We start from the raw sequence: 576,716 nt of genomic DNA, 5'->3' as shown, positions 1-576,716 counted from the left end.
AGCTGCTTCATTAGTGGTAAATAAACATTTCTTCATGCATCAGTCATAGTTTCTGGTTGCCAGGTTCTGAAAAACCTCTCTGGCTGGTGAGTCATTAGTAGTCAAGTGATTAATAACGTCACCAATAATGGGCTGATGAGCGTCAGCATAATGAACCAGTGATTCCCAAACCAGCAGGTGCACAGGTCCGGTGGGGGAGGAGGAGGAGGAGGGCAAAAAAAAAAAGAAAAGAAAGAAAGAAAAAAAGCTGAGTGGACGTTTTCTCCTGTCAAATACAGGTGTAACTAATAACAGTATTAACTGCTGCTCCGGCTGCACTGAAACAGTTGCAGGGGCTGGATGATTTCTCCTTGGTGCTGTTTGTTCCACTTTTGCTCCTGGCTGTTTGAGCAGTTGTAGTTCTTTAAAGCAGAAGTAAGCGGAATGTTTGTGTTAATATAAGTCTTAAATAGTTCTATCTTCCGACAACAATCACTTATATAGAGTGTTTGGTCCGAAACACGGGTCTGTCAGTCACTCTGCTCTGCTGTAAGCCGAGGAGAAAATGTCTTGTATACTTCCTTGTATCCTACAAGCTTTATCCAATGAGGAGAGACAACGGCATGAAGGGCTGTGTGTGCAGCCAAGGGATGCACGTGAATGTGGTGACGTAGGGACGAGGACCAAAAGATCCATGACGAGGGCGGGGGCTGCTAACTCCATCAGCTGACAAAAAGTTAGCCAAAACCACCGGATCGCTTACTTCTGCTTTAATTTCATATCAGGACTTCCCTCTTGGTTTTTGTCACTGCTTCTCCACTGTTGTTGCCACTGGATGGATATTGAATTGTGCTGTGGCTGTTGCCTACACCAACAGAGAAAGTTTGTGAACCATTGCAAAGCAGTTCAGATGTCAATAAAATCTTTTTCAGGGTTCATAGGTTTCTCCAGCAGCCAATTTTCCAATTTACAATTGTAAGTTCTAAAGTTAATAATAGTTAGTAATTAATTAAACGTTTTTTGTCCAGGTGCTCTCACATATTTACTGTTTTTCTTCAGTAAAAGAAAATCAGAATAGCTTTAAGGTTTGGACACTGCCTGCCTCCAGTGGTCTGCATTTTTGCTGACAATATAAGGAAGCGTGACCCTTCCTATTGACTCTATTGACTGAAACAATGCAGCGATTAATGAAAACGATGACTGGCTGATCAACTGAGGCTGAAAGAGAAAACACAGTCATTGAGTCTATAACATTTTCAGCCCCACTCTGCTACAGTATCCAGATGGCCAGTGCTCAGTCGGCCCATTTGACTGATCCTCATGATGAACAGAACAACCAGTGCCAAGGCAAGCGTCCTGGTGGAGGAGGGTAAACACCAGCCGAGGGGATTTTTCACAACCTGGCAACCCAAAAGTTGGTCTAATTAATGGCTTATGACTGATATATGAAGCACGAGTGAGTGAATTATTTATTAAGCATTAATATGACTGTTTCCCAGTGGACAATGACACAGTCTGATTCCTCACCAAGAGTCGAACTGAGGTGAAATCATTATATGTGCACAGGCTACTCAGGCCACGCCCCCTTAATTGTTGGACAGAAACACACTGGGCCACACTTGCGTAGTGTGTAGCCGGCTGTCATGAGAGGAAGTTGTACATGTAGTTGTTTTTTTTGTGTGTGTTTATTTTAAGTCATTGTCGCTGTTTACAATGAAAGGTAGACTAAGAGACCAACAATGAAGTTATTGGAGTGTTTGACCCCCCACACACACACACACACACACACACATACACACACACACACGCACACACACACACTCAGGCCTCTATATTTCCTCACTCCATGACTTCATCCCCCTTTCATCCCTTTTTTGCACTTCTAGGTGAGGCTTCCTCTCATGTTTCCACTCAGTCATAAACGATATGTGTGCCTGATGTCGTCTTTAGTTGTGATATTATCATGTGTTGTGTTGGGTCCCAAAATAAGACTCTGTCTGGTTTTTTCTATTTACCCTTTTTCAAGTGCCCGTGTGTGTATGTGTGTGTGTTTGCACAACAAAAAGTCCAAGCTCACCGTCTGCTCCATCAGAGGTCTTGAGTTGTTGCTTCATGTCACTGCATGAACATATTTTGTGTGTTGTAGTCAAACTGTATTTACAGTGGTGTATAGAGATGTGGATTTGTTCATATTATGACACATGGTATTGGACCAAGTGAACAAACTGAGACAGAGACTATAGTAGCCTTTGGTATGAAGAACAACAGTAGAGGGTCTTGTTTTGTTCTTTAAGCAACATGAAAACAATAGAAAAGGAATACAAATGCAAACTGTTTTCCATTTACACAGCAAAGACATGAACAAATGCGTAATTATACAGCATTATATGTGCACATAAAATTCACTCACTTATCAAGTTCAAGGTCCGCAGTAGAGCTGTCCCGATTACCATATGATAATCGATTATTGGGGGGGGGGGGTGGGTGCGATCGTAATGTCTGACGGGGGGGGGGGGGGATACTATGACTATCACTGACTACTGGTATACAGATGTGTTCGGGGGTTTGGCCCTGTTTGGACTGTGCCAGAGCTGGAGTAAATTAATTTTTCATGGGGAATCATTAAAATTTTTCACACCACCCAGAGTGGGGCCTCAAACAATCATATTTTTAAGGTCTCCATCTCCAAATCTTATGAGATTCAGCAAACATGATGTCAATCTTATCAATGAGGAATTTGTTATATTCCAATGCATTTAATGTACAAACGCAGACAGGAAATAAAACTTCCTTCGTTGGGTCTAAACCCTGAGCTCGGCCTGAGTGGAAGTCAATATTTTCATGTCAAACTTGTGAGGTAGGAAGGGCCTTCTGAAGCTTTCTAGGTGGCGGTGTAGGGCCATGTTGCCAAGCCCGTATGTGAGGTTAGAGTTCTCCACTGTTCGATATTTCCGACGTAACAAAAAGCAGTAAATCACCACATTTTAGTGTCTGGATTCAGCAACAGTTTCTGCTCTACATGTGACTTAAATTGTAGATTAATCATCAAATTGATTTTGCCTCATCATTTCAACACTAACACGGGGTCAGTTCAGAATTTCTCTGAGCCTCAGATGGTGCTTTTTCTGAAATGGGTACTGGGAGGAAATTGTTCTGATTATTTCTTTTTTAGAGGAAATAGAAAGACAGAATTGGTTGGTGTGTGTCTCTGTGGGCTGCTGCCCAGCATTTCACAACTCTTATTTAACAATTTCACACGTTTAGAACTTGAATGAAGGCACATATACAATACAATTTACCATTGAAAATTGGGACTATGCGATGCTGAGGAATGGCTGAGAGAGCCACAGGCCTCTTTTCAGAAATAGCTGCTGAGTTGGGATGAGACCTGGTGACTGATGCAGAGCCAGGATTTCACCAAACCTTATCATTTCAGCTGCAGCTTCTCTCATCTGTGACATCCAATCTGAGCAGTGGCATTTACTGTTGGCTAATTTACCTAAATGTCAGGTGTGAGCATATAGGTGGGTGGACCGTCTCATTTACCTCGAGATGTTTAATTAATGCTTAACGGTTTTGCAGCCTGCACCTGCCTCCTCCCAGTGTTACAGTGAGTCCACCAGTAATATTAAAAAGGATTTCCAGGAATATTAATTCAGATCGCCGCCCGTTTCCTCCCCCAGCATCCACTTGTTTCCTGGACACTGCAGAAGCTGATTCATGCTCAGTTGCACTGCACTGTTCACTGATGTGGAAATGCTCCTGTGCTGAGGGTAATGTGAACGAGGTCAGGGGTCAGGGGAGTAATTCCTCAGCTGTTTTCTCTTCTTCACTTCCAATTTGTTACACATCTGAACCAGGGTGGGCTTCAGGGAGGCAGTGACCCAACACTGATCCTGTATCAGTGATCTGCAAAATGTTAAACCTGAGGAAATACTCTTTTTACAGGCAAAGTTTGCTATCATCGCATGGTGTACAGGTTGCACTGCCTGATGACGTAGGCTAACCCATGGTTCATTCGTTCTGGATCAGTCAGATCATTTAATCAAAAAACTGTCATCTTCAATTTGGAGCAGGTTGTACAGTTGTACATACAACTTTACTTGTAGTATTTCTTTTGACTAGGCTTTTTCTACACTTCTGAACAGTTTCACTGCTAAGATCATTTATTTGCAGTAGATTGCAGTGTTGTTGAGTCACTCCTGGAAGTGTAGGAAGTCCAGGTCTGACTGAGTGAAAAACTCTGATAACTGATCAATCAGCCGATATTACTCACGTTTCCATAAATACACATTATTGTGAAAATATTTTTGGGCTTTTTGCGCCTTTATTAAGATAGGAGAGACAGAAAATCAGACGGGAAAGCAATGGGGATGACATGCAGCAAAGGGCCACAATCGGATTTGATTTCTAAGAATAGCTCACACTGACAAATGAAGGTAACGGACCTATTGCTATGATTATAGGGATTATGGCAATGGGCCAATTTGCCAAAATATTGAACTATCCCTTTAACTGTTTAACAATAAATAACATTTATCATTTAAAACTGCCTCAATGCGGCACTTAACTCTTAGAAAATTTAAATAAAATGAATAAAAGTAACCAGTAAAGGACAAAAGCATCTAATGAATCGTGGCACACTTTGTTTTCACAATGTCAGTGTTGTGTGGATTAAACCTATAGAAATGAGAGGGGAACAAAAAAAGTCCTTCACATTGGTTCTTGTTGACCAATGCATACACTGGTGATATGACTGAGAGAGACTCAGATCAGACAATTAAATAGGTTGAGCCTGACTAGGAGCAGCTTCAGACCGATCCACCTGCACTGTCATAATAAAGATAAATGTAAGAATATAAGACACAAAATAAAATAGACAACTTGAGTTTTGTAGACGCCTCTACACTACAAACTCACTGTCAAACCTCCGGAGAGCACAGCCCTTTTCCTGCCCCACATTTATCTATGGGAGGGAGAAACAGGAAGTGTGTGTGTGAATGTGTGTGAGACACATAGAGTGGCAGCTTTGGAGTTTGTCATCAGTAATTATCAAAGTCAAACTAGGGGACATCTGAGTCCAATCACTCTATCAGCCCTGAAGGGCTTATACAGTGGGCGAAACAGAGAGAGAGAAAGGAAGAGGGAGAGCAAATGAGAGAGGGATGGTGGCAAGCAATGAAAGAGAGAGTAGATAAACAAACAGAGGATGGCGAGGGAGGGAGGGAAGGAGGGAGGGGTGGATGGTAATCTGCCGTGCTCCCAAACTCTCCGTCCTCTCCCTGCTGCTCGGTGACCTTATCCAGCTGTGACTCACATCTGCTGGGAAATGGAGCTGCTCTTTAGTCTAGTCAGGCGCCCTCCCAGTGCGCCCGCTGCCCTCTCAGACGGGGACCTGTGCCGTAGTGGGTTCGATACCGGCTTTCAGCTCTGAGCTTCTTACCTGTATCTTTCCTCCTAAAAGCAGATGGCGTCCACCCGCTGTGACAGACAGGAATGACTGGAGGCAGGTCCCCGTGGAGGGATGATTTTTTGAGTTTGTTCTTTTAAAGGAAAACATTTGACTGCTGGACCATCATGAACCTCCATGACTGAGTGAGTGAGTGAGGTTACACCATTGGTCAGCTCAGCTGAGTGTTGAATTATTCTGGTTGGCCGTTGCTCTTTCAAAACAATTTTGCACAGTCTTCAGTATGTCATCACGGCTAATAACTACACACTGTTAAAGGACAATTCCGGGCAAATTCAACTCAGGGCTGTATTTTCCTAACATTTTAGGTCTAAAAGAAGGAATCTGAAGATTTTCAGTTTAATGTCTCCTGTTTTGCACTAATTGTGTCTGTCCCCGCATCGCCACGGCAGAAATGAATGGGAGTGGATGCAAGTTCCACTGCATAGGCTGTTTACATCCCTCAAAGCCGCAGTGTTTTTCCACAGACAGCGTCAGATGGCGACTCAAACATGCACCGAGAAGTTTATTTACTTCAAGCAAGCCGACATGTTTGTAAAACTAGATCTAATTCAAAGTCTCCCGGAGTCTCGCGCGAGACCCAGTTGCCGTGCGCGGTGTGTTGAGGTGCAGTGGGAAAGCTACCGTTTGTGTCATAAACACTGGAATATCAACTCTTGACTTGCTTCAAGTAATAAAATCGTCTCGGCGCATGTTTGAGTGTCTGTGGGAAAAAATGTACACTTGAAGCAAGTCAAGAGTTGATATTCCTGTGTTTATGACACAAACAGTAGCTCCCACTGCACCTGAACACATCGTGCACGGCAACTTGGGTCTCGCGCAAGACTCTGGGAGACTTTGAATTAGATCTAGTTTTACAAACATGTCGGCTTGCTTGAAGTAAATAAACTTCTCGGTGCATGTTTGAGTCGCCATCTGACGCTGTCTGTGGAAAAAAAATTGCGGCTTTGAGGGATGTAAACAGCCTAAGCAGCGGAACTTGCATCCGCTTCCATTCATTTCTGCCGTGGCGATGCGGGGACAGACACAACTACCGCAAAACAGGAGCAATTAAACTGAAAATCTTCAGATTCCTTCTTTTAGACCTGAAATGATAGGAACATACACCCCCGACTCCCCGAGTTGAATTCATCTGGAATTGTCCTTTAAGTATTGTTTGGTGATCTACCATGAAAATAATGAATGAATAAAAGTTTTCCCTAATTGTCCGCCGCTGATTCAAACCTCCGGGGCTGGAGGTGTGACATCCAATGGCATCCCCCCAATAATACACCTGTTTTTAAAACTGGTGCGGCAAGAGGCAAGATGGCGGCTCACCATACTGGAGCAGTAGCGTCACATGCCTGCCTTGCCCTACATCTATCTCCTCAGTGATGAGCATCTCTGGCTTTTACACAAAGTCCTGTGGATTGTAAACCTGGACCCAAACCGGATTATTGGAGCCTAGACAGGATTGAAATGCACCTGAGCAGCTTGCCAGTTTTGCCGGCTACAAGGTATTTAGGCAACTGTTGGAGAGTGTTGCTACCACAGAGATCTTCTATGCCAAGAGGAGTTACTATGGTGGAAAAAAAGGGGGAACCTGAAGACTTCTTGTTGAGGGAGAGGAGTCACTTGGAGGCTTTTTTTATGGGCAAAGTTGAACTGAACTTTCTGTTGACTGAATTGAACTGCTTTTCTTATTATTGATGTGAGACGTTTTGTTTGAGATTTGTGCTTGGACTTTAATATACATGGGAGTAACTGCGTCACATTGTCAGCTGTGTCTTGCTTGTTGTCTCTCATGCGCGGCTATGGTGGTTTAATTGAAAGGTCACAAGTTGCCGAGTTGTGTATCCTTGTGTGGTATAAAGACCGGGTAAACCAAGAATAAATGTGTTTTATGTGTATAGTACCACAGAAAAACATATTATTAACCACTCTGTCAAATTTGAAGGACTAAAAAAGTTGTTAAATATATAAAACTCTGCATCAAAGTTGTCAATAAATGAGCAGCATTCTCAGGATGGTGGGGGTGTGTCGGCTGCCAGAGATGATTCACTGTCTCCTCGTGTCGACCTCTCCTGTCAGGACACTTGAAGCTAAAGCTAGCAAAAAACTTAAAGCAGAAGTAAGTGATCCGGTGGTTTTGGCTAACTTCCTGTCAGCCGATGGAGTTAGCAGTCCCCGCCCTCGTCCCTACGTCACCACATTCACGCGCATCCCTTGGCTGCACACACAGAGAGGACCGCCCCTTTATGCTGTTCTCTCTCCTCATTGGATAAAGGTTGTAGGATACAAGGAAAGTTTTCTCCTCGGCTTACAGCAGAGCAGAGTGACTGACAGACCCGTGTTTCAGACCAAACACTCTATAGAGCTCCGGACCCCACGTGACCTCCAGCGTTCGAGCGGCCATTTTGGCAGGAAACTGGCCAGCTCCGAAGCATTGACTGTAAGCGCCGAAGCCGTCTGAGTTCACATGATCTCACTTTAATTCCAACACATTGGACTTAGTATAAAAAAAACTAAATGGATTAAATATTACCGACCCTTATAATGCCCCCGGGGTGCTTTTCAAAAATATTTTCGCAGAACAGGACGTCCTAGACCTGCAGTATCTGGACACAGCTACCTGATCAACTACTCTACAAGCATACAAAAGCCGGCTTTATGCTCTTTGTGCTCCACAAAATGACACAAGCAGGAAAGACGGTGACAAAAAGAAAAGAAAGAGGCAAACACATATAAGATGTGAGTCTCCTTCGCCTCCAGCCTTTCCAAGCTGACCCAGAGCCGGTCGCAGCGCACCGCCGCATCCGCCGCACCCGCCGCGGGCTGATCAGCACCGGGGAGAGCTCCCGGTCGGCACCCCGACAGCACCCCGGACAGCTACGAGCTAACGTTAGCCATGCTACACTGCTTTAACTGGGATGATACGACACTTACCCTTCTAGTGAGGATACAGCAGGTTATGCTGGTAGATTCCACAGCTGGACGTTCATCACAAAGCCAGACTGCGTCCATGTGTAACCCTCCAGGCTTTTGTATGCTTTTAGAGCAGCGCGATGCAAAGTTGATCAGGTAGCCTAACTTAGCTGTGTCCGCATACTGCAGGTCTGGGACGTCCGCCGGCGGCCGGAGATACTTTTGAAAAGCACCCCAGGGGCATTATAAGGGTCGGTAATATTTAATCTATTTAGTTTTTATATATATTAAGTCCAATGTGTTGGAATTAAAGTGAGATCATGTGAACAGACGGCTTAAAATCTTCCATTTTACTGCCAAAATGTTGTGCAGCTGTTCTCCTGGTCCACCGATCCACGTCTGCCCTCCTCCCGCACTATCTACATATACAGTCACATTGTTTACGTTGTGTGTTTTAATTAATCCTGTTTAACACACACAGTGTGACCGCGGTACCGACAGAGTGACAGGCAGGCTCATTGTCAATGTGCAGAGGGATGGTTACTCCCCACAGTGACTCCCGACACTTAAACCTAGTTGCTTCTATACTGAAAAACCCTGACATGTCAAGCTTTAGGGTGTGTTAGAGGACTAATTTATCCGTCTAACCCACAGTCTATGGTCTAACCATCATAACTATGACACCTGAGACGGTAAACACAGCTGATCGATCGAAAAAAAATTAAGGTGGAGTGAATTTTTTCTGTCACTGAAAACGGCTGGTTCTTGAACGTAACTCGGTCAAAGTGAGACGTATCCTCAATATGTTTTGCAGTTCTGTTAGGTCATACTACATGCTGACAAAGTTATACATGTAAGACTTGTATGGGCTCGGAGAAAATCGCTTTGTTACTCTCGTTCCGCACCTGGCTCTCCCCTGTATCTACTCTACGAAAATCTTCAGATTCCTGCCAAAATGGCGTCGCTGTCAGTTTCGGGGCTGCGTGACGTCAGCTCCCGGAGCTCTATAGAAGTAATTGCTGTCGGAATATAGAACTATTTAAGATTTATATTAACACTAACATTCCGCTTACTTCTGCTTTAATTTTTTTCACACAATGTAAATGGACAAAACACGCTGACCAGGAACGAGATGTAAACAGGAGCAGCATGGTGGATTATAACCTGTTGCAGCTGCATGGCTGCTGCTGCTGCTGACTGTTTTAGACACCAAGAGTGAAGGTAAGAAATATTTCCTGAAGGTTTGATCAGCTGTGTCAGTGCTGAGGACTCGGATGTGTGGGGGTATGTTGGTCACTTTCCCTTCTTTATGTTATGACGACGCGTATCAGAGACGTTCTTGTAGGCTACAGTAGGTTTATATACAGTCTATGATTAAGCCTAGCTCTCTTGCGATGGGGCGTGTTTCTTTGCCTGCAGCGGACACACCCACATCGTCCTGAGGCACAGATTGCTGCTCATTTATTGTCAACTTTGATGCATAATGACTTTTTTAGTCCTTCAAATTTGACAGAGTGGTTAATAATATGTTTTCCTGTGGTATTATCAACCTAAAACACATATTTATTTTTGGTTTCCCCAGTCTTTAAAATCTTGCAGTTTTTCTCTGAAATATTGACGCTTCTTGAAAAAGTCTTTGGGCATGCCCGGTTGAGCGGTGCTGTCCGTGGTACTGGAAGGGGAGTTTAGATCTAACATGTTTAATTGGCATTTAACCTGTTTGTCTGCATGATGGAAGCATCAGGAGAAAAGTGGACTGGTGATACGCAGCGCTACTCACAGGCCTTTATTAGTGGTTCAATTTAGTTTCCTCACAAATGAGTGACTGCTGCAGGACAAGAGACATGTCAGATGTCCACCTCCAACTTCCTCTGCTGCAGTCAGGAAGCAGAGCGAGGAAGAGGAAGCTTTCTGCCTCAAGATTACACACCGTGCTCTCCCTCACACATCGGCTTCATCTCTGCTGGTGGCGTTTTGTTAGTGGTAATGGAGAGATGGTGTTCAGGGGTGTGTGTGTGGTGCTAATGGCTTGTAAGAGCCCAATATAAAACTGTGTTGCGCTCCATTGCTGCCATGTCCTTTGCACATGAACTCGTGTTCTGACGTTTTAGAGATGATTTTATGTGTTAACTGCCAGCAGGTGACAAAGTCCTGACATGCACAAACGTCTCATTCAGGTGTATTGGCTCATAAACTGAACTTCATTAGGGAAATTAATGAATTTGAATGTTAATGGTCCAATAATATATGCTGCATTGATGATGCCTCAAACCTTCAACAACTACCTTCCCTCTGTTGATGGTGTTTTTACCATCTTTAATCCTAGATCAGAGCTACAACATACAGTAGCTGAGGAGCAGTTTAACAAATGACTGTTGGCTGGGTGTGGTATTTGTGTGACCCAAAAACAAAGTTGTTTCTTTTTTTTCTTATGAGAGGAGGAGGGTCTTGAAGTTCTGTTGACTTGTTGTGATGCTGTCATGACAGTAAAGTTGCTGACCAATCCCCACAGACCTCATGTGTACATGAATTTATTTGTTTAGTTCTGGTTCTTGCTCCTTCGCTGACACTGGGACTCTGAAACAACTTGTAATTTCTTTAAGTTGTCTATTCATTACCAAATAATTTATCAGTAATATAGAATATCTTTTGGGAAGGAATAGTTTTGCCTTTATAGGAGAGTGTAGATTTAGGAAAGCAGGGAAAGAGACTGGGGGAATGAAATGTGTTAAAGATTGTCTCAGTCAGGAGTCAAACTGGTGATCAGCACTTCAGGCATGCCAACATGGGATGTGCTCCCTAACCACTGGACCACTGAGCATCACTTATCAGTAATAGGCCTACATTTAAAATGGGAAAATGTCAGTAACTGCAAATCGATTTGTAAACCTTCTTTCTCTTCCAGCTTTTCAATGCTCTGAGTAATTAAAGCCCCTGTACAGAGCTTTTAACTGGATACGCAAAAGTCTCTGGTTTCTGCTGATGTGTCTCTGTTACTTACAACAGCAAATGAGCCAATCAGTGTGAAGATACGCTATTTCTAAGTAGTCTAATTCTACACCTCTGGAAGGCATGGTCGGGTCGGACCACTGACCAAACCATACCAATAGATACATTACTACGCACGCTGCAGATAGCTGCTAAAAAAATAACGTTTCCAAAACAAGTCTACACGCGCCGGCCAGACAAACGTCTTCATGACAGTAGGAAATGCAGTCTTCATTCCGGCAAAACACCACCGCTTTCGTCCACTGGGGCTGCCAAAATCAACACTAAATGAAAAGTCTGTACAGGGGCTTTAAAGTTAGACTGGAGCCTTGCTTTTTGTAAATTGTCTATTCATTATTTCAGTATATCAGTAATACAGTTAAAATAGAAAAACACATGAATGTGTTGCGTTGAATGTCGCTCCTAAAAGTTTCAGCAAGGAGCAGCAGTGCTATAGTGGAAAAAGTGAGATTGCCCATGGACTCATTTTTACCTCAACTACACATTTGTAAATTTTCAGGAGCTTGCGTGTAGTAAAGTTGTCATGGTGACAAACGGACAACTGGCTGAGAATTAAGGTGCTACAGGTGATTATGGTTATATTTTTAATGTCTTGTAGCTTACAGCTGTTGGTTCTACATTAAGGTTAAAACCAGTGCTGTGCTCGAGAATTCATCCCGTCATGTTCTTTCTATATAGCATAATGTTTCTGCTGTGTGTGTGTGTGTACACCACCTTCTATCTACCGTAGTTTCCTGTGCCTTGGCATTTCCTTCACATTTCACTGTGAGGCAATTATGGGATGCAAATACGCTGAATGGCCATAATTTGTATTAAAATGGAGTATGCTATTTGCACAGTGAGGGATGTAGAATGATTTTAAATGGGTTGTTCAGGTTACTCATTGTCCTGCTGTCACTAACTGAAAAAAACAACAGTGACAGAAGAACTGCGTTGTGTTCATTTTTCAGGTTCCCCCCAGAGAAACGTGTGACAGGCTGATTAGATTTCTACAGATTTGCCATCAATATTAATACACTTGCTTTCTCTTTTGACTGGAGTTCTGCAGGGGGCGAGATGTGCAGAGCTGTTGTTGTGTGGTGTGTTTGTCCAGCAGTGCTTTTTAACCTTTTTGTTTCTGCTACATGTGCAACTGTTAACCATCATTTATTGATGCAAAGCAGCACATTTGTGCGTTTGTGTGTCTAGATGCATTCCTCCGTGTGCTCTATTTCCTCCTCCAGATTCTCCAATCATGAAGCTTGAGGCTTCCACTCAGGACACCGAGGTCACAAAAGCATGAAATCCTAGTTTGATTATAAATACGTCTCCACGCTCAGAACCAGTGAAATGGGTATGCAGTCGCCATGGATACCTACTATATCATGGGCTCCATTACGGGGAAGCCCATTTGGTGCCTCCTGAGGAGCTGGTGAATCAGAGGCTTCGGCACAGTGCTTCAGTCCGTCATCTGCATTTCTCACATGTATCGTGTGTGATTTGGGTAAACGCTCGTCTTTGTGTTTGTGGAGGTTTGAGAAACAAAGGAGAGATTTGCAAGTAGGTGGAGTACTTTTCATTGTTCAGACGCTGTGGGTGTCAGCGCTGCTTAAAGGGCTTCTCCACCCAGCTTTACATCTGTCTGCTTGTCACTGCTCAGCTGTACAAGTCGTCTGTCGTCTTCAGTGGGGGCTGCTTTCACAAAGATTTTGACTGTGACTTAAATACAACAACTAATCAAACTCCTGATGGAGTTTAAATTCATCTGTTGCTCAAGTCTGTTTGTAGCACAATGAATTCTGGGTAAATTTTGATTATTTTCATTATAAAAACTAGGGGTGGTGGAAGAGAACAATACTGCATGATATTGTAATATTTCGTGTGTCAATAATGATGACATTGATACCGTGACCTTTTATTATGTAAATGTGACTAATACAACAATTACATATAATTAAGTCAGTCATAACCAGTCAACCAGTATTTATTTTTATATAAGAGAGGGAGGAGTCTCACATCCTCTAAGTTCAATACACTTGGTTGACACAGTAACAAGCCAAAATGTTGTAACTTCAGTAACATGTTAGCCTCTCTCATGGCCCTAATGCACTGCAGTACAGTGGATATTTGTGAGTGTGAAGGGATATTCCCCTGAAAAGTTCTCAGTATCATGTTGTGTGTGTGTGTGTGTGTGTTTTTTGTGGTCACTGTGACCTTAAACTTTGACCCTATAGCCCCTTAAGATCTAATCCCATTTCACTGAAGAGTTGTAACAAAGGAAGCTACAGACAGACAGACAGACAGACAGACAGACAGACAGACAGACAGACAGACAGACAGACAGACAGACAGACAGACAGACAGACAGACAGACAGACAGAAAACAACATGTCTGTGCTGACTTTTGCCGGTGCAGAAATATAAACCTGTCCTGGGGAACTGGAGCCAGTTTTGCAGATGCGGATGCTTCTTATTGTCAGAGCATCTTGTGTTGGCGCCTGCATCGATGGGCTGGACCAATTAAAATGAGCGGGAGGGCTGCAGCTGTGAGTCACGGGGGTTTGTGTCTCTGTTGCTTTGATTCTCATGTTTCTGGTTTTAATCCCTCTCTCAAAGCAGAAACTGAAACGTTTCCTCCACTGGTGGCTACACAGAAAAAAAAAAGAATCACACATGAAAAAGGAAGCAAAGTATTTATCTGTGATTTTTGCCGATAGTAATTTGAAATGTGCTGCTGTGCCTGCACTTGATGAAACTCTTTGATTAAGCTCACACTGGCAATCTTAGATCCAGTCTGTCAGAGTGTACGTGTCAAAGTCAGAGGTTTTCTCTGCTCATTTTTACAGTATGTTTCATCTCATAAAGAGAAAGGTGCTCAAGGCCACTTCAGATCCGCTCAGTTTTCTGTTCAGTTGGTGAGGTTACTACACGTCTTTTAGCAGCATCATGAGAGCGTCACTCGCTGTGAAACCGACAGTGAGTAAATTGAAGACATGGCACAGATTTGGAGGAGCATGGACAGTCAGCAGTCCATCATGTCACATCTGCATCATCTAAACACCTACAACAGATGTTACCTGAATGAGAGAAGAAGCATTAAGATGTGAGGGCGTGACTGCTTATGTGGTAACAATATGTTTAGATTAGGATTTAGTACAAACCTTCCTTGGGAAGTCACGGAAATAATGAGACGTTATCACGGCCTAAATGTGACCCAGGAGTGTTTGACAGGTGAAGTGTAAGACACAGCACAGAGATGCTCACAGAGTGTCAGATAATATTATAGTACAGTGTAGAAATATTGAACATAATGAGTGAATTTACAGAACCGGTTGACACAGATAACTGCAGCTCCCTTCACCGACGTAGTTTTATTTCTGAGATGATTTCTCTCTGAGGTCTGTTTATACTGTAGTACCTCACAGGTGAAATAAACACTCTCTGATCATCCACACAGCTCAGTGAGCAGCTGTTGCTGTGATCTCTCTTGTGATTTCATTTGTATGTATGTATCTAATACAGGAATTTGTTTTCACTATCACCTGTCTACTACACTCCACATCAACTCCGAAGTGCAGCATCTACAGTACAGGGCCGAGAGGCAAAGAGCAGTTTGTTTATGAGCCCGAATGAAAGAAAACAGAGTTTTTCAGTCAAATGGTCTGATAACGATTTGTAATCACAACCTAAACAAACAGGTTTGATAAGAGACTCTAAACTTTTTTCTTTTTCTTTTTGAGTATATTTTTGGGGACTTTTAATGCCTTTGAATTGATAGCACAGTTGAGAGAGAGAGAGAGAGAGAGAGAGACAGGCAGCAGAGAGGGGGAATGACATGCAGGAAAGGGCGGCCCGATGCAGGATTCGAACCGGGGCCGCCTGCAGTGAGGACTGTAGCCTCTACGTGGGGCGGCAGCTCTACCAAGTGAGCTAAACACCACAAACACCAAGAACATTTTACAGTAGCAGAAATATCTGAACATGACCACACATAACTTATTATCAGGTGAGAGATAACACAGTTAACCTGCATTTATCACTGCTGCATGAATGCCCCCCCCCCCCCAAAAAAAAAAAAATAGTCTGTTTAAAAAGGACTGTGTGTTTATGTAATCGTCACAACTTTAATGTTCACTCATTGATTTTCCAACCTGTGTCTCACTCACTGTGCTGCTGAAATGTCCTAAATGTTTAGTGTTCATCCATGTGTACACATCAGGAATGCTGTGTGTGTGTGTGTGTGTGTGTGCTGTATCGTTCATGATGCTCCTCAGCCTATGGCCCAGTCCAGGTTCTACACCTCGGCTCCACCCCTCAATTTTCAGAACAACACTATATATACTGTCACCATTAATAAAGATTTCAAAATCACAACAACCATTTTATGCTACATTCAATCTGGTGTCCATATAACAAAGTTTTATTTTCAGAAACTGCTGTTTGGTACAATCACTGGTTTGGTTTGATGACAGTCCCACATTTTTCACATGAAGGAATGAAGGAGAAACAGTATCGGGTCTTTCAGTTGCCTCTCTGTTTTTTAGCTCACCTTCCAAACCCATTTTCACTCTAACACACACACACACACACACACACACACACACACACACGCACACGCACACTGACAGCTCCGAAGCAGTTGGCCCTGTGTTGTTTAAGTGTTGTGGTGCCTCGAGACAACAAGGAGGACACTCGACTGTGGAAAGAGCAGAATTGCTGATTGTTATTCTATCTTTGATCCTCTGATGTTTACTTGTTTGCTTTACCCCCCCCTCCTCCTCCTCCTCCTCTTCCTCCCATCGCTGCCCGTCCTCAGAGATTCGACGAGTGCACAGGCAGTCGCTTCAACAGCAACATTACTGTGTACTCAGGTTCTGTTGAACATAAATCTTGAATGCAGTTATTGCACAGGAAGCTCATTAATTATGCATCAGCTCTAATTCTAGGTCAAATCCTCTGTGCGTTACTCGACATCGTGTAAATTGTCGTGCCTTAGGTGATCGTGTAATCTTGTTTTGAAAAGTGTAATTTTTACAACTCTGAGACAGAAGCAGAGTCATCCTCATGAACTCTTCCAAAAACATTAAACCTGCCAGATCCAGTATTAACACATCTAGGTCAACAAGAACAAGTCAGATGTATTGATTTATTAATATTTTTATATTTGTGAATCTCCTCACATAGCAGATAAAATAACCGGTGGCAGTCAGAAATCAAAATGTAGACTTCTCCCCACCTCTCTCCCTGCAGAGAAGTGGGGAGGAGAAGTGTTGTAGGTGGATGGGTTGATGTGATTAATGCTGATGCTTTGTGTTTAACATGTTGCATAATCATAAATGGGATTTGCATGTAGCAAACACTCACTCTCAGTTTAGAAGTCTCAGATAAGTCGAACCATATTCCAGTCAACACTCTGCAAGAAATGATGTTTATATACAACTCAACTGCATACATGGTTCGTAGGAAGCATGAGCTGTGGCTGCTTCATGTTCACAGGAAATTAAGTTTTTCAATGGATGAAGCTGCATATTTAATAATGAGCTCAGACTGCAAACTGTCTGGGTTTTATTTAGAAATGATGTCCTTGCATTGGTTGATCCCCTAGAGAAAAATTAATGTTAATGTTGTGTTCATTCAGTTTGTGGTTCTCTCATTTATATAGGTTTGCTTGCCACAACACTTTGGGGGCTTGTGAAAAAGAGTTTATTATCACTGGTGTCTGTTTCTTTTTTCTAGATGCTTTTATTTGCTTTAAAAAATGTTTTTTTTCCAAGAGTTTAAACACTGCTAGACTAAGGCCATTTTGAGTAATCAAAGTTTATCAGAAAATCCTCTGGTGTGTAGCAGCTTCATATCTACCTGGAAAACAAACATGCTGTCTGTGAATATTTTACTGATTCAGTTTAAACGTATTTGTAACTTGCCAGATACATAAATCAAACATTTTCACACACAGACCCTGATCCAGCTGCTGATGCAGTTTAGTTGTATATAAACATAATTTCTCGTGGTTGTGGTGGAGATCTCACTGTAGATATGAAAGATAAAAGCTGATGTGATGTTTTACTGTAGAAATATGCAGAAGATTGAATTTACTGTAGACATCTCTGTTTCCTCCCTCCCTCTTCTCTTCTCTTCTCTTCTCTTCTCTTCTCTTCTCTTCTCTTCTCTTCTCTTCTCTTCTCTTCTCTTCTCTTCTCTTCTCTTCTCTTCTCTTCTCCCCACTCAGGGAGCCTGGGTGCCACTGTGGGACCTCCTCCTGCAGAGAGCTTCTCTCCTCTGGATGTTATGGCTGAAATGGTACGTAGGCTCAGTCAAAGGCTAAAAATACAGTTGAGCGCTGGAAGTTTGAATAAGAGCCGCAAAGAGAGATGCATGCGTGCATGTACCTGTTTGTTATGCATCACCTCAGGCTGGTTTCAGCAGGAAACCGGACACAGAGCTGAGTACGGAGGCAGATGGCTCTCCTGTGGTGGATTCGGTTTGGGTTTGACTGTTTTCCACTTTTTTTTTTTTTTTTGTGGAATATTGATTGTAGTTAAACCTGGTTCAGGCCTTGAGCCCCGCTCACCACCTGCTGACTCCAGGTGAAAGAGCAGAGAGCATCAAGATGGTTAGAGGACTCAGTCAGAACCAGACTCAGAGGAGGAGACTGTCGTGACCAGAACCAGAGACCAGAAGATGGGTCAGAGTGGTTAGCACAATTAGCATCTTTTAGAACGGTTAGTGTGGCAGCATCCTTAATTTGTTTATGTTGTTTGTTAGTTTCTTGGTTGACTCAGTGTTAGTGGTTATGCTAAAATGAACTGTCGATCAGTTCTGATGAGGTTTCAGGTGTATTTAGCCCCGCCTCCTGTTTCCACAAGTTGACAGGATTGGTTTGTGTGGTTTGCTGTCTGCACCTGAGACTGTCATTGGGTAAAGTTGTGTATTTCACTCATCATATAGTTTTCTGGTATAAAAAAACATAATTGATGGTAACAAGGTGAAACACATTTTCAACTCTGGCGTTTGAACAGGTTAGACAGAAGGTGGTTTCCATTAGAGCTGCCTAATTAACAACATGATCAAAATCGCATTACGGCCATGTGCAATAACCAGGTTGCAGGAGTTGCAATTTTCTTTGATTTGAAATGTTGTTGTGCATTATCAGCACCATAAGTGTTGTGATCATCATCACTTACATTGAAATCACATTCACGATAACTGCTCACATAACTGCAGTATGATTTTGCATATTGTGCAGCCCTAGTCTCTATTAACCTGCTTAAAGTGCAACATGAATTTCTGGAATTGTAAACACTCATCTGTAATTCACATTTTTAGTTGAGGCCTCAGGGAGTCTGTTCCAAAAAGGAGGCAATTGTTGACAGCTTTTCTGTAATTTTTTAAAAATCTATTTATTATTTATTTTATGTAGAAGTGCAACAGCCTCTCACATTGAAAACCCTGTTGCCCTGTGGGAGAGAGGTGGATGCAGCTTCTCAGTCTGCAGAGGTAAAGCTGTAAGCACAGGGAGGACGGTGAGACACCAAGGGTCTCTGAACCAGCAGGTAGCAGCGACTCTGAGGTTGAAATGGCAGAAGCATTTAAATCTGTTTGTTTTGTTTATACACTGGTAATAAATGAGAAAGGAGAATTTGATTGAGACTTGTGATTACAGCAGTGGTTATATAATGTGGTTATAGCACAGAAATCAGCTCGCCAGCCTTGTGATTGCCTGTGTGTGTGTGTGTGTGTGTGTGTGTGTGTGTGTGTGTGTGTGTGTGCGCAGTGTTTATTCCCTCTGTTCATCTTGCAGCCTTTAAATCTGTGTCATTCATCTCATGCAGTTTCATTGATTGTCCCCCCGTCGCTCTGCCTGGCAGCGACTGGCCGTTTTCCTCCTCTTGTCTCCTCGCTGTGCGCAGCAGCAGCAGCAGCAGAAAGTCAGAGTTTCAGCACATTTATTTCTCTGAGTTGCTGCCAGTTCCCACCTCATCCTTTCCTCCGCATTCTGTTTTATTGTATGTTTCTTTTTTTTTTTGAGCTGTTATTTCAAAACGCTGCCATGGGATGTGCAATGAGAGAGATTACCTATTGTAGCAGTTTCATTGTGAGTGTGAAGAGTTGTTTTTCTTTTTTAATTGGTCTCATTTAGTCTGGATCCAGATGGCTGCTAATACAAGGGAAACGAGCCTGGAAAGTCTGCGAGGCAGATGACAATATGAGCGCCTGGAGATAAAAAGTGGGACATGGGAAAAACACCAAAGGTCCGAGTGTGTACATGTGTGTGTGTGTGTGTCCAAGTTTTTCACTTAGCCAGTGCGTTTGCAGCCAAGTGAGCAAATTTGGCAAAGAAAACATACGGAGTCAGTGGAGAGTAAATGACAGAGAGCTGCAGAGAGGATGTGAAGGTGCTGGTCCTGAGTCATGGTGGTCTGGGCCTGAGGGACCGCTGCCTTCCAAACTGCAGCTGGTGCAGTTCCTGATTAGGTGGTGAAAATGAAAAGCAGGGCGGCACGAGATAACCTTGAGCAAGGTCGCTAACCTTTTAAAGAAAGTTAATACTCAGCAGAGCTGAAGTACCGTTCACAGCGACTCCATGGAGCCGGAGCTACGGCTGCAGCGACGTTATTGTGAGCCGACAAGAGGGAAAACACTGAGGTCAGCCAACGGCTTGTAGATCTGAGTCACCAGTGTTATCAACAACAGTGTCAACAAACTGTTGGCAGAGTGGCCGCCTTTGTTTTCTTTTCCAAGTATTGTTGACTGACTGCTGGTTTCTTCCTCGTGTTTCTTGTTGCCATGTTTCCTGATCTTTGTAATTACTCTGGAGAGCGCGGTGCTATAATAACAGATAGAACTGACAGTCTGAAGCCTAAGAAAGCCCAGCTGTAATAAACCTTTATGACACAGCTCATCTGAGTCTATTTAGTGGAAGAAAAGGAAAACATTAAGTTTTAACCACGGCTTTGTGAAAGGATTATTACAATGGATGTACTGCAGAAGAGTAAAACTTTGTGTTTAGTTTGCCAACTTGGATGAAACAGTCACTAATGTGGACTGGAGCTGTGTGCTTTGGCCGACCTATACCTGTCAGTCCTTGGTTCTGCTGTGTTATTAGCTGTGCTGGGTGGTGGGAGCTGGCAGTGTCTTCCAGGGAGGGCAGCAGGTTACCAGTGATTTTCTGTGATGTGTGTATTATCCTCTGTAGTGCTGTCCAGTGCACCACGTTTAGATGCAGCACCACAGATGCTCTCCATGGCTACATGGTAAAAGGTTGTTATCCCTGAGACTTTTCCAGGTGTTTAGTTGCTGCTGTGTCTTTGTGTCAAAGCAGGAGAAGTCATCAGAAATCAGGAAGTTTAAAGGGATAGTTCACCCAAAATTCAAATTTCACTCATTATCTACTCACCCTCATGTGGACTAAGGGCTGGGAGAAGTTTCAGAGTCCTCCGTGCCTTCTCTGAGTTATAGCGGGGCTCGGTGCAGCACTGCATGTCCATATGACGGTTGAGAACAGAGCTCACTTTTCTTCATCCAAAAAGACACACCAAAAACCATCCAAATACCTCCATAGTGCTCGTCTGTAATGTCCCTCTTGTATTGAATCCCCAACATGAGAAATTGTTCCTAAAAAATTAAATAATAAGTCTATGTTTTAAGCTTGTTTGTAGCGGAAGCTCCCAGCACTGCTCTTCCTGGTCCGTCCAAATCTCGCACGATTTGCATTGACACCCAGTTCACGGCTCCGCAAATTGCGCAAGGTTCCGTAATAATTGAGGGCGTGGCCTTTTGAGTGACAGGTTGGTGAGCATATGTTTGCCACAAATGTCTCAGAGACTATGAATGTCCTTCACAGTTGGAACTATATTCTCTGTGGAGAGGAGAAGGTCAGATTATGATCTACTTTTTGAGTCTTTGGACAAAACACACTGTAGACCAGGGGTCTCAAACTCCCGGCCCGGGGGCCACATCCGGCCCGCGGCCCCCCTACATCTGGCCCGCGTCTTGACGTGAAAAGTAGGAAAGGCTGTCAAAGTTAATGCCTTAATGCAAAATGCTTTTAACGGCCCTATTTTTTTTAATGCGCAATTAATGCGCTAACCTTGGGCCGCTCGTAGTTGGGGGAAACAGAGAAGCTGCCTTCTCCAGACGTGATCACAGGTACGCTGTGTGTGCATGTCTGTGTGTGTGAGTTACTACGGTTAGCGCGACGCTCCCGTCCCCCGGATATTTCTGCAGCTGGATTCACATGATCCGGCCAGACATGAAACTCATGGACTGAGGAGTCGTCCTGCTGCTCTGCACGTCACACCGACCATCGTGCATTTACTGTGAGGAGTCGCACTGCTCCGTGGTCCCGGTGTCTCATACACAGTGATAATCCACTGCAACATGTTGCTGTTGCTGTTGTTGCCGTTGTTGTGGTTGTGCACGACGTAGAGCTGCCGCTTCGACTAGCGAGTTGTTTTTTTTCCCCCAATCTCCCGTTCATTCAGCCTGGTGAGGGAGGGAGGGAGGGGGGTGGTGTGTGTGTGTGTGTGGGAGGGGGGGGGGTCTTATGATGCAGAAAACCTGCATATGTTTTTTCTCCTCATGTTCCTACACTAGAGAACTTGTTCTTCTCGTCACCAAACGAGGCTGTTCTCTCTCTGACAGCTGATTTTTAAATACCATGAAAATGGTATTTGGAAGCATGGAAAGCATAAGAAACATCCAGATCTGGATGTTTCTTATGCTTTCCATTCATCTTGCTGGTATTTCAAGCAAAAAAGAAAAATACTATGTGATAAACTCAGGAAATTAAAGGATTAAAATTTTAATCGTTTGACAGCCCTAATTATCATACAATATTTGAAAATAGACCCCGTTTTCAGAAATATTTGTGATTTTTTTTTATATTCGTCTTGAAAACTTTAGTGGCCCTCCACTGAGATGACAGTGCCAGCAGTGGCCCCCAGCTCATTTGAGTTTGAGACCCCTGCTGTAGACACTAGCTCCTGACGTCCACAGTGAGCCACAGTGTGATCTTACTGTGAGCACATTTCACCCACTTTTGAGTTTGGGAGTTCAGCCCACACAGTAGTGAACTTGTCAGGCTTCAAGTTATTCAAGCTAATCGATAAATGCCTGAACAAACTGTTTTCTTCATGGTTTACCTGCTGTTTCTCCTCAGCTCACTCTGCTGCCTTTTCACTTCCAGAGGTCACTAATGAGCAGACTTAATCTTAATGAGGTGTTGAAAATTGTACATGGATTCAACTTGTTGTTCATTATCGACATCTTGTAATGTGAACTACCACTGTGTGCTGCTGTTGAAGCAGTGCACAACACATGCATCCACACCGACCCACTTTCCACACATATAGGGCACATTCATAATTCATGCTCTATATGTCGCTGCCTACATGTGTGTATGAGTGTAATGTGTGTGTGGGTGATGGTGCTGTGGGTGTGGTTGCTCTTATTCAGAGGAACGATCAATGTGAAGAAGATTCACGGAGCTGATCGGCTACTGCTCCTGTTGTTTTCTCTTCTTAGTTTAACGCTGTATTTCCTGTTGATCTCATTCTTAGATGTCTCATGGTGTAAATGTTCAGTCATCACTGTGGAAGACTCTCTGGTGTTAATTTAAGCCCTGGTGGATTGGGAGACAGTGGTGGTTCGCTGGTGGCAACAGTAACACTGAGTTGTACCTACAGATGGGTGTAGTGTCTGCGACGTCACTCACATGTTTGTGAAGCTAAGTGAGCTGTCGCCATCCTGGTAGTACCTGACTCTGCCCCCGAACAGGCCACACCCTCATTTCTCCACAGTGGTTCTTGGTTAATAAAGTGTAAAGAGAAGACCTCTATAAACAGTTGTCATGAATCATTTATGATGCATTACTGTAGATATTATTCTATCAGCTGCACCTAACAACTTGATTCCAGTGGCGCAGTATTACTGACCCTATTAATTTATTATTTTAATACTTTTATTTGTTGATTTTAAATAAAAGTAATTAAAGATTCCATCCATCCATCCCTCCATCCCTCCATCCATCCATCCATCCATCTATTCCATGTACCAGGCAGTAAACATGTTTTTAAAGGGATACGCCAACATTTTTTTACGTGTCTTGCCTCACTCCCGAGTCCATGACCAGCAGATAGACACCATCCTTTCAACTGTGGGTGCAGTAACAAGGGAGATAGAGCCGTATCACCTGTAATTAGCTTAGCTCAAACACTGGAAGTGTATAGGTAGTGTGAGCCTGCCTCCTACCCGAGCTGAAATCAGCAGTCAGAAGCTGATTTCATTTTAGCTCTAAACTCTGTAAATATATCACTTTATCGACATTTCAAACATGTTTAGGCGATAAAGTAGCAGTTTAGATCAGCAGTGTGTCGTTAATTTGTCTAAATGTGACCTATGTTGTTTGGTTCGGACTTGCCCTAGGTGAAGATTGAACCCGCAACCCCTCGCACCGGAGGCGACGATGCTAACCGCTTCGCCAAGAGGCTGACAACCACTTGACAAATTGGTTAGCACGTCTTTTATGGGTGAGTGAGTTTACTTCCAGTACCGCTACCGCCACAACCTGTCACTTCTCCTTACTGGTACCTCGTGACTGTGGCACACCTGCGGACCTCCGTTATATAAATACCAGCTGTTTACAATTTTGTTCGGATGAATTTGGCGCTACTCAAGCTAGCCGTTGTGACCAACGCACTTTCGGTTACTTTCACAAAATAAACACCCGTTGCCCTTCACATACAGAAAACCATGACGATAGAATTTGTGCTTTTTCTTTGAAATAGGAAGCTAACCTACCCTCGATGTAGCGGGAGCGTACCTATGTTCCCCGGTAACAGTGGGGAACTTAGGACCTTTTTTCAAAAAAATAGTCCTATGTTCCCCGCTGTTGCCGGTCGATGGACTCTCTCTACATATCCGGACTCTATCTATCTGGCCTGTCTAGCCTCTACCTGGTCTTTTTACTAAACTTAACCAACTCCTTTCTTCATTGCCTAAACCCAACCAATGGGAAAATTCCACTTCTCACTCAAAGTCACAACTCCACTTCCAGGTATTGGGGAAAAGCGGGGAACATAGGACCCTTTTTCTAAAATAAGGTTCTATGTTCCCCGGTCCGGACACAGCGGGGAACATAGGACCCTTTTGGGGAAAAGCGGGGAACATAGGACCCTTTTTTAGAAAAAGGGTTCTTTGTTCCCAGGTCCCATACAAAGTGGGGAACATAGGACCCGGGGAACATAGGACTCGGGAACATAGGGATGACCCCCGATGTAGCTAGCTTGAACCAAAATGAACCGTCTTTGCTTGAACCCTCCGCTTTGACCGATCTGGTCCTGTTACCGGCATTTGACAGCTCAAGATGCCTTACCGGAGAGTTTTGTCAGCTCTGAGACGAAGATCGGTCCGTTTAGAGTTGTTGAAGAGTGTTTCTGATGACTTTAGGTGGAGGCAGGCTAACACTACCTATGCACTTCCAGCGTTTGAGCTAAGCTAATTTCGGGCGATATGGCTCTATCTCCCTTGTTATTGCACACACAGTCGAAAGGATGGTGTCTATCTGCTGGTCATGGACTCGGGAGTGAGGCAAGACACGGAAAAAAAAATGTTGGCGTATCCCAGTCTGTTTGGGCTGACCCACTCTAGTTGTCAGGAGAGTAACTGCAGCTTCTGGTGTTTTACTGTTGATGCATTGTGTTTTTTATCCTCCGAGGTTAATGTTTGATTGTAACGGCACAGACTGTAAGCGCAACAGCATAGATGACGGCCGGACACAAAGAAGAACAGCACAGACTTCTGTATGAAATGACTGAAAGCTGCAATTGCATCATGTTGTTTTTGTGTTTGAAGCTGTGGCGTTGTCCCTCACGTGTGTTACTTTGGATAAAAGCACTTGTCAAATAAGTGAATGTAGATGTTGTTTGATGGTTTTCCACTCAACATCCAGCTACCAGCTACTTTCACACCTTGTTAATATGATGCCTCTCACTAACAGCCTGCAGGTCCCTGTACTGTAGCTGCTGCTTCTTCCATTGCTCCCTTGCAAAGTTATAAATGATCCACTGACAACCTTAATGTGTTCAAATGTTTTTTTTTCTGTTTTGTTTTTTTGACCTCAGTGTTCATTTCCTGTGGCTTCTCAGAGAAACCTCTCCTCAGTGTTTGCTTTTAGCAGCAGCAGGACGATGTTTGGTCTGCATTAGCAGTAACTTAGCACAGCTGTGATCCCACCATCAGAAAGCTCTCAGTCAACAGCGATGCTTCTGTCAGCCAGCGCAATGTACAAACTCTGTTGAGTGTGTGCATGCATCACTTACTAGAAATCCTGTGTGAGTGTGTTTGCAGTAATTTAAATCCCACTCAGGAACAATGAAGTGGAAATCAAACAGACTATGAGGAGGTGATTTCAGGATTGATGCACATTTAATGGATATCATCAAATTATGTCAACCATCAACAATATCAAGAAGTGAGGCTACATTCATATTAAGTTAGGCCTTGTCCACACGAGCCCGGGTATTTTTGAAACTGTGATCATATGTTCCCGGTTGTATGTCCTGTCCACACGCAACCGTGCTTTTGGAACCCTGAAATCGTGGTTTTTTGAAACCGGAGTCCAGGGTGGGGTTTTGCCAGCCGGGGGTTGGTTTCACCGGGTGCGTGTGGACACTGCAACCGCGATTGTTTTTCTCGTTTACGTCATAGCTGCACACGTGCTGATGTAAACACTGCCAGCTCGCAGAGGTTGTTTGCAGCGGTTTGCAGAAGTTGACGTGAGTTCACAAAAATGGAGGTGACAAAGTGGATTTTTATTATTTCACTTTTTTTTTTTTCTTTTTTTTTTTACATCATCTATGTAAATGCTATTTGTATAGTTTTTCGATGAGAAAAATATAACGAAACGGTCGTCAAGGTGATCCTCTTGTCAGCTCCAAACTCACCCTCAATCAGCTGGTTTTCCACACAGCATCATTTACAGTAACAAGTGACACTACAGATCAGCTGGGCCGCTGCCGGTGTGTTTTTAAAATTACAGAACTACTACGCGCCGCAGTTTCTTATTCCCCACCTTGTTTGATTGAGAGTTTTTCGGGATGATTTTCATGAATGAACAGGCAATAGCCTATCACTGTCAGACCGGGTACGATGGGAGGGGGGGTCGCACTGCTGTCATGCAGTGATAAAAAGAGCCTATGCGGAGATGAACGTGTGACAGTGGGTTCCTGTCACTTAAGGATGGGTATCGTTTGCATTTTCATCGATTCCGATTCCTATTTCGATTCCGATTCTTTCCGATTACCGATTCCGATACCAATATTAATTAGAAAGTAAATAAATATATGACTTGTCTGCTTATCTGTTTTTGTATAATGTTACTAGGGCTGCCCCCAAATAGTCGACCAAGCAAAAATCACTGACTGAGCAAAATTTAATTGGTCGATTGGTCGCAGGAAAACAACAACAACATTTGGAGCCGTGTCTTGTCAAAATTAAGTCAAAATCAATATGACTGAACAGTATATGAAAGGCTATAGGGCTTTTAATTTGAAGGGCCAGATACAGGAAGTCGTGACACTCACTTGCTGTCAGTTTTTGTTGTTGTTGTTGTGGGTTACACGGCACGGCAGGTCTCTCTCTTTTTCTTTTTTTTTTCAAAAGTGACTTTTTCCGACGTTGTCACAGACGTTTCTGATTTGGAGACTCCGGCGTGAAAGCATGTGGCACTGCTGTTTTCAGGTTACAGTATTGGCGATTAGCGGGTGCTGTCGTCAGCCCTGGTCCCGTCCCACAGCGCTCACCCGTGGTCAGTCTCACAGTGTCACGGAGCAGATCCATGATAGTCCCCGCTGTAGTCAGAGACCCGCACTGCTGCACGCCGCAGACCCCCCACCACCACCGTCTTCCTTCCGTGATTAGCGGGAGAAATTACGGACTGGGGGATGACCCCCACCCTCCCGTCCTGTGCTCGTGCCCCCGCCCCCCGCCACAGTCACTACCTTCCTCATCTACTGTGTTTATTGGTGATAAACGGGCATACTGCCTGTAATAAGAGTAAAACCAGACCGGCGTGTTGGATCTCGGACCCAACGTGGCCGGACTCACGAGCGTTTCTCAACACGACCGCGGGCAAAAAAAAAGGAAAAAGAAATCCAGCGGCAAGACTGGTTTTGAGACGATAACATTAATCAACGTTCATAAACTGTGTTATATGTGTGTGTGAGTGACTGCCAGGAACCGAAATAAAGAATTGAAATGCGCATTTTTAAACGGTTGTCGAATCTTGGGATTTCGGTTCTCGGTACCCATCCCTATGCCTCCAATTGATCATGTGCCCTGGCTACTTGGCCAAGGGGATGTCCCTTTGGGTGACTGGCAAGCGCGCATGACTCTTACCCGGGAGGTGTGGGTTCAATCCCCGCCCGGGCCCTCTTCACCTTGCCACATTCTGGCGTTGTTGGCAGGATCCATGTAGCACTAGGGGTGGGTCCATGGATTCCTAATGTGCGGAAGCATGAGGACGTGCTTGTGAAAAGAGGGGGAGAGATGTGACAGTTGAGGTTCCTGTCACTATGCCTCCAATTGATCATGTGCCCTGGCTACTTGGCCAAGGGGATGTCCCTTTGGGTGACTGGCAAGCGCGCATGACTCTCTGTGGGTTCAATCCCCGTCCGGGCCCTCTTCACCTTGCCACAAACGGAACGAGCCAAAAGCCGAAAATCTGTTCCTGATGTCCGCGGTCGATATAAAGTGGATATGTTTCATTCATCCATGTTTTGACAGACAACACAACAGCCAGTGATAATGAGTTGCGCCGCACTGACAGTCATGTGGCTCAGCAGCCAGGTGATGCACACAGCACAAGAGTCAAGACACAGTGCAACAGTGCACGTCAAAGGGACACCGCCGAAAATAAAATAAATAGGCTACACGTAGTTTTGAAATTGTTTTTGCGCATGTTTTCATCCATAAAATGACCAAAAATGAACACTATAAGCGGATTTCTTGATAACAAATTATTTAAACAGCATTTGATGATTCCGTCCCAAGCCTTTTGATCCATAAGCGGTTTCCACTGTATTTTGATTGTTTTTTTTATTTTTTATTTTGATTGGTTAAAACAGCCTTCCACACGTGCATTGCGTCACTTGGTAGCGGATTCCACGGTTATGTGTGTACGGAGTGTTTTTATTACACCACTCGTGTGGACGTGGAGCAAAACTCCGGTTTCAAAAATACCCGGGCTCGTGTGGACAAGGCCTAAGTTTTCTAGTCGTATGTTTACTCTGGTGTTTACACAACTATGGAAAATAGAGTTTTGGAAACGCTGCTGACCCTGTTTTAGTTTGAAATGCTGATTGGTTCTGTTGTAGCATGGACAGGTGAAACATAGACATATGGAATCAATGATGTAGACGCACTTCGTTGTCACTGATTGGCTCTGAACAACTGTCTTTGCTGTTTCTCATTCACTGTCTGTTCTGCAGTTTGCACTAAATGCTGCTCAGTGCACATGACTGCTTGAGTATCCTTGGGTGCATTTTCAGGTGTGATGGCATGGATGGAGAGCGCATTCCTCCTAGAAAAAAAAGTTATGGAAATTGTGGAAAATTTAATTTTGGTGTGGAAAATGTGACATGCAACAGGTCAGCAGTCTATCACAGGGCCAGCATACAGACAAATAATACTCACATGGTACTAATAACTAATAATCCTTTATTCAGTGGGATGGGAGATTGGTGTTTTTCACATAGCTGACTGCAGAAAAAAAAGAAATGAAATCATAGATTAAAGAAAAGGCATTAAGTGTGTCTTGAGATAAATTAAGTTAAGTCACATTGTGCTGGGTTATTGGAGCTTAAGTGTAACCCTGAGGCATGGGACATGGATCCCAAATCCACATGACGGTAAATCAGACCCTGCCAGAGCTCAACGAGCTCAAAGTGGTCACATAATGAGCTGGGGGTCCTTAAAGAAGCCAATTAGCCCTAATAAGCTACAGTTTCTGGCACCCCGAGGGACAGGCTGGAGAATGTGTATACAGTATACAGCACATACACACACATGTTCATCCCTCCTCCTCATGCCTTCTCTCCATTCTCACTCCTGGCACCTTCTCATTTGTATAGCACAGTCACATACACAGTAATGCACACACTAGTGCACACTGTTTCTCATTGTCCCCAGATTTCTGCCTTTGGGAGATGGTTATTTGGTCCCTGGAGTCTGTGGTGACAGTTATTGATCAGAGGACGATGTCTGCTCCAGTTTGATCTCTAAATCAGGAGGATTCATTATTGCACTGCTGCTCTTACTCAAGCTAATGTGAGCGGGGGAGGAGAGGGATGAGAGGGAGGAGGAGGAGAAAGGATGAACCTAACTCCCAACCAGATGCTCCACAATCAGAGCTCTTTTTTTAATTTGAGAGGAAACTGTAATTACTACTACTACTACTACTACTACTGTACTACTGCATGGCTCAGATGTACATAACACCCCTCACTGAGGACCTGATGCACATCTACACTTATATTTCACAGTTACACAATGAACCCCTTTCTCTCCACTGTAGTCTTCAGTCTGAAATCAGAAATTTTATTTTCTAAAATGAAAAACAATTACGTTTACCTGCCCAAGTTGGAAATCAGTGAAGAAAACAGCTTCTTTACCGCTGAGAGAAATGTGCAAACATGACTTGAACATTAGTTTCACATTTAATTAGCATTTTCTCATTGAGCTGGTTTAGTGTGTGTCAGGAACACAGAGACTGGTGGACACAAATGCAGGCAGGCAGACAGTGAGCAGTTCTCAAGGTCGTTAATTCGGCCCAGAAAGGCAATCAGACAGGCAGAGGTACAATACCAGAAGACTAAGGCCCCATTTACACGACAACGCTCGCGGATGAAAAGGGCAAAATATTTATTCGGATGTGCCTTTTGTTTAGACGGCGACAGTGTTTTCGGGGCTTGAAAACGCAAAAAAGTGAAACCACCCTCCAGAGTGGAAATCTTAACTCAAAGGGAGGACGCTGGAGCACACGGTCAAATAATAAACATTTATTGAGGTGCTCCGCACCAAAATCCCTGCTTTTTTTCTAGAAAAGGAGATACAGCGTCTTTTCTGAAAGGTGCTCTGTTTGTGCCTGTCGCTCTTCTGACACTTGCATTTCTGGATCAAAGGGCTCGTGTAAGATAAATATATACAACAATTGTTGTTCTATTCACAAATCCACCATTGGGGGGGGGGGGGGGGGGGCACTAAACAACAATAACACAGACGCACCGTGCCGTGTCACAGCCTCTCGCCGCGGAATGTGATGGTCTCTCGGCCACAGCAGGTCGACCGGTGGTCGCGGTCCTTCTGTGGTACGGGTCGGTGATGCCGGTCTGCTTTGACCGAGGGATCATCACATTTTACTGCGGGAGGACCTTGGGGAGGACACGGTGTTGCTCCAGATGAAGACCGGGCGGGACTGTCGGCTGAGAGCTTCCTGTTTCGGCTCCGAGCTGCTGCTGCCTCGCGGGTGAGAGCAGAGCAGCTGCGCTGCATCCACATGCAGAACTCCGTTTGCAAAAGCCGAGTTATGATGAAAACTTGCAGATCATGAGCTGTCATGAGTTTTTGATCGTCATCTATTTCAGTTCTACTCGTCGTAGAGTCCCCAAATTTACACATAAGGTGTGTTAAAGTGTCTAGTTTCATAATTAAAAAAAAAAGCAAAAAACGAGAAATCTCGTTTTTGGCACTCAATGAGTTAAAAACGCTCCGCCGTTGTGTCTCCATGTAAAGGGTGAAAACACAAAACCACTGCTCTGATTGCTATGACCTGTGGAGGACACAGAGGGCAGCGTAACGACGGCCGGCGTACAGCCTGCCGGAAATCAAGAGGAAGAAGAAGAATACATAGGCGTGCGGACTTGGTGGTGTTGTGTGTTGTGCGGCACGCTGCCACCTACTGTAGGCTCCTGGTATGCACACAACATTGTATTGCACAGACTTTTGCTTCACCGTATGCACATGGATTTCCACCCCAAAAATGCTTGTCTAAACGCGGAATAAAAAGTGTAGATGCGATGCCACTTTTGCGTTTTCTGTTCGGATCGTTTCCGTATAAACGTGGCCTAAGACTCAGAAACCAGGAACAAAACAGTAAGACACGGGGATACTCTCTAACATGAAACACTGGAATGCTGCTCTAGGAGACAAGCCAATCTGGCACTGACACCGGGGAGCACTGGTTATATAGACCTTTTCAGAGAGTATAAACAAATACAGGTGTTACCAAGGATACTATTAAGGCTCCATTCCATTTAGTGTACCAGAGCGTTTTCTAATGAGCCACACCTGTCTTTGTTTATACTCTGAAAAGGTCTATAGACAGGAGGGAAGGGATAACAAGACACAGGTGAAACACATCAGGGCGGGGACAGGTAATCACACGGGGAACATGAAGTGATCACAGAGACAAGACTATCAAAAATAAAACAGGAAACTGACACATGACAGACCCTGTCACTGTGGACAGTCTCAGATACATCACATGATTTAACCTAGTTTTCCTCACTTGTCTTTACACTGATGGAAGCATAAACTTATAAACAGGCTTTGAATGATTTAAAAGTTTTGGTCTTTCTTGGCTTTGGGGTACTGTATGGCTGAGTGAGTGTAGTGACAGATTTGTTGTGACATCACAAAGTCACAGGAAGTCCTTATGGCAGGTTTGTGTGCATTTCTCTGTGGACTGATGCTGTGATACTTTCACAGTATTAATATACTAGACCTGATCTATAATTACACCTCACATGGACATCTATCATCCGGTCGTTTTGGCTAACTTCATTAGTTAGCTGCCCCCGCCCTCGTCATGGTCCTTGTCCCTACATCACCACATTAACGCGCATCCCTTGGCTGCACACACAGCCCTTCATGCCTTTCTCTCTCCTCATTGGATAAAGCTTGTAGGATACAAGGAAGTATAAAAGACGTTTTCTCCTCGGCTTACAGCAGAGCAGAGTGACTGACAGACCCGTGTTTCAGACCAAACACTCTATGTAAGTGATTGCTGTCGGAAGATAGAACTATTTAAGACTCATATTAACACAAATATTCAGCTTACTTCTGCTTTAACTATATTGTTCTTAAATATGAAACATGTGTTATAAATTCTTAACCAACAAAAAACATTGATATTGCACTCTCCACTCTCCACTCTGCTAACCCTAACAGAAATGCAGTTTAATTCACTAACTCATTGTTCCTGTTCCTTCTTCTGCTGATGCTTTACCATTAAAGTCAGAGGAGAAAAAAAGGATGTTTCACTTCCACTGAGAGCAGCTTAACACACTGTAAACATAAAAACTCTGATGTAGAACTGAGTGCTGACGATTAGTTAAAATCAAGGTCATGCGCTCTGCAGTTCAGGTAAATAAACGCCACAAAATGTGCTGTATTTATTAATTCTGATTAAATTGCTGCCCCACACATGTTGCAGCTCACACTTGACTCTGACTGCCAGATAAGAGTTTAATTACTGTTTGCTTTTGGCTTTAATCAGATTAATTCCTCGATGGCGTCCCTGTGTCGTGAGCTGAATTTAAATGTGGCCTGCGTCGCGTTAAGTGCTTGATTTCAGGCTTGAAATTGGTGAGATTCAGGTGTTTGTGTTTTGATGTTCAACAATGTGACTGTTGCTGATTGTGGGAGGATTGTGTCGCGTGTGACTCTTTCCCTCCTTGAGTGTTTTAATCAGGATGGCAAAGAAAAGGAATTTGCTGTTGGAGGCAGATAGGGAGTTAGTTAAGTTTGGATCTGATGCAAATATTTAATTGTTTGAGCAATCGTCCAATTTTCTGCGTTTCTAAATGTTATCAGTAATTCATCTCTCGGCATTCGTCAGCAGTACGTTCACGTTTTTCTTCTCCTGCTGTTTTCTGCCTGGATCTAATTGTGGCTACCCGTTAATAGATTTGCGGGTGGCAATTGCACATACAAACCAACCAGATAAGGCCCGATGATTGCTTTCATTTAAGGGGGCTGCCACCCTCTCTGCTGCTTAACTGGAAGAATGGATTGTGCCTCCTTTGCGATCAAGATGTGCACGGAGCTGAGAGCAGAAGAAAAGCAATTTCACACCAAAAGTACACATGAGCAGGAAGAGGGAGCAGGAATTAACAACAGAGTACAAAGAGTGCATTAGGTGATGCTGTTATGCTGCTATTACAACACACACATTTTCCTTCCCTAAATTTCATCCAATCCCTGCTCTGAAATTGACAAGATAAACAGCAGAATGGACCTGGGCTAGGGTTTCCCAGAAACCTTTACGGCTGCGGTTGAGGAATGAGGTGTGACGTTTGTGTAATGGAGAGCGAGTGCGTGGGGTTTTGTGACTGATGCCTTTGTGTGGTGTGATATGAGACACAAATGTCTTATCGGCTCGGAGATGCGGAGGCTCAGAGGAGGTCGCCCACAAAGGGAGAAAAGATTTTATCACCTTGACCATTATTGAAGCCTCTTTTTCATTTGTTTGCCCTGCGGCCTCGGCATCGTTAGTGAAGAGGAGGAGGGGGAGGGGGGGCTATTGTCTGACTCTGGAGCTGCCAATAACAATTACTGTCTGTGTGTTATGACGACAGAGTCTGAGGCTGCAGATGAGTGTCGTGGCTGCAGGGTCAGTGGCTAAAGAATCTCATTAAGTTGCCATCTCCTCAGGCCAAGACACCAGGAAGTAAAGCAGTAAACATCCCACTGAGGCTGTGTCCACACCTAAGACCCCAGACCCCTCTAGGATCTATATATCGATACTGGTAAAGTAGCAAAGCCTCAGCCCACAGAGACATGCAGACAGTCTGTATTCAAAGACTGAGCCTTAAAACCAGCTGTCAAGACTTTGTGACGTCACAACAAAGCCATTCACCAGCCCCGTCCACCTGGACCCACCAACTACCACTTGCAGGATCTTGAGTGTTTTACCTGGAATCTGCTCTGTTTTTATTTTATCACTGAGGAAACAGTCAGAAGAGAGGCTCAGAGCCTCCTCTCTTCTGATTGGCTGACACCAACCTGTTGTTACTAGAGCTCCAGGGAGAAGCCTGAGAGAGGAGATGAAAAATTACATGGAGATGGTTTTTATATCTTCGTATCATCATGACTTTTCAACATTTTATCTACTTATGTCAAGTTTGGTTTTACATGTAGCCTACTTTTTATTTATTCTTTTATATATATTGGGCTTTTTATTGCCTTTAATTAATAGCACAGTTGAGAGAGAGACAGAGGGGGGGAATGACATGCAGGAAAGGGCTGCCCGATGCGGGATTCGAACCGGGGCCGCCTGCAGTGAGGACTGTAGCCTCAACATGGGGCTCTACCAAGTGAGCTAAATGCCACCCCTTTACTTGTACTTTTATAACTTTTTGTTCATAATGTTTGTCTGACTGACCACTGTTTGTGTGGATCAATGTGCCTGTTGTTGACGTTGTGTTGTTGGGTTGTCTGTGTTGTCCAACCAGTTGGAGTCGGCCTGAAGCTTCTTTGTTACATAAAACATATGATTTCTGTCTGTCATTCAGGGACACAGAAACAAGGTCTGTAGGTGGCAGCACTGGTTGGTACAGGGCTGTCTGTAGTGCAACACTTGGTAGATTGTGTCAACACTAACAGGCTCCTGTACAGTATGAGAATCTCCCTCTACTGGAAAACTAACTTACTCTAATAAACCTGTAGTTTCACCTCTGATGTGTGTAACATAAAAACACCTGCTGTAGCTTGCTGTCCTACAGGACTTGGCTGTGGCCTCCATGTCAATCATCTCCTACACTTTTCTTTCTTTCTTTCTTTCTTAAGTTGGTTTATTTGAAGATGTAGCCTACTACTGAAGGGCTGAGTGGTGGCTAATTGTTCACAGCAGATCGTCACTGTGTGTTTTTATAACTGTGGAAGTTGTGTAGTGTAACAGTCTCTAAGGAGTTATAGCATGAGAGCAACAACATACTCCAGGCTATGACTGGTTGTTTATACTGTGAATAGCACTGTATATTGTAGTTGCTATGGCTACAAACGTGTGTGTGTGTCTGTGTGTTATTTGACAGGAGTTGTGTGTTGGTGTTTGCACTGGTCTATCAAAAAGGACAGAGGGACCTTGACATGAGATCAATCACATAAAACCTCTGAATCAGTGAAGTATATGTGACTTTTCACAAGTACGAAAACAATTTGTATCGCATGTCATCCCTCAAGGCATTGTTGAGATATCAATATATACAGTATATATATCTAAAGATCTGAAGCTATAGACACAGCTATACAATGTTTTTTGGGTGTTTATAGATTGGCACCAATTCCAGCAATAGAGAGAGACATGGGTTGGAAATTAGCTTCTATTGAAATTGGAAGAGAAATGGTTTGAAAATGTTCTGTTAAAACCAGAATTAGATGATATTGTCAAATTGTGAAATTGCCTTGGTTGGAATAAATAAAAAGAAAGAAAGAAAGAAAGAAAGAAAGAAAGAAAGAAAGAAAGGACTATGCAGATTAAATCTAATTTTGGCCCTGAATTATCCACCACTTTCCGGAGAACGACGCTGGGTGTCGCCATGACACTCCATTCATTACATTTTAGATTAACGTTAGCTGGGCTAACCGTTAGCCGTTAGCAGTGTCTTAAATAACTCAATAAACAGCCCATGAAAAAAATATTTTTCCAGCAGATATCCTAGTTACAACATGACTGAGCTAACTAACTGGAGTAGTTTCATGTCTTGTCCGACACTGGTCTGACAACGGGAGGGTTTTAACAGCTGACATCCTGATGTTGGTTTGCTGCTGCTGTTAGCTGTCAGCAGCAGCGAAGCTAACGGCTACGATAACCATGACTAGTTGCAGAGGCGTGCACACAGAAGTGGTGGTGTTTGTTCGGTAATTCGTTTTGTAGACTTGACAAACATCAGATTAGTCAGGGTGGTTTTGGCAGCCCGGAGCCCCCACATTTGGTGCCTACACCGGGTTACACCCCGCCTTTCCGAAGCCCCGCCTTTCCGACAATAGACTTCCATTCATCGTAATAGCGGGGTTTTCTATTTTTTCTAAAGACCCCGCTACTCCGAAAAGGCTATTGGGGGAAACCCCCAGTGCGCAGTGATCCTTTTTTCCTTTTTGGGGTCAAACGGATCATGTGCATAATTAACTGCAAAACAAGCAAATACTTCATATTAATGACATATAACGTTCATTATGCTTCTAGCCTGTCAAGCCTCTACCTGGTCTTTTTTACTAAACTTAACCAACTCCTTTCTTCATTGCCTAAGCCCAACCAAAGCACCTCCCTCAGTCAGCTGTCAGTGCGAGCGGCGGCTGCAGCAGCCTCGCGCCCGTGTGAGCTCAAGCCGGCTTCAGCCGTGCTCGAGCGGAGCAGGGGGGGAGAAAAAGATAAAAAGTGTATTTCTATTACTGTGTGGGAGATCTCCAACAACGGAGTCGGGGAGAAAGCAAGTGGGACAGATCTGCCCAGTCCCTGAGCAGCGCACGTTTCACAGACAAGCCACAAAGCAGAATGTAAACAACGTCACGCGGTTCAGCACCTTGGACAGCTGCGGGGGGGAGGAGGGGGTGTCGGAGTAGCGGTGTTTCGAAGTGGGGCTATTTCGGAACAGCGGGGTGTCGAAGTGGAGGGGTGTCGGAATGGAGAGCTGTCCCCCCTACACCGGTGGCTAGCGCTACCAGTTAGCCGCTCGCTAGAATGCTACTACGGGGTTGAAAACCGACTTCCGTTGTGGTGTGACGCAATGGATCATGGGAAAATAAAGTGGTGGATATGTTAGATCACATTTACAGAGAAGTCAAAGATCTTTAGTTACACAGCTGAGATCTGGTATTCTTCCTCTGGCCATTGAGGTTGGTCGTTTTAAAAATATTCCCGAGGAGAATAGAATATGTGAAATGTGTGAGTTAGATGAAGTAGAAAGTGAGTCTCATTTCCTTTTATATTGTACAAAGTATGATGATTTGAGAGAGGTATTATTTCATGGAATCTGTGGACAAAACCCTGAAATATGTTGGTGCTCGATGAGCAGAAGCTGGAGTGGTTGTTTAATTTCATTGTGTTTAAGACTGCTAGTTTTATTTCTAAAGCCTGGAAAAGAAGACAGAAAATGTGTTTAATTAATTTAAATTGATTTCCCTTGAACCCTGGCATTATTTTAATTTCTTTCCCCTTTTTTTTTTGGATAATGGCTTTGAACCCCTGTTTGTTTTCTTATTTCTTTGATGTGTTGAGGATGAGCCCAATGCGGCTGGGCAAACAGAAGTATGCATGACACAATAATAAAAGTAGTTCTTTCTTTCTTTCTTTCTTTCTTTCTTTCTTTCTTTCTTTCTTTCTTTCTTTCTTTCTTTCTTTCTTTCTTTCTTTCTTTCATTCTTTCATTCATTCATTCATTCATTCATTCATTCATTCATTCATATCATGATGTGAACCTGGACATTTGGGCCATATTTGAGGAGATTCCCCGGAGGAGCTCGGACTGTCACCAGAGCTGAGGCATAAAAACTTTGACAGTGTCAAACCCAAACCTGTGTTTATTTATCACATCAGACTGAAAAACTGTAAAAGTTGAATCAGTAGATATTTTTAAAAGAGGCTAGAAATAAAATCAATTATGAACAACTTTTATGTTTGACTGATTTGATGACTCATTGTTTTGGCTTAATGTTGAAGTTATGAATCATTTTAATGAAAGGACGCTTGGATGTGGCATTTCACAGGTTATCACTGGTTGTTGTGTAATAGCAACTGTAATATTCTTTTCTATGTTTGAGTGGTTTTGTTTTTTTGTTTTTTATTTTGCTTACATGCTGGAAACAGTCAAATTTCTGCTTCCATGTTTGTTTGGATGCGGCAGAGTCCGGTGACGACACAAGATGAGGTCAGTTAGAGGTTCTGAATGTCAGTTTTGATTCATTTTCGATTGATTACGCTGTCCAGGTCTCTACTCTGTGTCATGAATCAGTCTGAAAGTTTCCACTAAAATCTAGAGAGAAGAGATGGAGGGGGATCATCTGCCCGTCAGGAGGGAGGAAGAGGAAAGAACAAACATCGACTCTCTCATCACTTCTTAATGGATACACTGGTTTGCTTTAATCAACTTGTCAGTGTCACTGCTGCTTTAACTCTGAGCCGAGTCCTCTCCCTACGTCTCTCTGCGTCGCCATCGTCTACATGTTTTTTATTTCTCTGTCAGTTTCCATCTGTCATTTTCCGTCCGGTGTCTGGTGCGACCGACACACATCTCCACAGACCTCAAAAAACCCTCTGTACGAGGCAGCATCTGTTGTTGTCTTGACCTCGCTCACTGCCACTTGTGAACACACACACAGTCTGGAGGAGTAATCAGAAACTCACCAAGCCTTTAGTTAATTAATTGTCATGCATCTGCTTCTTGGGGAAATAAGTGTTGAGTCGCTCTCGGGGCAGCGGGGGCCTACCGGGGGGGAGCGAGTGGGAAGAGAGGAGTGACGGAGCAGATAAAAAGAGGAGAGGAGAGCAGGAGGATGGCCTATTACGCTCCATTTAGACACTTCTCAATTTGGAGGAACTCCGCTGTGTGTTGGCCTCTTTACTCCAGCTCATCCACAGAGACATGAGCAATGTGTAAAGAAGGGAGGGAGGGGGGGGGGAGGAGAGGGATGACAGCGTTCATCATGATGAGTCAGGGAAGCAAGGAGGGAGAGTCAGCGAGGCGGAGGCCCATTTGGGTGGAGCCATGTCAGCGTGCTTAATAAGAGTAATGTGATTAGAAGCACAATGAAAGCATACAGAAGACGGAGGAGTGCTGCGAAGTTGAGACTTGAAGAAATACGAGTGTGTGCTGCCTCAGGTATAGTGCTGAGTTCACACACAGGGAGTGACTCACGAAGGGTTAACAGGGTTCAGTTCTCACCTGTTGTGTCATCAGGTTCATGGTGTCAGTACACATCATACTGACTGAGTCTCGTCCGCCATGGGATACCATTCTGGCGTCCTGTTTCCAGTTGAAACAGGTCAGCGAGCAAAGTGCTTCAAGTTAAAGCTGCACCGCTCAATATTTCTACATTACTGTAGCAGTCGGACGGAACTGAAAATCAATCCTTATTTGATTATTCGATAATTGATTGATGAAATTCATGAAATCCAAAGATGAGTCTTTTAATGCCATTACAGTTCCCACAGAACAGAAGCTGAGGCTCTAAAACCATGATTACCAATCGTGTTGATACTTTTGTGTGCAGGGAGAGATTTCTGTTAGTTGCAGATTGTTGGGACTAAATAAGTTTGAAAGGCTGATGCACGACCAGAGAGGGTGGATAAAGATCCACATCGCCTCTGTGACACCACCCACGGGATTCTGAAGCTCAGAGTCAGCTGCTCTACCGCCGCCATCTTGGCCGTGTCTGACTTCACCCCTAACTCCTGACTAATCCAGAAATGATATCAGAGGAGGGACGTGGATGGAGCAGAGATTCAGTTTGTTAATCATGTGTTCACCCACCCGTCAGGCCACACACTCTTTTCTCTGTAAAGTCCTTAAAGGAATAGTTTACCAAAAAATGAAATTCAGTCATTGTTGACTCACCCTCATGCTGAGGAGTACTCCGGAGTAGTTTTTCATTCCTCAAAGTGCATCTGGAGACTCGTGAGGGGCGTTCAAAACTGTATATGAGGGTAATAGAACCTGACACAGAAACGTCCATAAAACTACACAAAAACCATGTAATATTCCTCCACACTGCTCATCCGCTGCAATCCAAGTGTCCTGAAGGGATATAGTCCAGAGTTCACTCGAAAGGATGCCATTTAGGACATTTTTACAGCCTAAACAGTCCTGTATGGGGCGCCCTCTCGCATGCCCGACACAAACAGGTCCATAAAACTACAAAAAACCTTGAAATATTCCTCCACACCGCTCGGCCACTGCAATCCAAGTGTCCTGAAGGGATATAGTCCAGAGTTTACCCAAACAACGTCATTTAGGCAAGCCCGGTCACGTCCATGTGCATCCTGTGAACGTGAGAGTGCGCACCAGGCAAATACAATACAGGACTGTTTAATTACGTTGTTTCGTGTAAACTCTGGACTATATCCCTTCAGGATTGCAGGTGGATTGCAGCGGACGAGGAGCATGGATGAATATTACAGGGTTTTTATGTTGTTTTATGGACGTTTTTGTGTCGGGGGCTATTACGCTCATAAAGTTTTCGTTGGGTTATGAACCGGCCTCCCGGGTCTCCAGATGCACTTTGAGGAATAAAAAAACTCAGGAGTATTCATCAGCATGAGGGGGAGCCAACAATGACCCTAACCCTGAATTAAATTTTTTGGTGAACTATTCCTTTAATAGAGAGTAACAGGTTGGTTTTATGAACAGTCTAGCTTTAGAGACCAAAATTGATCTCATACCAGGTTGTGAACTTTTTTTTATTTCTGCTGTTGGAAATGTTAGCATGGCAGTCTATGGGGACTGACTCAATGTTGGAGACACAGTCTGATGGTCATTGGAGGAACTGCAGCTTCTGGTTCTTCACTGTTGATGCTTCATATTATAAGCCCTTTAGGTTGATGCTTGTCGCTACACAGACCTCCACGCTCCGTCTCCACACTGCCACATAAAGAGTTGGTGGAATACGTCGTCATGCACCTAAAATATGGCTGAATATTTGATTCTGTCCATGAAGGAGCGGAGAGGAAATTAAACGGATGTCATCTCGAATGTTCTACGGATGTAAATTTTCTGCTGGACTGCTCTTCAGAATTATTCACTATTTATGAGCCTCAGATGCTTTTCATTCTCTTCCTCCATGGTCCTCTTCATGTATTATAAAGTAGATTTTAAAAGTGAGTAAATGTGGAGCTCCAATTTGAAATATCTGTGGAAGTAAAATGCACCATGAGGCTCAGACCGAGGGACAGATTTTGGGGTTAGGAGGAGGTGGTGGGAGGGTCGAGTGGCAGACGGAGCGCGTTCAGCCCAGAGACCTCCCACCACCCCTTAGCCAAATCCCTCTCTGTGCCTCTGGAGTCGTGCGGCTCATTTGCAGCCAGGTTTGGTCTAATGTTGAAATATTACCAGGCCTTGACATTTGGCAAAAGAGAGAACAAGCTCAACTGGTGCGTTTATTTAAACTGTCAGGACTGTGTTTGAATTTAATCTGATGTGCTCTAAAGGGGTTGGGGGGGTTGTTCGATATGATATGATATGAATATATATTACAGGGAAATAGTCTGGTTCATTTTGAAGATGATATTGCGTCATGATTGTTGGTGACAAATGGAGGCAGCTGGAGCAGCTCCTCATCAGACAGCACTTGACTCTGAGTGGAGCTTGGCCTGCAAGCAGCCGACTCATTAACGTGAGGTGAACCTGTTGAAGAAGCAGAGGCTTCAGGGTTCAGACGTGAGCGGTGAGTGCAGCGGTGACCATCAGAGAGGCTGAAGGGGTAATGAGGCTGATGAGCTGCAGCGGACACCGGCCGGCTCTGCTCGCTGCTCGCCTGACAGCTCACAGATAGGATCCACCGCTTGGGTAGCACGATCCGGCTGTGGTGTCTGTCTGTGTGTGTGTGTGAGAGTGAGTGATACAGTGCCTCACACATAAGGACACAGAAATGGCTGCAGGCCCATTTGTAAACGTGCAGTGGGTCCAAAGGCGCCGTGGCTGCAGCTCCGGTTTGTCACAGCTCATGTGTCACAAAAAGGAGCTGCTCCCATATGCTCCTCATGTCTGTTCAGGCTGAAAACCATCGACCCCCTCCTCAACCTCTACACCCCGTAGGATCTCAGCTTACATGCCAATCTGAGATTCACTAGCAAAGAACTAAAAACATTTATCTTCTAGTTGATTAGGGAAAATATTGAACATAAATTTTGATATATTCTGATCTATCGATTTACTCGCCCAACCATATTGAAAAGTGAATGTTCTTTGGGTTACAGTCACTTTGACCTCTGAGAGTTTGTGGTATGCAATTTTAAGATTTATTGATGTAGACTGAAAAAAAGAGTCTAATTTACAGTGAGGGTAATATGCAGTTACCACCACATCTGTGATTAAAGAAGAAAATGCTGCAGAATCCAGGAGACGTTTACACAAACAAGTCGACTGAGTGGTGTTGATGGTTCAAAGCTATTTGAGTGCAGGATGGTACATACACTGCTGTGTTGTTCTCTCTCATCTGTCTGCACAGCCTCTTTGATCTTGATGTTAAAGTATGAAACTTTAATGGTTTGGTGAAAACGTTCTCCTCCTTCTTCATCAGCAGCAACTGACTAAACTGACCATTTAAAGCGTTGTGTTTCATGCTTTCCTGCTGAGCTTTATTTTGAAGGGTTGACTATGCAGGGTTTCCCCCAGTGTATTATAAGCCTGGCGGCCCGCCAGGCCTTCCTTGCCCCCCCGCCAGGCTAAGCATCGTTTATTAATTTTTTAAATCAGTTTTGATACTCCATAAACACGTGATCAGGTGTCTTTTTCATCACCTGACAACGTCACAACTTCGTCGCGCATAACGGGACACGTCACGGACATCCTGCTCATCAGACCGCTGCTTCACCAGCTGACCGAGAGGAACGCACCGAGTCCAAGCGTTAACGTGAGCGGAGCCGCGGCTCCAGAGGCTCAGTCAGCTGCTGCAGCTGGTAGCTGGTAGCTGTTAGCTGGTAGCTGTTAGCTGTTAGCACGTCGTCCCCTGCCATAGATATCCCCTGCAGCGTCAGAGCTCCGGACTCCTGTGAGCCGCGGGGCTTTGACCTGATGTGAAAATGATCCATTGTTTCATTTTTCAGCTCGTAACGTTTGCGATCACACACGTTGTCTTCTCTGGTTTAAACAGTAGATCCGTGAGTGTCACGTTTCCATGACGACTGACCGGAAAAAGAGCGTGGTAGCCTACAGTCATGGATGTATTATACAGGCTACGTCATGTGTAGCCTCTGTAACGTGACTCCAGATATAAAAAATCTCGGAGAAAAGAAAAAAAAATCTGAGAAATAACGCTACACTTCAACAATGGAGACACCAGGCAGTAGTTTTTTAGTTTTTAATGCAAAGAGTTGATGTTATTTATTTAAATAGTTTTTTAGGCTATAATTTGTGGTTGATTGAACAGTAGGCTATTTCAAGAGTGCCTTTCTGTAAGACTCTGCTATAGGTGTTTAAATATGTTACATAAATGTCTTATAATAACAAATGTTTATGATAAATTATAATATTTTCAAATTTCCAGTCAACTTTTAACATTGATCTTAAGGCCTTATGGAGTCACGCCTTCTAAATGCTAGGGGAGAGCAGGGTCGAAAGTAACATTTTTCAAATAAATGTCATTTAAAAAGATAGTATTACAGAAAGAGACATTTTTTTGTTGTAATCACCATCTCATATGTGTTCTCTATCAATACCAGGTGTTATTTTGTAAAAATGTGAAACGACGTCGGTGTAATTTGACTTTGAAGAGAAGCTGCGCTTTGTTACTTTCGTCCCTCATGGCAGGGACGAAAGTAACAGGGGGGTGGGTCAAAAGTAACACGACAATATAAACTGGACTTGTTCTTATTTTTCTTGTTTTTATTTAAAATGTCTGACAATGCTCTTGTTAATATGTGATTACAAACATATTGTGACCTTTATATTATTTAAAAATATATTAAATTTAATTTTTAGAACGAACGATCAATGACGCTCATTTTGATTTTTTTTTTACGTTTGTAGATCGCTTATTAGCATGCTGATTTTCTCTAAATTCCTGCTATTTTCTCTAAATTACAGTGTGAATTGGTGTTAAATAAAATTTATTAACTTTTTTTTTTACTACACTACACCTTGAGACTTGGTCAGAACAGATCTCTGTTGCCCTCCTGCTGACAGCCTGTTGTCCTGGTCCACTATGACAGGACCACAGTGATCCACTGGTCATGCCCTCCTCCTGCACTTCTCCACTTATATATGGTCAAATTGTTTACGTTGTGTGTTTTAATCCCTCCCGTAGCACGGTGACCGATTTTTTTTTTTTGCACAGAATTGCTCATTGTTAATGTGTAGAGGGACGAAAGTAACAGGCCGTTACTTTCGTCCCTCCAGCGACTCCCGACACTCAAACCTGAGCTGCTTCTATACTGAAAAACTCTGACAAGTCAAACTTTATGTTGTATTAGAGAACTAATTAAAGTGTCTAACCATCATAATTATAACACCTGAAACGGTAAACACAGCTGATTAACCTAAAAAATTACCGCTCAAACGAATTTACTTTTCGTCACTGAAAACAGGTTCTTGAGTGTAACTCGGTCAAAGTCAGACATATTCTTAAGCTTTTTTGCAGTTCTGTTAGGTCCTGCATGATATACATACTGACCAAGTTAGACATGTCAGACTTGTATGGGCTCGGAGAAAATCGCTCTGTTACTTTCGTCCTCCGTTACTTTCGACCCTGCTCTCCCCTACTGCTCCATTAATGAATCTGTTACCTACAGGGCCCTGCCATCAGTCAATGGTCAGGGTCAGGCCCCTGTCACAGAAAAACACGCTTGGGCACTGGTGGCCCGCCGATGGGCCGCCGGTGCCACCCTACCACCGGGCTTAACAAGTTTTCTGGGGGAAACCCTGCTATGTTTGAAGGATTTGTGGTTTTAAGAACCAAAAACCATCTCTGTGTAGTTGTATACATCTTCTCTCTCAGCTTCTCACTGGAGTGCTAGTAACACTAAGTCAGTGTCAGCTAATCAGAAGGGAGGAGGCTGAGGTGTTGAATGGTGGGTGGGACTTGATGACTGCTTTGTTGTGACATCACAAAGTCACAGAAGTCCTGACAGCTGGTTTAAAGGCTCAGTTTCTATGGACTGAGTCTTTGATACTTTCACAGTATAGAAGACCTGTTTTATAATCACACAACACATGGACATCTACCTTTTATACTGTATGGAGCTTTAATATGAACATCCACAGTACCTTTGTAATGTATGGAGCTTTGATATAAGAAGAAAGCAACAGTATTGTGTGGTGCACGAGTCATAGACAGGCCTACATGTAATTAGCAGGATTTATTGAGGCTGAAACTTTTCCACCTTCTACGGGAGTAGGAAAGGTAAATGCTGAGATCAGGTTGTAACTAGATGAGTCCTTTTGATGACTGGGGCATTTAAATACATGACTATTTTTGATATGTACTGTACCTGATCTACCACTTTCTAATTAGGGCTGGGGAGCGTACCTATGTTCCTCTCTTTTTGAAAATGGGTCCTATATGTTCCCCGGTTTTCCCAAAAAGGGTCCTATGTTCCCCGGTTGCAATACATACTGGGGAACATAACTTCATCATGCTGCTGGCACTACATGAAACAAACATGAATAATTTACAGCCATTGGTAAGAGTTTTGGGAAGCACTGACTGAGTGAATCATTTCGGAATCTGAAGACAAAACGGGTCTTTAGAAGATACAGTATTAGTTTTATGAGATTTATTGAGGTCATTGGCCGGAGAACGCTGAGAAAGGTGAAGGCTTGGACTTTGGTGCTGCAGCCTGTTCCTGCAGCCTGAGAACAAACCACTCGAGTGTATCAGAGACCTAAAACTGACTGCAGGTGTGACTGTGAGTGAGTCTGAATTAGCTTTGTGACGGGCCGGCAGCCTCCTGCACGCACTGCCTGATGGGATAAACTCCAGCTCCTGTGCATGCATGGGAATCAGTGGTGTAAAGAAAATGAATTACTGGAGTATTTTTTATTGAACGGTATCAAATGCCCTCCATCTGCAGGGCATAAATAGCCCCTCTTCACATCAGACGTTGTGTAAGAGCTTTTTAATACAAAGAGCATAATTTTGTGCTTTTCCACACTCGTTCTATCACTAAATGACCTTGGGAATTCCTGACATGTTGGTCACAGTCCCAGTGTCTCTGCCTCCTCTTCTGAGCTTCGGTCTAATCTTGTTGGCATTCTGCAGACCCTCTGGATTTTTGAACCTCTCCCAACTTCCAGAAATGTTGACGTGCGAGGAGAAGTCTCGCCCAGAGAAACCAAAAATATCTACAGATCCCTAATCCCATTTCAGATGTGTCTAGGATTAAAGGTTTTGGCAGTTACAATGAAAAAGCAACTAAAACATAAAGAGGGTTATGACATAACTGTGCACGCTAACACATCTAAAGCAAGTTTTTTTACCAGCTAAAAATATTGATTATTATTACTGATAATTTTGTTATAAGTTTCCAATTGTTGTTGCATCTCTATATCACATCTAATTCACTGTCTGAATGAAAGACAAAGTTATAGTTGTATTATTTGTATTTTTTATGCTCCATTTTTTCACTTCTTCTCTGGTTAAATGGCTCAGCAGAGCTTCACACATCAGATCAACACACATCCACCCCGAGGCTTCACCTCACCACACTAATCAGTGTAATTATGTGTCTGAAAACTTGATTAGTGACTCAGGTTAATATTGTGACTGGTTTGACATGCAGAATATTTGGTCTGGACAAAGTATACAGTTTAATTAAAAGAAAAGATTATTCACATATTGTATTTACAATTAAATGAAAATGATAAATGATAGAGATGTCATGGACAAAGTATACAGTTTAATTAAAAGAAAAGATTATTCACATATTGTATTTACAATTAAATGAAAATGATAAATGATAGAGATGTCAAAGCAAATAGAACCAATTAGAAATCTAAAGTGAGAAGAGAATGGGGTTTAAAAATATTACAGTTATCTTGGTAACTCACTGGTTTTACCAAATTTCACTCCAACATGCAGAACTGGTGAAATTGTCTCTTTTCAGTGGTGGATCAGTGGTGTTCTTCTGCAGACCTCAGCTGAAACCAGTGGTTATGTGAGTTACCGTTGACTTTCTATCAGCTTCAACCAGTCTGGACATTTTCCTCTGGCCTCTGACCTTTTGGCATCAACAGGCCATTTCCCCCCTACATCACTGCTGCCAGTCAGACAGTTTTCTGTTCAACTAGAGATGGTTGTGTATCCCAGTAGATCAGCAGTTTGTGAAACACTCACACCAACAACCATGCTGCGTTCAACGTCACTTAAATCACATTTCTTCCCCATTCTGATACTCAGTTTGAACATCAGCAAATCGTCTGCACCATGTTTTTATGACTAAATGCAGTTGCTTGGGCTTTTAAATATTCAGTTTATCCTCTTCTAGATGGCCAGTCTGCAAAAACTGTTTCCAGTCTGAAGGTTTTACACTCAAGCTGACGGCTGCAGGCAGACAACATGAAGTCTGAGCAGCTGACCGATGACACTTTTACTGAATAAAACATGTACAGAGTGGCATTGCCCACAGACACCCAGTAGTTCCTGTGAAGTCCTTGAAGGTTTTGATTGAACTGTCAAATCTGGATTTAAAACAGGATCTGTTAAATAGCTTCAGGCTTTGTTTAGTCTCCCCAGTGTAAATCTACAAGTACAAACACACATGGAAAATCAATGTGTGGACGTCACTGTCCACACTATGGATCAATCATGTTTGTTTTCTTCTCAGTAGCTTTACGTCAGCCTTGTCATAGCAGCTGCGCAGAGTAGAGAGTAGAGAATACTTTATTCATCCCTAGGAGGGAAATTCAAATTAGACCAGTAGCTCACACGACAATGACACAAAAAAGAAAGAAAGATGGAGCAGGGCCGCCGGATGGAGCATGGCCGCCGGATGGAGCAGGACCGCCGGATGGGGCAGGACCGCCGGATGGAGCAGGAACCGCCAGGTGGAGCAGGGCCGCCAGATGGAGCAGGAACCGCCGGGTGGAGCAGGAACTGCCGGGTGGAGCAGGAACCGCCAGGTGGAGCAGGGCTGCCGGATGAAGCAGGACCTCTGGATGGAGCAGGGCCGATGGTGAAGGGGCAGCTGGGTGGATCAGGATCATTGGTGGAGGGGCCAAATCATTTTGCTTATATATTCCTCCATCTTGCAGCAAGGAGAGAGGAGCCGTCCACCACCGCTGCTTTCCTGGTCAGTCAAGGTCAAAGTGTTAGGGTAGACAGTGTAGTATCATGTCAGTACCCGTCAGAACCTGGCACACCTCACTCTGTAACATTAAAACGGCAACACAGAGAAAACCAGACCAGTACAAGATGAATCTGAGCGCCACTGCTGTCGATAAGTGTCAGGCTGAGATGGATGACGTCGTCCACCATCAGTGCCTCTGCTGTGGAGGGAAGCGGAGTAGATGTATGTCAGGGGTTTGTCCGTGTGCCTCCGCAGCTGTTCGCATCTTTAAAAAAAACACATTATTCTTGTCTTTATTAGGGTCCGGGCAGCTAAGCTGCCGGGAACCTATTGTATTCCTAGGAATTCTTTCTTCTTCTTCTTCTTCTTCTTCTTCTTCTTCTTCCAAGGAAGTCATACTTCCCATGGGTGAAAACTCACCAAACTTCACAGAAACATCAAAACCCATGCCAGATTCACTCAACTCCAAGGACATGTGCCCCCCCCTCCTAGGGGGGGCACAATAAGCGTTTAAATTTAAAGCAGATATCATCGGCACGGCCGTTTCGGCTAATGCTGTGTTCAAGGCAGGCTTTTGAAACCGTAAGTTACAGCTTCAAGTCACAACTACGACTTGGTAGCGTTCCAGGTAACCCGTAGCTCGTGTTTTTACCGTCCTGTTGTCTGTGAAAGTTCCCTATAACGGCCACTCGTAACTTCCGACCCGTGAACTCGTACCAGATCGAACTGGTATGACTTCACAGGAAGGAAAAACACAAAGTACGAGTTTCCTTGAACGCACCATGAGTTAGCAGCCCCCGCCCTTGTCAGGCATCAATTGGTCCTCGTGCTACGTCACCAAATTCACGCGCATCCCTTGGCTGCACACACAGCCCTTCATGCCGTTCTCTCCCCTCATTGGATAACACTTGTATCCCACAAGGAAAATGTTCTCCTCGGGTTACAGCAGAGCAGAGTGACGGAGAGACTCGTGTTTAGGCTGAAATACTTCATGTAAGTGATTGCTGACGGAAAATAGGACTATTTAGGACTTATATTAACAAAAACATTCCACTGATATCTGCTTTAAAAACTTAAAAAATTCCTACCAAACCAACGGTAGATGCTAAAGTTTTGAAACTTCACCACAATGTAGCCTCAATACTGCTGAAACTTTTGTCCACTTAAACTTATTACAAATTATGAAGTCCATCACTCTGTTTTTTTCAATAACTGTAAAACTTTTAAAATGTATCTCCTCCCACAATTTTTGCTCAATTGACACCAAACTTGCTACAGAGCATCTCCAGACTGTCCTCCACAAAACTTGTTTCTCGGATTTTTGATTAAGCAAAAATTGAGCCTACAGTGTATGAAAACGTTTGACTGTAAACAGTACTGTAAACATATACCCTCAAATTCTTGCTAAATACATTTTCAATCTTCCTGGAAAAAAAATGAGAATATTCTGGAGTCATGGTTGATGAAGTTTGGCAAATATCAGAATTTTATCTCAAAAACTGAATTTTCGAGAACATTTTGAATTCTGCTCTCATGGGAACAACTGCAGTCAATGTGAGACTGGAATTTTTAAACATCAGATTTTCTCTTATGAAGCAAAACACGTATCATTAAAAACAAATCACCAACATTTCCATGCTGTCAAGATGCAATTTATGTATTATCAGATTTTTGTTTAGATGACTGAATTTCTGACATTTTGACCATTTCATCACAACAGCTGCCCGGGCAGTAGTTGGGTTTCCATCCTAGTCGTATCGAATTTAAAAGCGGATTTTGTGAAAATGCGCAAAAAGCAAATGCAAATTTATGACCGTTTCCATTCACTAGTGTTTTGCGATTATTGGGAGAGGAGGAGTGCACCGTGAGATTACGTCATAAGAGAGCGTGAATATATCCAACAGTTGACACTCAGCTGACACTCATCATGGACAATTTACGTACTTTCCGGACTATAGACGCACCTGTATAAGCCGCACCAGCTACATTTTTAAAAGAAAATACATATATAGGCCGCACTTGAATATAAGCTGCAGGTTTTCATGTTGTAACCTGAGATATTTACACAGAAAGTAGGGAACTGTGACAGTCTGCTCGCTTTTCCGCTGTTTTGGTTATGCTCCTCTCCTCCATGTGCATCTGTTTACATACGAAGCCGGTGAAAAATCAATAAGTTACATAACGATGTTACGGCGTGTGTTTGTGTAGTCTTAACCGTCATAAACAAAAGATTATGGGTTACGGAGCGCGTTTGTGTCGTGGGGTGCAGAGACGAGAGCTGGGAGACCGGGGCGTCGTTCTCCATTTGTTTGAACGTCGCTGGGTGAAGTCCAGCAGCACTTCACCCACAAACTCTGCCTCAATTCGCATAATCTGTTTCCATCACAAAAACTCGCATTTCCTTTAATCGATACGCTGACAAATCCACCCCCTCCAAGCGTATAAACTTTTATGCGCATTTACTGCCTTTATTCGAATTTCTGGCGTTTCCATTCAAGTATTTATTCGCAATTTTTGAAAATGCGAATAAAAAAAGGTGGATGGAAACGCAACTACTGACTCACCTGAGTGGATAAGCTACACAGCAGGTCTCACTACCAGCTAATTAGCTCAGCGAGTTAGGAGCTGGTTCTTGGTGTCAGAGATTGTGAGTTCGAGACCCAGCAAGGCTGATGATGATGATGATGACAGATCAAAATGTCAGATGTCCTCAACATGAAATACAAGACAGTTGTACTGATGGTGGCATCACAGCAAGCCTCTAAATTAAAAAAAAACAAATAGCTTGGACTGGGCCATGTGCGAAGGCTCCTAACATCTTAGACTCATAGTAGATGTTTGACAAATACATATCAGAATTTTACCTCAAAAACAGATTTTTCTTTTTACTGTGGTTTCAAATCTGCCTGCACGACAGTGAATGGTTTACTCAATTTGTGAAGCCACTGTTAAACTGCCACTTGTCAATTAGCTCAGTGCGATAGACAATGGTCTTTGGTTCCATGGGTTGTGGGTTCAATCCTCAACTGGTGCAAATTGAACATTATAAGGTCAACTGTCTTGTCTTCCTATTCTCCTGTTTGTTGCTCAGAATTTGCCTAAATTTGCCAAAATTAGCCCGGACCCGACCCATTGCTGCGCAGCAGCTATAATTGCTTCACTTGTGCTCACAGATGATTTATGTCCCAGTGTTGCTTTGTGCTCCGGGCCATCAGCTGTACCGACCGGCTGCAGAGCGACTTCAAGTCTATTCGTCTTGTCTTCCCTGGGAGGTTTATTGATCCCTCAGTCCCTGCCCCAGCTTATACTAATGTGTTGGACTGGAAGTTGGACGAGTTGCGTGCCTCCTCCAGTGATGCTGCACTTACTGCTCCTCCCAGTGATGACACCAGACTGAAAAATCATGTGGTTTGAGGAAAAGTGTGGAGAGACTTCTTCTGTTCAGTCTTGATGCTGTTCATCAGTTAGAAAACCTCTCTCAGTGCAGACACAGTGTCTGAAGCTGTGTTGTTACTCTGTGTCTCACTGCTTCTTCATCCGCTCAGTTTGGCTGATTTTGGAAACAGAATCTGTAATTTAACCCCACACTCACCTCTCACCACTGCAGGCAAACATTTCAGGGCTGTGTAGTGTCCTATTACCTCTGTAACACTGAGCCAACAGCTCCCCAACCTCACCCACCTAACCACCACACAGGTCCACTCATTCAACCCTCTGAGACAATCCACAGTCAGTATCTCTTGAAAACACCAGCAGGTTTACCTTCCCTTGGTTGTCCTGGTTACAATAATAAACACTTTAATCGCCATGGTTACTGTGATAAAATCCACGCTTGGTTTGGTTTAGGAAAAGATGCTGATTTGAGTAAAGCCTGCATGCTTCTAACTAACGCATAATCACTACAACCACTAGATCGCTGAAACCACAAAACCTAACGACGGGTCAAAATGAGCTGCTGCACTAGCTAAACTAACCAGCTCAAGTAATCCCCAAAAGGGTTCAAGAGTTAGCAGTTAAAGGACAATTCCAGGCGAATTCAACTCGGGGGTGTATTTTCCTATCATTTTAGGTCTAAAAGAAGGAATCTGAAGATTTTCAGTTTAATCGCTCCTGTTTTGCGGTAGTTGCGTCTGTCCCCACATCGCCAAGGCAGCATTGAATGGGAGTGGATGTAAGTTCCGCTGTTTAGGCTGTTTACATCCCTCAAAGCCGCAATTTTTTTCCACAGACAGTGTCAGATGGCTACTCAAACATGCACCGAGAAGTTTATTTACTTCAAGCAAGCCGACATGTTTGTAAAACTAGATCTAATTCAAAGTCTCCCGGAGTCTCGCGCGAGACCCAACTTAAAACCAAACTAACCAGACTGCTACATATCTGTTCAAAGATTGTGGGTCAAACTTTGTAGTTACATTTTCAAGCAGCATACACTAAAAGAATGTTGTCCCTTGCAAGTAATATCTCATTTGACCCCTCTCATGTGTTATTCGAGGAATATCAGCTTCTGCCATCAAACAGAAGGTTTAGAGTTCCACAAGCTCGACTGAACAGGCTGAGGAACTCTTTTGTCCCTCAGTCTGTCAAACTGCTAAATCAAAGTTTGGTCTCTAAATAGACCCTAAGGTTCATGTACAGACTGAGCACTGGGTGTTGCACCAAGACACTTTGTAATGTTGGATTTATGTTGTGAGGAGTTAGGAGGTAGTTTGTGTTTTTCTTTAAATGTGACTTTTGAGGGTAACATTTATGTTTTCTGTAAATGTATGTTTTTTGTATTTTGTTATTATTTATGTGAAACTTTGGACGTCATGGGACGCAAGACAAATTTCAGAGTGATCTGATAATAAAGTATAATCTAATCTAACCCAGTTGCCGTGCTCGGTGTGTTCACATGCAGTGGGAAAAGCTACCGTTTGTGTCATAAACACAGGAATATCAACTCTTTACTTGCTTCAAGTAAAAAAAACTTCTCGGCGCATGTTTGAGTAGCCACCTGATGCTGTCTGTGGAAAAAAATGTCAAAAATGTCACTTCAAGCAAGTAAAGAGTTGATATTCCTGTGTTTATGACACAAACGGTAGCTCCTACTGCGCCTGAATACACCAGCACTGCAACTTCGGGCTCGCGCGAGACTCCGGGAGACTTTGAATTAGATCTAGTTTTCTAAACATGTCGGCTTGCTTGAAGTAAATAAACTTCTCGGTGCATGTTTGAGTAGCCATTTGACGCTGTCTGTGGAAAAAAAATGCGGCTTTGAGGGCTGTAAACAGCCTAAACAGCGGAACTTACATCCACTCCCATTCATTGCTGCCGTGGCGATGCGGGGACAGACGCAACTAGCACAAAACAGGAGCAATTAAACTGAAAATCTTCAGATTCCTTCTTTTAGACTTAAAATGATATGAAAATACACCCCCGAGTTGAATTCGCCTGGAATTGTCCTTTAAGGGTTAAGGGGTTAGGGGTTTGTTAAAATATGCCCTGTTTCCAGTCACTTATAATGCCACTGCCAAAAGATGTCCTTAAAACATTTTCTTGTTTTAATGGCGAGTTACACATGAGCTACTGTAACAGCTCATTGATCTGTGCTAACAGTTTCTCATCTGGATGCTCTTTAATACCATTTTTAATTTTCTTTTTGTTGAAGGCTTGATTAGATAAAACAAATTATTTTATGTTTTGATCTTCGTTATCTTATGTGTTTGTTTTGTCTATATTCTCTCATATTTTCACTCAAACTCGTTCTAACCAAACCTGCTCTAGTTTAAAAATGAATAGTCATGTACAGGCATGATTTCTATAAATGTGTGGTGTGAGTGAAGTACTTGTGCTTTGCCAAATGGTTTCTGTCCTAAAATTGACTGTAGGAGGTCCATTATCAGTCTGTATGACCCTCAGGGTTTAAATGGTAACGTTTAGCCACAGGTTTTTAACCAGCAGTGGTCCCGGTTATATGGCACATTAATGTTTTTGCATGGCTGTGGGAGCTTGAGGGATGTAACCGTTCAAGAGTTAGCAGTTAAAGGACAATTCCAGGCGAATTCAACTCGGGGGTGTATTTTCCTATCATTTTAGGTCTAAAAGAAGGAATCTGAAGATTTTCAGTTTAATCGCTCCTGTTTTGCGGTAGTTGCGTCTGTCCCCACATCGCCACGGCAGCATTGAATGGGAGTGGATGTAAGTTCCGCTGTTTAGGCTGTTTACATCCCTCAAAGCCGCAATTTTTTTCCACAGACAGTGTCAGATGGCTACTCAAACATGCACCGAGAAGTTTATTTACTTCAAGCAAGCCGACATGTTTGTAAAACTAGATCTAATTCAAAGTCTCCCGGAGTCTCGCGCGAGACCCAACTTAAAACCAAACTAACCAGACTGCTACATATCTGTTCAAAGATTGTGGGTCAAACTTTGTAGTTACATTTTCAAGCAGCATACACTAAAAGAATGTTGTCCCTTGCAAGTAATATCTCATTTGACCCCTCTCATGTGTTATTCGAGGAATATCAGCTTCTGCCATCAAACAGAAGGTTTAGAGTTCCACAAGCTCGACTGAACAGGCTGAGGAACTCTTTTGTCCCTCAGTCTGTCAAACTGCTAAATCAAAGTTTGGTCTCTAAATAGACCCTAAGGTTCATGTACAGACTGAGCACTGGGTGTTGCACCAAGACACTTTGTAATGTTGGATTTATGTTGTGAGGAGTTAGGAGGTAGTTTGTGTTTTTCTTTAAATGTGACTTTTGAGGGTAACATTTATGTTTTCTGTAAATGTATGTTTTTTGTATTTTGTTATTATTTATGTGAAACTTTGGACGTCATGGGACGCAAGACAAATTTCAGAGTGATCTGATAATAAAGTATAATCTAATCTAACCCAGTTGCCGTGCTCGGTGTGTTCACATGCAGTGGGAAAAGCTACCGTTTGTGTCATAAACACAGGAATATCAACTCTTTACTTGCTTCAAGTAAAAAAAACTTCTCGGCGCATGTTTGAGTAGCCACCTGATGCTGTCTGTGGAAAAAAATGTCAAAAATGTCACTTCAAGCAAGTAAAGAGTTGATATTCCTGTGTTTATGACACAAACGGTAGCTCCTACTGCGCCTGAATACACCAGCACTGCAACTTCGGGCTCGCGCGAGACTCCGGGAGACTTTGAATTAGATTTTCTAAACATGTCGGCTTGCTTGAAGTAAATAAACTTCTCGGTGCATGTTTGAGTAGCCATCTGACGCTGTCTGTGGAAAAAAATGTCAAAAATGTCACTTCAAGCAAGTAAAGAGTTGATATTCCTGTGTTTATGACACAAACGGTAGCTCCTACTGCGCCTGAATACACCAGCACTGCAACTTCGGGCTCGCGCGAGACTCCGGGAGACTTTGAATTAGATTTTCTAAACATGTCGGCTTGCTTGAAGTAAATAAACTTCTCGGTGCATGTTTGAGTAGCCATCTGACGCTGTCTGTGGAAAAAAATGCGGCTTTGAGGGCTGTAAACAGCCTAAACAGTGGAACTTACATCCACTCCCATTCATTGCTGCCGTGGCGATGCGGGGACAGACGCAACTAGCACAAAACAGGAGCAATTAAACTGAAAATCTTCAGATTCCTTCTTTTAGACTTAAAATGATATGAAAATACACCCCCGAGTTGAATTCGCCTGGAATTGTCCTTTAAGGGTTAAGGGGTTAGGGGTTTGTTAAAATATGTCCTGTTTCCAGTCACTTATAATGCCACTGCCAAAAGATGTCCTTAAAACATTTTCTTGTTTTAATGGCGAGTTACACATGAGCTACTGTAACAGCTCATTGATCTGTGCTAACAGTTTCTCATCTGGATGCTCTTTAATACCATTTTTAATTTTCTTTTTGTTGAAGGCTTGATTAGATAAAACAAATTATTTTATGTTTTGATCTTCGTTATCTTATGTGTTTGTTTTGTCTATATTCTCTCATATTTTCACTCAAACTCGTTCTAACCAAACCTGCTCTAGTTTAAAAATGAATAGTCATGTACAGGCATGATTTCTATAAATGTGTGGTGTGAGTGAAGTACTTGTGCTTTGCCAAATGGTTTCTGTCCTAAAATTGACTGTAGGAGGTCCATTATCAGTCTGTATGACCCTCAGGGTTTAAATGGTAACGTTTAGCCACAGGTTTTTAACCAGCAGTGGTCCCGGTTTTATGGCACATTAATGTTTTTGCATGGCTGTGGGAGCTTGAGGGATGTAACCGTGGAGATCATTTTAATACAGTGCGGTCTGTTAAAGGAGTGGGCAGGTGGTAGAAGCAGTGTGATGGAACAATAACCAAACATGTGAAGAGATGCAGCTCGCTGCTGAACAATGGCCAGGGGATTCTGATGCAGCAAGAACATAACGGAGAGAAAGAGAAAAAAAACAAGCCCTGTTCTGTTGAGAGCTTCGACTCATCTGTTTGTTTGGCCCCGCTCTGGGCATTGCCTGCTGCACAGTTTTTCTATCTTTACCTTCCAGGCATTCAGCTGACGCTCGTATCCAAAGCAAATAATAAGTGAAAGAGCCGGAGCCCTCCTGCCACCACAACATCTCTGTGACCCCTCAGCGATCCTGTGGGAGAGCAGTGAGTTTTTAAGCTTCAGCAGTGAGTAGTGTAGAGCAGGAGCACAATGATAGTTCACAATCAGACCACCCTCATAATGGATTTATAAATGATGTATAATTCAGTTATTAAACCAGTTGGTCAAATTTAAGACGTCATACATGATTATAAGCCGATTGTAACACAGTTTTCATACATTGATACGGACTCACTCTTTGGCAATATCAAATTAATACCTGCAACTCACCAATCACACAAATGATTTGCTACCATTTAAAGACCCCCTCCCATGAAAATTGTGTTTTTCGTGCTTTTCACATGTTGGCATTTTTCTTGTGTTAGAGCACATATCCGCAGAAAAGGAAGTGCAAAATTGCATTTCTGAGTTTTTCTGCCTTCAAATTGCTGTGAACCAATGGCAGACGCAAACTGGCCGTTTCAGGGAGACTGGAGCTGACGTGTCACAGCTCCAGGGGAGGACACTAGTGCTACAAGCTCCCGCCCCGCTCTGCATCTGGCTCAGAGTTGAAAGGCTTGGCAGCTTGGTGTAGCTGTCAAGGTAAAACAGGTATAGCTCACCTGGTAGAGCAGCTTGCACCGCGAGCAAGGACTATGTTCCAGTCTGGGATTGAATCCCAGTGTGGAGTTTTACGCTAAACGCGCTGAATCTGTAATTGTACAATGTCCAGCTGTCAGCAAGCGGGGGGTGGGGTGCGAGGAGGTGGCTGGGCGGGTGCAGAGCATCGCAGTCTCCGCCCACCCTCCAGAGGTGCATTGCTAATGTGCATTGCTAATGAGCTGGTTTTAAAATGACCAAAAAGGGTCGCGGGAGGGGGACTTTAAAGGAGAATTCTGGTCATTTTTGACCCCTAAATCGTTGTCCTGATGGTCATCCAGTGTTAGGGGGAGCAAAAAATGTGACTAAAATTGATGCAGGCGAACCAGAGTTACACCATGGCTAGCCGGCGCTAGCGCTAGCAACAACGCTAACCTACAGTATGGGGGCGGTCGAGCAGTGCAGTGGTAATGTCCAAAATATCTCAGACCGTTTATTTTTGTACAGAAATCATCACAACAAGGAAAAAGTGTTTGTTTCTGTGGCGGGGAGAGCAGGCTCTCTGTGATTGGATAGTAATGTCTTTCCAGGATGCTCCAGAGTTCGGCTGTCTGAGGTGAGTGATTACATTCAAAAACACAAAGTTTATACTGTTTACTATATGAGTTCAGTGGTGTGTCATAAGGATTCCAGTCATGTATCATAGATATTTGATTGTTTTTTGAGTGTTTGTTGTGGCTGAAGAAATTGCCCCCATAGGATAGCGTTGTTGCTATCCCTAGCGCCGTCTAGCCATGGTCTAACTCCGGTTTGCCTGCATCAATTTTAGTTGCGTTTTTTGCTCCCCCCAACACTGGGTGACCACCTGGACAACGATTTAGGGGTCAAAAATGACCGGAATTCTCCTTTAACAGTGGGAGCAGGAGCCTCATTGTAGCTCATTGATATATGATGGTACACACTCACACTTTACAATAAGGCTCATTTTGCCATTTTCAGATGTTAGTAACTCATGGTTTACTGTTCAGAAAAAAATACATGAAGATAAGTGTGGAGAATGAACTCAAAGAGTAAACACATACGCACACACAGTGACATTTCTTCACACTAACAAATAGCATTGAAGCTGTCCTTGTCCTCACGGATCCTCCCTTCAAGGATGGAGGTCTTTTTGATTGGATTGAGGACCAATTGCTCTCACCTGGTGTTATTGATGTGTGGACATCAGCCGAGGCAAATTAAAGATTGAAGACAAAACTGATGGCAGCAGAGAGGACTGATATGAGCTTTCATTCAGCTAGCAGTGCTGAGTAATAACCTGTCTGCACTTCTATCACCACTGATCAATCCAAAAACATTAAGAAAAAACACTAAACGTCCAGCTTCACTTTTATTATTCATTGTTTCTTTGGAAACAAAGTCAAAGGGAATGATAATATCACAACATGTTTATTTTTGCCTTAATCTCAGATGATGCTCTGATTCAGGAACAAAACGATCTGCAGCAGAACCTGCAGCATTCCACTTTCAGACTGTCAGGCCCCATTAGGAAGTTACTGTTACTGTCTACAATCAGTCATTTAACCAGAAACACCTCATGATTTTAAAAACCGGTTCTCATCTGCAATTGTTACATTAAAATGAGTAGGCTCCCTTCCCTACTTGGCATCCTGGAAACCTGCCTGATTTTGTAGCAGTGTTGTTTTTGGCAGGCATTTTAGATTTAGTCTTAGTCTTAGTCTTTTTGACGAAAATACTTATTAGTTTTAGTCAATTTTAGTCATTTCTATATGTGATAGTTTTAGTCTAGTTTTAGTCGACGAAAACTCAACAAGGTTTTCGTCTAGTTTTAGTCAGTTTTAGTAAAAAAAAAAAAAAAAAAAAGTCTTTTAACAAATTAATTCAATAAGGAATGGTTTTACACATAATGTTTCCACCCAATGGCTTATGGTCTAAGGATTATACATTAGCCTACACACAGATAAAGTGGTAACAGTAGCCTGGTGCATTCAGTTTTTTTTCTGCTGGATTATATTTAAAATACGTCCATATCTTCTGGTCGAGTGACGGCAGGTGTGTTGAGCAGAATGTGCGCTGCATGCCAGGTGGTGGTGTGACCACACAATGGGATGCAGCAGCGTTGCAGATACTTGTTGATTTTTAATTGACAGGTTATACGCACAATAAGCAGAAATGTCATGCATTTTGAACGTCTGACCACCCGTCAGCGCCGCGGAGCGGCTGCACCGCGGTCACCGGAGCAGCTGATCACTGCCTGCTGCTCTCTGCCGCTCTGATCACAAGCACCGGGCGGCGGGCGCACCGCGGCTCGTCTCAGCAGCGTTGTTCTACTTTTGACGGAGCCGTTGCTAAATCATGTGAAGCTTAGAGTAATGACAATCCACAACATTTACGTCCGTTCTCGTCTCGTCAACGAAAACTCACACACGTCTCGTCATGTTTTCGTCATCAGAGAGCCGTGTTTATCTCGTCACCGTCTCGTTATCGTCATGAAAAAAAGGGGCGTCAACGAAAATATTTCGTCATCGTTAGGGCTGAACGATTTATCGTTTTCTGATCGAAATCGCGATTTCAAACAGCGCGATCACGTGATCGTCAAAGCTGCGATTTTTTTCATTGCTCCTGACTGACCTAGGATCTGTTTTCGACTATTCACACATGCCGTCTCCGTCCCATGCCATGTTTCTTAATAAATAATTTTCTAATCAATGCTTAACTTTAGTTTTCATTCTTGCATTAGAGTAATGACATTTATTTTGAATGGAATGATGTAATATCTGTTAATGTTACTGTACATTATGTATATTGCACTGAAACATGATTTGAAGAAAATCGTGAAACAAATCGAAATTGAAAAATCTGCCAGAAAAATCGCAATTAGATCTTTTCCTAAAATCGTTCAGCCCTAGTCATCGTCATCGTTAACGAAAACAACACTGTTTTGTAGATATGCAGTGTTTGTTTGCCATTACTTTCATTATTTCCGCTACGATCGCGCACCCCTGCGGCCATCGAAGCTTCGATTTTGATCGATTTTATGTCTGCGAATGTTCAATTATCTAATTATGATAATTGGGACAGCCCTACATCTCACACGGTTCCAGTAAATAATATGTGATGTGAAGCCATAGCTCAGGTTATAGGTATGTCTCACAGTGTGTCAGAGATTCATCTGGAGCAGATGATGGCTTTGTGATTTGAGGTCACACTGACTTCAATTTAGTTAATCTTTGAGTCAACATGCCAATGTGAAGAGGCTCTGTTGAGTGAGATGTCTGCCATGAGATCGAGACAGACAGACGTGCGGACAAACCTTGTCCAAGACCAATTTTCCATTGGGACAATAAAGTCTATCATATCCTATCCAACCTGAAGACAATGGCTGCTCTGACTGTTGCTGCCGCAGAGGAATAAAAGCATGAGATCAACATGTCAGAGTGACAACTTCTCTCTGCCTCAGGCATCGTTATCTAACCACTGACTTACCAGATGTGAGCTCAGGCTCCAGCTCCGGTTCCGGCTCCGGCTCAGGCTCAGGCTCCAGCTCAGGCTCAGGCCTCCCACCTCTGACTCTGTGACTTTAGTTGGTTCCCAGACACTCGTGATTACTCACTCTCTCTCTTTCTCACAAAATAAATAGTAAAGTTGAGGTTTAGGTCTCTCTCTCTCTCTCTCTCTCTCTCTCTCTCTCTGTCTCTCTCTCTCACACACACACACTCACACACACACACACACACACACACACACACACACACACACACACACACACACACACACACACACACACACACACACACACACACACACACACACACACACACCTGATCTTCTCCTGAGACTGGTGAGCCTTCATCTCTATTGGCAGCCTCAATTTCCTGCTGGGATGTTTATTCAATCACTCAAAGTGTGTGTGTGTGTGTGTGTGTGTGTGTGTGTGTGTGTGTGTGTGTGTGAGAGTTGAGTGAGAAAGAGAAAGAGAGATGCTGAGGCTCGTCTCACATAAGTCAGGAGATTACTCCACCTGCCATGTTTCAGTTGGTTCACATGTGGTTGTAGCTGGTAACACTGGGTAACTGGTTTATGATTTCCACCAGAACTGAAATAGTAAAGTTGAGGTTGTTGAGGAAGTAGCTCTGCTGATCAGTCCGTATATTCTTACCTTCACTGTGTCCTCAGATAAATGTGACTGTTTCTTTTTATTTTAACTTCAAACAGTTAGCATCTACTTACATGTTCAGCCTATAAATAATAATGTTAAAATCAAATTAACTTTATTTGTCCAGCATTTTTTGACTAAGTGCTTTCCATGATATCAAACATTGGACAATAACAGTGAGCACACTACTGTAGCTTGGTAGCATGTCACTTTTAGCTTGTAACATGGCACCATGATAACTGAAAGTGGGTTTAATATGTGTTGGCAGGTTATGGTGATTAGGTCTTAAATTATATTTTTATTAAGTCCTATTGTGATTTAGTTATGATTGAGTAATGACTTGAACTTTGATGTTGTTGTAAATGTTTCTATTTTCTGTCTCTGTCACACCACAAAGCTTCATTTATGCTGTGACACATTTTACTTCCATCAAAAACACTAGCGCCTTAAAATCATCTCAGTTGTACACAGTCATACACACTTGTTGTCTACAGTGTACACCATAATGATTTTTATAGTATTTTAAATTCTGAATATTTTTTCAGCTGTGAGCAGATCCATTTGTGTGTTTTGTGGTACAAAATAGGGCTGCCTGGTAAATATGTTTTTTTTTCACAACAAATCCAATTAAAGATTTGAATTGATAGTTCAAATAGTTAAAAACAAGTTTTAACTTTTTTAACGTTTTACCACACAGCAAATTTGCAAACTTTGTAAAAGAGCTGTTCACGTGAAAGACAGTCAGACAACAAACAGACAGACATCTGTGTCTTCTGTGTTTGCATCACGTCACCTGCAGCTCACACAGACAAGCTGTCACAGGAGCGCTCTGCTGTTGGAGGATTAAGGTTACATATACCATATTGTGTATATAAAGAGTTCAAAATTGGAAGATCTAACCACCATGCACACCCTAGGGTGAACCCACTGGCGGAAGAGAAACTTGATTTTCTTTAAAACGAGTCGACATAAACTACAAATTCGGATTGATTGATAAAATTGATTCATCGCCCAGCCATAGAAGGCTACAACAGGTGAATCGGGAGCAAACCTAAAGATCAATTCTAGTGTTTGTGTGTCACATCGTTAGATTTCATCTTGTGTAAACCATGGGTGTGCAGACGTGTTGAGGAAGAAGAAGGAAGAATCACCTTCACTGAAAGTTGATTTTACAGCAACATACATAACACACACGCACACCACAGCTCTGCACCCGCATGTGTCGAGGCCTCGTTTTCAGGACGCGTTGGATTGTTTCCTCCCCCTGTGGCTGCATATAGTGTCTCATGCATATTCATCGTGCTCAGACAGGCCCCAGATGTGAACATCAGGCAGAACTGGGCCACGTGTGTATAATTGAAGAATTCCATTAAACTTGAATGGATCCTTGAATTCAAGGTCTTCTTGGACACATCCACGTGTCCACAATCGTGTGTCCAGGTGTTGAACGGCCTCGGCTAAAATCAGTATTCATTCCACGTTGCCAAACAGTGGACATTATTGGCGCTTCCCTCTGACATGTCTTTTTTAATTCAGATGGCTGCTAATCATTGTGTCTTCCCGTGCTGCCTCTGATCACTGTGAGTAAACAGGATTATTGGATGCAAACTGGTCGCCATCATGACCCAATAATGTGTCTGCAGACCTTTATGCTGTATGATGTGGGCACGCATAAATCACTCTCCCACTTCACGACGTGAGCACTGTGAAATTTACATGATATTTTCTGCCATCCCACACTACTGAGCGATGTCAAGGGGGTGCACACTATTTGCTTTTCACCCAAAATAGTTTGTCTGGTCTTGCTCTCACTGGTCATACTGTAGCCATGCTGGATATCTGGTTGGTGAGCCACAATAGCTGCGTCTTCGAGGAGTTCAGACACAGCGCCTGGTGTTCACTGATTGACCACCGATTTACCTCCGATCTGGGCTTTTTGTCGGTGATTTCCATCCATGTGATGTCAAAATCTGAATTAAGATCATGTCGCCTGACTGTGCATAATGCTATAAAACTGTTTTTTCATTTAATAAAAAATACGAACTGAAATTAAAGCCGCAAGCGGCGATGACGGGCCCTCGCTCACCCATGCCACCGCGGGGCCTGAGGCATGTCGGGGCTGCAATGTTGTGTTCATCCACCAGGTGGCGCTAAGCAGTTGTGGGTGGGTGCGTTCAGAGGCCATCCCTCATCACTCATGTGAAGTTTGGAGTGAATCGGACAAAGTATGACGGAGTTATGAGCAGTTAACCTGTTCACGCAGGCCCCCTAGTGGTTGGGAGGCCGGCGTCCCAAATTAATAACACATGAAGGGCGTCCTTAATACAACGAAAAGTAGGCATGGTGTGATGAAAACTCCACCACAGACCTTATAAGGACACTTTCGGCAACATGTAGGAAAAAAAATGAAGTTTCTAGGCGCTACGGTTTTTTCACAGTCACTGAAAATGTCTCAAACAATATCAGACTACGGCAGCCCACAAGCGACGTCACGTCAACAACGAAGGTGATTTAAACATATATGTACGATCTGTACACCTCTTCTTTCACCACCAAAAAATCGTATACTGTCATATAAACAAAAGCAAAGAACAAAAATGCCGTTTTTATCCCATTAAAGGTTTAAACAAGCCTGCTCACTGAACACAAACAAACCCGGAAGTCATTTTCGAGTGCCGAAAAATACGGACAATCATCAATAAAAGACCCACTAAAACAGTCAGTACGTTTACATGACACTTGAAAAAACCGAATTATTGCCTTAATCCGACTATAACTGGACAACTGAAGTGCATGTAAACACCTTAGTCCGACTGAAATCGGAGTTGAGAACTCCGATTAAGACACCCAGATAATGCGATTGGAATTCGATTTTCTCCGTCATGTATACACCTTAGTCAGAGTATAACTGGACAATGCATGTGCGCATGCTCCACAACCGCAGAGACGGCACCAAGTGGAGCAGAGAAGCCGCCCAAACCCGGCAAAGTAAAGAAAAAAACCCAACATCAGCGCCGATTCAATGCATTTCACACAGCGCGACCAGCAAGAGTGTTTTATTAAAAAAAAAAAAGAGAGAGAGAGAGAGAGAGAGAGAGAAAGGAAGCTCGTATCCTATTCTCAGCGCGCATCCAGCCCAGACTGGCGCGTCTGGTCGGGAACTGCAGTTGAGAATTTATTATTAAGCTTATAAGTTGTTTATATTCAGTTTTTTACGAGGTGACAGAAAAGTCAACAGGACAGGGGGGCGTATTAACCCGCTGAAGCAACGGGTGACGCCGCATGAGGGGGCGGACCCCGTCAGTTATTCGATTTTCTCAGTTGCATGTATATTGAGACAAGGACAGAAGTCCGACTTGACGCCAAAATCAAATTTTGAGCATAGCTCGATTAAGCTCTGCATGTAAACGTACTGACTGAATAAAATTACAAGCTTACCCTGGCTTTAAAACTGAAGATGTGCTCGACAAGGATCCATGGCTTGACTTTATCCATCGTGACCAGATAATCCATCATAGGTTACGTTTACCCGCAGTGCTAATGCTATTGCTCATTCCCCGTCAGACTGCGCACCCGCTTTGCGCATCTCTTGTCTCCTGTCAATCAAAGTCACGGGGGTGAAAAGTCGTTCGTCCAATAGGCGAGACTGTAAGGTGTGACCTGATATATAATGATCCCTGATTGGGCAAATCTTAAGCCTGCACCCAGCTGGTTCCTGTGGTTCCCTCTCCCCCTAGTGTCAACAAGTAAGCAATACTTAGTAAATACTTAATAAAGTCTCCACAAAAAGTGTGTTTTTACTGCCCCAGTTTTAATGTAATAATGTTTTATTCTATTTCTATTCTATTTCAAATGTCCTTGTTAATTTAAGCCATCACTGGTGGTTGTGGGATGTTTACTTCTGGAGTTATAAAGGAAAATAACAATATAATACAGGCGAAAATAGATAAATTCATGTTTGGATGGGTTTTGGACACTAAATATTCATCCCCCTAAATTAAATTTTCAAATGGCATTTGACTTAAGTAACTAGTGTTCCTAAAAGCCATCAAGTTTGTGATTGGCCCCAATAGGTTATCTGTTGGAAAAAAAAAATCTCACTAAGGCCTAGTCCACACGAGCCCGGGTATTTTTGAAACCGGAGTTTTGCTTCGCGTCCAAACCAGTGGTGTAATAAAAACACTCCGTACACACGCAACCGTGAAATCCGCTACCAAGTGACGCAATGCACGTGTGGAAGGCTGTTTTAACCAATCAAAATACAGTGGAAACCGCTTGGATCAAAAGGCTTGGGACGGAATCATTTCTATACAAATGCTGTTTAAATGATTCGTTATCAAGAAATCCTCTTATAGTGTTCATTTTTGGTAATTTTATGGATGTAAACATGCGCAAAAACAATTTCAAAACTACGTGTTATTATAGCTTTATTTCACAGACTCCAAGTCCAACAATTAAATATTAATTAATTTAATAAAAATGTGTAGCCTATTTATTTTATTATCGGCGGTGTCCCTTTGACGTGCACTGCTGCAGCAGCCTGCACATGTTGCTGCGCTGTGTCTTGACTCTTGTGCTGTGTGTTGTTGTGCGCTGTGTTGTTGTGCTGTGTGCGTCACCTGGCTGCTGAGCCACATGACTGTCTGTCGGTGCGGCGCAACTCTGGCTGTTGTGTTGTCTGTCAAAACATGGATGAATGAAACATATCCACTTTATATCGACCGCGGAAGTCACGGATACATTTTCGGCTTTTGGCTCGTTCCTCATCTCCGCATAGGCTCTTTTTATCAGTGCATGACAGCAGTGCGACCCCCCCTCCCGTCGTACCTGGGACATAGGCTATTGCCTGTTCATTCATGAAAATCATCCCGAAAAACTCTCAATCAGACAAGGTGGGGAATAAGAAACTGCGGCGCTACTGTAGTAGTTCTGTCATTTTAAAAACAGCTGATCTGTAGCGTCACTTGTTACTGTAAATGATGCTGTGTGGAAAACCAGCTGTGGTCTGTGATTGAGGGTGAGTTTGGAGCTGACAAGAGGATCGCCCTGACGACCGTTTCGTTATATTTTTCCCATCGAAAAACTATACAAATAGCCTAGCATTTAGATGATGTAAAAAAAAAAAAAAAAAGTGATAAAAATCCACTTTGTCACCTCCATTTTTGCGAGCTCACCTGCAAACCGCTGCAAACAACCTCTGCGGGCTGGCAGTGTTTACATCAGCACGTGTGCAGCTATGACGTAAACGAGTAAAACAATCACGGTTGCAGTGTCCACACGCACCCGGTGAAACCAACCCCGGCCGAAAACCCCACCCTGGACTCCGGTTTCAAAAAACCACGGTTTCAGGGTTCCAAAAGCGCGGTTGCATGTGGACAGGACATACAACCGGGAACATATGTTCACGGTTTCAAAAATACCCGGGCTCGTGTGGACTAGGCATAAAATCTTGCAGTGTGCATTTTAGCCAAATTTGACAATTTTGGACAGGTCTTGCACACTGGACATCGCCAAGGGACACTCTTTGGAAAAACTCTATAGTGCCTCAGTAGTTTTACATATCAACCTAAAATTTGGTACATATGTGGACAGGGAGTGTGTGAACCATATATGTAAAATTCAACCTGTTTCATAATTAGGATTTTGAAATATCACCTTTTAACCAAAGATTTCAAACTCGTTTTTTTTTTTCCAAAAAAAAAATGTATTTTCAGAAGCTCAATTTTTTATGAAACTCAATTAAATATTTTATAGATATAGATGTAAAGGGACAAAGGTCGTCTTTCATTTAAGCCATAAACCATAGTTGTGGGATTAGTACTTCTGTAGTTATAAAGCTTTAATTGCAGTGATACAAAAACAGGCAGAAATTGCCAAAAATGGCCTCTGCATGAAGAGGTTAATGGTTTATCCACCAGGAGGCAGTAATGGCATGCGTGCAGGTGTGTTCAGGGGCAATGTAATTGCAAAAAATGGCACTTCCTGTTTCCACTAGGGGGCGACATGAGCAACACCCCTATCAGATGTAAGAGGTCTCCACCCTGGACCTGTGTATCAATTTTCATGATGATACGAGTTAATTAAAGCCATCAAAAAGCCAAACGTATTTTCTTGGAAAGTCGCCAAAATGTGTGGCATCATAGCAGCCACGCCCTTTGACCTATAGACATGCAGAGCACAAGATAAGATCAGCATGGCGTCTACATGGTCCATAGCCAATTTGAAGTCAATCGGATGAAATCTCTGGGAGGAGTTCGTTCAAATAGGAAAAAACTACAAATCAAAATGGCGGACTTCCGGTTGGGTTTAGGGCGTGGCTCCAAGAGGATTTTTTTTTTCTCCCCATGTTCTATAACCCCACCAAATTTCATGCATGTAGGTGAAACACAGAAGTGGGGCTCGCCGTTTCCAACTTTCTAGGGGGCGCTATTTAGCCATTTTGGCACGTCCATTTTTAACGATTTTATCAGACAAAACTTTTTGCATGTCTGCATGTGCGTGCCAAAAATCGTCCTTTTTTGAGCATGTTCAGGGGTCCGTATTTCTTGTTGATTATTTTGGATCTCGAATTTCAATAGGGTCCTCCCTGTGACGTTGTCACTGGCTCGGGCCCTAATAAACAGCACGATTTCAATAGGGCTTTCGCTGGGCGACTTGCAGTCGCCGCTCGGGCCCTAATTATTATTATTTTGTAGGCTACACATTATAAACTGCAAACTCTCTGTGTAGACAGATGGAGCCATCACTCTTGACTTAGGATTTTTCCCCCTCTTAATAGTAGCCTATAAACATCAACAGTCTATTCAGCTCTTTTCAGCTGTAAATATGGGACTATATCTTTCTACCATATGTGTGACATCTTTCCAACAGGACCCTTCTTCTCATACAAGACATTATGGGAAAATGATTAATGCTATCTGCTAATGTTAGCTTCTTGTTAGCAGTAGCTTGCCTCCAGCTCCTCCCACTCAGCTGCTGCCTCTTGATGCTGAATAAACGGGTTATTCTGCTGCTTTTAGTCTCCACAGACTTATCCATTGATAAATTCAACGTATCTCCCAGCTGTAGCTCTCAGTGTTAAGGGCTTTAGCAGTTAGCCTGTTTTTTTTAACCAAAACAAGCTAGAAACACCCATCGTGTTTACGTGTAACATTTTGTGACAGACACCTGACAGAACCACTCTGTGTGGTCGTTCCCTCCCTCCCACATTTTGCCGTGATGACATACACACAGTCTCAGAGGGGGAAAACAAAACGAGCCGTACGCCATCGCAGTTGGTAACAATGCATCACGCAGAGCAGCATGAATGGCCTGGTGATTACTGTCGTCAGTCTGCCTGTCACTCACACAGCTCTTCAGCCACACGGCCTCAGGAGTTTTATGAAAAAAAAAAACATTACAGAGCAAGAAAAGAAGGTGCTTTGACTGAAAATAATGTTCAGTGTGTGTGGATTCAGATCAGACGTTCATATTTGTAGGTTTATTTAGTAGTGAAGTCACTGTCACTGTGAATGTAATGCATGTTCTGATGTCATACTATAAAATGTAAAGGGACAGGCAGCAGAACATGTCAGTCACTGACTCATCACCTCCTTGACAGCTGCCACAGTCATCAGATGGTTTTGAGTTCCAGGAGAGGCCTGTGATCTTCAGGTGTTCCCCGTCCTGCTGCCTAACAGCTACAGCACCTGTCTAGTGCAGTTCTCTGGTGTAGAGGTGGGCTGGGCCGTATGATGATATTAGATTCTGCCAAAGCAGAGAGATCATAGTATTGTCTGTGGAGCACTTTCTGTCCATTGCTGTTCTATGCTCTTGCACGGACACATCAGTTGTTTTGTAATTTTCCTTCAGCTAAATCAAATGATTTGCTAGTCTGCTTCATGCCCGCCCTAGAGACACGATCAACCAATCATAGCGAACTATAGTGCTGTGCATTTCTCATTCCCCACCTGTTTGATTCAGAGTGTAGCGTGATGATTTCTTATGAATGAACGGGCAATGTCAATGAAAAAAAGATCCTTGAAGCGGCAGCTCTATATCACACTCTGGGCTGATTTTACATGTCTACCTTCGTATCATGATGTGGCATCTTGTCCAGTCAGTCTGAGTATGGAGTCTAGAGAGTGGAGGAGTGAGGTGAGATCAGCTGTTACAGCCTGTGAGCCAGAGGAGCTGTTTATTAACTCGGTAAGATTTTTATTGTCTGTACAATCGTTTGTCGTTTAACAAACATGTCAATTAATTCACAAATTTGCTGGCTCATTAACTCATATCACCATGTTGGTGGTAACGTGTGTAGCTGGCCTCTCGATGAACTCTGAACATTAGCACAGTGTTTTCTGTGGCTGACATTGGCAATGTTATTTTGTATTATTAAATTATTTTTTGCAGATTCATTTTTATTTAATTTTTGAGTTAAGCAAAACAGTCTGACACTGTGTACCTCGAGTCTTAAGCATGCCAATAATCTTACAGTATGTCCATTCTACTAGGCACAGAATTGCACAAATGGATTTAAAACTGTTCAGAAAGGTTCTTTGGCCAAAATGCTCTGTTATATTTTCTCTCGGGGAAATGGTTGGGCTGCACTGTCCAGTAACTTCTAACTGCAAAATAGTCAAAAACCAATAGATAAAATGTAGGCTTTGTAAAAAATAGTGATAAAATTGTGATCGTGACTTTAAAGTTAATGATATGAAAAAATGTCTACTTAACCATTATCTGCAGCTCATCACTCTTGTTGTGCAGAGAGTTGACATTTCCCATGATGACTGACGGCAGAAAGATCTCCACTTCCAAGCCTTCACCTCTGTACCAGCAGCCACAAAAAAAAACCCTTCATCTCAGCTGGAACTGGTCGGCATCCTGCAGACTTGCTCCATTCTCAATGAAAGAAGCTCTTCTCCTGAACAAACTCCTCTCCCCACAGAAGTACTGTATCCATCAGTAGTTGACAAAATATGACAGAAAAGTACACAGACACAACAAAGGTTGTGTAAAAACTCAGAGCTACCAGACTTTGCTGCTACAAGTTGAAGTGCATGTTCCAATCATCAGCAATCTTTGTTCTGTTTGTATATTCAAGGTTATAATACAGTGAGTTTTTGTAGTCAGCATCATCCTCCTGATTGCCTTGGTCCTTCTAGTCTCAGTTTAAGTTGTTGTCTCTTTTGCCTCTGTTACTTGGGTTGTTTACTTGGGCTCTTATGGGGTTTATATTGCTGTTGTCTGATTCTTCACCGATTGTTCTTGTGTTTCTGTTTTCATATCAAACTACTTTGTAAACCCGTTTTAAAGGTGTTTTATATACAGTGTATATATATATGTATAAATACAAAAATCAACATTAACATTCCACGTAAACAGCATCATCATTTATAATTGTTTCTAATTAAGTGGAAAAATCTGCTTCTATTTATACAAATGTGTCAGATGACACCAACTTCAAGATAAATATGTGGGATGAGACGCTTCTAATTTAAAATTGGTTGTGTTGTATTTTCCATGAAGGTTAAATCCTTCAGGAAACATTCAGATCACAAACCTGCTTCCTGAACATTAGGAAAAGCCTCAAATTCATACTCAGCCTCACTGCTTCAATAAAAACCTGAATAAAACGTTCAGAAAAAGCTTGTAGGAAATATACACTTAGAACCTAATCACTATTTATCTGAGGGCTATTTCCAAGCTGCAGCTGCTTCTGTGCAATTTTACAGTTACTCAGGTTTGTTAAAAGCAGAGTCCTGAAAAGGAGTGCGCTTCCATGTCACACTGGGCTCTCGCTCTCAAGTTTGCACTGCAGTTTATTCAGTGTGAAATGAAGAGTTTGCTCATTTCTCTTCTGTTGTGTGTATTCAAAGACGTGCACATTGGCATGCACACTGACAGAGTTTCCTTTTTAAGAGCAGCCGACCATCTGTGTTCTTGTGTGTCCTGTTTTTTTCTTTCTAAAGACAGAATAGAAAGAGAGGCTCACCGGCACAGGAGGTCACAGCCGAGTGTAGGTAGATGAGGAACCATGGTGTCTGATACATCACAGAGGGACAGTTTAAAGTCAGGGACACTTACAGTAATTTAGTTTCAACCACTCATTTCAGAGTTGTACTAACCAGCAGTTATTTTTCCTCACCAGATGCAGTGCTTGTTCTTTTTCATGTTTTTTACATCGTGTCGTATCGCCGTCTCCATCCCTGCCTCTCACACTCACCTCATCCATTGTCTTGTCTACCTGATCTGTTCACATGAAAATGAAAACACTACTTCCTCAGTCATCCCTCCCTGACTGCTCCATGGTCAGATGGAAGGAGCTGGAGGGGGAAATGGTGCTGAAAGACTAAAGCAGCCACTGGTCTTGGAGATGTATTCACACTGTACCTCCACACAGGACAGCATCTGTCTGAAGAGACTGGTCAGAAGACAGCAGCTGGTGAAAAGTGAGCAGCATAATACAGAGTGGGCACAAAGGGAACTGTGGCTCAGGAGGTAGAGCAGTGGGTCATCAACTAATAAGATCAGTTTTTCAAACACCAGCTCCTCCAATTCACATGTTGAAATGTCCGTGGACAAGATGCTGAACCTCAAATTACCCCTGATGTATCAACAGTGTGTGTGTGTGTGTGTGTGTGTGTGTGTGTGTGTGTGTGTGTGTGTGTGTGTGTGTGTGTGTGTGTGTGTGTGTGTGTGTGTGTGTGTGTGTGTGTGTGTGTGTGTGTGTGTGTGTGTGTGTGTGTGTGTCAGGGAAGCGCTGATTGAATGTGACTGGTAAATGGACTGCAATAATATCAATCATTCAAATAATCAGTCAACTTGAGAACTCTTTAAAGCAGAAGTAAGCGGAATGTTTGTGTTAATATAAGTCTTAAATAGTTATATCTTCCGACAGCAATCACTTATATAGAGTGTTTGGTCTGAAACACGGGTCTGTCAAGTCACTCTGCTCTGCTGTAAGCCGAGGAGAAAACTTTCCTTGTATCCTACAACCTTTATCCAATGAGGAGAGAGAACGGCATAAAGGGGCGGTCCTCTCTGTGTGTGCAGCCAAGGGATGCGCGTGAATGTGGTGACGTAGGGACGAGGGCGGGGACTGCTAACTCCATCGGCTGACAGGAAGTTAGCCAAAACCACCAGATCGCTTACTTCTGCTTTAATAAGTCGTAGGATATGAATGTGATGTCATTATTGACTGATAGAACAATACAAACACTTAAACACGCCTAAAGCACATTAGTAGCTGTAAAATCTAACTGACCTCCTTTTTATTTATTCACCTGTAACACTGAAGAGATATAATATAATAATGTAATCTGTCTCATCAACATTATTAGTAATAGAATATATACAGTATATCATCATTCTGTTTTTTATGTATATATATTGATATAGATATTTCTGTAGTGTGTATATATATATTATATTTATATGCATATTATATATTTATATGGATATTTGTGCATATTAGCAAGTGTGTACTTCTTCCTACTCCTTTTTAGAACTTGTGTGTATTCTATGATTTGTTTTTATTTTAGACACGCTTGAAATAAATTCATTCATCCATTAATTCACTCTGGGTTAATCCATTGGGATCAGTAAAACATTGTTGTGAGTGTATTGGTGCTCTGATGAAGTGAGCTGATTTTCTCGGTCAAAGGTCAATGTCACTGTGAGTTTACAAGAAATGGACCTTGTGACAGCAATTTGTCTGGAAATCCTTAAGGAAATATCTTCTGTGTTGGTACAAACGCTCGAGGACGAGCTGATTAGATTTTGGTGGACAGAGGTCAAGGGTGACTTTGACCACACAAAATGTTTTTGGCCATAGCTCTAAGTGGTACAAAGCGGTACAAAGCTCAGAGTTACTGCTTTTGTTGATGAGGCCATCACCAGGGTAATGGGCGGCCTTCTTTTTAGAGTTTCCTGTTAACGGCTTTGACTGTGTGTGTGTGTGTGTGTGTGTGTATGCATGCACATGTGTGTTGCAATGCTCTTTACTACCTCTCGCATAACTCAGTTTGTGAGTCTGTTTAGTACAAAAGAAGACACTTGTCAGTGGAGTTGCCAAGTCTGTGGGATCCGTCAGGAGGAGGATGAAACCACTGCATCTCAGATATAATATGATCTGAATGTCAGTAATACACCATAATCAGTCAGTCTGTATAATTTGCCTCAATTATACGGTTGTTGTTCAGCTCAGCTTTGGCCAGGGACAAATAATGAAGTGGTGCAATGTACTGTACTGTACTTACTGTGGAGATTTTAATAACAGCTGCATTTATTGCTATTGTTCCACCTCCCTGTCTGACACTTGGGGGCCAACGTGCTGCATGACTGCTGATCAATCATCAAGTATCCTGCTAATTAAAAAATCCTTTTTAAAGCGCTTATTAAAAATGGATTAGATTATATTTTTTTCCTCTGTGGTTTTGGAGACACGGTGGTCACATCTCCAGGCAGGAGGAGCTGCAAATGCTCGACAGAACAGGTTTTTATCATGTCTCATGACTCAAAAAGCCAAGTGATCATCACCGTGGATGTTTGAAGGCATTGATGGTACTGTAGCTGTAGCAGATGAAGGCTGATGCTGATGTCACAAACAGCTGCAGAGGACAGTGGCGTCACTCGCTGAATGACAAAAACCCTCCAACTAATGGCTCACAAAAGCTTTGATGATGACTGCTCTGTTGCTGCATCACATCAACACACTGTGAAAGCTAAAACATCACATTAGAAACACAACTGTCATATTACTGACAACCTCCAGTAATATTTCATAACAATCTGAGTTTTGTGTTCCATATCAAACCCATAGATGGTATATTATGACTGAACTTTATGAGCTGCTCCACTGTCACTGTTTGGTAGTGCCTCAATCCGCCCTTAACTGCCAGCGGATCCAAAAATAGGCAAAACTGATTGTGAAAATTGATAGGAGGGGCTTGTGTGGAGCCGGTGAATGTTGGTTGCAAGTACACAGTCCTATTAGCATTGTTAGCAAAGCTGAGTATATCAATGCGTCTTGGCCCAAGGCTAATTTTCTAGCTAATTAGCCACAATTAACAAGCTACAGTATAAGCCAAGTGTGGTAAATGCAGACATACCTGCCCTTAGAATATCCAGATATTTACTCAAGCCTATAACCTTAAAGTGTTTAACTAGTTGAACGAGTGAGTGACAGATAAAATACAATAAACAAGTTCTGAAAGATTAATGATATTCATGCCGGAAAAACAAGTTGGAAAAGTGAATCGCAAGGCAGCAGCTGCAATATTAATTACAACTTACATAATTAAGTGTTGTAACAAGGTACAGCAGCTGAGAAATTTCTCCCGTTATTGTTGATTTCACCTGCTGTAGTGACAAGTGTCACCAGCACATGCACTCATCTGAGGATAACTGAATAAGGTTCCCCCTCCGTGCCGTCAGTGTCTCTGTGCTGTTTACACTCAGAGATGTTGCGTGTGGTTTTGTCAGAGAAGACGCTCCACTTGGTTTCACATTTGATGTTTGTAAAACACAGAGTAATGGATCTTTCTCTACATGAAGACAGGAAGCAGGGAGCTCCTCCGAGGGCTGAAATCATCTCCTGTTAAAGTGATAGTTCACCCAAAATTCAAATTTCACTCATTATCTACTCCCTCATGTCGACTAAGGACTGGGAGAAGTTTCAGAGTTATCTGTGCCTTCTCTAAGTCTTCTCGGCACAGCACTGCATGTCCATATGACGGTTGCGAACGGGGCTCAATTTTCTTCGTCCAAAAAGACACACCAAAAAACATCCAAATACCTCCATAGTGCTCGTCTGTAATGTCCCTCTTGTATTGAAGCCCCAACATGAGAAATGGTTCCTAAAAAAATTAAATGAGTATATGTTTTAAGCTTGTTTGTAGCGGAAGCTCCCAGCACTGCTCTTCCTGGTCCATCCAAATCCAGACAAGCACTATGGAGGTATTTGGATGTTTTTTGGTGTGTTTTTTTGGATGAAGAAAAGTGAGCTCCGTTCTCAACCGTCATATGGACATGCAGTGCTGCACGGAGCCCCGCTGTAACTCAAAGAAGGCACAGAAGTCTTTTTTTTAATAAAAGAGCATTCATACCTGTACCGGTTTTATATGAAGTAATCAATTTAAGTCACAAACCAAACTTGCTGGGAAAAAAAATGCATGAAAACACGTCAGAAACTGTACTGCACTGACCTAAAGCAGGAGTCATACTGTACAAGTGCATACTTTAAACTCATGAATGACTGTCATTCATTATTAGTCATTTTATAAAATGAAATGTTTTCAAATCTGTGCCTTTAAAAACACATGTTTTTTTTATATATAAAAACAACTTTACTTTTTCTCTTCACAGTGTTGTGTAGCCTTTAAGAAAATATAAACATGGTGAATAAACATGAGAAACAACAAAATAATACTGGATACTGGATACTGGAACACAGTAAAGACCATTTACTTAAAGGTTATAGCTATAACTTTTTCATCAAAAGGATACATTTTTCAAAAATAATACATCCACAGAATGTCTAGAGGGGTACAGAATAAAAGTATTAATTTTACTGATTTAAAAAAAAATAGTATATAAATAATTGTTTATTAAATTTTGGCGGGTCCGAAATATATAAATATTTACATCTGGTTACGTTGGCAACGTCGGCATGGGATGATCTCTGTGGCAACAGCATTAGATACAGATGCATTAGATACAGATGCAAATTAGCTTAAAGCTATAATCTGGTATAGTGCATCAAATGGCAACATTTATGTTTTAACTGTACATTGTCCCTTTTAAATAAATTAAAATTGAAATAGAACGTTGATGTCATGTGTAACTGGCAAACAGTAAAACGTAAGGTTGGAGCGAGAGCAGGCAGTGTGAGTTCTACACCTACTGGCCAGGAGGAATTAAACTTGTAGCTATCACCTTTAATATTTTCAACTAAAACACATGTTTGCAATTTTCTATTTATTATGAATTATTGTGAATTAAGTTTTTAAGGTTTTCAAAACATGTTTTGGTAAATGACTTGTATAAATGGCACCTACGGTAGGCTACTTACCTCCTTTTGAATTCCCCTTAAGCAGAACATTTTCTTTTCTGTGCCTTTAAAAGCACCATCAACATTTTTAAAGAGCTCATTAAACTTCTCTTTAACTCGAGCCTTTTTTAGGTTTCATGTCTCCTTAGAAACGGTGAAACAATACTTTGTCTTTGTCCTTGAATGACCTGGGAAGTCTTAGAAACAATCTTTAAAAGCATGCTTCCAGTAGGTTATAATTCAGGTCCTCCTCCTAAACCCTCTGTTGCTAGGCGATAGAACTTTAACCCCTTCCCCCCATTGTGAGGGTTAAAAGGCTGCAGAGCTAACCTTCACATAAAATGACAACGCAACCTTTCAGGGATGAAGCAGCAAGGGGAAATGGAGCATGAACACCAGCACTGTCTTTGTTCTTTTTGGTAATGATCATAATCCACATGACAGAAGCATCAGTCCAGTCCAGAAAGGGGTCAAATTACAGTGGACATAAATATTCACACACTGTGCAGTCATAAAGCTGAAATTTAAAGGAGAACTATGCAAGTGTGGTCGCTTTTCTGCTGTGTTGCTAACCCTTCTTCTGGCCATGTGTCTTTGGTAATAATGATAATAATAGGCTACATTTTATTTGGTGGCGCCTTTCTTAAAGGACCATTCTGGGCAAATTCAACTCAGGGCTGTATTTTCCTAGTATTTTAGGTCTAAAAGAAGGAATCTGAAGATTTTCAGTTTAATTGCTCCTGTTTTGCGCTAGTTGCGTCTGTCCCCGCATCGCCACGGCAGCAATGAATGGGAGCGGATGCAAGTTCCGCTGCTTAGGCTGTTTACATCCCTCAAAGCCGCAATTTTTTTCCACAGACAGCGTCAGATGGCTACTCAAACATGCACCGAGAAGTTTATTTACTTCAAGCAAGCCGACATGTTTGTAAAACTAGATCTAATTCAAAGTTTCCCGGAGTCTTGCGCGAGACCCAAGTTGCCGTGCACGGTGTGTTCGTGCAGTGGGAGCTTCCGTTTGTGTCATAAACACAGGACTTGCATCCGCTCCCATTCATTGCTGCCGTGGCGATGCGGGGACAGACACAACTAGTGCAAAACAGGAGCAATTAAACTGAAAATCTTCAGATTCCTTCTTTTAGACCTAAAATGTTAGGAAAATACAGCCCCTAGTTGAATTTGCCCGGAATTGTCCTTTAACACCCAAGGTTACCTTACATGAGGTTGAAGTAGGGACCAAACAGCCGTCGATGAGAATACTGAGGGGGTGGAATTTGGAGAGAGATGATTTTGATCCAATGAGAATAAATTCACTTTTATTGCCATTGAGTTTGAGCTTGTTGTTTGACATCCAGTTTGTGATGGTTTGCAGGCAGTCCATAAGGGCAGTAGGTGGTGATGTAGTGTCTGGTTTGATGGTGATGTAGATTTGGGTGTCTTTAGCATAACAGTGGAAGTGGATACCAAAATGACAGGAGATATTGCCAAGAGGGAGGATATAGATGATAAAGAGTAGGGGACCGAGGACAGACACCATGAGGGAGATTTGTTTACAATGACGCCGGCGAGAAATCAATAAATAGAGAGGTACATAAAGTTATATATCACATGTGATGTTATGACGTGTATATTTGTGTAGTTTAATCTGTCATAAACAAGAGATTATGGGTTACGGGGCGTGTTTGTGTCACGGTGCGGAGACAAGAGCTGGGACACCAGATCAGTGGTACTGATCTTGCAAAGTTGTTTTTTTAGCCAAGAGACGCTACGTGGAAGCAGAGAGCCTCCATTCTCCCTTGTAACAAGTTACATGTCATTTATTTAACCATCTCAATTACAAAACAAACAACAATAGAAAAATAAACCCAGACAGTTGGCAGTTCACCTGTGTAATTTGAAAGAACAAAAAAAAAAGTCTTCACATCGGTTCTTATCGTGCAACACAGTGATACAGATACTGAGAAAGACTCAATTAAATCAACCGGTTGATTAATTCTTGAGTCCAAATAAACCCCAAAATCATTTTTGGCACAACACCTTCAAAGAAAAGTGCGCTGTCAGATTCTCTAACACTGTTACAGTACACAGTATTGTAAATATTTGATGTAATATCAAGTGGTTATTTGATTGTAAATCAGATTATCTTGTGTCCACTCTCTGACTCCTTAGAATATGAAGTTGTTAAAGCCCCGGCAGCAAATATTGAACCAGTGCTGGAACTAAGTTGTTCTTGCAGTTATTGAATTGAATTAACTTTATTGATCCCCCAAGGAGGGAAATCTGTACAGTAGATGCAGAAATTGCACAGCAGTCCTCTTCCTCTGCAGATTTCCCTCTGAGTGATTGTCAATCGTCAGCTTTTTTGAAGAAATGATTCCTTTTTTGATTTGCAATCATACCGAGTGCTGACGTTTCTGCTCATTCAGAAATCGTCTCGATGTGGCTGATTTGCATATGAACACCTGTTGATCACCAATAATGTTTAAGCAGGTGGACTCTGAAATAAAACTGATTAGTTATTGTACCTGATCAGATGAGATGTTTTTCTTTTCTTTTCTTTTCTAGACACTGACAGATCTGGGTCAGACCATTGTACATTTTACCTCTAGATAGATCAGATATGATTGGCCTGACATGTGTGATTTATCATTTCCATTTCACAAGGTTTTCATCGTTATGAGCCTGTAGAGCAGGAGAAAAGATATGCATCAATCATGTGCCCTGAAGGCTGTTTATCACTTTTGACATCTGTCATTGATCTAACACACACACACACACACACACACACACAGTCAGACACACCGATACACACATGCTCACAACTGGCATCAATCAAACTCAAACTGGCTTCACAAGCTGTCACATCAGTGATAGAAAGAAGTGAGAGGACCACAGAGATTATCTCCACTGAATGAACAAGCTCATCACCGCCTGTCATCTTCGACCTTTCACCTCCTCCACACAGGAAAAAACCCAGTAAACATATTTTCCTCTTCTCACTCGTTTCTTGTTGAGAATATGTTAAAACATTCGCTCATAGTGTAAATGACACCTGTTTTCCTCGGAAGTCTAGGTTCATACTGTATATGTATGATTTATCTGCAGTCTCAATTTATAAATATTATACAGTCATATAGTATATACATAATAGTTATATATTGTACATATGTATAGTTATATTATTTTAAGTTGATATTCCACTTTTTTATTCCACATTGTATACTTTACCTGTTAACCATGTAAAACCTGTTATTCCACGGCTCTATTAATAGTCCAGTCATTTTATGAGAAAAGGTTAAACAAATTGCAACAGAAGCAAACTCAACTGATTTTGTATCCTCAACATGTCCTGAGTGAGGGAAAAAAAGCCCCGAAGAATCCCATCAGGGGAAAGTTTAGAAAAACACCCAAACATATCCCATTTATACGCATATAAAAAAAAATGTTCACGTGTATAGGGTAAAATTTTTAACCTTTAGATATCTCCATGAAAATTACTGAGTTGATTACTTACATTAAGACAAACAAAAAATGTATTACAAGTTTTTTGAAATTCTTTGTTAACATGAGCAAATTTGCATAAATGTGTATAAATTTGCATAAATTCCACCGTTTTGACGGCACATGTATATATAAAGTTGCTGTGGTGGTACCGGCATGAAAATTGGAATGAGTTGACTCCATCGGTCAACCGACAAGTTGACCACTTTAAATTTCAAGATGACTGCAATTTTTCAAGACAGCCACATCCTTAGTAGAGCAGGTATATACATGCTCCGTCTCTATTAATGCTCATGGGTAGCCTTTGGTTCCATTCCTTTTTTAACTGTAATATCATATTACAGTTAAAAAATGTCTTGTTCAATCTTGTAAACATATTATATGTTAATAAGATTGAACAAGACATTTTCACCTGCTCTACTCAATGTTTAGATCAGGTGTTGTATGTATGCAAATTAGCCATACGTAATTGGATTATGCACTGTTGGCTCATGTCATACCTGCTCTACTAAGGATGTGGCTGTCTTGAAAAATTGCATTCATCTTGAAATTTAAAGTGGTCAACTTGTCGGTTGACCGATGGAGTCAACTCATTCCAGTTTTCATGCCGGTACCACCACAGCAACTTCATATATACATGTGCCGTCAAAACGGTGGAATTTATGCAAATTTATACACATTTATGCAAATTTGCTCATGTTAACAAAGAATTTCAAAAAACTTGTAATACATTTTTTGTTTGTCTTAATGTCAGTAATCAACTCAGTAATTTTCATGGAGATATCTAAAGGTTAAAAATTTTACCCTATACACGTGAAAATTTTTTTTTATATGCGTATAAATGGGATATGTTTGGGTGTTTTTCTAAACTTTCCCCTAATGGGATTCTTCGGGGCTTTTTTTCCCTCACTCAGGACATGTTGAGGATACAAAATCAGTTGAGTTTGCTTCTGTTGCAATTTGTTTAACGTTGACCCCTTTTTTGGCCTAAAATTACTGGACTATAAATACTTTGTTCTGATTGGTCAATCACTGAATTCTAAGGTCTGTTATTTCTGTAAAACAAACCATTGCTAGGGATACTACTTTGATCGGCTCTGACAATTGTTACCTGGCTTTTTCATTAGGCTACTGCTTCGGAAAAATGTGTGTACATACAGCGTGTGCGTATGCAGTGTTGGGCAAGCTACTTGGAAAATGTAGTGAGCTAAGCTACAAGTTACTCTACATGAAATGAAGCTTCACTACACTAAAGCTACCCACCAGAGAAATGTAGCAAGCTACGCTACAATAAAATGACAAAAGTAGCTTAGCTACATCAAAGCTATTTTTTTTTTTTTTTTTTTTTTTTTTTTACATCAAACCAACTTAATTCCAAGTAGGGGTGCACCGAATGGCATTTTTTTGGCCGAAGCCGAATACCGAATAAAATCAAAACGCTTGGCCGAATAACCGAATAATACCGAATACCGAAAGTGGTTTTAAAGTTGTTGTTTTTTTATTTTTTTTAATAGGGCCTACTGGATAAATTAAATATTTTTTTAGACTTAATTTTCAAAGAATTATTGACTATTCTGACAGTTTTTGAATATGCCAGTTGCCGTTGCTCATCAAAAAAGCACAAGGCATCATTCATTTAGGCCTATATCGTCCCATTGTGAGTGAAAGATCTATGCAAGTACATTCCAAAAAAACCCAAGTGTCTTTTAAAACAGTGGTTCCTAACCTTTCTTGGTCAGATTTTTTTTTAATTCATCAATTAGGCTACTAGACATTACAGGCGACCTCATTTGAATTTCAAGCGACCCCACGTGGGGTCCCGACCCCAAGGTTGGGAAACACTGTTTTAAAAGCTGTCGGCCGCGGACGGAGTGGGCGACATGCTGGGACGAGGAGCTTTCGTTTTAACTGCTGCAGCCGTCTCTCCCTCTCGTAGCCTACTCAGCATGCTGTTCAGGGTGTTTGGTTTGATTCATTAAAAGGCGCGTTCCTACAGGAACGGTCCCCTCACTCAGCCTCTCAGTGGCCGTGTCTCCGCTGCAGACAGGACGCACTGGGCTCTTGGAGCGACGTGCAACGGTGCGCGCGGTCGCTGTGCAGCGATAAAGTTGTCTAGCTCATAGTCCAGCTACGGCTCTGATTCACGAACTTAACTATCCCTCCTCCTCTGTCACCTGCTGCGTGCCGCGCCGCTGCAGCAGACGGGCATCAACAGATACGTACATGACATCACATGGAAGCGGTGCATTTAAGGTCTAGAAATGCCTGGGGAAATGTAGCTTCTGTGGACGCTACCGCGCTACTGATCAATAAAATAGCTTAACTACTGAAAAGCTATTTGATGTAGAAAACAGCGACGCTACGACCACGCTACTGAGAAATGTAGTTAAGTTACTAATGCCGCTACTTGTAACGACGCTACTGCCCAACACTGTGCGTATGTACTACAGCATGTTGAGGTCGTTCTCAGAAAGACACAGGAACTGTATGGTTACTGTACCTGAATATTTGATTATTTATTGCAAGTCATATCGTCATCACAATGCTGAACAGTGTCATCGCATATCAGACATTTTCCTGATTTCGTGCAGGCCTAATTGTTATACTTTACGCTGTCCCTTGCATATAGTATCTATAGTGTGTGTCTATATGTTCTAATCTATGTGATACTTACAATAACTGAGCAGGAGCAGGGAAAACTGTGATGTTACTGAAAACACTTCCTGTCATCAAGTCAGATCTTGTTGCGAGGTGAAGGTGAAGTGGTCATGACAGGAGCAAAGTGCAAAGCGACTTACTATACTACGTATGAAGAGACAAAGTCAATGTCAGGAGTGAAACTAGCAGTTTGTGTTGCTTCTGTTATTATTTTTTTCTTGTTTGTGTGTAATTTTAACCATGGCAACAAAGATTGTCAGTGTTGAGAAGGTGCTTAGCTCAAAACAAATCATGATATTGGTGATATTGCATGTTATTATAACCATGACACACGTGACGAATGTAAGTGATTGTGGAAAGCTGTGGTTTCAAATGTGTAGGGTGTGTGGTCTCAGTGATCAGTCTGTTCCCAGCTGTAGCTCTTACTGTAAGTTAAGAATCAGTTATTAATAAAGCTACAGTCAGTAGGAAGTGAGACTCTCTGAAAAAACCCTTTCTTATGAGCATTGATGGATCAAGGCAAAAAAATGTGTTTGAGTCTCATTGTCTGTCGTGTGCGACCACCAGCCACCGTGCCGTTCACAGGTCGAGCAAAAAAAAGTGTGTGAAACAGACTGATGAAAGAGCCGAGCAAATCATGAGAGAGAGTTAATGACTTTTCAGCAGCTCCGTTTTCACGACTTCCAGAGACACACTGTCCCCACAGTTCCTGTATCAGTGTCACAGGTAACCTTTACCTGCCGGCTCATTTACCATGTGTAACTCAGGGATCACTGGTTGGATGCTGCCTTCGCTAACACAACAGAGGCTGTTGTTGGTCTTGTTACAGTAATTGAGTGAAGGCTCCTTCATTAGGATAAAGAGCTCTGAGGTGGTTCTGCTGTGATGATGGACAGCTGCCTGACTCAAATTAGTTTGGAGCCAAAAGGTCTTTGAATTTGGAAACATCTCTGAATCGATGACACACACACATACACAGCTCTTTTGTGTTTTTTGTTTTCCTCTCCTCAGAATGGTAATGGCCATCTCCTAAATGTCTGATTTGAATGAATTTTCTTTCTATTCTTCGACTAAAGCAGATCTAATCTTCTACTTCATCCTCATGAAAACCAACAAAACAAGACAGTTTTTCTTTCTTTTCTTTTTTCTTTTTGTTAGTGGTTCACTTTATAGCTAATGAGTCTCCTTTCCTCAGGTTACATACAGTAGATAGAAACCAGACTCTTCTCTAACAGTAACTTTAATTAGCATCTAATGTCAACCTTAGTTTGAAACATAATCAGAAATCATGTCCCTCCTCCACGTTTTCTTGTGTGTTTTTTGAAATAAACAAAGTTTTCTGTCTCTGAGATAAATCAACCAGTAAGAAATAATTAGAGTCCCAGCAAACATGGCGGGCCGTGTATGCAGGAAGCCAGTGGGGGATCATACCCATGTTGCTGCTTTTGACCAGGAAGCCTGAAACTTAAAGGACAATTCCAGGCAGATTCAACTCGGGCCTGTATTTTCCTAACATTTTAGGTCTAAAAGAAGGAATCTGAAGATTTTCAGTTTAATCGCTCCTGTTTTGCGGTAGTTGTGTCTGTCCCTGCATCGCCACGGCAGCAATGAATGGGAGCGGATGCAAGTTCCGCTGCTTAGGCTGTTTACATCCCTCAACGCTGCAATTTTTTTCCACAGACAGCGTCAGATGGCAACTCAAACATGCACCCAGAAGTTTATTTACTTCAAGCAAGTCAAGAGTTGATATTCCTGTGTTTATGACACAAACGGTAGCTCCCACTGCACCTTAACACACCGCGCACAGCAACTTGGGTCTCGCACGAGACTCCGGGAGACTTTGAATTAGATCTAGTTTTACAAACATGGCTTGCTAGAAGTAAATAAACTTCTCGGTGCATGTTTGAGTCACCATCTGACGCTGTCTGTGGAAAAAAAATACGGCTTTGAGGGATGTAAACAGCCTAAGCAGCGGAACTTGTGTCTGCTCCCATTCATTGCTGCCGTGGCGATGCGGGGACAGACACAACTACCGCAAAACAGGAGCGATTAAACTGAAAATCTTCAGATTCCTTCTTTTAGACCTAAAATGTTAGGAAAATACAGCCCCGAGTTGAATCTGCCTGGAATTGTCATTTAAAGCTGCCTGTGTTGTGACCTCACAGGTAAAGCTTCTCCCTGTCATGTGAACCAATGCAACCTCTGACAGCGTGTACTGTGGAGCAGGGGCTTCATGGTGTGGTAATACTCCCTCCGGGTGATAACCTGATGACATGTTATCAATCACCGCAGACATTTTACAGGAAAATACGTGTCAGTTCAATATCTGTAGATTAGAATGTTTTCAGCAGATGCTGCCGCCACCATCAGATCAAAGTTTGCAGATCGTCTCATTCGTCTTATCAGGTTCCCTCCGGCCACCAATTCATCCGCCATTGTCTTTGTTGTGTCACGTGAAAACACTCTCCTACTCTGTGAACTAACTCCGCTCTGCTGCTGCTGCAGGGAACAGACACACTCAGGTTATAAATACATTAATAACTAATATTTTACGAATAAGAGTTTTTATTTGATGGATGTGGTCGTTCCCGCTGACACACTTACACAAACTAAATGGGTTTTATCTGTATGAAAATATTTCAAAATGACAGTGGGGCAGTGGACAGGTTACGCAATAGGTGTGCATGTCCAAATAGTGGTAACCATGGAAACCCTATGGAAATAGCACATTGTCTGTAGCCGTCTACACCTCAACAGTGGAGTTAGCAATGGTAAGGATTTAAGTGTACAGATTTTAGATTTAGTGGAGTTACAAACTCCAGCATTGCCACATTTCAATTGTTTTAAATCTATATTATAAAATGTATGGATTGCCTGACCTAGGTTTAAGTTGATATTCAACTATACTGTAATATTTCTTTCCATCATTCAAAAAAAAAAAAAAAAAAAAATCTGTGTTTTTGCTCAGTCAGGCGCTCGTTACAGTGTATGTGACAAATAAAACTCTAAGCAGCTGTTTATTGGCAATAACCCCAGGCGATGATATTTAGGCTGGAGTTGGCTGGGGATGGATACAGCATTGTATTGCAATATTTTCTGTGGCAATATTATATCATGGCCACCAAGTATTGATCCTTTGTTATAGGCTATAATTTGAGAATATAAATGGAATGTTCTTTGTAACAGGAATAATGGAGCACTTATCGCAATAACACTGCATCTTGGCTTGGGTATCGTTATAATGTGTTACTGTGGGGTTCTGTTGTCTAACGTCACAGCAGTATGTGTTCACTCTGTACTGAACCAGTAACTCTCAGTCAAAAATGTTCATGTCGTAGACATCACCTAAAAGGTTTAGCATCAGAACACATGAAGTGAAGCAGTGACTGCTTTGAATGCAACACATGCAAACCCTCACTTGACTGTTTAAAGAGCCATTAAAAGACTGTACTGACCAAGACTTTAATGCAACTTTATATAAAACACTGAGTGTCTTTATTGTCTTTTAATGGCTCCCAGCACTAATTCACTGTGTCAGTCCTACAGGTGTTCACTGTAGCCTGAACCCACTCCCGTCACAGACGTTTACACTGAATACTTTACCATTTCTCTCTCTCTCTCTCTCTCTCTCTCTCTCTCTCTCTCTCTCTCTCTCTCTCTCTCTTCGTCTTTCTCTCCCTCACTCTCTCCCATACACTGACGCACATGCTCAACTCATGCAAATCAAAGCAAATTGCAGTGTTCATTAATGAACTCTGCATACTCTCTTAGGTACCTCAAGACTCAGAAAGTCTTTTCATCTTTTCAATTACGCACTGAATGAAGTGAAGGACTGGTGTGGAGGGAAAATGAGTCCAGGGATGACTCGAAATGGCCTGAATACAATGGACATACCTTTGTGAGTGTGAGTGTGAGTGTGAGTGTGAGTGTGAGTGTGAGTGTGTGCATTAAAGTAGAGGTGGCAAAAAAAGAAAGAAAAGAAGCAGCCCCTCTCTCTCTCTGTCTGGCACAGAGTGTCAGACCTTCACACATTTACTTTCAGACAGTAGCCTGAGACAGTGAAGGCACCGAGAGCCAGTGAGAGGTTTTCCTGACTCAATGGTGTCACACATTAGAAAAACCGATAGATGTCACCGTGTGCTGCTGCAAAATCAGGTTAATGAGGCTCATCTGGACTGGTGCAATCTCCTGAAAACTGTCAGTTAGTCAGTCAGCAGCTGAACCAAAGTCTGACCGAGCCACGTGGTTGCATCAGATCTTTCACCGCATGGGCAGCTTTTTGCCAGAAATCTTTAATATTTCTAAAACTTGATCACATCTTATAAATAATGATTATATCTCTTTTAATTCCCTCCAATGAAAAACACCTCGCAGCTCACACTGCAAATATCACTACACATAATCCTCTTATTTCAAATTCTTCATTCAAACACAATTAAGCTTTTACTAAGACGTAAATGATCAGTATTTATGGTTTCCCATGCAACAACAAGTCCTCAGGCATGTCTGTTCAGTTATGTTGTTGTTGGGAGTGAATTGGCAATGAATGAATTAGCATGCTAATCAGCTGATAATTATCACTTCATGTGACAAGAGGGGATTATTTGTTTTTGATTGGCTTTTTTGTTAACGGTGAAATGCAGCATTAGGATTCATGATGGAGGCCGGGCAGTGGAAGTTAACCCCCCACCCCCCTCCCCCCTCCCCAGGGTGCGAGCGTGAGAGATGTGTCTCATTAATGTATTTCCTCTGACAATCACACCACAGCTTGTAAGTCAGTATGTGTTTGTGTTGGTGTGTGTGTGATGATCATGTTGACATATGTTATGACGGATGACGGATGTTGGTTCGGACGATGATATGAAGTCAGTGGTTCCTTAGCTAACAAATAATTCAATTTCCTGTCCCACAGCTACAGTATATCTTACTAAGCAGTGTGTTTCAAGCTTGAACACAAACCTCACAAAGTGGCACACGGAACAAATTCACCTTTTTTCCTTCCTTTCTCTTTAAAAGTGAGGGAGACCCGACCTCACTATTCCCAGTGGAAACAACGAGCCTGTTTGCATTATGTAGAAACTGTCAACAGCAAGTGCAGCTATTGGTTGCTACAAGCCATTAGGTCAAATGAATGCCTTCTCAGTTATTGCTATTTGTTTTGTGGTAAATGAGCTAATTAAATGTGTTTATGCTGTAGGTGCATGTATGCACACATACACACACTCCAGACCACAAGTGTGTTTACAGTATAATCGACCACATGATGACTGAAGAAGCATGAAAATGAAAGAAAATGGTTAATTTTACATCATGACTATTGCAGCGGGAAGTCAAATGGAAATGTGCGAAAAGAAGTGGCTTTTCAAAGTGGTGTGAAAACTAGCAATTTTCTGAATTCCTCATTAAAGCAAGTCACATGTTGAGTTTCTATCTATGCTCACTTTTTGTTCACTGCTTCTTTGTTACACTGCGGAGTCGATGTTGTCATCAGGAGAAGCAGCAGAGGAGAAAATCCACCTACTGCACATCTCACTGAACGCTGATGGAAACACACACCTTTATCTGTTGTCATCTGAAAACATTTTCATCAGTGCTGCTGTCCATTTTCTGGACAGTGCCGTGACAAGCGCCTCAGCTAATGGACACACACACAAAACACACAGCTCAGCCTGGATTGTTTCAGCCTTGTCTGGTCTCCATTGGTTTTCTGATTGCAGAGTTTCACCTTTATCAAAACAAGCACTTCAGTGTTCTCCTGCTGGAAAGTGATGGGCAGATCAGCTCCTCTCACTGTTGATGAAAAAGTACGATGGTGTTTGTCCTGTAACTAGACCAAACGTGTCGACAATACTGGTCACATGTCCAGCTGGACTCAGATATTCCGAGGACTGATCAAGGTGGACTTGTGTGGTCTTGCTTCATGCACACTGATTTGTTATGTCACTTGTGATAGCATGGCTGCTCTCAGTTTGTAATGGTGTTTTACGTATTTTAAATTTTATTTTTTTAAAAAAACAGAGATGCTCAACATATGCAGAACTGCAGCTGACAATTATTTCTGTGGTGAAGTCACGCGACTCTGATTCTCTTGAATAACTCAGTCATGGTAAAATAATCCAGGCCCTGGTGACTTTGTGAAGTTTGGCTTTTCTGCTTGGAAGAAAACTTCCAACAGCTCTGTTGATGCTAGTTAGTAACATAAACTGTATAAAAAAGGGTTAGTAAGTAATAATGGTTCTGGGATTAGACCTCTGGTTCTCTGGTTTAGTATGTGTTGATTGGCTCTTAATTTACCTCTGTGTGTTAATTGTTTATGTCTATTTGTTGTCCATGACCTGTCCCGGGTGTGAGCCATCCTCGCCCTATGTTAGCTGGGATTGGCTCCACCTCAGCAGATCAACAGTCCAGCTGATTGATAAACTAATCAATTCATCAGCTTTGATAGTTTGAGCTCTAAACCTGTGTCTCTACATTAATTAGTTTAGCTGTGTTTTGATACACGGTGAGTTGAGAATGTTATGTCTTTTATCGAGTGTTTAAATGTCATTTATTTATTCTGTTCACTTTATATCAAACTTGTGGTTTATAGAGACTAAAGTAGCTCCAGACAATATCAATTCAAACATTGTAATGGATGGAACTTATTGATTCCTCTTCCTCTTCCTGATCCTACAGTGGGCGGTCCTTATCCATCTCTGAATCACTATGGTTCAGTGGGTTCTTGCTTTGCTCTTTTGCTTCAGACCTTAGACAACTTGCTTCTCTGCGTGATTCTGCATTTCACTTCAAAATATGTAAAGTAGTTGAAGCTTTGTATGTCCATTCTTCTATGTCACTGTGTTTAGGTCAAATATCTGCAGGGACACCACCACTGGATATGTAATTAACAGGTTCCTGCATGTCTCTCATGAGGAAACCATTTGAATTTAAAGAAAGAATTAATCAGATTTTCAGGTTTAAAAAAAACCCCAAACATTTTAATTCCATCCAGGTTGAGCCGTGACCAATGAGACGTTGGTGAGGGATGCTTCATTTGCTCATCCATAAATCACACTGACGTCTCACCTGATTGGGAACAGTGGGTCCTGTGGTTGTGCAGCGCAGCTGCCTGCAGGTGCAGTTTCCCTCCTGCAGAAGTTGTTGTGCTCACAGACAGTTTAACTGTAATGAAGCAGAACCTGCTACTCGGTGCCACTCGCTCCTCTGGGAGTTTCCTGAAGCGCACGCTGCAGGGTGGAGGAGGATAAACCAACAAACTAACAAGCAGCATCTTGGGTTGCTCTCTGAAGCGACAAAAGGGTTTCTAATGGGAGCAAAGGGAATTCTTAAATTTGAATGCTTCTTCTCTGTAATGAACTGTTGGAGTTTTGCGAGAGTCTGACCTTTTCTCTCCCTCCTTGTCTGTCCCAGCTGAATCCAGCGGGCCTGCTGACTATGCCCCGGAGCCCCACCTCCAGTGAGGATGAGATGGCCCAGAGCTTTTCAGACTACTCCGACGACTGTGCCTCTGACAGCTCCCGTGAGGAAACCATTTACGAGACCATAAGGGCCACCGCCGAGCCGTCGCAGCACCGCATGGACGACATTCACACCAACTCGATGGTCATCCGCGTTCTCATCCCAGACCTGCAGCAGACGGTGAGGATCTGATGGGGGGGTTTCAGTGTGTCAGCATGTGAGTGTGTGGGAGTGAGTGTGAGATATGAAGTGGATACAGGGCCGTTGTATAGGGGAGAAAGGTGATGATAACTCTAGGGGCCCAGCGCCCAGTGGGGCCCATAAAAAACCCCTGTAGTCTAATCTTTGTATGACTGATTTATTCTGCGTAAGACCCTGACTAATACTCATAGTACACTGTAAAAACTCAACATCTTTCCAAGAATATTCGTCTTATTTCTTGTCCAAATGTCTAATTTCTAGTCAAAACTAATCTCTTTCCACTTAAAATAAGACTTATTACCTAAAAATTAACTTGTTTTTAGATAATTTTCACTTAAATTCACAATAAATAGAAAAATCTGCCAGTGAAAGTAGGTTTTTTGTGCTTGTAATAAGGAAGAAAAACTTGCTCCACTATCAGATTTTTTCTACTTATTCCAAGTGAAAATCTGCTTGAAAGAAGTAAAAAGTGTCTAAAAACAAGCTACTTTTAATATGATGTGTCTTATTTTAAGTATAATGAGATTTGTTTTGACTAGAAATTACATTTTTGACTAGAAATAAGACAAATATTCTTGCTAAGATACTTGAGTTTTTGCAGTGTAATGCTGCATTAGCATCAAAACAAAGAAGACTAAATAAAAAACGATAATACATACGTAGTCTAAGAAAAAAAAAGGAAAAGTTAGGGGGAGGGGCCCACTTTAGTATTCTTTAAGGGGGCCCAGAATTCCTAGCAACAGCCCTGAGTTGATATGATATGAACTGGTTGACTTCTGCCTATTGATTATCCTCTGAGAATTAGTGAAGGTGTATTTGACACTTCTTTGTGTTAACTCAAGCAGAACACTGTGTTGTTCGGTGCCGTGGCCCAGAGAGAGATCAACACTCTGCTTGCTTCAGAAAACACCTGCAAAGATATACACCTTCATCGATCTGACAATACACACTGCAAATTCTCACAACACAACACAACACAACACAACACAACACAACACAACACAACACAACACAACACAACACAACACAACACAACACAACACAACACAACACAACACAACACAACACAACACAACACAACACAGGGACACTACAAAGTGGTGGCGACAGCTGGCACACGCAAAAACATTATTTAATACTTTGAAGCTTTTCAAGTCAAAAACACTGAGCAACAAGTGCACATGGATTAAGAAATATGATTATAAAACATCCATGCAAGTGTGTCCCAGCTTGGTTCTATAGTTTTAAAAACACCTCTGTCGTGATTAGCGATAGGTCATTTCAATATCAAGTACTCCAACAACCAATACTCCATTACTCAATTTCTCCTTTCATGTAAATATATTTTTACCATAAAGACATCAGTGTTCAGCCATCTGTCTTTTCTACCAAGCCTACTGTTTGTCTTTGTATTTCTATGATCCGCCAGTTTAACATCACATATTGTGAACTGCATGTTATCTTTTGTCTTACTGTAATATTCCCAGACATCACTTTTCCTGGTCACAGCTGTTATGTTTCACAGTAACTCTAACTGAGTTGTTCTTTTGTAGCCAAAAACAATACATGCCCTGGTATACATGTCGTGAAATGTAGCCTACCATTCCACAACTAGTATATACGAATAATGACATCAATAACAAACACCCGAGTACTTCAACACTAAAAAAAATTTCCCAGTCCGGGATCAATGAATATTTAATCTTATATCTTTTCCTGTCTCGTTTAGTTGTGTTTTTCTTTATTTATATCATACCTTTAAAAATAAGTGTTTACAAAAGGTTTGACATTAAAGCAGTAGCACACAAGAATGATGGCAAAAGAACCCAAACAACAATGACATAACCTGTAAAGGACCAAGCAACAGGCAGGCTGGCTGGACAGGCCTCACTCCGCTGTCCCCCCTGTGACCTCTCATCCAGATGTATCATGCTCTGCAGTGTGATTGTCAACAAACAGCTGCATCTCTGTAACAGATGTTAAAGGGCCTCGCACTGACCCACATGTGCTGCAACACTCTGCTCACTCAGCCCACGAGTTCACCGTCGCCTCGGAGAAGTGATTATTTTTAACTGCTCTTCCAAAGAAACGTCTTTACCCAGGCTGCAGATAAAAGAAAACACTTGGTGAGATAAACAGCACTGAGGCTTTTTGGATGAGATTTTAAAACTCACAGGAGAAGAGATGTGGGAAAGATGCAAAGAGATTTAACTAATGATGAAGTACAAAGACCCTCGTGCGTAGATTACCATCAATTTCAATCTCATTTTAATTTAAAAGTATTCAGATATCATGGGCAGAACCAAGGTTTTGTTTGAGATTGTGCTGTAACCACTGAGTGAAGGGATGTAAAAATCCATTCATCTATAAATAATGATGCAAGATTTACCTTTTAAGCAAAGCTTTCAGAGGAGGCATGCATATTAATTACCTGCGTGAGGCTAATAGGCTCGTTACAGCAGTGACCTGTCAGTCATCTCCGCTTTGACGGTAAGCCTTTAAAATGAAAAGGAGCTCTGACCAACAGGATCCACGTGGTGTCTTTTCTCCAGTCACGTGGTGGTGTGAGTGATGAGTGGGCGGCTGACAGATATACAGACCTGTGTGTGGGTTATGGTGAGTTTTGAGGGGGTGGGTGGTATTAATGTGACTGCTTTCAGGGAAATGAGTGTAAATAACTGTGAGGTGGACACAGCAGCAGTTTTCACATAACAGCAGGGACAGTCAGTCGTGTGGGCGCACCACGGTTCAATAACACAAGATGGAGCCTCACTATTGATCAGTGAAATGTGTGAGGATCAGCTGTGGCCTTCAGAAAACTGAATCTGACTGTGTGGTGGAATACTTTGGGACAGTTTATAGCAGACGACAAGATAATAAACTGTGGAAGCCCAGAGGGGAAAGTAAATGAATGGAGGAGCTTGTTCTAATTGTCCCCCTGTTTTCCATTAATATGTAAATGAGTGGAAGGTAGGTGAGTAGCAGAAAGTAAATGATGCATAATTAATTTTATTCTTAGTCCCAGAACCCATATCTCCACAAAAAAGGTGCAACTAAAAAAGATTTCTGTTTGGTTTCCTCACAGATTGTAGTATTTAGAGTCTCATGCATGTATAAGTAAAAAAAAGTGGATTTAGCTTTAGAATAAATACTGGAGAAGCTACCAACACATCTACAGCTCATTAAGGTCTTGTTTCGTCTCTTTACAAAGCAAATTTAATTAAGACACAACAGGCAGTAGAGAAACAAGTCTGTTCATTTCTTATTACTTGTGTCACATGGTGTCTCCACCCGTGGGAAGTGTTTGTCCACACCCCACCAATGTGAGAAGTGAAGGGGATCACAGGTTATCACAGATACTTTTGCTCCGTAGACACTGAAATAAGGCAGCCAATTTTCAGGAGGCGACAGATCCTCTAAACAGTTTGAAATCAACATGACATGTTTTTTTAGGAGCCACAGACTTGGAGAAATTGAACTTTTTCGTGACCTTCTACTGACTCAGAAACAAAGTCTTGCAAGATCTCAGAACATTTCTCCTTGGTTTAGGTTTCACCACTGCAGACAACACTTTCCAAACCCAGAAGTTTATATTGGAAACCATGAATTTAAGACCTAAACTGAGATAAAACTAGTTATTGCCTCAGGGTTCAGGGTTCAGTCCTGGGTCCATTGCTGTTTCTTTTATATATTAACGACATATGTTTGGTTTCTAAATCCCTGAAATGTATTTTATTTGCTGATGACACAACTGTGTTCTGTAGTGGGGATCATTTGGGGCAGCTTCTGGATATGGTAGAGAAGGAGCTACAGAAATTCAAAGAATGGTTTGACTTAAATAAATTATCACTCCATCTCGGTAAAACTAAGTGTATCATATTTGGAAAAAAGCCCAGGAATTCAAGCAGAAACTTAACAATAAATGATGCAGAAATTGAATTTGTACCTGAAACCAAATTTCTTGGCGCTATCGTTGATGATAAATTAAATTGGAAATCACTCATACATTATGTCAAATCCAAAATGTCAAAATCCATTGCAATTCTTTATAAAGCCCAAGCTTTCCTCTCTCAACAATCACTAGTCACATTATATTATTCATTAATTGCCCCTTATATGACATATTGCATTGAGGTCTGGGGAAACACATACAGAACAAATACAAATTCTATTTTTTTATTGCAAAAAAAGGCTATAAGAATCATCAGTAATAAACCTTTCCGTGAGCCAACCAACTCACTATTTAGTCGCCTGAACATTTTGAAATTCAGGGACTTAGTTGATTACATTACAATACAAACCATGTACAAAGCAAAAAATAAACTTCTTCCTCAAGATATTCAGAATCTGTTTAAAATGAAGGATTCCAGTTATAACCTGAGAAGACCACTATTATTTGAGAAACCAAAGACTCGAACTACTGTAAAAAATCACTGTCTTTCTGTTAGAGGGGTTAACATCTGGAATAATTGTCCTGAAAATATTAAATTATGCTGTACTCTAGTCAGCTTTAAAAAACTTTATAAGAACAACATAATTTCTCGTTACAGTATGGAAAATTAAGTTCAATGATTTTGTACTATTTTGGGTTATGCGCTGTGTACAATTCTTTATTTTGTTGTGATCAGAAATTTAAGTGTACTGATTAATTTCAAATGTCTGTGATCTGATTCTATTGTATTAATGCGTATATATATATATTTTTTATTTTATTTTAATTTTTTAAGGTAAAAGGGGTAGGGGTATATAAGCTTTGGCTTCATGCTACACACTTTCGGTTACTGTATATATATACCAAAATAAATAAATTCATTCATTCATTATCAAGGAGGGATCCCTCCTCTGTTGCTCACCCTGAGGTTTCTCCGATTTTTCCCTGTTAAAAGGGTTTTCCATGGAGTTTTTCCTCAGTCGATGTGAGGGTCTAAGGACAGAGGATGTTGTTACGATGCCATGTAAAGCCCTTTGAGACAAACTGTTTGTAAAAACGGGCTATACAAATAAAATTGCCTTGCCTTGCCTTGCCTTGCCTGAAGTGTTTTTGGAGGGAAAACAGATTGTTGACTGGTACAGTATGATCTTGCTCTGGGTTGATGACATGTTAAACCAGAGAATAAAAAAATGGAGCTGCTCTGGTTTTGTCTGCCACACATGAATAACTCTCATTAGCTGCTAAATGCTTCACCCTTTCTGCAGTTGAATTTGCTAACTGTTAGCTGTTAGCTGTTAGCTGTTAGCGTAGGAAGTTGGCTGTGAGCTGCTGTTCCTGGACTGATAAGTCTCAACCAAACAGTAAATATTCTTAAAACTAAACTTTGAGCTAAAAGCGAAACGTTTTTTGCAGAGCTGCAAGTTAGAAAATTATTCTCTTTGGTTTGTGCTGCTTTAAGTGAATCCTTTAATGTTACAGCCTTTTGATTAATGTTTATGTGGATAATGAGAAATACTTTAATAAAGAAATATGCTTGTTGGAGATTTCACTGAATATGAAACAGCTGACCTCCACACACTTGTTTCCGTTCTCCCTCCTCATCCATTGTGGTGCAGCCAACTGGAAGCTGCTGCCTGTTTCTCATCAGTTGCTCATGTATATGATGGTGCAACACTGGACACATAAAGTATTTGCATTTTAATGATGCCACACTTGTTTCATACATTTTCATGAGCTGGAGCTTGACGGCCTTGCCGAACTAACAAGGGACCGGAATAAAAATAATCCCTCGGCCAGATTAACGGGAAAACTAAAAACATTTAACATCCATTCTGCCACTTTATTCTATTTGCTATCGACGTGTCAAGCTGGAAGTTTATTTATGGATATGTGAATGTTTTATATGTTTTATTAATCTTAACAGTGGAAATGATTAATGTTTTATTTACATAGCAGTCCCATGCACTCATGAGGTTCACACTGTTGCTCTTAATGAAGCCCCAGGTGTGCTACATTTACAGTAGAAAGCACAGCATGGTGTACAACTGCAGAGAGACAGCCACACTGCATACTGCATCCCCGTTGCCCATATATGCACTGTGGCTGATAATGGATATTGCTTTAGTGTCATTCACACAGACAGTTTGGATATAAAGGTTTATCATCAAAGACCAGCAGTGCGAACTGTAACTCCCCGTGGATGAGCAGCCAGAGGTGCCGCCTATGTCGGTACAGTAGTTTCATCTTTCGCTCATGCAGCTTTGTTCTGTAGTGCTTTGTTTGATGTGTGTGTGTGTGTGTGTGTGTGTGTGTGTCCCTGGGGACTGAGAGCTGCTCCAGATAGCTTTACACTGGATGTCCATGAAGGTATAGTGAGCAAGAGCATTTCCCCATCATGTGCTGGCAGAACAAAATAGAAGGACATAAGAAGAAGGAGGAGGAAGGGAGCGGAGCGGAGCGGAAGCGAAGCAGGAAGTTGGCATTGGCAGTAGCTTGGCAGAGCTGTTCCTGTAGCAGCCACCAAATGCCCCACCCCTCCTCTCTCCTGGGGTTCCCTCCTTCATTCCAACCCTCTATCCCATTTTGTTCATTTCAAATTTCTATTTCTTCACTCAACACATCTTCATTAAACTCCGTCCCGCTGAGGCTTACATGAAGTTAACATGCAGCTATTAGCAGCCGTTTCACAGCACTTTGTAGTCACTTTGCAAAACTGTTTCGTAACGTCCTGAATCTGAGCAGAGTGAAGGGGCAACGTGTGAGTTGAGTGTAATCCAGAGGGTTTAGGTCCACAAGGTACGGTGTCGACCCACGGATGAACTCATGACCCTTTGATGTAATTAGCTCGGTGCTGCTAACTCCAGCGACACAAGGTATGTGTGTGTGTGTGTGTGTGTTCACATGTGCACTAAGCTCTCTCACATGTATGCACTAATGCCTCTGATTTCACATTCATCACTGAGCATTCAGTTGTGCCACTTGATCACATGATTGTGTCACACAGTCCACTTTGAAATCAAACTCAGATGAATAATTCAAGCGCACAAAAATGCACAGCAGCACATGCATTTATGTGCGTGTGCGTGCATGTGCGTGCATGCACCTACGCTGCAGCTCCAGCTCCAGCTCCAGCTCCAGCTCCAGCTCAGCTTCTGCAGTGAGAGCATGTCCTAGAAAGGAAAAATGATTGACTATTTTTGTGTGATGTCAGTCTTTATGACCCTGACCCTGAGTCCTACCCTCTGCTATGCTGACTGTATGGGGCAACTGGCTGGATCGGTGAGACTCCATAGAGGTGGTAGTGAAAGTCAGCATTGCCCACATCCACAGTTGTGAGCATGAGACCTACAGTAGCTTGAAAAATACCAGAATGTCTCTCTAGGGAGGCAGTGAGTGAGGTTTCCAGCTCATGCTGAGGTGACACAGAAATGGAAACAGTCTCGGCTCCATCCTCTGTGGTCCAAGCTTTCGAAGCAACAGCCTGTGGAAAACTAGCTCATCTTGTTTAACCTCAAGTCAGCCATTGTGTGCAACCTCTGAATCATTGGCCAGAAAAGATGGCGTCTCCATCTGGATATAAGAGCCATGCACTGGCATCAACAATCTGAAGATTGCAGAAGAGCCAAAGAACAGAAAAGTATGTGGCGAGAGGAAAGATGGCTGCACTATACTTCCCCAGTCCCCATCGACTGCGCTCAGAAAACAGTCAGAGCCAATCAGTAGAGAGGTTCAGAGCCTCCTCTCTTCTGGTTGGCTGACACCGACCTGTTGTTGCTAGAGCTCCAGAGAGAAGCCTGAGAGAGGAGGTAAAAAATTAAACTGAGATGGTTTTTGACAATTTAGTGTGGAGCTGGAGGCCGGAAGTAATTATCTTAGCTTAGCATGAGGTCTGTGAAGACAGGCAAACAAGTAGCTTGGAACTGTCCAAACACCCCTCAGACAAGTAACAGTGTGTATGTTGATTTTGATTTTTCAGAACCATAAACTAACAAATATGTAAAAAAGTTGTAGTTGTGTTTTTTCCTTTCTTTGTGTGGCAAAGATGAGTGTTCAATTAAATTGCATTTTAAGAGTTTAGCAGGCTTCTACTTCTTGTCCCTTACACAGCATATTTCTAAATCTCAGAGGCTTTGCCTTATGACCTGTTAATCTGCGTAGCCACAGTTTTGAGATTAAAAGTCTCCTTAAAAATGCCACATTTAGAGCTAAAACTACTGCAGTAGAATTGAGGAGCTAAAACCACCAAAGAATCAGTGTAGACGTTTATCCGTAGAAGGATGTATTTTAACTATTTATGCTCTTATTTTGCCGCTGATTGGGTTGTATGCTTGTATGCTTTAATTTAGTCACAGAAACAACCTCTTGTACATGTACTATTATCACTGCTCCAGTACTTTTAAAACTACTGTACCAGGTTCGCTGGAGGCTCCATACACATTATTTAAGTTGAACTTGTGTCGAGGACTCAATCGAGGGCAGCAATAATAGAAGCTGATGGAAATTTGCCACTTTAATAAAGCAGAAGAGGAAAAGAAGGCTGTATCAGTCCAAACAGCCACTGCCAGATGCCAGACATCTGCTTCTGTATACCTTCTACTCTTCATCTCCCCATCCCTTCCTCTCCTCTCCTCTCCTCTGCCCACTCCACGCCAGGCGAGAGGATTACGGTTAGGCTGAGTTCACAGAATGCTCATCCCTTCAGCCTTTATTACAGACGCAGAACTGCTATCGCCGGCTGAGCAGCACATCCAGCTGTAAACACTCACAGACCCTTCCCTGAATGCTGCGGCACACGGCCCATAATCCCCTCTGATTCAGGCGAGGCCATAAATCTTGCATTGTATGTGTTTTTTTTTTCTGCTCCAAGTAAGCTGGAGCTGGCGAAGAGCAGGGGGCAAAGGGGTCGGGTCAATTACCTCCACAGTGAGGGCAGTGGGCCTGTTCAGCATTCAACACTAACAATTAAACAATAAAAATGCTTGGCAGTCTGGCACCACAGCCCTGGTTCAGTTGTAGTAACTGGGACAGGGTTTGTGTTATTAAAGGACCAGTTTGGATGTGTGTGACCGATTTCGATTGGGCACCATTGTTCTCTGCTTCTATTCTAATCCTCTCATCAGTTTGAGGTCCCAACCTATTTGCATCTGTCAATCAAAAGTTTGAAGGCCAGTGTCTGTCACAAATTGATAAGATTACATCCCTCTGTGTATTATTTCAGTGAGGAGTGTTTTCATTTGTGTTGCTGTGATGGCCAGCCAAAACTAGCAGTTTCTAATTATTCTGTCTCTTTGGTGTCTCCAACAGAAATGCATGCGGTTCAACCCGGATGCGACAGTCTGGGTTGCCAAGCAGCGGATCCTGTGCACACTTAATCAGAGCCTGAAAGACGTCCTCAACTATGGGCTTTTCCAGCCGGCCAGCAACGGGAGGGACGGCAAGTTCCTGGACGAGGAACGCATTCTTCGAGAGTACCCCCAGCCAATCAGCAAGGGTGTCCCTTCTTTGGAGGTAAAAGGTTGTTACTCCCTTGAGGAGGGATATACAGTATATAGGCTATTCTATATGTAGGGGGTGGGTATCATTTCATTTTTATCAATCCCAAGTACAACTCTGCTCACTGAATCCAGTTTTTATCTCTCATCAGTTACAATTCCAGTATTTTGTTAAGAGAAACACACAACAAGTGCTGTATTTAAACAACCATTATTAACCTAGTTTTACTTTTGTCATACCATAATCACAAAATATATTGTCATGAGAATTAAAGTATATCAGAAAATGAAATATTCCTCTTTCTTACAAGGGGTGATAAACAAAAACAGTAACAAACCAAAATTATGTGAAAAGATAATGGGAAAAAAATACTACTAATAATATTTTGCCAGTTGCAACAGTCTGCTTCATGGCTAAAGTCAATTGAGTTTTTGAACTAATGATGTCAGGTCCTCCAGGCAGATTAGTAAAACTATTACAATGCTCACTCACTTCACTCAGGAGTACAGCTGATACAGTATATACAGACACTTTTAATTTTTATTTATTTATTTATTTTTTTGGAGGACAGTGTACAGCATTCAGCACTCCCTTCAAAGGGGTACAGCCCAAGATTTAAAAAGATTTAAAAAGCAAAAACTGTGTGCATCTTAATTAATCCACAGGTCTTGGAAATACTCAGCCCTATCTATAATTTGATATGATATGATTTATTATAAATAACTTCTTTTGAGCTTCAGTTGTCCATTAAAATTCTGTGGTGGCCCAGACATATCAACGAAATACAAAAGCCAAAAATGAATGCTGTTTTTACTTGTTTTAAGGCTTTTACTGAACTGATCCTTTCATCGTTTTTTAAATTATTGGTTAGAAATTTGCTTCATTTCTCTGGTCATTGGAAATAATTCTGCTACTATTCAACGCCTGAACCTCCTGTTAAAAAAAGTAAAAACTGATCCACCTGAAAATTAAAAGTATTGACAAAGAAAATGCAATCACTTCTCTTCTTCACTTCTCCTAAAAGGCAGAATCTATTGTCCCAAAGTCAGGGTTACAGTGATGAAATGTGCAGTTAATAAAGACAACACATCTCAGACTTGATCCCCCAGTGATCCCCCTCTACAGGAACAATTGCTTTTAAGGTGTGCACACAGGCACAAAACAAACAGCTTATGAGACTGAGAAAAAGGTGATCGGGTCCCATATGTGCACTTTTATTGGAAAAGGGATTTAACACAAATCTGTCTTCACCCATTTGCTTTTTAAAAAAAAAAAAAAATGTGTCTTTCACTCACCAGTTTCGCTACAAGAGCAGAGTCTACAGGCAGCCCAATGTGGACGAGAAGCAGATCGCCAAACTTCACACAAAGGTATGCACTATCTATCTATCTATCTATCTATCTATCTATCTATCTATCTATCTATCTATCTATCTATCTATCTATCTATCTATCTATCTATCTATCTATCTATCTATCTATCTATCTATCTATCTATCTATCTACAAACAGTTTGTCTCAAAGGGCTTTGTTACGATGCCATGTAAAGCCCTTTGAGACAAACTGTTTGTAAAAACGGGCTATACAAATAAAATTGCCTTGCCTTGCCTTGCCTTGCCTATCTATCTATCTATCTATCTATCTATCTATCTATCTATCTATCTATCTATCTATCTATCTATCTATCTATCTATCTATCTATCTATCTATCTATCTATCTATCTATCTATCTATCTATCTATCTATCTATCTATCTATCTATCTATCTATCTATCTTGGGTTTCGCCATTTGTAGATACAGGCTCACACAGTGGTTGGCTGGAATCCCAAAGCTTTGTAACACTTTCCAGACTGATAGATGTTATAATAAAGTTACATAATAACAGCGCTAGAGTGGGAAATAAAACAGCTTTTCGCCTGTTTTACAGCTACCGCTACCGGTTGCCGCGAAATGCATTCTGGGAAACTCGTATACTGCATACTGCGATGAGAACGGCGTCGGTCTGCTGAATTAGTATACTGAATCCCATATTCAGTATGCAGTATACAGTACATACTAACGCAGTATGTAGTAGTACGGTAGTATGCGGTTTCGAAAACAGCCAGTCTCTTTTCTCTCCCCTTTGATTGGGAATCCCCCACACCTGTCAGCTTCCCTGGGCATTATGGGAAGTTTCCCCCTCTGGAGTCCTTCTGGGCCTGCTTAAGGAAATGTACCTGTCTTCCAGGACATGCCCCCCCACAGGACCTGCAACATATATATATATATATTTATATATATATATATATATAACAAAGTTATAGAGGGTATCACACTGACATCGACAGTGTGTACACATTGTTTGCTGTGCACCAAAGGATCTTCTTCCTGCAGCGACCTGCCTGACAGAGCAGCAAATAGAAAGCTTTCAGAAAGTAGATAAAGGAAGCGGAATCACTCCTTTGTTATGGCTGGGTAACACTGGCAGTAGGAGATGATCTGAGAGGAGAGCTAGCATGAGCAGCTGAACAGCACCAAGCTCAGACTGTGGACCGGCCTTGGGGAGGTGCAGTGTGAAAACACAACAGCGACGACTGTTTCACGCCAAAGGTGCTGCCAGAATAAAATAACTGCAAACAGGACCAGCTCTCGCAGATTGAATAAACTGTTTGTGGATGTTTGTTTTAATACTTGGCAGCCTCCACCATGTGACAAGAAGATGGTGAAAAAAAAAACCCCACAGTCAGTCAATTGCGGAGTTATTTCTCTTTTTCTGTGGTGGTTGATGAAAATCTCAACCTTTGGATGCTGCTCAGAGGAAATCAGGCCCCTCCCTCGCTCTGTTTCTGTCCCTCCCACATGAATTGAAGTCAAATCTCTACAGTGAATTGAAGATTTTCAGCCTCTTGGTGGTTGTGTGTGCGGCTCGCTCTGGGCTACCGTCCCACAGCTACTGTAATCCTGTAGCGCAGCCAAAGTATAAGTGTCTCTGGCAGCACTCTGTTACTGGCACACTGGGAAACTGTCTGACAGCTGCTCTGATTCTACAGGGGAGGACGGGCGACCGGGGAGGAGGGAGAATGAAAAAAAAGAGAAAAGAAAAACATGTTGTGTAAATGTGGAGCAGAGAGATGAATCCACGCGCAAACACTTTTACTCTCAAACCTAATTAGCCAGAAAATATGGCTCCTCTATAACACACATTTATTTTTGATGTGGAGTTGATTCTTGCTCATTTCTTGGCCTGACTCAACTTTTTGGAGCTAATCCTGTTTGTCATGCAGTCTGGAGCTCTGTGGTTGGCTGAGGCTCACACTGTGACAGCCAATCAACCGTCAGCATCCCAACCTGTTTCAGTAGAGGGGGAGGAGGAGAGAGGGAGAGAGAGGTTACCATTCTCCAGAGTCTGATTCACTGGGCTTACACACACACACACACACACACACACACACACAAAGGGGACACATCAGCTATATTAAATAAAACATTGCATGAAAACACGGGGTCATGTGCATGAACCTTTGACATTTCCAGATACTGAACTGGCAGTGACTCATCATGGTTGATATAAACAGCTTCTCTCTGCATCTGTGCTCAGACCCGTGTTTTGGTTTCAACAAACTGTCACCATGACTGTCCTGAAATTATCTCCAGGTAGGCAGAGCATTTAACTTAGAAACCAGTGAGGAGTAAAGTGATAAAGCTTAGCTAATACAATCTATTAATAATGTGGGTGTGAAGTTTGAAAAAAAAAAAAAACATCTCACTGGAGCTGAACAAATACTGTACAGGTGGTTTGGAAGGATCAGTATGAAGAGTCAGATCCATGACATGTTTTTTTTTTTTTTTTGTTCATTAGTCAAAGGAACTGATAACTATAGTGCTCACAAATTCAGAAAACAACTACATCAATTTGACTGCATGCATGCTGCAAAAACTCTTTGAAAGAGAAGTGAATTTGGGAACACTAAAAAGCAACGACCCCAGCTAAAGAGTAATGCTAAGCTAACAGTAGATATTAGCAATAGTATCTGAGTATCTGTGATAATAAAATAAACCAAACAAATGCCTCTAATTTTCAAACACCCCTGCATGTGTTTTTTTAAGCTGCAGTGAGTTGAGCCCTCAGGGCCACCGTAGATAACAGTTTAGAAAAAGCCACCAGCAGGGATGTGGTGAGATGTCATGTTCAAGTGTTGGCCCCTTGAATCAGCGCTGTTTGTGTAAAGTTAGAGAAAACAAAAAATATCATGTGCTTGATGATGATTTCCAAAAATGTAATATTTTGATACAGCCTGGCCCCTGAATCTCAATATACAATATTTGTTAGTAGATAATTATGCATAGTAGATGAGTATGCCATCGGATTTTGTATTTCAGCTAGCAGTGCTGCCATTAACAAAGTAAAGCAGTTCAATGTTTTATTTGTCAAATTTCTGAGAACTAAAACTTTAAGATGTTGTAAGAAAAAAATGCATTTGGTGGAAATATATCATAAGATTGATATAGATATAGATATAGATTAAGATTTCTGGTTCAAGGTTATTGTCCAATGCAAAAAATAGAAAACCTTTTGCATTTTTACATTACCTGAAGGGAAGGGTCATGGGAGGGTGAGTGGAAGGAGGGGTTCAGCCTTCTCTAATTCCTGCTCACTGGTCCTTTAACTTGGTCTTGGAGCTTCAGGATCAGGACGTCCCCAGCTTTAGCCCCCTCCCACCCTGCCTTTGTTCTCCTCCTCATTTATTGTTCCTCCTTTCTTTCCAATCCATTCTTTTTATTGCTGCCCATTGTCTTCTTTTTTCTTCCACTACCTCATTCTTCTCTCCTCATTTCCTCCTCTCCTTCGGGGAGCTGCTCTCTTATCTATTTTTATCATGCGGCCTGGAAAGAAAGCAGACAGGAACAGAGCAGAAAGGAACCATTTCACACTGCACAATCGCCACAGTCTGCATCCCATCATCTCCCCTCCTGCTTCCTGATTTCAGCAGCCTTTTATTCCACCTCATATTCTTCCATCTTTAACAGCTTCAAACCGTTTTCCGAACACTTCCACTTTTCACCCTCGGTTATTTTTGACCCTCTACACCTTTCTGTCTCTACTTCTATTTTCGTCTTTCTCCTCTCTTGTTCTCTCTCACACCTACCACCATTTGTTCTTTCTTCTCACTGTAAAAGCTCTCTCTCTCTCTCTCTCTTCCTCTGTGGTTGTGCAGGCCAATCTGAGGAAGTTTATGGACCTGATCCAGCATAATCAGGTGGACAAAGTGTCTAAGATGTTGGAGAGAGGCTTCGATCCTAACTACCATGACAGCGAGACAGGCGGTAAGGCTGCATCCTGCACACAAGCACCAAACACTGAAACTCTAAAACAGAAATCTGCAGCAGACGTTCATAAACACAAGAGCTCACAAAGAGAAAAATACTAGAAAGAGCCATTCATCTGAACATCAATAACCCTCATTTATATCAAGTGCCTGGCACAGCTCCAAGAAATGTCCTTCATTACTCTGAAGACGACATAGACAGTGTTGCCACCAGCTGCTTGCTCAGCCACTTGGTTGAGTTTCAGGGAGTGTACGTGCCCTTCTTTTCCCTATAAGAGGGGCACAGTTGCTGGTCTCCAGTGTTTGGACGCGTGCTAGTGCAGCTACCAACAAAAGGTGCCCAAGGCGAGGGTTTGTGCTAAAACACACATTTATTTTAACAAAATACACAATACCTCCTTGGCGGATGGGACACGAAAGCACATAAAGACACGGTCAAAACTGTATGCCTTCAACCAGCACACCTGGCACTAATTGTCCTGGCCCTAAATACCCCCGCGACCCGGAAGTGCGTGACGCCACTTCCGTGTCAACGGAGGTTACAACAATAAAACCCGCCAAGTACAAACACCAAAATAAAAGCGCAAATATGGCTCCTACACACCGGGCCCCAAATTGCTTCTGGGAGCAACCAGGGCAATTTATAAACATACATACATAACAGGAGCCATACAACAAGCAAACAGTAATAATCAATATTCAGTCAAAGCTGTGGTGGTGGGATGGCAACCAGCAGCCCCAATGGCTCCGGTGGCAGACCGGCAGCTCCAGCAGCTTCCGCTGACGATGACCCGCAGCCCCTATGGCTACGTGATGAACGGCAGCTTCGGCTGGTGGCCCCAATGGCCACGGTGCAGACCGGCAGCTCCAGCTCCAACTGCTCCGCGGTGACGACCCGCAGCTTCACTGCTCCGCGCCGCAGCCGCTCTGTTGCCGCCGCGCCGCTCCACCGCCCCGCTGCAAGTGCAGATCCGCAGCCCCAATAGCTGCGGTGGCAGCCGGCAGCTCCGGCAGCTCCGTTGACGGTGACCCGCAGCCCCTATGGCTACGGCCACGGCAGGCAGCTCCCGCAGCTCTGCTGACGACCAGCTCTCCACTCGCTCCGCTGGCTCCAACATCCTGCAGCCCCTATGGCTCCGGTGACGGCAGCGACCTGGCTCGGTGGTGTGGCGCGGCTCAGGCCTGATCCCTCGCAACACGAACGGCGTTTGTTCTTCAGTGAAGACAGTTTTGACTTATGTACGTGCCCTTCTTTTCCCTATAAGAGGGGCACGGTTGCTGGTCTCCAGTGTTTGGACGCGTGCTAGTGCAGCTACCAACAAAAGGTGCCCAAGGCGAGGATTTGTGCTAAAACACACATTTATTTTAACAAAATACACAATACCTCCTTGGCGGATGGGACACGAAAGCACATAAAGACACGGTCAAAACTGTATGCCTTCAACCAGCACACCTGGCACTAATTGTCCTGGCCCTAAATACCCCCGCGACCCGGAAGTGCGTGACGCCACTTCCGTGTCAACGGAGGTTACAACAATAAAACCCGCCAAGTACAAACACCAAAATAAAAGCGCAAATATGGCTCCTACAGGGAGATTCAGGTGCTCAAGGTCCAGAGAGGATGGAAGTGAGAGATGGGTGGAGTCACTTCTAGAGCTGAGGCGGCAAGTAGTCCTTTAAATCTCTCACTAAAGGATCTGTTCTTTTTATGGGTTCAGTAATTGGTATGGATACATACAACACATGTGGGAAAACATACTAACTCGATGAGCACAAACACTTTTTTTCTTTTAAAGCTCCCTCTATTTCCATCCTCTTCTTTTCCCTTCTTCCAAAAATCATCTCAGTGTAATTTTATATCTCCTCTCTCAGGCGTACTCTCGAGCTCTAGTAACAACAGGTCAATATCAGCCAATCAGAAGAGGAGAGGCTCTGGACCTGTCTTCTGATTGGCTGACTGTTTTCAGACTGATCCAGCATTAATAGAGCAGATTTCAGGTAAAACACTCAGAGAAACCAAATCTTGTAAGTGTTGGATTGTTGTTGGGTGTCCAGGTGGGCGGGGCTTGGTGACTGTGGACCGAGACCTCAATATAGAACCTAGACCTGTTTTACCTAAAAAACAAAACAAAACAAAACAAGATGTATGTATCCTTTTTTTCTTTTTCTTTTGTAAACTGTAGGTTTTATCTATGTGTACCATAATTTTGACTTCTTCCCAATCTTCCCAATACCCTGAAACAAGAGAGATGACTGGACTTAAGTTTGTTTTTAAAGGTAGGCTATATTGTGTAGGAATTACTCCCATCTAGCGTTGTGGTTGTATATCTCAAGCAACTCAATCGTATTTTTCATGCTGCATTCACCTGAAATTGGGCAGACGGCAGACAAACAACAGCCGCTGCACGTAACGGCATAAACAAGCCTCTATGTAAACAAGTAGTCCGTCAGCACAAGGCAAAACAATACACGTGACAATATGTTGTCATGGCGATGTGGTATTGTTTACCTGACCCACGTTTTACCGGCTTTCTCTCCACTTCTGTGACTAAAATGACATCTGGTTTGTTACTGACGGACGTTTTTCCTCCTCACAGTCCTCACTGCGTTACCGCGGTGACTTTTCACAGACGCCACCTCGACCTGAGCCAATAGCTCCGGTGTCTCCGCTGAGTTTCCGTGGTTTCCTACCGTCACGCTGCCACTGAACATAAAAACATGGCGACACCACATGGCAGCCAGCACCGAGCTTACCTGCTCCATGTAGATATGAATGATATGAACGGGTAATTCAGAGCTGAAAGGAACACTTCAGTTTGTTGATGGGGGGGATTACTGATTAATGAAAAACAGACCTTTGAACCAAATAATAGATTTTCGTGAATAGATAACAGGAGAAGTTACACAATGTACCTTTAAAGCACCAAAATGATGGAAACAGTTTTTACTGGTGGTGAAGGTCGGTGGATTATCTGACTCTGTCTGGAATGACATTATGTTTTTGAGCTAATTTAAGAGAACTGAAAACCTGAGGAGATAAAGTGAGATTGTATTACTGATGCTGGGGATCTCCAGCTGCAGCACAGAGCTCTGGCCTTGGTGCCAAATGTGAAGCCTGTTAAACACCTCTGATGTTCAAAAAGACACCTGAGCCAGCTGCCTCAGTGGAAGTGTTGACCTCTGGCAGCAGTGAAGCATCATGGTTAGGCTGTGAATATGTCGGGTGTGAACCAGGCATTTCTGAGAAGAGATGGTGTGTTCAGAGCATCCAGAGTAAACGTAGATATTGTAGCTTTGGCTGTGTGTTGTCAAACTGACACACAACAGTGAGAGGGCAGCCAGTGTCCGGGGTAATGGGCTGTGTCCTAATGTCAATGTGTTCTCAACATGGCTCACAAATGTCCCACAAAGACAACGTGAGCAGGTTTTTCACGTTCACCAGACTGAGATGATTGTTAAAACTCTCAGTCAGGGGAACAATAAAAGATAATCTCCAAACATGCACATATACTCACACATTGGGCCTCATTCACTGTGGAGCTCATCAGTGTGGTGAACATCAGCTTGTGTTGTCAGTTAACAGGAGAGAAATCCAAACCTGTCTCTCTACGGTGGCCCCAAATGTAAATGCAAATGTTTTCTGGATAATGAACACCCCATGTGTTTTGATGGTGATTTGATAATAAACAGTTACATGATTGTGTTTGTGTTCTTCCTCCATCCAAGCCATCCAGGCTAAATGCATTAATAACATTAAGACAAGAGTATAATCATGTAAGAACAAAAATTGACATTTATATAAATAACAGCATTTAAATAAAGTCATAAAAATCGGGCAAGAAACTTAAAAATTAGCAAATGCACAACACATGTGCATGAAATGTAGAGTTAATTATTGATATTATACTTAATACAATATCAGATATGTATTGATCAGGTGTTCAGGAAGCTGTTCAACATGTGAGGAGCAGAAAAACTAAAAGCTATTTCACCTGCTTGGTTCTGATCCTGTGGACACTGAGTTTACCTTGACCAGGTGAACCTGACTGGTCTGGGTGCTTCATCTGATTGAAGACGCATTTGGGTCAAACAAACAAGTAACACGATTTTGAAATCCTTGGCCCTGTAAATGGTCACTTCCATTTACATTTGGAGCAGTATCCAGCCCAGGGAGAGAGGCAGTCAAAGATCTGTGACACCGGCAGGAAACAGTCAAGGCTTTTAGTTGCGGCGCTGCAGGGGGGTCAGGGCGTCGGGCTAAGAGCTGTGCTTCAGGACTGAAAACCATACGAGGCTCAGCTGCAGCGGGTGCACACACAGGGACACTAATAAGATGGTGAGGATGTGTGGAGAGTGCTCTGTGAGGAGGAAAACCTTGCTGCTTTATCTCTGAAAAGAACAAAAGGAGCCCTCTGCTCTGAAGAGGCTGCTCTGAGTGCAGCGCCGTCTTCCTGGCCCCGGTGAGGAGGGATTACCTCCACAGATTTCAGAGCTGTGGACTTTCACCAGTCACCTGAAGCAGCCGGGTTTAAAAGCTCATGACAGCCATTTAGCTCTTGACTTGACCTAACGGCAACAATTATGTTTATTTACGACCGCTTAATGAATATGTCAGAGGTATCTCCGCGGTGCAGGTGCTTTTAACAAAAGCCGGTGAGTGGATAGAGAACTAAAAGAATTGGTCTATTGAGGGAAATAAAGGGTTATAAGGAGAGAGGGTTATTAAGCAGAGAATTGAGGTTATCTTAATGGTCTCTGAGAGCTATTGGTAAGGGAAGGCCTTATTGCTGAGGGGGAGAGACATTCTGTGGATTTGGACTTGTTGCTCAGGTAAAGCTCTCCACGTGACCATAAAACAGAATGCAATGAAATAAAAACATTAGTCTTCTTCCTGCTGCTTGCACCTGCACAGTTAGAGAAATCCAGACACGTCTCACCTCCTTTAGAAGAGACCATCCACCACCTCTTATTCTCCAACAGTGTGAGGGCAATGAGAAATTATTTTTTCACACACTTGCAAAGTTGCAAAAGAAAACCTATCACAACAATTTGGGAGGATTCATTTCCTCCGCTAAATGTTTTGTCCCTGTTTCACCGCACCGGACTCTGTTTTCCCTTGACCGCCTCACAGGAAGAAGATTATCACAAATGAAAAACAGAAATCACTCAGACCTAGTGGAGGCCTGTAACTCAGGGGAAGCTGTAGCCTGATGATAACAAAATCACAAAATTCACATTACTAATAAGCACACACTAAACACACACATATTGTTCATGTTGATAACATGTAGCCTATATAGGCTATATACATGATATAACATTGTTTAACTGTAACTCTCAGATCTGCTTTTGGAATTATAAACTCAGAAGAAGCTCCCGCACACTGTCTCACTCTCAATTAATTTATTAAAGCAACGTTTCGGTCACAACTGTGACCTTCATCAGGCATATGAAGAACATTTCAAACATGATTCATATATATACAGATATTCCCGGTGGGACTGACCAATCAGGGGACTGGGGGGCTCAACTTGTGATGAGCTTCACCTGTTGGGGGGCGACAACATTCAATTAACACATAGACACATCATAAAGTATAACATGATGAGTGAGAAAATTTAAAAGTATATATATATATATATTGTTTTAAAGACATTCTTAAAGAGAACCATATCAAAACACAAAAATAAGCTGTATATAAATAGGGGCAGCTGTACCAATTGTTAAGAAGTTCTATTTGTTAGTTTCTTATAAAAAACAACAGATATAGGGGCTATAATATCACAATAAATAGCCAACATTCTATATACAAAGAAGAGGGATATCCAGAGCTGAAGCTAAGGAGCGTGTTTTTAAAAAAAAAGTATCTCCAGCGGCGCCTGGATGCACCAACAGGGGCAGGAGGAGAGACTACAAAAAAGACGCTCCCAGGTGCTCTTCCTGCAGACCGTGGATCCTGCAGTAAAGGCAGACCAAAAAACAACATCACATTTACAACATTACATTTAATAATAATTCGTCATTAAGTCCCTTTGGTGACAAAGTCTGTAAGGTGAATATCCAGTACGCTTCCCTTCTTTTTAGGAGTAGATCGTGGTCTCCACTCCTAGGTGGCAACATCACCTGTTCTATACCACAAAAGCGGAGGGAGGCCACGTCGTGTCTCATTTTATTAAAGTGGGCCGCTACTGGATACTCATCATCCCTGCGGCGTATCGCACTCTTGTGCTCACTGATACGCTGTACCACACGGACAGCGAATCATGTAAACAACATGAGTGGATGCACAGGTAATGATTGATTTGATTGGAAACTTTTTTCCAGTGAGGGGGTGACAGAAATGGGTAGATTTTACGGTGTTATTGCATTGTGCGCAATTCCCACATCTGTAATTTCCATTTCCAATTGCGCACATTACAGATGTGGGAATTGCGCACAATGCAATAACACCGTAAAATCTACCCATTTCTGTTACCCCCTCACTGGAAAAAAGTTAAGCTAAACTCACCACACAACAAACGACAAAGCTATGTCAGCACTGTTAGCACAACTTCTCATTCACCAAAGTCCAGAGTGGTAAAATTCATTTGCACATCATCTCTGCACTCTTATTAAAAAACAAACATATAAAAACTAATTTTCAAGTTATGAACTGAGGATGAGCTTTTCACATGTGATAACTTGATTTAAAAAAAGCAGAACATACATTAATGTTATTTATTTATTTGTTTTTTGAGAATGAGACTCACATGTCACAGAATTAAATCATCAGCTGTAAATATGTACTTAATACTTGTAATACTAATAATAGGTGAAACAAAGGAAAAGGGAAAATTACAATAAAAATAAATGTATCAATAAATAACAAGAAAATGTGAGTAATAATCATCATAAGCATAAAGAAATCAACTCAAGATAAATAAAAGGGGGGAAAGGTTTTTATCTAAAATGTAATTACAGTAACATTTTTTTCTCTTGTTTTGATCCAAACTCACACAGGTCACAGAAAACATCTCAATGTGTGCTTCCAGTAATTAGACACCCACCTGTGCAGGTCTTACTGCAGTGTGGTCACATGTAGCCTGACGGATCATTTAACTTCACTTCAGCTTCACTGAACTGAATCTTCCTCTTTCTGCTGCCTCTGGCAAAGATATTCTCTCAGTTAAGATGCTCCACTTTGTGCCGTTTCTCCTGGATAGGCTGATGACACTGGTTCAAAGATGCACTTTACCTGAGACTCTCTCATAAATGAGGGAAATCAGGACACAAGTTGTCTTTTTTTATGACCTCATTCAGACTGAAATATACAGTGACGTCTTAATCACCTCTAATTATTTGTGACAGTTGATTAACTTGCTTCTCTGAGTCTCGTTAACATCTGTGTAGAGTTGATGATAACCTGATCAGTGACGAGAGGAAAAGATCTGAGATAAGTGTTAAGAGTTGATTCTCTATCAGACATCATTCATGCTAACCTCCTCTTCCTCTTTAACCTTTCTCACATTCACACTTTATTTGCAGCTTTTGAGCTCTGAACCACTTCCGACTTCACTTCAGCTGGTTTTGGCAGGTCACTGTAGAATCATTCAATCATTCAAACCTGAAAACCCATCACATCACTATTAAAGTATTTAGACCTCAGTCCACAGAGAAAAGCATACAGCCTGTATTAATGCTGCGTTCATAACAACTCGGAGGTCGGAATTCCCAACTCGGAAATTTTCGACTTCCGACATCATTGCGTTCACGCTGCAGGAACTCGGAAGAAAAAAAACATGGATACCCTTTTTTTCCGACTTCTGAGTTGTCTTGAACGCAGCATAAGAGCATTCAAACAAACTGTCAGAACTTGTGGAAACTTTGTGATGTCACAACTAAGCGGCCACTAAGCCCTGCCCACCTGGACACACCATCCAATACGGATTTGGTTTCTCTGAGTGTTTTACCTGAAACTGATCTATTCAGCCAATCAGAAGAGAGGCTCAGAGCCTTCTCTCTTCTGATTGGCTGACACCAACCTGTTGTTACTAGAGCTCCGAGAGAAGCTGAGAGAGGAGATGTAAAACCAGACTCTGATGGTTTTTATAGCTTCTTAAAGGGATACTTCACTCAAAATCAATAATTCACAAATACTCACCATCATGCCAAGGAAGGGTTCAGAGAACTTTTGGAGTCATCAAAACACTTTAGGAGTTCCAGGGGGGTCCGGCTGGCAACGTGTTTTCATATAAGGGCGGTGGATTGTGCTCGCTATTGATTCGTCCAAAACACACACTATGAAACATCCAAATACCTCCATACTGGTCGTCCGTACTGACCCAAGTGTCCTGAAGCCACGACGTGAAAAAGTTAAGAAAAAATGTATTTGATCTCTGTTTTTAGCTTTGTTGTAGTAGTAGCTCCCAGTGGCTGCACGAGATTTGCTGCGAGATGTCATCATACATCCAATGGTTTACAACGACGAATGAACATCTCGCAGCAAATCTCGCACATGTGCACAAACATCAACAGAGCCACTGGGAGCTACTGCTACAACAAGACTAAAAAGGATGTTTCATAGTGTGTGTTGGACGATTCAATAGTGAGCACTATCTGCTGCCATTATATGAAAACACGCTGCCAGCCGGACCCCCCCTGGAACTCCTAAAGCGTTCTGATGACTCTGAAAGTTCTCCAAATGCTTCGTTGGCATGACAGTGAGTAGAAAATTGGTGAATTATCGATTTTGGGTGAAGTATCCCTTTGAAGATAAGGCCCTGGAGAAGACATGGAGCCCTAAGACCTGCACTTGACTGGCTCTGTCAGGACGGATGCTTGTTGCTTTTCTCTTTCCCTCTGGCTGTTACACAAGACATAGTGCTCATACAGAGCGGTGCCATCGGCTAGGCAGCAGAGGGGAACACGGAAGAGTGGAGTCACATTCATTCAGGTGGAAAAATAACAAGTAAAGGCATAGATCACAATCTCTTTAAACTCCCCTTAAGGTGGACGTGGCAGACTTCCTATAAGTCGATAAATAGAGTTCAAATACAGATGGTTTTAGCTTCAGGGTTTCCCCCAGAAAACTTGTTAAGCCCGGTGGTAGGGTGGCACCGGCGGACCACCGGCGGCCCGTCGCCGAGCCACCGGTGCCCAAGCATGTTTTGTTGTGACAGGGGCCTGACCCTGACCATTGACTGATGGCAGGGCCCTGTAGGTAACGGATTCATTAATGGAGCAGTAGGTGTGATAAGGTGTGATTCCATAAGGCCTTATGATCAATGTTAAAAGTTGACTGGAAATTTGAAAATATTATCATAAACATCTGTTATTATAAGACATTTATGTAACATAATTAAACACCAGCTATAGCAGAGTCTTACAGAAAGGCACTCTTGAAATGCTGTTCAATAACCACAAAAATAAATAAATAATAATAATTATAATTATAAAATAATATTTATATAAATAGCATCAACTGTTTGCATTAAAAACTAAAAAGAACAACTGCCTGGTGTCTCCTTTAGCTTTATTTCTCAGATTTTATTTTTTTTATTCTCCGAGATTTTTTATCTGGAGCATAGGCTACTGTAAAAAGATTTGGAGTCACGTAATGACGTACCACGCTCTTTTTCCAGTCAGTCGTCATGGAAACGTGACACGCGGATTTACTGTTTGGACCGGAGAAAACAAACGTGTGTGATCGCGAACTTTACAAGCTGAAAAATGAAACAATGGATCATTTTCACATCAAGGCAAAGCCCCGCGGCTCACAGGAGTCCGGAGATCTGACCCTGCAGGGGACGACGTGCTAACAGCTAACAGCTAACAGCTGCTACAGCAGCTGATTGAGCCTCTGGAGCTGCGGCTCGGCTCACGTTAACGTGGACTCGGTGCGTTCAGAGCGATAGATATAATCGCTCTGGGTGCGTTCCTCTCGGTCAGCTGGTGAAGCAGCGGTCTGATGAGCAGGATGTCCGTGACGTGTCCCGTTATGCGCGACGAAGTTGTGACGTTGTCAGGTGATGAAAAAGACACCTGATCACGTGTTTATGGAGTATCAAAACTGATTTTAAAAAATTAATAAACGATGCTTAGCCTGGCGGGGGGGCAAGTAGCGTCTTCCTTCACAACAAGCCTCACCTCTCAGCAGGTGGTCGTGATTATGTTCCTCTACAGAGCATGTGGCATCTCCACAGGAGGAACACTGTTGACTATCTTACAATAAAACTAAAGAAGCTGCAAGATAGTCCCCCATCCCCTGACTTCACAACACAAACCAGGAGATCAGTTTATTTAGACTATTTAGACTGAAATCACTGTTTTTAACCCCTGGAGCTGCCAAATCCTTTACAGTACCTGCATGTTTCACAGCTGCAATTACAGTTTGCTCAACAGACTCAGTGTTGTTGTGGGTGCAACAGCAGATGAGTCTTGAGGCTGAGGTGAAACTTAGAGCAGACTCATCTGAGGGACATAATATGATCATTTCACCTGAGATGATAATTATCACATTTATTTTTTCCTGCAAGCTGTGCCGTTGCAGAATCAGCATCAGACACTGGAGTTGTAAGCTCTGCTGCTGAGGTTTTACCTGCAATAATTAATTTATGTTTGTTTATGATCTTGTGAAAACTCATAATACTGTAGTTTGTTAGCACATTTTCTACAATTATAAAATGTAATTGTTTCTGCTTTGTCAGTCATAGAAACATTGTGTCCTTGCTTTGTTTTCCCAGAATGCCCACTGACATTTGCAGCTCACCTGGATGGCATGGTGGAGATGATCAAGGTACTGAGGAACGGAGGAGCTCACCTGGACTTCAGAGCCAAAGATGGCATGACCGCCCTGCACAAAGCCGCAAGGTCCAAGAACCAGGTCACACTCACGGTAAAGGACCAGGAAGACCTGTTCACCTTTTCACCTGTGCACCTGTGATGTCACAATAATAGCCTGGTGTTTTCCAGATCGACATGTGCAGCACTGGTTTTACAGCATCGGGGTTTTGTAATGTCACTGAAAAGTGTGAAGGCTGAACAGAAGGTTAAACATGTTGGTGCAGACCAGCTGAGACAAGAAAAGATTTAGTGCACTTTAATAAACAGGCAATTTACTATCACAGTGTTCTTTCTTGTTTTTTCTCTGCTGTCATTTTAAGCTTCAGCTGTGATATTTTAATTAGTTGCAGTATGTCTTAAAGCTCCATATTTTCAGTTCTCTGTTTTATCTCAAGTGTTGATCCATATATATTAGTGGATTTAAGAACCAAAAAACATCTCACTTTACATGTTGTTCGGATTTTTAAATTCAAATAATGATTAAAGGGACAACGAGGAGTTTTGGAAAAGCGAAGCGTTTTCACACTACATTTATGAGCCTCTGCGCGCACCGTAAAATTCTTTGACCGGCGCAAGACGGACTCATGTTTTCATTCATCAATAATTAAAGTCAGAGGTTCAAAGAGGTTCAGTTACCGTTGAAGTCCTGACCATAAACGGCGATTCAGCTGCGTTACGCCACGAAACCGAAAGTAAGGAAATGCTGGTCGGCTCGACCAGAAACTAATAATAACAAAATAACGATAGAGACAAAACGATATATTTATCGAAAATGGGCCCATTAACAAGTGTGGGTAGCGGAGATTCATCCACATTAACGTGAGACTTTTTTATAACCGAATAGAAACTCCTCATTGTCCCTTTAAATAATGAAAGCCTTGACACATGTAGTTATTGTTACAGTAGCATAATTCATTAAAGCTTCTCTTATCAACATTATATTATATTATATTATATTATATTATCAATATATACATTTTATTTTAAAGGTACCATATCTTCCACTTTGAGATGAGGTGGAGTTTGATTTTTGAAATCAGGACAACTCCTCCTCCTGGTTTTAATGCTCATGCATGGACATTGACCTTCAAGCAGAGCTTTACTGTAGAAATGAGGTTTATTGTGATGATGACAATTGTTATAATATTTCTGATTTGGCTACAGACCTTGATTGCTTCATCATATGTCAGCCCCCTCTCCGATCCAGTCACCAGCTCACACTCACACCTGCCTGTTGTCCTTCCTCAGACGCTGCTGGAGCTGGGGGCTTCTCCAGACTACAAGGACAGCCGTGGTCTGACTCCTCTGTACCACAGCGTGGTGGTGGGGGGGGACCCGGGCTGCTGCGAGCTGCTGCTCAACCACCACGCTGCTGTCTGCTGCCAGGACGAGAACGGCTGGCACGAAGCTCACCAGGTAATCACACACATAGACGGAGAGATACATGCACAGGAACACGGGGAGGGTTTTGGCTGTGTGTTTAGCTGGAGCAGCTTGTGTTGGGAAAGCATTACTAAAGCACACACGGACACACACGCAGCCTGCTGTGGCTGTGGGCGACCGTCTTGGCAGCTGTTCCCTGCTGAAGTAGATAAAGCCATTTAAAGGGAGCCACCCTGCAGCAGTGACAAACTATGAGCGTCTCCACACAAAGCGCCGTGCGTGTGTGTGCACACGTTCAGGCCATCAGCTTTATCAGATCGCTTATATCTCTCTTCCTGTCAAGTTGCAAAATCTCTGCCTTCTCCCATCTGCCCCATTTCAGACAGGATAACAATCAGCTGTCAGACAGGACAGTGAACCCCTAGCTGCACCCAGAATGCCTTGGGGCCATGAAAGGCCACTTCTGAGTATTTACAGTGATCCACGAATCACTAATCCTTCCTCACAGCCTCGGATTCACACATGTAAAAATAAACCTACTGTAACCTTCGTGATGTTTGTTCCAGTATTGTGTGAACAAGTAAAAACGTCAGCATCTTTATCATCATTATCAGTATATGACCACTTAAATGATCTGAAAATCCAGTTAAGGCCCCCACATACTCTGGCGTACATGGGTCCGTGGAGGTCCGCGCGCACTCGAGGCGGACTCAGAGCAGACCCAAAGCGGACGTCCGCCAGACCCGTCCGCGCAAAGCTCAATATTTACAACCACGCGGACTCCGCGTACGCATACTCGGTGTCACACAATAGACTGTAGGGCTGGGACGATATGCTTTTCTCCCGATTCGATTCTTCTACGATTTTTTGGATGGCGATTCGATTTAAACTGGGATTCTACGATATTGCAGATTCTCTCGATTTTTAGTCTGCATTTTTAACATTTATCTGCACACAAAATACTGTAGGAGCCTATAAATCAACATACTCCATTATAAAGTGAACACAATTGCTTACACAACACAATATTTAAAAAAAAATTTAAAAAAAAGTTTAAAAAAAATCGATTTTTGAAAAAAAAAAATCGATTTAAAAATCGTCAAATAAGATATCACGATATTTATGTGAATCGATTTTTTCTCCCACCCCTAATAGACTGCTCAGTGGGAAATCTTCACATCGACCTGTTTTTAATGCGACGCCATATGCCCGACTATGAAAGCTCAAACGTCTGCGGACAGTGTGCACAGAGTCCGCACTGCTCACAGTACGCGCACAGTACGCCTGAGTATGTGGGGGTCTTTATCCTATAATAATCGTTTTATTAGTGTGCATGTAAACACAGTCATCACATTAATCCTGTTACAGCCGTGTGCTCGCCAAATCAACTGTTCTCACATTCTGGGTGATGATCTAAGGTGTGAAAATAAACTTTATTTTATCCAATTCAGCGACTGACTTTAATATGCTGAAGTCCTTTTGTCAAAATATTAAAAAGCAACAGAAACATTAATGCTTCATAGTTCCTCAGCGATAATTTATAGTTGAACAAGCAAGATCTCAATCCAAACATTAACAAACGTTGTCATTGCCACCATCATGTCCTGCTTTGGATTCCCTGGCTCAGAACATCTCTGAGCCAGGTTTTCTCACATGACAACTACAATAGCTCATTTGGTTCAAATATAGAGCTTAAAATCTCTAAAAAGTAGGAGGTGGATCTTAATGTGACTATAAACTGGACACAGTTCTGGAGCTCAAGTCTCATTTTTAGCTTCACACAGGAAACCACAACACTGATACATCATCATAGAGGATATGATGTCATCAACACCAATGAAACATTGCCACAATTAAAGTCACAGATTTCCCTGATTTGAAGAATTGATGGAGACAGTTGGGGTCAGAACACAAGTCAACAACATATGGAACACAAGTCAAGCTGTTTAGACATTTTAATATGGAAAAGGTACAGATCACAGCTGAAATGAGCAACTATAAACCTAAACCTCTTTGAGATGATGGTTTCTTCATCACTAGTTAACAGAGTCTTCACAGTGGAGGTGTGAATGTGAATCTCAGTCTCTGAAGCTGCTCAGACCAGATTCATTTAAAACTAAAAACAAAAACAGACAAATCAAATCAGTCTTACCATTACACCAGCCTTATGTGTCTATGGTTGATAAGCAGCCATTTGTGTTATTGTTCTTTCTTCATAAGCCTCCCAGTCTCTGAAATAAGCCACGGTGCCAAACATCTGACTGTGGCCATGACCCCGAAACATTAAAGACATTCGCTGTGAAAATTGGCTCTTAAGCAGCTTCCTTTGTTTCTAATTGCCTCATAGCCTGATGGACGTTTTGCAGTTGTGCATTGCATTATGTTTGATTCACACATATGTTTATCAGATTATTGTTAAGCCTCATCCTTTCTTCCACCTCTTGATAACAGGGTTCAAACTCAGGCTCCAGCTGCGTCTCCTCCTCATGTGATGATGTTATCTCCTCTGCAGCACACTGACATCTAGTGTTCAAGGCCTCTTACTGCAACTACTCTCATCACTACTGTTATTTGACAGTGCATCTCTTTGTCTGTGTGTGTGTGTGTGTGTGTGTGTGTGTGTGTGTGTGTGTGTGTGTGTGCAGGCTTGTCGTCATGGCCACGTGCAGCACCTGGAGCATCTGCTCTTCTATGGAGCAGACATGAGCGCCCAGAATGCCTCGGGAAACACCGCTCTACACATCTGTGCCCTATACAACCAGGTGAGCAGGGGCTGTGTGTGTGTGTGTGTTTCTGTTTTCGCCACAGATGTGCCTGTGTGTTATGTGACCGCACACACCACTACTGGATGGACCTGCTACTATTTTAAGCAGCTGGGAGCAGATCTATCAGGAGAAATGTGGAGCATCATCTCTACTCTACTGTATGTGTCTCATTAAGGGGAAAGTAATCACTCACACACTCCAGAGTCAAACTAAATTGTCATTTTGAATTATTCACTAATAAAAGTTGTGATGTAACTTGAAATGAAAAAAACAAACCTAGTTGAGGCTGGAATCTAAACTGAAGCATCAATAAAGACGAGAGGAGGAAACACACGACCAACAACTGAGGAGACGTAAATTATTGAACTGTCCATAAACAATTCATGAAACACAGGTTAGAAGCTTTTAATAATTCTTTATGTTGAGCTCAACCTGCACCGATGGAGAGTTTTTAACCACAAACTGGTGATTTAGGCATTTTCTACCAATATTACTATTTAAATTTTACTACAAAATGCTGCCTGTTCCATTTATATACTGTACAATTCCCCGTGTATAGGAATTGCTGCATTGACACAAAACGAACAAGAACAAAAAGAAACTGAAAACAAGACTTCTCCTCCTGTCATAACAAATGATAATATGCAAAATGGACTAAATTAGTTATTGCATTATCTACAATCTGTAATACTGTAAGTCTTTGAAAAAGAAGAAATACGATCATTTTTACAAGCTCAGCAGTGTCCACAGCGATCAGTAAGAGCTGTTCAGTCTTTAATATGTTGCTTACAAGGCATCACAACAGGTTCAGCTCATTTGTTGCTTTTGTAACAGTAGAAAATGACTTTTGGGTTCCTACACATCCTGGAAAATGATTTATCACAGCTACCAGAGCTCTGTTTGACTTTTTCAGACCCATCTAAGGATTTTGTTTCAAAAAAAAAAAATGCTTGTGCTATGTTAAATTTGTCATAATTTCTAAGCATTTAAGAGATTATTTCATAAGTTAGAGCCATAGACTGCACATTTTTAAATCAGATTTATGGGAGAGAGAATGACAGAGAGGAATAAACATAGAAACAAACTGATTAAATTTACAAAATAAGGTACCATTGTCGAAAAGAACACTTCTCCAAAGCATGAATGGGACAGAGGATGAATCAGTGTATGGCGTAAAAACTAATGTCCGTCAGACTGTAGCAGCTGAAAATGTCCTGGAAAACGATTTGAAGAAAGGAGTGGGAACCCTGTTTTGTGATGTGCTGGTTCACTGACAGCCCCTGCTCTGTGACATAAGACACAACCCCCTGTGGTATCAGAGCTGGAAGAAGAAAAAGTTGTAGCACAACTCACACTCAAACAGGTTCAAACCTCAGTCACCTGGCTCTACCAGAAGTGATTCAGCAGATGTAAATACTCACCTTCACTGTGTGTGCAGCTGCTTCTGCTGCAGACTCCACCTCATTCACTTCTGCACACTCTCTTCAGGCTCCTTCTTCCCTTCTCTCCCATGAGGGAATTATATGCAATTCTTCTTGCATGTTTATTTATCATGTTCGTGTCTTTGAGGCCACTGCAGCTTGGAGTTTCCCCAAGAGTGCAACCACACAGTCATAGTCTGCTACTAATTACTTTAAATAGTTAAAGAACGAGACAGAAGGTAACAGCTGCTGTCCCACGCTGATGTGGAAAGTCAACTTTTTAAATTTGGTTCAATCTTATAATATGCAAATTTATATCATATTGTTTTCTGGTTTAGTGACTGTCATTTCTTTGACAGTTAGAACAGAATAGATCAGTTTAACAGAGGTTACAGCCTTCAGGAAGAAGCTGACCTCTAGTCTGTTAGTATTGCATTTGCTTGTCCTGTACCATCCTCCAGAGGGGCTGGAGGGTGAGCAGTGTCCAAGACAGGACGAGAAAAACACAATGACAATGCAACTGCCAAATGCTTGGCCACTGCACCAGACAATGTCGCCATCTTGGATTCGGCCTCTAGAATTAATTCATCATTCAGAATAAATCTGACAATACTGTATTTTCTAGCTAATCCAGTAAAAACACCAGGCCCAGGACTGAAAGTACCTCACTGCTGTGTGTGTGTAATGAAGCCTGATGGACAGTCACTCTCAGGCCCCATTTACACGACAATGCTCACGTGAAAACGACAAAATATTTTATCGGTTGTGCCTTTTGTTTTGACAGTGACAGGGTTTTTGGGGCTTAAAAACACAATAAAGTGAAACCACCCTCCAGAGTGGAAATCTTAAAGGGATAGTTCAACATTGGCCCAGCATTGCCATAATCCCTATAGTCATAGTAGCAGGTTCGTTACTTTTAATTGTCGGTGCAAGCTATTTTTAGAACAACCCAGCCGAGCCGCAAGCTTCTCAGAGCTACGCTACAGAGGCTCATGGCCATGGGATTTCTTGGTTTCCCTCATCAAACTCATCAAATACACAATCCAAAAACTCCAAAGCGCTCTGGTGGACAAGTTGTGACGGAATGTTACTAGAGAGTTGTTTTTGAGGTAAATTCATGCAAAACTGCTGATGTGCATTGCCTTCAGGGACAGTTTTTCGGCAAGCAGTCTCTGCATTTGCCTCGAAAACAAGTCTGTATCGTTCCATTATTATCTCATAGCATGGTGAATGTGCACAACTGTGTCACAGCTTGTCCACCAGAGCGTTTTGGAGTTGTTGGATTGTGTATTTGATGAGTTTGATGAGGGGAACCAAGAAATCCCATTAGCCTCCGTAGCATAGCTCTGAGCAGCTCACGGCTCTGCTCCGCCGTTCTAAAAATAGCTTGCACCGACAAATAAAGGTAACAAACCTACTACTAATACTATAGGGATTATGGCAATGGGCCAATTTGCCAAAATGTTGAACTATCCCTTTAAAAACACTCCACCATCAGGTTCCCATCTAAAGGGTGGTGTACAACATCGAATTCAACAAACTTTTGCATCACTGTATGCACGCAGATTTTCCCCAAAAAGCTCATGAAGGAGATGACTGAAACTTTTCATTATTGAAATAGTCATTCAGGGAAACATGAACTACAGTAACAGTATGTTGGTGTTCATCTTTAATGGGCTTTGCTGATGATAACTTTCTGAGTAAGAGTTGTTTATGTAGTCTTTAATTTGTTGCTTATTTTTTCTAATACAAGGCAGCGTTACAGGTTCGGCTTGAAAATAAATGTGGACCTGACGTTTGTGATGTGCGCATCCAGTACCTGCACAGAATAGCTGAAGCATCTCAAATACCACTCCACTTAAAGCTGTCAGTGTGCCCTATAGTTAAAGTTCAGCAGCAGCCTCTAACACTTGTTTGTTCAGCCACTCATCTGAGACCGTTTTACACGCTGCCCTTGGAGAGCGGCCAGTTCAGCAGAGAACCAGCTGGCTTCCAATCAAAAACAGCCTCAGTGGATCTGAATCAAGTCAAACATTTAGTTCCACTTAAGGGAGATAATTCTGTTTCTGTGGCCGAGGACCCGTTTGCTTTTGACCTTTATCAAATGGTCTCAATCTTCCACCATTCTCCATTTATTAACTTGTGCTATATAGACTACTGAGGAAAAGGTTGAAGGTGTGAAACACTTGGTTGGTGTCAGTGAATAGAGGATGAAAAGGGGTTTAAAGGTTCTCTAAAACAGATTTTAAACAAGAAAACAGAAGCAAACGGCTGTTCTGTGTAAAGATACTGTGGAGTAATGGCATCCTGAGCAGAGAGTGAGGCCACACTCCCTCTGTCTGTTACAGGATGACACACAGGCTCTGCCCACATGGCTCCGTTCAGTGCGTAGCGTTCAGGTGAGAGTGTGCTAACTCCACAGAGGAAGAAACCAAGTCTGGAAAAGACAGGGCTGGGGCCAGGGCTCAGGTGGACTCACAAGTAACATTAGCTTACCGGCTTACAATATTATGAATGTGTGCAGTTTATCCTGTACAACACAGAATCGACTGGTAATTGGAAACCAACAGATGTGTTCTGTATTTAACTGATAGGAGACGGACTGTTCCATATTTTTGAGAATGAGTACAGTACAAATCTATGGGAGAAAAATATAAGACCTGTCACACCACCCAAACAGAGAATGGACTTTTCATTGGTCATGTGCCATCATCAGGGAGAAACAATAAAAACAAACAATAAAATTGATTCTTAAAGATATAGCTATTAGTTAAAGTAAAACAAATAAATTACCAATTAGATAATTCAGGGAACCTGTATGACCATAACATCTGTCTTTAAATAAGACAAATGATAAACAAAAGAAAGAAAAACAATTACTTGTTTTGATATTTTCATGATGTTTTATTTTATCAACAGTAATAGAAGAAATGTCACCAGACTCATCGCGATGGCTAAAACAGCGACAACAGTGGCTGCATTTGTGAAACTGAGGGGGTTGAATTATTCTGCTATTGGACCTTTCTACTGTATGTCATAAATAATCATGAGCTCTCACTTCCTGATAGATTGAATACTCTGAGCAGGACGTTGCATAAAGACATAAAAAGCTAAAAATGTCCTGCTTGCCGTGATTTTCAGCCGCTAACACAACATGAAATGCACAAGAAAAATCCATTTGAAGCTTAAGTTTTCATGGCGTGCAAGCTGCTGCATCCTGCATCACCCAGGAAGACTCCTGCAAGAGGAGCCACAGTTTCAGTACAGTGGTTGATGAGGATGAGGATGAGGATGAGGTTGTAGAAGAGAATAAAGGTAAATCTAAATCTAAATGATCTCCAGTCTCTGACTCTCCTCTTTCTGCGAATCATCTTCTGAAGACAAAATGCCCCCTGCTTCAATACACAGCTCTGTGATGTGTCACACGTTTCAAAGCCTCATTATAAATGTAGCCTGTATACTGTAGAGAGAGAGAGAGAGAGAGAGAGAGAAAACATGTCGTGGGATTGCTCCACTCTGGATAGAAACGTCCATGAGTAAAAATAACACACTGATGCCCGTCTTATAAATAAGATGTTAAATGTCTAATCACAGATGTTTGTAATACTGAGAAGCCTGCACAGATTGTGGTTGTGTATCAGTATCTGTTTGAGACTCACAGCAATGTTTCAACTCTCAATAGCTTATTGTGGATCTAAAAAAAGTATTTATATTCATGTGTGTGTGCACAGTACATGCGTGGTTGAGCACTTTGTGGGCGATTTGTGCAGTAGATTCAAACCCCTCAGCACTCTACATCTCTCTGTTCTCTCTCTCTCTCTCTCTCTCTCTCTCTCTCTTTCTTTCTCTGTCTTTTCTCTCTCTCTCTCTCTCTCTCTCTCTCTCTCTCTCTCTCTCTCTCTCTCTCTTTCTCTCTCTATCTATCTATCTATCTAACTCTCACTCTCATTCCCTCTTTATCTTTGAGTAGAGCAATAGATACACACTCAACAGCGAGTGAAGCTCCATTCCTGTTAAAGGTAATAGATGTTCTGTTGTCTTTCTTTTATATTTCTGTGTCAGTGCTGGGATGTTCAGACATTCACACACACTCACCACCTCCAGCTCCTCTCACTTCTTCTTTTTTTTCTATTGGAGAAATGTGACTAAATGTGACTGGAAGCTAATGATCATCTTCTCTCCTCAGCAAAGTAGGAGAATTGAAGGACCTCAGTGTTGAGTGTTTCAGATGTTTCCTCAGCTTCGTTTGGTTTCTCCAGCTTCTCTCTGTCTCTTCTTCCTCCTCAGGATAACTGTGCCAGAGTGCTGCTTGTTCGTGGAGCTGACAAGGAAGTGAAGAACTACAACAGCCAGAGTCCATTTCAGGTAGAGTCGGATAAAAAAAAAAAGTCTCATCTTCACTACTGTTTGCATGTAAACGATTATAGTAGATTGATTTCAGCTTTCGCTGTAGGAAATAACATTTTTAGTAGCAGCACATTTTCTTCAGCTCATTTGTTACCATGGCAACAGTGTGCAAAATGGTCAAGGTCAACTGCAACCAGGGATTGTTGTAAATGTCTTTGCGGCCAGTATTAGATTTGTTTCAATCAAAGAATGATCAGAGGAGAGGTGTCGTCTGCAAAGCGTCCACTTTGCGTAGTGGTGCAAAACAGCTCCACAGAAGTTTCTTCATTTTTTTCTGAAGGAGAAAATGAGGAAGTTGTGTGTAGAGAAACAGCAAAAATCACCGGGTGTGAGGGTTTTCATGTGACATAACACATAAAAGAGACACTCAATTGCACAGGAAGTGCTAAAGTTTTAGCATGTGTGCATAATTATGTGAGCTGATGCTGCATATCTGTGTGTGCTTGTACAGTATGCCTGTAACAGATGAAGTGTGTGTGCTTCAGCAGGGTAAAAAAACAAATGCTCAGAGCTTCCTATCTGCCATGATTGACTCATAACCTACGCCTGAGTTACAAAAGAGCTGTGTTGTGGCGTTTATGAAAGGCAGTCCCACAGGGTCCTCGGCTGTCCTCCACAGCCACTCCAGTGGAGCGCTTCATTAGCTGCAGCGCTTCATGAGGGGAGTGAGCCCGGTGCCCGAGCAGAGATAACGTCAGAGTTTGAGCGTTGAGGTTTGCATTCATGGCCTAGATTCAGCTTATGACCCCATGTTGACGTGAACCTGCAGCTTACTCCCCCCCCCACCACCATTTCACTTTAAGTGCAGATCCAGGATCAATAATCTGCTCTGTAGTGTTTGGAAGCACCTCACCTAGAGAATAATCCTCTACTCAGATGCTACATTTCTAAAAACGATAGCCAGGTGCTGTACAAATAGTTTATTATTATTGTTATTATTGATGACAGTTGCAGTGAGGGTTTGAAGAGAAGTTTAGACATGCATTTTGTGAGGTGAACTGCTGATGCTCTTGTGTTGTTTGGTGCTGCTGTGAAGATCAATGTGGCAAAGTGATCTGTTATGTAATACGTCATCATCTCTCTTCAGGCCTGTAAAACAACAGGTTTTTATCAGGTGTTTCTGAAGTTATTAAGGTGGAACAACAAATGTTTATTAATCAGATCATATCATGATGATAAGATTGTATGAAAGTCAATAAGTGATCAGAAACTCGCAGCAGAAGATTCTTTATCGCAAAAGATGTAAACATCAGGTTTCATTGTCAGTCCCTCAAAAGTAGCTACATCTTGTAGCAGCCAACATTTGTACCAACTTTCAACACACACACACACACACACACACACACGTACTGTACACACACGTATACAGAAATGTGTTGTACAAACAGCAGCTCCTCTCCAGCAGCAGAACAACAAGCAGCCACTAGACACGCTGTGGACTCTCACTTGTTTTCAAGTGGAAAAACTCGCTCCCTTGCTCTTACTATCTTTATCACCGTTGCACTGTCCACCTACACACGGAGCCAAGAGCTGAATCCAACAAGTTTAGGCCTGTTTTCTGGGCGGTCGGCATTCTGGGAAATGTAGGATATTGCTGAACCAAGGGAAGATGGATTGGTGCACCAAAGGCATTAACACATTACCTGCCTTATAAACTTGACCCGAGTGATGCAAGAATTATCACAAACTTATTAAAAGTGTATAGCAGGATCCTTTTGTTCACAACATGGCAAACGTGTGAACAGAGAGGAGTTGTACAAGATGTTTGAACTTGGCTGCAGATGCTCTGACTGGTGACTTTGTGATGTCACAACTAAGCAGTCACCCAGCCCCGCCCACCTGGACCCTACCATCCAACAGGATTTGGTTTCTCGGAGTGTTTTACCTGAAATCTGCTCTATTGGATCAATCAGAAAACAGTCAGACATTCAGAAGAGGGGCTCAGAGCCCCTTTCCCTTCTGATTGGCTGACACTGACCTGTTGTTACTCCAGAGAGAAGCCCAAGAGAATGTTAAACAACACTGAGGTGTTTTTTAGTTCTCAAAACCGTCACTGAGCCTTCTGACTAAGGAACAACCTACTGTACCCGAGGAGATAAGAATCAGTTACTTCATTTAAATGACCTTTTATGCCTATTTATAGATTTGCTTTTATGTGATGTCGTATTTTTGTTGTTCCTTTATCGTCTTCTATCGCTTTTATGCAACATCTACCCTCTCATTCTAATTGTCCTTATTTATATTGAAGTATTGCATTTGTCTTTCTACTTTAACTTTTTTTTTTGTCCAACTATCCAGCTTTGTGTTTTTGTATTGACTTTTGAGTCTTACAGTATTGCTTTTACTTTCATTGTCAAAACATTTAAAAATAGATCTGTTTTTTAAGGCTGCTATATATATCTTCTTATCTTTCAACACATTAAATACATCAAGGAAAAACTGTAAAATATGGCCATTTAGTATTTTTCCAAACCATGGATAATGAGTTCCACTTCCAAGTTTTTGTGGTGGAAATGTGGCTCCTAAGCAGCGGGGATGATGAATCGTGTCAGTTGTTGTTTACAAGTATGTGGAGCATAATGTAGTACAAGGTGTTTGCAATAGGTCATTGTATTTTCTCATTAAGACACTGCTCATGCTTTTTGTGTCTATATAGTATATGTCCCTCTGTATTTGTGCAGTGTTTTCTGCAGAGTGGTCGCTGTGCTGTCGTCATTTCAGCAGCTGAGAAACACAGTCATTAGGAGCCAAATTAACAACTGCAAAGTGCAAATGTTAATAAACAGCGTTTGCCACCGCTGAATGAGGCACGCTTATGCCATGCTGCTGCATGTGCTCTTAATTAGGACACTGTGTGGGCGTGTGGCCATGCCATTTGATAATATCATATGTCAGTTCAGTGTCTGAGCATTTGTGTGTGTGAAGTGCAGCTCAGCCCAATAATCATTGTTGTGTACGACAAAAGGAAGAGAATTTGACCACAGAAAGCTCCCATCATCCTCTCTTCTCTGGATAGAGGGCTTTCAAAGAGATAAAAATTCATTTTCTTTATTTAACAATCCTCTTTAACAGCTGGTCACATCCTCTCCACTTCCTCCAACTCTTTTTTGCTCTTTTCATCTTCTCGCAGTGTTTGCATCTCTCCAATCTCACCTTTGTGCTCCTCTAAGCCTTTCATCCTCTTCACAGAGCCTGATTTCATTTACCTTTCTTCCCTTCTCTCAATTTTCATCTCCACATTCTGTATGTCTCTCCTGCACTTTCTCCCATGCCACTCCTCTAATCTCATTTCTCTCTCCACTCCTCATTATAGTCATTGTCTATTTTCCACTTCCTTCCTCTCCCTTTATTTCCTGCCCTCTTTCCCCCATACACTGTCTTGTTCTTCCCGTCGCCCTTGGCACATACTGTAAGTCAGACATGATTTCCCCATCTGCTTCTCTCTCTGCCTTATTATTGGGAGCCACGTGTGGCAAGTCACCACCACCACTGCCATGTCATATAGTACAGTATGCCAAAGTGTTGTCAAAGCAATCCAGAGACTTGTGTCACAGTATCAGCAGACATGTCTTGTAATCTTTGTCAGCGTAAAAATAGATCTGTAAATGTTAACAGAGTCAGTTTTGGTCGACTTAAAAACCCCAATGAGCAGCTGAGTTCTGGTGCCATAGCAACAATTACAGTAGTACAGTACAGTAGCCCAGGAGATGCAAGCAGGGAAGCCCACTCTATATCCCCACATTCCCAGTCCCTCTGTGTGAATTATTAGCAGCAACAGCACCTGAAACATAAAATGATTCAGATGTGAAAGAGACAAATTCCAGTCTGAAGCCGATACTTTGTAGAAAATTATTTGTGCAGATTTGTTATTATTAGATTTTGTGCTTACAGCATCCTTTATTACATGTGAATTAAAGTTGCTCTTATGAATGATAAAGAAATAGCAATGTCCCATATTTTCTTGTATTTTTAAACTGATCCAGATCAGTTGTTTGCTTCTTACTGTAGGCGTTTGCTTCTCCCTTGAATCTCTATGCTAGAGTCGACTAAGCTAATCACCTCTAGGCTCCAGTGCCACACTTATAAATTATGATATTTTGGCAAATACACGAATTATTGTTGTGATACCATAAAAACCTTCTCATTTTTCATCTCTTCTCTTTGGTTTCTCTCTGGATCTGGATCTTTAGTAACATCAGGTCAGAAGAGTGGAGGCTCTGAGCCTCTCTTCTGACTGATTGTTTTCTGAGTAGAGCAAATTTCAGGTAAAACACTCAGACAAACCAAACCCTTTAAGTGCTGGATGATGGGTCCAGGTGGGTGGGGCATGGTGACTGCTCTGTTACGACTTCAGAAAGTCACAGAAGTCTTAACATCTGGTTTTATAGCTCAGTTTCTGAATAGAGGCTGTGTGCATTTCTCTGTGGACTGAGGCTTTGATACATTCACAGTATTAATATAGAACCTAGACCTGCTTCATTATCACACTACACAGGAACATCTACCTATTTACTTTATGGAGCTTTAATATAAAGATCTCATCTTTAATCCTACTGTACAGAACAGCATTCATTTAAACACACTGTATTTATAAATCATCTTCAGCCTAATCCAGCACTGTTGGACTGAACAGTGAACCAGTCAGAGTGTCTTTTGACAGGTTCAACCATCTTGTAATTGCTCTCTGGAGGAGGTGTCTTAATTAGACTTTATTGCACCTTTAACAATGCATCAAATAATTTGTCAAATTAAAGGAGTTATTTGATGTTAAGTGTATTTAAGTTTATGTTATAACTCAGTCTCAGTGGCAGGCAGCTGCTTTAAAAAAAAAAAAAGTTATTAAAGACGCAGAGTGCAGCACGTGTCCAGCACCAAACAGGAGACAGACAAAATTAACGCCTAGCTGGTGAACACAGCGGAGCGTTCACAGTCCCCTCTTGGTTTTGATCTGGCAGACTTGTTGCCTCCACTGATGTTCCACTTGGCTGCAAGCCTCTCACAACACAGCTCCACCTCCTTCCCATCCCCCTCGCTTCCTTCTGTGCTATACACAACCATTTGTCTCCATGACAACCAGGGGAGAACAGGAAGGAAAAAAAAATCGATGTGGGGGCGGTGATGGTGGTGATGGCAGTAGTGGTGGTGATGGTGGGCGGCTGAATGATAATGAGGAGAAATTGTGAGTGCGTTTCTCACTGCTTATTGGTTACCTGGTTTCTAATCATACTCCATCAATTAAATTAGATTAAAACTTGAACGTGTCCCACCGGCGCCCTCTTCTGTTCTGTCCTCTCTGTTTTGGACCAACTTTCACAAAAGACTTCTTAGTGTGCAAAAGCAAAAGTAGAACTGGGCCCCAGCATCCGCGCAGGCAGGCGCAGAACGATCTAATGATCTAGTTGGATCTAAACATCCACAGCTGCTTGATTAAACTCCTGCAATCAAAGGTCTGTGTGCTCCAGTGAACTGTGACTCTCGGTGGCTTCGTGTGGAGCTCACTGCTTCCTGTCCACTGTTGTTTAGTTAGAGATGCTCCTCAGCTCCTCCAGAGGCAGAAACCAAGACTTATATGATGCTGTAATGAAGTAACTGTCACCATGTCAACAGGAAGCAGCCGTCAGTCACACAGTGACGGGCATCAGGCTGCTGCTACGTCTTGACTTCTCAGAGGATCGGTGACATTTCACACTGTGACTCAAACTGACGTCCAGGAAGTCTGCTGCATAAATAGTTCATATTGTTGTAAGAAAGCAACACTAACTTTGAAGGTTGTGTGAAGGTCATGTTTCCATGTTTCCACATACAAGTAAACAAATCAGTTCACTTCAGTTCACTTCAGTTTAGACAACAGGAAAGTTCCTGATGTGTTTTCCACAGGTGGACATTTAACTCAATGAGTGCCAGCCCTTTTATAAAATGGTCAGTGGCTTGTGCCAGCGTTTCGGGGCATTTTGAGTAATATTTCAAGACCCAATGAATATTTTGTATGACTCTGAAAACACCAAATAGCTCAAAGGAAAGAGGAGACTCTCTGTGTAATTAAAAAAAAAACATTGTTTGTACCTTGTTCCATTCTTGATATATCTTAAGTTGAATAGAGCCTGGTTGCACCAAAAAAAGCACTTTTTTTCTAGAAAGCTGAGAAAAATGCATTTTTGTGAAAGAGAGTCTCTCAAGAAAAACAGTGATTTATCCGTTTTAATTTTGGCTTCAAAAACATGTAAGACATCTGAAAATTTACTACGTCAATGGCACCCAAGCGTATCTCAATGAGTTAACTGTTGGTGAATGTCTCATGAGAATAAATGTTGAGGTGTAGGATCCTGGGTTTTAGGAGTTTGATTTAAACTAGAGACTAATTCAGGACATCTCTCTACTCTCTAATGAGTAGCCCAACATCATTTAAAACACATTAGACCGGAAACTATAACGCCTATACACATAATTTGTGTCACATATTACATTTCTGTGTGGTGTCCCAGGACAAACTAATCTTTTTTTTCCAATAGTGGACAGTTCACCTGCATCAGGACGAAGCATCTATAACTACAAAATGTGGATTGTAGAACGACCAGCTTTCAACGTCTCATCTACCTTCCACTACCACTACCACTACATGTGACCTTTGAATACTGAAGCACCTAAACTACCCTGCGATGTATAGTTAATGAAATGTTACATCAAACCAACATGTATAAAAGTTTAGTCTGGTTATTATCGAGATGTAGCGACATCTCTTGACCTTCAGATCACCTAATCACAGCAGCAGTGTAAGCAAAGAATACAAGAGAGGAATAACGTTTATCTTTCAGTGCTCATGGTGTTGAAAGAGGCACTGTTGCCACTTCACCAATGATTCCTCCAACACTTTACGATGCCAATTAGTTGTGCATCAATCAGATTTGAGGTCGCAGTGGAAATGACGACTTCATCTGTCACTCTGTCACTTCTCCCTGACAAGTCACTCAATCCCATCCACTATAAGCCTGTTCTGGGATCAGTGTTCCTCCGGGAGAATGGCCTGTCATAGATTTGTCACACATCGCGGCGTGTGCTATCATGGGAGATCCTCGGCATGAGTGGGAGATTTCATCCAGCATTCATCATGAAGGATCCATCCCCCTCCTCCTCCACCGCGGCTCCCGCACAGGAAACGTCACATTTGCCCCACTGAAGCAGCACTAGATTACATTTATTGAGTTCAAAGTAAGCTTTTTTTTTATTTCCATAGAGGAAAAAAAGTATATTGTATATTAAAGCAGATATCAGTGGCACGGCCGTTTCGGCTAATGCTGTGTTCAAGGCAGGCTTTTGAAACCGTAAGTTACAGCTTCAAGTCACAACTACGACTTGGTAGCGTTCCAGGTAACCCGTAGCTCGTGTTTTTACCGTCCTGTTGTCTGTGAAAGTTCCCTATAACGGCCACTCGTAACTTCCGACCCGTGAACTCGTACCAGATCGAACTGGTATGACTTCACAGGAAGGAAAAACACAAAGTACGAGTTTCCTTGAACGCACCATGAGTTAGCAGCCCCCGCCCTCGTCAGGCATCAATTGGTCCTCGTGCTACGTCACCACATTCACGCGCATCCCTTGGCTGCACACACAGCCCTTCATGCCGTTCTCTCCCCTCATTGGATAACACTTGTATCCCACAAGGAAAATTTTCTCCTCGGGAGTGACGGAGAGACTCGTGTTTAGGCTGAAATACTTCATGTAAGTGATTGCTGACGGAAAATAGGACTATTTAGGACTTATATTAACAAAAACATTCCACTGATATCTGCTTTAATGTAGTGCGTTGAAAAATTCAAGAAGAACCGTGTTGGTGGAAAACACGTCCGTTAGACACTCCCAAGTGCTTCTCCTCAGAAATGCTGTGTTTTTATATTTATATGAAGAAAAGGTCAACTGTGGAGGGAGGGTGCACAGTATTACTACTCAAGCCAACTCTACTTTAATAATACACCTGCTCTCCATCACCCTCCTCTCTCTCTCTCTCTCTCTCTCTCTCTCTCTCTCTCTCTTTCTCCTGAATATTTGTTCTCCAGGAATCAGAGCAGGCATGCTTATATAATGCTGCTAGGTTTCCCATGAGGTGTCTGTGTGTGTGCGTGTGTGTGTGTGCAGCACATTAGTGGAAAATGAAACCGACTATTTTTACGCTGGTGATCCTGACCGGAGGCGTTTACTGTAAACTCTGTATCAGCCGTGCAGAGGCGACAACATGACAACATGCAGTGTGATCTGGGTCACTGGCGGTGTGTTAACCTCTGCAGCCAGCTCAGGCTCAAGAAGTCTCTTTACTGCCCCCTGGTGGACACTTAGAGAACACACTGTGGGCAGTAGAAGAAAAAGAGTTCCGAGAATTTTTTACCACTGAAGCTCTATCGGATTTTTGGCTGTTTCTGTTTTTCTTGTGTGTCTCTTTGTGTGTTTTATTGGAATGAAAAGACTGTGTTGTAGTGAAACAGGTTGTCACTGACCCCTGTGGTAAATCCTGCTGCAGTAGTTTCTGACCTTTGACCTTTGGTTTTGGTTTTGGTCTCAGATTTTGTTGTTTTACCTGTCTCTGGATGTACAGATTATGAATTATAATTCAATATTCATTCAGGAATACAGCAGGGAAGGGAGGTCAAAACAGTAAAGAAACAAATGTATTAAGGATAACTCAGCCCAGCCTATGCAAAGTAGAGCACTGGTTGGATACAACTTTCACAACCTGTGACTGCCTGAAAACCTTCCAGCTGTAATAAGCTCCAAACAGGTCGAACCAGTTCTTTAATGAGTCGAAGGGTTGGGGGGGGGGGGGGGGGCAATCAGCAGGGACAGGCTAAAGCAGAGTAGCGTTGCAGCCCCGAGCTGACACAACTGTTGGAGAGGAAAACAAGAAACAAAGGAGAGAAGTTGCAGAAGAATTATGATTTTGTTTATTGAATGACACGTCAATCTCTCTCTCTCTCTTTCTTTCTCTCAATCTGACAACAGCAGATAACTAACACAAAGGCAGATTCAGCTCTGCCCATCATATAAACATGTGACTCATACATGTGCACACACCACTGTGTCATGTGTGAATCTCAGCTTGTACACGTGTGAGTGTGTATGTGTGTGTGCGTGCGTGCGTGTGTGTGTGATAGATTACCAGGCTAAAGATGATTAAAACCCATGAAGATTGGAACTTGAAGGAATCAGTGAATCACTGCAAATTAGAAAAAGACAGATTTTTTTCTTTTTATTTATTTATTTTTTATCAAGTTCAGACTTGGTGAGAATCAGAGAGCAGGATCATCACTGTAATTCACTGTCATTGTCTTTGCACATCATGTAAATGAGCCTGCTTGATGTATTAACAACTAAAATAACACAAGAACAACATAACACACAGAGATTTTCGTGTTTATAGAGGGGAGAGTTCACAAGGGCAACCTTCATGCTCTTTACTACGTTTTTATATATATTTAAATAAAAGTTGTTGTTTTTTCTTCCTTCTCATCCTGTCTCTCACTCCTCTCTGTCTCTGCCTCTGTTTCTCTCCAGGTTGCCATTATCGCTGGAAACTTTGAGCTCGCTGAACTCATCAAGAACCACAAAGAGACAGATATAGGTGAGTAGCAAAGCCGTGGATTGTCTCTTCCTCTTCTCTATACATCTATCCATCCCTCACCTATTCTTTCCTAACCACCCCAGGGGTATTCCTGAATTTCCCTCAGGATACACTTCAAATCCCCCTATGGTTTGATCCTTCCTAAATGACCTCCTGGTATAATCCCCTCTGCGGGATTACGAGCGTGTTGCCCAGAGGATGAAAGTTTATGTTTACACCAGGACGATCCTGGGGGCCGATGAGGCTGGGAGAAATGATCAATGCCTCAGCCGGCTGGAGCTTTCATCCGGTGAAAAGTGATTGGTGGGTTTCCAGAGGTGTCTACTGAGTGGTGAGTAAAGGGATTTGATGAAGTCGGTAGATGGAATTAACGATTCCTCTATTGATTGTGATTGTTTTTGTACAGCACTGTGCTCAGTTTGGTGCGTGTTGTGGAGGCTTTAGTTTAAACAGATGAGGCTTTTCTTCATGGGTGTGTCAGACAAGATCAGGGTTTATAAATTAGACAACTTACTGTACCACCATACTGTTGATCTTATCAGTGGATTAATACAGTGTTGGAATAACTGCTGAAGTCAGATTAGACAGATGTTTAGTTTGGCTCCTTTTTGTGTCCATTCTAAAACACATGTCAAATCAAATGCTCTTGTAGTTTGCAATAAAAGGCTAAAGGCCTCTTTTAAAAAAAAACTCAATCCCACTGGTTGAAAAAGTAGGAAGCATCGTATGTGATATGTAAACAAATTTACAGAAAAAGAAACTTTGTATAAAATATTATTGTTGTGTTTTGAATGTTTCCCTGTAAAGGCTTCACGTTCCTTCTTCTGTGTTTCATCTGGATGTTGATCCATGATAAGATATAACAACCACCTCAGTGTGGTTTTACATCTACTCTCTCAGCTTCTCTAGAATGAACAAGTCAGTGTCAGCCAATCAGAGTACAGGGGACTCTGAGCCTTCATTGTGATTTGCTGATTGTTTCCTAGGTGATCCAATAAAAATAGAGCAGATTTCAAGTAAAACACTCAGAGAAACCAAATCCTGAAAGTGGATGGTGGGTCCATGTGGGCAGGTGGGAAGTCCTGACAGCTTCATTCCTCTGTGCACTGAGGCTTCGATACTTTCACAGTATTAATATACAACCTAGATCTGCTTTATAATCACACAACACATGGGCATCTATCTTTATACTGTATGAACTTTGATATAAATGTAACAGAGGTCCGTGGATATAGCCACAGTCACGAGGTACCAGTGAGGAGAAGTGACAACGCGGTACTGAAGTTAAACTCACTCACCCAAAAAAGACGTGCTAACCCACTTGCCAAGTGGTCATTGACCTCTTGGCAAAACGGTTTGCATCGTCGCCCACGGTGCGGGAGAACAGGGTTTGAAACCCACTCATGGCAGGCCAGACAACACTGGTCACATAAACATCCACCTTTATACTGAACGGAGCTTTAAGATGGTTTACAAAGATTTGCTCATAAACATGGCTCGGGTTAAGTGAGGATTCAAGCAGGTTCAGTGCCTCATATAGTAACAATCCCTGTTTGGCTGTTTGCTGCTGATTAAAGGGTTAAATGTGTTACATTAAGATGCAAAAAGGAGCCTTTAAAGTGCATATTCATCCATGTGTGTGTGAGAGAATGAGAGGGAGGTGAGAAGACGAGATGGATTTCTCACCAATATAAAACTGTTTTGAACAGATTCCATGTTTTTTTTTTTTGTCATCTCACTTTTTGTTGCCTTTGCTGCAGAGTCGTCACTTACTCAGTTATCAAGTTGTGAAGAGGCAGGTTAGTAACAGCGATAGACTCAGCTCTGTTTTAACACCTGATCCAGCAGTGTACAGATTCAGCAGCTGTTGGATGTTGCACAGTCAGGTCAGTATTTTCCACAGGGTGAGAGTAGAAATGTCTTGAGTGTGATGAAATGAACACAGGGCGTCGGTGGGAGTTGGCTGGGCCTGCGGAGCAGTTTATGGAGCGCAGAGATAGCTCAGGGATTATTGGGCTTGAGAGAAAATGTGGAAAGATGAACAAACAAATAAATAAATAAATATATAAAGCAGGACAGAGAAAGATGAGGTTGGCTAAGAGATGAATGAAGAGAGAGAGGGAGAGAAATCTAATCTAATCTAAAGATGTAATCCCGCAATTGTTGCCCTCTCTCATGAACGCCAGCCGCCAGTGGGAGCGGCCTCACATGGCGGCGACCTGGTGAAGGGCTAAATGGGACGCCACGGCGCCGGTGCAGGATTACCCCCCCAAAAGCCGCATGGACATCTGCTACGCCCCCGACACCACCTACTACCTATCTATCTCTAATAACACCGTTTCTACCCCACACCTCCGCAAGCGCTCGCTGTAGTGATGAGTGTCAGCCAGGATTAGCCAAAAGGTGGCGAGGCAGTCGGTCGCTAGTCGTCCCCCTCGTGTTTGGACACTGTTGCTCTGTCTCTGTCCCCGGTGGGATTTTGGGATGGGACATCTCCACGTCTGGATTCTCAGTTGGCCACCATGGGTTCAGGCTGCTGCAAAGGTTGGTGCCTATATCCCTGCCTCCCATCAACCCACACACACACACACACACACTTACACAGTCCTCACAAGAAACAGCTTGTGTCGTGTTGAGCCTCTTGCTGGTTATATGCAGCTTTAAAGCTCTTGAATGCTGATCATAGACTAAACATAGTGTGACTGTGTGTGTGTATCCAGATGATGTAACTACTCAGCTTCACAAATCTGTCATTTTATTACATCATTGTTTTGATACTTCATCACATGGTCGGAGCTTAAGATCCAGCTGGGCAACACGGACATTGACATGTAGGGGCCCCAGGCACACAGGGGCCATGAAATTGGACTCAGCGTGTGTCAGTTGGTTTGTTGTGATACTGTTGTCGAGTATGAAACAGTAAAGAATGATGAGCATCTTTACAGATGCCAAGCTGAGAATACACAGTCTCATAATGACAGATCCACAGAGCCAGGATTTAATACCGTATGTCACAAACCTGAAGAACCTGTCATGACAGGGGGTGGGAGTAACATACATACATACATACATACATACTAGAGTTAGCATTATCAAAACTAAGCTCTTACCTGTCTGCTGGTCTCTGGTTCTGGTCTCAACAGTGAATCTGGGTCTGATTGGCACTCAAGCGATGTGCCTGCAGGGGGTGGGCGGGGCTCAGCTTTCTCAATCAGGAAGTCAGAGGAGATGAGCTCCAGGTTTTTAAGTGTAAAAACCATGTTAACGTATGAAAATCACTGCATAAAGTAGTGTTTATAAAATGCTATAAACTTACTGTCAGACAGGAAATGTGTGTAAATCCTGTGCATCACACTGTGCTAGAATGTATTAAAGCATATACGGTATGTGGGCTTAATATAAATATTAATATTGGAGTATGGCAGAAGGTGTTGGCTCACAGCTGCAGATGCAGATGTTTGCAGTTTACTGCATGTAAACTGCATACTGGTAGATTCTCTGCTTCAGAGCGGCTCGGCCCAAAGGGAAAATTATTCATGTCCAACATTCACATTTTCTTTTCAGTCAACAGCAGGTGCAAGAAATGATCTGTCCATCATGTCTGAGTGGATGGTGTGTAAGCATATTGGTCTGCAGAGATGACTACAGGGCAGGACCAGGGAGGAGCAGCTTGTTTTTATCTAGACCTGGTCGGCCACATCTGCTGTCAGGTGCTTGAATGCAGTTACTGGTCACATCAGTGTTAATGTGCAGCTGGATGTAGAGGCTGAGGTAGTGAAGTAGGACACAGTGTGATGGTGAAGGAGAAAGAAAGGCTGCTCAAAGTCCACTGACAACCATTTGTGTGTAGCCCGACGTCCTTTATATGGTTCATGTGTGTGTGTGTGTGTGTGTGTGTGTGTGTGTGTGTGTGTGTGTGACCTACATAGTGTAGCTAATAGTTGGATGTATAGAGTAAAGGTCTATAGATGGAGATCTGTTAATGTTCAAAAATAGTTTACAATACTGAAGACAAGTGGACTGTTGTACCCCAGGACACCACAACAGAGACAGGTGACCACTCCACACCCAAAAGACTCAAAGTCAAGTTTACGTTTTTGTCACTGGAAAATGATCTGTTCACATATCATCATTATTGTTTATATATTGAATTTACATACCGTATGTTCAAATGACATAAAAACATATAGGTTAAGATTATATTAGAAATAGAAACAATTACATAACATATATGTCTAACCTAAACATCTAGGCATGTTTATGTGTTTGTATTTTAGACATGTAAAATAAATATACATCCTTCCCTAATGTTGATATTACAAACAGTTGGTTCCAAACGGCTGAGACCTCTGGATGCAAAGAGGCATTGTATTTCTAGAAAACATACTGCAGGTATGTAAGCACATCATATTTTTTATTTATATGCTGTTTAAATAAACATATACAAATCAAATAAATATCATTAATATGTGTGGTTTTACCACCTACAACCAAATAAAAATATAAAAATAAAAATACTCTGAATCGACTTCACCTCTGGCCTGAGAAACTCTTAGCTCTTTAGCCCCATGTCTTCTTTAATAGTTGTTAAATGACCTTGGGGGATTCCTGAGTCTAAACCACACACAGTCATAGCCTGAACCAGTAAGTATAAGCAACATACTTGTCTTTTCCAATTATTCATGAAGCAGCCATGGCTCCATTTTTGCATATAATTGATCACCAGCAGCGTGACAACAATGGAAACAAAACAACTAATGCAGCAGTGTGCAAATGTTAAACTATGCTGCTAAACAGAAGTTATTTACTGAGACAAAAACTACATACACACACACACACACACACACACACACACACACACATTCTGTAGGCTGTGAATGTAATGACTGAGTGTATGGTGAGGATGTCTGTGGGAGATACTGCTTCTATTTCTTCTCTCCATACACCAGTAAGCCTGTGTAAGAATGATTGACAGATGGGAGTATTAGGCCACCCGCTGCCTGAGTGTGATAATCCACGTATTGACCAAACACACACTTTCATACTCGCGCACACACACGCACACTCACAAGACACTTTTACACACATACCTCAACCACTTTCACACTCGTCTGTTCCACAGTTTCACTGCAAGATTTTACAGCTCCAGAAAATGTCTGTGTTTTTCTACAAGTTCGAGTTCAAACACAGCTCCTGGAAGAGCAAACACACACACACACACACACACACACACACACACACACACACACACACACACACACACACACATGGGTCCATCAGGATTCAGTTTTACTATGAAGAAGTGATTCCTAAAGAGGAGATCCTATTAAAATCCTATTAACAATAAATACATCAATTGAACACTGGTCTTCTGTATCCTTTGACAATATATCATATGCTGTCATGTAACACCCAAGCAGTTCAGTTTAGTATTCAGTATTAAAATTACTAAATACTTGTGTAAAAAATCATTATACAAATAAAACACAGGCAAAATATAACAGGACTGAAACTGTGAAATAATCAAATACGTCTCCTGAACTCAGCTGTTATTATTCCTCAAAATTAGATTGAAATTTAATCCTGTCTTTGTATTTGAAATTCTTTCAATGATTCAGATTTGATGCTTCAGCTGCTTTCAACATGACCTGAAACTCCCGTACAGTACATGACATTCAAACACTGTGATTTCAAATTGTTCTTTCTCTAAAGTCTGCTTTTACTTCACCGTGCTTTCTTCCCCCAGATGAGCTTTTATTTCAAAAAGCAGCTGCAGCATCAGAGCAAGCAGAGGAATCTCTAAAATGAAGAGATAAGAGGTTGTTGTATGAATATAAGTGTGTATAAGTGTGAACAAAACTATTTTAAAGGGACAATGAGGAGTTTGTATTTCGTTATAAAAAAGTCTCATATTAATGTGGATGAATCTACGTTACCCACACTTGTTAATGGCTCCATTTTCGATAAATATATTGTTTTGTCTCTATCGTTATTTTGTTATTTTAGCCGACCAGTGTTTCCTTACTTTCGGTTTCGCGGCGAGTCATGAGAATAACGCAGCCGAATCACCGTTTATGGTTGGAACTACGACGGTAACTGAACTGTTTTGGCTAACTTCCTGTCAGCCGATGGAGTTAGCAGCCCCTGCCCTCGTCCCTACGTCACCACATTCACACGCATCCCTTGGCTGCACACACAGAGAGGACCGCCCCTTTATGCTGTTCTCTCTCCTCATTGGATAAAGGTTGTAGGATACAAGGAAAGTCGGAAGATATAACTATTTAAGACTTATATTAACACAAACATTCCGCTTACTTCTGCTTTAACAGTGTGGGTAGCGTAGATTCATCCACATTAACGTGAGACTTTTTTTATAACAACTCCTCGTTGTCCCTTTACTGTAAGAAGAAGATAAAATCCAAAGCTGTAAAACATGACTTTTTATATTCTGAAGAAAATAGATCAGATTTCTGAGAAAAGACAGAAGTTTCTACTCGAAGCTGAGAGAGTTAAATAACTGTGATTAGTTTAAAGTGCAGTGGAAAAATTCCTGCAGGCGGAGAAGCTCAAATAGAGACTGGACTTCTTCCTCCTGTTATATACATGTGTCACCGCTGCCTTCAGGAGATGAATGTAAAGACTGTGGTCAGTCAGTCACGTTTGTTCACAGAGCTGCTCCCTTTCCCAGGTCGTTCGTTTGATGAACTGATAAAGTGCAAAACTGCTGCTAAAGTCAACGAACTTGAGATAAACAACAATATATTCTCATTAATAAAATAGTTTTCAGCCGTGTGGGCGTGTGCATGTGCATGAAAGCAATCAAAATGTTTTTATTATTACTGTGTCGTTGGTAACTTATATTTTACAATTCGTTGGTAATTTATATTCTACAATGTGTTTAAATACATAAGTGTTAATATAGAGTGTTTTTATATCAGCTCTGTAGCCCAGAGAAATCTGTGTATTTTTGCAGCAGCACTGAATACATCAATATGTAAAATATTAAACATGGAAAAACATTATTTATCCTGTGATTGTCAACAACTCTTCTTGTGATGTTTCTTAACTTCTCTAGATTAATCTGACAGTTTTAAAATATGAAAACAAGTAAATAAATAGATTTCTAACAAAAAATTCACAAGCAAAGTATTAGGGGTTTTTATTGTTATTTTGTGCTTTAAGGAGAGGAACTAGAGCGCTGGTGGTCCTTGTGTTAAAAATAATGACAATAATCTTGATCTACTGAGGCATTTCAAGCACTCTTGGGGGGCCTTGGGGGCCACAGGGGCTGTAAACAGCAGCTGGGTTTTTTGCTTATGCCTTTGGCCGGCCTGCTCCTCTGAGTGGGGTTTTGGGGTTTGGCTCCTTTTCCAACTCCTCAGCTCTTAATCCTGCTCTGATTGGTTTCTGCTGTTCCCGGTCAGTTTCTCAACCTGACTCTGTAAAGACCGTGTGTTAGAGTTATGTTGATGAAAAAAAAATATCTGAAATTGAAAGAGATGATGGTTTATAAAAGTTATGAAAGTTTAATTCTGAGGTGAGACTTGTCACTCTCCCACTACAACAAAGTGGTTTTATATGTATTTACATATAAATAAGTGAACGCCACATGTTAATTTATTCATCATTGTGAAATGTTCTTTATCCTCAGATGTCAATTGTGCATTATATGCACACACACACACACACACACACACACACACACACACACACACACACACACACAAACCAACGCTATATCTGGCTGTGGCAGCATTGTGTCTGGGAAGGAGCATAAAATTGACACTCACAATATGAACATCCTGTCAGAGAGGAAGGAGAAGTTAATTCACACTGTTTCCTGATTTATATATTCTTTCTCTTTTTGAGAAGACGCCACTGCGATTACATTTCTCACTTCTTGAAGCTGCTGCTTCAACGGTGTGACGTGTTTTGTCCTCATGCAACGTGAACCATTGTTGGAACTTAAGGTGGAAATTAGCATAGAGCACTGAGGGGAGCATCCTTCTCCTTTCAGTGTGTTGGTAATGATTGGTGATATAATTAGATTCAGTGTCTGTGGGGCCCATGTGAGCAGCATTTACTGATAAACATGGTTCAGTAGCTTCAGAAAATTACCTGCTAACTAGTGCATGTGTGTGTGGAGCATTCCTTCACAGTCCGATGCTACATGTAGTAGGTGAAAAGCAACAGAAAATGCATACACATCCCAAAATCTAAAGGCTAGGTCCCAGACGAAATATTAATAATTAATATCACCCAGTAGGTGAATACCATTTTGGGTAAAGACCCTACCTCAGACAGTCCTCAGATAACATGACATATGCATTATACATGTTCTACCCATGTCCTCATAGATTCATGTTGTTTTTCTTCAGACAGTAGTGGAGACGCCTTTGGCCCTTCTCTGTTTGAACCATAAACCAACAAAAAAAACAAAACAATATTCTCTCAGTTTGTTGTGGAAGAGCTTCACTGCTCTGTCAAATGCCAAATGTGAGCCAGACGTTATCAGCCAACATCAGTGCTGGACCTGATCACAGATGCTGTTGTCTCTGAACCAGAACAAATCTCTGCAGCCTGATCCACAGGGCGGTGGGAGCCTCCGGCTGCTGTTTGATCTGATGAGAAGAACTTTATAATAACTACAGTTAAGCATGAAATACTAAATACTCAACTCATCACTTATAATGCATTCTTCCTACAGTAATACTAATAAAAAGTATGTGATTTAAATACACATACACACATTTGTAAATGGTTAACTCTGGAATAATAAGATGATTTCTAATTATTGTTTTTTGATAGTCACTCATTCGTAAGATTATTTTTAAGAGACAGTAAATGATTTCAATGAACATTCATGCTGCACTTTTTGTTATTTATGTTGCACTTTTTTTTTGATGTTATAGAAACACTTATTTAAACTGCAGTCCATGGTTAATTCAGGTAGTTTGTTTGTTAAGTACTTTCTAAAATATTAGGATAATGTAGAAAGAATGAATTTAGTAATTAGCTGATTGACACAGGGTTTGGTGGAATTCAAAATATCTCTGGATTATCAAAGCAATGACGTGGCAGGTCTTTTGGTTTTATTTTTGAAACCACAATAATTGATGTACATTTTTGTCCACATATCGAATATTTGCACTGGTTTGGTTGAAGTGGCAGAGCACAGTGGGATTCTGCCGTCGTTGCTGCATTATTGCATAGTTTATGACAACATATGCTTTGCATGTAGCCATCTGTTTTGCCTCAGTCGGGTCACTTCTCGTTTCAGTGTCTCATCTCACTTCAGAGCTGTAGTGAGGAGATGGAGATGCAGAAGCCTTGGAATCAGACGGTGTGCTATAGTTTCTACAAGACACAGTCATATTTATGTACGTTACGTCATAGGCAGGTGCGAGCTTTAATGATGTATGGAGCCATCCCCCCCTGAGTTGCCTAGCAACACAAAGGATTTGTTTCTTGAAATTCTGCTCTCCAGTCCATCGTTAGCTCAACATCTTTTTTCCCCCTTCATCCCCAGTTGCTCCCGGCAACTAGGTGATATCAGATCCAGGAAGCAGGTTGACTTCCTGGAAGAGAACCACAGAATAAAACCAACATTTTCCCATCATGACCATCATCATCATCATCGTTGTCATGGAGATAAAGTTCCACACTATTATATATATATACATACTGTATAGTACTATATGTGAGCCCGATTGAATTTGGAACGTATATTACCATATACAGTACATAACCCAGGCAAATATATACATTTATTCATGTTCACATTCATAAATGTATATTTATCTCACATCCTGTCAGTACACTCTGCCTTGATATTGTGATATTGTTGAGTCTAAAATCAATGAGAAATTATTAAGAAAAGCATACATGTAGATTAGCAATAATTTAATATAGCCTATCATTTGAGTATATATTATAGTATAACATTTTAACTCATAAATTATACATATTTTTATATGTAAATGTAAATGTTTATGCAATATAGTAAATAATGTGATAGGTGACAAGGCAACATCATTCTTGATATGTGAACATATGTTATATATTAACATGAGCAGAATGTGTTTTACTGACACATACATTGTACAGCAGTCACCATTTACTACTGTTTACCTCATTTGTGAACCTCCTTTGACACCATTCAGTCAGCATTTTAAACACGTGCATGTTTAGACCTTTTACACTGCTGCATGTTTGAATTTAGGCTCAAATATTGGTGCGTTTGTTGTTATTATTAGTAATAATAATATGTTTGGCATCGTTCTTGTTGAGCTCCTCAGGCTCTTGTGCATGATCCTCATCCTCAGTAGATGCATTTGGTTAACATCAGAAGAAAATAGACTAAATCAGAATGATGCTAAATAACTTCAGAGGGTGATATGGAAACTAAAAAGCACCAAATCACCAAGCACCAAGTCTTTCCTTAACTGTTGTTAAGGAAAGACTGACTTCATCCAGGCAACACGTCTCTTCCTATTTCTGCACCACAAGTAATGGAGATTTGCACTTAGTTTGCTTGACATCTTAATTTTCATATGTTTTCTTTGTGTAGAGAGAGAGAGAGAGAGAAAGAGAGAGAGAGAGAGAGAGTGTGTGTGTGTGTGTGTGTGTGTGTCGAGGTTTACAATCTAAGCACAGAGATGTTATTTTCTCTGTTCTCTTTGTGTTTTATGAATTTTGTATGAGGAAACGAGTCGACTGGAAACACCTGAGGCCGAGTGTCTGAACGTTTTGTTCTTCATCACAATGGAGAAGCTGTTACTGTAAATGATAGAGGAAAGAAATGTGACTTTTCTGTCACTAGATAATTGTAAGATTGTTAAATTTCATTTTAAACAGTTTTGTTCCTCAGATCCTGCCGACAGAAAAAAAACCTCAGAGGCTGCTGCCACAACTTCCTTCTTGAAATCTGACAAATCCAAATCTCTCAGTATTTATATAAATACATATAACTGACTGCAGTAGGAACATCCAACATATCGACCAACATCTGATACTAAGTAGCAGCCCAGAAAGAGTTAAAGAGTTTGAACTAAAACCTGAGCCAATCAGAGGCACATTTTATCTTCTAAGTCTTCACCTTGTCATTGTTCACATTCCTTTATTCTACAGATGTTTTAAATCTTTGACCCATATGAAACTGAAACTTGTTTTTGATTGACATGGCCAACCATACTGATCATAAATCACGGCTAAATGAATTAACTGGAGGAATAGATGGTAAAACGCATGTGGATGTGTGAACGTGTTGGACTATTTTAGGTGTTGTATGGGTCCAGACTGTAACTGTGTCACATTTTATCAAGTCATTATCACACTCAAGCATGGAGAGTGAGACGTACTTGTCACCTACAGTTGTATTATTAGACTCTGATGTTTGCAGCCTGATAACACATAAATCATCTGTTTGGAGCGGATGAATGTGTTGGAGGTCGGGTAAAAACAGATCTCCCTGTTTATTCAACTTGTCTATCTGTCACGTCTGAAGACAAGACGCTTCTGCTTTGTTCCTCTCTACCTCTTGGTGTCCTCCACTACCTTTCCACAGCATGCCTCCACCTCTGTGCTGTCCCAGCCTCTGCTCCGCTGTGCAGTTGTGCAGCGCAGTCCGCTCCTCCTGGGAGAACAGGAGGGAGGGGAGGTGTGTGAGGGGCGGAGCCAGGGAATTCGCGCGTGTGTGTGTGTGTGTGCGTGCGGAGGGGGTCGCGCTGTGCAGCAGGAGGCGGTGGTAGTGGAAGGTGTGAGCGGGATCATGTGCGCTGCGCGCGGCAGCTCCTCTCCGCGGAGTCGCTGTCCGTGGTGCTGAAGGGGAAAGTCGGGCTGTGATATGCACGAAGAGAAAGTCGAGCAGGAATAACACAGGAGTGATCATGAAGTCGATAATCAATGCCTTAAAAAAGGAAGGTAAGAAGCCTCATCTCTCTTTTGTCTACTTTTCAAATCCAGCGCTCAGGTTTCGGACCTCTGGAGTTGGCGCTTCCAGCTCCTCCATCAACTTGAGCTGAACGTGGATCATTTCCAGTCGCCTTGTTGAGAAAAGTAAAAAAAGTGTTCAGCATAATTTGAGGATGTTTTTGTAGATCGGTGCGTATTTAGGTTACAAGAATAATCCGGGAGTTGTGTCTCTTTTCTTTCCTTTTTTTTTCTTTGTGCGGACTGAAAAGAGAAGGAGGCAGCGCGGCTCTGGACCCGTTTTTAGGTCACACTAGAGCGGATGGAAAATCAGGTTCCAAGGTTGAGAAAACACCCACAGCCATGACTACATGTCGTTCCCTCAACCCAAACAGATCCTGAACAGCCCGTCCATCTGCCCGCGTGTGAAACCATGTTGGTGCGTTGACGCTTTGATTCATCCGCTGCTATTTTTCTCAATGAAGACTGAGCTGTGTGGAGCCAGTAGGCTGGGGAAGGGCGCCAAAATCTGGATTCTGTAGGATGAACGTACAGCTGAAGGCTTTTTGCGGTCACTTTACACCCGATGCGGTTATTCATACTGTAGCAGCAAACATACTGTATGTGAAATGTCTAATTACAGGTTGCAAGTTGGTCTCAGAGATGAATGATGATGATGATGATGATGATAATGATGCAAGTGACGCTTCAAGTGTAGAATCTATGAAAGTAATAAGATGTTTTATTCTGTTCTTATTCTGTTGGTTTCATGAGGAGAGTCACATCCATACTGTTCAGCTGTCAAATCAATCATTTAGTAAAAATGAAACTTTGATTTAAATGTCTGCTCTCATTGATTTGTCCCTGTGATTTTTGAGCACCTCTTATAAAATCAGACCCATTCAGCTGTGCAGCTCTGAAATCTCTGACAGCTTTTTACTGCTGAGAAAATCAGTGAGTTAAAGGTTTGGCACCAGAAGGCCTGAAGGTGAAATTCATGAAAATGAAAAAAAAAAAAGATAAATTATTAAAGAAAACAAAATAATGGAATTGATCTGAAATCAAAAACTCTTGGAAGACCATCAATTCTCTGAAATTCAGGTTTCGGGAACATATGAATCATCATCATCATTTTGCGTCATTATCACCACTGACAGTGTTGTGTCACATAACAATTATTTACCCGTCTGTCATCTCACATTTTATAAATTCTTTGCCTGCTTTTTGTTCCATTGTAATCAAAAAATTACATGTCCAACTTAGATGCTGGGGGAAAAATGCTGCAGTTACAGGGTAACTGTTGTTCTCACAAAGAAAAAAATAGGCTTCAGGCAGCAAAAATACATAAACACTATAGATTCAGAAGCAAAGAGAGAATTTAAGTCCTGATGTTTCTGAGGAATTTCATTTAGTGCAGCTTTAAGTCTCTTTAATGCCAGTACAAACAAAGTATGAGTGCAGATCGTCTTCACATGAAGACTTGGAACTACACTGTTGAAGTTGTAGTGCTTACGTTACAGTGTACGTAGCAGAACAAGCCTGTACCTGACTGTGTCATCTTGCTGGCCACTTGACCAGAACAGTAGCCATACTATATATTACTCACCCACTGAACAGCTCCATCTGATGGAAGTTTTAAATATTACGTGTCCCACCCTTTAATGATACTATCAGTGATGATGATGATGGATGAATGATGGTTAAAACCAGAGTGTTTCAAGCTGTCATCAGACAGACAGGTTGTACAATCACAGTATTATATGATCTATAGAAAATCATGGTCTTCCAATTTTGAAGTAAAATTAGATTTGGGGGTACTATGACATCATCACGTTGCTTCCCTCTTTGGTTTCCTTCATGGGTTGATTATTAATTACAGTTTGACCGTCATGACTCACTGGTCAGATTATGTTCCAGTCTGGGTGAGTTGTTGGTCCCAGTGAGGAGCTGAAAATCAAACTGATGTGTAATGACTGAAGTGGTTTTATTTTTTGTAGACTTATTTTCCTATTCTCGTGCAAATTTGTGACTTGGTGGCCGAGGGGTTAAAATGCCAAGGAGCTTTGTTGCATTATGCTCCATGTCCGTCCCCTTGTCATCTTTTTGCCAACTCTCTGCTGAATGAATGAAAATTGATTTGTTTTTTTTTGTTTTTTTAAAGACATTTTTATTTCTCTTTTGGTGCAGAACATTACGGGAAGGCCTGTGTTGTTGTTTTTTCCTCAGGTCTGCAGTATGTTCTCCTATCTGGACTAAAATATTACTGGTCCGCTGACTGTCAGAAATCTTACAACTGTTCCCAGTTGAAGGAGAATGTAACTGCCTATTGTTTTAAGTGTTTGGTCAGTCTGGTTGTCTTCCTGATGTGAGCAACGATTGATTGTCATATGATCTATGACAGAGGCAAGCTTCACTGCAGCAGCCACCATCAACTTCAGGTTAGTTGGATATGAAAAATCAGGTTGACTTCAAAATCCAGCCTTGACTCACTGACGTTATGACAATCAGCAGATGTTTGTCAGATGTTGGGTTTTGCTCCTGACGGGAATCTCAGTATTTTTCTATGTCAAGAAGCTGTTAGCATGAGACGTTGGGGGGGAAAAAACACCAATAGAGCCAGTGTCATCTGCTGTTAGAATTGGACATTGAACTTCCCGTTGTAAAAACCTTGATTTCTTCAAATCAACGTGTGATGATGTCAGAGTGGCTTCATGCCTCCATCACAGTCTGTTCAACACTTCCAAAACTCTGTGTTGCATTGTCCGCATTGGTGGCTGCATGCTTTGGTGTCCTGGTTAAAGGGACAACGAGGAGTTTCTCCATCGGCAGAATGAAAAATTCTGCGACAATAAAAAAGTCTCATATTAATGTGGATGAATCTATGTTACCCACACTTGTTAATGGGCCCATTTTCAATAAATATATCGTTTTGTCTCTATCGTTATTTTGTTATTTTAATCAATGGTGGAAATGCTGGTCGAGCCAACCAGTGTTTCCTTACTTTTGGTTGGTCGGCGGGTCATGAGAATAACGCCGCTGAATCGCCGTTTATGGTCGGAACTACGACGGTATCTGATCGTCTTCGAACCTCTGACTTTAATTCTTGATGAATGAAAACATTCTTGGCAAGATGTCCGTCTTGCGCCGGTCCAAGAATTTCACCGTCCGCACGGAGGCTCATGGTAAATGTAGTAGGAAACACTTCGCTTTCCAAAACTCCTCGTTGTCCCTTTAATGGTCATTGAATGCACCACAGTTGGGTGACTGTACATTGAGAGTTCAGATCTGCGGAATGAAGGGAAGAAGGTTCACAAACTGAGGTGAAGATCTTTAGCATGAACAGACTGTAGCTGTCGTTAAGCCTGATGATGGGCAGACGTCACACTGGCACAAACTGGACCAGTGCATCAGCATCATGTCAGCGCTGTCATTTAGCTGAGTACTTCCAGACTCTCTGACCTCTGACACGCATCCTGTGTTTCAAGAGCATTAATTATATAGATGCCACTGATTGCTTTTCTAACTCTTACATAAGATGCTTGGATTGTTTTGACTCCACTTTCCCATTGTACTTGATAATTAATTTGTGTCAGCGATTGTGTGCAGGAGCTTCAGAGAAAGTGAGGGGCCAATCCATGCACTTGAGTGTGTGCGCGAGGCCACACACACACACACACACACACACACACACACACACACACACACACACACTCACACCTCTCAGGGATGCAGATAGCCTGCTAGATCCTAAATGTGTTAGCTCATTAGATGTTAGCACCTATTCTCCTCATCAACATGTCTGCTGTAGACAGAGAGAGAGAGGTCTGAGATATTAGTCTGGGAAAGCGATAATGACTCAGTGAATCCCTCTTCAGATGTTCATGCTGCCAGGAAGTGAAGAGCGGGAAACTGGAGCGCGGCTAACAGGCGACTGGTACCATTGTATTAATCAAGTCATAATCAGGAGATGCTTATTGGGATGGCTGCGGGCCTCTTCTGCTTCTGCTCCGCTCGCACCGGCAATAATTGCGAGGAGAGCTGGAGCTGGCGATGGCAGTTGTAGGCTCGTCGTCTTGCAGTGTAATGGAGGAATGTATCCGTGGGGAAATCAAGGCCAGCCTCCATTACAGGTTCAGTTTGACAGCACAGTGCAGCCAGAGAGGCCAGAGAGGAACTCAGCCCTGCACAAGTAATCCTGATAATCATGCTAATGATGACCAGAGAGGGACAGCAGCGAGGAGCGTGGAGCCATAGCCAATCACCAAACTCGGTTCAATATTTTGTGTGTGTCTGTGTGTGTATGGGGCATTTATATGTGATGTTGGCTGGTATTGGAGAACAGGCCCACAGTGAGACAGAGAGAGAGAGAGAGATCAAGATAGATTAGATTTAGATGGATTGATCAAGAAAAAAATGACAAGACCTGTACGACAGTGGCAGAGAGGGGCCAGGGCCAGTGTGGATGGATGGATGGATGGATGGATAGGTGGATGGACATGCGTGTGCACATAGCAATTCTGAGAGATCACTGAGAGAAAGAATAGCACATCAGAGCAAAAAGGTAAGATTTTCTACATCCCCTCCACCTTATTCTGTGATTTACAAATGTCATTGCTCTTTGGTGCCAGTGCGGCACAGATGGCTTCAGCTCTACGCAAGCAGTCGACTACGTCCTTTAAAAAAACACAGATAACATGCAGTGCAAGATACATATGTATAACTTTGAAATACTAATAGAATTACTAGTTTGATACTTAACCATATCCCCTTAAACAAAGAGGAGAACTTAAATGTATTTTTTATTTTGACAAGGCTGTTGATTGAGTGACTACCACTGTGGTGGTTGTTCAGTTTGAAATTTGAAATTACACTTGTTTTATGTTGTTGGCTCTTTAACTGTGAAAGTATTAGACATTGATATTCTTCCACAGCCAAGCAGGTAGGATGATTAGTAGATAGATAGATGGGTGGGGGGTTGGGTATTAGTGAAAAGCAGAGAATTAAAGACTCTTTCTTCAACTTGCCTCGTGTTTTTTTCACCATCATTAATCCTCCACTCTCCCTGGAAACTGAAAACACGAGCAACCTAAACTGCTCAATCACAGTTCTCAGATCAGCAGTGTATCGAACGGACTCCTTCCACGCAGACAATGCAGAGCAGTTCCCTCCAAGTGGTGGTCAATACACTAATTTAAATTGGACCAAAGTGCCTCTTAGAATAAATTGCAACAACAGTAAGAGGGATAGTTGCAGCCTTTTATTATGCAAACTGTACAGTCTGTGCTTAACTAATGGGAATCAATGAGCAGCTGTATCCATTTATGCAAAGCCCAGAATTATCAACACCAATTGACCTTCACACAGTGATGTCACCTGCATATGCTTCAGGAGATAAAGTTTGTCCATCACAGCTGCACATGAGTGACATTCAGTCAAACAGCTAACTCTGCCAAGGCCGAACAATCCTACACACGTCTGTCAGGTCCAGTTATTATCTGGATCTGCACCAAGTTGTATCAACTGATTTCACGCCATAAATATGTCTTTTAATATCAACATCCAGATATTATCCCTTAAGTCATCAACTAAGATGTTAATAAATGCCTCATCTCGCAATATTAAAGAAAGTGAGGAGAAAAAAAGAGGTTTTTGTGTTTACCACATTCACATTATTGGGTCTGTAGCAAATTCTAATGGGTTCATCACTGAACTATGAGTTTGGTGCAAATGACATAGAGTGACATTGGAGCTTTAGTTGTTGTAACAGTGTAACACAATGACAGAGAACAGAGGCTTAAGAGGATTAAAGAGGAGAGTGATATAGCATATATACAAGAGTAGCAGCTGTACGTATAGAATGGAGGAGCAGACTGCAGCAGGGAAGGAGTTGAAGGATTTTTTATTATTCTTGCTTCCTTCTCGCTACCTTAAAAAAATTAAAAAAAACAACACAAATGTGTGTATCAGTTAAGCAGTTGCAACTTCAGGTACTGTACTGAGTTATGTTTTGACACCCACCCACCCACCCACTTGGACAAATGGTGTAGTTGTTGTTAGAAAACTTAGCACGTCTCGTTGTGACTCTGATCCAAGGTCAGCGTGACATTTACTTTAATAGCGGTTGAGAGTTCAGGGTCACTGGCTGGTTGTCATCACTCAAGAACAACCTTACACATGTGGCGCGGAGCCGCTGTGGGGGTCAATGCAGCGCTGCCTTTAGGAAATGTAATTGTGAATTAATGCATCCATACAGTAGGAGTCCTGTGTTTTAACTTGTCTCATCAGCAAATCTAAATTTTTGATTGTTTAATGCATGTGCATTGTTGGTGTATTTATGATTTTGTAAAATTTCAGGCTTTTCACTTGTTTGTTGGACTGAAATAATTCAGTATTCAGAAAATGCAGCCACATGTGGTCTGTAGGCTCATCTTTAACTTTTCACAGTTCAAATGATATATGGGCTGAGTGTCCCCCTCCCTCTCTTGTTACTTCGACTGAGACTTCAACTTACTTCAGTTCTACAGTCTCAGTTTGATCCCTCTGGATGAAAAGATAAGGGATAGAGACGAATTAACCTTTTAAGATAAAGTCCCTCTCCCTCTCACCCTTGTTCCTCTGCAGTGCCTTTCCGTGAGGCTCCAGCCTACACCAAACGCCGCCGGGGTCCATCTTCTGGCAACAACAGCGGAAACGGCCAGTCCCCCACCTCCTTATCAGCGCCACGGGTCCTCCTGCGCTCCAACAGTGACAACAACCTAACAGTCAGTCAGTACCAGCAGCAGCAGCAGCAGCAGCAGCAGCACAGTTCTCCCAGCAACTGGGCCCCCCACCTGCAGCAGCACCAACACGCCCAGCCCCACCCACACCGGGCCCCCCAGCAGGGTCTCCCACAGCCTGGCTCCTCAGCATTGCACCGCAGCCTGTCACCCCAGCTGCTCCAGCAGATGCCCAGCGGCAGCCCCAATGGCAACGTGGTGGTCCGGACCATGGGGAGGGGGGCCAGGAGCCGCTCGCCCTCCCTCAGCCGGCTGGGGGAGGAGGCTCGGCGTGCTCTGCCTTCACAGCGTCAGCCCAGGTGAGCACACACACACGCTGTTCCTGTCTCCTGCACCATACACACTTACAAACCTGGAGGTCAGAGGTCAACACACGACTAGTACACAAATATTTTATTTTGCTACCAGGTTCACTCTCTTTGGTTTAGGACTTTCAACATCCGCATATCTACTGATTTTAGCTTAGCTAAGCTTAAGCAAAGCATGTCAACAAGTGGCGCTGCACGTTAGCAAGCTGAAATGCGTTCCCATTGGCCTCCATTAAACTGTGATTGGGGCAGAAACCTCAGATTTAAATCACAGTTAAATCTAAACTGTTCGCAGGAGCAGAGTGAAGCAGGAAAAATGTTCGTAATGACCTGGGTACAGTTCTTTGAGCAGGGCATTGTTGTTTTTTGTTTTTTTGGCTTTTTCATGCCTTTATTTGACAGTGCAGTCGAGAGAGACAGGAAATGGGGAGGCAGAAAGAGGGGGAATGACACGCAGGAAAGGGCCGTCTTATGCGGGACTCGAACCGGGGCCCCCTGCACGAGGACTATGGCCTCAACACATGAGGCGCCCCAGGGCGTTGTTGTTTTTGTAGTTGTTTCCTCGCATTTCCACGCTCTACATATATACACTAGACTAGTACATACAGTGAACACGCTGTCCCACCCTCCCCCCATTTGAGTCGATGTTTGACGGGTTTCTTCTTGGAAACATGCCACCAACAGACTGCGTCTTCCTAGGGTCACTATAGCAACCATTTCTATGGTTGCCTACAGACACAGTTTTGATGTGGTGATGTGGTGTTTCATGTGTGTGCTTCAAAAATGCTGATTCCAACTTCACGTGTGTGTGTGTTTCCACATTCGCCAGGCTGAGTTCATTCAGAAATGCCACTACGTGTGTGTGTGTGTGTGTGTGTGTGTGTGTGTGTGTGTCTGCACATCTGCATGTGTGCATGACCATGTGAGCGGTGAAGGATTAAAGTGTGACGGGCGTTTATCTCAGAGCGATGTAACTGTCAATCCCGATTAAGACACATGCTCTCTGGCCTCTTCCTCTACCTCCTCCTCCTCTTCCTCCCCCTCCTCCTCCCCCTCCTCCTCCTCCTCCTACTCCTCTTCCTTGGCAGATGGACACATTTGGAAGCACTCTGCTGCACCAACACTGCCCACACTCCGTAGCTCCATCCAATGCAGATGAGATGAAATGAGAGGAGAGGAGAGTAGAGGGGAGGGTAGGGGAGGGGAGGGGAGGAGAGGAGAGGAGAGGAGAGGAGAGGAGAGGAGAGGAGAGGAGAGGAGAGGAGACAACTAGGCTGTAGGATAAAGAGAGGTTGAAGAGTAGAGGGGGAGGAGGAAGAGGAGGTCACTGAAGAAGAGTGAATAAAGGCAGAATGAGGGGTTTAGAGCGAGGGTGGAGGGGACAGAGTGGAGGGAAGACAAGTGACGGAGGAGATGAAAGAAGGGGCAGAGAGAAGGGGGAGGACAGTTGCCTTTGCTTCAGCAGTTACATGAACATCACTATCTTGTCTTTTGACACACTTCACTATGAAACTGGAGGCTGGTGGAGAGGAGCCGCTGCTCCTGCTGTACAGTCAGGAGATTTTCTCCTAAACTGAAACGTGCTGCATCGTTTTCCCATGTTGCACTTCACCGTCTTCAAGTCTACTTTGCTGCTGTTTTCGCAGATTTGAAATAACGTCGCCTCCGGCTTTGTGTCAGAGGCTTTGATTGGACTTCATCACAGATCCTTGATCACTGGTTCACTGATGATGCTCTGACATAACCCACTGCAGCACTATGATCAAATCTACTATACCAGTTTCTATTGGTTGAATAATTAATGAGCTGATCAACACAATATTCATTTCTAATAAGAGGTTGAAGGAAAATGTTAAACATTTCAGCTTCTACGAGGATTTGTTAGTTTTATTTATATTTATATCTTTGGCTTTGGACAGTTTGACTATAGATTGATGACATCACCCAGTGCTCAGACCCCTCCCCCTCCTCCTCCTCCTCCTCATGAGAAGCAATGTTCTGTTAAACCAAAAAGTAACTGATTGATAGATAATTGAGTTGCAGCTCTAGTGTGACGTGCCAGAGCTGAAACGATGGGTTCATTAATTGTTTAGTCAAACAACTGAAAATCGATCTAAAAACATTTTGGTCATCAGTGATGAAGATGATGTTGTGATACACTTTTTAGTTTTATAAAAGTTGAATTTGCAGAGAACAAGCAAAGAATGTTGGGAAATAGTGCTTTCCACCGTTTTCTGACATTTTGTCCCACATCTTGAGCATTGACAGCGATATTAATAATCAACTACATGTGTCACAGGTTGAGTTTTGTCTGTGGCTGCAGATCCAGTGGGTTCAGTCGTTCCTCATCATAAATCACTGACTGACAGGTTTTATTATGTGTTTATTTAAACTGAAATCACACCTGAACCCTCATTAGATTCCCTCAGTCTTACTGGTGCACGACTGCAGACTGACAGCTTTCCATCAGTCTCAGATTCCCAAAGCAGTTGGGAATACATTTTATCTCTGCGTAAGTCAACAATGTAGTTGTAGTTATTTATTTTTGGATATGAGGTGATGCAGGGGCCCAGTGGGTCACTAGGAAGGGCTAGTGTGTGTGTATAGTGGAGGACATACTGAGCAGTGTCTGAAACTGTTGAGAGGGTTTGGCCTTTTCACTGATTTCTTTTTACAACAGCAGAAAAAACAACCTGTCTCCTGCTGAGGAGAACCTGGACAGTGTTATATTGAGGATATTCAGGTTCAGTGCCATGGATGGATTTTTAAAACCAATACAGTTAAGTATCAAATTCAACTGTTTCAACTGTTATCCCACATCATTTATATTTAATAGATGCAGCTCACAGTGTTTGAGTGGAGGTGACCGGCTCTAACTCGGCCCAGATCGAGTCTTCGATGACCGTGAGCTGTGAACTGTAGCTGTCAGCTGTTCCCACCCCGCTGCCCTTTAAAGCCCCTAATTCCAGCACTTTCGCTCTTTGCTTGTGCTTTGTTCGCTCTTTCTCATTTTGCTCCTACCAATAACCCCCCCCCACATGACACACACACGCGCACGCACACACACACACACACACATCCAGCCTCCACCCACACACATGACAACATTTCTGTGGCATCCCCTTCTTGCTCCCGCTTGACATGTCATTTGTCAAAGTGTAACCCACATGCACATACAAGCCTACGCTCGCTTTTACACACACACATACTCATGGACACAAGGAAGCACACACTGACAGCTGTCAGTCAGCCCTGGGGCGTCATGGCAACAGCTTCCCAACGAGATGTGGTGAGAGATGAGATGCGTCCAGAGTCAGACCAGATCACACAGCTTCAACACACAGAAAATCAAATATTTTATTCTCAAATCGTTGATTGACCGACTGAGGCTCGACAGTAATTTTAATTTTTTATCCATCAGTCAGTTAAATTTTATTTGTGTAGCACTTTTCAGTCACATTAGTGCAGTTCAAAGCTTCACAGACAACTGTGGGGGGAAAAAAGGCAAGGAAAATCAAGTAACTAATCTTTTTTTTTTTATCTATACAAACACCCCCAAGAGGCAATTGATTTATAGATAAATGACCCCCCCCTGCCCCCCCACCACCTCCGGTGGCAAAAATCAGTAGAACAAAAGTAAAACAAAAATGTTCTATTAATTTCTTTTCTTTCTTAAGACTGACAGCAAAACACATGATTGTTGTTTTTGCCAAATACAGGTGACATCAGTGACACCAAATATAGTTCAGGTCATAAATTCTGTTCGTTCTGTATGTCTTTTGTAATTTGGAGAATTTTCCTCCCCAATTTACATCGTGGTTATATCATTCTTTTAATCATTATATGGACAGAGTTAGCCTGCAAAAATAGAGGTCTGGTGGTCAGAGTGAAAACAGGACCAAATTCTGAATTATTGTCTTAGTCCAACACTGTGTCTAAAGTGCTGAGATCAGAGAGGGGTCAGTTACAGAGAAGCAAAAGTACAAATAAAAAAACTATCTGTAGCTTCAATTATTAACTACAAAAAATGAATTAAACCAATCAAATGCACATATGGAAATACCACCAGGTTATGTACTACATGTAGGCCAATCCACTTCTCTCCATCACTTAACACCATAACGTTGTAACTTCAGTTGTAGTTTGGAGTCAGAGTTGATTCTTAAATTAAATGTATGTCTTCTTAAGGCGGCACAGATTGTTGATGATTTATATTGTGGATCAGATGGCAGCGTGTTGCTCATGGTAACAGTATCACCTGACCCATGGCTCCATGCTCATCAGCCTTGCTGAACAAGCTGCAGCACACACACACTGCTCAACCTGTCAATCACCAGACAACACACGTAAAGAGGTCCATTTCACTTTGACCCAGTATCTGTCTGCGTCTATCACTTGGGTCAGATCCAGTATAACCTTAGTCTAGAGTCTAGGCAAGGCAAGGCAAGGCAAAGCAAGGCATCTTTATTTATATAGCACATTTCATACCAAGGCAACTCAATGTGCTTTACATAAAGACAAAACATTAAAAGAGGAAGCATAAAACAGAATAAAAAAAACCAAAACACTAAAAACAGAGTTAAAAGCAAGAGCAAATAAACGTAAAATAAAAAAAATAGATAAAAAATAAATAGATAAAGTCTAGAGTCTAGACCGCCACATTTGATTTGGCCTCTGATTACATGTGCTGTAATATGTTTGTTTTTCCTGATCCAGACCCCAGGCATGTTGATAGCAGGTGTGTGTGAAGCCTTCTGTCTGACTGTGTGTTTGTCATGATCTCAGTTCCCTGCAGTTACAATGCTTAACATGTAAATTGTTCACCGTACTGTATCGGACCATGTGTGTCTTTACTGTAACGTTGCGACCCCCTACCCCCCCATTTCCCTCCCTCCTCTATCCCTCACCCTCCTTGTCTCGGGTGATCATCCAATAATAGCACAAATTATGCACAGCTGGTATTAATCAACACTGTCTAATTAGCACCTCAAAGCCACCTCGGTAATTGCCAAAAAAAAAAGAAAAAAGAAAAAGCATGAGGGAAAACATGGCCGCCCATTTCAGTGGGTACCTGCTGGTGATGTTTGAGGCCGTGTTCAGTTAAAAGTGAATGTGAAGTGGTTTAGAAGGAAACGTTTCTCCCACATCGTTACACCCAAATGATGTGTGATGTTTCCCTGCATGAGAAGAATCTTTCATGAATTTGCAGTATGGTAGTCTTTCAGTTTTCACAATAAAAGCACAGAAAACAGGAAGGGCATCTCAGCATGGCGTTAGAGATGACAGAGTCATACAGAATTTGCATCAGGGACTTTTGAAGCAGGTTTTTCTAATTTAGGACTCAATCCATAGAGATGAAACTGAGGACATCTCTGTTTCTTTTATTTTGACCATTCCTTTGTTATGAGTTATTACATTACTACTGAAGCATTGAACTTCCAACGCTGAGGTTTCTGTAGTGGAGTTCATTGATAGCAAAGGTAGAGGAGGCATGAGACATCAGCACAAATAGATTTCTGTTATTTCTTCTCATTTAATTCACTCCTTGGAAATAGAAAATCATCCTCTGACTTCTGCAGTGTTTGATGCATTTTTATCATCACTGCATCAACGCAGTGTCGATACCAGGAATAAATCAACTGTTAGCTGTTTGATTAACGGAAAGCATTTAATGTAATCTTGGGTGACATTCAAAATTTAATTTCTCACTGCAGTCCAGCCTAAATGTTATCACACAATAATATTATATGTTGTTTCTGTTAACAATACATAATTATTCATAATTTGTATCATTGATTATTATTGAATTATATTCAAATTAGATTTTGATATTTTATGTTTCAGATGTTTTTGTTATTGTCAGATATTATCAGGTGTTAGCCCAAAAACATAATATTTAGACACTGTCATTGGAAGCTCATACTTGTGGTTGATGTGTGGGCTGTTGGAGTCCCCTGCCACCGCCCAGTAAAGACAAGTGCCTTTCATAAAATGTAAATTCAGATAGTTGTATTGTGTCCACAAGTTTCTGTAGGGGAGAGTGGGGTAATGTGAGACACCGGGTAATGTGAGACACCCCCTATATCTAGAAAACGGAACACATTTATGGTCATCTGACCATTATGTTTTCAAGCCCCTTCCATTTCCCCATGGCCATGAAGGAGAGGAACTCATGATGCTGTGGAAAGCATGTTTTTTTCACAAAAATATGATTTTTGCATGTAAAAGTAAATTTTCTTGCGGTCAACCTAATCAACTGTTGTGCCAAAGCAAATTGATTCAGGTAGAAAAACTTATATGATACATGATGATGAACTACCAACACATAAAACCATGTGATGATGCTGGCTGAAAATTAGCCTGAATTTCTAAGAGAGGTCGTTTTTTCTAAAATGGGGGTGTTGGGGTAAAGTGAGACAAATGCTGCGGGGTAAAGTGAGACCATGGATATATTATAATAAATCCAAGAGTGAGACACTGTGAGCACACCATACACAAAGATTTACACTAGAATCTCGTCCCCCAAGCCAGAAATCTTGCATGATCAATGATCTGTAGCCACACTGCTTTGTTATGCTATGTGCTCTGAGTCAGCTCACTTTTTTATTGGTTAATTAACTCAATTTTAGTCACATTCCACTTTGTCGGCTCCCCCCACACACAAGAAGACTTTTGATCAATATGGTCACGATTGTCGGGGCCTACAATCTGACCCCCAGACTATCTAACTGGTTCTATCTGTCATTTGAATGTTAATTAAAACATTTTGTGTTGTATTTGATTTTGGTTTTGAGTCACTTTGTGTTGAGAAAACAAAAGTGCTTAATTGACCAATCCCCGTGATTCTGCTACTAGTCCGACATTAGTTTTGGGGAGTGTGGTTGTCAAGCTAGCTGTCAGGACTCTAGCTGTTACAACATGTGTTGTTATGGTAGTTTCAGAGTGGAAAAAGTAAGTGGATCAGTTTACCCCATTGATTTTTCTAGTTTGTCTCAGTTTACCCCTGAGCTGGGGTAAAGTGAGACACGAGACCACTTTTTTTTAAAACAATCATATTTTCACTGTCCTTCGTCCTAAATACATTCTGATAATTTCCATTGCTAGGCAACATCCTGAATTAATGGGAAATGTGTAAATTTTACTGATAAATCATTTTAGCTCGCTTAGAGGGGAGCAAATGTAAAAAGTGTCTCACTTTACCCCACTCTCCCCTATCATGGTTTTGAGGCTCAGAGTGAGGTGCTGTCTGACTGCTCCCGTCACTCAAAGAGGACACACCCTTAACTCTCCATAACGTACGCCTCAACTCTACTCGCCCTTTTTGGGTTTCCATTAGGTAAAATTACCTGAATCTGGTACCACTTTGGCCGAGGTTCGAAAACGGGTGAAAAAGGACTAAAAGGTGACACTGATGCAGACCACTGATCGAGAATCATCACTGTGTGATTGCGTCATTATCAATTGTTGTTTGTTGTTTTGATGTTTTAATTCCCGCCGTAGAGCTGTTAATATGTCATTAAGTTCTGATATATTTTCAGGTGAGAAAGTAACCCCAATATTTGATCCCCAATTTGCTCCAACATTTTTAGAGATGTGAGGAGCCGCCTATGGCATCAGCCAGCTAGGACCGGTCATCTCAGAGGCTAGCAGCCGGCCTGCTGAGATCAGTCTATATTAAATTTCATTTTATTTTATTAAGTGGCATCGCTATGACGACCAGCTACTCCATAGGCTGCACTATCCTGCAATGGAAACGACCTCCAGAATAGTAGCTACCATAGTCGAGTCTAATCAAGCTGGTACCGCGTAGTGGAAACGCAGCTTTAACCTTAACTAAATGTAAACTTGTGAGAATTTGCAGAAGAGACCAAAACTGTGTGACACTCAAGTGGTCAGGAGAGGAACTGCAGCTTCTGGTTCTTCACTGCTTCATACTGTATTTCAGCTTTGGAGGTTGATGCATCTGTTTTTAGCATCTGGTTGCACATACTGTCACATTAACAGGAGACAGCATGCACAGTCAGTGTCAACCACGTGCTAAAGATTTAAACTGATGAAAACTTAATTAAAAGCTGTAGATGTGACACCAGTGGTAGAAAAATAATCATTATAAGAAAAGTGATCTATAGCAATGCCCTCACAGAGTCAGAGGGAGCAGGATTGTACTCTGGGGTCTTGTTTACCAAAGGACATCAAACACTGGAGCTTGTCAAACTGCTGCGTTGGGACATCACAGGTCCACGTCTCTCTGTGGTGCAGAGCGAAGCTGCAGGTTTGTCCGTGGCTTTCCCTTGGAAAATGTGCGAGCAGTCTCACTAGGTATTGAATGGGGTTAGCTCTCCGAAGGCCCGTGAAGGTTTGAGGAGGAGCGCAGTCTACAGGACAAGGTGACCCACTTACTTGAAAAAACCATTTCCTTCCCCTCTCTCTTTCTTTCTCTCAATCCTTCACTTCTGCAATCCATTCCCTTCTTCCTCTTTAATAATCTCCTATGTTTTCCTGTACTGTGCGGTTTTATCTCTCAAACTTCACACTTTAAGAAGAAGAAAAAAACAAGAATATGATTAAACATTTACCACTAAAAGAATTGATTAGATCCGCTGATTTAAAGCTTCTAATGAACGCTGGCAATTTTTGACCTGAACTCAATCACTGTGTCCTTGCGGCTTCATCTCAGATAAAAGGATGTGAAGAAGTCTGTCAGTATCCATTGTGTGCATTCACCTAGCTTTATTATTAATCAATTGAGACACATTTATTTATATTAAATCAAATTTAGAGCGTTTTTAAATAAGGATTTTGTCAGGCTAGCTCAGCTTCAACCACTCAGTCACTGTGAAAATCTTCAGTAGATTTAGTGTTAATAGTTTTTATTCAGTCAACAAACATTTCAGAATAAACAGAAACAATACAAGCAGACATAAAATGTCAATGCTTCTACACTATTTGCCTGCCTGTACTTTCTTTCTTTTCTAATCAATCTGCCCAGCAAAAAGAAAAGAACCGTGCTCACAACCTCCGAAACAGCTCTGTTGACCAACCAGTTGAAAACCAAAAGGAAATGACACATTTTAAATTTATATTATCATTGTTGCATATTCAAATCTTATCGAAAGAAACACACGTCCTTTTATGTTGCAATCATTTGTCCACTAACTTACACTGATTTAACGGACACCTCTCAGATCACATTTACCCTGTGCTGACTAAAAACCTTTTGTAGCCTACACAACCTGTGACTCACTGTTATTAGGCTCTGAACATTATTTACATTCATTTATTATAATGTCCTAAATTGACTAATTTCATAGCATGCTGATTTTGAAATAGTGGATAAGTGTGATCACAGTCACCAACCTGTTTATTAATATGTATGTAGTAAGTATGTCTCTTGTAGTAAGAGAGTTGGGCCCCTCCCCCCACCCACATTCACCTCCAAACAGTGAGTTGTACAGGCTCTATAAGGGAAAGTAAGCAGTAATTTAAATATACATGTAATCTAATGTATAACGAATTACTATAGACTTGCTGTGATATAATTTATAATTGTTTCAATGTTTAGTTTTTTTCCTTCTCTTCGATGCCATGTTTTATTTCCCTCTCCTTCTATCTGTTGTGTTGTTGTTATGAAGGATGACCACTAAGAGGTGCTACATCATCACATCAGAAGCTGCAACGAGCTCCACTGTTGTCAAAATGAATGAGGGGCCATTTGTTATGATGCTGCTTTTTATATCCATTTTACACACACACACACACACACACATAGACACACACACACACACATGCATACACATACACATATAAAAACAGCATCAGGCTGTTTATGCAGACTCAGACTCAGCTCAGGGTTCATGTACCTCGTCATCCTCTGGTTTTCTGCCGTCATAATTTGGCATTTCAATATTTTCCTCCTTCATTGTCGTTCCTACTCGCGGGTCGCTCCCTGTGTGGTCTATACCGTGTCCTCCCGTCTCCTACCCAGAAGCCTTTGCGCTCTGTGGGTCAGAGCCAGCCCATATTCTGCCCCACTTACTCCTGCAAGACACGTGCCTGCTGGCCTCTGAATATCTGCTCTGCATAATGGGTTTGTGTGTGTGCACACACGCATGTGTGTAAGTATATCCATATGCATGAGTTCAGTGCATGCGTGTGTGTTTGTGCGTGTGTGTGTGTCAGCGGTTGTGGGAATGTGTGCGTGGTTGTGTCAGCCTCTGCTGTTGATGGTAATTTGGGGAAGCTCATGATGTTCTTTTCTTATTGTTTTAAACTGTCAAATGTATTTATTGAAGATGTTGAGCTGGTCATCGTTTGAAATGTTGTTTCACCTTCACTGTTTTACACACTTTTCCCAGGCTGAGTGACAAAGTCATATTATTTATTGCAGGTTTTTTTTTTATTATTAATACAAAATGCTCTACTTGACTCCTGCATGATTTAACTTGCAATTTTAGCTTAAAATACTTTTGTTACCACTTGAAATTATTTTGCAGCAACCAGACTACTGATTTAGTTGTTTTTGTTTGGTTAAAGCTTATGAGCCTACAGTAGTTGCGCTTTAACCTCAGTTCTGACCAGTAGTTTCTGTCTGTCTGTCTCTCTCTCTGTCTCTCAGCCCTAGCAGTCATGGTGAGGCAGTAGGCACTAGGAGGAAGCTGTACAGTGCAGTTCCTGGGAGACATTTTGTAGTGGTTCGTCCATACACCGCTCAGGCCGAGGGAGAGATCAACCTCTACAAGAGCGACAGGGTCAAAGGTGAGTCCAGTCTCTTTGGTCTTCCATCTGCAGCACACACTAAGACTTATACAGCATGTGTGACCCTGCAACACAACACAAACATCTCAACAACACAGTGGAGTACTTGACTGTGTAAGATAAGAAAAGATAAGATAAGATAAGATAAGATAAGATAATATTATCCCTCACTGGGGAAATTTAAAGCAAAAATAAAAGTACAAAAACAAAAGAATAAAACTATAGGAAAACATTTCAGAATTCTTAATAAACACAAAACTAAGGAGAGTGTGACATTAATATGAAAAGTGCAAGATTATTATGGACAATTAATGGGTTAGTTGATGCATTCATGTGGAAGCATCATTTTAATACTGCAGCTGGTAAAGATGAGACCAATTTAATTCTATCCACAGCTGATCATTTATTCGTTAATTAATTAGCAATTTTTATTTTGTATATTTAGCAAAGTAGTAAAATAAAGCACCATTGACCCTGACCTGAGAATGTGAAACAGAAATTCACAAAGGATGAAAAACTCAGAAAAATGAAAACTGAAACAAAAGGCTCTGATGCGTCGTCTGATACATCCCTGATGAAAGTGACTGACTGGGCTCAATGGGAACTGAATACAGATGCTGAGTTGCAGATACTGCATCTGTAATTAACAGTCATGCATGGACACATGTAATGCAAGATATGTGCAGAGACACGTCCTGTTTACTCAGTGACCACGCCTCAGAAGAAAAACATTTACACAATACACTCTTAAAATGACCACAAAAAAACATCAGTTGCCATGGAGAAAAATCTAATTTTACAACCATAAAATCTCTGTCACTGCTGAAAATGCCTCATCTTTCGTCCTTAACTGAGAAAACTGAAGGAGATATTTAACTTAACTGCAGCGGAACACTGTTCAGACCCACAAACCTTATCTTGAACCTCAAAGTTTCCAAAGTTACAAAACACAAATGAATGAATTTTGAGGAAATGCATGTAAAATTAGTTTTTTGAGTTTTTTTTTTCCCATTTCAAGGCTTAAAAACATCTGAATATTTCACTCTGTGAGAAACGTCACAGCTTCAGTGAGCTGGAAGAAGATGACACAGAATTCACAGCATGTGATAGTGACTGTGGGAGAAGATACAGTTTTCCATATTCAAAGCTCCGTGTTTCCTCTTCTCTGGGGTTTTATTTGAAGTGCTGATCCATAAGAAAATATAAAAACCATCTCAGCGTAGTTTTCCATCCCCTCTCTCGGGTTTCTCTCTGGAGCTCTAGTAACAACAGGTCGGTGTCAGCCAATCAGGAGAAGGGAGGCTCCGAGCCTTTCCTTTTATTGGCTGTTTTCTGAGTGATCCAATAAAAATAGAGCATGTTTCAGGTAAAACAAATCCTGCAAGTGTTGGATGGTTAGACCAGTGGGCGGGGCTTAGTGACTGCTTTGTTTTGACATCACAAAGTCACAGCTGGTTTTAAAGCTCAGTTCTGTGGACTGAGGCTTTGATACTTTCACAGTATTAATATAGAACCTACAGTCGACCTGTTTTATAATCACACTAGGAATACACATTTAACTTTACACTGTGTATGAGCTTTAATATAAACATCTACCTTTTATACTGAGTGGAGCTTTGGTAAACACGTCTTTATACTGTATGGGGCTGTTTGTACTATGAACCTTTGAAGCTGCTTAAGGGGAAGAAACCTGTTTGTAGACGAATTCAAATCAGAATGAAACAAACCATGACTGTACAAAATTCCTTCATTTATTCTTTCATCGGCGTAAAATCTGCAGATAATGTGTTGTCAGGTTTCATCATTGTGAAGATGCAAGTAGAATCAGCTAATTAACAAACAGATGTTTATCTACATCACACTGTAAACAAATGTCCAGATGTTGGCAGCAGAGCCTCTTCATTTCCACGCAGGCTGATGTTTGATCTCTTGAGGAAGTTTTTTTTTTTTTTTTTTTTTCTGAGTCTCTGAGCTCCGTCAACATCTCCAGCAGCAGCTGAGGCCTCCTGCAGCTCACACTGTTAAGTGGTGACATTTTATCAGAGCCTCAAACAGATTTGTGACTGTGACTTTGTGACGGTTAATAGTGTGACCCATTCATCAGCTGTGTGGTGAAGATTGTCACAGTCTTGTACTGCAGTATTTTAAGCACCTAACTGTCAAGTTGTACCAGCAGATATCTTTTTACCAAATTCAAATGTGGCATTTAAATGTAAAAAGTGCTTTTAATGATCTCTGCAGACACTCTGTTCTTTTCTTTCATTGTCTAACTCTGAGACTAATGTCATTTTTCTTCCTTCTCCGCTCTCTCTCCCCTTGGTCCAGTTCTGAGCATCGGCGAGGGGGGTTTCTGGGAGGGCAGCGCCCGTGGCCAGGTGGGCTGGTTTCCAGCCGACTGTGTGGAGGAGATCCCGGCCAAGACCAGCGATGAAAGGAGCTGTAAGTCTAATCACTTGGGGCTGTGTGTCGGTGGGAGGTGGGACATTGACTTATGTAGGACACGCACCGTTTGCCTTCACCCCACTTTTGAGAAGAGAGAGGAGGGAGGCGGATGCAAAGAGTGGAAGCTGAGGCTAAAATGCTGCAGGTTCCTGAGGCGCTGTGATGGCACGTGGCCTCTTTCTCTCCACTGCATGAGCTGCATGTGTCTCTCTCTCTCTCCCTGTCTCTTTCTGCCTCCCCAGGCTGTGGTGCACAAAGCTAAGCACTACACTGCCCTGCTAACTCAGCTGTGCTCTAATGTCCTCTGGGTGCAGACTAATGAACATATCACGGCACGCTCCGTCCCCCACAAACATCACATTTTTCCCTGTCCTTGCACTCTCTCTCTCTCTGTGCTGAGCGGTGTCAGAGCAGGTTTTTAGAAAAGACCCCTCTTCCCTCTGTCTGTCATCCTCTCTTCCCCAGTTCACAGTCGTCTTCATCCTCTGGTATTCTGTTCTCTGACAGTGTTTAATTATTGACATTATCACAAAGTACAGTGTTGCTGGAGTAGCCTCCCCCACACCCACCCGCTCTCTCTTACTCTTCCCTGCTCTGAGGAGAATGTCAGCGGTGATAGAGGCAGATGGGGAGCAACTTGTTCTTTTTTGTGTTTGGCTGTTTGCCCTCTTCTGGGTGGCTTATTCTAAAGCCTTACCCAAGGCCATTGGCACGGGGGAGCTCCTCTCACACTGTGTCACATCCAAATTGCCCCCAGGTCTGCCTGCAAAGAAAGGCTGTCAAAAAATGGGAACACAGTATGGTGGCTCGCAGAGACCCGTTCAAAGGCAGCCTTGGCCAAGGCCACAGGCCACAAGAGTGTGTGCGTGTGTGTGTGAGAGTATGCCGCAGTCGGATGGACGGTAAGAGTGGTGGCAGCTGAGGTGTGAAAGACTTCCATGTGACAGGTTGTGATCAGAGATGTGGTATCGAGCCGTAGTTTCGATTTTCACCATCACTTCACCATCCACACATCATCCAGGTGTGTAGCAGGAGGTGTGTTAAAGCCCCAGTATGTAACTTATTTGTTTTTTTATTAGCAAAAATCAAATATGTCTTTCATAAATCCGTATTTCACTGAAGTCGAATCACACCCGCATACAAATGAAAGCTTTCTCGTACCTTAGAATGAGTTGTTACAAGTCGTTACAAATACACAAGTGGGCGACGCACCAAACCGAGGCGGCCATGTTGCATCGCCATTTTTTACGTTGAGTGGCAGCGTGACCGTAGGTAACCATAGAAACTCAGCGGAGCTGTGGGCTCGGCCTGTTAAAACTGTCACCACTGTGTAGTGTGAGGAAGGACGGAGGCACTGGTGTTGCATTCAGGTGCAGTCAGGCAGACGGCCGTCGGCAAACCAACCAGATGTCATTTTACTCCACCAGAGTAAGACGGTAAAACAATACCACATCACCATGATAACATACTGTATTGTCACGCCTGTATTGTTTTGCTTCATGCTGGCGGACCACTTGTTTACATAGACGCTTGTTTATCCTGTTACATGCAGCGTCTGTTGTCTGTCTGACGTCTGCCCCATTTCACCTGAATGCAAAATCAAGAATACGTTCAGATATGCAGATGGGGGTCATTCCTACATATTACCTTTAAGAGTTGGTATCTGCAAATACTGAGTGGAATGAAGAAAAAAACAACACAGAAGTAATTATTCAAGTTTAAGATGTTTATCTTCCTTATCTCCCATATGTAAGTCTGCAACTTATCAGGGTTTTATGTTTTACCTTTCCCCCCCATGTACACACAAACACAATGATTTAACTTAAACACCTTCAGCATTTAATCCCTCTCATTCAGTAGATCATGTGATGCGGCAGGATTAAGTCCTGTTTAGACACACTTTGTTAGGGTTCAGGTTTGGACCCATGAGAGTTGAAGAGCTACGCATGTAGGAAAGAGCCAAGGAATCTCTCTCTCTCTCTCTCACACACACACACACACACACACACACACACACACACACACAGAAACACAGCTCAGTGGTAGTGTCAGGGGGCTTTGGTCTCTCAGACCAGAAAGCAAGCACTGCAGGTTTAAGGTTTAATGCTTTACTGTGTGTAACTGAGCTGATCGTGAACCCAAAACAGGATCTTGACTGTAGCAGTGACATGGACATTTTCTTTTTTTTTTTAGCAGCATTACAAAACAATCAATCAAAACACGCGAGAACATACATAGCAAGAGCAAGGTAGCACTGCGCCACTTGGCACCCCTTTGGTTAACATTTTGCCCTTTCCCTGACAAAGGCCTTTTTGGCTGAAACGCGTTGGCATGTTTTTATTCCATTAGCCATGTACTAATAAAGGCGTTTTAATCATTACCCTGAGTGCTTCAGATCTCTTTATATGGTCACTGGTAGATTGACGCTCTTTAGAATGATCATTCATTCATTAAGCTGACAATGAATGATGACATAAAGATAGTTCTCAGTGCAGGAAATCACATCATCTCAGGGAAAACAAGAGGTTTCCAGTGACAGGTGCTGCAGCTGCAGTGATGATGAGGCTGAACTGACTAACGTCCCATCTGGCAAATATGTGTAACATCAATTTCTCTATCTCATTTTCGCATCACTCCCTCGTGCTGGGAGGTGAAGTACGAGTAAGGGAAGCAAGGAGGGAAAAATAAAGACCTGGAAGGAGTCCAGAGAGGGCTGTACACACACACACACACACACACACACACACACTCAGTTATACATATGAACACCTGACAGAACAATGATACACAGATGCAGTGTACAGTAACATGCATATTTTCACACAGCACCCAAATAACTTGCACACATACACACCTACCATGCAGCACCATCTGTATTGATCTGTGACCATAGAAACCAGCTGGCCTCAGTCAGACAGCAGTTGCTATGGAGTGTGACCATGTTGTGGATCTGTTCTAATACTAATACTATTCTCTCTCTCATTCTTCTTTTTTTCCACATTAACCAAATGTTTTCTTTCTTCTTCCTCCTTCTTTTTATATAAAAAAATCCACTGAGCTACAACCTTTTTTTTTTCTTTTTTTTCCCCCTACATCCGCCTTCTTCCAATCTGACAACTGTGGATGTAGAGTCAGAGGGGGGGGGGGGGTGTTCCTGTAAAGATGACAAGATCTAAGCCGGATCAGAGGAGATGGAGTTTCTGTGAAAGTGTGACAGCTGGCGTGAGAGAGAATGTGAAGGAAGGACAGAGAGGGAGGGAGGGGATTGGGGGGAGGAGGAGGAGGAGGAAGAGGAGGAGGAGGTGAATTGGACAAATAGATGAGACAGGAGGTCTTCACTCTAGAGGTCATGTGTGTGTCTATACTGAAGTTTTTATACAAATTCAAATCTATTTTGACAATCTGCTGTGTAGATGAAATGGAGCCAGATGAAATTGTTGTGTTGCGCTAGTTGAGGCCTTTGCTTCTGTTTTTTATCTTCTACTCATTCATAATGTTTGAAAACCTTTTTTCAATGTTTCCATGATTATTTATCCAATGTGGGTAATACAAAACAAAAAAATATAGATATAAGCTATAAACCAAAATTTATGCAAAATTTCCACATCAGAAAATTGCATTCATCTGTTTGGATTGTTCCAGAAGTGATTTAGTAGTGAAATATCTATTTTTTTATCTGTTCTTAAGTTTTGCTCATTCTGTGGAGTAGGATTTGTGAGCATACTTTTTCTGCTCCAAACTTATCATGTAACTGGTTTGATCCCTTCTGTCTCTGTAGCTACTGCAGCCAATAGGAATGACCAATAAAGGTGAACGACGTCAATCTCAAAGATGGCAGATGATACAGTGCAAGACAATAAATCACCAATGTACAGATGAAAAGCTGTAAAAAAGAAAAAAAAAAAAAGACTCAAAATCTTCTAAACAAATTATTGGAGCAATATGCAATAAGTCACACAGAAAAAAAGGAGGGTCCCAGGTCAAATGGTCGCTGAGATATTTATCTTTAGTGAAAGGCTTGGGTTTCAGGGTAAAAGGGATAGTTCACCCAAAATTCAAATTTCACTCATTATCTCCTCACCCTCATGTGGACTAAGGGCTGGGAGAAGTTTCAGAGTCCTCCGTGCCTTCTCTGAGTTACAGCGGGGCTCCGTGCAGCACTGCATGCCCATATGACGGTTGCGAACGGAGCTCACTTTTCTTCGTCCAAAAAGACACACCAAAAAACATCCAAATACCTCCACAGTGCTCGTCTGTAATGTCCCTCTTGTATTGAAGCCCCAACATGAGAAATTGTTCCAAAAAAAATTAAATAAGTCTATTTTTTTAAGCTTGTTTGTAGCGGAAGCTCCCAGTGTTGCTCTGCTGGAATCTCACGCGATTTGCGGAGCCGTGAACTGGGTGTCAATGCAAATCGCGCGAGATTTGGACGGACCAGGAAGAGCAGTGCTGGGAGCTTCCGGTTCAAGTTGAAAAAGTTGCAGCAAAGAGCTCAGTCATGACAGTCAGGGCTTGGACAGGCCACCACTCAGCTGTGTGCACGTCATGATTTTCAAGGTCATATTCAAGAATTTAAAGCTGCCTCTAATATCCAGTAGATCAAATGAGTGTTTGCTGAGTGACTGATGTGAAAACACACTAAAACATCTTTGCAGAAGCAGTAAATCTCTCTGTCCTGTCCCATGATTCTTTACTTCCTGTCTGTCCTTTGTTGCATCTCACTGCTCTGTGCTGGGACAAGTGTCAGGATTAGTGCCCTGAATCCACAGCAAACATATCAAATGTGCAGCATTGCGGGAAAAAAATAGATGGCTGGAGTTAACCACCTCACACCTGTCTGTTCCCATCACTCCTACTACCATCACCCATACGGTACATCCCTGTTTATCCATTGAAGTTTTGTGATAATGAGCATGACCTTTGACCTTCATCGCCTCATCAGTTGAGTCTAAGTCAACCAAATTTCTTGTTCAGATGTATTCAAATGTCCTGACCTGTGATTTGTTTGGATCCTGAAGTTGCAGCAGGGACATTGCAGCACCATTTTTAAGGCGGTATTTGAATATCGATCTACTTCTGCTGTGATTGACAGATTCGCGAGCAGACCGCGCCGACAGACGGAAACTCTTCAGACACTACACTGTGGGCTCTTACGACAGCTTTGATGCCTCCAGGTAAAATCTCTCACACACACAAACACACACTTGTCTTCACATCATGTAAAATCCACATCTACATATGTATTAACACCATATATGAATGATTGAGGAGTTTTCTCTCTGTTCCAAGAGGCTGGTTTTACTCTTAACATTTACACCCAAACACAAAATCTCTACACTAATCTGCTGTTTCTTTTTACAAGAAGCTGCTGAGTTTACAATCTGAAATCTTCCTCTGTTCTTCAGAAAAAAAGAGAAGCTCTAATAGGAAAAGAGGATTTAAGGTTCAACCCTTCAGCTGAGTGAAAAGTTCTGTCTAATGCTTCTTGACGTTGAATCCCAAGGTCTCCATCGTCTTCTGCTCTCAAGTTATTCTGCTCCACCCCTCTCTTCTATTCTCTGCTGTCACATCCACTTCAGCACAGACTGTGTTGCAAACAAAGATAGATGTGTACTCCTGTGTGTTGTGTGTGTGTGTGTGTGTGAGAGAGAGAGCAATGCATAAGGCCTGGGGTATATTCTCCATCGTGAACAAATCCTGTTTAACAGAATCAATCACACAGGTGTGCTGAACGTCGTTGCAGGAGCATGAATATGAATGAGCTCTGCTTGTGTTTGATCACACTAGGTCACCTGTCCAACAGCATCAGGTTTTCTTAGCAGGGCATGTGCAGTGATTTCCACCCATACACACATACATACAGACAGCAACAGTCAGTACTGTATGTGGACACACTTAGAGGCACACTGCCAGGGTTACAAAATTCCGGGAATTGTTGGAAGTTGGAAACTTTCCATGGGAATTAACGGGAATATATGGGAATAAACAGGAATAAATCCGAAATTTACAAAATTGATTGTTTTTGTTTTTGTGGTTCAGGAAAAGAATTGATTGGTCATACAAGAATTAAAACTTGATAAAGTTCTACTCACAGATAAATATGTTGAAATGTCATGTTTTTTAATTATATTATTTTGCATGGATGTCTGCTTATGACAAAACAAAATATTTACATTTATGTTTGTAACTTTGGATATGATACAGTTTTTTTTAAACTACCCCCAATTTCCAGTTAATTCCCATAAATTCCCATAATTCCCATGGAAAGTTTCCAATTTGGAATATTTCCAAAATTCCCCAGCTTAACTTCCCATGGAAAGTTTCTGGAAATTTCCCGGAAATTTCCTGGAAATTTTCCGCCCCTTTGCAACCCTACACGTTGCCCATGTCTGTTTACAGGTAAAATCTCATTAACCTATAAAATTACAACACTGGCAATGCAGATAGCGTAGATGTGGATTTCACCAAAAACTGGTCTTGAATTCCCCTTCCCTCTTATTACAGTAAAATTTATGAGAGTTTGAGTGATAATTTTGTTGAATATTATATATTGTTATAGATTTAATTACCAGGCAGTATCTAGTGCAGTTAAAATAAACTCCTCGTCAACAAGCTGCAAAAGTTTTACTGCATTAATACAAAATTATCCCATAAAGGACCTAAGTTATATAAAGGTAGATGTCCATGTGTAGTGTGATTATAAGCAGGTATCAAAACCTGTCACAGGGGAAAAGCACACAGCCTGAATTCAGAAACTGAGCCTTAAAACCAGCTGTCTGGACAAAGCAGCCCCCCCCTCCCCAGCCCTCTGGACCCACTAGTCAACACTTACAGGATTTGGTTTCTCTGAGTGATTTACCTGAATGGATCACTCAAAAAACAGTCAGCCAATCAGAAGAGAAGCTCAGAGCCTCCTCCCTTCTTATTCGCTGACACCGACCTGCTGTGAGATGTCTTTTATGTCTTCTTATACTGTAGATCAAATAAACAAACAAATAAATCACTGAAAACTTGTATAATATGGGACAATTAATATTGCCATTTAGTGTGAAATATAACTTTACCTTTGATACTTTTCAAATTACTTCAAATGTATTACACAGGACTTGTAACGTATCTAAGCTTTACTTTGTTGTTGTGCTGCTTTGGCTCATTCAGTTTAACGACCTAAATAGTTCTTCCACCTCAGACTTGCTGTCAGCTCCTGTTCGTGGAAATAAATAAATCAGTTTTGCATCCAAAGAGCTGCTTTAAGGTGTTTGTCTGTGTCATCATCAGTCCTTTTTATGATTCTAACCTCTCATGTTGACGGCCTTTCATCAGCTAATGGAGGTTTTAACAGGCTTTCACTTGTTGTAATGCATCTGAAGTCCGACCAAGTCTGAAACAAGCTGCTGATTTAATTGAAGAGTGCTACTCTGGCAGCTCCTATACCGTAAGAGATTAAAAAACAAACAGGCTCAGAAGTCTTACACAACCAAAACAGGAGAGGAAAGATGATCAATAGCAAAACAAAATAACAGAAGAGCAGGCCGTTGTAATGATATATGAAGTTTGGAAGTGTACATGATGATGAGGCAGTGAAGGACAGTCAGACATTTCCCTCATTACTCTTGCTAGGTTTGGTCTGGCAGCCATGGTCAACATGCTGGGAGGCTGTTTTCCAGTAAGTGTCCAATATGGGTCAAGGTGAACCATCCCTAACCCGCCACAGTGACGTAGGCTGGTTGGCCAAGCATGAACTGTGGCAAAGACTAAAGACCCCTGTGGCATTCAAGGTCCAGGGGAAATCTCAAATAGTAACAACACTTTAAACTGGATATAGACAACCGTGATGATGCCAGTTCAGTTCCCACCAGTGGATCAAACTGTGGGATATTTTTCCTCTACCGTGGAAATTCAAAATTTGAAGATAATATTGTCATGTTAACTTTTTTAGGGGGGAAAGATCACTTTATTCAGTGCCCTTACATCAAGTATTCCCTTTGCTCTTTAAATATTCATAATTGTTTTTTAACTGGCAGAGGCTGCCGTTACATTTTGCATGAGGCAGGAATTTTCCAGGTCTGTGTGTTTATGGGTAGGAAGAACGGGCCAAAGAGCAGATTGATCGATGTTCACACATTAAAAGGAGATAAACTGAGCTGCAGGCAGCACCACAACATCACACACCATGAAAAGAGACATCCTGATGTATTTATTAGGAATACATTTTAATAGCTTTATGAAATGTGGTGTTGTGATACAGGGACGATATTGTTTCATTTAGAGCGATACAATACGATATGATTTAAGAAAGGAGGAACAATGGATGGATAGATTATTTAAAGAGGAACTATGCAGGATTTGTATCTTAACTATGCTACATTTTTACCTTTATTAAACAGCTTTGGAGGAATTGTGATGGTTTAATAAATAGCTTAACTTGTTTCAAGGGACAGTGGAGGCTCTCTGCCTTCCACGTGCATGCCACTTATTGCATCTCTTGGCTGAAAACCAACCTTGCAAGATCGCCACTGCCTCAGTGTCCCAGCTCTTGTATCTGTGCACCATGACACAAGCCACAAGCCGCAATTCTTGTTTATGACAGATAAATTACACAAATATACACGTTGTAATATCGTATATTACAACCTGCCTATTGCCTATTGGCTATAATTGGGTGCATTTACATTTTATCTTTTTAAAATGTTCATTAATGTACACTGTCCCTCTCGAACAAATAAAGGAAAATGAAATGAAATATGATATTTAATGTTATCTACCACTCTATTGATTGATTTCTAGTCAGCTTCATTGTAAACAAATGCACATGGCCAGGAGGAGGGTTAGAAAAACAGTGGAAAAGCGACCGTACTTGCATATGTAGTTCCTCTTTAACTAAAAAAACAATGCAACTTGGTTCCTTTTGTGGCCTGTGCAAGTGCAATGCAATAATTTTTGGAGTGTCTGTTTACAGTAAATACATGCGAGACATAACATGTAAGACTTAATCACTCAAATTTTTACATGCTTTTCACAATTAAACAAAATTAAGGTTATGTACAATGATCAAACCTGCTGCTTCAGCTCATTTTTTTAATATTATAATTATATCATATGATTAAAAAAGGTGGTGTCAACTTCTAATTTATCCTGTTTTAAAAAAAATATTACTTTGTCCTTCTCATTTTAATACAAAAAAAGTGCAACTTGATTGAGCACCTGCCATTTACTGTATATGTTTCTGCCCAAACCAGCACTACCTGTTGGGTTGGCCCAGCCCATTGAGAACTTTTGCACAGGAACCATTTGGCTTTAAAGCACATAAAGATTTTTACAGATTAAAATCAATGCAATGCATGAATAAATCATTACACCCCTAATATTTACTCAAAGTCAGTTTGACAGGATGATGAAGCATAGACAGTATTTGAGAAAAGTCCAAGGAAACACCAGATATTCTGCAAGTCCTAATGATTGTACAAGAGTAAAATCTGGACACAGTCTCATGGTTTTGGCCACATTGACGCAATACCTGAGAAACACCATGAAAAAACGTTCACCTGGACATTTTCCGTTGAACTAGGCTGAAAGACAATAATTACATTTGCCAGTGTAACCCTCAGGCTCTCTGTCTGTATTGGTTGCTTTTATTACTGATGCACAATGAATCTTGGGATAGGTTGGGGCTCGAAGTATCCACCCGAAGGAAGGCCGCTTTTCTATTTGCGCCTCTGTGACTCAATCGGTGTTGAGATGCAGCCAGTGAACTGGGACACAGCTATTGTGTGAAGGATCCCTCCTCACTGACTGAAGCTGCAGCAGGGTGAGATGGAGAAGGAGGGAAACCCAGATGTGGGTTTTTGTACATGATGCACCGGCCCCTCTGCTGTCTAAGACAAACTGCTGATGAGGCTGCTGCCTGAGGAGTCACTGTAGAGTCACGTGGTACAGATGAATGCATGCAGAGGGACGAGCCAGTGTCTGAAAGCGTACCACTGAGAGGACAGCGGTCCAATCCACAGCGAAGGATGGTGTAGCTTGCATCATTTCCTCCACCAGACATCAATTAAGAATAAGACTTTGATGAGCATCTCTAACGACTCCGCCCTTGAGCCAGACTTCCAAACTCCACTAAAAGTTACACATTGACGGCAATAGATGACGAATGTCTGCAAAAAAAAGAAAAGAACTAATCATTTGATTGTACCAATGGGCTGTCCTCTCCTCTGGACAATACATCTTGGGCACTGTGGGGAGTCAGTGTCGTGGTCAGCTCACCACTTGTTGAACAAGATGACACTTTTGATTAAGTGTCAGGCCCTTCTCTGCACCACTGTGCTGCACTGACCTATCCAAGCCGCCACCGTGTCAGATTTGGGCGATGAAGGTGTGATTACCACTGACTGCCCACTATTGGCCAGAGGGTGTGTGTGCGTGTGTGTGTATTCATGTGCGTGTGTGTGTGTGTGTGTGTGAGGGAATGCTGGGAGATAACCTTCAGTGTGTCAGCAGTGCAGGCTTCCTCGCTCTCTAGACAGATTGCGTTGCTAAGGGAACTGTTGCTAGGATGGCAGTTGCACCTCTCTCTCCTTCTTTATTCGCCTCTCTCTCCCTCTCTCTCTCTCTGGTCTTTTTTTCTCTCACTCATCCCACGTGTCTATTCAGTGTAATCCTTGCACCTAATATAAGCTGAACAATGCTCCCTCACAGCACACACCTCAGGCTGCAGGAGCAAACGTGGCCTTTCAGCTGCCGTCACAGCTAAAGATCTACCTCACTGGCCAAATGACGCCTATAATCTCCCTACGCCACGCCAGGCCTGGACCTGATCGCTGCGGGCGGTGAGAGATTGAGCGGAACCATTTCATGTTCGCATACTCCAGAAGACTGAGACCAGAGGGGGACACATGGTCCATGAGTAGACGTCAGATCAGACAGTTTACTGCTTTTATTTTGGAGCAGAGAAACTTCATCAGCATATGGAATAAACACAGACAGCACTGCATTTGGAGGTTACAGACAGGTTACAGCCAACAGCTGCTGCCACTCTAATTCTACATCCACATGACTACGATTTCATTTTAAACCTCATCTCTTTTGCCTCCTGTCCACTCGACTTTGGAGACTGAGACTTTTGGAGACTCTGGTGTGGCTGTGTTTTAGTCTGAAAAGCCAAAGACGTTGACACCCACATGGTCGGTTTCTGAATGGGTCGATGACCAGTAGTAAAAGATATAGAAAAAATATAAGCTTTACTGACCTTGTCTTCACTGTGGTCAGATTCTCTATTTTTCTGTCTTTGTAGTAATTTCTGCAAGTAAACGAATGCCGACTATACAATCTGCTTCCTGTTTACAGTTTAGATTAGAGAGTTTCTGAAGCTGAAACACCTGTCTGATGGTGGAGATGGTTTTACCTTGAACATGCTGTTTTAAAATGAAACCACAGTGGTGTGTGGATGTAGCCTTACTGTTGGTTAAGGCGGTTCATGGTTGTTTTGTATGGCCCATGCCGGCTCTTTGTAGTTGACACATACATATTAAACATTAACAAGAATAATTAATGTAGATTATCAACTGTTTCTTCCAGCTGAATCAGTGCAGTGTTATCCATGTGCATTTAGTTGCAAAATGAGAGGAAAAATTCAAGCAAATACTGGAATTAGTTATACATAGACAAAGCTGGTTATCTGCCCCAAAGATCAGGATCCCACAGAAGCTGTCACATTTTTGCCCTTTGGCCCTAGAGAGGAAAGGCAATCTGTCATCATGAGTTGTTTTTAATGCCATGATGTTCCAAACAACTTGGGCAAATGTGTTTTCACCACTGAAGTTTTGTGTGGAATGGATGCAGGAAACAAAGTCTGGTGGTTAAAGGGGACATTTTTGAACAACTTTTTTTTTTTTACACAAAATTAGAAATTAGATTGATTTGCACAAAGTAGTTGAAGAGCAGATGAGATTAGATTGACTGGGACACAATAAGGACAACAGAGATGTCAGTGAGTCCAATTGGAAGATGTCAGCAGCAGCCCTCTCACATCAGGGGAACTATCAATAATCCATCATCAGATGGGCAGACACTGGGGCATATGACACCATGCCGGGCTGGTGACCCACCTACTCCCCGTATCCTGTCCCTCAAACACCACACACACACACACACACACACACACACACACACACACACACACACACACACACACACACACACACACACACCCGCCCCACCAGTGATTGCACATTGCGGAGCGCAGCACACCTAGACATCCACACACAGCGACACTCTGCTGCTGCTCCCTCCCTCTCGGGCTCTCTCCCTCCCTCCACCCCCCTCCAACCCGGTGAGCTTCAGCCGAACTCCCCGCCTCACCATGAGCCATTAGCCGCCAGCACCGCCAGCACCACCAGCCCGATGTCGCGTCTTGTCGACGGCGCAGCTCTTCCACACCGCCGGCCGGAGCCTCCGCAGCAGCGCAGGAGAGGCGGCTGACGGGCTGCAGCTGCGGCGGCGGCGGCGGCAAGGGAGTAGCAGGGAGCTGAGGGAGGCGCGTCTTTCGTCCTAGTCTCTCTCTCTCTCTCTTTTTTTTTTTTCCTCGGGTCGTCTCTTTTGTGGAGATGCTGTCGCCGGGCTGCCGGGGCCGCTGTCATACCGTTTGATAGAGATAGAGGCCGGCGAGAGGAGGAGGAGGAGGAGGCGGAGGAGGAGGAGGAGGAGGCAGCGGTGGTGGTGGTGGGGTGGGGTCGGGGTTGCCCTGCCCTGCCCTGCCCTGGCCGGACTAGCTCTCCAGCAGCATGAACCTCCACTCGGGCAGGGCGTCCGTGGCCATGCTGCGGATGATGGGCTGTGCTAACGGGCGCTCTGCTCGGCATCTCCTCCACAGTGACTGCGTGGTGGACGAGAAGACGGTGGTGCTCCAGAAGAAGGAGAATGAGGGATTCGGCTTCGTCCTGCGAGGGGCGAAAGGTAGGAGCTGACACTTTTTATGCCTTTACTTTGCTGTTTGCGTCTGTGCACCGTCCTCCAATAAATAAATAAAATAAAATAAAATAAAGCATGTCATTCATCTGCTGAAAATGATCTCCACCAGCACTGACATGTTGCATTGAATTTATGTGCAGAATACAACATTGTGCAGTTTGACTTAGTCTTTGACTTATCTTAGTCTTTTGTGCCAGAGATGATGATGCCCCCCCCCCCACACACACACACACACACACCTCCTCACCCCTCCAACACAAGCAACCTGCAAGGACATGCAAATAAGTTATACTATTAACACCTGATGCCAACTTAATTGTGTCATCCCCTAAAGCCCCACAGCTGGAGTGATAAGTTGTGATGACATGTGTTGTTGTCAGAGATGCAGCTGATGACAAGCCCCAACCTTGAATTATTATTATTATGAGGCATGAACATATTGCAGATGTTTATGCCTCTCTTTAACATCTGTAATGTGAAATCACTAGGCTACTTAACGAGACAGAGGAGAAGATGAAACCCTCTAATTTTGGAAACAGCAACAACCAGAAAAAATGAGTTTGTGCTTGAGGTGAACCTGCCTCGCAGTGCTCACCGTCATACCTCTTCCCACCACACATCATGAGTTGTTGTGATACCCGCGGCCTATCCAGGCAGTTTGATATTTCACCAGGCCACGAGATTGGCTCTAAAAATAGCCAGTTTGAGCTGCTGCGTCGGTTTCTATGACGATTCTCGCCATGTCATAATCCACGTTGCATTCCACAACTGTGCAGCGCAGTTAGATTGGTCTACGCCGTGGTTACTGTCGAGAGGTAAATTTAGTATATTCATGGTCCCGTGTTTTTTTAAGACACATAGACAGAGGAAGAGAGAGAGAGAGAGAGAGGGCGAGGCAGAGATGGAGAGAGGGAATGACATGGAGGGAGAGGAAAGAGGGATTTGGCTTGAAAAACAAGAGGAATGTTCTAGTCATTCTGACACACACTGCTATCACCCCGGGGGAACTGACCCAGCCGAGCTTATCTTGCACGGGGGTGAACACACACACACACACGCTCACAAACATGCACTGATGCTCGAGCTGTCACATAAGCTCACATCCTCTTTTGCTCGCTGCATTTCTGCCTCTTTTTTTTCATATACTCGCTGCCTGTCTCTCCTTTCTCCTTCTTTGCTCTCCCATGTCACACACACACACACACACACACACACACACACCTAAAGAAACACAGTCATCATGTAAATACCCTCATGAGACCCCTGGTACTCGCTCGCGGACCCTCTCTTCCAGTAGAAGGATGAGTTATAGGAAGTGTCACTTGTCACCACTGGTTTCTCCCAGCCGCAACGTTTTTTAACCTCCCCGAGAGCAGGAGAGGGGAGGGTGGGCTGCAGCCATGTGGGAGAGGAGGGGGGGGAGGGAGGAGGGGGCTTGAACAATAGTACAGTAACGGCTGGATAGTGAGGTGTTGCCGAATAGTTACAAATTAAAGGGAACGCTGCAAGGATGAGGACTTGTTTTTTAATGTGCAAAGACACATCATCACCTATTTTCATGCACTGTGGTTTGATCTGTTTTCTGTCTTCTATTGATTTTCAGAAAACCTCATCTAGTCCTATTAACCAATGAGGGTTGATGTTTCTGTGTCGCTGCTTAAGTGTTACTGCAGCTGCTCGGATCAAAAAGTGTCAAGAAAGTTGGCATCAAACTTTCTCTGATAAGATATTTCATCAGTGAAATGATTCTTCTCTATTTTATTCAGTCATAGCGTCTTTGTGCTTGGGACAAAATTAAACATTAAAAGAGATTTTAGACAAACAGGCTCTAAAATGAGGTTTTCAGAAACATGTCAAACCCAACAAATCAGAAAATTTCAAATGATCTCCAGCCCTGCTTTGATGCAACGTGCTTCTTTAACATTCAAAATCAATCAAAAGTATACGTGGTGTTACAAAAAAAAAAAAAAAAAAAGTTACCTAGACTGACACCACAGTCTTGCTTTGAAAATATAATATTAATTTTTATAGTTTAAAGCAGTGGTTTTCGAAGTGGAGTCCTTGTAGGGCTAACAGCAAAAAAGGTGAATAATTTATTTTCACCATAACTTTTTATCAGAATGTCTGAGAGCGTTTGTCCTGGGCTTCCAACTTTCTCTAAACATCTAAAAGCAAATGTCCAGTCAAACCTGGGGAGACAGAGTCTTGTTACTAAAAAGTACTCAGTTCTCCACCTGCAGATTCATTCAGTTCCTCCAAACTGTCAGAACCCATTTTCACCGTCGGCACATTAATTATTAATAGATGGTTATCCCCATCACTAACCTTCTAGTCACACCATGGCTGGAGCAAGAGGCAGTAGCACCATATTCATTATGTGTTTCCAGTTTGTGGAGTTCATTAATGAGGGAAAGTGAAATAAAAGAAAGTGTACTTCATTTTTAATTAGTTGGTCCTTATGACTCTTAATACTGGACTGGATACTAATGGCAGCAGCAGCTTACCAGCCAATATTTATATTTCTGTGATTTAAATAATGTGCAATATACAACAAGTCATAAATTGTCCTTTACTTAGGTGTTACTTAAAGCCATGATTAATCTTTATCATTTACACCAGAGTTTCATATCAAAATATTCTCCCTCTGTCTGGTGGTTTTATTTTTGTTTGTTTAAACCTTTATTTTAACTCATTAATTGGTTACTGAGGTTTCCCTCATTTACACGGAGTTTACAAGCTTACATACAGCAACAACAGAGCATAAAATACAACTCCATTGAAAAACAATTGCAGGGCGATTTACAAAAGTCAGACACCATCATACATTTAAAATCAGCAAAAGAGGGGATATTCTCCAGCCAGTTTTAATGTCATTAATTCTGTTCTGTGCAGCGGATACACCCATCGAGGAGTTTACTCCCACACCTGCCTTTCCTGCCCTACAGTACCTGGAGTCGGTGGATGAGGGAGGTGTGGCATGGCAGGCTGGACTCAGAACGGGGGACTTCCTCATCGAGGTAAGAAAGAAAACCATTTTCCTTCCTTCCCTGCATCAACGAGTGGACCCCGGTCTAGCCTGGTTGAGTGCCTCATCAGTTGACGTTGGATTTTTCCTTTTGCGCTCCTGGTTGTTTGTATTGTTGGTGATTTCTGATGCTGAGATAGTTTGAATTGAAGGCAATGGTGTCATCTGTAACACAACGTGTACAGGGGTTGTAAATTGCTCCTGTGGCCTGGATCTTAATGTGTGCAGTGTGTGGAATCAGGGAGTCGTCTTGACGCTTTCTTCTCACTTTTCATGAGCTTGTTGAAGACACTTGTCAGAAGTAGATTTTGTCATGACGCTCTCTAGTGCATTTCAACAAGACCAAGCCCCACCTCCCCGTTTTGTTAGAAACAGGAGCCACTTTAGACTTGGATAGTGACTTGTGGATGGAAGGAAACGTTTGAAGTCTGCTGAAGCGGTAACAGGAGGAATAGACTCGATGTCTGTTTACAGTTTGGGCTGTTTTTTTTGGTTTTTCTTCCACGTGCTTCACATAAACAAGTAACTTGAAGAAAAGGAAGAGCAGCATTGTACATTGTTTGTAGCTGAGTACAACGTTTCATCTAATGTGGTTGATTTAACAGTGTGGTCTGTGTGAGCAACATCCAACATTGAGAGAAGATACCGTACAAAAAAGTAAACTGCAAAATGTCAAAATCAAATACTAAAAAAGGAACAAAAGTAATAGTGGCACATGAGGAATAATATGGTGACTTTGCCGTTTTTTGGTGTGTGTGCAGGAAGGGAACACCTAAGGTGTCTCTCCATCACACACTCTGGGTGCAGCTGTCCAAATATCAGGTTGTATTATATTACCACAGCATTCGCCATATTAAATAAATAACAACATTCATACATTGTATTTGGAACCAAATTAATTTATACTGGTATTGTTGAATTGTATGTTTTTATGTAATTCTGGTGTTCCTTTTAAACAGCAGGTCTGTTTGGAAGTTCTGTCAGCGATGTACAGAAAGACCAGCAGAAAAACCCATTGTTAACATTGACCTTGGCTGGAAATGATGCAGTATCCAGTATTTTCAGATATCATTGACAGTTTTTCAGTCGTCATCATAGTAGCCAACAGAAACGGACTTGCATGTTTTACATTTGTTAAATTTGCTTGGAAATAATGATCTGTATTCATAAAGCTATGGGTGGTTAATCTTCTGTCACATATTATGGTCAATATAATGTTAATGGTCTATTTGGATGGTTGAATACCGGTTAAAAAGTGCTAAGCTTGGGTAGACTCAAAGCTCTTGTACCTGTTCAGACAGACGTGCGGTAGGAAGGTGATTGATGGCAGCAGGAGTTTTAATGAAGAAATCAGTGCTAACAACAACAACAACGGGCTGCTGTCTCTGTTAGCAACTAATACAATTGTCATTTGGGTGTGAGAGCGACACCGATTTGTTTTGGTCTATTGCCACTGATGAATTCAATTTGTGTTTTCAATTAAAGAGATGCACTGATCGTTTAATTAAACGAAAAAGGTTTCAGTTTTCATCTATCAGTTCATTTGTTCAGTTGAGCTTCATTTCAGCACCAGGAACTGTCCACATAGAACCAGTCTATCTCCACATGAGATGGGGGATTTTTCTTATGATGTAAGTTCACTGAATTTTAAACAACCTGCACAAAAAGTCTTGATTTTCTACCGAAGGTGCTTCATCTGGAGGTTTCTTGATTTTGTTGCCGAGTTACATTTTGCCTGTCAATCAGTGGAAACTCTACAGAGCCTCAGAGCAACTTGTAAGACAAATCTCTGAAATGGTAATCTTTTATCAGTGCTTGATGTGATTGTTGTTGCACACTATGTCATTTCACAAGCTGTTGACTAGTGGGGATGTAACTCTTAATATGATGAACAGAACTTAAAGCCCAATACAGTCTAAAGCTAGATGTTCATGTTTAGTGTGATTGTAAAGCAGGTCTAGGTTCTATAATTATATTGTGAAAGTATCAAAGCCTCTGTTCACAAGGAAATGCACACAGCCTGTATTCAGAAACCGAGCCTTAAAACCACAGGACTTCTGTGACTTTGTGACTACGTCACAACAAAGCAGTCTGAAAGCCCCACCCATGTATGCCATGTCAGCCCCGTGTCATCACATGTCTATTGATGATGTTGTTAGCCCTGTTAGTCTACAGCCCCTAACAAGAATGGGCCTCAAGGGAACCAAGCCTTAAAGGGGAATTTCCGTTTTTTTTACAATCTGGACCTCATTTCTAGCATAAAATATGATCATTTACTCACCCAGATAACTTTGGTGTCATTACAAGTCGTTCCGACGAAATTAGATCCAGCCGAGAGCCGCATATATCCATATAATGCTAGTATATGGGGCAGCAGAATGCAGCCTCTAAATAACACATTATCTGCCGCGAAACTCGTTGATTTCACCAATATTTAGTTATGATAGGCTAGTGCTATTCCCCTCTCAGTCCAGGGTTAGCTGTTATCAACATCTGTGGCCTGTAGGTTGACCTACTGACCTCTGACCTGGATGATGTCATCTCTGAGCGCTCATTCTGATAATAACGATTCCACTTCGGCATTCGGGTCCATTTTTATCTCAACTAGTCGGAGCTTTAGTGAGTCCAGGCTGCGGAGAGGAATCCTGTGGAAGCTGAACTTCATCCAGCTGCTCATTTTTGTTCTGACAAGTCGGAAACACGCAGAAACGAACCGTAGCATTAGCATTAGCAACTTTCAGGTAAACAAGCCATACAGCGCTCAGAGATGACATCATCCAGGTCAGAGGTTAGTGGGTCAACCCACAGACCCCGGATGTTGATAACAGCTAACCCCGGACTCAGAGGGGAATAGCACTAGCATATCATAACAAAATATTGGTGAAATGAACGAGTTTCGTGGCAGATAATGTGTTATTTAGAGGCTGCATAGGCCCTGTATTCTCCCATTAGATGGATATACGTGGCTCGACTGAATCTAGTTTCGTCAGAAGGACTCGTGATGACACCAGAGTTATCTGGGTTTTATGCTAGAAATAAGGTCCAGATTGTAAAAAACGGAAATTCACCTTTAAGACCAGCTGTCAGGACTTCTGTAACTTTGTGATGTTACCCACCTGACCCACCATTCAACACTTTGCAGGATCTAGTTGTCCGAGTGTTTTACCTGAAATCTGTTCTATTTGGATCGCTCTGAAAGCAGTCAATCAGAGAAGTGGTTCAGAGCCTCCTTTCCTCTCATTGGCTGACACTGACCTGTTGTTACTAGAGCTCCTGACAGTAGGCTGAGGGAGGAGATGTAAAACTACACAGTGATGGTTTTAATACTAAAAAAGTGAACTGACGGGGCGGTGTTTAGCTCAGTTGGTAGAGCACCCGCCCCATGTGTTGAGGCTATAGTCCTCGCTGCAGGCGGCCCCGGTTCGAGTCCCGCGTCGGACGGCCCTATCCTGCATGTCATTCCCTCCATCTCTGCCTCCCATTTCCTGTCACACTCTCAACTGTCCTATCGAATAAAGGCATGAAAAGCCAAAAAAATATACTTTAAAAAAAAAAAAAAAGTGAACTGACGTTGTGGTGGAGAATATGACTCGTATAGTTTCTGAAGTTTTTTGATTCTGGGTTTCACATAATTTTAATTTTCTCTCAATTAGATTTTTTGTTTGATGTGTGAGATGATTTGTTCTGTCATATTCAAACAAATCTAATCCCGTGTCCTTGGAGACAGATTGTTTAACTGTACTTTTCCTGACTTCTGTGCAGCTTAACACAAATCACAGTGTTGTGTAAGCAGCTGCAGTGTTTGATCTCTCTGGATTTATCTCCCAAATTCCACCATTGTGCCGATTTGTATTTATCAAAATGACTTGAAGTAATATTACGCGCTGCTGTGTGTTTTGCTAATATGAGCGTGGCCTCTCAGTGAAGTGCTTCAGAATCATTATGCTTTGGAGGAAACGTCTTGTGCCGAACACTGTTGTAGGAATCTCAGTCACTGAAGTAACTTCTTCGCATATTACAAATCATCACAGCTGCTGGGAGGAAAACAGTCGGAGGAAAAGCACATTGTCTATTTTCAGCTTGCTCTTTTTTCCCCCCTGTTCTTATGTGACTCCATAACGACTGTGTGTCTGTAAGCAGCGCTGCGCTGGGGATTGGTTTATTTTGTGTTTCTGCTAAATGGAGCATCAAATGAAGAGAGCAGACTGTATCCCTGTCTGCATCTCTTCCTCCTGCTTGCCCCTTCCTTATCTCTCATTCGTTTTATCTATAAATCCTGTCGACCGCGTTCAACCACCTCCGTCCTCTTCTGTCCTCTGTCAAAACTCTTGACGTATGGCAGCGGGGATGTGTTTGCAAAAAGCTTCGTAGGGCCCGAAAGGGTTTGACACATTCACAGCTGCGCAGCCTCCAGCTAGTTAGCCATCCATAGCTCATATTCCTTAATGAGCATGAGCAGAATATCGCTGCAGTCACTGATTCCAGTTATTCTACTTTCTGTTTGGACCTTGTGCTGCATTTTCAAGCAGAGCGTTCCTGTAAAAGTACAGTACTGTTTAAGTGTTTACTCTCAAAGCAGCCTTCCAAATACATCCCAGCTTGTTTTTTTCTTTTCTTTACAGTGATAAACTGTTTTTAGAAAGTCTGCGTGGATTCTTTTCACTTATTTATCACCTTCATCGATTCCTCACCTTCACTCTGTACAGCACCAAGCAGGGATGATGGAGGGCAGAGGACACAGTTATCACACAGTACATACAACTAACAACATGACACACAGTTGTCTCACCTGTGACTGGGCTGGTAATGGATTACTGTGGCATCAGTTCATTCTGGGATTTGCTGAGGTGGTTTGATGCTTTGTTGTCTTTAAAAGTCCCATATTTTCCTTTTTTGTTTCAGAAGAGAGCAGGTGCAGATCCTCTGTTTTGTCCAATTGTTTTCACAATGTTCTAATAAAAATGCAGCATATTTCACTGCTTTGTTGTGACTTCACAAAGTCACAAAAGTCCTGACAGCTGGTTTTAAGGCTCAGCATCTGAATACAGACCTTGTGCTTTTCTCTGTATACTGAGGTTTTAAAGTGATATGCTAACATTTTTTTTCATGTCTTTCCTCACTCCCGAGTCCATGACCAGCAGATAGACACCATCCTTTCGACTGTGCGTGCAGTAACAAGGGAGATAGAGCCGTATCACCTGAAATTAGCTTAGCTCAAACACTGGAAATGTATAGTGTTAGCCTGCCTCCTACCCGAGCCGAAATCAGCAGTCAGAAGCTGATTTTATTTTAGCTCTAAACTCTGTAAATATATCACTTTATCAACATTTCAAACATTTTTACATTTTTAGCCGTTTAGATCAGCAGTGTGTCGTTATTTTGTCTAGATACCAGCTGTTTACAATTTTGTTCGGACGAATTTGGCGCTACTCAAGCTAGCCGTTGTGACCAATGCACTTCCGGTTACTTTCACAAAATAAAACACCCGTTGCCCTTTACATACAGAAAACCATGACGATAGAATTTGTGCTTTTACTTTGAAATAGGAGGTGGTGTGGTGTTTAACACATCAGCAGTAGTTGGCAACTGGTGGTCAAATGACAGGCACAGAACTTGTGCTAATGTAGAAATGAACAGAGACCAGAAAACCAATTTTGAGAGAAAATACAAAGAGAAATTGGGAATAAAATCAGTGTTTAATTGTACACAGTGTGCATGGTTCAGTTACATAAGAGAGCTCTGAGCCTGCCCAGCCGTATGAGTGTGTAACTGAATTTGTCTTGGTTACTAGGGAATATGGTAACTGAATTTATCAAATAACCGCAAAAATCCAGTTTGTCAAAGCTGAAGACAGTTATGAGCTTGGTGTTTTATTGGGAAGTGCAGGAAAGTATCATGTGACATCTTCTGCTTATTGTTCCTGAAAAGTTAAACTTTCAGAGGTTTTCATTCTGTTCTTAATTGGCCATAATTTTCTGTATGAGCCCTGCTTCAATATAAAAAATGATTTGATGACACTGAGGACGTCAGAAGAGCTGTTTGTTGTTTTTTTAAACATTTGTCACTGCAGCTGTGCACAGTGGAATCACAACTTCAATGGACCTGGGACCAGTTTCACTGAATCTGGTTATTGGCTGTAGATTGCAAATGGTGATGGCGTCATGTTGTCGCTCCCTAATTGCAGATAAATGCGTGTGCGTGTCCTGGAGGCTCAGCAGGTGCAATGTCTGTTAGGATGAGTGGAATGTGTCATGATGAACAACAGGAAGTGATGTCAGGGTGTTAATTGGAAAAGACTGGATGGAAATCACAGAAAAAGACAGTAAAAATAAGTTTATTATTTCTGAATGAACCAAGCGAGAAGAGAAAGTAAAGCCATGAGTATGTGAATGAAGTAAGAATGTGATGTACTCCGTTGCTGCTACAATAAACTGCTGTGCGCAAAGGAGATGTATTGAAACCAAGGGGAAGACGACAGTGAAAGAAAAAAAAACATTGATTGCTGCATGATGATTGTTTGGTCCTGGAGTAGCCGTAATACGCTGGTGATGCGGTTACCATGGCAGCCTGTTGGCTCTAGTACATGCTCCCTTCATGGTCCCACCAGATGACCTGCAGTGTTTAGCTGCTGAGCAGATGAACAGATGCCATATTTCTCTGACAGGTGAGCTCTCCATCTTCATGTGTCCATCAGAGGAGTTCTGACATGATGTGAAAGGATGATGGATCTCCATGCACATGTGAACAGCCCGACTGTCATTCCGAGCCCCTCTCCTTTCCTGTCTCCTTCACAACAAATTTTCTAAAGTGGAGCATCCCGTCTTAAAGATGGTGGACGTTGGTGATTTGCAGATTACAGGTTGAAAGGTGGGGAGTGAAGATTTTGGAGGATACAGAGGGATGAATGTTATGGGCTGATACATTTTTTTTATCAAAGTTCTAAGGAGTGTGTGTGTTTTAATGTCTGCAGGAGTGCACGTATGCCCTGTTTCCCTTCCACTGTACATTAGCAGAACATATCCATTTGCATGCATGATTTAGGGCTTGGCTAAGCATCAATCTTTCATCGCCTCTCACAGCTTGGCATGAGGACGCACGCATGCATTCCGTTCACTTGTACACACAGGCACTCAGATCATTTGCCTAAATGTGTTTAAGTGGGTGCTTGTCGTGGGTCCCATCCGTAACCGCTGCGCTTCAGCGGTGTGTATCGATACGGCTCGCTGAGGTTGAGTAAGTGAGACGAGGGGGGTCTCCTGCTGCCGCGCGCGTCAACGAGTTTGTTATCAATGGTGAAAGGAGGTCAGGAGATGATTCCTCATTCCTCTTCTCTCACAGACAAGAGTGTAGCTGGTCTCTTTGTCCTCTTTGCCCACTAAAGTGTGTCCAGTAGCAGAGCTCTCTGACCCACGGCCACAGCAGGTGGTCATTCATCATAACTGTGCGTTGTCCTGTGTGTGTCTCATTGCTGTTGATTGAGCCAAAGGCAGAGTTCAGCACAGGACACTGGCACTAGCTTTCTCTGCCTTCCTTGTTCAGGTTAGTATATAGATGGAGACGGCTTTCATGTGTCTTCTCTTCAGAATCAGTCTTTTGTCTGGTCAGATTCAGATTTCCTTTATTGGTCATTTCTATGCATACAGCCGTCATGTCTGCATTGACGGCTAATTTCAGGTTTAGAAGTGAATGCTCAAGTTTGTCAAAGGCTTGCTGGAGGGTTACAATGGCTGAATGTGCAGTGTTAGAAATACAACTGTGACATGGGCTTTATGGATGTTTCAATTGGTTGTAATGGATGTAAAGTTGTTGATAAAAGTGTTTCCCTTTTAAAATGCAAGACAAGCAAAATAAAGCACAATAGTCAGTACAAATGAATGAATAGTAACTAGATTGCGGTTAAACGAAAGGTAAAGTGTGGTGTCTGTCTTCACTTTTATGTGTCACAGCTCACAAGTGAAATCTAACATCTTTTATTCAAAATTTAAAGCACCCAAACTCCCAGAAGCTGCCTATTTTTTTGTCATATTTAAATGACATTTAGTTTTTGAATTCCTGCAGCCTGAGCTGATGATAAACTTGTGTAATTGTATGTGATGGGGCGTGCGTGCGTGCGGTTCTCCCACCTTCCTGTTTCTCCAAGTGCTGATGACAAAGGTAGTTTTGTTATAGCAAGAGAACAAGCAATAAAACCTTCAGAGAATAAGATTGAAAGAAAACGAAAATGAAACAGGTGAGACAGCAGCTTGTGTTTCCTCACAGATGTAAACAAACAGCTGAAGGTGTTTTTTTCTCCTACAGTAAGTAGAAATTTAAATGTTTCAGTTTCCTGGTCAGTTTCCCAGGATCTGCCATCATGCTTTTGTCATCATGCTCTCAGTCATTTTACAGGGTTGAAAAAGGTTAAATCTATTACATAGCTTAAAATATATACAACACGATTCCTCTGTTTCATTTCCCTTTTACTTTAGACTTTTTAAACTTTTGCCAAAATAATAAACAGTCGTAGGCTCCTTTTTTCCCCCCACAATATTAATATGTAGAACATAATCCTTTAGTTTGGTTATATATGAATTGAGAGCTGAGATTTACACTTTAAAAAACAACTCAAACATGAATTTCTTGAATTTATGTTCCTCAGTTCTTCATGGTAGGAGCTGTTAGCTACAATATGAGCTAGTAGCTACAGTATCCACTCCTCTGTTAGTTATAGTATCAGCTATAAAGTACAACTATTAGTTACAATATCAGCTCTTAGCTACAGTATTAATTCTCAGCCAGAGCATCAACTGTTAGTTACATTATAAAATGAGGAATGAGTAATGGTTGCTGTTGTCTTATGAGAAGCATTTGTGCAGTGAGTGTATTACAGTCATGCATGCATGGATATAACATGCATAAAACGTTTACACCCTGTACTTGTGTCCTTCCGTTTGTGCATCTGTGTGTGCACGCGTGCGCAATGGAGGTAGATGGAGTAAAGCACTTACTCTCTTATATAACGCACAACTTTGGCCAAGAGAGGGATGTGTGACCAGTGTAACATGCAAATGCATCTGCCTCCCAGTGCCCCCAGGTGTGTGTGTTTGTCTGTATGTGTGTGTCTGTCTGTCTGTGTGTGTTTGTGTGTGTGTGGCGCGTGTGTGTCCTTCTGTCAGATCTCTGCCTCTCTGCATCTCTCTGAGGACAACAACACAGCACACAACTGTCAGTTGTGCAGTGAACTAGCACAGGCAGTCCTCACCATTTCTTTCTCCAAAAGCTCTTAAAGAAAGGGGTGGGGGGGGGGGGTCTCATCACCATGCAGCAGGCAGCTCACCTCACTGACTCTATCTCTAAAAACAGTCTCATATCCCAGCTCCTGTGTGCTAGCTTTCGATTGGAGGACTAAAAGTCGTCTGTGTTTTTGTTGAGGTCCGGCTTCATTTCTAGGGATAAAATGATATGACATAACACTTGATAGAAAGAACAGAGGCTTCACAAGTTATTCAAGCGTTGAAACACAGGGAATTATTCATCTTTTGTGCATGAAATTGGTGCCAAAATGTGATGTGTAAATGATTTTTGCAACTGCACATGTGCAGTAAGAATATTGACAGCATTTATTTTGAGAAGATCTTTCACCAGCAGCACTTTATCGTGGTGACTGAGGTGAAAAGGTTCCTGTGCTCTTCACAGAAGCATTTTCCCTGGCAGGATTTTTGCCACAAATATACCAGAATATATATTTCTACATGTCATCCTGTCTTGTCTTGTGTCCACTCACCGTCTGCCACCCTAAAGGCAGAGAGCCTTCACATGAAGTTAAATATAGCAGCATAAGAAAAGCTGCTGTTTGTGAGCAGGGACACAGACACACGGTCACATGTCTTGTTCCCGTCTGACCTCGTTTTTGTTTTTTTGTTGTTTTTTTTAGATTTGGATTCCTGCGTGTGTGGACACCATCATCCAATGATTCGATAAAACACATCTGCATCTATAAACACTTAGACCTCGGTTTAGTGCTGGCATCAGGTCGTGTTTCTGTGCTCCTGAAAGCATTAGAGGCTTTATTACCCTTGACCCACTTCTGCTCCACTGGGTGGCCAGTGTGGCCAGCTGACCAGAGGGTGAGAGGCCAAATGCGGCAGGTTGTTGTTTGGCTTCTCAGAGAAACTCTGAGCTGCACTTGATTCATTTAGTTCAATATATGTCTGAAAGGATGCATCTGGCCACGTGATGTGGTGGATTATTTGAAGTCCGTCCTCACTGGAGCGCTAAATGTGTATTAATCCACAGCTTAAAATAGTCCCCAACAAAAGCATTATTTACTCCTGTTTGAGGTATGTGTGCTTAAACAAAACATGTTACCCAGCTGTTACAAGAAATTATTTAGCCTCAGGAATCAATCTGTAGCAGACACTCCGAGACACACACACACACACACACACACATACACACACAGTCATGCAGGCAGACCATAGCACAACACACAGCATGCAGTGCAGCTACAGGGTGGTTCAGGAGGTCGGTGGTTTTTACCTCCAGCTCCTCCAGATACTGAAGCCCCTGTCTCTATAGGTTAACTACCTTCACTTGGAGCACTCGTGCTAAATTTCAGGAGCTAAACCATAACATTTAGATTCACACCTAAGATTGATCTGAAACCCAATTATTTTTCCCCCATTCCACCTGTATTACTGATAAATTATTTGGTAATAATTAGACTACTAAGAGAAATGTCAACGTGCCGTTTTATTTCAGTGTCACAGAAAAACAAGAACCACAGCACATCACTGTAAACATGAGGTCAAAGGTCACTGGTCATTACAGCATCAGAACATGTTTACAACTTGTGCCTCCTGCCCACCCAATGAACGAATTATACCAATCATCTAATCACTCACTCCCTCCCTCTTTTTTAAATGAAGAAAGAAGCTGACTTAGATGTGCTGCATAGTTGTAAAAAAAAATTATATATATATTATATACAGTATACTCATAGTCTCAAAAATATGGTGGCAGTTGCAGTCTGGACCCTGACTGAAGCCAAAACGGCCCCTAGTGGCAGTTCCCTCAGTCTATGAGTGCATGGATTTGATGTGGTACTGTAAAACACTGAGTGGTCAATGAGACTAATAAAGCTCTGTCTGAGTGCAGAATATTTAAAGCTGGTAGCTGATTTGAGTAACTTGAAGACAGACAAGGTCAGTTCTGTTTGTGCTGAGAAATGTTTTGGGTGTCAGACGTTACTTCAGGTAAAATATTGACCAGATATTTGGAAGCTGAAGCATCAAAGTCACATGAGACATTTTGAGCCTCATTTATTGGATCGATTTCCTCTTGAAAAGAGGTTTCATTGACAGGATCCTTGAAGAGTATTAAACGACACAAAGCAAGAGAGGAAACTTCATCTCATCAGTGAGAAGGGATCAGGTGACTTTATCGATTAAATTTCCTATTATTGCCTGGTTGTCACTGCAAAGAACTTTGCAAGATTTTTACCTTCATAAAGTTTAAATTATTAACTTATTAAACAGCTTTAGTAACTGTGATGGTTAAATTACTTTTTATGGGGAAAATGTTGGCTCTCTGCTTTCCTCGAATCGGTGTCTGAGCTCTCGTCTTGGCGGTACCGACATGTAACCCGTAATCTCTTGTTTATGACATAAGATTACACATCATAACATGTACTGTATATGATATATTACGATGTCAAAGTTAATACCTTTCTTCATATGATGGGAGTTCGCCTGCACCTGTTCCCTCTCCTGTTTTCCAAGTTTCAAAACAAACTCAAAGGAGGTCGTATCTCTATTGATATAATCTAATGATGTGGAAGTGAGGACACAGACTCACAGAGCAAAGGGTAACAAATGATCAGGGCTTTCCTTCTGCCCAGTGCAGCTCTGATGGCCTGTGTGGAGTTTATATACACAGTATATACCATAGGCCCTACATATGTTTATACTCAGCAGTTGTTGGTTTATTGTACTTTTTGGTCTCTGATAAATTCTGTTTATCAGAGTCTAGTGTCGCTTTCTGTGCTGTCTATATTTGTATTGAAGATCTGTCTTCATCCACCCGGCATTGTATTATTACTCCGCCTACAATGATAACATTATTTGAAAGATAAATGTACAAATATGATCATGTATGGGCTTAAACGTCCGTTATTTTACACTTCACAAGTGTTTTATTTGAAGAGTTGATCCATCAGAGGATTTACTTTTGCTTTAAGATCTAAAAACCACTTCAGTGTAGTTTTATATCTCCTGTCTGGAGCTCTAGAAACATATCGCTGCAGACAATCAGAAGAGAGGAGGTTCAAAGCCTCTCTTCTGATTGGCCGACTTCTGAGTGATCTAATAACATTAGAGCAGATTTTAAGGTATTTTCTTGATCCTTGATTACCTATATCAAACCAATTCAGGTGTTTTGTTAAAGTATCAGGTTAAATTCCCAGCCATGCTGCAGACGGACAATGTTGCCATCTTGCTGTTGAACGTACAGTAGTGGAGTGTTTTTTAGCTAAAGAGCCAGATGTTTTTCTCCGGCGTCAGTGGATGTGTTTGGTCACATATCATCTTTATGTGGTGATAATATGTTAATGTGTTGTGTTTACAGCTTGTTGTGTTGCCTTGACGAGCTCTGAAGGATCAGCTATAAATACTGCAGATCCATAAAATATTAGACCACTATGTGAATTAATGAAGAAGAAGACGTGACAAAATGATGTAATATTGTTCACACAAGAGACGGTGTTTGTGTTTTCTCACATTATTAATGGATGGATGAGTAGTTCAAGTGTCCTCCGCTGGGTTTCCGTAAGATTGACTTTTGTCATGACGAGTAATGAGTCTGCGCCTCGTCAAGATCATGTTGTTTTAGCAGTGCCATTGATTTTTGTCGTGGGAACTCCTGAAAAGCAGTGGGAGAGCTGCTGTGGGCTCCAGATGTGGACCCCCCCCTCAGTCATTATCAGCTCCCCTCAGCTATTTGCTCACTATCCGTTTTCACTTTAACACTCGCAATCAATACCTCTCAGTAAACAATGGGAACCTCTCACACGTGCACACACCAACCCCAACATGTCGACGCACGTAAGAACGGACGACACCGAAGTCACATGACGCTCAGTCTGAAAATAACACAGAGTGGAAGCTGCGTTTCCCATCAATAATTTATTTATAGGTAGAGCGCACAAAGAGCAGCGTGCCCGAGCCCACAGTGCTCAGGGAGCTTCTTTTTAAAAAAAAACAAAAACAAAACACAACACAGGTTCCTGTCAGAGCACGGCTGAGACTGCGATCATTAAAGAAGAAGAAGAAGAAGAAGATGGCTGCACAGGGAAACGGAACGTGGTGAAGTTGCCCCATTGACAAAAACCTAGTCCCCGTTTAATGATGAATGGTACGATCCACTGCCCCCCTCCCTCCCCCCTAAACACTGATAACATTCTCAGCACCACTCCCACCTCCCGCGGTATCACGCAGCAACTGTCGCCTAGCAACCGGGAACATGTTGTGCCTTCCTGTGTACACAGTGATAATGCAGCTTTTAAGAGTAAAGCTGAGCAGAGACTCAGGAGACAGAGAGGCAGCCTGCACCTGAGTCTAACCTCACTGTCCTTTTACCTTTGTGGGTCAAGAGCTCCATCTCTCTGAACTTTTTAACCGAGCTGTGCGATCTAATCTAGCGTTAACCATTCGGTTTCCCCTCGCTCATTCAGCATTCATTTCGGGGGGGTTGCGCTCAGCTGACATGGTTCAGTCTTAGTGAGCTGACACTTCACATCTGCAGGTTCTCTGTGCTGACATGGGAGATGTAGATGGGGTGGAGGTTGGAGCTAATGAGACTCTAAAACCTGATGGTTTCCTTTTTCTTGGAAAAAAAAAGAGTGAGGAGCAGCAAAGTTTTGTTACCAGCAGAGCCAGAAGTGGAAGATGAGAGGGATCTGTCAATCATTTGGAGGCAAGTTTCTCCAAAACTGGACAAACAAAACCAAAATTGTGTCTATGACTAGATACAAGAGAAAACACGTTTCCCTGGTACCCGAGCGATCACAAACAAAGCAGAGACAGAAGCGGCAGAAGAGGCTGAGGATGTGTCTGCAGCCTGAGGGCTGGTCTGTCAGGGCCAGGGGGCGTGAGCTCAGGGTGTGATGCGGCTGTCGCTGCTTCGTCACTGATCTGGATGTGTGCCAGTAGGGCAGAGCGGTGGTTAATGCCACCAACTATCCATTAGTGTCCTCCTCTCTCTCCATGCAGCATGAGAGGCTTATCTATTTCTGCTTGGCCATTGGCCCGCAGAGGCTCCGTCTCCTGACGTCTCCGTCCTGTCCGTGGTGTCGGCAGCGTCGCTGTACGAGCGGCCCGAGTGTGTTTCAAGAAAAGGAGGAGAGCCTGACCTTGTGTGTGTATGTGTGTGTGTTTCCACGAAATATCTCAGTATGGGCGGAGCTGATGTGTGGTTTGAAACAGGTTTGTGTGTATATACAGTGTGTGTGCGTGCTCTTACATGTGCTCTCATCGTCAGTTTGATATTCAGCTATATGATTCATCAGAGTCAGGACTGTTCTATCTGGGTCTCTGAGTCATCAGAATAAAAATCTCCATCCCTCCCTCTCTCTCTCTCTCTCCATCTCTCCATCCTCCCTGCCCCCCATCCTATTTCAGTCCTTCACTTTATTCCTCTATATGTTTTCTTCTCTCTCTATCTCTCTTTTACACATACACACTCACACACACAGTCTCTGTATATTTCTGTATTTAATGAGCCTGCTTTGATGTACTCCAGCTTCCTACAAGGGAAGAATACACACACACACACACACACACACACACACACACACACACACACACACAGATCTCAGAGAGCTCTCTCCCAGCCTACCAGTCTTAGATGCAGATCAGCTCCATGTTTCAAATGCTGATGAATGCTGCTGCTTTAATGTGTGGGTGAAGGTATGCAGACATATACAGGTACACATATGTATGTACGTGCGCTGTGCGTGCGTGTGTGTGTGTGTGTGTGATGCATGTTACCATGTTACATTGCATTTCATCACATCTTTGCTGCACAAAGAAGGAAAATGCTTTGATTATTTTCCTCAGTATTGAGCTGTTAGTAGTGCTGGTCTTGACTGACAGGGCTGACGGACATGAACTGGGCTGAGGAGTGAACAGTTTATAAGATGGTGATGAGAATAAAATGATCTGAAGTTATGGAGTGCTGGCCTCAGGTCAGGTTTCATCCAGAGATGACCGATCTATATTTAACACATTTTCTTTGTCAGTGTCATAAAAATCACTCACATTAGTCACTAATGATCCGTTTGTTACTTTACATAATAATCTTCCCTCTCAGTTCGTCACCATGAGGCTGGAGGGAAAACCACTGACAGTCATCTAACTGGTCTGAACCTGAGTTCAGCTTTGATCTCCATTCATGTTAATGAAAATATGGTCAATGCAACAAAGTTGAGAATTGGTTTGGTGCTTTGTGCATAATAAATAAACGTAGAGAAAGAAAAAAATGACGAGAGAGAAAAGTGTGTGTGTGCTTCATACATCCAGCCTCAATTCCCACAATTCCTCAGCATTTTCTTAGTGAGTAAACTGCGCGCTTGGTTAGGCTGTGAGCTAGGAGATTAAACGCCGGAACAACACAAACAGGCCCACTAGCTTTCAAACTTCCAACCTGGTCTAAATACACAAACTAAGGAAAAAGAAAAGCAACAGTAGTCTGGGCAATTAGTCTTATATTTATGTCCTATGGGCAAACAAAGAAAATCTTTCTGAAAACAGTTCTTGTTAAAGTTTGGATTTTGTGTGTTTTATGCAACTTTAATGTCCTTTGCCTGTCACAACCTGTTTAAATGATAAAGTGCACTACTTGGATATTAGCTATTGTGCTACAAGGTTTTGTTTTGTGGTACAAGGCTGTCAACCTTAGGTAAACAAAAGTTAATGCACATCCCTGCTTTAAACAGACTCACAAGAAAAGTCTCATCTTGCTCTCTCACTGCCCTAGATTGTTCATTGCCCTAGATCGGCCTGTTTCTCTGAGCTCTTCCTTGCAAACTTGTTGCTCTATCTTCATTCAATTTAATTTTGGGATGAAGTTTTGAGTTTCAATCACTGGCACTAGCTCTTGTGCACACATGATTTGTTTTGACTCACTCACAATAACATAAAATGTATTGAATTCTTATTTTTTCTTTAAGATCTTGAATGAATCAGAAGATCAATAAATCTGGGATATCAGTCATTCATTGCACCTAATGTCATATTCATATGATCATGTATTAGTGCTATTGACTCTTACCCAGTTTAAAGTCACATTTTTCAGATTTACCTTTTACACCTTGGAGGTTTTCAGGATTTTGGTCGTTGGACATCTGGATCTAAAGTTAACTTTTAGAAATAAAATGAGGACGTGTGAAACAGCTCAACGTCCCGTGTCCACTGGCCAGTGAACAGTGTCTCCTGGTTTGAATCCTGTGGTGTGTTTGTGGTGGAGAGGAGGATCCCCCTCTGAACCACTGCTGCCGAGGGAATCCAGAGCAGGAGGAGTTAAAGACAACAACTCATTCAGTTGTTGTTCTGATTGAGAGACCACAAGAAGTTACAGATTAGGACTGTGTGTTAAAGTTCACATATATGAATGAGAAGTAAGAACTGATTGTTTAGTAAACATGGTAGCATCAGAAAAAGAAATAGGAAAGAAAGTGGTGGAGTTGATGAAGTTGCTGCACAATCTTTTAAAGGGACAACGAGGAGTTTCTATTTGGTTATTTAAAAGTCTCACGTTAATGTGGATGAATCTACGCTACCCACACTTGTTAATGGGCCCATTTTCGATAAATATATCGTTTTGTCTCTATCGTTATTTTGTTATTATTAGTGGTGGTGGAAATGCTGGTCGAGCCGACCAGCGTTTCCTTACTTTCGGTTTTGCGGCGAGTCATGAGAATAACGCAGCCGAATCGCCGTTTATGGTCAGAACTACGATGGTATGTGATCGTCTTCCAACCTCTGACTTTAATTCTTGATGAATGAAAACATGAGTCTGTCTTGCGCGGGTCAAATAATTTCACGGTGCGCAGAGGCTCATAAATATAGTGTGAAAACGCTTCGCTTTTCCAAAACTCCTTGTTGTCCCTTTAAGCAACATAATCATATACCCGTAGTTTTCTGGTGAGTGAGTGAATGAAATCTGAGTTGTCTTCACATAAAAGTTGAGTTTTAAAGTTTGCTGCTGATGAAGACCATGTGATATGACTGACAAGCCAACTGAAGTTCAGCTGTGTTAACTGTCACGCCTCACGTCTGCCTTTACGTTACATCACAGAGGAGAGGACGGATCAGCTGACCTCAGTGTGGCGCTGTGTGTTAACCCTTTCCTGCTCCAGACAGACTGGATTAGCAGCCCATGTTCTCAGCACGCGTCCGCACGCTCCAGATTATAATTGATTAATCAGATTAGCAGCCGTCAGCAGGGGCGTTTGCCTCAGACAGGAGTGGATTGAATGATGGGATGAAGTCGGCCGCCTGTGCTCAGATAAATGGCTCAGATGATGCTTGATGTTGTGGAACTATTGTAATGATTATGATGATGATAATGGCTTTTAAATAGGCCCTTCTGCTGGATGTGACAGGAGACTTTTACACACACACACACACACACACACACACACACACACACACACACACACACACACACACACACACACACACACTGGTATCCAGGGCCACTTTCTTTCCTCCAGAAGTGTGTGTTTCTGTGAGTGTGTTGTGTATTATTGATTAAACTGTTAATGTTCAGCCATAAAGCTGCTGCTTCACTGCAGTTTTTCTTTCTGCTACTTGTGGGTTCATGGATGTTTTGACACGTTATGGCCGCCGGGCTTCATCCGTCTTTGCCCCCTTTTTTTTTCTATTGGAGCCAAATAGCCCAACAACAACACACTGTTTCACTCATTCAGTCTCACACGTGTCAGAAACTGTGATTGCTCGATTGCTGCCTTCACACCACAGTCTGGACTGGACATGGATCAATATTGCTAATCGTCTGCATGTAACTGATAGCCCAGGTATTGATCTGCCACTCGATGCAGCCGTCTGACTGGTCTGTTGCACGCAGGCTCCATCAGGGTGAACCACGTCGTTCTCTACATGTCACTTCTACTACGTCATTAAAGTTTCATTGGATGAACAAAGCAGCTCTTCATGTTTTCATTGATCAGATGATTTAAAGATGTTAAAACGTTAAAAGTTTGTGGCTCATCTGACATGAAGAGGCAACATTGATGATGATAATTAGTACATCATCTGATGAAGTTACATCTGCTCTCTCAGGTGTTTTTTGTTTTGTTTTACCAAAAAAGTATCAGACATGAACTGAATCCAAATAGTTTAATCGGCAGTTTTAGTACTACTGCCTATACTATGGTGGCCCTGAGGGCTCAAAACACTGCAACTGTAGAAAACACATGCTACAGCCTCATCAATTTGACATTCACAACAACACAGAAGTGTTCTCAAGGACAAAGTAATGGACCTGGTTTAAGGCTAATGCTAAGCTAACAGTATACCTGCAATAATATCTGGATTGTTATAATAAACCAAACAAACTCACCTTAGTTTCAAATACCACTAATAGGTTGCTGTTTTCACAACTTCTAAAGTCATGGAGCATTGAACACAAGTGTCCCAGCCTGGTCCGTCAGTTTTTTTGCGTCCCCTTCAGTTGTGTTGTTGTGAGTTTTTGTAGCTCATGTGTTGTCAAATTGATGAGATTTTCTGAATCTGTAGCACATAAATTGCAGTGTAATGAGCCGTCAGGGCCACTGTAGAGTCCTGATCTAACACAGTTACAACAACAACAAAGTCCAGTTGGAGGCTCCTATGCAGCTTTCAGTCAAATCTCATGATCTTCATCACTTGGTGGAGTTGCAATGAGTTGTAATGGATGTGTAGATCAGTACACTTTCATAACTTCTCATTTAATATACTGTGGACTTAAATGCTGGGAGTCAAAATTCATATATATATATATATACAGTATCAGCAGCTCATGATGGAAATCATGTGATTGACTGAAAACGTTTTGAAGTTTGAGCCTGAAGAAGTGCAAGGAGAAGAACAAGGTTTATAAGTGAGTTTATAAGTGAAAATAAAAGAGAGCATAAAAACAACACAATGATATCAGAAGGTAGCGCACACTGGTACAGTTTTAATCAGCTTTAAAGGCAGCAGAGGTACAGGCAGTGTGTAAATTGATTTTTTAAATTTGTTATGTTTGGTTTTCATCACAATAAATTCAAACTCAGCTTCTTCTTTTATGAGAACCATATACCGAGCACAATACACAAACTACCAACCATCACATCATTCTCCAAACATCTTCTAGCATGGCTATTAGAAAACCAGATTTGTGAACACGGTCCTACTTACATTTTTATACTTTTTGTCTGTTTGCTGTATGCTTGTTGTATTTTATTATGTTGTTTGTTGTATGCATGAAGCACGCTACTATGGGCATTCTGCAATAGATTCTTGCACTTATCAGCACTTATCAGCTTATTAGGGGCATTTCCACAATACAATCCAGCATTTTATACAAGCATTTTTTGCAATACAGTCCAGCCCTTTATTACGGCCAGGCATCCTGCAATAGAATGCAGCGGTAGCCTACATTAGCACGTTATACAGGCACTTTACTTCACAATCCATGTTCACAATATAATTTAACATTGAGCTAGTTAATCATGTGTCATCCCAAACTTATAGTCTATATTGTTGTGCATTCTATTTTGTTGTTTGTTTGTTGTTGGAAAGTTTTGTAATTAATTGTCCTTCCTCTCTTCTCTTCCCATCTTACACCTACCTGCCTATGGGACAAGAGAAAATTTATTTTTTAAATGTTCATTAATATGCATTGTTCCATTTCTTAAACAAACTTGAAACTTGAGACAGGAAGTTGTGGCATTGACGCTGGTCTGTGGTCCCCCCCCCCCCTTTCCTCCTAGATCTAGATCTAGATGTTTGGTGTCAGGTGCACTGTGGTAAATCGGAGCGCTGCTGCTGCTGGCTGTGGTTTAAGTCTTTGTGTGGAAGAGTTGTGTGAGAAAAGAGAGAGAGAGAGAAAAGCTTATTTTTACACACAGGTTTAGCTGCTTTCATGGAAGAAAATGAGCTGATTGCTCTAAAAATAAAAGACAGCGAGACGTGAAGTCGCCTCGTTCTGTCGTCACATCCCTCATCCTCGTAATAAGGCCTCTGCAAAGTCCAAGCAGGCTCTGTACCCATCAGGAGTGTGTATGTTCACACAAATGTGTGTGTGTGTGTGTGTGTGTGTGTGTGCGCGCGTGTGTGTGTGTCCATCCTTCTGGCGTTGTTACATAAGAGAGTGGAAAGACACAGCAGATTATGTAAGGCTTCCCCTATATGCGAACGACTGGACACTTTTGTATGTGTGTGTGTGTGTGTGTACTGAAGTGTATGAGCAGACCTTGGTGTGTGTGAGTGTGTGTTGGAGCACAGCGGCGGGAACACAGGGTCATGCTGAAACAGCTGCTGGAGCATTTCTCTCTAATTACCAAAATGTCCACCCTCATGATGCTGGAGCAGAGTGTGTGTTAGATTAAAGCCTAAAGAGAGAAACGCAACTCTCTCTCCCTCTGTCTTTCTGTCTGTCTCTCTCTCTCTCTCCCTCCCTCCCTCCCTCTCTCCGTGTGTGTGTCTGTGTGTGTTTCTCTCCTTCACCTCACCGTGCCTTCACTCCAGTCTGTATTTTTTCCCTAATCCACCACTTACACTTTCTCTCCCTCTCTTCCTTTCCATCATCCCTCTTGGTCGCTCCAGGCCAGTGTCTCTCTCTTTCTCTTTCTCTTTCGCTCACTCTCCAACCTCTCCTCTTGTATTTGTCTAAGAAAGAGAGGGAGAGGGAGAGAGAGAGGAGGGGCGGAGTAGACCGGATAGGAGATGAGAGGAGCGGTCCAGCAGGGCCCATATTAAATTAGACCAGCAGTAATGAGATTAAAACCAGTCCATGTGGACATGCATGCATGTGTTTGAGAGGAGATATAAAGTGTGTGTGTGTCAGTGTGTGTGTGTTTATTTGTGCAGGCCAAAATCTGATCTGAATGTGGGGGTGTGCAGCGTTTGGGGTACTTTCAGAAGTTTATATATATACTGCATAAAAGCTGTGTGTTTCCAGTTGGTGCCAGCGAACACCACACAAAGACACACACTCGTGTCACATCTAATTGCAGTGGGATTGTCCTATCTCGCCACCATCATGAATATTACAGCTGTTTGGTGGATGGATGCAGGAGATCACAGACCTGAGCAGGAGGCTCATCGTCCGCTGCATGACGTCACTGTGTGGTTGGACCGCAGGTGTGCAGCACCTTTAATAAGCCACAAGTCTGTTGTAACCATGAACACAGATTTATATGTGAACTCTACATCGGGCACTAAAACGTACATCAACGTAACAACCACACTGGTCTAGCTGAGACTAGGAGTAAACAGAGGAGAGAACAGTGTTTCATTCATTGTATTTAATTTAGTTGTATATCATTTCATTATTTTCCACCACATAGACTAGTTTAACACTGCCTGCATCTTGAAGTTTTCCTTGCCCAGATATTGGAGATCATCCACCTTTCAACACACCAAACTCCTCTCACAAGGACAAGGACTCTTTAATGACGACATTGCAGCAAGACAGGCTCAGGTCAGAGGTGTCAGTGTTATTGCTACAGTCTCCTTCTCTGGTTCCCGTTAAATTAAATGAATGGATGAGGTCGTTTGCCAGTTTCTCTTTAGGCTCTGGACATAGTGGATGTACAGTGTGAAATGATGATGTGTAATTTAATTTATGAAGCTCATACCAGCAACCCGCTCCTAGGAATCCTCTGAGAGTAGAAAGGTGACGTATGAGGTCATGTTGGGTGAATTCAGACTTCATGTTTCTTCTTCTTTTGTGCTTCATCTGAAGTGATGATCCATGAAAAGATCTAAAAAAAAAAAAAAAAGTAGACCATCTCAGTGTAGTTTTACACCTCTTTTCTTAGTTTTCTCCCTGGAGCTTTAGTAGTAACAACAGGTTGGTGTCAGCCAATCAAAACAGAGGAGGCTGTGATCCTCTCTTCTGATTGGCTGACTGTATTTTGATGCAAAAAAAAAAAAAGAGCAGATTTTGTATGTGAATGAAAAATCTAATAAAAAATGTATGAAAAAAATAATCAGATTCCAGTTAAACACTCAGAGAAACAAAATCCTGCAAGTGTTGGATGGTGACTCCAGGTGGGCGGTCTTGGTGACTGCTTTGTTGTGACATCACAAAGTTACAGAAGTCCTGACAGCTGGTTTTAAGGCTCAGTTTCTGAATACAGGCTGTGTGGCTGTTAGGGCTGTCAGAACGAACTTCGCTATTCGAATACAATTCGAATGTTAGTCAAAATGAGAACATTCGAAGGTGGAAACTGACGTTCGAACGTTTTTAACGAGGCAAATTAACGTAGTGCGTCGCGACGTTCGGAGTAGTACACATGTTGATAAAACAAAATGCAGTTGTTGTTGTGCAAAAGGTAAAGCTGCAGCTTCAAATATACGAGCAGAGTTTTTTTAATTGCCCGTTCATTCGGCTGCCACGGTGCGTGTATGTGTCCCCACACTACACGGCACGCACACCTTTTTTTTTTAATTGATCGATCCGCGGACCACTTGTGTGCTGATCACGGATCATCTGGGCTATATAGGCTACCCCGCGGGGGGAGGGGCGCCCCCGCCTGTGAAGCCGGGTTTCCGCCGAATCAATGATCCTTTTTTTTTTTTTTTACCGCAACATATGGTTCACGTCAAGATAACTTATGTATTTTTCCATAGTTCTCTTTGTTTAACACTTCAAGAGACTTTTGGTTAAGTAACCATGGACAGCTCCTATGCAGGATCGTTCTGCTGTGTTGTTGTCGCCACCGTCATCGCCCCCCCCGTCCCCCATAATGAGCTTTAAAAAAAAAACACATTAAAAATTTGAATATTATTCGAGTATTTAACATAAGATGGGTTAGAAATTCGAACCTGATTTTGGGGGAAGATTGACAGCCCTAGTGGCTGTGTTTTTAAAAATGAAAAAGTGTTTAAATTGTCATTGAAGTTTGTTTTGTTAGGGGCTGTGCAGACTAACAGATGAACAGATGATGACACAGACAGTGATTGTAAAGGTTAAAATACACCACAGGCTAACATGGCTCTCAGGAATAAAAGTCATCAGCCACTGACGACTCTTCTGTTGTATGTGTGTCTGTGTGTGTGTGTGTGTGTGTGGCAGGTGAACCAGGAGAATGTGGTGAAGGTGGGCCACAGACAGGTGGTCAACATGATCCGCCAGGGGGGGAACCGGCTCCTGATCAAGGTTGTGACTGTGAGTCGGAATCTGGACCCCGAGGACACGGCACGCAAAAAAGGTAAAACCACTTTTCCGCAGTGTCAATGACTGAAAGTGTGTGTAGTGAAATGGTGTGACAGCCCCTCTGCTGTATAGATTTACCAACAGTTGTTCCTCCTGTTTTAAACCACTACAGACTGGAGTAGAGCAGCACGCACACACACACACACTGATGATGTGTTACGTAATAATATTCCCCAGAGGCAGGAGGGAAACTGACAGACTTTTTGTTCACAATGCAAACAACAAAAATAACACAACAACAGAAGTTCATACCTCTCCCGCAGATCTGAACGTCACTCTCTGAATGAGAATGACTGAACCCTTCAAGACCTGAGTCTCCTCTCAAACCTCGGTCACCTCCTGAAACCTGAGGCCTCTCCAAAAAACCTGACCTTCACCAAAACCTTTATGTCTCAGCCTGCGAGGCAGATAGAAACATGAAATAAAAACCATCTGAGAACTTGTACAAACCATTGGTTCTTATTGTAAATCTTTGGTTTTGCCTGAGGAATTGTGTACAGCTACAAAAACATGCATTTTTGTCAACGCTCCCTTACTTGGAACAACAAGGTTCTGTCTGCATTCTGATTTTGAGATACTGAGCTTCAAAGTTTTTGCATCCGAACAGAAGTGAAATGTGTAGTAGATCTCATTGATACAAGAAAATGACAGACATCCTAAATGTATTCTATAGGTACAATATCAAATCAAAATGTTCAAACATCTAACTCATCATTTGTTTTTAAACATTACATCAGTAATCAGAGTATGTGTTACAAACTACAGCCAAATCTAATGTATTCAGCTTTTATTTCTTGGTTTTATGATGAATCATCCTTTTCATACAGATTAAGTCCATAGGTCAGGCCTTCGTATTTTGTCAGTTATGTCTCTAATAGTTTATGTTTTGTTTAAGTCAGACAGACATAATAATAATACATTTATCATCTGTTGTTATGTTTAATCTTCTGTTGTGGGACATGTTTTCTTTTCCAGTGTCTTTTCTGACCCATTTCCCACTGTCACTGAACAGTGAGGCAACATGACAAAGAGGCACAACCTGATTGATTGCTTATTCAACTCACAGTTCAACCTTGGAGACAGAACCTTTTTGTTTTCAATATATGGAGTCTAAAAATGCATATAATAAAAAAAAACAAACACTTAATTTAATGTTCAAAAGTTGTCACAGATTGTCAGAACAACCTTATAATTGATTTGATTTCATGTTTCTGCTTCAGAGGCTGAGAAATGAAGGTTTTGTTGTTTCATTACGTGAATCTTTATCACTAACTTGATACTGTCCCTCCTTCTCCTCCTCTTCCTCTTCCTCTTCCTACTCCTCCAAAATGTCTCAGACTACGTCACACTACTATGTGTTGAAAACAGCTCCAGAAATCTACCAGTACTCAAAACTCTCACCAGCTTTTCCTTCATTTCCGGCCACAGTCAAACTCTTCGTTCCCTTTTACCTAACAAAAACAAGACCGTAGATAAAAAAAAAAAAGGACAAAATCTGTGGGAAAATACAACTCCATTTTATCCTTGAGTGACAATAAAATGGTATGTTTGTATTTTAGAGGCATCACTCTTGACTCTCTGTGTCCTCCAGCTCCTCCGCCGCCAAAGAGAGCCCCCACCACAGCCCTGTCCATGCGCTCCAAGTCGATGACCTCTGAACTGGAGGAACTTGGTGAGAGCATCCTGGTTTGGGTTTTTTTTGTTTTGTTTTGTTTTGTTTTGGGTTTTCTTTTACTCATATTGGCCTCAGGAACATTGTGTCTAACAGCTCCTCTCTCTGTTCCTCTTCCTTATTCTCATTTTTGGTTGGTTAAATCTGTCAACAGTGGACAAAGGTAAGCAGTCAGTGCTGCAGAACCCTTTGCACACCCATTTCTGCCCAGTTGCAAACTCCATTGGTTCAAAGCAGCTGAATGAAGATGCAGCTTACGTTTCCATTGTTTGATCTGTTGCTCCTAGTTTGACTCGTATAGAAAAGAAGGAAGCTGCTTCTCCTCCCTCCTCATCCCCTGTCCTCCTCTGCCGTAATGCATGAAGGACATTTTGCTTTTGAACACCCTGCACACATGAACTTCTGCTGCTGCTGCTTCTGCTGCTGCTGCGACTTTAGCATCATCTTTGTTTTTTGTTTATTTGTTGTCTTTATATCTGTGTGTGTGTGTGTGTGTGTGTGTGTGTGTGTGTGTGTGTGTGTGTGTGTGGTGAGCACCACATCAGAGGAGCCTCTCTGCTCTACTTTAAAGGGACTGGAACTACAGTAATACCCTCTGACAGTCAGGACAGTCAGCAACTCTGAGACAGAGGCCGAACAGAAAGAAAGGAGGAAGATGGAGAAAAGGAGGAAAGGAGGAAAGGAAGTGTAACAGACAAGGGAACAAGGAAAAGATCAGGGAATCCTCAATCAGCAGAGATGATAAAACACCTTTATTTTGACATCTATGACAACATAAACAACGGCCTGAAATGCTCTTATTTTGGTAGATATCTCTGCTGCTCGTTGTCCCCGACAGTGAATGTTTGATTTCATTGAAGTGTTTTGATTTATTTTATTTTTTTCATGATGATGCTGAAGTTGTACAGTAATCCTTGTGATTTCAGTCCTGGTTGATTTTGGCAACAGCCATGGTTGCCGTGGTGACAGTAAGTGCGCTTTGATAGTAGTTCAGCCAGCCCCTTTTTCTTTGTCAGGAACACAAACAGCAGAGTAACTGGTGGACGTGTTTGAAAGAAAGAGCAGCGAAAACAAACTGGCTCAACTACAGATGCTGTGATCCGCCTTCACGCTGCAGGACACAGTATGAGGGGGGGTGGGGGGGGCAACAAGCTCAGAAAACGATGAGATAATTTAAAAGACAGTTCAACAAGTCATTAAAATGACATTAGTTGCAGGTAATTGCAGGTGCATTGGCTGAAAGAGCTCTGTACACACTGCACACTGTATTATACACACACATGGATCAGTCACCAGCATCTGCAGCTCTGTGTCAGAGGTGTGTGGAGTGAGAGCAGAGATGAAAGGTGAATGAATAAATGAGGAACAGGGGAGAGGACCCACTTGTGCTGCAGAAAATAACTCTGCTCAGCATGTTTTATTTTAGAGCTGCTTATTTGACACATTTGCATTTTCATTCTTTCCCTCATACTCTCACAGAGTAGTAATAGTATCACCTGATGGCGTTGTTGGGTCTAAAAGAGCTTTAGTGAGTTTGCATGTGAATGTAAACGATGGGATGCACAGGCCTGCCGCCTGCTGCAGGACTACTAAGTTTAAACAGATGAAACACACACTGGGTGGAAGTGAACGTAAGCAGTGAGTTTGTTTTGTTTCTTGGGAAAATGACTGAGTCTGTTTTATGCTCTAAAGACTCAGAAATCTTTTTCTGTCGCCCCCCCCTAAGCCACTCTAAGGAAAAAGAAAGGTGGTAAGTTACTGTAGGCATGTTTTAAGTTTGATCCAGTATTTTCCAGTGATTGATTTATGTCACACACACATACACACACACACACACACACCACCCTCCACTCCCTCCCACTGTGATTAACTAACACTGCTGTATTCGTTGATTTAAGATTTGATTTGTCTGACGAGCTCCTTCGACTTTCAGTCAAACCAAACGTGGTGTCTCACGGTGTTACCTGCATGATGTTTGATGTCTCTTTGATGACAGCTGTGTTTCTGAACGTCTCTGTGTCCTACATGTCGTCAGTCAGTGCATGGTTTCATGTTGTAGTCGGTCTCCAAGCAGAGAGGTGTGTTACCATCGTGTACCTCGGTCACCGGCAACAGATCCTCGTCTCCTCGTCTTCTTCCTCTCGGTTTAGATGTTTCCCTGCTCGGATGCTCAGAGTAGTCCTGCTCCTCCACGTTTGATTAAAGGAGTAGTTCACCTCAAAATGACGCCTCAATCTCTCACATAGACAGAACCGCAATCTGCATGTGCACCAGTGACGGCAGCATATATACTGTAGTTTCAGGCTTCAAATGCAAAGAAATGTAGCAGCAGCCCCTTAATGAGGTGTTACAAAACACTTCACTGTGTGTGTGTGTGTGTGTGTGTGTGTGTGTGTGTGTGTGTGCATATGTGAGTAAAACAAAACAGTGTTGCTGTAAGTCAATGTTTGTTCATTTTACTTGACCTAAACAGATTTGCTGTCATGTTTCTTTTTTTCCTGTATGCCTTCGTTTTTTTGTTTTTTTTTCTATCTCCTGTGTCACTGCAGTGTGCGAGTGTGGTGTGTGTGTGACGAGGGGGAGGTTTATTCCAGGAAATGTTTCACTTTCAGATAGGTTTCCAGGGCAACCGAGTTGCAGGTTGTCTGCTCCACATCCAATTGGGAGACAGATCTCAGAGAGAGGAAATTAAACTTCTGGAGGCAACGCGTATTTTTCCTCCCGTCTTCTCGTGTGTGATTTTTCTTGTGTGTGCATGTGTGAGTGTTTGTGTCTCTAATCATAGTTAAGGTCATTGATGCTCCTTTCCTCCCCTGTCCTCCTCCTCCCCACCTCTTCCCTTCCCCACTCCTCTCCTCTGTGTGTAGATGCGCAGAAGAAGAGGATTGTTTTCCAAGTCACTCTAAGTAATCACTGCCCTAATGCATGGAAGCTTCTCCACAGCTAGCCAGGGAGGCGCTCCAGTTAGAGGCTAGATCAGGGCTAGCATGTAGCTTCTCTGAGCAAACCCCTGTAGGTGGACTCTATCTGATTAGCATCATCACACACCAGAGGGAAGTCCAGCTCTGCCAAATTTGCCGTTGACACCTTTCTCAAAAAAAAAAAAAAAAAGTCTGAGAAAGAAAACTGCAAACTTGACGGACTTCACCTTCATTGCTCGTTTTACATCTAATGAGGGAACAGCCCTGAGAGTTGGATGATGCTGTTGAGTCGGCTGTTTGGAAAAAAAAAAAAAAAGCTTGCACGGCTTCCACGGCTGGACACGCCCACACACGCATCCATCACAGTCCTCCCGTCCACCTCCCGCCGCCTCAAAAATATGTTTCAGTGTTTTCTGTTTCAGTTTCATTGCAATTCAGCGTGGAAACTCAGGGAAGGGCCTCAGTGAATGAGTAGCTTGCGTTTGGCCAATGAAAACCTTACTAAGGCTTTTGCAAGTTGAGCCCCAGCACCACCCCTCTTTCCCCCTCCCTCCAGTTTCTCATGATTTATGGGATGCCCTTTGTTGCAGACAAAGTCGAAGAGATGACGCATGCCCAAAAGGCTTCGCCCGTTGATATGAAGGTCGCCACAATCAAACCACGCCCATCCAGTCGCTGCTTGGTCACGCCCACTGATATGAATGTAAGTGAACAGAGCTAAGTTCAGGTTCTGTAACTAAGTACATTTGCTCAAGTAAAATCCATTCTCTCTAGCATATTTTTCAAGTATCTGGAGCCGGTTGCACAAAACACCTAAGGTTTTCTGCCTAAACATATGTATGGTATTTAAAGGTTGACTATGTAGAATGACAAGAACAACAACAGAAAAAGAATTCCAGCAGTCGATTGCCAGACCGTTGCTAGGTAAAACGGGCCGTTGCTAGGGACTCCGCTCTGATCAGAGGACAGACAGGAGGAGAACTAAGCAGGATATTTACCTTATGTTTCATTTTACCGCCATTAAAGGGATAGTTCACCCTAGAATGATATTTCGCTCATTATCTACTCACCCTCATGTTGACTAAGGGCTGGAAGAAGTTTCAGATTCCTCCGTGGCTTCTCTGAGTTACAGGGGGTCTCGGCATAGCAGTGCATGTCCATATAACGGTTGCAAAGGGACACCGGAGCTCTTCGTAAAAAAACACACACAAAAAAACATCCAAATACCTCCATGATGCTCGTATGTAATGTCCGTCTTGTGCTGAAGCCCCAAATTGCGTAATTGTCCTGAAAAAAATTAAATAAGTCTATATTTTAAGCTTGTTTGTAGCGGAAGCTTCTCGAAGCTCCTCTTCCTGGTCCGTCCAAATCTCGCGTGATTCGCGCCGGCGTCAGCATGCGTCAGTGCGGTTACTGCGAATCACGCGAGATTTGGACGGACCAGGAAGAGGAGCTTCGAGAAGCTTCCGCTACAAACAAGCTTAAAATATAGACTTATTTAATTTTTTTTCGGGACAATTACGCAATTTGGGGCTTCAGCACAAGACGGACATTACATACGAGCATCATGGAGGTATTTGGATGTTTTTTTGTGTGTGTGTTTTTTTACGAAGAGCTCCGGTGTCCCTTTGCAACCGTTATATGGACATGCACTGCTATGCCGAGACCCCCTGTAACTCAGAGAAGCCACGGAGGAATCTGAAACTTCTTCCAGCCCTTAGTCAACATGAGGGTGAGTAGATAATGAGCGAAATATCATTCTAGGGTGAACTATTCCTTTAACAACATAATAAATGACTTGTAGCTTGTTACAGGGAGAGTGGCGGCTCTCTGCCTTCCACACCGCTGCTGAAAACCAAACCTGCGCTCTCGTCAAGTTGGAGAAAAAAAAAGAAAAAAAAAAGGAGCTCGGTGGCATCGAGAGTCCGCGACGATAAACGTGTTTATGACAGATAAGACTACACAAATACACCCATCCTAACAAGTATATGATAATCCATTGATCCGCCGATTGATTATTAAAAAGGCTTGGTTGGAAACAAACGCATACGACCGGGAGGAGGCAGGAAAACAGCGGAGAACTGAGCCACGTGTCGGCTACAGGCAGGTACGAATGTAAACAGAACGTTGACAGAAAGTCATTGTCGAGCCCGTCAAAAAATTTTTTAAAAATAATTCAGACTAAAAGTTTTTTTTTTATGGAAAAGCAATACTTTCATTCTGTACCCCTCTTAAGGCCCCATGGATGTATTATTTTTGAAAAAATATAGCTTTTAATAAATATTCTACATATTCAACCTTTAAGGTTTCTAACCTTTTAATGAAGAACAATATCATCATAGTCGGGTCATAGTATAAGGACACAAGATTGTAACATAAAATGGTTGTAATTTTAAAATACTTATTATCCTTATTATTATCGTATCATATCGTAATATCGTATTGTAAGTGAAAGAGATTTAACAGAGGTTAAATTCTGCAGCATTGTTAAGCGAGTTAAGGGAGGCATTTATTTCCTTTTATTTATTCATTTATCTCCATGTTGCAGGTGCAATAGTTTATTTGACTCTAAATTATTCCTTAGTATGCTACTAATATGAGGAAAAACCTTTAAGTAAAAATTTGAGTATTTTAAAGCAGAAGTAAGTGATCTGGTGGTTTTGGCTAACTTCCTGTCAGCAGATGGAGTTAGCAGTCCCCGCCCTCGTCCCTACCAGGGGCGGGTCCAGAATATTTTCTGAGGGGTGGCACAGGGGGTACCAATAGTGAATCTAGGGGGGCCGCCCAAAAGTAACAAAAATTAAGGCTGCCAATGATCGCTGTCTTGAATGTTTATATTGTACAGTTACACATGTCTTCATCTTGCTTTTATTGGCCACATTAAATCTTTCAACTTGTAAGGAAGATGCCTATGACCTTCTCATTTTCCACTTGTCAATATTAAATGATAGTCAATCAATAATCAACTCTGTCTTGTAAATAAGAAGTCTTAGCATGAACATTACTCAAATGGTGAAAATTGAGAGCAATAACAATCTTACACCATTTTCTATATTTGCTATAGACCTTTTCAGAGAGTATAAACAAATACAGGTGTTACCAAGGATACTAATTAAGGCTCCATTCCATTTAGTGTACCAGAGCGTTTTCTAATGAGCCACACCTGTCTTTGTTTATACTCTCTGAAAAGGTCTATACACAACACTATAGGATGTTTGCTGTACAGAGTTGATTAAGAGCCTACACAGTAATAGCAGTGCCTTTATCTCCTATTATTAACCAGTCCACCTGGACTTATTTTGTTTTTTTAGCTGTACAAGTGTCATACAGTCTGCTATGAGTATGTGCTTTTGTCACTTTTTTCAGGACAACTTCTTCTTTCAACATCTGGCAGTTGTTTTTCTCTACTGTGTGATATAAGTCTTACAACAGGGTGTAATAACAGAAAAACACAAAAAACAAAGTTTAATTTTTAGTGGTTTTTACTCAATAAGCCACTGAGAATATACATGGATAAAATAATTTGAATGTACAAAATGAACTTTGAACTATAATACACTAGAAACAACAATTATGTCAATTTTGAACCAGTAGTTGTTTGTTTTAGGTCTCATTTTTCCTAAGTGGGTCCAGGCGTTTTTGGCTGGTAACTTACTGCAAACAGCAGTGCCTGTCCATCTGTAAGCAGAGACCTACATTGCACTGCTGACATTTCCATTGAATGTTTCTTTTGTAGACAGTGTACTGCTTTCTCCATCTCTCCAGTGCAAGTAGGGACAGGAAAACAGCTGGCAAAGACTTGTAGTGTTGTTGATGGCTGTTCTTCAGAAGACATCCTAAAAGTAAAAAAGATCAGATCAGATTCATCTCAAAGAAAATACTTGATCAGCAGTAGAATAAGAAAAAAAGTAATAAACATGACAGCAGTGTCCACAATAAAGATAAAAGTAAGACACCTTCAGTAAAATAAACAAAACTACTATTCCACATTATATTGTTTGAAACTAGCAGGATAATATTGCAACAGCCACTAAGAATATTGAAAATTAAGTGTTTAGTGAAGCAGCAGAGATATAGCCTATATAAAAACAAAGAAAGAAACAGAAATTGAAACAGCAAAACAAACATGATCAATCTTTACTACTCACCCAAATTCAGATGAATTTCCTCCATCTCTGAACGTGCTGGATATTATTATCTTCCCGGACGACCTCCGGAGTGACAGAAAAAATATATAGAAAAACACGGCAAAAAAAACGAGCAAACACGGTAAAAACACGGTTCAAAAAGGCAAACCCATGGAAAATAACACAGCAAGAACACACGGATACAACACACGGTGAAAAACACACTAAAATACACGTAAAGTCCGAAAAAATCTAACTTGTCAACACAGCTCCGTCACATTCAGTCACTCTCTCTTTCCTCATTCAAAGCCCAGCTTTCCCGGGGCTGCTGGGACGCTGTACCTGGGATTACCGTAATGACCAGTATATCACTGAAAAGCGCAGAATGTCTGCTTTCAGAAACCGTGTTCCTTTTTTTGATTGCGCGAACAGTCTAAGATTTACGGTAATTTAACCTGTCACCGGCGGCAGTGATTGACATTACGACAGGACAATGACCATTGGGGGGGCACACGGGGTGGCCAATCAGATTGCAGGGGTGGCACGTGCCCCCCCGTGCCACCACGGTAGACCCGCCTCTGGTCCCTACGTCACCACATTCACGCGCATCCCTTGGCTGCACACACAGAGAGGACCGCCCCTTTATGCCGTTCTCTCTCCTCATTGGATAAAGGTTGTAGGATACAAGGAAAGTTTTCTCATCAGCTTACAGCAGAGCAGAGTGACTGACAGACCCGTGTTTCGGACCAAACACTCTATATAAGGGATTGCTGTCGGAAGATAGAACTATTTAAAACTTATATTAACACAAACATTCCACTTACTTCTGCTTTAAGGAAACATTACAAATTAAACTTTTGTGCAACTGTCTCCTGTACTTAACGTAAGTATCCTTCTTCTGTAAATGTATGACTGTGATGCAGATAACATAATTTGTAATTCAATTCCATTTAAAATCTGTAAATCTGCCATTTCTCTCAATTTTCTGTTTTTGGTTTTTGATTATTTTAATTTTCTCATGATTTTGTTTGAAATTACTAACTGCACTGGAGAACTAGAAGTTGTAATCTCCATACAGGCGTGGCACACCTGATGTCTGATTGCAAAGTGCAAAGTTATTACATTCAGAAAACAAACTAATTGATCATAAGATAATGGGATAACTATCTTTATCTTGAAGATGCTGATTTGTGTTTGTTGTACAGCAAATTGTATTACATCATATTTTTAATGGTAGAAAAATTAAAATAAGTGCTCTCAATGAAAAGTGTGTCTCTGGTTTGGTTTGTAGTCCCTGTATCATGACCGCCAGGGAGTAGCAGTGGTGCCACCCACTGTGCCTGGGGCCTTCCTGGGGATACCTGAAAAGGGCACCATGAAAAAGCAAAAGTCAATAGGTATGATGTGGATTATTTTGTATGCGTGTGTGTGTGTGTGTGTGTGTGTGTGTGTGTGTGTGTGTGTGTGTGTGTGTGTGTGTGTGTGTGTGAGCTCAGACTCTGAACTGCATGTCCAGTACTTTGTGCTTTTAGCTCGTCGTAATATTCTATTAATGCTCAGAGGACTTACTCCAGTAATATTGAGGCTAATTATAGATAAATTGATCCAGTCAGCAAAGTGTGCTTTCAGGCGATAATATTGGAGGTCATTAAGCATGTGCTGAAACTTCATTCTCTGTGCTGAGGGACGTCATGCAAGCTAACGTTACTCACCGCCATCATTACTGTAATAAAAAAAGAATGAATTGCGATGACAGCACTTTAAGCTTGTTCTCTTTTGATGACAAACTGGGAAAACGTGACACCTGGGGAACGATCTTTACTGAGAACTAAATAATCACCTCAGTGAGCTAGTGCCCCAAGCAAGACACTTACTCTCCACAACTGAAACACTGTGTGACTGCATGAATGGCAGAAAGGATGTTACTAAATTAAAATGACTCGCCTCTACATCCACAAGAAGCTGTTTTTATATCTTCATTTCCCAACAGGAGAATAACATTGATTCAGAATTCACCTGACCCTTTTGAATGTACAAAACTCTATTCCATGGCTGCTCTTCTGAATACATTTAAATTGAGGCTTTATTATAATTGGTTATTCTTGTCCTTCTTTCCTTTATGAAGATTTCAGTTGGTAAAGTAATTGGCCAAATTAACTCACCAAGAAATTCCCATTTCTTCTTATAACTGGCCCCTTTTCTCATCCCTCTTGCCTCTGACATATTTCACAACCCCCTGCTAGGATTTATAAAGGTTAAGAGCCAAAATCAGTAAATGAGGGATTTCCTGTAGAACAAAGAGGCCACACTTGATATAAAAAATTGGGATGTCTCCCACAGACCCTCACATCATTTTTCTTTCTGCTCCATTTCTCCAAGGAACAGAGGATGACAAACAGGGATTCCTCACGCCTCCCCTTCTCAAGTTCTCTCGCAGCCTCTCTATGCCTGACACCTCAGAGGACATCCCTCCTCCTCCGGCCATTTCACCCCCCTCGCCGCCTGCCTACAACTCAGCTGCTGGCCCGACACCCAAAAGCTACGGCACCACACGGCCAAGCTTCACCCAGAACTCTCCTAACGCAGTGACGACCATCAGCCGAGCTGACGTTGGTACTTTGCGGCGTGGGTACTTCCGTCAGAGCTCGGAGCAGTTTGAGAGCACACGTACTCGGGGGCGCACACCTGTACCCGAGAACCCTTACTCTGAGGTCGGGAATAAGACTCTGTACGTGCCAGCGAAACCGGCTCGAAGGAAGGGCATGCTGGTGAAGCAGTCCAATGTTGAAGACAGTCCTGAGAAAACGTGTCACATGCCAGCAAGCCCCTCAGGGCCAGTTTCCATGCCTACGACGCCTGTAGAGCGAACGTGCTCCTCCATTCCCATCCCCACAATCATTGTCAAGGAGCCCTCCACCAGCAGCAGTGGCAAGAGCAGCCAGGGTAGCAGCATGGAGATCGAGCCCACCACCCCGGAACACCCACCTCTCACCCCCACCATTGGTGGAAGCGGAGGTCTGCGTCCTGAAGACCCACACTCTCTCAGCAACCCCTTTGCGGCAGCTATTGCCGGGGCAGTACGGGACCGGGAGAAGAGGCTCGAGGCAAAAAAGCACTCAATCGCCTTCCAGTCAATAGACATCGGGGATGAGGACTTGAGTAGTCCCACCCCAACCCCTCGCCTCCGCCAGTCCAAATCCATTGATGAAGGCATGTTCAGTAGCGATGAGCGGCTTCGAAGGATACTGGCCCCCCCTCCTGCAGCACAGCTTGGGCCCCCTGTTGGGGGTGGTAGTGGCAACATGACAGATTTTAACAGTCCTGAGCCCACGGTGGTGCGAGAGCCTCTCAACACCAGAACAGGCCAGTGTCCCAACTTGGACAGTCCAGTCAGTCTCCCATCTACTCCTCCTAAGAGCCACTACAGGGCCAATGGGACCTACCTCCATCCTGTCACCGGCAAGCCCTTGGATCCTAATTCTCCACTTGCTCTGGCGCTGGCAGCTCGTGACCGGGCCATGAAGGAGCAACAAAACCATCCTCAGAATCAGCCACCAAATCCTCCTCAGGTTCAGCAAACGGCCAAGCACGAAGCCCAGTCCCTTCCAATCCAGCCAAGCCACAAACCTGACCTCAACCAACCACTGTTCATCGACACCAAACTACGCTCCGGGATCGAAACGAGTTTCGCAGCAATCTCCACAGCAACGATGGGGCGGCCAGGTCGAGGCGGCCTCCGGAGGCAGATGACGGAGCAGAAATATGAGTCGGATGGGGCGCGGGAAGAGAGGCAGCATAAGCCAGTGGAGGAGAGGAAAAGTGCACCAGCGGATGTTGCAGACACAACTCAGCCCAAATCGGCGGGGCTCTTGATGGTCCACACCAGCACAGAGGCAAGCAACAAGGTGAACAACCAAGACTTGGAGGGGCAGGACAGCAACAGGCCATCTGAGCTGAAGGACCCCAACCAACCTGAACCTCTTAATGCTACCACACTGGCCCCCAACCCCCAGCCAGCTTCATGCCGGAGGAGGAGCGTTCCCCTCGGTGAATCCATGGATGAACCAGTAAAGCTTCCCTTCCGAATTCCCCCGCCCCCTCTGGCCTCAGTTGACATCGATGAAGACTTTGACTTCACAGAGCCCCTCCCCCCACCGCTGGAGTTTGCCAATAGTATTGACATCCCTGACGACCAGGCTAGCGCCATCGCGGAGATGCTTCATCAACAGAGACGGAACGGGGGACATCCTCTACCCCCATACCAGGCTCACGCCCCTCCACTGGTCTCTGATCAACACAAACGGGTGACAAACAGCATGCCCCCCTCATATCCACCTCCTCCACCCGATCCAGAGTCGGGGGTGGGCGACTCAGGCATTGAAGAGGTGGACAGCCGGAGTAGTGGGGATCCTCAACACATGGAGACCACCAGCACCGTTTCCAGCATCTCCACCCTGTCTTCAGAGGGGGGCTTCTGTGACAGTGCTCTGGAGAGCCTCTACGCCACCGCAGATGGACACGCCTTTCTTGTGGATCGGCCCCCTGTGCCCCCCAAACCCAAGGGCAAGTCTGTCATCAACAGAACCTCACTTTATCATGACGCTCTCATTGAAGAGCCGCCAGAGTCCTATGGGTCACCACCTCAGGCCCCTCCCCCTCCCCCTTCTGAACCTCCAAGGACTCCTACTCAAAGGACATCCAAGCTGTGGGGCGATCAGCCCCCGGAGCTGTGCAGCCCCCCATCCACGCCAGACACCAAGAACACCGTCATTACTGAGCTGAGCTCCATTCTGCAGCAAATGAATCGCGACAGGCCGCCCAAGCCGGGAGACAGCCTCGACTCCCCCACTGGAACCAGGGGGGCCTTTGGAACAAGGTATGTGATAAATCAGCCCTGAACAGCACAGGGTTTCCAAATTCTTTTGTTTTTCATTATTATGTGGACAATGCTCAATGCTTTCAACGACTTAAAAGCACCATTTACTTCAGGGGCCAGGTGCGCAAAACGTCTTGAGTTAAGATTTTCCTTGAAGTTTGGATTTAGGCGGGGTGCTGTATAGCTCACTGGGTTGAGGGCCCTATATGCAGAGGCTACAGCCCTTGTTGCAGCTGGCCCCGGTTCGATTCCCCCGGTGGCCCTTTGCTGCATGTCATTCCCCCTCTCTCTGCCTCCCTATCAAATAAAGGCAAAAAGCCCAAAAAATACTCTTCTCCTTTAGGTTTCCTTGAAATATTTACTTTAAGGTTTTCTCCTTATCATAGTCTTATACTTAGGGAACCACTTACAAGTAAGTTAAACTGAGACCTTAGTGACGAAAACAGGTGAAAAAAGCTGAAGGTATGTGACTTTGAGCAGCAACATGGTTTATGTTGATAAATTTAAAAGGTTTCTGCAACCAGAAGAGGCCCTTAGTATCTGTATGCCAAGTGCTAATGACAGCAAATCATCAGTTTCCATGGAGACAATTGATTTAAAATCTCTTTCACTATTAAACACCTAAATTAGAAAATGTTTTAAGATATTATGATCAGCACCCTGAAGTCATTCCCTCAGTCAAGCAGAAATGAAACCTAACCCCAACCCTATACATACAGTAAGGTGAAAACTTAAAGTGTTTTCATCTGAAGTCATCTTTTGTTCTGTTATGTCATTTATTTTTGTGGGTAGTTACTCATCATAGTGCTTTCATGCTGATATCACTTGTAGTTTGTCTGCTGTTGTGTCATAGGCTGGATGTATCTTGACTAGTAATGGATACTGTTTTGATCATGCACAGTGCACCTGAGATGTAGATGTTGCCTTGTTTATTTGTTTGAGATCTACCATTTTTCTACAAGCATTTGAAAAGTCAGGAGTGGTGTTGATCACTCCTTGATGAGTTCATCTGCTCACTCATTATTGATTATGTGTATTTTTTTTTTTTCTCTAGTTGTCATTGTTGTTGATGTGTTTACTATGGCTTCTGTACATTTAGTGAGGAGCCTACAGCAGCACAGCTCACCTGGTTGTTTGAGAGTGTGATACTTGTAAAGCTTATAGTGACATACTGAACATCGCTCTTCAGAGGCTTCATGTTGTTGTGGCTTATATACATAGTACATATGTATATATACAATATCTTTATATACTCTGTACATCACAAATTCCAGAGCATCAAGCTTGGCAGGCTGTCAGATGTGCTAAGTGAGCACAGGTTTTAATATAGTTCTTTACAAAGGCGCTATGATGGTAAACCTCAGAGAAGGAGAGATGTCAAAAAGCTGTGCACTGCTGTTCATCAGGAAATAGCTCCAGTATTTAATGCCTTCTAACATCACAGATTCTGCTCTGTTTAACAAGTGCTATCAGCAGCTAATAACAGTTATCCCTGGTGAGAGTTTGGCAATTGGATTTGGTTTATTGTAGCATTTGTTCTCAGTTTAGGAGCTCTGTGTGCCATGACCTGTAGATCTCCTACTTTAGAAGTTAGAAGATCTAGAAGCTCCATGTTCATTCTGCTCCTGTTTTATCAATAAGAAACAATAAAAACCATCTCAGTGTAGTTTTACATCTCCTCTCAGCCTCTCTCTAGAGCTCTAATCGGCTGTATGTTTTCCAAGTGATCCAATAAAAACAGACCAGATATCAGGTAAAACTCAGAGAAACCAAATGTAAAAATTTCTGAATACAGGCTGTGTGCATTTCTTTGTGCATTGAGGCTTTAAGGCAAGGCAAGGCAAGGCAATTTTATTTGTATAGCCCGTTTTTACAAACAGTTTGTCTCAAAGGGCTTTACATGGCATCGTAACAACATCCTCTGTCCTTAGACCCTCACATCGACTGAGGAAAAACTCCATGGAAAACCCAGGGAAAATCGGAGAAACCTCAGGGTGAGCAACAGAGGAGGGATCCCTCACCCAGGACGGACAGACGTGCAATAGATGTTGTTACATGCAAGACAGTTTACAGTTTATGATACAGAATGTGCGAATTATGGAAATGTTAGCAGGTCTTTCACAGTATTAATTTAGATAATATAGAACCTAGACCTGTTTTATGATCACACACTACACATGGATATCTACCCTCAAAGCTTTAGATACCTAGAGACTACTAGTTACTGAGGGAAGCTTAGTGCTCTGTGTGAGATTTGGCACCATCCAAACTAAACAGTCACTGAATATAAATCTGAACGCTGTCAACTGTTTGACAAGTAGAATTCAGTGCTTGTTCGTTTTGATATATTCATGTCTCAGATTGTTGGGGACATGCAGGAGTCACATTTGCAGTAAGTAGGACAACATTTTGATGGACCCTACATCTGAATGAACTCAACTCATGGTTTTTTAACCCCCCCACCCCTCTATGAGAGGGAAATAAAAAGCACGATCAATAATTCACCACTCACATGCATTTTGTATGAATGGTCCCATCGCTCATCAGAGAGGTGTAGGGAGCGGAGGGAGAGAGTTGATTCCTCTGGGCGCTCGTGCCTTCTGATCAAATAAGCAATGTTAGATCAACACAGTGACGTCCATTTGTGGTAATTACAGTGAGATGGCCAGCAGCTGCTCAGGTCCGGGCCTTGTGCGCCTCCCCGTCACGCTTCACGCCACATGCTATCACATTATCCTTATTTTCGTTCTCTGCAGTTCAAAGTCATGTCTGTTGACCTTTACACCTTGTACTCATCTCATTTTCAGCTCACGCCTCCTCTCCATCTTCATCTCCATTCTCTCCAGTCTCCTGTTGTCCCCTCACCTCCTCTCTCTTCATGCTCTCCTGTGTCTCCCATCTTCACAGGTAGGTGCCATCGGCTGCTGTTACCTCACTGCCAAGGCCCAGTTTCTGTTGATGTTCCGCTGCTATGCTGTCTGATGTCTGTCATATTGTTGTCGTCTGATTAGACTCTGGAGAACTTAGAACAGAGTTTTGTTGTAGTGAGGAGAAGTGATAATACTGCTGCTCATTTGGAGATGATGCTAAAAAGGAGGCCGAATTTACTTTAATCCTGTTCTTACTGATGCTGTGATGGATGTGTTGAAACAGATGCATAAGACATGGTAACAAATGTAAAGTGATTCAGCTCAGTTAATGGCTTCATTACCTGCAGTAATAATAATGATGAGAATAAACTTTATTCATAGAGCATTTATTCATAGAGCTGTGGCTCACGGTGCTTAACGATAAGAAATTAACTAGTACAATAAAGTAAGGGTGAAGAGAACAGTGTAATTAGGCAATAGAAAGACAGTAGGTAAGGGCACCTTGATGACTCACCTCATATTGTGCATACCATCAAGGCTCTGTCCCATTCTGCAGCGGCCTGGGTTTGATTCTGAGTCTGCTGCATATTATTTCCTCTCACTCTCTCCCCAGCCTTTCTGTCATTCTAAGTTTGTCAATAAAAAAAACAGAAACCAGTGAGAATATTAAACAGGGGACAATTAACTAGACACAGATCAGTGAAAGACAGAGGAGCTGAAGCAAAGTTGCGAGGGCAGAGTCAGCAGAAAACCTGTTTTAGCCCCTTCCCTCACCTTAATCTGCTGTCCAGTAGATCTTTACTTGTAACTAGTTTGAGAATTATTCAGCTATGGTATTCGTACACACACAGCAACATTTCCATTATCATTCATTACAGATCTGGAACGTGTGTCGTCTGCATACAAGGACATGCAGTGATTATTGTTTTGTGATGGGTTGATGGATTATTATGGTTTTCTCAAACTTTTACTGCAATTATTCGCTTTGACAATCTTTACATTGAAACTGTGAGCTCTGCTGTCCTCTGTAACACGACAGGGAGGAAGACGGATCATTCCAGTTTAATTTCAGTGTCACTCAATCTAATGTTTCTCAAATGCATGAACTACAGTCTGCCCAAGGTAGATGTTGAGCCTGAGTTAAAATGGGGAATATAATCAGTTAACATTATGTATTTTAGCAGATTTCTGCTGGAAATATCATTTAAACAAATGTCAGATTTGTATCCTCAACACAGAAACTGATGCAGGGAAGGACCCAGACAGATCTGTGATTCTCTCACCTCCATTTCCTTTCTGCCCATACCCCATCCCCAGATGTTTACACACAGATAAACAACTGAGACTCATCTGCTGTACAGTAAAAGTAAAACATGGCTCAGTAGTAAAAAAAATACTTTTTTTTCCCACTCACCCTGACTGACACGGTCTCATGAGCCCTTTTCTGTCAGTGTGTAGTTTGGAGGAATGTTGACTGATGTGATTAGCTCACTTCACTTCAGTCACTCGTCGTCTATGGGCTCAACAACCAGATGTTATCCTGCTCCGATGTGACTGCAGCACTTAGCACATCCTGCTAAAACCAGTCGGCTGCTTGTAATCTGCTCTTTTTCAATTGTTTCTCTGAAGCAATCGTGTATGTGTTAGCCGTGCGCGTGTGTGTGTCATGTCAGATGAGGTTTAAACCCCGCTCTCATATAGGACTTTCTCTCTGCGATTATCTGTGTGTGTGCTCAGACGGGGTTTTTGTGTGATGCACTGCTCAGGTCCTGTGGAGACGGTTGCTGGGCGCCACGGCGGGAGATCAGGTTGTCGGCAGAGAGCGAGGAACAGATAGGGAGCGGCTCGGTGGTGTGAGGAGGTCTGAGGAGGGCGAAGGTTTTCCCTCCTCTGTGACCATCAGACAGATGGCAGCAGAGAAACAGAGAAGATGGCCTAGATTCACACATGCTCGCGCTCTCTCTCTCTCTCTTACTCCATCCTTTGCTCTTCTGCACCCTCTCCTGCCCCCCCCCCCCCCCTCACCCCGCTCTCTTATGGATGTTAGAGAATCAGCCCCAGCACCGATGGTAACATCAGATTTTCTCTTTTGGACGTTTTTTTTTTCCTTTTTTTCCTTTTTTTATCCTTGTCTCATAGCCTCCCAGATTAAATGTGCGTTGGTTGTGCCTGTGGACGAAAGGGTTGCCTAGCAACCAGCTGATGAGAGCAGCCTTGAGGCCTGCAGTGATGTCATTCTGAGTCGCGGGAGGGGTGTGTGTATGTGTGTGTGTGTACATGCATGTGTATGTGTGAGCGACGGATGGAGGATGGCAGGCCGAACCCTCAGCAGAGTTCAACATCATCTCACGCAGGTCACGTGCTGCGCTGCTTTAGTAGGCCACCGTTATGTAACCCAGCACAGCCGAGTCAGTCTCTCTGTGTGTGTGTGTGTGTGTGTGCGTGCATTTGAGCTTCTATAAATAAAGGCCGCGTGTGCACACATGCCAATGAGTGCGACCCCGTGTGCGTGAGCTGGTGTGTGCTAGAAAGAAGCAGGAGTCATGTGATGTGTGGGCGTGGTGAAGGGGAGGTCTCCAATCACACATATCAGTAACTCTGCATCAATTTCCTAATGCTACTGTCTATCTGTGTGTGTGTGTGTGTAGCACCGTGTACCCGTGCAAAAAGCTCTGTTTTCTTTTTTTGTTCCCTCAACAGAACATTTAAAAAAAGAAACTGTATTAACTGGAGCTGGTTAAGTGTGTCGCAGAATTCCAGGTGACATTTGGTTTCCTGCTCGTGTAAAACAGACAAAAGCAGCAAATCTGAACATTTGAGAAACTGGAAACAGCAAATCTTTGGCAGTGAATTTAAGACACGACACTAACAAGAAGAGGATACTGGATGGTGGTGGATACATTTTTAAAAATGGAATCTATTGTGTCCAAATGCTGGAGGTCACGGTCTACGAAGGTGTGTGTGGACCATGTTACAAATTAATGTAAGCTAGGGGCACCGAGTGGCACAGGAGGTTAAGGCTACAGTCCTCACTGCAGGCGGCCCCGGTTCAAATCCCCTTCCCTGCATGTCATTCCCCCTCTCTCTGCCATCCCATTTCCTGTCTCTCTCAACTGTACTATCTAATAAAGGCATGAAAAACCAAAAGATATACTTAAGTAACTTAGTAGCTTGATGTAACAAGTCGTCAGATCTGTTGCACAAAGCAATTTAGTTGTGTTACTTTCACCTCAGAGGTCAAAAGTTTGAGCTGTGAATGACCTGATGTCAAAGTTGATGGTGTTCCAGTTTTGCATGCTGCTGCTGCTGTTGTTGTTAGCTAATACTAGCCACACTATGGCTAACAACACACTATGTGATAGTTTGTGCATTAAAAGGAACATAACAAGATGTCTACAGGCAGAAGCTGCACAATTAACACACAAACTACATTCAGCTTTTATTCACTGTTGCTGATCGGAGCAGCCATCTTGGATTGTGAGCTTGGGGTCACCGAAGTTCCTCCAAGTTTAAAGTTGTGTGTTGTGTGTTGGTTTCACCTCCAGGCCTGAGTGAACATGAATGATGTATTTTATATTTGTCTGCAAACACTGTTTGATGTGCACAAATAATCTGACGTTCTGTCGACCGCCTGAGAGCCGTTAGCAGCGCAGTGCTGTCCTCTTTCGTTATGTGTGTGTGACTCTTGGTAGTTGCAGGAAATGGTAATAAGGTCAGAGAAGCTAAACGAGGCTCTGTGCTAATTAGTCCAATAGGCAATTACATACTTTTCACATCAGTTTAAGTCCTGTAACAGAAATTGTTTAAAAAGATGAAAGAACAGAATAGATACCAATTAGAGAGGTACGTGACAGATCTCAGGTTCAAAATTTTGAAGTGTCTGTATCATTAGAAAAGAATAATAAAATTAAAAACATGACCCGAAAGCGGGAGAGACAGACGCTGGCTGGCATCATTTCATGTAGATGTTATTTTACCATGTGTTCCCTTCTTTTCTTTATGTGTGTGTTTTTACATGTTGTTCATCACACGTCTCACATCGTCCTCTGTCTCCATCTCCTCCACCCATCCTGACCTGCTGCTGCTGTGGGGAAGCTGGTGCTGAGAAGTGTAAGTCCTGACAGCGAGCGGCCGGACTCTGGAGCCGGCAGCCCCCTTTAACAATGGCCCAGTTCCATTTTGGCAGCGCAACCCCCTTTTAGTCCCCTTCACTTCCCCCTCGGGCTGTTCCATATGTTACAAGTAGGGAAGAGCGGTATCTAGGCTGCACCGGCAGTTGGTGAGGAAGTTGGAGCGAGAGCGAGGCGGTCGGGGTCGACTCGGTTCTCCCTCCACAATCTGTGTGTTCACTATGTTCACAAATTGATTTATTAGGAGAAAAAACAACATAGAACGAGCTCCTCGGGGGGAATTTGAAGGAAGGTGTGAACACTCTGCATGGGTTGGTTTGTGTGTGTGTGTGTGTGCTGTGGTGGTGGTGGCGGCGGTAGTGGTGGGGGGTCCTCGTGTGTCACTGCTCCAAATATCAGCACGTCAATCACATCCCTCCATCTGGGCCAGAGTGTGATGTCTCTTACTCATGCACACACACACACTCACGCACGCAATTGTTTCTGTGTGTGGTGGTTGGACCTGGACTCGTTTCAGCCAACTTTGATGAAGACAGCAGTCTGACGTCCATGTTTTCATGTTTCTATCCACACACTTTAGGTTGACGCTGCTGCTCATCTCTATTTTCAGGACTTCAGCTACAGGCCCATTGGTTCCATCTGAAGACACACATGACTCACAAATGTATAGTTTCAATTAAACAAAAAGACTCAGAAACAGCTGCTCATTGTAGGTTTGAACAAACTTTACTCAAACAGAAGAAATAGAGCATGTGTTGGAAACTAGTTTCAGATGTGGATTCATCCACATTTAAATTAATATTATATAAGATAAGCTAAGATAAGCCTTCATTTCATTCCTCAGCAGTCCAAGAATAGAGACACAAATAAACAGAGGAAGAGACAAGACTACAATAATAAAACTAACAAAAAAAACGATTTCAGAAACAAAACACAGGAAAACAAAGATTATGTAGCTACTATACAAATAAGAATCTACATTTAGGACCGGATCTACTAAGATAAGGGGTGCTAAATTGCGTGCTCCTAGTAAAGTTTTGCGAGTTTGGTTAGCGCACACAAAATGATCTACTAAGAGTAACTACTAAGCATCTACTCCTCCCAATATTTTGCATGTTCTGGCAGAAACGCCATATTACACTAAATGGATTCCACATGCAATTTTGCCCGTTTGAGAGATGCAATCCTCGGTGTGCCCGGTTAGTAGGTCAGCTTTGCACACGTTTTTATACACGCAATCCTTTAGTAGATCCGGCCCTTAATGTGAAAAGCACTTGTAAATGAAAAAGAATATTGCATCAGGTACTAATAATATACTATGATAATATTTGTAATTATATCTGGTTAGTTATTCAAGGTATATGATGTTTTTAGTGAAGTGACCGTAAATGTGATTCATTACCAGGTTAATTTACTAAAAGTAAGGCTGACATTATCAATTTCTCAGCTGCTTCTTCAGTTCAACACAAGGTCTTTTATTTTGGTTATGTAAATTTCTCAGCGGGAGTTTCTCTGTTCTCCATCGTACTGTAAAGGCTGTAGAGAGGTTAGCGAGGCCCCCCCCTGTTGCTGCTGTACATCTGTCCATTAGTGGACAGTAGGTGAGCTGAGCACTCACTCACTCACTCACTCTGTGGCACAGCAGCTGCAGTTTTTTTTTCATCTAACATGAATGTAATAAACCATATCACATACAGTATATTTAAGGCTGCACAGAAAATCCTTTACATTTCTACATTCTGTTGATTTGACTAACATTTCTGTCCACTATCACAAATTCCTCAAAACAAACAAGATCGAAGTTTCTCTAAATAAAGTCAAAGAATTCTTGTCTGTATTTAACAAATTAATAACCCACTTAAAATCATATATTCACCTTTTATTGTATAAACAACTAAATAACTGCATTTTTTATAATTATTGAGAAGTCTAACCTTAATAGGAGGTTACTACAAGAAAATGAATACAAAAGTATATAATCATGATTACATTTACAGACTTTGATGATGTCTTGAAAAAATAAAAAATAAAGTGAACAATCTTTTAGATCACCGGTTTTTGCTTTGAAGGCTTTGTCTATTTGATTTTATTGAAAGTGAGGTAGCAGTACTTTTAGTGGTGTGGGGAATTACAAATTGTACTATAATGGAAATATAAACATATAAGTGACCCAATAGTTTGTGGGAGATGCACTGCTACCAGCCGTCTGCGAATTTACAACTAAACAGCTTGTTGTAAATATTCAGATCTACACATCAGCGTCAGAAAACTGCTGAGACAAAAGAAAAGGAAAGAGACTGTGACTGTGGTGATGATGATGAACCATTTTGCTGATGCTGCCACCTACTGTTCATCCTGCAGAGTTACATGATAAACCTCTTCCAGCTGTGACATGATGAACATCTGTAGTTTCACATTAATGATCCTAACTCCCCAGTCTCATTTGTCTTTAAATAAACTCACACTCACTTATAACGATCCCTCCATCATCGCTCCTTCTGTTTCAGCCCCTCATTACAGAGCTACACTGAGAACTTCACATCACTCTCACTCTTATTTTGAAAGTATGATCAATTTTAGATTATCTTCAGATGGTCACTGGGCCAATGAATCGACTTCGGTAACACTTTACTTGAATATGGGTTCATAAAACTGACATAACACTGTCATAACCATGACATAACAGCTGTCATAAACATCAATGAATACTTATGACAGCTGTTGTTAAGTGTCATTCGGTAAGTTATGTCACTTTTGATGCAAAGTTGACATTATTTGAGATGTACAGTACTTGTGATGAGAACTTGACATAATTTAAACATTTTGGCAATTAGGTCTGCTATGACAGTTTAAATTGTCTTTATGTCAAGTTGTCAGAACAAGGACATCTCAAACAATGTCAACTTTGCATCAAAAGTGACATAACTTACCGATTGACACTTAACGACAGCTGTCATAAGTATTCAATGATGTTTATGACAGGTGTCATGTTATGGTTATGACAGTGTTATGTCAATCTTATGAACCCGTATTCAAGTAAAGTGTTACCTCGACTTCTCAAGTGTTGTTTTTATGTCAACGTCGTGTAAAGGGTTTCATCTCGTTTTTACTGAGGCTCATTGTTGAACTTTTCTACTCTCTGACATTTCCCTTTAATCCAGTGACTAACCGTCTCCTCCCTCCCCAGGCCGCCCACAGACGACTCAGGAATGCGTAACAACGCGGCCGCTGCTGCCCTGACCTCCACCCCGCCCAGCAGCCTCCCGTCCCAGCCGCACCCCTGCAGCCCGCCGGACTCTGCCTCCTCACTCACCCCCTGCTCCTCGCTGCCCCCCTCCGTGTCGCCCACCCTCACCGACGTCTTTGGCCTGCCCACCCCGCCCATGGGCAGCGGCGGCGGCTACAGCCTGAGCTCCTCGTGCGGCGGCAGCGGCAGCTCGCGCTCTCCGTCGCCGCTCACGCTGATGCAGGCGGTGGCGGCCTCGGGGAAGCCCTTCGCCTCCAAACCCATGGAGCTGTGGAGCAAACACGACGTGGCCGACTGGCTGGAGAGCCTCAACCTGGGGGAGCACAGGGACGCCTTCCTGGACAATGAGATCGAGGGCGCCCACCTGCCCTCGCTGCAGAAAGAGGACCTGATAGACCTGGGCGTGACCAGGGTGGGCCACCGCATGAACATCGAGAGGGCCCTCAAGCTGCTGCAGGACAGATAAGCCCCGAGGAGACGGGGCGGCGACGCGCCGAGTCAGGGCCGAGGAGAGGGAGGGGTTACTCATCACTTTTACCCATCTCTTCATCAGACATTATCTCAAGTCGTTGGAACTGGGTAGAAGTTTTGTCCAAACTGATGCTGCCTCTTTGCCGTTTTTGTCCTCTCTTCATCCTCCGTTGTCGCCCTCATCTCAGCGCTCCGGTCTTGTCCGCCCTCTTCCTCCCTCCCACCGTCCTGAGCATCAGGGGATCATGGGATGTCAGGAGGAGCTGCAGGAGCAGAGAGGAGAGAATAGCTGCTATGTCGCATCATGGAGGGAGAAAGCAGAGGAGGCCGGTGTGAAGGACGGTCCAGACAACAACAGACTCTGGAATAGTTTGTCCTCAAACGCTGGAGAGAAAATACTCGACTGGAAGTTTATTTCACATAAAGACTCGTGCTCACCCAACTGCTTTGGAATACAAAACACTTTTTCCATACACCCGGTGTGGGTGCATGAAAACCAGCTGAGCTGGTCGTTGCTCCTTTTCTATCTTTGCTAGAGTTTGTTCAGAGAATAATATTTCTTCACTAGAGTCCTACCGGAGTTATATTTCTGGTTGCATCTAAAGTTGTAGAGAAAAATTTGAGATAGACTCCATTTTTTTGCTTTTCACCTGTTTGTGTCAAATAAGAACATTAGCTGACATGTTTGAACAAATACTAAACCATATCTCGTGTCCATGCGCGCGCGCGCACACACACACACACACACACATACACACTTTATTCACAGTGCCACACATTGAATACAACCAAGAACACACTGTCTTCACAGACGTATACACACTCTGAGCATGTATACACACTGTTGCTGCAATGGCCTTCTCCTGAGAGAGCAAAGCGAGGATAGAGGTGGTCACCAGAGGAGGAGGGGGCCCCGGGGCCCCTCGCCAGTCTACACCCATCCGGCTTCCACCTCAAGGAAACCTGAAGTGAGGACACCAGGTGCAAGACGGACGTTGGACCAGAAATATTCTCACCTTGAAATGGTTTTCCGACTTGTCTGTACCGGCTGAAGGGCGTCCTTGTCCTCTCTTGGCCTTCCTTCTACTTTTGTGTGTGTGCGTGTGTGTGTGTGTGTGTGTGTGTGTGTGTGTGTGTGTGTGCAAAGGAGTGCGTGTGTGTTTCAAGGCCAGTTTAGCTATTTCCATGGATTCACTATATAGGCCACAGTTTAGGGAAACTAGAGCTGTTCTTTACTTTTGTACTTCATTCTGTCAGATCCTCTTCCACTTCACCATCAGCAGGTCGGCACTCGGTACACGTGGCCACAGTAACGATAATGTACATCAGATGAGGTATCGTAGAGAAAGAAATCAACTATGAAATAGTGATGCAGTTTGGGAAATACTACTACTACTAATAATAATTTTGTTTGCCACGAGTTTGATGAGAAGATCAACACCACTGTCGTCCCCATCCGCAGGAAAACCTCAAATCACAACACTGACATACAGGAATCATGTGACTTTGACATCTAATGAAGACACCATAACATCAAACCTGTGCAGTGCAAAGAGGAGACTCGAACCTTCCTCACATCAACGCATGAGACTACTGTACCATTTCCTTCATGTTCCCCACATGCTTGGAAACACGGGTGAATATCAATATTTTCTAGGAAATTGTGTTAAAATTTGAACCACGTTTGGGTGGAAATTTTTCTAACATTTGTAACAGAGCAAAAATAACAATCCATCCTAATGGACACTAGTTGTAATATAAAGTGGAGATTGTATTGCGCTACAAAAGTTGCTGGAGCAGTTTTAGCCTAACCTCCATGGAGACAGCAGGGAAACAGCAGCTAGCATGGCTCTGTCCAAATGTTCAAAACAAAAATCATTTAATCTGCCCACCATCCTCTAAATCTCTCCGATTAGTATTTATATCTCATCTCCTAATTAGTGAGCTTCAGAGGCACATGACTGATGGACCAGGCTAGCTGTTCCCCCTTGTTTCCAGTCTTTATGCTAAGCTATGCTAAGAGAGGCTCATATTTAACACATATGTGAGAGTGGTTTTTATCTTCTCATCAGTTTTAAGTCTCAGCAAAGAAACGAGAAAAAATCCCAAAATGTCCAACGATCATTTAATATCACTTTACTGAACTTGAATTCTTCTGACACCTTTTTTGTTTGTTTTTTCTCAACACAAATGAAAAGCAAAGTAATATGTAAGGAGCGTAAAGTCGAGTTTTACCAGAGAAATTACATATTTTCTATACAGTATAGCTAAATGACTACCTGAACATTTTATACATTGATTGTTCTTTGATTATGATAAAGACTCGATGAGATTTGTTAGCGTTAAGATTACTAGCACTCGAATCTTGTCAGATCCTGAATGAACCAAACAAACAGCTGTGCAGCTGCTTAATTAAAGTGATTGCTGTGATTTTACAACAAATGGTCACAAGGGGAAAAGTGCAGTTTTAGACCAAGCCAGGTCGTAGCCGTAAGGCTGCGCTGACAAAGCTGTAGCCTCAACACAACTGGACTGTTTGTCTTTGAAGATGAACAAGATCTTTTCCTACATGTATTTATCAGCAGGTTGGAGCCAGATGATGACTTTTAGAGCAGATGGAGAATCCCTGAAGCTTCAGGGTTTTATGGTGAATTACATGTTCACATAAGTCCACTAACATGCTTTCTCCTGCCCTCTTTCCACTGTGCAAGGAACAACCAGAGGATAACCTGACAAAGCTGGCAGATGTTCATCAGCTGGGGCCCCCTGACCCGCCCCCACCCTAAAGTCAGATTAGAAAGGGATAGAAACCACTTCTGATCTGCTGCAGATGATGAGTCCCATATTCTTATCCAGTCTCGATACAGAGACCAGATTTAAGTGTGTTAAGGGTCTGGTTTAAAACTAAATCAGCATTTATAAACCTGGAGATGTGTGTTTGCTAACAGTGATTACAGGCTGGTCAGAAGTAGAAGTACCGTGTGTGTTGAAATGTGTATATAAGAGTGTTTAACAGGTTAAAAACAAACGTTTATTTGATTATATGTATAGCTCTATTGAAAAGGTCTAGAGTAAAATAAAGATAAAAAAGAAATTCTATGAAGGTTCATTTCTAGTTGCCAGAGCTGATGTGATGACCAAAGCAGTGGTCTCATTCACCCCTTTCATCCTGCAGAGGATGCCTTAAATATCTCACTGTTCCCTCCCTCCACTTCCTCCACCTCACGTGTGGTTTGACACAGGAACCCCAACATCCCAAAATAATCTATATACACTATATATATCATTTTCCTTTATGTTGGTTTCATCTCACACTCCGCAGCTTCATGTAGGTGCAGCTTTTTCCAGGAGACACATGAAACATACACAAGCTCTGTGTTCTGTGAACATTAGCTGAGGCTGGCACGGGACAATGCTGCTATAATCCTGTTCCTGTTTGAACCTGTAACTTATTTTAAAACAAACAGCGACGTGTCGGAGGGAGGGGGGGTAGAAAAGCACAGTATTTTTAAAGATTTGTATAGAGTTCTATGAAATTTTATAGAGGTTATCCGAACAAAAACTGTTCAACACTGATGCGTGGATTGCCAAAAACAGAAATACTATATAGATTAAAAAAAATGTGGCTATTATTAGACTTATGGGTTATGTAAGAAGCAATATTTATTCTGAATGAATCTCCTTGGTTGTGTTTTATTTTCCCATTTTGAAGTTACATATCATGATGCAATCACTTGTCAGTGTTTTAATGAAGTGTTGCCTAAAGTAGATACACTCTCTACTGCAGTAGTAAGATATATTTTGGCCAATCAACCCAGGTATCTCCTGACGACCCCCACCTGCCTGACTAGACTTCTCTCATCTTCTGAAACCCCCGAGTCTAGAGTGTGTGTATAAAAATAAAATTTTTAAAAAAAGATGTAAATTTAAAAAATATATATATATATATATATCTGCAGGCCATCTTGGTAGGAAACTATATGAAACCTATATATATGTATACATACATAAATCCACCAAAAAGATTAGTGGTGGCTGCTGCTTCCTCTCCGTGGATCAGCAGGCCACTGTCCGTTTTCTCTGTGGAAATGTAGAGCTGAGTAGATGTAGTAGGAATCTTTAAAGAGCATCACCGCGGCGTGGCGCTTCACCAGGCCATGTTTAGGACAGGCATGGCTCACTAACCCACTTCCACTCCCCTTCAAAACACTGCTCCCACCTTTATCATCGTCCAACCTTTGAGTAACTGTTCTTTTTTTTTCTTTCTTTCTTAATTAATTAATTTTTTTTTTTTCATTAATAGATTTTATTCTTTGATTAAGTCTTCATAGAGACTAAGATGTTTTCGGTAATTTGTGCAAAGACTTGTGTTCATGTTTTCTATGTTGCTGTAATTTTGTGCTACTAAATCATCATAGAGTCAAACTAATTACTGAAATGAAAAGAGAGAATTTTCCTGTAACTACACTCTTCCTTTCCCCTGCCCCTCAAATCCTCAAGACTTCTTGTATGGCAACCAAAATTCACTGTAAGAAATAAATATAATATTGCACTAGTGTGGTATCCCTCTTGGTCCTTTACAGTGCAGCTGTGTTGCAGCTGTTTGTGTGGGTCAGTGTGTTAACGACGGACGAGGACGGCGACGTCATTGCACCTGAGCGATGCAGACAGATGGTTTGTATGCACGGATATAAACAACATCTGGAACAACTCATTACATTTCAAGATCAAATAACCTTTTTCATTATACTGTACATCAGATAATGGTACATGTATCACTCGGAGGAGAAGGGACTGAGGGCAGCCATGTTTTATCTCTGCTCTTCAGTAGTTTATATCATTACTGCGTTCACTATTACATCACTATTTTACTACATAATGAATTACTGCCTTTGAACAGTGGAAATTCCTTTGAACACAAACTGTGAGTGTGATTTTTCTCAATGCCAGAGGGGGGAGACAAAATCTCTTCACTGTAGCTTTATTGAGCTGATAAACACCTGAAACAACCTCTTTATATCAAGTCTCCATCCAGTTATACTCTTCTTCATCAGTGATATGTGACTGTCACAAACCGGGCAGCACGACCATGACTAAGGAGGGAGACGCACACAAGAGCCAATTAACAGAATATGTATTGAAGAAAGGTTAACATGAAGAAGAATATTAATCTAATCATGGCGTGTGTAGCCACAAAAGCCAAACAAGGTCTCAGTAGTGAGGACAGCACTCACATACTGAGCTCCAGGAGGGGTTTGGAGGCACACCAGCAGGTGTTGCCAACCTGCTGATGACAGGAGAGAGAATACAAATACAAATTACTTTATTCATCCACAAAGGGAAATTCAGAGCAGGCATGGGTCGTCTCATTGACAACAACAAAAAAAGAAGCTAACTGAATCATTTCCTGACCTATCTGGCTCACATCAGACAACATCTAGCAGAACTTTAAAAGAAGCAAATAAATTACATATAATAGTACAAAATACTATTATAAGTTATTAATTTAATTCACAGCAGAAATCTAAACAGTTCAAGTTGTTGTAATACTTTGTGCAAAATAAACAGTAAAATAAGTCTGTGATAAATGCTGAGAACATTTACTTACTCACTGAGAAATAAGGACAGATGGAGCACAGATCAGGGGCCTCATTTATCATTGTGGATACACGCTTTTTTACACGCTCTTTCCCCCGTTTTGTGCGTACGCACTTTTCTCCGCCTAATTTGGGATCTATCAAACCAAAACTTGTCGGGAGAAAGTGCAGAAATTTACGACCAGTCTGACCATGGCGTACCGGCATTTACACGCTTTTTGAAGAACAAGAGGAATTGGCGACGCCGCTGCTGAGTCAGAGAACTGCAGTATGCGAGGGAGAGAGGAGCGCGGACACTGTTTGAAGTAGCAAGTGGTGGTGATGATGACCCCCCCCCAAGGGAAATACCGTGCAGCCGTGTGTACGCGGAGTTTGATAGATCTGAAAAGAGTGTATATTTTTTGGTCGTACGCACATTTTGCCTTTCCGTCGTACTGAAAATTTAAGAGAACTTTTACACGCTCTTTGATAAATGAGGCCCAGGGGCCCCAGGGGCCTCATTTATCATTGTGGATACACGTTTTTTACACGCTCTTTCCCCGTTTTGTGCGTACGCAATTTTCTCCGCCAAATTTGGGATTTATCAAACCAAAACCTGACGGGAAAAAGTGCGGACATTTACACCCATTTTGACCCTGGCGTACCGTGATTTACGCCTTTTTTGAGGAACAGGAGGAATTGGCAACACCGTTGCTGAGTCAGAGAACTGCAGTGTGAGAGGGAGAGAGGAGCGGAGTACATTTAGAAGAGCACAGTAGGATTTTTTGGAAGTAATTGTGGTAGTGGTGGACCGTTGATGCTGGCAATCCAACCCGCTCTATAATAACACTAGGCTTTATGTTAATTGATAAACAGAGCGGATTGAGGATTTTGCTTTTTTGCTTTTACACACTATAGTGTGACGTCTGACAAGGATCAAACCATCCAAGTTTTAAAACACATCGGCAGCAGCGCACACTGATCTGCAGCCTAGACTGTTATTATTCTGTCACCTGAGTTAACGAGGTGCACGTGTGTTTGGAGCTGAGAGAGGAGAGAATAAAGAGCGAGACAACGTGGCCCTGAGGAGGAACTATGAAGGACTCAACTGTACTGGAAAATGACCCAAACCGAGTCCAGTAGAGCTGTAACTGTGTAGTGGAGAGACGTGCAAAGTAATGGTAACTATCGTCCTGCTTCCTATATTGTTTTAACATCTAGGTAAAAAGAAAAAAAAAAAAAAGATTTTCTGGGATAAAGGGGCAGATTACATAAGAATCTTCTTACTCTATTACCCAAGCCTGGCAAGGATAAAAGGTTTATTGAAAACTTGAGACCGATAACCTTGTTAAATGTGGATTATAAATTACTTACACATGTTATTGCAAATCGATTGAAAATGTATATTGGACAGATAATTAGTGAAACTCAGTCTGGATTTATTAAAGAAAGGTCTATTCATAATAATATTAGACTGGTTATTGATTTATTAGATTATAATTATTTGATTGAAGATAAAGGTTTCATTCTTTTCCTTGACTTTTACAAGGCCTTTGACTCAGTTGAGCATCCTTTTATACTGAAGGTTTTAGAATATTTTGGTTTTGGCTCTAAATTCATTAAGGTAATCGATATGTTGTATAATGACATAAATAGTTCTGTCTCCCTCCCACAGGGAACGTCTAAAAGATTTGAGATTAAGCGTGGCATAAGACAAGGCTGTTCTTGCTCACCAATGCTATTTATTTTAGTAGCAGAATTATTGGCTATTTTTATCAAAAATAGCCCAGACATTGAGCCATTGAGACACGTTTAAGTGTTAGGGATGAATCTGAGCATAATCCAGCTTGCAGATGATTCCACTATCTTCCTCAAAAATTCAGACCAGATCCCTCTGGTTATCCAAAAGATAGAGGTTTTTGCTGAAGCATCTGGACTTCACCTTAATTTAAAAAAATGTGAATTTATGGCCATACATGAGCATCCACTAATTGATCTATTTGAGATCCCAGTGAAAAAAGAAGTGAAATATTTAGGGGTGAGCATTTCCAAAGATTACAAAGATAGAGAAGAACTAAATATTATGCCCAGTAAAAAGAAGAGTGATTCAATTCTTAACTCCTGGTTACAAAGAGACCTATCATTATTTGGACGTATCTTGATTACTAAAAGCGAATCTTTATCCAGAGTAATGTATCCTGCTTTCTCAATTGCTATCCCTAACACTTTAATTAAATCAATTAACCAAACAAACTTCAACTTCATCTGGAGAAAGAAACATCAGGAAGGGAGACTCGGTTAAACCATTAGATGAAGGAGGTTTAAATGTAATTGATTATGAGGCAATGAATGGTATGATAAAACTAAAATGGTTGAAGCAATTTATACAAAATACAAATGGTTTCTGGTTTCATATTCCTTTTAAAATATTTGAAGTGGGTGGGGGTATTGATTTTTTGTTGAGATGTGATTTCTGTTTGTCCAAACTTCCCATTAAGTTATCTAGGTTTCATGAACAGGTCATGTTATATTGGAAAATGATCTATAAACACAATTTCACTCCACATAATTCTCCGATCTGGAATAATAGATATATATTATATTTGGTCTATTTTACACCTGATGGATTCAAATGGCAGGTTTCTCCAATATAACGAATTTAAGGAGAAATTTAACATACAATGTACTAAAAACAATTCTCTGTGGTAATTAAAGGCGGGTTTACACTGCACGACTTTTCGTCTGTTCACATCTCAAACTGCACGAGCTTCCCTCTTCAGTCCTACGTCTCAGATCAGTCTCAGACCCCCACTAATTGCACGTCGTTCTACGATTGCTCCCTGTCAGTGCCCGATCCGTACCCGGAACACGATCCGTTCCAGCGCTTCTGCGCATGCGCCGTTTTACGGCATTCGCTTCAAAGCTATGCTAACTGATAGCCTAGCAGTAGAGCAGCTAAAAGTCCGCCGTAGCGTTGTTAAAACGTCACTTTATTAATTTTAAATATTTTTTCATGCGAGAAAGTCACAGTTTAGAGTCCTAATCTGTGGTCAGTTTATCCAACTGACGTCTGGTTTTGGGAGAAGTGCAGAGCTAGCTGGGAGCAGAGCTGGGAGCATAGCTGGGAGTAGCCACCGGGAGCTAACGTTAGCTCGCTGCTCGGGTCATCTTTAGAGGCAGCAGCCGGCCGGCTGAGGTGATTGACCGGTCACCCAGACGTCGTCATGACGGTGGAGAAAGCGAGCAGATTAATTTATGGTCTCATTGATTAGTTTGTGTAAATGAAAAGTGAAGCTTCAGGAGGAGCTGGTCAGAGGAGCAGTGCTGACTTGCTGCTGTCTGTATGTGCAGAAATCACCACATTTACATCAATAAATAAATGTTTTACAATTAACTGATCGGTCTACATTACATTTAATTTAATCAGAAATAGAACAGAGGGGAATTCGTTGCAACGTGCTTGTGTTTTTCCTCATAGAACGTCTCTGTTTTCATCCATATCCGCGGTGTCTGCCGTAAACTAAAAGAAGGGGGGAGTGCGCATGTGCGTGCGCATGCGCAGAAGCGTCCTGGAACGGATCGTGTTCCGGGTACGGATCGGGCACTGACACTCCCCACCACGATTACCCTACATCCATGCGATTACCCTGCGATGCCGCTGAGATTTGTGCTGCTCTATAATTGCTCGATTGTAAACCTCAAATTGACATTGGTTCCTGATATTGGTTCCTATATAGCAGAGTCCATGTGGAAGATCAGACCGACAAACACACAGACAGACAGCGCGCATCACCTCCAAGGCCGGTGCTGCAGAGAGAGAGAGAGAGCGGCGCTCTCCAGCCAGCTGACGTGTAGTTCACCTGCAGCTCACCTGCAGCTGTCAGAGGAGCCTCTCTAGTTCTCTCTCTCGCCTGCACTTTGTTTAAAAATTCAGCTGATCAGGAGCCAGAGCACAGTGGAAGTGGCTGGTGTAGGCTCGCTATTTTATACTGTAACGGCAAGAAAAAATAATCGTCCTCAATTGCTCCATCACGGACTGCGCTGCATTACTGATCATCACCCGGTCACCCTGTCTGTCACAGCTGGTCTAACTTCAGCTTGTCACTTCCCTGTCCCTCCTCTCTCTGTCTGCCCGTTCTAACTCCATCTGACGAGGTTCAGCATCACACTCAGGTTCATAAAGGCTCTGTTAGTCGGGGAGCCACAGGCTCAAAAATGGGTTGAACCTGACATCGTCCGTTATACTTTTTATTTGTGTTTTTTCTGTTAAATTTGACACTAAGGAACAATAATTGAGGGGTCTGCTCTGCCGGAAATATCACGAAAAAAAATTGTGGCCATTTCACTGTATGCACCCTTTATTTTTCGACAGGAAATTGTAAAAAATGATTTTTTTCTTCAAATCCTCAGTAGCCTGGGTAGGCTGTCAATTAATGCACAGAACACATGTGGTGACAACATCCACTGAAAAAATAACTCTTAAAACACATTTCTACATGATTTTGTATCAATTTTATGGAAAAAAAATTAGGCGTTTTCTCACTTTTTCCCAATATTTTCATCTTTACTTCATTGGCAATCAACTATGGGTCCAGGTTATGACATTAGTCAATGTGTCATCATTTTCAGCAAACTGTATACTCATTCCAGTGAAAAAATTATAAAAATCCAACCAAAATCATTGGTTCTATGATAATTTCACTACTAGCTGGCGATCAACAGGCTCAGAGCCTCAATAGAATTTTAGGCTAGGCCTACTCTCGAAATTCCAAAAGACATACTGGATGTTTAGCATCATGGTACACTCACAAACACGAGCTTAGTATTTGAATGAGTTTGAAACAACCAACAGTTACCAGTGTTTCTAGTTTAGCTGTTAGTTGAAATTCAACTCCCGTGGGAAACCCCCTAAAAAAAGTAGTTGGGGTACCTGTAACCAGACTTTCAAAAATTCAGAAATTTTTAATTTGGCCTTAAGTAACTTGTGAGGGGTCAAACTAGGGGTTTTTCACGATTCTGAGTTGATTGCAAACATTAGCTTTTCATCCAAAACACTCCTTGGTGTAAAAAAAAAAAAAAACAGCCATACCCACTTTTCCTGTTCATCGGAAAGGAACAACCCCCTCCCCCCACCAATAGAATGTATTAGAAGTTATTCCGTAGCATGGCACAGGTTGTCTGTCACATATCACTACTGTACTCAATATAATATAACTTATATTCTACCCTTTTTTCTTTGTAGGACATTATACAGACCCTCCAGGATTTTGCAATGTCGCAAAATTTATTAAAAAATTACAATAGGCTAAATGTAATTTATTACATGGATCGGTAGCAAGTGAATGAAAGAGAAAAGACACTGGACATGCACCGGATTTCACATACCAGCAAAAACTGAAACAAGTTTAGAAATGAAGAGAGGACACAAAAAACACATAGTGCTGTCAGGTACCAGCTTTTGTTGTGGGGTGTATACATCTTTGCATCAACTAATAGAGTGCTAAAGATTTTGTAATCTAAGTAATGTTATTAACCTTACTTTAATGTTATGAGTTAAAAACTCATAAGTGCTGATGTATGTTGAGCACTGTACAGATATCTCCAGGACCCTCAACCTCAACCCTCAAGCTTGTGTTTGTCCTGTTTGTCGCCTCCTTCTACGATTTTCCACAAGTTGCCACACGAGTTTACCCGAGCCAGGAAAACAAATTTGATTGGTCGTTATTGAGCGGGCGGGATATTCAATGTTTGGGGCGAGACCAAGCTCGGTGTGTGTGTGTTGTCTCAGACGTTTGATTGACGGATAATGGATCCAATATCAGTGGCTGATGAATCGTGAGCAGCGTGACGCATAACCCGTGCGTCTGCATTATCCAATGCTGAAAAAAACTACCACACTTTCATCCCAGATTTTCTCGAAAATAGAATTTTGCACAAAGTTTGGCCTACATCGTCTGATAGATGAGTTATTACACTAATGTTAAGACCCACAGTGGGCTCAAATTATTTTTTCTTTTCTGTACAGCTTTAAGGGCTACTTTGTGACTTAGAAATGGGACACCCCTTAAATGCCGATACCCCTAAAATAAGAAAGTAAATATTATGTAACAATGAGGTAAATACTCCATAAAATGGCCCTAGACTTAGATAATACAATGGTTTTCGTAATATTCATATCTCTATTAACAAAGAAAATACTGCATTCTGGATAGCCCTTGCTCCCAAGGGTGGTGTCGGAAAATCTCAATATTGAGGGCTATACAGCCCTTAAACTTGCACTTAATTTTTCTGAGAATCAGGACAGCACTAGCACTAGCAGGGGCGCACATTTTTGAGATTGAGGGTTAAGATTCAGGGTATAGGAATAGATTTAGTGATGAGGAAAGTCACTGTCAGCTACACATCTGTCAGCAGGTCAGCTCCATGCAGGCCACTGCACAAACTTTATTTTGTAATGTAAACAGTGACATGCCAGGTAGAACAACTGTAAAACACCTGGGGCTGGCAATCCAGTAAAGAGCAACATTGACTCCTGACATATGAGCAGCACACATGTCCAGAAAAGGAATATGATTTTGAACAGCTAGCATACAATCTTCTCAATAAAAATAAAATATTAATATAATGAATGAAAATAATATTAACTACGTTCTTTCATTAATGATGCCTTCAAGCAAAATGAGAATATCAGATATGATAAAGCTGGTGAAACCTTATTGTGATTCCAGAAAAAGATGTTATTATTATTAAAATAAGGTGATGTTAAAATGGTGTTAAAAATAAACAACAATAACACAGATGCACCGTGCCGTGTCACAGCCTCTCGCCGCAGAATGTGATGGTCTCTCGGCCAAAGCAGGTCGGGAACACCGGCCCCACCGGTGGTCGCGGTCCTTCTGTGGTACGGGTCGGTGGTGCCGGCCTGCTTTGGCCGAGAGACCATCACATTTTACCGCGGGAGGACACGGTGTTGCTCGAGATGAAGACCGGGCAGGACTGTCAGCTGAGAGCTTCCTGTTTCGGCTCCGAGCTGCTGGAGCAGTGGCGTGCACAAGGGCAGGGGCCGAAAAGGGAAAAAAAAGGGCACATAATAGCGCGTCCTCACCACTGAAGAAGGCACTTTAGCAGACGTTTTGGCTCCTAGAGGGCACTTTAGCACACGTTTTGCCCCATATGAGGGCACTTTAACACATGTTTTGGCTGCCATGAGGGCACTTTAGCACGCGTTTTGGCTGCCAAGAGGACACTTCAGCACACGTTTTGGCTCCTAGAGGGCACTTAAGTGTGCGTTTTTGGCCCCCATAAGGGCACTTTAGCACGCGTTTTGGCTCCTAGAGGGTACTTGAGCACACGTTTTGGCTCCTAGAGGGTACTTGAGCACACGTTTTGGCTGCCATGAGGGCACTTAAGTGTGCGTTTTTGGCTCCCAAGAGGGCACTTTAGCACATGTTTTGGCTGCCATAAGGGCACTTTAGCACGCGTTTTGGCTCCTAGAGGGTACTTGAGCACACGTTTTGGCTGCCATGAGGGCACTTAAGTGTGCGTTTTGGCTCCTAGAGGGCACTTAAGTGTGCGCTTTTGGCCCCCATAAGGGCACTTTAGCACGCGTTTTGGCTCCTAGAGGGTACTTGAGCACACGTTTTGGCTCCTAGAGGGTACTTGAGCACACGTTTTGGCTGCCATGAGGGCACTTAAGTGTGCATTTTTGGCTCCCAAGAGGGCACTTTAGCACATGTTTTGGCTGCCATAAGGGCACTTTAGCACGCGTTTTGGCTCCTAGAGGGTACTTGAGCACATGTTTTGGCTGCCATGAGGGCACTTAAGTGTGCGTTTTGGCTCCTAGAGGGCACTTAAGTGTGCGTTTTTGGCCCCCATGAGGGCACTTTAGCATGTTTTGACCCCCATGAGGGCACTTTAGCACATGCTTTGGCTGCCATAAGGGCACTTTAGCACGCGTTTTGGCTCCTAGAGGGTACTTGAGCACACGTTTTGGCTGCCATGAGGGCACTTAAGTGTGCATTTTTGGCTCCCAAGAGGGCACTTTAGCACACGTTTTGGCTCCTAGAGGGCACTTAAGCACGCGTTTTGGCTCCTAGAGGGCACTTTAGCACACGTTTTGGCTCCTAGAGGGCACTTCAGTGTGCGTTTTTGGCTCCCAAGAGGGCACTTTAGCACACGTTTTGGCTCCTAGTGGGCACTTTAGCACATGTTTTGGCTGCCATGAGGGCACTTGAGAATGCGTTTTGTCTCCTAGAGGGCACGTAAAATTTGTTTTTTGGCACACAACACATGGGAACGAAAAACGTAAAATTACGTGGTTGGCACTCAATGAGTTAAATGTTTGGAAGGAACCTGTACCTGTGTCAACTAACAATTAAGCTAAGTTGACAATAGGTTTCTTATGCATGTTATTAAAGCAGAAGTAAGTGATATATTTGTGTTAATATAAGTCTTAAATAGTTAAATCTTCCGACAGCAATCACTTACATAGAGTGTTTGGTCTGAAACACGGGTCTGTCAGTCCCTCTGCTCTGCTCTGAGCCGAGGAGAAAACTTTTCTCGTATCCTACAGTTTTTATCCAATGAGGAGAGAGAACGGCATGCAGGGCTGTGTGTGCAGCCAAGGCCAAGGGACGCCGTGAATGTGGTGACGTAGGGACGAGGACTGTTATGGTGCGTTCAAGGCAGCTCGTAACTCGTGTTTTTCCGACCTGTGAAGTCGTACCAGTTCGATCTGGTACGACTTCACCGGTCAGAAGTTACGAGTGGCCGTTATAGTGACTTTCACAGGTAAAACAGGTCGGAGAAACACGAGTGGGTTGCCTGGAACGCTACAAAGTCGTAAGTTGTGACTTGAAGCTGTAATTTACGGTTTCAAAAGCCTGCCTGGAACGCAGCATTGGCCAAAACGACCGGATCGCTTACTTCTGCTTTAATGTAGTGGCATGAAAAACATCAAGTTCTTCAAAAAAGATGTAGATAATATTAATGTATCAGACGTAAAAAGTTGTATATTGTCAACCAACTAACTACCACTAAGCCAGTGATTTTCAACCACTTTGCCGCGGCACACTAGTGTGCCGTGAGCTTTCGCCAGGTGTGCCGTGGAAAATCACCAAATTTAACTTAGGCTAATTGATCCAAACTAGTGATGCAAATTTTGATTTTTTTTTTTCAGACCGATAACCGACGCTCATAAGCGATTATAACCGTTAACGAGTGAGATTCAGCACTCCATCGAGTGTCTTTGACTAGGCTCGTGCCGACCGGCCAGTCTCATTTTGTTTGTTTTTTATTTTTATAACACACGCGCGCTGCTCCCGCTGTGCTGCAGCTCATCCACGCCAGCGGAGCGCTCCTCTGCTCGTCTGTGCAGCTGCAGGTGAGTGACGGGGAGCCGGCTGAGAGCCCCTCCTTTTTTATTTTAGGGGCACCGTCCTTATTCGTATTCACTCGGTTTTCCACACACACACACACACACGTCATTTTAAACATGTGTGTGTGTCTCGTGTGCAGACGCAACGGTCAAATATGTATAGACGGACGAGCAACAACTTAATTAATCATCATTTAATTATTTTATTTTGAAAATTGACCGGATTCTCTCGCCTTTTCTGTGTCCGACTTCCTGTCTGGTACGATCTGGTCTATCCAGCTTGACAGTCGGCGCTCTCGCTCGCGGCTCGCGTGAAAAATAGAACTGAACCGATCTGAAGCGCTGCAGGCGCGCGCACTGTGCTCCAGAGCGCGAGATGTGCGACCAGGCAGAGTGAAGCACGCGTTGCAGGTTGCACTCAGAGTTTGTTCTGACTTTCTATCACAGGGAGTGCACAGCATAAGTTTAAGTCCTCTCATGTTTGCTGTGAAATATGGCTGAAGGCACGAGTGGAAGTGTGCATGTGTTGACAAGCTCCCATGAGTTGATTGACAGCTAAAAAAAAGAGGCTTTGTTGAGCATCTGTGTCTGCAATAGTGACTGTCTGGCAGAGTTGGCTAATAAAATAGGACTTTTTTTTATGTCAATGAGTGTAGTGGCAGAAGCCTGCACAATGACCATTTCTGAGTCAGAACAAACTAAATACACTGTAAGAGACGTGTATAATGTGTATTATATTTACTGCATTAGGCTGCACTGTGTCATTTTCTAACATTTTTGGTTAGTGGTGTGCCGCGGGATTTTTTTAATGAACAAAGTGTGCCGTGGCTCAAAAAAGGTTGAAAAACACTGCACTAAGCAACATTTAGGCCTATTTACCATGGCAAATAATAAAAAAAGAAACCAATAAAGCAACTTTTTAATTTACATGTATACCCAGCAGTGAGAAGGGTGTGTGTGTGTGCATTTCAGCTTTTACTGGTATGTGAAATCTGGTGTGCACCCAGTGTTTTTTTTCTCTCTCACACTCCCAATCCACATAATAGCTTAATATATGAAAACAATAATTAAAAATTTTTATTAATTCAAAAAAAAAAATCACATAGCTATTGACAACATCACATCATTAATTCCTGTGACCATGACTAGCCACAGTGGTCTATGATAGCAAATTTACAGAGAGGTTGTGGTGATAAATTGCGTGGCGGAAGAGAATACATGAGGACTGGTTGAATTTGCGTTAATAGTTGCAATTAAAACATTGTAAAATCCTGGAGGGTCCTACCAAGAAAAAGGGGTAGAATGTAAGTTATATTATATTGAGTATTTAGTAGTGATATGTGACAGACAACCTGTGCCATGCTAAGGAATAACTTCTAATACATTCTATTGGTGGGGGGAGGGGGTTGTTCCTTTCCGATGAACAGGAAAAGTGGGTGTGGCTGTTTTTTTTTTTTTACACCAAGGAGTGTTTTGGATGAAAAGCTAATGCTTGCAATCAACTCAGAATCGTGAAAAACCCCTAGTTTGACCCCTCACAAGTTACTTAAGGCCAAATTAAAAATTTAGGAATTTCTGAAAGTCTGGTTACAGGTACCCCAACTACTTTTTTAGGGGGTTTCCCACGGGAGTTGAATTTCAACTAACAGCTAAACTAGAAACACTGGTAACTGTTGGTTGTTTCAAACTCATTCAAATACTAAGCTCGTGTTTGTGAGTGTACCATGATGCTAAACATCCAGTATGTCTTTTGGAATTTCGAGAGTAGGCCTAGCCTAAAATTCTATTGAGGCTCTGAGCCTGTTGATCGCCAGCTAGTAGTGAAATTATCATAGAACCAATGATTTTGGTTGGATTTTTATAATTTTTTCACTGGAATGAGTATACAGTTTGCTGAAAATGATGACACATTGACTGATGTCATAACCTGGACCCATAGTTGATTGCCAATGAAGTAAAGATGAAAATATTGGGAAAAAGTGAGAAAACGCCTAATTTTTTTCCATAAAATTGATACAAAATCATGTAGAAATGTGTTTTAAGAGTTATTTTTTCAGTGGATGTTGTTACCACATGTGTTCTGTGTATCTGAAATGCATTAATTGACAGCCTACCCAGGCTACTGAGGATTTGAAGAAAAAAATCATTTTTTACAATTTCCTGTCGAAAAATAAAGGGTGCATACAGTGAAATGGCCACAATTTTTTTTCGCGATATTTCCGGCAGAGCAGACCCCTCAATTATTGTTCCTTAGTGTCAAATTTAACAGAAAAAACACAAATAAAAAGTATAACGGACGATGTCAGGTTCAACCCATTTCCTTGAGCTTTTGAGCCTGTGGCTCCCCGACTATGTGCTCTGTGCTAAAACAATCTGTCATGGTAAAAACGTGTCGTATGTGCAGAATCGTGACGTAGGACCCCATACATTGTCCGTCACGACGAGAAATTTTCTGGCATGTCAGAAATTAATCGGGAGGTCGGCGACTCGTCTTTAGGACGTTGGGACGTGACACAGAGCCTCACTAACCATACGTCCCGATTATGCTCACGACCTCGCGATCCCTCTAAGATTATGCAAATTAGGCTGCGACTCGTCTGGGACGAGAAAATCGTGGCAAAATCGTACAGTGTAAGCCCGCCTTAAAGCAATACCGCAAGCCATGGTGAACACATTGAGAGGCATGTTACCTTATATGGTGTTAACACCACAGCTGCCTTCACTTTACATTAATGACATTAATTTTAAGGAGAAAAAATGTACAAATAAAATTATAAGATATGCCCTCACATCTGAAATCTTCCCTTTATCATTAAAAAGAAATTATTTATTAAAAGATTACTCGGATGATGTTGTAATCCGGAGTACCTCTCTCTCCCGGTCCCTCCAAAAACTAAAGAAACTCATTTTAAGATCTTAAATGATATTTACCCTTGTAATGATTTTCTTAGAAAAAGGTTTAATATGGAATGTAATAATTGTAATTTCTGTGACCTAGATATTGAAACTCTTGAACATGTATTTTTTGATTGTCATTGTAACTTTTTGGGGATTTTTTCAAACCTGGACCTCAGAAAAGGACGCTCAAGCACCGATCCTAAATTTCAACACTATTAAAATAGGGGTTTTGATGCAGGATAAAAAAAAGAGATATGCTATATAACACTTTAATTATTTTGGCGAAATATTTTATCCATAGATGTAGATTTTCAAACAGCACACCACTGTTTTTAATTTTTTTGAATGAGATGTTTATTTTCAAAAAGTCTTTAAAACATATCAAAACGAAACAAGCTTTATGTGTTTATGAAAAATTGACTACTTTAATTCCTGACTAACTCTGACTGTGTATTTTTTATTTATGTATTATTTTTTTTCATTTGTGGTTATTTTTGTATTATCTGCTTGGTCATGTTGGCCACATGTTGAAAGAAATTTTTTGAATTTTGTGTATTTTGGCTACATATTGACGGATATATTTTGAATTGTGTCTATGCTATGCCGGATTTTGTTAATAAAAATTGAGATTGAAAAAAACAACAAAAAAACAACAACATAAGAATCTTCTTCTTTCTGCTCCCTTTTGTTGAGATTTGGGAGGTTTTTGTTTTTATTGCAGCTTATTAAAGTGCAAGATCATTTTTCTGACTGATTTATTGCCCGTGTATCTGCTTTCGGAGAAGCGGAGAAGTTCCGCTTCTTTCCCCCGTCCTCCGCCCATTCTCCCGTCAAGTTTGTTTTTTATAGATCACAACCTTGGCGTGAAAAGTCACGTACGCCACTTTCAGCCCCGTTTTGTGCGTACGCAACGGTTATAAATGAGACCCCTGCACCTTCAGCACCACCTCCCACTACTGACACAGCTAATGTAGCTGTCTGAAGAGAGACTGGCTGTTTGGTGACCTGTCCCCAGAAATGTCAGTATATGAAATTAAAAAGTTGTCAGGAGGTAATTTCATTCCTCCAGTGTTTTTGCTTTGTTCCAGTTGTTTATCTGAAGTTGATCTTATATTGAGAACAACAGTCCTCAGGTTTAATCATTCAAACTGTCACATGCTGTAGCTGTACAACTATTTCCTTTAACATACATTTTTGTCTTGTTTAAGCTTGAAGGTTGAGTAGTCTACAACCACCAATCACGTATTTATCAATAGTTTCAAAGATATATAATGTAATAAATGCTGCCTGTCCTTCCAGTCAAAACCTTTCTTGACTCATTCTTGGTTTTCACAGCACCTCGGTACCAGTTCAGTTCAGTGCAGGGGGGGCTGAGATTTAAAATGGATGAGTTTGTGTGAGGTTTTGTTTAAGATCACTCTTTTCATGTTTGCGCCCAATCTAAAACATGAGCAGGCATTTACATTCACACAGCAGGCCAAAGCAGTCACCCTGGTGACTGTTCACCAAAGAACAATTGTGATGCTCCCCCTCCTTACATTAACAAACATTGGATATGTCAGTGAGGACTGTATGCACATATTGTTCCTTATTTTAAAATAAATGATGCCGCAGGATTTGAATGAATGCCTTAAATGATTTTTTCCTGTTGTTGTAGCGCTCTCATCTGTCCAGTTTCATGAATGACCTATAATTGTGTTGAGTGACTTCTTCAGCCAATATGTGCAACATCTTAGAAAAAATGTAAGGTTGTGTTTGTGTTGAAATGTTTTGCCAAGATTTTGAATGAATGAATTTATTTATTTCGGTATATCAAGCTTATATAACCGAAAGGGTGTAGGTTGAAGCCAAAGCTTATATACCCCTACCCCTTTTACCTTAAAGCAGAAGTAAGCGATCCGGTCGTTTTGGCTAATGCTGCGTTCCAGGCTTTTGAAACTGTAAATTACAGCTTCATGTCAACTTACGATTTTGTAGCGTTCCAGGCAACCCACTCGTGTTTTTCCGACCTGTATTACCTGTGAAAGTGCACTATAACGGCCACTCGTAACTTTCGACCCGTGAACTCGTACCAGATCGAACTGGTATGACTTCACAGGTCGGAAAAACACGAGTTACGGGTTGCCTTGAACGCACCATAACAGTCCTCGTCCCTACGACATTCACGCGCATCCCTTGCCTGCACACACAGCCCTGTATGCCGTTCTCTCTCCTCATTGGATAAAAACTGTAGGATACGAGAAAAGTTTTCTCTTCGGCTCAGAGCAGAGCAGAGTGACTGACAGACCCGTGTTTCGGTCCAAACACTATATGTAAGTGATTGCTGTCGGAAGATATAACTATTTAAGACTTATATTGACACAAATATCGCTTACTTCTGCTTTAAAAAATTAAAATAAAATAAAATAAAAAAATATATATATACGCATTAATACAATAGGATCAGATCACAGACATTTGAAATTAATCAGTACACTTAAATTTCTGATCACAACAAAATAAAGAATTGCAGCGCATAACCCAAAATAGTACAAAATCATTGAACTTAATTTTCCATACTGTAATGACAAATTATGTTGTTCTTATAAAGTTTTTTAAAGCTGACTAGAGTACAGCATAATTTAATATTTTCAGGACAATTATTCCAGATGTTAACCCCTCTAACAGAAAGACAGTGATTTTTTACAGTAGTTCGAGTCTTTGGTTTCTCAAATAATAGTGGTCTTTTCAGGTTATAACCGGAATCCTTCATTTTAAACAGATTCTGGATATCTTGAGGAAGAAGTTTATTTTTTGCTTTGTACATAGTTTGTATTGTAATGTAATCAACTAAGTCCCTGAATTTCAAAATGTTCAGGCGACTAAATAGTGAGTTGGTTGGCTCACGGAAAGGTTTATTACTGATGATTCTTATAGCCTTTTTTTGCAATAAAAAAATAGAATTTGTATTTGTTCTGTATGTGTTTCCCCAGACCTCAATGCAATATGTCATATAAGGGGCAATTAATGAATAATATAATGTGACTAGTGATTGTTGAGAGAGGAAAGCTTGGGCTTTATAAAGAATTGCAATAGATTTTGACATTTTGGATTTGACATAATTTATGTGTGATTTCCAATTTAATTTATCGTCAATGATAGCTCCAAGAAATTTGGTTTCAGGTACAAATTCAATTTCTGCATCATTTATTGTTGCAGTTTCTGCTTGAATTCCTGGGCTTTTTTCCAAATATGATATTTACCGAGATGGAGTGATAATTTATTTAAGTCAAACCATTCTTTGAATTTCTGTAGCTCCTTCTCTACCATATCCAGAAGCTGCCCCAAATGATCCCCACTACAGAACACAGTTGTGTCATCAGCAAATAAAATACATTTCAGGGATTTAGAAACCAAACATATGTCGTTAATATATAAAAGAAACAGCAATGGACCCAGGACTGAACCCTGAGGCACCCCGCATGTGACCTTCAGAAATTCTGAGTTTGTCTTGTTAATATGGACATATTGATATCTGTTTTGTAAGTAGTTGGTTAACCAATCATGTGCCAACCTGCCAAAGTATTTGGTTTTTCGCTATGAAATCATTTAATCTGTTTGCAAATACTTTTTCCAAAATTTTTGAAATTTGTGGTAACAGTGAAATTGGTCTATAATTTGAGAAGATATGCTTGTCACCAGATTTAAACAGTGGAATCACTTTAGCAATCTTCATTTTTGAAGGAAATTTCCCAGTCATTAGTGACAAGTTACAGATATAAGTTAGGGGTTTAACAATACAATCAATAATATTCTTAATCAAGAACATATCAAAGTTGATTTTTTACCTTTTGATTTCCGAACTATGTAGATTATTTCTTTTTCATTCGTTTTTTTAATAAACATTGGATCTGAGATTATATTGATTGTATTGTTATTATCCTGGGAAGACATTTTGGGGGAAGGGGATACGATAGAATTTGCTAAATTTTTACCCACATTAACAAAATAGTCATTAAAGTGATCTGCTATAGATTTATTTTCCTTAATGATTGAGTCGGTATTTGCGTAAAAAAAAGATGGGTAGGCTACTCTTTAACAACTTTTTTCTTTTTAATGATTTCATTTAAAATCTTCCAGGTGCGTTTGATGTTGGTTCTATTTTTTTCTAGTAATTCACTGTAGTACTGCTTCTTACAGGATCTCATGATACTGGTTAATTTATTTTTGTATAACTTATATTTCCTTTCTGCATCCACAGTTCTAGATTTTAAAAATTTCTTACACAATAAATTTTTCTTTTTACATGCATTCTGTAGCCCCTTTGTTATCCATGGTTTGTCCACATACCTTCTCTTATCTACTTTGGCCACAAGTGGGCAGTGTTTGTCATATAATTTAGAAATAATAGAAATAAATGATTCATACGATTTGTCTATATCCTCAACATAAGTGTCGTTCCAGCTTTGATGCAGTAAGTCCGCTCTAAGATTTTCGATGGTTGCATCTGTTATTTTCCTTGTTAAATTTCTAGTTTCCATAGGACCATCATTTTCTTTAACAGTTGATTCAAAGGCAGCGAAAACAGGTAAATGATCGCTGACATCACTTATAAGTAATCCACCCTTTAAATTCCCTTCAGTGACATTTGTTAATATATTATCTATAAGTGTCGCTGTGTTCATAGTTATCCTGCTTGGATGTGTAATTGTAGGATACAAACCCATACAAAACACAGAGTTAATGAATTTCGTTATTGGTGGTTGACTATGTGGATTTAAAAAATCTATATTGAAGTCTCCACAAACAAATAAATGCTTGTTATTACTATTAATTGTGTTATACATTTATGTCAGTTTATCCTCAAAAATATCAATATTTGATCCAGGAGCTCTATAAACACAGCTTATAATTATATATTTTGATTTTTCACATTTAATCTCAACTGTGATACATTCCATAATATTTTCTAGGGAAAAGGACATATTTTTGACAATTTCACATTGATAAATTGATTTAACGTAAAGTGCAACCCCCCCGCCCCCGTTTACTCCTCCTGTTTATAGAGAAAAAATCATATCCCTCAAACTGGACAGCATCCTCTTGACCATCTTTTAGCCATGTCTCAGAAATTGCAATAATTACAGTTTGTTGGGCAATTTTAGACAGTCATGGATTTTTGAAATATTCATAGAGAGACTCCTACTATTAAAATGTATGATTGAGAATGTCTCATTTGTCATAGGATAATCCTTAAATTGTTCCTCAGTGACGTAATTACAGTGATGAATAATGTTGTTGAGAAAAAAATGATCCGGGTCTATGTTGTGAAATCTATGTTCAGTGTAGTCAAACGTTTTCAGGCAGAGCTCCTGTGCAGAAGTAAATTGAATACAGTCCGATGACATCATATAAAGCTAATAATTTTTACATGGGTCCACATGCAAAGAAATGTGGTTGGTTGCAGTCTGATCGCGTGATGTTTGTCCCATGACAACCCATACCATCATGACAGGAAAGTAATGTCAGTCGGTGTTCAGTAAAGAGACAAATTGTCATCACACGTATTTCTCCAGTTCTGAGATGTCTCTGATCGCCAGCACCTTTGCTTCCTCTGGTGTTCCTTTTAGTTTTATGAAGATTTTACAGTTAGCAGTCCATGTCGATTGAATTTTGTTTTGTTTTCCTCAGCAAACGGGCCTGTCTTGCGATATTGTTCCCTTCAGCTTTCTCCCTTGCCGGAGCAATGCTATTTTATGTTTTCTGTTCACAAAGCGAACTATGTTCACAAAGCGAACTATGATCACAAAGCGAACTATATAACTATATAACTATAACTATATATTTTAGCTTGTCACTGAAGTTAAAAAACAACTGAATCATGACAATTCTGTCGATCAGCAGCAGGAAATCATGTAATTTATATAAATAATGGACTGAACAAACTCATCGTTCATAGTTTATTTATTGAAACTAAAAAAAAAGAACAAGCAGGTAATGATGTGACTCAAGCAAACAGAGGTACAGATAAAAATAATGCATTTGAAAAGGTCACTTTTTATTATAAAACCCCAAAGATGAATTCAATGAAAGCCCTCACACGCGCACGCACACACACACACGCTCATACACACCTGTTTTAGCTACACTACTGCGAACCACAGACGAGCGGTCTGTTAGAAATAATAAATGTTTGGAGAAAACACCAAAGCCTCTTCCCTTACTGTAACAACAGCCTGGTAGATTTTCTGCAGGTCGTCTCTGCCGCTGACGAGTCGCGCCTTTTTTTTTCCTTTTCTTTTTTTTTAAACGGACGCTCTCGCTCTCGAGGTTGGCAAACACCTTGAGGTCATGATGAGGGATGGCGGTCGTCAACACACCTTAACGCCATGACACAACCTCCCCCTGAGCGTCGACAGCAGCAAGACACAATCACACAAGTCTCGTCCACATCCAGAGAAAAACACAGTGACAGGGAACAAAAATACCAAATCTATCATTTCTCAAAGCATCATAACTCTTGATCTCTCTGTACAAGGCGTCAGCAATGAACCTGTGTAATGTATGAGGATGATTAAAATAATACTATGAATATAGATTTTTTTTTTGTTTAGCTTGTACTTTTTTCAAAGTAGAGATGGAGTCTTTGATGTCGGCCTCACGACTCAGTGATCAATTCCAATATCCGCAAAGGACGAAGCCTCATTATTGATCAGATATAATCGATCCTTTCACTGATGCAAGTGTACGACATAATCAGCAAGTGCAGCTTCAATCTGTGCAACACAGCAAACTTTACACAGACAGACCAAGAAGCAAAGGGCGGGTTAATCAGCTTTTTGGTCCATAGTCAATGTACTGGACAGTATATAGCTATTAATATACATAATAATCCAAAGCGGAAGTTTTTTCCTCTAAAAATGCTCCTGTTTGACATTAACGTTGAGCTACTGAACAGTGAGCACCCTGAGCCCTGTGCACAAGACTCATCTGGTCTTTGGTGAGACTCAACTTCTTCTTAGGCGTCGTCGACTCTTTAAATGTGAAGAATCAATGATGCCTGATCAAAAAAAACTCAAAGCAGTATCTGGGGAAAAAAACTGATACTTAAAGCATCAAAATGCGACGTGTGGCTGTGAGGCAAGAGGTAAATAGTTTGTGAAGTCATATCGGGGCCTGAAGGAGCCGACAGTCAACAGCCTGAGTCGCATCCTGAAGCTTTAACGGCTCCAAAGCTCAGAGGTTTTTTTTTTTAAGCCCAGATAATGAGTTCTATATCTGTTCTCTGAGACACTCTGAAATAGCTCTTCCTCCCTGTCCACTGCTGCACAGAGAGACCTTGTGATCTGAGAGTGGAATAGATGAAGAGGAGGAGGAGGAGGGGGTCAAAGAGAAGCCATACAGGAGACCTGAGGACGTCTCACAGTGTCGAAGCACTAAGATGAGGTGAAGAGAGAAAAGAGAGAAAAGTGGAAAAAGGAGGGGGAGCTGGAAATCGTCTCCTTTCTCTTTTCTTTTTGCACAAGGACAGAGAGACGGGTCATGTTGGAGTGGGGCTGGCGGTTGTGGGATGTGGGGTGGGGGTGGTGGTGGTGGTGGTTCATCATTGCCGAACCTCCACGTAGTTGGCCGGGAAAAGGCCGTAGGCGCCTCGGCACACTCCTCGCCACCAGCCCTCGTCAATCATCTCGATGTTGGTGATGATGTCGTCGGGGTCGAAGGAGATCTCGTCATCGCCGGCTGAAACGGGGGGAAAAGACGGATTAGTGACAAAAGCAGCTGCAAGAACCTGAAACGATGAAACGATCAATCAGTGACGACACCCTAACCTGATAATCGATTATTAGTCAAAGTCGTTCATCAAGTCAAAATGTCAGAAATGATTTGTTTTCATAACTCATTTGTTTTTTTCTTTGTTTCCATGTTTGTAAACTGATTAGTTTCTTTTGTTGTTGTTTTTTTTTTTTACTTTTGGTGACAAAACAATATCTGAATGTGTGTTGGCATGAATCACTATTTATTACTTGTGATTTCAATCAACTAATCAATTAATCAAGAAAATGACAAAATTCTTGATTAAAGCCCCTGTACAGACTTTTCATTTAGTGTTGATTTTGGCGGCCCCTGTGGACGAAAGCGGTGGAATGAAGACTGCATTTCCCACTGTCATGAAGACGTTTGTCTGGCTGGTGCGTGTACATTTGTTTTGGAAACGTCAGAAAGAATTTGGTATTGGTATGGTTTGGTCAGTGGTCCGACCCGACCATGCCTTCCAGAGGTATAGAATTAGACTACTTAGAAATAGCGTATCTTCACACTGATGGGCTCATTTGCTGTTGTAAGTAACAGAGACACATCAGCAGAAACCAGAGACTTTTGCGTATTCAGTTAAAAGCTCTGTACAGGGGCTTTAATAAAGATAGATCTGTATCCGGCACAAAAAACATTTTTCCATCTAAAGCCAATGAGAAACTAGGACCCTGTCCTGTCCCCTCTCAGGCATGATGGGATACATCAAGGATTACGTGGTGATGGGTTGTTATTTGTAAAAAAAAAAAAAAAAGAGAAAGAGAGTTAGTTGGCAAATCAGAGGGAATCTATCCTCTGTTGCTGGAGAAAAGTTGATTGTGACATTGATGTGCACGTTGCAGATGTAGTACAAGTGTTGCTGTTTTCAATTTATCAACATCTGCAGCAAACCGTTCCAACTCTAATCCTGGTCAATTCACATTGGAGTCTCACCTGCTTGGTAGTCGTAGAGGGCCACAGCCGTCACCCCGAGGTCCTCACCGTACTCGTACTGCTGCCCGTCTGCAAAACCACAAAACACTGTTCACTCCAAGTAAAGAAATAAACCACAGAAGAAGCTGTTAATCCCTCAGGGAGCTGTCTCGCTCACTTCTCTGAGTTCTTCCATCCTGTGCTTTTCATTTTATAACTGTCATTGATCTTCTCACGTGTCTGTGAATGTGTTTTAATGACGTATCAGACCAGAAATAAAACTGATGATTGCCTCCTCGTGGTTCTATCTTCGAAACAGTGAGCGGATGAAATGATTGATAGAAGTCTCAGTGAGTGATTCACAAAATGTCAAACATTTGCTAGTTTCCTTAAACCAACCAGAAACACAGGTGAGAGGGAAAAAACAACAAGACAAATGATGTGGGGGCTTCACCTCCTGCTGCTGTCTCCTCGGGGGTCTGGTACAGCTCCTCCTGCTGGCTGTACTGGTTCTGTGGCTCCGCCTCATACAGCTGCTCGCCGTTCTCCTCAGCCGCGTCATACGTTGGTTCCTCTGCAGCCTGAGAAGACAAATGTTAAGTGTCAGACGTCAAATATAACATCTGGAAACAGGTAAAATACCTAATCAGTTTACAGCTTCAGTTCTGTTAACACAATAAACACATGTTAACAGTTATTTTATCAACTTATCCCACTGTCATACTAAAAGGTAAGGGTATAATAGTCACCTTTCTTGACTTTGATGTACGGTTGCAGAAAAAAATAACAACACAACACAAAACCAAACATTACACATTACACATCATTTTGGCAGATGAATTCATTTTCACTGAGTTGTGTTGAGTCTCAGACCAAACAGACGTGTTCCTTTCCATCTGTGCATCTGTCACCTATGTCATGAATCAGGAATAACAAAAATAAAAGCTGGTGTCTTCATCATAGGTAAAAAAGTTAAGCATCCACTGTGCCCTGATAGTAAGAGCAGACTGATCTGAAACAAGAAGACTGACGTGTAAAGTTGTCGGCACATTTACAGAAGGAAGTGAACGACTGTAATCAGCTGTGCGGTCTAATCTTAGCTGCTGTGACCTGCTACTTTTTGCATATCCAGCTTATGTCTGACTGTGTGACCTTCACAAACACATTAACTGGTGAAAGCCTCCATGACTCACGTGGTACGCTGCGGGGGCTGCGGGGGCTGCGGGGGCTACAGCAGCCGGCTCAGCTGCAGCCGGCTCCGCTGCAGCCGGTTGCACAGGTGGAGTCGGGCTGGGACTCGCGGCGGGGACCGGAGACGGGGACTTGGGCGCCTCTTCGATCTTGCGGCGCGCCTCCTCCTGCTCCTGCTTTTCTTTGGCCTGTCGACGTGCCCGCTCCTCCTCTGCCCGCTTCCTGTCCTCCTCCTCCTTCTGCTTGGCGATGTTCTCGAAGCGGGCCTTGATGCTTCCTGTGCTGCCGGCTGCTCAGAGAAGAAAACGACACGACGCTGAGCTCACGTATTCTTGAAGGTTTTGACTCAAACACAAAGACGATGTTGACGGATGCTCACCAGCCTCCACGGGTTTGGTTTTCTGGTAAGAAGGGGTCGGCTTCTCTACGTCCTCAAACGTCCCTGCACTCTGTCCACCACAGAGACAAAAAACATAAGACTGAATCTTCTACACACAGCTACACACACCAACTACGATCACTGTCTCCACTAAGCAAAGTTACAGGAAACATAGGCACAGTCTCTGAATTCCTGAGTAACATAATAAAATGTTATCACCATACTTCACCTCACAGACATTTGAATTAAACTGATATCACGTTAAACTGGAACAGATATGCCATTTATTACCAAAAGCATGTTTTGTGAGGCCACAGTGAAATTTGAGCTTTCCCAATATCAGTTCATCTTCGAGACCTAATGGATGTTTGTGCCAAATCTGAAAAAGTTTCACCACAGTACGGCTGAGAAATCAACGTTACAAGAATGGAACGACCACAAACAAACATCAAACAAACAAACAAACAAAAAAAAAGCGTTGCCTCGTACCTTATCCATGCGGTCATTCTGGACGCCAAATTTCCCTCCAAACCCTTTCGAATAATCTGGAAACAGAGAGGAGAGACGTGAAGGTCAGTTTCTGTTTGACTCTGATGTTTCAGCCGCAGCCGGCTGCATCAGAGCTCCGTCTCCAGAGCTCCGTCTCCAGAGCAACAGATTTTGGGTTAAAACCCTCTCTGCTCTGCCTGAGTTCAGATGAAGCCGGCTGCAGCTGCTTTCACAGGGGAACCAACAGGCTGACGAGCTCATGCAAACCTGTGGAGAGGAGGAAGGACAAAATAAAGGGTGCAGACAGTGACGGACGGGAGGGGGGGGGGGGGTAACGTAACGTTAAGCGGTGACGATGGGGGTCAAGCAGCGCCTCTGCTCTGAGGATCAGCCAGTGTCTCTGTGGGGGGCGGGGCCGCAGCAGAAGGCCTCCATCCAACGCAGCGTGGCCACATGACGGCATGCACGAAATGAATGCCTAAGCAGACAAACAGCATGGCAGCAGCAGTGGTGACAGCAGGGCTGGTGACCGGGGTGGGGGTGGGGGGAGGGGGGAGGGGGGTGCCGGGCCGAGGTGATAACACAGTTGAGGAGAAACTACACGTTACACTGAGGTCTTCATATGACTGGATATGCACATTACGCAGCACAGGAAGAACGTTAACTTTCTGAAACTACGTCCAGCTGCTTTGTTTCCTTCATTTGTGTCATTATAGACGTCATAACACTATCACCTGGCCCAGAGTGAAGGTTGCAGGGAGCAGACACATACATGTCACACATACATGTACAGTGTTTGTGATGAAAACGTAGATGAGATAAAAATAAAAAGTGCTACAAACAGACCACACCTGAGCAGCACACACCTGACACAGACTTTAACAAGTACCTACGACAGGATCATCTTGCATAATATCACTGTGGAACAGAGTTTCACTTTTTTTTGCAGACGTATTGAGAAGCTGATTGAGGTTTGTCCCACTTAACTGACCCATTAACATAATTTCTGGAGGGACTATTCATTTCTAAATGCTACTTTCTTTTTAACGTTTGCATCAGATATCCCAACACCTGGAGAATAAAACCAGACCCATTTGCTGTTGTCCAAATCTTGTTGTCCAGAACTCCTCTCCTCTGGAGCAACCAAAACAATAGGATACTACAAGTACTGTATGTGTGGTAGTCTGATGCGTATACATGTTATTCTTCGGTAACTCACCAGAGAACCAGATGTGGATTAATCCACTGTTAAAAATAGTCTCTGACAGCTGCACTTCTTCCTCCTGTTTGAGGAACTTTTGGTAGAAACTACTGGCCAAAAAATTGTGATAATCTTAACATTTAAATAATTGGTTCATTATTTATCATTGTTCGTTATAAACGCTCTTCACTTTCCCTGGATTTGCTGACTGCTGAGGAAACAGTAGAAAACACCGGCCTTATGTTAGGACTGTCTACTTTGGTTATGTAAATCAGTTGGTGCTGCAGAGGGGGGTAACGGAGCGGAGGTGGGGGGGTGAGGGGCTGTGGGTCGTGGGGGTTATCTGACAGCAGAGGTGTGTCCATCACATAAAAGAAAACAGCTGTTACAGAGGAGGAGGAGGACGGTGCCAGGGAAGGAGCGGAAAGCTAAGAGGAAGTTTGTTTTTTGGGGTTTTTTTTCTGGGAGAGGGTGAATGAGGGTCAGGGAGGGTGGATGAGGGTGAGGGAGGGTGGATGAGGGTGGATGCTGTGTTCAGGGTGAGTATCTGTGCCTCTCTGGGATTCGTGCTTGGCCAGGTTCTCCTTGTGCTCATAGCCCAGGGCACACTGGTCCTGCTTCTCCACCTCTACCCCATATTTCCCTCCAAACCCACGCTTATAGTCTGCAACACAACACACACATATATGGACAGACAGACAGACAGACACCAGCACCAACATTACAAACACCCATATATTAAAACATAGACAATGTGATACACCTGGCACATGCTCGGTGACGTGAAGGAGACACATTATGGCATCAAAGTGGAAACACACTAACTCAACAACATTTTTCTTTCTCCGGTCAAGCCTGTGCAGAAACTCCCTCCACTATGACTCGTTTCTGTTCCTTCAGTGTGTAGCTACTGCTGCAGATGCCAAGTTGTGCTTTATTTTTAGAGGCTTTACCTTTGTAAGAGCAGCCAGAGGCTTCATTCAGATGTACGTAACTACATATCACACTGAGCTATGAACAGCGGCAAAGCTCTTTCTGGAAACTAGAATCTAAACTCTGTATCAATTGAAAAGGAGATCCTGCTTCAAAGTAAGATCACCCATTGATATTATCATTTAACGTTTTATTTGATATCAGATCATATATATCTGAGTCTTTCTCAGTTCAGTTCTCGAAGAACTAATGTGAGGACTTTTTTTGTTCCTGTAGACTTTGCAGGTGAACTGTAAAGTTTTACGATTTTATTTAATAATGATGTTCTTGCATTTGCTCCACACAACTGTAGGACTGACAAGGCTTAAGTGAATAGAAAGCGGCTTTTGACTTTTTTCTAGTCATTTCTATTTCTATCTTATTGACATTTACCAAGAGTCTACTGGAGTGCTGCACTGAGGCCTTTCTGAATAATTAAAGTTACGGTATTTATTGTTAAATGATACATATTTGTCAGTGTTTGAACCATATTTTGCATCTTCACCTTCCAAAGTTTTAACGAGCAGCTTTTTAAAGTGTGTTGGGGACGTTCATCTAATTTAGTTACTGGCAGGACAAGAAAACAAGTTTCAGAGATTAATTTGCTCCTGCGTTTTGCAACAACTGAGAGTTTCATTCTGAAACATGGCAGAGGTGAAGAAAGCAGCTTTGACCTCCGCCTCCTTCAAAGTCTCAATTTCAGTTTCTGATCTTGAGCCGTGTTTTTCGCTGCAAGTTGCAGCAGAGTGAAGTGAACGGAGACAGAAGAGTCTGTGAAGTGGATCTGGGCTGTTTTACCTCTGCTGCACCAACAGGCCTCGGCTGTCAAGATTTAGAGTTTCGGAGAGTTTCAGATCAACACAGGCCAAATTGTTTAAGCTTGTGAAAGAGGCTTTTTGCAGCTTTTAGAATAAATGAAGTTTTGTTCATTTAGAGAAGAAACACGGTTTTAGTTCAGACCACAGCTTTGTTCTTATTCTAATTTGCTCTACGTGAGAACACCAGCTACGACTCAGACAAATAAATCTGAGCTCTGGTTTCACTTCCTTCTTCTGAGCCTGTTTTTATCCAGATTGAGGAAGTTGTCAGCCTTTAAATGACCACATCCAAAGCCACAACTGAACCACATCAGAGCAGAAGGAAGAGAGGCTTTTTACAGAAAACACACTGTGTGCTGTAAAGACCCATGGTCTGGTGAAAACTGGAAAACACCCCCAGTTCAAAGGTCTAAAGGTCAAACAGCGTTTTCAGGTTTTTTCTGTACAAAACAGTGGCATAAATCTGAAGAGGCAGTGAGCAGATGCAACTTCTTACATATATGTCATCATCCATCAACTATGTGTATTTCTGACTACGTCTGTTTTTACGACAGAATAGAAACTTCAGACGGCGACTTGCTCCTTTGTTCTGCAAGTAAAGTAAAACTGATTGTGAGACAGAAAAGCACTGGCTCAAATTAAAACCATTAAACTCAATACTTTTACCTTTGTCGTTTCTGTATAGTGTTCACCACTTTAGGGTATCTGACATCTCATATTAAAAACAACTGACTGGTAGTAAGTATATTCCTACACCTGGACACTGGCTGGCCAGGTACAGCAATCGACAGAAAATCCAGAATCAGACCCGCTACCTTTCTGAGACTCGTGGAGCTGGAGTTTCTCCTGGTGGTCCCATCCCAGTGCGGACTTGTCCTGTCTGTCCGTCTGCACACCGAACTTACCCCCGAAGCCCTTCACATAGTCTGCAAACATACACAGTATTCATTTATTCATCAGTTTATTTATCAGATTAGCCCCTGTAGATGTAGGAGATTGTTACTTCTAATTTAATTATGCACACAATTAAACACAGTGAAATCGACATACTGTACAGTGCAGCAGATACACACAGGCTAATTGATGATAATGACTTAATGAATAAAAATTAAGAAAAACAACTGAGCAAATAAAAGAAATCGCAACGTAATATACTAGGCTACACAGTATGAGACACAAGGCAAAACTGTGGCTGAAACAAAGGCAAGCACTCAGTACTGAAGGATTTGTTTGAGTCAGTTAATGTTTTTATTTGTGATGGAGGGGTATATTCCACATCTGTGGGCAGATACGAGAACTGAGGAAAAGAACTGGCCAAATATTATCTTGTGCTGCTTTGCTGGTTCACGGTCACCTCTGACTGGTTTCTGCCCCTGAGCTGGTCATATGATTCAGAAATACTCCAGGAAAGGAGCCGCCACAAGAAGCAATTCACACATGCTTTACATGAAAAATCTAAGAAATTATTGAAATATACTAGATCATACTTTTGTTGAATTTTGCAACGGTGGAGACAACATGACTGATACAGAATGAGAAGAGGACATTAGTTCTGAAACCCATTTTTATGGCAGGTTTGTGTTTTTAAAGTGGCTAAAAAAAATACCTGGTCATTTTGGCTTGAGATAAAACATGAAAAATAAAACTCCAGCACATTACTGGTTTTATATCACAGGGAAACAAACTTTACTTTGAAGCAAATATTTACACAAGACAAATTGTTCACTGATTTACAACATTGCCTGTGGTGACCAAACACTTAACTACCAAACAAAACCTCCTGTTTAAATCTGGATGTTGCAGGAAAATTAACATGTAGTTTAGTTGAACACAGTAATATACTTCTATGTCAGTTTCTCCAGGTAAGTCAAGTTGTTATCAGATCATGTGACACAGTTATCATAGCTCACAGGTCGCGCCACATATGCAAACACAGCCCAGTGCAATCTGGGAAATTCTTGAGGTGAGTTAAGCCTTTGACAAAAGCTCCATATCTACAGGTTGCTGCTGGCCAACCAGGAAGTAAAGTCAGTCAGTGCAGGCGTGTCAGACAAGAAGCTACAGGTAGATCTGTTAAGCTGTGAGGAAACGCTGTGAGATGACATATCAGCTGCAGGGAAATACTCCACTGAAACAAACCACTGACTAATTAATCGCTTGTTTTCATCTGTGATGGAAATGTTCTCATCTAAATAAAGAGACAGACTAAAACCTGAAGTCACCTTTGTATTGTTGACTTTAACATAAAATATGATCATGCACCCGAAAATACTGTTATTACCAAAATACTGAACTTGTGAGGCTGACCAAATCATTTAAAAATCTATCAGCTGAATAAGATGATTTACATGACGATATAATTAATATTTATGATAAGGATCCTCTAAAATTGATTATTAAATAATTGTGATTATGATCTGTACAGAGCATGAAAATCTACATCTTAGAATAAACTTGCGTCAGCTTGATTAAAAATGTAATGGGACCTTTGCCCAGTTACTTATCCACCCATAATGTGAGTACTGATGCATCTACTGATAAATCTTATCTGTTTTTTCTATTGTGTTTTTACAGCGTTCCTTGTTTGCACTGACAGAGTGGCGAGTGAAACTTCTACATGAAGTCAGGGAAGTGTAAAAGGAATTTAAGGGCTAAGGTTAAATGCTGAATAATGTTTGCCTTTTCAAACAAAGTGGGAATATCCCTTTCTTAACACAGTAGTGGACTGTGCACAACTGTAATTGTAAAATGCAGACGACCATGTTTATTCTCCTGTGCTGGTTTCCTCTTCAGAACAGGAAGTTAATTAAAATTTTTATCCTAAGTATAGTATCTGGTGATCTATCACAGTGACACTAGTTAAACCATAAAAAATGAGTAAGTTACTGATAAAACTAAACATGCTGCGATATATTGAGTAATTATCGCCTTATCAATTCAGTATTGTTATAAATGGGGCGTGTCTGTGTGTCATTGTACCAACCTTTCTGTGACTCGTGCCTTTCTGTTTTGCCTTGGTACTCGAAGCCCATGGCACTCTTGTCCACTTTGTCGGTCTCGACACCAAACTTGCCGCCGAAGCCCTTGGTGTAATCTGCCAATGGGCAGAGGCAGCGGAGGGTGTAGCAGGGGAGAGAAATCACAGGAAAAGGTGAAGCAGAGGTACAGTAACTCACGGCACACAGGACCTCCACCAGTAAACTGAGGAATTTATAGTAATGTGTTTCATACATACAGCGGGGAAAATTGAAAAAGTTTTGACTGTGTGAACACTTTTCTCAGTAAATACATTTCTAATTGTGTTACTGACATGCAATTTTCACCAGATGTCAGTAACAACCCAAGTACCTAATCAAGAAACACATGCAAAGAAATCCATAAATTAAGTATTGAACACAAGAAGGAGGAGGTGCAGAAAGGAACAGAAATTCAGGAACCCAGCTGACAGTATATCCTGTCTCCTATCAGTGCTAATTATTAATATCAGCTGGTTGAGTCCTAATTGATGCCTATAAAAAGGTTTCTCATTACCAAGGTGTCACACAAGAAGCATCTCATGATGGGTAAAAGCAAAGACCTTCATTCTGACACTGGTTACAGACGTGTTTCTAAACTTCTGAATGAAGACATTTGGGCTGGAGGTGAAAAGAACTTCATTTAACCATAAACCGTCCAGAACCAGGTGCTAATGTTAATGTTAATGTAATTGCACATTGTCCCTTATTAAACTAATAAACTAAACTAAACTAAACTAAACTAAACTCCTCGCAAGATTAATTCTGACAGAGTCAAAAAAAATACTCAGAAGAGTTGTGCGAGAGCCAAGGAGCAGTCACAGAGAGATCTAGAGGGACCTGGAATTAGCAGGTACAGTTGAGTAATGCACTCAACCACCATGGCTTCTTTGCACGCGTTGCTTACTATACAAGACTGTTGTGTTGACACGTTCACTACTTATTTTCCCTGCTGTACATGTCTGAAAAAAAATACATACAAGCAACAAAACCTCTGTGAGCTGTATATCTGCTGTTTAAAGATGAAAAAGAATAAATAGACTGGAAGAAATCAACACCTTCACAGCAAAACATTATTATAAACATATCCCACTTGGTCTCTGACAGTACATGAGGAAGGAGGACGGCCCATTAAAGGAGGAAATATCTGATACTGGAAACAGACCCCCATGTACTCCAAGTCCTCTGAGGCAGATGTATTGTTGTTTGTTATACGGTACAGGAACATGTTATTTGATGCTGAGGAAAACAAACTCCACATCACACACGCAACTGAGGGCTAATGTAAAAATAAAGCGCCACTGTTTACAAGCTTAGAAAAGCAAGCAAAGGCTGAGGAATGAGGGAAGAGGAAGAAAAGTGCAAAATAACATGATCTGTCAGGACCTGTGCAGAGCTGCAATTCAATGGCTCTGGTCAACATATTTGTGTGTGTAAGCGTGTGTGTTAGTGTGTATCCGTGAGCCACGTTTTCTCGAGGTTAATGCTTGGCATGAAATCCAGACAAACCTTTCTGGGACTCGTGTTTCTCAGTTTTGCCCTGGTAATCGAAGCCCATCGCGCTCTGGTCGACACGATCTGCCTGCACTCCGTATCGCCCCCCAAACCCAGTGGCGTAGTCTACACAGCAAAGCAGGGGGGAGGGGCAAGGGTCAAAGGTCAGGGTGAAGCAGCATGGTAGCGGTGGTCATGGAGCAGCCAAATTCCAAACACCTCATCGATACTGACTGAAGCCAGAGCTACAATCAAAACACAGTGGCACCGACATCACACAGTCACAGCATGTATTTTAATCAGGAAACACACTGTGACGGTGTGTCGTCCTGCACTGGTGTTAAATAGTAACATCATGGAGGAGGCATTGGAATCTGGCAAATGTTCTGCACCTGGATGCAGGGTCTTCTGCAGAGGATGAATGAAACACAAAGGTGGTGACAGTGTGGCATCATGGGAATGTAGCATCAAAATACTAAAAGCTAAGAAGCCAGAGCGGATACCCTGTTGGTCACTGTTGATCATATGCATAGTGCAGTCTTTGAGTTTAATGAACAGATAATGTTGATCGATCATTATATAATCTGAGGGTTTTTCAATTTTACATCTGATAGAGCGAGAACTAATCCATATACATCCTCCCCAAAACATATAAACAGGTCTACACTGTTAGACCAATACAGTATAAAATCAAATACCTCAAATCCAATGTGCTAGTTCTCAGAGCTCAAAAACTGCACTGACATAACACTCACCAACTGAGCAGAACTTGCAATAGTCTAGAAAAACACGTGTCTGACACATTAACACCATTCCAAACATGGGCTGTCGGTACAGTACGAGTAGCTTCTGTGTGCTACAGCTGGACCTCAGCCAAATGCTCATCAAACTGTTAGCGGCTGGAAAATGTGTCTCCTATAGGCACCATGCAAAGTGTTTGCTGTAAACAAAAGCTCACAGGCTGGTTAAACAAGTTAGGTGGTTCATTATGAATGTATTTATATACAATGTGTCTGTGGTGTAATTCAATCAGCCAAAGAAAACGTCCTCTGCGGGTGACATGGGGTTCAAGCCATATTTTGATCAAGTAGAAACCTGTAGCTCTTGTTTTACAAGCAGCACGTTTTCAGCATGCTGCTTGAAGGGAAAGGCTTTTTAATTCTAATTCTGTACACATGTGCACAAAGACAGCGGGTTGCAACATCACCTTTCTGCGAAGCGTGTTTCTCTGTCTTCCCAGCGTATTCAAATCCGACAGCAGACTGGAACAAGAGAGGAAGAAAACACATTCGTTTAACTGTGATGTGCATGTTTAATCATACAAGTTTTATATCAGTTTGATTTACCCATTGTCACTGGGGATTAAAACGTGACAGTTTCCATGTTTGAGCCACTGCAGAAGTAAGTTATACTTTCACAGCTTTTAAACTGGTTTCACTTTTCACCAAGTGTAAAATACTGAGGTGTTTAAAAGTGCAAGAACTCTATCTCTATCAAAATGCAGATCTAAAGCAGCTACTGTATAACAAAGGCATGCTGGTACAGTTCACCTCCACACAGTATAAAGGTGGATGTTTATATTAAGCTCTATACAGTGTAAGGGTAAATGTCCATATGTAGTGTGATTATACTAAATCAGGTCTAGGTTCTCTAAATGCACACAGCTTATATTCAGAAACTGAGCCTTAAAGTGATAGTTCACCCAAAATTCAAATTTCACTCATTATCTACTCACCCTCATGTCGACTAAGGGCTGGGAGAAGTTTCAGTCCTCCGTGCCTTCTCTGAGTTACAGTGGGGTTCACTTTTCTTCGTCCAAAAAAAACACACCAAAAAACATCCAAATACCTCCATGCTGCTCGTCTGTAATGTCCCTCTTGTATTGAAGCCCCAACATGAGAAATTGTTCCGAAAAAAATTAAGTAAGTCTATGTTTTAAGGTTGTTTGTAGCGGAAGCTCCCAGCACTGCTCTTCCTGGTCCATCGAAATCTTGTGCGATTTGCAGGTGCAAATCTAATTTCTCATGTTGGGGCTTCAATACAAGAGGGACATTACAGACGAGCACTATGGAGGTATTTGGATGGTTTCTGGTGTGTTTTTTTGGACGAAGAAAAGTGAGCTCCGTTCTCAACCGTCATATGGACATGCAGTGCTGCATGGAGCCCCGCTGTGACTCAAAGAAGGCAAGGAGGACTCTGAAACTTCTCCCAGCCCTTAGTCCACATGAGGGGGAGGAGATAATGAGTGAAATTTTGAATTTTGGGTGAGCTATCCCTTTAAAACCAGCCCACCTGGACCCACCATCCAACACTTGTTTTACCTGAAATTTGCTTTACGTGTATTCAATCACTCAGTCAGCCAATTAGAAGAGAGCTCAGAGCCTACTCTCTTCTGATTGGCTGATACCAACCCCAAGCTGAGAGAGTAAAAGTAGTAAAACTAGACTGAGATAGTTTTGATATCTTCTAATGGAACAACATTTCAGATAAAACACAAAGAGTGAACATGGAGCTTTAACAGAGAGACCAACATCTGCGTACATCAATAAGATGTGTGTAATAAAGGACTGTGGACTGTGGGCAGCCAAAGGAAGTACCTGGTCAACACGGTCAGCTTGGACTCCAAACTTGCCTCCAAAGCCCTTAGATGTGTCTGTCTGGGAGCAGTGCTTAGACAACTTGCTCTGGTAGTCGTGACCCACAGCGGACTGACAAGGAGACAGAAAAAAGAAAAGAAAAACATTTTTTTTTAACATGTTTTGTTGAGATGGTAAAAAAAAAAGAGAGAGACATGGGGGCGGATAAGAGGAATAAAAAAAAAAGAGCAGCGCAGCTGGAAACACAGCCAGCGGTTTGAAGTGTCGACATCTGACTCATCACTGATGCTCACACTGTGGTGTAAACAGTGCTCGGTCATCACATTCATGCTGCAGTGCACACACAGTCCAGAGAGAGGAAGGTGTGGATGGACAGAGCTGCTCGCCAGGAAAAGATTATCAAGTGTGAAATGGCCACAGCACAGCTCACACACACACACACACACACACACACACACACACACACACACACACACACACACACACACACACACACACACACACACACACACACACACACACACACACACACACACACACACACACACACACACACACACACACACACACACACACACACACACACACACACACACACACACACACACACACACACACACACACACACACACACACACACACACACACACACACACACACACACGAAACTCAAAGAAGGCGATTTAGATTTGTGAAAATGTTGGCTTTGAACAATTTCAGTGACAGCTCTCTTAAAAAAACAGTAGATTCTCTACAAATGAAAACCAGGATGTAGAGAGCTGGTTTATATTTAGATTCAGCTGCAAAAAACAAACAAACAAACAAACAAACAAAAAAACCCAAACTAGCATCACCTAATTTGGTTATCTATGGTGCACATACACAAGCAAGATGACGCAGGAATATTTCATCAACTGTCACTGCACAGATTGATCTGTGGTTTGTGTTGTGGCCTGCTACAAACTTCATTGATTCGCTGAAACCACACAGATGAATGTTGTATTTCAGTGAACAGACTCTGACTAACACGATCTGCTGGACACAGATATCACACCAGGATTAAGAAGCTCAGACCGGCTGAGAAATTGGTCTTTGACATTCTTACATGATATTTTTCAGTGAATCTGGAACTGGATGTACAGACGGCACCTGCACAATAAAAAGATGTCTTCAAATGGTCATGACTGTTTTGATGCATCACTCAAAATGTAATTAATCCAAAACATGGATGCCAATTTGTGGCAGATGGACTGAACTTGTACTGGAGATTGTTTGGTCAAATTTAATATTGTTTTTTGCTTTATCGGGATTCACATTCATATTATATTTGATTTGTATGGATGTATTGTATAATATTAAAGCAGAAGTAAGCAATCCGGTGGTTTTGGCTAACTTCCTGTCAGCCGATGGAGTTAGCAGTCCCCGCCCTCGTCCCTACGTCACCACATTCACGCGCATCCCTTGGCTGCACACACAGAGAGGACCGCCCCTTTATGCCGTTCTTTCTCTCCTCATTGGATAAAGGTTGTAGGATACAAGGAAAGTTTTCTCCTCGGCTTACAGCAGAGCAGAGTGACTGACGGACCCGTGTTTCGGACCAAACACTCTATATAAGCGATTGCTGTCGGAAGATGTAACTATTTAAGACTTATATTAACACAAACATTCCGCTTACTTCTAATATACTGAGCAACAAGAACAATTGTCACAGCTGAATCTAGTAATCTATCTGTGTCCCTGACCTTGTCCATGCGGTCCTGCTGGAGTCCAAACTTCCCCCCATATCCATGTGAGGCCTTGGGCATCAGATCCAACTCCTTCTGCTTCAGGCTGGTGTGCTCCGTTGACACCGTCTCACGCAGCCGGTGGATGCTACATCAAAGGAGGAGGGAGTGAATAGAGACATTCATTTTTCTTTTTTATGATGCATTCCTTGGACAGTGGAAAATATGGTTTGCCCTCTCACTCTATGTGCTCCTGATGTCCGGAACCGGCCACGGTCTTGGCCCCCCAGCGCTGCTCCTTCTCCGATACGTCATTCTGCGAATCCAGGAAAACAAACACAAGTTTTAATGTCGAGGGCAGGACACGGTGATGAGGAAAGCAGAGGGTGGATGGAGCTGGAATTTATATGTGAAGCGAGGAAAATATATAATTTAAAGAGAGGAAGGAGGAGGGGAAAGCAGGTACCTCAAAGTCAGGGTCGGTCTCCCAGTCGTCACCTCCTTCGTCTACAGCCACGTTCACTGACTGTCCTGCTGCTGCTTTCCACATGTTTACTGAGCCTCTGTCACGCACACTGAAAGACAAGGGATAATATTTTACAGAAATTAATTTCACAGGTAGAAAATCAAAACTTAGAGCAGTTCAATTTTTTCCAAGCAGGATCAGTAAGTCAAATGTAGAGATTTATCATGTTATGTAAGGGATTAATTACAAATCAATAAGATTTTTCCCATAATTCTCTAGCTCCAGCAAGTTGGACAGCACAATACAAAAGAAACATTTTGAGATTAGCCTACTTTGGCATTATAGTATTACTAACATGGACATTTTCACAGTTTCCTGCCTCTTAAATGTATCAATTCAATAATCAGAATATAAAGCACATTCAGTTTAATTGTTACTTGCCACCTTGTTTGCATGCCACTAAAATGAGAAAGTTTCCAGTTACTGTAATCATCCCATCTGTCCAAATTGCCCCTGATAAGATCCAATCATGAGGCAAATGCAATGTAAAAGACAGTAAACCAAATACATAATCATTATTATGTATATAAATTAAGTTTAACCAAAACTAACAAAGTTTCAGATGTCTGCATTCATTAAATCAAGTGAGAATCTTCATAAGTGACACTGTGTTTTTGGTAGAGAAGTCCATCTTTGTGATACCATCACTCTGCTGCATCTAAGGAAGGAAACACAGAAAAAAAAACAAGTGCTTGGAGTCAACCCACTTGATCTGTGTTACTCAGACCTGCTGCTGAAGCTTTATGTCAGCTGACGCTGGACTTTTGAGTGCAAAGAACAAAGACTGTGATTTTATCCAACATTTCATACATTCGTACATTTAGTGCTGCAACTTTCATGCTCTTTAAGATTTTTTTAAGATGTTCACAATCTGATAAGGCGCCTGGACTAAAGCGGCCACAGTCCCACCTTCAGGATACTTATTTGATTTGACCATCGGCTCATAACCCAGAGATGCAGCTCATAATGATATAATGAGAAAAAAAATCAATGTAGATCTGATAGGAGCTCGTATAAACAACATTATTCAGTCAAGGCTTTTGTCATTATTTCCATTTCTTATTTATTTATCTTTTACTGCAGTGCTGCCCCGAGGCCCTTTTAAATGATACATATTTATCACGTGTATCAAGTGTTTGAACGGTTTGAACCATATTTGAGGGCTCACTGCAAAAAATGGGTGTGATTAATGAGTCATCAGAATTTTTGACTCTTTATGATCAGCATCAGCCCCAAAAACCCCATATCAGTATGTCCCTAATTGAATAGTTTCACTAATTTTTTCACTGAATTAATGGGTTAATCTGTTAAACATAATCTAAATTTACACTGAGGTGAGGTCTTGCTTGTAAAAGATACCTTTTAGGAAGAATGATCAATAAGTCAATATTTGAGACCAACCTGGACAAATGTGACTTGTCCTTGAAGCTGAATCACACACTGAGTCGCACTGAAACTGAGATGCTGAGGAGCTAAACGACCATGAGTGTGTTCCTGTGTGTGGTTCTGGATGATCTCCAGTGATCTGACGTCTGACTGGGACAAAAGCTCTCTGTGCTAATCCTAAATCCTGACTCGGCACAATGTGGGCAATCAGCATCTGTGTTCAATCACAGGCCGCAGGAGACGTGGCTCCATTCACCTCAAGGAAAAAAGAGCCCAGGAAGCTCCTCAGACCAGGAAGCAGCAGCAGCAGCAGCAACAGCCCCCCCTCCCTGGCATGTCCCAACTTATGTGTTGGTTACATGACAGGAGCTCCCACAACACAACCACACCCAACTGAGACTCACATCCAAACCCTGGAGGACTTCACCTATGTGCCCAGGCCTGGGGGAGGAGAGGTGCCCTCAGATGTGACTGAGGTGTGAACCTATATGTATGTGTCTGGGTAACAAGGAGCAGCTGGCAGGCTTCACTAATCCCGATGCATTCGCGTTATTTCCGTGAGGAGTCACAAGTTAGCTAGTGGCTAACAAACGTTCATGTCGGGTAGTGTGTTTCAATCCAAGTAGGTCAGGCCGCATATGCGAGGAGGACCACCGTCTTCAAACATGTTAATAATGTGTTTCCCACATGAAAACACAGTCATTCTGACCTGACGTCCCTGTGGTGGTTTCTGCAGACCCCTGACTCAACTGTCCTCCTGTCGTGTTTTAGGGTTTCATTATCGGACAGGCTGTGGGGACAGGACGGATGGACACGGTGCTTAACGTTACCTCCACACCAGGAGACCAAATGCTCTGTGACGAGCTATGGTTCAAAAGAGAAAAAAGACAAAAAAGGGGAGGTTTAATTGGCCTTAAGACAAGAGTCGCGGTCGCTGTGGTATTTCCTGTTCCAGTTTTCCAGTTAGCTAGCGAGCTAAAGCTACAAGCCATCTGGACTAACCGAGACAGAGCGACAGACCGGTGAGGACGGTCCGCTCCGCTCCTATCCGCCGCTCAGGTGTTAAATACTCACCGCGTACGACACAGGTAGTCCCGGACACAGCCTAAACTGAGTCTTTACAGTCACCCCGGTGGATGCGGTCCGCTCCTGGTCCAGGCTTTGATGGAGAACCAGTGACGTTACTGGGATCTGCTGGCCCTGACTCGCTGCTCTCTCCGCGGCTCTTCCGGCTCTCCCAGTATCCCGTTCACCGCCAAGGCTGACGTAGCAGGTGGGCGGGGTCGGATACATTTTTTGGTAATTTGACGGGAAACTCCCAGTTTGTCCAGTTAAATTGGTACAAATTATGTTATTTTATATTTCCAGTGGATTAATGTCAATAACGGAATATTAGCCTATATTTAGCCAATAATCTAAATGGACGGCCGAGAGCCTGCTTTCATTGTTTTATGGTTGAACTCTAGTTGCACATCAATTGAATTAATTGTGAAGAACAATAAAGCTGCACATTAGTGTGAAAATGACTGTGAGCTCAAAGCCTCCAGTGTTGTCAGGCAGGTTTACATTAGAACAAATAAGGCCTGTACAGGATTGAGGTTACTGCAGTTAGACCTAGGCCTACAGTATTAGATTCAAGGTTTTCAGTCCTGGTAGCCTACAGTGCTTCATTTTACCATAACTGACACTAAACTCCTAACCTGCTCCAGAGCAGGATAACAGCAAAGGATCAGATCAAAAGATATGAATCAGATTTGAGGGTTAGGGTTAGTGAGAATGCTGACAGGGACAAAACACTTGAAGTGTTCAGTAGCCTAATTGCTGGCAGTAGGCTATGTTTATAAATCAGTGGGGTTGTTTTGCTGCATGGTCCGTGTCCACTCTCTGATAGGCTAGAAACTTTATCATGTTAAAGCCTCATTTTAACTGAATAGAGAGTTTTTAATCTGACTGATGATAATTCTACTATTTTAATCGCAGCAACTCAAAAAACAGTCACAATGTCTTAAAGACAGCTTTGTTCATCATTCGACAAGAGCCCAAATACTCAGAAACTTAGTAACAATTTATGCATTCATTATTTATCTCAGTTTGACTTTGACAGAAATTGTGTTTTGATATACTAATTGTGGTAATGCTGTTTGTTTCATCTGGATGAAAATGGATGCAGCTATGAGTGAAATCACCTGCAGGTGTCAGTATTTCCTCTCATTTCTTTAGACCCTTGTTTCTTACCTTCAGTGGTGCATGGAGCCACTGCGATGTAATGTATTTTTTTTCTCCTTCTGAAATGAGGAAAAATGGGAAGTCGTGAAGTTTAATTTAAAAAAAAACTCCTTTGTCCTCATTAGTGATGGCATTGATGTAATTTATTTTAATGACCTTGAAAACAAGAGGATTGAGCATTGTCATTGTTCCCAAAGGTAATTCAGCCTTTGTGTGTGTAATGTACAAAGTAAAGTAAAGCAAAAGTAAAACCAAGTATGCTGAGTAGGCTATATATGTGTTTGTTCAGTTACTGGAATAAGTCAAAAGTATAACAGCACATTATTATTGCATAATGTATGTATGGTTAAGTGTTTCTATACTCAGTGAAGACTTTCTCTCTTTATCTTACTAGGTTTAGAAGTGCTGAAATGACTGGTAGGTTCATCGATTTCTAGAGGTGATGAGCAGTGGCATCGGTTGTGGTTGTAAGTCATGTTAATCAATGTATGTGTGTTCATTTCTCATGAAAGCAAGTGGACATAAGAATACATGTGCTGGTAGTATGCCAAGTGAGTACACAGGTTTCTTGACATGCATCATTTATGGATGGTGTTTTGGCTTCTTCAGAAAACAACTGAAACCTGCTTTTTTTATCTCGAGCTGTAATTGTGAATGTCTACATTTGTTTTTAAAAACAACACATTTTATTATATATAAGTTACATAAGCAACAAATTACAAACACTTTCTGTGATTATATCAAGGAAAAATATACACCTAATTTATTTAGGCCTATTGTTTTACACAGATGCACGCGCACACACACACGCGCGCACACACACACACACACACACACACATTATGGATGGTCTTTCTGGATTGTCTTTTGGGGACCTGAGAACACATTCCTCTTCCAGTCAATGTCCTGCAACAGAAATAGAGAATTAATTAATGAGTTTCAGCATATATTAGGCTACTTTTAATAATTAAATATGTGCTGCCCATTTTTTCTCTGTTTTATCTACATTCTTTAATTTTCTAAGTTATTTTCCGTCTTATAGGACAGTAAAGAAATACAGGAAAACAGGAAGAGAGATTGAGGAAATGACATGCAGCAAAGACCTTCTCGGTCAGGTGTCAATCCTGCGATCAACTGTGTTGAGGAAGACTATGGCAAGATAGGATCTAATCTAAGCACACCGTCATATCTACATTCATGTGAGTTTATTTGTGTTCTCATTTTCTTAATCTGATCTGGAGGCATTAAATACTGGACATACAAGTTTCTACCTCTATGTAGGCTACATTTTACTCTCACGGAGAGGTGACAAGGCTCCGAAAATATTTTTTAAACAACCTGTTAATGCACAGTGAGGGTTTCAGCTGCTCCTACTCCATGATACCGGCATTGATCAGGTAAACTTCAGTGACAGGCAGCGAGTTTGTCTGGTCGATGTTGGGACCACCAGTCTGCTGGATGAACTGCTGCAGGTTACACTGCCTCAGGTCTTTATTCAGCTCCTCAACCAGGTGCCGTCTGTCCTAGAGGACAGAGAAATATTATATCACCAAAAAGTAGACAGTGTATCAAAGTCTGACATATTTTATCCTTGTGGGTCATAGAGCTCCATTGTTTAAAAAAACAAACAAACAAAAAAACCCGACTATAAATAATAATGTTGCTCTGGCTTCCATGTTCCTTCATTATCATGAATACATACCTGCCTCTAAAAATAGTTGTCTAAGGACCAAATGTAAATACACATTTAACATAGCCCTTAACAAATAGATTATTCACAGTATTTATTCAGTTACATTTACTGAAAACAAAAGATTTTTTTTTTAAATGACTGAGTATTTGTTTTTTATGAAATATAAAGTTGTGCCTTGTGGGCCATTTCAAGGATTTACATTTTCATTAGAAACTAATGGGCTGAGAGACGAATCAACACACTGTTGGTTTGGGCCTTTCTGTCAGATTTTTGTGGGAAAACCATGTGTGGCAAGGTGAAGAGGGCCCGAGCGGGGATTGAACCCACACCTCCTGGGTAAGAGTCATGCGCGCTTGCCAGTCACCCAAAGGGACATCCCCTTGGCCAAGTAGCCAGGGCACATGATCAATTGGAGGCATAGTGACAGGACCACCACTGTCACACATGCAAAAACTTGGGTCCCAAAAAACGGGCCCCTGATGGAACATCTATCTATTTCATGAGTAGTGGCAAAAGAGTGACCTGAATGTTAGGGGGTGGAGTGGGGTGACAAAGTTAATGTAATAGCTTCAATTACCTTACTTACTGTGCAAGTACTCTTCACCTCCCTGAGCTGAGTCCACAGATTACAGTAATTCTATTGAAAGGAATGGACTAAAGTGAAATACTGTTGTGTCATCAAAAAGAATACTGAATGATGGATGGTGTTATACCTGTAATATTCCCTCTGTAGCTTGGAGCTCTCTCTCTGTCTCCAACATTGTTGCACTCAGTTCTTCTCCCTGCTGCAGGCGGTTGTGGAGCTCCTGCCTCAGGGGCCTCAGGGCCTCCTCCTGCTGCTGGATTGCTGCAGCGGTTTGTCTCTGAGATATGACCTGTATGTCCTGGTCCAGATGTGTAGAACGTGCCTGGAGCTCCTTCATCTGATTATTGTGATCATCCACTGATGAGTGTATCTGGTGCAGACGTCTGTCCATATCTGTTGAAAGCAGTGTTAAGACTACTTGTTTACGACATTTCAGATGATGAAGACAATGAACACAGAACTGAACACCTACCTTGTTCTCTGTCCATCTCTGCCTTTAACTGTTCCTCCCAGTGTGCTCTGTGCATCAGCTCTGCCTCATTCTGCCTCAGCTGCTGCTCCAGTTCCTCCAGTTCCTCTGCTAAGCTCGGAGTCAGACTAACCATTGCAAGTGACGTCTCCTGCTCCCATACCTCTGTTTCCCTTTCAAGAGCTTGAAGCTGGATCTCCAGGTCCTGCAACTTCCTCTGTTGCTGCAGAACCTGCCTAAACACCTCTTCTTTGAAGGTGTAAGAGGAAATGGCCTTCACAGAGTTGGGGGCATCTAGGAAAGACACAGGAGATGCCCGTGGTTCTGGGGAGGCTGATGGAGACCAAGCCCTCTTTGGTTTAGTTCTCCTGGGAAGTGTTGTGGGTCCCAGGTTGAAGGTGAGAGCTTTTTGTGGCCCTCTGTGTTTGGGGGGCTCTGGTTCTGACGGTCTAGGGAAGAGAATATGTCTGTCAATGGTTGCTGTGTTTTGGTCATGACCGAGGCTGGGGCCTGTCCTCCGCAGAATGAACTGGGCCTCCAGGGCCCGCTGTCCCAGCTGGGCAAGGTGCTGCATGGGACAGTCATCTGCAACCAGATGTGTCTCGTGTCCTCGCAGCCTCAAGATAAGAATATAACGACCAGTCTGACCTGTAGAAATCCGGGACACATGAAAGTTAAATATCAAACAGCGCAAAAATAATGCAAAAAAAGGGGGATTTTGAGGACGATGTTCTGACATGTTTTTGGTTCAAAAAGAGTGTTGTAGGAGGTTTGGAAAATAAATCACAATCCTACAAGGATATTAAACAGTTTACTATTGTGCACCAGATTTTGCTGTTTACCTCACAATAAAAAACTGAAACTATAATGTAAAGTGAACATATGGGGCCAGAAAGAAGGCTGCACAGTCCTAAACTCAATATCTCAGCAAATTCTCAACAAATCGTTCAACAAACAATCAGTGAGATATTCCATTTATAGTTGCCCATATTACCTTTGTATGGTGTTAGAGAAAAGTAACGTCCAAAATGGAGAGTTGGTGAATTTAGAGCCATAAACTGCAAGAGCAAAATATGCCAGCATCCAGAAAGTAGAAGTAATGACTTCATTTGATACGTACCAATTGCTTGTGCAAGAGCTATCACAACATCCTGACATGAAGTGTCTAGTGATACACCACAAACCACTCTGACCACGCCGTCTGCCCACACCTTCAGCTCCATCGCTCAGCAGCAGTAGGCTCCACCAGCAACCTGCAGGAAGACAGTCAGACATAGCTCACATCAGTAAAAGGAACAAAATGTAAAACTCATTGGATTGGGGCATTACTTTTGCACCAGGGTCATATATACTTGCTTTATTTGGTGAAGGCGGCACTCTGAATCTTTAACTTGATAAACCGTTTGCCCTCCTCAGTCCATGCACTCAAATCCAAGCCAAATGGACTGTCAAAACCACTTTTTTTTAAGGTTGTCTTTACCTATTTAGTAAAATGTGTCATAGGCTAAGTCCAACCCAGTCCTACTGTGGTTTTACCAAGATAGAGAGCCCTGGGATGTAGGGGGAGCTCCATGTAGAAAAAAGCGACCAAAACAGCGAAAAGGGGACCGGACATGCATAGTTCCCATTTAATCATCACATCAATCTTTATCTACAGGAGTTAGAACGTCAAGAAGAAAAAGAGTCTCCAAATTAGATATTCAGATCGAATTTATAATATTTTTGGTAGTCTGTCAGTTGCTCTCACATCATGTAACTGTTAATTTCAGGATCCTACAAAAGCTACTGTACAACAACAAGGTGCAAATTGGTAAAACAGAACTTATAGGTTAAGGGCATTCACATTACTCCTTTACCACATACAGTTTTCTTTTCCCTTTGTACTTGAGTATATACGTTAACATCTCGTAAAAGTATGACTATTCTCCAAATTTTAAATTTTTCTCAAAAAACAATTTTATTTTCCTGAAATTGTGACTTTTTTCCTGTTCAATGGCCAAAGCTCCATCATAGCATTTTGGTCACAATCACTAACAGAGGCCCTGGGCAGCATTATTTTTTTTCAAACAATGAATTTTGGTGTGGGTTATATCAAATTTGGACATTAATGACTTCCTGCACCTGCAGCCTCTCAGTTCAGAGTTTTTCCTGTCTCATCATGGGAACAAATGGCTTTCTCACCCTTCTGTTTCCATGATACTGTAACCTTCCTGGCTGATGTATGAGAAATGAAGCCTAGCTTAGAGGTGGGGGTGGGGTATAAGTATCACTCTCCTGGTATCAGTATCCAGAGGGGTGGTTTCAGGAAATTTCTCACACTGAATTCCACATGAAGAGCAAACAGATTACAACATTAGGTACTGGACCTTAAGACAAACAACACTGTGTTTAAACATCTGACATGTCAGCAAATATTTTTCTTTACTTTATACTTTTCCCCTCCCTCCCTTTACGTTCAGAAGCAGGAAAGAAGTAGGCTAAAGCCGTTTTCCCACTAATACCCCTTTCCCACTGGCCAAAAAACCCGTTTAAACCCGCTAACAATCGGCTTTTGCTGGCAGTGGGAAAGGCGCACCGAGCTGCGTCGACCTGCGTCGACACGCGTCGACGCGGGTCAAACGACTCGGCAAGCGACGCGGGTTAAAATCGCCTTTAATCGGCTCGGCTCTGCTCGGCTTGCAGTGGGAACGCCAGACCCGGCGGCGATATTTTTTTTCCTACTGTGGCCACGCCAAGACCCGCCTTACTCCGCCTCTGATTGGCTGCCTCTGCAAGGCTAAGCCTATACCTGCCTCTTACCCTAACCTTAACCACTCCCTTCACACGCCTAAACTAACCGTCTTTGCCTAAACCTAACCGTCAGATTAGAGGGCATCGTGATAAGCCTATCAGAGGCCTAGTAAGGCGGGTCTTGGCGTGGCCATAGTAGGAAAAAAAATTTTGCGACCCGGCGTCAACCCGCTAATTTACGTGATGACGCTGAACGTTACGTGATGCCACGTCATCGCGCCGGTTGCGTCTCATATCACGTACCAAAACAAAGCTCTGCTCGCATTCGAGACTGGGATCAAAAGATCAAAGAACACTGACCAAAAACGATAGAAAAAAAAGAAAAGAAACGACAGTGTGTTTAACTGACGTGTCGTGCCGCGGACGAACTGTCATATGGCCGCGGCAGACTCGTTGTCCTCCGCGGTCCTGGTGCTCCGCAGGTCGGCCAGACGCCTCGTCTGCCTCGGCCGACAGACCACCGCGGCAGGCGGCTGTGGCATGACTCGCACCGCGGATGAGAGCGGGGCAACATGGTTGCTCTGTCTGATCCCCCAGCGGGGGGGCAGACTCGGCTTATTTTGGTCAATGGGAAAGGGGCCAAATGCCGATTGTTAGCGGGTCGACCCGCGTTTAAAAAACCCGCGTCGACCTGCTAATTTTAGTGGGAAAACGGCTTAAAATTAGCGGGTCGACGCAGGTTTTTTAAATCGGCATTTGGCCCCTTTCCCATTGACCAAAATAAGCCGAGCTGCGGAGCACCAGGGCACGACACGTCAGTTAAACACACTGTCGTTTCTTTTCTTTTTTTTCAATCGTTTTCGGTCAGTGTTCTTTGATCTTTTGATCCCAGTCTCGAATGCGAGCAGAGCTTTGTTTTGGTACGTGATATGAGACGCAACCGGCACGATGACGTGGTGTCACGTAACGTTCAGCGTCATCACATAAATTAGCGGGTTGACGCGGGTCTGGCGTTCCCACTGCAAGCCGAGCAGAGCCGAGCCGATTAAAGGCGATTTTAACCCGCGTCGTTTGACCCGCGTCGACGCGGGTCGACGCAGCTCGGTGCGCCTTTCCCACTGCCACCAAAAGCCGATTGTTAGCGGGTTTAAACGGGTTTTTTGGCCAGTGGGAAAGGGGTATAAGTGAACAAATTCATTTGAGTACACACTTGAACATTATTTACAATTGTTCTTGAATTCTATCCCTTTTTTCCTTCAACTCACTGCACAGTCATCATAAAATATCATCATCTGGGGATGGATGGAGATCAAGCACTCTTGAAACACAAGCAGCACACTGTGTGCTGTCAATACTCACTGTGTAGTTTCGGTGGCCCATCTCTAATCATTAACTAAGTACAGCTGAAACTGAAGTTATTTGAAACTCGATTGAGATAAAATAACAGATAATTGATTAAACTGATTATCTGAGATACTGGTAGTTGATTAGCAGTCTTCCCAGCATGCAATCTGTTGCTGATATCAGTCTGCTCTGGTTCTGTGTCTCTGCTGGCATCAGTGAATTTCAAAAATGTAGGCAGTAACAGTTAGGATAATTATTATTGTGATGGTGCAGGAAAGATGATAGGATGATAAATTATAACAGCTGAACATTTACAGTAATATCTTAGCTGTAACATCTAATCTGTGGTACTGCCTAGGTGACTTTCATGATTATGTAAGATTGCATTGGCATGACTAGATATAACCCTGTAAGTGACCATTTTGTCTGTCTGAACCTATCAACCATGGACATTAGAAGAACCTTAAGTGATCGGTTTAACACAAGAGGCAGATTTAATGTTTGCACAAGATGTTTGACCTGTGTGAAACTCTCGTGTTTGCAGGAGAAGACACACAGATTTGCTGAGGGCAGGAATGTTGCAGAGCACGCTGACATTCCTCGAGGACTCAGACTCCACACACACATAGGCTACTTCCTCACTCTCTGTTTACTAACTTGACTGATCCAAATCGCTTTCAGTATCACTGTCATTCAGAAAATTATCAGCAGAAAACTATAAGTCCACAAAAACCTGGAAACTGTCACTGGTACTACATAATAAAATAATATTGTCTCTGTGAGGTTACAAGTTCAGTTCCAGACAACTTTGAAAAACATATTAAAGTAAATTGGTGAAAGTGCCTTGTTTTCCTGATTTAAAAAAAATTAAGTTATCTTTCCTGCTCAAGAAATTTTTCATCAAGAAAGTTTTCATTAAATAAATACATTTCTCAAATACAAAATGACTGAAGTAAACTTGTTTCCTGCTCAGTTTCAACTTTTTTTTTTGTACAAGAATCTTTTCAGTTACTGTTCACAATTGAAGAGAAATAAATGTCAGTGTGAATGCCTTGAAGTTTAAATTAATATGCCCACTGGCAGGTCAACTAAACAAAACAAAAATCACGTCTGAAAAGATAGTTGCTAAGAAATAGCGTTAGAGAGCTCAGAGAGGAATTTTAAAAGACTCACCTGCTAATTTGAGTTTTTTCACTGTTGTCTGTTCAGAGTGGTGGATGGCTATGACGCAAACACTCACCTATACAGACACTTTCAGCCAGGGAGGAGGAGGAGGAGGAGGAGTGAAACTGAGGAATGCAGCCCTTCTGGGTGTGCATTGTGCAGCATGAAGTTACTCTGACAGTTGTGGTATGAAACGCATTTACTCAACTATTGTTAAACATTTTTGGCTTTTGTGCTTTGTCATGTGAGATTAAATGTTTTGCTTTTTGCACCTCCACATGTACAGTATCAGTAGCACGGAGTCTGCTTTGCACATTTAGATTTTACTCTCAGTGAAAGGTAAGTGCCAAGTAGCCTACATAACACAAACTGTATTTTTTCATTTAAAAAAAAAAAAAAACTTTCTCTCATAAATTTACCCCCCAAAACTTACGCACTCCTCATTAGTCTCAACATGTTTGCCCTTTCTGATATATTTACTTCATTTACCACCATTTTACCTGCACAAATGTTTTGAGCATCAGACTTTAAAGGGACAACGAGGAGTTTCTAATCAGTTATAAAAAAGTCTCACGTTAATGTGGATGAATCTCCGCTACCCACACTTGTTAATGGGCCCATTTTCGATAAATATATCATTCTGTCTCTATCGTTATTTTGTTATTATTAGTGGTGGCGGAGATGCTGGTCGAGCCGACCAGCGTTTCTTTACTTTCAGTTTCGCAACGAGTCATGAGAATAACGTAGCTGAATCGCCGTTTATGGTCGGAACTACGGTGGTATCTGAACCTCTTTGAACCTCTGACTTTAATTATTGATGAATGAAAACATGAGTCCGTCTTGTGCCGGTCAAAAGAATTTTACGGTGCGCGCGGAGGCTCATAAATGTAGTGTGAAAACGCTTCGCTTTTCCAAAACTCCTCGTTGTCCCTTTAAAGCAGAAGTAAGCGGAATGTTTGTGTTAATATAAGTCTTAAATAGTTCTGTCTTCCGACAGCAATCACTTATATAGAGTGTTTGGTCCGAAACACGGGTCTGTCAGTCACTCTGCTCTGCTGTAAGCCGAGGAGAAAACTTTCCTTGTATCCTACAACCTTTATCCAATGAGGAGAGAGAACGGAATAAAGGGGCGGTCCTCTCTGTGTGTGCAGCCAAGGGATGCGCGTGAATGTGGTGATGTAGGGACGAGGGCGGGGACTACTAACTCCATCGGCTGACAAGACGTTAGCCAAAACCATGGGATCGCTTACTTCTGCTTTCAAATACGGAAATGTACCAGCATGATTACACTGTGGCTCTCAGTCACCGCCCTACTCTTCTTACAAATCTCCCACCTTCCGCTCTGCAAGTGATATGTGCATGTTTCTATCTGTGTGTATTTGTGTCGAGGATTGATAGATTTGCACAACTAGTTTTCCTCAGCAGCAAATACCCTCTGAGAGTACTGAGGACCAATTGACAACTAGCAGCACATGTCCTGTACAGGCAAAATGTCAAAATTAACTTTTGTCATTAGTACCATCAGTTTTATACGTGGAATGTTGATACATTATCATCATCATTTTAAGAAATGCTAATATTTTTGACTGATTATTGATACAGCAGTAGGCGACAAACAGCAGACAATGTGAAGCTGCTGGTTATCACTTGCAGTGCTGGTGAAGTGACTGAGAGTTTTACAAACACTAATCCTCTAACAGTCAGTCACATGATTTGACATTTATTGATCTTCTGGAACTGACACGGACAAGAGTTATACAGGAGTATTATGTGATTGTCTCTCATTTCATTTATTTTCCCTTTGGTATAAACTGAAAACAGGTCAACTTGACACTCATGACCTCAAGTGGTAGAAGGTTGAATCACACAGCATTGTATCACCATTCTTCAGCTGTTTGCTCTTATAGCCTTCATTTTTTTGTGGATTTTAACTCTAACCCATCCCCAAAAGAAATTAACAATATCCATAAGTATTTAGCTGCTGCTCAGTTTATGACAGGGCCCATTCACCCAAAAGTGCAGAAGAACATCTTTAGGATTTCTGATGACACCCCAATGGTTTCCTGCTGTGCCATGAATAATCAAGTGTAAAAGCAGAGAGCGTGAACCATAACAGTGAAGTCGAGTCTGGACTGATAAACAATGAGCTGCAGAATCAGCTGATAATTCTCTGTAGATTCAGCACTGTGGGGCCCTCACATACTTTCACACAAAAACATTGTTTAAGGTCACTTTAATTTTTACATTTTTGATTTTTGCCAACCTCGCTGTAATGTATATCAACTGAAAAGAGAATTGCAAATATTGTTAAGAATTATGTCACTATTTCTGGCTTTTTAAGTTATTTGTAACTTGTTTAACTTAGATGCCTGAGAGTCAGTTGCCACTCAGATGTCACAGTATTCTCTGGTGTTGGACTGATTTGTCCCTATTTATACATGAGAAATAAAGTTACAAATGTATACATTTATTACATACATCCATTATACATATAGATCAATTCACAACACAAGACAACAAGGGTTTGCATGTACCAGAAATTTAACTATAAAAATGTTCTGTTTGATGCTGTACAACATAATCATCAACAAAAAAAAGGATTGTCTTCAGTGCTTGCATAAATCAAATATTTATCATTAACAACAAATAAAAAGATACCATGGTGTATGAAACAAGATGACTATGTTTAAATGAATGAAACCTTATGTATTATGCAAGCATCCCACTTATTACTTTCATTAAAAGTTTAAAAACAGTCATGTCCTAAGAAAAATAAAACAGCAATAAAGAAGTAGTAATTAAATCATAGTATTAGTAGTTAGAGATACATTATAAGATATCTCACCATATGGTCACTATTCTCAGGTCCACATAATTTTCTTACACAATAGTCAGTGGTTTGATGAAGACATGGTTATAAAGAATAAAACAAAGACGATGAACATTTGGCATAGCCACTACAGTGCATCTGTTTTATTCAGATGGTCTCTGTACTAAATCTTCATCATCATCATCATCATCATCATCATCATCATCATCATCATCATCATCATCATCAGTGTCATCATGCAAATTGGTTCACCAAATACCAAAAAATATAAACATAATGAAAACAAAAGCATCATCAAAATAACCAAAAAAACAAACAAACAAATATTACAAAACAAGATCTTCTCTTTTCATGTGGCGGTTTCATATGGTCATCTGAATCCTTGAAACACAAATTCTTATTTTCATTGTCATCATAACTTTTGCACTCACTTTAAGCAGTCATTGTATATGTGGTAAAATCAGGAAGAAAATCAGGAAATGTATTTCCTTTATTATTATCATTGCTGGCCATGGAAATCAGGCAATATTGAGTAAGTATTTGAAAAACGATTATTTCAAAATAATTTATAGTACGTCATCATTTTTCATTTGTTGTTCATCAGAACAAAAATGCAGTTGCTGCAGTTTGCCTTAAAAAAATGAACTAAAAACAGTCAAAATTTTACAATAATAAATTAACATACAACCAAACAAATATAGGTATATACAGTATAAATTGTTTTTCACTATTGTGGATGAGTCTGAAAACTACATTTTTTCTTAGGATGAGGTTGATCACAGTGTCATTCCATCTTTTAAACACTTTATTTGCGTAGCTTAGTCCACTAATGTGCGACAAAAAATGTTTTGTTTTTTAACCGGTGTTGTCTGGTGCTCTTGTCAGGGTTCAATGACAGAGTTCTGGGACGCTCCAGTTGTTCCTATCCTGTGTGTGTTATGCACTTCCAGCTGTCTTTCCATTTTTCCTTATTTCATCAGGTTGGTCCTAGAGATGTGTTCTTCAAATTTTAAATCTCAAAAACGATTGTGTTTTATTTATTTTATGTTGAAAGCATCTTTCAGACCTCTCAGTGCTTCTTCCTTTGTGATCTTCCTCCAAGCATTTGGAACAACAGCTGGCTCAACCTTATATTTATCAGCAAAATCATCATTGTATTGTACCAGGACATATTTCCAGTAGTTTGATGCCTCTATGGTGGGATCTGGAGGAATGTGCCAGTCAGGATAGTACGTGGCGTAGTCCTTATATGGATGAGCCTTCCATTTAGTGTCTCTGTTTTCAAAAGTACATTCACTGTGCACGTCAGTTGTACATAGTTTTTCAACAAGCTCCTTTTTAGTGTCAACATATTTGTACCCACTAAGACCTTGTGGCCGATGAATTGCTGCATGATGTCTCTTGTGTTGTCTGCCTCCAGCCTCACAGGGAACTCTGCAAAATGGACACTGGTGTCCACAGCCAAACACCCGGTTGAAAAGCTCATCCTGTGGTTTGACAGAGAGCTTATTCAGTGTGCCAGGGATGTCATCAGAGAACTCCCCTTGAAGCTGTTCTTTTAAGTTGTTTATTGAGATCTTGAGGCTTTTGATACATTGATGACATGTACTTTGGATTAGAAACAAGGCTGTTTTTTCATCTTCCACTGAAATTGAGATGTATTTACTTAAGTATTCACGCATGTTGTTGAAAAGTTTTGTTGTGCTCTCCTTGTTATCAGGAAGTGGAATGCCATCCTCTCTTAATGAGGCCTGTTCTATTGCTCCTGTGATTTTTTGAATGATGACCTGCAGGTTCTTCATGTTGAGTTTCCTCATGGTGTTGCCCTCTGACATCTTCTGCGGAATATGTTCAAATATCCAGTCCTTTACATATTTTTCATAGTCACGAATGTACTCCATAAACCTGTCAAAGTTTTCCTTTTCCAGCAAATCTTTCAGAATGGTGTACTGGAAAAATGAGCGTGAACTGTACTCAGTAGAATGACAACTTGTCAAAATTTCATCCACTATGTCCACTCCCAGAGATCTGTTGATGTATCCCTCCACAGCAGGCTTGATGCAAAACTGGACATAATCATTTGTTTTGCGTTGGCAGTGATCTGTCTCTTTGTACAAATCAAGAAAATTTGACAAATACTGAATCTTGTACTTATCCAGCGGTGTCCGAGGGTCATTATCTGCCAAGAATTTTCTGTGCATGTGAAGAAACTCTCTTGAGGCAATGCCACAGATGTGAAGTTTTAGATCAATCTCGAACTGTTAAGTTGTTTTGTGTTCCTTGTAACTTTGTACAAGGAAAAGATCAATTTTTTCCAGAAGATCCTTGGTGAACGAGTCTTGGTAATCTTCATTAGTCTTTACTTTATCAAGTATAAACTGCAAACAAGACTCAATGACACTGTCAGCAAAACTCTGCAACTCTCTATTTTGCAGATGTTTAAACTTCTTCACAAAGGAGGATGTATGATGATGTTTAGTTTTAAATGGTCCCCTTCCAATCTCCATCAGGTCTTCAATGTTTTGCAATTTCTCACCAACTTTAAGATTTGAGAAGTTTCTTTTCAAGTGTTTTTTGACACATGCTGCAATATCTTGCTCCTTAAGACCAGGGGCCTCATTTATCATTGTGGATACACCTTTTTTTTTTACACGCTCTTTCCCCCGTTTTGTGCGTACGCACTTTTCTCCGCCAAATTTGGGATCTATCAAGCCAAAACCTGACGGGGAAAAGTGCAGACATTTACACCCATTTTGACCCAGGCGTACCGTGATTTACGCCTTTTTTGAGGAACAGGAGGAATTGGCGACACCGTTGCTGAGTCAGAGAACTGCAGTGTGAGAGGGAGAGAGGAGCGGAGTACATTTAGAAGAGACAGTAGGATTTTTTGAAGTAATTGTGGTAGTGGTGGACCGTTGATGCTGGCAATCCAACCCGCTCTATAATAACACTAGGCTTTATGTTAATTGATAAACAGAGCGGATTGAGGATTTTGCTTTTTTGCTTTTACACACTCTAGTGTGACGTCCGACAAGGATCAAACTCGCCAAGTTTAAAAACACACCGGCAGCAGCGCACACTGATCTGCAGCTACTGAGACTGTTATTATTCTGTCACCTGAGTTAACGAGGTGCACGTGTGTTTGGAGCTGACGAGAGAATAAAGACTGAGACAACGTAACAGTTCAAAGTAATGGTAACTATCGTGGAAACCCTGCTTATTGTTTTAACATCTAGTGTAAAAAAAAAAAAAAAGATTTTCTGGGATAAAGGGGCAGATTACATAAGATTATTCTTCTTTCTGCTCCTGTTTGTTGAGATTTGGGAGGTTTTGGTTTTTATTGTAGCTTATTAAAGTGCAAGATCATTTTTCTGACTGATTTATTGCCCGTGTATCTGCTTTCGGAGAAGCGGAGAAGTTCCGCTTCTTTCCCCCGCCCTCCGCCCGTTGTCTCCGTTGTCACCGTTGTCACTTTGTAGCCACTCCACAGAGCACATGGCTAATTAAATATGCACGTGCTGACCATATATAGTTGTATATAGGCGTTCCGGGGGTGGAGTAAGAGGTGTGTTCACGTGTGCACCATTCTTGGGTCCGGTGTGATTTATCAAAGGGAAATTGCGGAGAGTTGTGCGTACGCACAGTTTGATTGATCTGAAAAAGGTGTAAATATTTCGGGTGTACGCCATTTTCGTCTTTTCGCCTACGCAAAACTTTAGTAGCAGTTTTACACCCTCTTTGATAAATGAGGCCCCAGATATATTTACGGTGGCTTCAGCCCACATCTTTTCAAACTCATGTGTCAGCTGTTCATCTGTCAGTGTAGAACCCTTGCAGTCACCAAGCAGCTTCATGACTCGTTCTTCAATCACACATCTGTATCCTCTCTGAATGTCCTGGGGTCTCATTTGTAAAACTGTGCGTGGGATCGTTACTAAAAGGGTACGTACGCCCAAAAGCCAAGTTTTGCGTGCGCCAGTAAATATTCAGACTTATAAAACCCTGCGTACGCACACTTCTAAGCAAACTTCCCTTTATAAATCAGAGAGTTCCTACAAGTGTGCGCAGCTGAATCAGCTTCACGTTCCGCCCTGTACACGCCCTGTTTTAACCCTAGATGGTCAATGCAAACCACCACATGAATGTGATCTGCATGTAAATGAGCCTGACGTGCTGTTGTTCTGTCGCTGTTGTGAATTAGCTGCAGGTGTGAAAGTGGCGACGTGACGTGTTGCTGCAGCTGTTAACGACGTCAGCGGCTCAGAGCGCACGCGGTGTTGTTTTGGTGCACTGCCTCTCAAATGCTGGACCCGGTTCGGCACATAGTTACAACAATGACAACAGTTCTAATCTGAAACGAGTTATTAACCATTCATCATGGTCTCACTTGTCATGTTCGTGTTCGAAGGATGAGGCCGTGTTGATAGCAAGTAACTTAGTTTAATGTCTCATGTTCTCAACAACATACATGTGGCTCCATGCAGTCTTGCTCTACTCTCTTATATGGTATGGTAAGCTGACTACTAACCAGTACTGCCGCCTAGCGGTCAAACATGTAATAACATCCAATCATAACATCCCCCCTTTTCTAAGGTAAAATGCATTAACATGAATCATCACATTAGCTGTGTCAGTTATTTCAACCATTTCTCATTCAGCATAACTCTGCAACACATAAGCAGTATAAACAGTTTATATCAGATTGCATTACTCATATCTAAGCCAACACTAGACCATTTAGAACACATTCACAACATCAATCAATATACATTTTGTTCAACATCTTTAACATGTATATTGAATTGTCTTTGTTTATAAGTTCAGTCTATCAGGCTTTCTGATTTCTCTTGTGGACCTTCTTAACTCAGGTTCGCTTGGAGTAGGTGTGTGAGAGTCAGTGTTACAGTCCATAACAGGTGTGGGAGTTACCTGAGATTCACCACAGGTTACACTGAGCTCACCAACAGTCCCTTGAGGAGTCTTTAACAGACTGCGACGATTGCGTCTGAGGATTTGTCCATCATCAGTTTTCACCGTGTACGATCGTGGAGCAACTTCTTGCAGGACAGTTGCTTTTGTACTCCATCCATCAGCATCCTCAATCCTGACTGTGTTGTTGGTAGTCAGTGGAGGGAGATGCTTGGTTGTTCTGTCATAGAATGACTTTTGCATCATTTTCTGTTGTCGTAGCTTATGTTCAATCTTTGAGTGATTCTTTTGCTTTAATTTGTCGTTTTGATGACTCGGCAATGTTGTTCGTAGCTTCCTCTTCATCAGCAGTTCAGCTGGTGATAGGCCGCACTGAAGAGGTGATGCTCTGTAGCTCAATAAAGCCAGATAGGGATCCGAGTCACTGTCAGCTGCTTTCTTTAGGAGTTGCTTGAAGAATGTGAACTCCTTTTTCAGCTTGCCCGTTTTGACTGTGCATAGTGTGGGCTTGACGTCACATGCTTGAAATCATATTGCTCTGCAAAAACTTCTGCCATTCTTTGCTGCTGAAGCAGGGGCCATTGTCGCTCACCACGATGTGTGGGATGCCATGCCTGGCGAAGATAGATTTTAGCATGTGTTATGACACAAGTTGACGTTGAGCTTGCTAGTAGCGCCATCTCAGGGAGTTTGAGTAGTAATCCATTACCACTAAATAGTCTTTACCTCTGAGATGAAACAAGTCCATTCCTACTTTGTGCCATGGTGCTGTTGGCACCTCAGCTACCATCATAGGCTCTTTGCTCTGCTTGTTCCTGTGTTTCTGGCATGTTTCACATTTACTTATAAGTGTTTCAATGTCTTTGTTCAGTCCAGGCCAGAAAACCGTGTCTCTCGCCCTCCTTTTGCACTTTTCGATGCCGAGATGGCCTTCATGTATCCTGTGCCAAACATGTCCATTCTCAAAGCCCGTGGAATAAAAATCCTGCCCTTTTCAACAGCAGACCATCCACAGTACTAAGCTCACCTCTGACATGGTAAAATTGTGGACATGAACCAGCTGGCCATCCCTCATCCATGTTCTTCATGACATGCTGTAGCTCAGCATCCGTTGCTGTAGCCTCCGCTATTTGTCTTGACTTTGTGTCAGACACAGGCAGTGTAGCCGACACCATGTTCACGTGACACTGTATGTCCTCGTCTGTTGCACTCACACTGTCGCCTGTAGTTGCTCTGGATAGGGCATCAGCAAGGACTAGGTGTTTACCTGGAGTATATATCAGTTGATACACTCTTTCCACAAGCCCCAGTTCTTCACAGGCTCTGTCACCAAGAAGTGATTCACGTCCCTCATTCACAACAAAGAAGGATAGGTGGTGCACTTTTCCTTTAACTGTGACACTCAACCTGCATGTGCCCAAACATTTGATTGGCCGCCCATTGTAGTCTTTCAGTCCAGATTCTTTTTCTTTTTATTTGTGGGCTTATTTTTTCATTGCCTTCACATCACACATGCTTATGAGATTTGCTTTCGCACCAGTGTCCAATCTCATGGTGACTACAGTCCCATTTATCATTAGAGGAGCTATCCACTTATCTTCTGTAGTGACATCATTTACATTGTCTGGCTTATTTATTTGTTCACTTTCACAATTCACCATTCCAACAAAGAAAGTGTCACTTCATCAGGCTCGTCTATTAGGTTTACAGTTTTTTCTTTCTTCCCCTCTTTCCATTTGGAGAAGCATTGTTTAGCAAAATGATTCTTGCCTTGGCAAGTGGAGCATTGCTTACCAAACGCTGGACACTGTCTAGGCTTGTGCTGTGAGCCGCAGCGCTTGCAGTTTATCATCACGTCCTCCTGCTGTGCAGGCCGGGTCTGTGTGCGCCGTCTCCGCTGATACGACACTGCTCCAACCGCTGCCGCGCTGTCGCTCTGCGCCGAGGCGACTGCAGACATCTCGCTGAACGTCCTCACGTGCCTTTGGGACAGCTCACTGGCCTGGCAGATCTTAATGGCTCCTGCCAGCGTCAGCTCCATCTCCCGCAGTAGCCTCTCTCTGACCTTTTTATCCGCCACGCCGTAGACAATCTGGTCCCGGACCATGGAGTCAGTCAGCGCCGCGAAGTTGCAGGACTGCGCCTTTAGCCGCAAGTCCGTCAGGAAGCTATCGAAGGGCTCATGTTGCCGCTGTGTACGAGACCGAAACACGTACCTCTCGTACGTCTCGTTCTTCTTCGGAGAACAGTGAGTATCAAACTTGCTAAGCACTACATCCAACTTTTCATTATCTTCAGGACTGTCAAACACGAACGTGTTAAATACTTCTATGGCCTGTGGCCCTGCTATTGTTAGCAGCAGCGCTACCTTTCTTGCCTCCGGCTTTTCCTCGAGTCCCGTAGCAGCAACATAAAGGTGAAACCGCTGTTTGAAGGTGCGCCAGTTCTCGTCGACATTCCCCGTTAATCACTCTCCCTCCTTTCTCCTCCAGCGGTGCCGTGGTGCAGAATTACGCACGGGGCTCACCGTTTATGTATTTACAGTAATTAGACTGATCATTAAAACTTTGAATAATTAGCAGAATCAGTTACATTCTGAGGAATGATCAAACATGACACTTCTTTTGATAAAAAGAAAACAGAATGTAACAATTGTGCGAAGATTACTGGATTTTTTTTTCCAGGGTTTGAGATTTAATTGTATTGTATTTATTCCATGCAGCCGCGCCGTCCTCTCCTCCTCCTGCGCTCTGGGAGTGGACAATATGACGGAGAGATGGTGGTGATTAAATATAGAGAAGGAATTTTGATTTTGAATTTTAAATTAGATTCTAAGAAGATGTTTCTGAAACGGCTAAATAAGGGTGCTGTTGAATTAAATCACCGTGGCAACATGGATCTAACGCATACGGGTTGAAATTAAATGTGTGACGGCCGATAATAAAACATAATCGTTCTTCTCAATCATAATTTCCTGAGTCTGACTTCAGTTCACCACCACACCGTCTGTGTCGCCAATTCCCCTTTTCCTCCAAACCATGCGTACGCATGGCTCAGAGTTTGCTTAGGGCTGCACACATTCTCCCGTCAAGTTAGTTTTTTATAGATCACAACCTTGGCGTGGAAAGTCACGTACGCCACTTTCAGCCCCGTTTTGTGCGTAGGGAGAGTGGGGTAATGTGAGACACCAGGTAATGTGAGACACCCCCTGTATCTAGAAAACGGAACACATTTATGGTCATCTGACCATTACGTTTTCAAGCCCCTTCCATTTCCCCATGGTCATGAAGGAGAGGACCTCATGATGCTGTGGAAAGCATGTTTTTTTCACAAAAATATGATTATTGCATGTAAAAGTAAATTTTCTTGGTGTCAACGTAATCAACTGTTGTGCCAAAGCAAATTGATTCAGGTAGAAAAACTTATATGATACATGATGATGAACTACCAACACATAAAACCATGTGATGATGCTGGCTGAAAATTAGACTGAATTTCTAAGAGAGGTCGTTTTTTCTAAAATGGGGGTGTTGGGGTAAAGTGAGACAAATGCTGCGGGGTAAAGTGAGACCATGGATGTATTATAATAAATCCATGAGTGAGACTGTGAGCACAAGAAATACAAAGATTTACACTAGAATCTCGTCCCCCAAGCCAGAAATCTCGCGTGATCAAGCATGATCTGTAGCCACACTGCTTTGTTATGCTATGTGCTCTTCAGTCAGCTCGCTTAATATTGGTTACATTCAATTTTAGTCACATTCCACTTTGTCGGCTCCCCCCACACACAAGAGGACTTTTGATCGAAATGGTCACGATTGTCAGGACCTACAATCTGACCCCCAGACAATCTAACTGGTTCTATCTGTCATTTGAATGTTAATTAAAACATTTTGTGTTGCATTTGATTTTGTTCTTGAGTCACTTTGTGTTGAGAAAAAAAAAGTGCTTAATTGACCAATCCCCATGATTCTGTTACTAGTCTGACATTAGTTCTGGGAAGTGAGGTTGTCAAGCTAGCTGTCAGGATACAGCATGTGTTGTTATGGTAGTTTCAGAGTGGAAAAAGTAAGTGGATCAGTTTACCCCATTGGTTTCTCTGGTTTGTCTCAGTTTACCCCTGAGCTGGGGTAAAGTGAGACACAAGACCACTTTTTTTAAAACAATCATATTTTCACTGTCCTTCGTCCTAAATACATTCTGATAATTTCCATCGCTAGGAAACATCCTGAATTAATGGGAAATGTGTAAATTTTACTGATAAATCATTTTAGCTCGCTTAGAGGGGAGCAAATGTAAAAAGTGTCTCACTTTACCCCACTCTCCCCTACGCAACGGTTATAAATGAGACCCCTGAGCCTTTTTTGAACTTACTTTCAGTTCAAAGGTGTCGTCCAGTTTTGTGTACACAGATTGTTTGATTTCATTTTCAAGGCTGGTGATACTATGGAAAAAGTCAGCTTTGTATTTCTCAATCAGTTTGACGTGTCTGTCTTTTCTTTTGTAGTAATTGCAGAGTTTCTCCTTCATGGTTGTTTGTTGGCCTGTTATTTTTTCTGAAACCTCTGATTTTTTGTTTTAACCAGTTGGCTCCAAGTTTCTACTCGAGATTCATTGTCAGCATTTAGGATTTCCAACTCTGCGTCTTTCTGCCAAGAGAGAATCTCTTTTCTGAGCTCCCATTCCCATTGATTAAATTCTTTGCAAAGGTTGTCATATGCATTTGCTGCAAGAGTGTTTCTGAAACTGAAGATGACGTCCTCATATTTCACAGCTTTCCAGAGACTTCTCATCCATTCTAGAAACTCTGGGATCTGTGAGACTTCCTCTCTTGTGTCACCTTTCAGTGACTCCAAAAGATTTTTCTTGAACTCTGCCACAGCTTAACTGTAACCAGTGCTCACTGGTGCCATTGGTGGGGTTCCATGCCACAGTCCTGGGATGTTCCAGTTGTTCTTCTCTACGTCATAGTCCAGCACATCTGTGAATGCTTTAATAGCAGGCTGTCTTTCCATTTGAGCTGCAAGTTGAGTCATTTCATTGAGATCGTCCAAGAGATGTTTTCTTTCAGACATGGTCTTTGAGTGAGCTGAAACTGCAGCAACATTTTGGTGAACAAAACGACAAACTGGCTTTTTACCAATTTCTTTCATTCTCAGGAATGCATGAGTTGCAATTTGCAAGACATCTTTCATGTCTGTTGAGTTTTCCATTGCAATGTTGACAATGGTGACATCACTTAAGCCAATGACAAAGGTTGCCAGCTGGTTGTCATGCTCATAACTTTCCTCTAGCTGTGCCAAATGAGGAGACTTCAGACCCTCTGTGTCAATGAGAACAATAAAGTCACAATTCAACTCATTTTCGAAATCTTCTCCTACTTTGAGAAACAGCATGAAAGCTCCTCTTGTGCATCTCCCACTGCTGACAGGAAACTGCACACCAAACATGGTGTTGAGGAGTGTTGACTTCCCAGTGCTCTGAACACCCAGCACACTCAGCACCAGCAGTCTGCTCTTCTCTCCAACCTTCTTGTGAAGCTCCATCAGAACATCTGTCACCCATCTCTCTGGGATGTTGGAAGCATCTCCATCCAAGAGCTCTAAAGGATATCCATCCAACCAGGGGTGGACTGGGACAAAAATTTGGCCCTGGACTTTTAGGTCCAGGCCGGCCCACTATCTGCACACGGATATTTTGCCAACTAGCACCATTGATGTACATACAAACACACAAGCTCTTAATAACACCACTACTAAACGATATACAATATACAACAAAGTAGAGGAATAGTATGGAATAGGTTACGTTTGAACAAGATTACATGCACATAATGAGTCTGCATGCAATCAGAACTTTGGCTAGTTGGCTAAAGTATGGAAAACAATGGTATAATGATCTGAAAAATGGACAAACACTAATTTTATCTTAGAAAGACAGTACAGCTCAACATAATGTATAGACAATGAAGCATGACAAGAAATACTTGTAATTTGTGTACTGCATCATGAGTAATATGTATGCAGAATGGTAAGTTTACTGTAACAGTAATTAATCAGTGTTTTATTAATTTTAACTATATAATGTTAAACTGTTGAAAGGACAATAAACCATAAAAACTGACTGAAAAAAATATGGAAAATTTGTAAAGTTGTTAGCTCAATGTCCTTCATGACCAAATTTGAGTGAGGGCACTTTAATAAAAGCAACTAATCAATTAATCAGGATAGTATATGAATATAGTTATTGTTTTCCAATACTTTAGATAACTAGATTTAGCTGTAACACACCACACAATCAGAGTTATTAGCTGTAGCTATTTATTATGTCAAGTAAAGTTCATGGCAACCGTTCTGGACCATTTACAGTATTTTAATGAATGTTTATCCACACCATTCCGTTTTCGTGCGCTAGTGTGTTGTTGTTTTTTTCTCTCTCTCGCTCTCTCTGTCATGACTCCTCATCATTAAAAGTGATTGGACGAGGGGGGGTCTAGAACATGCGTGGGTGGGACTCCTGGACCTCTGTAGCTTCTCATAGGGCCATTGGGCCAGGTAGACAAGCCACTAGGCCAATCGTCACCTCTCTGCTGTGTCTGCAGCTGAGCACTGTGGGCCGAGCCGATGCATGTCTCTCTCCCCGGGCCGGGAGAGTTACAATAGGCAAGGCGAGGCATGGCGAAAAAAAAAGTTAAATAAATATATAAATAAATAAAAAACGGCCGCCTATCGGCCCATTAGTGACCGGACCACCGGGAAAACTCCCGGTACTCCCTATGGCCAATCCGCCCCTGCATCCAACAGCATTTCAGCAGCCAAAGCAGGGAGATGAGACATCTCATCACTGATCATGGAGAACTCATAGATCAGTCCCATCTCTCTCATGTAATGCTCTAGTCCTAAAGAGCTATCCAACAATGCTTGATCTAACTCTGCCATGAGTTTTGTATTTTTATTGCAACATGCCTCTTTGAATTTGTTGCGCAACACAGACAACTTTTGCTGTGAATATGAATTAAACTTGAGCTTCATCCACTTGAGAAAGAAATCTCTTTTTTCTTTGTCAGTTGTAGATAAGTGCTCAATGAAACTCTTCATCACTTTGGACACGCTATATGTTCTTTGCTCTTCCTGAATTTGTTGTTTTGCTTCCTGTAGCTGACATTTACTGTGCTCAAGGCATCTGTCATCAGATTTCTTCAATCTACACTCCTCTTTTTCTAAATGTGATAACATTTTCCAGTTCCTTCCCTGTAAAGGAAGGTTTTCTTTCTTGTAGTGTAGAAGCAATTTTAATTACTCCTTTTGGTGGCTGGTCCGGACTGAAGCTTGACACATGCAGTTGGTTGAAAGATGAAAGATGACTATGAGAAAAAGTTCCAGTTGGTCCCCTTTTGACCATTTATTGTAAATACAGAGTGCTTTAGATTGATCAACATAACATAACATAAGAACTGGGATTAGGGCAGGATTGCAGGCCTCAGCACGGTCAAAAACTTGTTGCCTTTCCCAACCACGCCTGGATGCAGTGCTGCTTGGTTTTAAGGCCTCCTGCTCCTCTGGCTCCACCCTCCTCACAGGTGCCCACCAGATGGGGCTAGACACACCCAGTCACACACACTCTCACTCACATAATGACAAAACACAAGTTAATCAACAGAAACTCATATTGGCTCCTACATGCCGGCCCCTAATTGTTTTTGTAGAGGCAAAACAATTACTTAAATCAAAAGACAAGGAGCCATTTCACTATACAAGTTAACATAATTAAATCAAATTTTAAATTTTTCTATCACGTTAAAGTACACTTATCTTTTGCTCTTTAAGTGTCCTTCCGTGTCCTCACCCTCCAAAATCAGGCAGATCTTGGTCACGGGCCTCTCCAGGACACTTGTTTTTGTACACACTTTTACTACCCGGACATGGTCTTTGGCATCCGGTTTGGCCTCTATGATTTTACCCAGTAGCCATGAGCTGCGAGGGGCAGTGTGGTCTGCTACAAGGACGATGTCCCCGGGAATGAAGTTTCTTTTGGTCCTTGTCCATTTTTGCCGCTCTTGCAGGAGAGGGAGATATTCGAGCAGCCACCTTTTCCAAAATAACTCCGCTATGTACTGGACTTGTCTCCAGTGCTTTCTGTGGTACAGATCAGGCTTTGAAAAGACTCCAGGGGGCAAAAGTGGTTTGGTTCTGAGTAGCAGTATGTGATTTGGGGTAAGGGCCTCTAAATCTTGAGGATCATCAGATACACAGCAAATTCAGAAGTGTTAATTCAACTCCTAGAGAGTTAAATTCAACACTTTAAAAGTGTCTATATTGCGCCACACTAGATCGAGTTAAAATAACACTTTTGAAAGTGTTAAACAATTAACACTGTGACAGAGTTGGAACAACACTCTCAATAGTTAAAATCTAACACTCACTGTGTTGAATTTCCCTAACACTAGTGTGTAGTGTCAAAAATTAACACTATTATTGTGTTGTTTTAACACTGAATAAGGTTCAAATTATAGTAACACTATGGGAGTGTTAAATATATTATTACTGCTGCTGCTGTTAATAATAATAATAATAATAATAATAATAATAATAATAATAATAATAATAATAATAGCAATAGTAATAATATATAAATAAATCCACACAAGTTGTATTTTGAATCATCATGTATTTCAAACAAGCACATAAAAACAGCACTGGCTTTGCACTAACCACAGCACAGGTTACACAATATACACAGGATTATTATCAACAGAGAGCTGGGTAGTTATTGGAGAGTCTGTTCTCATTTCCTGTGAAGTTGAGGGCTCACCAACTTCATCCTGAGTGTCCACATCAGCAGTAGTTAAATGGAAATGAACAAGATGCTTCTGTATAGGTGCAAAATAATAAACAACATCCCGGCTCCTCACATTTTAAATGTAATGTCTTTCCAGGATAGACCATGGTGTAGTCTTAAATGCTGACAAAGCAATGCAGAACCTTTGTGGTGTGCCTGGTGTTCACGGTAGTGTAGTTCAGTTGACACTGAAGGTGAAGAAGAGTTCATCGAAAGCTGCCAAGGATGTCTGTGTCTTGTAAGGGATGGCCTTGTGATCAATGATGACGAAGTATCTTTGGATGCTGTTCTTCTTTGCGCCAACACACAGGAGGAAGGGCTGTCCCGGCACCACACCAGATAGGAAGGTATCGACACTGGCTCCCATCTTTAACAAAATGTAAAGAAGAATCATGTGAAAATTGTGAAAAGTGTTACTGCTACATTCAACTAAGTCAATAAAAAATGTGCTGAACACTTGAAGTAGGATCATCAGAATAACTGTACATACAAGTACATTAACATTTGAATACCTGCAAATATCTCACAATATGGTCCTCAGCTTGACAGGCACTGATTTTGCCACTCTTTTTGTGGCCTTTGGAGGTACTGTAGGAGAAGCAGGTCACTGTCCTGGCCTAGAGGAAAAACAGGAGACATGTCAGACACATTCACATCATAAATAACTGAGATATTTTAAAGAGAAGGAGACAAATTAACCAGACCCACCTTGTGCGGCACAGACAAGAGGTCTTCAATGTGCTCATTAGAAGTCAGTTTTTCGCAGTCTGTCAGGATCCTAGCTTTGACAAAAGTATGCCCTTTTGTCAAAACTCTGCCCGACACTTCCTCTCCAAACATCATGGTGAAGTCTTGGTCAATCTACAGAAGAACACACATTTTTATAGGCTACTATTGTTCATATGCATAGATAGCTACAACACGGCGTAACTTCAAAGTTAACGTTATAAAAACTCACAGACATTTCAGATGTTCAGCAGCTGAGGGGTGTGTGTGTGTGTGGCTCCTGTATTAGCTGCGGCTAATGATAGATTGAGAAAATAAAATTAAGATTAAACTCTGGGTTTAGAGAAGAGGTCGGTGTGGCAGCCCAGTGTGTCTACTACACCTGTATTCCTCCAGCAGCAACATAATTAACTTAGGCTACCACCCGGAGCTAGTCCGACTTTTAGCAGCTAATGTTATCCCTAGGCGGGAGCTCAAACCCCAGGCCTATAACATTACCAAGGTTAAGCATATTTATCAACACCCATGTCTTATGTACAAAAGGAACATTAATGCACACTTGAAAAAATAGCATCAGGCTACAACAACCATGCTAACCTTAACATTGGACTTAGCCTACCATGATGTCAGCTAACTTTACACACAGGACTCCGTTAGACTTATTATCAACACATAAAAATACTAACGTTACTGCATAGAATAGAAGGTAATTATCAAATAGGCATGCTGCCTTTCATTTACTTACGGAAAGATACTCGGTGAAGTCCCGAAAAGAAAGTGCTGTTGCCCCTGTTCAGACTCCTGCTCAGACTGGGAATCGTCCCGCTTTCAGGAAAACACGTCACAGATCCGTTGGAGAAACTCTGTTCAGTGTTGATTTTAAAGTCAACACGTAACAGAGTTGATTTTAAGTGTTGATTTTAAAATCAACACTTAATAGTGTTGTTTGGATTTAACTCCCCGGATTAACACCAACTCTTTTGAGGAATTAACTCTCACATAGTTGAATCAACTAAGCAAGTGTTGAATTAACACTGTATTTTTAACATTTAACACCAACACTGGAAATTTAACACTTTTGAATTTGCTGTGTACTTTTGTAATAGGCCGGCTGTTTAGAATTGTTTCAACTTCACAGAAAACAGTGGTTAGGCCTTCTTCGTCTAATGTTTGCTGCTTCAAGACTCCAAGTAAGACATGCCTTACCATTCTGATGAGGCGCTCCCAGAACCCACCATGGTGAGAGGCAGTGGGGGGATTGAAGCTCCACTGAACTCCCTCTTTCATCAGAGTTTGGTGGATCCTTCTTTGGTCCAAAGTCTTGAGCGCTTCTCTCAATTCTCTCTCTGCACCTACAAGGTTAGTGCCGTTGTCTGATCGTATGTGCTGTGCCTGACCTCTTCGGCATAGAAATCTTCTTATGGCATTGATGCATGAGTCTGTAGTTAAAGAACAGGCCATTTCAAGATGCACCGCTCGGCTGGTCATGCAGGTAAAGATGACGCCATACCTTTTTAGTGTAGTTCTTCCCCTCCGCACCTCAAAAGGGCCGAAGTAGTCAAGACCAACGTTTGAGAATGGTGGTAAATCCGCAGTAAGTCTTTCACTTGGCAGGTCAGCCATCTTTTGTTCGCCGGGCCTAGCTCTGTTCTTTCTGCAGGTCACACAATGAGAGAGAACCTTTCGTGCAGCAGAGTTAAAATTAGTAATCCAGTATGATTTTCGTACCTGGGATAACATATGATTCCTTCCTCCATGCCCAGTCTGGATATGGATGTGGCGCAGGATCAGAGTGGACACGTGGTGGTCTTTGGCCAGAATGGCAGGGTGTTTCCTTTCCTCTGGCATTGCTGTTCTTCTCAAGCGCCCACCCACTCTGAGGATGCCATCGTCCAACCTTGGATCCAGCCTGTAGATGCTGCTTCCTTTTTTCACACTGGATGCTCCCTCCTGCAGCCTCCTAATCTCCTGTGGGAAACTTTGTCTCTGTACATAGGTAAGTATTGCATTCTCTGCATTTTTCAGATCTCCAACTGTTATTGATCTTTTCATGTTATCTTTGACAAACCTTGTGTACGTTCTGGTTGCAATATGTTTCTTGCTGTGTTCTTCTGAGTGCTTTCCATCTTTTATCTTGTGTTTTAATGCATCCTTCACTTTCAGGATCCATGCCACAGCTACTTTCAACCTCAGCCAGTCTGAAAAGTGATTGAGTAACCTGTCTGTGGGCCTTTCCTCACAGGTCTGCATAATTGAGTTCACTGTTATGGACTTTCTGACCTCTGGGTCAGAACAAAGTTGAATACTGTTTACTGGTTCATTTGGCCAATCCTCTTCTGATGACCAGAGAAACTCTGGTCCACTGATCCATCTGGGATTTTTCATGAACCTTTCTGCACTCACACCTCTAGAGCAGTCATCAGCAGGGTTTAATTTCGTGCCAACATGTCTCCACTGGGACACTTGTGTGGCTTCTCTAATTCTAGATGTCCTATTGGCAACATAGGTGTGGAAGCAAGAGTGGTCATTTGAGATGTATTTTATGACAGATGTGCTGTCAGACCAAAACACAGATTTGTCTGTTGGTGGTGGTAATTCTGCTTTGAGCATTCTGTCCACTTTGACTGATAGGGCTGCTGCAGCTAACTCCAGCCTTGGGATGGTCTGCCGCTTTAAAGGAGCAACTCTTGCCTTGCCCATCAGGAATGCTATATGGACCTTTCCTTCTGCATTTGTCATTCTGAGGTAGCTGACTGTTCCATAGCCTAGCTCGCTAGCATCAGAGAAGTGGTGGATCTGGCTGTGTATCAACTCACCAAAATCCTTTGGCTTGAAACAGCGAGGAACTTCAAAGTCTGCAAGCTGTGATAGACTGCTGGTCCACTTCGTCCACTGCTCCACTAGCATGTGGGGAATGGTCCCATCCCATCCATAGTTCTGTCGGCACAATTCCTGCAACAACAGTTTGGCTGGCAAGATAAGTGGGCATAAAAAGCCTATGGGATCGTATATAGAGCTTACCACAGATAGGATGCCCCTTCTGGTATGTGCACGGTCGCTAATGGTGATGTTGAACTTGAAAGCGTCACGTTGTACACACCACTCAAGTCCTAGGGCTCGTTCCATGGGCAATTGATCTTTGCTCAAGTCCAACTCCTTTACCTCTTTAGCTCTGTCTTCTGGTGGAACGGCAGCAAGGACAGCTCTGCTGTTGCTTATCCACTTTGACAAATGGAATCCTCCCTTATGACAGACTGTGGTGAGGTTTGAGATCAGCTTCACTGCTTCCTGTTCTGTGGGCACAGATTTTAAACAGTCATCCACATAAAAGTTTTCCATGATTGTGTTTGTTACCTCAGGAGGAAAGCTGCTTGCGTTGTCCTGTGCGGTCTTTCTGAGTGCAAAGTTGGCAACGCTAGGTGAAGAGACAGCCCCAAATAAGTGAAGAGTCATTCGAAATTCTTTAGGTGCATTATCTATGTTTCCTTGCGGCCACCATAAAAATCGCAGGAAGTCTGTATCACTTTCCATTACCTTGACCTGATGGAACATGGCTTGTATATCTGACATCATTGCTACTGGTTCCTGTCGAAAGCGTGCCAGCACTCCTATCAGTGTGTTTGTCAGATTGGGGCCTTGGAGTAGTTCCGAGTTGAGGGATGTTCCCTGGAATGATGCACCACAATCAAAAACGACCCTAATTGTTTTCTTTTTTGGGTGATATACCCCATGGTGAGGTATATACACCAAACTTTCCCATCAGTTCTGTTCACTTGTGCTGGGGGAACAATTTCAGCATAGCCTTTTTGAATGACATCACCAAGGAACTCGGCATACTCCCTTTGATAGTTTGGATCTCTTTTGAACTTTCTTTTTAGACTCAAAAGGCGTTGCTCTGCAATCACATGATTGTTAGGCATTATGATGTTATTCATTTTGAAAGGTAAGTTTATGCAATAATGACCCTCCTTGACCTTAACTGATTCATTAGCAATGTTCAGGAACCTTTTATCTTCCACTGACATCTCATTTTTTTCATCATAGACCTTCTCATTGAAATCAGTGTTGTATTGACTCACCAGAAGTTCCTGCAGGTCAACCAAGGAGATCCTATTGGCAGTCACTGTGGCCTTGTCCACACCTTTACCACTGCCTCCTCCCAGTGGGCCGTTAATCACCCATCCTATCAGGGTTCTTACAGCGTAGGGCCCGCTTCCTTGTGAGTTGATCACCTGCCAGGGTTCCATCACATTTGCTGCATTCATGCCAATGAGCAGGTCAATATCAGAGTCTATTTTTGGTAACTGAAGGTCACTGAGGTAAGACCATTCTTTTAAGTCCTCTTGTGTGGGAATGTTGTCCTTTGTTACTGGCATAGACCTCTGAGTGTAGACTTCAGGTAAGGGAATGAAGTTGTTACCTTTGAGTTCACTCACCTCGAGTCCTGACAACAATGTACTCCTGATAGGTCTTTCCTGTGACATTGTTCTCAGCAACACAGTTGTTGGTTTTCCTGCTAAGCCCAACATATGAGCCAGCCTTTCCGTGCAGAATGTTGCTGAACTGCCTGGATCGAGAAGAGCATAGGTGTGAGTGACCTTGTTGTTTTTAACAGACTTTACTTGAACAGGTAAAATTGACAATGAGAAGCATGGATGTAATTTCATTTTGTCTATTTAATATTGCAAGTAGATTATTAGAAGCTACCTGTTCCTGCAGTGACCTGTACCGCTCTTGCTCCTGTTCTGACAACGTAGCACCTACCATTTCTGCTTGGGTACTTGCAATAACATTGCTGGGTGCTAGCTGTCTGTATTCTGTACTGAGCTCAGTTCTGCCTGAGTGCTCCAGAGGTTTCACCTCTGGTTGTGAAGCTGCTTTACCTCTCAGTGTTGCATGCTCAGCTGGCCGAGACTGTGTACGCTGTGCTCCTTGTGCTGTCTCTTGAGCTTCAGGGAGCAGCCAACGACCTGTGTGGTCTCCCTGCAGATCTCCATGGCTCCTAGGTACCTGAAACAAAGGAATAGATATGTGGTGCGCCGCGTCCTTGGGACGGATCACTCTGTCCTCAGGTAAGTGAGCCACTGGCTGCAGCGTATCCATGTCAGCGAACTCCAATCTCCTCTCCTCAAAATATGCCTCCATGCCATCAGCTGGGGTAGAAGCCACCTGTTCCTCACCACCAGTCAACACTGCAAGTTTGGCATTTACAGCTGACAACTCGGCTTCAAAGTCCAGTTTTTCTTTCTGCCTTCTTATGTCTTCTCTTTTCCTAACTAGATATTCTTCCTCTTCTTCTAGACCATGCCTTTCTTCTATACAAGCAGCTTTGGCCAAAAGTGCTGCCTTCTCGGCCTGTGCCACCAGACGGGCTGAAGCTGAACTTGCCACTGAGCTTTTAGACGACCTCCGACTTACTGAGGAAATGCTGTCCTTAGGGCCTATTTCCTCTTCTCCCTCAGGTGGAGGTGGAATAACACAGGACTCAATCCACTCATTAGACTTGGACTTAAACTCATCAATAGTAGCTCTCTTGGGCTCAAACCACTGCTCTGTGTCCTGTACACGTTCTTCCTCTGTCAAAAGGTTTTGGTATTGCATGTGCAATTCTTTAAATTCCTCTTCCATTTCTGTATATGTCTGCAAATTTTCCTTTACAGCTTCCAAATTTGCTGGATTAGACATAAATGCAGTCAATTTGTTCATTTTGCGAGTCATGGAAGCAATTTTATTCTTTCTGGCATTTTTTGCTTCCTTTCTCTTCTTCTCTAATTCAGACATTTTCTCTTTCTCTTCAGAGTCAACGGGTAACACATCAGGTGAGTCAGTGGCCTTGCCCTCCTCCATTTTGAAACTGAAAAACTGGAGCCCTTTAACAAACTGAAATGTCTTTTTCTTTCAAGAATACAATCCAAGATTCCTCAGATCGATTTAGACCTGAAACATTTAACAGGACTGTGTTCAAGGTGTCAAAATAAACATACCGATTAATCCGATTTGGCTTGGATTCACTCTGGGCCTTCAGCAAGTGACACCTGCATTTCACCTTTGTTCTTTTGTTCCATCCTTTTTTCCATCCTTTACTTCCTGATCATCCATTGCAGGCAAGTTTTTGACTTTTGTAGAAGCAATTTTAATTACTCCTTTTGGTGGCTGGTCCGGACTGAAGCTTGACACATGCAGTTGGTTGAAAGATGAAAGATGACTATGAGAAAAAGTTCCAGTTGGTCCCCTTTTGACCATTTATTGTAAATACAGAGTGCTTTAGATTGATCAACATAACATAACATAACATAAGAACTGGGATTAGGGCAGGATTTCAGGCCTCAGCACGGTCAAAAACTTGTTGCCTTTCCCAACCACGCCTGGATGCAGTGCTGCTTGGTTTTAAGGCCTCCTGCTCCTCTGGCTCCACCCTCCTCACAGGTGCCCACCAGATGGGGCTAGACACACCCAGTCACACACCCAGTCACACACACTCTCACTCACATAATGACAAAACACAAGTTAATCAACAAAAACTCATATTGGCTCCTACATGTAGTCTGGTATGTTTTGTTTCCCAATTTCTTTCACAATGTCCTCAGCTGCTTTCTGATATTTGTGAGATTTGCTTTCATCCACAGATAGACCAAGTTCAACAGCTTTGTCAAACATAGTTTCAATGCTTGTTGTGTTTTTTAGATCTGACAGGGATGTCCTGATGTCCTCACAAACTTTTTTTGAAAACTCTGCAATATTCATCTTTGGAATTTTGATCCTTACTCTGTTCTTTGGTAAATTTAATCCATGCATTACTGTCTTGATAGGTATAATATCCTCTGGTTTTGTAGCACTAGTAATTAAGAAGAGTTTGAAATTCACATCTTGCAGAGATGTCAGAATGTGTCTCTCATTTTCTTCAACTTTGTCCAGGAATACAAAGGTAGCAGTTGACACTTGAAAAAGAAAGTTGAATTGTCTTAGTGACTCACCAATGTCTCCTCGCAAATTGGCCAAGGCAAATGGTTTTGGAAATAAGTCCAAGTTTTCACTACCAGAGGGAAGGTACCAGCAAACCTCCACAAATCCGTTTGCGATTTGTCTTTCATCTGCGCCTCCTTCCATTTCTCTGTGTATGAAGAAACTCTGATTCTGTTGCCCATTGCTGAGAACATGATTCAAAATCCTGGACTTGGATAAACTAGAGTTCTTCAGCCTCACAAAAACAAAGAATGGTATATTTGCTTGGACAATGTTTTCTTCAACAAACCCTCTTGATTCAGCCAAATCATGTGGACGCCACTCTTTGACAATGTCTCTCAGAGCCCACAGCATCAGGGTACTCTGACTTTTATTGCCATTGGGCAACAGGAGTGGGACAGGAAACTGACAAATTGACATCTTCAGTGACATTTCCTGTTGCAAGAAGCTGTCAGCACATAGGAATAGTGAGACAATGAGGTCCAGAAAGTTAATCTTATCATCTTCTGCAGAGTCATCTGCACTGTAAAGGTCTAGGTCAAGTGAGTCACTGTATTCTTCATAACTAATTATTTAATAATTATGTAGGGATTGTACACAATCATTAATTAGTAATTAATGATTGTGTACAATCCCTACATTCAGCATTGATTTTAAATAGCTTCCTGAGAAAACACCATGGTATTTCTTGTACTGATTGAGCAGGTTCATCAGATATGCAGACTTTGTTAATTTCCGAGAGAGACTGAAGGGTGAGCTTGTTGGGATAAAATTTCTCCAGTCCAAGTTTTGAGAGAAAGTTGGAAAGGACTGTCAAAAAGAAAAAGAAGATCACTTTTAGAAATTCTAGCCCCTATGTGATTGTATGCGCATTTGTATTTGTTATCTGCAGAGTTACAATTGAGTTTCACAGTAGGAAAGAAAGAATACAGCTAACAAAGTTATGATGTGTTCATTTCAATCAATTAATCTCAGCAAAAGTAACGAGTTTAAAACATTAACTTTGATTGCATTCCATCATGCCCTTTTCCCCACATCAATCAATCAATCAATCAGGCTTTATTTGTATAGCACTTTTCATGCCCATGGCAGCTCAAAGTGCTTTACATGTTAAAAACAAGCAATATAGGGGACACATATTGGGAAACATAGGGAACACATGTTAGGGAGACATACATAGATTCGCAAACACATACACATTCACACAATAAATTGATTGATTGATTAGGCTGGTTATATCAAGAGGCTATTAATTAATGTATTCTACGAGACTTTGCATTTGGACATTCAACATTTTTTATATACTCTGCACTGTCAAAATTTCATTGATTCAATCAGTTGCCAAAATTATTTTGAATTGACTTCTTTTAACTACTTTGACAATAAAAACTGATTCACGGAGTAATTAGTTAAAGCAGAAGTAAGCGATCCGGTGGTTTTGGCTAACTTCCTGTCCACTGATGGAGTTAGCAGTCCCTGCCCTCGTCCCTACGTCACCACAATCACGCGCATCCCTTGGCTGCACACACAGAGAGGACCACCCCTTTATGCCGTTCTCTCTCCTCACTGGATAAAGTTTGTAGGATACAAGGAAAGTTTTCTCCTCGGCTTATAGCAGAGCAGAGTGACTGACAGACCTGTGTTTCAGACCAAACACTCTATAGAAGTGATTGCTGTCGGAAGATAGAACTATTTAAGACTTAGATTAACACTAACATTCCGCTTACTTCTGCTTTAATTAATTTATCATATAGAATAAAGATGAGGGATAGATTAATCTATCAATCAAACAGAGCCTGAGGTGTCATTAGGGCCACGGGCAATCGCCCCGGGCACTGGTCCCAACAGCTATGAAATAGCTGCAGGGACCAGTGCCCGGGCGAAGCCCGGGCACTACTGTTATTGTGTGGATTTTTTCCTAGTTTTTATTATTTTTCATCTTCCGGACGATTTTCGATTCGCTACTAGTCCTGCAACTCGAAGAGTTGCAGGACAAATTATATATCAAAACGTGCGTCGCGAAAAACTGCGCAAAAAATTTGCATGTAAGTCAATGGGACGGGCGAAAAAAAAAGAGCGAAAAAGACCAATCATTGGAGTTTAACAAAAGTCTACTGCTCAGGCATACTTTCACCTAGAGACTCCATTTAAACTTTAAACAGTAGACACAAGTCTTGTGTATTGTCGTATTACTCCACGTTTTGATAGGTCATATAGTTTTTGATCAATCCCTGATCAATGACCATGATCATTTTTGGAGAAATGATGAGATTATAATGGGTGTGTATTGCATGGAATGTTCGTGTCAGAGTGCGTGACATCATCGGTTAGAGTGGGAGAGAGTGAAGAAACATTCTGTATTTTTTCTGGATAAATTGCCACCACGGCCACAATTTACACTCTACAGACATAATTTTTTCAGAATTTGTAAGACAAACTTGTTATCTCTCATGTCATGTGCTCAAAATATCAGAGAGACTTACAGAACTTACAGAATCAGCCTCTGAGTGCGGCCACGTCTGTCCCTGCTCCTCATTGAGTCCAATACAAATATTTTCTGAGAGGAGCAGAACGGCCTGATGTTTTAAAACTGCCAGCGTCGCCAAAATATTTACTGTAGAAACACCAAATCGTACCGAAATTTTCAGTAAGTCCTTAGAGCAACGTTGATCTGTGTTTTGTTCTGATAGGAGTTACCGTTTTGTCATGCTAAGCCTAATTGTGAGGCCGGTTTAGAGGCAGAAAATGGCTGTTTTTCTCCACGTTTCTGTCTGTCTCAGCCTGCGGGGGCCCCTATCGCCGTGGTAACCTCTTTGATCCTCAGGCCAGGGCTCGTTAACTTCATAAACAATCCACCTGGCGCTCGTTTAAATGTTTATAAACACAGACACAGCTAAATCAGACTGACACAGGATGCAGCTACTAACTAACTATGTGTCAAGTCAGTCACACACACACACACACAGACTCTAGAGCCAGCTTCATGTGATTACAGTTACACACACACACACACACACACACACACACACACACACACACACACACACACACACACACACACACACACACAGGTAACCTAATGTGGTTACAGCTCCTCCATATCAGTGCTTATAGAAAGATGATCATGTGTCTGTCTGATCAGCTCTGTCTTGACCTTAAGATCGTGGGTTTGATTCCCATGTTGACAGAGATGGCACAACCCGCAGTAGCTCCCGTGGCCCATTCAAAATTTCCCGAGAGGAAATTTTCTAGTTTTCCATGTTATCTATGTCTGAAATAAAGTGTACCTGCAACCTCCTGTGCTTCTGTGTTCATTGTGGATATGTTTGAACTCTCCCTTAAGTCCATTTTGTGCATTTGACAGTATTACATTGATCTTTAAGTTATTTTCTTTATGTAACTTTAAAAAATGATTTGTTGATTGCAGTCTTTTCCTTTATCTTGTCCTTATATATGCTTTGGAAAATAGATTGTAATGTTATCAAGACTGCTTTATTAAATAAGAATAAATTGATAATTATGGAAAAAATAAATATAGACATAAAGCACTGTATTTGTCAGGATGTACCTGCAAGCTCATGTCCTTCTGTGTTCATTGCAGGCATCTACCCCTCCTATGTCCTTCAAAATCTAGAGGTAAGAAAAATATATATAATTTCACAAAATCAAACATTGTACTTTTGTTGACTGATGGCAAATCAGTAACAGACAAATCAAAATATTGCACAAACGTAAAGTATCATTTGTCTGTTACTGATTTGAAGCAGATTTGGATGTAAAGTTAAAATGTTACAATGTTTTCAATGTATATAAATTCACTAAAACTTACCTGACATCAGGTTGCAGGAGACTCTGATGCTGTACGTGTTAGCTGTCTTGTTTATACTGCTAGAAAGAAACCAAAAGTACTCAAGGAACCAGTACAACAGGTCTTCTTATCCAGTTTGTACAAGAACAAATGTGTCAACCTGTAACTATTGAACCAATGTGGCCAATGTAACTCCAACTTCATTCTTACAACTTAGAGTTTAGTATACTATCCTCTATATTCTGTTTCCCCCTTGTTGTCCCCTAGAAAGCAAATAAACCTTCAGGATTTAAAAATAGTGTGTGCTGAGATAATTTGGTACTTTTACTATTAAGACAAGCATTTAAACACCAAAACTGGGACTCACTGGACATAACGTTTATGAATTAAATTAATGGCTGGCGTTTTGTGATAGTGATGAAACATCACAGACTTTGTTGTATTACAGTATGTTTATATCACATACTCACGGGCATTTCTTAATTTGCTTTGTTGTTTAATTTGCTTGTCTGTTTTGGTCTGAAGCTCTCTGAAGCAGCAGCCTGATGAACTCCCAAGCATCTAATTAATCTTTAAAAAAAATGTTGTCCAACCTGTGTTAACAGCCATGCTACCTAACCTCTTTCTTGTTGACTTCTTTCTCAGCAATCATTTCATCATTACTTCCGGAATACATTTCTGTCAGATAGAGTCATTTGTTTTTCACATGCCTTTTGAATTCAAAATTCATTGATAGGCATCATGTTACAAAGGACAACAGCTTGTTTGTGGTGCTCTTTGTGGAAATCTGGTTTGTCTTAATACAGTGTTTTCCCAAGGATATTAAGACATTGTCATGACCAACCGTGGATCAGCAGAATAGTCCCAAATCAAGGAAAATTTATTGCAATGCAACTACTGTTTGTCTACACAAATACAAAATTGCAAACCCACTGGCAGCCTTCTCACATAAAAATATTTTCTCATTTGGCCACACACATGCATCAACAAAATCTCAAATTCTCCACAGAGCCTGAGGTGACACAAAAACACAGGAGATGGAAAGACAGATACACAAAGAACCAATCTGGACAGTCAGATCAATTTATAAAATGTCAGAAATGTTGAAAAAAACGATTTGTTTGTTTTAAATCATGCTGCTTTTTGTGAACATAGAGAATATGCATTCAGTCATCAGTCACTTTTTCACATTTTTTCACTCCCCCTGAAAAAGCTGGACAGCTCAGTGATCCTGTGGTTAGCACTGTTGGCCCTATGTAGGAAGGTTCTGGGTTTGATTGCCGAGCCTGGGACCCTTTGGGCTCTACTTTCGTGAACCAGGTGCAGGCGGAGGGGATCAGGCCTGCGCCTCGCCTTCGCTTCGCCAACGGGGAGTGACCAGGAGCAGATTGCGATTTTCCTTCGAGACGCAGCGGAGCGCATCCCGCCTACTTCCCTCCCACCGGCGCAAATGGCATAGAGGGAGGAGAGAAGGCGTGGAGTGGGTTTGACACAGCCGAGTCAGATCTTCACCAATCAAATGAGCTCCTCTCCTCGCCTTTAAATCCGCCGCGCGCGCAAGGCGGACGTTTGATTTCACCATGGAAGAGAAGATTTGAATCAGCACATACAGATTACAGCATACACATTCAGCACATCTATATCGACTGTCCCGTCACACTAATGACAGATCAAAGGCTGCACAGATGAAAGATGAGGATGGATTACTGCTGTGTTGACACTACACGATTATCTGCTATATTTATGTATTTACTTATTGATTTATTGAGCCCCATCGTCACGCGACCATAACAAATAAAACTGAAAACAAATAAACTATCATCTCTCACAGCAAACCACAATCAGCCTGGCCTCATAGTGAGCAGATATTCACATCTCCATCTCAGGTAAATTCTAAAGAAAAAAGAAAAAGAGAGACGCTCCGCGATGCTTCCGTTACGCACAGCTGTTTATGTTGTGATCTGTGCACACGTGTTTAAATATAGGTTACTAAATATGAGTGTCTTTATTAATGGAAAAGGGGTGTGTGTGTTTTGTTTTTTGTTTTTTTTTTACTGGGCAACAGCTCTCAATCTGTCAGAGCAAGTGAGACGGGAGGAAACTGATGTTCTGGTCCGGTCCAAGCTGGCAGTGTCCAACCCAGTGTCCGGTCGCGCGAACAGACCTCACGGGCTGATGATGCAAAAGTAGTCTGGGAGGGAGGAGGTTATGATGTTATCCAGGTCTATCTATCTATCTATCTATCTATCTATCTATCTATCTATCTATCTATCTATCTATCTATCTATCTATCTATCTATCTATCTATCTATCTATCTATCTATCTATCTATCTATCTATCTATCTAACACGTGTGCACAGATCACAACATACAACAGAACAACACAACAGCTGTGCGTAACGGAGGCATTTCAGTTTTATTTGTTATGGTCGCGTGACGATGCGGCGCTGGCCCCTAATAAATCAATAAGTAAATAAATAAATAAATAAATAAATAGCTGATCATCTGCAACGGCACAGTGTGTAGTGTCAACACCTGCTCTTGGGACATCCACGGCTGTCTCAGTCCCTCCCTGGTTTCATCTGTGTTAATTCAGTCAGGCTGAGTTTTCATTACGCAAGCCTTTGGTCTGCCATCAGTGTGACGGGACAATCTATATAGATATAGGTGTATGTGCTGATTCAGATACAATAAATAGGGGTTATTGTGATGATTATTATTATTATTATTGTTGTTGTTAATTGCATTTAAATGTGCCTGGAAGTGTGGAAATCTGCCTGTGAGGTCTTGGTGACGTGTCTGCACTGCGCGCTGGGCAGTCAAATTGCCACTGCGCTGGCTGCGCTTCGCCTTGCGCTGACATTAGACCAGGTTGGAGCTGGCGAGCTTTCGGCGCACTCTCCGCGCGGTCTATCTGTAACAAATTGTCACTGCGCCACGGCGAATCTGTCGACACCTCCCCCTGCTGCGCGACCACTCCCATCTCAGCGCACAGCAGTCTGCCAATTTACCGAATCCGCTGCGCACCTTGTTGCACTGGACGATAATACCACTTCGCCAGCTGCGTCAGGGCTCGCTTCGCTGCGCCACCCTGAGTTGCGCCAAGAAATTAGGGCCCCTTATCTTCTCCCTGTTCACTGGCTCTCTCCTGGTTCTCTGGCTTCCTCCCCTAGTCCAAAGACTTGCACAGTACAGTATGTATTTGGTGTGTGTGTGTGTGTGTGTGTGTGTGTTTAACATGAACGCTGTTTTGCAGTTGACCCACTGGATGGCAGCATCTTACAGTAAATATTGTGCATGAATGACTTGAGCTGTTTAGCTGCTTGGATCCTGTGTTGTTTTTGACCTCCAAAGTCTCACCTTAAACAAAAGGAGTGAACAGACATTCAAATATTTTGGCAAGTGTACTTCTACTTTTTGTTCTCTTGTCAGTTTAATAGCAATGTGTTTGTCTAAAAGCTATGTTAAACACACCTTCGCTTATATTTCTAGATGTCATATTTTCAGCTGGTGTTTTTCACAGTTGCTTTCATTAGATGAAATGATGAAAAACTTGATATATTAATGTCACTGTCTGCAGATAAGACATGACACTTAAGCTCAAAAATGGAAGCCGTGAGTCTGGTGCTTCAGTACTTTTAATATAAACTGTATCTCTGAGATAAGAGTGTAGCGAGGAACAGCAGAAACTGGCTCGGACAGATAAATAGAAAATTCGGATGGAATGAGAGGCTGCACATTGTAAGTGGTGTTAGTAATTATGGTCTTTTGCCAATTTAATTGCTAGTACTCTAATCTAAATGGTCTTACAGAGCAGCACTCTAAATTAGCAGTTTTGTAATTACCACTGAACTACACGCATCTCACTGCATCCCCCTCTTAATTACTAACAATTTGCCTCCGTTAAGATGTGGACTAGCAAGAAGTGATTAGAACAATAGACTTTGTTTTCACTTCATTTCAGTTCATTCTTCGTTCGGTCGCAACTTATCAGTCACCATGGGCCCTAGTTTCGTCGACCAGGTGAAGTCTAGCATCAGCGCAGCTTCGCCACGCCAACGGGGTGTGGCCCAGGTCCATTTCGCAAGTTTGCTGGGCCGCGCAGTCAGACTTAGACTAGCGCAACCCCTCCCCTCGTCCCTCCCACCGGCGCAAACGGTGAAGAGGGAGGAGAGAGGGCGGGAGGGAGACAGGAGGAGGAGAGAAAGGCGTGGAGTGGGTTTGACACAGCCGAGTCAGATCTTCACCAATCAAAGGAGCTCCTCTCCTCACCTTTAACTGCGCGGCGGGTGATGCGCGCTGCAAGTTTGTCATTTTATACTTGGACATGGACGGAGGAGACAGCGACGCCAGAGGCCGAACCTCTCCCCGGAGGAAACAGCTGTTTTGGTCCGGAGGTCCGAGCTCAGAGTGACCAATAATGAGTTTACTAATATACTTAACCAGGATTGATCTGATACACTGAGAACCCCTACCCAATGTAAGAAACAACTAATACACTAATAAAGAAACTCACATTTATTCAAACCCTATGTAAGCAAGATGACAGGTGTACACTAATCACAACATAAACACAGACCATGTGGATTAAATCAGCGTAAAGGACTCGCGCTCTCTCTCTCCCTCCCTCTCTCTCTCTCTCTCTCTCTCTCTCTCTCTCTGTCCGTCTCTTTTTTTCTCTTTTTTTTCTGTGATAGAGATGCTGAGTATACTGTAGTAGGCTATATACTGACTATCTGATACCGAGGCTGTTGTGGTGGACTAAGAGAGATGATGATTTGTGTTTTGTTTTTCATTACGGCTGCGTGATGCGGTCGCTCTCCGCTAATGAATTAATAAGTAAATAAATAAATAAATAAATAAAGCGATCATCACAAGGGCAGAGTGGTATCTCAACACGGCAGCGACATGCAGTCATCCACCCTCAGTCCTGCTTTTGGGACATCCACAGCTGCTTTTCAGTGCCAGTTCGTCCCTGCTGTGTTAATTCAGGTGGAGTTTCCATTGCGCGTGCCACAGCCTTTGATCTCTGCTTTGATCTGACGTCAGATGTGACGGGACAATCTATATAGATATAAATTCACGTGTTGATTCCGTTAGTTGCATTAAATAGTGGTTATTGTGGATATTTATTGCATTGAAATGTGTCTGGAACTGTGGAGATCTGCCTGTGAGGTCTTGGTGACGTGTGTGCACTGCAGGTCAGTCAGCCAAACTTCCACTGCACCTGCTGCGCTCCGCCCTGCGCTGAGACTAGACCTGGTTGGAGGTGGCGAGCTTTCAGCGCAACCTCGGCGGGACATTTTCGGACAAAACTTCCACTGCACCAAGCTGAATCTGTGACGCCTCCCCCTGCTGCGCGGCCACGCCTATCTCAGCGCAGCGCGATCTGCCAATCTTCCAATCTGACTTTGCGCTAGGCTGCGCTGGTCGAAACTCGCATTAGACCAGCTGCGCTACCTTGCGCCACCTGCGCTGCGCCAGCAAACTAGGGCCCTGTCTAGCCAGAGAATCACAACTTAAATCAAAACAAGACAAAGGTCAAGATGTCAAGATGTGTCATTCCTGCTTCAGCTTTGGTCAGGTGACAACAAGTGATCATACCAGAACAGGATCATTGAAAAACTGACTGAAAACATTATTTGCATTTCACAGTGTGCAATTTTAAACATGACAACATGATGACAAAATAAAACTTCTCTCTTTTTCATTTTCTACTTTTTTGGAGAACATAGCATTTTGAGTGATGGCTGAATGAGGAAGCTCAAGAAAATCACACACAATTGAAGACATATTAAAAGTGACAATAAATCCAGTGAATTTGTAAATGTTTATAAACCTGTCAAATGTACAGCTGTACTCTAAATGCCTTTTACATGTTTATGAATCTGCAGTGAAATGTGCTATGTCAAAATGTCATTTCAAATGAGATGTGATTTGTTGGAAACGAGCCACTGAGCAGTAATTAGAAACACCTCTGCACATGTGGAGTTCACACCACAACAAAAGAGTCCAATTCCATTTCTCCACTGATGGGAAATGTATTCAAATCAACCGAGTTGTCCCTGTTCATGTCCCTCATTACAGTAATGTGCTGCTTGGAGACACTGTGCTCAGCACGGTGATGTTTCTGACAAATACAGATTCACTTTTATTTTACATCCCTAGAAACACTTCCGTTGTGTCGTGAGTTTCTGTATTGCTCAAGTGTTGTCAAATTGATGGAGATGTTTTCTGAATTTGTTGCACATTTTTTGCGTCTTTGCATGTGTTTTCTGAAGTCGCACTGCTTTGGGCTCTCAGGACTAAACCCACTGCTGAACTTTGCCTGATATGAAGTTCAGTTCACAAATCTTGTGTCCTCGTCTTATCTCAGTGATTCACTCTTTATCAGTCTGCTGTCAGAAGACATCTTCTCTCCTTTGGCTTCTGTGGCTTGAAATGTGTGCGTAAATGTGTGTGTGTGTATGTGTGTGTCTGTGTGTGTGTGTGTGTGTGTGTGTGTGTGTGTGTGTGTGTGTGTGTGACAGAGTGTGTGCCTGCATTATCCTGCTCTGCTGGCAAGACAGCCACAATAGAGCTGACTAATGCAGAAATAGACTGCAGGCTAAGCTCTCTTTTTCCAGAAATATCCTGAAAAGTGAATGGTGCACTTTGTGGCCTGTTCCTACAATGTTTATATCTCCCTCCTCATGCGATGCTATGCAAGTGTGCGTCACCAGTTTTAAGTACACACAAACGCACACCTACAGCATTCACAATAGCCTTGGGAGATGGCAAAATTATGAGGCAGCTCCACAGTGCTGTCTGATAGAAAAGCTAATTTTGGCAATAGCTTTATGTGTGCATGTGTGCGTGCGTGTGTGTGCTGTAAGTGTGTACATCTTGTGCTGATGTAATCTGTTTGTCTCTGGTGCTAATGACTTCCTCAGACACAGCTCATTATGTCAGTGGGGAGGGAGGATAGGAAGAAGACGACGGCCGTTTCTTAGGGTTCCAGCAGAACAGCAGCCAGAATTGGAAGTCGTCATCATTCATTTAAATGGAGCTGCAGTGACGTGTGGATTCACTTGTGAAGGTGAAGCAAATGCAACTGCACTCTCTACTGCAAGCTGCAATATTTGTCATTACCTTTTTAGATGACCAGCATTTTGATGGCTCCTAATGGCCTGATGATGTAAGAGGATAAAAGAAGACAGTTAGGATTCACCAGAAAATAAGGCAAACCTTATCATGCAGACTTTTTTTTTTTTTTTTGTCTGTTTTTACCATGTGACGACAACTCCCCCCTTTTTCAAGTTCAAGCAAGTCCGGAGTCATCAAACATCACAGCTCTTTTCATCCTCTCTAAACAGCCCTGTTCAGAACGGCTGGTTTCAGTGCCTGTTCCTTTAAATGTAAATGAACCACTGCTTGCCCCGCCCCACTCCCTCTACTGGTACTGGTACTCACAGGTAGAGGTGGTATTATGCAAATTTGAAAATTAATGACATCATTGTCATACAACCTAGGGAACAGCTCGTAAAACTACATGGATTTCACCCAAACCTGAAAATTTCAGATTTTTTTTTGTCAATTCTCATATTTCTCAGGGCTGGAAGGCAAGCCAAACACCCAGATATATGCTAAAGAGCCTTCAAAAAGTGATTTTTGCATTAAAATGTTCCCTTTAAAGTTAGCATCAGAAATTTTGTTTGTTAAGTTTTCCTACTTTTGAGATGCTTTGTTCAGGACGGTTCCTCCACGTTTCACTGTTGTGAGTTTTGACTGTCTCGCTGAGTCAGGCAACACCCACTCTAATAGGTTTTAGTTTTAAAACTCATCCCTTCTGCTACGTTTACGCCTGGACTCCCACATACTAACAATACTCTGGAGTTTCAAGCTCCTAAAGCAGAGACTTCTGGAAACGTTGTATTCTGAGGGTGCACTGCAGTGTTGACTGGCAAAAACTTATGAGATGGAAGCTTTTGGAAAGCACCCTTATTGGTTCAGATCTGCCTCAACTTCAGGTGGTAAAAACAAGATGGGTAACGGATAAAGTACTACTGACCATGTTATCTTAAATTCTGTATTTTATTACCACATCAGCCTTAACTGTTTCTCATTCATAGTATTTTCTGGAACCGCTGCAGAGTAGACAATCTGGATCGTGTCTTTGCACTAAATTGTAGCTATAGCTAGGAGGAAGCTTACGTAGCTTAAAGTGAGTCCATTTAATGGTTGATTTAATGGTTTAATGGTTGTGTTGAATCGTTGCAAATTATTGTAATTGCACGTCGAGTTTGTCTTACTGATCATGTAATTGTTACAGTCTTGGTGTAGAATGTGTATGATGTAAATCAGGTATATCTCTAACTGGTCAATGCTGATCTACTTTTGATTTTCAAGACATTCCTCATGTATCTGAAGAACAAATAGTGAATACTCTGGGATATGAGCACCTTTATGCAGACATTTTAGTATGTGACAACAGATTTGTTTGTAAAAGAGGTGAAAGAATGTAAAAGCTGCAGTTCTACAGTGAGGATTTCAATGTTTTTGCTCATTGACCCCACAGGCAGATAAAAAAATACAATGATATAAGAATAAATCAATACTCTTCAAATAATTAAACAAATATGGTCTGGAGGTTTTTTACCAACCATAATGGAGGAGACGCCACAATAGAAGGAGAACCTACAGTACCTCTGTACCTCTGAGAGGTTCATTATTGTTTGCAGCGTGAGTCATAGATTTCAAGATTTCAAGATACTTTATTGTCATTGTACTTGTGTGTACAACGAAATTCAAAGTGCACAGTCAGATACGGACTCGTTAAAAAAAAGACAGGAGAATAAAATAAATAAATACTAAAACAATATACATCACTCACACAACATCATTCACTCACTGATCCACACACATTCTGAAGCATCACGCACTCTCAACAGTACCAATGTACAGACATTGCACGATACAGTAAACAGTACTACAGTACAGTACTAATACATTCAGATAATAATTCACATTATGGCTGTAGTGCATTGTTCAGTGTGATTATGGCTGTGGGGTAGAAACTGTTCTTAAAACGTGTGGTGCGTGTGCTGATGGACCTGTATCTTCTGCCGGATGGCAGAAGTTCAAAGAGGTGTTGGGCAGGGTGGGAGGGGTCATTGATGATGTTATGTGACTTCTGCAGACAGCGGGAAGTAAAGATGGTATTCAGGGCAGGTAACTGGGAGTTGGTGATGTATTGTGCGGATTTGATGATTCGCTGCAGAGCTTTTTTCTCTGCTGCAGAGCAGCTCCCGTACCAAGTCAAGATGCCAAGATGCCAGTCATACTTTGTAAAAATACTGAAAAACAGTGAACTTGTATCATTAGTTGCAGCTTTAGATGTTTCAGTGAAGAAGCAGAACAGTTAACAATGGGACACTTAATATTAATATGTTTACTGCAAATGTGAAGATGTTTTCTGTCTAAAAGAACTAGTTTTTCCTAATAGGCCACATGTCTTTAATTTCTGTGAAGTGAAATTCAATATTTAGCGAGAACTGAAAAGTGTGATGTGTTGTGAAATTCTTACAACAAGAAGCTGTCTCAGATTTACAGTTCATTCTTGGTATCATTCTTGTAAAAGCTGGACTGAAGCACTAAATGTAATTCATAGTTAGAACAAATAAAGAGGCTTCAGGTTGTGAACACAGTCTGATTCTTTTTCTCTGGACGTTACAACAGGTATCTGGACTGTTCTGCAGAACGAGCTCAGGGAGCTTTGAATAAAAGAGGTTTGTGGAGAGAATATACAAATTTCGGGTTGTCGCTCGCTGGACATAACATCATACAATATGAAGACTCCCGACAACGTAGGAGAGCTTCATAATGTGACTAACCCTCACGACTCATCCTGCCCCTGGTCTCGTCTACACCATGAAACACTCAGCCAAAAGAGACATTTTGACACAGACATGAGTCTTGCGGCCTCTCTTTAGTGGCTGGGTGATAATGGCAGATTATTCCACATTGAGGTGATTAGGACGGTGCAGCTTTACAGCCACGGTGCCATCTGCAGCTGCCAAACAGTGTAGCGGCCACCGGGGATCGGACCCCAGAGATCAGGCCTGGGAGAGCACGCACAGTGGCAAGAATCTGAGAGGAAATTTATGATTGATCTGTGGACGGGGGTCATCGGGGGAAAGCTGTAGTCTCACTGCAACCAGGTCTAACGTGGTAAAATTAAGACCCCAACCCCCCCACCCCCCCTCACCTTGGTCTTTGTTAGGGACTCAGATTTGAAGGGGGGTGGGTGGGTGAGTAGGGAGGGGTAGATAAGGAATAGGGAAGCAGAAGGAGGAGGGGTAGGGTAGGAGGGAGGTGGGGGGCCCATCTGCCACTGAGCGTGCTGGGTCAAAAGGCTTTTGTTGTGAAGGAGTGATGAGACAGATAGATGTTCGTTGTCACCAACCGCTGGTTTAATCAAGTGAAAGTGTCTCAGCGTGCAATGTGTTTACCCCCAACACACACACACACACACACACACACACACACACACACACACACACACACACACACACACACACACACACAGACACAGACACACACACACACACACACACACACACACACACACACACATACATACAGAATAACATGGTTATTCTTAAATAACTGAATGTGGCTAAATACAGAAATCAATCAATCAATCAATCAATCAATCAATCAATCAATCAATCAATCAATCAATCAATCAATCAATCAATCAATCAATCAATCAATCACAAATGTGCCTACAGATATAGACATTTATATGTTTTCTTTATTTTATTTTATTTTATTTTATCAATTTTTATTTATCTTTTTATGTTAGCAGACAGCCTCTTGTGCAATCTGGGTAATTTTCACTGTGGCCTCGATTGTGTTTAATTTTTTTTCTGGTTTATTAATAGACTTAAATAAATGGAAGTTCTGAGGAGTGGCAGCCTCTCATCTCCCACTGTCACCTCCACCCGGATTCAGTCACCAGCCCCTGCTCTGCTCTATCCCAGCTCTGTGCGCATGCGTGTTCCCTGATTAAAGCAGCTGCGTCAACACAAAAAGGCAGCGGAAGTTAGACGACTTAGTTTTCAAATTAAAACGATTTATAGGCTTACCTGTCTATTTATTTCTCAACAAACTAGAGCAGACCGAGAACTGAAAGCCTTCACTGACACTCATTAAAATTATGACAGTAGCCTAACAAACTGCCTTTTACTGTAAAAAATAATAGAATTATGCATTTCTGTTTTTCATTTCAATTTTTAGATTTTCAAAGTCATTCAGTTACTCTACAAATACTGAGATGATCTGTACCTTAAACCTTCTCTGTGGTTTGTCCTGAGAACTCAACATTTGGCTGTTTTCATGGGATCTCAACATAGCTACACCTAGTCTATGTAGCCTACATGTGTAAGTAAAATGTGGAAGCAGCATTCTACAAAAAAAAAAGTTTGCCAAGAACTAGGCTATGGAAAAAAAAGGCTACTATTTTCTCTGCAGACTTTGAAATTAACACGTTTTGATCATTGTGATTTTTTCATTGAATAGCCTAACACTGTAATTATCGATCATGAAACCCGATTGGGTTGAGTGTAGAGCTCTACTTTGTAGCCTACTGCTACAATTGATCAAAGATCATCAGTGGGTTTTGCGTTTTCAGTTTTACCCTTGACAACCACCCAACAGTTCACTGCTGCAGTCCTGTCAGTGAGTTTAATGGCCTGTTATTTTGAAAGGGGCCACCGGAAGTGTCCGTTCACATCGACTGCGCGCTGACGCAGCTGCTGGAGCGGCAGGGCAGGCAGGGGCAGTAGATGCTGTCCCGTCATCAGATCACACCCAACGGGGCTGCAGCGCACCGCTCCTCCGGGACCAACACCATGACACCCACATTCAGAGCCGCAATCTGAGCCGCACCGAGGACGAGACCGGCGGAGGAACCGCGAGCAAATTGGACGTGGAGACATACGCGCGCGCACACGTACACACGCAAGCCAAGCACGCACACAGGGCACGGAGGGAGAGAGAGAGAGGGAGGGAGAGAGAGAGACACTGAAATCGCAGCGAGCAGCAGTCAGAGACACGGGAACGCCGACCGAGGCGAACTCCACTGCCCCGCGGAACTGAGCTTTTCTCCCACAGAGACGCGTCCCACTCGGACACCCGTGAGAAAAATCACTCCCTGCGAGTCCGTTGACGCCAGAAAATGTCATCGTCGGGCAAGGACGCCAACAGCGGGCATTACGCCAACTATGTGGGACCGTACCGCTTGGAGAAGACGCTCGGCAAAGGACAGACAGGTTAGTGAAAGCCCCCTCTGAAACCTCCCAGATGCGGGTGATGCTGTCAGGGCTATCCTCTCCTCTCCTCTCCTCTCCTCTCCTCAGCACCGCCGCGCCTGCTTGCTGACATCACGACGGGTTGCATTTCTGCGTCGGCGCTGCGTGTTCTGAATGTGCCGCTGCGGGAAAGGGGGGAATGAGAGAAATGCCCCATAATTGCGGATGTTTCTGGTGGATGCGGCTTTGCTGGATGCAGGCAGATGATGATGGTAGTGGTGATGGTGATGATGATGCTGATGCTGATGATGGTGGTAGTGTGCCTTTAATCCTTGTTGTCAGGCAGAGAGGGCTCGGTGATAATGGGCCCTTGTGATTTTTCTTGTCTCTAATTCCGTTATAGCATCCATCTGTCACATGGGCCCGCTCTCTGCAGAAGAGACAGAGCGGTGATGCTGCACTGTCCGGTCCCTACACACACACACACACGCACACACACACACCATATTCAGCTCATAGCTTTACACACATACACACACACACTGCAGCTGCAACATCACACATTTCTGCATATTTGTTCCAGTGATGCAGTGTATGCTGCTGCTGCTGCTGCTGCTGGGTGTCTTCCTGGACCCTCTGTCAGGCTGGGTGATGTTTCATGGTGCTGATGATGTAAGCCCACTGTATCTGGTATCTGTTTTTTTTTTTCATACATACACCTGGCTGATGTTTGTCACTTGCACAAAGCACTTCAAGTATCTCATGAGTCATGCTGGTAAAAAAAAAAAGAAAAAGTGGCTGAGGTTTAGTTTGGACTGTTTCTGGGAGCTGGTGTTTGAGGTGTTATTGATTTTTAATATCTTTCATATTTGCAATTCTCCAGACAGCCCTTGGCATAAATATGATGGAGAAAATACTTGATACCTCCCTCAATAATCATTGGAAACCGTTGTAGCTGATGGTTATCTCAGTGATATGCATGTTAAGGAGAAATTAAAGTGTCAATATCAAGTATTCATGACTAATTGTCCTGTTAGGCAAACCAGTAACAATCCTACAAGGAAACTAAACGACTTACAATAAACTTGTCTCATCTTATCAAAGTAATATCAGTCAGCTTATTAGATACGCCCTGCTGTAACGGATGCAACCAGTACACCAAGTTCTCCTCGTGAAGGCTGCAGATTAGTGGTGATTTTTTTTTATTTTTTTTTTGTCCATCCCATTAGTATGAGGGTCGGCTGAATGACAGGAGCTCCTCTCGGCTCACTGATGAGCTGCGCAGGCTCACCGTTCATCTCTAGAGTGAACGTCACAGTGATTTGTCTCCACAGTCAGCGCAGTTACGTGCTGGATGGCTCAAGCCAGGTTCCCCTGTTTCAGACACCCCCACCATCTGTGAGCGCATGTAGCCAAAAATGATCAAGGTGTCTCCGTCCGGTTCCAGCAGGTAGGAGCCACGCGCTTCTCCGCTCCCTCGGCGGGTGAATTATTCATGACCAACCAATTAGCTGGCTGCTGGAGTTGGATTGTAGCATCCTCTGCTGCTGCTGTATTAATCACACAATACTTCTATTTAGCAGATTGAGTAAAGCTGCAGCAGTGTGCATTTTACTCACACAAAGACGCACAGATAATTTGGTTTCTTCTTCAGTGGGATTAATTATGGAGGACTGCAGATCCAGTCCCACACGCTCTGGTGCTGCTTTGCTCCAAGGGCAACTATCTGTCCCCTCAACACCTTTTGCTATGTAACACCTGCGCTGTATGAAACATCAGCAAAATGGGAGTGTTGGTGGTGAGTTCACAGAGTGGGCCCCAAATGGCCTGAATATGATTTTTCTCTTCCTATGTGACCCAGATCAGATTGTTTAATGACAGTTGAGTCTGAACAGCACAGGTCAGATGAAATCTGATCTTTTCTTACCAGATTCAAGCTCCATTCACATCTGGTTCTACATCAGATACATTTTTCAAATACCAATCTGACCTGTTTTGCAACTTTCAGATTGCCATTCATCATATCTGTTGGCAGGCAGAGTCACAAACATGCAAACATCATGATCCCATCAGTCCTGACACAGACTCCACCTCCACATACACTCTGTACTGAATTAGCATCTGTCGCTCCACAAAAAGCCCTGATTACACTCAAGTTCTCCTTCTCACCTGCTTCCACTGCCCAATAACCTGAACATTAAACTGTGAACGCTCACGTCTGTGGCCTCCTTGTTTGTTATTCCCAACATCTTCTCCTTGATTACTTCTGTACACAGGGGTTGTCTGTGATGTCTTCTTGCCCAGGTCATCAGGGTCATGACTGGTTCATATTGGAGTTTAATAGTTCAAATCGTAAAAGACAATGTGCATCAATTAATCACAATTGAATACTAAGGGTGCAGTGTCAGTTGCCTTTTAGAGCGAGGTTTTATCACAGCTTAATTATGCATTGAAAGTGTTAAATCATGATCAGCTCTCCCTGCCCCTGCACCCCCCTCACCAGAGGCTGCCTTCATCAACATTTCCATATTTTGCACATTCTGTGACATAAACTGTAAACTGTCTTGTCTGTAACAACATCTATTGCACGTCTGTCCGTCCTGGGTGAGGGATCCCTCCTCTGTTGCTCACCCTGAGGTTTCTCCGATTTTTCCCTGTTAAAAGGGTTTTCCATGGAGTTTTTCCTCAGTCGATGTGAGGGTCTAAGGACAGAGGATGTTGTTACGATGCCATGTAAAGCCCTTTGAGACAAACTGTTTGTAAAAACGGGCTATACAAATAAAATTGCCTTGCCTTGCCTTGCCTTACATCAGTTGCTTGATAGGTAATACAAAAAAACAAAAAACAAATTAAAATCATCCAAGATGAACACGATGTCAAAGTAAATAATGGAGTTAAATTAAATTGCACTTTAGTCCAGTTACCAAGATATGCAGCAAATAGGCTATTGATCACTCTAGGTTGATTGGTAGAACATCAATCAGTAGAAACCTTGTCATTTATTCAGTTATCTAACATTATGATTTAATTGTCTGCTGGATACTTGTGGGATTTTGCCAAGATAATGGAGAAATGTCACACTCACACCCTCACCAGTTAATCAATTCATGTGAAAAATGAGCACGTTATCCAATAGTCTTCATGCCAGCCTTACTGGCTTCTAGATGCAGAGATAATCACTAGCATCTATGGTTTTTGCTTTGATTTGCCCACAGTGGATGAGGCACAGTTGTGTTTGAAGCTCACGTCTGAAGCTGCTGCAGTGACTTGTCTCTCTGTGGCTCCACAGCCTGAAATCAATCTCAAGTTGAAACACAGTCCCACAGACATTAATGCTCATGTTCCCCGACGCTCACACTGACCCACTCTGAGTGTTTGTGCACTTTGTGAATGTGCTTAAGTGCATATACTATGTGTAGAGATGTAGACACCGTGTGCAGAGGTGTGTGCGTGCGTGTGGGCAGGCGGCTGTAGCGCAGGCTGTAGAAGAGTGATAGTCTGCTTGTTGGAGGCTGATGGTATGAATCGAAGGCTGCAGTGCTGAGCTGGCAGACAGGGATGTCCGTATGTCATTAAACCACCTCCACAAGTGCAGGGCAAGCCCACGCTCTTTGTTACTCTGTGTGTGTGTCTGTGTCTGTGGGAGACACAGGGGATTGCTGATGCAGTTTATTAATACACAAAGGAGCACAACATAATGCCAGATTGTTTTCTATTCAAATTCCAACGAATAAATCACAGTCATTGATTCACAGCATGTTCTTTATGATTGGATTATTATTTATGATTTGTTTTTGAATTTTGAAAATATTTAATCACTTCTCTGTTCTGTATACTTACTGTAATAAAGGATAAAGCATCCATCTCAATTAAGTTTCCTGATAACACTCATTATCACCGCTATAAATATCAATTTTTATTTCAATCTCCAATCTAAAATTCAGTTACTATTATAGAGTGTCAGTACAAGTCCCAAAACATAACTTTTTCTGATACTTTGGGGATGATTCTTACATGTTAAACACTATGAACAAATGGTTAAACAGCAAGTTTATCGAAATACAGATGTTTTTATGTGTTTTAGATATGTTGGCTGATAAAGCCAGAGACGTTATTGAAGATATACCACTAAAAGGATGGTCGCTGAGTAAATAAATCCTGCCAAACATTATCTACCTTTAGTGGCAAAATTATTTATTGTCAATTTATATGATTCTTATTTACTTCATCAGCAACAATTATAAACATTGGTTGATTGTTTATAAAGTAAATCTGACAAACAGCCTGACTTTTGGATTTAGATTTGCTCAGATTTGCTCATCTTTAAAAAATTAACTGGTTGAGCTTTATCATGAGACATTTTGTTGTTACATGACCATTGAATTCATCAGTCAGGGCTCAGTGCCATAAACCAAATGATAATTTTTTAAAAAGGTACAAGATTGGGTCTTGAGAGAGAAGTAATGTGAAGTTTTGCTGCTGTGCATCTGGCGGTTCGTGGTTAGCTTGTGTGACCACCGAGGCGAGTTTGAAGCTCTGAGTTGTTATGAGCGTGCAGTTGGAACAATGCCCTCATGGTGTGTGTGGTGGTCGAGGCTGAATGGCGAGAGGCTGTGCTGACTGAACAATTAGTCAGTCTGTTTTCATGTGTGTGAGAGTGTGTGTGTGTGTGTGTGTTGGGAGGGGGGTTGAAGTGAACCACTTTTTTTGACACTGATTTCCCAGGCTCCATGTACAGCTCTCATTTTCTAAGTGTTGTCCAACAGTGTGGATGGTTGTCATGGTTTCATTCCTCCTCCTGTGACAATGGCCACTCTCTTCATCTCTACAGCCGCCAACCTCTTCCTGCACTCGTCCTGTCGCTGTTCTCACATCTGTTTCTTTGACCAGCATTTACCTCTTTGTTGGTGATCAAGAGGCTGAAGTGTTGAAGATGTGAGAACCATTCACTGGTCTCTGTAGTTCCGAGCCAGACCAACACTTTACAATCTGATTATTATTTTTATTATTATTGGAAAGTGACCAAGGCATTTCTAACCCTCTTCTATGATGATCAGGATTATGTGGAGAACAAGGCTCTGGGTGATGAGAAATGGACGAGTACAATAATTTCATTCCAGGAGGCAGAAAAATTACAACTGACAACTTCTGCTAAATTAAAATATGTGGTCGTAACTTTAAGAAACAGGATGCACAGATCTATTGGAAAATGAAATCCTCTGATTCTGAGGTGAAACTACACCTGGAAGATGGGGACATGTTTCTTTTTAATTGTCTACAATCTGTAGTGTGTGTGTGTGTGTGTGTGTGTGTGTTTGCCCCTGTTATTTTAATGAAAGTGTCATGTTATTGACGTGGAACATCCTAAAGACTGTAGTCCCTAAGCCCCAGTGTGTGTGTGTGTGTGTGTGTGTGTGTTCAGTGGGGGTGGTGTAGGCAGCAGGGAGAGCCCCAGCACAGATGGCTGCCTTTAGGTGGCTGAAATACAGCTTCATTATCAGCAGGTTGCAGGTGGTAACGCTCCCATCACTCTCACTGCCTATGCTATATATATATATATATATATATATATATATATATATATATATAGCTTTTGTTTGTGTATATGTTTGTGTCTGCACTGTGTTTTATCGGACTGGCCCTGCCTCATTATACTGCATTAAATGTAAAACAGTTCACAAAATATTTATGGCACCACATCTGCATACAGAGCAGAGAGAAACACATTTTAATATGAGTTATACCACAAAACCACAAAGAGAGCCTCAGAAAGGAAAGGACCAAACTGAAAATACAACATGGACGTTTTTCATACTGAGTATTTATTTAGCTTAAGTTAAAATGGGGCAATCAAAAGATTCTCCACACAACTTAAAGCTGGAGAGTTGTTTTTTTTAATCAGTCTTTTCATTAATCAGAAGTGTTGCAGGTTGGAAGGTGTGAGATGATGAATAATAAACAGTAGAGGCTACATGACTGTAAAGTAAAGAGTAAAAATATCACTCTCCTCTAGTTCTATGTAGCCTATTGACTGGTCTTGTTTTGCCGGCTTTTATCACTCAGCAGTTTTTGATTGGAATGAGGGATTGTGGGAAAGAGACAATGTTTTTTAAATTTCTGTGGAACTTTCCATAATTTTTTTTAATCTGTTTTTTTTAATTTTCTCTCTTAGCTGTTTTCCCATCATGCCCGGCTGTGCATCTTCTCAGGCAACATTTGAAAACACAGTGGTTGCCGTGAGCGCGCTCCAGCCAGCAAGACGGGGAGGAGGGAGGAGGGAGTGAAGTCTGTGGGGAGGGTTTCTCTGTAGACAGCAGGGGGGTGGGGGTGGGGGTGATCAAAATTATGGCTAGTGTCAAACAACCTCTTCCACCTCCCCCCTTCTTCCTGTCTCCCCCTTTTTCTACACAGTACGTCCCCCTTTCAGATTGTTCTCTCTCTCTCTCTGTCTTGCTCTTGCTCTCGCTCGCCTTCCCAGCTGAGAGTGTGGTTACCACGGCAACCGTAGGAATGCTCTCTCTCTCTCTCCTCTGTCTGTGGCTGGTTGGAGGTATGCTTGCTCCAGATCTGCGTGGCCCCCTCTGCTCAGCCCTGGAAAGAGAGGTGGGGGTGGGGGTGGTGGTGGTGTTTTGCCTGAGCCAGCTAAACAATGAATGAAAAACCACCCCCCATCTCTCTCTCTCTCTCTCTCTCTTTCTCTACTCTCTCTCTGTGTCTCTCTATCGCTTTCATGTTGTCCTTACATCGCTCACTCACTGCACAACCCCCTCCCCTTCCTCTCTGTCGATCTCTCAGAGGTTTGTCAGGCTGAGGCTCCAGCCCATCTCTGAATCCCTGCTGCTTGAACATGTCCTTACTGGGAGGCCGCACAATTTTCATCTTCCCAGCTCAGCTAATGCTTCTCCGTATGCCAGATTATCCACAGCCTCTCCTCGCAGGACACATTCGATACCCCCCCCACCCCCACTATGCCTCACTCCACTGTAGGAGAGAAAATAGTGAAGGGGATGAGGCGGACACGGAGAAGTTGTAAACAAAGTTCTGCCAGCAGTGTCATGGCCCAGAATCAAGAGGCTCAACGCGACGCCCTCTGACCTAACTTCTCTTTCTGCCTGTGAAAGTTGTAGCGTTTGTCTCCGTGTTACGGTGCAGGAGAAATTCATCAAGAGCAGCGATGGTGAGGATAAAAACAGACCATAATAAATGCTGTTCTTAGAAATGCTGAGCAAATTAATGATGCAAGAAAAGAAAGTAAAAACAATTTTTATATCAGACCAAAGTAATCTTTGATAGCGTGGGAACAGGAAGAACAAAGTGTGTTTATCGTGTGTGTGGCTCGACAGAGAGATGCTGCTGGTGTGATTCAATTAGCTGGAGCCATGCTTGCCTCTGGCACACACACACACACACACACACACACACATTGGCTTGTTCCCGGGGCTCGCAGACTCACAGTGTTGAGTTAGTTTAGATTGCTGTCATCTTGCCTGTGGCTGTCAGTCATTAACAAGTCTCCCTGCACTGCTGATGCTGCTGAAATATTTAGGTGGCTGAAGACACAAGCGCCAACGCATCTCGGTGTGTGTGGGTGTGTTGCTGCTGCGTGATGTCGCGATGATAGCGGAAGCGTTTTAATATTAGATACCTGGTTGGTACCAAGTCATTCACCGACACCTTCCACTTGTGGATGTGAACCAGGTCCACTTTCAGTCCTGACAAATGAAACGTAACTGATGAATTAACATTTTTTCCCATTTTAGAAGAAATGATTTTTGAACTGCTCATTGGTTCACCTGTCCTCACGATTCACCTTCTAAAGAACTCTCTTTTTGACATAATGAGAGATAATGAGCTAGGTATGCTGTGCTCACAAAACTAAAATAATATTTTCCATAAAAACAAAAGACTAGAATATTGTACAGTGTTGTGAAAATGAAGTAGTTCATGTTTGTAGGCTGTTATTCATCACCGTCCATAAATCACTGCCACCCCCAAACTAAATGAATTATTGTACCACTGTACACACTTCAGTTACATTTAACACCAACAAGAAATGAAGAAACAATTTTGAGTTTGAAAATATATTTTACCAGTTAATCTGTCATGTTCCGCTGAAAGTGAAACACAAGGTGCAGTTAAGTCATACCCACTGTAGATGGAAGAATGTGCGATTTTTTCCATCTGTCTTCATGTTTGTGCATGAATCTGCTTCAAAATGCTCAAACAAACTGTCTTCTGCAGTAGTTGATGTGTCTGTACAGTTTGTACTGCAGCAACATGCAGGCTACTACTGATGTTAGGTCGTGTCTAGAGACGTCATGCGGTGTGAGAGGTACATGAGAGGCATTCACTCTTCTCTCTTACATAAACTACCAATGCCACTGTAAACAACAAATTAGACAGGTGGTGGGTTTTGTTCATTGGGCAGAGATGTTGTTGGACCTCTTCACATTGGTCTATATTGTTTAAGTGTTTCAGTCTTTACCTCCTATATCTTTCTCTATCTCTCACTTTCTGAGTCCTGAGTTCATCCCCATCAGTTATATGCATTATGTTACCGCAGATGGCTTACAGTATGTAGTAGGTTGATCTCTAATTAGCTCCTGCAGTGTGCATTGCACAGCTGGATAACTGTCATGTGATTGCAGATGATTGTTTTGTTGTAAGCGTCGAACACACAGAAGCACATGTGTACATCGATGAGCTCGATATGTTCGTGTGCACGTGTGGGACCACGTTGCCACCTGCTGTGACGGCTCTGATTGGCTTCGGTGCAGCCTGTTGAGAGTGAGTGATGTAATTTTCAATGACGTCTTTGTGGATCAACTGGGGAGAGGGAGAATGAGGTTCTGGGACCCCGCTGAGCAGCAGCGGTGCCACCGGGCTCTGTCAGTCCAATCATCAACACTTATCCTGATTGCAACACCTGTTAAGGTGGAAATGTTGAAGGCACTCAGGCTGCCGCAAGAGAAGTGGTGAGGCTGATCTGCTCTCAGCTCTCAGCTCTCTGACAACACTGCCAGCGCAAACATACACACGGAATAGAGTCTGCTCTGCAATTACACTGTTAATTAATTCATTAACATTGTTGTGCAGTAACCTCTGATTTCAGTTCCCTTAACAGCAGAAGGAACCAGGTCTTTATTGGAACTGGTTTATATTGGACACCTGCTTTTATTCCTCATTACTCTGATCCCCCATGTTTTCCTGTTGTCTTGATACAGGCAGTGTAATTTACATTCCCACAGCATTAATGCAGCAATGGTCTTCCCTTCATTGGTAGGCTTTTAATGTGAAAGGTTTGCAGGAAATGATTGATGTTTTTTCTTTGACGGTTTGTGTTGAAATCAATCAAGAAAATGGCAAAGAGAAGAGACAGAAGTGGTATCACTGTGGAAGAGTGTAGCCAATGTCATATCTGGCCCTCTGCGTTGTGTTTCTCACGGCCTGCCCTAGGTGGGGTTCGATCCCACGACCTCCCGCACCGGAGGCGACGATGCTAACCTCTTCGCCAAGAAGTTGACAACCACTTGGCGGGTTGGTTAGCACGTCTTTTATGGGTGGAGTGAGTGCACATCCGCTACAAGAGCACCTCTCTTCTTTTTCTCCAGTTGTTTATTAACAACCTGTCACTTTTTGTTTGGTTGTAGGTCATGTCTTTTTGAATATTGTTTTTATATGGAAATGTAATATGTCTTTCTTTTGGCTGATGGTTGAACATGAGTTTAATTGCTGCTTTCAAGACTCCGCCCTCAGTTATATACTTGAGTTGCTGACATGGTTTGTGCCGAACTGAGACTTGAGATCTTCAGGCAGCGACCTGCTTCTTCTCAAGGTCAAGAATTACCCTCCTTGAAATCTTGTCTCCACAGTCAAATGTTGATGTGAGGTACTTTGACCTTGTCTTTATTTTGTTTTATTACTTTTTTCCCCCTGTGAAGCACTATGTAACTTGAAAAGTGCCCTGTGAACTATTTGAAGGCGGCATCTAGGAAAGTAGGTTGTCAGGGATGCTGATGCATGAACGTGTTACCACAGCCCCTGAACAGGCTCACACCACAAACAGCAGCAGAGGCGGCTCCCTCAGGTCATCTCAGTCCTTCTCAGTCCACACCAGAGTCGCTCACATCTTAAATAAGCTGAAATAAACAAGCAAATGCACTGGAGGTCAACAGGTCAGGGGTGATAGTAAGTGACCATAGGCTCCAGCCTGCAGGTTTCTATCACTGTGAATGAAAGTGCTCTGTCACTTATCTTCAATCTCTTCTTTAATCCGACCCTGCCTCCTGTCCAGTCAGATATCTCCACCAGAAAACGTCTTCACATGATGTGATATTCAACAGAGGCCAATTTAATGCCTCAATCAATAGCTGGTAATCAAATGGGAATGGGTTATGGCTCCAGATAAGCCCCTTATGGTCCCGTAGCCCTCTTCCTGCAGCCAAAAACTTAATGAAATTGAGTATAAATCCCTCTTCTCTCTTCCTCTAAAACTCTCTTTCATCCCTTTCCAAAAGCAATCTGGACTTTCCCCCTGAGTCAGCGTTTTACAGCGTCCAGAAGTGAAGCAGAGGAAATTACCATGTGAAGAGCTGCTTTACTTTCCCTCTCTCTGATCCGGCCCCGTGCCCACGCTCGACCCTCACTTCATTTCATAGCAATATGGAGTTTCTGGTATCTCATATTAGATAAATAAACTCCCCTCCTTCCTTCTCCTAAAACCCCTGACTAATGCGTGATGGGATGGCCGAGAGCTTTGGTACAAGGCGATTTCACTTTGGAATTTCACGGCAAAGAGGACGCTGTCATGGATGGAGAGTCCACTTAGCTACAAAGCCTTAATGAGGTTTTCGCACTTTGCTCATTAGCATTACCCATGAGCACCAGAGACAGGCTGCAGCACTGCTGTATCATGTCCTTTTTGCGGCGGCAGGTCACTCACGTGGTGGTGGGCTTTTACACAGATGATCCAGGCTCCGGAAGAACCGCTTCCCACCTCAGAGCCAGGCGTCCAGTCCACACAGATGGCTCGTCAGCGCTGGCGCGTGCAGATGAGCTGCGTCTCCTGGAGCCGCAGCCTCAGCGAAACAACCAATCATGTGGCATAATCAGATTATGGGGTGTGGGGCGGCGGGGATGGAGGCGTGAGAAACGCTATACTCACTTTACTGGTAGCAGGTACTACAGCACCCAGGCTGTAGTGTATGTGTGTGTGTGTGTGTGTGTGGAGCTGGAGGTTATAAATTACACAATACATCATATAACAATCATTACTGAATAAACATGTAGAGAGAACAGACATACCATCATGTATATTGCCATAGTATTCCATGCATAAAGTGTGTGTGTGTGAGAGTGTGTGTGTGTAGTCAGCCACTGTGTTGCAGTATTTCAGGGAGTGCTCTTTCTCTAACCTGCAGTGTGGTGTGAGCACTGTTCAGGCTGCAGTGCTGCATTACAGCAGAGAGCGGCTGCAGCCTCTCTGCAGTAAACACACAAACACACACTCGCACACATTCACATCTCACTGGTGTTGCCAGTGTTATTTAAGGGAGGAAAGGGGCCCAGGCTGCAATACAATATTTGTGAAAATGTTTCTGCACCACACTTTCTAGCTACTGTGTATGTGCGTGCGTGTGAAGTCAGACACTGCAGGTGTAAATGACTTGCACATGCGCGCCTAGAGGTCATACATTAGTAGTTGAATTAATTGTACCATGCTGAATAGTTTCACAATGAACATTAACTTTTAGCTGCGAGCGTCAGCAGCACACGATGGCAGGAAGGTTGCTGTGAATGACACAGGCTGTTCAGAGGGTTAATCTGGCTGTTTCTGCTCTGGTGACCTCCCTGACCTTTCTCCTAGCACCGCCACCATGCGTCATATCAGTATTCAATATTCAAAATAAAATTAAAATGTATAAACCTCCTTCGTTAAAAGGACAACAAGACAAGAATTCTATTTGATTGTTTTTGGGCCACTTTGAGCGACCACGTCCCAGCGCCCTTGTCTGTTCCTGGGGGCTGGTTGTCTGGTTGTCTCAGTTTGGTTTTGAATCCAAAATGACCAACAAAGAGTGAGTTGTGTTCAGTTGTATTTGCTGTAAAATGATCAGTCAGAGTGAAAGGTTGAAGAGATGGGTGTGTCAGTCTCCTTAAATAATAATGACACATGTAATTAAAGAAGTTTAGTAAAGATTGGATATTTCTCTCATACTTAATAGTATAATACTACAGTGCAGTAGTACAGTAGTGTAGTTCCACTTTGACTGCAAGTAAACAAGCCAACATTACACTGTAAACAAACTGAGGCTGTTCCTGTTCCACTGGGGTATTCTCTGTCTTTGTCTCACTCTCTGACCTGCTGGTGGCTCTCATTACCATTACACACCAGCATTTGGGATTGGCATTGATTTCATTGTCGTTATCGGTTCTGCTAATCAGCTCGGTCAATTCAATTGTTCATCAATTCCCTTTACGATTCCTGATCAATTTCCTGCATTCATTCATTTATTCATATAAACCGAGGCCTGTGTCTTCTCTAGGAGCATCTGTCTGGAGCAGAGCAGACACAAATCACTAAAAGATGAAAGTGAATATTGGTTGAGAAGACAAAGAACTGAATTGCCTTATGATATTGACTGCATCAATAATGTAGCTGCACAGCGGCGGCTTCACAAGCTCTGCAGTCAACACATCTTTTTTTTTAAGGTTGAAAATGTACAGAAGTCTTGTATGAAGATAAACATAGTCGTGGTAATGATGTCACACGGCAACCGCAGTATATCAACACATATAATGTGAGTTTTTGTCTTTCTGTGGAATATTTGTTAGATGGGAGGATGAAGATGAGTCACTGTTGATCTTCTTCTTGCCACTGGAAGAAGATGGCTGTGATACATGTGCTGTAGCTGTTCAGTGGTTGGTCTCTGTCCTGTATGAGAGGACAAAAGGAGGAGGTGTCGGTGGGTGGTGGGCCTTAAAGCTGCCACCCCTGTTGGACTGGCCTTAATCTGCCGGTAATCCAACCATCCAGTGTGACTGTGGTTTCAAACAAACAAAATAAGGAGCTCAGATTTGAGAGAGTTGTTTGTTGTCACTTCTTAAATCCTGGAATCACAACTGAGCTTTAGTATTTTAGATTGTACGTATTTTAAATGGGACATCTAAATCTGTAATCACCCCAGTTGTTCACAGATGCTGGTTGGATCCGTACCTGTGTGTAAATTCACAACAGTTCTTTTTCTGTCAGAACGCTGCTGCAGATCCCTGTTGTTGTGAAAGTGTTGGCCTGGTAATGGAGGAGGAGGGGGCTGACAGGAGGTCATGACCCTCATTACACCACCTGCCAGATGGCCAAACACCATGCTGTGAATGTGTGTGTGTGTGTGGGTGTGTGTGTGTGTGTGTGTGTGTTTGTGTGTGGGCCTGGGTCTGTTATCATGGATGAACGCAGACATTCACATGAGTACGAACTAGGTGCTGACACATTACAGACTGTGAAAGAAAGGGAACGCACACAAAGGGTTCCAGGGGGAGTTGTAATTTCTTCATACAGGTCAGTTAAAGCAACTTGACATCATTTGTCAACAACAGACATTGCACACTGAGCGTAAAACCTAAAGCTCCATTTAATATAAAGTGTCATGTTTATTCTAAAGCTCCATACAGTATAAAGGTATATGTCCAAGTGTAGCGTGACTATAAATCAGGTCTACCTCAGTCCACAGAGAAAAGCACACAGCCTGTATTCAGAAACTGAGCCTTAAAACCAGCTGTCAGGACTTCTGTGACTTTGTGATGTCACAACTGAGCAGTCACCAAGCCGTGCCCTACTGGACCCATCAGTCAACACTTGCAGGATTTGGTTTCTTTGAGTCTTTTACCTGAAATCTGCTCTATTTTTTTATTGGATCACTCAGAAAACAGTCAGCCAACCAGAGGAGAGGCTCAGAGCCTCTCTACTGAAATGAAGCTCAAATGAAATGAAGAATGAATTTAATGCTCAGCTGTAGCCTGAGTTGCAGTACTCCAGAGTAACTTACATTAGCTCATAATGAAATCCTTAAGAATCAATATGTGATGAATGTCTGTGGGCACGAGGAGCTTCTGCTCCATGCTGACATCCTCATTCACTTCGACCAACCTGCTGTGTGTTTTCATTGCACATCCTCCTCCTTCTATCACAGAACTCCTGAGCTCATCAGCCCCTCTTCATCTCTGCTGCCCACCCTCTTCTCCCTCATCCTCTCTCTATCATTCCCTCTTGTCCTCAGGCACAGCAACACAGGCAGGGTGAGTAGTGGGGGGTGGGAAGGCAGGGGGGCTGCAAACCAAGTCAAGTTCCTTGCTTGACCCTGCTGATGCAGTCTTCGTTCCTTAAGGCAAAAAGACCCAGCAGACTCCCGTAGTGCTGCTGGTGTTCATTCAGACGTTGAGAGGGGGGTTGCTTGGTCCTCCATGTGAAATGGGCTCAACACAGTCGGCCACAGAGAGCAAAGGAAAACACAGACTCCCACATGGAGTTGATCTTCAGTGAGGTGGATGACTGTAACCGTGGAAACTGAAGTCTTAGCTCTTAAGGTGGAAGCTGTAATGGGAGTTAAAACATCTGTAGCGTCAGTAGCTCTCTTAGCGTGACGTCATTCATCGCTTTGAGAAGAACTGATCTGGTTGTTGAGTCTCTGGAGAATCACCTCCACCCTCGCATCCATTCTTAGCTCAACAGATGAAGGATGACGCAGAGATGAATAAATTAGAGGCAAATAGAAACACTTTTGCCAACTGACATCCAGTCTACTATTGATCCATGATACCACAATGCTCGTTGCATTGCAAGTTTCTCACCTTGCATCATATTAGATGTGGAATAATGCTTTTTCAGTCAGATGTTAATGTAAAAAATATTCATAACAGTCGATCAACAAAACATAATTGGCACAGGGACTCACCACTGTACATTGTTATTAAAAAAAAAAAAACATACATGTTGCCTATATTACCCATAAGAATATGGAAAATCCTTGCAGAATCAATAATAAAATGCTCAGACTGTTGCCTTGATTAAAAGGGATTAGGAGGCTTGATTGTCGCTATTGTTTTCTGCTTTCAGACTTTGAATGCAGATCTGAAATGGATACTTGTGATTTGTCTGTTTTTAATCAGTAGTATAAGTATCTGGAGAAGATGGTGTCTCTCTTTGGGTATCAATGATTTCAATTCCAATATAGCAGAATAACACTTCCGATAATGATTTATTTAAGTAAATATGTCTGTCTGCACAACCCTGTGGTAAAGATGCAGCCAAAAGTGTCATGATTATCATTCACACTCGCCTCAGAGGAGATAACTTGGATGGAGTCAACACTGACTCAGGCCCATATGCTGATTGTACTGAGACCAGTGGCTGTAGTGGTGTTGGAGACACTTATGCTTTGTTTCTACTATGTGGTACCAGCTCGACCCGACTCAGCTTCGGTACCAGCTACTATTCTGGAGGTCGTTTCTACATTTCTATTACTGGATAGTACCGCCTTTAGAGTAGCTGGTCCTCACTAGGGCTGGGTATTGTGGCCAATTTCCTGAATCGATTCGATTTCGATTCCTAAGGTTCTAAATCGATTAATCACGATTCGATTCGATTCGATTCGATTTCATTAGAATCGATTCAATCTCCTCTTAAAAAATGAAAATGGCTCAACTCTGTTACAAAATACAATGTTCTTTATTTTTTTCTTTTCACCATAAACGATTCAGCTTTTAAGTGTTAACTTAACTAAATTTGACAGTTTAAACTTGAACTGTAAATAAAACTGTCCCAAGTCTCAAAAGGGCAATTTAGAAATTAGAAAGGAATTGCAAGTGAAAGTGAACTTGAACTGCAACATTCCATCACTGCAAATTGCATTAATTAATTAATTTATAATTAAGGCATTGTTTCTTTAAGTACAAAGTGTCTCAAATCAAGTCTGCAGCTGCTAAAGCTCCCTCCCTCCCTCTTGAGGGAGGAAATGTGTAGAAACGGAGCCCATGGTAAATAAAGTGACAGTGAATGTGTGGAGCGGTTCCTGTGACGAGTCCGGCCCGGTCACGTCGCCTATCTCCAGAGTCCGGGCGTCATGTGTTATGATCCGACGGTCATAAAGTGGAGGAGAAAAGTCGCACTGTGAAAACACGGAGCTGCTCGTGTCCTTTATTCTGCGGTAATACGCTCACCTGCGGCTTGAAGAACATGCGGTTCCTGTAGATGTCTGTGTGTGTGTCAGCGCACCGCTGCCACACACAGACACACACAGCGTTGGAGCGCTCAAGTGAAACAATAACCTGCAGATCACCTGAGCTTGTAGTTTGGTTTGGTTTTTAATCATATCAAACACAGCAATAGCTACACTGCACAGTTACAAAGAGGAAGAAAGAAACTCCGCTCGTAGTTACTGAGTCAGAGCATCAGACGTAACCGCGCCGCTGCTTCATCACGCACAAGACTAACGGGGGAAAAAAATCGATCTCATGCCCTCTGAATCGATATTACAAAATTTAAATGAAATCGATTCAAAATCGATTAAATCGATTTTTTTACCCAGCCCTAGTCCTCACATCAACAACGCTACATAAAATAAAATACCATTTAATATAGATTGATCTGTTCATTTTAAAAATATTTATTAATTGAAATGTGGTGATATAGAACCCCCGAGGCAGCGCTGCTGTACAGTACAAACATGAAGCTTCACTTTACATTTAATGTGGTTGCCACAATTGCTAGAGTTCATCTGTGAGACCAAATTATACACACAGAAAATATGAAAAGCTGCAAGCAGGAATTAAAACAGCTTTCAACCGCCTAGGATATTCATGCATGCCGCGCATTGATCGCAGTGAAGATTCTCGACCAGTCAGTGGTCTGCAGTGTCACCTTTTAGTACATCTTTACCAGTTTTGGACCCTGAGCCTAGGTGGTACCAGAAAAGTAATTCCATGCAGGTTCCAGATTCCAGGTACTTTTATCCAATGGAAACGCCAAAAGGGTGAGTGGAGTGGAGCAGTGGAAACATTAGAGGGGAGAGATTTTGGGCGTGGGGTCAGTGGGAGCAGGTCTTCTCCTCCTTGGACTCTCCCAAAGAGGAAGCTGGAGAGGAGAGGAGAGCCTGAGCTGGACTGGAGCTAAAAATACTACCCATCATCTCAGAGAGTCATACAGACTTGTTCAGCTCTGGACCCCTGCCAGCAGAGCTCTACACACACACACACACACACACACACACACACACACAGCAGACAAAGACAGCGCTTCGAGCAAAAACTGGAACTAGAGAGGCAGGTGGACGGGGCAGAGAGGAGGATGGAGTGAAAGAGAGAGTGAGTGAGAGGGGGAGGGGCACGTATGGTAAAGGATGAATAAAAGCCAAGAGGAGGGGGGAGGGATGGAAGAGCAGGGGAGAGAGGAGGGGAGAGGGGGAAGGGGGGATGAAAAGTGAGAGCTTGCAGAAAAAGAACAATAAGAGTTATAAAGGGAAAAAAAAGCAAAGAAAAAACAAGCCAGGTTAAAAATGGAAGAGGAGAAGGAGAAGTCTTTGTGATGAGCTGTGATGATACTTTGGCTGTCATCCAAGCCTGAAAGCAGATCTAACCGATGATGTAATCGTTTGTCATTGGTCCCAATTACTCAATAAGGCTTGATTGGCACTGAGGCGCAGCCAATTAGACGCCAGGACGCGTGACAATGACACCAGCACTGTACTGTACAGCACTCCGTGGTCTTGTGAGTGGGACTTAGGCCACAGCTGCTGGGGATGGAGATGAAAAGCATCACACACACACACACACACACACACACACACACACACACACACACACACACACACACACACACACACACACACACACACACACACACACACATCATCAGCCAATCACGTGATACTGGTTCCTGTGTCCCAGCATGCCACATGTTTCAGTAATGCACCATTGCAGGAAGAGTAAGTCACATTTTAGACAAGCAGCCACAGGGGGGAGGTGGTTGTTTCCCTCCTCGGTTAGGTCTCTTTCTCACCGCTGGTTCTCAGTGTAATGTGATAGGGTGTCTGCCTGACAGAAAATGATCCACACTGCACATCTCTAAAAATGAGTGTGACGTTGTGACTGTTGTGTGACGGACTGGTGATATGTCCCTGGTGAGACACGTCCAGACTCTAGAAAGTGGGTCATCATCTCACCACAGTTAGTTACTGTTGGTAAATCCAAGTGGTCCAGACCCACAGTGCAGTGCTGCTGCTGCACTTGCCGTCGCTGTGCCTGCAGAACAGTAACTAATCACAACATTTAGTAACACTCTCCGCATCCCTGTCGCTCTTGAACGTCTGTTTATTCGCGTTGCTGCTGCCCATCTGTTTGCAGACTCGGCCTCTCAGCCAGCTGCTGTCTGTTCTCAGTCCAGCCACAGTCACTCGCAGCCAGAGGAGACGGCTCCGTGAGGCCCATTGATGCTCCTCGATGGGAGGTCAGGCCTAATTGGCCGGCGTCCTATCTGTCTCACAATATGGGCCTTTGAACATGTGATTTAGTCGCTGCACTTTGGCTTTAATTTACACAAAAGGAGACTCTTCACAGTGCTCAATGGCTTCAAGTATCTTCCACTCAGAGCCCTTTTGTTTACTCTGATGATCAGTGTGGTGTCAGCCAGGAGCACAGGGGCAGTGCAGGATAATATTCCTGTCATGTATTCTCTGCTTTTTCATATAATCACAATATCATAATATTTTTATCCATAATGTGCAACTCTAATTCAAACACCTATGATAAATATATAAAATAACCAGAAAAAGTTAAAAAGCCGCTAACTTTCTTTTCTCAAGCCCCCGTCAGTCCTACAGTGTCCTACAGGACCACAAAATGAATGAACACAACACTAACTAATTTTTCTCTAGTGGATCAACCAATGCAAAGACATCATCTCTAAATTTAACCAGACGGTTTGCAGTTCAGGAGGGAACAAAAAAGTCTTCACATTAGTTCTTATCAACCAACACATAAGTCATGTTTCCATCCACCTATTTATTGCGTATTTTGAAATTGCGCCTCAATAAATCACATTTTTTTTGTGCAAGGGGGAGGTGGAAAATTTGCTGTACCCATACAACCTAACATGGCCAAGTAAGCAGACATGGCTGTTATTATAACTCTTCCAAGATCAGGTATCTGGAGTATAATTTCTTCAAAACTCTCTATTAACTTCTCTCTTTTGCCACCTTCTTTTCCTTTCACCACCTGCTTTCCTGTTTGTTTACCTTTTTGTCGTCACGCTTATGACGTCATTGTGTGCACCGTCTTCTTTCTCCTGCAGATTGGCAGCTAACTCAAGAATTAATTGTAGTGGATGGAGATGCATACAAATACACATTTCCTTTTGTTGCATTAATAAAAAATAGCTTAGGATTTGCAATACAAATGAAATAAATGGAATGGATACAAATGGATGGAAACATGACTATACACTGAAACCGATATGTCTGAGAAATACTATATTGGTCAAAACAGTTGAGCCCTACTCTTTAGTACTTAATGTCGTTAGTATTCAGTCAGTTATAAGTTGTAGACAAATGCAGCATTTTGGAAAATGGAATTTGCTTAAGGTTGTGTTTAAGTAATATTTTTGCCAGTTAATCAAAGAAATGATGGCATCAGCTCTATTTGGTGTAGGGATGTTGCAGGAGAGAGTTGGACAGTTGTGAGAGATTGAGGAGGGAGGGAAGTTCACACAGTGACGAGTGCAGATTGATAAAGAGAAATGGCAGTTTAAAGATGGAGGGACGTCTCAGGGCTGTCGTATTTTTCAGGGACGGCTCGGGACAGGAGGGCGATGGATGCGTGGATGAAACAACGGCTGCATCTGAGGGATGAGAGCTGCCGGCCACGTCATCCATCTGCCTCAGTCCTCACTGTCAGGCCTGATGAAAGATTCAGCCCGGCTCAGCCTCCAGCAGACTCAGGGCGGTGGTCCCACAAATAGAGTGACTGTCATAACTCATAGATTTGTCACTGTGTTGGAAATATTACATACAGACAGCCATTTGGGAAGTAACCAACCAGTAATTCCTCAGCTCAGAGTGGCCTGCAGCGCTTCAAAATAGGCTTAGATTGGGATGTTTGCTTGTTGGTGTTGTTTTCACTGGTCAGGTCATTTGTCGCAGCTCTCAGGCCTCTCAGATCTCATCTTCTTCTACTGTTTCAGTATTTACACCAGATGTAACTGGGGAACTACAGTATTCTCTATGTAGCTGGTTTTGCAGAGACAGCACGGCTTGTCGAAACAGGAAATGGGACAAAACACAAACCGGCACAGAACTGGAAGAACTGCGTTGTCTATGACCAGCTCCTTTACTGGAACAAACCAGCACCTGCCCAGCAGACAGCAGAACCTTTATTCTGTCCTCTTTGGTCTAAGACTCCCAACCACTGTGTCTCAGAGAGCTTTTCAGTTTTGGGAGTGGGGCTTTCAGTTGTGAGCAATGAAAGCGACATTGGCACAGTGCGAATGTTATCCCAGTGAGGTGAAGTTGTTTTGCTGACCTTGTTGAAGAAGAGGTGAGTAATCAGTGAAATAAACTGAGAGAGGAGCAGCAGTGACATGAAACTCCAAAGTGCCCCGAGCTGAGACTCTGAGCAGCTACACACAGGTTTGCTGTGGTCAGGCGCATGACCTCAGCATGACCTCGGCTGGAAGTTGACCAGTGCAGGCTTCAGAAGGTGTCCTGTGTGAGAGGTGGCTTAGCTCTCCTGTTGGACATCAGTGTGTTTGTGAATGAAATCCTCGTTGTTTACTCTGCGTGTGTAATGGAGCTGATACGGCGCTGCCAACACGGTCGGATTTGAGTTTATTTCTGTGGTCGAGTGTGGCGTTGCGATACTCTGCCTACTAACAGAGGCAAGCTGCAGTGGGTCATCTGACAACAGCTCACACACACACATACACACTTTAACACATAATAGGATTTCTGTGTCTCATTCAGCAGTGCTCAGGCTTCCCACTGTCTGTCATTCACTCTCTGTCTCAGTAAGAGGATATGAGTTTGGCAGCCTGGTGCTGACACACGAGACTAGAGTAGATGAAAATTTGTGTTGTTGTTTACAGTTACATATTTTCGAGCCACTTATTTTTAGTGTAACAGATTGATAATCCTGCATTGCAGACAGAGCAGCTCTCCGCCGTCACATCAGGCGGATACTGTGAGATTTATGAGCCTGCAGCTGATCTGGGCTCCGTTTAAGATTGATGGGTAACAGTCTAATGACTTGTCATCCACAGCAGCTTCATAAATAGCAGCAATATGTACGTATGTGTATCAACAAGTCTTAATGCCTAAGCAACATGTTCTTCATTTCTATGGCTGAAGATGTTGGCTGTATAAACTTTAGGTAATGTGTGAACTTTATTTTTTACTTAAATTCTGTCAGTGTCGTCAATCACACCCCTAAATCACTTGTCTTGTTGTAAAGTGTCAGAACATTGTTTATTTTAGACAAAGAACAATCGTAGAGATGCTTGGTTTGGTACCTAACCTGTGAGTTACGGAAATAAGTCCTTCCTAATGCATCCACTTGAACTTAGTTGAGATGCAACTGCAACATTTATGTATGGCTGGGTGCTATGGCTTCAAAATAAAATTAACAAATGAAAAAGAAAAAAACATATTTAGTCAGTAATAGCTTTTCAATGTGGCTTTTTCTGGGGACAAACTCTTAATTTATGCTTGAAACCATGATGTTGTTATTGAGAACTACAGCCCGATGAAAACAATTTATGCATGAAAAAGCCGTCATGGAACTTAACATTTTTGACTGGGAAATCTTTCCAGGCAAACATGAGACATTTTATCTTAAAGATAACTGATGATGAAGACTTGAGCATCAGTAGAGAGTCGGTGTGTGTATGTGCATGTGTCTGTGTGTGTGAGGGTTCGTGGTTGTCCCCTGTGGCTCAGTCCTCTCTGATGGCAGTGATTTAGGAGCAGCCATTAGAGGCAAACCGAACGTTAATCCATCCGACAGACTGGAGTGATAAAAGTTTCATTAAACCATTGATCAGCCTTCTCTGTCGGCGGCAGAGCGGCCGCAGCACGTGGCCGCAGCACGTAGCCACTCTGCACACACACCTGTGAAAGCCTGAATATCAAGATGCCCTGGTTCTTATAGAGGAGACGGACGTGAAGGACAATAAGAGGACGTCTGAGAAGCTGTTTACTAAGTGTTTTTACATCAGTGGATTGGGAGCTGGCCACACACAATCAGACCACATGTGGCATGATTTACATTCTATAACCCAAATGAAATGTTTATGGTACAGACTTTACTGTAGAGTGGCAGCGTTGGGTTTGATGGTTCTCGCCAAAATATGCAGATTTTGTGCTCATCCTTTGTCCCTGATACTAAAACAGCAAAATCCAATTTCTGGTCAAGTTGATGTTACCGTATCACTTCAATACAACTCTCTAGAACAGGGGTGCTCACACTTTTTCAGCCTGAGAGCTACTTTTAAAGTGACCAAGTCAAAATGATCTACCAACATTATTAATGATTCACGTTTATTTATATAGCCTACTATATGAACATATACATAACACTTCATATACAATATGTCGGTGTAGCCTACCTTTCATAACTGCATGAACCCATATGGCACAATAAATGTCCATAAATTTTTGGTCATCCAGTCATATGTCGGACTATGCGACGGGGGGGGGGTTAATAGCGCTGCAGCTGCATTTACCGTGCGCCCCTGTCTGTATGTGAACCTGTGTCTATGTGCGGGCAGAGATGAGAGATGGTGTTTTTTTAATAATCATGCTAGCGTTTCACCATCTCTCATCTCCGCCAGTCAGCCTCTCAACCTGCCGCCTCTCTCGCATGCGGGCGCACCGCACGTAAACACACGTGAGGGGGAAAAAATAAAAAAATAAAAAACCTTTTTCGGACACTTTTTTCTTCTTTCTGTAAGTGGGAAACACTGATCAAGCTGTGCGTACGCACAACTCTCCGCAATATTCCATTGATAAATCACACCGGACCCAAGAATGGTGCAGACATGAACACACCTCATACTCCGCCCCCAGAATGCCTCAGCACAACCATATATGGTCAGCACGTGCATATTAAGTAGCCATGTGCGCTCTGTGGAGCGGCAACAAAGTAACAACAAAGACAACGGCGGAGAGCGTGATTCACCCGGAATGATGCTTCGGCGGACCTGCCCTCGCTTTTGAGGTCGTTTGTGAGAAAAATGCCTGCTGTCCAGACAACTGTGTTTTTTTTAATATACTTTTTTTGTTGTTCTTCATCACGCGATCGACGTAATGAGCAGCCCTGCTCTAGAAGTTGTTATGAAAATGCTTTCAATGCCCCAGCACTGAAATTACACCAAATCAGCTGATGCTAGAGAAACAGCTGTATGAATATTTCATTTTTAAAGCAGAAGTAAGCGATATATTTGTGTTAATATAAGTCTTAAATAGTTCTGTCTTCCGACAGCAATCACTTACATAGAGTGTTTGAACCGAAACACGGGTCTGTCAGTCACTCTGCTCTGCTCTGAGCCGAGGAGAAAACTTTTCTCGTATCCTACAGTTTTTATCCAATGAGGAGAGAGAACGGCATGCAGGGCTGTGTGTGCAGCCAAGGGATGCGCCTGAATGTGGTGACGTAGGGACGAGGACTGTTATGGTGCGTTCAAGGCAGCGCGTAACTCGTGTTTTTCCGACCTGTGAAGTCATACCAGTTCGATCTGGTACGAATTCACGGGTCGGAAGTTACGAGTGGCCGTTATAGTGACTTTCACAGGTAAAACAGGTCCGAAAAACACGAGTGGGTTGCCTGGAACGCTACAAAATCGTAAGTTGTGACTTGAAGCTGTAATTTACGGTTTCAAAAGCCTGCCTGGAACGCAGCATTAGCCAAAACGACCGGATCGCTTACTTCTGCTTTAACTAAATTACCTTGTAAAACCAGTTGCTTGACAGTGATTGATATCGGTATTAAACACAGGAAAGTCTGATTGTAGTTGATTGAACAAGGCCTAATGTAAAACTGCACTGTTTTGGAATCGAACAGTGAAGGTCGACTCGGCTCAGTGGTGCTGCTGCCAACAGGAAACTGCTGACAGAGGGAGAGGAAGTCAGAATGACCTAATAGGCGTTTAGCTGCCTGCAGGCATATGGCGAGATGAGTTTACCTCCCTGGTGAGTTTCTTCATCTCCTCACAGCTGGATGCTCTCAAAGCAAATACAGAACCGAGAACTGTATTAGGACCAATGCCGGGCAAATCTCTCCCCTTGCTCTCAAGCAGCCTCAGCTCTTTGTGTCTTGGATTTTGAGCAATGTCGGAAACTTCCCTTTGAGATTCGTTCATTCAAGTTCCTGTTCTACCACATCCTAAAGGGCTTCTACTGGGTTCAGATCTGGAGACTGGGGAGGTCACTAAAGTTCAGTGAACTGACCGTCATATTCATGAAACCAGTTTGAAACGACTTAATGACATGGAGCAGGATAATTAAAGCACTAAAAATAATGATGTGTAAGAGAAATAAAAACACTAAGTAAATAAAAAAAAAAATGAGTCGTAGCAATTAAAAGAATGGATTATGGACAATAAAATATGACAAAAATAAGTATATAAACACCAAAATCATAAAATTAAAGAACACCACATAAAAGATTGATGAGATAAGTCTTGAGTGTTTCCAGCTCCTCTCAGCCTGTTCCATCTTGGGGACATTCAGTGTAGGTTTTGTTCTTTTAGCTAGGCTAAACAACATGAAGCCACCCTGTGCGTCTTTGTCTGAGCTGATTTTCTCTCAGTGAGTAAACGTAACTCCAACAATGCATGAGTATTCCCTATGTAACTCCATGGTTTTTATTGTGACTCTATTGTCTCATTTCATATCACATTTTATTGTGCTGCTGCTCTAGCCCTCATCATTACCATAGCCCGCCTCTGGGCCAAGCGGCCGTCCTGCAGTCAAACATCTGTAATGAATAAATGATAACATTCCTCGATGAGTACAGTTTCCCTGGAGCTGCTGCTGCTGCTGCGTCCTGCATGTACTCCTGATTTAAAGCCCAGATGCTGAAGCCGCTTAATTTCTTTTTTTTCCCTTTTTTTTTATCTTGAATCTCTGTCCTGCACTAATGTAGTATTTACACTGGGCCAAATATTAGCAGAGGGATATTTGTCATGCTGCGACGGCCTGTGGTTTTCCTTGCTGATATCAGGGCTCGGCGAGACATCAGCGCTTTAGGCAGCAATAAAAGAGATTTCCCGCCTGAGATGCTCAATAAAATGATATCACAGCTCTTTTTTAAATGAGAACCATAAGTGACCCTTTTGTTATGGTCAGATTGTGCTGCAAGTGCAGTCACCAGAGAGGGATAAGTGCCGTTTTAATGATCTTAAAATATATGCACGAGTGAGTCTTTATTTCTAGAGGACAACTTACATTTTGAGAGGAAAAATAACACCAGAATAAGCACAGCCACCTCTTCCCCTCTCTTCAAGCACTCCCTGAAATTCATATTTGATTTTTATTCATTTTATTTTCATTAAAATTTCATCTTCAATGAATCTCAATAGGTGAATTTGTGAACACAACTTGGTTGTGGTTGTACCACTTAACGGTGACACTGTGATACTCTTGTTATTTGAATGAGCAAGGGCACATTATTTCTCAAATTATAACATTCATAGCTCGTTTTTTTATCTGAAGTGTTGACCCATGAGAAAATGTAAAAACCATCTCAGTGTAGTTTCTCATCTCTTCTCTCAGGCTTGTCTCTGGTAACAACAGGTTAGTGTCAACCAATCACAAAGGAGGAGGCTCTGAGTCTCTCTTCTGATTGATAGACTGTGTTCTGACTGATCTGATAATAATAGAAGTGGATTTCAGGTAAAACACTCTGAAAAACCAAATTCTGCAACTGTTGGATCCAGGTGGGTGGTCACAGCAGTCCTGACAGCTGGTTTTAACGCTCAGTTTCTGAATACAGCCTGTGTGTATTTCTCTGTAGACTGAGGCTTTGGCACTTTTACAGTATTAATATAGAACCTGCTTCATAATCACACTACATGTGGACATCTACCTCTATACTGTATGGAGCTTTAATACGTTCTAACTCTTGGTTTTGGCTTAAATCTGTTCTTCACTGATGAAACAATTAGAACCACAGAGCTTTTGAAAGAAGACACTCATTGTTCTCATTCAGTGCAAACACATTGCTGTATTTCTGACAGAGCCGGGGCTCAAATTCAGTTTCCTCCGTATAACGTTGACAGATCATAAAGTGACCATCAGCTGACATCAGGAAGAACACACTAACAGCCCTCTGGCCCAAAATGCACAGTGCCGTACGTCATCTGTCTTTGGCAGCTCAGTGACCCTGTGTGATTTTTTTCTTGACCATTACTAAGACTAACAATCCATGTAGGTGGTTAGTCAGCGCTCTGTGACTCCTTAGTTCAGTTACGTAACAGTGCAGCGCAGCTGGCCTCCTGTCAGCGGTGCTGCTGTGACCTGACAACACCAACATGCTGCGCTGCTTTTAAACGCTTGTTAAAGTTTGTCGTGCACATTCTGACAATAAACAATAGCAACTGTGTTTGGATACAGGATGGTGTGTGCATGTGTGTAGCTGGTGTTGTGTCATCTGACAGTCAGTCTTCAGCTCACTGGAGCATGTGCATGCACATGACGTTGTTTTTAACAATTTGACCTTCAAAAGAAAAACACCAAATGTTATTTTTTTGCAGTTAACTTTAACACACTCATTAGTGCTATTTCTATAGTTAAAGCAGAAGTAAGTGATCCGGTGGTTTTGGCTAACTTCCTGTCAGCCGATGGAGTTAGCAGTCCCCGCCCTCGTCCCTACGTCACCACATTCACGCGCATCCCTTGGCTGCACACACAGAGAGGACCGCCCCTTTATGCCGTTCTCTCTCCTCATCGGATAAAGGTTGTAGTAAACAAGGAAAGTTTTCTCCTCTGCTTACAGCAGAGCAGTGACTGACAGACCCGTGTTTCAGACCAAACACTCTATATAAGTGATTGCTGTCGGAAGATATTTAAGACTTATATTAACACAAACATTCCGCTTCTGCTTTAATTGTTTGTTTAATGAACATGTTTAGCTACATTTTGTCCTGGATGAACCTTCCTCTGGCCTCCTCCAGCCACAGTAATCTGCTACTGGAGACAGGTGGAATTACAAGAAGCTAGCAGCTTCACATTCCTTCCTGCTTTGAAGGAAAACCCAGTGACTCATGAGCCTCAGCGTCTATAGTATCTGTGCCGTTTATTTTTTTTTCCTAATGCAAACTGACACATTGTAGTGTGGAAACAAGATGGGGTTTTTGTCAGTTCAAGGAGTAAAACATGGAGTGAAACAGTTTGACTAGTGTGCAACCTCTGCTGCGTACCTCCCTGTGTTTTCAGCTGAGGGTGTGTGTCAAGCGGAGCCGGAGAGTGGTTGCGGGCTGTTGGCTCTCACAGCGGGGAGGTGAAGCTGCAGAAGTCGGCTGCTGGGTGTGTGGAGGAGGCTATGTAGCTCCCAGCTAGCGCTCACCCCTTGATCCTCCCCCCTGGAGAGTTAAAAGAGAGCCAAACAGGATCACCGCCGCTGCTGCATCTTTCAGCCTCTGACTGCACTGATATCTTTTTTTGGGGTGTTGTTCCACTTCGGTTCTTTCAGGGACACAGAACGGGAGGCTGACGTCATGTTCCTGACGTCAGAGCCAAGTTTTCTGTGTTTGGAGACGTTGCAGGATGAGTGAGTGAGTGAGTTTGGAGCTCCGGAGCTGTCAGTTCATGTCAGACAAACAGACTCATTAATAAGTCGTAGATGAGTCTTTGAAGTCTGTGGTTTGTGTGACTGTCACTGCAGTCACCACACAACCTGGAGGTGTCGGAGTGAATCAGCTCTCCATTCCAAGTGGGAAGTATTTTCCACACATCATGAGTCTCAGTTTTTTTTTTAGTTTTGGTGAAATTTTCGCCATAAAAACTTAAAGTCCTATATTTTACTTTTTCCATCTGAATGTAGTTTTACATCTCCCTGAACTAAATCCTGGTGTTGGATGGTGGGTCCAGGTGGGCGGGGCTTAATGACTGCTTTGTTATGACATCACAAAGTTACAGAAAAGAAGTTTAAAAAGTTTAAGTCTCTGAATACAGGGTGTGTGTTATCTGTGGACCTGCTTTATATAATCACACTACAAATCTACCTCAATACTACTGTTAACCTCTATGACCTCTGTGACCTTACAGAACTCATTACCTAAACAAAAGAGCTCAGTTTTGCTAGCTCAGTCTACCCAATCTGTACTGTCAAATCTCTCATTAGATTTACCAACCAATGGGAGGTATTGAAGCAGTTACTGTTTTAATTTATTTTATTTTATTTTTTGTTTATTAACTCATTGAGTGCCGCGCTCCTTTCCAAAGTTTTAGTCAAGTGTACCGGCAAATTAGACCATATTTGACTTTTTATTTTAGAGCCATAGTGTATTCTATATTATTGCCACCAACACATACTGTAGCTCATTTGAAAGGTTTAACTTTATCCTTCAAATGGCCACAAACCGTTTGTTTCTACGTGCCTCCGTTCCTGAGAAAAGTCAAGCTAAACATGGCTGGGTTTCACCAAAATCCCTCCTTTTTTTCTAGAAAAGGAGATAGAGCGTCTTTTATGAAAGCTGCGCTGTTTGTGTCTGTCGCTCTTCAGACACTCGCATTTCTGGATCAAAGGGCTCGTATAAGATAAATATACACAACAATTGTTGTTCTATTCACAAAACCACCATCGGGGGCGGGGGGGGCGCCACTAAACAGCAATAACACAGACGCACCGTGCCGTGTCACAGCCTCTCGCCGCGGAACGTGAGGGTCTGTCGGCCACAGCGGCTCGCGAACACCGGTCCCGCCGGTGGTCGTGGTCCTTCTGTGGTACGGGTCGGTGGTGCCGGTCTGCTTTGGCCCAGAGACCATCAGATTTTACCGCGGGAGGACTTTGGGGAGGACACGGTGTTGCTCCAGATGAAGACCGGGCGGGACAGTGGGCTGAGAGCTTCCTGGTTCAGCTCCCAGCTGCTGCAGCCTCGCGGGTGAGAGCGGAGCAGCAGCGGAGCAGCTGCGCTGCATCCGCATGCAGAACTCCGTTTGCAGAAGCTGAGTTATGATAAAAACTTCCAGATCATGAGCTGTCATGTGACTTTGATCGTCATCTATTTCAGTTCTCCTCGTCGTAGAGTCCCCAAATTTACATATAATGTGTATTAAAGTGTCTATTTTCATAATTTAAAAAAAAAGCAAAAAACGAAAAATTTCGTTTTTGGCACTCAACGCATGGGAACGAAAAACGAGAAATTACGTGGTTGGCACTCAATGAGTTAAGGGACAGTGTGTGCCATGACATTAATAATTTGCAGAAAATGAAGAGATGGTTGCACCAGATTGAGCTCACAGCTAATTTCCATCTGCTGTCCCAACATAACATAAAAATACACACAAAACACAAAACACAGACCACAAACTACTATTCAAGGGTGATACATAGAATGGATAGATCCCTGCTGTCCTCTGCAGGACAAAACAGACTTTAAACTTACTAAATTACTGCCAGAAAGTTGTAGGACTATTGTGTTTTTGTGATGTTGTGTTGGCTCTGTGCTGCTGCCTATTGTTTTGTGAAGTGAAGCAGTGGCACTGTGACTCACTGCTGCTGACTATGGGCTTTATATTTCATTTGAGTGTATTTACATTCATATTAGATGGATGCAGTTAAAACTCATAGTCACTGCTTTGTTTCAAACCCAGTGTGCTGCAGTGAAAATCCATGAAGCCGTGGAAAACAAATCACCGTCCTTACACCTTCTGACTGCACCGTTCTCCAGCAAGTTTCAAGCCTCTGCAAAATTTCTAGTGAAATGCACTTAAAGCAGTAGGCTGCACACAGGCAGGAAATCAATCTGAGTTTGTGCAGGATAACCAAGAAAATGCAAGCTCACAGCATATTTATTTAACTGCAACACACATCTCTCTGCTACACAGGGGCCAAACTAAATTAAAACAAATTGACTTTTTTTGTATCTTTAGAGGCAGGATATTGTGAACACCTGGATTGGATGTTCATTGTGTCCCACATAGGGCTGGGCAATATAACGATAATTTTCTTTTAAAAGTTTGTGGGCCATTTTGCTTAATGACCTGCTTTTAAAGACCACAACATTGAATTCAACTTTAACTCTTTATTCAGCCACCTTTATTACATACAGCCGTAACTGTTAACATTATTATAAGCAAAGGGAAATCAACTTAACAGACCTGACATCAGTAAAGTTTGATAAATAAACATTTACTTTGGTCCTTTATGAACCTTTATGGTCAGAGGAGTTGTTGTTGTGCATGACAGAGTTGCTGCTTCAAGGAGCTGAGTTTTTTTTCTTTTTATTCTGCTTTGGAGGTGGGCAGAAGCATTTCTACGGTGCACCAAAATCTTATAATGTTGAGGAAAACCCTGTATATGTTTTTGCTCCTCTTGTTATCACACCAGAGAACTTGTTCTACCTGCCGTCCCTCTGCCATCCTCACTCTGCTAATTTTTAAATACTGCCGGCCACCACATGCAGGTTCACAGTATTGACTGAGTGAGTGCTTCTGGGGCAGAATTGTGCATTTTGCTGTGTTGTGTTAAGCTAGCGGAGCAGGGAGCAGGAGCTTTGTGACAGAGCATGCCTGGGTCGGCGTTTGTGATTGGCTGTAAGGAAGGAATGATTACAGTATCAAGCGACATGATAGGCTTATGAAACAGGAAGGGAAAGGCTTGTTCACAGATCTTTTTCTATCAAACTCTTTATTGACCTGTTTTTTTATTATGATCATCACGTGTGTATCGATGGATTTTGAATTATTGCCCAGCCGTAGTCCAACATGAGAAAAAGTGATTAGATTAAGATCCAGAACTCAAGCGTTAACATCCCTGTCTTCACCCGCTGATGTGGCTTCTCGGTTTGGTTTTTTTTACATCACCGTCTCTCTTTGTGTTGAATGTCTTTCTCTCTGCGATGCTATGAGCAGACATAGTCTTAGAGACAGACGGTTCAATCCCAGAGGTCTTTCTCCTGCCGCTCTGCCCCAGAGCCAGCTTTCCTGGGATTACCAAGTGGAGGATGCCTCCTCTGGGGGACATACTGTATGGGAAGACTGCAGCCCTCTGCAGTACAGTATGTGGTAGGGGGCTGGGGGAGCAAATATGGAGGATCTTTTGTTTGGTTGGGGATTTGCTTTTGGTTTCACGTATGTGCAGAAAGGGATTGGAGCTGGATCAAGCCCCCTCTCACCTTATCCCCCCCTCCGAACATCCCTTTTCCGTCTACCCGTTGTTCCAGTGGTGACAGGATATAGAGCAATGACAGCTTAACCCCCAACCCCCCAGCACCACTCACAGATGCTGCACGTCTGCAGCAGCTCCAAAACCCCGTAAACCCCCATTCCCATAAACCCCCTCATCACTCCATGGATGAACTCGTGCTCCACTTTTCCATCAACTCACACACAGACTGTGGGGAATTCCTTTGTCTCCTGGTGGAAGAGTGGAAACGATGGAGAGAGAAAAGAGACAAGATTTATCTTCTGCAACAAGACAAATTTGATGAAAACACAAAAATAAAAGTGTCATGTATTTCGCAGGCTCACGGATAATTTTATTCCCCAAAGACAAAGGGTAAGGCTCTGGCTTTGGGCTTTTCTAAAAAGCCATGCTGATGATAATGAAAGGCACCACTTTTAGCATGGAAACATAATGGGGATTAGCAGCAAGAAGGGGGGGCTGTGTCCCACTTTAGTACAGTTGGATGTCACATTTGTCAGTAGAAACCTAGTTGTGTCAGTGGGAGGACTGATGATGTGTGCTGTTGACTGGTGAGATACCTAAAGTGTTGATCCTGGGCTGCGGTCACACTGCTGTCTGCTGTGTTGTTTGTGTTGTGTGTGTTGACGGCAGCGGTCTGTGTGGCTGAGAGCTGCAGCGGCATGCCGAGGCCTTTGATTGCAGCTCGGCGCCCGTGCTGAGGTCTGGCCTCTGCCCACAGAGAGTCGCAGCTCAGCCCTTCAGCTCACTCAGCAGTATCACATGTTACACACTGACACAGTGAGATGGGAGAGCTGGATAAAAGTCACCGTGTGGAGCATTTAGGCAGATAAGAGAGAGGAAGTGCAAGCAGAGCAGGTGGACGTTCCATATGATTTATTTATTTCATCTTCTTTCTCGTTTCCTGCTATGAGACCTGCTGATTTTACCCTCTGTAGCCGCTGTATCAGTCGTTTCCATGGTGTCTTCGTTTTTTCTTTTTTTCTATTTAGTCATCAAGCTGGAAATGTTTCTTTGGCTCTGGGTTCCTTGTTGGATCAGTAAACATGCAGACCAAGGACTTCTAAAGATGATGCATCAATATTTTAAATCAAAATGAATGTATGTTTCTTTTCTTTTTTTTTTTAAAATTAGAAGCAATTTTGAGAAAACTCTGAGTTGACTCACCAGATTGTGACGACCTGACAGAGGTTGAGAATGTACAGTACTGAGCCTGAGGGATGGACAGTATGAAGAGTAACTGCAGAAACAGTAATACATGTTGTACTAGTAGAATAGAAGAAGGAGAATGTAGCAGTTGTTGTGTGAATGTACCAGCATTGTATGTTTATAGTATTGCTGGTGCCAGAGGAGCTGCCCTGTCTGTGGTGCAAGAGGAGCTGTCCGTGGTGCTGAACCAGCACAGGCTGCAGTGACTCTCTGCTGCATTGGGAGCACATTTTTACTCCTTATCTAACCTTCAGCTTCTGCAAGACAAAGGAGCCTCGGGGAGCTGCTGCTAATTTGAAATGGCCGAAGTGATTTGTGTCAGCGCGCTGCGTAGAGTCTAAATGATGACCTGGAGAATCATCTACATTTAACAGCCCCACCAAGTGAGCCGGAGCTGCCAGGGTCTCTTTGATCTACCACGAGTCTCAGGAGCATAAGAGCTCCACATCAGCCCGTCTCGAAGCAACAGACAAACACACAGGCACAAACATGCACATGCCTCACTTCAGCCTTGGGGCTGTAATTTGTCTTGTGCCTTCCCGCTCCGTGGAGATTGCGGAGTATTTATGTAGATTATTGCTGGAAAGTAGGTTAAGATGAATGTTGTGGAGCAGTACCCAGTACAAGCGCCATTAGCTGCCTCTGAGTTGAACGAAGACTTTCTGAAAGCCAATCAGTTCTGTGGAGCCGTGTGTGTTTGTGCGGTTTTACTGGTGTTTTTTGGGGGGATGGGGTGTTGTGTTGCCAGCAGCCCATCTGGCCGTCATACTGTATCCTCCCAGTTTGAGCTGTAACTGGGCCAGGATTTGGAAGAAGGCAAAGCAATCCACAAGCTCATCTCCCCGAACCACTCACGTTTAAAGACGGGATGGGATGTTTATCCCAGGGACATTCTAAGTAACTTTCCTCATATCTTTGTTCATTAGCTCCCAACAGCCACATTTTTCAGGTTGTTTCTGCATGGGCGCTGAATGTCATCCGCTCTGCAACATCCTGACATTACATTTGATTGAGACATTTAACAGAAAGGAAAAATAGCTCTCTGACCTTTTTGAAAAGTTCTCTGCCCCACAGAACAGAAATGTTTTTTCAAGACACATGCAATAATCTAATATGGAACAGTGTCTATCTCTTCATATTGATTATCTAAATGCCATTTCTTCGGTAAGCCAGAGGTTTGCTGACTCATGCCTGCCTTCTCCTTGGTTTGATTGCTGTCTGAGATAACCTGTCAATATTGCTACAGTAAGTTCTGACATTGATAAAATTGTAAAAAGTAAAACTCTGTGAAAGTCTCTAAATTGATAATTAAGCAAAATCGCAGACATGTTAATGAAGCTTTTGTCAGGACGTTAGCACAATGCAAGGTTATTACTATATGAACATTTACAATGATATTAACATGAATGTACGATGTATCTACTGATTAATTCTCATCTTTTTAATCATAATAATTGATAATTTCTATTTACACACCTAAGTATTACTAAACTGTTTGGTTCTCTCAGCCATCAGACACTGAAGTGAGCTTTGTGTCTCCTGATACATGTGATCAGCGTTCCCTCTCTTTTATCTCCGTATTTGGTCTCCTCCAGCTCCTGAGGGTAACATCTGGCTCTTTAGCTGCTAAATGCTCCACTGTGTTCACCAGCTGCTCTCTAATCGAGTCGGTTTGCTGCTGAGCAGGTAGAAGACATGGGTTTATCAGAGCTAGTGTAAGAAAATCAGCTACTGCTCCTGGAGACACTGGGACTGAAAACTACTTTTTCAGGCATTACATGTTGATGTGCAATTTCCTTGAAACATTAGATTTCATCATCTGACTCCATCTGCTGAGTCTGGAAACAACAGTAATCAGATTGCCCACAGCCAGATTTTACCGAGCTTATTTCACGCTTTACAAAAGAAAGCGTTGCCCTGATTTAATGTTGTTTTAACAGGGCTAATTATCTTGCTGTAGGTGTCTCTCTTCTGATTTTCTGTCACAAACAGGCTGACACGGCTGCAGCGGCAGACAATGAAATCCTGCAGTCACACCAGGATGTGAGTGATAATTTGTTCCTCTTCAAAGCAGTGAGCCTCCTGTCAGGCTGAATGGCAGTGCACAGTGTCCCGAGCACTGCTAATGGGCATATTTGTAGAGAGCAGGAGCGAGGGGGGTGGTCTTTTTTTAGGACTACATAATAAAGGTGGAGGGAGGGGAGGAGGAGAGGGGGGATGATCTCATACTTGCTGTAGACGTCAGGCATAATGCTTTGTTTCTCTACTGGTGGCAGAAATATCACTTTAAAGGAACGTACTAGTGTCATTTCAAGCTGCAGATGTTACTCTTCATTCTGTGGCTCCTACTTTAGATTTCTGTTACATCTTTTATGCATTTGCTCAGTTCTTAACTTTATAGTATCAAAACACATCCTGAATTAAGGAAGACTTTAATTGTTGAAGCCCTCTGAGACTGCAATGCTCAGAAATAACTGATGCACAAACAAAGCTGATGAAATTTTTGTTTTGCTGTTGCCATTTATTACCAACACTGGTCCATCTCTCAGTACTGTCTGACTGCTCTAGTCTGTGTATAGCTGCCGGCTCAGTACCCTTAGTTGAAGACGTCTTTTTAAAAAAATATCTTGTTTAACTTCTTGTAAATGCTTTTTCGTGGACTACTTTCACTATCGGATTAATCCATATTTGATGCTTAACTGCGCATTTGGAGCAGCAGGATGGTTTGTGTGAGTCTGTGGACAACACTAGTTTTGGGAAGATAAACTCCAAGTAACAATAGTTGTTATAATGCTATATAGTATAAATTCTGGTGTGTTTATACATCACATGATCATTTCTAGCTCTAATCCCCGAGGCATAGACATACTGAGACATACTGCTTCCTATTATGTAAGTGAATATAAAAGAGCCAAAAGCAATTTCACTGTAATTCTCCTCTCTCAGGCTTCTGTCTGGAGCTCTAGTAACAACAGGTCAGTGTCAGCCAATCAGAAGAGAGGAGGCTCTGAGCCTTTCTTCTGATTGGGTGACTGTATTCTGAATGATCAAATAAAAACAGAGCAGATTTCAGGTAAAAGAAGCAGAGAAACCAAATCCTCTTAGGGTGCACTCACACTAGGGCAGTTGTTCTGTACCGTGCTGAGGCACGAATGCCCCCCCCCCCCCCCCCGTCCCCCGCTGGCCCGCACTCACATTACCCCGAACCCAAGTGGGCTCAAGCATGGTTGCCTCCAACACATATGTCATCACGTTGATATACGACATACGCATGGCGCAACATAATCATAGATTGACTGTTGTGTTGTTTATACGCGGTTACAACAGCGCAATGGAGAGCAAACCCGACAACACGGCTGCAATGACTTTCTTGCTCTTTTTAAACCATCTTCAAAATAGTCACGTACTTAACCGCGTTTGTGTGCATGCGTGACTAAGCGTAGGCTACTCTGCTCAAGCACACCTCTTCCAACCAGGGAAGTGGACCGTACTTAAGCACGGTACAAATGCACTCACACTAGCAATAGAATCCAGACTTTAGGGGGCAAACGTGCTTGGGCACGGTACGATTGCCTATAGTGCAAGTCGAAGTCAAGTCTCAAGTCTTTGGTCACAAGTCCGAGTCAAGTCTCAAGTCTTTGAGGGGTGAGACTTCATCAAGTCTCAAGTCTTTGGTCACGAGTCCAAGTCAAGTCTCAAGTCTCTAAAAAATAAAAGTCTCCTGTCTCTTCTGGTTGTAATGACCCTTCTCTCATCTGCTGCTACCCGGTCTACTAATAATACTGCACAGCTAGCCTATATCTAAGAAATTCAAAGCATACTGTAGGTTATTATCACTCCTTTATCTATACAGTATTGATTAGTTGTTTATTATATGATCACTTTAAACAGGATATTGCAATGCAATATGAAGAAAACACACAATGAAAGCTTTCCTAAGAAACTGTATTCTGAGTCAAGAAAGAATCAAGGCTGCTCTGCCCCTCTGCACTGGCCTTTTCTCTCTTTTTTTGCTTTGTTGAATTCAGAAAACCCAGATGAACAACATGGAAAATGATTTAGGCTGTTAATTATAGGTCATAAGATCTGGATAGCTCACATCTTTATGTGCAGCAAAACCTTTCTGGAACCGCATGTTTCTGAGAGAAGAACTGGTTGTTATTATTTTTTTAATTAGCTCTGTCAACTCATGGGGGCGTGTCGACACGTGCAGACTTCCATACGGGCCTTCAGTCATAATTCGCAGCAAAAACATAAATAAACAGGAGGATTTAGCCTACAGTAGCCTGATATGTGCCAGTTATGTAGCAGCTAGTCCCCGTGAAGGAAGGTCTGACAACAAACATGTAGGCTACGGACGGTGCCGCTATTAAAAAAAAAAAAAGCCAGTTCACAGTCACCTGTCACTCACCCGCAGCTGACTGCGCTGTCAGAGGAGCTCTGCTGTTCCTCTCTCTTTAGACACTGGTGTTTGGCTGCACTCTGTAGGAGTTCAATATGAAGATAACCTCCATCTGAATAACGTTACCAGCCATGTGGCGCTGCTCCGCTAGTGGTGTGTTAACGGCAATAAAAAAAAAAAGATCGTCGGTCGTCCTGTCAGGAGGGAGGCACGAGCCAAAAAAAATAATGATTGTTCACGAGTCTCAAAACACGAGTCCGAGTCGAGTCCGAAGTCTTTTGGGCACGAGTCCAAGTCAAGTCTGAAGTCTCTGTGGATGCGACTTAAGTGACTCGAGTCCCCATCTCTGGTGTGAGTGCACCCTTGGATGGTGGGTGCAGGTGGGCAGGGCTTGGTTACTGCATTGTTGTGACATCACAAAGTCAAAGAAGTCCTTAAAGCTCAGTTTCTGAATACAAGCTGTGTGCCTTTCTCTGTGGACTGAGGCTTTGATACTTTTGACATAGAACCAGAGCTCATTTATAATCACACTACACATGGAGATCTACCTTTATACTGTGTAGAGTTTTGATATAAACATCCTTTATTATGGAGCTTTAATTACATATGAACTAAATCCAGGAAGATTTGACAGAAAGACCAGATGTTCACTGGAAACAAAGATAATACTTGTGTTTTTGCTCAGTGTTTGAGTGACAGGTTCAGTTCACCTCTTGTTAAAGGCGATGAGTCATTGATAAAACTGATGGGTGTAAGCTGTTACTGGGAGCTGTGATTTCAGAGGTGGTAAATATAGATGCAGAGAAACAGTGTGTGTGTGTGTGTGTGTGTGTGTGTGTGTGTGTCTTTCTCAGCCCACGTCTTCATCATTCTCACTGTATTTACTGTATTGTACTTATGGGGGAGAGGAGTCCCTCCTCACTTCCTCTCCCCTCTTTTGTCTCCATCTTTTTGTGTCTCAGTATCAGTTGGGTTCAGACAGGATGATCCCTGTGACTCATCAGCCTTTTATTATTATCAACACTTGTATGGGATTAAATGAAAGAGGACTATCCTCCTCCTCCTCCTCCTCCTCCTCCTCCTCATCCTCACATGTCGTCAGCTCTCGTCATGTCATGCCCTCCTCTCTGCTCTCTCTGGTTCTTTCTCTCAGTCTTTATCCCTTTCTCTCTATCATTCTCATCTTACTTTCCTCTCCTCCTTTGGGAGCAGAGAGGAAATGAGAGTGAGGGGGGTGAGGTAATTAAATTGCATTCAGTTGTGAGAGAGAAGGAGGGAGATGTGTATTTGTGTGTGTGTGTGTGTGTGTGTGTGTGTGTGTGTGTGTGTGTGTGTGCGCAGGCGGTTGATGATACCAGGAAAGCTCCTTTCCTTTCGTGCTTTTCTATTCTTCCTCACATGAAATCACGTCTGTCGTCCTCATCTCGTGGAGAAACACTGTTTCCTCTCCCTCCAGTCTCTTTCTGTTAGATCACTCATGTTTGAATAAATCCTGGAAACTGATCGTCTCATATTTCAGTCACTCAATCATGAGACTAAACAGCCTTTTTTCCTTCAGTAACTATTCAGAATAGTATCCTGTCTTCAGAGAATAAGATACATTAATCATCAAAAAAAACATACCAATCATTTCAGACTTGTCAAACCTGACAGAAACTGTTTTGAAATTCAGAATAAAACGCTGCAGCACATCACAACTTCAGATCAAAAGCACTAGACTAAGAGCAAACCAGTTTAATGTGGTTGTCTGTGCTGCAGATTCACCAACATGTAAATCAACTGACGCTTACACTTCCTGTTAATGGTGCCAAAAGAATCATGGGAAGTGCAGTGTAGTGCAAAAAAAGTTATTGAGTGTCCTCAGCTCAGAACATCTCATTTAGACATGAAACTACTGGATTAATCAATGAGTTGACTAATCTTGATAATCATTTCAGTCCATCTCTCTGGATTTTCTCTGTCACTTTTTTGCCATAGAAAAAAATATCAGCAGATTAATCAATAATGAACACCACTTTTCACCCCAGTCAGTGTGAGTCACAGCTCTGAGGCCCCTCCCCTCTCTGTTTCGTTCTGTTTAAACTCCAACACATGTTGGAGCAGCTCCTCCTCTGCACTCAGTGATCAGTCGGAGACTCGTCACTGTCTCTGTGGTTTCTCCAGCCTCCTCTCTCCTTCTCTCTCTCTCCTTCTCTCCCTCTGTCTATCTGTCTCTGTTATGTCGCGTTATTCAGTTAAAGTGACAGTGCTTCTCTCCTCTGCTCGTCCCCCTCTGCACCAATCAGATTATCATCGATCGGACATTCCCAGAGATGAGCGAGTGAGGATAGCTCCTCATCTCCGCTGTCCCATCCCTCTGTCCTGCACATTAATTCTCTTTAGTTTCCTCCTCTTTTTCTATCTCCGTCCGAACCCTCTGATGCTCACAAAGTGGAAGTTATATCATACCAGTCACCTCCTGGCTCGTCTTTAGTCCACCCGGGTCGTTACGTAAGGCTCGCCAATTAAAAATGCAGCTTCCTGGCCTCTGGTCACAGAGCTGCCGAGTCATAATTAGCAGATCAGACGTCCACTCGGAGCCTCAGTGTGTGCATGTGATGACGTCCAGGTCCGCAGGCGGGGTGGATGCTGCCTCATCACGTACTGTAGTGCAGCCACGAATCTGGTGTTGGGTCCGTGGTCTTTGTGAATATTTAAACATCAATGGGGGGGAGAGGATTCCTCCCTGACTAAGCACATCTGTAACCTCCAGCATCAATCCTGTATGTCCTCATATCTGTTAGTCTATAGTTTTGCAATGTGAATGTATAATGTTGTCTCATGTAGGTAGGATATAATGAGATTCTCAGTGAGTCAAGTCTGATGATGCCTCTGGTTACATGTGTTTATTGGACCTGCACATGAGTTAGTTTCCCCTTATTGTATTTGGTTGAGCACTATGTTTTGTTTTGCCTCCTATTTAAATTCTCTGATGCATGCTCTTCTACTCCTCTTGTTGTTTTTCCACCAGATGTTTCTACAGTAGCCCCGACAGATTGACACACAACTAAAGAAAACAATGCAAAAATGCAAACAAGGCAAATGTGCTACCAGTTCAGAAAACATCATCATTTTGACAACACATAAACGGCATGTTGCTTTAGTTCAATGCAGTTCTAATATGTACTATGAGTCCAAATGATTAATTTATGTAACAGGAAATAAGCTTGAAAAGTATGTGGAAAGGTGTTGGCGACACACATATATCATTGATAAATCTTAAACGATAACATTAAACACTGTATACAAGATTGGCTTGATCTATTTCTCTTGCATGTGCTGCAGGGCCTCTGGTAGAAAATCTGATTTTTTTGTGCTGAAGTTTGTGCTGTGTCTCAATTCAAATACTTCAATACTTACACTAACTATTTTGATTATGTAAGATTATGTAAGTTTTTCTGCCAGTAAGAGGAGCCGGACGACGCAGCATAATCTCCACATCCCATTAAACAGGTGGCCCACACAAGCAAAAAAAGAATATTGTTAATTGAAATTGCAAACAAAACAAGCTGGTACTGTAGATGTGTTGACGGGCGACAATAGCGGTTCCAAAAAAGAAGAAGACGTTGGCAATCGTTGCGATCGTTAGTTCCCAGTAAATGCACAACGACAGTATTCGATTTGAGACAACACTAACTGTTGAAATTTGCGCACTATAGAAGTAAGTACATAGTGTACACATGACATTGTACTCATGGAAGTATTCGAATTGAGACACTGCTTGTAAATAGGCAGCCTTATAAGGGGTACAATGGGATGACATATGTCGTATATGCAGTTGACATGTTGGACACGACCTCCATGTTTTTTCCAGGTTTAAAACTTCCTTTGAATTTCCAAAATAATCATATTATCACAAACTCCTTCTGCTCTGCCTGAAGCCAGGCGAGGCGCCACCATTTACTGTTCAGTGTCACAACGAGGAATATTCCTGTGTCTGCTATGTGTGGTTGTTTACGTCCTGCTGACAGTGGTGTCATTGTGAGTCGGTCGGTGGCGGTGACGCCTACACACCAACTCAAACTGTGCATTCCTCACAACACCAGACAGAAACCATGGAGATGGCAGTGAGCCTCTCCCATCGAGTTTCTCTGTCTCACAATCTGACAAGTCTGCTGACCTTGGATCAGTGGATCTTCCATCAGGCTGATCAATCTAGTTCAAGCTTCTCTGAAGCTGAAGGTTGGAGATGTTAAAATCCAAACCTAACCAAATTTAGGACACGTCTCCTGTCTCTAGTCCAGTCTGTCCACAGTATTTTGTCTCAACAGGAAGTGAAAACATTGTCATTCAGAGACGTCAGCTAAAGGACCAATCACCCTAAAACCGTAGAAGAGCACAAACCCCCGAACTGATCCCAATTTGTAACTAAATGTGAAGTCATGTTCATTTTGGCCCACAATCACACTTTTCTGCATTTTTTTCAACGTAGTGTTTTTCCAAATAGACTTTTCATATTTATGAGTTTCATCATCAATGGTGCACTTATTCAAACCAGCACAACTCAGCAAACAATATGTCATTCATTATGTCCAGATTTCTCTACAGTGTAATATGGGTTTATATCCCATTGAAACAGACCTTGATTTTTTTTTCTATTTTATTGATCAAAGCTGTTAAACTATAATAAAGAAGGATCCCTCACCTCAGAAAATAGCATTTTTGCATTTGGGTTGTTTTAGAGATGATCAGAAGTCTCTATCTTTAGCTGTTCTTGAGTTTTGCTCATTCTTTGAAGCAGGGTTTATGGGTGCTGCTTTTTGTCTGTTTAGCTGCTAAAGTCTGATTTATGCATCGATGGCGTACCTCCACGGAGCCAGCGAACCCCTACGCCACAGCCTGACGCACACCTCCAAAAGATTGCAACATGCGTCAAGGTGACGTGGACAGTAAGGGCTGGGATTGGTCACCTACGCCTAATGTTTTGGTTATGAGTTGCCCAGAACTTCAAAAGGTGCCCGACGGTGTCGAGGCACCGGGGTAGTTACAGTGTGGAGTTGACGCAGAAGCATAAACCAGGCTTTAGTCTCTGCTTTGACTCGAGTCAAAGTATTAGTCACTCTCAAGGATGCCAGATGATTGATCATAGAGAGACAGAAGCAGAAAACTTTACATTACTCCAAACTTTGACAGCAGTTTACACCAGTGACACACATGGATGAGCTTGGTCTTAACAGCCACATTTCTAGTTAACAAACTATAGTCTATAGTTCAGTCACTGAGATAGTCATCTGAACAGGAAGACTTACGTTTGGAAGGCGACACACTTCCCTGGGCCTCTGAGGTTAAAGGGATATGTAGCAACCAAAAACGTAATAACGGCCAATAACGTAATAACAGCCAATAACGTAATAATATGGCCATTTTAAATGTAATAAAGCCAATAATGTAATAACCTGCCAATAATGTAATAACATTTTGAGCCAATAATGTAATAACTTTTTAATGTAATAAGTTATTACATTATTGGCTGGCTATTACATTATTGGCCTAGTATTAAAAAAACCTTTGAAAATGTAATAACTGGTGCCGATAATGTAATAATAGCCTACATAAATATGACTGCAGTTCTTGGAAATAAAAGACTTTTTTGCAGTTTTGTGCAGTTTGCTAATCAAAAATAGGTATAGTGGATGACACAGTCGTCATATTTATTCATCCAAGATGTACTATCTTTCACCTCTCTCTCTCTCTCTCTCTCACTTCTACCATGCTTAATGATATGTTTGCAAACGGAAGAAGTAAACATTGTAGGCTATCAACAACCTCCAAAACATAACCAAACTTGTGTATTGAATGGTGTCTGCAGCCAGTTTATGTTTCAGTCATGTATAAGTTCCTGCCTCAAACAAACCACTGGAAATAGGTAATGTGGCTCGGAGGAGCAATGGCGTTGATTAGATTTTACCATTGATTTTTTTTTTAATTAACATATTTAGCCATCATTTTTCCAACTTGATGGTTAGCGTTATCTCCAGAACACCCAACTGAAGTTCCAAATGAAGTGGCAGCACAATTGACCTATGGCTAAGCCACGCCCCCAAACACGATGAGCCAATCACAGTGTGCATAGCTAGCCCATACACTCGGACATTCTCTGCTTCCACGTCCATTGAAATGCATTGCAGTTAGTCAGTTTTCATTCGTTTTTATATGTTTTTTCTTGACATTTTAAGTTTAAAATGGTCAAACGGTGTGCATGGGGTACATGCAACTCTGACACTAGGTATCCTGAGAGGCTGGGCGACGGGGTGGATTTTATTAACCCTTTCCCAAGCCACATCTCAACCAAGAGAAGTGTCTGCTCTGGATAAAGTTATGCAGTAGACCACTAAATGTGGATAAACCTTACAAGGATGTCTACATCTGTTCTAAGTTAAGTCAACAACGTATTTGAGGCAACATATTGTCAGAGATGTTTGGATGTTAGCCAGTATCACAACTAAGCATAAAGCCCGCTAGCTTAATGCTAACGTATAATGCAAAACTCCATAGACAGGCTAACAGAAGTTAGCCCGTCGCTATCGCCGTTTCGCGGCAAACGGCAGCCATAGCAGGAAAGTTAAGTTAAGTTTTGGTGACTTCGAGATGATATTTAATCTTTCTGTCTCCAAAAACCATCAACTGCCTCCTGTGAAATGTCTCAGCTGCCATAGCGCCTGTCACCGAATGTTGACTGTTTGTCCGAGTGAGTGGAGGGGGCGGGGCTTAGCCATAGGTCAATTGTACACATTCAGAAATGTCTTTCTCAAAGAAATGTTTTCTTTTGCAGCACCAATCAACAAATAGATCACTACTGAAACCAGCTGTTGGAGATCTAAAATGAAATCTCTGCAGGTTTCATACGTCTAACTTTGTTTTTCATGTTTGAAAATTAAAAACTACATCAACACGTTGAGATTAAAGGTCCCATGTTGGATAAAGTGAAATTTCAATGTTTGTTTGTTTTACAGTGATGATAAAGCAGCTTTAGGTTCTATATTGATACTGTGAAAGTCTAAAGGTAGATGTTTGTATAGCTCCATACAATATAAAGGTAGTTTTTTCATTCACAAATGTAAAAAAAAAATTAAAAAAAAAATCATTAAGCATGGTAGAAGTGAGAGAGAGATAGAGGTGAAAGATAGTATATATCTTGGATGAATAAATATGACGACTATGTCATCCACTATACCTATTTTTGATTAGCAAACTGCACAAAAACTGTAAAAGAAAAAAAAAAAATTATTTCCAAGAACTGCAGTCATATTTATGTATTATTACATTATCAGCACCAGTTATTACCAGCCAATAATGTAATAACTTCTTACATTATTGGCCAAAAGTTATTACGTTATTAGCTCAAAAGTTTTATTACATTATTGGCACGTTATCACATTATTGGATTTATTACATTTAAAATGGCCAAAATTATTATGTTGTTGGCTGTTATTACGTTATTGGCTCTTATTACGTTTTTGGTTGCTATAGGATAGTTCACCCAAAATTCAAATTTCACTCATTATCTACTCACCCTCATGTCGACTAAGGACTGGGAAAATTTCCTCCGTTCCTCCGTGCCTTCTCTGAGTTACAGCGGGGCTCCGTGCAGCACTGCATGTCCATATAGCCTAATGGTTGTGAATGGTGCTCACTTTTCTTCGTCCAAAAAGACACACCAAAAAACATCCAAATACCCCCATAGTGCTCGTCTGTAATGTCCCTCTTGTATTGAAGCCCCAACATGAGAAATTGTTCTGAAAAAATTAAATAAGTCTATGTTTTAAGCTTGTTTGTAACGGAAGCTCCCCGTTTCTCAGTTCACTGCTCTTCCTGTGTCAGTGCAAATCTTGCGTGATTTGCACTGACCGGCGGAACAAGTTCTCATGTTGGGGCTTCAATACAAGAGGGACATTACAGACGAGCACTATGGAGGTATTTGGATGTTTTTTGGTGTGTCTTTTTGGACAAAGTAAAGTGAGCACCATTCATAACCATTATATGGACAAATACTGCTGCGCGGACCCCCCCGTAACTCCGAGAAGGCACGGAGGACTTAATAAATAATAATAATTTAATAAACCTGTTATAAAACATCCAGACATATGCCTACCTATGTCTTTTTTTTTTTACAACAAGATATTTTGTGCCAAAGCAGCATGAAGTGCCACTCACACCATCGTTTACAGTGGTAGCACTGCCAGGCCGGTGTGTTCCTGTTGACCTTGACAAATTTACTCTGTTAAGTCGTCAACAAAGTGTCAGTGTCATGCTGAGCTAAAGAAATCGTGGAGGCTGTTGGGGAGTGAAGGGGGTGGGGGGTGGGGTTGTCTCACAAAAGGAAAGAAAACAAAGGAGGTGGAAAGGAAATCGTGGTGATGGACAGGATATGCATAAAACGCTCCGCCTGAGCGTTGACTGGGCATTCGAAAGGGTGATCTGTCAAGAAGAGAGGAAACGTGTATGAAAGAGAGAGCTAAAAATAGTCGAGTGTCTCCAAAGACATCATGGAGGGAGCAGAGGAATCACCTCTGCAGCCTCGAGCAGAAACACTGACTGTGTGTGTGAGTGTACACTGCTGAATGAGAATTGCTCTGCCTCCAAAGCGTGCGTGCATTTACAGCTTAATGTGTATGTGAATGTGTGCATGGTGCTTTTTTATTTCCTTTGTGAATTCCTTAATGCTCTTAGAAAACTGGAAATACCACAAACAGGAGGAAGCAGCTGAGTGGTGGAGGAGCTGGTAGTTTTGTGTAGGACGCCCATTCTGGTTCTTAATGCCAGGATTTCTCTCTTTTACTTTCCTTATCGACTTGATATTCTCCAGTCTTGGTGTCGAGCTGCAGGAGAAACAAAGAAGTCAGAAACATGTTGGAGTCAGATTAAGCATCAAAGTCCACTGAACCGTGAAAACATATGAAACTATCACAGCTGAAGCTTTTTTTTGGATGCAGTTGTCATGGAGCTGGACCTTTTGTCCATAAAATTTCAACCCCAAGTCTATGTCCACTCTCCGGCCCACTCTGGAGCTCTCGACTACACCACACCGTACAGTCCTCATACTGAGCCAACATCTTTGTGCGATCAGGAAAAACCTCAGCAAGCAGCATATTGGTTTGGGCCATCTGCCAAAAAAACCCTCCTCCTTATTTAATCTTAGAAGTTTGGCAGGAAGATCTAAATTTTGAAATTAGAAAACACAATAAAGCAGCTGAAGTGGGTTAAGAAAGTGGTCGTAATGTATGGGACTGTCAATTAGGGAGGAGCAACGTTTGAATATGATTGATTGTGATCACAATGTTCACAAACTTGCAGTGACTAATGACTAGAGAGAGACATAGACAAAAACCGAGAGGAGGACATGGAGCCATGATCCAGTTAACTTCACATGTCAGAATCATTGTAGTTCAGCTCCACATGAGAATGGACCTGGACGATATGACCTCAAAATATAATCAAAATCTGTGATTTCATCACAATTTATTATATTTAATCGATTTAACGCCTATATCTGGGCTTGATTGTCTTCAACATGTTGATGAATTTTGACTTTTAAATTGTTTACACAGCTCCACATCTGTAACATCTTTCCACCAGGACCCTTCTTCTCACATGGGAAAATGACTGTGCTAATGTGTGACGGCAGTGTTAGGTAAAGGATAATGTAGAGTGAGACGGTCATTCTGGAGAAATGAACCCCAACAGGATGAATGGAACCTCGACGTGAAACTGTTATTACACAGAGCCGTGTAATAAGAGCATGTTAGCAGTAGTTCCTCTACAGCTGTGAGTGCAACAGGCTGCTATTCTACAGATTTTTACAGTGACAGTGGTTTGATCCAGACTGGACACTAAAAACTCCACAAACCACTTCCAGACAACTGAGGAGATGCTGATCTCCTCACCGTTACTAGCTCGTGCTGCCATGTTGATGTTGTGTCTGAAGAGAACTCGTCTTACTACAGATGCTCAGACAAAAGTGAAGTAAAAGTTAAATTAGATTTTCATTTTTCATTTCTAAATTCAAATTACTTGATAAAATCTATTTATGGTCTATTTAACTGTAGCAGTGTGAAGTTCAGCTCCACATGAAAATTCACAAATTGAATTACTCTCCCTCAGAGAGAGACTGATGACGGTGGTGATGATGATGATGATGATGATGATGATGATGATGATGATGATGATGATGATGATGATGATGATGATGATGATGATGATGATGATGATGATGATGATGATAGCGATGATAGCAGCTATTCCAATTAAACTGACCGAGGTCTCGGAGTCATTAGATTCGCTGTTAACGATTAGGACGTCACAGAAAGTAGCAGTGAACTGACTCAGGGTCAGTTGGGGTCACAGCCACCCCCCGCCCCGCCCCCCCATTCTCTCTCAGAGCAGGACTCAGCCTGTCTGCCAGCACTGGGCCAGAGTCTGTGGGAGCTCCATTACCGATCTGGCTTCTGTGTGTGTGTGTGTCTGTGTGTGTCTGTGTGTGTGTACTTGCATGCTTAAGTGAATTCTGTGTCATATCGATTGACACTCCTTTGTAAGCTCCGTAGCTCGGATGTTTTGGTTTCGACTGAATGTGCTGCCATGCTGTCTGTCTGTGTGTGTGTGTGTGTGTGTGTGTGTGTGTGCGTGTGTGTGCGTGTTATAAAGAGAGAGTTTGTTGCTGGTGTTGATAGTCACTTCATTGTCATTGACACCACGTTGGGTGCAGTGACAGTGACTTCCACACACACACACACACACACACACACGGTGTCTGAGCTCTGGACTCTGAGCAGCTGTTGGACTCAGCAGGTCTGTGGCCTTGGGGAGCAGCAGAGTGTCAACACAAAGTCGACATGTATCATCGGTCTGAGGTGCGTGTGGGTGTGTTTGTGTGTGTGTGTGTGTGTTTGCGTTGCCATGCTGAGCAGGCAGTCCGCTAAGGGCTCGACAGTCGTCTCTGTGGCAACATGGATTATAGCAGCGAGCTCATAATATTAGGAACAACTCGCCTCCAAAATAAAAGAACTAAAACTGAACAAGACACAATGCTCAACACAAACAAATTAAGGATATGATCATTTGCAAGGAGACAGGTTAAGATGTTCTGCATGACAGTCATGGCTGTGAAATTACTAAAGGTGCATGTCTGTATGCAGGGTGCCTCTGAATCCAGCACTTAAAAATCCCAAGATGGGGCTTTAATTGTGAGAATCACAGCAGCGTGCACACACGAAGTAGACAAGAGCCAAGAGTTTTCGGTAAAACCGCAGAAGCTGTGATTCCTCCTTCGCTTTGCCAAAGTCACATTTCCAAAGCTTATTGTCAGAAATCCTCAGACTGAAGAGCAGAGGTTTGGCTCAGGTGGACTTTCTCATCTTCTGTGGATTAACAATTATTTTAACCATATTCTGTTAATACAGTCTGTGACATTCAAAAGCACCGAGTCTGAGCCCAGACGCTGCTTCATGTCTGCAGCATGAAAAGCTGCTATCTCCACTGGTGGAATGAGGGATTATAGGGAATAATCACATGGTGTTACACCAGTGCATTTGGACACATCTATAAATAAACATATATACATGTAGACATGTTCTGTCCAGTGCCTTTTACAAATCAGCAAGTATTGTTGGACACTGTGAATTTCCAAATTCTTCGGGATCGGAGGAGGCACATATCCCTCTGTACACCCCCCACCTCCTCTCTCATGTCGCATCCCAGCCAATCAGAGCGCAGCAGCTGGCAGACAGGCAGTAAGCTTGTATTTGGGTCACAACAGCAGGATGCCAACTCAGCTAACTGAGCCACAGAGCTGCTTGTGGAGATGCTGACATGATCCCGCTCATCGAGTCAAACGCGCCCTCGTACTGGGAGGAAGAATGAGCTGCTGCTGCTGCTGCTGCTTCATGGAGCTGCGTGTAAATCTCTCACATTTGCTTATTAAGTATGTTTTTGTTTTAACACAGAGCAGGACAAATGCCTACGATGTGACTTTAGTCAGTCCATCACACCACATTGCTCAAAGGATCAAAAATAAAGAAATCTGCAACATAAACACACACCAGCACCTGCAGTCAGAGTCAATAAACCACGGTGCACAACACTGCGGTTTGAGTTTTCATCTCACCTCTCCTCCTGGTCAGTCAATTTCTGTACAAACGATTTTAGCTGTTTTTTAAAAGAAAATTTAAAAACATCAGAGTTCCTCCAAACAACATCGATCAACACACACACACTGGCACACACACGTGATGAAAGTGAAGATAAAACTAATATTCTCAATATAAAGTGATAAGATGCAGCGTGTCTCCTGCAGCCTCCAGCAGGGCCCGAAGCAAAGCCCCCCCCCCTATTCAGCTTGACAGACCTTTTGGAGCCAGGTGTGTGCGTGCGTGCGTGCGTCTTTGTGTTATTCATGGAGATTGAAGTTGCTGGTGTGTCGCAGATATATTAGTAATTGCCGTGCTTTTGTGAGAAAGACATCAGGGCTCATTAACAGCCGTGGTCTGACAGGCGAGCCGAGTCAGGTTGGAGTCATGTTGGAAATTAATTTGCACAGGAAGTGTGTGTGTGTGTTGTGGGGTGGGGGTGGGGTGTTGGCAGAGCTGAGGAGTGAGCAGGGGTCTCTGGAGAAGGTGACTGAGCAGTCAGAGACTAATTATGAATCTCTGACTTGAGCCACTGACTGAATGTGAAGGTTTTTGCTGCAGGGCTGAATATTTCCCCAGAACCTGAGGATACATGGGAACTGTGTAGACTTATGTTGAATAAATGCACAGGTGATGAAATGAAGCTCTGATCTACAGTGATTTAAACTAAAGGGCCTTTTGTGCCTGTATTACCTGCGTTACCTGTTCTCCCTCTGAGGGCTTCTTTCACAAACTTCTTTGTGCGTCTCTCAAATATCTGTTGGCTATGTTGCCATCAGGTCAAAGTGCAGCCGATTCAATTCGGCTGTTGATACACGTGTGATATTTTTGACGTTAGTGGTCATTGTTTTTTCCTATTTCCGACATGAATAGAAACAGAAGTCTGTTGCTATATCCTGGGGCAGCGTTTGCAGGGTCAAGAACTCAATTTAACTTGAAATTGAAATGACAGGAACGGTGTGTTTTGGAAAATTTTGTGTAGTATCTCTGAAATGTGGTATTGTGCTGTTTTTTTCATTCAGCAGCCACCTAATTCTTTCTGTCCTGTAATATCTTGGAAAGAAACATCGGCACCTCTACTGGGAAATATACGCTAAGTTAAAGCGACTTGTTTGAGTTTGATTCTCAAGATAAAAGTTTTTATCACCTTTTGTAACCGTGGCTGGTGACGGCAGCAGAGACCACAGTACAAACCTCTCTCTCTCTCTGCAACCACAAAGTGGCTCTGCAGCAATAAATCACACAACTTCTCTCTCAGAGGTTGAGACTAAAAACTTCCACACAATCACATTTTACACATTTTGGCTCAAGCAATTTTCAGCACAAGTGAGCACATTAACAATTTCCTCAGAAAATGTATTTTCTACTTTATCTAAGTAATTTCCAAATAACATCAGGGTTGTACTGCTTTATTACTGCCATGGACTATTTGCTAAGGCCGAGTAACATCACAGAGATGACAGGACACAGGGATAGGCTAACATTCATGTACTTACTTTTAAAGTAAAGTTTCCTTAAGTCAAAAAACTTCTTGACTTAATATATGTTTTTACATTTGTACATATTTGGCAAATTAGAATCTATCAGATTCCACAGGTTTAAATAAGAATAAAAACTTTTGATTTGACCTCCTAGGGAATATTTCTCTGTTGTTTCATTTGTCTCAGCTCAGTGACTTGAAATGTTCTCCTAACTCACAGCATCATCCAATCTGAATTGAGTTGCCAGATGTTGCTTTTGCTTGTGCAAGAAAGGTTGCAGGTTCAAATCCTGCAGCAGATAAGAGTGTTTCACAGATTTTTCAGCCTCATCCTTCAACGTCTCTAGGTGAGATGTAAATCAACTCATCCTCAAAGTAGCAGCACAGAAGACAAGTAGGTTTACTGTAATAAGTTTGGAGGGGGTTGCGTCATCGGGTTGGGAGTTTGGTTCTTCCTCTTGGCATCAACACCACTTTTCTGTATTGTCAGAAGTGTCTCTCCTCCTCCTCCTCCTCCTCCTTTCCTTTCTTCTCCTTTCATCATGTGGCTGAACGAGGACGTGAAGCTCTCTTTTCCCACTTTTTTCCTCCTCTTCTCATCCTACTCAGATTTCATTCTTTCCCCTGCTCTCTCTCTCTCTCCCTCTTTCTCTCTATCTCTCTCTCCTGTGGGTTAATTACTGTGAGCTGCTGCTTCCCCCTCAATCCTGTAAGTTACATAAAACTCAACTCATTAAAGTGAGGAGCTGAAGTTTTGCCGTTCTCTTGTCATGACAAGATTTCCCTCTGATGGCACGTTGGCAGTGCAGCACAGTCGTGGCCATTAAACTGGCCTGAGAGCTGTCAAGAAGACTTTACAGAGCTCAATATCACCGCTCGGCTCTTGTATGGTGGGCAATGGACGGGTAATAGGACAAATACATAGGCTGTCAGCTATAGAATGAATGTACGGCTGATTGACCTCTCTCACATCTTCAATTACATAATGTGCCTTTATATTTCTGCCTCATTAGCAACTGAGGTGGTAAAAGCAAGGCAAGTTTATTTGTATAGCCCATTTTTACAAGCAGTTTTTCATTTACACAACAAGCATAACAACATTCTCTGGTGACATCAGCTGAGAAAAAAAAAAAAAACTCCCACGAAAACCCTTAACAGGGAGAAAATAGGAGAAACCTCAAGGTGCTCACCTGTATGGAATATGATAAATGGTTGTTGAAAATATAAAGTATCCAATAAGTCTGCTGCAGACCAAACTTCAGTCTGTCTTTCAGGACTTTCAACTAAGCATTAAATTGAAATCAGAATATACACATAGTACAAGTAGATTTACAAAGGTACATTGTTGTAGATTGTAGATAGATGTTGAAGATTTTACATGAAAGCATCTGATGAGCTCATAAAACAGATGCCACCACCAGAATTTGAAATGATCACCACCTCAATAAAAGCTGAATCACATCTGCATGATGCTCCAGTTTCTCCAGCAGTTATACCAACCCCTCTCCTGTCGGCTGTTTGGTGCTGAACAGGTAGAATTTCATATTTCTTCACCACAGTGACCCCACTTTCACAAACACACTTGTTTGATCTGTTGATATATATATATATATAAATGAAAAACATATTGATTACAGCTCTAAAAGCAGGAGTTGAAACAGCTCGCCTGCAGCTGGGTAAAACCACTAAAGTGAATGTAATAACAGTACGATGGGAGGCATCCAGTTGAAACTCAGAGCTGCTGCAGAGGCAGAGGAGTCCTGTTAGTGTCCTGTCAGCATGATAACTAGTTGAAAGAGTGTGGCAGGCATTCTGGGACTGGAGGTTTTCCCCTGCAACCACAGGTGATAGGAGCCGGGTACTGCGATGGATCCAGAACAGATTCTGTTAAAATCTGCAGGCTGAGGCTGCATGGGCCACTGTGGGATGAATCACTCTTTATACACTATATGGAAACGGCCTACTGGGTTTTGTTAGTGTGGACGTTCTCATTCAGACAAACATGTTTTTGTAGAACAAAACAAATGTAATGGTAAAATTGGTGTTTTTCAATTAAGAGCCACATTATTGCTAAAGTAGTTTTACACTTCCTGCATGGTTTTGAGTTTTAAATTAAAAATATATAGTGTGACATTGTTCATTCACATGAAGTCCTGAGGAGGGCAGTGATACAACTATAGTAGCATCCACACTGCCAAAATCCCCAAAAGAAGATAAAGTATGTTAAACATGCTGTTCGTTGATTGCTGCAGCTGATGCAAGTTACTTGCTTGTTAGTAGCCAGTTTGCATCCAGCTGCCTGACTGAGTGTTGAGAATGTGGGTGCAGGTGAAGGTGCAGGTCCACAGGTGCTAGTGGTTTCCCTGCTGTGTTTATCTGCATGAGCACACAGATGAAACTGATCTGGATCTGGGTCAGTGACGTGATGCAAGCCAATGTCAAGTGGTGGGATCATTATCCATCATTATTATTATTATTATTATTATTATTTTATTATTATTATTTTTTTTTTTTTACAATTTCTTTACAATATTTGTCACATTATTAAGAGTTTTTTTTCCTGCCCAGTGTTGCTAAAATGCATTAAAATTCAAATATAGAAATACATAGTATTTCAATTTAATGTTTTCAAAAGAAAGTAGTATACTTACACTTGTATTATACACTGTATATGAATACAAAATGTACATTTTAACAACTTTGATGCTGGCTTTTAATTTTTCAGTTATTTATTTTCATTTATTCACTGACCCATCTCCTCAGTATTGTCAGAATATCTTTTTTATGGCTGCACCCTCACCTCCATCAATCAGAGCTTATCCATGCAATCTTCTGTTTCTACACAAGATTGGAGATAAATGAGGAAGTTACTGTTTCCTGCCATCAAATGCTCCAAAAGAAATCCCCCCGAACTGACTTTCTATTTTTACTTAGAGTTTTTACAAAGACTAAACAAACCAGATATAACATATTTGTCTGTGTGAAGCCACTAGTGGGTTCATGTTGCATCCTTGTTTCCTGTCTTTCTGCTAAGCTAACCTGCTGATTAATGTAGTTCTGCAGACAACATTATCAACAACATTATCCTCAACTGGTGCGAAGGAAAAAAGGGACCGATAAGCAAAAACAGCATAACAATTCATGGATTGTTACTAATAAAACAATCCAAACCATATTTGTTGTAGATGCTTCTTCACTCGCTATATCCTACTTGGTTTAACAGTTCATATTTTATTCCTCAATTTTCTGACATCTCCAATGAGTGAATAAGTGGTTTACCACTCCACTTGCAAAAGTATTTTGAGAAATTAGAAATATTTAACTTTTTTGCATTCACTGTATGTGGCAGCTGGATTAAACACTGCTAGTATAATACAATACACCACAAACTGTAGCCTTTTGCAGGATTTATTTTAGGATTTTTGAGGATTTATTGGAGTTTTGCTGTACCTAATAAAGTCATTTAGTCTTTTCTTCTCACCATCATTCCTCCTTATTCAAACAGTCTGCAAACATACATGTACAAATCTACAGTAGATTTCCTTCTCTAGCTCAATCTGTTCTTTTACTTTGAGTAGTAGAACACACAGCTTGTACATTATGTTTTTTTAATCCAGTGATTTATGGCATTTCCATAAAGTTGAGAGACTGTTTTAGAAGGAACGACTCAGATCCTGACTTTTACTGTGTAGTTTGTGTGAAACAACAAAAACACTGAACCCTCCAGTTTATAGAGTGAAGTATTCGTATGCAGTATTCCCTCATGCTGGTACTCCTTCCAGCACTGTGTCGTGGTTGTTTTACAGTAAGTAGGACATGTGGGCTGTTTGCTCAGCTCTGAGGTTACACACGAGAAAACGGCTTTAAATCAACTGCAGACGATGTAAATTAAACTTGTATATAAACACGCTCAGAGAAATATCGATCTGTCTGCTGCAGCCTGTGTTGTTTTCAGTGGTGATGGCGTCCAGCTTTACTGATACCACTCAAATGCAGCATGAAGCCTTTTACTCTCTCTCCCCCTTGCTTGCTTCTCTTGAGGCTTGACCTGCTTTCTTGGCCTTCCTCTTCTCCTCCTCCCCCTCTTCCTCCTCGCTGACAGAGGAAAAAGATGGAGGAAAAGAAGAAAAAGGAGGAGCCGGTTTTATTAATTTCCTCATTAATGGAGAAAGGGGAGCTGGTTTTGTCAGGATTTGGAGAACGGAGGGAGGGAAATCATATTCAAATGTTCAGTGGGATTCCTATTGTCAGGGGAGAGACACAGGGGGTGAGGATGGGGGAGCAAAATGATGGAGGAGGGGGAGGCTAACCTTGACACAGATATCCACTGTTTCACTGGATGTACAGTGAAGCAGGAAGAAATCAATTCAAATGCTCAGAGTTTACAGTAGTTAAAAGACAAACAGACCAGAGCCAATTGGACGCTTGAGCCGAGTGTCACCGTCATCTGTTGCCTGGTAGATTTCTGTGCCCGGAGCTAATCATTGGTCTTTTCTTCTCTCCTCTCTCCTCATGCTCTCCCCTGATTGGACGGCCGCTTCCATCTCCCATCTCGTTGGTGTGAAAACAGGTAAGCGCCTATGAGGTCATCTCTGTCTCATTGTGATGATGATTTTCAGGTGTGAATAGTGAGCTCAGCTGATTAGTGAAAATATGAAGCAGATTTACAACAATCTCCCCCACCTCATCTCTGGCTATGACCTACTCAGAATAAAATAGTTTCTGTTGTCAAACCTTTTTGATCCTGGTGTCTGTGGAGCTAGACAACAGAGGTTTTCACATGTCGTCCTGGACCTGGACCTGGACCTTGACCTAGACCTAGAGTCTGGGCTTGGTTTGATCGCATTCAAATCCAATCTGGTATTTCAGCAGGTCTCGTCTGTCTGTTCAATACTGAAGTGATTCTGAGTGGACAGTTTGTCACAGGCTTCTGAATACAACAATACCCATCAGTTCCAGCTCAGAATGATCTAAATATAACTTATAGGAACAAATGCAAAAACACAATCACACTAGTAATTCATATAGACAACACATACTGTACGATGCTGAAAAACACAAAAGTGTTTCCAGGGACACAAAAAAGTGATAGACACAGCTAAAGCTTAATGCTAAGCTAACAGTACATTTTGTGATATTGACATTTTAATTAAAGCAGAAGTAAGCGATCCGGTCGTTTTTCTGACTTCTTGTCAGCCGATGGAGTTAGCAGTCCCCGCCCTCGTCATGGATCTATTGGTCCTCGTCCCTACGTCACCACATTCACGCGCATCCCTTGGCTGCACACACAGAGAGGACCGCCCCTTTATGCCGTTCTCTCTCCTCATTGGATAAAGGTTGTAGGATACAAGGAAAGTTTTCTTCTCGGCTTACAGCAGAGCAGAGTGACTGACAGACCCGTGTTTCAGACCAAACACTCTATGTAAGTGATTGCCATCGGAAGACAGAACTATTTAAGACTTATATTAACACAAATATTCCGCTTACTTCTGCTTTAACCGAACAAACTCACCTTATTTTCAAACACCACTAAAAGGTAGCTGTCGGGAGTGCTCAGGTGGAGCAGCTCAGATTGAACTTTTTTTTTTTTTATTACACACGCTTCTGGACAAAAAACATGTGCTTCTCTTTTAATTATTTTCACTCCGTCACACCTCGCTGGCTTGTTTACTGATCTTATCAATAAAAAATGGCTTGAAAATGTATTTAAAAAACCACAGCTGTCCAACCAAACCTTGATTATTTCAAATCCAATGGTGTAGAACGAGGAGTGGGACAGCTGAGCAGTGTGCGATGCTTAATTCATGGTATGAAATCAATGTTCAGCCCCATTTCTGTCTACGTGATCTGATTAGCCGCGGTGGGCAATACCGTGACAGTGAATGCATCAGCCAGGCCTCGCTGCTGGGACGGCCGCGTGCCTGTCTGCCTCACTGGCAAACCAGAAGCAGCAGTTAATCAATGTTACAGAATCGAGGGAGGGGGTCTTGACTCAGACGATTGTTTGGAACAAAGGAGGATGGCATCAAATGGCTGATAGAAAGGTGGGCAATTACAGGGCTGATGTGGAGGATTAATCGATATCTTTCTTCTTGCTATGAGGCAGGAAAATGAATATGTATTGACTGGTATGTGCAAGCGTCAACATTAGTTTTGAGTGCCTCTCTGTCGTGGTTGATGGAGTGAATGAGAAGGATGTTACCCGTCTCTGTGATGAGATGTAAATAGGCCAGAGCTCAGTTGTGGTGTCTGCCAGGTCTGATTCGTATGCGAGAGGCGTCTGGTTCATCAGTCTGGTCGGGCAGCTGCTACAGATGTTATCCAGACAGCCACGAAACTCCATCAGAGTCCTGCTGAGCTCCACAGGTGCTTGGCTGCTCCACTGCTTTCATTCTCTGGCCCCGCGCTCCTGCTCCGAGTCTGAAGACGGCTGGTCAACCACTGTTTTTATGTGACTGTAAAATCCCATTTGAGTTAATGGTCTCCTAAGCACTCCTCGGTGTGGAAACACAGGGGTCTCTGTCGGTGTGTGTTCCTGTTGAGTCAGTTTTATTTTCCCTCTGTCCGGCTTCATGAGGTGGATCCATTCAAATCCCATAAATCTCCTGCTGTCTGGATGTCATTAGTCTGACTCAGCAGTTGTGGACTGTGAGAATGGACCTGCCTCTGAGTGTCAGCAGCGGTCTCCTCCCACCACCACCGTGTATCTGCTGCCATTTTTAAGTCCTCATTTATACCAGGAAACAACAAAAACATCTGAGCTGCAGCCTGCAGACACACAACTTTTAACTTTTTCTCTCCAGCAGTGGTTCCCAAACTTTTCACACTCATCGCGTCTTAATGACATATAGAGGCCTCATCCTCCAAAGGATAAAATTGTGGTGAAACAACAGTGGAATTTGCCACTTTCCTTACATCCTCATTGGGGGTGGGTAAACAAACCGTAACTGCTGCGTCCCTGGCTGCAAGACGCACAAATGTTGAGAGTCCGATAAACTGCTTTCCTTTCATCGCTTCCTGGTTGATACAGATTTAAGGAAGGCATGGGTTGTTAACGTCTGAAGGGACATTGGGCCGTATTTCAAAGTAAAATGACATTTGGGTTAAACTGATTTGAATTAAGTTAGCCGGGATTAGCTGCAACTGCTAACGTTAACGGTAACGTTATGTGACGGCGTTGAATCTTCCCACCCTGAGTGACGACGTAAACAAAGATGGCGACGCTGTGAATATGGTCAATAGTAAGATAGGTAAAACAAATACAAGATAGAAATACTAAATATGTAATAGCACGTGACCCATATAACATGTAATAAAAACAGGCCTGTCGTAAGGTGATATTGTGGTCTATTGTAGTCTTATGGCTATAGGCACAAAGGAGCATCTGAAGCATAGAGAAGGTAATCCTCTGGCTGGAAATGCTCCCCCTCTGCCAGAGCTCCCCATAAAGGGGGTGGGAAGGGTTATCCACCATCTTCTGTATCTTGTCTTGTCCCTTGACCTTGTCTCTGCCACCACCTGCTGCACCTGCTGCTCCCCAGCCATAACTCCACTCTCACATCACTGTGTAGAGTAATGTGCTGGCTACTACCGACTGCTAGTAGGAATTCAGTGCAAAAATTGAAGGGCTCCAGTCGCCACAGGAAGTATAGGCAGCTCTCTTCCTGTGTGTTGTCGCTCCAGTCCAGCTCGCTGCTTTGTAGGATTCTGGACTTGCTGCCTAAGATACTGCATTTCATTTAAAGAAATAACAACACGTCAGAGTGTTTCCCCCTGTTTTGCTTTGTGAGATGTGAGATGTGTGATGTGAGACTAATAATATTGGAAGCTTATGAACCGTATCTCTCATCCTCTAATCGGAGGCTTTCTAATTTGATTCTCGTCTCCTCTTGTTCACATGTCAGAGTGGTTGACGTTCGAGACGTTGACCCCATTTTCTCCCGATGGTTCGGCTGCCGTCTCACACAGAGGCTCACTCTCTGAATGAGAACAGGAATATGTGAATAATTGAACGTATGCTCTGATTTCCTCAGCTGAATACCTCCGTGTTATTGTTGTTGTTCATCCACCGACGTGTGGCGAGAAGACACAACATGGAGCCGAGCTCAAAGTGCTCGATTGTGTCTCTATTTATAGTTCAATTTGCTGAAAGTTTCCTCCCACTCTCTTGCTCTCTCTTTCCCTCTCTCCTTTTGTCTGGTGTCTCTCCTGGATCAACCTTCTTTTACCTTCTAGTCACCGACACACAGCCGGCAGCAACATGCCTCTTATTGGCCACATGTAGGTTCCAGGTTTCTTCACCTCCTCTGGCTTTACTTTGACGTGTCAGAGTGTGTGGGTGGCTGAGTGTGGCCTGCAGGTCCTTGACCCCTGAGCACTGGAAGATTTCTCTGTGTCAAGATATTGACCAGACAAGGAGAAGAAGATATCTGTCGCTGTGTCCTGTTGTCAGAGAAGAGCTCAGTCATTCACTGCTGCAGTCTATCTCTGCACCATATTAGTCACACCTGCTTTAGCCTGTAATACATATAAAATTACATCTAGTGCTCCTCCTACATGGTTTTATGAGACCCCAGATATTTTTTACGAAAGGAAGAAACAGCATTTACAAGCTCATCTCACAGAAACACACATGACCCCTTACATGAGGTCACTAAAAAATTGTGACCAATAAACTTAAACTTGGCACATTAGCATGATACTGTACAGTATCCTCATGCAAATTGAACATAATTGTAAGTCCATATGAGAGTAAGTACCTCTAAAACAATATATTAACAAGTTTGGTCATTGTTTATGTTTTGAAGTTCTTTTATATATATATATATACATTTGGAGCAGGTTAACAGTGTACCAAGATTTGGAAGAAATAATTAAAATGTCATGACTGAGGCAAACCTGTCACAGTTCATCACATTTGGGGGGTGGGGAGTGAGGTGGGGGTGTAAAGTGTGTGACTGGTGAAGGTCACCCTATCAACAGCCGACCTGTCAGCACTGATCACAGCTGACTGCCTGTGTGCTGCAGATGGAGGTGGTGGAGTTGGTGCCTGTTCTCCTGCTCTGGGACAAAACCACCTCCAACATTCAGGAATTATTTGACACGTCTGTTGTAGAGTTTCTTTCCCCCTCCAGATGTTTGTCACATCATAAGAGAAAGTTTCAGTTCATATCCTGGAAACTTCCATCCCGCCGTTCCCCTCAGCGTCAGAGTAAACACAGCTATCGTGTCGCTCCTGAGCAGTTGGGGGATGGGGCGAGAAAACAGCAACTGTCTCCTTCTTGAAATGACACAATCCAGAAAGTCACAGTTCAGGTTTTTCCTCCTGCTGGACCAGTGTCGTCCTGGTCCAGTGTCGTCCTGGTCCAGCTGCTGCAGATGAAGCAAATCTGTGATCACCCAGACATGTCAGCAGATTCACATTCAATATTCTGTGGACTCTTCTACCGGAGTCGGCAGCCAATAGGATTCTGCTGCTTCTGTGTGGAACTGTGAGCTCCTCCCACAGTGCAGAAAGTCTCACCTGCCTCGCAGGGCCCATCGGTGTCAGTGTGTTTGAGCTGCACCTGCCTCAACTTTGATCAATGAAACCTGGGACTTGTATTTAGTAGTGAATCAAAATACGTTATTGATCCCTGGAGGGAAGCTGTTCCTGTGCATAGCCTCAACTGAGCTTGTTCTCAAGTAGCAGAAGAACAGTGGGAAGAAAAGCAGAACACCAGGCTGAACAGACCTCAGTCGTTATCATTACACTCACTTGACTCTGTCAAGAGACCTTTCTAAAATCCAGAGCATCATCTGACAAAATATCATGTTGTGATTTTTTTTCTCAGGCTTTTAAACTATAAAGTCGGTAGATTTTCAGGGTAAACCTTAGAGAAGCCAATGAATGACTTCAGCTTTGCCTGCTTGCTGCAGAATGAGTGAAAAGTTAATTAATGTTCGATCTAGGCTGTGTCATCCGCTGCATTCATTCACCGTGCTTGTTTAACCATTAATGCTATCTTATTAGTGCCTTCCAGTTGGCTATGCTAATTCATTCTCCTCCGGGAGCTGTTGGTCAGTTCTTCAACATAATTATCAGCTGCCATGTTGATTCCAGTTAGTCGATACTACGACAGAACAAAAGCTGCTGCCTCACGTCCACATGCAAAATCTCTCTTCAACAAAGATGTAAACGTCAATCAACCTTCAGTCTCATTTATGAGAAGTGTTCATTTTTAGTTTGATATGCATGAAGCTAGTAAATACTACAATACCCATGACCCTCGCTGGGAGTTAAAGTGTGTGGTTAATTGGAAAACAAACAGTGCACCACAGCTGCTTTTGTTATCCCCACTCCCAGGGCTTTAGTACTGTAGGTAAAGGAATTGGCTGCTCAGTGATTGGCTGTTTCTTACAGCAGTGCACTCTGGGATTTGAAATTGACTTGTATTGTAAAGCTGTTGTGTGGAGCCTTTGTCTCCTGTCTCCAACTTCTTTGTGTTCATGGTCGGTGGTAAATGTAGAATTAATCATTTAAGAAGCTTAATTGGGATTTTGAGTATAATTCTCAACACACAACGCCTCTGGCACAGAGAGAGACGCCAGTATCACAAGTCAAGTGGCTCACAGCAGCAGGTCAAAGGTCAACAGATATCTTCCCATGATTCACCTTCAATAAGACACATTTAGAATGTCTGAATAAAAACAGCCCAGCTTTACCCACCCTTGCTCCAAAAATAAAGAGAATATCAGGTGTCAGGGTGCATAAATGCAACATCCCTTCTTTTTTTTCTTTTTTTAAATATATTTTTATATTTATAAATATAAATAAATAAATATTAATTAAAAAAAAAATTCGCCTTTAATTGACAGGATAGTTCAGAGAGAGACAGGAAATAGGAGGCAGAGAGGGGGGGGGGGGATGAGACGCAGGATAGGGCTGCTCGACGCAGGATTTGAACCGGGGCCGCCTGCAGTGAGGACTGTAGCCTCAACACACGGGGCGGCTGCTCTACCAACAGAGCTAAATACCACCCCGACATCCCTTCTTTTAATACACTTTTCACCTCTCTATTACCATGGCAACTAATAAGATATGGGTGCACTATTAATTTGCAATAAGATACATAAAATGTCAAAAGATTAGATCAAAGTGACTGAGCCTCCAACATCAACTGATTCACACACAATTTCCTTCATAGTTGCTCAGCGGTTAATTAGAAACGTCATTAATATTTGCTGCACCCATCAGGACTTTTATGTTTGTTATTATTTTGTTGTTGTTAGTTGTTGTTCTGCCTCTCAGATCTGTAAAACACCTGAACTGACACTGACTGAAGTCCTTAAGATATACAATCTTTCAGGAACTCATCTTGCTTGTTAAAAATGAGACAGGGAGAGATAAAGTGGACATTTCTCAATGTGAATATGTCAACGATTATTACTGTTGGAGCCGGCTGGGTTACATAATGACTCTAATAACCCAGAGAAGCACAATGAAAAATGTCAAGCATAAAGTGTTTTTTTTATGATTTTCGTTATGGATCGAACACGTTTAGCTGTGTTCTGAGACGTTGAGGTGTCGGTGGGGTAATTATGAAACCAGATCACAGCGGCGCAGATGTGGAGATGGGTCATCGTTACAGCCTCACTGGACCCATGGAGATGTAACATACACTAATGTTGTAATATGTCTTCCTCCTCAGAGGTGCAGGAAACATGACTGTACCATAACTATTTTATCTCCAAACCTCAAGATACAGAAGTTAGTGTCTAACAGTCTGTATCACAGCTCATCCCTCACTCGTGGATCAGTTAGAGTTGGTTCATTACCTGATTAATATTAACAAGGAATGGACATTTTCAGTATTATCAATATTCAACTATGTTTATAAGAACTCAATTACTCAGGAATGTTATATTTCATAAGCTCTGTTCCCAGCGGGACACAGACTTTGACTTTATGACAAAGCCTACTATAATTGCTGTAAATAGATTCTGTTGTCACAGTGGTAGCAATTGTATGGACTCTGTAACTTAAGTTACAACATTTAAGGCTGCAGAAAAAGTAGTAGTTGTCATATGTTCTATGAAAAAACAAGGATGAAGATGAAATAAATGGTGGAGGAAAGAATCAAAGGAGGTGACTCAATACAACATAACTTTAGTAGATGTTAAAGTCATCCCTAATAACAGTTCCCTCAAGCTCAACGACCAAATTTACATACCTTACTTGATACAGTAGGAACAATCTTTCAATGCAATGTTCAAAAACATTTCTTGCATTGCCCCCACAGTGTTTTCTGAGTTCACAACCACAGTTGGCATCGTCACCCATTACCAGAGTTATTACATTAGCAGCAGAACCTGCAGCAGGTGCTTTCATGATGGTTTCAGTCCTCATCATTTTTCTTTTTGCAATGCCATCCTCCTCCTCCTCCGTCTCCTCCTCCTCCTTCTTCTTCTTTTTATTCTATTTCTTTGGTTTAGGTGCTTGGAAGTCTAACAGTTTTACCTGATTTAATTTTCTAGTAATTCAGGGAAATGTATCAAGAGTACAAGCACACATTTTATTTAACCCTAACCCCCTAACCCAATTTAAAGTGGAGTTAACATCTTTCCTTAACATAAAGTCAAGGAAAGATCATGCGTTAGTACAGTATTTGCTTAAGTATTTGTACTTTGTTACATTACAACACTGGGTATTTCTTGCTCCTTCTCACTCTGAGCTTTCTCCATCCATCCATCCATCCATCCATCCATCCATCCATCCATCCATCCATCCATCCATCCATCCATCCATCCATCCATCCATCCATCCATCCATCCATCCATCCATCCATCCATCCATCCATCCATCCATCCATCCATCCATCCATCCATCCACTCAGAACCTGTGTGGGGGGTGAAGGTGTGATCAGCCTTTATGGGGCCTTTCGTGCCCTGTGTTGTGGTGAGCTTTCATAGCCGCGCTTGAGCTGCTCTGACAACAAGATCAATGAGAGCTGGTGAATGTCGCCCATGGTGCCATTTCGGTTCTAACTGAAGACATAAAAGAGCCCCCAGACTCTCATATTGGCCCAAACACCCCCGCTGCTCACGGCTCTGGTTGTTTCTTCTGTAAGGGAAATCACCGCAGGGAAATCAACAGAGTGACACTCATCTCCTGTGAAACATATATGCAGCGTGAGGTAATGAAGAGGTGCATATGCGCAGTGGCATTTCTGGAGCCGTCTGCAGACCTTCAGTACAAAGTAAACTCTGGTCCTTGGTGTCAGGGCTTTGATAGAGATGGATGGAGCCATTGTAGCTTTAATAAGACAGAGCTATTGCGTGCTGTGCTGATATTTCTACAAAATGAAAAAAAGACTTGGGAGTCAATTTTATTGTTTTCCGCCTGTTTTATGTTCTGTAAAATTACTTCCATTATGATCACAGACAGACAGATGTCTACTGCAGTATTTCCAGTGAGTTTATATGTCATTTTAAACATTGCTGTTGAGCTCATATCTGAAGACATGATTACCACATCCTTGAAACACTCAACACAGTTTTGGCATCACCATCCTTACAGGATGCAGTTTACCTGCAATTAAATGCAAAACTTTCAAGCTCAAATAAGTTGCATCAGAAGCTTTCAGGATTCTTTTTTATATATACTGTACTTTTCGAATATGTAGTGAAATTTAGAGAAAGATCTGTGAGGACAGGGTTGGTTAGGGTTAAGGAGCTATAAAATAGGTGTTTTGTGTTGTTATTTTCTTGCATCTCTTATTGTTTTAGTCATGACCCATGTGGTGTCTGCCAACAATAATGATAAGAATTTTTCCTTAAAGGGATAGTATAATTTTTTTAAAAGTGGGGTTGTATGATCTACAAATAGGCCTGGGCTGGCGTTGCTAACGGTAGGAGTGCAGAGAGTCTTCTACTGCAATTAAAGTACTTAGGGGCTATTTGTAGATCATACAACCCCACTTTAAAAAAATGCTACTATCCATTTAATGGTTGGAGCTATCTATATGTATATATTTTTTTATTATTCTTTTGTTTCATTGATTTACTTCTCGGTTTATGTCTTGGTGTGTGCTGTTGTCTGTGTGTGTATGTTTGTATGCTGTCACTGTATAGATTAAACAAACTATACAGTTTCTTAATCAGTGAAAGACAGAATCTGCCAAGGTTATCCCCCTGTTTGCAGTCTCTAAACTAAGCTAAGCTAACTGTCAGCGAACTATAGCTGAGAGTGGTATCACTTTTCTCCTCTAACTCCTGGAAACTCTTTTCGGTTGATACGTCCACTATAAAACATTTCCCCTAGCATCATTAGTGTCTGCCCCGTGCATATAAAGCTACACTACTAGAAAACATGATGTTTGATTCACTGCAGTTGAAGGTTGAATAGAAGTTGAAGTCATTTTGTCACATCCACGGTTTCCAAGGTGAAGACTGGACCTGCTCAGTCAGTACATTCACAGCCTCCAGCCTCATTCATGTCGTCCATTTTACCTTGAAATCCTGGATTTAGTTTATCTACAATCATCTGGCTCAGTGGAGTGTGTGGAATCATTTGAAGCAGATTCCAGCAGTGACTCGCACCCCAGAGGATGATGGGTAGCCTTGAGGGTGATGTCATTTATCAAGATGCATGACTCCCTCCTCTTATGTTGTCCTCTTTTCCTGTTTTCTCAGTGTGAATCAGACTTTGATGAAACAACTTCATGTTAATTTAATTTGATGTTTGTGTTTCAGGTCTGGTGAAGCTGGGCGTCCACTGTGTTACGTGTCAGAAAGTCGCCATAAAGATTGTCAACAGAGAAAAGCTCAGCGAGTCTGTTCTTATGAAGGTAACACACATACACACACCTTATTCATGTTTCAAGTCTGCACGTCTTATCACTACAAAACCTCTGATCCCTGTGATAGAGGCCTCGTTTATCAGATTCAGTTTTGTCCTTTTATATCGTGTAAAACATGTTCTGCATGTTCTCTAAATACTGATTTGACAGTGTTTGTTACAGTTTTCTGCCTTTTTATTGTCTCTTATATTCTCTGACACACACGCACACACTTTAGTGTCAAAAAGTGTTTGTGTGTGTAATTAGCTTAGTTTTTTGACCGGTTTACTGTCATCTGAAGATATTTTAGACAAGACAGATCCATCAAGATGGCTTTATTGAGCAGCATGGGATACACAAAGGGTGTGAGTGTGATAATGTGTTTTGGTGTGTGGTGGTGTGATATTTTGAGTGTGTGTGTGTGTGTGTGTGTGTGTGTGTGTGTGTGTGTGTGTGTGGATGAGTCATTGTGAGGTTTTCAAGTAGATTGGACCTGCTTTGATCAGCAGCAGCACATTTTCTGAAGAAAAAGACATGCATCAGACCTCCACTCCTGTCCACATCTCAAATATATGGCACTTACATAGGTGTGTGTGTGTGTGCATGTGACCAGACCATTTACCTCTGTGGTTTTGAGCTTTTCTGTCGTTTTATCCTAATGAGCAGAGTGTGTGTGGGACTCGTCTATCTGCCGTTAAGTCTGGCAGATAATTGGTCATTAACACTGATGTTACTCTGAGCGGAGGCGAGTTCGATTGTCAAGTGCAGTAACATCTCATCAGTGATGTCACAGCAACTTAGAAGTCAGTTTGAAAGCAATCAGTGGCTGGTAAAGGGCAGAGAAGCGAGGCTGTAGCTGCCTGGTTACAGGATTATTCTTATAGTTTTGGCCTCAGTTTCTATCACTAATAACAATGTGGTCAACAATACGCTTCTTGGTCGAAGTCGTGATAGGACGATAGGACATCATTAACTATCATTAATGCAGAAGTTAGGCTCTGATAGTGGACGATGGCTACGCAGCCTCACCCGGTTGCATCATGTTATTGCACCAGATCTGCACACACAAGGTAAGGCCTTTGTTAATTACTTCAAGCCTGAACCTCATCTCCTCATCAACACCTGTTTAACCCGCAGAAATATGAACATGTAGAAGGAGATACTTCAATCTGCTCCGTCTGTCTACAGTCACAGCAGGACCCAAACGTTGTTCTCCGATTAAACATAATATGCAAGTCAAGACAGTGTGCGGGAGCTACCTCTGTTTCAGTTTGTTATGCTGTGTCATAAAATAAGTTACATGGTGTGATTTAGTGTCATTCATCTAAATAAAAGCTGAACTTCAGTACTTCTTAAAGAGGCCCTCAGGTTGGAAACACAGTATGAGTCAGGGGTAGATCTAAACTTTTACTCACTGGTTTAGAAGTTTAACTAATTAGATTACTGTAAATTTCTTCATACACATGAAACAACAATTTAAATGTCTAAATAAAAACCATTCACCCAACCTGTGTCGGCTTACAGCCCAGACACTGCACTGTAAAACTGCTTAGACATTGGCTTTGACGTTTTCAGGGAAAATCTAATATCCAATGGTTTTGTGGTAACACTTCTATGATTTGGGGGAAATTAACATATTTTTATTTTTATTTTTATATATGTGTTTTGTGCACATTGGTACAGGAGCAGACTGCAGCATCTGGTCATGCACTAAGAGTCTTTAAGACCTTATGCTGTAACTTAGTTAGTGGAGTCGCGTCTGTAATTGTTGTGCTGTGCTAAGTCAATGTGTCTAGTGTAATTTCAACCAGCATGTGAACCTTATAGCAATGCTTTCATATCTGTGGACAATAAAGATTATTTGTTGTTGTTTGAAGTGGTGACACTTTGACACTTTGACAGGAGGTTTTGGGGTTAAAACCTCTAACTTGCTCCACCGCCTGAGCCACAGCTGCCCCCTAGTAAACTAACAAAGTCCAGTAGGAAACATGAACGCAAGTTATCACGGGAGTAAAGATAAATGACCTCTGCTGTCATTTCTGGATCAAGCTTCCTCTGCCGTCCTTTCCACTATTGTTCTCCTTTTTGCTCAGTGAACCTTCAGGGTCGTAACACTCCATGCTGGTGCGTTGTCACTCTCCCACTTTCATCTCCATCAGATTATCACCCATCAGAGTGTTGTGTTTGTAATTAGATGGAGAGTGGAGGAGATGAAGGCAGCAGATGCTCGGCTGAAATGATTTTTCTCCCGCTCTCCTTCGCTCGTGTCACAGCTCTGCCTTTCGTGAGCGACGCCCTCCCCCTCCTCTGTCTGTGCGAGGGGGTTGCCCCGCACAGCAGCAGCTTCCTCTAATCTTTTCCCGCCTCTGTCTTATTTTAGGAGATGCCAGGGGCCCCTGTTGTCATGGCAACAGGCAGCCATTGGCTCAGGTTATGGCCGTTGTGTGCGCTCGCACAATAAAATCTTACTGGCCACCTAAATATATAAATATAAATGAAGAAGAGGTAAAAAAAAACAACAACAACAAAAAAAAACGGAATATCTTTGACAGAGTGGCGTGTTACATACATATGTGATGTTCACCGGCTCTCGCTCCTCCTCCTTCATCTGGCGTTTTGAAGAGACCCTACTTTGTCCCATTTAGTTTGACATTTTCACAGAGCTGCAGGTTCACTTTTTTTTGTCTCCTTCGTTCTTTCTCTTGCATCTTTTATCTCCATGTTTGCAAAGCACTGGATGAATTCTTTTGAGGTTTAGCATATGAATGTATCCTCTGTTCACAATACAAGACACATTTACATTTCCCTTGTTCATTGTTACACATGGAACCTCTTAAAGGAATAACTCAAACCATTAACATATAAATACATTTTGTTTTTGTTTTGTTTTTTTTCCTTTTTAGATCTTTATCCATGACTGATACAGTTTAGATCCAATTCTTCAAGTTTTCCCATTGGCTGAACTGAACACTTGCGCTCAGGTTTCCAGTGTACTTTGAAGGGAAAGGAGAAGGTGCTCAAGGGAAAACAAACAGCATTGCTTGTTTCTTGAAAGAAAACCACGACTATGTTTAGCTGCTAAAGAACAAAGTGAGCTTTGACTCTTGTCTGTGAGGAGCTGTGAAACTGCTGTGACACTGACTCAGTTCAGATCTCCCAACATCCTTCACTGGCAAAGTGGTTTGTGGACTTGAACCTTGAACCTTTATAACAGTATAACCCCTGCACAGGAAAGAAAACTATAAGTGCTATAAGTCAGAGGACTTAAGTTTGTCCATCAGTCCTGTTTTCCTGAAATTCTTCCAGTTTGATAGAAATGTACATTTGGAAAGATGAACTCATTCGATTTTGGTCAAAGGTCACCAGGTTTTTGGCCATAACTCATGAATGTATTGATTATTAGGACCCAACTGATGTAGATATTAGGGAGTAAAAGCCAGATAATCCATTGATTGTCTGATATTACTCATCTTTACTAATTTGCCTCTAATGGGTAATAACGAAGGTTACGATATTGTAACCCTAGTTATATTAACACAGGCGGAGCCCTCTACTGGACTCTATGGGTATATCTCTCCTCCAATCGTGTACGCGCGATGGCCCACTGAAATTTGCATGTACGTAGCCGGCCAGTATGGCGTGCCTACCTTTCCCGCCCTTTAGCGGGCTATATAAGCAGATGCACTGCCAGCTGCCCTCATTCCACCAAACTTCAGCGTAAGGCGAAAGAGCGGCAGGGCCCTAAGTAGAGGGCTCCGCCTGTGTTAATATAACTAGGGTTACAATATCGTAACCTTCGTTATATCTCACACAGGCTTCGCCCTCTACTGGACTCTATGGGTACAGTAGGCGAAGCCAGATTTATGTACTCCCTGCCGCGGGAGAGGCTCCGCCCACTGACCACACCAGCTACCGGTTAGGTACCAAGACCCAGTCACCACTTTATTAATCTTAACCACCGTATGGAGTGATAACGGGTCCAACTTTATCCCAGTTAGCAGCACCTGGCTAGGCTGGGTGAAGTTGTGGTCTAACCTCGCAGGGGTCTCAACCCTAGACCTCCTGCGCACCTCATTGACAGTGTCCTAGCAGAGCACAGTCCAATGCAGGTGCATGACACCCTGTGGGGATCAAGTATTTAAAACACTTGACACATCCTTCCTCTCACATGTCCTGTGACCCTACAGTGAGCACAGACCTGGAGAAGGAGCCTGATACATCCAAGAGATAGAACCTTATTAACGGGCAGGGTGAAGACCACGATGCCGCCGTACATATGTCCTCAACACTCGCACCACTGAACAGGGCCGTAGACGTTGCCACACTTCTTGTGGAGTGCGCCCGGACCACAGTGGGCGGCTCTCGACCCGCTTGACTGTAGGCTGAGAGGATGCATTCACACAGCCACCTCGCCAAGCGTTTCTTGGACAGGGCTCTGCCAGCCGTCCCGTCACCATAACACACAAACAACTGGTCGGTGTTCCTGACAGTGGCTGTTCGGTCGACATAGTATGTCAACGCATGCACAGGGCATAGGAGATGCAGTTTCGCCTCCCTCGAATCCTCATGAGGGGGAGGGTGAAAAGCCTCCAACTGGATGATTCTGGACCGAAATGAGCTCCTTATGTTCTTAGGAAGAAAGGAGGGCTTTGGTTTAAGGATGGCACCACTGCGGTCCCCGCGAAGGAGTAAACAACTCGGGTGGACTGACAGGGCACACAATTCGCTCACTCTCTTGGCTGACGTCAGAGCAAGAAGCAACGCTGTCTTGAACGACAACACCTTTAAGGAGGAGCGTTCCAAAGGCTCATAGGGGTCCCTTGTGAGGGCCTCGAGCACCAGTGGAAATTCCCACTGTGGTACAGAAGTGCGTGCCACTGGTCATAGCCTTCTGACCCCCTGCAGGAACCGTTTTACCAGAGGGTGGGCGAAGACTGGACCTCCGCCCAACCCCTCATGGCATGATGAGATGGCTGCAGCGTAAACCATAACAGTCGCGTGAGACAGCCCTCTATCAACCAAAAGCTGTAGAAAGGAGTGTCCCCCACTGAACATGTCAGTGGGTCCACTTCCCTCTCTTCGCACCAATGCTGGAAACCCAACCACTTAGCCCTGTAACAGGCAATGGTGGATCCAGCCCTAGCCGCTTGGATGGTTTTCACCACCTGCGCAGTCAGCCCAGCCCGCATTAGCCTGTCCCTTTCAGGGGCCAGGCTTGAAGCGGCTGGCCCAGGATCGGCAGCGCCTGTATCGCGCCTGCCTCCTGTGACAGTGCCCCCCGGATTTGGGGAATGGGCCGTGGTGGGGCCGCCATCATTGTGGTCAGCTCCGCGTACCACGGAGCCGACCGCCGGTCGGGAGCCACCAGAATGACCCTCAGCCGCTCCACTCTCACTCTCTCCAGTAGCTGGGGGATGAGACGGAGGGGGGGGGGAGGCATTAAGTAGCCCTCTTGGCCATGGAGCGTGTGCAAACGCGTCCACCCCCAAGGGTGGATGGTCTTGCGGGCTCAGGGAGAACCAATGGGGGCAGTGGGTAAACAGGTCCACCGTTGCCCTCCCGAATCGTGCCCAGATCTGCTGTACCACTTCTGGTTGCAGTCTCCACTCATCTTCCAGGGGGCCGCCCCTTGACATGAGGTCGGCCCCCCTGTTCTCGATTCCTGGAACGTGGAGGGCTCTCAGAGATTGTAGGTGCTCTGAAGCCCATGACCACAGGTTCTCTGCCATCGCTAACAGGGCAGCGGAATGTACACCGCCCTGTCTGTTGATGTAAGCTTCTGTGGTGCGATTGTCGGTCCTCACCAACACGTGTCTCCCCCTTAACAGGTGACTGAAGTGTTGGAGAACCAGGAACACTGCCTGTAACTCGAGGAGGTTGATGTGACGGTCCTCCCCCGGAGGCCACACACCACCTATCGCCCTCCCCAGGCAGGTGCCTCCCCACCCCATCAGGGAGGCATCCATGAACACCGACGTGTACGAGGTCACTCGTCCTAATGGTGTCCCGGTCAACAAATGTCGTGGGGACCCCCAGTACTGCAGGTTGCCCTGCACTGTTGGAGGGACCGTCAGCAGCCGAAACTTCTGCCTCTTGAGGTCTAAGCGTAGGCTGGCGAACCATCTCTGCAGGCGACGCATGTGCAGCAGTCCTAGTGGAACCACCGGGTGAGCTGCTGCCATGTGCCCCAGTGCTTGCATGACGGTCAAGGCTGTGACACGTGGACCCTGTTGCAGCTTGAGAACCTCTTGCTGTAGGGCCGTCCGTCTGGACTCCGACAGAGTGGCTCTCAAGCTGACAGAATCGAGCACAATCCCCAAGTATTCGGCCCGCTGGCTTGGTTGGGGGTTGCTCTTCTTCCAGTTGATGGCAAATCCCAACTTGGTCAGGTGAAGTATCAACTGAGCTGTGTGAAAAATGGCCCATTGTTTGGACCTGGCCATCACGATGAGGTCGTCCAGATAAAAGAAGACCCTCATCCCCTGGCTGCGCAGCGGCTGTAGCGCTGCGTCCACACATTTGCTGAACGTACGAGGGGCCAGGGAATAGCCAAATGGCAGTCTGTTGTATTCGTAGGCTGTTCCCTGGAATGCAAAACGCAGGAACTTCCTGTGTTTTGGTGCCACCTCGACATTAAAATAAGCGTCCTTCAAGTCGATGGTTGAGAACCAATTGCCTGGTTGGACGAGTTCCAGCAGCCTCCTTGTGGTTAGCATGCGGAACGTTTTGCGACCGATACGCGTGTTCAGGGCACGGAGGTCCAGGATGGGTCTGTAGCCCCCTGTCTTTTTGGGAACCAAAAAGTATGGGGAGTAAAAACCCTGTTCCTTGTCGTGAGGAGGGACAATTGACACGGCCTGTTTTGATAGCAGGTCCTGAATTTCCCCCTCGAGGAACTCTATCTCTTCTTGAGAGGATAGATTCATCTCTTGTATGCCTCTGAACGCTGGGGGGAGCCCGCAGAACTGGAGAGAATATCCTAGTCTGAGGGTCCTGTCCAGCCAGTCTGTCAGTACACAGCTGCTCTGCCATGCTTCGTAAAAACACGAGAGGACGTGCAGACAGCTGTGGAGCGGTTTTTAGAAAGCTGTGGTACACAATTTCGGCCCTCTCCGCCGCCAAACCCGCCATAAACGGGAGTTTAGCCCATGGGGGGCCATCTGTGAAAGGGCTGAGTCGTCCCTGAACGCACCAGGCCCGTTGTCCGAGCTCTCGGGGCCGTCAGTGAACGCATCTCTGTTGTCCGAGCCGGCGTGGTGTCACCTGAACGCACCGCCGCCGCCCGGCACTTCACCGTCATGGCGTCCCTGCTGCTGTTAGATCCGCCCGTGGAAATAACAGTCACAGGACCAGAGCGGTCAGACACGTTGGCCGCTCTACTGCTGTTTACCGGGGAGACAGTTCGTGTTAGCCCGGCCGCTTCACTGGAGCGGTGCGGGTTAAACGAGCGTGAGGCAGCTGTCTCATTGTCCGGAAACACAGCCCTGCCGTGCTGCTGTGAACGATGATTAGCTTCACCGCTGTAGCCGTTGGCTCGGCGGTGACAATCATCGCTCATCAGCCGGTCAACACGCTGAGCCGGACGCACCGCGGAAGTGACACGGTGTCGGCTAGCAGCGCGCGGGGCTAACTGTGTGGTCGCTACAACCAGTGGGGATCGATGTTTTCTCGTGCAACCTCGCCGGTTGTAGCGCTCATATAGAGGGACAATGGTAGCTTTTACCCGGTTGACAACGGTGCTCCGCTCTACCGCGTCTCCCACAACGGAGACGGTAGAGGGTGTGTTGTGTGAGTGTGCTTGTGAAACCGTGACCGGGGGGCCTTGCCTGTCGGGCCCGCTGCGGGGATGTGACGGTGTAACACAAGCCACCGGCAGCCTGACCAGCCTGGCCGGGGCTGCACGGCAAGCGGGGAGCATGGTGGAGGTGGGAGGGGGGATTTTTGCTCTGTTAGTGGAGTAACATGTTTTAATAAAAACATTTTTCACATCCACAGAACAGTGAACACAAGCAGAACATACAGAACCATATGAACAATGAGGGAGGGCGGCGAGGCAGTCTGCCGGCGCCGTCCCTCCCGTTAACTGTCCCTTTGGTCGCTGTGTGCCCCAGGACAGCTTCGGCCTGGGTGTGCTGCGAGCCGCCGCGGGACGAGACGCGCTGGGGTCCCGTGCGGGGCGTTGCTGCAGCGGGCCCGCTGGGGTCGGCTGTGGGTCAGCTGGGGGATCCGCCGCGGAGAAGCCTCTTCGCCCAGCTCGCCCAGCTGGAATATCTTGTCAAAATATCCCAGCATGTCCTTATCCTGCGGCAGCGGTGGTAGTGGCTTTCTGTGTCCTGACCAGCCGGCTGAGTGCGGGATAATGAGCGCAGCCAGAGCGTCTTCGAGCGGGGGCACACCGGGGAGCACAGTCTCCGTCTCGCCCTGCACATGCGGAGGCGGCTCACCGGCTTCGGGGGCAGTGGGGGGGGGGCGGGAAGGGGAAGCCCGACACACTCCGCTGCAGTCGTCATGACTTTCGGGAAGTCGAGCTTGATAGAAGCGGCGCCAAACACCGTCGAGCCGGCGGAGAGGGAGAGTTCATCCTCCTCGTCTCGTAGCGGCGGCGAGTCTACAGCAGAGGCTGAGGCAGGTCTGGCCGGCGATGCTTCATCAGGCGGCGTGGACGTGGTGTACGCTGGAGCGGCGTCCTCCTCCTGCCGTCGCTGCTCCTGCCGTCGCTGCTCCAGCCCGGCGGTGGCGCACTTCCTCCCGAGACACTCGAAGCAGAGAAGATGTGGGTCTGTCGGGGCGATGATGCCGTTAGGGCAGGCCGGCAGAGGCGTTGTTCCTGAAGCGGCGACTCCATCCTTGGAGCTAGTGTGACAGTGGGTACTCGCCGACGCTGAAAGTAAAAGGAATGAGGGCAGCTGGCGGTGCATCTGCCTTTATAGCCCGCTAAAGGGCGGGAAAGGTAGGCACGCCATACTGGCCGGCTACGTACATGCAAATTTCAGTGGGCCATCGCGTGTACGCGATTGAAGGAGAGATATACCCATAGAGTCCAGTAGAGGGCGAAGCCTGTGTGAGATATAACACACTTTCTTTGTCCCTGTCCCTGTCAGTCCTACAGTGTTGTGTGGTGCATACCTATAGAAATGAGAGAACCACAAACATGATACTGATGATACTGCTATGCCTGAGAAAGATTCAGATCAAACAATGAATCAGTCTGAACATAATATAACATAGTTTAACTCGCATATCAAACAGGATAAAATGATAAGGTGATAACTCTCAAGAATGATATTGGGACCATGGAGACAGTGTGTTTGGTTGGTTGGTGGAGGGATACGACCACAAGATTGGACTTGAGGCTAACTGATCTGTTACTCCAGCACTGGCAGATCATCAACTAGCAGAGCCACACTGCTAACATGACTAAAAGTCCCTCAGGTTTCCACTGTGCTGCTGCTCCCTTTGTCACATGTTAATGGAAACATAATTATGCAACACATTACCGTGTCCAGTCTTGTATATGTCCCTACAAGCTTCCTGTATCTGCCATCTGTGAGCATGTGTACGTGTGAGAGCGATTCCTGGTGAGATGAGCAGCCTGACATTTACGACACTACCTTAGAGATCAGCACCTTACATGGGGGTGGTGGTGGTGGTGGTGGGGGTGGGGGTGGGGGTGGCAGCATCACCCCGCCTGGCACCCAGATGTCAAACCTGGCATTTACAGCAGAGTGCCGATGCAGCTAATGGACAGTCTCATTAGACCAAACACAGGTGGAGGATCCTGAGCTGCAAGCACCAGGCGCTAACACACAGAGAGCAGATAGAGCAACAGTCCACGACTCATCAGACTCACACTCTCACATGTTTATTAGACTAAGTGGCCCGAGTGTGCAATATAGCTATTGATTATTGGAGGATAATCAGGATGTTCTTGACCAACCTACGCCACAGAATACTTAATACAGTAGATTAAGTAGGATGTTTGTGTGTGTGTCTTCAGTCTGGTCCAGGGCCGTTGTATAGGGGAGAAAGGTGATGATAATTCTAGGGGCCCAGCGCCCAGTAGGGCCCATAAAAAAACCCCAGTAGTCTAATCTTTGTGTAACTGATTTATTCTGCATAAGACCCTGACTAATACTCATAGTAATGCTGCATTAGCATCAAAACTAAATAAAAGGCTAAATAAAAAATGATAGAATGATAAGAAATGATAAGAAAAAAAGTGGAAAAGTCAGGGGTCCACTTTAGTATTCTTTAAGGGGGCCCAGAATTCCTACCAACAGCCCTGGTCTGGTCCCAATGGGAAACTTGTGTGGTGAGCCTGAAAGTACACGACCGACATACAGTAAGGCATTGGAGGGTGTGTGTGTGTGTGTGTGTGTGTGTGTGTGTGTGTGTGTGTGTGTGTTGGTGTGTGTGATTAAATCTCTTTTTCCAGTTGAAGTGCAGCAGATTGTGCGTCTGGGCTCTTCAGAGGTTGACCGCAGCCCATCATGCCTGACTGGACTCATTTCATCTCCTCAACGAGTGGCTGGTTGTGTTAATGGTGTCAATACTGACTTAACTGTGTTGATTCTACCCAGTGCTTCTGCTACATGAAGTGTGTGTGTGTGTGTGTGTGTGTGTGTGTGTGTGTGTGTGTGTGTGTGTGTGTGTGTGTGTGTGTGTGAGAACGTGTCATGAGTGTGGGGATTAGCATCTCTGACAACATTGTGTTTGATTTCACACCTGAACCATGATGACAGAGACACCGGCTCCTTATCTCTGATGGATGCTCAGCTCTCATCAAATAATAAAATTATGCATTTTAAAAAGTAATTACATGTATTTCTAATTTGCATTTAAATAATCTATTTAAAATTCAACTGGAAAAAAAAACCCTGCAGAATTTACCAGTTAATAATTATGTTATTTGTGTTCAAGTACAGAAAGGAAAAACATTTTGAACTGGAAGAGCAGTATTGTTGTGGTTCTGTTTGATTTTGTTCTGCTGCATCTTACAGTTAATGTCCCCTGATTTAACTTTCACGCTTTGCATTTTGTCACAACAACTCTTCAGTTTAACAACATACACAAACACAGACTCACAGAGAGGCAATCTAAAGCCAGGAACACACCGCCACGACGCTTCCCGACGCGTCCCGACGCCGACGGCTTTGGCCGACGAGTCTGTCGCCTCTCGTCGGGAGAAAGGAAAAAGTGAAACACACTGCCCCGACTGCCGACCAGAGCGACTGAGTGGCGAGGACTCCCCCATAGAAATACAGACCCATACAGACCAGGGGCAGCCCTGCTCACTTTTCATTCAAACAAACTAATGTCACTGCCACAGTTAATTTCATCAATGAGACCAACATTAATCTCCCCAAAACAATTTAACCAGCCACGTGTTAACAGCACTAAAGCCGAAATTAAAACAGTTTTTAGCAGCTTACTGCTGTGGCTCGGTTGCCGCGAATTGGCGATAGCCGATGCTAATTTCTGTTAGCCCGTCTATGGTGTTTTACATTACACGTTAGCATTAAGATAGCGGGCTTTATATGCTTACTTGTGAGCTGTGTGTTTTGAACGTTGTTTCAAACTATGTGGGTTTGATTGAACATCTTTGATGTTTAAATATACTATATATATTGCTGCTTAATATATTGCTTTACTCCTCTTTTTATTTTGTATACAATTTTTACTGTAGGACAGGCTAGGACACATGCTAGGACACCGTTTGTTTACTGTGGTCACTTCCGTCCATCCCACACACCGCGCTGATTCGCTTAGGGCACCGCCAATCAGAATCGCCGTAGCTAGCACACAGCCAATCAGAGTACCCGACGAGTCTACTCTCCCGACGGCCGACGAGTCCCGACTGAGCATGTTCAATCGGCCCCGATGAGACCCGACAAGACCCGAAGCTCCCTGACGGAGAGGAACACACCAAACAGACGAGCTCCCGACGCCGTCCGACGAGGCCCGACGCCTGACGGTCGGCTCGGTGTGTCCCTGGCTTAAGAGAGGGAGTGAGTCATGTGAGAGTTTTAAAAGGAGAAATCCAGAGAGTAAAACACACAAACAGGAAGTGCCTGTTCTCGTTGATGTTTAACCATCAATTTGAGTTATTACTTCATCGCTGTCTCCATTTTCTCTCCCTAACAACCTTAGTTAACCTGGGAGTTCAAACACATCTGGTGATAATTATAATAGAATAATAATTATATTTTATGATTATATTCTTTAGAATCAGTTAAAAAGAAACAAATAAAAAGTCCTTTAACCTTTGTTCCTTTTTTTTCATTACAATAATCGGCTAACAGGATTTGAATAGAAACTCATTCCTCGACAAACTGCAGTCAGTCGAATCAAAGACATATAATACATTCCAACAAAATGAGAACAAACAACTGCTGAGAAAACATTCAAATAACTTGAACACCGGCGTCACATTTCCATCCAGTTACCCCTCAAGATATAATTTTTCAGGACACAACCACAACACACATATTCCTCTCAGGTCATACAGTTCCTTTTGACATTTTAATATATAACTTTGTTCATGATTTGAACAACCAGGTCTTTTTTTTTTTAAGTATATTTTTTGGCTTTTTTGCCTTTATTTGATAGCTCATAGTGAGATAGACAGGAAAGGGGGAGGCAGAGACCCTTTGTCGATTTAGGGCAACTTTGGCTTAATATACAGTATATCCAATATAATGATAATAAAGTTCTGCCTGCGTCTATTGAACCATCAAACTTGTTTTAGCAGCGTCAGCGACCTCCATATTAACTACACTTTAATTAGTTCTTGGAGATGTGAGATGAGGGACTCGGTGCACACTGTCAGCAGCAACGGACTGAGCCATCGCTGTAAATGGAGGACGGAGAGGAGTAAGAGGAGGAGGATGATGATGATGTCCTGCTCTGAGTGTCGGTACCTGCTTCATTGCGTCGCCCGGGGATCCTGGACGTCTTCAGCACCGCTGCCGGTTTGAGTGACAGAGGGGGCGACAGAGGAATAAAAGGAACCTGATTGCAATCCACCAGAGAAGAGAGCATCTGCCCTGTTCCCATGATTCAACACTGACCTTAATCTGCTCGTCGTCACACCGACACCCCCACACGCAAACACACATACACACACACACACATACACAGACATTGACCCCCCCCTCCACCCCACCAGCCCCTCCACATGTCTGCTGTTATTCTGCCTGATGCAGTCACAGGAGTCACAGGAGGATGAGGAGGCTGTTGGCTCCATCTCACCCGTCACCAGACATACGTACGGATCAGACCGAGCTCGCCACCTGCTCCTTACCCAGCAGCACCGGCAGCCTGCTTTCCTCCTCCTGTCTGTCCATCCCTCTCTTCTGTCCTACTGTATCTCCTTTTCTTTCCCATTCAACCAATTTATATTCTTTCTTGGCTCTTAACCTTTTTTGTCTTTCCTTTCCTTTTTCTTTCCTTCTCCTCTCTTTTTCATCATCATCCTGCCCATTTTCTTCTGTCTTTTGTCTCTTCTCCACTCCTTTTCTTTCTTCCTTACTTCCTCCTGTCCTTTCTGTTCTTTATTTCTGTCACACAGCCAACCTGCTCCGCCACTCCTTTCTCTGAATGGATTTGTGCTGCTTCATAAAACATGTGGATGTTCTGTCTAATCACACACACAGGTTGATAGCGGCCATTTGGTTTTACCACACTGTTGTCCAGTTTGAGAGCTCAATGGACGGACTCTTCTCCTTCTCCTCCTCCTCCTCCTCCTCCTCTCTCCTCCTCTTTTCCAGTATCGCCCAGACGTCATAGCAACAGATGGCAGTTTGATTACCAAGCGGATGTTCCAATTTATCGCCCCTCGTGCCCCTCAGCTCTGTATCGTGTTTCAATTAAATAGGGATTTGGAGGCAGCGCGCGGTTACTAGAGTCAATCCTCATAATTCATTAAGCGGAGCTACCACGCATGGAGGCGTTGACTGGAGGAGAAGTGTTGCCATGAGTCAGGAGCTCAGAGCGGCTCACTGGGCTGCAGGAAAATGAGTATCAGCAGGGTGCGAAGGTAACACCTGCCAGAAGTCAATAAGGGTCGGTCCTGCCACCCCCCACCCCCACCCCCACACCCTTTCCTGAAGTTTCGAGTTGTTTGAGTGCGTGAGTTTCATCCAATAAAAACTTTTTTTATATCATCTGACTCATGGTTGGAGCACGGCCACGGCTGGATGAAGCTCTGCCAGCGGACTCATCAGGACAAAAGAGTAATGAGTCTTTTAGAAAGCGTCTCAACGTTAAAGTATCTCGACTCCCATGGTGCATTTTGGCGCTTGTTCCAAAAGTAAAAGTCTGTGTGAGGTGACAGACAGATGGAGCTCTTCAGGCTTGGACAGTCATGAAATGTAAATGTAGTGCACTGTGTTGTTATTAGCGACTGATGTCAGGAGACAAATTAACCCACAGGTTGTCCAAGCAGCAGGTTAATTAGATCCATTGTTAGGTTTTGTTGCTAGGTGACATCTAGTGTAGTGTTGTAGTGGTTATGACATGAACAAAGGGGAACGAGCTTTTACGTAGAACAAAGTCCACGTCAGGAGGAGGTTGTGGTGGATGGAGCAATGTGACGCAGAAGAGCGTTTTTTTGTAAAACCAGCACTTCATGCCCTTTTTTTGTTCATGACTGTTTGTTGTTATTTCTCTGGACAAAGGTCTGAGGCCTGTACCACGAAGCAGGATTACTGGCTTAGCGAGGTAACTTCAGGGTTAACCCTGGCTTTCCGGTACCACGAAGCTGGATTCATTCTTACCGAGGTGAGTTACCATGGTAACTTACTCTGAACGGCAAACCTGCTCCGGGGCAGGGTAGCTTTCAGGATTGATCTGAATCCAGTAAAATGCTCCACCCACCAGCCAATCACCGATACGGGAATAATGACACGTGTCCTCTCACCGGTAACCGGAGCCCAGATAGTGAGAAGAGCGTTATGGTTTAATGTTTTATGATGTTCAGTGTGCTCTTATTTTGAAATCCTTGTACTGGGGGTTATTGTTACCAAGGAGACGGAAATAAAAGTAGCGAAGCTCCGGACAGAGTTGCGGTGATTGTATCCACTTTATGATATGAAAACACATGAATCTATCACAACAACGGATGAAAGGATTTTCCGTCATAATCACGCTGATTATCCATATGAGAGGTAGGCTGCCGGTTCTCATGGCCCGGACTTCTGCCAATAGCTTTTTTTTTTTTTTGAAGGTGTGTGTGTGTGTGTGTGTGTGCACCGAGCGGACCCGTCTATAGAGACACGAGTCTATATGGGACAGGCTTTTATTTGATTTAGAACAAACCTTATGCTCAGCAAAGGTGGAAAATATATAGTCTAATATAATAAAATGGTTCTGTTGTTTGGCCACTGTTTAAAGACCCCCTCCCATGAAAATAGTGTTTTTCGTGCTTTTCACATGTTCCTGTGGCATTTTTCTTGTGTTAGAGCACATATCAGCAGAAAAGGAAGTGCAAAACTGCATTTCTGAGTTTTTCTGCCTTCAAATTGCTGTGAACCAATGGCAGACGCAAACTGGCAGTTTCAGGGAGACTGGAGCTGACGTGTCACAGCTCCAGGGGAGGGCACTAGTGCTACAAGCTCCCGCCCCGCTCTGCATCTGGCTCAGAGGTGAAAGGCTTGACAGCTCGGTGTAGCTGTCAAGGTATAACAGGTATAGCTCACTTGGTAGAGCAGCTTGCACCATGAGAAAGGACTATGTTCCAATCTGGGATCAAATCCCAGTGTGGAGTTTTATGCTAAACGTGCTGAATCTGTAATTGTACAATGTCCAGCTGTCAGCAAGCGGGGGGTGGGGTGCGAGGAGGTGGCTGGGCGGGTGCAGAGCAGCGCAGTCTACGCCTACCCTCCAGAGGTGCATTGCTAATGTGCATTGCTAATGAGCTGGTTTTAAAATGACCAAAAAGGGTCGCGGGAGGGGGACTTTGAGGGGGAAGAATCAGAATAGAAGGAAAGAATCGGATCCAGAGCAGAATTAATTTACAAGTTTAATCGGCACTGATTAAACATTTAATAATTTGGGTCGGGCCACGACCGCGGACTTCTTTTTTTTTTTCTTTTCTTCCTCACAGGAGTGTGCACTCCGGTGCGCTCTGACGTGTTGGTGCTCATGGTGGTGATCAGCTGCCTTGAATCTGCCCTTTATACGTGCGCGTTCACAGATTCACAGCAAGACAAGCCGGGGTTGAGTTACTGAGTTGATAACCAGCGTCGTGGTACCGCTGATCCAGAGTGACAGTGTTGTGGATAGGTTCAGCTGGATAGGCTGAGAGTAACCCCGGGTAGGCTGAGCTCGCTTCGTGGTACAGGCCTCTGGTGAGCAAGACTACTATTGCCATGACAACATGACAAGATTGTCTTAATATGGAAGAAGTACTCCATTTAGTCAAAATCAGCATCTTTTCCTACATCTAACCAAGCCTTGACTGTTTCTATAATAGCCATGATGGAGAAGGTTAAGGTAGTATGTTTCTTACTGTAACCATGACAACCAAGGTCTGGTAATGAAGGGACGACATTTTAGACACCCCTGTGAGTCGTATCAGAAAGTAGAAAAAGTACCAGTTTCTTGGTTTAACACCTTTCTATCTTTAGCACATTGCTTTTTCGCCACGAGTCACCTCTATGAAGTGTTAAGCCTCATAATTGCTAACTATGTATATATACAGTGTATATATCCTACATACAGTGTCTTGACTCCCAGTATGTGCTTCTCTGGCTTTGCGTGACTGGATGTCTGTTTGGACGCTGTTTCACAAAATTGCTTGGCCCGAGTCACCGTCCGTCCTCATCATCAGTCTTCTCCAGCTGTCTGACTTCACACTTTGAGTTGTCACTGGTGTCAGAGACAAACCTGACCAGACTCACCACTTCATCCGGCCACCTCTTGACTGATTTAAGCAACCTGCCAAACTTTACAAAAAAAAAAATGACGCTGAGCATTTTGTTTTGCTCTCTGCCCAGAGATATCACACTTCATCAGCTACGACAAGAACTGGCTCCAGCCCCTGCATCATTTTAAAAACCTCTCTCGGGCTACGAGGCCAAAAGACTCAGGGACAGTTGCAGATGTCAGCATTAAGTGCATTATGTAATTAAAGCTGATGGCATGAATTAACCAAATTGCATTAAGTGTTTTGGAAGGACAAGCGACCTTTTTCTGCTTCACTTGGGACCATCTCGTCCTTACAGTTAAATAAACTGTTGCCACGCAAATAAGCAACATTTGTAAAATTTGCATTTGGGGAAATGGATTATCACAGTGATCAGGATTCACTCTGGAGGAGAGATAAACTCTCACTGTGCGTTGGAATTGAGTTGAACTTATTACTTGGTTGTTGGTTTTTTTTGCACCATTGACTGATGCAAATCACCTTGACAGGGCTGAACTTTCAGAGAACAGAGAGAGTAGGAATCTCCAAAATGGATGAGACAATGCTGCACCAACTTACTGCTCCACGAAACAGACTCACTGTGGTTTGGAGTTGTGAGGCACAAACAGGGCCGGTTCTAGGCAGGCATATATGAGGGGGCAGTCAGAAATGTGAAGGGGGCATCATGTGAACACATCATGCTCCAGCACTTTTTTTTTCTCTGTGCTTATAGTAACTTCATTGAATTGGGTTGTTGACTATGTGTCCAACCCCAACCTGGAGAAGTGGATTGCACTTTGTCAGACCTCTACCTTCAGACCTGTCCAACTAGGGGCCGGGGGGGCAACCAGGGTCTTAGAGCCCAAATTTTTTACTGTGGTAATGCAAAGAGCCACATTATATGGGGGGTTAGGGGTGCATATACCTGAAGATGCATTGCAAACCCAGAGGGGGTGAAAAAGGTGAGTAGCTAAACCCCTGTAGGGGGGTCTGGGGGCATCCCCCCAGAAAATTTTTGTGATTTTAAAATGTGAGTGAAGCATTCTGGTGTACTCTGAGAAGAAGGGGGTGGGGGGGTGGAGGGGGTCTACTATGATCAAGATTTACAAAACTGAAAGGTAGTCACTGAATGATATACTAAAAAAAAAAAGAAAAAGGAACAGGACATGCAGATTTTTGTGCTACTGCTGATAATTTTGTCAATTTGTAGGGGCAGATTACATAAGATTATTCGGTAACGCTTTATATTAAGGTCCTTGTAATAAGCATTAGTTAATAGGTAATAAGGCCCTTATAAGTGATTACAAGATGCTTATTAACATTATTATGCATTTATAAGACTATATATGCATTAATAGACTCATTATAATATAGTTAATAGCAGACTATAAGAGATTTATAATAACTTATAATAAACTTAGTTAACTGTTTGTTGATGCTTATGAACATTAATAAAATCCTTATGAGTATCTTATAATTGTTCATAATAACATTACAAACACATATATTGACTCAACTAGCCCAATCATTATGTCTTTATTAATCTTAAGGTCTGTGTAATAAGCGTTAGTTAATAGGTAATAAGGCTCTTATAAGTGCTAACAAGTATTAATAGTCTCATTATAATATAGTTAATAGCAGACTATAAGAGATTTATAATAACTTATAAGAAACTTGTTAACTGTTGATGCTTAAGAACATTAGTAAAATCTTCATGAGTATCAATCTAACCCAACCATGATGTCTTTGTCATGCCTTTATTAATCTTTTTTTTGTTTGATTTATTAACATTATACTTTATTGCTCATCTACGTATTATAAGTTTACTTGTTTACAGTAAACTGTGCTTTTTGCAGGTACTGGATCTAAAGCGAGAACAATGTCTTATTAAGGCTGATAAATCTTTTATTATGCATTTGATTTTGGTTTTCAGAAAGGTGCGTCGGAGGAGAAGAGCAGACTTGAAGAGTTTCTTCTCACTTGAAACATTTTACCCTTTCGCTTTTATTTTGAAGGCAAACAGCAAAACCGGAAGTTCCGGTTTAAGCTAGCAGCTGATAGCTTAACACATGCCCAATGTGTAAAATGGAGGTAGTTGCCCAACATTTTTGCCCCGAGTAGAATTCAAACCCATTCTGGGCCTCGAAAAGAAGCAGCTGACAAAGAGGAAGCGTTGTGAGACGGAGGATGACTCTTCTGGTAAGTTTAACTGCTGCTAACTAGTTAGTACAAACTCAAACATGCATAGCTAACGTTAGCCGAAGCTAGTGTAGACCTAGCCGCCTCATGAGTGACTGTTGCTGCCCTACGGAAGCGCTCCTCTGTGTATCAGTGAGAACGTTTTTATATTAAAATGTAGTTTATTGTCTCCAGCTAGGCTTATATACATACAGTGTACATTGTTGAAATATATAACTTCTCTCTTTCGTTGTGCACCTTTCTGATATGTTCTTGACACTTTTCTGTACATGATAGCCTACTTACTGCTGTGTACATTCAGCACAGTCATTTGAGTTTGAGTTTAATGAAATTGCTACATTAAGGACTCTATTTAAAATGCTTGAAAATTAAACTGTAAAGTGTTATTGCAGGATATATCGAGACTTTTATTTTTTATGTTTTTACATTAAAAAAAATGTCATTATGAAAACTCAGATGTAAATTTCCTCTATCCTCGTTCTCTACCGACCCCACTCAGACTCCTCAAGGCTCCTCAACCTCAGATGATGGCAAGAAGAAGATGAAGAGGGAATTGCTTTTGATGCAAACAGAGTGCAAAAGAGCAGCTGCGTTAAATGTTCAATGGAATTAAAAATTTAAAAAAATAAAAGTGTACTTTTTTTTCAAAGACCTGTTTTAGGTTATTTTTTATACATTTTAAGTATAAAAATCATGTTGCACTTTGCAAAAATTGCACTTTTTTGAGTTAAAATTATTTGTATAAATATGCCTAAATGTTTTAAGGTGCTTTCTACCTGTTTTAGGTGATTTAGATTTTTTATACATTTTCAGTAAAATGTCTCTTTACTTGACAGCCTGCAATGAATAAAACAATGTTGGGCTTCACTGTTGAAAATTTGTATTACTATGCAATCTTTCTTTACATTTCATCAACCTTGACCACATGTATTGTTCATTACAGATGTGGAAGTTGTGAAAATCATTGTTAACCATTAATGAATGCATTACAAAAGATTTATTAGACTTAATAAGGCATTGTTCTTGCTTTAGATCCAGTACCTGCAAAAAGCATGGTTAACTGTTAACAAGTGCATAGTTAACTGATAATAAGGGCATAATAATGCACAATAAAAATATTTATCAGCCTTAATAAGACATTGTTCTCGCTTTAGATCCAGTACCTGCAAAAAGCATAGTTAACTGTTAACAAATGCATAGTTAACTGATAATAAGGGCATAATAATGCACAATAAAAGATTTATCAGCCTTAATAAGACATTGTTCTCGCTTTAGATCCAGTACCTGCAAAAAGCATAGTTAACTGTTAACAAGTGCATAGTTAATTTATAATAGATGAGCAATAAAGTATATATTAATGTTAATAAATCAAACAAAAAAAGATTAATAAAGGCATGACAAAGACATCATGGTTGGGCTACACTCAATGTGTGTTTGTAATGTTATTATGAACAATTATAAGATACTCATGAAGATTTTATTAATGTTCTTAAGCATCAACAAACAGTTAACAAGTTTCTTATAAGTTATTATAAATCTCTTATAGTCTGCTATTAACTATATTATAATGAGACTATTAATACTTGTAAGCACTTATAAGAGCCTTATTACCTATTAACTAACGCTTATTACACATACCTTAGGATTAATAAAGGCATAACAAAGACATAATGATTGGGCTAGTTGAGTCAATATATGTGTTTGTAATGTTATTATGAACAATTATAAGATACATCATAAGGATCTTATTAATGTTCATAAGCATCAAACAAACAGTTTAACTAAGTTTATTATAAGTTATTATAAAAATTCAATTATAGTCTGCTATTAACTATATTATATAATGAGTCTATTAATACATATATAGTCTTATAAATGCATAATAATGTTAATAAGCATCTTGTAATCACTTATAAGAGCCTTATTACCTATTAACTAATGCTTATTACAAGGACCTTAATATAAAGCGTTACCGATTATTCTTCTTTCTGCTCCCTTTTGTTGAGATTTGGGAGGTTTTTGTTTTTATTGTAGCTTTGTTAAAATGCAAGATCATTTTTCTGACTGATTTAGCGGCGACTGTGCGCAGCTAGCTATCTCGCTTTCTTTCCCCCGCCCTCTGCCCGTTGTCTTCGTTGTCACTTTGTTGTCGCTCCACAGAGCGCACATGGCTAATTAATATGCACGTGCTGACCATATATGGTTGTGTCTAGACGTTCCGGGGACGGAGGTGAGTTCACGTGCGCAACTGCGCACCATTCTTGGATCCAGTTTGATTAATCAAAGTGAAATTGCGGAGAGTTGTTCACGCACAGTTTGATAGATCTGAAAAAGGCCTAAGCAAAACATTTAGTAGCAGCAGTTTTACACTGCTTACTTACAGTTTTAATAAATGAGGCCCCAGGCCCTGAGCCCAGAGCCCAGACGCTCACAGATGCAGCTCCGCGGCTCATCCGCGGCGCTGTCCGTGGTGCTGAAGGTGACAGGTTAACTTGACAAACAAACTGCAGCACAGTTCGTTTATCATGTGTGTCAGTTTTGTTTGTTTAAGATTAAGAACATCACCCCCTCATCAAACCAGTGATAGACATGCTGAAAAGAAAAGAGAGAGAGAGACGCGCCTGGGTATCGCAGCTGTAAAAAAAAAAAAAGAAAGAAAAAAAAAGACTACGCGTCGGATTAGCGGTATCAAAAAGTGTCGGACTATCGGCATGTCTAGATAGAGGGATGTCTGAACCCCCAACTTAACTTCTTTCTCTTTGGTAATATACACATTTTTTGAGTATATTAAAATGCGCTTTCTCAACTTCTAAAATTTGGATTTGAGGGGGCAAGACATTTATTTGAGGGGGCACTGCCCCCTCTTGCCCCTGCGTAGAGCCGGCCCCGGGCACAAATACTCTACCTGACTTTGAACTGTGTTAAAGTCTTGTACTGACAACTTCACTAAGCCTCCACCTGTCTTGCGAGAAGCCTGTACTGCTTCCATCTCCAGTGTTCCCAGGCGCTGAGCGATAGGACACGGAGCTCAGGCATCCAGTGCCACTGTGTCTGATCATGATGGCCGTCCTGTCAAAGTATTTTGGACACATCCAACTAGTAGACCCCGAGGCCGACCCATGGCACTCTGGGGGGGATCACATTACCAGTCTGGTCTGAGAGGAGGTGAGGGAGGATGTGTGTCAGACAGGTGGATGGTTTGACCTCAGGTGAAGATCTGTTCAGCAGATACAGACACAAACTGTGTGTGTAGTAGGAATGTACCAGTACTGGTGGGATGAAATCTGTCTTGTTGGAGCTCAGAGGAGTGAGGAGGTGAACAGAAGTTTAATCGGCTCATTTACACCTGTGAGACTCTCACATCCCACCACAGGAACTAGACCTTGAATGCAACGACACAAGATCAGGTCAGAGGTGACAGAGGTTTTTCCTGTTCAGACCTTGTTTCCTGTAACTTGGCTGGTTGGTCACATGGTGACTGCTGTAAGAACGACTTATAGGTCTAGAAAAGATGAACACATGACTCCCTGAGATTCTGGGCATGATTCTGGTAGTGGTCCAATACATTTGCATATCATATTCTTGCGCATTCTGCATTATATAGGACTTATCACGCTAAAACGTATATGTTAATGCATTTTTAATGAGAGTGAACACAGCTGGAAACAGTTCTGCTAATTCGTCTCAACAGAGGAGATGAGCCTGAGATAATTGAGGTGAGCGGAGGACAGTGGTGCAGGATTAGTCGAGACTCTGGGAGATCAACGTAGCCCGAACAACAGCTGGCTGCTGTTGGAGAGGCTGTTTCTCTGAAATCCTTGAGACCTGAGCCAGAGGAGTTACAGCGGTGCACCCATCACCTATGTTACAGCTCATTTTTCCGCCGTACTCCCCAAGGTCTTCCCTCCACACCCACACACTTTATTACCACCCATTAAAAAACCAAATGGGTCATAATCGTGCCTAATAAATGTCGGCCTCGCTGCTCATAGAGGGAGGGCAGGGGGCTGAATGTCTGTTTACCTTGTACATGTGTTTAATTAGCCTCTGCCATGCGTGCCCACGGTTGTGTGAGGAGATGAAAATGAGGGTAATTAGATCTGATAGCAGGGGGAGGGGCTGAGGCGCTGCACCTGCAGCCATCCCAGATATGAGTCATTGTGTGACACCTGGGAATCCAAAGTGTCTGGACAGATACTGCAGCGTTAAAGTGCAGTGATGTCACCACATTAAAGGCGGGAGACAAACAGTCAGCTGACACGGACATCGTTAGAGCTGTAATGTGCATTTGTCTTCTTCTTCTTCGTCTTCTTCTTTTTCTTTGTCTTCTTCGTCTTCTTCGTCCTCATCATCAGGAAACAGGTTCACAAAATTAGATGATAATGAAAAGTAATTTATTATGAAATAGGAAAAACAAGATTGTCCAATTTGACCACATTGATCTCACTGACAAGACTAAACTTGATCTGTTTAAGAGCATCCCCTACTCTACATTTTCCAGACCCACTACGTTTCAGGTGTATCATAGTTAGATCTGGAATCTACTCAGACTTGGATAATTAGTTTGGAAAATGGATAAAACACAGGCGGTCTGAGTAATTTACACTCTGACAAGCAAATATTGTGGAGTGACAGCAGCTGCTAGATTTAATGGTGTTTCCTCAGTCTTCATCATTTCCTGTTTGTGTAGAAGTATTTGCACACGCTCACTTCACTGTGAGGTCGGAGCTAATGATGAAAAGTGGAGGGTAAAGTGAGCAACAACTGATTTCTGTAAATCTGGGGCCGTATTCACATAGCCTTTTATCTTACCGCTAGCAGTGCTCCTAACTCGCGCTAAAAGTTTTTACGTAGGAGTTTTTTCTTAAAAGCTATTCACAAAGCCGCTGAGACCTACTCTTACTAAGGATAAATCACTAAGAGCAAAGTAAGAGTGACGCCCTGGTGACGCCCCGTTGCTATGGATTACGTCAATTCTCGTGCACGAATTCGAGGCGCTCAACACGGTGATTGGTTGTTGAGTGCCGACGCCCCTCCTCCCCCCTCCCTCCTCCTCGCCGCCGACGCCGCTCCGCTAGTCCGCTTCACTTTCTTTTTTTTTTCTTGCCGTCAGGTGCGACGGGGCTTTTTAGATTGCTTCAAGTCCAAACCACTCTCTCTGCTGCCAAGTTGGGCTCTGAACTTTCTGTCCATTCATGTTTCTCTCGAATATTATTTTTTCACGTTCGTTGACAGCCCTAATATTATATGGTGATATTGCCTCACAGCAAGAAGGTCCTGGGTTCGAATCCCGGGCCGCCCAGGGCCTTTCTGTGTGGAGTTTGCATGTTCTCCCCGTGTCTGCGTGGGTTTCCTCCGGGTGCTCCGGTTTCCCCCACCACTAAAAACATGTCGGCTAGGTTAATCCTCCAGTCAGCGCCCCTGACCAAAGGCACTGGCTCATAATCTGGAGTTGGTCCCCGGGCGCTGCACCGCGGCTGCCCACTGCTCCTCAGGGATGGGTTAAATGCAGAGAAAGAATTTCACTGTACTAGCTGTATATGTGACTAATAAAGTAAAGTATATAGTATATAAGTATAATAATGATGAGAAAAGAAAATGCATTACCCAAATTTGTAGCAGGATTTGAACCCAGACTGACAACAAGTGTAGTTTACTGGGGGAGCAGCCCTATCACGTGAGCTATTACTACTAACTGATATGTGTCTAGCTCACCCACCAACTTAAAAAAAAATAATTTTTGGCTCACATCAGCATGACTGCATCGCAGCGGTCGCAGTTACCTCGGTCCGACCGTTGTGACGCCTATATTAGACAGTCAGTCACCGTCACTACTCCCGTTCTATAGCGAAAATGTTGTAGATATTGTTGCTGTAACAAAAAAAACAAAAAAACACCGACAAAAAGGCACTTTGGGCATCAAAGGGCAAAGGGGCAGGTGCTCCAGCACCCCCCTCTGCAGCAATTCGCAGTCCTCCATACATTTGCCTGGCTGCAGCCATTTGCGATTCTTTGTGAATAGGTCTTACTGAGTTAGGAGTCCTCACGAGGACTTTTAAGCTCTCCCAGACTTAGGAGCTACTTTTAGGCCTAAAATACTTTGTGAATTACTCTTATTTTAAAAAACTAGGAGTCCTAAATTTAAGACTGACGCCCACTTTTTTTAGGAGTAGCTCCTAAATTTGGCCCTTAGGAGCTACTTTTAACCTTAAGATTCTTTGTGAATACGGCCCCAGATCTCATAAAGCTTTAAACTGATTTTAGACATGGACGCGTGAAAGTCTCAGTCCACAGTGAAATAACTGCACACTATTAAGCATTAGTTTGTAATTCATAAACACATATATAAATGTTTGTCTCTGGATTAATAAGATCATCTATACTGTGTTTAATAATTGTATTTTTATACTTTCTCATACGTCAGGAGAACTTCTGGGACTTTGTGATGTCACAACAAAACAGTCACTAAGCCCCGCCCACATTGACCCACCATCTGACACTTGCAGGATTTGGTTTCTCTGAGTGTTTTACCTGGAATCCACTCTATTTTTATTGGATATCTCAGAAAAAAGTCAGCCAATCAGAAGAGAAGTTCAGTGCCTCTTCTCTTCTGATTGGCTGGCACTGACCTGCGTCAGAGCTCCAGAGAGAGACCTGAGAAAAGTATCTTCTTATGGATCAACACTTCAGATAAAACACAGAAGAAGAAGTAAAAAGAAGAAACATGAAGTTTTAACAGGGAGACCAAATTTGTATCAACTGTGAAAACAGTGATGTCACCTTAGAATCTAGGCCAGTATTAGCACTTTAAAGCTGTTGTCGGTGCTATTCTGTGAAAGTCTTGTCATTCACTCGCCCAGTTTATCCAGCGAACCTTGAAAGATCTTTTGTTGGGCGCTGATATTAGAATTCTTCCTCCTCTTTGGGAGAAGACTTTCAGGATGAGAGGGTGCCATGACAGTCTGCTCTGGGAAAACCACTGGGCCAAAGATTAAAGGAAATTGTTTTATTATTTATTTTCTGCTGGCCACCATCACTCGGCCATGACAGACCTTTGAAGAGTTGGGGCTTTGATGGAAATGAAATTTCATTTTCTGGTGTATTCTGTCTTGCGCCCGGCTCGTCAGGCCTGTCACGTAGCCGCTGAGCGGGAACACCGGGGGGATGACTCAGAGTCAGGTCGGGAGACCCGTTGTGAGGACAGAACGAGTGTTGATTGACAGATGACTGATAAGATTTGCGCCTCACACTTTAAAGCTCAGCACTGATGGGAATCTGAAATCAATGGGTTGTATCGATGAAGGATTAGTCTGATTACGTGTTGTATAGATCCCTGATTGGAAGACGGATATGCCATTTTCAACAAACTAATATTGATAAAGTGGCTTCTGTGGCTGTGAGGTCTCCAGGGTTCGATGTAATGAACAGGTGTTAACATCACCTCAGGGTCTCAATGTCAATGTACATACATACATACATCTTACACACATAATTAAAGATTCAGGAAAATCACGTCCCTTCAACAAATTAACTTCTTTATAAATACTACTATTATGGTTTTTGTTGGTATATGTGTCAGGTTACTCAAAGCTATAGTAAACCCATCATGGCAATTACAGTAGTAGAGCAATATTGGCCTCACATTTAAACAGGTTGGGACGACTGCAGCAGCAGCAGCTCAAGGTTTTCAAATTGAATATTTGAAATAAAAATGCAAGAACTGTAGAAAAAATAAATATCTGCAAAAATCAGAACCCCCTTTAAATAAGTAAAAAAAACAAAAAACAAAAACCTTTCAAATGAACAATATAAATCGTGTCAACATAGGGCCTGATATTTATAATAGATCGGATTGGTCCCATCTCTAAAAATAATACTAAAATCAGAGACTGGTCATATAGAGAAATAATGTGACTTCAGATGCAGTCATGATTTGTTTCGTGTTCATATGGAAAAACCTTATACAGAAGACATTTTGAATGAACATGATAATACTGATGAGGGAACTGGTGTCTCAATTTGCACGTTTGCTCGCGTGCCCTTATTTTGGAATCATGCTTTTACTCTGAATTGCGTCATGGATGAGGAGCAGCCAGATCTGAGAGATGATGACGGTGGTAGTTGAGATCCTGCTGTGCAGCATCACATATTGACACAGTTCAGTCATCACTGCTTCAGTGTGTGAGCGCTGCTCGACTGCTGCTTTAGAGGGAGATTGGTGGTGGTGGTGAGGTGTGTGTGCGGGGGGGGGGGTTCAGCTTCTTATCTCAGACTGAATCCCTGAGTGGAGGACAGAGCAGGTCAGCTCTTTAACAAGAAGATGAAGGAGCAGTCACTGAAGTTTTTTCTCATGACGCTGAAGTTTAACATTCACGTTCTCAGGTAGATAAATATCTACTGCTGCTCAGGCCGTTACACTTAAACTGAGATAAAAGACCCGTTATTCAGCTACAGCTCCCACGAGGCCTTGAGAGTGCTTCTGTGGCTCAGGCTTATCCTTCACATTGTCTGCGCTTACATCGACATAATCAGCTTCTACTCCGACATAGACAGATACACATGAGCTTATTTAAGATCATCCAGGACTCCCTGTTTCAGAAAGCGGGATTAGTGGAAAATTCTGAGTATGTTAAGCCTGAGATGAGGGAAACTCCAAGTTTTCCATTTCAAAGAGCCGTTTCAGCGTAATCCTGAGTCAGTTGCTATGGTAACATGTGCTGTGAAGCAAACCGGCTGTCTGGCAACTACTCGCTGCAGCTCGCTGATGATGGCTTTTTCTGCTCACGGTGAACTCGCTTCCCTCAGGCTCAATATTATTCTGATCAGCCGCTCTGAAACCAAAAACTTTTCCGAGTTTTCATGCTCAGGCTCAGTCAGCTTGGAGATCTGGATTAGTTTGTTGAGCCTGCTTTCTGAAACAGGACCCTGGTTGCTCCATTTGGTGTGAAAACAGGAGCAGTTTCTGTTTTCACATCCACTGTTTGATTGCCCAAGCTCAATGTGTATGTTGCTCAGATGTATTTGTGTTAAATGAGCAGTGCAAGGCATCGAACTCCACAATGCCTCAGTACCAAACCATCAGACTTTACAGGTGAACCAGATCCAGAGGTTAAGTGTTGGAGTTTTTGTTTCAGCGAGCACCAAAACACAAGGGTGTGAAACACAGCCCAGAGCCTCTGTGTGTGTGTGTGTGTGTGTGTGTGTGCGTGTATACTGTACTGTACATTTGTGTGTGCGTGTAGATGAAGGTTTTGTGTCCATAACTGTGTTTTTTCCTCCTCTGTGTGTGTGTCTGCAGGTGGAGCGGGAGATAGCCATCCTCAAACTCATAGAGCACCCTCACGTTTTAAAGCTGCACGACGTCTACGAAAACAAGAAATACCTGTAAGTACATCTATAAATGAACCAAACTGCACCTACTGTATGTGTATGTGAACATTAGTGACCAGACCACTCAGTACTTTGCTCTACAGGCTACATTCACAGCATCACTCACACAGTGTGATGTAATGTGAACTGTGTTTCTGTCTCATACATTTACACTGATGAGATATTCAGGTTCGGTATTGGTTGATTGGTTGGTTGAAGATATTTAATTCGAATATGTAACCGCGGCTGCCCACTGCTCCTCAGGGATGGGTTAAATGCAGAGAAAGAATTTCACTGTACTAGCTGTATATGTGACTAATAAAGTACCTTTAAAAAATATATGACAGATGGCGAGTAGCAGTTAAAAAATAAAGAATAAATAAGCTTCCCCCATTAAAATTAAGTTATATACAACTTTACATTATTATATACAAAGAATTAATTTAAGGATAATTTCCAAGAACCATTGCACAAAACATCTTAAGTTTCTGACTTAAGTATGATGCTTAACATTACATGTTTCTCCTTAGCTGCAGCAGTAAATACATCTGAAATACAGACAAAAATGATTTACAGTTTTGGTGATGAGGAAATTATGAATATATGTACAGGATCAGGAAGCAGCAGATGAAGTAACAGCTAAATAACTGCTACTTATAGGACTTAAATGCCTTAAAAACCTTAAATACCAAAGTAAACATTTTAAGAAGAATTTTAAGGCAACCTTACTTGTGGGTGTTTTGTTTAACAGAGAAACATCCACTGAGCGTTCAGGCCGAGATATTGTTTTCTTTTGGAGAAAGAGAGAAGTGTTCACCATCAGAGTTTGTATCAGCTGTAACAGCTCTGATGAAGTGTGAGAATTAAATCTGAGACCAGATCCAGGGTTAGGGTTGAGAGTCCCTGCAGAACTGTGGTCTGCCCCTGCCGCGCTGCCTGTTCTGGGGATTTCATTAAAGCCTGTGATGTTTCTGTGCTCGTCCTACTTTCACATGCCCCCTGCTACTCTGCATCTTTAACGTATATCCCTGTTTTATTGTATACATTAATCTGCTGCGCTCCAGCGGCGTGGCTTAATACGTCGTTCAATAATTGATAAAGGCGCCGGCGTCAAATGGAGCGGGAATTTGTTTTCTTAATGACGCGAGGACAGGGACGGGTGGTCATCATGGATGCAAGGAGTTTGCCGCAGAATATTTCACACTCACAAATCACAAGCGAACATGTTTCTAATTTAAATAGCCCTGACAGGTAAACGCTCCAGCAGATCCCTTAATCTGCTAATAAATCAGGCGCTGGGAGGAGCCGGTTCTCCACGCAGAGCAGGGATCAGCGACGTCTCCCAGATAAATGAACGGAGAAGAGAGATAAAACATTTGAAAACCACAGACACACAAACCAACAGGGGCCGAGGATTTGCTCTTGGATTTACATCACGCATCGGCGCTAACTTCAACATGTCGCACACAAATACTTTGTAGTTTATGACTCAATAATTTCATGAATGCCTCTTTAATTCTCAGGAAAAATGGGACATAGGACGTTGTGTGATGGATCTGTTTAATCTCTCTGGAAATTGTATTTACACAGTTGCTGTTCTGGTACACGTCTCACCACTGCGGCCTGTTCCCACTCTCCTCCCATGCAGGTATCTGGTGCTAGAGCACGTGTCTGGGGGGGAGCTGTTCGACTACCTGGTGAAGAAGGGACGGTTAACACCTAAAGAGGCCAGAAAGTTCTTCAGACAGATTATCTCAGCCCTGGACTTCTGCCACAGCCACTCCATATGGTTTGTTACTTTGACACCCACGTCATCATCATCATCAACTTCATTTGCTCTTCATCTCACACACAGCTGACGTCAGTGCATCAAACAAATATGAAACAGGTCATCACCGTTAATGTGATTTAGAGGTCTTCACGGTTCCAATTTGACGGACCCGAACCAAAATGGACCCGTAAAAATTGTACCCGGAGCCGACTGGCCCCGAGCTATTATTGTAAATATGAGATCCATACCCGAGCGGCACCGAGATATGTCGGAACCGAACCCTAAAAAACCTGTGGACCCGAAATGACATGAAGTTGTCTAGCGTTAAATAAGACTTGTTTTTATTAGCTACTACTTTCTGTTTCTTACCTAAACGTAGTCTTCTTCTACCTGGTTCCGGCTGCGGCCGCTGCCAGCCCCCCCTGGTCATAACGTGATGTAAACAAAAATAAATCCACGTCGTCATTTTCTTGTTTAGATGGTCATGTACTGTAATCCTTCTTCTTAGCCATTGCTAACGCCAATCCACCGGTCATTTCCTCTTGTGTAATTAACGTTATAATTTTGGAGTTTCCATGTGCTTTGCGGAGCATACCGCGATAACAACACGCTACGGCAACTCGATTGTTTAACTATTTTGAACCATTAACCATAACGTTACGTTAATAAACAAACTTTTTAACTGCCCCAAGTCCTGACCTACAGTAGGCTCTAACTTTTGCTTGAACTGTCACCTTTGACGTCATCATAAGAGTCGTGTAGTTGTTTTGATCACGTGACATAAGTCACACAGGCAGCTCGCAGCCTTGCATTGGACGGAAGGGGGAGGGCGGGGTGATTGACAGCTGTGACAGCCAATCGCCGCGTCCTCTCGGGTACTGTAGGACCAAGGGGGCAGTTGTCGGTCTGAGAAGTGAAGCTCACTTCCGCGTTCAAAAAACTACAATCCCCTCTTCTTCCTCTGGGGGCTGGTGTCAGAAGGGAGCATTCCCCATAGACCCCCATGTTAAAATCGCCGACTTTACATCCTCAATAAACATGTTAAAAGCCTGGTGTCAGAACGTTTTTTCGTCTCAATCGATAGTTTCTACCCCCGCACACACTCTGAGGGGGGTGAATTTTTTTTTAACTCTATAGTTTTACTGTTATTAGGTTAAAATTCTGGCCAATCAGGGCGCGGAAACGTTGAGTGACAGGTCCGAGCAGCTCCGTGAACAGCTGCTTCGAGGCCAGTGGGCGGGTTCTCGGCCAATCCAACATGGCGCTGTTCAGGCCGCCATATTTGAGTCACAAAAACGACTCCCCAAAACCAATGGGTGACGTCACGGATGCTACGTCCATTCTTTTTACAGTCTATGTGTAGGACCCGGCCTTTCACAATAAGAGCCCCGAGACCCGAGACAAACTCTCCCGGTTCCGACCCGGCCCCGGAGTCACTTCTTATGAATGGACCCAAGACCCAACCGGGTCAGAACCTCGGGTTTTCGGGCTGTCAAGTTTTTCCGAAGACCTCTAGTGTGATTCATGTAATATAATTGTTAAAAAAATTGTTCCGCTCAGTAGAATCGCCTGATTCATCTCAGCTGACTGCACCTGCACCTGACATTTAGAGCAGGTTCAATAAGAAGCAGAAGTTTGACCACAGGCTGACTGAGGTTGAACTAAAAACTCCCACACACTGCCCGGTGCACTCGCAGTTAGAAAACTGTATCGAACCTGATGAAGGTCTGTGCACTGAAATGTCGTCAATCAGAGAGAAAGATGGAGAGAGAGAGAGAGTAACTGAGACAGAGTGAGACAGATGGAGAGAGATCAACTGTCTCAATCGTTAAGACAATGGAAACACTTAAGAGACAGAAGACGAGAAGCTGCAACAGATTAAAAGATGTTTATAAAGTAGCTTTAAAGTCACAAGAGCAGCAAATGCAACAGTTGCTCTTTTCCTCCTCGTGGATGTACAGTTGAAATATTAAAGCTACATAGAGTATGAAGAGAGAAGCTGAGAGAAGAATATGTAAAACAACACTGAGATGTTTTTTCATTTCGTATCATGGAACAGTACTTACTGTAATATAAAACACAACAGAAGAAGAAACATGGAGCTTTAACCACTTCCTCTAAATGTGCCCTCCCTCTCTTGGGGTCATTTAAAAAACAACAGTATTTTCTCAGTTCAGCAGCAGAAACACTTCATTCTGTGCAGCATCATTTTCCTGACAGGTTGGTGGACAGAAGCTAATTAACAGTCATCAATTGTTATTCACACATGTTGAACACTCATTAAATCAACCCAGCATCAGGTTTTATGTAGTGGCATGGTGGGTTCCTGAGTCACTAGATTAGTCACCGTGCCCCATAGTGTGAAATAAGTTAACCACAGATTTTAACTGATCAAAAAGTTCCTTGCAGATTCATTTTCTATCATTTCTATGAGAATTGATCTTCCTAAAAGCTCTGAAGTGTTGCCTCTGTTTTGATGGTGGAACAACAGGTTTCCTCCAGCCTGACTCCTCTTCAGCCTCTCTCCTCATCAGCTGTAGCCGGGGGCGACGTTAGCGGCTCCAGCTCCTCTTGATCTCTTTTCATCTCTCCCAGCACCTTTAGTTCCTTGATGCACAGCTGCAACACTGTGTTTCTAAGAGCAATTGCACATCAAAGAAGTTCTGCCTCTGACTCTCAGCATTACACATCAAGTGTTTGGCTTTGAAGGACTGGATTTATTCTATGCTGGGTTTTTTTTTCTCTGGGGGAAACAGGGAGGTAAATGACCAGGGTCAGGAGAGTCCAGTCTAGTGGTTTAATTTCCTCCACTCAATTACAGTAAATAGAGAGAGATTTAATACGGGCTTTGACCTTTACACCTTGAGGGTATCAGTTCCACATGACTGGATGGTAACACAGTGGGATACGAAAGTGTGAAACCACTCTTAGATCCCCCAACATGATCAAGGTTTAAAAGCAAATTGGCTGTGATAGTAAGAACCTGCTGCATTGAAATCATATTTTCTATTGAACTTCAACGAATAAGCAAAATAAAAACATGTGACTAGCTGTATCTCAGCTAGGAGGTTGCATCTTTAATAACTGTAGTCATCAACTGGTTCCCTTCATAGCCATAGTTACAGATACCCTTAGAGGCCAGTGCATTGCAGATTAAGAAAACACATCCAAAGACACAGATTTGACATGTGGCTGTTTCCAGGAGACTCAAAAAGGTGATGGACCAGGCTAACATTTGTGTCTTTATGCATGTGTTTTCATAAGTTGAAATGAAGTCCGGCCTGAAATGAGATGGTCTGGTCTACTGAGGATTCTCACTGTCACTTACTGTAGTAACCTTGGCAGTACAACATGCAGTGTTGGCTATCAAGCTAAGCCAATATCCAATACTTACACCTTGTAAGTATTGGCCTTTGACATGGGACAGCTGAGTTGCACCACCACCACATGATTGGTCTTCAAATGCAGCCTTCAAAAGATGCAGCCTCTGAGTTTGGACCACCTTGCTTTAACCAGATAGTCTGTGTCAAAAGGAACAGGATTTGCTCAGGATAACTTAAAAAAAAAACATCTCACATCTCTTACTGTATCTTCAAGGACACTCACAGAACTGAACTGAACTTTCGCTGCCGTCTTGCCTGTCTCCCGCTGGGGCTCCCGACTGGACTACTTGGGGCCGGGTGGGGGGACCCCTTGCTTGCCCCTCTGATATATTATTATCATCACAATATAAATTATTAATTAGAATTCCAACAATTATTCTTGTGATAGTCATTATCATGATATATAGGTTTAAATTAGTCTATGTTTGTATATGTTATTATATTATATTATATTGTACTATATTACATCATGCTATATTATATTATAGTGTCTTGTATTGCCCTGTATTATATTATCATATCTTACATTAACTCGTCACATTATATTAGGTTAAGTTATTATATTGCACTATACTATGTTATATGCCATATCATATTGTAGATTATTATTATTTATTTTTCTCTTTTTCTTTCCTCTTCCTTCTCTTCTCATTTTTATACTTAATTATATTATTAATAGGGCTGGGACTTTAACGCGTTAATTACAATTAATTAATTACACAAAAATAAATAAAATATATATAAATATATAAATAATAAAAAAATTAACGCATTTTAATCGCACTTATTTAAAAAAAAAAAATCAAAAAAAAAAATTTTCCCAATTTTTTTTTTTTTTTTTTTTCTCACGTGTGTCTACGTGCGGTGCGCCCGCACGTGAGAGAGGCGGCAGTTTGAGAGGCTGACTGGCAGAGATGAGAGCTGGTGAAATGCTAGCATGGTTATTTAAAACACCATCTCTGATCTCTGCCTGCACATAGATACACAGACACGGGCGCACGCTAAATGCGCTATATAGCGCTAATTGCTCAGCTGCAGCGCTATATCTATGACCTGTCACTGTCACAGGTGCATCTCATCTCATTATGATAGGACTTCACCCTCAGAGCTGTCTGTCTTCAGACTGTCCTGACCTGTCCCTGAACATCACACAGGGACAACATGGAGCTGCTGTGTGATTGGTTACTGAGTTTTATTAATGTTTACATTACTGAGTTTATGCTACTGTGATTTAAGTAGCCTAGTTAAATACTACAGTAATCATCATAGTGTATTGGAAGGAAAGACCATTTAATCTGTATGATGAATTAATCGATAATTTGCATCCCTAGTCTGTTGGTCTTGGTTAAGTACCACCTTGAATGCTTAAAGGGATAGTTCACCCTAGAATGATATTTCGCTCATTATCTACTCACCCTCATGTTGACTAAGGGCTGGAAGAAGTTTCAGAGTCCACCGTCCCTTCTCTGAGTTACAGGGGGTCTCGGCATAGCAGTGCATGTCCATATAACGGTTGCAAAGGGACACCGGAGCTCTTCGTAAAAAAACACACACAAAAAAACATCCAAATACCTCCATGATGCTCGTATGTAATGTCCGTCTTGTGCTGAAGCCCCAAATTGCGTAATTGTCCCGAAAAAATTAAATAAGTCTATATTTTAAGCTTGTTTGTAGCGGAAGCTTCTCGAAGCTCCTCTTCCTGGTCCGTCCAAATCTCGCGTGATTTGCGCCGGCGTCAGCATGCGTCAGTGCGGTTACTGCGAATCACGCGAGATTTGGACGGACCAGGAAGAGGAGCTTCGAGAAGCTTCCGCTACAAACAAGCTTAAAATATAGACTTATTTAATTTTTTCGGGACAATTACGCAATTTGGGGCTTCAGCACAAGACGGACATTACATACGAGCATCATGGAGGTATTTGGATGTTTTTTTGTGTGTGTTTTTTTACGAAGAGCTCTGGTGTCCCTTTGCAACCGTTGCATTGAAATGCACTGCTACGCCAAGACCCCCTGTAACTCAGAGAAGGGACGGTGGACTCTGAAAATTCTTCCAGCCCTTAGTCAACATGAGGGTGAGTAGATAATGAGCGAAATATCATTCTAGGGTGAACTATCCCTTTAAGCTTATGTATTCAGTCATTCAATGGTATACTAAAATCCATGTGAAAAAAAAAATGCTTCTCACTGTTCTCAGGTCAAATATTTATATGCGATTAAAATGCGATTAATTAATTACAAAGCCTCTAATTAATTTGATTATTTTTTTTAATCGAGTCCCGGCCCTAATTATTAATTATATTTTATACTTTATTGAATCATATATACCATATTATACACACACACACACACACACACACACACACACACACATATCTATACATACCTATACATTTCATTATAACTTTATGGTGTTTTCATATATTGTTATTATTAAATAAATCAAAAGTTGTGAAAAGTTAAAAGCTGATGAGAGCTGAAGAAAGTCATTGCTTTGTTGGTTTTGACTTCAGATCTGTGTCTGAGCCTCTGTCTTCTGTTTTCTGTTGTTCTCCAGCCACAGAGATTTGAAGCCTGAAAACTTGTTGTTAGACGAGAAGAACAACATCAGGATAGCAGACTTTGGCATGGCGTCTCTGCAGGTCGGGGACAGTCTGCTGGAGACCAGCTGTGGGTGAGTTCAAGTCACAACAAATACGGCTCAGTCCCAAACTTTGAGTTCAGAGTCCAAAACATAATTGTCAGCATCGACAATTGTGCAAATCATTTTTTGGTTTGGTTTGGTGACTTGTTTGCATTGCAGCTGACAACCTGCTCTGACTGTAATAAAAGTTCTCTAGTCTTTTCTCTTTCTCATGTTGCCATATTACTCAGTGTATTTTTGGACCATTTTATGCCCTTTATTGATTGGTACATTAGAGAGACTGTCACCGTGAATCTATCTATATAGATCTGCCTAATATGTCTGGTTGGGAGCCAATGCAGTGACCTCCTGCTGAGGGCTCAGCAAGCCCATATGCCACCAGAGTACTCTTATGAAATGCTGTGTTTTATACAGTATGAACTTTACTTTGCAAGCACTATAGAGAAAAAGATTTGACAAATGAGAGAAATAGTGACAGGAAACTGTTGATGGTGGGAGAGACTGCCAATACTATATTGAATTTTATTTTATTTTATTTTATTTATTTCCAGCATGTAAGCAAAAACTTGAGCAACAGCGTAAGCATGTTATAGAACAAAAATTGAAAACAAAAGCATTGGAAACAAAAGCATAATTATTATATTCTTTATAGATATTTGAAAAGGAGTGTGATGTAGCAATGCTTATTTAATCCCACCCCTTCTCCATAAATCATAAATACATCATTTATCCACTCAATAAAACTTCAGTAAGTTTATTTCAGTGTGTGGTGGTTTATTTTTTGATTTTGATTCATCTAGCTTCCTTAATTATCTTGTGTTGTATTGTTTACAATAGAAGAAAAGAGATAACACATTAGAAATCTTAAAGGAAATGATGTAAAGGTCACACACACAGATCTATTAGCATTCATTCCATGTTTTAGCTCTGTGTTTGGTCTCCTCCAGTCTGTCTGGGCAGGTGGTGAACAGAGAATTGATCAGAGCCTCCTAAATCGGAACCAAACAGGAAATGTGCCCCAGAAGGCTGAAAAGGGCTCAAAAAATCCTTGTAGAGCTGCAGAGTCCTTCCACCAACCGACTAGCTGTCATTGTTCATATGTGTAGCTTTGATTCAGGCAGTTGTTTGAAGCCGCTGCGTCTCTGCAAACAGGAGAAATGTTGCAGTTTTATCAAGTCCTAGTTGTTTGTTCTTCAGGACATGAGCTGGTCCGGGGTATCCCACTCTCCACAGTGAACCGCAGGCTAACCACTGTTTCATGGACTCAGTCATGTGGAATGACTGCAGCTCGACTCCTCCGGCTCAGAGTTGCCGAACACGGAGCGGCTGAGAAGATGCTTTGCCCACAGTTACTCATTAGTCCATATTATAATTCAGACAATTAAGGAACAGGTTATCTTCTCAGTAATGCACCAGAGTCATGTTCTGTACCCGCTTCTTTCGTTTTCATGCTGATTCCTCAGGTGCAGCTGAAGGTTGTGTCTGTCATCCAGACACTGGTGGTGGGATTTAGCCTTTACAGATGTGGTGACAGGGAGAACAAAGGAGTGAAAAATAAATGAGTTAAGTTCCGTGAGAATTCAGTGATTTAATTTCATCAGACAATATTACGGCCTCTTGTTTCATAGAAATGTTTGTTAATGTTACATCGCTGTTGCTGATTTGACAGCAGTCCCACATTTTTACACATTTTCATGTCTGATGCAGCAGATAATCCAGAATTTATCTAAAGTCTAGCAGCTGAGAATTAGTTCAACTTTTTACATGTAGGTGATTGTGTACCATCCTGCTCCAGCTGCTGCAGTAGTTCAATAAAGGAGACGGATGAACTCTTCCTGCCAAGTGAGAGGTGTGAGAGTCATTATGATGTCAACAGGTTAATGGATATATTGTTGTTTAATGGAGGTTTTATAGACAGCTGTAAAAAGTCAGTGTGTGATGAGTTGGTTGGGAGGGCAGTTGGTGTCAGTCGGCCGTTGGGTGGTAGTTGCTGGGAGATTTGAGTCCGCTTCTGATGGTGTGATAGATGGAGCTGCGTCCACATGAGGATGTGTCAGATTAGTCTTCCACATGTCAGTGGCTCAGACAGTTTTTATGAAGAACCGCTGATGGATCCTGTAAATATCTCGCATGAGTAACAAGTGGACCGGCTCCTCCGCTTCACGTGACATTAATGGAATTTATAAAATGTCACTCGGCGACGACTGAGGACGAGTCGCCTCAGGCAGGGAGGATGAAGATTTGCTTGGCTGTAATTAGATTGCACTTAGTGTATTTTGACACGAGTTCAAATTGACTTGTTTTTACATACATTAGCATAATGAAGCAGGATGTTGGCAATGATGGAGCGTGTGTTTACTCTGGGAGTTTAGATGAAACACTGTCGAGCTCTTTGCTCCATTTGTTCCGATTAATCCACACAGAGAAAGAGCAGAGTGTGTTCTCACTGCTGCGAGTGTGTGCTGTCATTATCTGATTAGGAATCGTATGCCTCTGTTAATGTTGTCATTTCACTCATTTCACTTCTCCCCCTCCGACATTTCTGTTCTTTATGTTCTTTCTCAGATAACCTGGGAGATTTCCATTTTTTGTGTCATAGATCACACTTCATGGCAGTTTTAGTGCTTTCCATTGACACACAGTCACTGAAAGTTATGATTTGGGATGTTTTGGTGGCTCACCTGGTGGAGCAGTAAGGCTTAGTCCTTACTGCAGAGCGCTGGGTTCAAGTGTGACCTGTGGCCCGATGCTGCATATAGTCCACTTTCTCTCTCCTTGAGTGTTGACACTTAGAAAAAGAAAAAGAAATGGTTCAATGATTAATTCTTGATATACAACGCGTTACATGGTCAGTCCCGGTATTGTGTTGTTATCCAACGCTGAAAACTGAAGGTGGTCGTCTTGTGTTATTGATCCTCTGGAACAACCTTGTAGAGTCTTTCTTTGGCTTTGAGCACTTCATCTCTTTGCTTTAGTGGATAGTTCTATTTGTATTATTGTGTCAGGTATAAATTCATACCAGGCACTGGTCATAATAAGTTGCAAAGTGTAGAGCAGAAATTTCAAATCACTGTCCACTAAATTGGCATTGATATGTAGCAGTGATGTTAAGTGTCAACTCAGTAAAACAATCAACAGTTAAAAGTACAAGAGTTTCCCCTGAAATATGTCTAATGAGTTTCTCACTGTGTCTGAGTCAAAACTTGTTCAAACGTTCATGTAGAAGTTGAATTTCCTCTCCCAATACTGTTGTTTGTATGTGAAGTGTAACTTTGTGGTGGATATTTGCTGTTATGTAATGGTCACTTAACCAACATAAAAAATCATGAACCACGTCAGGCTGAAGCTTTTTTATGTCACGAGTAAAGTGGCTCATATTTCCTCAGAGGAAGTTATGTCAGAGCTTCACCTGGTCTCTTATTCCTCAGTTTGTTGGTTGTGGCTGCTGGCTGTGTGTAGCGTGTGTATGTGTATGTAATTGTGTGTGTGTGTGTGTGTGTGTGTGTGTGTGTGTGTGTGTGTGTGTGTGTGTGTGTGTGTGTGTGTGTGTGTGTGTGTGTGTGTGTGTGTGTGTGTGAGAGAGAGAGTCCATTCCACCATAACAGCCTCTCTGTCTCTTCCAGATCTCCACATTACGCCTGCCCAGAGGTTATCAGGGTAAGTGCTCTCTCTTTCTTTCATACAGTAATAGCAGCTCCAACCAGAAAAGCTCTTACATCACAGATCCCCCATCCCACCCCCCCACTGGTTAAAACACACTTACATAAAACATCAGCTATTTGACTTGTAGCTTTGTAGTTGTGGTCCTGTCTCTGTGGACAAGTGGACAACCCATACAGATGGACCGAGCCCATACATACTGTGTGTCTAGTACAGGACATATATACGTATATCACCTTTAGGAGGATACGTTATTATCACATTGAAACATCCTCATAAGTTGGCAACATGTATGAAATATTCATAAAATGTGTTTATGTACATATATAAAAAATATTCATGATTAATGCTACATAGTGTAACCTGTTGCACACCCATATGTTCATTGGTTTAATAAAAAATATAATCATACTTACAGTATATGTATGGGCTAGATATAGTGTATGTCAATATATGAAATACTTTTTATGTCTAATAGGGTTTATATATGTACATACTGAATATTTTACATGTGGATATTTGTACATATTGGGTTATTATTATTCAGATTCAGATTCAGAAAACCTTTATTGTCCCCTGCACATAGCAGTGGAATTTTTTCTTAAACGTGTGCATAAAAGAAACATAAAAACACAGTTTAGCATAACATAAAACAGAGAACAAATAGATATATAATGACACAAGCAAGATACAGAATGACACAAGTAAAAACAGAATAAAAACCTTAAAAAGAAGAACATTAACATTACTACAAACATTAATATTACTACTGTACAAATGACCTTTTTTTTGCCCCCTATCTAACATGATGACTTTCTTACTCACTTCTGTTTGTGCAAACAAAGGTGTAGCTATAGCTTTAACGTTGATCGTTGGCCAGAGTTTGAGTGTGTGCACCTGCCTCTACTGTAAAACAACCTTTAAAACACCCTCAGTTCTCCTCAGTTCACCTGCTCACAGGTCTTCAGCTAGATTCTTTCCAGTATCTTATAGAACCTGCTTCAGCTCCTCTGTGGACATGACTGCTGCTAGAAAATAAAGGTACATGACAACCTACATCTGCAGACATCATGGGTCACGCAGTAGATGAGGCAGGCAGGGTCCACCAGAAAAAGAAAATTGAAATGCTTCTTCTTAGAATAACTCCTGCTGTGCAGTGTAGTCAGCATCACAACTTGCTAGGGATATAGACATATTTAAGTCAGGAGCCTGGACTGGATGTGAGTCTCACCTCTGTCTCTGTCTCTGTCTCTGTCTCTGTCTCTGTCTCTGTCTCTGTCTCTGTCTCTGTCTCTGTCTGTACCAGGGTGAGAAGTATGATGGGAGGAAAGCAGATGCGTGGAGCTGTGGAGTCATCCTGTTTGCACTTTTAGTGGTGAGTAACAGACTGTCCTCTGACACAGACATTAAAATGAGTCTCTGATTTTTTATTTTTTTGCACAGGATGTGAGTATCTACAGTATTTGTCAGCATGAGTTGAATTTGGATCATGGGGTTTTGGTTAATTTGATTTTTATTAAAATATAGATCTTAAAGTGCTGCCATGAGCGACAACTTGATTTGACTTGGTTTTCAGTCTGAGCCAAAAAAAAGCACTGAACAAAACCACCACAGCCAGGTCCATCACTTTTTTGTGTCCATGGAAACACCTCTGTTGTGTTGTGAGTCTTGTATTGTGAGGAAGTTGTCTTCTGAATTTGCTTGTGTCTTTGCATGTATGAGGTTGGCTTAGTGCACACACAGTTCGAACCAATAGTCCCTGTTGTTTCTTTTACCTCTTCCACCCTAATACTTTCAGAAAACAGTGTCCTGGATTTTTTCTGATAAATGATCATTTCAGTTTTCATCTCCTCACTCCTCGAACAGTTGTAAGACTCAAAGTGCATCAGTGTATTTGTACAGAACATGGTGTCACAGGATAACCTGCTCACACTGCTGGATTGATGCAGTGTTGAGCGGGGGGTTCTCCCCACCCACCCACAGGAGGAGGAGGAGGAGGAGGAGGAGGAGGAGGAGGAGGAGGAGAAGTTGATTTAGTTTTTTCCTGAGGCAAATATTTACGCTGAATGAAGCAGTCATTCCCAGCAGAATTTCCAAGGTGAAGAATAAGGTCAGAAACGTTTCAGCACAAAATAAAGTGCAGCACCAGGGAATTAAAGGTCAACATCCAAACGCACTGGTGGACAGAACATGTTGGTGTTGTTATTAATGAAGGTCGCTGTTAAAAGCAAATCTACGGCCTGCGCATCTGACTTTAAACATGCCGGGTTTGTTGTTGGTGTCGGGAATATGAGAAATGTGTGGCTGCTTAACATCATGAAAGGTGTTGCAGTGGACGGGTGATCGGTCTGAGTTTTACACCAGCTGGGATTAAATTAAACATGAGGAGCTGGAAACATGTTGTGTACTGATAAAGAATTGAAATCACATTATTAATTGAATGAGCGTAGACATGATATGAAGCTCTCCTGCCTTCTCTTACTTAGCTTTGCCAGGTACAAAAATTCAACTTCAGTTCAGTTCTAGTCAGATGCGCCAAATGACAACAAACACCTCGTGGGACTTCACAGGAGGAAAGTTAGGATAGATGACCGCCTATCTGATAGAGAGATGATATGTTAGTTAGTTAGTTAGTTAGTTAGTTAGTTAGTTAGTTAGTTAGTTAGTTAGTTTTTTATTTTCACGGTGTCATACACCAAAAAGGTGCCCAGCCCTCATGGACTTACAAGACACACCAAAAGAAATAAAGAACAATAAACAAAAGAACATCTCCACATACACTAATCCGGGATCTACAGTCATCAGAAAGCACAATCCACAATCAAACATAAAGCGCACCCATGCGCTTTTGGTAAGCATTCAACACACTGAGCTAAATAAAACACTTTTTCACTAAACAGATACGCTAGTCTACAGTCATCGGACACAGAAAACAAATCAGGACAATCCAGGGTCATTTTAAGAAAGAGCTTATGTCTACAGTCATGGTAAAAAGGACAGTAAAACAAAAAAAATAATTTTCTACCTCTCTCAGGTCACACAGGTGACACTTTCTATTTTCTTCTGGGATTGAATGGAAACGTCCCGTATATGATAGGAAATAAGAATCAGCCAGGAAAAATGACTCCAAAACAGAAATCAGCTCACACAATTTGTGTTCAATCTGTGAAAACTTGTAAAATGAATAACTTGGACCCCCACTGGACCGAGGAGCTAACTAACTCACCAGCCAACAATTACCCAAGTTAAATCTGACTAGTGGACATCACAGCAAAATGCAGTATTCTCTGACTCTCTCTAGAGAATAAATAGTAGCCTAAAAGTGACTTTTGACATAAGGATTCTTTTTTGTTACGTAAAGCAGAAGTAAGCGGAATGTTTGTGTTAATATAAGTCTTAAATAGTTATATCTTCCGACAGCAATCACTTATATAGAGTGTTTGGTCTGAAACACGGGTCTGTCAGTCACTCTGCTCTGCTGTAAGCTGAGGAGAAAACTTTCCTTGTATCCTACAACCTTTATCCAATGAGGAGAGAGAACGGCATAAAGGGGCAGTCCTCTCTGTGTGTGCAGCCAAGGGATGCGCGTGAATGTGGTGACGTAGGGACGAGGACCAATAGATCCATGACGAGGCGAGGGCGGGGACTGCTAACTCCATCTACTGACAAAAAGTTAGCCAAAACGACCGGACCGCTTACTTCTGCTTTAATAGTAGCCTTAGCCTAAAAGTGGCTTTTTATGTAAGGATTTTTTTTTTGTTACTTTAGGACGCTTGTACATCTTTAAAATGTGGAGACAAACAGGGAATATGAGACAAACATGCAGTAAAGTGTGGAGGAGTTGAACCAGCTGCTCCCACAGTTGACACCCTGACTGCTCGGCCATCAGGACTTTTCAGCCAGTGTCACCAATGGTTTAAAATGTCCACTTTCCCAGAACTTAAGTCCACAACAGGGTGCCTCTCGTCTAATGAACTCAAACAGAGGGTCAGGTTAAAGCTAGCATTAGCTAACATGCTAAGTGTTTGCATGTTCAGATTCACCTCCTCCTCCGCACCGGGCCGACCAGAGACAGCTACAGCTTTAGCCAGTGAGTTCCATAGCTAATTTTTGTTTCACAGCGGAGCCTTGCAGCTCGAACAACCTGATAAACCAGCACCTCCTTGCCGAACCCCCCATCCCCACCCTAAATTATACATATGACACTACACCAGAGGCAGTGCTGTACCTTGAACTGACTCTTTTTAAGTGTGAACAGCACTGACCAGAGGCCGACCACATCTGGAGGCAGGGGAGAGAACGTACTTTCCTGAACAGGTCTGAGAGTTCAGTTGATGTTGAACGATAAAGATTTTATTCTGTGGGTAATGGGGGCAGGACTAGATAAGCTTTTGCTTCTCCCGTTTTCCCTTTCGGCCATGTGTATTGTATTATTTGAACTAAGATGAAGTGTGATGATGATGATTTAATTGACATGCCCGAAATAAACAAATTGATTGATTGATTGATTGATTGATTGATTGATTGATTGATTGATTGATTGATTGATTGATTGATTGATTGATTGATTGATTGATTGATTGATTGCATGATTGATTGATTGATTGATTGATTGATTGAAAATCTTTTACAGTCTGATGTGACCAAAGAAACCAAACTGCTCGTGTTTGTGCTGGTTTGTCTGAATTGATTTGTGTGGTTTTTTTTTTACTTTCCCATTTAAGATGTTTGAATGACAGTGTTGCGTGGTGTGTGAATCACTCTTGTGTACTACAGACTCTCAGCAGCTCTGTCACGTAAAAAGCACGTCACACAACAAAGACTTTTCAAAGCAGTGGCTCTATAATGTGACAGTGACAAGTGAGCAGCCAGGGAGCCGAGTAAATAACTGTTTGTTTGTTTTGTTTGTTTGTTTATGTGTGTGTGTGTGTGTGTGTGTGTGTGTGTGTGTGTGTGGTATGTGCACGCATGTGTGTTCCTCCCCTGATTGAGACAAAGCACATAACACAGCCATCATCATGTGAAGATCAATCCCTCCACTTTTGTTGTTTTGATCACCCACGCAGTGTCAGCGGCCATCTGGCTCCGTCCTGCTCCTTTTCAATGGGGAGGAAACGGTATCAGTCATCACGCCGCTGAGCGCCCTCCCCAGCCGGAGAGCAGACACACAAACTGCTTCATCATCAGCAGCTCTGATGACTGATATCGCTCACAAGCTGCCTCCAGTCCTCCTCTTTGTCACAACCCGAATGATCTCTCCGTGAACACCTGACAGGCCATTTACATGACAACAGGAGGATGTCAGTGCAGTGTATTGTGTGAGCAGGTGAAGGGCCAGTTCGGTGCCCGCTCGGTGTTTTCAGATCTCCCTGTTGTGCAGTTTTGATTTTTTGCCCTGTGAATGAGGCGACAACAACCATTGGCCATTTTTTTTACCACGGAGCCACAATGAATGATTTCTCATGGTTCTTTCATCCAGCACTGCCAAAAAACTGTCCTCCCTGAAAAACACAAGCCCCAAGGTCGTCTATGCAGCAGCTTATTACGACACTGTTACGTTTTAGTATTAGATGACCTCAAGTGGCCAAAGTCGAGGAAGGAAGTGGGATGGTGTTATTGAGAGACACGCAAGTAGACGATAACACCATAGACTGTGATGGACGTTTCTGAAGCTCAGAGTGAGCTGGTCCACTGTCGCCATCTTGGCAGCCCTCTAAATCCAAGCTAATTTAAAAACAGTCAAAGAGGAGGGGCATTTGTGGAGCAGAGAGTGTGTTGCATGCCTTCCCTGCCACACAAAGTGGCCCTGCCCTCAGTCCTCTACACTGTCTGTGAAAAATAGTACAAGCAGTTGAGTTCCACAGTTTTTAGAGACCAAAATTGTTTTTATACCAGGCTGTAAATATGTTTATTTCAGTTTTCAAAACCATTATGACAAAGGTCATCTACAGTAATCTCAACAAAATACTTATTTTGACTCAAACCACATTTTTTTCCTGAAGCAAACTGAGTAGTTTGAGTAGTTTATGCATGGATCAACATCAGCAAAATCATTGATGCACATTTCTGTCCAAGTCGATTGACCATGTCGTCTTTCCGCTCCTCCAGGGCGCTCTGCCTTTTGACGACGACAACCTGAGGAATCTTTTGGAGAAGGTGAAGCTGGGAGTTTTCCACATGCCTCACTTCATCCCTCCGGACTGTCAGAACCTTCTGCGTGGCATGATTGAAGTGGACGCCGGCAAGAGGCTCACGGTAAGTCGTCATACACGCCTCCCCCATGGTCGGCCGCAGAGTAGGAGAGAGCTGAGGTCTTCAGTCAGGAGACTTGTGCTCGCTTGATGTTTTCACAGACTGGGCTTTTGCTTTAGGGACGGCTCAGGCTAAATTTAGCAGAGTTGCACCATGACTGGCCCTGCAGCGATGGTGCTCTGCATAAAATCTTTTCATCTCAGGCCAAGGATTTGTTTTGGCTTAGAATAGAAACATTACGGAAATGACAAAAGGCTGTATTAGATAATGTGCTTTCACTTCTGTTCTGTCTGTGGCTGTTTGGACGTGGCGCTTGTTTTTGGCAACATCCCACAGCTGATAAGCTCCAAATTGGACTTCCATAATAGCTTCAGTCTTTCCACAGATACCATACACACTTTACTGCAGAGATATGTTCACACACTCACATACACCTTACCTGCTTGTCTTCAGGTGTGGGAGGAAACTGAAACCCAGAGTCCCCGTTCAACATCTCATACCTGGAAGAATGAAGCTTGTTAACTTGTGTTTTTATTGATAAGTCACCCAGCTCTGCTTAGTCTTAGGAAGGGACACCTTTTCCAGCTTGTTTCCATTTGTATTAATTATATAAGTTAGCTTTTCCATATTTAATTCTGTATGTCTTAATGTTTCTCGGCACTTGTTCACTCAAAGTGCCTCTGACTTTTTCCGGCTCCTTCTCATTTGCTTCAGAGCTGTGATACTCATCATCCAAAACAAGTACAGTTTTTCATTGCACACTTGTACTGTGTGCATTCAGCACATTTTTTTCTCCACATTCCCTCCAACAACTGGACAGATTTACCCAATAGTTCAGCAAAACACATTTGCAGATTTCACTTATATGAAAGAAAAGCAGAAGAAAGAATTTAAAACTGTATCTAATGAGTTTCAGTGATATTCACTCCCATATTAAGTCCCTTTCCATAATGTTTGATCATTAGTCTGTGATGGCACCTGCCGATCCACCCAACACTCCCAGTAAAGTAAAGTAATGATGGTTATGGCAAAATAACTGCCCTGACAGTCACTAAGAGTCAACCTTGAAGTCAGCCCTTAAGGGGAAGTGCAACAGTTTTTCCATTTCTAGGAGTTGGGGTAAATAATAAATGTCCTCAAATGATGTGTCAGAGTTGGTCGGCTAGATAGAAGAACTTATCAGACCTCTGGATGATGAAACTCTGGTTCTTGAATGCTTTTCTTCCCACACTGCTGTAGAACTAAATCTATTTAAATGTACAGCTCACGGCTGGTAACAGGGTTTGTCAGTCCTTCAGACAGGAAGTACTGGCTCACAGCATCGCTGCAGGGAGTTCAAGTCCTAATTGTACTGGATGTGTGTATTTTAGATGGTTGTAAGTGAACAAAAGCATAGAATTAGTGGAGTCTTAGTAATAACCAAAACATAATGAGCAAATACAGGTCCAACATCCTGTTTAATGCTGAGAAATTCTTACTCTTCTTCATTCATAAACTAAGAGTCATTAATGTTCATGTCCTGCTCTGATTTCTCCAACAGTTAGAGCAGATCCAGAAGCACACGTGGTACCTGTAAGTACATCCACCTGTCAAATACTTCCTATTGCTGTTTACGTTGGCTGTCTTTACAGTATATAAATGTTCACATGAAGTACCAGTTAAGCAGATGATGCAGAGTTACAATGATAACAATGTGTTCCCTCAAAGCCAGTACTTGATGTAAACCTCTCAGAGAAGAAGCAGCTGCATGAGTCCTGAGATTAAACATGAGGACAGTTTGTCCTAATGGACCTCTGATCCCTAATGGACTCACTGATTCTGCTTCAAACAGCTGAATTCTGTCGACGACCCTCATCAAAAACATCAGCAAACTGACTGTTTGTTGAATGTTTCGCTTCACACAGTGCTGCCTGTTTGCCTTTAATTTTTATAGTTTTTTTCTGTCAGTAATAAGGTTAGTATACCCACCAAAACAAGAGTGAGATCTGGAAATTCAGAGGTAAAAGATAGTTTATCCTGATTTTTTGTCACACCAGAGAGTTTGGGTGATAATTTTACTTTCTTTTTGAGGTCAGCTTGTGAAAAAAATTAGAAAAAGAAAAAAGAAAATATACATATATATATATATATATACATATATATATATATATATTTTCTTTAAAAATATATATATATATATATATATATATATATATATATATATTTTTTTTTTTTTTTGTGAGTTTTAGCTTACATGAAAAAAACAAAATGGAACGTATGTCTGTTTTATTTCTGTAGCCCAGTATTACAAATCACAATATTAGCACACTCATTTACTTTACAGTCTCCACAGTATCGTACATCAAGTGTGTGTGTGTGTGTTGTGTTGCAGAGCTGGAAAGAACGAGCCTGAGCCCGAGCAGCCTGTCCCCAGGAAGGTGGCCATCAGGACACTGGCTGCAGCCGAGGAGATCGACCCAGACGTCCTGGAGAGCATGCACTCTCTGGGCTGCTTCAGAGACAAGGACAAACTGACCAAAGACCTGCTGTCTGAGGAGTGAGTGGGAGAGGAGGAGGAAGGGGGGCTAAAACCACGGAGGCCGCAGTTTAAATTAGAGAGGGGAGGGGGAGGGGGATAAAGGAGCTGATCAGAGGTGCGGGGAAATATATGAGACGGCAGACAGACTGTCATTTTGATGAATTCTTCTATTTAATACGTCTTGTGATGATGGAGCATCTCACTGTCCCTCTCTTAACCAATGGGCACTCAAGCTGATGGCGAACTGTCTCTCGTCTCTGCAGGGACAACCAGGAAAAGATGATCTACTTCCTCCTCCTGGACCGTAAGGAGAGGTATCCCAGCCACGAAGACCAGAACCTGCCGCCGCGGAATGAGATAGGTAGGTCAAGCTGAAGTCCAGCACGTGTGTTTCACCCTCCATAATATTAGCTACACAGGGTTTCCTCCAAGAGCCCAAATAACAAATTTGTTGACATAGAAAAACAAGGTACATTTTCTTAAATCACTGACTTTTGTTGGTTTGTGTTGTTTCTGACCTGCTTCTTTGTCTTTTCTTTTCGTCCACCTTCGTTGACCTTCTGTCCTCGCCCTGCTCAGCAGACCCTCCCAGGAAGCGTGTGGACTCCCCCATGCTGAGCCGCCACGGCAAACGGAGGCCGGAGAGGAAGTCCATGGAGGTGCTGAGCGTGACGGAGGGGGGCTCTCCCGTCCCTGTGCGGCGAGCCATCGACATGGCGACCCACGGCCAGAGGTAAGAGACACCGTGACGCCTGCACGTGTGTTCATGAGCATGGACAAACATGTCTGACACACGCAGGTCAGTCGGAGAGCTTTGCTGTTCAGAGTGTTATTGATGATTACTGTGATCAGTTCTGAGTACTGATAAATAATGTATTCAGCCCCAGGTCAGCAGAGAGAGGAAGGGAGGTGCAGATCTTTTCAAATTCATGTCACATGTCCGTTTGACGTCTGTCCTCCGCTGTAAGCCCCTCCCTTCTCCTCTGACCTGATGTTCAATACATGAGGCGTCTTCCTTTCTGTGCTGGTTCAGGATGTACAGAATACAAACTGCTCCCGTCTCAGACGCTCTGCCAGAGACTAACAGCACACTCTCTTAGCTCTGGTGGACGCTCATTAGCTGTTGAAATGCATGAGCGGGACTCTGAGGTTTGTACGTTGTGTGTGTAAAGTGTGCATGGAGCATGCGGTCAAAGAGGACATGAAGAGGCTGTAAACATGACATGTGTTTGGCAAGTTAGTGCATAATGTATATACAAAAAGGGAGAATTGTAGTTTTTACAGCATCTGAAATGTGTGATATTAAAGTCCAGTGAAGGTCCAGGTAAATACATTCATGTACAGATAGAAACTATAGATTGAAGCCTGGGCACTCCTCACTCTGCATGGACTCATGATTCCTGCATGTGATGAATAAAAGAGAAGAATCATCAGCATCAGAGGAAACTCTCTCACCAGGGTCACTTCTGTATTTATGGATCTTTTCTCTCAGAGTGATTTGTGCAAGTCGAGTGTCTGCACTGAACCGTGGAGCTTTGTGTTTTAAGTGGCAGCTGTTTGTCCCTGTTCATTTCTACAATTTTTTTTTTTTAAAAGAACAAGGTCCCAGGCTGAAACCGAAGCAAGGACACTGCTGTTAATGTGTATGGTGGATGTTTTAACTGCTCCTTCTCTAAACTGTGAACTCGAGGCACCATGACAGCAGGTGACACAGACAGGGAAAGAGTGGCAGATCAAATTTGGACTTGATGCTAATTTCGGTGAAAATCTCCCAGAAGCTCAAAGATAAATGTGGATGTGGAGGAGTGCTCTCTACTGCAGCTGCTGAGATTTCCTTCTTTTATATAGCCCGGCCTCCATGATAATGTAAAATATTTTTTAAGGTACCAGAAAGATAAAACAAACAACAAAACAGCAATAAGTCAGTAATAGAAGGCATAACAGTGTGACTAAAAATAGAACTCAAACAAAAATAAAATATAGTATGAAATATAACGTCACAACAATGTAAAAGCACATAGGAACAATAGCAAGTTGTTTCTTCTGCAAAGTGAAATCACCCACAGCAATGAATGAGAAGTGGCTCATCATCATAAAAAGGCAGTGACCTTCAGTCAAATTGAAAATGTAAAGACTTGGTTTTCGATGATGTCTGCCATAGAGTTTCAAAAGCATAAAAGTATGCTTTGTGTTCTGGACAGGAAAAACAACTTAAAATGCTGGTAAATAAATATTTAAATCTGAGCAAAGAGGATTTGTGTATGCTTACGTGGAGCCGAAGGTGTTTGTTTTGAGGCCTGTGAATAAAATTATTTTATGTTATTTTATATTTATATTATATATATTATTTATATTACACAATAATTAGCCTACTATAAAAAAGAAGTTGTCAAAAAAGGAAAAACATAGAATGTTAAAAGGACAACACGTTACCTAACGCCAGTTGATAAAAGTGAAAGACTTTGTTGAGGTTAAGCGGCTTTAAAGCTGAGCCATCGTCCTGAATCTGCATTCATGTGGACAGTGTTAGTCGCTCATATTCATCAAAAGCAGACAGAAAAAAAAGACTTACCTTCACCTCCGTCATGAGCTGCTTTGATCAACAGTTTGATTTATGACAAAGGAAAGAGGGCAACTGGTTTCAGAAGATTTCATCCTTCGTTTTTAATTCAACCTTCACATTTGTTTCAAAGTGTAACTGTTGAGAACTACGGGAACCAAACATACACGTGGCACATGGCAGTTTATATATGAATCCAGTCACTCAACAGTCGTGTAGAAGTCGTCAGGGTAAAGAGAGTGGCTTCATTTGAGGGTGTGAACTGACTCCAATGGATCACACACAGTTAGTTCAGGTAGAGGAGACGGTGACAGCGTCTCACTGAGACCTGAAGTTGATTAACTCTAATAATGTGGAAGTTTCATGTCTTATATTTCCAAACGTGCTGCTGCTTGAAGGAAATGACTGAAGAAAATAAAGGCGTCATGTCGGCAGATCTGAACCAGGGAGGACAGAAACACCTGAAGTGATGTTTATAGGAGATGAGTCACATTTTCACTTCGGTTCAGTCTGATGATTAAATGAAATTTGTCGACTGTAGCAAAGCGTTTTGATCCAAATTGGTAAAAATGAAGCATTTTGAATTTGTTTCAGCTCTGACTGACTTCTTTACCACAGCAACAAATCTAGAGGTTCATGGGTAATGTAGGCTACCTAGTTTGGGCCACACCAATGTAATGGAAAAAACATGTAATAATAATAAAAACATATACTCTTTAGTTGTTGTATATAGAGTTACGGAATCATCCGAGAGAGTGTAAACATTGATTCATTCCAGAATGGTTCTACAAGTTTAGTGAGCAAGCCAGCTGCTAACATGCTGGCCGGTCACAACAGTGGTCAGTCACAATAGGTTTCAAGCTTCTTGTTTTCAGGATTGGGCTTCATTTAATCCAATAAAAGGGTTATTTGTAAAGCTACATGAGCCACCGGTTTATGGTCATTTGTTCCTTCCCTCAAAAGTTGTGATCTCATAGTAAAATAAATCACAGTCAATATCTTGAAATGGACTGATTTCTGTTACTCTTTGAAATGTTTGTTTGTCCATGTCTTCACTGAAAACTGTGCCCGATCCAACTCAACAGGCCCCTTTTCCTGTTGACTTGGATCGCCTCTCTCAATATCCAACATTTATCTCTTTATAGTCCAAATATCACATACGGCATTTGGACTGGCTCTGGGTTATATACAGATAAGGTACAACATAGTGATAAAACACTGGTTTAGTTTTATGTGACACATGTCAGTGATGTTCAGTGTTATTGAATCAGAGCTGGACAATATGGCCTAAAAATAAAATCCTGTTATGGCTTCATACTGTATCTATAGAGATGTGAGATTCAACCACATCTGTAACGTCCTTCCACCTTACCCTTTTTCTCATTCAGGACACTGTGGGGAAAACAGTTGTGCTTCTGTTAGCTGCTGGATCGCTGCTTGTGCTTGTTAGCAGTACTTGTCCTCCACAGCTGTTGGTGCAACAGGCTCCTCCCACTCAGGTGCTGCCTCTGTTTGATGCTGAATAAATGAGTGGTGCTGCTGCTTTTAGTCCCCACAGACCTTTACAGTGACAGTGGTTTGATCCAGATCGAACACTAAAAAAACCCAACAAACCACTTCCAGACGACTGAGGAGACGCTGATCTCCTCCTTGCTGTTGTTAGCCTATGCTGCCATGTTGATGTTGTGTCCGAAGAGAACTCTGTGTTGCTATTGTAACTACAGATGCTCAGGGACGAGGTGGTGGCTCTGTGCCATAATTATCCAAGAAAAAGAGAAATCTACTTCTCATTTTGAACATTGTCCCTAAATTATAAATTTGACTTATTCAATAAAAACAATTTATTGCCCAGCTCTATACTGAACATCAGCCCAAGCCGAACGTGGATCACTTTTACTACTTGAAACCTGAGCCTTTTCTATCAGCCCAAGGATGAACACTTATTTAACTGAGAGTAGAAAAACAGTGACTCCTACAAACACAGCATGAACTGTTGATTTTCCGGCTGTGGCGGCGTGAATCTGAAGGCCAGGTCCACCCAGCAGGAGTCAGCTGATGTGCTGCTGTCACAGTGTAGCAGCCTGTTCAGCTGATAGAGATAATAAAGCTGAACATGAGTCAGAGATGAAACCTGCACAGTTTGTTCCTTCACAGTGAGGGAGGGTGTGAACGTCCCACTGACTCCAGCATGACCCATGACTGCCTTTCTCCTCCTGGGTTTTGTCTCCTGATTTCTGAGTTTCTGAGTCCATGCATGCATGAGGTTTTTGTGTTGCTCTCTGTCTCATGGTGATTGTGTTTGTTTTGCAGTGATAATGAGTTTGGTTTGTTTCTTTGAGTGCTGCATGCTGTGCATTAGGATTCCCCTTATGTGACTGCCTTTTCTGTCTGTCTCCTGATTTTCTGTCTGCCCCTTTTTTAGCAAATCTGTTTTCAGTAAAAGCTTGGATATCACAAACGCTAACTGCAGCAAGGAGGAAAGGTATTGGTCTGCTCCGTTTGTTCCTCAGTTTCTACGTAGTCAACTCCATTTTGTTCCTTTGACCTTTCCATCCACTCATTTGGTTTCCTGTGTTGGTTTCAGTGTGCCTGTAGTTCTCTACATGTCTTTGTCTTTCACTTTTAAATGTTGCATGTCTTCTTACCCAAAATGTCTCTTTGCATTGGACGTAACCAGTGAAGATGTGTGTCTTTTACATTACTGACTTTTCTAACAACAAATCTAACCATACAGTAGGATAGAAAAGAAGCAAAATTCAAATTTGCCAGGATAACCTCTCATTGAGGAATAACTTTAAGTTATATTATCTTTTACATTTAATAAAAGATCAAATGTCTCACAATATTATTTAAAAATGATTTCTAACAGTGTCAGTGCAGAGTTTTAGAGTCACATTCAGAGAAAAACGTTCAGTTCTCTCTCAGTAAGAGAGAAAAATTACTTGATAAGATGAAGACTTTCGCTGTGTCGTCCCCACAGAGAAGTAATCTGATTACCTTTAGCAGTTTATACTTGACTCGCTAACAAGAGACTATTAAATATGAAACTAGAAACTAAAAAAATCCCTCACATACAGTGGCTCTGTGGGCTAAACACTCAACTTAAGAAAACACAGCTAGCCAGAGTTCATACAGCCACAGAGGTGTCTCCAGGGGACATAAAGAGTGATGCACCTGGCTGTGTTCCTTTCTTTTTTTGTGTCCGCTGGAAATACCTTTCTTGTGTTGTGTGTGTGTTTACATCTCAATTTTTTTTTAATGAGACTGTTTGTTGTGACTGTTTACATGTGTTTTCTCAAGTTGTAGTACTTTTTGTCCTCTTAGGGTCACCATACTGACATACTACCTTACTTATTCTCATTGTACTTGCAACTATTTTTCTATTATTATTAAACAAAATCCCACACATTTGAAAAAATAAAAAACATTTTTGTCTAACATGTGATTAAATACTTGAAATGATTGACAGCCCTACTTATAACTCCTTTAAAGCAGAGTTGTACCTGCTCTCATTCATGTGTCACAGGTGAAGCTGATTTTTACCTGACTGAAGTTGTCTTGAAAATTACCCATGGTGCATATTCTTTAATATCTGTCATTAAATGTGTCTCTTGTGACCTGGAAACAGATCAGTCTGATTCCTGTTTAATGAATTAATCTGAAACCTCTGGGTCTTTGTGTATTTCGCCTATTTCAGACATTTTACAGATGTTTTGCATCCTATGTAAACAGAACACCAGAGTCAACACAGCATAGGTTTCCACTGGTGTGTCAAGTGTGAGCATCAGAGGATCCAAAAACAAACGGGCTGGAGCTTATTTATCCACCGATACTGACACAGGATCAGTGTGTTTGCTGTGAGAAGAAGCAGCAGAAATGAAAAAAACCCAGCTCCCTCTGCCTCTTTGCAGCCACTTCCTCTGTGACGTTCCTCCCTTGAGGGCTGAGGAGGAGAATTTTTAGGTCAACTTCTCTGCTTCCGTCTCTCGCTCTCCTTCCTTCACCCAACCTACCTACACTCCTCATTGTCAGTGTGTGTGTGTTTATATTTGTTTGTACTCTGCCGGTCTGTTTTCTCAGTGAAGCAGGGGGAGGAGGAGGGAGGGGGGTAATTTTCAGCCTTGGTGTCGTCTCCAGCCTCCCTGTGTGACTGACCTTCCACATAGGGAAGCTCAGTTTGTGTATGGATGCGTGGCCTGGTGCAGATTAGCATAAATTAATTGGCAGGAATGCAGATGGAGCACAAACAGGAGATGGAAATAAGGCTTCCACTCCCTCTGAATAGCCCCTTATCTCCCTCATCATCTAATTGGGGAGATCCATAAAATGAAGCTTGTTGCATCCTCCGCTGATGCTCACTCTCTAACACACACCATCCATGATGAGCTGTGAATTAATTTTCAGATTTCAAAGAGCAGCCGGCAGCAGCTTCCTGAGTGTGGACTGGATGGTTGTCACAGTTAATGATACAGTGTTAATGGAAGCTGCTTTCTGAAGACTCCGACGGCCAAGAGTCTCCTCGCCATTGTTAATCCAGACACACAACTCCTCCCCCTCAGTGTTAGTCGCACAGGCTCTCAGCATCACACTCACAGGAGGAGGAACTAACTTTAATGTTGATTTATGTTTTAGTAGTTAAATCTAGTTATACCTCCTTTATTTTTATTATGACACCAAAAAACTGTATAACTTTATTCTTTATTTCTCACAGAGTTGGTTTGACACTTTCTTATACACATTTGTTAAGTGTTGAACTGGACCTAAGCAGTGAGTGTCTTATCTTAGTTTATCTTATTTTATCTTAGCTTTTTAGCTTCTTAGCTTCATTTAAACCAGTGGTCACCAACCTTCTTTATCCAAATCTCCCTGAGCTTGTCTCGAGTGAAAGTCGAGATGTCCCGATGTTAACTGTTCTGCTTCTTCACTGAAAGTTGTAAAGTTGCAGATCATGCTCACATTTAAGTTTTTCAGTATTTTTAGCAAGTACAACTGTAACACTGCACACAACAACAAAACTTTCAGAGGAGTTAAAGTTTTCTCCATCTGTCATGGAGCCTTCTCCAGTATGAAACTATCAGACCATATTTGTCTGCAGGTCAAAGTGTTGGTGGGCACTGTATAATTAGCTTAGCATAATTCTTACAGCACCTAGATCTAGTTCAGTGCTTAATATGTGGGAATTTTCTCATGTAATTTTTTGGTATCAAAGGTTTCGCCTGACAGTCAACCTAACTCTATTAGAAGTAAAGCTTTGTAATATGGTTTATGCTAAGAAAACGCTCTTTAATATTGTTCCATACAAACACAGTATTATTTTCATCACAGCTTACTTCCAAAAGCAAATACTGTACCAACATGTCAAAGTGCCCCTTCTTTAAGATGAAGAGATTCAGGTTGACCATATATCAACATTCCAACTAGGATTGATCAGGATACATGCATATTCAGGTTCTCAACCAAATAGAAGAATCCATGTCAGATCCAGGTCTGAGGCTTAAACATGTGGCTGATTTTTAGATTTTGTCTTTGGTCTCCATGAACAATATCAGGACAAAAGTCATAAAAACCAAACACTGGGTGTGATCATTAAAACTCAGCAAACTGGCTGTGACAGTTTGAAATCAACATGTGATGGTGGCAGATGCTCAGAGATATATAGCTGCTGTTTCATGACCTGTGGTTTAGAGAGAAGGGGGCTGATGGGAAATAATGACAATGAAAATAATATTAGAACAAAAGCATAAATATTTTATCACTGAGCTCCATCGTCACAGGACGGAGCTGGAGACTCATGACGACAGTGCAGCTGAGAAAACTCCTCTAATGCCACTGATGTCATCCCTCCCCTGTGCGTGTGCGTGTGTGGAGGGCAGAAGGGAGGGGGTCATATTTAGGTATGATTTACTGTTTTCATTTTTCACTTCCAACAAAACTAAATTGTTTACGGGCAATTAAATCCCAAACTCTTTAAAGACGTCAGCAGGCCTGTATGGTTCTTGGTGAAAAGGGTGTGTGTGTGTGTGTGTGTGTGTGTGTGTGTGTGTGTGTGTGTGTGTGTGTGTGTGTGTGTGTGTGAGAGAGAGAGTTGATCCAGGGAAGAAAAGATGACATTTGGGCAAAGAGAGAATGAGATGAAAAGTTAATGACACGTAAATGAAAAATGGAAAAGCTCATGAGGAGAAGAGAAACAGTGCTATTGAATTTTATAGTCTGTGTGTGTGTGTGTGTGTGTGTGTGTGTGTGTGTAGGTGGGGGGTGGGGTTGTGTGTATGTGTGTGTGTGTGTGTTTGAGTGAGCTATGACTCTGACGTGTCTGAGCTACTCACAGATGTTGACTTGAACTCAGGATGTTTGAGAGTCAGTGAATGTCACATGAGTCATTCTATGTGGCTACATAACAAATTTTCTCAATGAGCTCTGACTCTGATGTGCACGTGTGCACACAAAACACACACACACACACACACACACACACACACACACACATACTAACACACACTAACACTACAAACTTGTGCTACAAACTAGATGAAGTAATGAAGGAGTTTGTGTGAACTTGAAGCCACAGCAGCAGATCTGTCTTCATCTTAGTCACGTCTCTGCCTCACAGTTCAGATCAGCTGTTTCTGTGTTTGTGTGTGTGCGTTTGTGTGTAAACCTGTGTGTAATCCAGTGCACGGTTCAGTTTCTGGATATTGATCTTATTTTTTTGTGTGTGTGTGTGTGTAGATCGCGGTCGATCAGCGGAGCGTCCTCCGGTCTGTCCACCAGTCCTCTCAGCAGTCCCCGGGTAAGTGTCCGTCCTTCTCGTGCACTGATTGGTTGTCCCACAATGCACTTCACATGCCGGCTGGTTCCCCTTCACTTCAGCCTGTCATCAGCAGCTCATTCACTCCACTATGGACTTCATCCTCAGCCTGTGTGACGTGCAGCAGAGACTCAGTCGGGGCCGAGTCCGTCTTTATTTAGACAGATCCAGACTCAGCAGCATGAACAGCTGCAGGGAGAAACAGAGAGAGAGAGATGGTTATGTATGGAGTCGTAACAGGTGAACAAATGTAGGAGTTACAGAGGACAGAACAGTAGAGACTCAACAAATCTCATCCAAAGACCAAAACCAACAGTGTGCTGGTCTCTCAGCTCTTTCTGACGTCTCCTCCGTCTGTGGCTCTCAGCTCCAAGAGCCACGAGTCTGTCTGTCTTTCTCAAAATGCTCAGTGATTTACTGAAACACCTTTTTACTGCAGGTTTGATCAAAAGGAGTTTTTGGTAACACTTTACTTGACACCTATCTCTATAACACATTATAACCATACTTATAATGAGTTATAATACTCATAAATTATCATAATGCTTTATAACAATAATCATAACACACTATAAAGCATTTTATCTTGACTTATAAGGTCATGTATTATAATTCGTTATAATTGTTAGTAACTGGCTGACAATTCCCACATTTATAATGCATTATAAATATAGTTATAATGTGTTATAATTGGTTTATAAACGTGTATAACTATCATTATAAACACTCATAAATCATATAAGACTTTATAACAATAAGCATAACACATTATAGAGCATTAACACTCTATTATAATACTAAGATCTTAAAATGCTCTATGATGTCTTATGCTTATTGTTATAAAGCCTTATGTTAATTAATGAGTGTTTATAATGATAGTTATAAAACAGTTATAACACATTATAACTATATTTATAATGCATTATCGATGTGGTCATTGTCAGTGAGTTACTAACAATTGTAAACTATTATAATACCTGACCTTATAAGTCACAATAAAATGTTTTATAGTGTGTTATGATTATTGTTATAAAGCATTATGATAATTTATGAGTGTTTATAACTATAGTTATACAGTGCTATAACTGCATTATAACTCATTATAAGTATGGTTATAATGTGTTATAGAGATAGGCGTCAAGTAAAGTGTTACTGAGTTTTTTTTGTTTTTGTTTTTTTTTTGTGACATGAGATGAATCAACATCTGGTTCCAGCAGGACTGTGTGTGTGTGTGTGTGTGTGTGTGTGTGTGTGTGTGTGTGTGTGTGACAGTGTGAGTCATGATAGAACTACAGCAACATTAACTACAGGTTTCATCACTGCTGTAGATCTTTATCAGCAGTGAATCCCGTAGGTTGTAAACAAATCATCTTGCCGTGTAGCAGCAGACGCTTTTATCCAAAGTGACTCGCCAGCGACAGACGTCAGTAACACTTATCACAACACATCACAGAAACGAATTCCTTTGAAAAATTGAAGGCGGGACGAGCTACGGCAAGTCGAGTGGGTCATATTTGAACTTACAGACCCTCAGACTTCGTAGTAATATCTATTATGGATGAACACTATCTGATACAACAGTCCTGCAATGAGCCCTCGTGATACTGAGAGGTGTTTCTAATGTTCCTTCCACCCCTTTCACAGTGAGAGGCGTCGTTACTGTGACTCCTTCTGTCTTTTATTACTCAGATTTTTCATGCTAAACATATAGAAACATCACACAGCTGAGAGCATCGGAGGGTGAATCACTGGCTGCTGCTCGTCCTCTCAGCGAGGTCGTGACCTCTGAGTCAGCCCTTGCTGTACGTCACACGGCTGCAGATGAAGCGGGAGCCGGATCCACCGAACTGTGGATGAAATCCTGTGATTAATGCGCAGGCAGAGCAGCTTCTCCTGCAGCAGCAGATTAGCTGAAGAGTCCATCCGTCACTCTGAGAGAAAAGAGCTGTGAACGGTGCTGCCGCAGAGACAAAGGTGGAGCGTGCACACCCACCTGCAGCTGAGTGAAGCTGTGAACCCTTAGCGAGGACACAATCATCAAACACTCACGCTCCTGAACGCTGCAGCTTCTTCTTCATTACGAATGTGATTGTTTTATTCTTCAAGGCACAGTATGTTCTGCCTGTGTGAATGCAAAATGAAGAGGAGGCAGATTTTAGTCTGGAGCTGCTGTTTCATTACCAACTGTTTAAAAAGTCATGTATGAAAGTCATCAGGCCTCAAGCAAGAATTTCTCCCCAAGTTTCTCTCAACCTTGTTTCTCAGTGAGGTTTGACGTACAAGTCGGAGCCGTCAGACTTCCTGTAAATCTCCTGATCGAGGGGGAAGTACTGTATGTGCTTGTGACACTGAAAGAGAGAGAGGTTCGATGCCCTCAAGTTACTGCCATTTCTGAGTCACCTGTGGTCAGATTTTATTCCAGAGTGAGGGAGAAATTTCAGCCAAGCAGAACTATGAAGTCGTGAAATCAGCAGAGCAGAGTGAGTTAGAGAGGTCAGAAGTCAGAGGAGGGAGATGGAAAAATGAGAGAATATGATATAAGCAGCCGTTGTCTTATCAGCACAGAGCTGAAAGATGCAGTAGAGTTTATTATAACATTTTCTCCTTCTCATTCATTGAAAAATCCACAATCACTGAATATATAAATATTTGTTTTAGAACGTTCACCTACTTCACTTACAAATCTCTTCTTAGCATTTACGTTGAATATGTTTCCAGTTTCCACATCACACCTGTAATTTGCATATTGGACTATGATTGGCTCCGAAATTGTGATGTCACCAGATCCTGCAGGTGTGTTCAGGTGTTTTCACATTGCAAACTCAGACATTAACGTTCAGTAATTGACTGTGTAATATACAGAGATAAAACACATTTTGAACAGTGTGGTTATTTATTTATCTCAGTCGTCACCACGTCTGAATAATCCTGTTCAAGTCTGTGATGCACAAGATTTAGTTCCTCAGTCAAGATTGACTGAACACGACTCGTACAACAAACCTGAACGTCTCACGTCTTCCTCAGATAAAATCACATCATTTCTGTCAGATCAGAGTGAATCTATGACTTGGGAGGTTCCTGCATGAAGCCTTGTGACGTGATCAGGACAAGAATCACATACTTTTCTCGCTCATCGACATATAACAAAGGCGTCACCTCATTGTAACGCAGCTGGTCTGAGATCAGACTGTTGGTTTTTGTTTTTCTGCTCTGCAGCTGCGGCAGGTTCAGCTGATCTGACCTCTGACCTGCAGCCTCTGCTCATTCATTCCACAGCGTTGTGCATCAGCACTGTGCATGCTCTCTGGCCGCTGCCCCAGCTGGAGGGTGAAGCTATACCTGTTAGCTTTCAAGCTGGTTCACTTGCTGGTAATTAGGGATGCACCGATGTATCACACGGTTACCATAGATACCAACTAACTAGCATCACCCACAATGACTCCTGATCATCACACACAGGCTTCTGACTGCATAATAAGAGTGTATATCTTAAAAGTAAAAATATAGAATATATTTGAAGTTTTTCTGTAATTATATATCAATAAAAAAAGAAAACATCAAGGATCAACATCAAAAACACATATTTAACCTTTCACTATTGTCACTTTTTATCAGTCAGTTTTAGTGTCGGTGCATCCCTGCTGTTAATGCTCCACTGCTGCCTCCTGATTGGCTGATCACGGTGCTAATCGCATGTTCTGTTTTCTTTCTTTCTTGCACTCTCACCACTTCCTGCCTGCTCCACCTCTCAACCTTTCTGCCACGCTCCTTTTTTTTGTGTTTTTTTTTTCTTTTTTCTCTGTTTTTTTGGGAATGACCCTACATTGGGCTGTGCTCTGCCTCTGGCTGTGGCCTTGCTGTCTCATCATTGGCTGTCGAACGGTGCATGACCAATCACAGCCCAATCGTCGGTTTTTCATCCCGCCCCAGTCCCCAGACCTGTGTCAGTCCCCCAACTGCAGCCCCACCCACTCCCCTGAGGTCCGCCTCAACGGGGTGGGGCCTCGCACGCCCAACTCCTACCATCCAAAAATGGGGTCCCCCCTCATGCACCCCCGCACACAGACCCTCCCTGCCAAGCCCAGAGCGTCTGAGAAGCCCCTCCAGACCACCAGGTCCAACCCCCTCCCAAACTCGGCCCAGACCCCAGCAACCCCCAAATCTGAGCCCTCCACGCCCTGCCAGCCTCTGGCTCCCTGTATCCCCAACAGCCCCCGGGTGAGGCGCCACCCCCCTCTGACCGTTCCCCCCAAACTCTCCATCCCACTCTCCCCGGTGCCTCCTATGTCGCCCCTCCGCCGCCACCACCTCCACCCTGACCACAACGGCAAATCTGTCCCCATCACGCAGGTGACCCCTCACCCCTCCCCGAGGGGAAGCCCTCTTCCCACCCCCAAAGGCACCCCGGTGCACACGCCTAAGGACAGCCCGGCAGGCACGCCCAGCCCGACACCCCCGCCCAGCCCCTCCATCGGCGGCATGCCCTGGAGGACGCGCCTCAACTCCATCAAGAACAGCTTCCTGGGCTCGCCGCGCTTCCATCGCAGGAAAATGCAAGGTAGGGATGAGGAGTGGGGGAGACGGGGGGAGGGAAGGAGGGAGGGCTGAGAGATTAAATGAGACTCTTGTTTATGGTTGATTCAGATCATCAGTCTTATCTGTGTGATAATCGATTGAGTGTTTGTGCAGCTAACAGAGCTGCCTCTGCTCAGGGGAATAAAATCACATCATCTCTGCTGCTAATGGCCCAACCCCGTTCACCTGCCGCAGCCTCATCACCACAAACCACCGCCTCCGGCCGCGTCACACACCAGATATCTATCTCATTACAGCAACTGGGAAATTCAGCACCTTCCTTTAGTTTAGCTCATTTTCTTACAGCTGCTGTGACGGAGCTGTGAGCCTGAACAGAATGGGTTACACCAACACATTAAGTGTTTATTGGAGCTACAGTAAACCAGATAAACCAAAGCGTCTTTATGTTTTTACAAACTGTGCGTTATGGACGGTAGGAGGGTTTATATAGGAAAGAAATCTCTCTGTAAGCTTTGATCTCTGTTTGTCTCCACAGTTCCCACCCAGGAGGACATGTCCAGTCTCACTCCAGACTCCTCACCAGAGTGAGTAACGCAGCCGCTCACCTCAGCAGAGTCCTGCTGTGAACAGAGAACTGATGTGCTCATAAAACTGTATCATCCACCGTCACACCGAGTTAAAACTTTATGTAGAATCATTTACTTTTATATACATTATACTGTATCAAAGGTTCTGTATGAACTTTATTTAAATTCTCCTGTTTCACATTTTCTTCTGTTGTTTTCTTTGTGCAGTAACAGATAAAATGTCGAAATATCTGATGTTTAACTCTTTATTTTTTAACATTGTGTTATCAGTGTAAGTAGATTCAATCTACACTGCCTCAGCTTCTGTTGACACTAGAGAAAAAGACTCCTCCTGTGTTCACAACCTGAGGCCTCTTTATTTTTTCTAACTGTATTCAAATTACATGAAGTGCTTCAGTCCAGCTTTTGCACTGAGACACAGCTTCTTGTTTTAAGAACTTCACAACACATTACACTTTTAATTCTCACAAACTACTGAATTTCATCCCAACAGAAAAAAAGGCATGTTATTTGAATTTTGCAGTGAGCAAATCATATTGAGTAGTATCACAGTAGTTTTACATTCACCATTTACCTGTAGTTTTTACATAGCATTGAAACCAATTTTGTGTTGGAAGGTGTAATCGCAGCTTGAATGACAGAAACAAAGCTCCGCCCCTTTTACATTCTTTCACAGCGATTACAAACAGAATATGTACTGGTGTGGATTAGCTTTTCTGTTGTGACTGACAGAATTACTCTTATTATATAAAATTAAAGATTTACCAGTAGACCACCATCGACGTGTGCAAGTTCTGGCCACACGGAAATCAAACTTTATATTGATTAATGTGTGAAAAATTTAAATGTGGTCGCCTAACTGTCAATTTAAAAATTATGATTAAGATTTTTAAATAAAGCTTTTCTATCACAATGAGTTTCTGTCAGGATGAATTAACATTGTTGTGTGGGAACATTTGATCATGTCTGTCCCGTGTTGATGATGTCATCATTCCTCCCTCTTGCAGACTGGCTAAGAAGTCGTGGTTTGGTAACTTCATCAACCTGGAGAAAGAGGAGCAGATCTTCATCGTGATCAGAGACAAACCTCTCAGCTCCATAAAAGCCGACATCGTCCACGCCTTCCTCTCTGTGAGTCTCTCCTCTCTAGTCCTCCACTGTCTGATGTCCTGTGAGGAGGACACATGGCTGTCTCTCTCTGTCTCTTCTTCTGTTCTCATCTCACTTCACACTGTTACAATAGCATGAGCATCAATCTGACAGTTAAAATGAAAAATGTCTGAAGACAAAAACAAAAAAAGACTGATCAGGCCCCATCAGATTCTCCTGTTCAGAGTAAGGAGTCAAATAAATATCAACGTCTTTGTCTCTCACTAGCTCAGCTGTCAATCAAGCACACAGTGGCCCGCCCACTCAGAGGCTGAAAGACTGAAAGAGGTTTTCTCTTGTTTCTCTAAATTCTATAAAACAATAGAAACAAAGATGTTTTGTGATCAGATGTCGGACGTAAACTTTTGCAGAGACACTGTCGTCATGTTGTCACGTCTCCTCAAATCTCTGTGACGTGTCCATATGAAACCACATCCAACATGTCTCCTTCTGCTGCTGCTGCTGCTGTCTCCTCCTCTTATGACCGTGCTGCATCTCAACTGATGCAGAAGTTGTTTGTCTGTGTTGCTGCTGACTCAGAGTCTGTTCACAGGCCAACACCCCCTCCCTCTCTCCCTCTACCTCTCTAGATTCCCAGTCTGAGCCACAGCGTCATCTCCCAGACCAGTTTTCGGGCGGAGTACAAGTCCACAGCCGGCCCCACGGTTTTCCAGAAGCCAGTGAAGTTCCAGGTGGACATCACCTACACCGAGAGCACCAGCGCCACCAAGGAGAACGGCATCTACTCCGTCACCTTCACCCTGCTCTCAGGTGAGGAGGCAACGTGCTGCACATGAGTCTGATCACAGCAGACATTTTGAACTGTTGATTTGCGGGTCAGAAGCTTTTCAGGATTAAATCAGGATCAAACTGGTGAAAAGGTCAAAGTGTTTTACATCAGTTACATAAAACTCATGATGAGCTGTGAACTGTCAATCAATTAATAATTTTAAAATTAGACTTTTTTTCTCACAAATTAAATCAAGATATCAGACAGAGTATGGATACCGTGCCCATTGCATTCCTCACATTGCAGTATATGTATGTTTTACAGTACAGTATCAGTACTCTATACTTTACATTATTAGTACTTTATACAATGCAGTATGATAATTTCATAGGGTGCAGTATCGGTATTATTACTTTTCACAGTACAGTATCAGCATTTTTTCCAGTGCAGTATCAGTAGTGCAATGTTGCAATAGTATCACTATATTTTTACAGTGCTGTAAATAATACCCTGATGTGTAAAATACACTGAATATACAGTTTTTACAATACAGTGTTAGTACTTCATACAGTGCATCAGTATGTTTTACAATGTTTATATGTATATGACTATATAGAGAGATAAAGATTAGTGATAATATATTAGAATAAATCCAGTTAGATAAACTCATAAATTAATTTAGTGTATAGATTATAATGACAAGATAGCTTGATAGATAATATATGAATAAGGGGTGGAAGTAAATAAGTTCCCACTCCTTTTTGGATATGAAAAAACAAACAAACAAAATCAAATTATCTTTATTTTCAATTACTTTATTTTACTTTTTGTTCATGTGTTGTCTTTGCAAAGTTTTTATTTATGTCTGTCCATTACTGTATTATGTTTTATTTCTTTTAACATGTCTGAAATATACTATTAACTAACTAACTAACTAACAATGTAGTATTAGTACTTTTTGAACTACAGTATCACTGTCTTCAGTGTGTCCAGCCAGTGTCCCTGTCCTCACCGACACTGTTGTCTCACTAACCTGAGGACACTTTGTCTCGTCAGGTCCGAGCCGTCGTTTCAAGCGCGTGGTTGAGACCATCCAGGCTCAGCTGCTCAGCTCCAACGAGCCCGGGGGCCAGCCCCAGATATCTGGTGAGTGTAGCCCCCCTCCCCCCGCCATCCCCCGCCCACGCCTATGCCCCCCTATACCCTCCTCCTCCTCCTCCTCCCCCATCCCCACGCCCCTCTCTCCTGGCATCCTGGCACTCCTCACAGCACAGCCACACCCGCGGCCCGCCTCGCCTCGGCTCGGACCGGCTCGGCTTGGCTCAGCTCAGCACACGGCTTTTAGCACACAGCATCTCCACGTGCATGTCCCTGCCACAGACCATGGTGCACACACACACACACACTTACACACACACACACATTCACACACATACACACACTCACACAAACACTAAGAGGACCTGTCATTTGTACAACTTTGATCTGCGGAAACAGGTTTCAGGTTACATTAAAATGGAATTTCTGGCATTAGTCACATTGAACTTGTGGACTTGTGTCCCAGTCCCTGTGACCTCTGTGACCTCTCTGACGTGGTCGGTGTGTCGGGGCTGCCTATAGGTGGATGGATGGATTTAAACTATGGAAGAAAAGAGAGAGTGACTGTCTCTGTTAGTGTGACACTGTAGTCTCCTGTTGTCGTCTGTGGTTATTTACTTGATAATGATCCCCTCTGGTGGTGAAGCAGAGCAACTACAACACACACGCACATACTGTATAATGTATACACACACACGCACCTCTTGGAGTCAACAGGCACTCTACCACCCAGAAAGACAGAGGTTCTACAAAAACGAATCCAGCAGCAAAACATAAAATATAATAATAATAATAAATAAATAAATAAAATGTTGTATCGTGAACAGCTGTCTGTCATATACTGCAATAATTACTAAACATAATGAATAATGCTAAGAGACTCCCTGTATGTGTTTTCTGTATGAAGGCAGTGTCAGGCATTTATTGTGAAAGAACCACAGGGGGAAGCTCAGGTCACCTCTTTCAGTTTCTATAAAAAATAATAGATTTAGGATTTTTGAGTTTAGATGCTAAAGTGAGGAAAATATCTTCTTCTTCTTCTTCTTCTTCTTCTTCTTCTTCTTCTTCTTCTTACTATTATTATTATTAATACGAATATTATTATCAGAAAACCTCTGTCTGTCTGGACAGCGCCACTGAGAAACACCAAACCAATAGCACCAGTTTGACCAGTCACTGCCACAGATGGGAACTGTTATCAGGCACTGTACGCACAACCGTCACCGTCACCCCCCCACCTCTCACCCACCATGTAGATGTGCCAATAACCCACATCTCTACCTACCTCTACCTCTACATCTCTCTCTCTCTCTCTCTCTCTCCCTCTTGCTGTCTCCCCTTTTCTGTCTCTCTGTCTCCCTTTCACTCTTGCTCTCTTTCTATCTCTGTCGCTCCCTCTATCCCTCCACCCCCCCTCTCTCTCCATACCACCTGCTTTCTGTCATCCTCAGCTTCATTCTCACTCCTCTGATGATGGACTGCATGCTGAATGAGACACAGACACAGAACCATTCACACACAGTCTGTGACAGACTGACTGGGCTCCACAGGCCCGGCTCAGCCTTCGCAGGGTCAGAGGTCAGACTCTCTCAGACTGTGTGTGTGTGTGTGCTGATGGTTCTGGGTGAGCTGCCACTCACTTAACTTAACTGAACGCATGCTCGTTACTGTGTCGCAGTGAGAAGCTCAGGAGCAAACACACACACAGAGACCGACTGTGTTTGCGAACTGCGTCAGGACCAGAGAATCTGCATGAGTCTGAAACACCCAACAGCTGTACACACACGAGCCTGATGACCTGTGTGTGTGCGTGTGTGCGTGCTAGTGTGTACATGTGTGGACAGTGGCGGAGAGGCGTCTGTCACAGTTGAACGTTCAGCTTGTTTCTCAGAGTGTCCTCACTCAACTCTTTTCTCATGCTCTTTATTAATTATTTACTCATTTGTATTAAGGTATGTACTATCATCTGATTAAGTACGGTGGCCCTCAGGGCTCAGCACACTGCAACTTAAGACAACACATGCAAAGACACAAATGAGACAAATTCTGAAAACAACTTTGACAACACATGCGCTGCTAAAACATACAACACAACAGAAGAGTTTCGAGGGACACAAAACATAGACGGGCCGGGTTGGTGCACTTCTCTTCAATGCTTCTTGACTTTATACGTTGTGAAGAAGACTAGCTGTTAGCGGTGAATACAGTTAAAAAATAAGGTGAGTTTGTTTGGTTTATTATAATGTCAATATCACATGATGACAGATTATTGGTAATATGTACTATTAGCACTAGTCCTTAGCCAGGTCCATCATCTTTTTATGTCCCCGGAAACACTCCTGTGGTGAGTTATTGCAAAAATCTGTAATTTGCAGGCTCCCTAGGTTGAAATCCATGTGGTTTTATGAGCTGTTCCCTCAGTTGTCATTCAATGATGTCATTAGTTTTCAAATTTGCATAATACCAATCCCTACCTGTGAGTACCGCTACTGATAGAGGGGGCGGGGCAAGCAGTGGTTCATTTACATTTAAAGGGACAGGCACTGAAACCAGCCGTTCTGAACAGGGCTGTTTAGAGAGGATGAAAAGAGCTGTGATGTTTGATCCTTGGGGGATTTTGACCAAAGCATGTCACAGGCATGTCTTTAAGACGGGAACTATTTTAATCAGTGGAAAAGGGACATGATATGTCTCCTTTAAGTTACAGTGCGTTGAACCCCCAGGGTCACCGTAGATTCTGGATGCTTCTATCTGGATTCTAATAACAAGTCACCGACTGAGTTTTAGTTGTAGCTACAGAACAAGTCACAGTTGTCGGCCAGTCGCAAACAGATATTACGGATGTAATAGTGTGATGGGTCTTCACTCACAAACAATTTATGCTAGAGCTATCAGCAGCTTCAGTCTGGGTACACACCAGACGGGTTTAGGCCCAATTTGAAAAATATCAAGGACAGACAGAAGGTGACAGATGTGTCTGATATTTTTCAACAGAACTGGACCTAAAATGGATCCGGTCATCAGAACTAGCACTGGCCAAACAGTTTCAATTCATCCTCAATACCACTAAAGTCACATAAAGTAGCTAAAGAAATAAAAATTATAATAATGTATGTTACACTTATTAATGCTCAACCAAAGATCATCTGTGTATCATCAGATCAATCAATTCATCACATTACATTGGTCTCAGAACACTTTTTGAGGAAACCTAAGAGAGAACTACGAAGGAGTATTAGGGCCAGCCCCCCCCCCAAAAAAAACAGCCAAAAAAAAAAAATCCAGCGCAAGGGAAAAAATTAAGCAAAAAAAAAAAAAAAAATCCAGCACAAGAAAAAAAAAAGGTCAGGTAAAAAAAAAAAAAAATCCGGCACAAGAAAAAAAAAAAAAAGGTCAGGCAAAAAAGAAAAAAGTAAGGTAAAAAAAAAAAAAAAAAATCCGGCACAAGAAAAAACAAGTCAGGTAAAAAATAATAAAAAATCCGGCACAAGAAAAAAAAAAAAAAGGTCAGGCAAAAAAAAACAAAAAAACTGCAGAGGCTTGACCACGTACCACAACAAAGCGACAAGCGACTGTCGGCTCAATGACAGCAGCAGAGTGACAGACAGGCTGCCACACTCTGCAGCGCCATAAAAGTGAACAATAAAGCCGATTAACTTTGACTCAATGCCTGGGTATAACAATGAAAACAAGAAAACTTAAGCAGTAGGCCTACTTCAGAATCGATATAATACATCCATGATCGGCACACGAATCACTTCCGTGTCCAACCCCTGCTGCTAACGTACAACAATCAGCAATGCATGTTCTTCATTGCTGTCCCCCATATCTATGGCTGCCCACCTCCCAAAACAAACACACACACACAATCATTTATAAGTTACATAGAGACGTTAATGTTTAGCGTGACTAAACGTGACTGGAGACACCTCCGTGACTAGACCACCGCGATCCAGGTCTCTGCCTCCTCCTGTAGTATTTACAAATACAAATACTATACAGGATAGGCCTATCTCCTCTCCTGTAGTATTTGTAGTATTTACAAATACTACTACAAGAGCCTGTCTGTCACTCTGCTGCTGTCATGGAGCAGTCAGTCGCTTGTCGCTTTGTTGTGGTATGTGGTCAAGCCTGCAGTTTATTTTTTTTTGCCTGGCTTTTTCTTTTTCGTGTGCCGGATTTTTTTTTTTTTTTTTTTCACCTGATTTTTTTTTTTTCTTGTGCCGGATTTTTTTTTTTTGCTTGCTTTTTTCCCTTGCGCCGGATTTTTTTTTGTTTTGGCTGTTTTTTTTTTTTTTTTTGGCTGGCCCTAATACTCCTTCGTAGTGAACTGGTTCATTGTGTGAAAAAAATGACACAAGTGATGTTGAAGAGAATCAAACATAGCCCTGACTATGTAACATGACACCTCAACTTGTTTGTACTGAACTGGTGTCAATCAGACATTCCACCTCATTTCTGCTTACTTTATGTATGACAGCAGATCTGTATATTTTAAACATTACAGCCATCACTGACCACTTACCCCACTCGTCCTTTCCATTGAGATGCATGTTAAACAATGCATCCACTACTTTGGACGCTACTTTGAATGGGTATCACACATACCTTCACTTCTCCTTTGCTGCCGTCCAATTGACCTTCAGCTCCAGTCTGATCTCCGTCCAGCTGTTCTGTAGTGATCTTCTGTCCCTGAGCCCCGGCAATGTCACATTTTATCTATGTTCATCATTTCTCAGAAACGCGCAAAATCTTTTCTATTTTAAATCTTCATAATATGGTGATTGAGGCATCATAAAAACACAGAGTCAAATGAGAGAGGCTCAAACTGTGGAAAGGAGCTGAACGTTCCCATTGAGTGGACTTAACCTTTGACCTCGTGCTGAGTAGAAGTGCAGTGTGTGAGCCAGTGTGCTGCTGATGTGTGACGTCAGCTTACTGTGTGCGGCGCAGGGCCTCAGTGTTTCTGACACTGTGCTCTGCTCTCAGATGGCTCTCAGCGCTCGGCCTCTTTGCCCAGTAAATCCTCCAAGCGTGGTAAGACCCAGAGCGGCCAGGAGCCGCTTCACTCTGGCTTTTAATACACACTGGCCACGTCCTGGAGGCTGTCACCAACACAACCTGCACTAACACACTGTGTGTGTGTGTGTGTGTGTGTGTGTGTGTGTGTGTGTGTGTGTGTACAAGACTTGTAGGATAAGTCTTTTTAATGTATGAAAAACTAAATCTACTGTTCTACTGCTTTCTCTTACATCTGATGGTGTTCACTAGAGGAACCAAAGCAAGAGACCGTCCTCGGCAGATCATGACAATCTGGACAGATTCTATGTTTCATCTGAAGTATTGATCCATGAGAAGATCTAAGGAGCATCTCAGTGTAGTTTTACATCTCCTCTCTCAGGATCCTCTCTGGAGCTCTAGTAACAACAGGTCGGCATCAGCCAATCAGTAAACAGGAGGCTCCGAGCCTCTCATTGGATGTGTAGTGTGATTAGAAATGAGCTCTAGGTTCTATTGGTATATTGGTTATATTGATTGGTTTGTTGCTAGAGCTCCAGAGAGAATCCTGAGGAGAGATGTAAAACTACACTGTGATGGTTTTAATATCTTCTCATCAACACTCCAGGTGAAACACAGGAGAAGAGGAAACATCCTCTAAATTGGATTCATTGTGTGTGTGTGTGTGTGTGTGTGTGTGTGTGGCTCTTTACTGACACGCTCTGCATGGTGATGCTTGATACTGTATTGCCCCCTCCCTCCTTATAAAACTTTCCATGTTTGAAATCACTGGAGCAAAACGTCCGACAACACAAACACTCAGGTCACTGTGATGAAGAGGAGCGATGGTGAGTTCCAGCTTCACTGTGGAGGACGAGGTGTCGAGTCACTGCAGCGACACACTGTGAGACTAACCTCGCTGGTGTGTTAATGTGTGTACTGTGCTGTAACTGTTGCATGTGTGAAGCCACTGACCAAACAGCTTTGTCTAACAGATGGATGTTGTTGTGATGGATGTTGATATGGTGGAGAGTCAACGGGAGGTTTGGACGACACTTGTGCACAAACAGATGAAACCTAAGGCAGTATAGATGTTCAGACGGAAAAAAAAAAAAGAAAATGTCAGAATGAGGGTTTGGCTCAGGAAATGTGTGTATGTGTATTTGAGAGAAAATAAAAAATAATGTTTACTGAACTAGCAACAAAATAATGAAGATAAATTGAATAAACTTGAATTAGATTCATGCCAAGGTCCAGTGCAGTGGAGTGAGTTCTAAAATGAAGAAGCTGAAAAATATCATTACAAATCAACAAATTTGAATGGATAAATAAATAATATTAATAAATGATATGTACTTTGAGATAAATTCATTACATGTTATTCTTATTTCCTGGTGGTAGTGATGTAATGAGTCCATCATCCTTTAAAAGGCTTCAGTTTGATTTGAACTCTTCAGAAACCATAAAAACCTCCCCTTAGGCTGTTTAAAAACATTGAAAGGTCAAAGGTCACGGCTGGTCGTCCAGGTCTCCTGTTTGTTCTCCAGCCGGAGAAACTGAGACTCTGAGGCCGAGACACTAAAACCTAATGCAGTCTTTTCTGGTGTGTGATGTGACCTCACGTGGATTCGGCTCCTTCCTCCTTCCTCTGACCCCGCCCCCTCCCATCCCCCCAGTGGTCAAAGAGTCTCCTTTTCTCCAGCTCCACTCCTCCTCTCATCCCTCCATCACCTCCTTCTCTCCTCACGTTAACCTCATTGCTCATCTGTTGTTTGTTCTCTCTTTCTCTCTCTCTCTCTCTCTCTCTCTCTCTCTCTCTGTTTTTCTTTTCTTCCCACCTGTGTAGGCAGCCCGTTGAGTAACTTCTTTGACGTAATTAAACAGCTTTTTTCAGACGAGAAGAACCTCCAAGCGTCCCACTCCCCCGGCGCCCCCGCCACGCCTAGCTCCCCTGCCAAGCATGCCCCCAGCAGCAAGCCCAACCAGTCCCCGCCCAATGACTCTAAATGCCCCCAGAGCAAAGACAAAACAAAGATGGCGGCCAGCAACAGGACACAGGAACAACCTTAAGGAGGCAGTAGCTGTGCATGAGTAGATGAAGCGGTTTCAGGTCATTAGGAGGAGCTGCTAACTCCGCCCCTTTAGTTAGAGTGAAATCAACTAAACTACAAATCTACTTTTGCCTATAAATTTTCTACTGTGTAAAGTATAACGGGAATGGCTCCTTCACTTTAAAAGTCCATCAGTATTTTACAATAAGTAGCAAATGTAGCTGTGTCGTCCCTACCCTCTGTCCCTCTCTGTGTCCTCGGGGGTCTGTCGGTGGGTGTGTGTCCTCCTCACATGTGTGATGGCTTGACTTGTCTCTGCCACCAGGGATCATCCATAATAACTATTAACCTCGGCGGCTCCTCCAGACCGGGGGCCCACAGCGGCCCCCACACGGCCTGCCACCGGCAAGAGAGTCCGAATCTGAAGAAAAGACTGAGGAACCCCCCCCCACAACCAACCACCACTACACCAAACCCCACACACACACACACACACACACACCACCAACACCCTCATTACACCCCCACCCTCCCCTCCCTTCCCCCTTCTTTCTGCAGCCGCATCAGTAGAGTCGACTCCACCCCCTCCAGACCAAACAGAGACCGGTGTCGTCTCGGAGTAAAAAGAAAAAAAAGCCTTAAGACAGTGATGTTTGTCAATCTGCACACACACATCCCTCTCCTCCTCCTCCTCCTCCTCCTCCTTCTCTCTTGCTCCCCCCCTCTCTCCCACATGTACATAAATACACACTGTATGTACTTCTCCACACGGACATGACTTCTTCTTTGCGGGATGTACTGACTTGCACACGCTGACAAACGGGACGGGGAGCGAGCAGCGGAGGAGCATGGAGACGGATGGACTGATGGACAGACGCTGGCTGGATTGTAATTCTTTTTAACGTCGTCTTTCGTTGTGAGCGGCATGATGTTCCGGTGAAGGGGGTTCTAGGAAAGGTTAAAAGGTCGCCCACTTTAATTATGATAAGGGGACAGGGTGGGGGTGGGGGTGATACTACATAAATGAATGATCTATTCTGTTGTACAGACTAAATAATGTTGCGTATGTACAAAAAGTGTAATTGTGACATTTTGTTTTGGAGTTGTGTTGCCATGTTTTGTTTTGGCCCAGTCACACCAGCATTTACAACGACAGCATCACGTCAGCGACCGACAACCACGCTGTCCTGACGTGGGCGGGGCTTAGAGCAGCGCTGTGAGGAGGAGGGGCACAAACACTCATTTTAAATAAACTAGAGTTGCAGCTACAACTATTTTGATATTTAATGACTCATCTGCCTCCAGCTTCAGATCGGTCGATGTGAATCCTGTTTTGTAATACTTAATACAATGAACATTTAAGCAGTTGCCAGAAGAAAAAAAAAAAAATGAACAGCAGATTTACAGATGATGAAAATTAACATTTGCTGCAACAAAGCTGTGACGCTAGGCTAACAGGGAGCGCTTCTTTTCCCCACCTCAGGACCTCGTCACTGACTCAATGGCGACTCGTCCTGACAACAAAATGCTGAGGGAGTTAAAGTATCTGGAGGGAAGCTTGAAAAGCTGTAGTGCTAGCTAGCATGTTCCCTACTGTATAGCACATTATAAGTTAGCTTAGCAGCTACTGTACCTGGCTAATGGCGCACAACAATAGGCCACTTGGCGGCGCCGCTCTCTGGTGTGACGAGGCCTTCTCCATCAAACGTCTCGTATTACTTTTGCACTTTTGACAAGTGAAACGTTTGACTTCAGTTACACCGTGTTTTTTTTGTTGTTTTTTTTATTGTTTTTTTTATTTTATTTTCTTGTTCAGGTTCTTTTGATTATCTGCAGGTTTCAGACAATATTGAACTGCTCTGTATATTTTTGTATTTTATTGTATTTTGTCCTTTTTTCTTTTGTTAATTTATTCTCAGTTATTTATATGATGAAAGATGTAGAGAATGTTTCTTAACGTCAAATTATTTAAAGATATTTTTGTCATGTTTAATTTATTGGAAAACGTCAAAACGTGAGCGTTTGTTTCCTTTTTCCGGCTTTTGACGAGAGAAACCTTGTAAAATATACGTTTGGAAAATGATTTACCGTAATTTAAGAATGTAGACGTAGCCTCTTTGAGAGGAACAAACCCTTTGTTGATAACTGTCAGCTCCTCCTCCCCCCTCCCCCCACTGTGTGTACGCTGACTCAGATCTCACCAAAACACTCATTCTGTAAATAAGCCGAGTTTTCTGACAAGCTTATTTAAAAAACCGAGGGGATTCCTACTCTTAGCTTTGACCTTGTACGGCTGTTTGCATGTTCAGCATTCGTCTTTTCTTTGCATGTCGTCGTTGGAATTGTTCTCCTGTTCCCTTTTTCTCTCCACACTTATTTATGTATATGTTTTTTATGTGCATTTGTTTTGATTTGCCTTTTTGATTTTTTTTTTTTTGAATTATTATTATTATTTTGTATTTTGGTTTGATTTCCTTCGCCGTCCTCTTGCCCTCTTCCTCCTTTTTGATTACTGTGCGCACACAGTAACCGTGCAATGCATCCTCCTTACTCACTCTCTCAAAGAGGGACCTCGCTGGCGATCGGGTCGCTCACTCAGACCAGCTGGGTGGGTGTTGGGTTATCAGAGAGAAAAATTAAAGCAATACCTTTCATTGTCCGCTTTCCTCTTTTTCTACTGTGGGAATCCAGAGCACACAGAATGGACTCGGAGCACAGAGCGCTACTACTGAGCAGGATAACCACTGGCAATGTATTCCCTTGTGATGTAACTGTGAACAACTTCAGTGCTAAAGGAAATAAATCTGTTGACTTTGGAGCTGTGTTTGTGTGAAAGATGTTTGGTACACAGCAGTTTGTGTTATTATGTTTATTCACAAATATATGTACACATATTTACATGGTCAGAGTAGGTTATCTACAGGAAACGATGGAGAGGATTCACATTGAGCTTGAACATATTTCTGTATAAATCCTGAAGCTGAGTTTACACTGGGCCACAGGGGTGATTAAAAGATGTGGATACGTCATGTTTATGAAAATGATTTGGAGCGGTGAACAGTGTCACGTTCATTTAACATCTTCGGCTTAGCATCTGTACCTGGACACAGCAGGCCTCACTTATGTGTGGGATGTTTGTCTGCTTAAAAGTTAGCCACATGCATTATGGGGCCATTCTCCAGACAGAGATTAAGGCTAGTCCTGGATTTAAACAGCCTTCTAACGCAGACTCACAAAATCAGTTTTGCGCTAGGTATAAATTTACAGGCAGGAGTTGTTTGTTAAAGACGACATGTAGATTAAATTGGGTATGTCACTGAAGGTCAGAACTGAAACTAGACAGGTTCTTGTGGACAGACGTGATCCATTGCAATGTGTTGTGTAACAGTACTGGGGGGGTTGGGTATGCGTGGGGAGGTTTGACAGGTGTGATAACAACAACAGTGCTTACATTTTCTTAAGTAGTACGTATTTGTACTTTATCTGTCAGAAAAAATACATTTTAATTGAGTTGTTACTCCTAATACTGATCAATACAAGCGTTGTCCTGCTGCATTTGGTTCATCATGTGGTTCTGTTTGCTTTAGCCTCAGTGTTTAAGCACGTCAGCCATGTCCTGGACCAAGCCTCCACCATTTACAGGGTTATTGAACGAGATGGCTCCAAACAGTTGAACCCATTCAGGGGCCTCATTTATCAAAGAGGGTGTAAAACTGCTACTAAAGTTTTGCGTACGGCGAAAAGACAAAAATGGCGTACACCCGAAATATTTACACCTTTTTCAGATCAATCAAACTGTGCGTACGCACAACTCTCCGCATTTCCCTTTGATAAATCAATCAAGTGAACACACCTCTTACTCCACCCCCGGAACGCCTATATACAACTATATGGTCAGCACGTGCATATTTAAGTAGCCATGTGCGCTCTGTGGAGCGGCTACAAAGTGACAACAAAGTGACAACAAGACAACGGGCGGAGGACGGGGGAAAGAAGCGGAACTACATACACGGCGATATCGGGCAATAAATCAGTCAGAAAAATGATCTTGCATTTTAATAAGCTACAATAAAAACAAAAACCTCCCAAATCTCAACAAACAGGAGCAGAAAGAAGAATAATCTTATGTAGGCTAATCTGCCCCTTTATCCCAGAAAAACTTTTTTTTTTTTTACACCTAGATGTTAAAACAATAAGCAGGATTTCCACGACAGTTACCATTAGCTACTTTGAACGCCTTTCCACTACACAGTTACAGCTCTACTGGACTCGGTTTAGGTCATTTTCCATTAACGTTACGTTGTCTCACTCTTTATTCTCTCGTCAGCTCCAAACACACGTGCACCTCGTTAACTCAGGTGACAGATTAATAACAGTCTAGGCTGCAGATCAGTGTGCGCTGCTGCCGATGTGTTTTTAAACTTGGTGAGTTTGATCCTGGTCGGACGTCACACTATAGTGTGTAAAAGCAAAAAAGCAAAATCCTCAATCCGCTCTGTTTATCAATGAACATATAGCCTAGTGTTATTATAGAGCGGGTTGGATTGCCAGCATCAACGGTCCACCACTACCACAATTACTTCAAAAAATCCTACTGTGCTCTTCTCTACTCCGCTCCTCTCTCCCTCTCACACTGCAGTTCTCTGACTCAGCAACGGTGTCGCCAATTCCTCCTGTTCCTCAAAAAAGGCGTAAATCGCGGTACGCCAGGGTCAAAATGGGTGTAAATGTCCGCACTTTTCGCCGTCAGGTTTTGGCTTGATAGAACCCAAATTTGGCGGAGAAAAGTGCGTACGCACAAAACGGGGGGAAAAGGGTGTAAAAAAAGGTGTATCCACAATGATAAATGAGGCCCCTGAGCTGAGGCTAATTTGTCAATGTTCAGTCAACACAACCCTGACTTTGAAGATCATGTTCAAATACATTTTAAACAAGTGAAGTAATGTCTTTAAAAGCTTCTATGTCTGACACACAAGTTACAGTAAACCTCAAGAGCAATGATCGATTATTCTATCAGCATTTAAAGCAGAAGTAAGCGATCCGGTGGTTTTGGCTAACTTCTTGTCAGCCGATGTAGTTGGCAGCCCCCGTCCTCGTCATGGATCTATTGGTCCTCGTCCCTACGTCACCACATTCACACGTATCCCTTGGCTGCACACACAGAGAGGACCGCCCCTTTATGCTGTTCTCTCTCCTCATTGGATAAAGCTTGTAGGATACAAGGAAGTATACAAGACGTTTTCTCCTCGGCTTACAGCAGAGCAGAGTGACTGACAGACCCGTGTTTCAGACCAAACACCCTATATAAGTGATTGCTGTCGGAAGATAGAACTATTTAAGACTTATATTAACACAAACATTCCGCTTACTTTTGCTTTAATCGATCACTTTGTCATTCATGCTCGTCACACTTCATAAAGTCGATGCCTTCAAGTCAAAGAAACGTCTACACATCATCAGTTCACTTGTGTCAAAAAAGACTAAATGTTATGACGACATGTCTGAGTCTGTTATGGTCAGGATATGGCTGCTCTTCCCAAACACACGTACCAGTGTGGATGAACCTTGGAGGACAGGGTCTCTCTACTCCCGACACGCAGGGTGCAGGCTGTACAGTCTGTGGATCAGCGCAGCCTCCAGGTCCCTCAGCAGCAGGACCGGTACGTCACGGTCCCAGGTGTCTGTCCCCAGGCCGAGCAGCTCCTGTCCCAACCCGCCCAGCAGCAGGCGGTGGAAGTCCTCTCTGTCCAGGAGCCGGTCCATGTTGCTCAGGAAGAACCCTTCACAGAACCTGCAGAGCTCAGCGGCTCCATGGTGCTGAGAACACACAGTAGAGTTTAGATGTTATTGTTTATAGGGATGTTTACATAATGTACAGTGAACAAACAGGAAGTGAACAGAACATTGATTATTTTAGCTGAAAGAAGCTCAGAGATTAAAAAAAGGAGACAACAAGGAACTGTAAAACACATGAGACACCGGGAACAGTTTCATATTTCTGCATCAGGATTTTCATCTTAAAATAAAATGGGAAAAGGACTATGAAATATGAAACAGTATGAAGTATTAAAAGATTGTACCAGTTCCCCTGCTGATATTAAAAACCCACAGTCTTTCCAGAAAACTGAATTTACAGTTGTATATTAGTAGAGTAGGACAGTATGGTCTAGGGAAGTGTTTCTCAAACTTTTTCAGGCCAAGGACCACTTAGCCCATGAAAAAAAACAAACAAAAGAAAAAACACTCACAGACCTCCTTACTAGCCCCCAAAACAATGTGCCAACTTGAACAGTGCACAAATTACAACCTTAGCAATATCATCTCTATCATCATCTCTGATTTTACATACTAGTTGATTAAAGTTTTCACACAGGCAGTGTTTAGGTCGTCCCAGTTGAACTTTGGGCTAGAGTGCGTTGGTTTGGGTCAGTACTAACAGTCGCACTTTGGTGCACACCAAAACGTCCGCACAAAGACCGACCTGAAGGGGTGGCGTCAGTTAAATTCTGGTGGGGCCCACTTGTTATGTGAACACAGCCTGACCTCGATCTGCTCTAACTGCCAGGGGCCTCATTTATCATTGTGGATACACCTTTTTTTACACCCTTTTTCCCCCGTTTTGTGCGTACGCACTTTTCTCCGCCAAATTTGGGATCTATCAAGCCAAAACCTGACGGGGAAAAGTGCGGACATTTACACCCATTTTGACCCAGGCGTACCGTGATTTACGCCTTTTTTGAGGAACAGGAGGAATTGGCGACACCGTTGCTGAGTCAGAGAACTGCAGTGTGAGAGGGACAGAGGAGCGGAGTACATTTAGAAGAGACAGTAGGATTTCTTTGAAGGAATTGTGGTAGTGGTGGACCGTTGATGCTGGCAATCCAACCGCTCTATAATAACACTAGGCTTTATGTTAATTGATAAACAGAGCGGATTGAGGATTTTGCTTTTTTGCTTTTACACACTCTAGTGTGACGTCCGACAAGGATCAAACTCGCCAAGTTTAAAAAACACACCGGCAGCAGCGCACACTGATCTGCAGCTACTGAGACTGTTATTATTCTGTCACCTGAGTTAACGAGGTGCACGTGAGTTTGGAGCTGACGAGAGAATAAAGACTGAGACAACGTAACCGTTCAAAGTAATGGTAACTATCGTGGAAACCCTGCTTATTGTTTTAACATCTAGGTGTAAAAAAAAAAAAAAAAAGATTTTCTGTGATAAAGGGGCAGATGATTACATAAGATTATTCTTCTTTCTGCTCCTGTTTGTTGAGATTTGGGAGGTTTTGGTTTTTATTGTAGCTTATTAAAATGCAAGATCATTTTTCTGACTGATTTATTGCCCGTGTATCTGCTTTCGGAGAAGCGGAGAAGTTCCGCTTCTTTCCCCCGCCCTCCACCCGTTGTCTCCGTTGTCACTTTGTTGTCACTTTGTTGCCGCTCCACAGAGCGCACATGGCTAATTAAATATGCACGTGCTGACCATATATAGTTGTATATAGGCGTTCCGGGGGTGGAGTAAGAGGTGTGTTCACGTGTGCACCATTCTTGGGTCCGGTGTGATTTATTGCGGAGAGTTGTGCGTACGCACAGTTTGATTGATCTGAAAAAGGTGTAAATATTTCGGGTGTACGCCATTTTCGTCTTTTCGCCTTACGCAAAACTTTAGTAGCAGTTTAAATGAGGCCCCTGGTGTACGCCACAAGTTTGAGCTGAAAAGGCTCCTGTAGTTAGCTGGGCAGTGCTGCCTTGCTTAATTTTCAAAATCTATAATTTGCAGAAAGTGGTACTAAATACAAATGTTGCAAAATGAAATGACCAGTGCAACAAATAACACCAAACTTGTACACTGCGTACATGTTAAAGTTTAGTGTTACTTCTCAGAGTTTCATTTTTACAATTGGGAGTCATGGAAACATGACATACCATGCGTCTTTTTTTTCTATCTTTGAACACGACCCAACCTGACATGATATATCACCTCGCGTAGCAGTAGGGGTCGCTCACAGACCACACTGAGAACAGCTGGTCTAGGGTTTATACCAGGGTATAAATAAAGTATAGACAGCAATATATATCATATCTAATTATTCATCATAATATGTTTTTGTTCATATTTTTTGTTAAAACTTGAAAGGATAAAACACTGCTTTGCAGCTACAGTGCTCTTGTATTTCACAAGATATATTTAATGTGCAAAATTGCAACAGGAAAGAAACTTCTTTTCTCAAGTTACTTCATAAAATACATAAAATACCCCCAGAATCAATTTGTTTAAACAAAGTCAGAATTGGCTTCTTCATATTACAACATGTGCACAGTTTCCCTGACAATTTCTATAGCAGTGGCCAAAATTCACACCATAGAGCAATTAATACTGGTGTACTTTTTGCACTGTTTTCCACCTCTGGTTTTCTAGGAAACTTTAAAGGGATAGTCCAGCATTTTTGAAGTGGGGTTGTATGAGGTACAAATGGCCATTAAGTATAATATCTGCAGTAGAAAGGTCTCTGCTCCCACCACTGAGAAACACTGGCACATTGTGCTTCACCAAGACACAGGCACTGTTGTGAATGAGGTACAATTAATCAGCGTATTTTAACCGCCTACGAGAAGTCCCATCTCAAAATAATACACCAGTTCAAGAGTATGATATAAAGTAAAAATGTACAATGCATCAGCTGGTCGGAAAAAAGAGACCTTTCTACTGCAGATATTACACTTAACGGCCATTTGTATCTCATACAACCCCACTTCAAAAAAGCTGGACTATCCCTTTAAGACCCCTAAATGAAGTATTAATTATATTTTCTAAAGAACGCGGGCACATCTAGAACAGTGGTTTCCAGATCAAAGTCTTCACTGTGTCAGGTTGTGTGTCGGTACCTTGGCGGTCTGGTAGATGGTGACAGCGTCGTCCAGAGTCAGACTTTGCGACAGCTTCATTTCGCAGCATCTCTGCAGAGCTCTAAGCTGGAAGTAAGTGGCCACAGGCAGCAGCTGCAAACACATGGAAAAACATCTGAACCTCTGTTGAACTGAGGCATCTGCTAAATGACTGAAGATGATAAAATATCCTTTCTACTGTTTTTAGATCAGTTTGAGATCCAACACTGAGTGGTTTTACCTTCATGGCTTCAGACTGTGAGACACGCAATCCCTCTGTTCCTCCACAGTATAGAGACTTCATCATCATCTGCACAGAAAAAGAAAAACACACACTCTTAGTTAGTCTTCATCAGAAACACACACACACACTCAACCACAGCACAGCAGGTAAGTGTGCATGTCTCACCTGGAAGCTGCTGTAGCTCATGTGACTGATGTGGACGATGCTGTCGGGAGAATCACTGAGCATCTGTCGAAACCTGGAGGGAAAACACAGGAGTTTAGTTTGAAACTGAGAAAACATTTAATTTATGTTTCCACTTTTTTCTGTGTTTCTTTATGGTGTTAAAGGTGCTCTGTTATTTTTGAATTTATGTTTAAAACCAAAACATTTGATTGTAAAAAAAAATAATAATAATAACACTTTTAGTAGATTGTGTCATGAAGCATCTGTCATGTACACATTTCTAATACACAACTCTAAGTTTCTTTTATGTCAAACAATCATGATGGAGTATGAAAGCCATGGAGGCAAGAGGGCATCTCCCTGTGTTTGTTTTTGTTATACTCATTTTAACCAGAAGAGGCTGAAATAAAATTGATTTTTATTTTTTTAAATTTCCATTCTTGTCTTTTTTTTATATTCCTATGGTCTTTATATTTTGACTTGCTGATCTCTTAATGGAGCTCTATGCTGACATCTCAGGTCAGTGAGCTGAGTGTTGACAATGTGAGGGACGTGAACATCAGAACATGTGAAGTGAGAGAACAGAGGTCAGACCGTTCAGACGCCGACATCAGCAGCACCCGGTGAGCGTAGAACGGACGTCCCTCCACCATGAACGTCACGTCGGACATCTCCTGATTGTTGAGGAAGTGAATATCTGAGGAGAGAGTCAGACGTCGGTGTGATCCATCAGGGTCTCGGCTTAAATCAGGAGCTGAAAAGACCACCAAAGGAATTCACCCGACGAGGGCAAAGATTTCTTACCGAGTTGTGTAGACAGAGTGACATCCATAGGGGAGACAGGAGGGACGGGCGAGCAGCCATAGCAGTGAGAGAACACGGACGCTAAACGTTTGGTGATGACGTAGTCCTGCAGAGAAAAACATCAACATCACACAGCTGCAGCATCTGTTACAAGAGGCCTTTCTTCTGTAAATACGACAGCAGATCAGGTCTATCGGAAGTTGATTGAGTTATTTCCGCCCAAAATTTGTGACCTTAATCTCCTCTTGCTTCCAGTGTTTCTTTCACCTACAATGGCCCCCATATATGAAATTAATATGAACTGAAAATAACAAAGCTGTTTTCCTGCTGTCTTGTCCAAAGGTTGTCATCTTTGCATTGTGAACACCAAACCCAGTTTTATCTCACAGATGAGATAATTAGCTTATTTCCAGATGCTCCAAAGTTAAACACAGGGAGACAGCTGTTGTACCTTGCTGGTCTCTAACATGCTGAACATGAGTGAGACTCCTGCGGACAGAAGCTCTGGGATGTAGTCCTCCGTCCTGATGGAGGGAAACTCTGTGAGGAGGGAGACGATGGCCTCGTCCCTGCACAGCTGTCTGGCTCTGTGGAGAGACTCCAGCCAGATGTGGAGCCTCCAGGGAACACCTGGAAAACAGGCAAGGCAAATTTTATTTGTATAGCCCTTTTTTTTTTTTACAAGCAATTTGTTATAAAGGGCTTTACATGGCATCATAACAACATCCTCTGTCCTTAGACCCTCACATTGACTGAGGAAAAACTCCATAGAAAACCCTTTTAACAGGGAAATTTGAAGAAACCTCAGGGTGAGCAACAGAGGAGGGATCCCTCACCCAGGACGGACAGACGTGCAATAGATGTTGTATACAGACAAGAAAACATGGAAATGGTTAAAGGGATAGTTCAACATTTTGGCAAATTGGCCCATTGCCATAATCCCTATAGTCATAGCAGTAGGTTCGTTACCTTTAATTGTCGGTACAAGCTATTTTTAGAACGGCGGAGCAGAGCCGCAAGTTGCTCAGAGCTACACTACGGAGGCTCATGGGATTTCTTGGTTTCCCTCATCAAACTCATCAAATACACAATCCAACAACTCCAAAACACTCTGGTGGACAAGTTGTGACCTGCATATTCACCACGCTATGAGATAATAGCGATGTTACCAGACAGAGTTGTTTTCGAGGTAAATTTATGCAAAACTGCTGATATGCCTTCCCGTCCGGGGCAGTTTTTCGGCAAGCAGTCTCTGGATTTCCCCCTCAGACAACTGCGTCTCGTAACGTTTAGTAATTATCTCATTGTGTGGTGAATGTGCAGGTCACAACTTGTCCACCAGAGCGTTTTGGAGTTGTTGGATTGTGTATTTGATGAGTTTGATGAGGGAAACCAAGAAATCCCATTGGCCTCCGTAGCGTCTGAGCAGCTCGCGGCTCAGAGAGTGCAAATACCTCGCACCAAAAAATAAAGGTAACAAACCTACTGCTATGGCTATAGGGATTATGGCAATCGGCCATTTGCCAAAATGTTGAACTATCCCTTTAACAAGAGCTGATGAAGGCAGTTTCTGGTGGGCAAACAGCAGGTCAGTGTTAAGTTAAGTCACAGTGTCACATCATAAAGCTGTGTACACCAAAGCGACAATGATGCGTGGTTGCGCAACTTGGTCACATTAACTTGTCACCCTTGGCAACTGCTGTCCTGTGCGGGAGCACAACATCCTGCAGAGGCACACGCAGCCAGGAGAGTTTCACTGCCTTCTCCAGAGACTGCCTCTGAATGAATGATAGCCGTTTCCAGTGTTATCTGAGGCTCACCAGTGCCCAGTTTGACAACGCTTGGTTCAACACTGATCGGCCGTCGCGGGGCGGACTTGTCACTAAAGTTGAATATATCGAGCTTGTGCAAAAATTCCATTGACTTTGTATGTAATTTTTTTTGGCCACAATTAAAAGTCGCTTTTGGAGTGTACACAGCTTAACACCTCTATCACTTCTCACCCATCTCTCTGAGCTCCATGGTGATGTCCAGGTAGCCATGCTCAGAGCTGTAGTACGTTGCCTGCTGCAGAGCTCTCAACCTGGCCTTACACAGCTGGGGGACAGGGCTGGAGGAGTCTGGAGCTGGAGGGAGGGTTTTCACCTCCTCTTCCTCCTCCTCTTGCTCATCCACCCCTTCAGCCAGGATCTCTTCCAGAGAGAGGATGTCCTCCTTCCTGTGCTGGGGCTGCAACAGCAGCCTCCTGAGAACGTTTCTGTGGAGAAGACCAGGAGGAGCCACATTAAGTTTAAACCTTTCCCTCCTCCTGCAGTTGTGTATCATACATACATGAAGTGTGTGTTTCATTTGTCCTGAGCATCACCTGTGTCCGTGTGCTGCAGCGTAACTGAAACAGTTCATGTCTTCATACAGCGGTGATGTCATTGAGTTCCCATGATGCACTCTGAGCAGAGGGTCGGCTCCATGGGTGAGCAGCAGACTCACCATCTCATAGTAACCTGAGGAGATCAAATATTCATTCTGAACATGAGACATGAAAGCTGGACTGAGGTGAAAAACATGCCGTGGTTTGAAACAGTTGCCCTGGTTACATTGAAATCTATAAGCCTTCAGATTGTCAGCATTAGTTTGATGGACAGTGACCATAGGAGGAGCATGTACATAGTAAACTCCTCCAGGTCAGGTGGACATGGTGACATGTCGGTGGTGATGAAAACTGAGATGAGTCCCGGTGGAACTGTCTCCATGCTGTTTGTTGGTTCAGCCCTGGTGGATGAAGTCAGCTGTGTAGAGAAGGAGCTGAAGATGGAGAGAAGCTGCAGCCGTCAGTTGTGTTAATGTGGGAGGATTACTGTAAAGGTATTCAGTCTCTCTGCTACATGGACAGGAAAGCTCATGGTTCTTTTCTATTTGATCCACAGTAGAACTGACTCTGCCTCCATCAGGGCTGAATGAATGAATGTATCAGCTGCAGTCTCAAGATAAACCGCTGCTGACAGTTTCCACTCAGATGGTTATCAATTTGTTTATGGTTGTTATTGAATCAAATGTTTTAAAATCCTAATGCAGTGAGGCGTTTGAGAGTTTCTGGACATTTGTTATTTCATGTATAATAAAATTATATTTGCATAAAGCAGCATATTTGTCCATTATTACACAAAATCTCCCTTGAAGGTACGTTTTGATCAAATAAAAAATGTGCAAATAATTTGCAGCTCTTCACTACACTTATAGGAACACAATACCTGCAGCAGCAGCTAACTGCAGCGGCGTCTCAGCTGAGCTCTCCTGGCCGTCCAGCAGGGCTCCACCCTCCACATCTGCTCCGGCCTCCAGCAGCAGCTGAACATCAGGACACAGCAACCACCATGTCACCAAGGGAAAGCAGTTACTACTGTACTCTCTCTGGGGTCCATGCAAGTGCAGAACAAACGCTCATCTAGTTTGTTGATCATTTACTGATAAGTAAAAAAAAATTCAATCATTTAACACATTATAGATGAGCTTAATAAACACTGTTAACTAATGCTTCATAGTGTGTAGTTATTAGAAAGTGTTGACAAAACATTTTTTGATCTCTCTTCGAAATGTGGAACTGCTTCATGTTTTTTGTAGTGTTTTTCAACTTAAAGAGATATTAATCTCACATTTTGTTGTTATTGTGTATTTTTGTGGATGATGCATGTTTGTGGTCTTGTGTTGTCTTCCGCTGCTGGTAACATTGTAATTTCCTGCAAAGGATTAATAAAGTATCTTTAACTTTAACTTTAACTTAACTTCACAACATGATTAATTACAAAAAAAAATCGACAGTGAGCTCTGACGAAAAAACACAACATAAAAAATATATTAAACTTGACTTTACTGATGGTGAAACCAGGTCTTATAATGACCAAATCTTCTCTCACCTGAGCCACAGACAGGTGACTGTGGAGCACAGCGAACGTCAGGGCCACCCAGCGCCGACTGCCGGGGTGAACAGATGGATGTCTGACAGAGAAGCCTGGGACCTACACAAACACATACATGAGTGACCTCACCAACCAGCTGGGATGCAGACGACAGTGCTACAGCTGAATCAGCAGCTGAGTTTGTACCTGCAGGTCCAGGTTGGCTCCGGCCTCTATGAGCATCTGCACCAGAGCTTCGTCTCCCGCTGCAGAGGCGTACATCAGAGGAGTCATCCCCTGCACCGACATCACACACTCCCGTTAGATCTCACTCATACCTGTATGTTACCTGAACTAATACTGTAATACTGTACGTAAGAAACTAACAAAGTGAAAGTGTTGTAAATGTTCAGAGTGAGTGCTGAGAGAGTGAAGACAGTTGAACTATGCAAACATTACACTGACTGAAAAAAACACACGGCTAGGAACACTTTAAATGTGTAGGTTGATTAGATCTAGATGGTCAGTAAGGTGCACAAATAATAAGACTCAAAAGGTGAACACTGCAGCCTGCCACTCCATACAGAAAAAGACTGTACATGATAGAAAACAATCATTCCTGCTCTGACTGTTCATCTATATGTATTTATCTATATTATTGTTTTGGATCGGAACAGGCATATGATTGATCTGATTTGTTTTTCAGAATAAAAATCTATTTGTCACAGATATCTGGTGTCAGCCTTGTGAAATTCGTGAAAAGTAGACTGTGTTTGTGTATCTGCTGTTGGTGAACAAGTGAAAATATATGAGGGTACAAAGGTTTATACTTTAGTACTACAACACGATAACCACCACATACACCACTTCTTACCAATTTAGAGGCAGAAGAAGCAGAAGTGAACATTCATGCCGCACTCACCTGGTCGTCCATGGTGTTCACCCCCTCAGCTCCCAGAAGCCTCGTGGCCTGATGGACCAAATCTGCTCGTCCACAAGAGAGCATCCTGAAGCCCAGGTCCAGCTGGAACTTGGCCGCAGCAGCTTCTGCATCCAGACACTTGAAGGACTGGAAGCAGCACTGAGACCTACACAGAGACAGACATACAAACATCCTCTGTCAGAGCAGCTGATGATTCACACAGTTCACACCTACAGAGTCAGAGGCCGTTCACAGGTGTCTGTCCCACAGTATGGTTTATGGTGCGAGGCCAAAGTCAACGCCCTGCACCAGATGACTGCCAAGGAAGAGAAGGCAGCCGCTGAGCTCCAGGCTCTGCAGGAGAACTGTGATGAGAAGGTTGAGGTTGCACAAAAAGAGAATAGAGATGGAGGAGAGCTGGCTCAACAAGGAGAGACACTGGTTGTTACAGACGTGTGGCCACCACAACTGATACGGAAAAAGCAAAGAGGAAGAAGAATGAAGAAAAGGGGCTCAAAGAGGAGATGAAGATGCAGAAGAAGGAGGAGAAGAAAGAAAAGGAAGAGAGAAAAGAAAAAGAGAACAGAGGGAAAAGAGGGAAAGGAGAGAAAGAAATGAACAAGAAAGGAAGAGAAAGAGGGAGAATGGAGGAGCCCCTCCCCTCAAATATATAAACTATAGATTTAGTTTAGTTTTGCATTGTTCATTGTAGTTTTAATTTAGTTTTTGGGGGAGGGAAATGTAAATTTTGTTTTTATTTTCAGTTTACTAAATGACTTTTTCACTGCTAGTTTTAGTCTTAGTTTTAGTTCACTATAAAAGCCCTGATCCAAACAGCTGCTGATGCAGTAATGACGTTTGTTGCGATATCCCACCGCATACATTTCTGAGTAGTCAATTTAACCAGTTCACTTGTTTACAATGTTGATGATAATGTGGCTGTTCATATTTCTCATATTGATGACACTGACGTTGATTTGATGTGTAAAATCCAAAGCTTTTTGCATACGTTAATATTGTTGACACACGTCCACTAGCATTGCACTGACTTTGCTTTCATTTATAATTGCAACATAATTGATTTTCCCCAGGTGCAGCTGAAGTGTATGCGCCTGATCTTACCGCAGCTGTCTGGGCTCACAGTCCAGTCCAGGAAGAAGCTGTCTGGCCGTCTGTCTGACATCATCGCTGTCCACCAATAGGCTGTGTCGATGTTCGGCGTGCACCACGGCGACTCTGATCCACTCCATGAGAGGAGGGAGGAGCAAGAACGGCCTGGAGGAAGATTAGAGGATGGTAGACGAAGATGTAGGGTCTTTATTTTGTCTAATTTATCTTCAGTTTTTGGTTGTTTGAGTATTTTAGCTGTGCAGGACAATAACTGAGGCAGAGTTTTGCTGCCTGACGACCTGAGAGACATTGAGGAAAAATCTCCTGTTTGTTCCCAGTAATGAAAAAAACAGGCTCATAATTAACATGGTGATTTACACACACACCTCTCTCTGGTCAGCGACATGGTCGGTGGCTCCAGGTTGGGATTCTCCAGTGACTCCATCTGTGGGCTGGACAGGAAGTAGTAGAGCGTCCTGAGAGCATCTGGTGCCCAAGATACCAACGTCTGATTGGCTGAACGAGCGGGGCTGACGGACGGGCTCGAGCTGCGCAGACGCTGCATGTGGTGCATCGCTCGAGACACAAGGTCGCCTGCAGGAGGACGGTCAGACAGGAAACACCATGATCACAGAGCATCAGCATATGCACGACATACCATAGCAAACAGACACTAAATCTTTATTTTGTCATCTTAAAGTTTAAAAAGATGCGGGACTTCTTCATTTGCGTTTTGTAAACTACACGTTTAAGTGCAGAACAAGTGAATTCACTGACACTTCAATAGGGATGTTGAATTTAGGGCCATGTGCAATAAGAGAGTATTTATAAGCAGAACAAACAATAAACATGAACATTACAAAGTGCAATAATTCAATAAATGTTAATTCTGACTGCTCTATATAAATATAAATCAAAAACATTTACATGAGGCACAGATGTGAAAGGTGTAAAAACAATATGATGTGAATTCATAGTGAAATGTGCAGAATACTGAGCCACTGTTTTGCGTTAACATGAACCAGGTCCATAAATTAGCACCAACAGTGAAGCCACTGAGATCTTTTATTTTCTTTCTCTAACAAGAAAGTGAGCTACGGTGGCCTGCAGGGTGTGAAGGTGCCCTTGTTTTCTGGATACAAGCCACAGGCTGCTCTGTAACTGAGGGGGAGCTGGCAGCCGCTAACGACGTGTCCCCAGAGCCCCACACCAGTCACCGTTTAAACAAACACACTAACACAGGAGCTGACTGTGGCAGAGGGTGCGCACACACACACACACACTTACTGAGCTCAGCGATGCTGCCCACACAGGTGGCCAGCAGAGACTGCTCCAAGGTCCTCAGCTCCAGCTGGATGTAAGCGTCCTCCCTGCTCTCCACCGAGTCCTGGGGAACCTTCGTGTATGGGCTGACATGGGCCGGCAGGGACAGCTCACCTAGATACACACACACAAATTAAGTTTAAAGTTTTACAGTTAACTCTTCCCAGTATTCGTCTTCAGGGATGATGATGATGATGATGATGATGATGATGATGATGATGATGATGATGATGATGATGATGATGATGATGATGATGTTGAACTGTAGATGTTGTTTAGTCAGTCAGTTTTGTTGTAAAATGTGAAAACACAGAAAAGGGAAAGAAATACACACATTTTTGCAACACACATGTGACAAATATGTATCATTATCAGAGGCTCAACATTTTTTTTTTAAATAACGTTTGTCATTGAAAACGGCTTCAGTCTAGCCCAGCAGTAAACCCTTGGAAAATGTCAATAAAATGAATAAAAATAAGCGAAAAAGTGCTCTGATGAATAATGATGTTTGTCTACTGGAACAACCAATGCAAAGGCATGATTTCTAAATGAAACCCAGTCAGTTTGAAGGACCAAAAAATGGCTTCACATCGATTCTTATTATTGGCCACCAACACATACACTCATCGTGATATGACGGAGAAGGACTCAGATCAGAGGATCATTCGAGTCAATTGCAACTTATTGTGTTTTTTTTAAATAGAAATGTTGTAAATAAGGTGAAAAACAAAACAAAGACATTAATTTGGATTTTAATGAGTTTTGAAACAAATGCATGAAGCCTGCATCACCAGGTCCATAAACAGCTGTGAACCAATTTCATGTTTGTTTAGTATTTTTAGAATCATGACATTGACAGCAACTCCAAACTTCAGCTGTAACCTCAACGTGTCCTCTTCAGTTTTATCTCATCATGATGAAGGCAAAACTATGTGAACTGTCCTGTGGGAACCTCAGTGAGCAGGTTCAGAGTGGACTCACTGATGAAGCCTCCGTCTGTTGTCCCCTGGTGAATTGGGGATTTGCTGACGCCTGAACCTTCACACAATGGAAAGAGCTTCAGTGAGGACAAACAGCCGTAGCCGACACACACACACACACAATAGAACTGCAGCGAATCGACCTTGACCATTCACAGTCATCGTCATCATCATCACTGAGAGTCTGATCAGAAAGAGGAACCACAGGAAGTGTTCATGATCACTGTCAAGTTAAAAGGCTGCATTTGAAGGCATCATCCATGAGCTAAGCGCTGCAGGAGAAAGTGAACTGTAAAAATAATAAAAGGACAAAGCTGCTGTACTAAACCCTGTTGGTGCATCTCTGTGTGAATCTGATGAAAATCTTACATCAACATCTATTCAGCTTGACAGAGACAACCAGTGTAACACACACAGTGCGGCGCAGACTTACAATGTGCCTGTGTGATGTGATTGATTATCAGCCTGGACAGATTCAGCACTGAGCTGGAAAACACACCTCTCTCTGAAAGTCGGGTCTTGTCTGGACCCGAAGAAAGAAATCTTTGCTTGGACTGGAGTGGAGCGCAGCAGATAATTGGTTCTGATTAGTCGCTGTGTTTACAGACAGGAGAGCGAACAAGCATCTATTCATGGCCACACAACAGGAGACCAGTCTGCAGCGGACAAAGCACAAATCACTGTTTTCTAATGTCTACCTGCATAGTCTCGAACCCCCCCGCCCCCACCCCCCAACACACACCCCTGCTTACATTCAGAATCACAGGTGATAAAGTTATTTCCTTTGACTCACTACTTGTGCATGTGCTACTGAATGAAAACAAGACGCTCAATATCCCAAAAGCTGAGTAACAGTGTGTGTGTGTGTGTGTGTGTGTGTGTGTGCGCGCGCCGCAGAGGCACAGTCACCACCCCTGAAAACAACAGCTCTTTTCTGCTGAGTGGTATAATGCTGCAAGTGTTTGGTCAGGAAAACAGAACCACAGAGGGGCGAAGGTGTGTGTGTGTGTGTGTGTGTGTGTGTGTGTGTGTGTGTGTGTGTGTGTGTGTGTGTGTGTGTGTGCGCGCCTGTGCAGTGTGTGTGCATGCACTGGAGGTCAGAACCACCTCAGCAGAGTAAGCGTCTTTGACTCTTAACTGAGATCCAATGAAGAGGGAGAAGCATAAAGAAAGCTGTGATTATTGGTGGTCAAATTCATTTAGAAAGGTTTGACAGCCCAAAGAACTCAATCCACTGCAATTTAAGAAAATATATCCATATATTATAGCTGCTGCGCAGCGATGGGTTGGGTCCGGGCTACTTTTGGGCAAATTTAGGCAATTCTGAGCAACAAACAGGAGAATAGGAAGACAAGACAGTTGTCCTTATAATGTCCAATTTGCACCAGTTGAAGATTGAACCCACAACCTCGGGAACCAAAGACCGTTGTCTATCGCACTGAGCTAATTGAAAAGTGGCAGTTCAATAGTGGCTTCACAAATTGAGTAAGCCATTCACTGTCGTGTAGGCAGATTTGAAACCACAGTAAAAAGAAAAATCAGTTTTTGAGGTAATGATATGTATTTGTTAAACATCTACTGTGACTCTAAGATGTTAGGAGGCTCAGTTCAATTCAGTCATCTAAACAAAAATCTGATAATACATAAATTGCATCTTGACAGCATGGAAATGTTGGTGATTTGTTTTTAATGATAAGTGTTTTGCTTCATAAGAGAAAATCTGATGTTTAAAAATTCCACACTCACATTGATTGCAGTTGTTCCCATGAGAGCAGAATTCAAAATGTTCTAGAAAATTCAGTTTTTGAATTAAAATTCTGATATTTGCTAAACTTCATCAACCATGACTCCAGAATATTCTCATTTTTTTTCAGGAAGTTTGAAAATAGAAAAAATAGCCCGCACAACCTCGTTTTTGCTCCAGAATATTTTACTGACACAACGTTTCGGGCTCTCAGCCCTTCATCAGGTCATCATCATCATGATGATGATGACCTGATGAAGGGCTGAGAGCTGGGTCAGCTGGGTCAGGTCATCATCATCATGATGATGATGACCTGATGAAGGGCTGAGAGCCCGAAACGTTGTGTCAGTAAAATATTCTGGAGCAAAAACGAGGTTGTGCGGGCTATTTTTTCTATTTTCTACTGTCCATTTGGCCCAGCACCCCTAGCAAGGGATGTGCGTATTTTTTCACTATTTTTCAGGAAGTTTGAAAATGTATTTAGCAAGAATTTAATGGTATATGTTTACAGTACTGTTTACAGTCAAACGTTTTCATGCACTTTAGGCTCAATTTTTGCTTAATCAAAAATCCGAGAAACAAGTTTTGTGGAGGACGGTCTGGAGATGCTCTGTAGCAAGTTTGGTGTCAATTGAGCAAAAATTGTGGGAGGAGATACATTTTAAAAGTTTTACAGTTATTGAAAAAAACAGAGTGATGGACTTCATAATTTGTAATAAGTTTAAGTGGACAAAAGTTTCAGCAGTATTGAGGCTACATTGTGGTGAAGTTTCAACACTGTAGCATCTACCGTTGGTTTGGTAGGAATTTTTAAAGTTTTTAAATTTAAACGCTTATTGTGCCCCCCCTAGGAGGGGGGGGCACATGTCCTTGGAGTTGAGTGAATCTGGCATGGGACTGAACCTTTGTGCAAAGTTTGGTGAGTTTTCGCCCATGGGAAGTATGACTTCCTTGGAAGAAGAAAGAAAGAAAGAAAGAAAGAAGAAGAAGAAGAAGAAGAAGAAGAAGAAGAAGAAGAAGAAGAAGAAGAAGAAGAAGAAGAAGAAGAAGAAGAAGAAGAAGAATTCCTAGGAATACAATAGTGTCCTGTCAGCTGCGCTGCCCGGACCCTAATTCCTAGGAATACAATAGTGTCCCGGCAGCTTAGCTGCCCGGACCCTAATAATCATTGACAAATTCAGAAAATGCCTTCGCATTGACAATGATCCAGTTCAAAATATTCGGTAACACTTTATAATGAGTACACACTATTAAGCATTAGTTAAGCATTAATAAATATTGAATTCATCATTTATAACACATGAATACTCATTAGTATGTAGTTAGTAAACATAGTTATAAATGTTTTACTCATCATTGATAAGCACAGTAGTTATGGATTAGTAAACACTGAATTCATCATTTATAAAGCATGTTTCTGACGTAAATACTCATTAGTAAGTGGTTTACAATCACAGTTGTAAATGTTTTACTCTTCATTAATAAGCTCATCTATATAAATGATGGATTCAGCATTTCCAAGCGCTCTTACGCGTTCAGTATGAATGGTTAGTGAGTGTTAGTAAATGTTTTATAAAAACTCACAAATTTCATTTCCAATGGATGACTTATAAACAGTTATTAATGCAGGAATTCATGAATTCAGGCAGTTACAAAGCACTTACTACTTGTTAATTAAGTATTTTGTGTGAGCTCATCTAAAGTGGGCACTATCTATGCCTTATAGAGCATTTACAAATGAGATATTAAGGCTGCAATGCCTCAAGACTCATAAAAGTCTTGGTTATCTTAACAGACCAAGGAGAGACACAACACAAAGGGATAGTTCATATTGCATTGTATTTATTGCAACTTCCCAACATATTGTAACTGTTCTGTTGATGTAAAACAAGGGTAAGCATGGCAGAATAAAAACGCCAACAGTGGATCACAGAAGTTTAAGTTCAGCAAATAATTCTTTGAAAAAAATCCTTCTGTAGCCTATTTAATTTGTTTTTTTCTGTATCAAAAAATTAAGTCAGTTCCTTATATTTGCTGGGGGCAGCTCTCTGCGGTTGGAGCAGTGTTTCGGTCCATCCCAACACGCTTGAAAGCAGCAGACCAAACGGCCAGAGAATTTTCTTGTACCGGGAAACGGCCTGATCCAGATTTTGGACTGCAATTTAGAGAACAAAAAAGGAAAATTAGCAACAGTTTAAAAATAAAGAAAAGAGGGGGGGGAAAAAGGATATTTAACTTAAGTCACACACACACACACACACACACACACACACACACACACACAGTCACACATTGGCTTGTAAAATCAGAACAGACATAATAACCTGTGATTTTCAGCTATGATTATCCTTTACAGCAGGCACATTCTGACAGATGAGAGTCAGTTATTGTCCCCCCTCTATTAAATATGAAAGGAGGCTGCTCTGATGATACAAGTCAGCAGTCCTGAAATGTGTGTTTACATGTCGCGGTAGTACGTCAGGGAGCGAGAGCTAAAGCCTTCAGCTGCAGACAAGCTAACGTTAGCTATCATCCATGGACCATGTGTGGCAGCAAACAAAACGAACACATACTCACCACTAGTGCCGCTGACGACCGCCGACTTCGATATCCATCTCCACACCGGCTTTCTTCTGGGCCCGCGTCCGCCGGACTCGTCGATTCTGGGCAGAGTTCTCCGTCTCCAACTCTCCATTCATCTTAGCTGCTGCACCAGGCTGCACCGGCTGCAGTGTTGCCGCCTCCCAGCGTCGTCCAGGCGTTGTGACGTTGATGACGTGTAAGGCTCGTCGACGTACACGTCCAGCGGCCGCCGGTGCGCGTGCAACCAAAAACAGGGGGCAAAAGACTGCTTCGGGGTCATGGATGTATGTTCGGAACTTTATACAGTCTATGGTTCGGAGTGAACTGATATCAGTGTAGATGCCGTATTGTTTGTAGGGCTGAAGCCGATATCCGAGTACTCGCTCGGCTTGGGCGGTACCCGGGTGCCATTTCACTACTGGGAACCCCCCCCATGGGGGGCGGATAGCAGAACACATTAGCTAGCATTAGCATGTTACCGTCACAACACGACCTGTCCATCTGCCCGTGTGTGCGCGAGAGGGAGAGAGCAGGGAGAGAGTCGCGGCCGCCACAGACTCGTTTATAAATACAAATGGTAAACGCTGGATGCGCTGGTTGATCAGTTTTATTTTTACCAGACTCTTATAATATTCCCAAGTTGCAATAAATACAATGCAATATGAACCATATCGTGTTGTGTCTCTCCTTGTGAATCTTAATATCTCATTTGTAAATGCTCTATAAGGCATAGATAGTGCCCACTTTAGATGAGCTCACACAAAATACTTAATTAACGAGTAGTAAGTGCTTTGTAACTGCCTGAATTCATGAATTCCTGCATTAATAACTGTTTATAAGTCATCCATTGGAAATGAAATTTGTGAGTTTTTATAAAACATTTACTAACACTCACTAACCATTCATACTGAACGCGTAAGAGCGCTTGGGAATGCTGAATCCATCATTTATATAGATGAGCTTATTAATGAAGAGTAAAACATTTACAACTGTGATTGTAAACCACTTACTAATGAGTATTTACGTCAGAAACATGCTTTATAAATGATGAATTCAGTGTTTACTAATCCATAACTACTGTGCTTATCAATGATGAGTAAAACATTTATAACTATGTTTACTAACTACATACTAATGAGTATTCATGTGTTATAAATGATGAATTCAATATTTATTAATGCTTAACTAATGCTTAATAGTGTGTACTCATTATAAAGTGTTACCAAATATTCTTTTTTTTTTTAATGATTCATTTGGCTGATATTGGAAACACCTCTCTGGTGCTCTGAGTATTTGCAGTTCAGTTAAATTGACTGAGACATTTTCTAACTTTGTGTTTTCATTCAGCTGCAGTGCAAGCAGACCAAACCACGGACCAATCAGGGCTTTGCAGGAGTTATGAAGATGGATGTGATGCACAGGTTACAGGAAAGTGGACCCACAGAAATCCACTTTTAATCATTTTATAAAAGTTTCATAAAGATGACAAACATGCAGTTCAGTGCTCTGTCATCACATCACTCACGGTGAGAGCGACATCACATCCCACTGATAAGTCAGGACGAACCAAACAACACCACACCAGCAAACTGCATGGCTGCTGCCTACACCCCCGACACCTCCACCTGAGATCAGCGTTCACTTGACCAAAACCATGAAGAAGAAGAGTCTGCTTTGCCCAACAGTTGGTCCCGCTAGATAGCTACATTGCGTCTGCAGTAGGGATGTCATGATTACTTTTTCACACGTTTTCACAATTAATTGCGGTATTAAATGCCACAATTATTTAATCGTAAAGGTTCCTAAATGTCGTCACTTTCCAAAAAAGATGTCGGAACCATGTTGGCAGATCAGCGCAACACGCACGGAACGAAAACAAAGTTATACACAGTTACTGGGTTAAATTACATTAATGTCAATTTACCTAATGTAACACTGAACAGGTAGGAATTTAAATGGTAGCACCTCATTTGTAAGAAAAAAAAAGATTAAAAAAATTACTTAAAACAATAATTGGTCCTATATTACTGTAATGGATACTTAAAATAATTTGTTTATATAATTAGTAATGCAATTGACTATATTTGATGTTAAACATTCATAGTGTTGTAAAATTATTGAATATAATAATCGTGATTATTTCTCTGACAATAATCGTTCCAAGAAAATCTATAATCATGACATCCCTAGTCTGCACAATCCCAGAGTCATGTCAAACACGCAGGCAGAGTTGGCGGGAAGACTGTGTTTTGGCAGTGTAATCTGGTTAAAGCCTGTGGGCTGTACGTCTGGAGCCAGAGTGGACGGACGCTGTTGGCTCAGCCTCTGGCTCAGTTGACACAGGGTTTCACAGACGTGACCCCGGAGCAGCGTTAATGACGGCAGAGCCTGATTATGTCGTGTTAAACCGTCCAAACAGTTTCCCCTGACAGAGAGCCGTGTTCCCCCCTGTCACAGGGGCCCATGCCGGTTAATTAAAGCCGTTCATCACAGAGCCCTGTGAAGTCATCAGTCTCTGATTAATCATTTAACAGTCTTTCACTTAAACAAGAGATTAAACCTCCGACTGGTGGTAGCCTGAGACAACACTGTAGCCAGTAACTCTGTTTTACAGTTTGTATGACGGCCAGATGGAGATAACATTATATGAGGCCTGGCAGCACAGTGAGTGTAGGATTACTCCCTGCTCTCTCTCCGCTCCATCTCTCAGATCAGACGCTTTCTCCAGCTGTCCGTCTCCTCTTCCTGTTGAGCCTCAGAAACACACCAACCACCACACACACTGTAAACATCAACAGTGGTATGTAGAAGGATTCATCCAGCTCTGGAGGCCGACAACACGCTGGCAGAGAGTGGCACATGTCGATACATCAGGATCCCTCTCTGCACTTTTTCCCATATTAATATTTCAACTCTCTCATCTCTCTCTTTTTTCTTTTTTTCTTTTTTTTTTGTTTTACATCTGGTCCAGGATCAGATTCTCAGCTCCTGTGCTCTGAGAACTTATTTCGTCCTGATGATTCGTTCAACATCTGCTGCAGATATGAACTGTGAACCACGGTCAGATAAAGCCTCATTCATGAAGTCTTTAAAAAGCTATCAATGATAAATAAATCATTTACCAATACTTTACAGATCAGATATTCATTCATTTTTCCTAATCCTCCTTCACTTCATTATGTTGACGACGTCTGTTTGACCAATCATCATCTCCAACAAAGCACATTCAGAGACCAACTGCATGATGGCCCAAAAGTAGTTGTTATCAATGACTTATAACTGCATTAAAAAACTGTTGATCAGCCATCAGTAACTCCTGACCATCTATTACTAGATTGTTATTGACCAGAAAGTTCAGGTTTTTGGGGTATTTTGCTTCAAAGTCATCAAACATTCACAGGTTCAGGATCAAGATGGCAGTGCAGACAGACAGCAGCTCAGAAAAATGTTATTGTTCCAAGTATAATGACACAAAGTTGATTCTGATCTCCTTCAACTCAATGGCCCTGATACACTGTCATAGAAACCAGTCAGACACAGTAACCATATAAGAAATGGGTCATGTGAGAGATTAATAGGACAGTGATCAGACAGTAGAAATGCATGTTTAGTTACTGTGCTGTCATGATCCTTGCATGAAAGAGGAGCAGTAAAATGTTCTTTTACTGCTGTGCCTGATGCTCCCATGGAATACACATATCTACCACTCATCTTTGGAGAGGGAGAGAGATCACATGCTCTGATCACAGAGTTTGTTGCTCCTGAATCAACAAGAAATTTGAGTTTGTTTTGACCTACAGTTAGTGTATATTCTGGCAACCGCTGATAGGCCTCTGTCTGCATTTGTACATATGTGCCTCTGTTTACGTCAATTTTTCCAGTAGCACTCTTATGTGTTTTGTGTGTAGTGTGAGTGGGTGCATGCTACCACTCCAGTCTTGTTCTTTGACTCACCACCGGCAGAATCAAGATTTCCGCGACAGTCATTAAAAAGGAAACTGAAGGACTGAATCTGATCTGTGCAGACATTACTGGCCTCAGTAGTGTGAATGTAAACCTGCTGTCTGCTGGGTTGTGAGGACCATGATGACATTACAAGCTGTGTGCAGGATACTCTCAGCAGGATCTCTGCAAATAAACTGGAAGCATCTTCTCACATTTCACTGCCGGGATTTATTTTCATCATCAGATCAGATAGGGCCATTCGGTCCTCCAACAATGTTCTCATTAAAACCTGAACGAGGAAACAGAGCGCGTCCTGTCCTGTTTTGTGTGTGTGTGTTGTTGGTGGAGTGGGGTGACAGACGGCCTCTCCTGCCTGGACAGCAGCTACACTGGCTGTTTGTTTAGCCGAGCAGACGGCACTGGGAGCCGTGAACCTTGTGTCCTGTAGCCTGAGTGGGAATGAGAGCGCCTTTGTGTCGTCTGCAGGGGTCAGAGGCTAACAACACTCACTCATTTACTTTACCCGCTTCTTCCTGTTCACCCTCATGGGAGTGAACATGAAGTCTGTATCGCAGTGTGCAAGGGGGGCAGAGAAACTCAGTCCCTAACTCATATTTAGTGGCTCTTCGTGGACTCGTCCAGAGAGGCTGGTCCTGTCAGAACTTTCACAGAGAGGAGGCTGTTGGGGGAGGGGGCGCTTTTCTGCTGTTTTGCTAACCCTCCGCCTGGCCATGTGCATTTGTTTTTAACAAAGCAGGCGAAAAAGAGTGGTGGATAACAGTATATGACATATACAATGTTATGTCGTGTTTGTTTGTGTAGTCTTAACTGTCATAAAGATTGCAGGTTACGGAGTGCGTTTGTGTCGCGGTGCACAGAGACGAGAGCTGGGACGCCGTGTCCAGGTACTACACTGTTGTTGCAAGGTTGGTTTTTAGCCATGAGACGCCAGGTGGAAGGCAGAGAGCCTCCGTTCTCACTCGTAACAAGTCACAAGTAATAAATAAATAAATAAACAAACAAGTCATGTAGTTAACTATCACAATTACTCCGCAGCTTTTTAATTTTGTTTCCTCGTTTTTAATTTTTGATGTGTTTCACACTTCTCTTCTGTCTTGTTGGTTTGTGAGTCACTTTGAACTAAACTAACTCATAAGAACTCATGCTTTTTAAATAACTTTCCAATGACTTTCCACTTTAAATGATACATATACACTAACTTGAAAGCAGCAGCAGCAGAAATGTGAACATTAATTTCTCTCGTCATTGTCAATACAACACTTTATTAATGTTTAATGTTAAATTTAACTGTATTTGTATTATTGCATTGATTGTATTCAGTATATTTTATTCTATTTCAAAGCCTGACCAGGGACAAAGACTGCAAATTAGCTGAAGCTAGACGTCTTATATGCATTGCATTTTCCATTTTCTGTGGCAATGTTGTATGTATTGCCCCTGCTAAATAAACATTAAAATAAAATAAAAGTTTATTAGATACACCAGGGTAAAGCTAAATCACTCTAGTAAACAACTGCACAATGAATCCACCTTAATTAAAGCTGTAACATTCAGAAATGTATTAAAATAGTTGGCAAAAGAGTGTATTTGCGCATATACTTTACAGTATTTCTAAATTGTGGTATTTTAAACAACACTTGTGGATCAAGTTTGCTTGTGTTTTTGTCTCTCTGAAGCACATTTGGCCCTGGTCACTTGATGAAATGATAATTTGTGAGGTTCCTCAAATAAAAGGCATCATCCCCCAGATCGTTGGAGGGGGGGAAATGGGCATGAAATCAGGCTTTAAATCCTCTGGTGTGCCATGTGGATGTGACAAACAGGACTATAATGAAAGTGAAAATAATGATGTTAGTTTGCTCCGACAGGTTTAAGTGCTGCCTGACAGTGAAGTTAACATGTTCTCTCTGTGTTGTCATTGAGAATAAAACTGTCCTGTGTTCAAATCAACCCCCCTACCCCCTGTTCATTTGTCTGTGTAACTGTACATGTAACGGAGGAAAGTGTTAAAACACACTGATGATGAGTGATGATGGAGGAGACAAAAGAGAAGGTGAACCACCTGAGAGTCGCTACAGGAACCAGACTATCCCACTGATGACAGACAGACCAGTGGAGCTGAAACAAGTGGTCTTTCTCATATACTTGCTCTATAGAAAAGTAAACAGTGTGTTTCAGTGTGGACTGAGATCTTTAAAAACCAACCATGTAATACAGCTTTAGCTTTGGCTGCTGTGTGTGGACATAGTCTGAAACCAGACAAACTGGCCGATAAATGCAACTTGTACTTCAACAAAAGGCAAAAAATATACTCATGTCTGAAACTAACCTGAGCACACACAGTGTTTGACCACAGACATTTATCAGGAACGATCTTCCACTTCCGTGTCCGTTATTACCCAAAATGCCCGTTTCCTGTCTGTGGGGGTTTTCCCATCAGTCACTACAGTGCTGCTAGACTTCTTAAACTGCTGTAATTATCTATTATTGTTATCTAGATTTAGCTGTTTCTTTCCCCCGTTGCTGTAACACTAAACTGCTATAACTCTGCAGCACTGAGCAGGAAGCAGTTTTTGTCCCCCAGATTGGATCAGCTCCATTCTTCAGACATTACCCATGAGTCTCAGCTATTGGGGTCAGAGTATTGAGGGGACATTGGAGGTGTAGATAGATATTGTATCATATCGATATCATTGTTGTCTACTTGTTGATATTGATGACAGTTATAATGATTCCTTTCAATGCAAGGTAAGGGATCATATAGAAAAGTCATGTTTTAGTCTTTTTTACAAACACTGATGTAACAACATTAGGTTACTGAAGCACAGAGAGCTGACACTTATGTATCATATCCATTCAGGCTGCATCATCTTCCACACAGATGACAGAAGAAGGACAGACAGGGAGGGAGGACAGGAACAAGCAGCCTCTCCTGTGAATCCTGTCTGACGCTGAGAACAAGTCATGTGTGGAATCACACGTGAATTCAAAACACGTGTGTGTTTTGTAGGGTGATGGATCATGATTGTTTTCATTAGTGAACATGTGAGTTTGGACTTGTCAGTGTTCCCCTGGGAACTGTCCCTTTGCATCTGACACAGAGCTTATGCACATTGGATTCAAAATAATGTTATGAGAAAACAAGAAAAACATCACATGTACTGTCAGGTTCAAAATTTCACAGGTATGAAACATTTCTTCTCTTTCGATGTAGGACAGGATAGGCCTAAATGAAAGAAAATTGTTATCTGATTTCCATCTGTCAGTGAACTCAGTAGTCTATAAAATGCACAAAAGAAAAGTATTTATCCATTTCCCAGAACTTAGACCTGAAGTTTATGATCACATTTCCTGTGTTCCAGCTCCAAACCCAGTCAAACTGATTTTGAAATTATATTTGTGTTAATGTGACCTGAGGTGTGGCATGTCGAAAACCGATTGTTTTGCTTAGAACTATTCAAATGGATTACAGTTATTGGATTTCAGCAGTCTCTCAGTTTGAACATTATTATTATTATTATTATTATTATTATTATTATTATTATTATTATCATATTAACCAGGAACTTCGTTATTTTTGCTGTAAACAGGTACTTGAACTCACCATTGGCATTCCTGCCGCACATCAAGTGCTCGTAGACCTGCAGCAGCCCCCACAGCTCCGTGTCGTTGTTGACCGCTCCCTCCAGCACCTCTGCGGTCACCGGGCAGCAGGTGACACCGCCGCCCCTCTCCTTCTCCTCAGCCGCGGTCAGCCTGGCCGCCTCCACCGCTCTCCCGGCCACCTCCTCCACCAAACTTTCCAGACAGGCTGTTAGGCAGACGGCGGCGTACTCGTGCACACGCACCGACACCCGGGTCTCCACCATCCACCTGAAGAAGCGGCCCACTGACAGCGTCAGCCCGCAGCGTGCGGACTTACCCCGCTGAAGCGCGGTGTCTCCGGAGTTCATGCAGTGCAAAGACACAGCTTTGACCGCGGAGGAGATGCACCGTTCAGCCAGACCCCAGCTCAGCACCAGCCTCACCGCGCTCTGGACCTCCAAACGTGTGCACCGTCTGTGGAGCTCGCTCAGCCGCTGCGCTTCTCTTGAAACGCGCACCAAAGCCCTGCGGAGCAGCACGGACAGGCGGTGGACAGCCTCCCCGGTGAACGAAGAACCCGATCCGACAACTTTACGCACGACTTCCCGGAGCTCCTGCTCGGTCCAGGGGTATTCCTCCAGCTCCGGCAAGGAGGGACATTTGGCCAGGACGTCCGTCGCCTCCTCCGGCAACGTGCTCACCGTGTCCCAGCTGCCGTTCCTGCTGTACAGAGAGCCGGCTTGCTGCCACCATGCTCCCCGGTGAGGGGTACTCGTGTGCGGCTGAGACTGCCTCGACCTGCCGGAGGAGGACAGGCTGAGGGACGGGCAAGACTCCCCGGCCACATAGCCTGGGTCCAGGCTCAGGTCCTCGAGGGTTTTCATCAACATACTGCTGGACATGACAGTGTGGTTTTAAACTTTTAGAAAATTACTCTAATCGCTTTACGCACAGTGAAAAACAGACCTAACGTCTTCCATTAAGTCCAGTTTCAGTCCCAGTTTTCAGGAATAATATCCTACTCACACGTCTCACCGCCAACAACCGCAGCTGCAGGAGACTGAGGAAGCTGTGCCAAAATTAACCAAAATATAAGGACGCATGAGAAGTGTTTTACGCACATGGACCAATCATAACACAACAGAGTTTACCACTGCACAGCAGCGCCCCCGTGTGGCCACGACGCAGCCTCGATAAAGAGACTGCATGTATTACAGTAAAATGATTGCTGGTGTGTTAACGACAAACTCTGGTCTTAATTTTCAAAATAAAACCACTGTAAGGGGTGTGTATTTAACTTATTCGGCAACACAGAATTGTGAACAACCAAACACACTAAGATAAATTTCACAAAACAACATAAACAGCTGTAACTAGCCTAGTTATCGAAACCTCAAGTTGCCAATATCTTCTTAAAGGGATAGTTCAACATTTTGGCAAATTGGCCCATTGCCATAATCCCCATAGTCATAGCAGTAGGTTCGTTACCTTTAATTGTCAGTACAAACTATTTTCAGAGCGGCGGAGCAGAACCGTGAGCTGCTCAGAGCTGCTACGGAGACTAATGGGATTTCTTGGTTTCCATAATAACGGAACATTATGAGACGGAGTTATTTTCGAGGCAAATGCAGAGACTGCTTGCCGAAAAACTGCCCCCGACCGCAACTCGGATCAGCTGTTTTGCATAAATTTTATTTAACACATAACAACCACCAAAATACCTTCATTTTTGAAAGTATTCATTTCAGTCCTTTGTTCTCTGGATTTGTGGGTAGCAGCAGTTTATTCATCATTCGTTTTCAGATCCATTCCATTTGTAGATATTCTCTATCTGTAGGTAGATCAGTATCTCTGTCATTCACCCGCACACTCACTTTTCCAGGTGTCACAATTTTCTAACCACCGGAGGGAGCTGTTGCGTAGATGTTACTTTGCAAGTGGCTTTTTTCTATAGTATTTATGTTGAAAAATAACTCCTTATTTTTCCACCCTGTCTAGTAAAAGTTTTGCAATTTGTTTTCGTCATCTATGATAGCAAACTTTGTTAATAAACATTAGCAATTGCCTATAGGCTATAAGGACATTAAAGCAGATATCAGTGGAATGTTTTTGTTAATATAAGTCCTAAATAGTCCTATTTTCCGTCAGCAATCACTTACATGAAGTATTTCAGCCTAAACACGAGTCTCTCCGTCACTCTGCTCTGCTGTAACCCGAGGAGAAAATTTTCCTTGTGGGATACAAGTGTTATCCAATGAGGGGAGAGAACGGCATGAAGGGCTGTGTGTGCAGCCAAGGGATGCGCGTGAATGTGGTGACGTAGCACGAGGACCAATTGATGCCTGACAAGGGCGGGGGCTGCTAACTCATGGTGCGTTCAAGGAAACTCGTACTTTGTGTTTTTCCTTCCTGTGAAGTCATACCAGTTCGATCTGGTACGAGTTCACGGGTCGGAAGTTACGAGTGGCCGTTATAGGGAACTTTCACAGACAACAGGACGGTAAAAACACGAGCTACGGGTTACCTGGAACGCTACCAAGTCGTAGTTGTGACTTGAAGCTGTAACTTACGGTTTCAAAAGCCTGCCTTGAACACAGCATTAGCCGAAACGGCCGTGCCGCTGTTATCTGCTTTAACATAACCAGTTTTTCACCATGATTTATGCAACTGCCAGATGTTCCTATGATGTCATAATATGACACAGAAAAACTTGGGAAAACACAACTTCAAATATGTAATGAAGTCAGTGTAAGCTAAAATGATTAAGACATTCAAATGAAAATTTCCCTGTTATTCAAATTTATGACAAAGCCCAAATTGATTGAATTATGTAAACTATGTGACGTAATAAATCTGGCTTTAAGGCCACTGGGCAGCTGTCCACCTTTCCGGGTAGCACATTTTATTAGGTGTTATTCAGTATTTACTCACGGTAAGATAGTTGCCAAATATCTTGTAATTGCAGGATCCATCTTGTTCAACAGCAGCAGAACAGTTAAACTCTAAATTTCTGACCCAGGCTGCAATAAACTATCTGAGCAAGGAAAATAGACGAATATGCAGCACACTGAAGTATTTTTTTAAGGACCTTGGTGCCTGTTTCACCCATTTTAATTTTATGAGAAATATATATTGGTCAAAGAATATCATGTACCAGTGCTCTATAAAAAAAGAAAAGCAATCACACAGAGATTAAAGGATGATAAGTTTGTATTGTTTCAGCTCCAGGTTTTCATCAACTTCCTCAAAGTCCTAGTTAAAGGTTCTGCACATTTCAATGTACAAAGATGAGTAAATTTAAGATACACATTGTTTCCCTGCCACACTCCAACATGATGTGCTTCACAATGTCACACTAACTTCATCTCATTTAAAGACAGTCGCTTTAAGTCTGATACAGAACTAAAAATCTAAAAAGATTCAGATTATGTGGAGTTTTACCTTTTAAATAGTCAAATGCCATAAAAAACCATAAAATATTCACAGAATTCCAAATATTGGCCTTAAATTGAAAGAATATTAACATGTTTGTTCTAATTTGGATGAAATCTAGAAACTGCTTTTACAACATTTCTACTACTCTCCTTGGCTACATCTAGAGACATGCTTGAACTAAACCAACCACAAGATGTCGACCTTTGACTATTTTTAAGCACAAAGCTGAAGAAATTAGTTCTCTACCCTCAGATGGGAAAATATGGCCTAACTCATTTTATCTACTGGTTCTACAATACTGTACATTTCTAAACACAATGATACAATTAGCAGGTATAGATCATTTTCTCAAAAGATTAAAAAAAACAAAGTGTACTTTCTCTTTTCAAGGACCTCAGTGGGAATGCAGCAAATACTCAAGTTCTTGAAAAGCACAAGAGCAGTTGTTAAAGGACCTGGACGCCTTTCTAAGACGTTATAGCAATAAATTACTGAGTTAGAAAACCACTTCATTAAAATGAGTTCAATAAGTTTGAATGTGTACAATCATAAGAGTGAGCCAGCTCACCATGTCAGAGGTTTCATGTTCAGTCCCATCACACGAAAGTTGCTTCTTATCCCTCACATTAGGTCACATGATCTGTGCAGGAGACGTCAAACAATGTCCACAGAAGAACTGAAGCCGATCCAAATAAGGCATCAAGACATTAGTACAAAAAATAAACCTGTAATTCTGCTAGCAAACATTTTACAAAGGCTGACTGAGCAAACATTATGTTCTCTGATGAAACATTACAAAACTACAAAAAGGTGTCTTTTGTTGTAAAGGGTGATGCCGTTTTGATTCCTACTCTTTGTAACAAAACTCTCTTGGTACTTTTTCAGCCAATCAGGAAACAGCGTTGTCAAATGCCATAAGGTCCTGTAAGGTGTTTCGGTTAGAGAGAGAGCAAGGTCTCGCTAATTCTTAAGAGTGAGCACAAACTCTCAAAATGCAAATAACATGCTTTGTGCACAAGTGAGAGATGAGAAGAGAGATGATCTCATGGTTACGGTAAATATTTAGAAACACAGTGGCAGTGGTGTGGTGGAAGGTAAGGTTGTGCGGTACACAATTATTTCCATTTTTGTGTCAGGCAACATCAATATTTGTAATTTCTGTACAAGAGAAACCACAATTATCTAATTTGGATTAAGTTCAGCTCTTGTTTCCACTTTTTTAAAGAGGCGTTTAACCTGCTAAAACCTGCAGGATGCATTCAGGTGGAGACACCTGTGTGAGGACAGGATGTCATTTTTGTGAGTAGACTCCTATGTGTAGGATGCTGAGGAAAACACACACTGTCCCTGCAGAAAATGCCATTCCTCTAAATTTAATTCTGCACAATATAAGCAAGACCCAGCACTACTGTTTTTATTATGTACCCTTGTGATTGGACACGGCTTACTTGGTTGATTTCATGCAGATGAGTCAAACCTCCTGCTCTATTCATTTGGATATGGAACAATGTTGAAGCCATATGAGTGACTCACCAATGTTTGCATACAGTCTACTGTATTACGGGATTTTAACATGGTATTTATCATCAACTCAAATTATTTGCCTGGACACGTTAAATTTCATGGAGTAAAGTGATGCCATTTAACCACTTTCTAATACTGAAACATCACTGCACTGCTGAGAGTCAGGCTCTGAGTCTGAGTAAATAACTAAAACAAGCTTAAACCTGTGACTGAGAATATTCACTAATGTTTTCAAACCCATACCTCCTGTTGAAAATCAAATGCCCACAGTCACTCTGTCGCTCCACATGGAAACAGATTTAAATATCGAAAGGAGGAAAAATTGCCATTACAGAACTTTTTAGAAAGTTTACATCTTAAAACTAACAAATTAAAGGGATAGTTCAACATTTTGGCAAATTGGCCCATTGCCATAATCGCTATAGTCATAGCAGTAGGTTCATTACCTTTAATTGTAGGTGTAAGCTATTTTCAGTACGGCGGAGCGCAGCAGCTGGCTGCTCAGAGCTACGCTATGGAGGCTAAGGGAATTTCTTGGTTTCCCTCATTAAACTCATCAAATTCAACATCCCAAAACTCCACAGCGCTTTTGTAGACAAGTTGTGACCTGCACAACCACCACGCTATGAGATAATGACGGAACGATACGAAACGGAGCCGTTTTCGAGGTAAATACAGGGTAAATACGGAGACTGCTTGCTGAAAAACTGTCCCTGAACGCAACGCGCATCAGCGGTTTTGTATGAATTTACCTCGAAAACGGCTCCGTTTCGTATCGTTCCGTCATTATCTCATAGCGTGGTGGTTGTGCAGCTCACAACTTGTCTACAAAAGCGCTGTGGAGTTTTGGGATTTTGTATTTGATGAGTTTAATGAGGGAAACCAAGAAATTCCCTTAGCCTCCATAGCGTAGCTCTGAGCAGCCAGCTGCTGCGCTCCGCTGTACTAAAAATAGCTTACACCTACAATTAAAGGTAACGAACCTACTGCTATGACTATAGCAATTATGGCAATGGGCCAATTTGCCAAAATGTTGAACTATCCCTTTAAATCACTGATATCCATGTTGGCGCTGGAGCCACATTTATAAGCAAGTATTGCTTGACACTAATAATCTGACTGATAAATCATGGTGTACCATCATCCACTGATGCATAATCCATTAAATGGAGACTGAACATCATCAATAAACTGATGATCTGCTTGTTTCATGAAACGTCTGCAGCCTGTGTTCCCTCCGACGCCGTGCTTGAGTCCTGGTTCAGATTCTTGTCAGTGCACAGAGCCGTGGCCTGCTCCAGCAGCTGGACCAGGTACCTGTCCTCAGCCACCTCTGCTGCCGACAGATCCTCCGTGTGGGCCGAGCCCGAACCCGGCGAGGCCACCTGGACCGCAGGTGCTGAACAAGTCCGCGGGACCCTGCAGGAGGACTGGTCAGTGCTGATGGCTGAAGACGAGTCATCTGTAGAGGTTGGCAAAAGTGCATCTGGGCGAGGTGCTGTGGTGAGCGCTGCAGCGTCGGGCAGGGACGGCTGATCCAGGGTCTGGCTCCGTGGAGGCTGGTAAGGCGGAGGCCCCATTAGGGGGGAGCTGTCGGGGGTGAGCGGGGCCTGGCTGTGGATGATGATGGGGTCTGGGGAAGGCAACGGGGCCTCTTCCTCCTCTGCAGCTTCAAGATCCCTGGGGTCCTTGGAGGGGCTCTGGTCCGGTGATATGGAGTCAGTCTGGTGGGAGATGATGTGGAGGCTCAGTCCTGCTCTGGGGATCCCGCTGGCTGAGGACGACTTCCCTCTGGAGGACTGGACTGGACTCAGCAGCAGCGGCAGCTCCTGACCCAGAGGCTTACGAGGCAGCTCCTCAAGCTTCCCTGAAAATAACCAGGAGCACAATGAATCTCAAACACACTGCACGGACTGCAGGGACAGGGTTGTAAGAAAGAAAGCATGTTTAGAATTGTCAGCAGGTTTGTGTTTACACCGGACTCTCACATACCTGGAGGAGGAAGGTCCAGCTTCATTTTCCTAAGCTCCGTCATGGAGACCTGAAGCTGCTCGATGATCACATCATCACTGTAGAAGAAAGTCTGAGCGATCCGTTCCTGCAGAAACTCTCTGAGCTCCTCCAGGGACATCTTCAGCATTCGTTCTACAGTAAACACACAGGTAGAGATAGAGTGACAGGGCGGCAAACTGAACCTCAAGACTGCTTGACCATGGTGCACTTAAAGCTTGATTGACTGGTCCACTACCAGTTGTAGTCCACTTATTTCTTCAATTAGACATCTGCAAATTTAAAGATGATCTATTAGGGCCATTCTTTTTGCTGTCTGACAAAATATATTTACAAGCTTCAGTTTTTCATCTCACACTGTACTCTGTCTGAAATGATTGAGGTCAGGGCCCTTTAAAGCCCCACCTCCCTGCTCTGATGCTGACCAATCACAACCCAAATACTTGCTACAACAAACACCTGTCCACCTTGCTTCCATCTCATGTGCGGTTTTGAACATCTTGTGATTCGAGGAAGTCATGATGCACTTGAGAAGCCAGAAGTCAGATTTTCCAAGCTCCTGGTCAACTCTGTCATCACAAATGAGCCCTGAAGTTGGAATTCCGACTCAGAGACTCAGAAGAAGCTCAGTAACCTCACAATTGAAGGTGGCCACTTTGTACATCAACCGTGAATAGAAGCTGAACAACACACTGTAAGCACTGCCTTTCCCACTTCAACACTATTATATATCTCTTTCTCTCTATCTGACGGCCTGTTTCTCTCTCACAGTGGCCTTCAGAGTAAAGGCAAACTTAATTTATAAAAGAGAAACTTTGTTTTCTTTGTTTATACAACTGCATATGAACTACAACTTCCAAGGTGCATTTCATATTTCCACAAAAAAACACTGAATCACTGAATTATCGTGGTAACAGTGAGCTACAATGCGTAGAAGGCCAATTATTCACAATCGGTCAGTTGTTCTTCAGTGGGTACTGCTGCTCATACATTCGGTTTGATGTGAAGACTTAAAAATAAACATGACTTTGATGCACTTTGGCAGAGTTTAGGAGAACCCAAACAACAGCTGAAAACCTTCAGAGTCAGGTCACTCATAAAGAGTTTGAGCTGACTGGTGTTTGTGGTCTCAAACATACGTCACAGCTTGACTAAACAATGATTTATCTCTTTGTGGTGAAGTGCCTGTTGTCTCCTTACTCTTGTGTATCTTCAGGATGGTGTAGGACATGGCGGTGAGCAGCCTCTCTCCCTCCAGGATGAAGATGTCCCACAGACGAAGGGTCAGGGTGAACGGAGTCTGCAGGATCACAAACACAACAAAGAAAGTCACCATATCGCTGCGAGTTCAGTTCGCCGAGTCTGTTTACGCCAGCGGTTTTCACATGTATGCAGTTCTGGTCCTGGCCGGAGTCAGGAGGTTTCTCTGGTTCCCTGCCAGACCTCAGAGGCCCACGGGCCCCTCTGAGCCGAGCCAGTCAGCGGGACGGAGAAGTGCTGACAGCGGCCGAACCCAGCCAGACCACCACCACAGGATTGTGGGCATGCACGGAGGAGACTAATAGCAGTTTAGCTTCACAGCTCTTAATGCTCTCTTCTAATGCAACGTCCCCAAGCTCAGATATCAGCAGGACAGTTTCTGCTGAAATCAGGTAAAATTATGTTTAAAAAGGCAACATGACAACTTTTTTGTTTTAGTCATTCTTGGTAAAAAAAAAAAAACTGCTGTTGTGTTCTTAGGTTGAACTTGACAATAATCATCACACAGTTCAACAGTGTGTCCAATACCATGATGTTCTCTGTTGTTTCTGTAGGTGGCACTCTTCACTAGGAGATGGAGAGCACCGCTAATGCTAACTATCGCCACAGCTCCTCTCCTTCTGTCCTCCAAAACAAGAAGGAAACTAGACTTAATTCCTCACATGTTCAAGTGACAACAAACATAATCAGCTGATCACCAGACATGAAAGAATCAGATGTAGAGAAACATCTTGCACAGTTTCATATTAACTCTTGAGGGTTTGTTTTGATGTGTTGTTGTATGGTCAAACTTTGATTACTAAAAAAAATTGAAAAAAAATAATTCTATTTGTAGGTGTGAGTGTTTACCAAGGGCAGAAGGTTGCATGGAGGGTAGAGACACATCCCTAAATATATTTTTGGAGGACAAAATGATCCGCCAGAATTTGAGTGAACTATATTTGGAGTGAAGTTACGAAGTACGATCACTCTGACATTACATTTAGAGCATGTTATTGGCTGAGAGGGTGGAGATGCATAATATTACATTACTGCCAGTGAGGAAGGGGAAGGGGGATCTGTGTGTCGTCGGCAGTAAGTTATCAGTGCTGTCAGTCCATGTCAATGAGATATCGGGTGCCTTTTCAGGAGGCAGTGTTGTTGTGCATGAACTGAACCAATCAATATACTGTACCAATGATGAACTTGAATATGTTTGTGACAGTTTTACAGCTCAGCATGGCGTGTGTGTACAGACCAGATGCTGCCAGGGTCCAGTGTGTGAGTGTCTGAAGCAGTGAGTAATTCGTCATATGAGTCGTTTTTTAAGATTAAACAGAATAACAGAAAAATCAATAATCAATTTTGATATTTTGACCTGCTGCTCCATGTTGTTTGAATAAAATTATCATAGCTACACCTTAACTGTGCCTTGTTTTTTTCACTTTCACCTTAATATGACACATTGTAAAGTGGTAAAAAAACAACAACATGTTTTTGTTTGTTTCTAATGTAACTCATCATGTCTGTGATTCTTCATTGGTACAATAATTAATTCAGTTTGGGAGTGGCAGTGATTCGGGGCCATCGATGGATGACAGAAGGAGGTTTTTTAACAGTAGCAGCCTATTTATTTAGGCCTGTAACGATACACGAACCTGTGTCGCCAATGAAATGGCAGAACCGCGACACACCCATTCCAACTCTCTGTGTCTGCCATATACCCAGGGGGCATAGCAAAAAAACACAGACGGCAAGTTTGTTTCCTAAACTTAAATAGTCTCCACCATGGAGTTAAGTTTGTTTGAGAAAAGAGAATAGTTTCTTTGTTTTTAATTTATTATTGTTAGGGCTGGCTCCCAATGTTTTTGTTTTTTTCCTGCAACCAATCGACCAACGGCTAATGTTTTTTTGGTCGACCAGTGCTCGACTATTTGGGGGAAACCCTAGTTATTGTTATATATTGTTGTTATAATAAATAATCCAGTTTTTGCTACCAAAATCTCTTCTTTTTTTAACCTTAAAGGGATAGTTCACCCTAGAATGATATTTCGCTCATTATCTACTCACCCTCATGTGGACTAAGGGCTGGAAGAAGTTTGAGAGTCCTCCGTCCCTTCTCTGAGTTACAGGGGGTCTCAGCGTAGCAGTGCATGTCCATATAACGGTTGTAAAGGGACACCAGAGCTGAGCGAAATATCATTCTAGGGTGAACTATCCCTTTAATAAAATTTGAATCGAATCGAATTGTGTATCGAACCGTGGGTCAGAAATCGTGACTTTGGTGAATCGTTACAGGCCTACTATTTATTATACGAAGGCAACACGTTAATCGGGCTGGTTCCTCACCCTGTCAATGAAACACTGGAGAAACCATTTAGTGCTGTAGATCCCTGCAGACATCTGCTCTCTGTCCTGAGAGAGAGAAAGAGAGAGACAGTCGGTAAACATCCACAGGGCATCAAATCACATTAGATGTCATCACAGATCACGGTGGTTGCTGCAGCCTCGTTGCTTTGCCCTCTCTCTCTTCACTCTTATGAAACGCTTGTGTAACTGTGACCTCACCAGATGTTTCTTCAGTTTGGGGATGAGTTTGGAGATAATCTGATCATGGTGCGCCTGATATCGCTGAAGTTTGGGAAACCCGGGGACAAAAAATCCTTCAAAAAAAAAAAAAGCAGAGTATTTAATCCTCAGTTGTTAATACTGTGCTGTGCAAACATGACTGTAATTTCTTTTTTCTAAGTTGCAACATGCAAGAGGCCTTTTTTTTCATTTATTTTCATGTTCACTGTGAGTTCACTGCGACATCTCACCATGCATTGAGTGTTTCTGATTGGTCAGCAGCTGCGACAGGGCCCAGAAGGCATCCTCTTCGTTCATGAACATGAGCAGCAGGGCGGCGATCTGACTCATCCCTTGGCAGTAGCTCACCTCCTGCAGGCCACAGACAGAAAAATGAAGGACGTTTTTATACTGCATGATTTCTTCAAATTAAAAATGTACAAAGATGACATCAAGCACTCTGTCGGCCATAAGAGGCTCTGTGGTGATGCAACCGTGGGAACATTTAAGACAAATATTCTGCTTGTGTGTAGGTCCCTCAAGTAAACTACATAAAATCAGTCTTTAAATCTGTCTTTTTTCAAATTAATTCTTATTATAAATACCATCATTTTAGAGGGGTAGATAGGAGTAAATGAAATGCCCTTTCAACTGATTACGACAAATGAAAGAATGTGCAGGAAGGACCTTTGTCCCATCATCCACCAGACTCTTCGACAACAGCCTGTCATTATACAGCCATAACGTAGCTGCTCCAATTTTTAAATTTAATTCCTTTACAAGAACTTTTAATGTGTGTAGTCTGTTTTTTTTTTCCGAACATATATTCTTAATTTTTTCTGCCTGTAAATTGTCTCATTGAGAGATCTTATCTGCCTGTAAACATTATCACAGAGAACACATTTGCATGTTGATTTTAGCATTAGCACCTCTGTGAGTTGAACTGGAAAGTGAATCAAATTAACTTGATAAACATTAACAGTTTTGCACAGGGTCAGCTTAGAACAGGTCACATTAATGAATTCCCAAACCTTCACATTTATAATTTCAACAACATTTCTATTGTATCTGTATATAAATACAACATGCAGATAAAACCGGCACTGGTTTTCCAACTGTGTTTGTAGAGACGTTTACAAAATGACACATTAACGTTAATGTTCAGTCTGTCATTGACAAACTCAATTGACAATGAGATGAGTGTTATCATCATCTAAATGACTTTCTTCCTCTGCTAAATAACTTTCATCCCTCTCTCATTTTGAGAACAGACTGGATGTTGCCTGAAGCACAATTTGAATCAATGCATTGACGTATTATTGATACCTGAAGGTATAATTTATTTGCTCTGAATGAAATATCTGTAATTAATCTGCGTGTTTTCACGGAGCCTCCAGTAAAAATCTGTTACTAAGATTAAAACTTCACACAGTGTCAGACACAGAAGGGAAAGTCAGAAGTGAGTCAAGATTTTAATCTGTTAAATTGAGTTAAGATTCATGTGATTGAGGGATAAACAGCTACTTACTGTGTTGTAGACAGAATAAGCAGAAAGAACATGGAAGAGAGACTGCTGCCTGTAGAGAAAGAGAGAGAAAGAGGAGAGGGGAGACGACTTATTCACTTAAAAACCCATGGATCACATGACACTGAGGTTCTGTCTGTCTTCTTGTTAAATGTTCCACTATAGAGAGAGTTTGTCATTTCATTTTGTTGTGGACTGTTGTAAATGTGGAGGAAGAACATAGAACAGAACATAGAGGACAAAACAAAAAAAGAACAGAGATGGAACATAGAAAACTAAGAATCAAAACAAATGCCAAAGATAGACAAAACACATGACAAAGAACACGGAAACAGAACATAAAGAACACAGAAATAGGACATACAACAAAACACACAGAACACAACAAAGAGAACACAAGCTGCACATAACAACACATAAAGTGCAGACAGTACAGAAGACTGAGAACACAAGGCAGCTCCACTGCTTCTCTCTCTCTCTCTCTCTCTCTCTCTCTCTCCCTCCCTCTCTCCCTCTCTCTCTCTCTCCTTCTATATAAAAGGTGGATTTTTGCAGGGCCACTGATCCTCTGTTAAATATTGAAAGGTTTTGCTGCCCCAGACTTTCCACTGCCGCTCCCCAACAGGCCTGCGCTCTATTAAACTGTCAGTGACATCACTGCGCTGCAGGATCAGGTTCCACACAGACCCACCAGAGCCGGCCCACCTCTCTCACACTCAGTCCGGTTCACTCCCAGGTCACACAGTCACCGTCTGTTTTCCTTCCTCCTGGATCCAAACTGAACTGAGCTACGGGAATGGAACGTGGTCATAAGTATGTGGATGCCCATGCGCATCATTCCTCACCCGATAGCTTTAATGTGCTGCTGTTAACAACTTCTAGTAACCTGCTGCCACTGGGGGTCACACTGGGAGGGGTGCAGCCAGTAGTACATGCTGGCTAATCCCTGATTTTCTCTTGGCTGTTACAGGGAACCTCCAATAAACCAGCAGCAGACGTACTCAGTGTTCTTGAAGGCAAATGGTTAAGAAGGGAGTAGACATTTTTGTGCAGCCCTCACCCACCAGGGGCCATGTACAGAGGGAGGACTTTAAACTCAGCTATATGTGCATACCTCTTCCTCATTCTGGCTAATGGGTGAGCTGCAGAGTTTTGAATAAGCTGAAGTTGGAGTGGGGAAAAATGCATCAAGCATTGGCTTGACATGAAGGCATGAGTCAGTCTTTCAGCACCTTTTTGATTTATGAGTGAGGTGTAAGGTGGAATAAATTATTTAATGTCCTGACCAATATGGAAATGTAATATATGACATATATGGCCCTATATCAAGGAAGTTGTTGTCATAATATGTCACATATAAATAAATGTATTATCATAAGATGAGATAAGATTGGATATTTATTAGTTCCACAGGATGTTTTTGGTATTGCAGCAGCAGACATCAAGGAAAGAATAAAGAACCTTAAAAACAATAAAAACTATATTTGTTAAGAAAAAAAAAACGCACAAAAACAGCCTCTGTTATGTACAGAGAGGTCATGAATTATGTACATATATACCGTAATATTGGTGTTGTACACACTTTATATAAACTGTACGTTGTGTGCAGTTGTCAGACGACTCCATCATGTAAATGTCCAATGGAAACATAAAATATATGTACATATCCGAAAAGTAAAATCTATGGCATATATTAATGACATATTTTACATAAATGTGACTAATAGACTGTGTCAGACTGTGTGTATGTAAATATTTATACACACTGTATGTCACTGTATGAAAATGATCAGAGTGTTCTGTATGATCCGATTATCTGTTCTTAATTTTTTGTAATTTGAGTCACCTCTGACAAAGCTTCAGAGAGCGATTCTAAACAATCTGTTCAGTAACGTGAGTAAGAGCTGTTGCACCTGATGAAAATAAATCTGAAAATCTGACTGAAAACTGCCGCTTCTTAACACTCGGCACTTACTTGACTCCGAAGCGATCCATGAACATGATGTGGTTTCGAAAGGTCCTGTTGATGTCCAGGTCGATCTGTTTGATCTCAGATGAGTAGAGTCTGGCCTGCTCCTTCATTTTCTGAGAGGAAGACAAGAGCTAAGTCAACATCTATGTGGTTGGGCAATGGAGAGATAATTGTGACTGAGTGAAGTGGACAAAATGAAGGAAATAAAATGGGTTTACAGATAGGGCTACTTGTAAAGAAACAGCAGAGTTTACTTTAAGAAATAAATGAAAGCTGGACACTTGGACAGTGCAGTTAGACTGTAAACTGTTGGATAATTGTAATGTAAATTGGCAGCATTTATATTTTGACCCAATGCCTTGAAATAACAACAGTATGTTACTAATATGTCAATATGTCAAAACATTAAATCTGTTTGATTTCACAATAAATCTCAGTTTTCATCTGTTTGTTTTTCTCTCACTGACCTAATCCAGTCCACTTTGGTAAAAGGCCACAGTGTATTGTTAATCCCACTGTGTGTTGTGATGGTAGGAAGGATAACAACGTGTCAGGTCAAACTTTGGATTTAAATGTCCATCTACTCGGACAGCTAATCAGAGACATTCACAAATCCAAGCACATCAGCGATGACAGCATCTACCTCATCTTATTTTCACATTCAGAGGTTTATTCACAATCTAAATGTTTAAAACTGTGGTTATTGAGGTTTGAAGTATGATGTAGATTTAAATATGTAATATGGTCGTATCTATCCAATAACTGAGCTAAAATGATATTTAATCAATCATGTTAGTCAAAACATGACAAAATTAGCGGCAGGTGGTGTTAGCTAGCTGGTAGAGTTAAAGTTAGCAGGTTGAGTTGGCAGGGGAAATGAAATGGTAAACTCACATATACGTATGTAGGGCTTTTATAGTCAGACTAGTAGTAGTATAGACTACCATAAGTGCTTTACACTACTATTGATAATTGCCTCTTCCCTATGATCCATACAGCGCTTACATATTGCACTTCAAAAACTGTTTCTTTCAATCAATACATGTTTACAACAGACACTTAACTTGTGAATAATTTCTGCTCTAGCTACTGGCTGGTGCCTATAGGAAATAATGAAATTGATTGGTAATGATGTTCACGGTTCATGAGGAGACCACTGGGGCCCCCAGAAGGTTAATCCAGCCAGACTGAATGCAAACACTGAAAGCAGGGGAAACCTGTCAAAATAACCCCCCAGCAGCCTCAACTGTCTGATTCAGCTGTTTCATCTTCTGAGAAATCAAAACATGCTGGTCACTGGGCACAGAGCATCCTGTCCTCTTAGCGGGTGAACTGGCTCCTATTCCTGCGTGGAAATCAATGGGGCACTACTGTTTTACTGCACAGCTACATCCCATGGTGTTCTGTTGTTATGTAACTCGTGCTGTTTATTTCTGGATCAAGTTTCTTCTCCTGAAAACTCAACACATGCCTGTCGTTCTGTAGGTGGATGAATAATACATTATGAATATTATAATAGGCTAAACCCTGGATAGATCACCACAGACATATACTGTAGAGACAAACAACCTCGCTCACTCGCATTCACAACAGACAATTAACTTCATGTTTGGACTGTGGGAGGAAGCTGGAGAACGGAGAGAGGACCCACACAGGCACAGGGAGGACATCCACACCCCACACAGAAAGACCACAAGCCCAGGAATCAAACTCAGAACCTCAACAGCACTAACCACTGCATCGATGGTCAGTATTTAAAGGGATAGTTCACCCAAAATTCAAATTTCACTTTCAGAGTTATCCGTGGCTTCTCGGAGTTACGGGGGGGTCCGCGCAGCAGTATTTGTCCATATAATGGTTGTGAATGGGGCTAACTTTTCTTCGTCCAAAAAGACACACCAAAAAACATCCAAATACCTCCATACTGCTTGTCTGTAATGTCCCTCTTATATTGAAGCCCCGACATGAGAAATTGTTGCGAAAAAAAAAAAGTATGTATTTTAAAGGGCCCATATTAGTGCAAATAGGTCAGTGCAAAATACGCGAGATTTGCACCGACACAGGAAGAGCAGTGAACTATGACACTGGGAGCTTCCGCTATAAACAAGCTTAAAGGTCCCATATTATGCTGTTTTTCAACCATTTCACATGGGTCTAAGTTGTCCAACCATATTGTATTCCTAGCGTATTGTCCCCAAGTCAATCTGCAGCTCTAAATCTCAGCAATCTAAAAGTGGCTCTCCAGAGCTCTATTTCTGTGTCTGCACCTTGAAATGCAAATAAGATGTGTAAACCACGTCCACTCCACACCCATCACGGGGAGAGAGGGTGTGGTTTTCACTACAGATACATGTGCCAGTGTTGACATTGGGAATAGGGATGGGGTCGGGCATTTACAGTATTTCTGAAAAAAAAAAGTTTCTGAGACTCTCATCTTGTCTGAAAAAATGTAAATGTCCCTTTTTTACTGTGGCAGAAGGAGATAGCTTACATGGACTCCTACAGCCATCAGAATGTTCTGTGTGAAACTGTCAAATAAAAAAACAAGTGAAACTGAGGAGCAGCACAAAGTGTGCACGGTGCGACTGATGAGAAGCTACTGGAGAATATTGACGTGGTTTTGCGCCGGGAGAGGAGACTTCCTCATTCAGATGTCTCTGATACCGTGATGAGGACCGCTGCGCTGATGAGAAGTGGTACCATTACAATATTCTCCGGTCCACGGTTTCATTTTTAATAACGGGCGGCTGTTTTTCAGTCAGTGATTCAAATCGATCATCTGGCGTCCTCCCGTAGCTACTGCTTCATGTCAAATGAATGTCAAGTGTCAGCGGGCGGAGCTCACGTTTTTCCAGACTGGCCCAGGGGGAGGATAAGGAAGTACCGGGAGGTGGAGTCACGTGGGTTCGGTGCTTCATGACATCAGGCTGCACAGCACTTTCAATTTGCCCGTTTGGAGACACAACCTCAAAAAAGTGTAGCAATCAATTAATCAATTAAGGGAGTGAACAGACGTTTTTCACCTCCAGGCGTCATAGAAAGGCCACGGGAACACATTGGACCGTAGAAAGGGGATTTTGCATAATATGGGCGCTTTAAATTTTAAAATATATACTTTATAGTTTCTTTTCCGGAACAATTTCTCATGTCGGGGCTTCAATACAAGAGGGACATTACAGATTACACATTACTGTGTGGAGGTATTTGGATGTTTTTTGGTGTGTCTTTTTGGACGAAGAAAAGTGAGCCCCGTTCTCAACCGTCATATGGACATGCAGTGCTGCACGGAGCCCCGCTGTAACTCAGAGAAGGCACGGAGGACTCTGAAACTTCTCCCAGCCCTTAGTCCACATGAGGGTGAGTAGATAATGAGTGAAATTTGAATTTTGGGTGAACTATCCCTTTAACTATACCCCTCATTCCCCTCCCTGCCCTAAACTCCACCCGCCTTGTGGTTTTTAACTGATTATTAAATAAGGACACACAACGTTCAGCCTATTGACCACTTAGCGATCAGCTAACTCCACCTGCTGGATTTCTTGACCTGGACCTGAAACCATCCTGTTTCCATGTCTTTGATTAAAGGGAAAAAAATGAAATATTCTTCTATAAGTGTAAACATTGAGTTTAAGGTTGAAATGTCTGATATTTTCATACAACTCACAGACAAAATAAACAAATATTCATGCATCACCTTTCAGGAATATAAACAAATAGAATTGCCTCTTCTTGACCAAGATTAGTACACAATGAAACTTTACTCTCTGGTGAACTGACGCTCTGTATTAGACAGTGATTCAAGAGTTTCACCTTTACCTAACACGTCTTTTAGATATCTGTATAACTAGTATTTCTTTTTATATAGCCTACAAGCCGCATTTGCTGATACACTCGCCTGCATGTCAAGCTAATTTGTCGAGTTTCTGTTCCGTTTTATCTTGGCCTGCATGGAGAAGGTTATCTGTATTTTCAGAGAACACACGTATTTATCACACATTATACCTCATATTTGCCCTCGTTCTCCTTCTTAGCCTTCTCCACATCCAGCATCAGGGCCCAGGCCCGGCCTCTGAGCTGCAGGGGAATGCCCTTGTACACGCGTTTCACCATCTGACAACAGAGAGACGGAGGAAAAACACACTCAGAGGGAATGTACAAGCTAGAGGGTTTGGAGAGCTGACTCTTTAAAATGTGAGTCACCTTCCACCTCCTGCTTGCCTACGTCAATATTCACACAAACAGAAGAAAGGTTTTTCATAAAGCACTTCTATGTGTGTGTGTGTGTGTGTGTGTGTGTCCAACATGGATCAAGTAACTGCTTGGAATAATAATGTTCTTGTTTACCTGTGTGGGTTAGATGGATTTCAAACATCCCAATGTAAACCCACACATTAGAAACTACACATAGCAACAAGAAAATACCACAAAATTAAACTTCAAAATCCACAACACTCCCATGAAGTGATGTTAGCAGCTGTTTCCATCCTCCCTCTTCCTGTGGAGGAGGCCGGCAGCTCAAGTTTTAAGATGAGATCACTGTTTGTAAAATGTTCTTACATCTTTTACTTTTCTATTCAGTCCTTAAAATGGCAGCGTGTTAGTTTATTCTAAATGTCTATCTGGTATTTACTCTGAACAAACATTAAGATAATCCTAATCCATCAGCAGTGATCAGCAGAATCCTGCTGACATCACATTTAGTTCATATTAAGCTATGACCGCTATCTTTCTGTCACTGTCTTCATGGACTTTTTTGTGGACATTATAATGACGTCCATTGTCCTAAAGTCATTTACAAAACTCTGACTGGCTCAATTGCTTTTTCCTATAAGTTACTGAACAACAACAAAAAATGTTTGAACTCCTGCATTCAAAGATACAATATGTAAGTAATGTAAGTAAACTCATACATTTCATGCAAATTATACAAAAGGTACCAAATAAATAAAACCATTCAACCATTCATTCAATAAAATCATTGTGTATATTATAGTAACCTCAGACTGGAACCAGAAATCCAGGAGGTGGAAGGAGAAGACAGAGACATATGATGGCTTTTATTGCTGTGGGCACTGTGGTCCTTCTCTCACATCAAGCAGTGACAGCGTTCCCTCTAATTTAGCTCTGTTTTATCTCCATCAGCTCCTGTCTGAGATGAATCTCTGACTCCTGCTAAACACTGCAGTTTCCTCACCAGCTGCTGTAGTATGGATGAAGACAGATGTCTGCTCCATTAAGACTGAACCATGAAGGTGCTGTAAAACTAAAACTAGAAGCTTCTGTGGAGCTACAGAGATGTGTTTACAATATGACAACTATTGATCTAAATAGTTGTTTAAGCTCCACACGGTCCAAGTCTGGTATCTGGTCCAGACTTTTAACTCACCCTGTCGCTGTTCTTGTATTTCTCCCACTTCTTCACCATCTTCAGCCATTTCTCTGCTCGCTCTATCTCCAGCTGCTTCACCTGTGGAGGAGACAGGACAGGAGAGCTCTGGTAAACAATGACTTCAAACCTGATGCTGGTCCTTAGTTTCCACTGGGCAGGAACAAGTGGCACAACAACGTGGCTGTTAGCTGCTGAGCAGTCATTATCAACCAGGGGTTATGGTGCTTCAGTAGTCACAACACTGTGGCAGCTGCTAAGGGATAGTTAGGGGAACACTGGGCTGTTAGAGTGAGAGTGAGAGTGGCAAGAACATCCAGGTTACTGGAAGTCATTCATTTTGTGTGTTAGCTGCGTCCCAGTTCAGGGACCGCTTCAAAGGCAGCGACGGCCTGATACCAAAAATATCTGGTATATAAAATACATATAGACACACTGTGATCAACAGAGGATAAAAATATTGACGTAAGTAGCCAAAAAGTTCAAATGTATTTACCTTCACCTCTTGTGCAGTCGGGGCTTGTAGTTCGTCCTCACTGGAGAAATAAAATGTAAGTGAAAAACATCATCAGTACAGGAAGAAACGGACAGAGACCACATCACAGCGCCATCAACTGGAAACAGGAAACTGCTGTAACCACAAGTGAGGAGAACACAAGTCGGACTTACTGCATGAAGCCGAAACGATCAATGACTTTGTAGATGCTGTAGTCGGCATCTTCCCAGGGGTCGATTTCCACCCCACCCTGCCTGCCCTGTAGACACAAACACACTTACAGTTAGAAGCACGCACACTGAATCTAACACTAAGACTAACATTCAAAAGAACCAACAAACTGCCTCCAAAAATTATTGTATTCCATGCCGGGGAGATCCAAAGCCAGAGCCATGTTGTCTTCAGTTGTTGATGCAGCTGTCAGTCCATACACAATGTTGGAGCTATTTATTTATTGTTAGTATTTAGTGCTGTTTAGTTTAGTATTTAGATGAGTTAGTATTTAGTTTTGATTATTCTGAATCAATTTATTTGAATTCATCATGATTAGATTTCTGTTAATATGCTGTTAGTTTATTGTTTGTTTAGGTGTTTTCTTGTTTACTATTTGTGTTTTGTTTCATCTGGGCACATTAGGGGGGCACCTGAGATTCTATAGGTAGGCTCATGGGAAGGGACCAGCATGCAACTGGGTGGGCTAATGGTTTTTTTACCGGAGCGGGGGAGGCACAGGACTTTTCCTTGTTCTTTGTTTGCCTGCTTTTCTGGTTAAATAAACCACGTTTTATGTTGAAACTGGACATTTGTTTGGACATTAGGTTTTTCTTCCTATCCGTGTACACCACAACTCATGGTGCAGCAGTGGCCCTTTGATTTTTATGACTTAAAGTTTGGTCTTAAACCGTTTTTTGTTTTTTTCAAAAGTGGCTACTACACAGAATAATACATCTGAGTAACGTATTAACAGAACCTCTTCAGATTTAATGTCAGGAGGTTTTTCTGTTTTCCAGACAATACCATTTTAATCCATCCAATTACTAAAATATTTTAGTCTGAACCAAAGTGGTGAATCACTGACTGTCATAGGGATCTTTAGAGCTACGCTGCTAGCATGGCATGAAAAAATATATCTACACTGGCCCGATCGATTTAATGATCAGTATCAGTGTATGCATGGCCTTTAAAAGCCGATGTGATTGAAGTTAAATTTAGAAACGATGTCCTTGCATTGGTTGATTCACTAGAGAAAAATATTCTTAGTGTTCATTCAGTTTGTGGTTCTCTCATTTCTATTAGTCCTTGGGCCAAGACCCAAAATTTCACATATCGGTATCATCTGGGAGGGCAAATTCTAGTTGTGATTTTTTTATTCCTATACACCCCTAGATTAAGTTTTGATATGATAGACCTTGCTGACTGGCAGCTTTATAGTATTTATCACCTCTTAAAGTAATAGACTGTTGCTGTTCAAAAACGAAAAAAGTGCCTTCCCTGGAAATTATCTTTCTTTCATCATATCCTCTCCTTTGGGTGTGCCACAGAGACTTGTAATAAACCCTTGAGTAATGTTTCAAGTAATCTATCTAATATAGGTATAAATAAGCTTAAATTAGCCGATTGTCAGGTCTAAATCATTGCAATGTTGTTGTTTTTTAAGGTTTTTTGTTTGTTTGTTTTTTTTTGGGGGGGGGGGCTTTTTTGCCTTTATTTGATAGCACATAGTAGAGATAGACAGAAAAGGGGGAGGCAGAGAGATGGGGAATGAGTATATTTCTTCCCAATACCTTATTCAATTGGTGTAGGGGCAAATTCAGACAGACAGATAGACAGATAGATAGATAGATAGATAGATAGATAGATAGATAGATAGATAGACAGATAGATAGATAGATAGATAGACAGATAGATAGATAGATAGATAGATAGATAGATAGATAGATAGATAGATAGATAGATAGATAGATAGATAGATAGATAGATAGATAGATAGATAGATAGATAGATAGATAGATAGATAGATAGATAGATAGATAGATAGATAGATAGATATCTTAATGTCAATTAAGTATTTTTTTCTCAGGGCTTGAGGCAGCGGATAATCTAAGGTTCTTCCTTTAAGTTTCTCGGTCTGTTGCCTCACTGAAGCTCAAGTTGCTCAGGCTCTCCCTCCAAGCCCAGATATTCTGCTGTACCAGGTAATAACATTGTGCACTCCGATCCATCATCTAAGATAGCATAGGTGTTAAAGGTATCAAATTTTGTCCTTGTTAGATAGTCACACTTTAATAACTTTGGGCCTTTCTCAAACAAAATCTGGTGTTTGTATCGTGCTCTCTTTTTTCACACTCCCTCGCTTGCCCTCGTATCGATCTGCATAGACTTGACAAAAACAGACACGTGGACACCATGAAAATGAAACACTATAATTCCTGTGACAACTGGCCTAGGTATTATTGACAGTGGCCGCACGTGCCTGTAGCCTGTTTGGCTACAGAGGTTCAGCAAAACGTGTGGGCACGGGAATTAATATTATTATTGATGACGTATGACACGCATTGCAAGGACAGGTCTGATCTGTCTGTTTAGACTGCAGACGTATTGGCAGATACCCGATTTGTATCTGATTTATTTCGGCTGTCTTTACACTGCACGGTTCAAGTGGCCCAATTCCGATTTTTTCCTCTCAAGTGGCTCAGATCGGATCTGTAACATGAACTTGTAAACAGGGCAAATAGCCTACGCATGGAATCGGAAATTGTCAGATCAGATTCAGGCCCCGTTATACTGTATGTGGAAATTAATCAGATACCTCTGTAGCCTGTGATTGACACGTGGGGCTGACCGGGACTACCTTGGCCAGTTGTCACAGGAATTATAGTGTTTCATTTTCATGGTGTCAGAGCGTCTGTTTTTGTCAAGTCTATGCAGATCGATACGATCAGATCGATATGCAGATCGAAGCGAGGGAGTGTGAAAAAAGAGAGTGCGAGTCACGTGACGTCACCGAACAAGATGGTCGCCTAGTTGGAAACGTCCCGATTAACCCACCAAATTACCCCAAATTCGCTAGTTGAATCTGAGTGGTTGTGCTCTAAGTCTCAGTAAAGCGATAGTCTAACACTTTAACTACGCTGGGAGCTCTTGTAAAACGTGTCTTATGGAAACCAGAACAACAAAATACGGCACCAATATCCCGCTAGCTAGCGGGGCGAGCGCTAAGCTAACATATGACGCGGGCACCATGACGGGAACCGGTAAAGCAGAGTTCAACTGCGGAGGTGTCTTGGCTGCCATGCAACAGTCCCTAGAGAAAGCCACAGAAGAGATGGGACAAGTCGGGAAGCTCTTGGCAGCTTTGCAGGCAGACATGACGGATGTTAAGGAAGCCAGTGCCAGTTTGAGAACCGATGTCAACGGAATACTGACCCGGTTGGATGAAGCAGAAAGCCGCATATCTGTGCTAGAGGATGAGAACCACCAGCTGCGCCAAACAGCGGATAAAAGTGCTAAAAAGTGTGAGGAACTACACCAGGCCGTTGAAGACGCTGCCAACAGGGACAGACGCCAAAATTTGCGGCTCGTTGGTCTGAAAGAAAAGCTTGAAGGTAGAAACCTGACAGACTGTGTAAAGAAAATAATATCTGAGACCCTGGATATTGATTTGGACGGATCACAGCTGCAGCGAGTGCATCGTGCCCCAGTACCAATGCCCGAAGAAGACCGGCCGCCCAGACCCATTATCATGCGGTGTCTAAGTTTCTTAGAGAGGGAACGGGTGCTGTCTGCTGCAAGGGAGAAATACAGGAAAAAGGAAAGCGTAATCTGGGGGGGCTGCAAGCTGTCATTTTTCCCTGACATGACCAAAGAGACGGCGGAGAAGAGGAGAAAGTTCACAGATGCCAGGAACCGGCTGCACAATCTGGATGTGCGCTTCACTCTTGCATACCCGGCCGAATTACGCTTTACATGGAAGGGAAAAAGGATGAAGTTTACTGATCACAGAGAGGCAATGGACTTTATCAACAAGGAGGAGACGGAGCGTCTGAGAACAGTAGAGGAGGACACTTGAACTTTATCCCGGCGGACTGACAGTTTGACCAATACACGGTATAAGGATCCGGATTGCATGGCTCAATGTGTACAGGACATGACTTTTAGTTTAATTATTTTTGAACCTGATCTCTGAACACGTTTAAAACGCAGTGAGTATGGGACTCCGTCCAACTGGTTGGGCATCAGGTTGGTCTATATAGCGGCTCGAAAATGTGTAACCTGAGTGGTTCTCTTTATGTTTGTATTTTAAACCAAAAGTGACGCGGAGTGTCATAATTTACTTTTTAAGTCTATTCAGAGCCAGCAATGTCGGAACAATGAAACAGAGAGGCCCACGCTGTTTTTTGTTTGTTTGTTCGTTTGTTTTTCTTTGTTTGGGTTACGATCCCGAGCTATGCAAACAACATTTCAAATACCGCTGTTTGGTCTGTGCACATATGTGCGTACTACATACAGTACGTGTGCGGCATATTGTAAAATGAGACACCTATCAAGTGACGTTTTGAGGGGTGGTGGGGGCGGGGGGGGGCTTCTAATGGGGACCATCTGAGTGTGATTCATGGACCGAGTTTGCGGTGGGTCTCTCAATAGTGTGAGAGAAGGGAGGGGCGGGTACCCTGTTCTATGTATGGGGGTTTTGTTTAGTGTTCTGTGTTCCGAAGGGGTTTTATGTAAGGTTTTCTGCGTGTTAACTTGGGTTGTGACAGGCAGCGGGGTGGCACTCTCTCCTTTTTTTTCCTTCTTCTTTCCTTTCATTCTTCACCATCCTCTGTGTGAGTTATCATTTCAGTATGGTCCATATACAAGGTATCTATTAAATTATGGCTAATTGTGTGAGGTTAATATCCTGGAATGTAAACGGGCTACAAAATCCAGTGAAAAGAAAGAAATGTTTAAATGTTTATCATACTTTAAGTCCCAACAAACTCATATAGCTTTTTTACAGGAGACCCACTTGACTGATTCAGAGGCTGCCAAATTGAAAAGAGACTGGGTTGGTCAGATATATCACAGTTCATATACAAGTAAAAAGCATGGTGTGGCCATTCTAGTTCACAAAAAGTAAAATTTTCTCATTGTAAAAGAACAGAAGGACGAACAAGGAAGAATGATACTTGTGGAAGCTAAAGTTGATGGGAAAAAGGTTAATTTATGTAACATTTATGCACCCAATATAGGAGATCCAGTCTTTTTTCATGGAATAAATAATTTAATAGGGCGCATACCTGATGGGCACACAATTTTAGCAGGGGATTTCAATCAAGTCTTGGATGGGACCCTGGATAAAACCACCTTTTCTAATAATGTACCAAAAGACAGGATGGCAATTAAACTCTTGATGAAGGACCTGGGATTGATTGATATATGGAGGCTTGTCAACCCGAGACAGAGAGAATACACATTCTATTCCCATAATCACAAATCTCACTCTAGGATAGATTATTTTTTAATTGGCAAGGATCTAGTAGAGAGCATCTCAGACTGTACAATAGGACCCATAGCACTGACTGATCATGCTGCAGTGCAGCTAGATTTAGTAATTAAATCAGATGGGGCAAGGAAAAATAGGTGGAGGCTAAATGTGTCGCTACTACGGGATCCAGAATTTAATAGTTTATTAGAAAATGAACTTGATAATTTCTTCCAGGAAAACACTGGGTCAGTAGATAGGTTTGGGACTGTCTGGGAGGCCTCTGGGCTTACATAAGGGGGAAAGTTATTGCCTATTCAAGCAAGAAAAAAAGAGAGCAAATACAACAATTAAAGGATCTTGAACCTCAGCTTAAAGAATTTGAGAAATCACTGTCTGAGAAGCACTCTGACCCGTTGTTGAAAAAAGAATGTGACTTGAAATTTCAAATAAATGAAATATACAACAAAAAAGCTGAATATGCCCTATTTAGGCTGAAAAGTAATTTTTACGAGAGTGGAGAAAAATCAGGGAAACTATTGGCTAGGCAATTACATCAAAAGGAGACTAGTTATGCTATACCAGCTGTTAAAAATGAGAAAGGCGAATTGGTGACACAAACAGGGGAAATTAATAAAGTATTTGCACATTTTTATGAACAACTCTATAAATCAGAAATCAATCCGGATGTAGGTAGCTATCAGACTTTTTTCCTCAAATATCAACCTGCCAGAAATCTCAGGTGATCAGAAAAACTTTTTAGATAGCCCCATAACAGTAGAGGAGGTTAAAAAAGCCATTTCATCAATGAGGGTTGGAAAGTCACCTGGTCTAGATGGCTTTCCCTCAGAATATTATAAGAAGTTTGTGGACAAATTGGCCCCTCTCCTAAAAACAGTGTATGATGAATCATTCTCATTGGGAAAACTACCAGAAACATTTAATGAAGCACTGATTTCCTTAATTGTTAAAAAAGATAAAGATCCCACTGATCCAGGAAGCTTTAGACCTATCAGTCTGATCAATGTGGATTGTAAAATTCTGACAAAGATTTTTGCTATGAGGCTAGAGAGCGTTTTACCACACTTGATACACTCGGATCAGGTGGGTTTCATAAAAGGAAGATCATCTTCAGATAATGTTAGACGCCTCTTACATCTCATTCAGCTTAATCGAGATGAAAGCACCCCAATAGCTGCCTTCTCCTTAGATGCCCAGAAGGCGTTCGATAGAGTGGAGTGGGGCTTTTTGCGGCATACACTTGGTATATTCGGGTTTGGGGAAGGTTTTATCAAATGGGTGGACATAATTTATTCAGACCCCAGAGCGACAGTGATAACGAATGGACTGACCTCGCCCTTTTTTAGTCTAAAACGCGGGACCAAACAAGGAGACCCTCTTAGTCCTCTACTTTTTACGTTGTTCCTTGAACCATTGGCCACTGCAATTAGGACAGATATTGATATTAAAGGAGTGTCACAAGGGGGGGAGGAACACAAACTGTTTATGTACGCAGACAACATTTTATTACTTGTCAAAAACCCTATAGTGTCTATCCCTAATGTCTTATCAATAATTGAATCATTTTCAAAATTATCTGGCTATAAAATAAATTGGCAAAAATCTGAAGGTATGCCAATATCGAGAGGGTGCAACCAATCAGTAATCTCTACATTCCAATTTAAGGTTATCCCATCTGGAATTAAATATCTAGGGATTAGATTATGTTCAGATCTAGAAAATATAATCTCTATTAATATAGGTCCTTTAATTCAAAAAATTAAGACGAATCTGGACAAATGGAAATTGATAAACCTAACTCTGTGGGGGAAAATCAATATTATAAAGATGGCAGTCGCTCCACAATTTAATTACATTTCTATGATGATACCAGTAACCATCTCTGACCGTATTTTCAAACAATATAATCGTATGATAACAGACTTCTTATGGAACGGGAAAAAACCCAGAATTGCTTTGAGGAAACTCTGTGCCTCAAAAGATATTGGGGGGCTAGCTCTTCCAAATATGGAATTATATAGCACAGCATTTGAAATGAACAAGCTAACAAATCACTGGACAGATTATGGGTCAAGCCCTAGTTGGGTTAAGATCGAGAAGGAACTTGCCGCTCCATTTAATATTGTGGAATTATTATCACAGAAGAAAACGGACAGACAGAGAGAAGAAGAAAACCTAATCTTACAACACTCTCGATGGGCATGGGCAAGAGCACATAAGACCTTGGGGATTTCTCAATATAAACAGGGTTATTCTTCTATATGGAATAACCCTTCAATATGTATAGGGAAAAAGACATGCTCTTGGGGTACATGGTTGGCAAAAGGGATACGTGTTGTCAATGACCTCTATAAGGACCAGTCATTTGTATCATTTCAACAATATGGTCTAACAGACAAAGGGGATTTCTGGAAGTATTTACAGCTGAGGAGTAGTGTGAGCTCTACTTTTGGATTAGAATGGACAGAGGCCGGAGAAAATAAGGTTCAAGAATTTCTCAATTGTCATCATACTCTGCACTCAGCCTCTGTGTTTTATAGAAAAATGTCAAATATTCAAACAAAAATGTGTGAAAGCTTGCGATTAATATGGCAAAAGGATCTTGGTGATGAGATCAGCGAAGATGTATGGCAGGATGTGATCTCAAATGTAGGTTGGGCTACAAGGGATGCAAGGAGTAAGTTCATCCATTATAAGATTGTACATAGATACTATTTTACACCACTGAAACTGTTTAAAATGGGATTAACTCAGGACAGTAAATGCTGGAAATGTCATAAGGAGTTGGGGACATTCCTTCATGCTATATGGGACTGTCCTATGGTACTGCCCTTCTGGAAGGTGGTGCTGAAAAACCTTGAAGGATGGCTTAAACAACCTTTACCAGAATCCCCACAATTATGCCTGTTAATGGATAGGGCTCTAATGCCACCAGGCCTTACCAAAGCAGAGGTCCGGGTGACAATAACTGGTCTTGTTGTTGCGGCTCGACTCATACTACGCAAGTGGAAGAGCCCACATAAACCAGAGCTTGTGGAGTGGTTAAAACTCATGACAGAGACTGCTGCCTTTGAAAAGATGGTTGCTAGGGTTAATAATGTTCCAAGTAAAATTAGTCAGATATGGGAAGTCTTTGTGAACTACATAAGGGATGTGCCATAGAGGGGTGTAAGGCATGGTTGGAAGGATAGTTACATTGCATGTAATTGTATTTATTTATGCTTTGAATATGTATGAAGCATGAGGGGTGCCAGGGGTGGGGGCTGCCTTTGAGTTGTGGGATGAGTGTTTTGTTTTCATCAATGTTGTATTTTGTTTTTATTTTTTCAGATGTTTTTTTTTTCTTTTTTTGTCTGTTTTTCTCCTCGTCCTATCAATCTGTTTCTCCTTTTTTGCTTTTTTGAACAGACTATTGATTTGTGCGATATCTGTAACACTTGAAATGTCTGTAAAGTTATGTTAAAACAAATAAAAATTTGAATGACAAAAAAAGAAAATAAAAAAGAGAGTGCGAGACAAACACCAGATTTGGTTTTCCTGCCGGCTAAAACTGAATCGAGCCCATTAGAAATCAAGACAGGAAAATCAAACAATGTACACAAATGTGTCCAAGAGGCTTGTCCTGTCCTCACTTGAGTGACGGAGGATTGAACGGTGGCACAACTATCACCGTCACCGTCAGCTGCTCATCTCACAGCAGCTCCGCTCCACGCAGCCACTTCACTGACTTTATTTAGTAAGGACAGACTGGTGTTCACTTTGTAAACAGTGACGGGTTGGATATAAACTTTGAGCACCAGACTCACCTTTGTTTAAAAGTATTATGGAATCATAACGTGACAAACTCCCGTCTTAAAAAAAGAAGAAATAACTAGTTTATTTCCAGCGGGTTGTTTCACACAAACAAAGCAGGTGTAAAGGCAGATATCAGATATGGGTCACTTCTGATGGAAAATGTAAATAGACAGTCAAAAAAGTCGGATTAAGGCAACAAATTGGAATTGGGCATCAAGCCCTGTAGTGTAAAGCCTTCCACATATAACGGGGGCCTGAATCTGATCTGACAATATCCGATTCCGTGTGTATTTGCCCCGTTTACACGTTCAGGTCCATTTTCCAGCATGGGTGTTTGCTCCGGCTCTAAGGACCATGAAAAAACTTTGATGTGTGATGTCCAAAAAGAGTGTTAAAAAAGTGTTATTTGGCCGTCTGTGTTCTTTTTTGGAATTAATCTGCCTGTGTTATTTGGCCGTCTGTGTTCTTTTTTGGAATTAATCTGCCTATAGGGGAAAATAACAAAAGGCAAAAAAAAATAAAAAGCTGCTCCTATGAAAAGGCTATCATATTTTAATTTACTTATATTGACCCTAAAAACAGTTTAGTATAGGTAAGATTTTGCCCACTCAAGTGATACCGGTATCTGGTCTGGCCCAAGGACTATATAGGTTTGTTTCACACAACACTGTAGGACTGTCGGGGGCTTGAGAAAACAAGCGAGTCTTTTGACTTTTTCTCATTATTTTGGTTGGTTTACAGCAGTGCTGCACTGAGGCCATTTGAATAATAAAAGCTATTTATTGTTAAATGGTAAAATGTTGAGTCTCCATTATCATATATATTTGAGAGATCATCGCAAAAAAATGTGTGTTTACATAAAGCGCATTAATCGACATTGGCCCCAGAAACCCCATATCACAGAAGTCCTGATGGCTGCACAATAACAATCCATTACACATATGCATTCATATGGACAAGCATTCTTGCATTTATTCTGTTTCACACACTGTGGGCTACACACACACACACACACACACACACACACACACACACACACACAGCAGTAACAGTTTTGACTAAAGGGTCTGAACACAAACACTTCTAATAAGCAGCTAAGCAGCATGTGTAAAGTCAGACTCCCCAGTGGAACCGTCCAACCAAAACAGGAGCTCAGAATCTGCATTAACCAGCACAAAGTTCAGGAGTAATGTTTGTATCATGGAAAATCCATTTAAGCAACAATCTGGTCCCAGTGTTGACATAACAGAGAGGGAACTAATCCTCCGACAGCCTACCGAGGAGGCCACTGCTGTGTGGTTGGCTGCTTGTCTGGAGAACAGCCAATCACGCTCCTGCTCTCAGCGAGGAGGTAGGGGGGTGGGTGCAGGGGGGTGCACGGCTTCATGGTGGTTGAGTCGGCACTGTGAGCCCCAGAGGCACCGCGAGTGATGTCAGCGTCATGAAAGTGAGAGGACTAAAAATACTTTCTCACTGAGGGGGTTTGGAGTGGCAGAGGGAGAGAGAGATTAGAGCTGTGTTTAAGTTTGTATCTGTCACGCTGAAATACGACTGCCTGGAAATGAATGAACAGACAAGGAAACTCAATGTCATATTTTGAATCAAAGTTTAAGCTTGAACACATTTCCCTGCGGGGGTTTAGGTTGGGAATCAAACAATCAACAATCAGAACCTCATGGCACCAAACCCAAATATCTAAATTTGTCAGGTAATGATAGGTGAGCTCAAATGTCATGTGATGTCCAAAACAGAGGTGAAATATGACAAACATGTTCCTATGTTAAGAGAGATGGTCCCATATATCCTGTATGTCACTGAATGTACACGTACATCCTTGGATATATGAACATATACGTTCATGAAGTATATTAAATATTTATTCTAAAATATCTATAGGTACATGATATTATTAAAACAATATACATATAAAAAGTATATAGGCTATGCTACATTAATTTAAACATGTTGATTTTCACATTCTGAGAAAGTTGTCTCAGACTGTAACACTACACATACATACTGACAGGCTTTAGGATATACAGTATATTTATGTGACATATGTCTACAGTATAAACATGTGTATTTGTATGGACTACACAAGTGTCAATATATAAACTTGTTCCAATTTCTTCTAAGTTTCATGTACAATTTTTACATATGCTTGTATTATACAGAAATCCAGCATTGTTCGTATAATAAATCTACCTCTGGGGTGAGATGAACATGAATAACCCCTTACAAAATATACTTCAAGTTCATTTTCATTAGGTAAATTTAATTAAAGTTAATGCCCAAGTTTGTTTCATCTAGTAAGAGTACTAATGTGAAACTACTGGTGTGTGCTATTTCAGTACTTTTTTGGACAAAACTGACACATTTTTAGTTTACATAAGTACCGTAGTAAACTTTGCATACACATACTTTACAGATACATTTTATTTGTAGTGTAAGTGTGTGAACTATCATAAATGAACTTACAGGTCCTGGACATTTACTTTAAGCCCACACTTTATTTCATGAAAGTGTATTGAAGTACTTAAATATGTTGGCCCTCCACCCTGCTCTACATGCGTTTCAAAACAGCGTCCACACACAGAGACCTTGCTGACCGGGAGTTCAGCCAGCCGCCGGAGGTTGGTGTCAACTCAATCGCTGCGCAGTGTGTCATCGCAGTTGCTATGGCTAGACAGAGCCCACCACCACCACTACCACCACCTTCCCCCAACCCCCTCCTCCATGCTCGCCCCATCACCCCTCTGCTCCGAGCTGCTGAGCTAAATCTAACCTCCGTCTGCCACCGTCTCCATTCTCCACTGTTCAAATCTGCATCAGCACATTCAGCACATTACTAACTATTAAAGATGGCGATTGATTACAATATTTAATTGTGATCAACTGCATGAGTGTCTATAATCAATTAAGACACACATTTTGTATCTGTTTTAATGTACCCTGAAGAGATTTTCTTAACATGACAGCTCCATCTGAGTGGATGGAGTGGATCACCGTACACCAAACTAATGCTGAAGATTTACAACAGCAAAATCCAAGGGATGTAGGCTATGGACCAAAGCAAATTCTGCAAGTGTTGGATGGTGGGTACAGGTGGGTGGGGCTTGGGGGCTGCTTTGTTGTGACATCACAAAGTAACAGAAGTCCTGAAGGCTGGTTTGGAGCTTAAAGTGATATGCTAACATTTTTTTTTGTGTCTTGCCTCACTCCCGAGTCCATGACCAGCAGATAGACACCATCCTTTCGACTGTGCGTGCAGTAACAAGGGAGATAGAGCCGTATCGCCTGTAATTAGGAAGTGCATAGGTAGTGTTAGCCTGCCTCCTACCCAAGCCGAAATCAGCAGTCAGAAGCTGATTTTATTTTAGCTCTAAACTCTGTAAATATATCACTTTATCAACATTTCAAACATTTTTAGGCGAGCAAGTAGCCGTTTAGATCAGCAGTGTGTCATTAATTTGTCTAAATACCAGCTGTTTACAATTTTGCTCGGACGAATTCAGCGCTTCTCAAGCTAGCCGTTGTGACCAACGCACTTCCGGTTACTTTCACAAAATAAAACACCCTTTACATACAGAAAACCATGATGATAGAATTTGTGCTTTTACTTTGAAATAGGAAGCTAACCTACCCTCGATGTAGCTAGCTTGAACCAAAATAAACCGTCTTTGCTTGAACCCTCCGTTTTGACCGATCTCGTCCAGTTACCGGCATTTGACCGCTCAAGATGCCTAACCGGAGAGTTTTGTCAGCTCTGAGACGACGATCGGTCCACTGAAGAGTGTCTCTGATGACTTTAGGTGGAGGCAGGCTAACACTACCTATACACTTCCAGCGTTTGAGCTAAGCTAATTACGGGCGATACGGGCTCTATCTCCCTCATTACTGAACGCACAGTGGAAAGGATGGTGTCTATCTGCTTGTCATGGACTCGGGAGTGAGGCAAGACACGAAAAAAAAATGTTGGCGTATCCCTTTAATATAAAGATCTATCCGTGTACTGTATGAGGTTTTTATGATAATTAGGGTTGTGTTTTTGGTTCCCATTACATCAACTGTTAGCAGAAGTTCACAGGAAGCATTGAGGTTTTAATAATAAGCAGTCAGACGTCATCATCTCCATTTACTGTTAGTTATAACTGGGTTTACTAGAATATTTTCCATGTCTCGGTTTAATACTAGTTTCAGTTTCATGGCTTTTTAATATCTCTGCTTGTCATTCTCCAATCACATCAAACCACAGGCAAAAACATATTATTAGACAATGTGTTATTAATGCACTCTGGCAGCACACTTACATCCACACTGTATCTCTGTGCCGTCTCACACACACACACACACACACACACACACACACACACACACACACACACACACACACACACACACACACACACACGCACACACACACACACACACACACACACACACACACACACACACACACACACACAGATCAGTACTGAAGAATTTTTACTGAAAACAGAAACAACAAAGTCAGATACATCTGTGCTCTGGTATGAATCTAAAAAAAACATAGAGTCTTACATGATCCATCTGGACCAAATCATAACCACTAACACTGCTCTTTGTGTGTTGGAGGAACAAACTCACCGTAGCATATTTCAAGATGATATCAGCACGTTCCTCTGCTATTAAAGTCTCGATGTCTTTCTTCATGTCAATATCTGCAAGAACAACAACAACAAGTCAGGATGACTTAGAAAATAGAAAGCTCACAGCTGATAGAAGTTGAAGAGCAATGGCCTCCAAACCAGCAGGATGAGCTGGCACTGCAGCCACAAACATTCGACATGTAATGACTTCATCATAGAGGAGAGACACAGTTATCAGTAATTGGTTCCATATGCAATTCATCAATTTGCTTTCCTGCTTTACCTTTCAAGCAGATTTACAAATAAACATCCTCACATTCCAGCTATGACAATGTGATTTCCAGGATCAGAATCAGATTCATTGTCATTATTCTTGCTCCTCTAAATAAAAATACAAAGATAGACACTCAAATATAGAATTGAAGTAATGTATTATACTGTTTAAGAAAGAAGAAATTGTGGAGAAAGTTAAAACCTGTTCTGAGTGGGACAGCCTCGCCAACCAGAGCGACTCCATGACACCATTAAAATATTTGGGCTGTGCTCATCAGCTCAGAGGAACCAGGTGATGTGTGGGCAGTGAGCTGCAGCCTTGTCCATCTGATAGGTAACATGACCAGGCCAAGTGCTGCAGAGTTGTGTCAGTTGCAGGCTGCAGGAACATAAGCCCCCTGGGAACTATGAATCTGCCAGTGCTCGTATGACTGTAGCTTCACCCACCCCCACCCCCCTCCTACAGGACGTCTGCCTCACCAACACTGAGCTGCTGTGACAGGAAGCCAACGCTGATGGGCCACATCATGAATATGGATGGCTGGAGGTGCTTCATCTGACCAGGGCCGTTGTTAAGAATTCTGGCCCCCCTGAAAAAATACTAAAGTGGGCCCCTGCCCCCTGACTTGTCGACTTTTTTTTCTTAGACTACGTATGTATTATGATTTTTTATTTAGCCTACTTTGTTTTGATGCTAATGCAGCATTACTATATTATTAGTCAGGGTCTTAAAATTAATTATCATCAACTTTCTCCCCAACACAACGGCCCTGCATCTGACTGGACTTCAGCTCGTGATGAACTACAAATCCCAAAGTTCACATGCTGCAGGATGACACCACGACATCTACTGTATGTGGGCTCCTTTTGTGTCTTCTAAAACAATGCACACAGTCCCAGCTGGATCCGGAGCGGAGCTGCTAAATCTTCCCCAAACAAAGCAGCGAGGGTACTAATCCTGCTTAATCTACATCCTCTGTGCGGAGCTACACCAATGACAGGAGCTGGAGTGGTAATCTGGACACGCAGCAGGACACGCAAACCATCTGGATTAGAAATATCTCCAGAGTAGGATTATGCAATGAAAATCTGTTCTCCAAAAAGCAGGAACAAAGAGGAACAAAGAGCTGTGAGGGGTCTACTCTGCACCAGCAGACAGCAGGACACCAGGAAGAGCTCAGGTTCATCTCCAGTTCACATTGGTCTAAAGGGAGTTGTTGTTGCTACGACGCCACAAATCAGTTACTGACTGAGTGATTGGCCGACTGATCAAATACCAGAACCCTCTGAAAACAGATGAGCAACCCAAGGCCAGAAACATTGGTCCAGCTCTACAACTGAAGACCCAACAGACTGCGTGGGACCAACATCAATGTTCAATCAAAATAGTTAGGGATTGTCAATTTTAACAGAAAATCTCCACTCTCACAGATGGATTTTAAAGCGTCTATCAGATGGACAGATATGTTTTTTTGGCTGACACTGAAACATTAGATTTTCTGTATATGTGACAACAATCAACTAAAGAAAACAAATGCAAAAGCGATTACTACAAGTTACATTCAGTAACTTCTCAAAATAAAATGTCTAAAATCAACTTAAAGCTGAAGTAAGCAGAATATTTGTGTTAATATAAGTCTTAAATAGTTCTATCTTCTGACAGCAATCACTTATATAGAGCGTTTGGTCTGAAACACGGGTCTGTCAGTCACTCTGCTCTGCTGTAAGCCGAGGAGAAAACTTTCCTTGTATCCTACAACCTTTATCCAATGAGGAGAGAGAATGGCATAAAGGGGCGGTCCTCTCTGTGTGTGCAGCCAAGGGATGTGCGTGAATGTGGTGACGTAGGGACGAGGACCAATAGATCCATGACGAGGGCGGGGGCTGCTAACTCCATCGGCTGACAAGAAGTTAGCCAAAACCACCGGATCGCTTACTTCTGCTTTAACCCATGTTCTCTATGTTATTGACTTGTGTTCTTCTTACATGTTCCCAAATGTTTCCATCAATTCTTAAACCACAGGAATCTATGATCTCCACGCTCAGTGATTCAGCTCCAGGTAAAAACCTCCTGAAGTGCTGACGCAGAGAGAAGCTGGAGACAACAACCCCCATGCTCCCACTCTGCTCCATGATGTCACCAAACTCTGTCTGTTGCTATTGTTTTGATCAAGTTGCAGAGTTAACGCTGAGTTTAAATAATCTGACCCTTGTTCTGGTGACTCATCACCCACTGATGTAGGTTCCTTGTTTTTCTGATAAAGTGATACAGAAAAAATACTAATATTTAAATCTTGATCATATTTTTACACAATACTTATTAATTCAAAGCTAGCTGTGTGTCTCATAGTTTTTTTTTTGCCATTTAAACACTGGTCACTCTGAATTATAGGAACGTTTTCCCAACTACTCCTGTTTTACATCAACTTTTCAACTTCTATACTTTATGACTTTTGTTAATTCCCTCTACAAATCTTCAGACCCAAAACACCTCCAGGTCACTTGGACCAAGGCTTTTTAAATATCCACACAAGTACTTTTGGCTGAATAATGTGTTAGATTTCAGTTCAGTCAGCCAGGATTCAGAGCAAAGTCATTAATTTAGGTGGAAAGTGTTTAAAAAGAACAAAGTATCTGAGGGAGTTTCAGATCGGTTCTGGCCCTGTAGAGCTCCATGTAGGAAGGTAAATAGCTCACAGAAACTTTAAATATGAGCTGTCATCTAAAGCATATGGCAGCGGCTGCATGTGGTCAGTGCACTAAATCACAGAGGAGCTCTGGCTGGAGTCCCAGTACTAAGGGTGGAGGCCCAAACTGGGAGAGAGCGGAGAGACTGGACGGCAGCTTGAGCCTCTACCTGACAGGACTGACGGCTCAAAGTTAGATGTTTTTTCTCTGGTTAATTACAGATGACACTGACAGACTGTCTGTCCATGGGTCTGGTCTGAAGTCAAAACTTCAACAAACAGAGACACAGGACCTGGAGCGCTCTCTCCAAATAGAGAGACGCATCACGTTAAACGTCTGTGATGGGGGAGGGAACAGCTGAGCGTGATCAAAAACACCAGATACTTCAATTTTTACAAGCCCCGCTAAATAAATGCATTGAAGTGCTGAGTCTTGTTAGAGGAACATTAAGTGCTGAGTGTGTCAGCAGCCACGTTCATTTAACATCACATCAGGGGCTGGAGAGAAGATTAAACCTCTGCTGATCAAACAGCAGGTTGAGGTTCTGCACCACTCTGATCACAGACGCCATCCTGTTCAGATCTGAGCTGTTAAATGAAATGATGGATTTTACTTTAGCTGGTGCTAGGTCAGAGGCGCAGTCAGCGCTCAGAGGCAAAGAGGACATTAAGACAGAGATTCAAAATCTGCAGGACCAACATGGACCTAAAGACTTCATCACTGGACTCTCGGACCGATCTGAAGGGTGTCTGTGGATATTCACATTCATCCAGGTCATCGTTATCTCTGGGCAACAAATTGAATTGTTCTGATGGGTGAAACTTTGTGACCTGATCTCTTAAGTTATTGTCTGCGGCCTACTGACTGTGCGTCTACCAGCTCCAAAATGCACCTTTAACTTTGCTATTGAATGTCTTTTCAGCGCACTGTAGAGATGTTCAATAACACAAACACATCTTCATCAATTTGATGACACATTCGCTGCACAAATGCACAACACAACAGAAGTGTTTCCAGGAACACAAAAAGGTGACAGACCTGACTGTGGCACCGTTGTTGTGCAGACGGCTTCCTGTCAGTGGTGTTTTCAAATAAGGTGAGTTTGTGTAGTTTATTATAACATCAGTATCACATTATAGCCAAGTCTGTCGCTTCTATGTGTCCCAAGGAAACACTTCCATTGTGTTGTGACTTTATATCTTTGTGTTTTCTTGAGCTGCAGTTCTCCAGGCCACTGTAATTTGTCTAACCTTTTGTTTGTTACGTTTACACTGAGCTCATTTGTTTGTTAATGAAATGATCTGTTTTGTTTGTGCAGCTGTCAAGAACACAAAGACTCAAGAGTTCAATATTATAGAAGACAAAGGAAAACTGCAAATATTCCCATTCAAGAGGCTGGAACCTGATGATGCTTTGGCCTTTGATGAACCTGATGCCAGTTCATCCTCTATCATCGGATCGATAACTCCCCCTAATCAGATCAACTGTAATGAAACTGATAACTGCAGTGGGGTCAATAGATGAGGTTAGTGCAGCCAAAGTGTGCCACATACACACAAAGACACACTGCAGCATCAGCAGCTGCAATGTTAGTTGAAACTCTGCTGTGTGTGTGTGTTATGGTGGCAGCAGCAGCAGCCGCGGCTCTCCGGCCTGCAGGGAGCCCTGAGCCGCTACTGCTGCCGTCTTCAGCCTCCATCAGCGGGACACAGCACCGGGACGGCTGCGGGACCCTGACCCGGTCCGCTCACGGTCCACACTCAGCACATCGAGACCCGGGTTCACCTTAGCGGCTCACGCGATGTCATTTTCTGATGGTAAACAAACCCTGAGCCTCCTGCAGGATGAGCCGTGATGATGCCGTGATTTGAGACGATGATGACACAATGTCACGCGAGATCATTTTTATTCTAATGAGGATAATAAAGAGCAGATGGATGGCTGCGGAGGAAGAGGAGTCTAATTACCGTGGTTCGGCTCCGGCTCCTCGGGGCATTCTCCGGTGAAAGGGCAGCTCCGACAGAACAAACCACCGGTCTGACAACAATAGCCTTCGTCAATCCATAGCGTACACTCAGACAGCACACACGCTCACAGCCGCACATAGGCGCTCTCACACACACGCAGGCACGCACGCACAGGGTGCAGCAGACGTACGGGACAGAGGAGCTCCTGGTCCACGATCCGAGCAGCAGCAGCAGAGGAGGGGGAGGGGGGGGGGCACTGAGCAGGCGCCGCAGCGTGGCAGCCGTCAGCCGTGTGTGAGCTGTAGCACCCGGCCTTAAAGACACAGGAGCTCCACGAGCAGCTGCTTCACACGCGCGTGCGCGGAGTGGCTCAAACGGTAAGGTTTTCGTCTGCCGCCATCTGCTGGGGAGAGGGAGCGCAGCCTGCAGCGATACTCCACACGGACAGTGGGACAGACTGGTATAGGCAAAAGCACAAACACTATGTCCACCTTCTCAAGAGTTGTCTGAGACTGTGTATAATAGCATAATCATATACTGACAGGCTTTAGGATGGAGTGTAGCCTATTATCTACAACAAAATATCCCACTATATGCACCAGGACTAGAATCATTTTTTGGCAGGGGAAATAGCCTGATTTTTGGTTGGTTGGTTTACTTTATTAATCCCTCTGAATGGAAATTGATTGTCACTCTGTACGTACAACATCCAACACAATACTACAACATGACAAGCATTGACAACTCAGGCAGTACAATAAGTGCAATGCAATGCATTACTTAGCACAGAAAACAACAATAATCAACACCAATGTTCATTAAAAAACTTCACTGCACCAGGTACAAAAGACCTCCTGAATCTTTCTGAGGAACATCTCGGCATCACCAGTCTGTTGCTAAAAGAACTCTTCAGTTCATGGAAGAAAACATAGAGTGGGTGGTCCTTATTGTGCAGAATGCACCAGAGTTTCCGCCACCCTCTTCTGCGATTTTTGCATCGCAATGTCCCTTTACGCATTGTTCTAGTGGTAAAAATTACTGTGATATAAAGTCATTTTGTCACATTTACAATCATACAAATTGTCAGGCTTGGAGTTGAACTGAATCATAGATCTGTCTATTCCAACACTAGCTACTTAGTTCCCCCCTACCCGTCCCCTACCCCCAAACAAATCAAGTGATAATCCCATCGTAAAACACACAGTGAGAATGTGTGGGCTGAATTCAGAAATTACTTTGGCCATAATGACTGTTCTCTCTTACATCCTGTTTTATCCAACCATCTTTTTCAACCTTCTCTTGATGATCCCATGTTTCAAGAGTGGCATAGGCAGGGCGTCAAACATCTTAAGGATTTGTATTCTGATGACATTTTTGCATCATTTGAACACCTGTCAGAAAAGTAAACTACAAAAGACTCACTTTTTCAGATACTTACAAATGAGACATTTTCTCAAGTCTCAGACCCCCAAACTTCCCTAGGAGACCTGAATCCAGCGTTGACACGTTTCTTTATACACCCAAGAAATGCCTGATATATTTTATCTATGGCAAGCTGGCCGCTATAAGACAAGCACCCCTTAAGAAAATTAAATTGGCCTGGGAAAATGATCTGAATTTGGAATTGACTGACAATGAATGGGATTCAATATTGAAACATGTCAATTCAACATCCTTCTGTGCCCAGCACTGTTTGCTACAATTTAAGGTGGTACACAGGGCCCACATATCAAAAGAGAAACTCTCTCGTATGTATCCAGAAATGTAAAGGAGATGACGCCTCACGTATTCATATGTATTGGTCATGTCCCAGTTTGGGAAAATTCTGGAGAGAGGTTTTCCAAACTCTTTCCATAGTTCTCAGCCATGACCTTACACCTGACCCTCTGATCGCTCTCTTTGGCATAACTAGAAGAGATGATTCTCGTTTGACTTCACCATGCATTGTTGTTTGCTTCTCTTCTGGCCAGGCGAGCACTACTAAGATGGAGGGATACTGCCCCGCACACCCATGCTCAATGGCTGGGGGACATTATGTCCTGCTTGAGGAAATCCGTTATTCAATCCATAACACTCTCTCACTCTCTCTCTCTCTCTCTCTCTCTCTCTCTCTCTCTCTCTCTCTCTCTCTCTCTCTCTCTCTCTCTCTCTCTCTCTCTCTCTCTCTCTCTCTCTATATATATTCTTTACATTTTTTTATTAATTTTTTTCTTTTACAATTTTTAAATATTGTATACATATGAACAGATGTATTATGTTTAAAAACAATAACATTTACAGTCCATCCATTATTTATTAGTTATGAGGAGTTGGGTCGTGGTGGCAGCAGGTTGAACATGGTTTCAGATGTCCCTCTCCCTGGCAACATTTTCCAGCCCCTCCCGGGGGATCCAGAGGTCTTCCCCAGTCAGAAAGGGATATATATAATCCCTTCAAGTTCTTGGTCTGCCCCGGGGCCTCTTCCCAGTTTGACATGCCAAGAAGTCCTCCAGGAGGCCGCCAGCAGCAGCCATGCTTATTAGATAACCACACCACCTCAACAAAAGGAGCCATCCCTTTGACTCTTCTCCAAGCTCCCTCTGGATGTCAGAGCTCCTCACTTTTTCCAGCCCATTTCAGTCTTTTCTATCTACAATATCATTCTTTCAGTCACTACCCAGAGTTCATGACCAGAGGTGAGAGTTGGAATGAAGATCAACTGGTAAATCAAGGTCCAGGATCATGGTGCTAAAACATCTAAAAACATGTTCCTTTATTATCCCCCTTTTACATTAATTAATGTGTGTTTCCATTCCTCCAGAACGGTTAATTGAACTGCAGAAATGTGTGTGTGTTTGAGATCATTATTCCTTTGAAATCATAATGAGTGTAAAGCTGACACATAGAAAACAAGCAGCCTAGATCAAAGAACTTGAGTGTAAGAGTTGTGTATTTATTTTGTGTGTGTGTGTGTTGTACACTTTGTAGTGTCAGCTTTGTTTACTAATCGTCTTTGTTTTCAGTTTCACTTTTCTTTGGTGTTTGCTTCCTAACCTTTGCTTTCTTAACACATTGTTGTTCAGTTTTGTTTGTGTGTCTTATGTTTGCTTCGACTTATATAAAACGTGTCATGTTTAAATTATTGTTATAATTATCATAATAATAATAATAATTATTATTATTATTATTATAAGAATAATAAACATTTACCTATTTTGGAAAAAGGCAATAGTCAATACATGATCAAATGTGGTGTCAATTTATTGAGAACGTAACAAGTGATAAACAGACAACATAAATGTCAAATATAATTACTGCTTTAAAAAAGAAAATAATGCAAAGCTGATGAGTGGTTAAAAAAAAACAACAGAGGCTGTTGTGGGAAATTAAAACTAAAAGCTTCATAATCTGGATTTAACATCTGGCTACAATCACACAATATATTCACACAGTGGCATATGTTCACAGGAAAAGTGCAAAGGCCAAGCGTTGAGGTTATGAATCAGTGCAAACAGCAGGACGTCACAAATTCACCACACAAACCCGCGGTGATTCATCGACACAAACAAACGACTACATCTACACAATCAGGCTCTAACACCTCTCACACCCGCTCACTTCATTTCCCTGAATCTAGAAATCCACATCAACTCCACCCGGCAACAAACAGACCCTTAGTTCTCATGTTTTTAGCCAGGACTGTCACTATTTTGTGTCACTGGAAACAAGAAGTTGTTTTCTAAATTTGTAGCGTGATTGTGTCTTTGTACGTGTTTTCTGAAATTATAGTGTGTTGACCCCTGAGGGCCACCGTAGCGTTCCACTATTATAATACTGGTTGGTCTTGGGGTTTATAATGAAGCTGCCATGTTGACATCTCCTCTGGACCTTCCTAACAGTCAAATCAGACGAGATTATTGACAATTTCTAAAGGCGATACAGATAACCGATGATGAGATAAACATTAGGCTCAAATTTCCTTCATGTTTTAAAGTCAATTCACTCAAAAACAAGAGCATCTCTTCTTCTTGGACGTGTGCTTAACTGTTGAGGTCGACATGTTTCCTTCAAGCCTCTATTAACAGGCTCCTGGTCACTTCAACAGCTGGACCACTGGCCTGTTTGGGGTTCAATAAACCCCAACCAGACTTCCCAATGGTTTACGATAGAAAATATATTTCAACACCCAGGACTGTTGGATCTTTAAGAACTCATTTTCAAATAAAACCAAAACCTGTATCAATAGAAAGCAAGGGGAGTGGGACAATATTTTTTCTGTACTTCAGACTGGGCATTTTACTCAGAGGAGTCAATGAGTCATTGAAACATCAAAACGACAGAGTGAAGCTCCTCTGACATGAGTCCAGATCAATGAGGTGCTCTACTTCCTGTGTGGCATTTAGACTTTTAAAGATGGCCGCAACTGCTGTGGAGACGCTGAGGGAGTCAGTTGATCCAGGCGTAGGCAAACAGGCCGTTCTTCCTCCATAGATCACAGCGAGCAGCAGAGTAACTCTGAGCCACCGACAGCTTGTTAGACAGCAGAGCAGTGGCTGCTGGGTATTCAGGCCAGTCGCTCGACATCTTACCTGCAGAATAAAGAGGAGGAGGTTGAGAGAGTGAAGCTCCACCCAGAAGAGACGGCAGCACGCACTGAGAGTCTGACTCTACTGTCACCTCCTGATTCTATTGTTAAGGCCGAGATATACTTGCTATAAACAACGCGAGCGCATCATGGCTGCCACGCGTTACCTGCGTCCGTTTGATGCGTCGGCCGCGACCGAACGCACATCTCGACGCGAGGTGATGCGACGCAGGTAACGCGTGGCAGCCATGATGCGCTCGCATTGTTTACAGCAAGTATATCTCCGCCCTTAGAGGAAAAACACAAGTTTACATGCTCAGTGGGGGGAAGTATCACGGCATCACGGCAACTCACAGACTGTAGGACTGGCTGTATGATTGGTGATAAAAAAGTAAACCATTTGATGTATGCCAATGATTTGGTTGTGTTTTCCCCGAGCAGCGCTGGTTTTCAACAGCTGCTGAATGTCTGCTCTGTATATGGTGCTGAACACGAGATAAAATATAATGCCAGCAAGAGTCACGTTCTGATCTGCCACACTAGAGAGGACCAAAAAATGGCTTTTCCTGATTTAAAATTGTCTAATCATAATATTGCTCCCTGTAAAAAGGTCAAATACCTCGGCCACTTCCTTCCAGAGGACATGACAGATGATGATGATATTAGAAGGCAGTGCTGCAAAAGGTATGTGCAGGCGAATACTCTTGCTCGCAGGTTTCATTCGTGTACAGATGACGTTAAAATAAATCTGTTCAAAGCGTACTGTACACCCCTGTACACCGCATACCTGTGTGTTAACTACAAGAAAGCAAGCATGAAGAGGTTACAGGTTGCGTATAACGATGCATTAAGAATCCTACTTAAAAGACCTCGATGGCTGAGTGCGAGTGAAATGTTTGTAAATGCATGTGTCAACACCTTTAATGCTGTAGCCTACTCAGAAACCTGATGTATAGATTTATGTGTGGGCTTGATGCCTCAGAAAACCATATAATTAACAGTTTGATCCACATCAACTGTAGTCCCATCAGATATCAATCTCTGTTCTGGAGACACTGGTACAGTTGTCTCTTTTTTAACTTTATAGTAATTCTATTTTTGATATCAGTGATGTAAATTTCTATCTCTATATTGTTTGTGTTGTGTGTCTGTTGTTGTGTTATGTTTTGCTATGGACCCGGAGTCCGAAATAAAGATAAAGATATATCATGACCTGTCTTGGCGAAGGTGACAAGGTGACGTCTGATCACATCCTGGAAGTTCTTGTCCTCGTCAGAGAGCGGCCTCCCCAGGGCCGACTCCAGAGCCCCAAAGAAAGCGATGGTGTCCAGGCAATGAAAGGAGAAGCGGCTGGGGAAGGCCAGCAGGTCTCCAGATGGGTCAACGGGTCCGGACGGGGTGTGTGTCACCACGTAGCGATACACCGGGCTGTCGAGAGCAGCTGCAGACACAGAGAGGATGGACAGATTCAGAGTGAATACGTATATTCTACCTTTGACATCACTAGAGACGAATCTCAGTGAAAACTAGTGTAAATCTGTGGAGTTAAAGGTTAAAATTGTTCAAAGTTTTTCAATCTCTATCACTATACAAAGACCGTCACTCTACAGCAAACTACTGACGTGTAAGTGTGTTTAAAGCAGCTGCTCACTGTATTTTAAAGAGGAGGAAACAGAACATTTGTGGGAGACAAAGAAAACCCATCATCCTGCAACACTCATGTGTTTTTAATAGTTTGTGAACAGCAGTGAAGCTCAGTGTCTCAGCGGAGGAAGATACGCTTTGATAACACAAACACCAGTTGTCAGTCAGAGACTATTATTATTGTTTTTTGTTGTTTGCTCACTTTAGTCTTTGGCATCAAGGCTGTGTGTCGTGCACTACATGGGCATAAGGTCACAAAATGATGCAAAGGAGAGGTCATCTCCTTCACATTAGCATCCCAGTGCATTTACATGGGGATTCCTTTTTGTAACCAACTTTAATCTACAACACATGGACAAAAAAGAAGTTTTACAAATGACTAGAAATGTGGAAATGGTGTGTTTTTCTCTGACCTTACCATTAGCTGATGACCTGCTCTACCTCCAGCAATAGTCTTGCTAAACACACAGAGCTGCAGCTGCCTCTTCAAGCGACTGAATGTTTTGATTTTGTGCTGGATAAAATGAAATGACATGATCGAAACCTTTGATTCATCATCGTCCACACGGGCTGCTGGAAAAGAGGCACGCAGCATAATGAACCGTGCAGGAAAACCTCCCATCATGCTTTGCAGTTGCCTCTCACGGCAGCTGAATGTCAGTTAAGTCAGAGCTTCACCGCTCACTGAGTTCAACAGACCCACGGGCACAAAACCTACATGAAGCAGCAAAGAAATTCATTTCTTGATGCTTCATTTAAACAGAGAAACATAACTGGCCAGTGTGAAACAGGTCACTACATGTTTATGTATTCCAAAGTATTAGTAACCATAGAAACCTTTATATTAGGGCTGTTCGATTTTGCCCAAAAGTTATTCAAAACTTTGTTTCACAATACAAAACAGTTTTTCAAAATAATATGCAATATATAAAGCACATCTATCTATCTATCTATCTATCTATCTATCTATCTATCTATCTATCTATCTATCTATCTATCTATCTATCTATCTATCTATCTATCTATCTATCTAAAAACGTGACGTCAACTGACTGCCTTCCACTGATTGGCCAGAGCGTTGTCACTGGAAGAGTCGCAAGCGAGAATCAATACCGCTCATTTTACAGTAAAAACACACCGACAAACTGTTGTTATTCTGTCACCTGAGGTAAATGGCTGCTGTGTGGAAAACCACGCGGTCCGTAATCGAGACGACACGGCTGTAGCCGCTGTTGTATGACGACCCCGCCCCCGCTGAAGAACTCAGCTGTAACTTAGAAAATCCTTGTCATATCACAGTACCGCTGTGATATGACGGCCGAGTTGAGCCGAGCCGAACCGAGCAGACCTGTAACTGTGTAGTGGAAAAGGGCTGTTGGTCTTTTCGGCAATGAAATCCTCACTGGTCTTAGCAGAATGCCGACATGCTTGTTTGCAGTGTGTGGGGAGAGCAGTGGGAGAGCATGATGGGAGGAAGGAGGCGGCAGTCATTACGGTAATTCAGCGCAGCGCAGATTCATGAATGGGGGCTTACCGTAATTACCCTACTTAGACTAAAATATCGATTTTTAGGATTTCACGTTTTTAACATCGTCCTAGGCAAATAATCGCGATTACGATTTTAAATTGATTAATCGAACAGCCCTACTTTATATCTTTACTCAAAGTGAACTTTATGATAGATAGATAGATAGATAGATAGATAGATAGATAGATAGATAGATAGATAGATAGATAGATAGATAGATAGATAGATAGATAGATAGATAGATAGATAGATAGATAGATAGATAGATAGATAGATAGTTTCTCTCAGAGCAGTTATGTTGCATCTGCTAATTTGAACCAGTATGAGGTGCAAACTTCGCCAGCTTGTGCAGCTATACGCTTGGATCGCACGTCAAAGTCTCAACATCTCATGTAACATCACTTAAGTTTACCTGCTGCCTTGAGGGCCAGGTCGTTGTTGGGACAGGTGACCCTGATGTCGGACGTCATGGTGGTGTAGGACCTCTCAGGACAACGGTCTGTGGTGGGACATTGTTCCGAGCTGGGATAAAGGGTCAACGCCTCTGTGGTCAGATTCTCACTGAAGGAGCCAAGTTTAGCTGAGAGGAGGGGAGAGGTGAGAGGTCACAGAGATACACTGATCAATCAGATCTTTAGTCAAACCTGCAGGACTGTTGGTCTGTGAGCTGTTCCCCTGGTGACAGATGCTTTTTGCAGATACAATAAAACTGAGTTATTGCACCATGTTTTAATACTCTCCTCAACTTGTTTAACCTCATTTAACCTACAGTAAGGTCTCTGGCATCCCCAGGCTTTATTTTCTACAACTAATATTTTGAGTCTTGGACAGAAATCAAACTACAAATGATCAAAAGCAACAGCAGTTATCTTAAAAAATGAGACACTGTGGTGACAACAATTACATACATTGGATTGAAAGAGTGTTCCTGTTCCATCAAGTAGGTATACATACTAAGTTTGGTCCTTGGATTTGGAGGAGTTGTGCCCAGAAAACTCTGTATTAAAAGTCTGAATTTGATATTTAAGTAGTGTGGGAACCCTAAATAAATGCTTTACTATAAAGAAGTCACAATAACGTTCATCATCAAAATTCTACCAGCTCTTACTTTATTTTACAGCTTTTACTTTTACTTCCAATACAGTACTTAGGTAAATTCAATATCAGAAACTTACTTTGGATAGTTAAGTACAGAAAATACCTGCCAATCCAAGACTTTAACATTTTACAAAAGGCTACTTCAGCTACTATCAAAGTCATATTCAAGTGAGATATGTGTACTTGTACTCAAGCGTTGCTTTACTTTATACAAGAAAGCTGAAGTCACAATAGTCAACACTGACATCCAGATTGCAGCCGTTACCTCTCACAAACCACCGGTAGTCCCCCCAGGTCCACTGGGATATGTTCCCGACCGGAGGACTGCGGAAGAGGAACACAGCACTGAGTCACAGTCCAGTCACAGGACGTGGAGTCTGATCACCTGAGCCAGGTGAGCTCTCACCTGAAGTCCACCTCCTGCTCTGTCGTCCCCACCACAAATGGGATGTCGCTGTAGTTTCCCTTGTTCTCCCACACCTCAAGGGGCGGAGCGTCCAGGACGAAGCCGTCCACCACCGCCATCGGGCCGACGAAGCGCCCTCTGGTGGGGAGGTCTACCAAGTCGTCTCCTGCCCAGTAGGGGTACTCCTGCCATGGTATTGCCTGAGGGGCAGGGTGGTGGGGTTCAAAAAAACAAAACAGCATAGTATTAAAGTATTTAGTGAAGCAATAACAGATCAATTCACAGATGCAGAGTACTGATCTTTTGTTTGATGAATTGAAAATGAAAATTGAAGTTATTAGTACTAGAATACTGAAGAGCTTTTCTATTTTTTTATTTTTTTTTGTGATCTTTTTTTTTTTAATTGAAATTTCCATTTCATTTTTTTTAGCCAAACAAAAACAAAACAGAAATGTAATAAAGGTTCACCTGACAGGGCATAAAACACAAAAAAAACAAAAAATAAGAAAACAACAGGCACACAAAACAAACAACAAAGAACGAAACATACAAACAACAACAACAAAACAAAAAAACACAAACACATAAAAATATATATATATACGTATATATATACTTATATAAAATTAGATTACAGAAAAAGGGCTCCCTTGTACGGCATGTGCAAACTTGGAGCAAAGAATAACATTTTCTTCCTTTGCACCATGCATGCATGCAACAGACATTTCGAGATTCGGTCTAGGCCTACTATCGAACAGACAGAAGAGCTTTTCTGACTGTATTGGTCTGTCTGTCTGCTTGACGGTCACATTGTGCAAGAATAAAAAACATTTCAATGAGATGAACAGAAACAATTTTATTTTTAAAAATGGTTATTACTCAATCAGGAGGAGACAGTGCAGTTGTTGGTGACTATTTTAGGCTGTGGATCAATCCACATTTAGTGCTTGACTGAGTATTTGCATACAGAGGAATCAGATGTGTCAGTCTACAGTCCAACAGATCCACAGCACTGGTGGTTACCAGAGGGAAATGTGGATATTGTTGTCTTTAAACCCAAACACTGAACTATCAAATAAATCACACTCAGACATAATTTACAGAAAAGAAATCAAGGAAAAAGCTCCAGTGTCTCTGATAAATCTCGCCATGAAAAACATCTTAATAAAAGCAAGTAAAGGTAAATAAATATAAAATAAGCCTGAGTGGCAGCTGGAAAAAACCTAATGTGACATTTTAAAAAACGAATAACAGTAATACACGGACGGCTGCACTTAGAAAAGTTCAGATGTCATCCCTTTACTGCCTCCACTCGTGTTATTTCATTTCATCACATATATTATTCATTCTTCATCTCAGAGTCACAGCCAGACATGTTGAATAGAAGACGACTGCTTCTGCCGCTTTCTCTTGTTTTAATAAATCTTAATGGGCTTTCAGAGTTAAGGTGCGAAACGCCCGTCTTCAATCACGTCTACAGGAGTTTCACGGTAAAAATAAAAAAAAGTAGAAAATAAAAATCTTTCCATTATGTTCAGTGTCCAATTTCTTCATTAACTTTTGCAGTAAAATTAGAAATTCATTCAGGAGCTATAATACCTGGATGTGATGTTATAATCCATCAAAATGAAAGGGCAATTTTAAAACCGTGTCGCCAGCTATGAATCAGATATTTCATGAAATTTGCAAATATTAAAGGGAACAGTTTCTCTGTTATTAGATTTTCCTCTGACAGAAATGAGTCCATTGTTCAGATTTAACAGCAAAACTTTCAGAGAAGTTGAGACTTTGGAGACGTGGAGACATTTCCTACCTTCAGGATCTGGCGGACAGGGAGGCGTCTGAGGCAGGCGACATCTTTGCAGCCTGTATTGTTCAGGAACACCAGGTTGTCAGACTCGGCTTGCTTCAGCGTCGCGTTGTAGACGTATGAGCCGCTCATGTCCACTGCCGCGTGGAAGAGACCCTTCGCCAGCAGGGACGTCATCAGGGTCCACACAGAGGTCCCACCTGCACCACAGCAGGTCAAAAACCTCATAGTTTGACTGTGTCAAGAACTATTCAATACTTTTATTACAGATTCATTTGCAGATTACTTTCATTAGTAGCCTCACGCCTAAATTCCACTGGATGCGGAACGGCTGCAGATCCGCTCCGGTACGGCGGTGGAGCCGTTACGTATTAATTATAAGAAAAAAACTCAGAGAAAACTCAGAAATGCACACAGTTTGTATTCAGAAACTGAGCTTTAAGACCAGCTGTCAGGACTTCGGTGACTTTGTGATGTCACAAAAAGCAGTCACAAGCTGTGTGCCAATTCAGCGGCTGCAGCCTTCGGAGGCTGCATTTGAAGGCCGATTACGTCACAGCGTCTAGGCCTGTCTCAATTCAATTTAATTCAAAGGCTCCTCCAAATGCGGCTCTGCGCCGTGCCCCCGCTGGGGGGCTAGCTTGCCCACCTGGACCCACCACCCAACACATGCAGGATTTGGTTTTTCTGAGTGTTTTACCTGAAATCTGCTCCGTTTTATTGGTTCACTCACAACCCAACCCTAACCAACCAATCGGAAGAGAGGCTTAAAGTCTCCTCTTTTGTGATTGGCCGACAATGACCTGTTGTTACTAGCTCCACCTTTTTGCTGTGGAGACACAGTTTCTGAATGAATTTAAACTGTGAGATTTCTCTACTGCAGTTGTATATTCATCATACTTAAATTTATTTTATCTTTGACCTTTGACATTGTCCTTGTTGATCTAAACAATATTTAATCTTCTGTACCTGTATCTTTGACTCTTTTATTTCTATGTCTTGCCTGTATATGAACTTATTGAACAAACTAATCTTGTCAAACAAGTGTCTCTGTGAACACATCGGAACTCGGTGGAATCTCACTCTGCCAGTTTCTGCTGTGACTGGTTCTGTTCACAGTGTTGAGAGACACTCCTAAAGGTTTGTTGTTTTTGTTTTTGTAGGTGTTGTGTTAGAGCAGTGCCTGTACCTGAACTCTGGCCGAAGATGGTGACCTGCCCTGGATCTCCTCCAAACAGGTGGATATTCTTCTGGACCCACTTCAGAGCTGCGATCTGGTCCAGGAAGCCATAGTTCCCTGCAGAGGAGAGGGAGCAGCAGTAGGAGCAGCAGAGGGGATGGAGGGGGATCAATTAGCAACGAGAACCTGCTTTGATGTGGCCTTGTTTCCAGCGTCCCACTTTCTCCATGAGAAACAATAAGCGGGCGGTTGTGGCGTTCAGGCAGCTTGAACTAAATTTAACTCTTTTCAGGTGGAGGAGATGGGGAGGGGGTGAGGAAATGGGGCATGGAATTAGGAGGATTCAAAATTAGAAACGTGAGAGCTGGAGGAAGAAGTGACTCCTGAAAAATGAAAAGGGACTTGTGCGCCCCTGCCATCCCGCCAATCATTTCATGTGAGGCTCTCTCTCTCTCTCTCTCTCTCTCTCTCCCTTGTTTAACAGGTCACATCACATCAAGGTCACAGGAGATCTTTTTCCTTTTTTTTTTTTTTTTTTTTTTTGCAGTTTACGTAACATAAATTACCCAGCTTGACTCGCAGCACAGAGATCTGTGTCCCACAGCAGGCGACTTGCAAAACATGAGCGTGATGGCATGAGGGAGAGGCCTCAGGATTCAACTACATTTATCCAGGTCACATTCGTTACATATTCACCTCTTAATGGAGAAGGTAACCTCACTCAGACTGTGAATAGAAAGCTGCATCACCTCCTCTCCAACTCCTGCTCCTCATTTGTGTTTTTAACCGAGCGAGTAAAAAGGAGTTTGTTCAGACTCAGCTAATTTAGTCCAATAAAAACGCTACCCTTTGACCTCCGGTGGCACCAAACTGCAGGGCTGAAAATGGGCCACAAGCTGTGGAGCAGCTCCAGGATGCACTGTACACACTCACTGCTGTAGTTTACTGAGCAGTTCACCTGAATGTACTTTTTTCACAAACAGGAATGCAATGTAATGTATCTGCTAGTTTTTCAGTTAGGGCCGGGGTATTGCCACAGATTTCCACATTCAATCTCATTCCTGAACAATCTGAATTTGATTCAGTCAGAGATATAGATTACAGTAACTATATATATATATATATATATATATATATATATACACAGTATATGACACATACATATATGAATGAGATTCTCAGAGAACTAATGCAGTATTGTTTTTCTAACTTGGTGAGTAATTGAAAACATTACTGTTTACAATATGAATGAACTTTAATCCAGCTCTACACAGTGTTTTCTTTCACTTAATCGCCTTTAAATTCAAAATGCAGCCACACATCATGAAACCACTGTTACTAAGTTGTCCCTCTGAATAGTAATAACTCATTCAGGAAGGTGCAGCTGTGGTGCATGCTAACTATCAAGTTGTGGTATGTTACAAAACCAAAGCAGCACGAGTGCAACCGATGACTGTGCCATCATGTTTCTGTGTAGATCATCATCACAGATACAGAAACTGTCAGAGGAATGAAGGACGGTTGAGAGGATTTTTATCGATGAAGGATTTCCGTCACTGTGCAACCATCAGACACTGGTTGGTTGTTTTATTGCATCAGTGTGTGATTGACGTAGGAAATAAATCAATATACCTTAAACATGATGACTTTGAACTGGGACAAACACAAGGAGACTGGCATTCATAAATCTAAGAGCACAGGTGCTCAGAGGTCTGTGGCTTAAGAATGCAATCATGAATCTGAAGTAGTGTTTTCTCATGAGCAACCTCAATTTGCCTCTAACCACAAATAATTTAAAGGGGAAATATGCAAGTCCAGTCACTTTTCTGCTGTTCAGCCTACAAAGCTACTTACGCTGTTTAATCAAGGTAAAAATGTAGCATAGTTAAGGTGAAGATCTTGTATAGTTCCTCTTTAAGAAAATACAACTGGTGATGGATGTTTTTGGCTCATAATTCTTGTGAAACAGTCTGACAAACATCAGATTAATCTATGAACAACATGAAGGCTGCACCAACACGACAGACCAGTCTGAGTTTTGCATTTAATTACTAAGATTCAACATCTTACTGAAGTGAACGCATGCAGTTTGTTCTGTTTGCTCAACCTTCCCAGAAATAAGCTCTGATCAGCACTGTGCCACCTTATCTCAGTGCAGTCCCTCACAGGCTGCTCCTGCCTTCGTCTTCTTCAGTTATAAGAAGATGGGAAGGAATTTCACCTGATTGACAGAAGATTCAGGACATTTACATCAGCTGTTGTTTCCCATCCCTCCTCTATCAGCTTCACCATCCACTGCTGCTCAGCTCAGATGTTACACTAAGCACTGATTATATTGTATGTATGTGTGTGTGTGTGTGTGTGTGTGTGTGTGTGTGTGTGTGCGCGTCACTGACTGACCTGAGGTGTTCCTCGGTGAACCTTCTCTCAGCATCTCCAGCGCCATGAAGCCGAAGGCGTTGAGTCTGTAGTTGAAGCTCACATAAACAACTCCCGTGTCTGCGGCGAGCTTCTCTGTGGGCGAGTAGCCGGGCTCTCCTCCACTCAGTATGTTCAGGTATCCACCGTGGATCCACACCATGACGGGCAGCTTGGCGTCAGGCCGCAGTGTGGGCGTCCACACGTTGACGAAGAGGCAGTCCTCCTGGCCCATCACCTTCCCCGCGCTCGACATGGGACGCACCTGAGGACACATGCTGCGGAAGCGTCCGGCGTCCGTCACCCCGCTCCTGCACGCCGGTTCAGCTGGAGGAGCCCAACGCAGCTTTCCAACGGGCGCGGCGGCGTATGGGATTCCCTTAAAGGAGTAGGCTCCATTTTTCTGAGGTGAGAGGATTAAAAAGAAGTCACTTTAAACAAACAGATGCTAGAATGTGAAACAGGATTGGTGACATTATTAATCAATCAACACACAGCTCATTCATTGGTTTCAGACTCCTCCTCCTCTTTCCATTGAAAACACCAGCAGCAGATGTAAAGGCTGCAGACACTGTTCACACTGATTAGAGTAAACACAGTAACAACAACAGACTATTCCTCTGACACAATGTAAAGAGAGAATACTACAACAGCACAGCTGCTGAGCGCTCCACTCACTGATTCAGAATTCAGAAAAACAACTCCATCAGTTTATCACGTGCACTGCAAAAACTCGCACCACAACATGAGTGTTTCTGGGCACACAGAGAAGTGCAGATCTGACACTTTAATTCAGTGCTTCTTGACATGTGAAGACAGTTATCAGTGAGTTTGTTTGGTTTATTATAACGTCAATATCAGATGATTCAGATATGGTTGCAAATATGTATGGTTAGCTTAGCATTAGTCTTTAGCATTAGTGTCCCCAGAAACACTTTCTGTTCAGTTTTTCAGTTTTTGCAGTGCATTTGTTGTTTTCTGAATTTGTATCTTATGGTTTTTCCTATTATTACTTGTGATTGTTATCTTGGTCTTGGAGCTGCAGAGCTCTGTATGAGTTTCACTTCCTTTTTCAACTTTTCTTGGAAGAGCAGTAAGAAGTGCATTGCAGTAGTCTGACCTTGGAGTGATAAAACAATGTTTGTACTTTGGCAACATTTCTCGGGCAGAACAAAGTTGTTTTGTTTTGTTTTGTTTGTATTGTTGCGTTGTGCTCTGTATTGATTTATGTTAAAACTTCAGTTGGTAACAATTGTCACTATAATCTGATAGCAGGACATGAAATGGGTAATTTAGGACAAAATCCAACTCCTCTGGCTCCACCTACAGCCTGTAATCGTATTTGCAAAGATCAACCGCTGCTAGTGCTGTTCCACCAGTCAGGTAGAAGGGGCAGGGGTCCCTGGGGTTTGACCAAGACACAGACTTTACTTTAAAGCAGAAGTAAGCGATCCGGTGGTTTTGGCTAACTTCTTGTCAGCCGATGGAGTTAGCAGTCCCCGCCCTCGTCCCTACGTCACCACATTCACGCGCATCCCTTGGCTGCACACACAGAGGCCCCTTTATGCCGTTCTCTCTCCTCATTGGATAAAAGTTGTAGGATACAAGGAGTGACTGACAGACCCGTGTTTCAGACCAAACACTCTATATAAGTGATTGCTGTCGGAAGATAGAACTATTTAAGACTTATATTAACACAAACATTCCGCTTACTTCTGCTTTAACTTTCGTGGACTGATCAACCGTAGCTTTAAAGGGACAACGAGGAGTTTTGGAAAAGCGAAGCGTTTTCACACTACATTTATGAGCCTCCGCGCGCACCGTGAAATTCTTTGACTGGCGCATGTTTTCATTCATCAAGAATTAAAGTCAGAGGTTCGAAGACGATCACATACCGTCGTAGTTCCGACCATAAACGGCGATTCGGCGGCGTTATTCTCATGACTCGCCACGAAACCGAAAGTAAAGAAACACTGGTCGGCTCGCCCAGCATTTCCGCCACCACTAATAATAACAAAACTAGAAAATTTCCTCTCGGGAAATTTTGAATGGGCCACGGGAGCTACTGCGGGTTTTGCCATCTCTGTCAACATGGGAATCAAACCCACGATCTTAAGGTCAAGACAGAGCTGATCAGACAGACACATGATCATCTTTCTATAAGCACTGATATGGAGGAGCTGTAACCACATTAGGTTACCTGTGTGTGTGTGTGTGTGTGTGTGTGTGTGTGTGTGTGTGTGTGTGTGTGTGTGTGTGTGTGTGTGTGTGTGTGTGTGTGTGTGACTGTAATCACATGAAGCTGGCTCTAGAGTCTGTGTGTGTGTGTGTGACTGACTTGTCACATAGTTAGTTAGTAGCTGCATCCTGTGTCAGTCTGATTTAGCTGTGTCTGTGTTTATAAACATTTAAACGAGCGCCAGGTGGATTGTTTATGAAGTTAACGAGCCCTGGCCTGAGGATCAAAGAGGTTACCACGGCGATAGGGGCCCCCGCAGGCTGAGACAGACAGAAACGTGGAGAAAAACAGCCATTTTCTGCCTCTAAACCGGCCTCACAATTAGGCTTAGCATGACAAAACGGTAACTCCTATCAGAACAAAACACAGATCAATGTTGCTCTAAGGACTTACTGAAAATTTCGGTACGATTTGGTGTTTCTACAGTAAATATTTTGGCGACGCTGGCAGTTTTAAAACATCAGGCCGTTCTGCTCCTCTCAGAAAATATTTGTATTGGACTCAATGAGGAGCAGGGACAGACGTGGCCGCACTCAGAGGCTGATTCTGTAAGTTCTGTAAGTCTCTCTGATATTTTGAGCACATGACATGAGAGATAACAAGTTTGTCTTACAAATTCTGAAAAAATTATGTCTGTAGAGTGTAAATTGTGGCCGTGGTGGCAATTTATCCAGAAAAAATACAGAATGTTTCTTCACTCTCTCCCACTCTAACCGATGATGTCACGCACTCTGACACGAACATTCCATGCAATACACACCCATTATAAACTCATAATTTCCCCAAAAATGATCATGGTCATTGATCAGGGATTGATCAAAAACTATATGACCTATCAAAACGTGGAGTAATACGACAATACACAAGACTTGTGTCTACTGTTTAAAGTTTAAATGGAGTCTCTAGGTGAAAGTATGCCTGAGCAGTAGACTTTTGTTAAACTCCAATGATTGGTCTTTTTCGGTCTTTTTTTTTCGCCCGTCCCATTGACTTACATGCAAAATTTTTGCGCAGTTTTTCGCGACTACGTCGCGAAAAATTCGTAAACTGTTGAGAAAAGTAATAGCACAGCAATCCCGATCAGGACGCACGTTTTGATATATAATATGTCCTGCAACTCTTCGAGTTGCAGGACTGGTAGCGAATCGAAAATCGTCCGGAAGATGAAGGAGAATAATAATAATAAGAAGAAAAAATCCACACAATAACAGTAGTGCCCGGGCTTTGCCCGGGCACTGGTCCCTGCAGCTATTTCATAGCTGTTGGGACCAGTGCCCGGTGCGATTGCCCGTGGCCCTAATAATAAGAAAAAATCCCTGCAGCTATTTCATAGCTGTTGGGACCAGTGCCCGGGGCGATTGCCCGTGGCCCTAACTAGAAAATTTCCTCTCGGGAAATTTTGAATGGGCCACGGGAGCTACTGCGGGTTGTGCCATCTCTGTCAACATGGGAATCAAACCCACGATCTTAAGGTCAAGACAGAGCTGATCAGACAGACACATGATCATCTTTCTATAAGCACTGATATGGAGGAGCTGTAACCACATTAGGTTACCTGTGTGTGTGTGTGTGTGTGTGTGTGTGTGTGTGTGTGTGTGTGTGTGTGTGTGTGTGACTGTAATCACATGAAGCTGGCTCTAGAGTCTGTGTGTGTGTGTGTGTGACTGACTTGACACATAGTTAGTTAGTAGCTGCATCCTGTGTCAGTCTGATTTAGCTGTGTCTGTGTTTATAAACATTTAAACGAGCGCCAGGTGGATTGTTTATGAAGTTAACGAGCTCTGGCCTGAGGATCAAAGAGGTTACCACGGCGATAGGGGCCCCCGCAGGCTGAGACAGACAGAAACGTGGAGAAAAACAGCCATTTTCTGCCTCTAAACCGGCCTCACAATTAGGCTTAGCATGACAAAACGGTAACTCCTATCAGAACAAAACACAGATCAACGTTGCTCTAAGGACTTACTGAAAATTTCGGTACGATTTGGTGTTTCTACAGTAAATATTTTGGCGACGCTGGCAGTTTTAAAACATCAGGCCGTTCTGCTCCTCTCAGAAAATATTTGTATTGGACTCAATGAGGAGCAGGGACAGACGTGGCCGCACTCAGAGGCTGATTCTGTAAGTTCTGTAAGTCTCTCTGATATTTTGAGCACATGACATGAGAGATAACAAGTTTGTCTTACAAATTCTGAAAAAATTATGTCTGTAGAGTGTAAATTGTGGCCGTGGTGGCAATTTATCCAGAAAAAATACAGAATGTTTCTTCACTCTCTCCCACTCTAACTGATGATGTCACGCACTCTGACACGAACATTCCATGCAATACACACCCATTATAAACTCATAATTTCTCCAAAAATGATCATGGTCATTGATCAGGGATTGATCAAAAACTATATGACCTATCAAAACGTGGAGTAATACGACAATACACAAGACTTGTGTCTACTGTTTAAAGTTTAAATGGAGTCTCTAGGTGAAAGTATGCCTGAGCAGTAGACTTTTGTTAATCTCCAATGATTGGTCTTTTTCGGTCTTTTTTTTTCGCCCGTCCCATTGACTTACATGCAAAATTTTTGCGCAGTTTTTCGCGACTACGTCGCGAAAAATTCGTAAACTGTTGAGAAAAGTAATAGCACACCGATCCCGATCAGGACGCACGTTTTGATATATAATATGTCCTGCAACTCTTCGAGTTGCAGGACTAGTAGCACATCGAAAATCGGCCGGAAGTGGAAAAATAATAATAACTAGAAAATTTCCTCTCGGGAAATTTTGAATGGGCCACGGGAGCTACTGCGGGTTGTGCCATCTCTGTCAACATGGGAATCAAACCCACGATCTTAAGGTCAAGACAGAGCTGATCAGACAGACACATGATCATCTTTCTATAAGCACTGATATGGAGGAGCTGTAACCACATTAGGTTACCTGTGTGTGTGTGTGTGTGTGTGTGTGTGTGTGTGTGTGTGTGTGTGACTGTAATCACATGAAGCTGGCTCTAGAGTCTGTGTGTGTGTGTGTGACTGACTTGTCACATAGTTAGTTAGTAGCTGCATCCTGTGTCAGTCTGATTTAGCTGTGTCTGTGTTTATAAACATTTAAACGAGCGCCAGGTGGATTGTTTATGAAGTTAACGAGCTCTGGCCTGAGGATCAAAGAGGTTACCACGGCGATAGGGGCCCCCGCAGGCTGAGACAGACAGAAACGTGGAGAAAAACAGCCATTTTCTGCCTCTAAACCGGCCTCACAATTAGGCTTAGCATGACAAAACGGTAACTCCTATCAGAACAAAACACAGATCAATGTTGCTCTAAGGACTTACTGAAAATTTCGGTACGATTTGGTGTTTCTACAGTAAATATTTTGGCGACGCTGGCAGTTTTAAAACATCAGGCCGTTCTGCTCCTCTCAGAAAATATTTGTATTGGACTCAATGAGGAGCAGGGACAGACGTGGCCGCACTCAGAGGCTGATTCTGTAAGTTCTGTAAGTCTCTCTGATATTTTGAGCACATGACATGAGAGATAACAAGTTTGTCTTACAAATTCTGAAAAAATTATGTCTGTAGAGTGTAAATTGTGGCCGTGGTGGCAATTTATCCAGAAAAAATACAGAATGTTTCTTCACTCTCTCCCACTCTAACCGATGATGTCACGCACTCTGACACGAACATTCCATGCAATACACACCCATTATAAACTCATAATTTCTCCAAAAATGATCATGGTCATTGATCAGGGATTGATCAAAAACTATATGACCTATCAAAACGTGGAGTAATACGACAATACACAAGACTTGTGTCTACTGTTTAAAGTTTAAATGGAGTCTCTAGGTGAAAGTATGCCTGAGCAGTAGACGTTTGTTAAACTCCAATGATTGGTCTTTTTCGCTCTTTTTTTTCCGCCCGTCCCATTGACTTACATGCAAAAATTTTGCGCAGTTTTTCGCGACATACGTCGCGAAAAATTCGTACACTGTTGAGAAAAGTAATAGCACAGCGATCCCGATCAAGACACACGTTTTGATATATAATATGTCCTGCAACTCTTCGAGTTGCAGGACTAGTAGCGAATCGAAAAAGTGTCCGGAAGATGAAGGAGAATAATAAGAAGAAAAAATCCACACAATAACAGTAGTGCCCGGGCTTCGCCCGGGCACTGGTCCCTGCAGCTATTTCATAGCTGTTGGGACCAGTGCCCGGTGCGATTGCCCGTGGCCCTAACTAGAAAAAACATTTCCAAGAATGGAAATGGTGTGAATGCTTCCAGCAATGCTGAATGAGCTGAAGAAATTGTTGAAAGAAAGAAAGAAAGAAAGATTGAAACAAGAGAGAAAAAAGAAAAGGACAGAAAGAAAGAAAGAAAGAATCAAACAAACAAATAAGTAAAAAGACAGAAATGGAGTGAAAGAAAGAAAGAAAGAAAGAAAGAAAGAAATGGAGTAAAAACAAAGGAAGAGAAAAGGAATAGAAAGAAAGAAAGAAAGAAACAATCAAACAAACAAAGAAGTAAAAAGACAGAAATGGAGTGAAAGAAAGAAAGAAAGAAGAAAAAGAGAGAGGGGGATGATAGATAGAAAGAGGTAGATGGATGGATGGATGGATGGATAGAGAGGGAAGGATAGAAAAATTTACGTAAAATACAAATGAAGGAGTAGAAGAAAGAAAGAAAGAAAGAAAGAAAGAAAGAAAGAAAGAAAGAAAGAAAGAAAGAAAGAAAGGAAGAAAGAAAGAAAGAAAGAAAGAAAGAAAGAAAGAAAGAAAGAAAGAAAGAAAGAAAAAAAGGAGACAGAGGGGTTAAAAAATAGGGAGGGGTATAGATAGATAGATAGATAGATAGATAGATAGATAAATAGATAGATAGATAGATAGATAGATAGATAGATAGATAGATAGATAGATAGATAGATAGATAGATAGATAGATAGATAGATAGATAGATAGATAGATAGATAGATAGATAGGACACATGTTAAAAGCTGCATCCTATGTCCTAGGCTCCACCTGTAATTGTACTACTATTAATAGAGTTGGAAAGACTAAACGTCTGAACTTAAATTCATGAGAAAAATATAAATTGTTGGAGATGTTTACATCAAAAGTATAAAATAATTGAGAGCCTGATGAATTTGAGCTGAAAACCTGTGTGTGTGTGTGTGTGTGTGTGTGTGTCTGGGTGTGTGAGTCTGGCGGTCTCTCTGTCTGTGTGTACATGTGCAGAAAGTAAAACTGTTGGTAAGCGCCACAGAACTCCTCTCTCCCTAATGATCTGATTGATTACACCTGTGTGGCAGCCTGCCCTCAGAAGTTACCATGGCGACTACCATGCTTACGTTTTACTGTGTGGAACAGTGTTGTGTTTGTGTGTTTGTCTGTTTGTGTATGTGTGCATGTGTGACTGTGTGTGAGCGTCTGTGTGTGTCTGTCTGTGTGAGTGTGATGCCTGTGTTTGTGCGTGGACATCCTCTGTCAGTCTGGTTTATCATGTGTCTGTGTGGGGCTGTGTTTAAAAACATCTTAACGAGCGGCCAGGCTGCAGCTGCACTTGTTCTATTTATAGACTTTGATAACGAGCTGGCCGCTACAGCTGGACCAACTGCACACAGAGCAGAGCAGAGCAGAGAGATTTGAGCTCTGTGCAGCTTCCCAAAACAGCCCAGTAAAAGAGAACCGTAACTCTTATCAGAATGTGGTCTGACTACTGGGGCAAGGAGACCTTCCTGAGCGAGCCAATGTGCATTAAATGTTTGTAGGGCAAAAACTTTTCTTGCCGTCGCAAGGTAGAAAAGGGGGGCATTTCTGTTTTTCTAAAAAAATCTGCTCCTACTTTTATATTGAAGTGGATGAGCCACTGGAGCGGGTCTAGCTGGACAATTAGGCTCACTGAGACAATTCTGTAAGTCTGTCTGCTGTTTTGAGCACATTAAATGAGACACGACAAGTGTGGCTACAAACCGGTGAGGAAATCATGTGTCTAGAGTTTAATTTGTGGCCGTGCTGGCAATTTATCCAGAAAAAATCCTGAATGTTTTTTCGATCCCTCTCACTCTAACGATGATGTCACTCACTCTAAGCCCTGCTCGTTAAGCGCAATACACAACCATTATAAAGCTGGATTTTGTCGAAAATTTTAATGATTTTAAAACAGCCAAATACCTAAAAACTGTTGAAGATATCAATAAGCTGAGTAATATGTGAATAGATTAAAAGATTGTCTACAGTTTAAAAGTGAAATGGAGTCTGTGGGAGAAAGTATGCTGAAGTTTTAGAGGTTCAAAGTAGTAAGAAGATTTTAAAAGTTTGAAGATGTTTTCAATGCATTCCTATGGGAAAAAAATTGCAGAAAAAGTTAAATATTTTAAAAAGTATAAATAGTTAAAAAGAGAAAAGTAATGCCGATAAAGTTCAAAAAAAGCTGCACGTTTTGATATATGAATTGTTGAAATCGCACAAAGTATGAAGGACTAGTTTAAAACCGTAGAAAGGCGGAAAGTAGTAAGAATAAAAATAAAAGAGAATAAAGATTTGAATAACAATAGTGTGAATGCTTCCAGCATTCACACTAATAATAATAAGAAAAAATCCACACAATAACAGTAGTGCCCGGGCTTCGCCCGGGCACTGGTCCCTGCAGCTATTTCATAGCTGTTGGGACCAGTGCCCGGTGCGATTGCCCGTGGCCCTAATAACGATAGAGACAAAACAATATATTTATCGAAAATGGGCCCATTAACAAGTGTGGGTAGTGTAGATTCATCCACATTAACGTGAGACTTTTTTATAACCAAATAGAAACTCCTCGTTGTCCCTTTAATGTATTACACCACAGGGGCATCTGATAGACATCTGTAAAGAAAGCAGAGTTTAAACTCACGTGTCTTCCTCTGTACTCTCCACATTCTGTCGACACCTGGGCGACACCTGGCGGCAGCGTCTGGGCTACGTAGCCGAGGTAGGTGGCGAGGGCGAGCAAAGCGAACACGCCGACACAGATGAAGAAGATGCAGCGTCTGGAGAGCACCAGGAAGGGGCTGATGTAGTGTCTGTGGCGGACGTACTGCACCTCCTCCTCATCCTCCTCCTGGACCAGGTAGCGGTACTCAGTCCTCTCTGGGACCTCGAATGCATCCTCATTCATCTTCGCACTGGGACAGAAGAGAAAGGTGCTCAGTGAAGTTGTACATGCTCGGCTGCAGAGGAATATAAAACACAAGCCTCTGGTTTGTCAGGTTCCTTTCAAAAACCCCTTCAGCATTGAAAGGTGTGTTGTGTTTACACACCAGGGCGTCACTGTTAAGCAACCTGCCTCTCAGATGGAGGTCAGAGTGTACGGCAGGTGTTTATCAGTTACTGCAGGGTCAGAAAGGAGCAGTGGGTCTAATCCCGCTGAGGATGACACTTTCATTTCCACAGTCAGAGGAAGTCTGTGTTCCTGTTTGTGACATAAGACTTAACACACAGCAATCTTTAAGAGCTGTGTATAGGCTATATATAGTCTAGACAGCAGATTTTTAAAAAAAGCTTCCAACAGAACACAAGTAGACTCATCATCTGTCTGACAATGTCAAAAGTTCATACTTAGTTTTGTTAGTGTTTTTTATGCTACTTTAAATGTCCAACATTTTATCTTGCATGTTGATCCATGAGAACATAATTCCATCTCCTCTGTCCAGTTTTTCTCTGGAGCTCACAGAGTCAGTGTCAGTCAGTCAGAGGAGAGGAGGCTCTGAGCCTTTCCTCATGTTGTTTTTTCGAGGGATCCAATAAAAATAGAGCAGATTTCACAGAAAACACTCAGAGGAACTAAATCCTGCAAGCATTGGATGGTGGGTCCAGGTGGGTGGGGCTTGGTGAGCTGGTTTTGAGTCTCTGTTCACAGAGGCTTTGATACTTATTAGTATGAACCTATACCTCCTTTATAATCACACTGCACGAACATCTACCCTTTATAGGCTACTATGGAGCTTTAATATAAACATCTACCTTTATGTTGTATGGAGATTTAATCTATTTTGATGTTATTCATGTTATTGTAGTCGTTGCTTTAACTCACTTAATCCAATTATTTCCTGTCGTGATGATTTGTGTTTACATAAATGTCTTTGTTTTTCATGACAGTGAGGTAGTTTGTCAGACTTTATTCATATCATTTAATGAGTTCAATCTGTTTTGACATGACTATGGTAACATTTCTGTCTTTATAACAAACAATATGTAACGTGACTTGTTCAGGTTCAAACAACACGCAAACAAACAACGGAACAAACAAATGCCATGAGACAATGAGCGGACACGACAGGAGGTTTACAACCATAAAGCAGAGGGTCGATACATCCACCCCCATCGAAACACCCAATATTATTATTATTATCATTATTTAGTTAATGTGCATAAATATGAAGTCAAATATTTAATAAACTTCTGCCTTTGAGTCAAACGCTCGGGAGAGCCTGAATATTTGTCCAATTTGTCGCATTTAGTGACAAAAGTGTAGATTAACGTCAAAAGAAGAAACAGAAGCTGTTTTCCAGCTGAACAGACTTTTTTTCTGCGTTTTGTCGAAAACCTCCATGTTTCCGCTGAGTTTCCTGACGTTTCCTTTTTGTTTTGTTTTTTTTCTTTTTCTCTCCACCTAAACTCCTAGAACTCCTTAATGTAACTCTAGAGATCACAGATAGCACACACGTCAAATAAATAAAACACTCACCATGTCCAACACACACTCCACACATGGAGGAGAAAATGTCTAAATTGTGAAGTTCACGCTCTTAGTTTTGGTCTGGGTGGAGCTGCGTTCACGTCCTCTCGCTGTTTGGGACTTTTAAAGGGACAGTAGCGCGAGGACAGAGACGAGACAGAGTCCTACTGTGGACAACTGTAGTTCTGTACAGTATCAATAAACATCAAAACTGTGCCCCTGCGGTCTGTCTCATGCGCAAATGTAGGTTAATGTATGAGGATATAAATTATTAGATATATGTAGCCTACATATAAAGTAAAAAAAATAAATAATAATAATAATTAAAAATATACATTCTATGTACTACATGAAACCCTTTCAAGGTCAAAACAATTTCACATGATCATAAAAATATATGTAGGTATGATGCATATTTTAACATGTGTTTTTAATTTTCATAATTATTCATAAAATAATTTTTAGAGAAACGCATAATACATAAATGAGAACATGAGTCTGTTATTGCATGTGTTTATGCATCATTATGTTTTATGCTTATATTTGCAACATTTGCATGTTAGGTGCACTGTCCACATCAAAGCCCATTGAGCTATTTTGTTGTATGAATTTTAAGTCACTTCTTAAAACCCACTTTTACAGACTTGCTTTTATGTGATGTTGTCCCCTTATTGTCTTTTCATCTTCTTTTATTCCTTTCTTATTGTATTTCTCACTTTCTTAAATTTGTTTTTATTACCTTTTATGGTTTTAATGCCTTCATTTATCCCTATTGTCCTTATGTTCTCATGTTGTTAATATGCGACATAATCCCTGTCGATATGTAGGCTATATATGTATAATATATACAGTCTGAGACCACTCACTTTTAGCTGTCTGCATGGACACAGTGTCCTCACACTGGTGACATACAGTATAACCTGTGCTACAACCTCCCACTGCTGTGTTTTCTTATCACCAGCCACCAGCCACTGACTCTGGCAGCACAGACGTGTCCAGGTTTGATATGATAGGTTAGAGGAAAGTCAAGCTGCACTTTTTCACCATGGCTTTAAAGGGATAGTTCACCCAAAATTCAAATTTCACTCATTATCTACTCACCCTCATGTCAAGGGCTGGGAGAATTTTCGAGTCCTCCGTGCCTTCTCGGAGTTACGGGGGGGTCCGCGCAGCAGTACACAAACTATAAACAAGCTTAAAATATAGACTTATTTAATTTTTTTCGGAACAGTTTCTCATGTCGGGGCTTCAATTCAAGAGGGACATTACAGACGAGCACTATGGAGGTATTTGGATGTTTTTTGGTGTGTCTTTTTGGACGAAGAAAAGTGAGCACCATTCACAACCATTATATGGACAAATACTGCTGCACGGACCCCCCGTAACTCAGAGAAGGCACGGAGGAGGACATGAGGGTGAGTAGATAATGAGTGAAATTTGAATTTTGGGTGAACTATCCCTTTAAAGCAGAAGTAAGCGATCCTGTCGTTTTTGCTAACTTCCTGTCAGCAGATGGAGTTAGCAGTCCCCGCCCTCGTCCCTACGTCACCACATTCATGCGCATCCCTTGGCTGCACACACAGAGAGGACCGCCCCTTTATGCCGTTCTCTCTCCTCATTGAATAAAGGTTGTAGGATACAAGGAAAGTTTTACTTCATTTCGAACTCGAGTTCGTACTATTGCCATATTGCTGATCCCAGATCAGCCACTGAATATTTATGCGTTAGCCCACCCCAACCGGGAACTGCCCATTGGTCCGACCTCCCGTTACTCCGACAAAATCAACCACAAGTCGGACCAGTAGGAGGTCGAACCAATGGGTGGTCCCGTTAGTTTGAACTGTCATCGCTACTTTGTGACAAGCTCTTCCATTGATAGGAGCATGCAGCTTAGAGAGAGATAACGAGAATTACTGAAAGAGAGAGAGCTCTCAGAAACACACAGAAACGCACATCACACACGCGGCCCAGAAAGGAGCCAGATCATGTCAGATCGCGCACAACCATCATAAATGCTGATCAAGATGTGTAAACTGATAATCAAAGCCCCCCTCCCAGAGTACAGAGTAAAAGAAATACACTCCCCCCCTCCGCTCGAGTGTGGCTGAACCTGGCGGCTTGAGCTCACTTCACGGGTGCGAGCCTGCTGCAGAAGCCGCTCCTGCTGACAGCAGACTGAGAGAAAAAAAAAGTAAATTTCGCTTTGGTTAGGTTCAGGCGGGTCCATGGCACTGGTCCGACCTCCCATTAGTCCGACCTCCCATTAGTTCGACCTCCCATTGGTTCGAACTCCCATTGGTCCGACAATCGGAGTAATGAGAGTTCGAACTAATGGGAGGTCCTCATTAGATCGAATTGGACTAGTTATTAGTCAAACTCTCCATTCTTACCGTTCACTATGCATTTATATAATTATTCATATAGGCTCCACCTGTCAATAAGACACGTGGAAGAAGAGGTGCAGTTTATTGTGTTTCACCAACGAGAAGCTGTCATTACCCACAACTTTTACGCACTGCTGCGCGCTCATTAGTGTCCGTAATTAAACCTTGACACTCATATCAAATCAAACTTACATTACAGACAGGTATACAGACAGGTGGATTGGGTTCTCTCTCTCTCTCTCCCACTCCGAACAGACAGACGGATGCAATCAGAAAGGAAACGGAGGCTGCGCATTGATCCTTTTTTCCTTTCTGGGATCAAACGGATCATGTGCATAATTAACTGCAAAACAAGCACTTCATATTAATAACATATAACGCTCATTATGCTTCCAGCCTGTCTAGCCTCTACCTGGTCTTTTTACTAAACTTAACCAACTCCTTTCTTCATTGCCTGAACCTAACCAAAGCCAAATTTACTTTTTTTTCTCTCTCAGTCTGCTGTCAGCAGGAGCAGCGGCTGCAGCAGCCTCGCGCCCGTGAAGTGAGCTCAAGCCGGCCAGGTTCAGCCGTGCTCGAGCGGAGGGGAGGAGAGAAAAAAAAGTGTATTTCTTTTACTCTGTACTCTGGGAGGGGGGCTTTGATTATCAGTTTACACATCTTGATCAGCATTTATGATGGTTGTGTGCGCGATCTGACATGATCTGGCTCCTGGAGAGAGAGAGAGAAAGCTGCATGCTCCTATCAATGGAAGAGCTTGTCACAAAGTAGCGATGACAGTTCGAACTAACGGGACCACCCATTGGTTCGACCTCCTATTGGTCCGACTTGTGGTTGATTTTGTCAGAGTAACGGGAGGTCGAACCAATGGGAGGTCGGACCAGTGGGTATTTTGTCGGAGTAACGGGAGGTTGAACCAATGGGAGGTCGGACCAATGGGCAGTTCCCGGTTCGGGCAATGAAAAAAGGAGTTGGTTAAGTTTAGTAAAAACACCAGGTAGAGGCTAGACAGGCTGGAAGCATAATGAGCGATATATGTTATTAAAATGAAGTGCTTGTTTTGCACATGATCCGTTTGATCCCAGAAAGGAAAAAAGGATCAATGCGCAGCCTCCGTTTCCTTTCTGATTGCGTCCGTCTGTCCGTTCGGAGTGGGAGAGAGAGAGAACCCAATCCACCTGTCTGTATACCTGTCTGTAATGTAAGTTTGATTTGATATGAGTGTCAAGGTTTAATTATGGACACTAATGAGCGCGCAGCAGTGCGTAAAAGTCGTGCGTAATGACAGATCCTCGTTGGTGAAACACAATAAACTGCACCTCTTCTTCCATGTGTGTCTTATTGACAGGTGGAGCCTATATGAATAATTATATAAATGCATAGTGAACGGTAAAAATGGAGAGTTGGACTAATGCTAAATAGTCCAGTTCGAACTAATGAGGACCTCCCATTAGTTCGAACTCTCACTACTCCGATTGTCGGACCAATGGAGTTCGAACCAATGGGAGGTCGAACTAATGGGAGGTCGGACCAGTGCCATGGACCTTTCCAACCAACCAGGTGCCTCCACCTGGCTTTGGCGGCGCTGTGGAACCGCCCCCGCGATCTGCGTCTCTATGCAGTATAAAAACATGCTCCACAGCCCTGCCCGTCCTCAGACACCCATTCAGCTCCCTGACGGGTGTCAGCGAGGCTTGTTAAACAGGATTAATTAAAACACACAACGTAACGTAAACAATGTGACTGTACGGATAGTGCGGGAGGAGGGCAGACGTGGATCGGTGGACCAGGAGAACAGCTGCATAACATTTTGGCAGTAAAATGGAAGATTTTAAGCCGTCTGTTCACATGATCTCACTTTAATTCCAACACATTGGACTTAATATATATAAAAACTAAATAGATTAAATATTACCGACCCTTATAATGCCCCCGGGGTGCTTTTCAAAAGTATCTCCGGCCTCCGGCGCACGTCCCAGACCTGCAGTATGCGGACACAGCTAAGTTAGGCTACCTGATCAACTTTGCATCGCCCTGCTCTAAAAGCATACAAAAGCCTGGAGGGTTACACATGGATGCAGTCTGGCTTTGTGATGAACGTCCAGCTGTGGAATCTACCAGCAAAAACCTGCTGTATCCTCACTAGAAGGGTAAGTGTCGTATCATCCCAGTTAATGCAGTGTAGCATGGCTAACGTTAGCTCGTAGCTGTCCGGGGTGCTATCAGGGTGCCGGCCGGGAGCTCTCCCCGGTGCTGATCAGCCCGCGGCGGATGCGGCGGTGAGCTGCAACTGGCTCTGGGTCAGCTTGGAAAGGCTGGAGGCGAAGGAGACTCACATCTATGTGTTTGCCTCTTTCTTTTCTTTTTGTCACCGTCTTTCCTGCTTGTGTCATTTTGTGGAGCACAAAGAGCATAAAGCCGGCTTTTGTATGCTTGTAGAGTAGTTGATCAGGTAGCTGTGTCCAGATACTGCAGGTCTAGGACGTCCTGTTCGGCGAAAATATTTTTGAAAAGCACCCCGGGGGCATTATAAGGGTCGGTAATATTTAATCCATTTAGTTTTTTTTATATTAAGTCCAATGTGTTGGAATTAAAGTGAGATCATGTGAACTCAGACGGCTTCGGCGCTTACAGTCAATGCTTCGGAGCTGGCCAGTTTCCTGCCAAAATGGCCGCTCGAACGCTGGAGGTCACGTGGGGTCCGGAGCTCTATAGTAGCGGCACAAAACAGACTCCCCCAAACCAATGGGTGACGTCAGGGGTGCTACATCCATTCTTTTTACAGTCTATGGTAATGAGTCCCAACAGGCGACCTTTGGGGTCAGTTTCTATGAGGTCAGAGGTCAGGAGTCACGGGTCAGCAGTTAGTTTATTAAGGGACAGTGTGCAATTACAGTACATTAATCATTTTTGACAGATTAGGATGTGTTTCAGCCTGAACGAAGTCAGTGTTTCGTTTCACCTTGTATGTGAGGCTAGATGTAATTTGTCTCATTAGCTCATTTTTTTTAACTTTAATTATGTTACATTTTTACTACAGCTTCATAGTAATTGTGATGGTTGAATATATTACTTATAACTTGTTACAGAATGGAGGCTTTTTGCCTTCTACCTAGCATCTCTTGGCCAAAAACCAACCTTGCAAGAGCCTCAAACCCGGTGTCCGAGCTCTCGTCTCGGTGGCACCAAGACACGAACGCGTCCCTGTAGGCTCATCTTTTGTTTATGACAGATAAGACTACACAAATATACGTCGTAGGGGACTTCCGGCGGGATGTGAAGGAGAGTAGACGTGTGTGGGGGAGGCTTCCATTGTACGATATTTAACCCACATTCTATATCGACATACATAACTTTTTGGACAACAGTGGGTGGAAAGTGCGAACTAACTGTTATATTTGTGAGTGAAATATGCCAAGACAGAAGAAGCAGACTCCGGCCAATTCACCGCAAGATCAGGATCAAACCGAGGAGCCCAACATGGCGGCAGCTCGGGAGTCAGAGCGGTCAGAGCCCGTTGTTTCGACGGAGTTGCAACAGGCGTTACGGGCGCTGCTCGTCAACGACATGAGACAGGTGATTGAGACGGCGGTTGGGTATGCCCTGGAGCCATTCACCAAGGCTCTGGAACTTCTGGAATCGTATTGTGGGGACCACAAGAAACGTATCATGGCGCTAGAGACGGGGCTAAGCGGCTACAGTGACAGGTTGGTAGCTCTGGAGGGACTATGCGAGAAGCTAACTGCCGAAAACAAGGCGCTCCTCTCCCGCGCGGAAGAGGCTGAGGACCGGAGCCGCAGATTCAATCTAAGGGTCACCAACATCGACGAAAAATACCCGGAGGGGCAGAATGCTACTCAATTCATGTCCACATTCTTCACAGAAGTACTGGGTGATGTATTCCCGTCCCCCCCGGTCTTAGACATAGCCCACAGAATCGGCCCGCTCCGGCGTGATGGCAAACCTAGGGTGATGATCGTGAAATTCCATTACCTCCAGGATAAAACCAGAGCCCTAGCGGCCAACCGAAATCAACTGGATTGGCGTGGAGGAAAAGTCAGATTCTTCGCCGACTACAGTCCTGCCACATCCAAGCAACGCGCTTCCTATGCAAAGGTGAAATCCCTACTGTTCAGCAAAAAAGTCAAGTTCTGCCTCGTCTATCCGGCGGTTCTCCGTGTGGAGCACGAGAACCAGAATTACAATTTCAAGTCATCAGAAGAGGCCCAGCGGTTCTACGATAATATTTTCCCTACTGGATAAATGATATTTATTTCTCTTGCGGTGGATACCTCCTCGTAAAGTACAAGGGGCGTAAGTAAAGACTGAATAGCAATAATGTTATTATAACATTGAACACTATTAGCATCAATCCTGCCCATCCAGCGGGTTTTTTTTTCCTTTCTTTCCTCTTCTTCTTTTCTCCTCCTCCCAATTAACTGTATAGGCCTACTTTTTTTTTCTTTTCTTTTGGACTCTGAGTTATGAGATAACTATGAAACAGGACCATGGGCTGTATAAAAGAGAGTAGGACGGACAGTTTTAATGCTTCCTGCCTAACGTACAGCCTTGTCTGTGTGTGGAATGAACACTGGAACTGTGACATCTCTAGTTTTCACCAGAGGAAAGATACTCTGTACACTCCTCCTATTTATTTTAAGCGTTGGCACTTGGGTGGGCCAGTTTATTTCTTTTTTATTTTGGTTGTATTATTCAAAGAGGATTTGAATATGTTGATACAAAGGACCGAATTTATGTTTGTACGCCACCTGGATGTGATCTGGAATTCATGCTGATACGTCTACCTTTGTGACCTATTACGAGAAAAAAAAAAAAAAAAAAGGGGTTCCTTTCACCTAAATGATACGGGAGTCTCCCATAAGTGATAAGTGATAAGATTAGAGTTAAGTGAGATAGGAAGTTGATCAAGGATCAGCCAGTCATGGACAGTGTGTATAGTTTAGACTTTTTGTGTTCTTGTTCAGGGCAGGGCGGGGTGGGGGGTGGTTTAGAGCGCTACTTATTGTATAGTAATCATTTAAGGGAGGGGCAGTGGTATCAGGTACCAACAGTTTTCTTTTTTTGCCTTGATGCAGGATAAGTTCAGCGGTGTGAGCTTTTGCTCATGGAATGTTAATGGTGTCAATAATCAGATGAAAAGAGGTAAGGTGCTTTCTCATCTAAAATCTTTATAGGCAGACATAATGTTTCTGCAGGAGACACATTTGTCAAATGACACACATGGTAAATTGAGATGTAAGTGGGTAGGCCAAATATACCATTCTAAATTCTCGGCAATTCTGATCCGCAAGGGAGTCACTTTTAAATATTTATCAACTATAGCAGATAAAAATGGACGATATGTGATGGTTACAGGGGAACTTCAATCTGTGCATTTGACATTATTGAACATATATGGGCCAAATTGCGACGATTCTGAATTTTTTAGAAAAGTGCTAGGCTTAATCCCAGATATCAAATACAAACTTAATTATAGGGGCTGACCTTAAAGCAGAAGTAAGCGATCCGGTCGTTTTGGCTAATGCTGCGTTCCAGGTAGGCTTTTGAAACCGTAAATTACTGCTTCAAGTCACAACTTACGACTTTGTAGCGTTTCAGGCAACCCACTCGTGTTTTTCCGACCTGTTTTACCTGTGAAAGTCACTATAACGGCCACTCATAACTTCCGACCCGTGAACTCGTACCAGATCAAACTGATACAACTTCACAGGTCGGAAAAACAGGAGTTACGAGTTGCCTTGAACGCACCATAACAGTCCTCGTCCCTACGTCACCACATTCACGGCATCCCTTGGCTGCACACACAGCCCTGCATGCCGTTCATTGGATAAAAACTGTAGGATACGATAAATGTTTTCTCCTCGGCTCAGAGCAGAGCAGAGTGACTGACAGACCCGTGTTTCGGTCCAAACACTCTATGTAAGTGATTGCTGTCGGAAGATATAACTATTTAAGACTTATATTAACACAAATACTTACTTCTACTTTAATTTTGTATTTGATCCACATCTGGACAAATCTAACATTCATAGAATAACCCCCTCCAACTCACGCAACTTGGTGAAAACATACATGGATAATATGAATCTAGTTGACATCTGGAGAACATTCAACCCGCTAGGTAGAGAATATTCATTCCATTCTAAAGTCCATAATGTTTATAGCCGAATTGATCACTTCCTGGTAGACGGGAAAATGCTGCCATATACCTCTAACCCAAAATATCATAATATTATAATCTCTGACCATAGTCCTATCACTTTCTCATTCAAATTAGATACATTTACAAGACCGCAGAGGAATTGGAGGAAAAATTTTGTGAATATTTGGAATCTCACATCGCTCTATTTTTTGATACCAATGATAAAGACGATATTTCACCTGTGTTATTATGGGAGACCTTTAAAGCGTACCTAAGAGGGTGCATCATTTCATACCAGGCCAGCACCAAAAAACGTGGCAGGATTAGAATTGGAAGAAAAAATAAAACAATTGGACTCAGACAATGCCCAAAGCCCCACAATTGAAAAGCATAATGAGATCTCTGCACTCAAATATAAACTTAATAATTTGCTATCTGACCGAATAAGTAGAGCCTTTCAATACACAAAACAAAGATTTTTTGAATTTGGTGACAAACCACATAAACTGTTAGCAGCTCAGCTACGCAAATTGGAAAGCGACAGGAATATCCATAAAATAAAGTCAGAATCCGGAGCTCTTTATACACGACATGAGGACATTAATGCAGAATTTAAATTGTTTTATGAAAGGCTGTACTCCTCTCAGAGCAGTGCATTGCCAGGAATAATGCAATCATTTCTGGATTCCTGTACGCTGCCAGAGCTAGACCAGGGTGACCGTAAATACTTAGATGCAGAAATCACCTGTGAGGAGATTATAGAATCTATTAAGTCACTCAAGAATGCCAAAAGCCCTGGACCAGATGGTTTAAGCAATGAAATATATAAACAATTTAAAGAGACTCTGGCCCCCTACCTCCTCAGATTATATAATAGGGCCTTTGAGGATGGAACCCTCCCTGCTACCATGAATGAAGCCATTATCACTCTAATCCCCAAGAAAGGTAGAGATCTAGAAAAGGTGGGTTCATATAGGCCTATCTCTCTCTTAAATACAGACCAGAAGATCTAAACCTTAGCAAGACGCCTTAGTATACATATGGGTAAACTGGTGCACCCCGATCAGACGGGCTTTATGCCTCAACGGAACTCATTTTACAACCTTAGACGCCTTTTCAATATAATACACTCCCCCAAAGACCCTGAGGAGGAACTTGTAGTTCTCAGCCTGGACGCGGAAAAAGCGTTTGACCAGGTGGAATGGTCATACTTGTTCTCAGTATTGGAAAAATGTAAAATCGGTGACAAGTTTATCGCATGGATTAGGCTACTGTATAGCAACCCCAGTGCTAGAATACTGACCAATCAAATGCTGTCTTCACAATTTGCACTCAGCAGAGGCTGTAAGCAAGGTTGTGTATTGAGTCCTTTATTGTTTGCTCTAGCTTTGGAGCCTCTTGCACAGACAATTAGAACACACGCTGATATACATGGGTATAACACAGCTTATACCTCAAATAAAATCTCTCTTTATGCAGATGACATACTACTGTATATAACCAAGCCCAAGATCACAATTCCTCAGATTCTGGAGGTAATTAATCTTTTTTGAACTTTCTCGGGATATAGAATCAATTGGGATAAAAGCGAGATCATGCCAAGACAATTTACAGATGATGGATGGTTGAAGCGGCTCCCTTTCAGAATTACTGCTGAGAAATTTACCTACTTAGGAATTGTAGTTACGAAAAAATTTGAAGCCCTGTTCGATGCAAATTTTACTCCTTTAATTGATAAACTCAAAAACCGTATAGAATATAAATATAAAAATATAAATATACGTCGTAACATTGTATGTGATATATAAAATTATCCACCGTTCCATGGATTGCTTTCTCGTCAGCTTTGTTGAAAACAAGGAGGGTTAGCAAAACAGCAGAAAAGTGACTGGACTTGCATAGTTCCCCTTTAACGGGGGCAATTTTCAGCAGCGGATTAATCGTCATGTTGACCTCTAGTAGCTAATGCAGCTCAGTCTGATGAGCACCCTGGATGACAGGCACACAGCTACAATCCCACTAACTGATAGCCTACTGATCAAATCAAATATATGATTTGAACAAATATATGGATACTTTGATTTCTGTCAGCTACTGATTTCTTGTGTTGAATGTTGGGGTTTGGCTTTGGTCCGTGTGGATCAGCTGATCTTTGGCAGCTTGAGGCAGTTTCATGTCTCATTTCACCACAGAGCAGAAAAGCCTCACCTGGCTCGTTACTCAATTATCTGCCTTGAGTCTGTTGTTTACCACAATCAATGAATAGCATCCATAATGAGCGCAGAGACCTTGGAACTGGTTCTGTCACCACCAACATTATAGAGACCACATTACAGAGATCAATGCAGATCGATGCGGGAGGACGGCTACGTGGTCGCAGTTAAATGTTCCCACTAATTGTTTGATCAGAGGGTTCGACTGAGAGTCCTGGGGGGCGGGTTTCTGCTACGTCGACCATTTTACTCTTCGATCTGCATCAAGCGAGGGCAACCCAGTGAAGTCTGTAAATATTTTAGCCACAGAGTGAATAATCTGTCATGTGTTGTACAAGATTTTGATTGAACTTTGACAGGAAAGTAAAGCAGTAACTTCTTCTATTTTGAAACCCAAAAAACATGTACTAGCACCGTCCCTCTCTGGTTGTCTAGAACCACTATAATAAACATAATGAATGGATTAATCAGCGTATGTCTGCTCCAACATGTCAGTATGACACTGCAGTCATATCCTTGTGTTACTTGGCAACCACAGGGGAGTTAATACAAGAGCTAATTTACCTAAATTCCCTGGATTACACACATACGCATCAGTGAAAGGTGGATTATCCGAAACATTATCCAGCTGATTATGTTTCATTTCAAGCCAGAACCCTCTGTGCTGAGCTGCATGATCAAATCAGAGCAGGTAACAGTGAATCTAAGCCCAACCTGTTTATCTCTGTTTTTTTAATAGTAAAGCAGTTGAACATTTCAGAAATAGTCTCATCTGTGTTAAATCAAATCACAGTCAATAGCTGCGTTTCCATTACAGATTTTCGCAAAATAAAAGCAATATTTCTGAAACTTCGAAAAAGTGCAATTGCCATTTGCAGGTGTTTCCATTGAAAGGTATTTTGCGAATGAGCCGTAATGCGTCTTGCGTTTCTATGGTGACGGCACAGCGATCTCAGCTGCCGACAGCTGTTGCTGTTATTGTTTTTAACAAAGACGAAAACAGGCTTGATTGCCTGAAGGCAAAGCCCGTGTGGCGCCGGCAGCGGCCACAAATAAGGACGCAGTCACACTAGGGTCAGTTGTTCCGCACCGCGCTGAAGCCCGAATGCCCCCTCCCCTGTCCCCCGCTGGCCCGCACTCACACCACCTCCAACCCAAGCTGCTCAAGCACGGTTGCCTCCGTTGATATAGAGGGATTATTTGTTTACCAACACGGTGGATGTGCGCTTTAACCTGACTGCAGAAAGAACGGAGCCTTTTAACACCAGCAGTGATAAGGCGCTGACAACAATATAGGTGGTTGTGTCCACACACCCGTACCGGTTTATGTGACTAAGGTGACATTTCGGCGCAGCAGGGAGTGGAGCGTGGATGCGAGCCAATCTCCTTCAACCATGCACGGAAAAGGGGAATGATAGAAAAGGTTTTTCTAATTTAATGAGAAACAATGCCCAGGTCAGCAATGCATGACAATAAACATGTGGTTCATTTGTCCCCTCAAGTTACATAAACCAACACAGCGTGGACACACACAACTCCGGTGACGCCGGTGACGTGTAGAAAAGCGAATTCCATTTCCATTACACTTTTGCATACAAGTTTGTATCGATACGTCCCAAAAACCACCTCATGAGAGCGTAAAAACTTTGTTGCGATATTTGAGAGTTTTTTCGAAATGTAGGTGTTTCCATTACCAGTTTTTAATTTCGATATTTAGGTTTTGCGCATTTCAAGGGGTAATGGAAACGCACCTAGTGTTGCTTTAGCAGCAGCATCTATAAAAACCCTGCATGCATTCTCAAATTATTTCATACACACACACTCATATTAAAGAGAAGTGTTCAGATCACACATGGCTTCTGTTTTGTTCATGCAAGCTAGGTGAGTAGTCTAACCGGACAGGTGAGATGGCAGATAGTGAAGTGATAAATGATGAGCATTGTTTCATTTTTTTTTTCTCTATGCTCTCTCAACCAACACAGACCCAACTGTCACACACCAGAGTGTTACAAGTAAAAGTACTCTTCTTCACAAAAGATAGGTTTAATGCTTTTAATCAAGACAGATCACAAGGGATCAGACAGATGGTTCCAGCTCATCAGTGACTAAACTAAGTGGTGAGTCAGTCTGTGTGAGCAGGTATAGGCTTTGGTCTTACCTGTGCCCTTCAGCCCTGCAGCTCGATTAAAGAGAGATGGATCATGTACACATTTATCTTTCAGCACATATACATGTACAACTAACAAGTTTGTATCCACATTTACTTAAGATTCATCTGCTTCTTCTTCTTCTACTTTAACGCTTTTGGCATCTTACCACTTAATTTGTAATTTAAGTCACGCCAGAGAGCCTCCTTTTCTAGGGTTCCAGTTTTGCTCCACCTGAATCTAACCATTGAAAAAAAAAAATTAGAGTTCTCAATGGGCCTGAAAATTACAACCCGACCTGACCAGGCCAGGGTTTTTTAAGCCCAAGCCCAACAAACCGTCATTCACCATTTTATATAATAGTCAGGAAACCTTAATTTCCAATCTGTTCATTGGACAAAACAAGATGTTTGACTGGTATTTTTTTTTCAGAGTTCATTGGTTACTCAAGAAAATAAATGGTAGATTAATCAATAATGAAGGCAATGATTGGTTGCAGCCCTCGATCTCACCATTTTTCTCTCCATCTATTTATTTCTTTGCTACTTGGGGCCGTGAGTGTGACTGACTGACTTCTTTTCAAATTGCTCCCATTTCTCACCAACTATCTGTTCAGCAGCAGCAGCAGCAGCAGCAGCAGACACGTTTCTCTCCACACTGTGATCAAACAGGATTGAAAGAAAAAAACAAAAAACAAATTTCAATTTCACCGAGCTGGATCATATTAACACAGTTTGAGAATCTTGTTTTCTCTCCGGGTAGAAACATTCATCTAAAGCAGCCAGCCACAAGGCCTGAATTACACTGTGACTTATGAATGGCAGCAGACCATTTCTCTCTCTCTCTCTCTCTCTCTCTCTCTCTCTCTGTTTGATTGCAGTTGACTCTCTGGCAGGAACTACAGAGCTGCCCGTAAATGCAGCACATTCAGATATGTGTTTTTTTTTCTTCTGGTCTGGATTTATGCAGTAATCTAAAAAAAAAAAAAAATTACAACCTTTTTCCTTTTCCAGCAATTTCTCGTTGTGCCTGAAGGAAATCCAATCTATTTTACAGAAAATTCATAGGAACAGTGTGTAACTGAACTAACACGGAGCTATAATCAGGCAGTGTAAAACTAAATTCCCCTAAATCATCCTCTAAACATCCCTTTCTCCTCCAGCACAGGGCGATGGAGACTGCAGCTCACAGTGACTGGGAAACATTTTGTCTACCAAAGGTCAGAGACAACTTCAGAGACATTCAGTTTTAAAACCGTTATAACATAACATAAATTTCATCTTTCAATCTTTTCTATTTGTTCAAGGAAGTTTTCAAGTGTGGCACCCCCTTTGCTCAGCAGCTAAAATAGGCCATTTGTAACTGTAATTTTTTTGTATCCTGCCATTCTGAGATATTATCAGGAGACAATTTAAGTTAATAAGATAATTATTCATTATTCATTATCTCCAGATGACAAAGCATGTTTTCACATAATCATAGTTAATCAGTAAGCAGATCTTACTTCTAGTGGTGTAAAGTGAGAAGTCCAGACAACATCTAGCAAGACAGCAAAGCTTGTTGGCAAAGGTTAATGAGCTCTTTGTTTTTAAGGAAGAGTTATACCTCCACATCTGCTACAGAGCAGAGCACATTGGATTTCAGATGATTCATTCATTTAGTCCTGATGGAGGCTGAAATCATCAGAGTCAGTTCTACTGTGAATCAAATAGAAAAAAACCATGAGCGTTCCTGTCCATGTAGCAGAGAGACTGAATGCCTTCAATCCTCCCACATTAACACAACTGAAGGCTGCAGCTTCTCTCCATCTTCAGCTCCTTCTCCACACAGCTGACTTCATCCACCAGGGCTGAAACAACAAACAGGATGGAGACAGTTCCACCGGGACTCATCTCAGTTTTCATCACCACCGACATGTCACCATGTCCACCTGACCTGCAAGAGTTTACTATGTTTATACGTACACACTCTTCCAAAGTAATACTGAAAATCTGATGGGTCACAGATATCACTGTAACCATCAAAAAAACATGTTGTGTTTAGAGAAGATCAACCTATTCATTGGTTCGGCTTTAGAGTCAATAAAACATTTAATATACAAACACAGTAGTGTTAAAGTCAGAGTCATGAATCTTTACATGTGTGTTGTGAGATCAGACTGATGGCCAAGTTCAAAGCAGGTGTGATAAAACCGATGCCTGCTCTCTTCATTCATCAGAAGAATTTTTCTTCCCATTTAAACTCATTTTAAATGACACTGACTTGTAACTGAGCAGTTCTGCAGTGTTGTAATAGTAAAGATCTGAATCATCATCTCTCCGCTGAGACAGAGCTAAGACGGACCCTTGGAGATTTCAGTCAGCTCTTATCATGGCTTGCACAGTGACACCTCAACACCTATTAACTCACTTAAGAACCGTGTAATAAAAAAAGATCTTTCCTTCATGTGTCGCACCATGATATGTTATTGACTGTTTGATGCGAGTGAGTGCAGAACACACACATCAAATGGACATGTGTGTCACACCACAAGACAAAGACCTAAATAAAGATAAAACAGGAACTTTTCTGAAAGCGCATCTCTGATGCAAACCAGTGAAATCACTCCAGAACCAAACAAACATGCAGAGACACGTCACAGTGCTGACAACAAAGTCTTGTCTGTTTTTGTCTTTTGAAAGTGAAACTACAACGGCATCTGATTCATTAAGATGATGTGAGAGCCAAAACTCTCTTTACAGCAGCTTCAAATAGATAAGAGACAGTACAGTGTGCCAGCTGGGAGGACAACAAAGACCAGACTCTGCGATTGCGGTGAGAAGCCACTTGATCGTCAGCTACATGATGCAAACACTGTGCTCCGCTGACAGACAACCATGTTTAAAAATGGAAAATGTTTGCACAGAGAGGAAAACTTCTTGTTCCTGTTTACCCAGTTTCATCCGGATTATGTTCAAATCTCTGCAGTGGATCGAATCTGCAGGCTGTGGCACTGCTGCAGGAGGTCGCGTGTCCAGGTCACAGAGGTCATGCTGGGTCGGTGCGATTATAGCACATTCAGCTTTTAGGCAGAACATGGGTGATTCAGCTCAAGAAAACACATGCAAATACACAAACTTTATCAATTTGACAACACATGTGCTGCAGAAAGTACTTGCACCACAACAGAAGTGTTTATGGGGACACAAAAAAGTGATGGACCCAGCTTGATTTTTTGATTTTATTTGTGTAACCCCTCTTGTTCGGTATATCATGGGTAGAAGAATCGACACCACACAGGTACAGTCAGGTTCATGGCGTTTACTGACAAACAGAAAAAGCTGATGGTTACTTCCTTCGCCAACACACAGCTCCTGCCCCCGGTCACACAGCGGACAAACACAGAAGGGGCGCGAGCGAACACATTTGATCGTATAGTGGGTTTTCTACAATAAATATATTTAAAAACAATAATCCATTAATTATTTTCTAACAACAACGACAACAACAACAACAACAACCATGAACCTATTCTAAACAGAGAAAAGAAAATACACACACATACACGTTTACATGCGTTAACATGCCGAGGCCAAACAAAACGATACTACTTTGTAGTGTAGGCTACACAAAATGTAAACGTCTGACAAACAGAAAAAGCTGATGGTTACTTCCTTCGCCAACACACAGCTCCTGCCCCCTGAACATTACATAAAATACAATAAATAAACCTAAATAAACTGAAACCATATGAAATGAACGGTGAACAGCTGACCGTTACAGTAGGACTGACTGTAACGGCTGAAATGATAAATATAACACACAAAATAAAAGATGACAACACTTAAAAACCATTACAAAATGTGACAAAATCAATCCCAAAACGTATTATGTAAAGTTTTTCCTCCAATTTTGATTAAAAAAATGATAATCAATAAAAACACACGGAGCTGTTTACAGTACGTACCGGTCACACAGCGGACAAACACAGAAGGGGACGAGCGAACGCTTTACCGTTGCTAAGCAACCACCAGCTGTCAAAATAAATAACATAAAAAGCCTCGCATGGAAATAAAATAAAAGCCAGCAGCACAATAACTTGCTTGACCAAACAAACAAACACATTTTGACGAACTTCATATCGTATTTACAACCCTGTTACATTTGCACAATTAACAAGAAAGAAAAAACAGCATAAAAACAGCAAACCAGTTGTGCAGGTGAGAGAAACCCAGATGGGTTTATAAGAGAAATCTCACCTCATAAAAACAAAAAATAAAAGATCACAACAATAAACAAAACAAACAAAACATAAAAAGTGTAAAATCAGAAAACAAAAGTAATTCAAAAATCACAAAATAGAACATAGCTAAATTAGCTAAAGGCTAATGCTGAGCTAACAGTGCATATTAGCAATAATAACAATCAAACTCACTCTTTTAAAAAATAAAAAAAGAATACCACTAACTAAGTTAGCCAGGCCTTAGGCCTACACCCTTTAAATGAAGCACTGAACAAAAGCATTCCCGTCACTTTTTTGTGTCCCCATAAACACTTCAATGTCCAATGTGATTGCTGGACTGTTTCCCGATCTGTACTGCGTTACATTCCCCCAGTCTCTCTCCCCACTGCCTATCTCTCCTGTCAGAAACCTGTGTACGGCGTTATAGAGGTGACTTCCATCTTTTTTTATCATCTAAATGTGCCGAACATATGGCTGCTATCACAATGTGGAGATCCAGAGAAAGTGAGGCAATATATACATATGGGTTTATTTTGAAATCAACAATCAGATCAAACTAAACAATGTCATACAAAAAGCATGTGGAGTATTATCATGATTCATTTATGTACTGTGTTAAGAGGGACATCTTTTTTATTTGTGTAATCAAAATAAATAAAGTCGGGCAGTTTTACCTCGACTCTTTATCAAAAAAATGTGACCCACACTGTATATAACAGCAAGCCTGCCCATCACACACCTCCACACCTCATTATCCCATGATTACTGATGGTTGCTGTGCCTCCTGAGACTTAATTTGTCAGAGCCTCTAACAACACCTCAGATAAGCAGTGTGATGAGCCAGGCAGGCCGCTTTGTTTCTGTCCAAACAACACTAATTGTAATTTTGTTTCCCCATTTAACTGGTGTGTTCAACCACCTCTCCACCGATTCATACTGACTCTCAGTGGCAGATATAGAAGCCAATTTGTTCTTGTAAATGGGTTAATCTCACATTTGCTGTAGGTAATCAAGGCAACAACTTGCCCCTAATTAGACTGAGTTAATATGATATTTTCTCACATGATGGAGGTACAGTGTTTTGATGGACATTTAAAAGTATATTAAATATTCACCATCCTCTTTAGTGCTGCTCCCAGCTGATGTCGCTCCTCTCTGCCTAAAACTAACCAGTCACCTGCGGCTCGACACCGACCAAGCCAGCACTGACACCTGGTCTTTGGCTAAAATAAACAAGGGTTTTAATCATCTGGAGCTGAAATGTGTTTGCTGGAAGCTTTGCTGAACATTTGAACACCATAGGGCCAAGAGAGGGGAGGGTTTGTTCCAAAACAAAAGAGGAGGAGGACAGAAAGTTTTGAATGCCAGAAATCTCAGGAACCCGGCAAGGTCATCGCTACGATCCTACAGCGCTGTGAAAGAAATATTACAGTCCGTCCGTGTTGCAGCATCATAAAATCTCTTATCTTTATGGTCGCAGAGATGCTAACAGACACAGGGTGAGGACGACCACAAGGGGAACACAGCAGCTGCTACCCTGTTTGTCTGCAGCCAGCTGGTTGCTAAAGTATGCACAGCA

General features: G+C 42.4%; 9 protein-coding genes and 1 pseudogene across 34 annotated transcripts in view; 2 read left to right on the top strand and 8 right to left on the bottom strand.

Annotated features, from left to right (window-relative positions):
• Positions 1-232,943, top strand: part of LOC146990132 (SH3 and multiple ankyrin repeat domains protein 2-like) — a 233,315-nt gene extending 372 nt beyond the window's left edge. The window contains exons 2-26 of one of the 4 annotated variants that reach the window (XR_015035060.1): positions 17,571-17,641; positions 90,242-90,469; positions 99,726-99,929; positions 101,213-101,284; positions 105,110-105,218; positions 115,942-116,093; positions 117,290-117,457; positions 120,070-120,186; positions 125,898-125,975; positions 135,558-135,624; positions 154,156-154,609; positions 165,234-165,373; positions 167,699-167,812; positions 172,908-172,989; positions 180,684-180,766; positions 183,674-183,798; positions 207,129-207,264; positions 208,861-208,941; positions 210,668-210,691; positions 211,809-211,847; positions 212,453-212,565; positions 217,281-217,386; positions 218,375-220,865; positions 231,053-232,694; positions 232,731-232,943. Coding sequence is in view for 1 of the 4 variants with exons in the window: in XM_085769271.1 (XP_085625397.1) it covers positions 17,630-17,641; positions 90,242-90,469; positions 99,726-99,929; positions 101,213-101,284; positions 105,110-105,218; positions 115,942-116,093; positions 117,290-117,457; positions 120,070-120,186; positions 125,898-125,975; positions 135,558-135,624; positions 154,156-154,609; positions 165,234-165,373; positions 167,699-167,812; positions 172,908-172,989; positions 180,684-180,766; positions 183,674-183,798; positions 207,129-207,264; positions 208,861-208,941; positions 210,668-210,691; positions 211,809-211,847; positions 212,453-212,565; positions 217,281-217,386; positions 218,369-220,865; positions 231,053-231,578 (5,727 nt within the window). In the remaining 3 variants the exon portion in view is untranslated. Of the gene's footprint in view, positions 1-17,570; positions 17,642-90,241; positions 90,470-99,725; positions 99,930-101,212; positions 101,285-105,109; positions 105,219-115,941; positions 116,094-117,289; positions 117,458-120,069; positions 120,187-125,897; positions 125,976-135,557; positions 135,625-154,155; positions 154,610-165,233; positions 165,374-167,698; positions 167,813-172,907; positions 172,990-180,683; positions 180,767-183,673; positions 183,799-207,128; positions 207,265-208,860; positions 208,942-210,667; positions 210,692-211,808; positions 211,848-212,452; positions 212,566-217,280; positions 217,387-218,368; positions 220,866-231,052 lie in introns of all 4 variants that reach the window. The other 3 variants (XR_015035058.1, XR_015035061.1, XM_085769271.1) reach the window with 3 other exon arrangements.
• Positions 232,944-255,358: 22,415 nt separating this feature from the next.
• Positions 255,359-275,143, bottom strand: cttn (cortactin). Of its 4 annotated transcripts, XM_085769254.1 has the most exons (16): positions 274,999-275,143; positions 272,479-272,587; positions 272,255-272,328; positions 272,031-272,160; positions 270,289-270,399; positions 268,899-268,953; positions 267,707-267,817; positions 266,167-266,277; positions 263,999-264,109; positions 261,947-262,057; positions 260,193-260,248; positions 259,704-259,773; positions 259,327-259,616; positions 258,588-258,714; positions 258,155-258,223; positions 256,336-257,152 (listed from the first exon to the last, which is right to left on the bottom strand). In XM_085769254.1, exons 2-16 carry the CDS (start codon positions 272,560-272,562, stop codon positions 257,016-257,018), a joined length of 1,647 nt encoding a protein of 548 aa, XP_085625380.1. In that variant the 5' UTR covers positions 272,563-272,587; positions 274,999-275,143; the 3' UTR covers positions 256,336-257,015. The 4 variants fall into 4 exon arrangements, with proteins under 4 accessions (XP_085625354.1, XP_085625361.1, XP_085625369.1 ...); XM_085769228.1 differs by lacking the exon at positions 261,947-262,057 and having other exon boundaries at positions 255,359-257,152; XM_085769235.1 differs by lacking the exon at positions 261,947-262,057 and having other exon boundaries at positions 255,359-257,152; positions 259,327-259,613.
• A 1,699-nt stretch (positions 275,144-276,842) lies between these two features.
• LOC146990130 (ras association domain-containing protein 7-like) lies at positions 276,843-284,177 on the bottom strand. Of its 5 annotated transcripts, none has more exons than XM_085769042.1 (6): positions 281,080-281,222; positions 280,019-280,151; positions 278,902-279,546; positions 278,557-278,822; positions 277,489-277,673; positions 276,843-277,056 (listed from the first exon to the last, which is right to left on the bottom strand). In XM_085769042.1, exons 2-5 carry the CDS (start codon positions 280,119-280,121, stop codon positions 277,521-277,523), a joined length of 1,167 nt encoding a protein of 388 aa, XP_085625168.1. In that variant the 5' UTR covers positions 280,122-280,151; positions 281,080-281,222; the 3' UTR covers positions 276,843-277,056; positions 277,489-277,520. The 5 variants fall into 5 exon arrangements, 4 of the variants coding, with proteins under 4 accessions (XP_085625168.1, XP_085625177.1, XP_085625152.1 ...); XR_015035043.1 differs by having other exon boundaries at positions 276,950-277,056; positions 277,501-277,668; XM_085769051.1 differs by having other exon boundaries at positions 276,950-277,056; positions 277,501-277,673.
• Positions 284,178-287,996: 3,819 nt separating this feature from the next.
• LOC146990129 (interferon-induced very large GTPase 1-like) lies at positions 287,997-289,571 on the bottom strand. Its single transcript, XM_085769216.1, has one exon. The coding sequence runs from the start codon at positions 289,165-289,167 to the stop codon at positions 288,004-288,006; it is 1,164 nt and encodes a 387-aa protein (XP_085625342.1). The 5' UTR covers positions 289,168-289,571; the 3' UTR covers positions 287,997-288,003.
• On the bottom strand, positions 289,334-300,715 carry LOC146990128 (interferon-induced very large GTPase 1-like; annotated as a pseudogene). The gene is made up of 5 exons (XR_015035618.1): positions 300,707-300,715; positions 299,399-299,491; positions 296,254-297,573; positions 290,700-290,867; positions 289,334-289,344 (listed from the first exon to the last, which is right to left on the bottom strand). The product of XR_015035618.1 is annotated as an interferon-induced very large GTPase 1-like (transcript).
• A 7,278-nt stretch (positions 300,716-307,993) lies between these two features.
• LOC146990127 (up-regulator of cell proliferation-like) lies at positions 307,994-309,133 on the bottom strand. Its single transcript, XM_085773036.1, has 2 exons — positions 309,117-309,133; positions 307,994-308,987 (listed from the first exon to the last, which is right to left on the bottom strand). The coding sequence occupies exons 1-2, from the start codon at positions 309,131-309,133 to the stop codon at positions 307,994-307,996; spliced, it is 1,011 nt and encodes a 336-aa protein (XP_085629162.1).
• Positions 309,134-324,102: 14,969 nt separating this feature from the next.
• On the top strand, positions 324,103-463,676 carry LOC146990126 (serine/threonine-protein kinase BRSK2-like). 15 transcript variants are annotated; one of them, XM_085769179.1, is made up of 21 exons: positions 324,103-324,545; positions 389,920-390,014; positions 418,409-418,494; positions 420,128-420,268; positions 426,188-426,304; positions 429,898-429,931; positions 431,241-431,309; positions 436,043-436,189; positions 437,727-437,758; positions 438,558-438,722; positions 438,968-439,065; positions 439,287-439,437; positions 443,687-443,746; positions 447,994-448,054; positions 452,423-452,630; positions 453,144-453,192; positions 454,203-454,326; positions 454,935-455,115; positions 456,131-456,220; positions 461,162-461,209; positions 463,017-463,330. In XM_085769179.1, the coding sequence occupies exons 1-21, from the start codon at positions 324,452-324,454 to the stop codon at positions 463,238-463,240; spliced, it is 2,274 nt and encodes a 757-aa protein (XP_085625305.1). In that variant the 5' UTR covers positions 324,103-324,451; the 3' UTR covers positions 463,241-463,330. The 15 variants fall into 15 exon arrangements, with proteins under 15 accessions (XP_085625305.1, XP_085625213.1, XP_085625295.1 ...); XM_085769087.1 differs by having other exon boundaries at positions 451,973-452,630; XM_085769169.1 differs by having other exon boundaries at positions 439,284-439,437.
• A 5,067-nt stretch (positions 463,677-468,743) lies between these two features.
• LOC146990125 (ankyrin repeat and BTB/POZ domain-containing protein 2-like) lies at positions 468,744-494,443 on the bottom strand. The gene is made up of 18 exons (XM_085769066.1): positions 494,395-494,443; positions 493,448-494,319; positions 480,535-480,684; positions 479,634-479,841; positions 479,260-479,412; positions 478,138-478,303; positions 477,423-477,512; positions 477,234-477,335; positions 476,571-476,667; positions 475,688-475,823; positions 475,326-475,579; positions 473,774-473,952; positions 473,323-473,428; positions 473,113-473,215; positions 472,519-472,591; positions 472,351-472,419; positions 472,110-472,223; positions 468,744-469,038 (listed from the first exon to the last, which is right to left on the bottom strand). Exons 1-18 carry the CDS (start codon positions 494,406-494,408, stop codon positions 468,805-468,807), a joined length of 3,120 nt encoding a protein of 1,039 aa, XP_085625192.1. The 5' UTR covers positions 494,409-494,443; the 3' UTR covers positions 468,744-468,804.
• A 2,178-nt stretch (positions 494,444-496,621) lies between these two features.
• On the bottom strand, positions 496,622-532,713 carry LOC146990124 (USP6 N-terminal-like protein). The gene is made up of 15 exons (XM_085769016.1): positions 532,420-532,713; positions 527,490-527,563; positions 513,757-513,842; positions 513,584-513,623; positions 513,088-513,168; positions 511,704-511,811; positions 507,705-507,814; positions 505,733-505,781; positions 504,456-504,576; positions 504,205-504,299; positions 503,986-504,051; positions 501,598-501,697; positions 500,380-500,532; positions 499,443-500,254; positions 496,622-498,749 (listed from the first exon to the last, which is right to left on the bottom strand). Exons 2-14 carry the CDS (start codon positions 527,553-527,555, stop codon positions 499,596-499,598), a joined length of 1,734 nt encoding a protein of 577 aa, XP_085625142.1. The 5' UTR covers positions 527,556-527,563; positions 532,420-532,713; the 3' UTR covers positions 496,622-498,749; positions 499,443-499,595.
• Positions 532,714-536,081: 3,368 nt separating this feature from the next.
• Positions 536,082-558,181, bottom strand: LOC146990123 (uncharacterized). The gene is made up of 10 exons (XM_085769002.1): positions 558,018-558,181; positions 556,185-556,455; positions 547,050-547,470; positions 544,659-544,766; positions 543,473-543,669; positions 541,660-541,859; positions 541,519-541,577; positions 540,568-540,735; positions 538,197-538,424; positions 536,082-536,987 (listed from the first exon to the last, which is right to left on the bottom strand). The coding sequence occupies exons 2-10, from the start codon at positions 556,446-556,448 to the stop codon at positions 536,845-536,847; spliced, it is 1,788 nt and encodes a 595-aa protein (XP_085625128.1). The 5' UTR covers positions 556,449-556,455; positions 558,018-558,181; the 3' UTR covers positions 536,082-536,844.
• Positions 558,182-576,716: the final 18,535 nt, after the last annotated feature.

Source organism: Trachurus japonicus, chromosome 3, assembly GCF_045865225.1.
Source record: "Trachurus japonicus isolate A0001 chromosome 3, Traja_1.0".
NCBI lineage: Eukaryota > Metazoa > Chordata > Actinopteri > Carangiformes > Carangidae > Trachurus > Trachurus japonicus.
Note: the sequence above shows the minus strand (reverse complement) of the source record. Positions and strands in the feature narration are given on the sequence as shown.

Coding starts and splice junctions, on each gene's coding strand:
- cttn (XM_085769254.1), bottom strand. CDS start 272,562: ATGTGGAAAGCAGCAGCAGGACAGTCAGTGAACGTGGCTGTAGACGAA. Junction 268,954..270,288: donor AAGCTGACCGTGTTGACCAG/GTACTTCCTTTG, acceptor CTCTTGTTCCAG/TCTGCTGTCGGATTTGAATA. Junction 264,110..266,166: donor AAGGCACGAGTCACAGAAAG/GTTGGTACAATG, acceptor GTATGTTTGCAG/ACTATGTGAAGGGCTTCGGG.
- LOC146990130 (XM_085769026.1), bottom strand. CDS start 280,121: ATGGAGCTGAAGGTGTGGGCAGACGGCGTGGTCAGAGTGGTTTGTGGT. Junction 278,823..278,901: donor AGAGATGGACAGAGAACAAG/GTAGGTGTTCAG, acceptor TGCTTTCAACAG/ATATGGACAGACGTCTGCAC. Junction 278,481..278,556: donor CTACAGAGGGAATATTACAG/GTATAACACCAT, acceptor TCCTTTCAATAG/AATTACTGTAATCTGTGGAC.
- LOC146990129 (XM_085769216.1), bottom strand. CDS start 289,167: ATGCACAGAAAATTCTTGGCAGATAATGACCCTCGGACACCGCTGGAT.
- LOC146990126 (XM_085769077.1), top strand. CDS start 324,452: ATGTCATCGTCGGGCAAGGACGCCAACAGCGGGCATTACGCCAACTAT. Junction 437,759..438,557: donor CAGAAGCACACGTGGTACCT/GTAAGTACATCC, acceptor GTTGTGTTGCAG/AGCTGGAAAGAACGAGCCTG. Junction 461,210..463,016: donor CAGTAAATCCTCCAAGCGTG/GTAAGACCCAGA, acceptor CCACCTGTGTAG/GCAGCCCGTTGAGTAACTTC.
- LOC146990125 (XM_085769066.1), bottom strand. Junction 472,224..472,350: donor CACAGTCTGAAGCCATGAAG/GTAAAACCACTC, acceptor ATGTGTTTGCAG/CTGCTGCCTGTGGCCACTTA. Junction 469,039..472,109: donor CCATCTACCAGACCGCCAAG/GTACCGACACAC, acceptor GTGTGTTCTCAG/CACCATGGAGCCGCTGAGCT.
- LOC146990124 (XM_085769016.1), bottom strand. CDS start 527,555: ATGAAGAAAGACATCGAGACTTTAATAGCAGAGGAACGTGCTGATATC. Junction 504,577..505,732: donor CTTATTCTGTCTACAACACA/GTAAGTAGCTGT, acceptor TGTGGCCTGCAG/GAGGTGAGCTACTGCCAAGG. Junction 504,052..504,204: donor CCAAACTGAAGAAACATCTG/GTGAGGTCACAG, acceptor TCTCTCTCTCAG/GACAGAGAGCAGATGTCTGC.
- LOC146990123 (XM_085769002.1), bottom strand. CDS start 556,448: ATGAATGAGGATGCATTCGAGGTCCCAGAGAGGACTGAGTACCGCTAC. Junction 547,471..556,184: donor GAGAGTACAGAGGAAGACAC/GTGAGTTTAAAC, acceptor CTCTCACCTCAG/AAAAATGGAGCCTACTCCTT. Junction 543,670..544,658: donor CATCTTCGGCCAGAGTTCAG/GTACAGGCACTG, acceptor GCTGTGGTGCAG/GTGGGACCTCTGTGTGGACC.